Source organism: Carcharhinus amblyrhynchos, chromosome 3 (genome assembly GCF_965287045.1).
Source record: "Carcharhinus amblyrhynchos chromosome 3, sCarAmb.v2.hapA, whole genome shotgun sequence".
Lineage (NCBI taxonomy): Eukaryota > Metazoa > Chordata > Chondrichthyes > Carcharhiniformes > Carcharhinidae > Carcharhinus > Carcharhinus amblyrhynchos.
The window spans coordinates 80529280-81060689 of record NC_137326.1 but is presented as its reverse complement, the minus strand read 5'-3'; the positions used below and the strand labels follow the sequence as shown (position 1 = coordinate 81060689).

Here is a 531410-nt window from a genome sequence, read left to right as displayed (position 1 = left end):
TAGATGAGGCGACCGCGTGTAATAGTATATTCAACTTTGCTGACTATATAAAGCCAGTTGGGACAACAAACTATGAGGACAGCACAAGTTAACTATACAACGGGTTAAGATAGGTAAACTGTGGTCAGAATAAAATGTCCCATGACATTTCACTGAGACATTACAAAATATAATATGACACCAAGCCATGCAGGGGGATTAGGAAAGATGAAGGAGGAACATGAAGTATCGAGGCAAAGAAGTTTAGGGAGGGAATCCCAAGTAGCTGAAGGCATGGCCACCAATGGTGTACTAATTAATATTGCTGATGCTGAAGAGGGCAGATTGAGGGAGCTTGGATATCTCAGTGGCTTATGGAGTCTGGAGGTGTTTCCAGATGTAGGAAGGATTAGTGAACAAGGAGAATTGAATTCAAAATTGAGGCATTGTAAAATTGGGAGCCAGTGAACTTCAGCTAGCAAGGGATGGCTGGTGAACAGGAATTGGTGCAAGTTAGGACATGGCCCACAGAATTGTGGATGATCTCCAGTTTACAGGACAGAATATGGGAGGCTGGCTAGGACTGCGTTAAGATAGTCATGTCTGGAGGTAACAAAGGCAAAAATGAAGGTGTCAGCAATGACAGAGCTGAGGCAGCTTAGGGGTGGAAGTGAGAGTCAGGCAATATTACAGAGGTAGAAATCAGCTGCCATAGCATTGGTGCAGTTACATGGTCAGAAGCTTATTACGGGATCATTTATGACCAGAATGTGGCAAAGAGTCTGCTTCAGTTGCCAGGAAAAGGGACAAAGTCAATGTCAAAGAAGTGAAGTTTGTAGCAGGGATCAATGTCTTGCCAATGTTTAATTGAAGAAAATTTCTGCTTGTCCAGTACTATACATCAGGCGAGCTGTGTGACAATTCAAAGACTTTGGAAGAGACAAGACAGGAGGTGGTGCGGTAAAGCGGATATCACCAGGGAGTATGGGGGCCAGTTAGCACAATCAGCTAGACAGCTAGCACGTGTATCTAATTAATGCCAACAGCACAGCGTTCAATCTACATTCTGGCTGAGGTAGACTTGGGGCTACCACCTCACCTGAACTTTGGTGAAAAAACAGCAGCTCTTTGCTATTGATCAGGCAATAAGTACAAACAGGCTATACAACAGGTTAAGATAGGTTAAGTGCAGTCAAGAATGAGGCAAATGGAATCTTAATGTGAAGAAGCAATCTTTATTAGAGAACTCAAGAAGTATGATTAGGTTAGAATTATAGAATCATTGAATCCCTACAGGTGAAAGCAGGCCATTTGGCCCAACAACTCTTCGATACAGCCTCTTACCCAGGCCCACCCTCCGTCCCATTCCCTTAACCCCATGCATTTACCCCACTAATCCCCATAACCTACACACACCCTGGAACACTAAAGGGCAATTTAGTACAGCCAATCCACCTAACTTGCAAATCTTTGGACTGTGAGAGAAAATCCACACACACGGAGAACATGCAAACTCCATACAAGACTGGAATCAAACCCATGTCCCTGATGCTGTGAAGCAGTAATGCTAACCATTATACCACTGTACCATCCATGTTATATGTGGAAACTGCTGTTGTCTTTGCAGATGATTTAGCAAGGAGCAGCATGCTGCTCAGAAATAGGAAGGGACCAGGGATATGTCCTTGAAAGACTCCAAGGCAACTACAGGACTCAAAAGAGAACCTATTGTTGATAATTCTCACAGTTAGACAGTTAAGAATGGAACCTGGTGAGTTGCAGTCCCACCCAATAACTGGATGAGGGTGGAGAGGCATTGGAGGAAAATGATGTGGTGAGAAATAGTTAGTTTTTTTATAGTCACGTTGGATGTGTGACTTTGATAAGAACTACTTGGCTTTATTAGAAGGATTCAACATGAAGGACTGAATTTTCAATCATGGGTGGGGAACTGGAAATAGGGAATAATTCTGGTTCTTGACCCTGCAACAAACTTTTTAGGGCACACGCACTGCAATTTTGATATACTGGCTTAAAGTCAGGAAGTGAGGTAGCCATCAGTCAGGGACAGTGAGCGGGTTCCTGATGCTGGGGGGGCCGTGGTCTTATGGGCCAATGCAAGTCTCCAGACTCAGTGCTCGACAGCGCAACCAGCCGCACGGGAGCTGCCGAAATGAAAGTGCAGACTGCAAGGGACAAGGACAGCTTTCTTTGCTGTGTAAAAAAAAGACCCAGCACCCAGGCATGATCCTGGAGGGGCAACCCCTTTAGGGAAGAGCAGCTGTAGTGCAGTGGGTTTTATGGAACAGCAATTAAGGCCTCAAATTTGGATCTTGTAAGCCATACCACTGTTTAATAAAATGAGGATTTAAAGGGTTGCACAGCTGTGAATATTCAGTCGGAGCTTCCCAGCAGCCATTGCAACTGTGTAACCCATGACCCCTAAGTCTCCTCTCATGACCCCCAGTTTGGACAGCCCTGGTTCACAACTATTTGAGAGGGTTGACTTCAGTGAAGTCTTAGCTTAGGGTTACCAATTCTGTTTGGATATATTCCTTGAGGGGTTGAATCACACACGATCTACTCTCTGACTACCCAGCCCAGGATAACAGCCTTTCTCCCGTTCCCCCGTACTTTAGTTACTAATAAAATGAAATGTTCAAAGAACTGGAGAATTCATCACTTTTTCAATTGTTTTCCCTGTTTGTTTATAACAGGTTTCAGGAGAATAATCTTCAATTCCTCGACACTGTCGGACAATTGAAGAGCGTACAAACACTGCAGCTCAAAGTGCTGTATTCAGAAAGAATCCACCATGTTGGCTGTTTCCTGTACAACAGTGCCTTATTGCCTTTTGACAAATGATCTGTGGAAATACACAATCTAACAAGACTATCTAAATATACTCGATCTCTGCCAGCACACTGGAATTATATTGGTACTTTAAGTTCCTTCTGCCATTAATGCAATAAGCTTGTTTAATGAGATCTCATGACAGTGAAAAAAAACAGTTACTTTTGTGCTGTTTAAGGCCATTTTAATGTAAGCAGAAGCAATTAATGTTTTTTTCCTCAGTAATCAGCAGAAAGTTGTGAATCACAAGACTGGGAGAAGGATTTTATAAGACTTTTCACCATCCATTATGCACCACATAAAAACTATTCACATTTAGTCAGTGATTTCAGGGATGACATGTAATGAAGCGGTTCAAACGATTTAAACACGAGTGTACAGTGTGAGCAGTTTGCATCCACTGTCTAAATGCCTACCATTAGAGAACAGTCTGAGGACTGGAAATTGGGCTCATTGACACCTGTTTCGTGAGGCTCAAAGGTGGTGTCTGTGGCATATGTACACACATCTGGGTTGAAATAAGCTGGACACCACACTGGTGAGGGCATTAGCGTAGGTAATGATTGTCCGCTGTAAATCTGCAAAGCAAACAGATCATGATGTCAATTAGACTGTCACATTGATTTGGCTGTTGATCTATCTTTTTAGATCTCAAAACTCCAGCTGAGTTTTCAATATCAGGAAGAAGGGCCCTCCAACATAGCCTAAAGCATGTACAGGGTTAGTACTGGTTGATTTTGTCTGGTTGTTGCTATGGTTCTGCTTGTGTTTGGTGCATTCTATCATTATTCCAAGTCGCAGAAGTCTGCAGGAGTGCTGTTGCATATGGTGCCCAAGTTTTACCTGACTTCAATTCTGTACAAGCCTGTTGTCTCTGAACATGGGTTTGGGAAACTCAGATTTAAAGCTGCAACTGGCAATCCTCCTGGAATAAAACATGAATTGTAGAATCAACATAAGTCATGCAGAATAGGTCAAGCTGGTGGAAAAGGGAGCTGGTGAAGATGGCTCTCAAAAGGATGCCATAGTCACCTAGGGTTTTCAAGGAACAAATCTCATACTTGAACCTCAGATGTTGACACTTCTGTGCTTCAGTAAGAATGTCCTCATCGAACTTTGCCACAACTGCAGCCATAGAGAATAATATGGACCATGTTGGCTAGTGGCTGTGTTGATGATTACGACCATCAACTTAATACATCTGGCTCCCTTCAGGCTGAAGTTGGAAATATTTACATTTTGCAATTTGTTGCAACTTTTACACAAGGTCACTGAAGCTCCCAAGGTTTATGCAGAACTTTTACACCCTGCATGCTGTAATCCACAGCCGTAATGCCAGTTGGCAGCGAGCTGACCAACCTGAGATCCTACTACATGGACTGCATGATTGGCTATCAGACGCTGCATCGTGGTTGGGTCTCACCAAGAAAATGCGACTAGTGAACTGAGGGGATGCGCGGCAGGATCAGAGTGTCTGGGATTAATGACCTAACCTATTCTGGAAAAATGAGTGTGCTTGCTGATTCACGTCAATCCTGTGGTTTAAGCCACCTGCCCCTTTCACTCTAATGTGTTCAGCATCTTACCTCACATCATTCTTCTTGTCCACTCTTACCCATTCATCTTTCAGCAGCACCCAGCCTTGTGCACTTCATTACCTCCCCATGTATCCATCCACCATTGGCACTCACTCAATCATTATGAGGAGAGGTCAGAAAAATGCAGTTGATTGCAGCTATTATCTTACTGAGTGGCAGAGCAGACTTGAGGGGCTGAATAACATCCTCCTGCTCCTACTTCTTATACAATGTAATTCAGTTTTCTCATAGTAATCCTTACCGCATCTTTCAGATGCATTTCTGAACTCACTCACCAGTCTCACTTTCATCCATTGTTAAAGCAAGAGCCCATTAACATTGGAGAGGACAATACCAAAGATTGGCCACCACAAATAGTCTGGCTAACTGGTCTGATGGAGGTAAGTGGTATATCTGTGGCCGTCTTAGTCAGAGATGGAGAGACAGAAAGCTTGCAGGTAGCTAGTGACAGAATTATAAACATGCCTGACACACATTTGCTGACTTTATTCCATAGCTCACCAAAGCTCCTGCTGCCATCAGATTTTTGAATTGTCCTATCATATATTAAGCTGATCTTTCTCTACATCCTATCTGTAACTGCAACACTATACTAAGCACCCCATCCTTTTCTTCTCCCCTATGTATTTCATGAATGGTTTTGTCTGTATAGCACACAAGAAATAATACTTTTCACAGCATCCCAAATAATGTGGCAATAATAAATCAAATCAAGTCTTTCGACGGCACCTTCCAATCCTGTGATCTCTATCACATAGAAAGACAAAGGCAGCAGGCACATGGGGTGACCATCATCAGCAAATTTCCCTCTGTGCTCTCAAGTCTCCAAACCCTCCAAGTCACTCACTTTTTGACGTGGAAAAATATTGCCATTCCTTCACTGTTGCTGGGTCGAAATCCTGGAACTCCATGCAATCCAGCACTGTGGATGTATCTACACCAAACGGCTCACCATGATCTTCTCAAGGGCAATTAGGGATGGACAAAAATAAGGGTCTAGCCAACGAAGCCCACATCTCACAAAAGAATAAAAAAAACTGAACTAGGTGAAAATGGTGTATGACCTTGCAAGGACTAAGGCATATCTCATTATTTGGGGTTGCACAGTGGCACAGTGGTTGGCACTGCTGCCTCACAGTGCCAGGGACCCGGGTTCAATTCTGGCCTCAGGTCGCTGTCCGTGTGTGAAGTTTGCACATTCTCCTGAGTCTGTGTGGGCTTCCTCCGGGTGTTCTGGTTTCTTCCCACAGTCCAAAGATGTGCAGGTTAGGTTGATTGGCCACAACTGATTCCACTGTCAGTGGATTAACAGGATAAATATATGGGGTTATGGGGATAAGACCTGGATGTGATAATGATCGGTGCAAACTCAATGGGTTGAATGGCTTCCTTCTGCAGTGCAGTGATTCTACGATTTTATCTTTTAAAGTCTCCTACTGTGCAGTCAGTTTCTATCAGAGTGATTCCTCAGAGGAACTTATTCCTTTTAAGGCTGCTTAGTGGCAGGATTTACAGCCATGGGCCAGGATAGATGCTCGCAATGAGGTGCATAGTTGAGTATTCACCAGGTGACTCAAACACAAGCAGAAACTGGTGGGGGACAACTGTGGAACGTCCACACATCGGGGGTGGTAGGGGGGCAATCCTCCTCAGATTCTGCTCAGCTGGAGACATGTGCTGAACACTGAGGGCTAACATTGAGAAGGAAAATGAATGCTAAATGTGTATCAGCAATTTAGTCAAGTACTGATATTTGTGACAGGTGCACTCTTTGCAATAGTGGAGAGACTGGAGGAGCCAATTCAATTGCTAGTGGATTGATGGCACAGATAGCTATGGAAATGTCTCTCATGGGGAGAGAAAACACCTGCATGCCTTGAGGTGTGCTGATCAAATCTCTCAAGTTTGTCCATGCTGGCAGACTTTGAATGCCAACTTGTCTGCATGCTGTAAATAAGATGACAGTTTTCAATTCTATAGTCTTACAAGTCACTTATCCCCATTAGGCTGGTCTGGAGAGGTCAAGGAAGCTGAACACCTGCCTGTAAGTTCTCAATATGGGTAGTCCCGCCCGCCAGTGGTGGTGGCCTCTCTCCTGTGCACACACTGATCCCACCACAACACATTGTCATTATCATGGACAGTCTTCCTCTTCTGCTGTGTTGCCAAACACATTCAACGCACAATTCATCCTGAACTTTTCATTGTAAGTTCTATCCACACAACTGGCCTTTGCCAAACATTTGCCAGAGGGGTCAAGGGCACCAGTTGCAACAAGTAAGCCTTTGTTCAGTTGAACAACTTAAATGCTCACCTGAACAAATGCTGAACCCTGCTTCCATGGTCACCTAGCTGAGCCACAGGACACATCCTATTCAGAGCAAAATTAATATCAATTTGCAAAAGGTCTCATTAGCATTCCCTAAGAATATTAAATGCACCATAATATCCCCATGAGTGTGCAAGTTTCTCACTGGCATTCAAATACACCTCCATTAAACTTGGAAGTCAGCAAGGAAAATCTCAGCAGGTCTTGCAGCATCTGTAAGGAGAGAAAAGAGCTGACGTTTCGAGTCCAGATGATCCTTTGTTAAAGCTAAAAGGCATAGAAAGCAGGGGATATTTATACTGCAGGGGGAAGGAATGAAAGATGAATCATAGTACAGAAACAGGGGAAAACACTGCGAATAGCTGTCCACAGAGAGAATAAAGAATGTGAATGGCCAAACAATATAAAAGATGTAAGCTGTGACAGATGAAAATGTTGCAGGGTGGAGGGGAAAGATGGGACAGAGATAGAATATAAAGAAGGGGAAGCAGGGAGATGAAAAGGTAAGGGAAGGGGGATGAAGTAGGGGGAAACAGTGGGGAGGGGAAGAAAAATGAAGAAAGACAATAAAGAAGTAAAAGGTAGAGAACAGTAAAAAATTGAATAAATTAGAATGAAAACAAGCAGGGCCGAGGTGAGATAGAGTATACCATCTGAAGTTGTTGAATTCGGTATTGAGACTGGAAGGCTGTAATGTGCCTAGCCAGTAGATGAGACGCTGTTCCTCCAGTTTGCGTTGAGCTTCGCTGGAACATTGCAGCAAGCCAAGGACAGACATGTGAGCAGGATCGTGTGTTAAAATGGCAAGGTCAGGGACCTTTCCGTTGCTTGCCATTTCAGTCTGGCAAGAAGAGTGGCAGGCAGATGAGCATCCCTTCCTGGCTCCATCCTGATTATATCTGGGGCTGAAAGGCTCGTGGTCAGCCTTCCCACCCTAATGCCTGTTAGGACCCTAAAGTGGCCAGTTGATGACTATTTAAGGGTCTCATCCCATTGGCTCTGAGAGCTGTCAGCTCCCCTACACCCCACCCCCCCCCACCCCCAACATTGCAACCCCCACCTATCAAAACCCTTCCAACTATTACTTGGCTACTCGTCCATGTTATTCTTGTAGCAGCCACCACCACGCCAGTGGTGCTGCTGTCAACCCCAGATTGGCCAGCAGCTCTCGGCAGGTGAGAACTGCCTCTCCTGGGACCCTGATCTCAGGGAAAGGCTTGTCACTTATCTGTTGACTCCAAGATTGGCTCATGGTTGGGTAGGCCTTCCACAAAAGAAGTGAGAATAGCCTCCACAAGACACTGTCCGAAGTGTTTATATGAACAGCACTATCCAGTCATGGTGCACTCCATTGCCCCAACTCAATGCAATTAATTGCTTTCTATCCTTCAGCCTATTTACTATCCATCTTAGGGTTAATCCTGAATCTTAGAAGTTTAACTAATAGCCTTGGTAGGTGAAACTTCTGTCAAGTATCTTTTGGAAGTCTAGATGCAGCTAGGACTAGGACTTCCCAGTGTCCATTTCGTTAAAGAATTTAGAGGATTTTGTCACATGCTAAATTTTTCTTCTGCTTGATTTTCACTCAGTAAAATGAACGTGGAGATAAATTTTCATGTTAATTGATTCCATTATTTGTATTTAATAGACTAAACCAGAACAAAGAAATCAAGCTGTTTGTTGCAAAATCATGGTAGATATGTATGAATTATACTCTTAATTGAAATTTACTTTGCAGAACGTATTGCTTGCATTCATGCACAACTGATGATTTGCATTTAATTCAGATTTGCGCAATTAAATTTGTATGAAACTAAGTGATGATGGATGATTGAACCACAGACACAGATATCTGTTGAGTTTTGCATAGATACTTAAGCACAGTCAAAACCCAGATAGGATTTTGATAGTTTGTTTCATGGACTGATGGATTCTATTACTTAATTATTGCCTTTACTTTGCGCAGAGGAAGAGAATAGCTTTGATGATCAAATGCTGTAGAATTGAATACTTTTTCACTGTTGACACTCACTGACACTATTAATTACTCCTGGGTCTGATACAACATTTAGAACAGCAGTCCCTTTTTTTCTAAAACTCACTCAAGGCCATCTTCACTCTTAAGGCCATCATTTATTGCCCATTCTTAATTACCCATGAGAAGGTTGTGGTGAGCTATACCTTCTTGCTTCATGGTGCAGTCCATGTAGTGAAGTTACTCCTACTGTGCTGTTAGGTAAGTTGTCCAACGACATTGAAACAGCAGTGATGGTGGTGTTCAACGTGCCTACTGTCCTTGACCATCTGTGTGAGAGAGCTCACAGGTTTGGCAGGTGCTGTTGAAGGAACCTTGCTGAATTTTTTTATCAGTGTCGCAAGGAGGCTTACATTAACACTGCAATGAAGTTCCTATGAAAATCCTGGATTCGCCGCACTCCAGCACCTGTCTAGGTACACTGAGGGAGAATCAATGCACTAACCAGCACATTTTTCAGACTGTGGGATGAAACCAGAGCACCCAAAGGAAACCCATGCAGCCCCAGAGAGAGCATGCAGACTCCACACAGGAAGTGACTCAAGCCGGGAATCAAACCCAGGTCCCTGGTGCGATGAGGCAGAAATGCTAACTACTATGCACCGTGCCACCCCAAGTAGCTGCAATGCAACAACAACTTGTATGTATATAAGAACAAAGAACAACACAGCACGGGAAACAGGCCCTTCGGCCCAACGAGCCCGCGCCGCCATCCCACTGTCTCAGTGACCTATTCATGATTTTAGTCTACGCCTAATGTGCGAGGAACAGGGAGGTCCAATATAGGGACAATTTGTTACCCAATCAATCAGCCTAAAAGCACATCTTTGGGATGTGGGAGGAAACCGGAGCACCCGGAGGAAACCCACGCAACCATGGGGAGAACGTGCAAACTCCCACAGACACAGGCCCAAATCCATGTGTCCGCACAGCAACAGAGATAGTCTCTGAGCTGTCATGTTGCCCTCGAGATGGTCCAGTTTAAGCACACTAACGACATGAAGCAATAGGCAACTCCCGAAGCAACGTCCAAGAGCAGCCCACTACAACCTGCCGCATGCATGCCCCTTGCTGGACTTAAATGCCTGTGGAGACAAAAAATTCATTATTAAACAGGCAAAGACTGTAACATCCCTGAGGCAAAAACGTAATCCCAAGCCTACAATGTTTAGTAAGGCCTGCTATATCCCCCTATATGTAGCCCGCTCATGTGGCTGTCTAAGTTACTCTTAAACAACCCTAGCGTGCCTGCTTCCACCACCTTACTCGGCAGTGCATTCCACACCCCCACTACCCTTTGCGTGAAAAACTGCCCTCTAATATTTGTCTTATACCTAGCCCCCCTCACCCTAAGCCCGTGACCCCTTGTTCTATCCATTTCTAATAGCGGAAAAAGCTTACCACCATTAACTCTATCTATCCCCTTCATAATCTTATAAACCTCTATTAGATCCCCCCTCAGCCGACGTCTCTCAAGGGAAAACAGCCCAAGTTCGTTCAATCTTTCCTCGTAAGACAGCCCTTCCATACCAGGCAGCATCCTGGTAAATCTCCTCTGCACTCTCTCCAGGATCTCTACATCCTTCCGGTAGTACGGCGACCAGAACTGGACGCAGTACTCCAAGTGAGGCCTAACCAACGTTCTATACAACTGCAACATCAGACTCCTACTCTTATATTCTATACCCCTTCCTATGAAGGCTAACATACCATACGCTTTCCTCATCACATTCTGCACCTGCACCGACACCTTCAGGGACTTGTGCACTTGCACCCCCAGGTCTCTCTGCGTATCTATACTCCGGATAGTTCTACCTTTTATCGTATAACTCCCCTCCACATTATTCCGGCCAAAGTGCATCACCTCGCATTTCTCCGGATTAAATTCCATTTGCCATCTATCTGCCCAATCTACCAGCCTGTCTATGTCCTGTTGCATTGCCAGGCACTGCTCCTCAGTACCCGCCAATCCAACCATCTTAGTGTCATCAGCAAATTTGCTGATCACACCACCTACCCCCTCTTCCAAGTCATTAATATATACCACAAATAGAAGAGGTCCTAGTACCGAGCCCTGCGGCACACCACTGGTGACAGACCTCCAATTGGAAAAGGAGCCTTCCACTACTACCCGCTGTCTCCTCCTCCCAAGCCAGTTCTCCACCCATCTACATACCTGGCCTTGTATCCCATGAGCCTTCACCTTTTCTATCAGCCTACCATGAGGGACCTTGTCAAACGCCTTACTGAAATCCATATAGACGACATCAACGGCTTGTCCTTTGTCAACCGTTTTTGTCACCTCTTCAAAAAATTCCACTAGATTCGTAAGGCACAACCTCCCTGTAACGAAGCCATGCTGCGTATCCCTGATCAGATTGCAGCGCTCCAGATGTTCATACACCCTATCCTTGAGGATCCTCTCCATTAGCTTGCCTATAACTGAAGTCAAGCTCACCGGCCTATAATTCCCTGGGTTATCCCTCTGACCCTTTTTAAACAACGGTACTACATTTGCAATCCGCCAATCCTCTGGGACCTCACCTGTGTCCAAAGAAGAGACAAAGATTTGCGTCAGAGGCCCAGCAATTTCATCCCTCACCTCCCTTAGCAGCCTGGGATAGATGCCATCAGGCCCCGGAGATTTATCCGTCTTTATGCTGTCTAACAGTCCCAACACCTCTTCCCTCGTGATGACTATTTCCCTCAATGGATCCTCAAACTCCTCAAGCACAGCACCAGACATCAGGCCCCTCTCCTGCGTGAATACCGACGCAAAGTATTCATTCAAGATCTCCCCCATTCCCCCAGGCTCCAAGCATAGTTCCCCTCCTCTGTCCCTGAGAGGACCAATCTTCCCTCTAACCATCCTTTTGTTTCTAACATAGGAGTAAAATGCCTTAGGATTTTCCTTAATCCTACCCGCCAAAGCCATTTCGTGGCCCCTTTTTGCCTTTCTGATGCCCCTTTTAAGTTCTCTCCTACATTCTCTGTATTCTTCTAACGCTATCTCTGTCCTCAAATGCCTAGATCTAATGTACGCCTCCCTCTTCCTCCTGACCAGGTCCTCAATATCCCTAGTTACCCACGGCTCTCTAATCCTACCCTTCCCATCCTTCCTCTTGACCGGCACATGTCTTTCCTGCAAAGATTTTAGTTTTCCCTTGAGAGACTCCCACATACCCAGCGTCGACCTGCCATCAAACAGCTTACCCCAGTCCGTATCTTTAAGATCCTGCCTAATCCGGTTGTATCTAGCCCTCCCCCAGTATATAGTGTCTTTGACTGGCTAAGTGCTAGTAGGTGCTTCACTGGAACATAATCCTATAAAATTTGACATTGAGCCAAAGAGAAAGTTATGGCCCAGATTTTGAAGGCAGCAATGGCATTATTTAATAACCACAGAGGAAATAGGAGAAGCACAAAGCTAGTTAGCCCCTCAATCCTGTTCTGTCATTCAATAAGATCATGGCTGTGAACTTAATTCTACTTTCTTGCCTGTTCCCGATAAGTTCACTTAGGCAATCTTTGTGTGATAACTTAGCATTTCTCGATAGTAATTTGAATCTGGCACCAAGTCAAGGGGTTCTTCAGAGGAGCACAAAAGTAATACTAACAGTAAGGTAAGCAACAAATCACATTATAAAATTCTCACAGACAGTAAACCAGGAAATAATTTGCACTAATTATCCTTAATTTTTTAAGTAAGTTTCAGAGTGCAAATTAAAATTGAGATATACACATGGATTACTGTATGGAATTATGATATTATTACAATTACAAAGACATGGTTAAAGCAGCACAGTGATTAGCACTGCTGTCTCACAGAGCCAGTGACCCAGATTCAATTCCTAGCTTGGGCCACTGTCTATGTGGAGTCTGATGTTTTCCCTGTATCTGCGTGGGTTTCCTCCGGGTGCTCAGGTCTCCTCTCACAGTCCGAAAAACGTGCTGGTTAGGTGCATTGGTCATGCCTCAGTGTACACGAACAGGCGCCTGAGTGTGGCCACGAGGGGATTTTCACAGTAACTTCATTGCAGTGTTAATGTAAGCTTACTTGTGACACTAATAAATAAAGTTAAAAACAGGAGGGGGCAGGACTGGCAGCTTAACATTCTGGGATATCATTGTTTTAGATGGGACAGAAGGGGAGACAAAAGGGGTGAGGGAGTTACATTACTGATCAGGGAGCAGATCATAGCTGTGTTGAGAGAAGATGCATTGGAGGGATCTTATAGTGAGGCATTGTGGGTGAAGCTCAGGAATAGGAAGGGTGAAATCAAAATGTTGGGAGTGTACTATGGACCTCGCAACAGCCCACAGGAGACAGAAGTGCAGTTGCATAGTCAGATACTGAAAAGACCTGTAAAAAGCAGGGTATTTGTGGTGGGTGACTTTAACTTCATTCATATTGACTGGGATTCTCTTACAGCCAGGAGCTCAGATGCTGAACAATTTGTTAGATGTGTCCAGATGTATCCTTTAAGAAAGGAAGCAGGAATAATTATAAACCAGGAAATTATAGACCAGTGGTCCTGAAGTCAATGGTGGGAAAGCTTTTGGAGAAGATATTGAGGGACAGGGCACATACACATTTGGAAGAAAATGGACTAGTTAGCGACAGGGAGCATGGTTTTGTAAAGGAAAGATCATGTCTCACCAACTTGATTGAGTTTTTTGCAGAGGTGACAAAGATAATTGATGAGGGAAGGGTTGTGGATGTAGTTTATATGGCATTATATGTAGTTTGGTGAGGCATTTGACAAGGTCTCATATGACAGACTGATACAAAAACTAAAATCACATGGGATTCGGGCTGGGCTAGCTAGATGGATACAGAACTGGCTTGGTTACAGAAGACAGACAGCATCAGTGGAAGGGTATTTTTCAGAATGGATATCTGTAGCCAGTGGTGTTCCGCAAGGATCAGTGCGTGGCCCTCTGTTGCTTGTAATATATATACAAAGAACAAAGAACAACCCAGCACGGGAAACAGGCCCTTCGGCCCAACGAGCCCGCGCCGCCGCATCACCCTACACCTACTCTACCCTGCGTGTCTACGAATGGAACCCCTAACTTAGTCAGATTCAGGGGAGAATAGTGTCAATTTAGTAAACCAATCAGCCTAAGTGCACATCTTTGGGGTGTGGGAGGAAACCGGAGCGCCCGGAGGAAACCCATGCAATCACAGGGAGAATGCACAAACTCCCACAGACACAGGCCCAAATCCATGTATCTGCACAGCTAGCAGTGCTAGTCACTGAGCTGTTGCAGTGCCCGTCTACCGGTCCAGGATCAAGCACACACACCGACACGAAGTACGAGGCCACTCCCGGAACCTCCAAGAGCAGCCCACGCACGACCCACCGTGTACATGCCCCTCGTTTGACAACGAGGTGGACCTCCACCTGCGGAATAAAAAGACAAAAACGTTAATCTTACAAGTCTGCTTTTCCGGTGTCTCCCGAGGTTCTGACCTTATTTAATAGCCCCTACTATAACCCTCCATCCTCGTTTCACTCGTGTCTGTCTAACTGAACCTTAAACGAGTCCAACGTTCCTGCCTCCACCACCCTCCTCGGTAGCGCGTTCCATACCCCCACAACTCTCTGCGTAAAGAACCTTCCTCTCACATCCAAATTATACCTCTCCCCCCTCACCCTTAAATCATGACCTCTTGTATTTGTACCCAGTCTAGGGAGCAGTCTCTCACTATTGACTCTATCTATTCCCTTCAGTATCTTATATACCTCTATCATGTCCCCCCTCAACCTCCGTCTTTCCAAGGAGAAAAGTCCCAGTTTCTCCAACCTTTCCTTGTACCCCAGCCCCTCCATGCCAGGCAACATTTTGGTAAACCTCCTCTGAACCCTCTCCAGAGCCTCCACGTCCTTCCGGTAGTAAGGTGACCAGAACTGGACGCAGTACTCCAAATGCGGTCTAACCAACGTTCTATACAACTGAAGCATTAGACGGCAGCTTTTATACTCTATACCCCTACTTATAAAGGCTAGCATTCCATAAGCCTTCCTAACAACCTTCTCCACTCGTGTCGCAACCTTCATGGATTTGTGAACCTGCACTCCCAGGTCCCTCTGTATGTCTATACTCCTAATTGGTCTACCTTTTATCACATAGCTCCTCTCTGCATTATTCCTTCCAAAATGCATCACCACGCATTTGTCAGGATTAAATTCCATCTGCCACCTATCTGCCCAATGCACCAACCTATCTATATCCTGTTGTATCACCTGACATTCCACTTCAGTACCCGCCAACCCTGCCATCTTGGTGTCATCCGCAAACTTGCTGATCACACCACCTACGCTCTCTTCCAAGTCATTTATGTATACTACAAAGAGGAGAGGTCCCAGTACTGAGCCCTGCGGCACACCACTGGTCACTGGCCTCCAGCCGGAAAAGGTCCCCTCCACAACTACCCTCTGTCTCCTATTACCCAGCCAGTTTTCAATCCACCTAGCTACCTGACCTCGTATCCCATGCGCCTTAACCTTTTCTACCAGCCTACCATGAGGAACTTTGTCAAACGCCTTACTGAAATCCATATAGATGACATCAACGGCTCTCCCATCGTCAACCATTTTTGTCACCTCCTTAAAGAATTCCACCAGATTCGTAAGGCAAGACCTCCCTCTAACAAAGCCATGTTGCGTATCCCTAATCAGATCGCAACGCTCCAAATGCTCATACATCCTACCCTAAGTATTTTTTCCATTAATTTCCCTACCACCGATGTCAAACTCACCGGTCTATAATTTCCAGGGTTATCCCTACTACCCTTTTTAAACAGCGGTACCACATTTGCTACCCTCCAGTCTTCTGGGACCTCATATATAAATGATCTGGACAAAAATGATCTGATTAGTAAGTTTGCGGATGACATGAAGATTAGTGGAGTTGCTGATGGTGCCAGGGATTGCCAGAGGATACAACAGGATATAGATAGATTGGAAAATTGGGCACAGAAATGGCAGGTGGAGTTTAATTCAGACAAATGTGAGGTGATGCATTTTGAAGGATCAAATGTCGATGTGAATATACTGTAAAAGGCAGAACCCTTAGGAACATTGACATATTGAGGAATCTGGGCGTCCACTGTTCCCTAAAAGTGGCAACATAGGTGGCCCAGATGATTAAGAGGACTTATGGGTATGCTTGCCTTCGTCATCCAGGGCATTGAGTACAAAAGTTGGGAAATCATGTTACAGCTATATAAAACCTTGGTTAGGTTGTATTTGGAGTATTGCATGCAGTTCTGGTCACTATACTACCAGAAGGATGTGGAAGCTTTGGAGAGAGTGCAAAGAATTCACCAGGATGTTGCCTGATCTCAAGGGTGTTGATTATGAGGAGAGGTTGAATAAACTAGGATTGTTTTTACTGGAAAGTTGGAGGCTAAGGGGATACCTAGTAGAGGTCTATAAAATTATGAGAAGCCTAGACTGGGTGGATAGTCAGACGCTTTTTCCTAGGGTTGAAGTATCAATTACAAAGAGGGACAGGTTCAAGGTGAGAGGGGAAAAGTTTAAGGGAGCTGTGCGGACAAAGTTTTTCATGCAGAGCGTTGTGGGTGCCTGGAACTTGCGGCCAGAGGAGGTGGTGGAAGCAGACACATTAGCAACATTTAAGAGGCATTTGAATGGGTACATGATTAGGGAGGAAATAGAGGACTGAGAAAGGGCAGATTTTTTTTTAATTTAGTTAGGGCATCATGATCATTACAGGCTTGGAAAGCTGAAGGGCCTGTTCATCTGCTGTACTTTGTTCTTTGTCAGAAGCTGAAATAGTAGCAAACTTTCAAAACACACTTTTTATGCTATTAACAGTACAATGGAATTTTTAACTTATTGAGAAACTTTGACAGGTATAAAATATGTTTTCCAGAGCCAGAAGGGCTGTTCAACAATAGTTGTGTCTTGGCACATCATCAAAATTCCAGTCATACATCATCCGACAAGATGGAACTTTTTTAACTGTGATGCAACAGCATAAAAGGAGATGTTTTCATCAATTGGTGATTTCTAAACATTAGTGACTGCAGGCATGGATTTCTCCAGAGCACCCTGCAGAAGTGCAGAAAATCACGAGAGAAACGTCTGGATTTCCATGTTTGACTGCACATGTACAAATGCCAGAAAGCACTGCCAGAAGTTGTGGTCAACTGTGTTGAGTCCTGCTGGAGAAAACTTGTTGGGACTTTAGTCTAGTGTTGTGAGTCTTCTTACTGTGTTTACCCCAGTCCAATGCCAGCATCTCCACATCAAGTCCTGCTGGCAGGGAAAGAAAGGTGAGGAGAAATGCTTTATCATGATCACAGTCACGTAGAATGCTTATTTACGACTTTAATAAGGACTGTTCCAGTATTGTGGAAAAGTTGATTGGAGAGAACCTTGTAAATGCACATTTTGTACTAATTTTCCAACAATGTACCTTGAATCTCACCTCACAGTGTAACTCCAAAGAAAATACCTATTTCCCACATTAAGTAGTTTACAAGTTGACTGTTTCTGTAAAAGCAAGTGGCTAGTTTACTGCCTTTTGTCCAATTTTTGTCTGATTTTTAGTAACTTTGTTTTGACCTGGCTTTGGAAGGTTACTAAGTGACTAATCAGAACTGGCATGATTGGAACTATTTCAGTGGCTGCAACATCACTAGTGCCTGAAAACTGAAATGGAGCAATGCCCGCAAGGAAAGGAGCTGTCAGTCTGCTGAAAAAAATAGATAACGTTAGCAGAGAGAAAATAATCTAAACAAGTGCTTTTGTGGGGTAACTGGGAATCACATTTTAGCAACGCTGACCACAAATATTAACATACGTACAATTCAAATGATATGAAATAATATGGAGCCAGAGTTGCATTTAAATTGGCTGATTGAAAAAAGAGCTGGCAGACAGGCACAAGCAAGAACATTCTGTAGAAGAGAGATAGCATTGAGGTAAACACATCAACACCTTGTAGTTATCGTGAGGTCGCACAATAGTTCAAATAGTTTGCCTCAATTCAAATTTCAGAAGCCTATTTTTAATCCATTCTCATCTGTGCCTGCATCCAGCCTTCTATCTATGCTTGCACTTGGCAAAAAATTACCAGCCCTAATTTCAGGGCCACCAGTGGCACCATTATCCCCTCTATACACAATATAGCTTCCTTTGTCCATATCATTCCCTTCAGATTCCCAGCTGCTCTTCTTACAATAATAGCGCATAATCGTTTTAATCAATATTTCAATGTAGATTCATGGAAAATTCACTTCTCCATAATGTAATCCAGTTCAAGTGGAAATAATCACCTGCCTCCTAGATACTGACGGTTGCATGGACCCTGGAGAGATCCAGAGACTGTTAAAATTGCCATAGTTAACAGCCCCACAGAGATACAGCTCAACAAATATACAATAGCTCAACAGGTATACAACAGCTACACAGGAACACAACTGTTCTATGAGTACACAACAGCTTCATAGGTGTGCAACATTTCCATGGGCACCCAAAAGCTACACAGTTACATTACAGCTCCATGGGCATGCAACATCTCCACTGGTATACAATAGCTCCACAGGTCCACACCGGCTCTAAGGATACACAACAGCTCCATCAGTGCACAACAGCTCCATGTGTATTTAACAGCTCCATGGATACACAATAGTGCTACAGATATACAACAGATCAACAGGTATACAGCATCTCCATGGATACACAACAGCTCCATAGATACACAACCCATTCCATGGGTACCCAGTTATTCCATAGATACCCAGTAGCTCCATGGATTGCCAGTGGCCCCTGAGCTTTAAATGACATTCACAATTGTGACATCTGCTGTGCACAGAGTGTGGGAGATTCGAGTCTGAACTCCCACTGAAAAAACAATCATGAATTACACCAATTTTCCCATGAATTCAACACTTTGAACTCTTTTGGGAGAATAGCCATCTATGATTCTATGGGCACGACAAGGTGGTAAAGCTAGACATAAAACGCTTAGTGTGAATGGCACTGGTTTTCGCAATGAGCGCCATTTTGTGAGCGCTGGATTTCCAGCGCAATCAGCCTCATGCCAGAAATAGGCTGGAGCAGGTTAATGTATTTAGATTTATTTTAATGTTATTTTACATCTGCTTAGCAAACCCCATGCTCAATTGTCTGGGCTTGGCCCCCCACCTTTATGACCTCGCTGGGAAAGGTTCACACCGGAGAGGAACAGACATGCTTCCCATGAATGGGGAGCAGTCGACTTGGCATCACCAGTGGAACTGGAGGCCATTGAGGCTCCCCTGGGGAGGCTGAGGACAAGGGAGGGTGCCTCTTGGGCAATGCCAGACTGCAGTGCCACCCTGGCATCCGGGCAGTCATTGGGGAAGGTCATTGGGGCAGGGCTAGTGGGGAAGTGCAAATGGGGGAGGAACTAATGAGGGAAGAGGGTCCACTGCTACTTTGCAGGCATTGGTTGGGGGAGGGAAGGAGAGGGTGCCTACTGCCACTCTTCAACGATCGGTGGAGGAGTAAGGTGGGTCCACAATCAGTGGAGGAGGGGTGATCTGCGATTGGTCTGGGTGGTAGACGGGGGTAGAGGGGGTCGGCAGGAGCTGTATCTCGGGCCGCGAGCCCCTGCGTTTGCAGTTGGGGTGTGGGGGGGCGGTGGGGAAGCTTCAGGCAGCTTGCACTATCTCCCTCTGCAGCGTGTCAGGTGCATTAAGCTCCACCCACAGACTTCTGCAGTAAGCAACAGACTTGTTCAAAATTCTGCAGGCAGAGTGCGTATTGGGGTGGGCCTGAAAACACACCCAGAAGACGAGTCTGAAACTCTCCCAGTTTCAAGTCCGCCTGGCACTTAGAAGAAAAAATGGTAAAATCGCCCCCAAAGTGTCAGCATGAGTTGTCAATGTTAAATCCAACAATCGAATCGTAGACTGGGGTGTGTGATAGCAGTGGTTTCTGACACTGTTATCTTTAAGTTAATCTTTCATAAGGCCAAGAACAGTAAAGAGTTTGAGTGTGTTTAAATTATTTGCTAATTGTGTGAGAATTAAATATCACAATGCTTCCTTCATTATTGTGGATAATAACTTCCATGCAGGCCTCTTACATTCTCCCACTCCGACTCTTAGGTGTTTTTTTAAAAAATTAAAGTCTGCTTTCATAATTTATTGTTAGAGGTTCAGAAAAAGAGTGACTACTTTCCACTGAAAAGAAGGAAAATGAAATGCTCTTTCTGTTTTTGTAATGATAACAGTGGGGAAGAACTGTTCCTCTCACTCTGTGAAGCAGCTTAATAAGCGTGTTCTTTTTGAGTGCAATTACAATGTCACTACACACAGCTGCCAAAGCAATTCTTTCTTAACACATCAAGTACAATTTCCTCCACATAATTTCAGCATTTAAAACTGCAGACTTGTCTCACTGAATACAGATGTGGACTACAATATAACAAATACAATTGCTTTTGTTCAAAAACAAGTGATACATTATAGCTTTTGATTTTCTGGTTTTGGAGCCAGTTAGTCACTGAGTAGACCAGGCACATGGCGGACCCCCTCATTTGTGTTGGAACCATTGAGCACCTCTGACTGTCAATAGAATCATAGAATGGAATCATAAGGTCCCTACAATGCAGAAGGAGGCCATTTGGCCCATCGAGCCTGCACTGACAACAATCCCAACCAGGCCCTAACCTCGTAACCCCTATTAGTCCTCACACTAATGGACAATTTTCCATGTTCCCTCTGACATGGGCAATGGCCCCAAACCATCTGCCTGCACTTTACTGACCAGCTCAATCGCTGGCCAGCTCAGACCCAAGTAGTGCTGCCCCTACACCACCATGCACAGCCTGATCATGGCCCCCATGGCCATTCCTGGGCCAGCCCTGACCTGCCCCTCTAATCCCAGAGCACCCCAATCTCCACTCCCCTCCCAGCAGTGATGATCCCCCTAAATCTCCATTACCCCAACAGACCCCCCAACTCCACAGGAGGCAGACACACCCCCCAAGAGGCAGACCCCTCCCCACCCTGGCAGACCCCACCTACCTGTGAAGCAGACCTCCCCTTCTAGCAGACCACCTTCCCCAGCTCACCCCTATTGCTGGCTTCCCTCCAGTCCTGACCGATCCTGGCTGCAGAGTAGCAGCGGGACCCCCTACCCCTACCGATCGACCCCTAGACTCTGCCCCTGGCTGGCCCCACCCTTTAGGCTCCAGCCCCTTGGCCCCACCTCCTTGACATTGCCCAATGGTGGGCAGCACCAAGGTGCCCCCTGGGCATGGGCACTTTGCCCATTGGGCAGCGCTGGGGGCACAAGCTGGCTTTGCCAGGGTGCCCATGCCCACCCCCCACTGCCCAACCACCTAGGGGGCCCTGATTGCCCCCCTTAACTCCAATGGGTTTCCCCACTAGTTCCCTGAAAGTGGGAAGCCACTCTAAACCCCACCAGAGTGAAATACTCCTGTCGAGGTGGAAAATGCTATCAACATTACCAAGAGAACTCAGTCCCGGTCCAATAATTACATTCAAATCACATTAAAAATAGATTAAAATTACTTACCTGATGTTTCCGCCGATCTCCTGCGTGATCCCAACCATGCCAGATATCTGGCGGCGGGAAATGTGCATGCGTTGGGAACGCATGCGTGAATCCCATGAATCGGCACACGCGCAAATCTCCTGGCCCGAGTGCTAAAAAGTTAGTGGATCGGATTGGGAGAATTGCTCCCATAAAAACCTTACAGTATAGAAGAAGGCCATTCAGCCCATTGAGCCCATACTGGCCTTATAAATTTAAAAACTTTGTTTATTAGTCACAAGCAAGGCTTACCTTAACACTGTAATGGAGTTACTGTGCAATTCCCCTAGTCGCCACACTCTGGCACCTGTTCGGGTCAATGCACCTAACCAGCACATCTAATTTAATTTTCTTAGTTCTTTATATGGTCCCCAGAAGGGTAGAGGATTTTAGTTAAGTCGGGCATTATGGTCAGTGCAGGCTTGGGGGATCGAAGTGCCTGTTCCTGTCCTGTAATTTTCTTTGTTCTTTGTCTTTCAAAGGATGAAACCAGAGCACCCGGAGAAAACCCAGGCTGACATGGGAAGCACTCCACACAGACAGTGACCCAAGCCAGGAATCGAACCCGGGTTCCTGGTGCTGTGAGGCAGCAGTGCCACCGTGCCATTCCAGTATACCAGTAAGACAATGAATTACCTTACTAATCCTCCTGACAATAATGGGCAATTTAGCATGGCCAGTCCACCTCACCTCCACATCTTTGGACTCTGGGAGGAAACTGGAGCACCCGGAGGAAACCCGTGCAGACACGGGGAGAGCATACAGAGTCACCAAACGTTGGAATCAAATCTGGTTCCCTGGCACTGTGAGGCAGCTATGCCAACCACCATGCTGCCCTTGCGGTATAATGTGGCTATATGACTTTGTTAATGAGTAAAATTATAGGCAACATTTAATTAAAGTACAATGAATAGACATCTGCATATTGGAAGAGTCATATTATTATGATGTTGTGACACCACAAAGATAGTAAACAAAATGTCAGAAGTTCCTGTTCATGTATAGCCCACACAGCAGTATTAAAATCAAAGCTGTGATTTGTTCACTGTTCTGTATATATATATATATATATAAACATATGGACGGCATGGTGGCGCAGTGGTTAGTACTGCTGCCTCACAGTGCCAAGGACCCAGATTCGATTCCCATCTTAGGTCACTGTCTGTGTGGAGTTTGCACAGTCTTCCCACGTCTGTGTGGGTTTCCTTCAGATGCTCTAGTTTCTTGCCACAGTCTGAAAGACATGCTGGTTAGGTGCATTGACCCAAACAGAAGAATGTGACAACTAGGGGAATTTCACAGTAACTTCATTGCAGTGTTAATTTAAGCCTTGCTTGTGCCTAACAAATAAACTTTAAACGACTTTACTTTCACAGCTTGGTCTGGCTCCTGCTCTGTCCAAGACCACAAGAAACTACGAAAGGTCATGGATGAAGTCCAGTCCATCACACAAACCAGCCTCCCATCCATTGCCTCTATCAACACTTCCTGCTGCCTCAGAAAAACCCCAGGCACCCCGGACATTCTCTCTCCCACCTTCTTCTGTCGACAGCATAACCGAGGACCCCTTGCACCAATAAAGTTTATTTATTAGTCACAAATAGGCTTGCATTAACACTGCAATGAAATTACTGTGAAAATCCCCTAGTCGCCACACTCCAGAGCCTGTACTCTCTTCCATCTTCTTCCAGAAAAAGATACAAAAGTCTGAGGTCATATACCAACCAACTCAAGAACAGCTTCTTGCCTGTTACCATCAGACTTTTGAATGGACCTACCTCTCACTAAGTTGATCTTTCTCTACATCTAGCTGTAACTGTAACACTACATTCTACACTCTCTCCTTTCCTTCTGTATGAATGGTATGCCTTGTCTGTATAGTGCGCAAGAAACAACATTTTTTCAGTGTATGCTAATACATGTGACAATAATAAATCAAATCAAATCAAGTATTTTGTATTTATTTTCCCATGAGAAGGATCTTAAAATAACCACAAAAATCCTAGAGAAAAAGTACTGGGAAAACTACTGGGCTAAATTTTATCAAGACCCTTGGACTTAATGATCTGCATTCCATAGAAGTGCCTGCAGAGATAGTGGATCATAATTTATAATCTTTGAAACTCTGCTAGATTCTGGAAAGAGTCCTGTCGATTAGAAAACAAATGTAACACCAATATTGAGAAAGGAGGAAGATAGAAAGCAGGAAATGACAGGCCAGTTAGTCCAATGTCTATCATAGGGAAAATTCTGGAATCCATTATTAAGGAGATAGGAGGAGGACATTTGGTAAATCATAATACAATTAGGCAGAGTCAACATGGATTGGTGAAATGGAAATTGTGGTTGACAGATATGTTTGAGTTGCTTGAGGATGTAACAAGCAGTAATGAAAAGAATTCCAAAAAGAGATTTGCAAAAGACATTAAATAAATGTCACACAAAAAGTTACTGCACAAGACAAGAGCTCATGGTGTTGGGGTAATACTTAGCATGGATGGAGGATTAGTTAACTAACAGAGAGTTGGGATACATGGAGCATTTTCTGTTTGGCAAACTGCAACTAATTGGGTAATGCAGGGACCATCTCCAGAGCTTTAACTATTTACAATGTATCCAAATAACTTGGGTGAAAGGACCAACTGTATTATAGTCAAATTTGCTGATGATACAATGGTGAATAGGAAAGCAAGCTGCGAGGAGAATATATTCTGCAAATGGATATAAATAAGTTGAGTGGGCAAAAATTGGTAGATGGAGTTTAAAGTGGGAAAATATGAGTTTGCCCACTTTAACAGGAAAAATTGAAAAGCAGAATATTATTTAAATGGGGAGAGATTGCAGAATGATGCAGTGCAGAGGGATCTAGGTGTCCTTTTACATGGGTGCCAAAAGGTTAGCACACAGGTACAATAAGTAATCTGAAAGTGAGGTGTCGGCTATTTTTGCAAGGAGATTGGAGTACAGCTTGATATAACTGGCCAAGGCAATTGACGAGACCACAGCTGGAGTACTTCTTACAATTTTCATCTCCTTACTAAGGTGGGCTGTATTTACATTGAAAAGAGAAGTTCCACTAGGCTGATACATGGGATGAAGTTGTTATCTTACAATGATAGGTTGAGCCCATACTGATCGTGGAGTTTAGAAGAATGAGAGGTGATCTTATTGAAATAAATAAGAATCTGAGGGGGCTTTGACAGGCTAAATGCTGAGAGGATGTCTCCCCTTGTGGGCAATGCAGGACAAGTGGGTGAAGCTTAAAATGGTGTCCCATTTAAGATGGAGTTGAGGAGGAATCTCTTCTCTCAGAGGTTTATCAGTCTTTGGAATTCTTTTCCATTGCTAGCCATGGTGGCTGGGTCATTGAATATATTCAACACTGAGTTAGACTGAATTTTGAAGGAGTCACGTTTTATGGCGCAAGGTGGGGAAGTGGAGCTGAGGCCACAATTAGATCAGCCATGATCTTAATGAATGGCGGAGAAGGCTCGATGGGATGAATGGCCTACTCCTGCTGAACTTATCATCCAGCCATTTACATTGTGAATGGACAAAAGCAAATGTGACCTAACTGATGATTTTCCACACTGATCAGTGCCTATCCTGAGCTAAGTATTACCAAAATATTGATTGTACATTTCTGATCATGATTGAACACTGATGTAGAATAGTTAATTCCTAATTAATAAATACCTACTAAAATATTTACAATGATCAAATTAGCACAATTTCACAAGATAGAAATTCATCATAATTTAGTGCTGGCGATTAATCGAAGGTTTGAAAAATTAATGGAAACTAACAACTTGCTAAAAAGAGCCTTTAACATAGTAAAATCTTACAACCAGCTTGACAGTTTTCAGATGGAACCTGATACTGAACTAAAGAAGGAGACAATGGCCTCAATTTTCACTGCAGAGGCCAGTGTACAGACTTGGGAATTTTCCTGGCTTGCTGCAAGCTGTTGGGAAAAAAAATCCTGAATAATCTTCATTCCGGGGAGGTGAGAGGCACATGCAGGAGTTGAGCCCACTACCTGGAGAAAAGCTTTGGAGGCAGCAACAGGGATTGCCGGGCGATGGGGAAGTTTGGTTAAAACGCCTGCCTCACTGTTTTGGGACTTCTTCCTAGTTGTTTAGTAATATATTTCATGTTTATCTCTCCTCAAGTCTCAGGAATTGAATGGCTAATCAATGTGATGCAAGGCCGCACTTTCATTCAAGTGCACAACATGAATCCCACCCTCAATTATTTCCCATCTTGTTTCTCCATTTTATCAAATCTCATGATGTGGAGATGCCGGCATTGGATTGGAGGGCACCGTGAGAAGTCTCACAACACCAATTTAGAGTCCAACAGGTTTATTTGGAATCACGAGCTTTCGGAGCACTGAAGAAGGAGAAGCACTCCGAATCAATTATTCACATCACTTATTAAAGGGGCTACGTAGTAATTTGATGGATAAAGCTTGAAATAACACCCTTTCCTAAGAAGCCAGCTGATTAATAAAGATGGCCAGAATTTGACATTGCTTGGTCGAGTGTGCACCTGATCTAGAAGCATGGAAAATAGCACAGGATGTCAGGCACAAGTCCCAGCAGCATTGCACAGTCGAACAATATTTTAGTCAGCGGGCATGCGCGAGTGTTGGATGTGTGCTGCCAACAATCAAGCTGGCAATTTAGCCCATTAAGGGACCAATTGAACAAACTTTAAGAGGCATGACTCCCTTTATGGTTGGCAGATGAGCTCCTTTGCCAGGTGGTCTTTAAGTTTTAGCTTCAACCTCGATCCAGGGCTGCAATAAAACTTAAAATGTTGCAGGTCTGCACCTCTGTCAGACAGCTCCACAGTGGCTGTCTCCTGAGGGCGCACTTTAAAAATGCCAGCCCACACCCTCCCTTTTGTCAGTATCCGCCATCTTCTTGTCCCCACTAGCAGTGCGAAGTAAAGATTCTTAAAGTTTATTTATTAATCACAAGTAGGCTTACATTCACACTGCAGTGAAGTTACTGAGAAAATCCCGTAGTCGCCACACACTCCGGGTACACTGAGGGAGAGTTTAGCATGGCCAATTCACCTAACCTGTATGTCTTTCGAACTGTGGGAAGAAACCAGAGCACTTGAAGGAAACCCACGCAGACACAGGGAGAATGTGCAAATTTCACACAGACAGTGACCCAAACTGGAAATTGAACCCAGGGCCCTGGTGCTGTGAGGCAGCAATGCTAACCACTGTGCCACAATGCTGCCCCAGCTTTTCCCAGTGGTCACGCAGCACAAAATTGCATTCTAGGACTGATCACAGTCAAATGCACATTTTGCATTCATTTCTGGGCCTGCCAAGTGCACATGCCTGATGGGTGAAAAATTCAGGCCAATGGCTTGCATACTACCTTTACTGTTCACTTGCTTCTGTGTTTTGGCACCTGCAGTAAGTTCAAATTATGGAGCAAATCTGCGTGTTAAAAGCAGACTGGGTCAATTGGTAGCACTCTTACCTCGGAGTAAGAAAGTCATGGGTTCAAGCCCCACTCCAGGAATGATTGAATCTTAGAATCTCTACATTGCAGAAGAAACCATTCGGTTCAGCAAGTCTGCACTGATTCTCCACAGAGCATCTTCCCCAGGCCCTTTCCCCCACCATATCCCTACAACCCCATGCATTTACCATGGCTAATCCATCTAACTTACACCATCTTTGGCCACTAAGGAGAATTTAGCATGATGAATCCACCTAAACTGCACATCTTTGGACTGTGGGAGGAAACCAGAGCAGCTGGAGGAAATCCATGCAGACATGGGGAGAGCATGCAAACTCTACGCACTCACCCAAGGCTGGAATGGTAGCTGGGTCTCTGGCACTGTGAAGCAGCATGTGTCATCATGCCGCCAAATAAAAACATTATCAGCAGCAGCTTTAATATACCACTATTAGAGCTGGAATTGGGCCTGAAGACAAAAATCAAGATTAACATTTCAGTGCAGTGTTGCATGAGTACCACAGTTCAGGGTGCTCGTTATTGAATGAGATATTAAACCAAGGCCCCAGCTACCCTCTGAGCTGGGCATTAAAGATCCCATGGCACTATTTTAAAAATCATTATGGCAGTTAGCCCCTACATCCTAGCCAATATTTATCCCTCAGGCAACATCAGAATTACAAACCATCTTGCCATCATCAATTGCTCTTCGTTGCAGCTTATTCTGCACAAATTGATTACCACATTTCCGTCCTTGAAACAGTGACTACACTTCAAATGTATTTTATTGACTGTAAAGTTGGGTTGTGATAGGCAGTCTATAAATGCAAGTCTTGTCTTTTGAACAGTTGCATTTTCTTGGCACAACATTCATTTGGCACCTGTGTTCGCTCTTTCACTAAAAGAATTCCCATAATATTTTCACAAACTGAAAATTGATTAGTCTTAATGCTTCTCCTCCAAGACCATCATGTCCATGGGCAAAGTGATCCTGAGCTCTTTCACCACTTACCTTTACAGTGAGTCTACAATACAAAACTAGGACAATTGGCCAAACTAATCCATGTGATAGCAAGTTCCACATTCTAATCACTATAAATAAGTTTCCCTAAAATACCTATGAGATTTATCACTGACTTTCTTATACTTCTAAGCTTTGGACTCCCCACAAGTGAAAATATTTTCTCTACCTCTGTCTTTACATTATTTTCTCACTCTACATGGTACAAGGGGATAATATGTCACGATCCTTTCGTGCAGTTTTCACTAATGCTGAACTAGAACCAGGAAAGGATTGACAAATTAAGATTTGCAAAGCAAAAAAACATTGGCGCTTGAATTCTATCTCCCTGCCCACCGTGGAATTGGAGCAGGCAAAGGGCGGACAGAGGAAATGTCCATTGACTTGAGCAAGGCCATAAAAATCCCACACAGGGAGTTCAAACATCTTTACAGATGTTTGTAAATAAATCATTAACTTTTATTTTTAATCTTATTATGGATTCCACTCCAATGGCCAAAGAAAGTTTTATGTGCGTAATATAATTGCTAATGTTTTATCAAACTTTATAGACCCCAAAATTGTAAGACTTCACTCCCAGCACAGAGTCTCACAATTTCATGGCTTATAAATCAGCAATGAGGTATTTTTATCACTGCACCACACATCTGTAAAGTAATGAAATTGGGAGTTCAGAATCTGTAAACATTTGATTATTTTCTCCATCAATCTACAGCTGAAACTCAAAAGAGGAACACATCAAAAGACACAAAGGAAGAATTTGCATTTATATAGAGCCTTTCACTGCCTCAGATGTCCCAAATATTTTACAGCCAGTGAAGTACTTCTGAAATTCAGTCACTACTGTAAATGTTGGAAAGTGCAGCAGCCAATTTGTACCTAACAAGATGCAAAAAATAACAATGAGTAAATAACTAAATAATTACTTCTAGCAGTGCTGGTTCAAGGATAAATATTAATCAGGAAAATTCCTTTCCTCCTCTTCAAACCATCCCATGAGATCCTTTATCTCATGGCCAGGCATGTGGAGGGAATCTCATTCAAACAGTAGTCCTACAATGCAGCACTTGTCAAATATTACACTGAGCCACTGAGCCATAGCTGACACTTAGGATTGTGTGAGAATTCCGAATGTAAAATGAGCTCAACAATGAAGAATCTTTATTGTAAGTTTCCCCCTTCTGTTCCCATCTGCAATGTGACCTCTTGCTGGAGAACAGTTCCATGTGGGCATTGGCAACAATCTGTTTATCCACAGTGGCATCACAGACAAGCCCAATTCATCCTCCACCGAAAGCCCAACGCATGCATTTCCGACAGATATCATAAGATAGTGATGAGGAGTGGCAACCCACGAGCATCAATGACAATCATCCTCCCTCATAACCACCACAACTGAGTTCAGCTACCTCACAATATCACAGAAATCAAGCCTTAGATGCTCCTAATTTATATATCACATTGACTAGACTGTGTGGGCTAAAGAGAAGAAGGAAGGGTTTGAAATCTGATAAATTTCCTCAATATTTTGGGGTAGAATTTCACAGTGGCCAGGCAAGTGTGCACCTGACCCAGAAGTCTGTAAAATGATGATGTGGGCGTGCATTCTGATATCATCGCATTCTGGTGCGTTATTTCACTAGGCGGGCACTGGCATTGATTGGCAGACAATAAGGGATTAATTAAGGTGATTAAAACCCCAACTGACCTGAATTTGATATTGCCCATGTGATTTCAAGTTCATTGCACAGACAAAACGGCAGTCGAACAAACTGATTTGAATCTTTTTTCATGATACAGGAGGATAAAAGGCCCATGCTACAGAAGTTGACAGAGGAATTAAGCCTTTACAGGGGTGACATGAGTTGGTGTTCGGGAGTGGTGATAGAGGGAGCGATTCTCACAAAAAAATTCTAATTTCGAATTCACGGGAAACTGGGAGTAATTTACATTGGTTTTTGCAGTGGGAGTTCAGACTAGAATCTCCCACACTCTGTGCACTGCAGAGGCCACCAGCATGAATATCATTAAATTTCAGATGGTGGAGCTTATTCATGCTGGAGAGGCTGAAATCAGCAGGCGTCTGCACATGTGTCGTGGCCCCAGAGTGTCAGTCCCGCATTTGCTGGCCATCTCGATCACTGGCCAGCCCAGGACGCTGCAGTGCTGCCCTCCAAACCCCCAAGGCTTGATTGTGGCCTCCCCCGTCCATTCACAGGCCAGCCCTGACCACCCCCCTCCCCCAGCGTCCTGGCCTGCCCTGATCTCCAGCCCTCTCCCAGCAGCGACGATCACCCCCACCCCTCACACCGGCAGACCTCCCCACAGGCAGATCAACCCCTGACAGACCCCACAGATCCTCCTGGCTGACCACCCTCCCACAGGCCTGCCCGGTCGCCAGACTCCCTCCAGCCCCAACCAGATAACAATGCAGAGTGACAACAGGGCCCTCCACCCCAACTGATCACCCACATGCTCTGCCCCCAGCAGACCCTGCTCCTTTAGCACTGCACCATGCCTGGCGGGCAATGCCAAGGTGCCCTCTGTGCCAGCATGCGTAGGGGACACCCACCATTACCCCGACCTCCTGGGGGTTCCTGATTGCCCCCTCTTCACTCCAATGGGGTCGTCCCGCTAGTTCCCCAAAAGTAAACCCTGCTGAAATGAAATACTCTGGTGGGGCGGGAGATGCTAGCAGACCTGGAGAATTCAGTCCTGGGCCCACTAAAAACATTTAAATAGTATGCAAAATACTATTTAAATACTAGCCCCGCCTCCCAGCCGATTTCTGATACCACGCAGATGCCACCGGAAATCCGGACCTGGGAGCTGAAAGCGTGAATGCTCTTGGGAATCCCATGAATCAACTGACACGCAAATTTCCTGGCCTGCTGCAGTAAAAAATTAGCGCAGCGGGATGGGAGAATCATCCCCCGAGTGTTTCTGTATTGGGTACATCAGAATGTGGAGCTCAAACGGCATTTCTGTCCTCTGGTGACGGAGGTCCCTGTCACCTTTTGTACAGGTTCAGCCCCATTATTCGATCTGCTGATAGGGATTGTGAACTCGGCAAGGTGCAGCTCCTCCTCTGAGGAGCCATGATGTGGACATGTAATTGCCCATATTTGGCCCATATCCCTTTATGTCCATCTCACCCAACTGTCTAAATGCTTTTTAAAAGACAAAATTGTACCTGTCTCTATTACTACCTCTGGAAGTTCATTCCAGACATTCATCACCCTCTGTGTGAAAAATTGCTCTTCTTGACCCTTTTGTATCTCTCCCCTCTCACCTTAAACCTATTCTCTCTAGTTTTAGACTCCCCTACCTTTGGGAAATGACATTGACTATCTGCCTTATCTATGCCTCTCATTATTTTGTAGACCTCTATAACATCACCCCTCAGTCTCCTACACTCCAGGGAAATGTGTTTGTGTCCATCAAAGATGACCAGCACAGGGAATGACAGTGACTCTGAACTTGCAAATTGCTAAAAACACATCTCATTATTTTCCTGGTGTTGGCTATTGTTCCAATTAACATGGACAGTTAAGCATAGAAAGAATTATTCTGTCCAACCAGTATAAGCTTCTTCATGTGTGGAGTTTGCACATTCTTCCCATTTCTGTGTGGGTTTCCCACAGGTGCTCCGGTTTCCTCCAAAGATGTGCAGGTTAGGTTGATTGGCCATACTAAACTGCCCCTTAGTGTCAGGGGATTATCAGGATAAATATATAGGGACATGGGAATCGGGCCTGGGTGGGATTGTGGTTGGTGCAAAATCGATGGGCCGTTTGGCCTCCTTCTACACTGTTGGGATTCTATTCTATCCAATTCAAAGCTATTTCCATCTCCTTCATATCTTATAAAGATATAAGCTTCATAGCTTATTGAGTCAACTTAAATGCAGCACTATTATTCGCTTAAACCAAGCCCTGAGGTAGCAATTTCCAAATTCCTCTCTCTGTGAAGAAATTCCTTATAGTTATTGCTCTGGTTTATGTCTATTGTAAAGAGCAGCCTTCTCTGGGAAAGAAAATTTGCACACATTAAAGTGTGACATTCTATAGTTCTCCTGAATTCTACAAATGTATTGAATCTTACCTGAATATATCAAGTTGCAAAAAAAAAGTCACATTTTGTGGAACCAAGGCTCTGACCTTTCTTCAAAATTCAGTTGTTCTTTTTCTTATCTGCAGCAGAATTTATAGAGCTGAAGTTTATTTATTAGTCTGCACTGCGATGAAGTTACTGTGAAATTCCCCTAGCCACCACACTCTGGCATCTGTTCGGGTCACTGCACCTAATCAGCACGTCTTTCAGACTGTGGATGGAAACCGGAGCACCCGGAGGAAACCCATGCAGACATGGGGAGAATGTGCAAACTCCACACAGACAGTGACCCAAGCCAGGAATCGAACCCAGATCCCTGGTACTATGAGACAACAGTGCTAACCAGTCTGCGACCATGCCGCCCATGCAGCCAGCTTCATCCACAGTTATCCTCCTATTCTCCCTTTGTTTCAGCTTCTCCAATGATTTAAAGGGCTAGACCCGAAACAGCAAGTTTCCTTTCAGAAAGTGAGTAGGCCTGATAAACATAAAATAATGGAAATGTTTAAGACCAAGAGAGCATTGATTTGATCCAATTTAAACCTCGATGCTGGAGCAAATTAACCCACTACACCAGGTCTGGTAACTTAGAGTGTAATCAACGATGGCTGTGGCTCATCTTCTTGAAATTGACATTTCTGTTCATAATGTTAGCAGTGAAATGATTTTTGAGAATGACAGTGGGAGAAAGGTTTGCTCACTTAGCACCACTTCAAGCAGTACTTTGCAGCATACATCCTCTGAAAGCAGGGAAAGCTGTGAGTCACAGAACTCCCTGATTTCACTAAGGAAATACATGGTGTTGGGTACCCCTGGGCTACTGAAGTAGTCTGTGTAGGGCTGCTTGAATCAATCTTTCCCCCATTGACTTCTCTTATTCCTTACCACCATGATTTTGTGCCTATCCATCTCAGCCTGAATAACGCTGAGCCATTTGCTGCTAAAGGTTAAGCATTGTGTCTATACAACAGATTTAGTGCTTGCAACATGGGAAAACAACCCAAACACTTCACTGAAGTATTACCAAACAAAATTTGACACCGAGCTAGATAAAGTGATAGTAGGACATGGTGAACAATAGTCAAAGACGTACAATAAAGTACCAATGAGTCGAATCCCAGGGATTTGTGTTAAGCAAAGTTTCATGATAACTAACGTTCCCACATGTAACCTGATAGGCCAACAAACTCAGTCTATATCAGATGCTACAGATTCAAAAGCCAAATGAAAACACAGTAAAGTAATAAATCTGTGAAGAAGTCCTTATTCCATTTGTTCAAACCTTACAGTGACTTGACTTTGCAAAAGCTTGGTGCTTGCCATTGGAAAAGACTGCGAGTAAGCCCTGGAAAGTCGGTAATCCTTTTCTGCTTAGTCTGCTGTTTGCAGACATGCACGATAAGGTGCATCATATTATTAATGCAGTCAAGCATGTTTTTGATGATTTTGTGCTGTGGTGTAAAATCCTAGCAGTTTTGGACCATAGATGGGTATGTTCTTTGCTGGGCAACCTTGAATGACATTGGCAGAGATTCTTCTATGTTGGGTAAGGTAGCTTTATCATCCTCTTCCTTGCTGCAGAAAATGTCTGTCAACTTGTTCCAAGATGTATTTCTTGTGATCCACAGTGGTAGATGAACCCGATGGCAGAATTTCAAGCTTCCTTGTAGTTTTTGCTTTCCGCTTCATATCATGGTTTTCCACTTGCTGCATCAACTTCACATTCTCGACAGTCAATCACACTTTTAACTTTCTTTGAAGTAGAGACATATACATAGGCTGAGAATTCCACCCCCACCCCGCGCGCAGCGTATTATCCGGTGGTGGACATAGCTCGCCATGGCCACCCATGCGATCTTCCTGTCATCCCGATGTCTACGGTATTTTGTGTGGTTTGCCGCTGAGGTACCACTGGGGTACCAATATGGACTGGGAGATCCAGCTGACAGGAAGGGCCAGAAAATAAGAACATAAGAACATAAGAAATAGAAGCAGGAGTAGGCCATCTAGCCCTTCGAGCCTGCCCCACCATTCAATAAGATCATGGCTGATCTGTTGTGGCTCAGTTCCACATTCCCGCCCTCTCCCCATAACCCTTAATCCCCTCGCTTATCAAAAACCCATCAACCCGCGTCTTAAAAATATTTAGCGAGGCAGCCTCCACCACTTCAACGGGCAGAGAATTCCAGAGATTCACCACCCTTTGAGTGAAGAAGTTCCTCCTCAACTCCATTCTAAACCGCCCCCCCTTTATCTTGAGGCTGTGCCCTCTAGTCCTACTGTTCTTTCTGAGCGGGAAGAGTCTCTCCACCTCTATCCTATCCATCCCATTCATCATCTTATACATCAAAATCCACTCCAAATGTTTTGTACATCCTTTCACAGATAGTTCTCAATGTCAAATGATGGCTTGCCCAATGCTTCTTGTTTTCTGTATCTTTGTGCGATCTAACTGTACTCCAATTTGTTACCACAGTCAGCAGAATTTAGGTTTATCATTTTACTTAAAGTTCTATGGGATTTGCTATGCTGCTGGCAAGAATAGTTGACAACTTTGGCATGAATGGAATTTTGTGTCATTTGAATTTGACTCATCACGATTTCACTGTAAGTCTTAAGGAGCATTTTAAAGGAGGATGGAGAAGCAAAGAGTGGAGGGAATTCGAAAGCTTAGGACCTAAGCAACCGAAGGCACATCTACTTATGGAGGAACGATGAAAATCAGGGAGGCACAAGAAGGTAGGAGTGGAGGACCACCAATATGACAGAGGGATGTTGGACTGGATGTTGTCACACAGATAGGGAAGGGAAAGGGAAATTCCTTAATGGAATTTGAAAACAAGGTTAAGAATTTTAAAACTGAAATGATGCCAGAGTAGAAGCCAGTGTGAATCAATGAGCACAGGAGTGATAGTTAAGGGAGACTGGAACAGTCCTGTGCACTGCAATCCAATTTCAGGGAGCCTTGCAAATTATGACATGGAATCCCAACAGGAGATATCATGCTGGAAACTTGCAGAGCTGCCAACATGTAGAACAAACTGCAAACTCTCTTAAGTTGTGAAATTTCTTGAGTTGTTCAGTAACATCTGGCTGTCCAAATTTTTTGACAGTTGCTCTGGGTTTACAGAGCCCATGGGCTCTCTCTGTGACGGATGTTTAATGCATCTGGGTGAATTCCCTTTGCATGAAATTTTATATAAAGTCAATGCATACTTTAGAATAGCCCACAGTGGAATGGCACTGAATAATTTAATTAACTTGTTACAACAGCACTGAACATTCTTTTTATAGGAATGTTAACATGGAAAAATATGTACAAAGAAGTTACAGAGATATAATCATGGAAAAAAGGATGCCTAGCCAAGGAAGGCGTTATCTGGAGAGTGACTAGGCCAGAGAGTTGAATTTTAAACAAAAACTTCAAGAGAAATAAGACAGGCTCGAGAAGAACAATTCAGAGTGAGGAATGTAGGTGTTTGAAGATACATCACCGAGTGTGTTGCAAAGGGAAGGGTGTTGCACAAAAAAGCCAAGATTTTAAGGAACAAAGAGGTGGAAGTTGGTTATAGGTTGGAACAGGTTAGTGTTTTATGATGTGGAATGTGCCTTGCATGCTATTGTCATGTAAAGGTGCCTGACCCAGCAAGGGTTAACATGGGTTGGAGAAGAGTTTCACCCACAGTAAGATATATACAGCCACATGTTATCAGACTAAGAGAACATTCTAGAAAGAACCAGCCGGCATGGAGCAGAACTATGCATAACACCAATAACTGGGATTTGCAACATAATTAAAGATTAACAATAAATGATTCAACTTTATACATAATGTCAAGATCTCATCACTGAGATATCAAATGAACCCATAATGCAACATGGTGCTTAGTGGTGGCACCAAAACTCAACAGTTAATGCTTCAAAAGGCAAATATTTTGTATATTGTAATTTTCCTGCATATGAAATAGGTTGTTATGCATTTTGCTGAGTCATAACCATCTTGCTCAGGCGTAACTGTCTCAAAAATATCTTCCAGTTCTTCATTCTACTTTTTTATATTTCCAGTTTTTTGCTTTTCTGGGAATGCGACTCCACATTTATAAAATTAATTTTTCATGGCCAGAGAGATTGATCAGTTGTAGTTATCATTTACTCTTCTGTCAAACACTCATTCATGCCTGAATGCACCAGCCCTAACCTTTTCAACCACTTTGGTGTGAAATGTTTGGGCAAACGCATCAAGTTCACACCATGACAATCATTTCAATGCTTGGTGAAGACTATGACAGTGTACCCCATGGGTAAGAGGAATATTTCTAATGGCACCTTATGGCTTTCTACATTTAGCTGAGCATTTATGGATGTGGAAAATTGCTGTTAGATTTAACTGAGAGCCAATAGCCTCGCTGTTATTATTACTGTAAGTCTCAAGCGCATATTTCAAGTCAGTGAATTTTCATCAGTTCTAGGAGATATTACAGATATAACAGGTTTTAAGCAAGTTTTGAGGCAGGCAAAAGTTGAGAGGGGAGAGGAAAGAATAAAAGGCAATGTCCATATATGTGTGGAAGACATTAAATGATATAAAGAATGATGGGGTAAAGCAAAACTGAGGTGACAATGAAATGAAGAAACAAATGGTGGGTCAAGTAAATGGCAACAACTGCACCACAGTCCACACCTGTTGTCTGACAAAATGGGAGCAATAGTTATGATTTGAAAATGTGTAATTCAATATTGAGGCCAAAAGGCCACAGAGTACTTTCTCAAAAGATAAGGTGCTGTTTCTCAAGCTTTATTAGGATAGTGGAGAAGGCTGGAGTAAGAGAAGAGTGGAAAATTAAAATGGCAACCAATTGGAACTGAAAATGATCCCCCAGTTCACGTTTGAGCTCTGCAATGTAGACAAGACTGCTATGTGAAAGCATCGGTGGTCTCCTCAGCTGCACATTACTTCCATCCTCAGAGGATTTGGTAGTCCCAAGGTTTGAATATTTAAATAAACCATTTCAAGCACAAAGAACACGGGAACTAATCAAGAAATTAATTTTAATATGATTTTCTAACAAAAACACTTTTTTTTGGAAAAAACTTAGATTTAGTTTTTTTTCTGATTTCAAAACTGAGGTTGACCACACCAATATACAGAAAAGCAAAAATTCAACATTACAGATTTATAAACCATTGAAGATGCTGGAAGTAGCAAGGTAAGTGAATTCAATGATACAAATTCTCTGCTCTGCTTCATCTCCTGCCCTCTCGAGCTATATTAATGTCTTTGGTGGTCACCTAACCAGCCAAAGGACTGACCTGCCAAGAGGGAATGACCAAAATGCGTATTATTGAAATCGCTCCTGAATGGCCAGTTTACTGCAGGGCGATGCAACAAAATCTTACAGGATGAATTCATTCAGTTGGAAACATGAGTAATTAGATTTTGATTCACTACCTTTAAACTAAACAGAAACTGGAGAAATTTATACCCTGTCAATTAAACCACCTCAGAATATTCCTTTCCATGCAGCGTGAGTCCTGCTGGCAAGGCCAGCATTTATTACCAAAGCTTATTGCTCATGAAGGGATGGTGATGAGCTATCTTCTTGAACTGCTGCAGCTCATCTGGTGAGGACACACTCACAGTGCTGTGAGGGAGTTCCAGGTTTTTGACCCAGTGACAGTGAAGCAATGGTGATATAGTTCCAGGTCAGGATGGTGTGTGGCTTGGAGGAGACCTTGCAAGTGATGGTGTTCCCATATATCTGCTGCCTTTATCCTTTCAGATGGTAGAGCTTATGGGTTTGGATGCTGCTGTTGAAGGAGTCTTGGTGAGTTGTTGCAGTGCACCTTGGAGACAGTACGCAAGTCTACCATTGTATACTGACAGTGGAAGATGTGAATGTTTAAGTGATTGATGAGGTACTGATTAAGCAGGCTGCTTTGTCCTGGTGGTGTTGAGCTTCTTGAGCATTTTTGCGGCTCCTTTCATCCAGGCAAGTGGAAAATCTTATGTGTCAATAAAATCACTTCTTATTCTTCTAAACTTCAATGAATACAGGCCCAACCTGCTCAGATTTTTCTGCTAAGACAATCCCAACATTCCAGGAAACAATCTAGTGAACCTTCTCTGAACAGTTTTCAATGCAAATATATCTCTCCTTAAACAAGGAGACAAAAACTGTATGCAGTACTTTAGTTGTGGTCTCACCAACAGTTGTACAAGACTACCCTACATTTATACTCCACCCCGTTGCAATAAAGTTCAACATTCCTTTTATTTTCCAAATCACTTGCTGTAACTGCATGTTAACCTTTTGTTATTTATGTACGAGGTTACTAAAGTTTGCCTGTATTTTAGCATTCTGCCATTTCTTCTCCATTTAAATCATTTTTTACTTTTTTGTTCTTCGTGTCAATACGGACAATCTCACATTTAATCATACTATATTCCAACTGCCAAATATTTGCTTACTTGGTTATCTTTGGACTGCATTTTCAATCTAGTATCAGGAACCCGATGCATGCAACATTTCTGGGTCCTGACCCACAATTTTCAAAAGGAAATGGCCAAATTGGTCCAGTATTGAGTTCAATGCCCAATTAGCGATGCCAAGAATGACCTGAAGGCAGGCCCCAGTAACTGAGGGCTCTTTGAGAAGGCAAATAGCAGTCATTACTGGACTTGCTATTCACTGAAGCAACACAGTCAGGAACTCAGAAGACCAGTGATGACATAAGAACATAAGAACATAAGAAATAGGAGCAGGAGTAGGCCATCTGGCCCTTCGAGCCTGCCCCGCCATTCAATAAGATCATGGCTGATCTGTCGTGGCTCAGTTCCACTTTCCCGCCCTCTCCCCATAACCCTTAATCCCCTCTCTTATCAAAAACCCATCAACCCGCTTCTTAAAAATATTTAGCGAGGCAGCCTCCACCACTTCAACGGGCAGAGAATTCCAGAGATTCACCACCCTTTGAGTGAAGAAGTTCCTCCTCAACTCCGTTCTGAACTGCCCCCCCTTTATCTTGAGGCTGTGCCCCCTAGTCCTACTGTCTTTTTTGAGCGGGAAGAGTCTTTCCACCTCTATCCTATCCATCCCATTCATCATCTTATACGTCTCAATGAGATCTCCCCTCATTCTTCTAAACTCTAACGAGTACATGGACAGGTGTTCCTCAGTGGCACTACGATTCTTGGTTTTCTCCCTTGAGATTTTGACAGTCAGAGGGTCCGATAGAAGAGATGTGCTGTTCCTGACAACCAGCATCTGCCTAGAGACACAAAGGGGGTGGGGGTGGGGGTGGGGTTGCCGGTGTTAATGGAGGTAGCGATAACGGTGATCAGTGGAGTTTGGAGGGAGTACGTCCAGTGCAGAAAATGATTCAATGACCTGATGAGGTCTGGACAGTTTACTGACACCTGGGTGACGGACTTCTAACTCCGTGCACACTTGCATACACACCAGCTGAGCAGAGTGCCCATAGTTGTGCTTACCTCTGTCAAATCTACTGTAAAACTGAATTGTCAATAACATTAGCACAGTGGACACAATGGAACAGGGTGCATTACTGAGAAGCAGAAACGCTCATTGCGATGTCATACGAGAATAGCTAAGGGAGGACAGCCGGCTCATAAATTTTTCCTGCTTCATCCAGGAAAAGAAGAGCATAGTTGACAGTAAACGTTTCAAATGGGTGACACTGTGCTGTAGCGTCACATAATGACTCTAACAGAGGAGACATTGGTGGAACTCACAAGGAGGTCATGAAATTAGACCACAGGCCCACACACTGACCTTAGTGGCAATGGCAGTGGCACTGTTGGAAATTGCAAGAGTGTCATCACATTACGTGTGGATCACTAGTCCTCACACTGACCCTGATGGAGGAGACAGTGGTGTGGATTTTGAAGGTGCCATTACGTTAGACCATGAGCAATGGTGAGACAGGAGATTGTAGAAAGCAGGGTCATTTGTTAACTCTCTCTTCAGGTTTATTTATTTATTAGAGTCACAAACAGGTTTACATTAACACTGTAGTGAAGTTACTGTGAAAATGCTCTAGTCACCACACTCAGGCACCTGTTTGAGTACACTGAGGGAGAATCTAGTATGGCTAATGCACTTAACCAACATTTTTTCAGGCTATGGGAGGAAACTGGAGCACCCAAAGGAAGCCCATGCAGACATGGGAGAATGTGCAAATTCTGCACAGACAGTAACCCAAGCCAGGAATTGAACCCAGGGGTCCCTGGCACTGTGAGGCAGCAGTGCAAACTACTGTGCCATTGTGCCACCCAAAGGGCACAAAAGTCATCCCTGAACAATTTGTGCTGTAGTTATGAAATCCCTATCACCTATGGACTTGTTTGTGCTGTGACACCTGTTATGTAGCCCGAGTTCCCATCACCACCGAAGTGATCTTTACAGCACCAACTGTGGAGGGGGAGCAGAATATATCAGCCCTGTTCTCTTCAGTCTCCGTGGGAACCAGCAGCAGGAAAGGTCAACTCCAAGCAAGTGGGCAAGCCTAGCACAGTTCCCTGCACAGGCTGTTGGTGGGCAGGGTGTTCCCTCCCTAATGCAATCTTTGGACCATTTGGAGGGCCACTCTCCTGGCCCCTGTATTGCCCCCCTCCCCCTCCATAATGGCCACTCTAACTCTGGTAACCTCGATCACCACAAACCCATTCCAAGTCCCAATCAAGTGCAACATGCTCCTCAAGTCCCAAGTGTAGTATTGGCAATGACTACTGCTTCCATTGGCACTGTAGGCTCAGGTGAGCTGCCAGTCTCTGCTTGGCCAGAAACTCAGGATGAGGAGCACAACGCCTTGTAAAATCCAGCCTAAGGAGTGAGACTGTCTGCTATGGACTACTGTGTGTGACTGATGACGCAGAGATGCTTAGAGTGGATGCCCACTGCATCTCAGCCAGTTGCCTCAACCAGCATGCAAGGGCATTATAAAAGATTTGAGGCATTCAAAGATAAGAGGGTCACTCCTTTTCAAGTTGCATGATGAAGTGAGGATTTTTTTACTTGACTCAAAGGTTTGAACTCTCAACAATGTTTCAGTGATTTTCAGTGGCTTGCCAAATTGGCATATATTTTCAATCATTTAAATGGCATCCAGAGAAATCAATGAAAGCTTTTCATATGCAGCACAAAATAGAAGCGATGATGAAGAAAACAGAGACGTGAGCCAAATGACTTGAGCAGTCATATTACGATTTGTTTGTGAATCTGTCAGATTTTTTGGCCACAGCAGAAGTGCAGCTGCCTAACCGCGAAAAATGCGGCATCAGAGCGCAAAGTTTGAAAATACAGTCTCGCGAGTACTTCCCTGTCCCTGACACAAAGTTCAACTGGATAGGAAATCACTTTGCCAGTCTTGATGATGACAGATTCGCAAGCCTGGGCTCGAGAGAGCAAACCAGCCTTGTGGAACTGTCCTGTGACAGCGCTTTCAAGCTGGGTTTTTCTCAGTGCAACCTGACTGAATTTTGGAGTAAAGTTGATGCAGAATACCCAGAACTGGCTGATGCCTTTTCCTGCAGCCTACCTTGGCAAATGTGGATTTTCAGGATTCGTCCCATTGAAGACCAAACATTGGAATAAACTTGATAGTGAACCAGATCTCTGATTGAGACCGTTGTCCCTGGAACATGACATTTAGTGTTTGATGTCTGCGAAACAACATCAGTCTTCTCATTAGGTAAAAAATTATCCGTTTCCCCTCATGGGCCTACTGCAGGTAAATATTCTGTGACGAGTGCAATGTATTTGAGTGCACATCATAAACCATTAGAAATAGCTGTGTTATTAACGCCCATTGATATATAAGTTTTACTCCCATCAGCTACAGGCTATGTAAAAACAAAATTTAAGTGACTTGCATATGTTATGGCCCACATAACCTTTTGATGCGATTGAGTGTCCGCTGCTCTAAAACCTTAGGGATAACAGATAGAAAGTCACCTCTAATCAACCTAACCTGCACATCTTTGGACTGTGGGAGGAAACTGGAATACCCAGAAGAAACCCATGCAGACACAGGGAGAATGTGCAAACTCCACACAGACAGTGACATAAGCGGGGAACTGAACCTGGGTCTCTGGCACTGTGAAGCAGCAGTGCTAACCACTGTGCCGCTGAGATCAATGGTCTCAATCTTAGTGCCAAAGATGTCCATCATCTTTTTGCAATTAGTTATGGACATCAGGATGGAGGAGACAAGAGGGAAGAGGGGAGGGGAGGTGTTGGTTAGGAAAGGCGTTTGCAGTACAGGAAAGAAGCCCGGGTTATCTTTGGAATCCCAGGGTAATCCTGCAATAATGAGCAGTTTTAGCAGACGAGAAGAGGAGCCGCAAGTGCTTTATGTTATCCAGACAAATCAGATGGTGGATAACTAAATAAAATGTCTGTCATATCTTTTCTTGTCTGCAGCCTTTGGAATTAAGAGACTTAAGTCTCTTAGACTTACAGTGTGCATCTTGGCATGTGTATTTGCCCACTCAAATTGAGCGAGTTGGCAAATACATGGCAGATGCAGTATAATGTGGATAAATGTGAAGTTATCCATTTCAAACAGAGAAACAGAATGGCAGAGTATTATTTAAATGGTGATAGATTGGAAAAAGTTGACATACAAAGTGACCTGGGTGCCCTATTACATCAGGCAGTGAAAGCAAGCATGCAGGCACAATGACATGTTGGCACAGTGGTTAGCACTGCTGCCTCAGATTGCCAGGGACTCAGGTTCAATTCCGATCTCAGGTGATTGTGAGGAGTTTGCATATTATCCCTGTGTCTGCGTGGGTTTCCTCCAAATGCTCCAGTTTCTTCCTACTGTCCAAAGATGTGCAGATTAGGTTGATTGGCCATGTTAAATTAATCCTTAGTGACAAGAAGATTTAATACGTGGGGTTGCAGGGATAGGACCCAGGTGGGATTGTTGTTGGTGCAGGCTCGATAGGCCCTGTGAATCGACAGGGGATCTTATTGAAACTTATAAAATTCTGACAGGGTTGGACAGACTGGACGCATGCATGGTGTTTCCTCTGGCTGGGGGTCACCAGTTTCAGGATATGGATAGGTATTAAGGACTCAGATGAGGAGAAACCAGGGTCAAATTTTCTATTAGACCAAGTTATTAAATATATTTCAGGAAATAGATAGATTTCTAAACCCAAAAGGTGTCAAGGGGAATGCAGACAGGGCACAAGTATGCTGTTGACATTGAGGATCAGCCATGATCATATTGAATGATAGAGTAGGCTCAAAGGGCTGAATGGCCCACTCCTGCCACTACTTGCTGTTTCTATGATGTTGGTCACACCACGGGGTATGACCAGAATGAGAGAGTGTAATGATGTTTTTGGGACTAGAATATTAAAGGTGGAGTGAGGGTGGGATTGAACAAATGATGATATCCAACACCATTTTCTGGCCAGAAAATCCCAACCACAGTAATCAAAACACATTGAGCAATTTTACAAAATTACTACCCAGATCAATTTTACAAATTGTTTAGTTTTTGGGGTCGGACAGAGAGAGGACATGTCCCCTTTCTGTCGTGCTTTGCCACTTCTCTTTTGGCTCACTTCTAACCCTTGTTGCTTCTTGTGATGCCTTGCCCTTATATTTTGTCTTGTTATCTTTTTGACTCCATTCTTTTTATATATTTTTACTCCTATTAGTTTTTTCTAGTGCAGGGTAGTGAATGGGGGTTATCCACATTGCGGTGGGTGGGGGGGGAGGCGTTTGTGGGAAAGAGGGAAGCAGGGTGATCATTGAGGTGGTATGTGTTAGAGGGAGAGTGCTGTTAGGTTGGGGATTTATGTGTTTCTGGGGGTGGGGTGAATATCAATTTTGGCTAGAGGAAAAGCTTGTTATGTCCAGGTGTCTTTACAATGCTTCCATATGGTAGTTCAGATGGTTCATTCGCACACGCTGCCTCTGACGGGGATCGAGATAAAATTTTTCAGACAGACGAAAACATCAGAGTATCTTAAAGTTAAAGCTTCATCTTCACATACATACACACACAGAAACATTCATAGAAAATAGAAGCAGAGTTGGGCCTGCTCCTCTATTCATTATGATCATGGTTGATCATCAAATTCAATACCTTGATCCCCCGCTTCCCCCCATATACCTTGATCGCTTTAGACGCAAGAGCTGTATCTAATTCCTCCTGAAATCACACAACGTTTTGGCCTCAACTACATTTGGTGATCGTGAATTCCACACATTCACCACCTCTGGATGCTGAAATTTCTCATTTAGTCCTAAAAAGTTTACCCCTTATTCTAGAGTCCCCACCATCAGGAACATTCTTTCAATATCTACCTTGTTAGAACATTATAAGTTTCTGTGAGATCCCCTCTCACTCTTTTAAACTCCAAATGATGTAATCCTAACTGACTTAGGGGAGAATTTTCCATCTCACCTGCCACGGCAATCATCGTGGATGGGATATGAACGTGCAAAGGTCCGTTGACCTTGGGGCAGGATATTCCAGTCTTGGGACAGAATATCCTTAGTCTCTCCTCATATGACAGTCCTACCAGCCCAAGAATCAGCCTGCACTCACTTTGTAGCAGGCATGTCCTTCCTCAGATAAGGACACCAAAACTGTATAGTACTCCAGGTGTGGCCTCATCAACACTCTATACAACATCTCTATCCCTATACTCAAATCGTCTTGCTACGAAGGCCAACATACCATTTGCCTTCTTTACTGCTTACTGTACCTGCACAAAGACACCAAGGTCATTTTGAGTATCCGCCTCTCTCAATGTACACCCATTCAAATAATAATCTGCTTTACTATTTCTGCTACTGAAGTGGATAACCTCACATGTACCCACATTATACTGCACCTGCCATGCAAGTGCCCACTCACACAGCTTGTCCAAATCACACTGAAGCATTTTTCATTCTCCTCACAGCTCACCCTTCCATCCAGCTTTGTGTCATCTGCAAATTTGGAGATATTACATTTAGTTCCCTCGTCTAAATCGTTTATATTGTCAATAGCTGGGCCCTAGCACAGATCCTTCCGGTACCCCATTAGTCACTGCCTACCAATTAGAAAAAGACCCATTAATTTCAACTCTTTCCTTCCTGTCTGCTAACCAGCTTTCTATTGATCTCAATACACTATCCACAATTCCACGTGCTTTAACCTTACACAGTAATCTGTAATGTGAGACCTTGTCCAAGGACTTCTGAAAATCTAAATAAATCACAAGCACCAGTTCTCCCTGGTCTACTCTACTAGTTACATCATGTTTTTAGGTATCCAGATCACCAAGAACCTGTCCTAGTCCCCTCATGCCCACACTATAGTTAGGAATGCCCACCAACGCCTCTACTTTCTCAGAAGACTAAGGAAATTTGGCATGTCAGCTACGATTCTCACCAGCTTTTACAGATGTACCATTGAAAGCATTCTCTCTGGTTGTATCACAGCCTGGTATGGCTCCTGCTCTGCCCAAGACCACAAGGAACTACAAAAGGTCGTGAATGTCGCCTAATCCATCATACAAACCAGCCTCCCATCCACTGACTCTGTCTATACTTCCTGTTGCCTCGGCAAAGCAGCCAGCATAATCAGGGATCCCATGCATCTCGGATGTTCTCTCCTCCATCTTCTTCCTTCAGGGAAATGGTACAAAAGTCTGAGGTCACATATCAACCAACTCAAGAACAGCTTCTACCCTGCTGCTGTCAGACTTGAATGGACTTACCTTGCATTAAGTTGATCTTTCTCTAGCTAAGATTGTAACCCTATATTTTGCACTCTGTCATTTCCTTCTCTACGATCAGTATGTTTTGTCTATATAGCACGCAAGAAACAATACTTTTCACTATATGTTAATACATGAGACAATAATAAATCAAATCAAATTATACCCTCAAATAATTCCTATAGATTTGTCAAACATGATTTCCCTTTTGTAAATTCATGCTGACTTTGTCTGATTATACCATTGCTTTCCAAATGCTGTGTTATGAAATCCTTGATAATGTAATCCAGCACCAACATTAAGCTCACTGCTCTGTAGTTCCCTGTTTTCTCTCCGCCTCCCTTTTTGAATAGTAGATTTTACATTAGCTATCCTTCAATCTGTAGAAACCATTCCAGAGTCCAAAGAATTTTGGAAAATGACCACCAATGGATTTACTATTTCTATGGCCACTTCTTTAAGTACTCTGGGATGAAGATTATCGGGCCTTGGATATTTATTTGCCTTCAATCACATTAATTTCCCCCAAACTATTTGTTTACTAATACTGATTTCCTTCAGTTCCTCATTAAAGCTTGTGTTTTCCCAGAACTTCTGGTACATTATTCATGTCTTCCTTTGTGAAGGCAGAACCAAAGTATAAATTTAATTCCTCAGCCATTTCTATGTTTCCTGTTACGAATTACCCCATTTCTGACTGGAAGGATCCTACATTTGTTTTTGTCCATCTTTTTCTCTTTACATACCTATAAAAACTTTTATAGTCAGTAGTTCCACATTCGTTTACGTTCATACTCTATTTTCTCCATTTCAAATCCTTAGTCCGTCTTTGTTAAATTTTAAACTGCTTCCAATCCTCAAGCCTATTTTTCTTGCCAATTTATATGCTTCTTCTTTGAATCAAATACTATCTCTAATTTCCCTTGTAAGCTATGGTTTGATCACAGTTCCCTTTCAACCCTTATGCCAAATTGAAATTAACAACTTTTGGAGTTCACTTATTCATTCCTTTAATGCCTGCCATTGCCTGTCCACTGTCCTTCCATTCAGTACAGTTTCCAAAGCCAACTCAAACCTCATACCATCATAGTTACCTTTACTTAGATTAAGACCGTGATCTTAAAATCAACGATCTCTCTTTCCACCTTGATAAAGAATTCTATCATATTATGGTCACTCGCCCCCAAGTGTTCTCTCACAATTAGGTTGCCAACTAATCCTTTTTCATTGCAGAGTACCCAAGTCCAAGATGGCCTGTTCTCTTGTTGGTTCCTCAACGTATTAGTATAGAAAACCATCCCATATACACTCCAGAAATTCCTCCTCTATTGTACTGTGACTAATTTGACTCACCCAGTTTAAGTCACCCATTATCACACACATCTCTAATTTCCTGCTTAATGCTATTCCCAACATTACCACTAGAGTTTGGTGGTCTGCATACCATCCCCACAAATAATTTTTGCCTCTTGGTATTTCTTAACCCATACATATTCCACATCATCTATGCTAATAACTTGCCTCAATATTGTATCAATGTCTTCTTTAATCAACAATGCAAATCCACCACCTTTTCCTTTCTGACTGTTCTTTCTAAACACGAAATAGCCCTCAATGTTTCATTCTTATCCTTGATTCCCTTGGATCCATGTGTCTGTAATCCCAACTATATCATACCTCTCTACATTTACCCATGCAACTAATTCACCCATTTTATTTTGAATGCTTGAAATACATTTCAAGGGTGGTGTCATCATAAAATATTTTTTACTTAGGTGGTGAGGTGAATGTTGGAGCTGCGACTACCAGGAAGGTGGAGAAGAAGGCCTGAGACCAAATGGGAAGATGCAGTGGTGAGAGACTTAAATCTACATAATTGGAAGAGGAATGGGTGACTGACAGGAGATGGAAAAGGGTGATCAACTAGCATTGTGATGACCCCATGTAAAATGATAGAAGGAGAAAAAGGAGAAGAGTAAAAAGAGAAGGTTGAAAATGTAGTAGTAGTAGCAGGAGGATAGGGGAGGAGTTAGACAAAAAAGAAGAACTCTCATTATAAAATATTTACATATAAACGGCCACTTTGATGGAATTAGTGACAAGAAATGTCAAACTGGAAAATGTTAGGAGTGTGAATTATGTTTGATAACAGTGACATAGACAGCAAAGCCATTTAAACATATTCATTTATTTTATCCATTTATTTCTCAGTGACATATATCAAAACATGTTAAAATTTTCACCCGAAACGAAAGCCCGTCACTCCCAATGAGCGGCAGTTGGCAGGTCTGTTGGGAGCACGATTACATAGCTGCATTACCAATTGCATCTGCCACTACAGGTTATTCGTCTTTGATTTAATCTAACGGTAACATATGAAACCTGCAACTGTTCCAGGAACAAAGCCTGCCCGAGGACTTGCTACCAAGTTGACACCTCCCCTTTAAATGTTCGGATTTGGTGCCTGGGGGTGGGGGCAAAATAATTGCACTGAATTGTCACTGGCTCCGTCATTCGCAGTAACCAGAGAGACGTCAGATATGGCTTTGCAGCAGAAACAAACTCGGCTCCCAAAACATTACCGCATTTCTTGGAACCAAGTGCACCCAGGCAAAATAATTAACTTCGAAGGTTGAATAAGCACAACATAAAAACAAATGCTGAGCAGCCCCGAGTACTGTATTCCAGCTCTTGGCTGGATATGGGGGAGGGGTAGGTGGGGGGGAGGTCACTTTTTTTACATCTGTAACAAGAGAGCAAAAGTAAATAGTAAATTATGAATTCAAAAGCAGCAGTATTTATACCCAGATTACACAGATTTTGCATTTATAAGTGTCGACCATTTGACACGATGCCTTCCTCCGAAGTCTCCAGAGAGAAAGTGGTTGTCATTTGTCATCACCGAGTAGCAGCCTACTCAATTATTTCTCTGGTTTTTGAATATAACAAATAACTTATCACCCAAGTTTGGAATATCTTACATCTCTAATCACCGTCATATCTGAAACAAAGGAAGCCATAACAGCTCAGTAGTCACAGCGCAGATGGTGACCACATTTCTATTTAACTCATTTAAATTTTCTCTGAAGAGAGAAAAGGAGTTTGGGTTGTATATTTGAAGTGGGGGGGGGTGCCTATCGTTGTACATGTTGGGGGATGTAGTGGTGTACTACAAATAAGCCCATCTAAATTTGGGTGGACTGCATTGAAATTAGTACTTTGAAATGACCCACGATCATGAGTAATCAAAACGGCGGAAGAAAATATGATCATTTCCTCCTTCTCCAAGGAATAAAATGAGCTATGGCTTTACCGTAATTAAAAATGGTCAAGCTAACAAAGATGAAACCCCTCACAAAAAAACCCCTCAATTTTCTGTAGTCAATCAAATCTGGTGATGGTTCCTGAAGAAAGTACCACACTGCCATACTGAAAGTCAGCTTTTGAGGTACCCAGTTTGAGAATGGTCAACTTAAAATCCTAACTGCGAAAGTGACTTTGATATTCTACTCAGGCCACATTTCCATGATCAAAGTGGCTGGTATGTAATGCTTCTATTAGATTAAGATTATGGAGTAAGATAACCAGCTCTACGGGTCTCTACATTAATCTAAAATTGGCCACTTCTCTCAAAGAAATGTACCATTATGTTGTTGGATGTCTTTCAGGAAAATTGAAATCAAAACTGCTTCTAGATTGGTGCCCGACACAAACAATGTGAAACAGTTGGATACAGAGCGGTATCCAATGTTGCAATGAAGAGATTCAGGACCTATAACAGCCTTTTTGCTCTTCTGATTTCTGGTAGGACTATATGAACTATTATAGAATTGCTGAGAAAGTTATAGAAGCTAAGGTATAATATTCATTTCATTTTAATCTTTTTAATTCAGTACTCTCAAAATGAATAGCAAGGGAGTTCCCAATACCATGTAGAATTGTGATAATTGAAAAAAATACAATAATCTTTTGTTAAATTTCCCTTATGAATTGGCTCAACACACTAAGTATCTGTAACAACAGGCTCAGATCAGATGAGTATGTGCACAACTGCAACATGGCATTAACTAATTAAACACAGAGCATTTGAACATGACCATTGATAATTGAACTAGGCTCAGGGACAAAATCAGCGTCTCTAAGCCATGCAGATCAAGAAGGTCCAAAAGTTCGATCCCTAGTCTGTGCTGAGTTAGCTGATCTCATCTAAGGCAGCAGCAGGAACTCTACAATTGGCCACGACGCTCCAGGTTTAGGAAAGGGGGGAGAAAATGGGCCAGTTTCCCACTCCTGCTTAAAATACGGTGACCTCTGCGTGGGTGTCAGCTGAGGACTGGATCAGGTTTGGCTAAAATGTCCCTTTGTAGTTAGAGAATCGGCCTGAATTCACCTCAAGAATCACCCTTGAGCAACAATCATTCAGAGGACGTACTGGAAGGCAACCGATTTCCGTGGAACCACGTCCTGGTAAAGGGGTCAAGTCCTTCAGGAGAGGAGTAGGAAAGCAAAGGCAAGAGAATAAAAGGATTGGATTGGCCTAGCGTGGGAATGATTGGATTGGACTAGATTGGGAATGCTTATACTCAGTGGTTTACTTGCCTAGTGGCTGTACAAAACTTCAACCCTGAATTTTAAAATATTCAAAACCCATGAAACCATCCAAAATGAACCCAACTGCATTTCGTGTTGAGAATTAAACTGCACCAGTTACTGAACTGACACAAACACATCCAGTTTCTCACTACAGAATGTGTTTCCAGGTGTGATAAATGTAGTTGAACATTTCATTATCCATTGCCAATAGCTCCATAGACACCCTGCGTGCTGGGTCACAAAACAGCGTCTTTACATCACATGGTTGACCAGCTGCAATATCCTGGTTTGATTCTGTTTCCAGATTTCTTGTGCACCTGGGTGGTCTAGAAAGACCCCTGTTCTGAAGCAAACATCTCTGTTTTACAGATTCCTTTTAAAATTACAGACATAAAAATTTTCTTTCAATCTCCAAGATCCATTATGATCTAGAAGACCAAAAGTTCACTCATCATTATTTTAAGAACACGAGATAAACTGTAGTCCACCATGGCTACCATTTTTCAATATGGCTCATGTAATCCTCTGTGGGTACGCGTCCCTGTTCTTCCATTTCCTCTTTGGGCAGTTCCTCGAGGATCTTCAGTTGTTGTTGCTCCTCCTGATTTCGTATCCGCCGCTCCATTCTCTCTAGTTGCCTCTTGTACTGGAACCGCTGTTGGAAAAGGTCTTTTGCATAGTCATACAGTTGCACATCGAGGTCATTGAGCTCCTCAATCCTATGGATCGTTTCGTTATCCGCCTCCACACCCGACGCACGAGTACTGTTGAACTGTATGAAGGGCTTAATGAACTGCAAATGAAAAGTCCGCTCAAATAAGTACTGTGTTTTCCTTTGGAATTCAGTCAAACCAAAGAAAGCCATATCTTTGAGGTTCTTCTTGGCGCTTTCCAAAAGCATTTGAGCCCTCTTCCTTTCGGGAATGAAGGACATGTTATAGCAGCCCACCAGGCTGAGATCTGCCAGCATCCTCACCTGCCGATTATTAGCCAGGTTGAACGGGCAGTCCATGAATTGTTGGAGGGTGCAGCCTGACCAATCGTTCCCCTCATAGCAAGGTGGCAGCTCCTCAGGTGTCGGTGTCCTCCCATCACACATGTGGAGTGAGGTCTTCCACGTGGCTCCTCGTTGGACATGCCTCCACTCACTAAGATAGCGAGAGACTGGATCTCTTAACATTGTGATGTAGTAGAATTTCCTGCAGAGGAAGAAACAAATTCAATTAGTTAGTCTTCTTACTTACTAATATTGCAGACAATATTATCTATCTTATCCTATCCAAGTGTCTGTTGCGGCCCTATCATTGATCTAATACACACTTGAATCGTAATGCTATTTGATCGACATTAGTACTAAATATAAATTCAAATGTTAAGACAGCACCAACTTACTTGATGAATTCAGTTGCTTCATTTGAACATCTGACAATGGGATCACAATGTCAAAAACATTGCTCATAACAGGAGCTTATTACAATTCTAATGACTTCTGTCTTTGTTCAGAAACAAAGGTTAATTTAAACTGTGAGCACTATCGAACTGGCTGTTATATATCTTGTTCAATTCCCTTCCCTTTGTCAATGGTCAGGAAAATTGGGTATGCTCTATAATTGGGTTTTACGTTGACATAAACGTGTGACATGATTATCTCTTGCCCCGTCAATCATGGGGTGCATTTCCCAATGTTCAATGTCCGGAACGTCATTTGTATTCATTATATATAATTAAGAGGCCTCCCCCCTCCCCTCCCCCAAAGGCTGTCAGAAAGTTCATTCACATTGCTGTAATGGCAAACCTGACTTGCCTCCCAAGGCGAGCAGACCTCAGAAGGGTTCTCAAGAGGGGAGGGGGTCATGCCTGGGGCCTGGATACTGCTACCCAGGTCTGTTGGTGCTGAGGGGAGGAAGGTTCCAGGATGAACTCCCTTGCACTGGGGTAGCCTTTAACAATGGCAGTTTGATCTTCATGGGACTAAATTGCTGGCAGGATGAATGAATCAAAGGCCGCTCTGCCAGTGATATGTCATGGGATCCGACCCTTGATGTTTTGTTTTCTGTGCGCTGGACTATATAGTGGAGAAAGCCTCTGACATGCCACTTTTCACAGCCGTTATCAACCTCCGCTGAGTTCCAGGGAAATCTTACCCACAATGTTCCCTTCTTAACAGAATGATGGTACTGTACTTCACTGAACTAATTCACAATACCACAGAGGAAAAACAGATTTCTGAGTCATGTGGTTCTGAGTTCAAGTTACAGTCCTGAGCTAGGGGTTAATGAAGGAGGACTCTCCAGCGCAATACTGAGGAAGTGCTGCATTGTTGTAGTTTCTGTCATTGGGGTGAAATGTTAAACCAGGCCCCATCTGCCTGCTTGGCTAGATATAAAAGTATCCTTGGAATTATTTTGAAGAAATACGTTGGTTCCCAAAAAGGAGTCTTAAATCGATAATGGAACATAACAAAATGGAGTATTTTGGGTCTGTCTTCACTGTAGAAGACTTAGAAAACTTCCCAAAGATAACTGGAAATCAAGAGGTGATTGGGAGGGATTGGGATGAATTTAAAACAATCAGTACCACCGTGGAAAAGTGTTAGGCAAATTATTAAACCGAAAGGCTGACAAGACCCCAAGTTCAGATGGCCTGCACCCTAGGGTCTTAAAAATGGCTGCACAGGTCGTAATTATGTTCATTCTAATTTTCTAAAATCCCTTAGATTCTAGAAGGGTCCCAGTGGGCTGGAGATAGCCAATTTAACACGTTCAGCTAAGGAAGTGGAGAGGCAGGAAACAGACAACCATTGGCCAGTTAGCCAACATCTGTCATAGAGAAACTCCTAGAATCCATTATTAAGGAGATTAAGTGGAAAACCACAATGTGATCAGGGAGAAGCAAGATGTCTTTGAGAAAAGGAAATCATGTTTAACTAATTTGTAGTTGTCCAGCATCTTAATTACTCCACGTTCTGGTACATTGTGTACAGTTTTGGTCTCCCTATTTGAAAAAAAGATGTAATTGCTTTAGAGGCAGTTCAGAGAAGGTTCACTTGACTCATTCTTCTAAATTTAATGGATTGAGGCACAACCTTGAAGGAAGGTTGAAAAGATTGTGCCTCAATCCATTAAATTTAGAAGAATGAGAAATGATCTTATTGAACCGCATAGATCTGAGGTGTCTGAATAGACAGTAATGTGGTGAGGAGGGTGGGGGATGTTTTTACTTATGAGGGAATCTGTAACTCGGGGACATAGTCTAAGAATAAGAGGTTTCCCTTTTAACAGAGATAAGGAGAATCTTTTTTTTCTCCACTTTCTAGAGTGTGGAAGTTAGTGGAGACTGAGTCCTTAAATTTATTAAAGGCCTTAAATTTAAAAGTCCTTATTTATTTATTTATTTAATTTATTAAATTTATTAAAGAGTTAGATAGACTTTTGTTCGACAAGGGAGCTGGGAGTTATGGGAGTGCCAACAAGAAAATGAAGCTGAAACCACAACCAGGTCAATAAGATCTTATTCAATGGCGGAGCAGGTTCAAAGGGCCAAATGGCCTACTCATGGTCTTAACTCTTAATTTCCTATATGCTATGTAAGAGTAGGGGAGTTATTCCTGGTGTCTGGGCGAATATTTATACCTCAATCAACATCACAAAATAAAAGATTAGGTGGTCACTATCACATTGCTGTTTGTGCATGCATATTGGCAGCCTCGTTTCCTACATTACAACAGTGACTACACTTCAAAAAGTACTTCATTGGCTGTAAAGCTCTTTGACACATCTGATAGCTGTGAAAGATGTTATAGAAAGGCGAGTTTTTTTCAGATACATGCTCAAACCTAGTTTAGCTCAGATCTCAGCCTCAGCCAAGAATCACAGAATTCTCCAGTGCAAGAGGCCATTTGGCTCCTTGAGTCCGCACCAACCACAAGCCCACCCAGGCTCTATTCCCACAACCCTGTACATTTACACTAACTAGTCCCCCTGACACTAAGGGACAATTTAGCATGGCCAATCCACTTAATCTGCACATCTGTGGACTGTGGGAGGAAACCGAGGCACCCAGAGGAAATCCACGCAGACACAGGGAGGATGTGCAAACTCCACACAGACAATGACCCAAGCTGTAAATTGAACCCGGATCCCTGACTCTGTGAGACAGCAGGACTAACCACTCTGCCACCCCAAGAAATTGGGATAACGTTGGGTGGTTTCAGACGTATAGCAACATGGCGGCACTGAGAAACCAGTGATGAACATCCCCAGCTTCCAAAGGACTTTCACCGGCTCACAAGTTAAATACTTCTCATAGTTTCATCAAATAATTCAGAAAATGTGCAAATTCCAGGAAATAATTGCTGCCTGTTCCTTTGTGGTGCTTAAGCTAGGCAAACATTTGTGTAATGAGGGCTTGATTTCAGAAGGATTCGCCAGCGATTTAGGCCACTGCTTTTGTTCATGAAAACACACAGGCTGTAAAGTCAAAGCCTACAGGCAGGTTTTTAGAAGAAAAATACAGCTGAAAATTAAGCTGATTGTGGCCTATCCCAGAATAAATTGAAATGAAAGCCAGAGTGATTACATAAATAATGCACGATTCATTATCTGTCAAGAGTACTGCGTGAATGTAGTTTACCTCATTACTGCCTTACAAAGGATCAGTGTGTAGAGCCTGCTAGTGGGACAGATATAATCTCCTCACTTCACAGCACATGAATTAACTAGTCTGAAAATTCAACTTTTTCTTTCGAATGTGCAAAAGTAACTTAATTCCAATGGACACACCGTGGTTCTTTGCTGCCTATAAATTGAAAATTAAGTAAATGTTTATTCAGCACCGTGGCTGTGTGACAACTCATTTTATCAGATAGCAATAATGCAAGAAACTCTGTAGGAGCTGGCCGATGGCACAACAATCATTGTGTGCTTTCTTACAAAGGAGGCCAACGGGAAAGCAAGTGCATCGGAAAGACGGCTTGTGTCCAATGTCGATCATCAACTCCTGTGTGTACCGGGCACCTTATACTGCTGAAGAAGGTCTCTAAAATCCAAAATTCAAAGGTGTGCAGGTTAGGTTGATTGGCCATGTTAAATTAACCCTAGTGTCAGGGGGATTAGCGGGGTAAATATGAGGGGTTACCGCAATAGGGTCTGGGTGGGATTGTGGCTGGTGCAGACTCAATGGACCGAATGGCCTCCTTCTGCACTGTAGGGATTCTATGAATTCTATGAAAATGCCCCTTGAACAAGAACTGCCCTTTTAAAAAAATATTTTTAACTCCATCCTTAAAGTTACAAAGCCAAAGAATGGACCCCATCTTGGTCTTGATTTGATGCCTGATCTTAAGCCAAAAGGCCGTTTTATTTTACCTGGTGCAAATGTGCACAATTAAAATTTGGAGGGGCAATGGATTTTACACATTGGAACATTGGGTTAATACATTTCATTCAGGCTGCCAATGGTTCAGTAAGTTAAGGTAACAGGATCAAAGAGGTGTCACTGGATCGGAGAGTGCAGTTTGTGACTTGCAGTGAAAACAATCTTGGCAGGAGGATACAGGGGAGATGCATGGCTGAAGGAAAAAACTCTTGGGATGGTGAGCAGTGGGGTTGATGCTGCTAACTCTATTAATGCATTATGCAGCAGGAGGGTATCGTGCAATCACTAAACAAAATTACAAGGAGATTCTCAAAGGAATGAAGTGGGAAGGGTGAGGGGTAGCATGTATTTCTAATTGAATAAACAAGGGTCGAAGGTCAGGGAACAGGACCCTTTTAGACGCGGTATCAATCACAGTTAGCTCTGAATACATGTTGCAACCCTATTAATGGTAACGTTACAACAAACTTGGAGCACAGAAACAGATCATTCAGCTCAACTGGTCTATACTGGTGGTTCTGCTCCCTATGAACCTCCCTGCACCGTACCTGATCTCACCCAACCAGCATCCTTTTGTTCAGAGTGGCTTTCTTCACACTTTTGAAGAAAGCTATGGTGCAGATTACTTTTCCCCACAGATTGAGGTGTTAATGTATAGGGATGGCAGTGGAAGGTTGGGAAAGATAATGTGCATCCGTTAAAAAGTCAAAACTGAAATTTGAGGATGAAGTGAGTCAACTATCTGTTCCCAGATTGCAAAGTTAACGGTAAAGGAGATGAATGGTCCTCAATAAAGAGACAAAAAAACTGACTAACTCACAAAGGGGGCAATACAAGCAGTGGGCCCATCTGCTTTTAAACAGATTGATTGATAAGTTATTAAACAGTCTGAAGCCCACTACCTCATTCTCCTAAATGGCAATCTTGCACTAGATGCCAAGCAATCATTAAAAAAAATGCCAGCTGCCAAATTCAGTGTGTTCCTAAGAGTAAATTTCCACAAGCATGGAGCATGATAGAGGAGAGACTAATTGAATTTGTAGCACCAGGCAACCTTCCAATGGTTTCACAATCAAATAACACAAACTGTCAGATCTGCTGTCAGTTTAAAGCCAATTACGATTGACTGTTATAAGCAGTCACAAACATGAGCATGCGCGAGAGAGATGACACAAAGTCTGGCACTGAGAAGTGTTGAATGGACCAAGCTGTGCAAAGCTGCAGGGAAGAAAGATTTTCAACAAATGGCTGAGATGTTGGAATTAGGATTTTCCAAACGCAAGGGAGGTGGTTCTTTGGTTGAGAATGAGAGCTCTCTCCACAGGGACAAGAAATGCCTGGTGAGGCAATATAATTACAGGATTGTAAAAATTGCACAAATTGGCTCTTAAACTGGAGCCATTTCATGGTTTCCCCCTTACCCCTTAACACTTTTCTTTTCCAAATACTTAACCAGTTCTCTGCCTCATCCATATCTGTTTGTAGGAAACCTACATTTAAAACAATTTGCAGTGCCCTTGTCTTTTTCTCACTCACAGCATGGTGAAACATACTTGTTTTCTCTGGTACTGCAAACTCAAAGCTTTACAGCTCTTTATATTACAAAAGTACCTCCAACACCAAACACAGAATTACAAGAACTTCTGTGGATGAAACCAGACAGTGAATGCCCCTCAAAAGGCACAAGATATCACGGCACAAAACCTTTTATTCTCAAGGGAGAGCAGAGCCAGCAAGATAAACATACAGCTGGCGGAGTCAATCTCGGTAGCAGAGGTGAGGAAGACAATGGTGGAGGAGGATTGAGTGATAATGAAGTAGGGAGAGTCAGTGGAGGGGGTGATGGAATATCTGATGTTGCTGGAAGAGGGAATGGTGATAAAAGGGTGAAGGAAATGAAAGCAGGAGAGGGAGATTTAGCGGAGGGACAAGAGCTAGAAGAGGCAGTGGAGGGGGAAGGGAAGGAGGGAATAAAAGGGATGGGGGGAGGAAATAAATCTGACTAGTGTTTTATTCAATCTCAGATAAGCTTAAGATGCCCATCTTACAACGTGTGGCAGGTTAGCACTGCTGCCTCACAGCTCCAGGGACCCGGTTTCGATTCCTGCCTTGGGTCACTGTGGAGCTTGCATGTTCTCCCCCTGTCTGCATGGGTTTCCTCAGGGTCTCCGACTTCCTCCCATAGTCCAAAGATGTGTGGGTTAGGTGCATTGGCCATGCTAAATTGCCCCTTCATGTCCTGGGATACGTAGGTTAGAAGGATTAGCAGGATAAATATTTGGGGTTACAGTGATAAGGCCTGGGTAGGATTGTTGTCAGTGCAGACTCGATGACTGAATGGCCTCCTTCTGCACTGTAGGGTTTCTGTGATTTAAATCACTGTTTTGACAAAACTTCCCAACACAGCCAAGCTTGTGAAATATCTCATACAGCTTCTAAGCAGCTCTCATAGCTATGAATCTCCTCCGCAGTAAAAAGGTGGTGAGTTGAGATTATGAGTAACTTCAACATGGTACAGAAAAACTATCAGAATTGTGACTGGGGTGGTGGTTAGCTGAGTAGACAAGTACTGGGAAAACTCTGGAAGTCTGGCATCATCCGTGGAGAGAGAAACGGAGATTGTATTTTGAGCTAAATATGATTCTTTTTGAAGAAATAATGGTTGTCTGTGGGACCTTCATTAGATGACACTGCAATTCGACTCCTATAAGCAGGCCCTTTACTGGGGAAAAGGATGAATTATTTTTGGATTATTTTTAAAAGAAACAATCTCTTGCTTTCCTGAATGCACTGCTATTCAAGAGTCACATAGACAGGTCCCTCACATGATACTAACAGACAGACATGCACGTGCAGACAACCCATGCCCCCCATTCACTTGTCCAATGCGATGCCAGGTGGCTGTGAGCAGGGGGCTTGGCACAGAGTGAGGACTGAACTCTGTGATCACTGTGGTCTGGATTACTCACTCCGACACTGGCTATTGCTCCTAATGACAAAAATGGCAGTTAACTTAAAAAAAATCCGAGTCTCCTATCCTGAGGTTTTGCACCGCCAAAGAAAATATGGCAAGGTGCTTCAAAAATAAAAATCTGAAATCAATTTCTTTTGCTTTTCATAAAATAAAAACAAACTAAATTTTGGCAAAGCTCACAGTACTGGCAGAATGGATTTGCCATTTCAAAAAGTATAATAATCATGACAGCTTCCACAGATTCAAAATAAATAGAAATAGATAAAAACATTCTCTTGATAAAAGATGCCCCCATTCTTTCATTTAATTGAGTAACTGGGTGCTAGCTAACCATTGGTCTGTTGCCCTGCAGCATCTTGGAGGTTTACCGACTTAGCAAGAAGAGTAAAAGTCTCTCATTCCTCTTCCAACACAAACATCTTGTGACCATTTTGAAGACATGGATTGCCAATACAGTCCAGAGTGAGTGTTTAGCAGCTGATGTACAATCCTGTAAATGTGGGGTTAATTCGAGGTCCTTGCCCGTCCATTCACTGTGGTTGAGCTGTTTTGGGTTTGTATCTCACTCCTGTCATTTTTCACAGCTTGTTTGAGAGTTTGGAAATGTATTCAAAGGGCAAACAACCAAGTAAGCATATTTGCATTCTAACCAAATGTGCCACACCATGGCCACAATTCTCCCATTGCGACTTGCAACTTTACTATCGGGTTGTGGTGAGAGACGCTTGTCTCCGGCCTTGAACAGGGATTTGTGCATGCACTGGGAACACATGCGCATCTCCCAGAGCAGGCGAACAGTCGCCATTCAGACTACGCTGGAAATTGGCGGGAAGGCATGTATTTTAAATATGTTTATTAGTTAACTATTGGGATCTTTCAAGTCTTGATTGAATCTCCCATTCCGCCAGGAGTACTTCATTCCGGAGAGGTTCAGACTAGCTCCCCACGTTCGAGGAACTAGTGGGAGACTTCGCTGGAATGAAGGGGGACAATTGGGGTCCCCCAGGAGGTTGGGTGGTGGGGGGTGGTACCCTCTGGGCATGGACCTGGTACATCAGGGCGTCAGGGTTGGCCCGGAATTGCCGTGGGGGCCTCAATCAGGCCGTGGGGGGGGGGGGGGGGGGGGGGGGGATGGGGGATGGACAGGCAGCACTGCAGGGGTTCTGGGCTGGCCAGCGATCAAGTTGGCCAGCAAACGGGGAGACTGACAGATTGGGACCACTGTGCATGCGCAGAGTTCCAGAACTATCAGACTCACCCAACCCGGGTTTTTAATGAGGTTCACAACTGGGACCTTTTCAATTCTCAGAGTGCGGAGATTCAGGTAAGAAGCTGAACTGTCAGAACAGTCAGGGTTTAGAACAGTTCTCCCACCAATTCAGCACTTTTGGGAGAATCGTGGCTCACATTTCTGAGCTGTTCAGAGAAAGCTGAACAAAGTAAATGGAAAACATGGTGCATCAAATTGTTCTGGAGACCTCCATCCTGGAGGTTCTATTTCCACAATTCCACAAAAAAAAAACACAAGAAAGTACACAAGAGACAAAATAATATTTCAAAGAGCGAGGACATTTTTGATGCCCCAACCATCTCTCCCACAGCCAAAACCACAAAGAAAACTGGTTATTTGTCTCTCAGGTTGTGGGAATTTGCGCAGACAAAATGGCTGTTGTCTTTGCCTACCTGTCAAAGTGAAGTGAACTACAAATCTCTTCTTCTTGATCTTCCCTCCACTGCCTGCTCAGCTATTAAGGAAAGCCTGGGCCTTTGTGCCCTACATTCCAACAATTTCAATCATTTCACTATGCAAGTTTATACTTCTGAATTTCTATTCCTTTTTTCCTTGCTTCACCTTCAGTGCATCTATGTTATTCATCTCAGCCCCTGCTGTGGCAGCGAGCTCCACACTCCAATCACTCATGGTAAAATAAAAGCTTCCTCCTGAATCAATTAGTGATTATTTATGGTTCCTCGTGTTGGCTTCTCTCACAAGTGGAAATTTATGGTGAAAACAAGTGCACAAAGAAACCTCAGAGTAGCTTTGGTGTCATAGAAGTAGAAGGATAGAAAATCAAAGAGTGATCACATACTTGGTAGAAAATTGCTTATATTCAGAAAATCTAAGTACAAGTACATGGTGTGACTGATTTCTTGGTAAGGGATGGCTTAGCTTTACTAAATGTTTACATGGTGATTGGAGGTAGTACAAAATGTTCTAACAGCAACAAAGCATTATATTTAACACAGCACTTTATCACACGGATCATAAGTGGTTAAAAACTGTGTGGAGTTTGCAGTTCTCTCTCCAAATCTGCATGGGTTTCCTTCCACTGGGTGCTCGGTTTCCTCCAACAGTCCATAGGTGTGCAGGTTAGGTGGATTGGCCATTGTAAAATTGCCCCTAGATAGGCACGTTAGACAGATTAGCCATGGTAAATGTGTGGGACTTTCCTTTTTAGTATCTGTCTGCACAGTTTTGAAATCTGCTGTTAAATCTGCTTCCACAATGCTTTCTGACAGTTCATGGTGGATCAGAACAACTCACTGCATTCAAAATATTCTCATCTGCCCTCTGGGTCATCAACCAGTTGCCTGAAATCTGTCACCGGCATCTCCTGCCAGTTATCAATCCTCCTGCAAGTGGAAACAGTTTTTTCTCACTATTGACTCCAGCAAAACTTTTCATGATTTTGAATGCCTCTATCTTTTCTCCCTTAACCTTCTTTTCATGAAAAACCAAACTTCCTAGCCTCTTCAAATAATTGAAGTCCCTCACCTCTGGTATCACACTTGCAAAACTGCTCAGCACTCTGTCCAAGGCCTTCCCATCCTGCCTAAAGTGAGGTGCCTGGAATTGAACACAATCCTCCAATCAAGGCCTCATCAGTGATTTATAAAGAGTGAGCAAAGCTTTCTTGCTGCTGTATTCTCTGCTTCGATGTATAAATCTAAGGATCCCATTTGGTTTCTTAGCACCCTTCTCACCTTCAAAACAAATCCATACATTTAACTGAGGAACTGTGTGGAAGTCTCCCGTCATCAGTTTAATAATTTTGCTTTGAGTGTGGGGTAATCAAATTGCTTGACAGGATTCTACAATGTAGAAAAGGTAGCTCTTCATAAACAAATTTGTTGTGCTAAACCTCTAGAGGAGAACAGGAATAACCGTATTCCCTCAGCACACTGTCCCAATACATTTTCAACAGCCATTCTTTCTTACACGGCAGAGATGTGAGCATATATGTGACATTTCTCTTAACCCAATACTTATATTCCATGTCAATCTTTGACAGTAGGTTTTTCAAGTCACGCAACAAGCCAATGCTCAGGGCAATCTCCACCCAAAGAAAATGAGCTTCAAGGACCACACTTGCATAAAGCACGGCACATTATCGTGTTTTACTCTGAAGAAAGCTGCACTGAGGATCAAACCTCCGACCTAAGCAAGGTCAAAGCAAGGTCATGACTGCCTATGTGGAAGGCAATAAAAGCACCACCTCCAATGTTAAAGATATTTTGCTGCACTGTCAAGGCTGACTGTATAGAAATGCCACTAAGTATATCAGTGAAAAGACATGAATGTCATACACTATTCCGTCAGACGGTTTCAGTGAGCTATCTCAGTGAGACAAGTTCGTAGCTTTAAAGAGACAATATCATCTTCATCCATTCCCGAAGGAGCTGATTATTGCTGGGGTACAGTTTCCAGAAACTGCAACAGCCACCAGCTTGTCCTCCGGGTCAATCTTCACACGGGGACTCAGACGCTGGAGGTGTGATGGAGGGGAGGGGTGGATTTGTGACACTAGTTTGAGCGGGCAAAGGGGTTTCACCCTTTGCAAGAGGCTCGGTTGACTTTAATGGTCAATGGTCATGGACATCTTGCTGGCCAGCTGCTCGCAGGAAAGGCAACCAAAGATGTGGGCGTCGATAACTTTTCGGGAAGTGGGAGAAGTTGCAAGTGGCAGGGTTGGAGAGCCCAGGACAGCAGAGGCCTAGCCTGTAGAGGAGAATCCCCATTCCTCCTTAGAACTGTGGTGGGGGAGGGGGGGCCAACTTCAACAGGCTGGAAGATCCCGCTAGCAGGAAAGGACTGGAGAATTCCATCCATGACTCACAAGTAGTACACCACAGGACCATGGAATCTAAAGGCAATGCCAAATATTTGATCCCACAAATAAAAGTTTAACACTTACCTTATGGGACTTTACCCTCCTGCAGATTAAGGGCAGGATTTTGCATTTTGGGTCAGAACCCAGATGTTTGTAGTCAAGTGTGGGTCCCAAGCATGCACCATGCCAGGAATATTGATTTTGCCTGAATCAGTCAATTAGTAGCCAGAGGATGCACTCTTACTATCCAATTAAGTATGGTAAGCAGACTCAGAAAGCTGGAGCAACAGCAGACCGTTCAGTATGGGAACAAATGTACCAGCCTCCAGACTTGCCAACTGTGATTAAATATATTCCTGGAGGTTTCATCTTGTGATTTGTCTCCACATTTCAGCAATAGTTGGCTAACAGATCTATCCTTGTGACTGGTACAGTTGTCCCCATGCTAGCGGGTCTCCTGATACTCCATCTTTCTGAGCATAGGTTGCACACGACAGTATCCTGGAGGAGATCAATCTGTAATTCCAGAAGGGTCAATCCTGAAGAGTTGGTGAATTTACCTGCCTCCGTCTTGAGTTGCACTCTGAGCAGCATTAACCAATTTGAAATAGATAATGGCCACATGGCAAATTATGGTGGCAGCTGTCACCAGCTAGGTAAAGTAGGGGCTCAAAGGCACACTTGGAGCAATGTAGGTTATGATCTGGATGTTGCTTGAGTACAAATCATCGGCCTCTGAAAATTGGCCTGTAAGTTAGTTGATGCATTGGTGAAATAGTCTCCAGTAAAATGGCTTGGAGCAGGTGGGGGAGGTGGGATGGTCCTGGCAAACTGGCACAACAGCTGGTGCTGCAAAATTATGTTCGTGCCCGTCTCTATTCCCACCCTGTACTGAGGCAACTTGGTGAAAATCCTGCCCTAGGTTTCATTTGAAATGTGGGCAGCCACAGCAGAGCTATCAAGGATCTAAGATTCGAAATATTCAGGCGGGCACCTTGGCAACCTGAAGAATCAGCTTCCTGGCCGAGTGGGAAATGGACCAGTGTTTTATAACCAGTATTCTGCCCATTTTCCGGGGTATTTAAACATCCCCTCCAGCGTCAGCAGCCGATTTGACACTGGGGTGAGTCACACACGAGCCTGGCTCCTTTGATGCCGAGCTCCTGTGAACAGTCTGCAGGAAGAATCACTGGACAGGGATCAAGAGTCTGAAACTGGCTTATCGTCTGGGGGGACTAAGGTGAATCAGCCCAACTGCTGCACAAGCTGCGATTAGCAGGCTCATTGCAGATAGAATCTGGGACATTTTAGCCTCATCATTGGAAAGTGCTTTCATCGATCAGGCCACTGGTGTTATAATAAGAACAATTTCTGTCAATTTTATAAGGTTGCACACATACTGAAGGGAAAGAAGCAATTTCTCACTCAGTAATTTGCAGAATATGAAACTCATGTTCACAAATGAACAAGTGAGCCATTGCTTGCTGTACCACTTGAGGATACCCACTAGAGGATGCTATAGCCACATGTCTGATTACACTTTTCCAAATGGATCACTTCAATACTGAGTGACAACAGCATCATTAGCTCATGGAAATCTACATAGAGCTCCCCTCCGCAGAGATCTGGAAGGTCCCAAATTCAGTCTCGGTAAACTCTCCTCAGGGGCCGGGGATCTGATAGAATTAGTCTCGGTGGCCTGGATTCAGAAGCAGAAAATCAGGCTGCTCATTATCCCGTGACCTTCACTGGGAGGACAGGGTCTCCTTGACCAGAAAGCTACTCCCTCGACATCCCACCCCCCTGCCTGCGATCAACAGCCCGTTGCCACTCACTGTTAAGGAATGGAAGCGAAGAATGGGGAATGCATTTACACCCCGGCAAGAAGCAAACACAACAGCAAAGTATTGTGGATGTTGGAAGTCTGAAATTAAAGCAGGAAATGCTGGAAAAACCTCAGAGGAGGCAAACACATTCAACAGAAACAGCCCGAGGGAAAAAGCTACTAGGAAGAAAATAGTTCACAGAGCATGTTTGTAAATTCTGAGATGTGAATCTGTTTTCAAGAGCATTGTTAAACAACTTTTCTCTTTCAAAGAACAAGGAAACCCATCCTTTCATCAGGGCATCCAACCATCCTTTCAGTATCCCTGATGTTCCTGACTCTACGCCCACGACACTATTCTAAATATTTACTCGTCTGTAAATAAAGGCACACTGCTCAATGTCACTGCTTCAAGTTTTCAATTTATTTCTCACACATTCCTATCTGTATCCTCATGCATAGTGGCACAGTGGTTAGCACTGCTGCCTCACAGCGCCAGGGATCCAGGTTTGATTCCTGACTTGGGTCACTGTCTGTGTGGAGTTTACATCTTCTCCCCTTGTCTGTGTGTGTTTCCTCCGGGTGCTCCAGTTTTCCTGCCACAGTCTGTAATCGTGCTGATTAACCATGTATTTACCCCACTAAGCCCGTCGACACAAAGGATCAACTTATCAAGGCCAATCCATCTAAGCTGCACATCTTTGGGCTGTGGGAGAAAACCAGAGCAACCCCACACAGACCTGGGGAGAAAGTGCAAACTCCACACAGTTAATCACCCAAGGCCGGGACTGAACCTGGGTAACAGGTGCTGTGAGGCAGCAGTGCTAACCACTGTGCCACCATGCCATCCCAATTCATATTACAATGCAATTGTATGGGACTGACTGAATGGACCAGAGGGACTTACCTACCCATCATGGTTTGCACATTGGTATGGCTCCCTGGTTCTGAGCTACCAAGACTAGCTGAAGTTTTATGCATTTCAAGTGATAAATAGACAACATCAGTGCCTCCATCACTCAGTCAGTGGAATTCTCCAGCCACCCGCCCCTCGTTCCCACGCAGCGGAGGCAGTTTGTCATCAGCCACCAGTGTGATCTTCCAGTCCAACCAAAGACAATATCAATTTACATTTCTCGTTGTTGGGGAACCCACGGCGGGGAGGGTCAACTTTGGCAGGACTGGAAGATCCTGCTGGCGGGGATGACTGGAGAATTCTGTCAAGTTACTCGGTAAGAAGTACACCACACAGGGTCGGGGAGTCCGAAAGGCAGTGCCAAATGTTTGATTCTAAAGCTTCCCCCGGAAATCCATTCTCATGATTTTGGATCCCCCACATGCAGAAGCACATCCTGCTCACATCTCTCTCAGGCTTTCAGGAATAAAAATTCCTTTGCAGAAGAAAGAGGATCAGTTTTGTGGAGAGCGCTGGGATTGTTCTCCATTACAGCAGAGAAGGCCACGGGGGGATTTAAAGGTTTGATGGAGTAAATAAGGAGAAACTGTTCCCATCAGCGTGAAGGTTGTAACCACAGGATATGGATTAAAGGGAAGATGAGAAGAATTTTTATTTATGTGGCGAGTCACGATGACTTGGAAATCACTGCCTGAGAGGGTGGTAGAAGTTGATTCAGGGGTAACTTTTGAAACTGAATTGGAGATATAATTGAAATGGAACAATTTGCTAAGTTATGGGAAAAAAGCAGGGCGATAGAACTAATTGGCTTCCAAATGGCTTCCTTCTGTGCTGTAAGTTCTCATAAAATAGGTGAGGAAGGGTTTGCCATGAAATGCCCTTCCCTCTCAATGAGTTCTCTCAACTCTTTTTGAAACCATATTTGATGAGGAAGAGATTAAAAAAAAAATTTAAATTCATTTGTGGGACAAAGGCGTCACTGGCTGGCCAGCATTTATTGCCCATCCCGAGTTCCCTTGAGAAGGCGGTGGTGAGCCACCTTCTTGAATTGCTGCAGTCCACGTGCTGTAGATTGATCCACAATGCATTTAGGGACTGAATTCCAGAGTTTTGACCCAGTGACTGTGAAGGAACGGTGATATATTTCCAAGTCAGGATAGTGAATGGCTTGGAGGGGAACTTGCAGGTGGTGGTGTTCCCACGTAGCTGCTACTTTCTATCCTTCTAGATGGGCGTGGTCATGAGTTTGGACAATACTGTCTAAGGATCTTTGCTGCTGTGCATCTTGTAGATATTGCACACTGGTGCTATTGAGTGTCAGTGATGGAGGGAGTGGATGGTTGTGGACGTGGTGCCAATTAAGCATGCTACTTTGTTCTGGATGGTGTCAAGCTTTTAAGTGTTGGAGCTGCAACTATCCAGGCAAGTAGGGTGTATTCCATCACACTCCTGACTTGTGCCTTGTAGATGGTGGATAGGCATTGGGGAGTCAGGAGGTGAGTTACTTACTACAGTATTCCTAGCCTCTGACCTGCTCTTATTGGCATTGTGGTTATGTGGCAAGTTCAATTGAATTTTTGGTCCGTGGTAACCCCAAGGATGTTGAAAGTGTGGGATTCAGTGATGGTAACACCATTGAATGTTAAGGGGCGCTGATTAGAGTGTCTCTTATTGGTGATGGTGATTGCCTAGCATTTGTGTGACGCGAACGTTATTTGCCACGTGTCAGTCCGAGCCTGGATACTGTCCAGATCTTGTTGTATTTGATGAGGTAGAGCTTGAAAAACAATTTTGCTTGATGGGATTTAGCGAGAGCCAGGGGGATATGAACTAAGAAACAGGAGATAGGCCACACTGGGGCAAATATCAGGAAGCTTTTGACACACAAAGCTCAGTAGAAATTTGGAACTCCCCTGCCATTTCCAACAAACCCACCTCTGCCCACCCCCCACCTCACCTGGCACAAGGAGATTTTGATTGTTGGGACAACTGGTGCTTTGAAGATAGAGATTAAAAAATTAAGTTTGGGTGTGTCAATAAAGATTGGTAAAAAAAGGGTTGAGGTGTAGATCAGTCACGATATTTTGGAATAGCTACTAAAGCATAAATTGGACAGCATCCTTAGCTGCTGTCGTGCAATAAAATGCAGAAACCAGGATGGTGTTTTCTGAGCTGTTCTGCTTCTCTGGAAGTTGTACTATACCAGTGTAGAATCAAGAGACTCACCACTGTGACACACAAATGGTGTGAAGTTGCTGTATTTGACAGACCCAGTAAACATGCCAAAAATGTTAGAGTTTATTCATTACATTTTGAAAGAGCGATACAAGTCTTAATTACTTTCAAATAGCCTCTCTGACACTGAAAATTCTATTCTACAATTGTTGAGTCTCATTTCTGTGGATTTTAATTATTATGGGGAATTTTAAGATGCTTCGCTCAGGTCACTCATTCACTGCAACATCCAGGCATGACCAGCTGTTTACAAGTGCCACCAGCAAAGGTTATAGATAGTACACCAATTGTTCAAGACTATTTTTGTGCTGTGTGTCAGCATCATTCTATGTATCAAACATCTAGGACATTTTCAGAAGAAACAGTTAATGCATTTGCGTGCAGGCCATTGGGTACACACGGATGTTAATGCTGCTAAATCAGCATTTGTGATTATATTATCATAGAATCATGTAGCATAAGGACGGGCTATTCAGCCCACTGTGTCTGTGCCAGCTCTTTGGAAAAGCTAACTGATTAGTCCCAACCACTGACCCAAGCTGATAATGCTGCAAGCGTTTCACTAATTATCCCAGACAACTGAACACATTATAATTCTCAAGATGATAAATTTTTGTTCGGTAACCCTATCAAGAGGTATGCAGCAAACTTGGGCAAGTGGAGTTGAAGTGCAGGTAAACAATTATCCAACTAAATTGCAAAGTGAGAGGCTGAACTGAGTGGCGCAGCAAGAGGCTGCAATGCCTGGACTTGTTTATATACAATTTCTCACTTCCAAGTCAAAAAAAAACACAAATGCAAAAATACCCTGAGCGCTTGGGGTTAATCTCAAAATGCTGCTGCGAACACGACAAAATGGCCTCAGTTTCATTAAGAAGTACAACAGTAGTGACATTTTGCGACATAAAAAAAAGCTAGCAATGCCAAACGAGGCGAGTTAGTGGCATATGGTGCAGAGTTTGATTTACAGTACTGAAAGGTCATCAATGTCAATCCATGTCTACAAGGGTGCTGTTGGCATTAATTGAACCCCCACCCAAATACTTAATAAATGTAAATACAAGGAATTGGCAGATTACTGGTGATGACATTGCTTCTCCTTTCCACCCTGAATGCCACAAGGCAGGTCCACAACCACTAGCAGTCACCCAATATAGCCAAGTAGTCACTTTTCAAACAAGAATACTGGGCAGCTGTTTCACCATTGGGCTGGTGGAGAGGGGGGTGGAGGGTGTTGGGGATGGGGCTATCACAATCAAACTTGATCCTGTTCCCATCCGACCTCCAAGTGTGCACTCTTCCCAGCAAAGGGACATCGGGTAGCCAGCAGAGGCAGCAATACGAAGGCAAAACATTGCAGATGCTATAAAACGGAAAGGGCAACAAATTGCTTGGCTGCAGTCAGCAAGTCAGGCTGTGAATGTGCAGAGAGAGAGAGAGAGACAGAAATAGAGTTCATGTCACTGGCCTTTCATCTGATGGAAGTTCATTGACCTGAAACGTTAAATCTGTTTCCCTTTCCACAGTTGCTCCCTGACCCACTGAGCATTTCCAGCGTTTTCTGTGTTTTATCAGAAACAGGAACTCTGGCTGATTCCCCGTCTCTGCAGACTGTGGAGTGCAATGTGAAATATAGCACCCGGCCATGGTCAGTTAACTCTGGGAAACCCGCAATCCTCTTAAGCTGCTCTTCATTGTGTGTTGAAACATTAACTCCCCAGCCATTAAGCAATGGCAAGTTCAAAGAACATGCATTTGCCAAGGTGGAATGTGCTGATTTTCTTCCAAGCCACCTAATCAGAAAACATTCCTGAAGCACATCTTTAAAAAAATCTTTTATTTCTATGATCGAAGACCTCAGTCAGTGTTATGGGCTCAAAGAATACAGCATTTCCAGTGCAATGCTGTCAACATGGTTGCCCCCGGCCTGAGTCTCATGGCGAAAGACTACCTTTAGTACATGACTGCTTTTCAGTCAGCCCTGCTTTGTAACTGGGTCTGGAAGTACAATGTTGATGACCCTGCGCTGCAGCGCTGTGTGTTTCACTGCGAGTCTGCCGCTGCTCAAGGGGCTTGCCATAACAGAAGTTGAAGTTAGGAGAAACAAGGACAAACAGCAACTTGGCACAATGAAATCCATGATAAGATTTATCAACAATCCTGCCTCCTGCCCAATCATGGCAAGGCTTGACAGCAGAACTTCAGTGGTTAGACCATACGACATAGGAGCAGAATTAGGCCACTCGGCCCATTGAGTCTGCTCTGCCATTCAATTACAGCTGATTTCTTTTCTCATCCCCATTCTCCTGCCTTTTCCCCATAACCCCTGATCCCCTTATTAATCAAGAACCTATCGATCTCTGTCTGAAAGACACTCAATGACCTGGCCTCCATAGCCTTCAGTGGCAAAGCGTTCGACAGATTCACCACTCTGGCTGAAGAAATTCTTCCTCATCTCTGCTTTAAAGGATCGTCCCTTTAGCCTGAGGTTATGCCCTCTGGTTCTAGTTTTTCCTACTAGTGGAAACATCCCCTTCACGTCCACTCTAGGCAGGCCTCGCAATATCCTGTAAGTTTCAGTAAGATCCCCCCTCATCTTTCTAAATTCCGAGTACAGACCCAGAGTTCTCAACTGTTCCTCATATGACAAGCTCTTCATTCTAGGGATCATTCTTGTGAACCTCGTCTAGACCTTTTCTGAGGCCAGCATATCCTTCCTTAGATATGGGGCCCAAAACTGCTCACAATACTCCAAATGGGGTCTGATCAGAGCCTTGTACAGCCTCAGATATACATCCCTGGTCTTGTATTCTAGCTCTCTCGACATGAATGATAACATTGAATTTGCCTTCCTAACTGCCAAATGAACCTGCACATTAACCTTAAGAGAATCTTAATCTTGGTTGACAAACATTTTGGCAAAGTCACCACTCTCACCATTCCTAAAGGATTGTGTTTCAACTGAATATTAAAAAAAAAACAAATAATTTATTTTGTAATTTTATTTTACAACCATAATGGTCTTGGCATGAAAATAGGCTGCTGACCAGCGTCCCAGCTCATAACTTGAAAAGACATCAATCTGTGTGCAGTTTGTCCAGAACCTACGGCTCATTTGCTATGTGGTTGATAATAAGTACGTTCTTACCAGAGCTAGTTATCGTCAGTGGTTTATTCCACTAAAAATTATGCTCAATTGGTCAGTGGAAGGTAGTAAATTAGCACTTCAGCATAAATAATGGTATTTAACATAATTAGTGTGATGTGGAGTCCAAAATATAGCTGGTAGGGCCTATAGATCACGGCACACATGCTGTTCCCCAAGGATAAGGAATATCTCAAAGAAAAATATCTGATTTTAAATCCCTTTGCAGCATTTGTAATGACCATTTTGAAATGTCTGTCATGTTTCCTTGACTGTATTGAAGACCACAAGAGTGCATCATGATGTATGCAGAGAACCTAATACCATTGCACTTTGTGTGACTGCTGTTTTGAAATGTTAGTAATGTTCTTTCAAATATTTTATAAATAAAGTACATTTTTGCAAAAGCAAAACAACATCTGATCTTAGGTGCTTGTCATTCTTGGTCTTTGAGGGACAAGCCAATCAGCTGAGATTTGATTTGTTACATTTATTGGGGCATAGCCCGTTTAAGGGAATGGGTCAAGTGACTGGGGTGTGGGGTGAACTGATGGGATCTGCCCAAAGTGTCCATGTTTGGAGTGTGGAGCGAATAGACCTATAATAAAGAGTCGTATATAAAAGCAAAATATTGCAGATGCTGGAATCTGAAACAAAAACCGAAAATGCTGGAAAATCACAGCAGGTCTGTCAGCATCTTTTTTTCCCCTCACAGATGCTGTCAGGCCTGCTGAGATTTTCCACATTTTCTGTGTGTGCAATCGAGAGTTATGCTCCCTGACATCTGACTGTGGGTAGTTATTGAGGAGAAGTCTCAATCCGACTGGATTTAACAAGATTTGCTTTTATGTTAGAAGCAGCAGTTTGGAGCTCCTTTTGTTCTTGGGGATTGTTCAATCGCAAAGGCTTCAAGTTTGTCACTCCCCACATTGCCTACAATATGTTGGACTAGCTGATCTCAACAAAGGTCATTGCAAAGCTGGGCTCAGAGTCTCAGGGCCACAGAGTAGAAAACAGCTGCTGATGAGTGACCCCAGTGGGAAAATGTGTATGTGCAGGTATGGGTGCACACAAAAGTGTGTTCAGCTGTAATACTCTCCACAGTAATACAGTCCGCTTATTTAGAATCAACATGTAAGCTCAGACCATAACTCTAGCTACTTTTATAAGGTACCAGAGGGAGCTACAAGTCACAAAAGGCAGAAGTTACAATCATAAAGTTCCAACAGTCCCTGTGCATCAGTCAAAGCCAATGGCCTTTTGTGGATGAGTAATCTCGCAAAGCATCAATCAGTATTGAACAATTCGATCTCCCAGCATCACAGATACTCAATTATCTGCCAATATAAATGACAGTTTGCCGCTCATGCAAGGCTATGGAATTGGCAGGCAGCTAAACACCATCAAGCTTACTGCACATACCATGATGACTGGAGCAGTATATGGGATATGCCCACTGCCTTTGCAGGTATGTAACCTCCTGGCAGTTAAACAAAAAACAAAGAAAAAATCTAGCTCCAAAAGAGAAAAAAAATTCCAAAAAATTCCTTTCCAACGTCCTCAGGCTATTCAAATCAGCCCAGAAGATCACATAAATGGCATTATCCATAACAGATGAAATATATATTTCATATGCATCATGTTATGTCGATTCTAAGGGGTTAAGTGAATCATGAGTCAGAGGCGATCATTCTTCTTCGTTATCCCAAATCGCCCTCCCTCGTTTCAATATCATTTGCAGTTAAAGTCTTGTTTTACATTTGCTATGTGCCTCTATACCCACTGTTGATTTGTAAGCAGTGAAATGGTTGAGAGATCTACACATACATACTTTGATGTATATCTTTGCTGACACTTAGGGGTGATTTTTACAGTGGGCCATCAAATTTCCTGCCGTTGCACCCTCCCCGCATCCCCCAAGTCACTTAGCAACTCACTGCTTTTCAGAAGCTGTTCTACAGCAAGGATATGCAGGGGTGACCCTAACAAGGTAATAATGTAACATCTGCTCCTCGAGGATCTGGAATGGTTTTTCAAGGCAAAATGTAGGGGTGTGTGTGTGCATGCATGTGTGTGACATATGTGTGTTAGTTGCATGCGTGTGTTGGGTGTAGGTGCGTGGCATAAAATTCTCACCATAAAGTTGCATGACTCATTCATGATGCACGGCCAGTTGACCAGGGGGTTGCCAGCAGCACTTTACCCCAGAGCACCATGAGGAGCAGCAAGGAAAAGAAAGGAAAAAGCAAAGAATGAGGAAAATTTCCATCCTTCCAATTTCCATTTCTAGGGACTGGAGATAGCTGAAATAATAGAATCCATAGAATCCTACAGTGTAGAAGGAGGCCATTCAGCCCATCGAGTCTCCATTGACCACAATCCCACTCAGGCCCTATCTCCACAACCCCATGCATTTACCCTAGCTAGTCCCCCTACTCCACACATTTTTGGACTATGGGAGGAAACTGGAGCACCCAGAGGAAACCCACGCAGACTTGGGGAGAATGTGCAAACTCCACACAGACAGTGACCCAAGCAGGGAATTGAACCTGGGTCCTTGGCACTAACCACTGTGCTACCGTGCCAGCCTTACAATAAATACAACAGCTTTCATTAAAATAGCAAAAGGAAGAAAATGTAACGCCTAATTTTACTGAAAATAAAGAAACCAAGTATAAAATAAATGCTTAAATTGTATAACATCAATGTGGCATATTTCAACGAATCTCCCTAATGGTCACCTCATTGAACGCATTTCAAAAGGACCTAGTCAACACTTCCATGGTTGATATGTGACTGTACAACTGAAGGAGATGCGAATGCATCATTGCACAGGCACTCTGACTGTGTGTGGCTACATGAAGCACACACCTACCAGCTGGGAGAGAACTGGATTGGAATAAAGTGGAAGAGAAACTCCTTTCATCAGGTGGCAGTCTCGGGTTCTTGAACTTAGTTCACACCCTCGGCCCTTCACAACTCGCTCTGCTCTGACATTCATGGCAGAACTCTCAGCCATCACAACTCAGCACTCTAAATTTCCCTTTCTGAAGTTCTCCACCTGCCACATCTGTTCCCACTTTTAAACTGCTGCGCAGTAGCTGGTATCACTTCGGAAAGTGCCTCAGGGTGTTTTCCTACATTAAAGAAGCTATGAAAGTGGAAGTTATTATTGTGTTTATTACTTCAACATGCTTTACCCATGTTAATCCTCTCACTATTTCATCCACATTCTTACCAACTGAAGATGGTATTTCCTATCAGCCTGCATTCCCTCTATAGGATACTTCGTATATTTACACAATGCCTGAGGCCTAGACTCTTAGCCCTGGAATGGTGAAGGCTAAGGGGTAACCAAGCAGAGGTCTTCAAAATTATGAGTTGATGTGATGAGCAGAAAGAAGATGTTTCCACTTATGGGGGAGTTCAATAAGAATCATCATAGTCATCATAATCATAGAATCTCTACTGTATAGAAGAAGGCTATTCGGCCTATCAAGTCTGCTCCATCATTCAACATGGCTGTTCCTGTCTCTTAACGCCATACTCCAGTGCTTTTGCCATACCGCTTGAAACATTGTAGGTGGGATTTTACAGCCTTGCTCGGGTGAGATTGTAAAATCCTGCCCAAGTACAATGGAGATTTCCATTCTGGGAACCTCACTTGCCCCGATTCCGGGGTGGACGAGGTGCTAGGGTTTCGGCCTTAGAGTCCGACAGATAGAAATTTATCTTTTCCCTTCTTAAATTGGCCTATACAGCTTTCTGAGAACTCCACAGGTTCACCAGCCTCTGAGTGAACAAATTCCACGTCATCTCAGTCCTAAGTAGCCCCTTTCCTGAGAACATGACCTCTTTTACAAGAGCTTCCCGCCAGAGGGAACAACATCTGTCCAGCCCTGTCAGAATTTTATATGTTTCAGTTAGATCCCCTCTCATTCTTCTAAATTCCAGTGAATCAGGCTGCTGTAGTGATGTGTTAGGAGGAAGAGCACTGGGCCATGGTGGCAAAAATAAAAATAAACTAATGTTCCCCTTCTTTAATGCGCAGAAATATTAATTATGAATGAGCGCACGTGTAATACCAAATAGGCCGTGGACGTTTCATATCAAAGCTCACATGAGAAGAAATGTCATTTGGACAAGGGCAATGAGCATCCATGGACCATTACCCAGCAAGGAGTCAAACCCTTTGGGAGAAGAAAAAATTGGCAAGGGGAGGAAGAAAATAAATATTTAAAAACTGACTTCCAGTCTGGGGGAAAGGACAATGTAGTGTAGACAGGGCTTTCAATAGATCCTGCCAGCAGAGTCCATGCTTAAATTTCATGAGAAGGAAATGGGAATTTCTTCTGAGTAGGACTTGAATAAAATAAGCATTTTTGCAATAGAATTCGAACATCATTACCAAAACTCGTCAACTTGTTAGCAAATAGCAATGGGTCAGTACTTTGTGCACTGGTGCATTGAGAAATTTGAGCGCCATTAACATCTGCATAAATAAGCAGCAATCATTGAACTTTTTGCAGTGCATAATTTACATTGGCATTGAGAAGGCCGGGAGAGACCAGTGAAGGAGAGAATACGACTTTGTCATTATCAGCCATGTGATCACACAGTTTCGAGCTCCTTTCTGTTACGCACTGAGTTCCGGGAGCGGCAGCTGTCCTTTGGCATCTGAGTCAAATGACCACCTGATGGGCCAGAATGTGACTGTCGGCACCCAGGCTGCTCAGACAGGGGCAGATATAGCAAGCTCTGCTCCTCACCTGTCACTCACAGGCATCATTTCCAGCAGTTGATGGCTCTCAGGGGAAAGCACCATTAAGTGATTCCCGACCCGACCTCCTCTGGTCCAGGGTTGCTGAGGACAGCTGCGGTGCCTCACACTGTTATCCCGGCTGAGGGCAGTTAATTCAACATAGGCCAATAACTGAAGCTGAGATCGACAGTGCCACGCAGGGTGATGCATTTACCCATTAAGCCACTGGGAAAGAAGCTCTGCATTTCCTTTTTCAACTATAAAACATGTTCACTGGTGTGTGTATAAATCACACAAAATGTATTAAAAAAAAGACGGCAAGTTAGCAATTCCTTGACTGTGTGGAGGGAAACAATGGGACTACAAGAAAATTACAACACTCAATGGGAGATGAAAGGCTTCGTGGTTGGAAACCATCTCCATTCCTCCTCCCCCGCCATCCTGTCAACCTGCAATGTTGAAGTAATGAAAACAAAATAAAGATTAAAATCTTTTGAAGTAATTATTTCCTATTTTATAATGAAACAAAAATAACTGAAGGAAAATGCCAAAACTTAACGATAGTTGTTGCACTTGAATAGCATTTCCTCCTTTATCATTAGCCTTGAATGAAGTTTCCTTTTCATCTCAGGTAATGAATATCCTTTGTGTCCTGTGACATATTTGCCAGAATGACGTTCCCTTCTCCAAGAGAGGCAATTAATCATCAGGATGTGGTAAATATAGTAAAGCTGGATTAGATCTCTCCAGAACAAATGTGCAGTGTAGTGGGCCATTAAGCGGTATAAACCAGTTTCCAGTTTCAAACTCTGACCTGCTAAAATTGAATCTGTTGTCGAGACAGCCAAAACTGACCCCAGTTCCCTTGGCCAAGAGAAAGGGGCAAGTTACAACCAGAGTCCCACCCATCTTTAATTGGTGTTCATGATACTCGCAGAAAGGGCACTTGGATTGGGCTCTATTATGAAATATCCCAAAGATTCTTACTCATTGACACTAACTGCCCAGATTCACCCATGAAGAATTAATGGCCACTTGGCTGAGACAAGAAAGGATCCACAGAGCTACAACCTGGAAAGACTCAGCAACTCTGGGTGAGGGCAAGAGAAAGGAGGGAAAAGTGAAAAGAGGAGGATTTGTTTTTGTTCGGAGTTTTGTGTCTCCAATCGAATGGAATATGGCAGGAAGAGACAAAAAGCAGGAAGGTCATGACTTCCGGCTTTTCTACATTCATAACCTGATAATTGTGGTGGTTAAACTGAGGATGGGAGTGCCTTTGACTGAAGTACAGGATGCATCAATGGCATCTTTCAAGAACAAAATACTTCCTCCAGCAATGCCATTTTTTGAATTGAAATAGCACAGTGCTCCCCAAATCAGCTTCACTCCAAGATAAATATCCTGGTCCTTTGGCCATCAATGGCACCTTTCAGTATGAACAGTGTGACCTCTGGAGGCATGGTAGAACTGGTTATTGTGGCTGCCAGTTGATCGCCAATTAAATGCAAAACCATGGAGCCAGCCACATTCTTTCACTCACATCACTGGGATTCATTTCCAGCTTTAATTTGGAGAAAGAACAGCACGATAAATGTATCGAGGCAAAGGGAATACAGAGGTCATGAGCATGCTGTTCCTTTAGGGTTGTTCTGTATAACAGCACTGCATGTGTTCCTGAGGATGCCTTTTTAACCCCCGGGAGAATATGATTTCCTGGCTGCTATTTTGCTTTCCCTTCCACCTCCTCCTTAGCAGATGTTGAAAACCTGCTTGGTAAAAAGTGTGAGGAGGAAAAGCTAATTGACATATTTGCCCATAATACGCAACTTGCAATGTGACACAAAAAAATGGGTGAAGAGTTAAGAGAATGAAGTGAGCAGTTCTCTCTCACTGGGCCCATCCCCATGATGTCCAGTTTCAGTAAAGGGATACAAATTACTTATTTTCCTTTATAGCTGACGGCAAGAGAAGGGGCGAAAAGGAAGCAAGTCCTGCACTCTGGATTCCACTACCTCGTAGGATGTCTTGCCCCATGGTGCCCAAAGGTGTATGGTCAAGAATCAACCTGTTCACTCACATGATGGCCTACAGCAGAAACCTGCAACCCTTGCATATCCGGACTGACGGACGGCCAATGACGATTCAAGGAGAATGTGATAAGAAAAATGAATCACAGAAAGTGAGTATGCAGGTACAGCAAATGACACGGAAGCAAATGGAAATGTTGCTGTTTATTGCAAGTGGAATGGAATATAAAAATAGGGTTGCTTTGCTACAGTTGTATGGAGTATCGATGAGGCCACATCTTGAGTACTGTATATGGTTCTCATCTCATTGTTTAAGAAAGAATATAATTACATGAGAAGCAATTCGGACAAGGCTGATTTGACTGATACATGGAACGGAGGCCTGGATTATCTCAGGAAAGATTGGGAGCTGATCTGATTGAAACATATCAGATCCTCTGGGGAACTGACAGCGTGGATGCTGAAAGGATGTTTCCTCTTGTGGAAAGGATGTTTCCCCCTGTGGAACAGACCAGAACAGTTTTAAAAAAAAGAGGTCTCCCATTTAAGATGGAGATGAGAAGAATTTTTTTTTCCCAGAATAATCTTTGGAACTTGCTTCCGCAGAGAGTGAAGAAGGCATTGGCAATGATTTTTTTTCAGGCAGAGGTCAATAGATTCTTGACCACCAAGTGAATCAATGGTTATTAGGAGGTCGGTGGAATGTGAGGTCGACTATGATCTCATTGAATGTTCCTAATTCATATGCTGGGTGGACTATAGTAAATGATGGGTATAAAATAAGAGTTGGAGCCTTAACAGATGTGGTTACTGGGCTCTGTGTTGGCCACCATGCTCCAGAGAAACTGGTTCGATTCCCGGCTTGGGTCACTGTCTGTGTGGAGTTTGCATATTCTCTCTGTACCTGCATGGGTTTCCTCCCACAGTCCAAAAAAAAATGTGCAGGTTAGTTGAATTGGCTATGCTAAATTCTTCCTCAGTGTACCGAACAGGTGCCAGAATGTGGCCACTGGGGGATTTTCACAGTAACTTCATTGCAGTGTGAATGTAAGCCTACTTGTGATTAATAAATAAACTTGAACTTTAACTTTAGCCAATGAAGTACTTTTGAAGTGCAGTCACTATTGTAATGTAGGAAACATGGCACCCAATTTGGAAGAAACACAAATAGCGTGCGATGATGACGTGATAATCTGATTTTTGTGATGGTGATTGAGGGATGAATATTGACCAGGACACAGCAGGTAACCCCACAGCACTTCTTTATGTCCATCTGAGGGGGCAGATGGGATCTAAGTTCAATGATCGTCTAAAAATTGGCACTTTTGACAATGCAGCATTCCCCCAGTACTGCACTGGAAAATCAGCTTTGATTTTAGAAGGGACAGCATTGAGATTTACTGTCGGCACCAAACTGTGAAGTATGCCAACTCATTGGCAAGGCACGTCAAAAATTGGACGGTGTTGTAGATCTAACAGGGTGGGAGATGTGTGGCAGATATGGTTCAACATAGAACATTTTGAAGCAGGAACAGGGAGAGGAAATACATTTAAATTCTAAGATTTTAAATGGGGTGGAGGAACAGAGGAAATTTAGGATTTAGAAATGTCACAAGTAGAGAAGGCCATGCAAGTAGCTTGCATCTAGTTGCATAGAATACAGAAGCAAGGAAGGTAACATTGACCTTGTACAAGACCAGACTGCAGTTGGATTGAATGTGAAGTATTGTGTGCAAGACTGTTTCAGGGGAATGACAGAAAAACAATGGTAAAGATACAACTAGATTCAGCAGAATGATTTATCACTATAAAGAGAGATTTGAAAAGCTGCAGCTTTTTGTACTGGAGTTGAGAATGTACCCTGATAGAGGTCTTCAAGATGGTAAGATTTGGCAAAATGACAACTTTCTGATAACCAAGAAAATGTTTAAAGTTTGAAGTGAAAGAGATTGCTGAACGAAACTGTTGTACAGAAAAGTAGTTAGAATTAGACACGCTCAGCCAATAGCTAAGTCTTTGAATTTTTTTTAACAAAGTTGGCTTCTCGCAAAAAAAAACAAATATTGGATATGGGAAGTGCACGTAATAATGGGATTAGGTTCAATGGATTTACAAGAAGGAAAACACACTGATGCAGACTTGATGAACTGACCAGTTCATTTTATTTTATTCATTTACGGGATATGGGCACTGCTGGCTCAGTCAGCTATTATTACTCATACCTAATTGCCCTTGAGAAAGTCGTGGCGAGTTGCCTTCTGGAACTGCTGCGGTCCCTGTGCTGTAACAAGCAATGAATCTTTGAAGAGTTTGGTAAAACAGGTTAATACTCTACGCACTCACCTCTAGTGTCCGAAATGCACATGAATATACAAAAAAGTCGTTTCTGTCTGCTGACTGTAGGGTCCTACATGAAATGAATTTCACAGTTTCAATCGGTTATGACTGGGCACAAGGCCAAAGCACAGAACAACTGCTCTTCAGTGCTAATGGGCTTTAGATTGGCAATCAGGCTCACTTAAGAGAGGCCCCAAGGATGCCAAGTGTTGGAAATGTTGCAGTGATGTTTTACAGGGAGCTCTTCTTAGGCTTGGATTTCAGCCGACTGTTGGGGTAGAGTTGAAGAAACTTCACTCCATCTGGCCTGTGCAGTGCTGGAGCTGGAAGCATTTAATGTTGACACCACAAGAGGAGGAATGCATTCCATTCCCAGGAACTGATAAAAATGGTATTTATGCATCTTCAACACAGAACGTTGAATACAATAATGGCTCTGTACCATATTCCCCAAGGGAACCTTAGAAATAGTTCCAAGTAGGGGCAGATTATAAAGGGCGTGTTGAATTGTTTCCTCATTAGGGAGCCACTAACAGTATGTCTTATGTCAGAAGCCACTGACAGTCTTTTCCAGTATATTACAGAGTGGTGGGGGTGGGGGGTGTTTCGTTGATGTAAATTTTTTAACTATAAGGCAGCAAACAAAAATGAGAGAAAGGCAATATGTTTCTTAAAGAAACAGGATATCGGGAGGGAATATCACAATGTAGAAAAGTAAAATTTGCAAACTGTTGACACGGCATCTGTGGATCATTCAGTAGTTAGCACTGCTGCCTCATAGCTCCAGGGTCCCAGGTTCAGTTCTGGTCTTGGGTGACTGTCTTTTATGGAGTTTGCACATTTTCCCCGTATTTGTGTGGGTTTGCTTTGGGTGCTCCAGTTTCCTCCCACAGTGCAACGATGTGCGGGCTAGGTTAATTGGCCATGCTAAATTGCCCCTCAATGTCCCAAGATGGGTTAGGGGAATTAACGGGATAAATATGTGGGGTTATGGGGATAGGATTGGGGAGGGGGGAGATGGGCCTAGGTAAGATGCTCTGTCAGAAGGTCAGTGCAGACTCAATGGGCCAAATGGCCTCCTTCAGAACTGTGGGGATTCTATGATTCTATTCGTGATCTGACATAAGCGATAGAATGACCTACAATGGCATCTACCTAGTTGTGTGACCAATGACAGCTTAGAAACACAGAAACTCGAAGTAGGCGTAGGCTATTCGGCCCTACGAGCCTGTTCTGCTATTCATTTTGATCATGGCTGATCATCGAATTCAGTATCCTTCCCTCCATATCCCATAGAAACTAGAAGCAGGAGTAGGCAATTTCAGTGGGAAGCACTTGGATGTCTGCCTCACAGTCAGATTAGATCTACTCTGCCCCTGAGGCATTACCATTGGATTCTTTGTCCAAAAACATGTTTATAGTGGGGAGACAATCCTGCTGGATAAAGAAGCTGAACAAATCCAGCTTCAGTAATATCAAAGAAAGCAAGGGATGGCAGCATTTTCTAATGAGAGATACTGCTGCTTTTTCTCCAAATAAATCTTTGTTTAAAACTTAACAGATCTTACAAAGCTTTCATTTTGCTTTGCAATCATTCAGGCTGGAATTTTTTGACCCTTCCCGCTGGCGAGATCATCCTAGTCCTGCCAAAATCAATGGACATTTGAATGGTTTGCCACATTCATTGCAAGGGAATGCGCTACTGTGGGGCTGAAAAAAAAAGCCCTAAATTTCCATTTATTGACCAAATTTATATAAAAAATTAAAATATTTATACAGAAAAGTTACATATTTGCACACTTGTAGATTGGCAATAATGCTGTAACATGTCCACTTGTCTATCATCACCAACTTTCATTGGCCCACCACCAATGGTCAGCACTATTCCCCACTCATCAGATACTGAATTAGCCTGTGTTGCTATATAGCAAGACCTGGACAATGTTCAAGTTTAATAAGTGGCAAGTGACATTTGTGCCACACAAATGCCAGGCAATGACCATCTCCAACTAGAGAAAATCCAACCATCTCCCCATAACATTCAATTGCTGAATCTCTCACTATCAACATCCTGTGGGGTGGGGGTGGGTGGGGGGGTTGGGTGTACCATTGACCAGAACATTAACTGGAATAAGCAAATGCATGATGTGGCTATAACAGCAGGTCAGAACTTAGGAATCCTGCAGTGAGTAGCTCACCTCCAGACTTCCCAATGTAATATCTCTTTCCCCCAAAAAAAACCCAGTGAAACAGAAAAATGAAATTTGCAGTGGGGGAATACAGTTGATGTGCAGATCGTGAGGAAAAGGCTAACTGGGGGAATATTTTCTCTGTGTTATGGGGGTTTTATCTAATTGTGCCTGAACCACTGTTTCAATTGAAACAAACATAAGAAAGTGCTTGAAAATGCAATGCTGAGGGTATGCTGCATTGTTATCTAATAATTGCAAGTCAAGAGCACGATGGAATACTCTCCATTTCCAATAACACTCAAGAAGCTCGAAACCGTCCAGAACAAAACAACTCACATGGCTGGCACGCAATCCACAACCTTCAACATTCACTCTCTCCAAAACCAAAGCAAAGTGGCAGCAGTATGTAAATATGATTCACTGCAACAGCTCACCAAAGTTCCTTCGACAGTATCTGCCACACCTGCCACCTTTGTCACCTAGAAGGGCATGGGAATACCACTGGCTGCAAGTTTGCTTCCAAGCCACATATCATTTGGACTTGGAACTATATAACTATTCATTCATTGTTTCTGGATCAAAATTCTGGAACTTTCTTACTATCAACACTGTGGGTGTACCTACGCCACATGTACTGCAGCGGTTCAAGAAGGTAGCTCACAGCCACCTTCTCAAGGGTGGAGATGGACAACAAATGCTGGTCTAGCCAGCGATGCTCACATCCCATGATGAAGGATTAAAAAAAATGTGTTGACGTCAAAATTCACATCTTCACAACTCCCCCCTGCCTCTCGCCTCCTCAAACTTTACAGCTTCACCCAGTCTAACATCTTTGCTCCACTCTTCCAACTATGCTTTATCCTGGTTGTCCATTTCTTCATCCTACAATTGGTGGTAGACCCTTCCATACATTAGGCCCACCCACTCTCTTCCCAACCTCTCCACCTTGGTTCATCTTTCCTCAACTTCCAGAAATCCGCCTCCACATCAGTGATATTTGCCCTGCTTTTTACTCCTACTGCTGCGTTGGGATTTGACCTCCAATTCCAAAGCTCTTTGCCTCTTTAAAAGCAAGTATAAGGTGGCAAGTAGTTACTGAAGCAGAATTTTCCATTGTATATAAACAAACTTGCATTTATGTAGCACCACATAGTCACTGCCATAAGCGTAAGAAACATAGCAGCCAGTTTTCACAAAAAAGGCCCACAAACAGCCACAAGTTAATGACTGGATAAGTTAGTGACATTGGTTGAAGGATAAATGAGAGCCAGGGCAGAACACCTCTGCTTTTGTTCAAAATAACACAACGGCATCTGTACACACCCCTTAGAGGAAAGGCAGGGTGTCATCCAAAAGGCAGCACTTCTCACAATGAAGCACACCCTCAGCATTGCATTTTCAAGCACTTTGTTACATTTGTTCCAATTGAATTTGTGGTTCAGGCACAATTAACTGCAACCCCCATAACACACAGAAAATGTTCCTCCAGTTAGCCTTTTCCTCACGAGCAGCACACCAACTGTATTCACCCACTGCAAATTTCATTTTTCTGTTTCACTGGGTTTTTTTGGGGAAATTCATATTGCTTTTGTATAAAATACAGATTTTCGTTCAATGCTTTCTGCTTCTGCTGAGATTGAGTTGTGGAGTGAATGATTAAATGGGTCTCGGATGAAAGATTTGCAAAGAAAAAATGTCTGGGTCACTTTATCTGCATTTCGCAGAAAACACGAGCCAAGCATAAAATTCTTCAGTAAACAAGTTACACACTTATCAGAATTCATCTCTGGCAGCAAAGCATTGCCATCTCCCTATCAGCCACTGACTCAGTTAGCACTGACAATGCACCTATTTTAAAAATGAGCACATTTCTAACTTCTGCTTTGACCCAAAAGCTGCACTGGATTTATGCGGCAAGAACAAGAAATGGGGCTGGTATTGGTTACAAATTTGTAAGGCAACCTATAGGCTTCACATTACCTCATAATCCATGGCTAAATTCTTCTGTGGGCATTGGAAATTAAGGGTATACGAAGGTCGCTAGCCCATGCTTAATTGTTGGAATAGTGACCATTGGTGCAGCTTGGTGTGTAGTGGGTTGCTAATTGGCTACTTCTGAATTCACCATCCAGGAAGCTCTAATGGGAGAGTCTGCAGCTGTGACCAACTAGTTTCCCCCCCCCAATCAGGGGAGATGGGGCCACTGAAGGAAGAATGCGAGCATGAAGGTATCTCAAATTGGAAACCTGCCGAGAATCTATGATTAAACAATGTCCATAGTTGTTAGGACCATGAACAGGAATGATTTCGGCAGTGACTGTAGCCTTGTAGTACCAGGAGTTCATTCATGGGATCAGTCAGAGGAGGCACCAATAGTCCTTTGGCCTGTTGCCAGGCGGGTCATTTCCAAGTTGCTGCCCTACTCCAAACTCAGCATGAAAGACAGAGAAGACAGTTTGGTGCCAGGAAAGTGCTTGCGGACTTTAAAAACAACCCCCAATGGGACCCTAATTGGCTACCCACTTCCATGGAGCAGTTTCCCTTAGCAGCCCGGCCCTGGAAAATGTGACCAGAAGTGGGACCTCATTGAGGGGTGATCACAATGCACAGCTAGCTAACTTTCCCTGAGTATCACCTCACCTCTACCACTGTGACAAAATTCAACACGTAAGAATATAGAGTATTTTTGCAGCCTTAACTCCTAAAAAGCTTGTAAATAATTGTATCTTCACTCCCATTCATACAGGAATTTTTTTGCCAATTATCTGAAATCTTTGTTCTCTGGACACTTCTGCCAGTTTTTTCAATGTTGCAATGCTACCAAAACCAGATAATGACCAGAGCTTGGGGCTCAGACAGGCTGAAGGCATGACCATCAATGGAAGGGCATTGTGCACAGACACCAGTTCACTACAGTAAGAACAGAACCAATACCAATATCAAAGACATTCTGCTTGTTAGCTCACACCATGCAACACTGACAACAGTGATATTGCCAATCTCTGAAACATAACAGAATTCAACATATAGCAAGTTTCCTTCTTGTAAAATAGGGTATATTTTTAATCAATCCCTTCTAAGGCCAGAAGGCAAATGAGCAAATGTGAACTGAAACTGCTCTGCCAATCAATGAGATCATGATCATTGATCTGATGTGATAATCCCCAACTTCACCTTCGCACCACATCCCATAACTCTTGATTCCCTTACTGATGAAAAATCTCTCTATCTCAGCTTTGAACATACTTAACAACCCAGCCTCTACATCTCTCTGCGGTAAAGATTTCCACAGATTCATTATGTTCTAAGAGAATAAATTTCTTCTCATCTCTTTTCCATCAACCCTATCTCTGAGATTATGACTACTGTCCTAGACTCTCCCACAAGGGGAAACAACTTTTTAGCATCTACCCTGTCAAGCCCCCTGAGAATCCTATGTTTCAATATGATTACCGCTCATTCTTCTAAACTTCAGTGAATATAGGTCCAAATTACTTAACCTTGCCGCATAAGAAAATCCCTCCACACCCAGGATCAACCTAATGAACTTTCTCTGGACTGCCTCCACTGCCAGTATATCTTTACTTCTATAAGGGAACCTAAACCATTTAGAATATTCCAGGTACGGACCAAGTCGTGCCTTATATAATTTTAACAAGGTTTCCCTATTTTTATACTCCACTTCCTTTGAAATGAAGGCCAACATTCCATTTGCTTTCCCTACTGCCTGTTGAACTTGTATGCTAGATTTTTGCGATTTATGCACGAGGACTCCCAACTCCCTCTGTATTGCAGATTTCTGCAGTCTTTCTCCATTTCAAAAATATTCAGTTCCTTTATTCTTCCTACTAAATGCATAACTTCACATTTTTATTGTGAAGCTAAAGTATAAAAATATTTTATATTTTAATATAAAATATATTAAATATTTTATATTTAATGTGAAAGCAAAAAACTGTGGGATCTGAATCAAAAGCAAAAAATGCTGGAAAATCTCAGCAGGTCTGACAGCATCTGTGGGGAGAGAATAGAGTCAACATTTCGAGTCCAGATGACTCTTTGTCAGAGCTGAGAACAAAGAAAATCAGCAGAGATTAATACTATGAGGGTGGGGGTGGTGTGGAATGGGGTAAATGAGAGTACAGAAAGCTGAGAAGATGCTAGAAGTGTCCATTAAGTAATCAGAATGCGTGAATGACAACAGAGGTGCAGACTGTTAAGGCACAGTCTAAGGGATGTGGCAGTTGCCCCTTTGCCCCTGAAGTGGGGGTGAGGGAGTTGGGGGGGTGCAGAGTAGCGGGGTGGCAAGAAGGAGAGCTGGAAAAATGGGCGTTGGAGAGAAGAATGATAAAAATGGATGAATGAGATGAAATGAAATAAAATAAATGGAAATGGGATGAAGGTGGAGGGAGAGTTCATGCTCTGAAGTTGTTGAACTCAATGATCAGTCCATAAGGTTGTAAAGTGCCCAATCGGAAGATGAGGTGCCAATCCTCCATTCTGCTTTGGGGTTCGTTGGAACACTGAAAAAGGTCCAGGACGGACATGTGGACAGGAACGCAGGGTGGTGTGTTGAACTGGCGAGTGATAGGAAGGTCAAGTTACATCTGTCAAGTTCTTTGCCCACTCATCTAACCTGTCTATATCCCTCTGCAGACTTTTTGTGTCCTCCTCATTACTTGCCTTTCCACCAATTTTTGTGCCATCTGCAAAACTGCAATAGCACATTCACTTCCCTGGTCCAAGTCATTCATATATATTGTGACCCCAGCATTGATCCCTGTGTCAGGTTGCTATCCTGAAAACACCCTTCTTTACCCAACTCTCTGTCTTCTATCAGTTAGTATTAATCCTCTATCCTTGCTAATATACTACCATCAAAGCTGTGGGCTCTTATCTTACAAAGTAGCAATTTGTGAAGTACCTTATCAAATGCGTTTTAGAAATAAAATTATATTATATTTACTGGTTCCCTTTTATCCATCCTGCTCATTGCCACCTCAAAAAATTCAAATAAATTTGTCAGGCATCTTTTCCCCTTCATGAAGCCATGTTAATTATATTATGTATTTATAATGGACTCTTAATGTCTTCATGTCAATTGAGAACATGCAATTTTTTTCTGCTGCAATAGGGCTATTTTAACAAACCATTTAGAAATACAGTCACACAAACTGAATGGTAGAAGTAACATGGTAAAATTGGAAATGGAAAGTCCAATTATGAAGCTAAAAATAGAAAATGTTACTAAGTAATATGAGTTTGCGTAAAAGTTTTATTTAGAAACCCTACAGTGCAGAAAGAGGCCATTCAGCCCATCAAGTCTACACTGACAACAATCCCACTCAAGGCCCAATCCCACACATTTACCCTGCTAATCCACAGATCTTGGGATACAATGGGCAATTTAGCATGGTCAATCAACCTAATCTGCACATTTTTGGATGGTGGGAGGAAACCCACACAGACACAGGGAGAATGTGCAAACTCCACACAGACAGTGACCCAAGCTGGGAATCGAACCCAAGTCCCTGGAGCTGTGAGGCAGCAATGCTAACCACTGTGCCACCATGTCACCCACAGTTGTAAGATACTCAGGATTCAGATAGTCTTATCAAGTAGTTGGCTTGATTTGGGAGGTTATTCCCTGGTTTGGGAGATTATCTAAATCAGGCCGTGTTTGTATCTTCCTAGATCATTGGAATTTGGGGATATCTGTGTATTAGCTAAACAACAGGATATAGCAATATGTTTCACATACACATCATTGTAGGCACTCAGAAGGAGTGACAAGCTTTCTTCACCACCTTAATACTAATCACAGTACTGGGTAGGGCAAGAGGAAATGAATGTTTCCCAATCCTGCCCCTCCTCATCAAGGTTCAGATCCATTTAGATTCAGGTGATCTTTAGTTCAGAGTAGGTAGTACGGGCTCCAGTATTTTGAGTACAGATGCAGCAGCTTTCAAAAAAAAACTGAATTTTGAAAGTTTAGATCCAGATTCTCCGATCGCAGCCATTTACCTTCTCAAGTGCAATTTTGCTGCATTTCATTAGTGACCTTATATAGACTACAAGGTTACTGCCATTTACATTTCAAACAGCCATACATTCACCTTGTCCAGATCAAGATCTCACTGAACCTGAATCAGCAGAGCCCTCTTTCTTACAGCCTTCAATTTCTCCTACTACCAAGGGATAGTCAGCCCAGTTCCTTAATGCAGGAATAGCTACTAGAACATTCCCTGGAATTATCGTGAAGGTTTAATGCCTAGGATGTAGTCAGCTGACAGATCTTGGCTGCGGAAGGGGGTCCTTAAAAATATTCAAGTTGGCTCGCACGTACTTGAGCTTGGCAAGGTCAGGGAAAATTATCCAAAGCTTCCCAATGCAGTTGGGCACTGGAGCAAGTAAGGCAAACTCAGCACTTCCATTACTGACCATTATTAGGTGAATGTAGGAAAATCAACAGGAGTGAACTCAAAGGTGGGGATAATTGAATCAGTCTCTTGGCACTCCCGTCGTTGGCAACTGTGAGGAGGAGGCCAATATGGTGCCAGAGGAAGCAGGAGAGTGGTTCTATCTCTCTATGAATGCACCGATTTTGGGTTGTTTGGCCACATTTCCAATCAATAGGGAAAAACAGAAACATGAAATACAATCCCGCAGGGGAAAAAAAAACATATTGAACATCTGTTTACATCCACTGAAAACAAAGTTATTTATCTGAACTTAATATTAAACCCATTTTATTTTTGAAACTGTCCTTACCTATTTGATCCAGCCAAGAGTTTGAGAAACCGGATAATTGAACATCAAGGAATAGCACGCATCAGAGAGCAGGCAGCATTAAGAGAGAGAAACATTTTCATTAGATTTTGCCATTTTAGTGGAAGAAGAAGAAAATAGATTTGAAAAAAAGGTACGATATGCCCAACTTATTGCCAGGTTTTTAATGAAAAAAATAATAAACTGAAAATCTATCCACCCCATTAGAACGGCCAGCTCAGGAGTAAACAATGCAATCTCTGTACAAACATCAGTTGTTATCAGTACTGAAATTTAATCTCAGTTCCAAATGAGATCTAGTTCCATTCATCACAAGATATGAAAGAACATGGGGAGGGAGAGGCACATGCAGAGCTAAGCTCACCAACGATTTGGTTAGTTGTTACACTGCTATGAAACTGGGACTGCATCAATTCTTCATGGGCATGTCACAATAGTGAGTGTTACATAGAACTGCATAGAATTCACAGCACAAAAGTAAGGCCATTCAGCCCAACTGTTCTATGCCAAAGGCTAGGCTTCACATGAGCTAGTTCCCCCACTGCATTATTTAACTCTTAACAGTGTATCTTTCTATCCCTTTATCCCCCATGTACTTAACTTAGCTCCTAAAAGATTTAGCTCATCATCCGCTGTTATCATTGTTACCATTTGCGACAGTGTGAAATGCAAGTTATGTCAAAAAGAAAGTCTTTTAATGCAGGACGACATCCCAAGGCACTTCAGAGAAACAGTGCTGGACAAATTTGGCACCAAACTGCAAATGGAGATATTCAGACAAATTGGTCAAAGAGGCAGGTTTTAAAGGACAGGGAGAGAGAGGAAAGGTGGTTTGAAGAGGCTACTCCAGAGTCTAAGGCCTAGGCATCTGAAGGCATGGTTGCCAATGGTAGGCCAATAAAAATCAGTAATGCACAAGAGGCCAGACTTGGAGGACAGCAGGTAGCTGACATACCTCACAACACTAACATTCAAGAAGTGTCGACAGGACAAAAGACCGGGCATGCTTTTGTTGGTGGTAATAGTGGTTGACTAACCCATTCGCATTCATTGCATAAAGAGTAGCCATCTTGGAAAAGGCTTTTGGGTTAGCTGCGGAACCATAAATAGCAACACTTCTGGCTGATAATGAACAAACAGTAAGAATTGGGGCATGGCCAGAACAGAGAGAACCGCATGAGCACACTCCTCTGTGAAACTATTCCAGTTCAAGGTTAAATAACCTGAAGTGTGACTGTCACTAAAACCAGGAATTGATCAGAACACAATGGCTATTAGTGCCCCTCGGAAACTGTGGACAAAACACTCTCATAAACTCCATGAAACAAGTCCACATATTGAACTCCGCACTGGGACAGAAAGAAGGCTCAAGAGATGATATCTTTCCATATCACAGAACCATCCATTGCACTTGGTCAGCACACAACACAAATTTTGACCATTCTCATTTTAATAAGAGCTCCACTAATTAATAAAATTATTTTTCTCCAAATATGCTGCTAATTGTCAGGCTTCAAGGTTCTTAAAAATTCAAGTGGTTATAAACAAACTGAGTTCAATTCATAGGAGAGTGGAACAGAGACAGTGGGTGGGATTTTACAGCCTTGCTCATCCCAAAACCGTAAAATCCCACAATAGGTCACCGGACCTTTCTATTGGCTGCCCCTCCACCGCTCCGATTCCCATGGCGGGTGGGACGATAAAATTTTGGTCAGTGTTTCAGGTCGATGACTTTTTGTCAGAATGTGTAACATTCACTTTCCACAAATGTTGCCAGACCTGCTGAATATTTTCAGCACTTTGTTTTTATTTCAGGCCTCCAACATCTGCCCAAGTTTATTTCTTGTTCTCCTTTGGAGAGTCAGACATTGTCAGCTTAGTCAATGACAGGGACAATGATTAAGTGAAGGTGAACAGTAAAACACTTGACAAAATGACAAGGATGTGCTAATGGCTTTATTACCAACCATCAATCACCTCAAAGCAGAGGCCAAAATGGAAATGAATGCCAACAGCAATAACTCTGGTAGCTTCAATCTCTCCAGCTCTTTTTACATGCAGCATTTTTGCTCTCAATGCATGTCATGTTATTTCTATCGCCCTTAAATGCTTTGGGTACAGCACTCATCACACAAAATTAAGGCTATTGCAAAATGCACTCTTTTAGTGAGGGAAGGCAGTCCCATTCACATGTACACTGTGGTCTGAATGATGCCCACATTTTCAAAAAGTGAAACGCATTTCATTTTTTTCTTCTCACTCTGAAACAACTATTTAAGTGATAAAGCCAAAGGGAACCTGTGCTCTCACCCTTTACTTGCTTTGCTGAAGCTCCTGCCTCTAGTCTCCTCGACCCTAAGCTCTGGAATACTTTTGCTCTCCTTATTTAAGATGGCCTTCAAAACCTACTTCCTTGACTATACTTTAGTCTGTTAGTTTAATTTGCTCCTCCTCCCCCATTCTTGTAGTCCTTTGGCCTTCCACACCGTTCTCAAGAAGCCTATTGTAAGCTCAAGGAACAGCATCTAACCTTTCCATTAGGCATTGAATACATATCCAAACTCAACATTTAGTTCATAACCCCTGCTCCCATATTGTTCTTTTTTTTTGATTTTTGTTTTTGGTTGGTAATGTTGGTAATAATTCTGCTTTCCCAGTTAAATCTCCTCTTACACAGCTTTTGTTTCTTGACATGCTCCATTCTTGCCCCTTTTTGCCCTGCATGAAAAACATCCCTTTTGTCATTTAATCCCACCTGTCTCCAACCTGCCACAGAACTATTCTTTGGTTCTTTTCCACCTCTATACATGTTTTTCACTTGTCACATTCTCTTAATTGTTTTCCAATTCCGATTATCTGGATTATTAATCTGAAATGTTAACTCTGTTTCCCTCTCCACAGTTGCTGCCAGATTTTTTCCAGCATCTTCTGCTTTTATTTCAGATTTCCAGCATCCACAGTATTTTGCTTTCCTTTCTGGACCAAGTGCTTGGTTGCCTCAACCAAAGCTTTTCTTTGGTCTGTTGCACACTTTTGTCCCGATTATGCTCCTGTGAAGTACCTTGGGACATCTTAGGTTAAGGATGCTAAATAAATGCAAGTCATTGTTGTTGGACTTGTTTCCATTTCAATTCTCATAACCCTGACAGACAAAACTGATTGCAATGGAGACTCACTGGCATTCCAACCGTGAGTCATCTTTTACAATTCTATCATTCATGAAATTAAATAGTTTTGAATTCCCCAACATTTGGTACTTCAACCCTTCTCCAGAACACCCAACAAATCACAGTCCCTCTTTATTTTAGCCTCCCAAACGATTTATGCCTAATGTACTGATTTCACAGCCATCCGAGTCAAAACTTAATTTTTATTACACACTTTTATTAGTGGCTGGGGGAATCAAATTTCGCTCATTTATAATTATGTCTGCTGGTTTATGGTGATTAAGTGTCAAATTTGATTTTGATGTATGGGAGTCTCAGCAAACAGCTCCCCAAACCATTAATTCTCTCAGACGTCCATCCTCTACACCTCTCAATCTTGAGGCAAGCTTCTCAATCACCCAACAAATCAAGTTGTCTGAATCCCAGTTGTTGGCAATGTTCTAGTCGGTACGTCTACACACCTTGTGTTCATCTGGTGTTCCTTCTGAGAAGCATCAAAGATCTCCATGATTGCTACGCATTTCTTCGGGGTTTTCATTTAATCCAGGTGCACAGTCTCAAAACTGGCAACTCTGGCACTGAGGCTTTGCCGGATTTCAGATTTTGCCTGATCTTGATTTGGGTGGTTTGGGCCATGGGCAATTCAGGTCAAGGTAGTCAGGTGGGTTCAAAGGTAGCTTGCAGCACAGGAATGAGACTGGCACACAACCAGCAAAGGGGATACTAACCAGGTGTCACAACATGCCAATGCAGTGCCTATCCAAATTATCTAGAAAAGTTATTTAAGAACATAAGAAATAGGAGCAGGAGTAGGCCATCTAGCCCTTCGAGCCTGCCCCGCCAATCAAAAAGATCATGGCTGATCTGTCGTGGCTCAGTTCCACATTCCCGCCCTCTCCCCATAACCCTTAATCCCCTCGCTTATCAAAAACCCATCAACCCGCGTCTTAAAAATATTTAGCGAGGCAGCCTCCACCACTTCAACGGGCAGAGAATTCCAGAGATTTACCACCCTTTGAGTGAAGAAGTTCCTCCTCAACTTCATTCTAAACCGCCTCCCCTTTATCTTGAGGCTGTGCCCCCTTGTCCTACTGTCCTTTCTGAGTGGGAAGAGTCTCTCCACCTCTATCCTATCCATTCCATTCGTCATCTTATGTGTCTCAATGAGATCTCCCCTCATTCTTCTAAACTCTAACGAGTACAAGCCTAGTTTATTCAGCCTCTCCTCATAGCTCAACCCCCTCAACTCCGGTATCAGCCTAGTAAACCTCCTCTGCACTCCCTCCAAGGCCAAAATATCCTTGTGTAAGTGCGGCGACCAAGACTGCACACAGTACTCCAGCTGCGGCCTCACCAATGCATCAAGACCTCCCTACTTCTATATTCAATCCCCCTCGCTATGAAGGCCAGCATCCCATTCGCCTTCCTGACCACCTGCTGCACCTGCAAGCTGGGTTTTTGCGACTCATGCACAAGGACCCTGAGGTCCCTCTGCACCATCGCCTGCTGCAGTTTTTCGCCATGTAAGTAATAATCCTTCCTACCATTATTCCTACCAAAGTGGGCCACCTCGCACTTGCCAACATTAAATTCCATTTGCCAGTTCCTGGCCCATTCGCCCAGCCTATCTAGATCCTTCTGCAGACTCTCCACACCCTCCGCGCAATTTGCCGTTTTTTTAATTTAAAATTGAAGCATTGTAAACATGTCCAGTTTCCAGAGAACTCGAGTTTTTGAACAGCTGGATTCGAGACACTGTGCTGTATTTACTTTTGTGAAGATTATGTTTTAACAATCTAGCTGACCAGTTCTGTGATATATGTCTATTGGGAGTTTGGGGTGCGTACTGTCCCTTTACAAGTGTGGGCCATGTGACCCCTGAGATGGGCTAAACTCCTCCCAGCATGGAACCCGGTTAAGCAGTCTAGGATTTGACTGTGGAACAGTGCACACCTATAATAGAGTTCCCCAGTGTTTACGTTATGAGGCCTACTTTGTGGTTCTTGCATCTCGCTTTGATAAGTACATACATAATAAGTACTAAACGCTCCTTCGATACAGCACACAATACTTTCTTTTCCAATGAATTAAAGGGTAAAACCAAAAGCCTATGAAACAGGCATCACACTGTGAATAGTGTTGCTTAAAATGTTCATGTTTCCATCAGCATTCTGGATCCATGGAAAGCACCTCTCGCAACTTGCACCTAACAAAGACAAGTCCATATCTATGTGTGTTAGGTATGGGGTTATTAGCTTAATGAAAATCCAATTACATCTTATATCTAATAGTAATTGGATTTTCTAGCACATATGTCAAGGCCATTCAACCCAGTACAGAGAGTCCCAATGCCTCAATTTATGGATTCACCATGTGACAGGAGGCGAGTCAACCAGCTTAACAAGGTCCTAGGTTTTATCCTTAGTCTGTGCTTTTTTAATTGCTCTCAATCAGGACAGTGATAGAGACGTCAGAGGTGGTTTCAACAATTTGGATTCAGGAGCAAATAAAATCAGCTAGGCTTCACCGCACTGTAGCAATCCTCAAGGGTAAATGCACCTGCAATGTTGTGTGAAAAAAGAAAGACTTGCAATTCTATTATGCTTTTCACAATCTCAGGACAACACAATGTGCCTTTACAGCTAAACAGAATCTTTTGACATGCGGTCCTGATTGTAACTGTGGAAATGCAGCTGGCAATTTGTGCACTGCAAGATCCCAATGATAGCAAAAAGTGATAATGACCAGATCATCTGTTTCAATGTTGTTGGTTAAGGGATAAAATATTTGCCTGGACACTGTGGAGAAAGAATTCCCTTGCTCTTCTCTGAAGTCATACCATGGAATCTTTTATATTCATTTGAGGAGGCAGGAGCTGTTTAACATTTCATCTGAAAGATGTCACCTCCAACAATGTAGCAATCCCTCTGCACTGTGCTAAAGTGTCAGGCTAGATTTTGTGCTCTAATCTCTGGAGTGGGACTTGACCCAACAACTTAAGAAGGAAGTTCACTGCCAACTGAGCCACAGCTGATGTTGTAAGCTGGATCAAACTCAGCTGTGGTGCCCTTAACCGTCAAAGAACTAGTCATAACACGACCATCCTGGCATGTTGGGCAGTATGAAGAATGACTGCCCAATCATGAGGTACCACCTACAGGAGTGAGAGCAAGACAGGGGGAAAAAAATGGCATGTAAAGAAATCGCTTGAAAAAAAATGTAGGCGTGCGCTTCATGGCAGCAGACATTTGTTCAGATCAAGCTGCTGAGCTTTATACAGGATTACCACAGGCAGTTTTATATTTAAAATGGTAATGGGGTAAACAGAACCCAATGAGTTTTGTGCACATAGTGTGAATAAATTGAGATTATCCACAGTACACAGGTCTCACTACCTTATCTGTTGATGCATTTACCAACTGTGAAGAGAATTTCTACATTTTATTTGAGTCAAGTATCTGTCTGTTGATAGCAATATCTATATTAATCCACAATCTAAGCAAAACAAGGTATCTGGTACACATTTTCTGTCCATTGCCCCAAAAGTTGTCACTTTAAAGTAAGCTTAAGTGTTGAACAACTCCTGTCCCCTCAGGTGAATGTAAAAGATTCCATGGTACTACTTCAAAGAGCAGAGGAGTTCTTTCTCCCCAGGGTCCAGGCAAATAATTTATCCTTTAACCAACAACATTGAAACAGATGATCTGATCATTATCACTTTGCTAGTATTGGAATGTTGCAGTGCACAAAAGTAAAATATGAAGCCTGTCATCAAATGAGAATACTTTAGTTGGCAAAAGAGACAAAATGTCTTCAACCTAGAACTGACCTCAGCAATTACACTTTGAAGAAACACAGACAGAGGCTTGCAGCTGGAAGATCAATTAAGTTATAAGCCTCACCCAGTGTTTATTCAACAGCAGCAAGGCTATTTATCGCCTTGAAGGAATACGGCTTCATCTCGGCAGCAGCATAATCCATGGCATATTTGCGCCCCTTAAAAAAAGTATATCCTTTGAGTTGCATGAGTAACAACGTAGGATCTGTCAACACATATAAAAATATCTTATTGCCAGTGCATGACTGTGATACTCAAGATATCAAAAAGTGCTCCAGAGGGACAACAATCAAAAATCGAAAATTGAGTCTTTTATTCTGGATTTAGTGAGTTGCAGTCTGAATCTACATTAAAGTTGTTGATCTTCAATTTAATTAAATTACTCTATGAATAGTTATAATTACCTAGATATGCCCAAGAGGTAGCATTAAATGGACAGGCCAGATGAGTAACTAGCTATCATAAAGTTCCAGACCCCAGGCTGCCCATGAGCAAATTTCACAAACTCAAGTCTACATTGAGAATTATACCCTCTGTTTTACTATCTCCTGTCAACCTACATCAAGTTCTATTGGGGACAGTTTCTTTTCAAACGTGAGTTTGTATTTTGCATTCTGCTATATTAACAACTGTCTACGTGTGGACAACAAGCTTATTTCATAATGGTCAGAAGAGAAATATGATCAAATCTCTTAACCTCCTGCAACAAGAACTGCATTCCTCCAGCTCCAGCCTTTGTAAAATTCCTTCATCAATCTTTGGCAGCTATGCTGTCAACTCTTTAGGCTCCAAGCTCTGGAATCCCCCTCTAAATGATTCTTCCTCCAGTGTGGGGCAGCAGAGTGGTTAGCACTGCTGCCTCACAGCACCAGGGACCCAGGTTCAATTCTAGCCTCGGGTCACTGTCTGTGTGGAGTTTGCACGTTCTCCCCAAGTCTGCGTGGGTTTCCTGTGACAGTCCAAGAAAAGTGTGGGTTAGATTGATTGATGTGGAGATGTCAGCCATCATGACATAAGACAATGCAGAATCGCTGAGCAGAAACTGATAGCCAAGTTCCACACACATAAGGATGACCTCAACCGGGATCTTGGGTTCATGTCACACTATCTGTAACCCCCATGACTTGCCTGGGATTGCAAAATCTCACTAACCGTCCTAGCTGGAGACAATACACATCTCTTTAACCTGTGCTTAACCATCTCTCCACTCACATTGTCTGTACCTTTAAGACTTGATTACCTGTAAAGACTCACATTCCAACCATTATTCTGTAAATTGAGTTTGTGTCTTTATGTGCCCTGTTTGTGAACAGAGCTCCCACTTATGATGAAGGAGCAGCGCTCTGAAAGTTTGTGGCTTGTGCTATCAAATAAACCTGTTGGACTTTAATCTGATGTTGTGAGACTTCTTACTTAGGTTGATTGGCCATGTTAGATTGACCCTAGTACCCGGGAATTAACAGGGTAAATATGTGGGGATACAGGAATGTGGCCTGGGTGGGATTGTGGTCGGTGCAGACTCGGTGGATCGAATGACCTCTTTCTGCAATACAGGGATTCTATCTCACTCTCCTTTTTTTAAAGATGTTCCTTAACATCTACTTCTTTGACCAAGCTCTGGTCACCTGCTCTAATATCTCCTTCTTTGGTTTGATACTAATAGTTGTCGGATTATTCTCGGCAGATGTTTCACTGCGTTAAAGGCAGTATATACATGCAAGTTATTCTTAAATGCAAGTCAGATGTGACATAACAATGCAGTTTTTTTTCCCTTGCAGCTTTAAAAGCAAGACAAGATACAAAACAAACTTGTAGGAATCCCTAAATATGAGGGTCTTTGATCTCATTATGACTAAAGACTGCTCCTTCTATTACAGCATGCAATGCAAGTAGAAATACTGCAGATTTGCTCTCAAATGATACGAGCAAAAATGAAAACCTTTTGGCCCCAGACATCGTGAACTCTTCCAGCTGTATTTCAGTGATACAACACTGTATCGAAGGCATAATACGAACATACATACAAACAATCGTAAGCCATTCAGCCCCTTGAACCTGTTCCACCATCCAATAAGAACATAAGAACATAAGAAATAGGAGCAGGAGTAGGCCATCTAGCCCTTCGAGCCTGCCCTGCCATTCAATAAGATCATGGCTGATCTGTCGTGGCTCAGTTCCACTTTCCCGCCCTCTCCCCATAACCCTTAATCCCCTCTCTTATCAAAAACCCATCAACCCGCATCTTAAAAATATTTAGCGAGGCAGCCTCCACCACTTCAACGGGCAGAGAATTCCAGAGATTCACCACCCTTTGAGTGAAGAAGTTCCTCCTCAACTCCATTCTAAACCGCGCCCCCTTTATCTTGAGGCTGTGCCCCCTAGTCCTACTGTCTTTTTTGAGCGGGAAGAGCCTCTCCACCTCTATCCTATCCATCCCATTCATCATCTTATATGTCTCAATGAGATCTCATTCTTCTAAACTCTAACGAGTACAAGCCTAGTTTATTCAGCCTCTCCTCATAGCTCAACCCCCTCAACTCCGGTATCAGCCTAGTAAACCTCCTCTGCACTCCCTCCAAGGCCAAAATATCTTTGCACAGGTGCGGTGCCCAAAACTGCACACAGTACTCCAGCTGCGGCCTCACCAATGCCCTGTACAGCTGCAGCAAGACCTCCCTACTTTTATATTCAATCCCCCTCGCTATGAAGGCCAGCATCCCATTCGCCTTCCTGACCACCTGCTGCACCTGCAAGCTGGGTTTTTGCGACTCATGCACAAGGAACCCGAGGTCCCTCTGCACCGTCGCCTGCTGCAGTTTTTCGCCACATAAGTAATAATCCTTCCTACCATTATTCCTACCAAAGTGGACCACCTCACACTTGCCAACATTAAATTCCATTTGCCATTTCCTGGCCCATTCGCCCAGCCTATCTAGATCCTTAGCTGATCTAGATCATAGCTGATCTGATTTTGGCCGTAGCTCCACATTCCGCTGACCCCCAATAATGTTTGGCTCCCTAGTTAGCCAAGAATCTCTCTACCCGTGCCTTCAAAATATTTATGAATCCTGTCTCCATTGCTCTCTGGGGAAGATACTGCCAAAGACACTCAAACCTCAGAGAAAAAGTTTCTTTTCATCTTCATCTTAAATGGGAAATCCCTTATTTTTAAATGGTGTGCCTTAGTTCTAGCAGTGTTATCCCACATGCCCACAAAATTAATAAAAAACCCTATTTCACAGTTTCTGGTTATATTCAATCAGCTATGGAATAAACAGGAATCCTTGAACTCAGCCTGTCGTGATTATCCCTTTAAGGGCAACACAGAAGAGTAAGGGTGACCTGGCCTGGGTGACACATCAGGACTCAGATTGGGGAATTGCCCCACAGGGAGGAGTTCTCCTAGGCAGAGGCATTTTAGATCTGGCTGCAAACATGCTGCTGTTCTTGAAGATCACTTAATAAATCCCCTTTTTGTTTGCTATTTAAATCTCTGAAAATGCATCATCAGCGGAATGTGGAGCTGAGGCCAAAAGTGCATCATCACACAGTTATAGTGTCATTATTTCCAAAGTGATCATTTCCCAACTCCAATACTAGCACGACTCCGTGACAACCTCATCATTGAGGTCAGGAACGGCACGCTGTACATTGCATGGACTTCTGATCAATGTGACACTTTCTCTGCAGTCTTCTTTTATTGATCACAGTGGCTTTTTCAAAATGACTTTTGAAGCATTCATCAAACTTCATTTGCTTTGGACACTCTTTTTGATAAACTCCCACAGACAAGAATAGGTATTAATTGTTCAAAGAAGAACAAAATACCACGACCAAACACCACCTTCTGATGGGCCTCTCTACCTTTTATAATACATCCATTCAATTAGTCAGTTATTAAGCTCAGAGACAGATTGCAATCTCTTTTAGAGAACAGTAACTTCACAACAATCATTTTGTTCAACTTTTGGGCTCATTTCTGATCAAAATGCAGATAATACAAATTGAGACTGAAACCTTCAAATCAATAAGGTCATTTTCCTTATTTCTAAGACCAGTTAACCTTCTACATTTCCAATGTTTAGACAGACATCTGACATTCAACACTGTGCGACAGAGGTTCATTCACTTCCATGAGCACAAGTGCACATCTCATTCCAAATAGCACGAGTGAAAGGAGAGGGTAACGGCTCAGTTTCATGTTTAAATTCTGCTCTTTAGGCATCAGGAAAGAGTCTTTTTGCCAGTTCTAATATTTCTTCATCTGCCTACCCCACTGGTTCTAAAGTAAGCCTGTCATTAGCAGTTCAAACTTCCGGGCACCACTAAGCTGGGAGGCAAAGAATTCTTCTGGGATCGGCCGAGACCTCAGCCGAGCTTTCACATTAAAATGAGGCTGAGTTCTTACTGCGATCCAACTAACACAGTCTGAATGAGAACTGCAAGCCCTACATCCCTTCAGTGTCCCATGACATTCTATTGGTGCACAAGGCCCAGTGCTTCTAAGCCATCAGTAGGGGAATTGACATCTGTGATTTAAAGGTTGCTGGAGGGGAGAGTCGGCATTTACAACTGTGCAGCACACATCATGTCAAACGTGCTGTTGTCAGTTCAGTGCTAATTAAAGAGACAGCCAACACAGCATGGGTTGCAGTCAGGGTCAGTAAACTGGTTTCCTGAAACCCACCACCAATTAAATCATGAGGGTAAAACGAATGAGCTTGGAAAATGTCATCATGGGATAACTGGTTACCTTTGCTATTGAGTAAATACGTCCATCTATTTTCACCCAATCTGCATATTCTCCTATTCCGAATGGGTTGTGACATTGATATTTCAATAAACATGATGAGGGAACAAAACTGAAGCCATGAAAAGTTTCTTACTAGTTCGGTTGGGATATGGAGTGAACTGGGGCCCTACAGATCTGGAAGAAATCTCGGCTCTGCCCGAGTTGGCTTTACTTTAGCTGGGTCATGGAGCGGACACTACAATCGCTCACATTGTATTGGAAAAGGAATTGGTGAAAGGGTCAGAGTGAGCGTGCAGATTATCAGTTTACTGTTACTCTTGGACTGCAATCAGAAGCTTGGCCTCCCCTCAACTAAGAGCACACGTAGAAAAGACTTTCATTCACTTAATACTGATGTGAGTAAGGCACTGAACATTATCTCCAACTCAATTCCAGTAGGTTTTTTAGTTTATTTATTAGTGTCACGAGCAGGCTTACATTTACACTGCAATAAAGCTGCTTTGCCATTTGGGTACACTAAGGGAGAATTTAGCACGGCCAGTGCCCTTAACCAGCACTTCTTTTGGACTATGGGAGGAAACAGGAGCAACTGGAGGAAACCCATGTAGACATGGGGAGAACGTGTAGACTTCACACAGACAGTGGTCCAAGGAATCGAACCCAGGTCCCTGGCGCTGTAAGGCAGCAGTGCTAACTACTTTGCCACCATGCTGCCCATAAGTAAGGAGTTGAGGTCTACATTCTAGAAATAAGGATTTACGTGTTCCAATCTTGCATTCAACTGCATACACTGTCACTACTGGAGATCCGAGACTTGATCTTGTTCATGCCCAAGAACAAATTAATTAGAGAGTTTTGGTCATGTGAGGAGTGTATATATTGTGATACGTAAAGGGTGGGATTCTCTGGTGTCATCATGGTGGGACCCATTGCCAGTGAGAAAGGAAAATTTGGCACTCCAGCCAAAACTCCATTCACTCTTAATGACACCGGAAAATCCCAGCCGCGAACAAGGACAAGAAATTTCGGCCAATGTGTAGAACATGATGGATGGAGCAAAAGGGTCTTTTCCAATCCATCATTATCCATATCTCAAATACTTCCAACAACCTCGATAAACAAATTGAGCAGAAATTTAGTAAAACATTAAAAGTAGATCAATATAATAAAGAAGAAGTGACAGAATACAAATTGAAAATGGTGCATGTAATCTCTGGCAAAATCCCACCTTTCTCTTTCCCTTTTCTGCCTCATCAAAATACTTCCGTGTTGCTCTTCACCTCCCCGACCCTCAGCATTGACAGCCTGCAGTAAGAATCATGTTTCCTACAACCTTACAGATTTCTGAAATATCATGTAGAGGGAGATGAGGAGACATTGGAAACAAATGTTAAATCAGCCTAGACAGAGTAAGCCCCATGATTGAGAGTCAAGAGGAGGTTACTTATCTTTCAAAAGACAGCCTTTTCTCTGAAAGGAATAATGAATGCCTGGAGCTAGCTGCCCATTCCGGGTATGCCATTCTTTTCACAGTAACTGCATCTTTAAAGGGAGCTCTAGAATTCTCTGACCTTGGAACGATTCTTAACACTTCAGACATTTTCTAAGAATTAACGCTTAAAGTTAGTAGCCGGGTAGCAGCAGAATTCCCACAGAATAAATTCTGACATTTTACAAAGGGTTTGAGGATAGTTTGGGTGTGCACGTGGGAATGAGGTGCCTCCGCCTGTCTGGGGACCTACGCTAAGTCTCTGTCTTTGCAGCCTGATCAGGGTGCTGGGATTTGATCTAACCCACCTTTGCTAGATTACCCAAACAAACGTATGGGAGTTGCATAGGGCAGGAAAATAACGACTTCCCAGGGGAAGGGAGTGTTACTTCACACTGCTCGACCCAGTTTTATTTCTGTCGTTTTCAAAGAGGCAAACTTTACCACCATTTTGAATACTGCACCAGATACATTTTTTTTAAAGTTTCTCCCCTGCAATTCTGCAGGCCTTGACGCTTGCTTGGCTTCAGTTTGAGGCTGGCCACTCCAGTTGGAGAGATTCTTGGAGGCTGCATGACATGACCTCTAACCATCCCACCCACAGGTTTATGTCATTTGTCATGTGACAAATCCATTCTCACAATGTACTGCCTCCCCATGCCAACTTGGAAAACAAAATACTGTTGATAGAAGGGTGAGGGAGGGGGAATGACACTTCTTAACCCCATTAACCCCAATAAATGCTTGGGTCAGATGGGATATCAACATTTTAAAAATCTCTGGACCCCAATCTGCCAATTTCCTAGTTTAAAAGGAGACGGCACTAGGAGAGGGGGAGAACTAACCTTCTTTCACGGATATTACAGAGTCATTGAATTGAAAATAAAAGCAGGCATGGTGGTACAGTGGTTAGCACTGCTGCCTCACAGCTCCAGGGACCTGGGTTCCAGCCTTGGGTGACTGCACGGAGTTTGCACATTCTGTGTCTGTATGTGGGTTTCCTCCGGGTGCTCCGATTTCCTCCCACACTTCAAAGATTAGGTTAGGTGGATTGTCCATGCTAATTTGACTCTGTAGGTTAGATGGTAAATGTGTGGGGTTACAGAGATAGGGCAGGCGAACGAATCTGAGTAAGGTACTCTGTCAGAAAGTCAGTGCAGATTCGATGGGCCTAATGGCCTCTTCTGCACTGTAGGGCTTCATTAATTGCACATCCTCGTGGTGATCCATGGATGGGACGCGTTCAGAGGCATGATTGCACATTTTTAAAAAGACCTGCATGTATTAATGTGATTCAGTAACCCAGAAGTAAATGTTCATGAATCAGAAAATTGGACCTTTGTTTGGGAGGGTGCAAAGTAGATAAATTACAATTTTGGAAAAAAGAGCTGACTTTTCAGGGCAAATTTGGTAGCACTTCACAAAAATAATATCATGGCACATGTCTTCATCATAGCTCTCTGTTCAAATACTGCACCACACAACCACTACCTTCATAATACTTCTTTCACCCACTTCACTTTACAAAATTCAATGGACTGTTAACAACTGCTCGACCAGTGAGAGAGCGCCAAGTCTGAAGAACCTTTCTAATAAATCCAGCACCTGAAAATGCATTTTTCTTTTAACATATTAGCAAGCACAGAGAAAAACAAAACCCAGGGGTTTTGCAGAGCTTTCATGCAATTGAATAGAAGTGTCATGTAACCAAGTTTGCTCCCACGCAGACGTGTGCAGCTGAAGGTAAACTACTTGGAGCTTTTCGCTTCCAGAATAGGTTTTGAGCTGTTTCATAAAAAGATTTGCTATTGATCATGGGACGGTCTCGCAAATACTATGTACCTTCACCCGACATGCACACCCTTAACCCTTGCAAACAATGATTGTTGGATAACTGTCTGGAATCTTCTTTCTTCTTTCTCTACTGAGACCAGTTTTACCATCTAAACTGACCAAAGTTGGCACTGATGAACTGAGTCAAAAGTGGCAAGAAATGAAACAAAGAAGTTTATTTCCCATCCAGCCTAGTGCTGTACCTCATGGCTCATTTACCTGTTTCAGCTGTCAGGTCACCAGCAGAAGGCCAACTGCTGGCGGCAGCGGAGTTCTGTTCTTCATACATTTTTCGGGTTGCCTGTTTGGTGAACCCTGGCAACTTGACACGCAACTGGCTCCCGTACTTCAGGAAGCAGCAGCAGAAGCGTGCCTACTTTGCAAAGGAAAAGCAGATTGAGATGGGTTCCTGGAGGTGGACTAAAACTGCTTGCCAAGGTCCAATTCAGGTTACATCCCATCCAGATTCCATCACACAGCCTGTATTGATGCAAAGCCAAAGCACTTGGCATTGACACAAACCATGTAATAAAACTGTCTTGAAGGAAAGCAAATTAGACAGATGAGGAGACTAATCATAAAATATATATGGCTTGCAACAGCTTTCTTGAAACCCTGGGAGAATCCTCTATGTACAGATCTCATGCAACATTTTCAATACAATTGGATTTCTTCAAAGCTTTTCAGAGTACCATCCTGGCTTTCAGCAATGACAACAATTTTTAGTACCTCTTTTACTGTTGTTGGGATTAGAAGAATTGAGGCCTAGAGGTTCTGAACAGAAGAACAAGGAATTTAAATGCAGTGTTTAGGGTGAGTCAATCCAAATTAGTGAGCATGAGCGAGTGCAAAGGGCGACAAGTGAACAAAAGTGAACAGTCATTTAGGAGGACAGCACAGTTTGGGAGAACGTTCAAGTTTACGAGGTGTGGAAGGTCAGCCTGGCATGAACAGTTGAATTTTGAGGTAACAAAGCCTACTGGTGAGGTTTTCAGCATCAGATGAGCTGAGCTAAGGGCAGAGATGGATGATATTGAAGAGGTAGGATTGGCACTCTTCAGTGACATGAGAGGACAGAGGATGGAAACTCAGTCCAAGAACAAACTAGCTCAGCCTGAGAAAGGTCTCGGTGAGAGCATTTCCAAAAGAAATCCATCCTTTGCGCACTAAAGGTTGGGAGAATTCAAAAAGCATAACATGAATTTAAACACCTTGCATTAATTTAAGAACTTCTCCACGCAAGGAATGGGTTTTCGTTATCTGCTGCCACTGGGCATCAGAATGTAGGCTGTTATCTATCAACAGCACAAATTACAGGCTATCAACTGAACAAAACCGCTTGGTGAGATCTCTCGAAAGTTTTTCAGTCGGACACCTCACCATCTGCTGAGCACCAGCTGCTGCACTGTGAAAATTACCACCATTCAGCTCTGGAATGAATCTCTCCCCAGGCCTCAGTCAGCCTCAGATTCATTGCCACCTGCAGTCTTTCCAGTCAGTTTTCACCATCCACATCAAAGTAAAAACAGAGGCGCTCCAAGAGTTATAGTAAAGACAATGTTTGCTGCAGTTATGGATACTGCCCCACCATTTACGTGGGTGACCTTAATCAGGTAATGGCATCATTCATGGGTATATTACATTAAAATATCCTTGAGGTCAAGCCTGAAAGCTCAGAATCAATAATCTATCATCACACCCTTCAATTGAATCAGCACTAGCAGAATATAGGACAGCAAGACTTTTCCTGTCTTTGACTGGAAGGTGATTAGGTCTGTGCACATGTGTATATGAATTTCGAGCTACATTAGAGCATAAAGCACCAATAAAGATATTTATAAATAGAGCAGGAGAGTTCTATCCTTAGCAAATGTTTACCTCTCAACCAGCATCATTCAAGTATGGATCACCTTGTCATTACTTTATTGCTATTTCCAGGAGCTTGCTGTGTACAAATTGGCTGCCACTGTTTCCTACGTTTTAATAGTGACAACACTTCAACAAAGTACATCATTGATTCTAAAACACTTTGAGCTTATGAAAGGCATAAGCAAAATAGAGGATCTGTCTGTTTTAACAGAGACTTTGTTTAAAATTGATTGTTTTGAATTTTTCTCCTTTCCGCACAATGTAAGCTTGTGCTGGGATGGGGGGGGACATTGGTGTAGTATTGGTATTGGTCGGAATTCTCCGATCTTGCATGCCCTGCTGCCGCTGCCAGTGAAAATGGAGAATTTGGTGCTCAGCCACATTTCCATTCACTGCAAAGGGACTGGAGAATCCCAGACACAGGTGAGGTCGGAGAGTTCCTGCCATTAGCACTGTTCACTGTCACAGTAATTCAGAGAATCAGGGTCCTGCTCTGGGGACCCCAGCTGGAATTTGAATTCAATAAAAATCTGGAGCGGAATTCTCCCAAAAAAATTTGAAATGTTGAATTTGCAGGAAAATTGGAGTAATTCACACTGTTTTTTTCAGTGGGAGTTCACACTAGTATCTCCCACATTCTGTGCATTGCAGAGGCTACCAACGTGATATCATTAGATTTCAGGGGGCAGAGCCTACTCCCACCTGGGAGGTTGAAACCAGTGCCCCGCGTGCGATTCTCCTGGCCCTGCTGCACTAGAAAATTAGCGCAGTGAGATTGGAGAATCGTCCCCTTGGAATTAAAAGTCTAATGATGAAACCATTGTTGAATGACGTAAAAATGCAGAGCAAGCAAAGATGGCAGATTTCCTTCTCTAAAATATGGCTCACTAATATATTTTAGAGAAGGAAATCTGCCATCTTTGCTTGGTCTGCAGGTGACTCCAGACCCACAGCAATGTGACCCTTCAATGCTCTAACAAGCCACTCAGTTGAAAGACAATAAAAAAGGAATGCAACTGCATTTTACAAGCTGCAGTTCAAGAAGGCAGCTCACCACCATCTTCTCAAGAGCAATTAAGAATGGGCAATGAATTTTTCAAAAATATGCTTTCATAGAAGAGCAGAGAGTGAATGGCAATTTACTGATGGGCAGTTTCACAGCAACTCTGACTCTATTTTCACCAGGTGCCCATGGGTAACATTCAGGACTGGAAGCCTCGTTTGGTCTGTTCCCACCCTGACTGAGGTGAACCAATTCATCTTAAGACTAAGAATCTTCTTAATACGGTTCAGTGCTGTTCCTTTAACCAATTAAACCATCACTGAAACTCAGAACTGAGATTGCAAACACTGATTTGTTAATTATTCAATGTTGCATGGTTTTTTTTATCACCCTTTGGTTAACCCTATACGTTGCTTTGTAACAGAAGTAAAGCCAGATTGCCAGGAGGAACGCCATTGTCTACCGTATGTCTGCCACTGCCAAATTAAGTTTCATATGGACTGAGGAAATGAAAGATTAAAGTATTAAGCAGCGGTCTGAGAAACAAAAAGACTGAAAACTTCCTTCTGTGCATTTACAGATCCATTGCAGGATTTACACGAGGTGTGTAAGAGATGATTTCCACAGCTGTGACAGGAAAGATGCGTGTGAAATCAGGAGGTAGCCAGGGACATTGAATACTCATGGTTCCCACTGCTTTCACAGTCACCATATGTTTATGTGGCAGAAATACAGCCATTCAGACTTTCCCTGGGGTAACCTGAGAGGCAAACATTGGAAATATGAGCACTCTACTGTTTTACAGGAGACATTAGGATATACCCCACCACCACCCACCGCGCACACACACACAAACACACACACACACACAATTTGGACAGGCAACCTGTCAGCTGAAGTCAAGCTAGCATGAACATCTGCCAACACTCTAGGATTTTGAGGTTGCAATTTTTTAAAACTTTGTTTTGTTCACTGCTATTATCATAGATTCATACAATTTTATAATATAGAACATAGACATTCGGCCCATCGGGCATTTGTTGGCTCTTTGAAAGGGCAATCCAATTCGTCTCACTCCCCTCCTCTTTCCCCAAAGTCTGACAATGATTTCCTTTTCAAATATTTATCCAATTCTGTTTTGAAAGTAATGAATGAATCTAATTTCCCTATCCTTTCACACAGAATATTCCAGTTAGTAGCAAACCGTTACATAAAATTCTCATTTCCTGTTGGATCTTTTGCCAATTATCTTAAATCTGTATCCTCTGGTTCCTAGCCCAGTAGTAACATATTCTCTTTGTTTATCTATAGAACCTTGCATAATTTTGATTGCTTTGACTAGTCTTTCCACATAAGCGAAGTTTCTTATCCCTGGTACTATTCTGATGAATCTCTTTCTCATCCTCTCTAAGGTCTTTTCATGCCATGAAGATTAAATATGAGGGAATTACACTTGGTGTCCTCTACCAGTGCAGTAATTGTGTAAAATGGGTTTTAACTGTAATCAGTTACAATGCATATTTTGTACAGAAGACTTACAGATCACATTATAAATTTTCATGGTACAGACCACTTGGCTCCCTGGTGGGGCACCTGTGATGTGAACATCCCTTTCTGTGATAAATAATTTCTCCTCATCTGCTCTGTCAAATCTCCTCATAATTTTGACTGTGTTAAGTATTCATTTAACTTACTCTGCATTAAGACAAAGCACACTAATTTTTTCTATTCCCGCCACACAACTGATGCTATTTTTCCTTCAGGGAGGCTTCTGTTCATGAAAACCTGAAGAAAAGCAAGACACAATGCTTCAAAGTAATATGTACAGTTGGCAATTTTTTAAAGCAGTGATGCTGTCCCTCATTACTCACAGCATTCGACTATGGTCTCTGAATCTGATTTTATTCACCCCCTTGTTCCTCCTGAGTTTACAGTGCGGCACATTCGTAACCAGTGCTTTAACACAAGGGGATTGCTCACCTCTGTCAGCCTTTCCTCCCTCTTAAATCTGCAAACTTGCAGTGCTTAGAGACTTGGCATCACTTCATCACAGCTCATCACCTTGGCTGTGTCCTGCATGATAGGTCTTGCTACGTCACCAAGGTTCACCAATTGAACAAAGTTTTCTTTCACAATAGGCCAAGGCATTTTCACTGCGCGTCCAGAGCAGATCAAAGCCGTGCACTTCTGAAGGTCAAGAGCTGTAGAAATCATGAGTGGAAATGCTGCAGGTCCTATGAAATTCCTTGAAATGCTCAGGCACCATTTTCCTTTGCAACAAGAAGGAATTATATTTCTTTTGCACGATAGAAATAGGGACTTGCACTTATATCGCATTCTTCATGGCCACTGGATGTCTCAGTACTTTACAACCAGGGAAATACGTTTGACATGTTCATTGTTGCCCTGTAGGATGTGCAGCAGCTAATTCACACTCAGCAAATTCTGCAAAAGCAGTAGTGCGAGGATGAGTTGGTACTGGGTGGGATTCTCTGCCCTCGATTTAACCTTGCATGAAAGACAGCCCTCAGACAGTGCAGCACTCACTCCCTCAGGACCGCACTGGAATGTTAGCCTTGACTCTTACGCTCAAGCTAATGAAACAATTGGGTTTAATCACCAGAATAAAAGCTCTCAAGAAGAGCCACACAGACTTGTTAACTTTGTCTCTCTCTCTCCACTGATGCTACCAGACCTGCAGAGTTTTTCTAGCATTTTCTGGTTTTATTTGGGGTATAACCGCTGTTGACTAAATATGCCTCAGGAAATGGACTTTGACCATTGCTAGTGTTCAGGAAATCGCATATTAACTTTACTTCTAAACTCCAGTTTAGAAGGATGAGGGGTGATCTTGTAGAGATGTATAAGATAATGAAGGGGATGGATAGGGTAGAGGTAGAGAGATTCTTCCCGCTTAGAAAGGATAGCAGGACTAGAGGGCACAGCCTCAAGATAAGGGGGGGGGGGGGGGGGGGGTGCAGTTTAGATCAGAGTTGAGGAGAAACTTCTTCACTCAAAGGGTGGTGAATCTCTGGAATTCTCTGCCCGTTGAAGTGGTGGAGGCTACCTCGCTAAATATATTTAAGTCACGGGTAGATAGGTTTTTGATAGACAAGAGAATTAAGGGTTATGGGGAGAGAGCGGGAAAGTGGAACTGAGCCACTTCAGATCAACCATGATCTTATTGAATGGCGGGGCAGGCTCGAAGGGCTAGATGGCCTACTCCTGCTCCTATTTCTTATGTTCTTATGTACTTTCCCTCATTGTCAGCTCCAATTTGAGTATTCTCTTCTCTGAGGTTGTTGGTTCAAGCAGCACTTACAGAAAAAAAAGTGGTTATCTGGTCATTGTCTCATTACGTTTTGTGAGAGCTTGCTCTGGGTAAAGTAGATGCTGGATCTTCTGATGCTGTTCACCATGGTGGGTTATAATCCCGCTGGAGACTGGCGTGAAACCACTATCCCACTGAGGGGACGAGGATGAAGGCCTGACCAGAATCTTGACCAGCTGCCCGATTCTCCACAACACTAGCAGAAAAGTCACACCAGTCTGGAACATGCCTGGACCAACATGGTGTGCAAAAGTCGGGACTTAATTAAAGAAGATCAGGGGCTGTCTCCAGAGTTCAGGATGGAAGCTGCCAGTGACCCTGGAACACCACAGCAGTGGGTATGGAGGGTAAACCATCTATCAGGTGAGTCTTGCAGCATCAGAGTCTCCGAGGAGGTCCACCTCAGAGTGTTCCTGGACATCCATCTTCTTTTTTCAGGAGGTCTTTAGTCAATGGGGGGACAGTGATGTCTGCTGCTTTTCAAATATGGCACTAGGACATGTTGGCAGGACGAAGGTAATCAAGCCTGCCCCACCCTGGGAAACGGCACAAAACCCCCGGATGGATAATTAATTATGCGAGGGACAGAAAATATGGCATGGCTTCCCAAAGGCCTCCATAGGAGGAAAGGCTCCCCATCCTCACCCTCTCTGGGGGATTTAGTCCCAAAGGGGAGAATTCCGCTCTTAGGTTCACGACTGCAAGTTTATTCACAGCACAAATCGCCGGCTAAAGTCAACTGAAGAAACAATAGATTTTCCGTAGCTTTTAAGATTCCTCTTAGAATGGCAAATAGTGCACCAATCCTATCCTAATACAAATAATGGCAAGAAAGACTGCCTTCCACATGAGGCTAAATACTGCAGAACACGTACCTGGCTGGAGTAAGCCTGCTCTAGTCTCCCTGGATATAAGAGTAAATGTGGTCCTAGTCAATCTGAGGTGCATTGGCTACATTCACTGACATAACATGGTTACCTAGGTAAATAATCATGCACTAGCTGTCTGTGCTACAAAAAGAAATCTGCAATAACTGCTGTTTCCCTGTTCACCAGTGCGCGTAACAAAGGAATAATAAATATCTCTTCAATAAGTCTGTGTCTTGAACCCTCTAAAGAACATTTTGGACATGTCAAATCCATTGACAGGCCAATGGAGAAAGGGGGGGGGGGGAGAAATCCTTTCAAAAAAATTAAAATCCAGTTACATCCCCCCCCCCCTCCGATTCTGTCAACTGAAGAATTAGGGCTCCACACACTCAAGGTAAAGATATAGATAATATGATGCAACAACAACTTGCAGTTATGTAGCATCTTTACTGGAGGAAAATGCAGCAAAGGGACTTCACAAGGAGCTTTATCATATACAAACTGTGACAATGAGCCAAGGGAGGAGATGTCAGGACAGGGACTGAAGCTCGGTCAAAGACGTTTTAAGGAGATTTTGAGGAGAATCTTAAATTAGGAAAGAGAGATGGAGAGGAATTCTGTGATGGGGGAAACCAAAGGCATGATGAGGAAAAGAATTGAGGGATGCATCAGAGGCCAGAGTTGAAGGAAGACTGGGTTCTTTGAGTGTTGCCGTGGAGATAAAGAGAAGGACCCAACCATCCTTATCAATAATAATAATGCAGAGGTTCCAAGTTGAATGTAATTGATGTCGCACTATCCATAAAAATAGAAATGTGCCTCACCCTTTTGAAATGTCAGAGCTATATGGCATCCAATGTTACTACGCCAAAATGATCAGGGTTTGAGCACATTTGCTTTCAATTCTGACCATTTAACATTGAAGCAGATTTTACTCTGCGTCTGTTTTCATCAGTCTTGACAATACGCTAAACATAACAAAGTGTACTGATCTGTGTGAGAATCTCAATGCTGCTGTAATCAGAAGCAAAATAACGGTTATTACTCTGTGGCCCTGCTATACCGGTTTGCTTACATGTTCGGTTTTCTTCATTCCCCTGAGACACTACAGAATATTCCTGTTGCGAATTGCAATCAGATGGAAGATAAAACATATACCAACTAATACATCAATCCGCAGATCTGGAAAAGTCATCCCCCAATCACTGCATCATAATCCTTTCTCTGACAAGCTTGGCTGCATTATCTTACTTCCGATAGTAACTGCGTTGGCAACATAAAAACCTAATCCATTTTCCCTTTTAGAGAATTGACTCCTGTGCCCTGAAGCACACTTCATCATTGTTTAATATTCCTTTGTATTTTCATTATGGCAGTTCAGTCTCTTACTGCAGTGCTCTAGACCAACACACAGATAACCATCTGACACAAATGCCAGCAGCTCTGACTTGGAAACAACTGATCCTAAATCAGCATTAGGAGCTGTCCTTGTGGCTAAATGAAGCATTGAGTTTTCATTAGTTTCCCCTGACCCTTTATGAAGTCTTTCAACACTGCTGTTGACAAGTGAAATGCCAGGTATTGTACTCTATTATAGACAGAATAGAAAGACTTGCATTTATACGGTTTCTCACATCTTTCAGAAACATCTCAAAACACCTTTAATTAATTACTTTTGAACTGCAGTTACCGTCATGCAGGCAAACATGGCAGCCATTTTACATGCAGCAGCACCCGACCAATGAGAACCAGGGAAGACTTCTGTCCAGGACAACAGGAGAATACATGTGTTTATCTTTCAACAGTACCATGGGAACTTTAAAATCACCCTGAACAGGGACTTGAACTGTCTCCAATGTTGTCAGCAACAACTGCCCACCCAACGCTGCAATCCTTAAGGTCACAGAGGCAACAGGGCTACCAGCTGAGTCAAGCTCTCAGGTTTTCTTCACAACAAAAGGATAAAACTGACCACAAGCTGATGGAGCTCTTCTGCTAACTCTGAGTAATAACATTGCCCCAAGTTGCTGTTAAATCACTTGATCAGAAAGGTTGCGAGATTTGATTCCTGCTCATATGCTGAGCTGACTAAAATTCATTGCAACAGCACACAGTGAATTGATCCATTGGGCTATCAAAGAGATACATTTTACATCATAAAAATATATTCAGGCATGGGGACATTTTAGCAGCAGTTAATTATCCTCAAAACAGAAGAAGAAATAAGTTATTGGATCTTTGTTTCAGAACATAGATGCCCCATTTTGTTGCAATAAAAAAAATTGCAACACAGCGTCTCTACCCAATTCCTTTCAGATGCTGGCTGCTTCCAAACCTGCCCTGTTTAAATTTTATTTTTACAGCCTTTGAAGCTTTTCTTGTCCATATTTTTGTCGTAGCAAGTTTTAAGATGACAGGATTTGTCACATCATGGACCAGGGTCGCCTTAGTAAGTATCTGCCAAATCTTCTGCGTCGACTTTCCCTCTCCTAAAATGAAGTGAATTTTAACAGTGAAACATTGTCCATTAAGCCATTTTAACCTAGGCTGTTGTTTCCCGATGCTCTTTAAACATGTTTTGGTTGTGCTTGCTGGCATCACTTAAAACCGTGTTTGATGCTGGCAGTGACTCAACTGTAATTTCCTAGCTGGAAGGTCAGGCCATCGATGTAATGGTTGAGATTTTAAAAGCCATAAGCATTTAGAATTCCCTTTCAAGGATTTCAAATATTTTCATTATCAATTAGTACTCACACCATTTGAACACACATAACTGCGAACATTAATTTGATCTGCCACAATTACAGAGAAATAGCCTAATGTTTTTTGTTCAACCAGGAATTTAATATATTAACATCAGATTGCACAAAGACATCTATGTAAACATGTCTGCTGACCTCTTACCCCTAACCCCCCTCTCATTCCAACAGCACTTTTGAAATACAGAAGCTTTTGCAGCAGCTTGATTCAGTTAGCAGTACTCCTGCCTTGGAATTGCAGGGCAACAAGGTCAGGACCCTGCTCTGAGCTCGAGTCCTAATCACAACACACATTTCAGTGCAACGTAGGAGTGTGCCACATTGTTGCTGGTGTCAGAGAGGATGCTAACTGGGGGCCCAGTTATTGTGCTCATATGGACATCAACTCTTTCCACTGCTTGGAGAGTTGGTAATCGGATTCAAGATAATTGGCAAAAAATAGGCAGCAATGCGGCATTGTGCTGCCTCACAGCGCCAGGGACATGGGTTCGATTCTCGGCTTGGGTGACAGTCTGTGTGGAGTCTGCATGTTCTCCCCATGTCTCTGTGATTTTCCTCCGACAGTCCAAAAGACGTACTGGTTAGGCGCATTGGCCATGCTAAAAAATTCTCCCTCGGTGTACCCGAACAGGCGCTGAAGTGTGGTGACTAGGGAATTTTGACACTAACTTCATTGCAGTGTTAATGTAAGCCTACTTGTGACACTAATAAATAAACTTAAACTTTAAAAAAAACAGGGGTGGCCATGAGGAGAAAGTTTTTATCCAGTAAGTTGTCAGCATCTGGAATGCACTAGTTGGAGGGTGGTGAAGCAGATTCAATAGAGACTTACATAAATATACAAACAGAAAATAATTTACAGGGGTATGGGACTGAAAAAGGGAAGTTGGGTTAACTTTGAACATGTCCTGCTGGTGAACATGTTAACCCTATTTATACAAAGAGCTGGCACAGGCACAATGGACCAAATGATCTCTCTCTGTGCAATGTCGTTCCATGATTCTAAAGTAATTCATGGCTACAATTTATGGAGCAGCGAGTTTTCCAATATCCAGGCCAACATTTTCCCTGTTGCTGACACACCATTGCCACAAACTGGTCAGCATCTCATTTGTGATTTGTGTCGCCGTATGGTGAGTCGATTGGCTGCTGTGTCCACTCACACTGTAACAGACAGACCCCACTTAAAAAATAATTTACTCAATAGAAGGTATCTCAGATCTGTGGCTTGATGGCAAAGTAGCACTCCCACCTTTCAGTCAGCAGGCTGTAGCTTCAGCACCCACACCAGAGACCTGATCACATAAACCAGGCTGATTCTTGAGTGCGGGGGATGCTGCACTGTTGGAGGGGCTGTCTTTCAATGAGACATTGAACTGAGGCTTGTATGCCCTCCACATTTGGATGCCAACTACCCAACGTCACTATTGGAGAAGAACAGGCATGTACTTGCAACGGCCCCCCACCTCCTCCTTGACCAATATGTATTCCTTAAACAACATTTGAAACAGATGTGTCATTAAGCTCCATCCTTGCTCGTGGCTGGGATCCTCCGGTGCTCCTGAAAGTGAATGGAGATTTGGCTGGGATGCCAAATTCTCCATTCTTGCTTGAATCATGGATGAGATTGGAGAATCTGTCCCAATTATCTGTCCATTTTGAACTGGGACATTCAGCACATGGATCCTTCTCTTCCCATCAGATTCACTGCTCATTCAGCAGTGAGTCAGGGATAGTGGATATAGCCAGCGGGTGCAAAGCAGGCGCAGGCCGTCTTACAAATTACACAAACTTGAAGAATAAAACTGGGTCAAGCGTACAATGGGGCCCTGATTCGCTATCGCTTGTTTTGCATGCACCATCCAGCTAGACCAATTTCACCCCATTGCGATCCAATACGTGAAATACATGGGATTGCGGGGTTAGGTCTTGGATGGGACTGTTGTCGGTGTAGACTTCTTGGGCCAAATGGCCTCTTTCTACACTGCTCCCTCCCTCCTCCCCCTCCCCCTCCCCCCACCCGCCCCACCAAGGTATAGCCTGGGTTGGTGCAATGCAAAGGATGATTTTATATCATCTGAATGTTCCAACTCTGGAAGCTTGCATTTGGAAGATCAGCTCTACACCGTAAAACTTGCCCTCCAACATCTGACAGGTGACATTAAGCCCGACAAAAAAGTGCCTCAGTCCAGCAATGAGAAGTTTCCATTTCTCAAGACTATCCAAACCTCAGGTCCTGCAGAAGAAGCAACAGAACTCTGCTCCGCTGCACCACTCTGGCCTGCGAGGTGCCAGTTTGAACTTATTCAGGGAATTATTTACTAAGTCCTTTGTGAGAAGCTCACAGCTTACCCTGCATATTTGCACAAAACTTATTCCAGACACCAAACAAAAGAAAGCCCTGTTTGTTATCCATTTTAATTACATTTGTTGAATCTACTTGGTTTGCAATTTGAGGTCACACAAATAGATGTTTGCTAAACTAATTAAGCAGCCAATTAAATTCTGGTTCAACAGACAAGAAGCTTGGGTTAGTGCGACTGAGTTGCAATGTTTAACAAACTAATAACAAAGCTGAGCGGCTGCCTTATTGCTACGTCTGAACTGATCTCGCACTCCAGGCAATCCGTGTGTTTATTCTGCAGTGAGACAGATTTTCTGATTTACTCCATTTGTAAAATACCAACGGATACGTCATCCTCAGAGATTTGTGTTGTCTCAGCAGTAAGAACCTCAGTGTCTCCGAGACAGAAGACAGCTGTTTGCCTACAATCTGTGCGCACTTCTTCCTCGAATACAGCGGCAGGCCTTCCACACAAGTCTGTCGCCAGTAACTGTGACACTGTGTTGTCTCGATACATAGTCAAGCCCGACGTACAACAAACCTCCTCTTACACTCATGATCAATGGAATAATGATCACAGGATGGATACTTCTGCCTCATCTGCTTGCCGAGCTAAGATGGAAGCCAAGAACTGGGCTGATAGTCATAGCTCAGCATTAGCATTCTTGCTGTTGTGAGGAGATTCAAGCCCTTTGCTAAAATATCTGATTACATAATCTTAGCCAACATACTCATGCAGCACAGCTCCACTGTCAGAGATGCTGTCTTTCAAATCAGATACTAAGCTGAGGTACTCACCTCTGATATATAGCACTATTTTCAGGAAGAGCAGTGGAATTCTCCTGGAGAACATTCATCACTCTACCAACACCGAAAACAGATTATGTGGCCATCAATTTCCTAGCAGCTTATGAGGTGCTTGCCACAGTCGTGGTGAGCTAATTGGTGGTGTAAGGATCGCAGAACACATCTATCTTGTGACTCACCTGCTTGCTAAGCTGTCAACAGTGACAATGCTTCATAACTACTTGAATTTCATGCAAAGACGAGTTTTAAAGAAAAGCCCGGCTTGAAGAAATAACACATTGAGGGGAGGGAGAGGTGCGGTAAATAAGCGGAAAGTGGGAGTTTGGCCCCTCAGTAGCAGCAAGCCCCATCCTTTGGAGCTGCTGGCCAATTTGATTCCCAAATCCAGGCAAGTCCGGGAAGGAATCAGGGAGCACAGCGAACAGTTAGAGGGGAAAATCTTGGAGTCCGTGTCGAGAGGAACAAAAGGGGACAAAATTAACATTTTGGGAGTGGGGGGTGTGCTTCCGATGCGTAGATGGTGATGTAGTGGTAATGTTAGTGGACAAGTATTCCAGAGGCTCAGGCTAATGTTCTGGGGACATTGGTTCAAATCCTATCTTTGAATTGAAGTAATAAAATCTGGAATTGGACACTAGTTTCAGTACATGCGACTACGAAACAATCATCAACTGTTGTAAAAACCCATCGGTTAATGTCCTTCAGAGGCGGAAATTCGCCAAACGTATCCAGTCTGGCTTACATGTGATTTCAGATCCACAATGTGACTGATTTTTTAAACTTCCCTCTGAAATGATTGACCAAGCCACTTTGTTCAAGGACAATTACGGATGGGTAACAAATGCTGGCCTTGCAAGCAACATTCACATCACAAGAATAAATTTAAAGATCCCCCCTTTCCCATTTTTCCAACAAAGTTAAAAAACATGACATGCCAACTGTTGCTGCCTACCTTTTTATGAGGATTGAGTTGAGTGTGCAGGAAGGCAGTCTGCTGGCCCCCTGTCATATTTTACAGAGTGCCATCCACCCACCCACTACCTCACCCACGAGCAAAAATCCAGCCCCACTGGTTGTGAAGACCTATGGCGGCCATGGAAGATGTGATATAAGTGCAAGTCTTTCTTTCTGGATGGAAAGGCTTCGATGTGGGACCAGAATAAATCAAAGGACAAATCGATCCACCCATTCACTCTCTTGGCAGCATGGGTGTATTCATGGGTGGCTTGCTGGGTAACTGTAGCACCATCCATATCATTTAGTCCTAGCATCGGAGCCTTTAAGAAGTCAGTAAAACCATGAGGCAAAGTAAAATTAACTCTTGAGATTCACGGAAATTGACTCTTCTTGAAAGAGGTGACACCAACAAAATTCAGGAGAAGCCATGCCCACCCAAACTGATTCCAAAACCAAAAATGAGAAAGGGCTGTAATTAGTAACTTGCAGAGTGACATTGTAACTTCTAGAGACTCCCTATACATGGGATGCTCTGAAAATACTGATTTAACCTTCAAGAAACTCCTAAAAGTAGTAATTTAGTCTTGGGAAGTTATTAACCCTGGGGGCCTTGGTAAATATTGATACACACCAGGTGAGCCTCATCTTTGCTGTAGAAAGACAGAGTCAGCTAGCTACACACTAAGACAATGCAGAACCTTACCTTAAAACATGGTCCAATTTGTAAAACAAAAAGCAGTGTAGAAATGGAGATGACCCTTTCGCCTGTTGGGTTTGCTTTGTCATTCACTTAGAGCAAACCCAGATGGTTTCACTAACGTCCTTCAGGGAAAGAAGTCTGCCACTCTTATCTGGTCTGGTCTACCAGATTCCTAGCAACGTGGTTGGCTTTTAAATGCCCTCTGAAACAGCTTTGCAAACACTTAGTTCAAGTGCGACAGGGATGGGCAATAAATGCCAGCCTTGCCAGCAACGCACAAATCTTATGTATGAATATAAAATAAAACAAGATCTTGACTAATTTTCCTCCTTTGCACCATATCCTTTGATACGTTTACCTCAAACAATCTCAGTTTTGAAATTGTTAACTGACTGTGTCTTTTTTGGAAGGAGAACAATTCGTATTGCCACTAGCCTTTGATGTGCTTCTTAATATTGCCCCTGAACAGTCTAGCTGTAATTGTATAATGTTGTAAGCTTCTTGTTCTGGACATAACCCCCAAACCAGTAGAAATATTTTTTTCCCCTTTATATCCTTTAATCATCTTAAACATCTCAATTAGATCACCACTTAATCTCTCACATTTGAGGGAATACAAACTTGGTCTACACAATCAGGGCTTCACAGAAAAAGGAAAGGATGTGCATGTATGTGACACTTTTCATGAACAACAGACAGCCCAAAACACTTTACAACCAATGCAGTACTCTTTGGAAGCAAGATCACTGCTCTAAGGGAGGAAACTATTTTGCACACAGCTGGGCCCCACAATCAGCAGTGTGATAATGACCAGATAATCAGCTTTATTGATGTTGATCGAGGGATTAAATCTTGGCCAGGACACTGGGTATCACTCCTTTGCACTTCCACGAGTTCAGCAGAACTGCCCTGAAACCTGAACGTCCAGCAATTGTGTCTGCGTGTCGATGTGAGAACATAAAACACCACGAGCTTGAAGGCAGCAAAAGAATGAGAATCCTTCGGGTTAAAAAAAGGAAGCCATTATTTAGTAGTTTTAATGATAACTCGCCATTATGTCCAAGAGCTGGGAGAAAACTAACATCCATTGCAGAACTGAAGCACTCACTATTCCTGTGAACCACAATATGCAAACATTAGCATGTGAAAATCGTGTATCCTTTTGACTTCACATTTCTTGAACTTGGGGTCAGAACAAAAAGGAGGAAGGCTTGAAAGTGTCTTTCTTTTTTCCTCTCCTCAAATCACAGTATATATCATTCCTTTGTCCAGCAGAAGCCAGGCAGATTTTTCTTTGCATGGCTGATACAACAATCGGGTAAAAAGCCTGTGCAGGGTCTAGAGTGAGCCTTTTATAAATCTTTCCCATCATTTTGAGCTTGGTGTGCTGTTGGTAATTTATTGAGACATAAAGCAAACCCATGCATACTTTAACATCAGATTAAGGAGGCTTCGAGTCCATGGTGAATAGAAAGACACCGACAGTAAGAGTGTGGTTTATGACTCATGGTTAATGAACTGCCAGCAACCCTGGATGACCTGAACCAGACAGAGTGAAGCAGCAAAAGTTCATCGCTGGTGCATTGTGGAGGGGATCAAATTAATCTCTTAAATTACATATTCCCATCAGGCTGACGTTCCTCAGGAATCCTGCTGTCCAAGGGCGACCTATGGAACTGCCATGCATCCCCACCAAACACTGTCAGTCCCACTGCTCCTGGTTTCTCAGCCTCGTGGCTCAATGGACGGCACTATCACCTCTGAATGAGTAGTTATGAGTGTAAATTGCCATGCAAGAAACCTGAGCACAAAGCCTAGGCCGTGACACCCGAGTGCAGTCCTGAAGGTCTGTGGCACTGTAGGTGGTGCCACCTTTTGGGTAAGACAAAAACCCATTCTCCCTCCGCCCTCTCAGCTGTAAACGATCCTATAGTAAGGACTATATAGAAGAAAAGCAAAGGAGCTCTCTCCAGCAGCCGGGCTAATGTTTATCCATTGAGATTAGTCTACTGGAATATGAACTCCCTGATTAAGGACTTAATTGATGGGCAGTCAAAGTGTATTTTCCTTGTATTTAATGGGGAATGTCAGTTCCTCTGACACCCCCGAAGGTATACTGCTGACTGATAGAATCTGTGTACTGCTGTTGGAATTATAAATAAAGGGATTCTGGAGAAGGGACTTTTGCCTCCAAAGACTTATTACAGTGACTGTGCAATGTGCAAAATGGCTGCTACATTTTCTATATTACACTAGAGGCTGCACTTCAAAAGTATTTGTTTGGCTGCAAAGTGTTTTGGGACTCACTGAGGACATGTCAGTTCTACGTAACTGGGCGTTTTTTTCTTTGTCCTTTCACGAGGACAGTAAGGTGGGAAGAAATCAAGTATAGGGAGTCCATTCATTGGGAGTTTCTGCCTGGATCCAGATTATGAGTGGTGGGTAAGTTATACGAGGTGACAAAGGGCAGATGTAGGCCCCATCAGTGGGATCCAGTATAGATCCCGGAACAATGCCCTCAAATTTTGCTCATTCTCCCGACACAAGGGGCTTGTGGAAGGCGACACTGGCAGATGCCAGAGCTTCCAGCTGCCACAAGCATACGGCAGAGATGCACCCAAAGTGCTGCTTCGGCTCAATCTGATCTTTGTGGATAAGATTCCCATCCATGAACCCAACACACTTTGGAAGAGTCAGCACTAGAGGGCAGCACATCCCAGTGGAAATATCAGGGTCCTGACCTGTGAATTTAGCACTCTTTTTTTTAGACCTAGTCAACAACGCACGGCGGATAGATTCAACCTACACATCAAGCCATCAAAGTCAGTTCTGGTGGCAGCACAGATGTTAAAACTGGATAAAATATAGCGAAGGAAACAAGAATAAACTGGCAGGATTCATATTCCTTACTGATGTTATCCAGTGACCCTCTGTAAGAAAGTACGTGAGGGTATCAGGTCAGAACAGCACCAAGGAGCTGATGCTCCCAACACAGACATTTACCAGGGATAGACAGAAAATAAGGAGCCTTCATTCAGAGACAAGGGGAAAAAAAAGCCATGGTCCCTCCCAGAATCACTAAATCATCCAGTGAAACCATTTAACTCAGCAAGGACCGTGCAGAATTCAATCGAAAGCTTCCTGTTCATCTGGCACATTGATTAGTGACCCATTGGCTTCAGTTTTGAACTGATTAACAATCAGAAGCAGGCAGCTTCCCCAGTTGCCTGAAGAAGAGGTCAGTTCAGAAGACGTTTTTCCCACAAGTTTGAACTTCGGCCTCAATAAACCATGGGCTGGGGGAGGGGAATGTCAACCTCATTAACCAATCAATGGGTATGGAATGCACAAGACTTCACAGACCTGAATAGCTCCCATCTTACACTGATTGGCCCTGACCTTGCATTCCTAACGTTTCCTTTAACTGCCCTCCTCTCGAGCCTTTCCTATTAGCATACAACTAATGGGATGAAGCTGCTTTGAAAATGTCAGACTTGTTAGCATTGACATTTAACAGTGCTGCAAGGTTCAGATTTTAGCATCTCTGTTAAATTAAATTAGTTAAAAGAACGACTGCGATTTCTCAAAGGGGTAACTATCTGCTTGAAATACCAGCGCAGAAACGGGTCTTGAAGATGAACTTTGGGAGTTAATCTCCCTCCCCCCTCCAATACTCTTAATTTGCGAATTTCCCTTCAGGGGAAGGAGTTGTGGGGGGGCCCCGAGGTCAGGAAAGGGAAGTGAAGGGCCATCAGCAGCCCTCCTGTATCCAATATGCTGTTTCAATTTAGACAGCCAACATCAACCAACTATTCAACTGCAAAGACATCACAGACTAGACTTTTCCTGATCTCATCGGACGATCTACAGAGAATCATAGAGAGATTACAGTGTAGAAAGAAGCCATTCAGTCCATCGTATCATTGCCGGTCAAAAAAAAGAAAAAAAAACTTGCCACTGACTTTAAGCATTTTCTAGCATTGGACTGTAGCCTTGCAGGTTAAGCACTTCAGATGCGGAGATCGGTTGATAGCTGCAGAGAGGAACCCCTTGTTGCTTCTTCTAACTTACTAGCTGCTGGGTACTAAATGTGACGTAGCCCTCAAACACCTGCTCCGGTTGAGATCAGTGGCTGTACTCATGACAACTGCGAGCCCACATGGATTTATTTACAATGCCATTTGAGGGGGTGCTCAAGCAGTTGGAGATTTGAGATTTTCATGTTTCAAGGTCAATGGCCTTCTCTGTGGTGAACCTGCTGCAATCTGATGGGGACATTCAATGATGCTGCTAGGCCAGTGGTCCTGCTGTTGTCCACTGTCTTACTGCTTTTCAACTTGTGTTTGCAGAGCACTTTTAACACAGTAAAACATTGCAAGGCATTTCACAACAAACTAAACTTGACAGCCAAAGAGAGACATTCAGTAACAGTTTGGTCAAAGAGGGGTGGCGGGGGAGGCATAGAAATGGGGGGGGAAAGCACAGAGAGGCAAAGATGTTTCAGGATGGAATTCCAGAGCTTCAGGCCTAGGCAGCTGAAGACATGGCAGCAATGGTGGATTAATGAAAATTGGGAATGAGCAAGAGACCAGAACTGGAAGAATGGCGAGACTGCGGAATGTTGTGGGGTCAGAGGCGGTTACAGAATTGCAATTGACATTTCATCAATCTGAGATATCAACTGAGTTTCTCTCTCCTCAGATGTGATCTGCTCACTATTTCCAGCACTTGCTGTTTTTATTTCAGATTCCCAGCACTTTACTGAGATGAATCCCAAAGGAATACAATGCACAATCGCTGAAGTGCTGAGTGTGATGGCAAACTGGGGTCAGTAAGGGGACTTTAATGAGCACCGAAAATTCCACACAAGGTGACTTACATTTCAATGTGAGACAGAAAAAAAATTATGTTGGTCCCAAGCACTTTTCCAAAGCATATATTTCACATGTTTTGGATCAACTGGGCTACTTTGTGTAGAATAATGCACTATTAGTCATCCACAGAGGAAGCCCTCCCTATCTGCACAACACTGCCATCCAAGGCAAGTCTGTTTTCTCAAGCTTCACATATTGCCATCGAGACAGCATGCAAAGAGAAACACAAGGGCGTTTCTGTTCCCTTCTCCTCTGCAGCATGAATCCAGGGACTTGTGTGCAAGTGCAGCTCCTCCAGGTACCAACAATCTCTAGGACTTCAGCATCAAGACATACATTGTGTATAAGCCCAAACTGAATAATTGCTGGTAAGCTATTCATTCACGTGGGGGCGGGAAAAGGGAGAATTGGAGGCAGAGTAGAATCTGGTTCTGGTTTTCACGGTTATCATACAGGCAAATTACAACAACAATGACTGGATTAAAGTCCGCAAAGGGGGAGTGTACCTTCCCTCCTTTCCAGTGGACAATACTAGTACTCCTGATACAATACAGGAGTATTGTAACAAAAAGCACTGAACTGACCAGGGATTCAAGCTGGAAGCTTCCTGCTGTCACCTTCCCAATCAATGGCAGCAATCTCACTTCCACGAGTGAAGGGTTCAAGATCGACTCCAGGGGGTTCAGCACACAGTCCACGCTGACACTCCAGTGAGGTACTGGGGGACTGGCACAAAGAGAATGTGCCTGTCCTCTCAGGTGGAGACAATGAACCCTGTGGCATTATTTAGGAGTAAAACAGAAGTGTTTCCACTAAACCTCATCTCCAAGTTGTTTGGGAAAATTCTGAATGAATGAGTAGATGCATTTGAGAGCATGTGTAAACCACAATGAGGTGTTCATGCAAGACAGATCATATAACACTGAATTTCTTGCCTGCAATTAAGAAAATAAACAGAGTTGTAAGTTTGCAGATGACACATGAGCACATTAATTTCCCCAATAGGGAAGAATACAGCAGAGGCAAATTCTATTTTCCGCACATTGGCAAACAAGGATGAACTGAGGACTTGGCAAACATGGATGAACTGAGGACTATCTTGTGTCTGCATATACAGTATTACAACAAGACAAGTCAGCCCCAGGGATCTGAGCACAGCATTGTGTGCTCCCCTCAATTCAGTTTTCCCTCCTCACCAACAATATTCTTTGCTTTGTTTCTGACTGCACTGCTTCATCCTGAGGCACAGTTTTCCGGCGCAGGATGGGATCCGACAGTCATTCTATTTTCTCAGCCAACTGATCATTCTTCATGTGAACCTAACTTGGGAGCATCGGAAGGCTATTCAGCAGTGGTGCACGTTACAATAGAGCTCAGCCTTGTCCTCGTCCAACTTTTACACGTCAACACTTGACGCTTTTTCATGAGGCAGCAGACAGGAGTGGGGAGTGGGGCTGGTTTTCAGTGTGAAACAGCTCTGTCATCTAACCAAAACCAAGCTCATCAGCACAACTGAAATTTAAAACATGACTCAGTGTCAGTGTTTTCATTTACAGAGCGTTTAGTACCATCTCTCTCAACTCGTAAGCAAGGAAAAGCAAAAGCGCAAGTCCTAAAGAGTTCTTAAAAAGTGGTGCTTTACTTCATCGAAGGCTTTAACCATTTGGATCCCTGGAATTAACAGATGTTCCTTTCATGCAAACTGAGCAATGGCAGTAAATCTCCAACCAGCACAAGCAACGCTCTTCATCCCTACTTGTCATTTGGAACGATTCCAAAGAATCAATGTTTGAAATTCATGGGATTTAACAGAGCTGCAAATTCTCCCAGAGCAGACTTTAAAAAAGTTATCGAGAGCATTCGCTCAAAGAACTTATTATCACGTTAGCTCCTCTTGGACATGGACCATCTGTCTGATGAAGGGGAAAAAAATGCAGATCCAATCTCAACAAGACAAGAGGTTCACTGTTTTGTATAAAGTTCAGACGTGTTTGTCTTCTTTTTATACAGTAATAGGATTCGTCATCTATGTGCTTACATAGCTTGTTGCTTAAGATAAACATGCCCAAGAAACACCAGCGTCAACATCCTTTGCCTTTATGTTTGTACTTATGGGCTCTAAACAAAATACAGAACCAGAAAAAAGCTCTCACTTGGGCAGCTTGTCTTGTGATTCTGTATCTCACTGGTCATCATGGCCATCGTTCCTTTAAGCTTTTCTATGTAAACACCAAATTTCTAGTCCTGTATGTTTGTCCACCTTTTCTCTCCTCAAACTGACTCTTGATCTGCTTTGTTGCCTCCCTCAAGGATCATATATCTTAAGAGTGGGGGTGATGTCTATCACAAGGTAGACCAGGGGAAGGTGCACAGGGCCTTTTGCTGTCCATCATTTTTTGTACGCTGACAAAAGAAAGATGTCATTTACATAATCTCATTTTTTTTACTACTTAATCCCTGAATGTAGAATGGTGAAATATCAACTGTTTCAGTACTCTGTTCCCCATTAATCTGTAAACACATAGTTTGACACTGCATAATTGCCCCCATTAACCATCTCCAATCAAACCCATGGTAGCTGAGGTCATTTGCAGTGCCCTCTTTTACTTATATGGCTATCTCAGCACCCAGCTGCTTGGCACTTCGCTGTTTTTCTATGGCTACACTGCTCACTGCTTCAGCTCCCAGATGCATTTGAGAAGTGGCTCCCCTTCCTTTTCACACTAGCAGATGCACCACACAATACATCCTTGCTCTTCCTCGACTTATAAGTCAGACATGGAAAATTACTGAGCAAATAATGTTCGGAATCTTGGCCACAGGACAAGAAGATTGGCAGCCTCCCAATGCCACGTGAGGAATTGACTTCTGTCTCCTGCTGGTTGTCAGTCTGGTATTACTGTGACACTACATGTCAGTGTTGGCTGGTAATGGAACACACATGGTTTAATTTAGCCGCATTGACAGATAGCGACCCGGGTCAGGTCAAGAATCCAAAGTCCAGGTGGAAACTGATCTCCTGAAAATAACCCACTGAATTCTTCACCACACAGATGGTGTTAGAAATAGAGCTGTAAATACAGTCTCTGTCATGCACACACTATAGCGTGATTGCCAGGGATCATCTAACACACCAATCGATCATCCTAAGACCTGAAGTTTTATTTCTGGCTCTTCCTGTTGGCAAGATCTTCTGGTCCCACTCAAGCATCCCCTCCCCCCCTCCCCTGCCATGACGGTTTTCCCAGTGGCATGGTTGGCGAGCGACGCAAATGGTCATTGACTTTGGAGGGACCAAAAAATGTTACTGATGCCCAATGACAAGCTACTGCTGCTGGAAACCTCCTCCGGGGGTGGTGGTCAGTGGTGGGGGTGGATTCAGAAAACCTTGTCTTGTATCTATAGATATGGATATTCCTGTGTGGTACCTGTACAACACCAATTTGCTACCACAAGGTGTTTACACATCTTTTCAGAACCAGAAAAATGTCACTTATTCGGTCTCCTATTTTCACAGAGTCCAACCCACTGCCACTCAGTCCCCAAGAGTGAGCTTGATTTATAGCATGCCTTAGGCTGCATAGGCTGGATGGAAGGTTAACACACAGGCACGCAATGGAATGTCAGTTGTAGGTTTGGGAATGGGCTTATCATCTGCCATTAAATGACAGCTTAATTAACAATAGCAAAAACAAAGTAAAAAAAGTTTCTAAATATGTACAGATATTGCATTCAGGTTCTGATAATTCATCTCAGCAAACAATCATTGCACATGAGGACAGATGGCATTGGATAGCCTGTTGATCTGGGGAAAGGGATCAAAACCCATTTCAAATAAGACCATACCCAGGTCCGAATCATACAACAGGGTCACTGGATAGCAATAGCAGTGCTATCTGGCTGGTCTTTTTCAAACCCTAGGTTTGGGACATGGAGGACAATTGTCACACCATCGTAACTAACATGAAAGAATTAATACCAACCAAGGGACTGATGGAACCACAATGAACAGTAAAAGATTAAAAATTCAAACTTAGATGATTAAACTGCACCCTGTGTTATTATTAAACCAAGAGTTGGGGATTGGAAAATGTTCTCAACTCACAGTGTCAGAAGCATGTACATGTGGAGAGGGAGAAAGCAGGTGTTCAAGCCACCTTAGTGAGCAGCACCATACATTCCAAACTGATATATCTGAAGCCTTCAATGCTTAGTTTAGGAATGAGTGACGGTGGGACAGAAATAGAAGCATATATATTTTCCTGCCTCAACACTGGAGTGCTGAAAGATTGACCACTATCTGTTCACATTACTTTAGACAAGCTTTATTAGACTCCAAGTTCTTGCTTAGAGGGCATACAGCCACAGAATGATTAACTGGCAATCCTAGAAGACTAATACTTGGATAATGATAATGGCCTATTGCTCAAACCTCATTGTTGAGGTAGCCCTCAGTTCAAGGTGATGTCTACTCAAGAGTCATGACTTTCTATCTGGGTTCTTACGTGGCTAAGCAGACCAATTTACAAACTGTAGATTTTCAGGTATCCCACATGGCAGTGGGACCCAGAGTGTAAGATTGGGTTCCTTTTCCTTACCTTCTCTGTCATATCTCTGTCTCATTATCAAAGATGAGGGCACAAAAGCGTGAAACAGCTTGGTGGACACCATTCTGAATGATTGGTAGCAAATGCCCCCAAGTCATTAAGATCAATGCTGTCACACTTCAAGGAGAACTTCAGAGTACCTTTGAAACAGTTTCTTGCCCTTCCTGGTACATTGACCATTCACGAGTGGGGAGAACACGATGTGATAGTGGAGAAAGTTTATGGCCATGCAGACACAGTGGTCAATCCTTCAAAGTTGATTTTGCAGGAGATTGCAGGCTTCTGTGCTCCAAAACACTGAAAAATCATCATAATCCTACAATTGCTGAATGATAATGAGTGCTAATTGCTTTGGTGAGAGATCTGAAATAGATGCATTCAAAATCCAGACTGGGGTCAAGTAAGGCTGTGAGATAGTAGATATTTTGGAAGCTATCAGATGGTGACTATTCACCTCAGCAAAGATCAATTGCCCTCTCATGTCAGCTGATGGAAAACATCTGAACACTGGCACCTCAGTGCCAAAACCAAATCAATCTCCATGAATAGAAATGCTCTACAGTTTACAGATGATTGACCACACTGTCATTGGCCATTCTGTTCTAGGTTTCCAATTCACTCTTGACCTCTTCAATACTGCATACAAATGGCCTGAACAATCCTTGAATGTTGCCAAACCAAAACATACTTCAACCCACGTCTGGTCAGCCAAACGTTCCATGTCCCGTAAATGTTGAAGATGAGATTCTGGAATATGCTAAGCATTTCCCATACCTTTGCAGCCAACTCTCTCAAAAGGCTACCATCAATAAGATCCAACACTAGATTAGCTGCACTATTTCATTTGCTACAAACTACAGAACATGTATCTGCAAATTAAGTCAACAAAAATCATTGCATACAGAACAGCTGTAGTCACTACACTCCTGCATTGCAGACCTGGACTGTGTATCGTTGATAGACAAAAGCTTGGAAAAGGTCCAGCAGCAATGCTTCTTCCACATTAATGGGCTGGAATTCAACGTTGGTGAGAACCTCTGGTCCTGCTGACAGTGCACCCCCTCCTGTGTTTCCTAATGGCATAGGGTGTAAGCAAAGGGAAATCCCACTACTGGTGAACGCCACGTTGCTCCCACTGCGACTAACGCACAACAGGAATCCCTCCCAATGGGACGACTGTCAGACAAATTAAATTTGGTGCATATTTAATTCCTTGATTGGATTTCCTGGATTTGAGCCTTCCTCCTTTTCATAAAAAGTCTTTTAAACCTGCCATGACTTCAGAATGTTCCAGGGCATTTTACAGCCAGTGAAATAGTTTTAAAAATACTGTTGTGCAATGTAGCAAACACAACAGCAAATCTGTGCCTATAGCAATGTTTCATAACATTAGTGTTTGAATGACCGGAGAATCTGACTTTCGTAGTAGTGTTTGTGGGATAAATATTAGGTAAGACACTGGGGAAAGCTCCCCTGCTTTTCTTTAGAATAGTATCACAGGATCTTTGACATCTACCAAGTTGAAGGCAGCTCTATTTAATTTTTCACTCAAAAGACGGCACCCTTGACAATGGAGCACTCCCTCTGGATTGCACTGTAACGTCAGTGTCAGTTAAAGTTTTATGCTCCTCACCGGACTTGAACTAATAACCTTCTGATTCAGGTGATCAAGCTACTCTGACACCTTATTATCCACATTTTTATTGTCTCCTGCACTAGCATCTAAAGAGTTATATTGTTGGTTTAGACACATAGACTAGAAAATTAGTGTCACTGCCACTTTGAACAGAGGCTTTAAAAAAAATTCAGTCACAGGATGTGGGTGTTGCTGAGGAGACAGCGTTTGTTGTCCATTGCCAGTTTCCCTCGAGAAAATGATGGTGGGCTGTGTTTTTGAATACAACTGAATGACTTGCTAGGCCTTTTCAGAGGGTAATTAAGAGTCAACCACCATATGTGGAGTCACACATAAAGTAGACTGATGGAAAATTTCCTTCCCTACAGGACATTAGTGAGCCAGAGTTTTTATGACAAACCAGCAGTTTCATGGTCACTAATGTTGATACTAGCTTTTTCAAAAATTCCAGATTTATTTAATTGAATTTAAATTTCTCAGTTGCAGTGGATGGGATTTGAACTCGTATGTCTGGATCATTAGTCCAGGCTCTGAATTACTAGTCTAGTGACACAGCCACTGGGCCCTCCTGGTACCCTGCTTATGTTCCTACAGTTACAATACAGCCAGTGCAATTGGCCTCAGTTCCCCTACGAGAGTGAATCATCCAACATTTGCACTCCCAATTGCTCTACAGTGACTCTTTAGCCCATTTGAAGTATTTTTTTGCACCTTTATGAGAAAGGAACACTATTTTCTCCTCTGTCCCTCAAGGTCTTGGCCAAACCCAGCATCTGATTAAGAGAACAAAAAGCCTGTTTTGGCTATCCTAACTGTGGTCAGTCGCTGGAGACGCAAGAGCATGACCAGGAGCAATGGATCCTCTTGGTCTTCTCACTCATCTCAAAACAGAAACCATTTGTACATTGAGTAAACTGTGGCTATCCAATATTCTTCTTCTCCATGATAGAAAGTATTGGAGGCGCAAATGTTACACCATCAATCCCCATTCCCCACTGTCCAATTTCCATCATATTCAAATATGGGAATGACTAAACAGAATATTTTATGCTCTGTTAGGTATCACTTACATTTCCTGAAGCCGCTCTATGAACAAAATGGGTGGGCAAACTTGCTAATCATGTGACACCTCATTAATCACGTGAAAACTTCGAGCTCTGGGCATTTCAATAGAGAATGTGAGCTAATTGTTAGCCAGCCATTTTGCATTCAAAAATTGCTCCCCTAGGACGAATTTATGGAGGGTTCTTGCAAAGAAAATAGCACTTACAAAACAGAAGAAAAATATCTTACCAAGAATGTGTTTCAGGAGCTTTTATAATAAGCACAAATACAGATAAGACTGAAAGCTGCACTGGATATTATGTCTTCCGAACTGCTAGTTCCATCAGATCAGCACAGTGGTTAATACTGCTGCCTCACAGCACCAGGGATCCGGATTCAACTTCGGTCTAGGGTCACTGTGTGGAGTTTTCACATTGTCCCCGTATCTGCATGGGTTTCCTCCGGGTGCTCTGGTTTCCTCCCACAGTCCAAAGATGAGCATGTTAGGCAGGCTGGTCATGCTAAATTGCCTTTAGTATGTGGGGGATTAGCAGGGTAAATATGTGGTGTAAAAGGGATAGCGCCTGGGTGGGGTGCAGGCTCAATGGGCTGAAAAGCCTCCTTCTGCAATGCGGGGATTCTGTGATAGAATATCATGCCAAAGAAGGCAGCACCAATGATGTTATTCTGTCTCTCTTTTTCTTTGTTTGGGGTGAGGAGAAGAGTGTCTATAGAAGATTTCCTCAAAAGCTAAAATGGGTTGGGTAGAGTGGAGGTCATCAATCTGAAAATATAAAGCCAGCAGCAACAACAAAAGTGACTGTGACGTTACACAATTTTTTATAAGTTCATGGGCTGACTGATGCCCTTGAGGGAAAGAAATCCATCATCCTTGCCTAGTTTGGCCTATACGTGACTCCAGCCCCACATCAACAAGTTGACTCTTCACTCCCCTATGAAGTGATCAGTTAGATAAGGAACAGGACATGAATATCAGTGATACTCATAAACCAACAGTGAATACAAAAACAATGTTAGGATGGCTTCCAATGAAAGAATGAGTCTTGTTTACATCACCCAGCTTCAGATAAGGGTGATGAGACAGCTGTGACTTGTTACAATTTAACAGATTTGGAGCAAATGCCATGCAATACACTATCTGTGAAGGCCAACAGTTTTAACGAGCATCTGAACGGAATGCACATCCAAATGGCATTGATAGTGAATGAGTTATTAATTCAAGTTCGTATTAGTAAATATAAATCATTTCTGGCTGTGATATTTTTTGAAGATTGAAATGTTAATGAACTGCTGATGCTAATCAAACCCCCATTTCCTATGTTTTGCATGCAAATTCAAAACATGGGTTTAAAAAGGGCTATTGCTCTCACAATAAATTCAGAAACATATTCTACCACAGTCGCGTATCAATCCGACATCCTTGCCAGCCATCTCGTGAGCGGAAAAAGTATGCCAATTTAGGGTCTGATTTTGGGCATTAGATTTTGCCATGGGTTTGCTCTTACTTGGAGCTGACTTGAGATGAATCCAATTACCCTCAGGATGCCAGTGTGTTTGAAGTTCCATAGGGTTATAGCTGCTAGATGGCATTGGGGCTTTTGTCTCCTCTGGAACACAGACCATCAATCTGCACCCTGAGATCTCAGGCATCACAAACACACGTCTACCGTCTCATTACAAGTTGGAAACCAGAGCAAGTTATATTGGCTGAAAACTTTGCCAGCAGCACACACTTGAATTCATTGCCATGCATCTACAATCCTGTTCCTCAGGTTTGAAGATGGGGCTCATGCTGGCTAAGTAGAAAGGGCAGTTTGACAATGTATCGTGACATGATGTTGTATGCTATACCACCTGCAGTGGCTATCATGTTTCTTTTGTGCTACTCCTCAATGTGAAGTGAAATTTTGTTATTCCATACTGGGACTGGTAAATTAATTTCATGTTGTCGCCCATATAGGTAAACATGTACATCTTACACTCCCTTAATGCTTTATGATACTCCCTGCGAACATAAAGACCAGTTTCACCACAAGGACATGGGCAGAAATGAACCCTCACAAATGTCCACCCAATTTGTGCCCACAGCTGAGGTTAAGTTTTTCTGCTGATGGCCGATGCCTGAGAAACCAAACACTCGGCTCCCAGCTCATCCACAAACACAACAAAGCTAGTGCCACTCTGGAGGACTACTGTTCCCCGACGGTAGAAAATGTAGCCGACCTTGTTAAGTGCAGCTCTCCTTCCGTTCCCTCAGTCCTCGAGTCATGTATCCAACTCACATGTATTGGATTTGCACCACTGTGAGGATGGTGACAAACCTTTGAAATAAAATGACCTTAAGGGGAGCATAATTGTAATTAAGAACCTTATAGCTGGAGAAAAAAAAAAATCCTGATCCATTATTTCACCTTTTTTTTCATGTGGCAGTTATTGTATTTGTCTGATCAGATGGACATTGTACCCTGTGAGATTGGCTCAGGTTAAGTGCATAATGCTGTTCCCGTTTAGTGGCTTGCAGATCTGCAATGCAGATGAACTTTGATTCACTCCAGAATGTGTCATGAATAGTTGCCAGTCATGTAGTACCTACAAGTAGTTACTGAGGAATGAAAATAACATTGCCACCCACTCAATACAGCATTGAGACAAATGAGCAGAGAGCTGGGTTGTAACCCAATCAGCCAGATCAGGGAGCTTGTCGAAACAGATTGAAGCTCACTCACGAGGGGAATCTGTGACTATGTTACGCACGTAACAACAGGCATATGGGAGTGCAAAGCTGAACCATTTGGAAAGCACCAAATAAAGTTAACAGAGAGAAGACTGAACAGTTCAGAGATAAAGTCTGAGGCTGGGTAAGTTGTTATTATGAGGAGGGTGACCCCACGAGACAATCTTGAGGCTGTTCCCCTTAGATATTTCACAGATCTCTAACATTTGAGCAAACTCCTGGACTGTATTCTCACTCTTGACTCCAAATGGATCCCTTCTGAATTTCGCTCCAAGAAATCAGAACCACTTCACAATCCATACAGCAGAAGGCCATTGCTTCAAATATAACAGAACCCACTGCAACAAATGTAATTTCAGACTATGTAGATGGATCAAAACCTATGCATGTTTAAAGGAATACGCAGACAGTCTCAGTACATGAATGCAGCATTCAGTATAGCATCGAACATTATAGAGCAAGATTTGAATTCTGATCATCCACTTCATCCTAGTGGCAAAGGTGTGGCAGCTGGGGAAAAACCTGCTGCAAAACTGACAACACTGTAGTATAGTGGTTAGCACTACTGCCTCACCTTGCCAAGGACCTGGGTTCAATTCTGACCTCAGGTCAATGGCTGTGTGGAGTTTGCACATTCTCCTCCTGTCTATGTGGGTTTCCTCCTACACTCCAAAGATGTGCAGGTTCAGTGACTTGGCCATGCTAAATTGCCCCTTAGTATCCCAGGCTCTATAGATTAGGGGGATTAGCAAGGTAAATGCGTGGGTTATGGGGATGGGGTCAGGGTTGGGTATGGATAAGAAGCTCTGTCAGAGAGGTGATGCAGATTTGATGGGCTGAACGGCCTTATTCTGCATTGTAGAGATTCTATGAATAGCAAGGAAAATTGGAGGGAATAGATATGAAATCCAATGCTAATAAATGTGAGGGTCTATCTGTCTTTACTTTCAATACTGCCTGGACTCTGCAATATGTTATTTCTTCTGTGAAATGTGGCAATCACACAGGCTATCCTGGGCCAGCCTTTACACACCATATACAAATGTGGCATCGTGAGGCATTGTATCATTTCCATATGAGATTGGATCGCAGCAAAATTTCAATCTGCCTTCCTGCAATGTTGAAAAGCACTTCCAGCAGGAGTTGGTGAATGACAATCAGCAATCCAGGCCTCCCCTCAACACCCCAAAGGCTGGTACAAGTTTGAAACTCTCTACCACAAATGGCAAGCTGAGGTTGATTTTTTTTATTAACCAAAGGGACTTTGGGGAAAAGGATGGGTCTATGGAGTTAGGTACCAGATCAGTCACATGCTCATCAGAACAGGGTGCAGGTACCAATCAGTCAGAACAGGCTCATGGGGCTGAATGAGCCTACACCTGTTCCTATATTCTCCAAGCCAGGGTGCTGAGGCCAATTCTAATGCACTGACAGCAGCTCCAGCTGAAATCAGCAAAATCAGCAGAAAATGGGAATTTCTGTCTGATTAAACTTCCGAGTGCCTTGGGACGTGTTTCTACTTGAAAGGTGCCCTATAAATGCAAGTTGAACTTGTTTTACTTTGTTTTGTAGGATTTATTTTATATGATGCACTCTTCAGTTGTTTATCCAAACACCATTTATCTGAATTAACTAGTTATCTGAATTTCCCCTGTTGCTTCTTCATATAATTATTGGATTCACAGCTGATCTATTTAGATAAACAGAATTCAACAGTGTATAATAGTTACTAACCTACTGCATTCTTTGTAACCTTTTTGTGTAATAGTATAATTTACAATCATTTCCTCTGATATGGTAGCCTTAGGAAGAGTAAAGTACTGCAGTAATGAGTTATATACAAAAGGGAATTAATAAAGGTGCTTGACCTGAAAAACAAAGCCACGCGTATTACAGTTTGATGGTTATGTTTTTCGGAGAGCTGCTATGGTAATAATGAGCACTGCAACTGTATAAGAGTAAGGCGGTCCATTAATGGAGCAAACACAAATCTAAAAATTGCACAGCTTCCCATTAGCTCAGTAGCCAATGTACCAAGCTCTAACTCCACAATCAGTATGGCACTGATACATAACAGCTCAGGAATATCTCAGGCTCAAAAACTGGCTTGTAGCGGGTCAGTTCCTTTAAATCAAAGCAGTTGAGTTGGCATTATTGCCCTCAAGTGTTACGGGGAGGTGGGGGTGGAGTTGGGGCATGGAGGACAGATAGCCAGGCTGCAACCAGGCATCTCCTAATGGCTAACTGCTGACCCCTGAATAAGACAGGAATAGAGAACGGGACTGAATTTGGCTGTGATGCTCCCAAGCTCGAACTGCAAATACACTTGAAGAAGGGGGGAAGTGGAGGTGGAGAAGGACTTCAGAAATGCCTGTCATTACCAACTGGGATACATGATTCAAAGCAGCAATGCAGGGCAGAATTTTACCAGCATGAGGTGTGTACAAACCCACCCGAGGCCAATGGACAATGCCATTCTCTGAGCCTCGACCGCCCACAGAATCAGTGCTTGTAAAATTCTGGCCAAGGTCTCCAAACAATGTGCTTAATAATAATAGTGGGTGTTATAAATTTAAAAAGGATGCAGCAACCTGCATCAGTTGCTTTAAGAGCTGATCACATGATTTGATGATGATGATATTAGAATGTAAGTTCAGGTTTCTGTTTTAATTTCAATCTTGTATTTGGTGCAAAGCAAAGCACAGCTCTTCAATAAAACCTGTTGTGTGTTTGTTTGAATCTACTTGTGCAAACCAAGCCTTTTCTTTTTTTGCTAAAACCTATCATTGTTAGGACATTAGAGTAGGCCTTGCTTCATCTTGTGTTATGTGCAGCCAGGAGAAAGAGGAATGAAAGTCATTGTGTCAGCTAAGTGCTGCTACAGTGTAACTTGAGGTACCATTTAACCATTGTCATTATGTTAGATGTCTGAAGGTCTGCAGTGAGTTCAGTGAATGTAAAATAACACGATGAATTTGGATCCCTTCTCCTGAATTAAGTTACCCCAGTCCTGACATTTTTTTGAAACAAGATATTGCTGGAAACTTCAATTTGCATTTGGATTTTTGAGCAGAATGTAATCACAGACTGAAATCATTGATTTGCTTTCCAATACATGGAAACAATTTTAATTTCAGCTTCGTGCACATACAAGCTGTCTCTGAATAAAGAGCCATGTAATTTTGACTGCCTGCCCTAATTTGAATGTAAGTTGATCCCATCCATTTGTTTAGGGCACTGAGCTTCATTTCAAACATCTCCAAATCAAATTCTACCCAAATGGAAAACTTCCCATCAAAGCAGGTTTGTCACAAAGAGGTCAAAACTCTACCAACAATCCTCGGATTGCAGCAAGTTCTGGGAATTTCTAATAGCAGCACTGTTATCTAAGCAGCAGTCTCTGTGCAGTGAGTATCAGCATGTTTCGTCACCCAAGAGGACCCCCAAGGGCAATCCAGATCCCATCATCACATGATCCTCCTTCATGCGCAACCGCCAAGGTGATAGATGAGGGTATGAAACCCAATCAATTTTTCTTTGCACCACTCATTCTGAGGCCCAATATAGCAACTCCTCCCCGGCCCACCATTTTCTCCAGTTAAAGATAACTAATGAAGCCGGGGGCTTAGGATCTGTATGTCTCGACCAAAATTTATTCCTCCACTAACACCTAAACAATTAGACTGACCTCATCATCTCACTGCTGCTCATGAGTGCTTGCTGTGCAAAACTGGAAGCGGTAATTTTCGACATTACAATAATGACCACATTTGAAAAGTATTTAGTTGACTGTAAAGAATTTTTGGAACACAATGATCGTGAAAGACGCTACAGAAATGCACCTCCTTTCTTTCTTGCAGTTATTAGGTTGGAGGGGGAACAAGACGACTAGACATTTTATTTCTGCAGGATACAAGGGTTTATTAAGAGACATAAAGCACCTACAGTGATGGTGACAGGTATTTTGTGATGGGAACTGGAATTTGGAGTTGTGAAAAATGAATAAAAACCTGTCAGGGAAAGTGTAACATTCAATTATCTGATCAAAATCTGCTCTAGCAGAGTGTGCACAAAGGTACTGAACACATTGATGCGGCACCAAAAAATAAACTTGAAGTGTCTGCATATTTGAGTTTTATTAGCTGGTCAGTGATTGACACACATTACTTATCTACTCAAAATCAACGTATTGACAATGTTTGAGCAAAGTTAGATATTCAAACCAAAGGAAGGGTTATCATTGGCTGGGAAATGATCCACAATAAATTCAGTTTGAGTTCAAGGTCTTGACAGTGGAGTGGAATGGGGAGATGGATGGAGGCAGGGGAGAATGGAAATATGGTGGGGATGAAAGTGTGTGCTGTCCAATCCCCCAAATTCTGTTGGGAAGTTGTTTAGCTTTAATTATTTGCTCAAAGGCTAGTTTGATCGTAAAACCATTTTCAAATGATTTTGCGCAGAAAATTTTATTAAACAGACTCCTCTCACATTACAGGGTCGCACAGTGGAACCAAATGGTCTGTACTATGAATATTTACAAATGATCTGCAAATTTTCTATTAAAGTCTATTTTTTCACCAGTTTTCTTACAGATATAATCACATTGTTATGATAAAAGCTCACCTGGTCAACTGCAAACAACTCAACTGGCCAGCAGCAAACTGACCAGCTGAGAGGTAGTCAGCTAAAATTAGCTCAACTGAGACCGATTTAAATTCCCACTTAAATGTCGACCAGTTACAACTGATTTTCCCATGAAAAAAAGCCACGAAGGCCTTGGAGAGGATATGGAGGAGATTCACCAGAACACTATCAGATTTCAGTTACGTGCAGAGACCAGAGAGGCTGGAATTATTCTCCTTTGAGATAGAACCGTTCAAAATTACGCAAAGCTCTGTTGATTAAATAAGGGGAAATTGTTTCTACTGACTGGTGATCCGGCAACCGGATTATCATAGAATCTCTATAATGTTAAAGAAGGCCATTCAGCCCACTGAGATTGCACTGACTCTCTTAAAGAGCATCTTACCCATACCCACCCCCTGCTCTATCCCATAACCCCACACATCCCACTAATCTCCCTGACCTACACGTCTTTGGACACAAAAGGACAATTTAGCATGGCCAATTAACCTAACCTGCAGATCTTTGGACCGTGGGAGGAGACCGACACAGACGCAGGAAGAACTTGCAAACCACAGTCATCCAAGGTCAGAATTGAACCTGAGTCCCTGGTGCTGTGAGGCAGCAGTATGAACCAATGTGCAGATGATGTGGACTTAAGATGAATGTAGAAACTATACTTATAGAATCACAGAATGCCTACAATGCAGAAGAAGTCATTCAGCCCACTGAGTCTGCACCAACTGTCTAACAGAGAACTGTACCCAAGCCCTCTACCCCTTCCTAGCCCCATGGCCCCATAAATTTCCCATGGCTAATCCATTTAACCGAAACATCTTGGGACATTGAGGGGCAATTTAGCACAGCCAATCTACCTAACCTGCATATCTGTTGATCGAGGGAGGTAATGACCTAATGGTAATATCGGTAGACTATTAATCCAGAAACTCAGCTGATGTTCTGGGAATCTGGGTTCAAATCCCGCCATGCAGACACAGGGAGAACGTGCAAACTCCACACAGTCATCCAAGACTGGAATTGAACCCGGGTCTCATGAGCTGTAAGGCAGCAGTGTTAATCACTGTGCTACCATGTTAATTTTAGATTTAAGATAATTGGCAAAAGAACCAGAGGGAAGATGAGACCGATTTTTAAGCAGCAAGTTGTTATGATTCATTGTTTGAAAGGGCAGTGGATCAAAGCAGATTTAATAGTAACTTTGAAAAAAAGGAATGGGACAATTAAAAGGAATTCAATTAAATGGAAAAAGGAACAATTTAAGGGCTGCACGGAAAGGGTGTGGGGTAATTAGAAACCGCTTTCGAAAGCTGACACAGGCACACTGGGCCAAAAGGCCTCCTCCTTCAGTAAGGCTCCATGATATAGTGCACAGCTTTTTTTTTAATGTGGAATGTCCTTCATGGTTCTGCTGCACCGTGTGTTGACCTAGATGACGAAAGGTGAACCAGATGTTCGTGCTTCTTTCCTCTGGCTGTTTTTAAATTGCTGCAATGCCATTGGCATCAGATACCTGCGGCTCACCCTGTGGATAGTAACCTTCTAAGAGGTCTCACAACACCAGGTCCAACAGGTTTATTTGGTAGCACAAGCCACTAGCTTTAGGAGCCCAGCCCCTTCATCAGGTGAGTTAAGGGGTAGCGCTCTGAAAGCTCGTGGCTTATGCTACCAAATAAACCTGTTGGACTTTAACCTGGTGTTATGAGACTTCTTACCGTGATTACCCTATCCAACGCTGGCGTCTCCACATCATGGATATCAACCTCGCCAGCTTTGTGAAATCTGACCACTGGAAGACTCATTTAAAAACAGACATAAACATTTATACAAGGAGCATTCCAAGTGGCCAGCCCTGGTGACTGTACAAAATTTATTTTGCCATCCCAGCAGTGCAAACTCCATGCAAAAGTGCCAGTGGCCCTGACACAGCAGTGGTAAAAGTAACAAAAGCAGAGGCACACCAAGAATGTCAAAACAAACATCGCTGAGTTCGTGGAAATCTCTTACTCCAAAAGCTTGAATTGATCATTTCAATTAGACAGGTTAGGTAGAACCGGGGCACATGTGTATATGAAAGTAGAAGTAGATTATGCGTCAGGAGGATTATTTTTCCCAGCAGGCCATTGGGCTTTTCAGCAAGTTGTTGACATATTCAGTGAATGTGGGATTCGCTGCAAGCATTCAAATGGAATCTGGTCACATTCTTAACAAGAGCTGGTACCACAGCCTTTCAGATGCCAGTTGGGGTATTGAGCGAAAAAAAACAAAATACTGTGGATGTTGGAACCTGAACAAAAACAGAGGCCACTGGAAAAACTCTGGCAGCATCAATCAGGAGAGAAACACATACTGAGTGATGTGTCTTGCGATCACTGTGGTCTCCTGGAACTGATCCCCCCAACCATTTGGCTTCAATTTATTTCTATATGTGAGGGTGATTATTTTGAGTCTCCCAGGTGATTTGTGGCTCTTGGTGCTTTGGAAAAGAGGGGGAAAACAAGGGGGTTGAGGGGCATGGTGCTTATTTGCATCATAACAGAATGAAACAAGGTCAGTGCAGTGGCTCATCATTCTCTGTCCCTTTTGATCAAATGCCCCTAAGTGGTAACAATTTGCATTTATTTTGTCCCTTTAACACAGCAGAACACCCCTCTTCATAGGAGTGTAATGAAACAGAATTTGGCAGTTAGTCACAAAAGGAGATACTGGAATAGATAACCAAAAGCTTGGTCAATGATTTTCAGCAGCATCCTAAATGAGGAAAGGGAGATGGAGAGGTATAGGACCTCGGCAGCTTAATGGCAGACTGCTTAATCTCAGTACGCAAGTGGCCACAATTTGGAGAAGTGCAGACTTCTTAGAAGTGTCTTAATGCTTTAAGCATTATTGAGATATGCGGGGGGGGGGGGGGGAGCCAGTGTTGTCCAGTAAACAGAGGTGTGACAGGCAAAGGGAACTTTGTGCAAGACAGCAGACTTTGAATGACTTTAAGTTTAAGGTAACAGAGGATGGGAAGAGGGCTAGGAACTGTCAGATCTAGAGGGAACAAAAGGATAGGTATGGGTTACAGCAGCGGATGAGTTGAGGCAGGAGTGAAGCTGGTTGATGTTATGGAGGTGGTCTTAGTGATGACGCAAATATGTGATCGGAAACTCATCTGAGGTTCAAATATGATACCAAAGTTAGAACTAAAGACAAAGGAGCAGATATTAGGACAAATGACCAAATGTTTGGTCGTAAGTTTGTAAACAATGATAGAGAGAGTTGACCAAATGGAGGAGTTTAATTTGATTTATTATTGTCACATGTATTAACATAGTGATAGTACTGTTTCTTGCATGCTATACAGACAAAGCATACTGTTCACAGAGAAAGAAACAAGAGAGTGCAGAATGTAGTGTTACAGTCATAGCTAGGGTGTAGAGAAAGATCAACTTAATACAAGTTAAGTCCATTCAAAAGGCTGACAGCAGCAGGGAAAAAGCTGTTCTTGAGTCGGTTAGTATGTGACCTCAAACTTTTATATCTTTTTCTGAAGGAAGAAAATGGAAGACAGAATGTCTGGTGTGTGTGGGGTCCTTAATTATGCTGGCTGCTTTGCCAAGGCAAGGGAATCAATGGATGGGAGGCTGGTTTGCGTGATGGATTGGGCTACATTCATTACCTTTTGTAGTTCCTTGTGCTCTTGGGCAGAGCAGGAGCCATACCAAGCTGTGATACAACCGGAAAAAATGCTTTCTATGGTGCATCTGTGAAGGTTGGTGAGAGTTGTAGCTGACATGCCAAATTTCTGTGAAAGTAGGGCCGTTGGTGGGCTTTCTTAACTATGGTGTCGGCATGGGGGGACCAGGACAGGTTGTTGGTGATCTGAAGAATTTCAGAGTTTAAGACCTAAACGCTTGAAAGAAGGTGTGCCAATGAAGGGGGGAAGGAAGTAGGGGATACACAAGAGGCCAGAATCTAAGGAACCCAGTGTTTTTGGGGGATTATAAAGATGGAGGAGATTACAGAGATAGGGAGGGGTAATTTGAACACTAAGATTCCAATAGATTGGTTTAGGCTATTTCTCTGTTCCAGAAATGTTAAAGCCTCACAGAAAACAGCTGCTTAATCCTGGGATTCTTTCTTTTTTGTGTAACTTGAGCAACGGACAGCCTATTGTATCTGGAGAGAGAAAGGCCCAGCACAGGGCTGGCAAACTCGGCAGGGAGGCAAGTCCCTCCATTCTTGTGCAAAGAGTAGCATTTAATTTTTTTTCCCAGGCCAATTATCCACCAAACTTTCCAGACCCCGTGCAAGATTCTATTTAAAAAACACACCCAGTGTAACATTTAAAAAGAGGAGATAATGTCCCCGCTGACCACACCCACCAGATCATTTCCATTGTGCTGGCAGAGGACGTCAGAATTCAGCAATCTAGGGCGCACAATGGCTGAAGGGTCTTTTCATCAGCTAACAGATCAAACAAAGCTTAATTGACTTGGCTCATTCTTAGCTGGGTTTATCTTTTGTTTGCTGAATGAAAAAGGAAAGGAACAAAAGAGAAAAAAAAGAGGGATTCCATGGCAATGCCATACACTCCAGTCAGTCCTGCCCTGAAAAGGGAATGCAATGGCTTGCTTCCATATTCATTCGTAAATGTGGCACAGCTCTGGAATATATGCTCAGAGACCGTCTAATCCCCAAAGAATGACAGTAGCAGGTCTCTGTTTGTGCCACTCGGATGTTCTCAAGTTTGGGAGGCGCTTGCAATACTGACTGTAACAAACTCGGTTTCAACTTGTGTGCACTGAAAAGAGCCTGAAGTTTCTAATGGCTTGGTGGGTAAGTACAACTGCCTGGGGCCCAAAGACAAGATCTAGCAACAGCTAACTACAGTAGCAGCAGTTTAATATTAATTGGTTTAATTTGAAATGAATGGCCTTCATTTTATAGTGAATCTGATTTAAGTTCAATTCAATCTCCTGAATCCTTGATAAGGTCAATTTTTATGGACTTTATTAGTTGTAGCTTGGTCTCAAATGAAATTTTAAAAAATCGTTCACAAATCAGGTGGCATAGCTTTATATGTAGATGCTTCCCTTTGAATCATTTGGGAGTGTTCATGACTACTCAGAAGTCTACACAAAGGTAGAAGTTTCAGTTGCTAGCCTTCACAAGGAAGCTGAACTGCATTAGCTACCATCCAGCACACTACTGGAGTGACCTTATTTATTCACAGGCAGGCAAGCTCTACCAACAACAACTTGTCAGGGTTAGTCACGTGGGGACAGGCTCAAGGTGAAGAGCAGGAGATATAGAGGGGGGAATGTGAGGAAAAGCTTTTTTTAGCCAGAGGGTGATGGCAGTCTGAAATGCTCTGCCTGGGAGGGTGGTAGAGGTGTTGCCTCACATCCTTTACAAAGCATCTGGATGAGCACTTGGCACGTCATCACATTCAAGGCTATGGGCCAAGTGCTGGCGAATAAGATTAGATGGGTGTTTCTCGGTGCAGACTCAATGGACCGAAGGGCCTCATCTGCACTCCATGATTCTATGAACCGTGGATGGCTGATAATCATGGCCTTGCCAGCTCATTTGTGTCCTGAAGAGATACTGGCTGCAAGGACTGATGTTCCTCTGGACCTCCCCATCTCAGAAGATGCTGAACTCCAGCTATCGATGCCTGGGCCGAGATTGGGCAGTAATTGCATGGATGGCTCTCAGTGAAACTATGCATCTTAAATTTTGGCGTGGCACAGCATGCCTTGGCTCTAACATGACTAACTATCTGACTGCATGCATGATCTAAAGAATATTCAACACATCTGAGAACAGAAAAATGCTCCAAGATTAGATAGAGATCTATTTATAGAAAGCAGTCCCAAGGCATCATCTGAAACAAATTCTAGCCCCCTGCAACAAATCGTACTGTTGAGAAGTGCCAGGCACTCAAGTGCACTTTTCCACAGATGTCCAACTACTTAAAGATATGGAAATGCATTAATTTTTTAATCAGCAATCTGTGGTGAAGTTGGGAAAAGAACAGAAACATCAGTCATTCAGTAAGCTTGCTCCCCATATGGCTCATATTGCTTCAGTAAGTAGCCAAGCTACAGCAATCAGAGAGTGCCAGTTTTGATCACTGATTTGTGCAGAATCAGCCAAACCCATTCAAGGTTGGTGTTACTATCGACCCAAGTATCAACATATCTTGCTTGTTGCAAGATACTGCAGATGTGGTGAATAGTTACATTACTGAGAGTTCTTTCCATTGCTTTTGATGGCAATGGTCAGAATAGGAGAGAAACTTAGCTAAAGGTCTCTCTCATCATTGTCATTCCAGTGATTAGTAATTGCAGGGAAGCGATAGTGGAGTGGTAATGTCATTGGACTAGTAATGCAGGGGCTCAGGCTCTGGGGATCTGGCTTCAAATCATAGAAACCCAACAACGCAGGAGGCCATTCAGCCCATCCTGGCTGCACCAACAACAATCCCACCCAGGTCTTATCCCTGCAGCCTCACATATTTACCCCACTAACCTCTCTATCCTATGCATTCCATGACACTAAGGGGCAATTTAGCATGGCCAATTTACCTAAACCACACATCTTTGGAGCGTGGGAGGAAACCAGAATGCCCAGAGGAAACCTACGCAGATACGGGGAGAACGTGCAAACTCCTCACAGACAGTGACCTAAGCCGGGAATCGAACCCAGGTCTCTGGTGCTGTGAGGCAGCAGTGCTAACCACTGTGCCACCGTGTACAATCCCTACAGTGCAGAAGGAGGCCATTTAGCCCATCGAGCCTGCACTGACAACAGTCCCACCCAGGTCTTGCCCCCATAACCTATCCCCCACCCCCAACCATGGCAGCTGCTGGAATTTGAATGCAATTAATAAAATATCTAGAATTGAAAATTATCGTGACGACTTTCATCGAATGTCGGGAAAACCCACTGAGAACGAATGGAAAGGAAACCTGCCATCCTTGCCTGGTCGGGCCTTTATGTCACTCCCAATCGACAAAAATAACTGCCCTCTAAAATGGCTAACCAAGCCACTCAGTTCATGTACAATTACGGATGGCCACAAATGCCATTTGGGAAAGTATAAAAATAAAAATTGCCACTCGCGGACTTCTTGAGGATACTGGGTGAAGGCAGGACCACACTAATGCTTCCCTTCTTCACACAGCTTTTTGACATTAACTGTCAAAGGGTGCTGTTTGGTTGAATCATTCATGGAACCTAACAGCTTCAGGAGAGCAGAGGAAGAAACTCTGCCTCCATCCATTTCGGTGGCTCCTGCAGCTACCAGTTAGGTTGTTGTTTTGAATCAGTTAGCATTGCAAATCATGGCTTAATATTTAGGCACATTGGCCTTGAGTTTGTGGAGGGAGTAAGAGTGTGTTTGTCAGCATGGGAGTTGGTGGGAGATAGGGGGTGGGGGGTGGGGGAGGCAGGGGGTAGGTGGCAAGAGGAAGGGGGGGGGGGCAGTGTGAGTGTGAGTGGAAGCAGGTAAACTAAATCTGAAAGCCAATTGGAAAGTCACTTCATTCCTGGATCCAGATCCATTCCCCTTTAGTTGCCAGCTTTAAAATTGAGAATGGAGATTCAATCGGAGGCACACAGGCTTGTGGTAATATTTAAATGACCAACCCACTTCTTGGGAACAGATTGGTCACCACTTCCTCCCACAGCCCATCTTCAGAGTCCCCCCAGTACAGACCATTTGGTCCACTGAGTCTGCACTGATTACAATGCCACCCGTAACCCCATGTATTTACCAAGCTAGTCCCTGTGACACTAAGGGGCAATTTACCATAGCCAATCAACCTAACCTGTATATCTTTCGGCTGTGGGAGCAAACCAGAGTACTTGGAGGAAACCGACACCGACAGTCACCTGAGGCTGGATTTGAACTCAGATCCCTGACGCAGTTAGGCAGCAGTGCCATCCCAATGTTATCCCCACTGAAGCTAGAAGTGGGCCATTTTGAGGCAGGTTGGTTCTGGTTTGAGATTTCTAACATGTTAACACCTCACCCAACCTAATCCACCCGTTTTAGGGGACTGGATTTCCTCTTTGTAGATGTCAGTGAGGATGCTGCATTCTGATTGGCTGGGCAGACACATGGCTGCTTGTCCTGTTCACAAATACCAATGACCTCCTGCAGTGCGTGTCACATTGTACGTGACTCCCGATGGCGAATGTTGCCACGCAAAAGCCAACAATTATTGTTCACAGCAAGTGACTTCCAAAAGCTGCTGACTGCAAAATTCAGGCCATTCAGCCCAAGTGAAGCTGGTTGCACAGAACATCATGTAGACTGTGTCAATGATCCTTAAGGAAAAGAAAGCAGTAAATCGCAGATGCTGATGAATGTTAAGAAACAATATGTTTTGGATGAACTTTCGGCCTATGAGGTAACATTCTTCAAGTACATCCATCTTACAAAGTACAAAACCTGTTGTGCAATCTCTCTCTCCAGTATCTCCATTCTAATTGCAAATGTTCTTTTTCCACCCCCGACTCATTATACCTTCAAATTCCCACTCGTGCTTTCACACTGTCCCGCGTGAGTATGAGCACTTGCAAATTACAAATGACTGCAGTAAGAAGGATATCGTTAACATTTTCTGCTGCGAGGTGACAACCCCCAGCTTTCCGAACTCTGCCTCTGAGGGCCAACCTGTATCACCTCAGAATAAAAATGAGCTTCATTTGATGCAGTGAACAGAGAGCAGTCTGCTGCTCTCCTGGCTTTTTGAAACCACTTGTGTTTGTTCCCTCAGCCCTGTCTGCTGCTGGATGCCCACTTTTATCTGGGTGACATGTTAGTATTGACGTACGACAAAGAAAGAAAATGAAACAAGTGGTGCTGCAGTTGAAATTGGAAAAAGAAATTCAGCCTCAAAGGCCATATGCTACTGTCAAATCTCAGGATTAGTCCCTGACATGGTGTTAAAGCTTTCCCTGTGTTTCAGAAGTGTCCTGGAGAGTTCAAACATGTAAAACGAAAACCACCACACGGCCTCGCCTTCACCAGGCATCTGAACTCACGCACAAATCAAGCACGGGTTGTTTTGCTGTGAGCTGGAGTGGCGACCCTGTCCAAATTTACACACTCCATCACCACCCCGACCATGAGGTCAGTTAACTCAGAACAGACCAGTGGTTGAACCTGCAAAACTCCTGAATGTGTACAGGTCAAGTACGCACTGGATAAGCTTGCTAAGCCATGAAGGAGACCAATCAAGAAGCTTTAATGCTTGACTTAGCAAGTGGATGGGTTTTTTTTGGACAAGGCAGCTGCACAGTCCAGCTAATCTCTCTGACACAGGTGAGGGAAAGGGGAATGGAGAGAGAGAGAGAGAGATTTGAAGGATCTGATGAGAAGGCAAGAATGTGAATTGAATCTCGTTAATAAGACCCAGTTCATTGGACTTAAAGGTCTTTTTGTCGTTCCTAAAAATACTTCTGTTCTAACCGGATCAATGTGGCAGCACTAACAGGCCGCATGACACTATCCATGATAACATTTATCCCTCAATCGCAACACCAGCAAACAGCTTAAGTGGTCAGTTGTTTCATGGTTGTCTGTAGGATTTGCCAGTTGTCACGTTAGCCTAGAGAATAAGTAGCTGCACAGCTGAAGTAATTCATTAGCTGGTAAACGCTCTGGGGCATCCTGAGGATGTGAAAGGATTATATAAAATACAAGTTATTTCTTTTATTAGTGTTGGGAGCTGCCAATAGTTGGGATGTGGTCTCCAATACCCAATTCACAAATATTCTGAGGCAAAGATACCAACTGGCGAGAGCAGCATTCCTCGGCAAGGGAGTGGGGAAACTGGGACAGAGTACTCAAGCTGAGGATGTAACGCCTCCCTTCTGAGTTGTATTAAATTTAGCTGGTTTTCTATTGAGTACAGGGGTGATTGAGTTGTTCAATATGATTACAAGTCTTGATCAGGTAGGTGGGAATGATGCATTGTGATGGGACTGTGCAGAAAACGGGCACAGAACCTAAAATCTAGAGCTGACACAATGTCAGAGAAAGGGTGGAATTTTCTACTTCCCCCCCGCTGATGTGTTTTGAAGGTGGCCTGCATTGGCTGGCGGCAGGATCCGTCGGTCTCCCCGCAGTCACTGGGGTTTCCTGTTGTTCATACTCTCCACTGCCGAGGAACCTGTGGTGGGGAATCGCCGTCAGTGAGACTGGCGGATTCCACCAACAGGAATGGCCGGAAAATCCTGCCCACAGAGTAAAGAAATCAGAAATGTTCCCCAAAAGGTTGTTGAGGCTATAAATCAAATGAAAACTTCAAAAAAGAGACAAGGTAACGGGTACCAAAGGATATGGAGAGCCCAGGTTTTTCCCCTGAATAGAGAAACAGGCACGAGGGAGGAATAGCCGATTCCAGTTCCTAGGGGACTGTCAAGTGGTGAGGATTCAGGAGAAGGTCGCCTTCTCAACATCCAAGGTTGACATAAGAGCAGGACAATTTAGCTAGTTTGAAAACAACTGTTAAGAAAAGACAAACAATTTTTAAAAAAATCTCTAGTTGATGATATGCATTTTTTTCTTCAGCTTTCTGTTAATCAAAAAATAACACACTCTGAGTTTGTGCACTGACTATGTTTAGCAGAATGAAACATAGGAACAGGCGTATGCCATTCACGCCCTCAAGCCAGCATGGTCATTCAATTAGATCATTGCTAATCTGTATCTTAAAGCACAATATTCCTTCATTGTAAGAAACTAGAGTACTCGGATGCTCCTGAATCTGTTGCTGTCCAAAAAGGTCAAAAGTAGTATCCTGGGAATAGCAATAAACTTAATAAAAGGAACACACTACAAATCCTTCAATCTGCAAGAGCTAATGAAGTCATCTTACTTTCATCAACCGGGCGACTTCAAATTGACTTGATATAAAGGATATGCTGTTGAAATTTTCTCCCACTAGCAGTGGCCCCGCAGTACATCTCAAGTCGAGGTGCAAGTTTAACTCAACATCAAATCGAATGTGACAAAGTGTTCCTAGAATCCCAGCAGAGGCCTAGCCCCATTGGCCAGGTCAATCTGGGGAGAAGTCTCTATAGGGGAGGACAGGAAGGCATCATTGCCAAGACAATCACTGGAACAATTCATGCTCCAAACAACACAAACATTGGCAATCCAAAAGGCCAAAAATGTGAACTGGAAGATGAAATATTAACAGTAAAATATTGCATAACATTGAAGGCTGCCTTGCTTCACAGCTAACAGCCATACTATCCAGCTCTATCCTACACTGAGCACCAATGTAATTGGGAATTCTCAGCTCTACCCTCCAGCTGAAGAAACTGAAATGAGTAGGTGTAAGAGGAGGAGGTGATTTAAGCCGGACAATTTAAAATCTCAAGAGGAGTAACCAGTTGAGAATTTAACCATCTGCTCGAATTTGTCCAACTTCAGGGTTTTCTAAGTTTACCGTCATCTTGTTCAATGATATCTTTGTTGAAAGTCAAGAACATCATAAAAAACAGACACCATTTTAAATTCTTCAAATATAGTGGTTCTAAAATATTGTCATGGAAGACAGTGCAATCAATCAACAGCCACCAACAACAACCAATAACATCTGTACTGGCTGCATTGTCACACAGGACTAAAAACACTCAATGCTGTCACTGAGGCCAGTTCTTCTGGAATGGAATGGACAGCATGGGGTTAACTGCTATTTAACTTTTTCACATAATTGTACAAAATAAAGTTAACATTGCTGTTACAGTGCCGTTAACATTGTCATTACAGTCATGTCCTCAAATACCTAACTGCACTCATCCAGCTTGCATTAAACTGGATCATTCTTCCATTTCTATAATAGATGCCAATTGTGTGAGAATTGCAACTACTTGTGGGGGCAGTATGTGTCGTAACCACTGGGTTGAAATCCTTTGCTACCTTCGCTTCAGTTTGTCAAAAGTGCCATCAGTCACCAGGGTAATATTCAGCAGTGGACATTGATCTCACATATCTCCTCCTGAAGTTCCGCAAATCTCAGCTAACAGCTAGGAAGAAATTTGAGGTGGCGCAAATACCAGATCCCAGACGTAGCGCCCAGCACTTCTGCTGCCTCTCGCTCACCAAGCCACCCGGACAGGTCCTGATGTCAATTTCTTTGATTTGACTACATGCTCTGACCTCCATGTTGCAGTTCCTAGCAACTTACCCGAAAGGCCAGTGCAGCACCAATGCCTGTTGTCTTATCCTGCTCCACTGGAAACTAAAGGGAGTTGGTAAAAAAAAAGAATCAAGCATGGAAGAGTGGAGAGAAAAGGAAAAAGAGGCAAGAAAGGAAAATTAAGAGAAGTCAGGGCTCAGATGGAGGTAGAGAGAGGTAGCAAAATGGGGGTGGGGTGGGAGAGGAGTTATAGTGGAAGATTTTAGAGATGAAAGTGAAACAGAACCAGAAATAATTAAGGGAGAGGAAGAGAGATGAACAGAAAAAAAATAAACACGAGATAGGCTGAGGTTAACTAAAAAATATTCCATAGGTTCAAGAATACAAAACAGATTGGATATCGGATGTGTTCAGTCATGATTCTGACAGACTCTAAAGCTTTAGAATTAATTGGAGACCTTGTATACATTCTAGCAGGGGTTAGTACCGAGCGAACAGCAGCAGGAACCCCAGAAGATACTAGTGCTCCTTAATCCAAGGTCACTAAAATCCACGAGGGGATTTTGATGCAGCTAAGGCTGAAGTCAGCAAACATGGTGCAACCCAACACTTGAACCGACAAGGCTTTCTCATTCTGTCTGCATGTTACGTACCCAGTGAAGCACTGAGGCAGGGAGAGGGCAGGGGGTGGCGTGGAACAAAGAGCTTGACCAGCACTTTTAATGCAAGGAGCAACTGTACCATACTGGTAAACGTAGAAACCTCTTTTGTAAACAGAACAAAAAGGATTATGTAGCAGTAAATCCAGTTCCCTTTTAAGGAGATTAATAATCCACATTAACCTTTACAAATGCCAATCACGGACCATGTAAACATATCCATTTAAATCTTTTCAGCCCCCATGATTTGTTCAGTTGTTCAGAACCTTCCTGCAACTACATTGAACTGAAGAGGAAAGAAAGCCTCCCATTGTTTTTATTACTGTACAATAATGTCAGTTTCCCTTTAATGCTCAGCACAGGTCAAGCATTTGGGCGTGATTAGGGTGACAACATGTAGGAATGAAGCCTCTGGCTCTCTTGGGTGACTGGCAGCTCTGGGAGGTAAATCAGTTTTAAAAAGCTCCACACTATTGAAGTGCAGTAATTAAAAGTGGAATGAGATTCGCCCTTGGATTGCAAAGTGCTTTTCCAATTAAATTGAAAAAACTTGGGGAAACATGTCACTTCGATCCCTGTACACAGCAGCAATATCAGAACCTCTCGTTTAAACCAGTCCGATGCCTGCCTTTGTGTTGCTCACTGTGTTACACAACAGTGCTTTTCAGCAATTTTCTCTCCTCTTCCATTTGAGAGGTACTAATTTTTGTTGAGATGTCACGGCAATACTTCACGACTGGACCAAATAACAGCTCTCACCCACCTGACCCGCAACAGTCAATGTTTTGCAGGCTATTGCACCAAGGGGATCACCATAGTTGAGACCAAGTCTGCATGTCATGAGTCATAGAGATTTACAGCATGGAAAATAAGTTTTTCGGCCCATACTGTCCACGTTGCCTAGTTTTTATCACTAAGCTCGTGACAATTGCCTGCAGTTGGCCCATACCCCTCTATATAAATCTTACCCATGTAACTGTCTAAATGCTTTTTAAAAGACAAAATTGACTCAAGTCAATTCTCCTCATGGGTTCCGAGGTTGCATTCAGGGGCACGAACTCTTGCTGCTCACCCCTCCCCCTTCTTTAATCAAGAACACTGCATTATGCTGACCTCCAGTTTGATTGAAAACAGTTAACTCAGCACAGACTTGGAATTAACCCTGGAACCATCCTCTCTGCACAGCTCAATACTATATTAAGAATGCATTTGCTAAACTAGGCCATTGGGGAAATTACAACTGCTGAAAGGCAATTTTAGTGGAGACTAGTCATAGTTAAAAGCTCTCCTCTGGATCAGTTTTAAGGTAACGTTACCTTGAAGTGTTGTCAAGGACAGACGCGCAGTATTCCTGCTGCCGGTACGAGCGTCCCAACTTCCACGGACCAGTTCACATCAAGATTTGACTTCTCATGGCTGCCACTTAAAACTAATCTAGAGAGCAAAACTTCCCCTTTCCCCCATTTTACTCAGAGAATCATGAGCCTCCAGCACCCAACAGATTCCTCATTAATTAGCTACAGCAATGGTGCACTTAGTTCTGTATTGTGTTCACAGGCTCCACTGAGTGAATGCTAAAATAGAACAAATATTCAAAGAGGGTGAAAAGTAGAGGCCTGGTTTGCAAATAGTATGATTCCATGTTCCATTGATAAACTGCAAGAAGACCCTTTTCTATCCAGATTACCATTACTTCAGCCCTGTGAATACAATTCACTGAACAGACGGAGGTTAGAAGAAATATAACGGACAAAACTGACGACTGCGAGTTCTAACCCAAAATTCTCCTCCCAACACATCAGTTATCAAATGATTGTTTGCACTGCAGTACACATTACTTAATTATACAATGCGCCTCAAAGTTGAGCTGCTCCATAAATTGGTGTGATCGACCTACGGGAGAAGTGCAGTAGGGAACCTGGATAATATTCCCTTCCTCAGCTCGGAGCACAGGCCAGGAATTGAAGCTGGGACCCTGAGTGGTTTGGCTTCACACAGAGCGAGCAACACTCGGGTGTGGTATAATCCCAGCTGTCGTCGGCAGGTATAGTCTTCTGCTAGAAGGATCAATGCCCTGAGTCACGTTGGCTACTTCTCACAATCCCAGTGGGCACTGGGCAAATTTCCAAACACCTCTGACAATAATTCAGTGAAATCCTCGTGACAATACTGAGGTATAAATCATTTCTGATCCCTCAGACTGAACAGCGCAGATATATATGTATGTATGTATGTTAAAAAGGAATAATTGAAGATGGCTTTAATTTGCACATCCTTGAAATTAATTTTAACCTTGATATGACTTCTGCTTGCGCAGGAATTTATTCCTGTGATTGTTAGTAATTTTCTCAAGGGAGGGGAATGCTTAGCGAAAAGGCAATGCTGTGCTGCTGCTTTGCAGTTGACTCTCAAATTCATAACAGTGCAGGGTAGATAATGTAATCTTGTGACCTAAGGATGCTATGGGGAGGGTGAGGTGGCGTGGGGCTGATGCAGTTCTTACTTTGCCGTTTTTCAAATCTCGAGTCAGCAAAGGTTAGTCACCATTTGTGGCAGTTCAAAGGCAGACAAAAGGACAGCCTCCTGTCCCTCAGAGAGGATGCTGCCTTTTAAGGGTGGCATGGTGGCACAGTGGTTAGCACTGCTGCCTCACAGCGCCAGGGACCCAGGCTCAATTCCGGCCTCAGGTGACTGTGTGGAGTTTGCACATTCTCCCCGTGTCTGTGTGGGTTTCCTCTGGGTGCTCCGGTTTCCTCCCATAGTCCAAAGATCTGCGGGTTAGGTTGATTGGTCGCGCTAAATTAGTGTGTCAGGGGAATTAGCAGATTAAATACATGGGGTCACGCGAGGGCCTGGGTGGAATTGTTGTTGGTGCAGACTCAGTGTTGAATGGCCTCCTTCTGCACTGTAGGGATTCTATGATTCTTCCCGGTGTTTGTTTACCTTGCACGTTTGTTTCGCTTCTTTGTAAATGACATCCAGGAATGAAACATCAAACCAGATCAGACAGCTGCCGAGTCTGTGGAGCTACTACAGAAGTAACAGATGAGGCTAACCTTCAGGAAGATCAAAATAATCTCATCAAATCAGCCAATAAATGGGAAATGAAATTCACTGTGGGGAAATGTAACATCATGCGAATTAGCAATACTTGACGTCCAACAGGACCCAATCACATAATGCATGATTCCCCGCCCCCTTTAAGTTACTCAAAAATGCCGTTACCTAGGAAACCACATCCGAAATAATTTAAAGTTGAATGTACAGAGTCAACGCACGGGCTCCAAAATGCTTAAAGTCATGAAATGTCTATCATTCAACTACAGTCAAAGAATTTCTATACCAAATATTGGTTCAGCCACATTTCAGAGTCCAGTGTAATCACTTTGGGCTCATATACTCCTAAGAACATTCCCATTCCTGACAATGCCAGGAAGATTGTTTTGTTACAAACAATGACTTGTGAGATTCTTGTGTTTCCCTGTTGGTCATGTTGCTCTAAAACTTCCTAACTCACAGACCACAATCAGTAAGGATCATCCTCAATACAGGTGCCCCACAAGGCTGTGTTCTCAGCCCCCTACCATACTCATTATACACCTGACTACGTAGCCAAATTTCATTCCAATTCGATTTTCAAGTTTGCTGATGACACCACCATAGTGGGTCGGGTCTCAAACAATGACGAGACAGCGTACAGGAATGAGATAGAGAATCTGGTGAACTGGTGCGGCAACAATAATCTCTCCCTTAATGTCAACAAAACGAAGGAGATTGTCTTCGACTTCAGGAAGCGTAAAGGAGGACATGCCCCTGTCTACATCAACGGGGAAGAAGTAGAAAGGGTCAAGAGCTTCAAGCTTTTAGGTGTCCAGATCATCTGTCCTGGTCCGTCCCATGCTGACACTATCGTTAAGAAAGGCCACCAACGCCTCTAATTTCTCAGAAGATGAAGGAAATTTGGCATGACAGCCATGACTCTCGCCAACTTTTACAGATGCACCATAGAAAGCATTCTTTCTGACTGTATCACAGTTTGGTATGGCTCCTGCTCTGCCTAAGACCACAAGGAACTACAAAAGGTTGTGAACATGGCCCAATCCATTACGCAAACCAGCCTGCCATCCACTGATTCTAACTACACTTCCCGCTGCCTTGGCAAAGCAGCCAGCATACTTCAGGAGCCCACACACCCCAGACATGCTTCCTTCCACCTCTTTCCTTAGGGAAAAAGATACAAAAATCTGAGGTAACGTACCAACCGACTCAAGAACAGCTTCTTCCCTGTTGCTGTCAGACTTTTGAATGGACCTACCTTGCATTAAGTTGACCCTTCTCTACACCCTAGCTATGACAGTAACACTACATTCTCACTCTCTCGTTTCCTTCCCTATGAATGGTATGTTTTGTCTGTATAGCGCGCAAGAAACAATACTTTTCACCGTATGTTAATACATGTGACAATAATAAATCAAATCAAAATTAAGTAGAGCCCATAGATTGACATGCCTCTGTAAAAATTTGAATGAACAGTTAAATACTTCTAAGCAATATATTGAGCCCAAAGGTGACCAAGTTTGAAGTGGTCATGACCAACGGTTCCAATTGAATACAGTCTAATGTGCTCCCTTTTCTAACTTCTCACCCCATCCCCTATCTCTGAAAGAACACTGAAGGCCTGGCACAATCTTCCACAAATATTAATCTCTGTGCCCTCTAAGGATTCATTTAAGAAAAATCTGTTGAGCTTCTTAAATTATTGTGACCAGCGACTGCACTGATTGAGCATTAACTGTGGAAATTCTGTGGTGGGAATCAAAGGAGGGAATCTTACCAAATACCAGGATAAGAGAAGAATACATTCTAAAAATCACTCTGTGCACCTCGGGGAATATTTCATCACTATTTCAAATCAAGGTGACCTTCAGTTCAAGGCCATGCTTCCTCAGTTTCCAAAAGTACAATCATTTTGCAATATCAGGTATAAATGGAAGTTATAAGCCATTAATACTGTACAGAGAAGCACACACCATTGCCTTCATATTTTATATGGTGCTTTTCTTCCCTCTTACAGGATCATAGAATCCCTTCTGTGCAGAAGGAGACCATTCAGCCCATCAAGTCTGCACCAACAACAATCCCACCCAGGTCCTATCTCCATAACCCTATGTATTTATCATGATAATCCTTCTGACACCAATGGACAATTTAGCATGGCTAATCAACCTAACCCGCACATCTTTGGACATTTTTGGATAAAAATCGCAAGCCCTAGTGCCTCACAAAAGCTCTGCTGTAAAGACACTATCGTGTTCAAATGTTCTGTGATTGATTGGGAGTGTCTGTTTAATACTGATGTTCACTGTGCTTGATTGGTTAAGCCTGGTGTGGGCTTGTACAGTAAAGGAAACAAACCATTAAAAGAGCTGGAAACTAGAGCTGTAACGTGGAGCAAACATTTTAAAACACCGTAAATAAAATTGCATCAGATGAGTCATGATCTCATTGAATGCCAAGCAGACTCAATGGGCCAAATGGCCTACATTTGCTCCTATGCCTTGTGATCTGTTACACATATAGAAACTAGTGTCATCTCAGCACAGATCCCAGAGATGAAGTATACAACAGATGTGTCACACGGTCACAGCAGCAGAAAGATTTGAGGTTCAATTACTGTCCATCATTAGCCAATCCCTGTTAGAACTAAAGCACTTCTTGCACTGCCACAACCACAGTCTCATGTAACCATGTAGAAAGTGTTGCCACTGAAACCGCATTCATCACTATAGTATATTTAAAGGGCTTAACACTTTGATATACTGCCCTTTCTGCTGGAGAGGTATAAATGAATGTAGGAGGTGGGGAGGCATGGTCCTGTGAGCGTTTTGGGGAGGTTAGTACAATAGTTACTCAGAAGCCAGAAGTGTTTTAATTCTTCTAATTGTTTCTGGGTAACTGTTGCTATAAGACAGTCGGGACCATTTTTGGATGGCTCCCAGTGCAGCACAATTGCCCATCAGAATTTTGAAATTTGCAGGCAATTGCCACGCAATCCTTATCTGGAGTGGGGGGAAGTCATCTTTGGGGCACCCCCAAGATACACTGCCACGAAGCCCAGAAATGAGGGGCCAACATCTCTGATGTCTTGTGGTTGACAGCATAGAGCTAGAACCATAGAATCCCGACAGTTCAGGAAGAGGCCATCTGGCCCATCAAGTCTGCACCGACTCTCTGAAAAAGCATCTGACCCAGGCCCTCCCCTCCACCCTAGCCCCATAAATTTTAACCAAGGCTAATCCACCTAAACTACTTGTCTTGAGATACTAAGGGCTATTTAGCATGGCCAATCCTCCTACCCAGATATCCTTGGACTGTGGGAGGAAACCAGAGCACCTGGAGGGAACCCACGCAGATATGGGGAGAACATGCAAACTCCACACAGTTACCCACGGCTGCAGGGTCCCTGGTGCTGTGAGGCAGCAGGACTAAACCACTGTGCCAGCAGTTTAAAATAAATCACACTATTAGATATGAATGCTGGAGCTGACAAGAAACATAGTTCTCTGAACACACCATGTGAAGGATGCACTGTTGCTTGGTATGCTGACTGTGTGCAGTAGTAGGTGATGTGGCATTCTGGATATATACATTTCCATGCTCATAACAACATAATTCCTAACTTTTTTTGAACAGCATAACAATCAACGATCGGTATGATGGTGTCAGACTTTTATCAATGATGCTCCTGTGAAGCATCTTGGGATGTTTTGCTACGTTTGAAAGCTGTTTATAAATTTACGTTGTTGTTTGCTGTTGCAAAAGTACTGGAGGATCTGCAATTAATGAGCAGCCAGTTGTAACAGGTCCCAGCAGTTTTGTACTTGGGCCTGAGGCCAATTCACACATATCCCACGCTTGCTGGATGCGATGGAACACTCAAGGAGCACCATCACAGACCTTGCACAACCTAACCACATTGTCAGAGTAGTCATTGGACCAATTGTCAGTGCAGTAGGAATGATTGCCAAACATCAATCGGTACCTTCTGAGGTGAGGGTAGTAAAGGTGGTCAGTAGTGAGTGGATTGACTGTTGGAGGTTTTATCACTTGTCCCTTTACCCTTCAGTAACCCTGCCCATTCCTGAAAGCTTCTCCTCCCTCCAACCCAACATGCCCGGTGTGCTTACGTGCTTTTCCTCCGGTATTCTTCACAGTGGGGTCCGTGGGAGATTAGTCATTAGTTCTTGGAAACTCAAAAGTGCTACAGGAAAGGAAAGAGTGCTTTGTTTGTAGGGGAGTGATGTCAAGTCCTGCGCTTTCCCACACGAGTGAGACAGCAGATTAATGCTGAGTGTCAGGCAGCTCCAAGTCTGATGCAGAATGAATGTGTTCAGCGTGACCTTCATATCATTCCACCTTTCCATCCCTCATTTTTAATACACAGGATGTAATGGATTTTAGCGGGTATGATTGGCATGGAGTTTGCAAGATAAATAGAGACCATTCTCAGCTAATCCATCTAGGGAATAAAAACACAAACATATCACTTCCTATCCCATTATGACTATCATACCTACATCGGGGTTCATACATCGTCCTTGTATATTCTGGGAAGGACAATGTGTACATTGTCCGCCTTAACAACGAAGCAGCAGAACAAAGGTTAACTTAACTGCAGCAATTTTCCCTTAAAAGCTCACTGTTGGTGGCTGTTAACAGTGTCTTTGTCCCATCATGGTATTCGTACACAGTAAACAGCTAGATTTTGTGCTGTCCAGCTGGAAACCTTCAGTAAAAAGCTGAAAAGCAATCCAACGACAATAATCCCCCGCATCAACAGTCATCCAGTGATTGCACAATTCCAACTTTGCGTTGCAGACCCTGATAACACACTGGAAATCGCTGCCCATTAATCTTTCTGACAAGAGAAGCCATTCAGAGGGTAGGCAATCTCTCGATTGTGCTCAGCAGAGCCGTTCAGTCTGGCTCCCTGCCTCTCCACAAGTGGGGAGGAGCTATGTAGTCCAAACTGGAAAAGGCAGCACACTCATGCCATGCATACAGTGACAGGAAGCCTGGGAGGTAGGTCTTTGCCATGACTCAGAGAGTGTGCAGCATCATCCAAGATGGTGGCCGTACATGTGGGAAACTTGTGTTTTGAGTGAGGGGAGAGTTGCTCAAGAATTGGCATTTAGTGGTTTGATGATCCTTGAATGAATCGGACGCAGTGGTGTTGCAATGATTTCGGATATTTTTCTGCTTGTTGGAGCGTAGCAACCTTCTTGCACCCCTCACCGGCTCTATCATGGTTTAGGGCATTGCACCAAGCATCCTTACTCTAATTGTAGGTTTATACACTAGTGTCCTGCATGTTGATAATTGCAGCCAACAACCAGTCATATCTCTCTGGCTGCAGCCCCATCAAAAAAAGTTGAATTTTTGACTGTGAGGAGGAGTCACTTGCTTGCTTTGCTTAAAGCCTTTCCACTTCCCCCCCTCTTCGGAAGGTTCTGAGTCATGTCAAAGTTAAGTTCCAGCCAATAACTCTTGACTGGATGGCCTCATGCCAGAAAATACAACAATAACATATCCCGGGCCTCATGACCTTTAACCTTTCTTCGCTTGCACTAACGCTGCGTGCTGGGTGATAAATACAGTCCAGCATCGCAAAACAAACATCCAACGGCAGGAGTTTTCCATCTGACACAAATTGATGAGCTTGCTGAACAAACAGATGGAACACATTCTTAAGTGTGTCTTGTTACATGTCTTGCTGACCAGTGCAACATTTACAACATCCGCCTTCCCACCCACTCCCGCAACCCATCTCAGCTGACCGAAGGAAATCCTCAATTTCAAATTGAATATTTGTTACCAAAGGCACGTACAACGGGTAACAAGACAACCTATTGGTGGAAAGACAGCTGAGCTGTGTCGAAAATAGACTGAAACAACTGTGAAGACAAGAGTTATTGGGTGGCAAATGTAACTGGTCTGTGCTGGTGGTCAGTTAACAGTTAAATTGAGGTTAGTCCCTGTCCCTGGGTCTGCACAGCTTTGACAGAACTCAACAGCCTCCACTTGAGACAGTTCAGGTCTGGCTGCTTGCAGAAAACAAGGGGGTTTGCTGTCTCCAAGCGTGACAGATACTGTCTGAGAAAGGCACTTGAGACGCATTGAAGCCCTTCCTATTAATCACGGTTTCTACTAACATTTGAACTCTTAAGTTTTCTGTTACACATAGAGGTCCTATTTAAACCTGCGCCATTCCATCATTTCAAATCTGCAGTCTCAGCAGATGTGCACTGGTCAATGCCAATTCTTTCCAATTTCATTAGGTTTGAAGCCCGATCCCCAATTATATTTCAAATTCCTGCAGAACAAGTGAGTCTCAGGTCTGCACTGTCAGTGCATCTGAGCCACAGCTACATGGAACTGTGAGGGTTAAGGTGTGCTTAGAAACAGAATACAGAAACATAGGCCAGAGTTCTCCAGTCATTCATGCCTGTGGGATTCTCTGATCCTGGTGCAGTGAACGGCTGGAGAATTCCTGGCACAGAAAATAGAAAAATAAAGTACAGTTTATTCATTAGTCATAAGTAGGCTTACATTAACACTGCAATGAAATTACTGTGAAAATCCCATAGTCACCGCAGTCCGGTGTCTGTTCAGGGACACTGCGAGGGAATTTAGCATGGCCAATCCACCTAAGCTGCACATCTTTGGACTGTGGGAGGAAACCAGAGGACCTGGAGGAAGCCCACATAGACACGGGGAGAACTTGCAGCCTCCACACAGACAGTGATCTTCGTCGGGAATCAAAACCGGGTCCCTGGTGCTGTGAGGCAACAGTGCTAACTACTGTGCCGCCCCTGTAGTGGCCTACCCCTAGAAGAAGGGATAGGCCACTCAGTCCATCAAGCCCACTCCGCCACTGTGAACACTAGGCTTCAGCGGTGGGGGAGAAAATAGGAAAACAAAACACAGTCAAAGTTTCCAAACCCGGATGGCGTATGTTTGTGCGGACAGCAAGTAAGAGCAGAATCAGACTTGACTGTAAACATGTAAAAATGATGTCAGCAGTGGCTCAGTGATGGCACTCAGAGTCAGAAGGTTATACAAGCTCCACTCTGTAACCTGGGGCACATAACTCACTCTGGCAATTCAATGTCATGCTGAAGGAGTGCTGCACTGTTGGAGGTACTATTTTTCAGAAGAGATCCTAAACCAAGATCCTTTCAGCTGGTTTGAAAAAATCACAAACCAAAGACGAGCAGCAAAATTCTCCTCAGTGTCCAGGTCAAAATTGATCTTTCAACCAACATGACTAAAAATACAGACTACCTGGTCATTACCTCTCTGCTGATTTTTAAAAATCTGGCATTTGGAAAATTGTTTCCCAGTGCTACAGCAATAACACCACTTTCAAAGTGCTTCCTTATCAAGCACTTTGAGATCTCCTGAGGTCAGGAAAAGTACTATACTCTTCCCATGAATTTATGCAGTTTATTTAACCTTTCAGCAAAGTGCCACCTTACTGTCTCAGCCTGTGACCCAGCCAAGGCATTGGGTAGGGAAGAAAATGTCACTGGGGTGGGCAAGTTTCAAAAGTGCCCTTGTGGGCTTGCACGTCACAAAAATAAAGTCACAGACTGGGCGATATCATATCTCAACATCCGCTTCACAGATATGAGTTGCCTTAATGGTTTGTGTGGAAACCATTTTTGCACACTGCAATATTTCAAACAAGCAATGAGATGAATGCCCAGTTTTTTTTTGTGCATTTACTGTCCAGCCCTAGTTACCCTAAGGCAGATGCTGTGGCTCTCGAGTCACATGTAAGCCAAACCAAGTAAGGACAGCAGATTTCATTCCCTAAAGGACATTAGTGAACCAGATGGATTTTTCCAACATTTGACAATGGTTTCATGGTCATTGGGAAACTCTTAATTCCAGATTTTTTTATTGAATTCAAATTCCACCAGATGCCATGGCGGGATTCAAACTTGAGTCCCCAGAACATTAGCTGAATTTCTGTATTAATAATATAGCGATAATACCACTAGGTCACAGCCTCCCCTAATTGGATTTTATGGTTATAGATTGAGCAGAAAATGCTGACCCACTCTTCCTCAAATAATATCTTGGCTACTCTTGTGCCACCAGGACCATTTTCAAGAACTACACATTTTATGCTTATTTGGTCTTGATAACACAGCATTGATTGCCAATCTCTCATTGTTCTGAGGTGCTGGTGGTGGGCTTTCTTCTTGAAATGCTGCAGTCACTGAGCTAATGGTGCTTGCAAGACAGTGTCCTCAGTTTAACATTCGCACAGCACCTGCAATGATCATGCGCTTTATCAAAGGCTGCGCCTCAATGTCAACCTATGTTATCCCAGGAGTGGGGGCTTGAACTCATAACCTTCTGACTCGGAGGTCAGCCATGTTGACACACTAAAGATGAACCTACGAAGCCTAGGCTTAGAAATGATATTCCCCAGCTTGTGACAAATCATCCTTACCACTCTGGGAATGATAATAACACAAAGCAAATTTTAACACTAGAGCAGCATTGACCTCATTTACCACAATTACAGTTATTAGGGAGAAGTCACAGCAAGATGTGTAAATAAGTGAAGAGAGATTATATGCAACATAGGAATATATGCAGCACGGAAACAGCAGCTGGTGCTGTTCATGCAAAGTCATCCAAACCAAGGTGAAAAAGGAAATCACATTCAAAAACACATCACCTCCACAACAGCATCCTCAAAAAATCCTCAGTTCCACTTTTTCAAGGTAACCAGAGAAGGATCCTTAACAATTAGTGGTGTTGGGTTTGGTTTGAGGATACATCATTCAGCCTAGGTAACTAATATTAAAGATGTTTCACCAGTTACATTGGAAGGGGAGACTTGCACATGGCAAATGGTTTGTTCCTGAAACAAAGACTTAGATTCTTATCTTGACCCGGTTGGCCCATGCTGCACTAAGTTTCGACCTGAACTTTGAGCAATGCAAATGCTCGCCAAGCAAAACTAACCAGAACTGATACATTGAGCTAGAAAGTTGGACCAAAAGTCTGGTAAGGATCTGTTTGTTTGGGGCTTGGGTGGTGTTTTTTTTAGGCTGACGGCTGCCTGACCACATGGTTTTTTTTCCAATCAATAATGAATGACCCATTGTCAACCCTGGGCTTCAGCGCAAAAGTAATTGGAAAACATTTATCGTGGCTCCTCTGCGGTGTTTGTGAATTGGGTCACATGCACCAAATGCTTACAAGGCAGGACCATTTGCTGACTTACTGCTGCACTGAAGGTGTGCGCAACCTGTAATTGCTGCTGACTAATTGCCTATTACCTAGAACAGATCGAGACACGAGTGCTGCAAAACGGAGACATTTCTTACAGAACGTGAGAGGAGAGGGGAGCTTCATCAGGGAGGCTTTCAAAGCACAGAGCTGCATGAGTCATTCAGCCCATCATGTCTGTGCCAGATCTTTGAAACAGCAATCAAATTAATCCTTTCCCCCTGTCCTTTCCCCTTTCCCCAGCCCTCCCCGAGAGCTTTTCAGGCTTCTGCTTTGCAAGTATATATTCAAGTTCCTGTGGAAAGCTATTATCGAATCTGCTTCCACCGCTCTTCTAGAACCACTGAATCACTCCAGTTCATAAGGAGGCCATTCAGCCCATAAAATCTGCACCGACTCTCCACAACAGCATCTTACTCACACCCAGCCCGTAACAAACTGCTTTGTAAAAAACAATCCTCCTCATTTCAACCGTGGTTACTTTGCCAGCTATTGTAAATCTGTCTTTGAGTTCTGACCCTCATGTGACTGACATTAACATGAAATCAAAATTGAGGGAGGAAATAATTTTTTCAATTCTTTCATACCATGTAGATGTCACTGGCATTTCTTGCCCATCACTAATTCCCCTTGAGCTGAGTGACTTGCTAGGCCATTTCAGAGGACAATTAAGAATCAAACACATTACTGTGGATCTGGAGTCATATGCAATAGTGTGTACTATCTACAAGATGCACAGCAGCAATTCACCAAAGATCCTTAGTAAGCACCTTCCAAACACACGACCCCTTCCATCTAGGAGGACAAAGGCAGCAGATACATGGGAACACCACCACCTGCAAGTTCCTCTCCAAGCCACTCACCATCCTGATTTAGAAAAATATCGTTATTCCTTTGTAGTAGTTGGGTCAAAATCCTGGAATTCCCTCCCTAACAGTGTTGTGGGTCAACTTACAGCACATGGACTGCAGTTACTCATAAAGACAGCTCACCACCACCTTCTCAAGGGCAACTAGAGATGGGCAATAAATGCTGGCCAGCCAGCAACACCCATGTTCCACGAATGAATAAAAAAAAATTTGAGCCACACATGTGCCAGGCAATGACCATCTCCAACAAGAGAGGATCTAACCATCAACCTTGACATTTAATGACATTACCATCATTGAATTCCCCACTATCTACATCCTGGAGTTTACCACTGACCAGAAACTGAACTGGTCTAGCTGTATAAATACTATGGCTGCAAGAATAGGTCAGAAGCTTGAATCATTCACTTCCTGACTCCCCGAAGCCTATCCATCTTCTATAAGACACAAGTTAGGAGTGGGGTGGAATACTTTCCACTTGTCTGGATACGTGCAGCTCCAGTATCACTCATGAAGTTTGACATCGTTCAGGACACAGCAGCCTGTTTGATTGGTACCCAACGCACAAACATTTACTCACTCCACCCCCAAAGAATACTGGCAGTATATATGTCTACAAGATGCACTACAGTCACTCACCAAGCTTCCAAAGCCAGCACCCTCTAAATCCACAATGCTACCATCTCAAAGTTCAAGGGCAGCAAAAGCATGGGAATACCACCATCAGGAAGGTCCACCCCATTCCATTAGCCATCCTGACAGTGGCTCCCGAGTCGCTGGGTCAAAATCCTGGAACTCCTTCCCTAACAGCACGATGTACATACCTGTACCACATGAACTGCAGCAGTTCAAGAAGGCAGCTCGCAGTCACCTACTCTAGGGCAATTAGAGATGACAATAAATACTGGTTTAGCCAGCAATGTTTACATCCTAGGAATGAATAAAAAAAGTGTTCACGCGGCGTAAGGATGGAAATTTTCTTCCTTATAGGGCATAGTGAACAAGACGAGCTTTTACAACAATCGATGATTGTTTCATGGTCATGCTTACTGAGACTAGTTTTATATTTCAGATTTATTAATTAAATTTTAAATTTCACCAACTGCCAAGGTGGGATTTGAATGCATGTCCCCATGTGGAGCATTAGCTTGGGCCTCTGGATTACTAGCCCAATTACATTACCACTGTCATCTCCCCATAACAACTTTGATTCCACAGCAGGAATAAAAGGCAACTAATTTACTTGTAGACTGCTGATAAGGTGCAAGTTGGAATGGAAGTATCATAAATTTAATAAGATTAACAATTTTCTTACTTTGCTTGACTTCAAGTCCAAATTCTGTCCTGTAGTTCTGCTGCCATTATAAGGTGAGTTTTCATTAGTTTATCACTGGGCTGCCCAATGTTAATCTTACAAAGAGGAATACTGGCAGCAACAACCAACACTTCAACCTCCATGAACTGATTAGCAGCCAAGTAGGAAAAGCTGGAAATGAGCCAAGTCATCGTCCCATGAAAAACATTCTTCCAGTACACTCCAGAACCTACACCACCCACCACGATTCATAAAGGCCCTTTCAGAAAATGAAAATCTTTATCGAAGAATTCTAAATTCTTGGTTAGGAGGTCTGAAATCAACTGCAATACAAATAACCCAAGAAACATCATGTAGCTTTGCTCTCCAATGGAAGAGCAATCCAAATAAGGAGGTAGCATCTTGCATGGATCTTAGTTCTGGAAAGATTTTGGCAAGAGTTTTTTGGGATGATGGATAACAGAAGTGTGAGTTACAGAGGCTCCGATGGAATTATCTCACCTTGGTGTCCAAATCTAATCAGTATAGCCCACTCTTTTTACTTAACATGGTAGACTATTCCCAACATTTCTATCTCTCGACTGAGGATACTTGTTCAGCTATTTGTTCCAGGAACATTTTTAATTCACTTCAATTGATGTCCTCATGCCCTACTTTCTTGGTGTATTTTGAAATGATTGTAAGGACTTGGCTCATCAGAGTGAGCAGCCCTAATACATTTTAATACTCATTACAGTGTCTTCAAATGCAGGAAAGCATGTAGGATTGATAGTGTTACAATGCCCATGGAGACTAATAACGTTTAGAAAAATATGTGAATTTCCAGTGACAGATTGGACAGATCACATGACAAGATTTCAGGTTTTAAGATTTTCACTGTAACAACCTAAAAACAATATTGACTGAATACTGTTTTTGTAGGCAATCTAAACACTCAAATGTGGACTGCAAAAAATCCCCATTTAACTTTAAAAAGGACCAAAAATTCCTCCTCAGCCCACGATAGTCAGTCTGTTCCTTAAGTGGACATTTTTCAAGAACGTTCTTCAGAAACCAGTCCAAACTATCATCAACTCCTGGTGGCTTGTTTCTTTTCCCCTTTTCCAGCCTGATTACTTCTGATTTCTGAACTGATTTTCACAGAGATGGTTGCCCAGAGATACCTCTCACTAAGAACATAAGAAATAGGAGCAGGAGCAGGCCGTCTGGCCCTTTGAGCCTGCCCCGCCATTCAATAAGATCATGGCTGATCTGTTGTGGCTCAGTTCCACATTCCCGCCCTCTCCCCATAACCCTTAATCCCCTCTCTTATCAAAAACCCATCAACCCGCGTCTTAAAAATATTTAGCGAGGCAGCCTCCACCACTTCAACGGGCAGAGAATTCCAGAGATTCACCACCCTTTGAGTGAAGAAGTTCCTCCTCAACTCCGTTCTAAACTGTCCCCCCCCCTTATCTTGAGGCTGTGCCCTCTAGTCCTACTGTCCTTTCTGAGCGGGAAGAGCCTCTCTACCTCTATCCTATCCATCCCATTCATCATCTTATATGTCTCAATGAGATCTCCCCTCATTCTTCTAAACTCCAATGAATACAAGCCTAGCTTATTCAGCCTCTCCTCATAGTTCAACCCCCTCAACTCCGGAATCAGCCTAGTAAACCTCCTCTGCACTCCCTCCAAGGCCAAAATATCCTTGCGTAAGTGCGGCGACCAAAACTGCACACAGTACTCCAGCTGCGGCCTCACCAGTGCCCTGTACAGTTGCAACAAGACCTCCCTACTTTTATATTCAATCCCCCTCGTTATGAAGGCCAGCATCCCATTAGCCTTCCTGACCACTTGCTGCACCTGCAGGCTGGGTTTTTGTGACTCACGCACAAGGACCCCGAGGTCCCTCTGCACTGTCGCATGCTGCAGTTTTTCGCCCCGTAAGTAATAGTCCTTCCTACCATTATTCCTACCAAAGTGGACAACTTCACACTTGCCAACATTAAATTCCATTTGCCAGTTCCTGGCCCATTCGCCCAGCCTATCTAGATCAAAGCTAGGCAAATCTTCAAGCTCCATTGGTCTTCTCAGCCTGAGTTTGAGCTCCCACCTGCACTCTGCACGGTGAACAATAAAGAGTGACTGTTTCTATCTCTCTGCTCTCTCTATTTCTCTTTCAGATTCTTGAAAGCTGATTGCGTATGTGAGTTTGAGAGGTCTCTGAAGACAATCTGCATCTCAATCCTATAATTGCTTCCTATGGGCTATATCCTATTAAAACAATGTGGCAATGTGAATCATATGGGCCTTGTATCCAGGTAGAAATTCTTGTCATATATCCTTCAGAATCCCAACTATTTTCCACCCTGATACTAAACAGTTAACTTAAAGAGTAACTGTTTATAAATGTGACATTCCTAAAACCTTCACGAAACTTGGAGATTAAAATTCTATCCAGTATCAGCACATGTGCTCTGATCATTATTTACAGATGTCAATATCTTACACCTCCTTCCCAGTAAGACAACTTGGGCCCCCCTTTAACCTCTAATAACCAAGCCACTTGAACGTACTGTCAATCAGAATTCAGAACAGATTACAGCAGACCTTCATTTCTTCATTTTACTACAATTTAACATGACAATCCTGAAACTTAATCTTATAAACTGTGCATTTGTAACACTACTATCCAACTTCAATCTGATATCATGAAGTTTCATGGGACACAAGAGGTTAATTGTTTCTGCACAGTTTGCTGAATGCTGTTTCTCTGTGTTTATCCTCTTTTCCTTTTTATTTTTCTTCTCTCAGCTATGTTTTCCAGAAATCAGTGACTCATTCTGGAGGAGGCATTGCTCTGCAGATGCTGGTGGCCTGATGGTGCCTCACCTAAGGTGATCATTCTTTACGCGTGAATCTGCACAGCAAGTGCTCAAAATCTATTCAACCATGAGGATATCACAGCCAAGATCGATCATGGCCCTCATATGGTTTGTACACACCCAACAGACACACACTGAGAACTGTTGCCAGTTCTTTGCCCTGGGTTCAGTGAAGCTACGTAAAGTATCACTCAGAACAGCTTTATTTGTGCATGCATTAAAAGGGACAGGGAACAAATAGGAAAATAAACTTAGGATAGTATATCAACTTAAAGCAAAGCAACATAAAGCTTGAAACAATGCACAGACCCACTGATTGCAGAAACTACAATTGACATGTAGTGTGCAAAATGTCATAAATTGCAGCCAACTGCCTGAACTGGTGGCTGCATGGGAATCGTCCCATAAGATCTACTGAGAATCTCAAAATGCCTCCATGGACAAGGAGGATTAATGTATCCTTCAACAGAAGATAAAACCTTCAGTAGCATTAATGCAAAACCATCTGCCCCTATATTGTCTTTGTTAATTTGCTGTTAATTAAAACACGCTTCACTTCTAATTCCTTTGCAACGTATTAAAACACGGCGGCATGCTGATTCATTTCCTCTACTGCAGCACAGGCCCAGGTGTTAGGTTAGCTGGTTCGATCTGTGTTGCTTAGCTGATTCATTTGATTGAAGCCTGTGGGTGGTGTATACTCCCCTGTGAACCGGGCTACAAGAAGGTACTTGTCTGAACTTTCAATAACTGTGCTAACTTTGCCTGCTCCCATGAGGGACCTGTGATATTTCTGTGTTACTGCTCGGCTGACTGAAACAAGTCAACAAAACAGATCTTTGGAAATATTTCTCTCTTCACTGCACCGAAGCAAGGTTGAAAAACTATTGTTGGGCTTGTAGACTGCCACCCACAATAACTTTAGCAATGGGACTATCACCTTCTGTGTGCACTGGAAGATAGATGTGAAATACCTAGTCAAGTGCAAACAGGATAAAATTGGCATCCCATTCACTCAGGCAGCTTTGGTTTTCCCTTGGCAATATTTCTTCCCTTATGCTCTCAAAGTGTCAGACTCCTTGATGGTATAGTTGCCGAGGACACCGGTTGAAGTATGGTTGTCCTTGGAGAATGGTTGTCAAAGATACCAATGCCTTTACTCAAGTGGTCATTAACCAGAATTTGAGCCTTGAAGATGGAGTGTTTGAAGGCATTGGGAAGTGGAAGATGATGCAGTGAAGTTCAATCCAATGCTGATGAAAGGTTATTGACCTGAAACATTAACTGTTTCCTTCTACACAGACACTGCCCAGCATTTTTGTTTTATTTCAATCCTGCCTTTCACATCAGCAATGCACATTCCAGCACTGGACAATGGCTTTGGCTGATTTCTCCCTCCCGAGGTCAAAATGAGTGCCCTGCCTGAGGCCAGTTGCTGTAACACAGTGCAGGGACTGAATGTGGGCCCTCTCCGGTCTTCTATCCGTATAAACCATGATCTTTATTGTTATATTAAAATCATAGAATCTCTACAGTGCAGGAGGAGGCCATTCAGTCCATTGAGCCTGCACTGACCACAATCCCAGCCAGGCCCTATCACTGTAACCCCATTTAGTCATCCTGCTAATCCGTCTAACACCAAAGGGCAATTTTAGCTTGGCCAATGCCAATCAACCTAATCTGCACATCTTTGGACTGTGGGAGGAAACCCAAGCAGACACAGGGAGAATGTGCAAACTCCACACAGACAGTCACCCGAGGCCGGAATTGAACCTGGGTCCCTGGCGCTGTGAGACAGTGGTGCTAACCACTGTGCCACCATGCCGCCCAATTCCCTCACACCACTGGGCTCAATAGATCCTAGATTCAGCTGAAGTGGTCTCATCAGCGCCTGGTGAGATGCTGTATTCTATTAAGTCTAGTTACTTGAAGCTATTTCTTTCTTCCCCACCAATGCAGAGTGGTCTTTAAGCATCATTATACCTCCTATTTTCGAGGCTGAATTCCAGTCACAGAGGGTTGTGTTGCTTGTCAGTACAATATAAAGGCAGTGGGGCTCTCCTTACTTCCCCAGAAGCCCGACTACCTCAATTCAATGTCACATTGGAAGATCCATAGTTATGAATCAATAGGCACCTGGAGCACAGGGTGCTTACATTGCAGAGTGCCTGCCTTAGACATTAGGAGGTTGGCATGCTGTCCATCAAGTCCTCTTCTAGAAATGAAGCTAAAATAACTAAGATGATTGTTCCATCATCTGATCAGTACCTAAGTGCTGGCAGAGAGAAGATCAATTTCTCATTGTGGTTCTACTAGCAAAAATAATGTCATCAGCACCAACCCAGGATTTCTTTGCATTAGCTTGGCGATTTATTTCTCTCAGTGAAATTGCCAACAATAAGAATTTCACCTTGCAGGTGCAGTGATCCTCGAGTCATTGCAATGGGAGTGACAACCTTTACAACTTGGGAAAAAAACATTCAAAAGTTCTCTGCAGAGACACTGTCCTTTTAAAAGCACACAGGCTGACTTGCACAGATCCATCATGCCAACTCAGTATTATTAATACATTCTCCATGTAAACATTAGTTTTGAAAAAGTAATATTTTCTATTTCTATTGTATACGTGTGGGACCTTACTGTGTCTCACATACAATAAGGTTGATTTTACTTTCCTCCTTCTGCACTGTGGATTCTATGATTCTATACTTTATATCTGCAATTCTTTCAACCTCTGCACCAATTGTATAAGTTGACCTATTATACAAGTAGCTGTCCTGATTAGCTAGAATTGTAGAAGAATCATAGAATCCCCACAGTGCAGAAGGAGGCCATTTGGCACATTGAGTCTGTTCTGACCACAATTCCACCCAGACCCTATCTCCATAACTCTACATATTTATCCTGCTAGTCCCTCTGGCACTAAGCAGAAATGTATCATGGCCAATCAACCTAGCCCGGAGGAAACCCATGCAGACACAGGGAGAACGTGCAAACTCCACAGACAGTGACCCGAGTCTGGAACTGAACCCGAGTCCCTGGCGCTGTGAGGCAGCAGTGCTAACCAGTGTACCACCACGCCACCCCCTAAGATGATTCCAGGACTAAGAAGATTCCAGGTCAAATTTCCAGTTTCAGCCACCTGTTTCATTTACTGAGTCAGAGCAAAGGATAGGCAACCAGAACTATTTTAGTTTATATAATCGTGTTAGCTGTTTCCAGTTTGTCCTGGGGGTTGGTAGATATTCTGCCCAAAGCTACGGTGGGGACGTTATACCATTCTCGGCAGCGACATCAAATCACAATGTCACTGAGCCACAGACATGCACTGTCTGAAGTAAACAGCTGGTCAGAGCAGCTGGAGAGATGATCGTGAAGTCAGTTGGTTGGCTACCTATTAAAGGGGTAAGCACGTATCTTAAGTGAAGCATTAGAGGGTATTGCAATGCTTGTAGAACCATGCACTCACAAGCAATCAGTGCTTTCTGGAGACAAAAGACAGTCTGGTGAGAAAAAACCCACAATAAATTGTTCTAATGATCATACTCAAATCTCCTTCCGCAGTTCCAGCATGTCTTCTAGCTTCAGGCATGAAAGAGGCAATTTTTTGATGTGACTTAGTGTACCGGTTCACATTCAGATTGGCTCCTCTGTGCATAATAACTAGACAACACCATACCTCGCAGTAGCGAGCTGTGATCAGACTATAAACTAGCCCTCTTTTTAAATGTTGTGCGTGTAGATTACAAACTCATACCTCCTTCACTTGAAAACCACCAACATTCTAATCCAAATCAAAGCAACCTTCGCAAAAATAGGCTGCAGGAATTCTAGCACTGAGAAAACGAATGCAATTCCAGCATTCCACTGGGGCATGCTCTGCATACATCAGTCCCAGTGCTAATGATCGTTCCTCGCACACACACGCACACATTTCAGGCCTCAATGCACTGGAATTTGCTTGTGTTCTGACATGCTAAGCTTGATGCTCTATGTCCAAGCTGTTTGGTTTAGATCCAGAAATCAGGGAGTGTGTTCCAAATCATAAAGGCGTTTCTGCACAAAAAAAATGGCAGTCTAACGGTGTTGAAGCATTTGAAGTTCAAATGCATTGAACTTCACTCTTAAACTCATTAGATTAATCCTAACTTCTTGTGATAAACTGAACGAGACTTCAGTGTGACAATTGGATTCGGGCTCTTATAAAACTGTCTTTATTTCAGTCCGAAAGTCGATTTTTTGTGGTTAACCATTGGGTGCTGAATCTTTTGAGGCATCTTTGTGTTTTATTATTTAATAATTCAGTGCACCATTTCTCTGGTTTGGAACTCACAGTGACATATTGATGGAATGGAGAGTTATTGAGGTTTACAGCATGGAAATAGGCCATTTGGCCCAACTTGTCCATGCTGGCCCCTTTTTTTAAAACCACTAAGTTAGCCCCCATATCCCTCTGTATCCATCTTACCCATGCGACTGTCTAAACGCTTTTTAAATGACAAAATTGTACCCGCCTATTGCAGCTTGTTCCAGACACTCACCACCCTCTATGTGAAAAAATTGCCTCTCTGGACCCTTCTGTACTTTTCATCTTTCACCTTAAACCTATGCCCTCTAGTTTTAGACTCCCCTAGAGGGCATGGGCTGTGCTTTCTGGCTAGAGAACTGGAACTGCCTCCTGAGGGGAAGCAGTGTAGGCAGGCAGTTTGGCCACTAATAGTATTACAGCTCATTTCAAACATCTAACATCTAACCAGCTCACTTTCCAACAAAGATCAATGGAATGCAGCAGTTTTCTGCCCCTCACAAGCACATAACAATGGGATGAACTACAAAGGTACATACATAGGTATATACATTTGAGGTGCAGAAGTAAGCCATTCAGCTCTTCATGAGTCTGTTCCTCCATTTAATAAGACCATGGTGATGTGATTGTGATCTCACTATCACCATCCTGCCTACCTGTTACACCTTTTGACTCACTTGCTGGTCAAGAATCTATTTACTTTTACCTTAAAAAGTCTACAATGACACTGCCTCTACCCCTGTCTGGGGAAGAAAAATACCACAGTTTCACAAATCTCTAAGAGAAAGAATTTCTCCTCATCTGTGTCTTAAATGGAAGGCCCCTTATTTTTAAACTGTGTCCTCCATTTTTGCTCTCTCTCACAAGGGAAAACATCCTCTCAGCATCCACCCTGTCTGTCCAGGCCCCTCAGGATCTAACATGCTTCAATAAGATTGCCTCTCATTCTTCTAAACTTCATCTGATACAAGACCAACCTGCCCAACCTTTCCTTATAAGATAACCCTCTCATCCCAAGAATCAGTCGAGTGGACGGCCTTCTTTCTTAAATAAGATCAAAACTGTACAATGTACTCTAGTTGTGACAATGCTCTTTGCAGCTGTATCAAAATACCATACCTTGATATTCCACTCCTCTTGAAATGACCAACATTCCTAATCACTTACTGTATCTGTATGCTAATCTCATGTACCAGGAAGTCCAGATTCAGACCCTGCTTGTATTTCAAGAGTTCTACAGCCTCTCTCCATTTAAATAATATGCTTTTCTATTCTTCCTGCCAAGTGAATAAGTTCATGTTTTAACAAATTACACTCCATCTGCCAGATTTTTGCCCATGTCCATGGTCTATCTGTATCCTTTTGCAGACTCTAATGTCCTCCATAACTTACTCTCCTACCCATGTTTGTGTCATCAGTAAATTTAGCAAGTACGCAGTTCGTCCTTTCATTCAAATCATTAATACAGATTATAAATAGTTCAGACTCCAGCACTGATCCTTGTGGCACTCCACTTTTTACATCTTGCCAATCCAAAAATGACCCATTTCTACTTAATCTGAATAGCCTGCTAACTGTGTCATAATTGCTTGAGGTCAGTTAAGTGATGGGCCACTTCTATGTTCAAACTAGATTATAGGAACAAAGACTCCCTACGGTGCAGAAAGACGCAATTCAGCCCATCGAGTCTGAACACTCTCTCCAAGACAGCATCCCACCCAGGCCCTCCCCTCCACCCTATTTAAAAAGATTTCTTCAGCATGTGGGAATCATTTGCTGACTTTATTCTAATTTGCGTCGAGGCTCATAACCAACAAATAGATGGAGAGCCATCAATGACTAATGAAATAACTTATGCTTACACGCATTTTTTAGTGTTTGTCTATCTCAGGTGGTTTACTATTTGATATAAATATAATTGCTCTGCTAGCCAAGAGAAACAGCTTCATTGTCACTGAAGCCTGATAAGATTCAGTCCTATTTGGCATTGAAATGTCTTGGTCTATTTGCGTACAATATTCAAAGAGGAATTGGTTTCAAACACACCATCTCGGGACAAGAATAGCAAGGAGAAACTTGAGCTAGAAACATATGACTGTGCTGGAATAGGTCATGACGGGGATCAATGCAAACCCCAAGTTGAATTTCAATGTAGCAACTTAATTGGGAAATCTAGACCACTTTCCAATGAACACAAAATGATCCCTGAGCTCAGACAGAGAGATACAATCTTTGTAAAGCAATATTTTTATTTATCTCACGTTCTAACCATTCATCGGTAGATTTGGGCAACATGTAGCACTGCTGTAATAAAAACAGAAAACGCTGGAGAAACCTAGCAAGTCTGGTAGCATCTGTGGACAGAGAAAATAAGAGTTAATGTTTCAAATCCATACGACTTCTTCAGAGCACCACCATGCTTCACGCTCCTCAGTCCACTCTGCTGAAGATTTAGGGATAACCTTGACAGCTGAAGTTACCATCAGACTCCTTTCACGCACGCCCAAGTGCATTCCACTGCTCCAATTTGATGACAAACATTAACTGCAGAAGCTCAACAATTTCTTCATTATGGAGACCGTCCGTGTAACTGCCTCATCCTTGTTCTCATCTCCAGATACTCCGGTCTCCAGCCCCAGCAAAGTAGAGCAACATCTTTCTACAGACCTCCCTCCACCTTTCCAAGATCATCATTAAAAACACCCTAGCTCCCTTGATTGTCTATCCCAATCAACCCTTGTTCACGCAACCCTCCTTCCCAGCCCCATTGCTCGATAGTCTCTTCAACGAGCCCCTGCAACACCTTCAAAACTGGCATCATGAACCTGTCCTCAAACAGGGGTTGTGCTGGGATCAGGTGAAAGAGGTGCAGATTAAAGACCACACATAGGAACTTTGCCTGTGCATGATCAAGAATTGTTTTAATGATGCAGTATCCAGTCTGAAATCACACTGACAATAGTGTCTGGCTTCCAAAACCTACAAGTGCACACAGAGCATTGTGTTTACAATTTATGTGGAATGCTGGATTATACAGTTCAGTTTTGAGATAAGACATATAGGCCCTGTTGCAAAGAAACAATGAATCTTGGTGCACAACATTTGATGAAGTGACATAACTTGAGTCAATTTCAATGAAGGGTGAATTAGGATGGAGATTTCCTATTGCTACGTGACTAGCAAGGTAGTCTGCACCCCTGGTGTCCACTGAACTTCCCTCTGACACAATCCTTGGCCACAGTATACTTTACCTCTTTGCCAGATTTTCATGCTTCCCTCTTCATCTGCCATGCCGCTGAACCATTTCCACCTCATTTCAAACCATCTTTTGTTCCTGCATTTGACACAATATCACCTCATTTGCTTGCACCATCATCACTTTTGTTACTTGTTACTTCTGTTCCTGTTTCTGTTAAGAGTTACTCATTTTCAACATCTTTCAGTTTGAATAAAAAAATCATGGACCTGAAACGTTAACAAATTTCTCCCTCTACAGAGACTTACTGAGCCTTTCCAGAAACATGATTGAGACCGTCAGCTGACTGAACTGTTTCACAGGGCTGAATGGCCTCTTCCTGTTCTTATACCTCTCTAACCATTAAAGGCACTAGAATTCAACGACATGCTTTGATTCGTGGTTGCTGTGCAAACCAAAGTTTTAAATGTCATGGACCGGATTTCAAGAAGTCATGCAAAGTCTATGGACATTTAACAATGGGAGATGTGGCCAAGATCTGGATGTCCCATCTCCATTTATGACAGATCCCATTTTCATCTGTAGGGGAAAGGAGGGGGGCAGGGTCTCAAATGGGTTGAAAATCCAAACTGAAAGCGGCCATTTGAACATTGCCCTGAGTTCAAGTAGACCCCATTTTTGTTATCACAAGGCTTTATCCTGGAATGTAGGAGTCATGAATTTATAGAGGAGAGGCAAATGTTTGTGAAGGATGGATAAAGGTATGTAGAATGATTAAGCTGTCGAGTTATTTAAACCCTCAACCTTTTAAAAATTAACAAGAGAAACAACTTGCCTGTGTCAGTGAGAGTTGACAAAAATATGTCCTAGCAGCTACAATCGTTGTTTGTTGACTTTATCCCAAGGGCTATTATATCATTAATAATGGTAGGCTGCTTTCCATAATCTATAATTATCTTAGCGGAGGGGGTTAAGTTCACAGTCTGATTGACAGCTCAAAGTAGTTATTAAATGATTCGCTGTTTTTGATGTAGGGTGATGAATGCAAGTCTGTTTTGATCAGGGATTAACTATTTGTTGGGTGTTTAAAGATTTGACTGGACTTTCATTAGTGGAAGGTTTTTTTTTTACGATACGAAAGCTGTAATAGAAATTTTCCGACTTAAGTGTAAAAACCAGCCCCAGAAATTTCAAAGTCCTGGCTTTATATTTTCATGGGGATAGGAGAATGAATGGAGAAAATAGATATAAAAAAGAATTAATGGAACTGCATCAAAATCACATTGAGAGAGTCAGTTTTTTGTCCACTGATAATATAGACTCTGAGCAGTGAGTCACAAATGTCAAAGGTTAGTAACTTTGGCCCCCAGGAGCAAAGAGAAGCATACATTCTCCTGTTGACTGAACTGCACAGAGAATCCAACTCTTGAGCCAAGAAATGGAAGGACAGAAAGCCATTGCACCATCCAGTCCCCTTGCAACTGACACTCAGTCATTGCTGGAATAAAGTCAAACAGGTTTTCATGAGCTGCCCAGACCTGGGACATTCCAGTATCAAGACCAATGCACTGTACTCAGAGGTAGAACATGTGCTCATGTTCACCTGCGAAAGCCAAGTGGTCTTAGAAATACGTGAAAACATGGACACAACTATCAGTGGTGAGGCCATTCCAAAGGAAGGTATCGCTGCTTTGTCTGTGACTCGGTCAAAAAGAAGCTAGAAGAATGCCTGCACATAGATGAAGGGTGCAGACTGCTATCCAGCCTTGTCTGTTGGAACAGTTTGCTTTCAAAACGAACACACGGTCGTCCAACTGAACTGCACAGAGAATCCAAATAGGAGCTCCTGCATAAATTTGATGGCAACAGGGACAAATAGTTGAGATTTTAATAAAGAGCGCTATTTACAGTGGGAAAATAAAGGAGAAAGCTCCTGATAGCAATGGGGTGAATGCAATCCCCATTGCTCCTGCAGCCTCTGGCTACTGACACAGATGACGGACTGCTCTTAAAGAGACGTCGCTTTGCTGCTGTTTGACAGATGAGAGAACCACAGGCTTTAATCACACAGGTATACACTTACCGAAAGACTTCAAAAAAACTTTCATGTGACGGGCAGGCAGAAGATCATTCTTCTGATGGCCTAAGGTAACAGATTTTCTCCAGAGACAGAGAATGAAGCTAATTTTTTAATTGTGTGCCTTAAAAGTACATGTCATAATGTGGGGCTTTTTTTTAATTATTATTGCCAGAACTAGTTCCTTTGAAGCCCAGAACTCTAGTGTATTGGGATAATTCATGCGGCAAAAGATTTGAAGAAAAAATATCTGCTGCTGTTGTCAGACTCTAAATTTTATTGATGCTGTTAAATATGGATCCCAACATATGTACACACTTAGTGCAAATTTATTATTGGCTTGAAACTTAAAATGAGCAGCCAAGTAGCACAATAAGCCATGGTGCAAACAACCTTAGCTGCAACAAGCACCACCAAAGTCAGCGAACGTCACCAGAACCAGCGTCACTGAGGCACCAAACAGCACAGAACTTTTCCCGATGCAATAGGCACTATCCAAATGCAATTTGCCTGGCTCTCCAAGAGCACTCTTCAGCCATAGGCAGAGGAAAAAGCAGAGCGAACAAGCAAGCTAAATGGCTTCCATCCACTTCGACAGAGGTCAGTGTTGCTAGCTCAAGCTTTCTCCATGTCAGCACTGGTCAAATAGATGGCAAGACAGATTTCTAAGTCATTACATATACACTAGCTTATTCATGTACTGACGGATACATATGCACTAGTTTATTTATGTACTGACAGATACATACACACCACCTTATTTACGTACTGATGGAGCTAAAGCACTGTTGGAAATCATCCTGTAATACCGGGAGCACAAGGAGAACATGCATCCAGCAGATCATGAAGTAAAAGAATGTATGCTTGTAAAAATAAAGACCAAAATTGGTTGACTTGCAAAAATGTAACATTATAAACTTAAAACTCTTTATTTCTGGCCAAAGCAGTTCTACTTAGGCCGTCGACAATATTCACAACTCCCTTTCACACTTGGTGATCAATGTCACTGTGTTGTGAATGGTCACATTATTGTCATTGCTGCAAAATTGAGCTCGATTAGATCTCTTCCTCCCTCCTTGCAATTCATCTGCCATACACATTTGTGACTATTTCTTGTCACAATTTTTGCAATTGAAAATACTCTGTAGTCAGGGCTAAATGGGAAGATTTTCTGTACATTCACACTTCCATATGTCTTAGCATGTGACTCTGGGTTTAGAGTAATACAAAGTCTCTATCAATGAAACAGTGCATGCAGGGAATGTTTGAGAATGATGGTGAAAAGGACAAATCAATAAAAAAAATTTCCTTAAAAATATAACCTGATTTTCAAATTGGACAAACTACTCTTTAATCCCAATCATCATCTTCTGATTGGTTATCAGGTCCAGGATGAAAACTAATTACACAATAGTTTGAGTCCTGCTTGTCAAGGTCTAGTGCTATCCAACTCTGAGCAGCTATGATTCTGGAGTTCTAATTACTTATAATGTTAAAATTCCATATCCTCCTTTTCCCTGCTGCCATCAGGCTTTTGAATGGACCTACCTCGCATTAAGTTGATCTTTCTCTACACTGGGCTGTGACTATAACACTATATTCTGCACCCTCTCCTTTTCTTCTTTATGTGTGGTATGCTTTGTCTGTAAAGCGTGCAAGAAACAATACTTTTCACTCTATACTAATACATGTGACAACAATAAATCAAATCAAATCAGCAAGTGAATAATTTTTCTCCACCTCCCATACCAGCCCTTTACTCTTCCGAATGTTGTATTAGTCTTTCACGACTCCAGTAGGAGGGATAGCCCTCGCACCTGTGCATTCCACACCTCCAAACACGATGCTGGGCATTCCTCAGAGGAACCATGGAAACAAACCAACAAGCAGCTGGTCTGTACAGAACAAGATAAGCGATACGGGATGAATTACAGCCCTGCCTGCTGTCGGATTACAAGCTGCTTTCCGCAGGGAGGGGTTATTCCACAATAATCTTTCTCTTCACTGCATAACATAACCATTGTGGTTCAAACTGCCATTCGCTCTCTCTCCCATCTTTGCTGAATTCACACTAAATAGCCAGAAGGGTGTGTGTGTGCATATATGTATTTATGTGTATACGTGTACGTACATGTGTGTGTGTATATGTGTATACGTACATATGTATGTGTATGTAAGGTGTGTACGTGTACATGAGAGACAAAGTGCGACTAACACCAACAGAAGACTCTGAGGTCAAATTATTCTCAGACCTGCTGATAGCTAACAACATTTGGAATTGCATTTACTCATTACAGCACTTTCAATGTGCTATGTTTGAAATATGCGTTGCAATGACCTGATCACTTTGAGCTCAAACAATATAATCTGAAGGAAGGCAGAAGAAAACTGCTGCACTACAGCCCACACCTGCCTCCTCAAGGGATTTAAAGGGTGGAGTTTGTATAAAGGGACAGAGCAGGATCTTCATAGGTCGAGGTCTTCATTAAAAAGCGATGTTCTTCCTAAAATGGGTGGGGTCTCTCAGTGTGGGCAGCAGGATTTGTATTAACAAGCCTCTCCTTCTTAAATTATTTTTGAAAATCTCTTTTCCTTCTCTTTGGTCAACAGAAAGATTATTCCTGTGAATGGTGGCTTCCTTGGTGTCACAAAGAGCTGATCCAAGCAGGAGCTGAGTTATCTCGAATGGCAAGTTTGTCGCTTGGGCTCTTTTTAAGTCAGTCAATTTCAGCCAGGCCAACTGATGGAACATTAAAAAGTGACCCTGATGTGACAGGGCAAGTCAGGAAGTGGTTAAAAAAGAAAAGACCTTTCCAATTAAATAACTGTATTAAATCCTTTCATTCAACTGTATTGAATACATTTAATTTGTATCACATATATTCTCTGTTCTCCGGATAACAAATATTAAGTAGAATTTAAGGAAAGTTAACTCATCTTTTTAATACTTCGGACTGAAATTTTCCTTCTAAGGCTTTATAACCTGAAGCTCAGCTGATGATTTCACTGCAGTATTTCAATCTGGTTACAGGAGCAGCTGGGCTGGAGTTGCCACCGTCACAGATTTAAAACCATTGGATTTTTTTTTATATGACAAGCAAAGGCATTCAATCTCCAACGATGCTGTGTGGTTTCTAAAGGCTTTGTTCAAACCTGCAGTCTCCCCTCAAATCCCTTCTGTAGGAATTTGAACAGCCCAGTACAGCTGTCAAATTCACTCTTGTTTTCGACGGCGCGCTATTCAGGGGAAGAATAAAAATTTTGGCCGAACCCGAATTTAACTGATCGCGCCATTAATGCCAATCTCACAGCAGGGAGCTGGGTCCAGATAGCACTCCTGCTGGCTGGGAAAAAAAGGCCAGTGGCTTAAAACTGCTTTCACAGCACATTAATACCCTTCTCAGAATAACTGAGTGGGAAAAAAAAATCTCCTGTTGATAGACTCCTAGTGCATGTCTGACTCTAGACGACACAATGACAACTTCTGTGGAAATGTGGGGTGGGGAGCAGACACTGGGGGAAAGCAACTTAAGACTTAGCCTGCAAGCTGCAGCACACAATAGCTTGATACTGGGACATCTATGCTTTCAGGCACTTACTGCTCAAAGAATCAAACCTTCCCACTCAACCAGAATTTGAACCATGAATTCAATTACATTTGCTAAAAGAAATCTCTTTTAAATGGCTTATTGTATGTTATTTTTATATGTTAAAAAAAAATTACCACAGGGCAAAGCTTTTCTCAGCACTGTTGTCAACAGCAGGCTTTGGGCCCATGTTCTGCATTTTGATAGACTGAAATGTTAATGTGAACATCCTTACCGTAAAATTAACTCACATGCTTAGTATTTGATCTGTGTTAAGTCAAACAAACTAGCATTTCCCCTCTTGAATATTTCTCATTTATTTTTCATTTCCATTTTACTCCCTTTTCTGAATCAAAGGGCAAGCAGCAAATCTCGGGTTCCCCATTGATGGTCCGGCTTTCCCTAGCCCTGGAGGTTGCCGGTTTAAGACACCAACTAAGGGGAAAAGGAGCTAAAAGTGGGTTCAGAAATAATTTCAATGTATCGGGGCATTTTTGTCGGACTCAGTGCCTGACGGTCGAGGGCAGCACTATCTAGCTTCCCACCCAACACAAAACAACTCACTTTTATACAAGAGCCTTTATACAGCAACTGAAAGCTGTCAGCCGCCGAAGGAGATGGAAGATGGAGGAGCAGAAGTAGATCGTTCGGCCCATCGTGTCTGCTCCATCATTCAATGAGATCATGACTGATTTGATACGATAATCCTCAACTCCCACCTTATCCCCATCACACTTGATCCCCTTACCAACTGATAGTCTATCTCAGCTTTGATTTAAGGGCAGATGACTAGCAGCTTGGTCACACAGGTTTTAAGGAGCAATGGTGAAGGTGTGGGAGAGTCGGAGTGTTAGGAGAGCTTTATGGAGGAAGTTCCAGAGTTTAGGACCAGGGCAACTGAATGTATGGCTGCCAATGTGGACCGACTCAAACAGGGGATGTGCAAGAAGGCAAAACTGGAGGAACACTAAGGTTTCAAGTGCTTTTGGGCTGGAGGAGGTTAATGGGGAAACTGAGGCCGTGGAGGGTCTAAAAAGTAAATTCAGAAGTGCTGACACATTTTGATCCAAAGTTACCAATGAAACTGGCTTGCGACACAACACCTCATAGGATGGGAGCACTGGTTTCTCACATGATGCCCAGTGATGAAGCGAAGCCAACAGCTTTTGAACAAAGCAGAAATTAAATACACACAGACAGAGAATGAAGCTCTTTGGGGGATGACGGTCTTTGGAATAACTTTAGGGATCAAACGTTTTTCACCAATACCTAATTGTAAGGAAATTTACTTGACTAATGGATCATCGACCATTGGCAATGATACTTGGGCTGCACGCTGGCAATCCATCTCTATCAGTGAGCCAGACACAGAGATGGGCACTGTCGTTGTCAGCACATACAATAGAATATTGTAAATCAAATCTCCATGGGAATGCTGATGGACTCTTCAGATTACCTTTACCTAACGAGTCATCAATGAATAACCTGAGTGGTAATATTTTCTATTTCGAAGAAGTTAAGAACACCCCTGTGACCGCTCTCTACTCCAAGCTTTCTCATGTCAAATAGTTACCAGGAGGGCAGAGAAAACATTTCAGGGATACCCTCAAAGCCTTCCTGATAAAACGCAACATTTCCACCAAGTCTTGCTTGGTTCCGCCCAAACTGGAGAAGAAGCATCCATAAAGGTGCCAACCATTTTGAACCTCTCTGACAGGCCCAGGTGGAGGGCAAGCACAAACATCATAAGGAGTGCACCTAAATCCGAGCATCCCACCGGCCCAATTCATCAAACAATTCACGCCCTACTTGTGGCAGAGCAGTGGACCTTTTAATCACTTCAGGACCCTTAAACCCGGATTGCAAGAAAGTACTCCCCGGTTCCAGGTAAGGGTGGCATGGTAGCACAGCGGTTAGCACTGCTGCCTCACTGTGCCAAGGACCCAGGTTCAATTCCGGCCTCAGGTCGCTGTGTGTGTAGAGTTTGCACATTCTCCTCAAATCTGCGTGGGTTTCTCCTGGGTGGTCCGCTTTCCTTCCACAGTCCAAAGCTGTGCAGGTTAAGTTGATTGGCGTGCTAAATTGACCCTAGTGTCTAGGGAATTCGCAGGGGAAATGTGTGACATTACAGGGCCTGGGTGGGATTGTGATTGGTGTAGACATGATGGGCTGAATGCCTCTTTCTGCACTGTAGGGATTCTATGATTCTGTGAAGATGAAAATGGGCTACTGTCATCAGAGCCGTGCATTTACTGGCTACAGGGTGGCCAGCATTAATTGGAAAAACCTGGTTTTATTAAGAAAAGTGGCTCTCAAAAAACACAATTTCTCTCAATTGCTAAGGCTCTGACACCAAAAGTGGGTGACTCAGAAAGAAAAGATTCACAAATACCATAGACATCACAGGTATTATCTAAACCAGGAAGGAGAATCAGTTAGAACAGGACACACCACTGGAAGGGCATTCACAATTTGAAAGAGATAAATGTCAACATGGAGGAGGAGGAGTCACATTATGTGAAAAGAAAAACATTAAGTGCAGGACATCAAAGAGGGCTCAGGGGAGACTGAATCACTCTGGCTGTAATTAAATCAGGGAAACATAGAGAAACTGCTGATAGGAATTTGCTGCAGAACACCAGACAGCGATTTGTATTCCGTAGGGGGCAAAGGAAGACATTCAGCAGAAGTCATGCTTTAATAAGAGGAGAGGAGGAAGATTTTAGCCACCCGAACATTTAATAGTTTGGGTAGTGCTAGGTGTGAAAAGACTTGGTCATTTCTGGATGCGGTGAAGGACTGCTACTGAATTAACATGTCAGACAGGGGACGAGAAATGAAGTCGCACTTGATTGAACATCAGGCAGGAAAATAGTGCGACGTTATGTGAGAGTACAGCCAGCAAGGCAGATGGTTCAGGACAAGAAAGGGGAAAGAAAGAGAGACTGGAGCAGTAAACCATTGAACTTTGGGAAGGTAAATTTTAGGATGCCTGGCACACTAAGGAGGAGTGGCTGAAAACAGGGAAAGAGTGATAACAAAACTGAATAGGCTGATGGACATAAATGACAGGGAAGGTGATTGACTCCCTTGGGAATAAAGGAAAGGCAGTCACATTCTTAAAACTGGCTGTAACATGTAACAAAGGATTGGAAGAACTGAAAGCAAGGAAAAGCACAGAGGGTAAAAGAATCTTTGAAAGAGCAAAGCAATGATACAGAGTTAGAATTGCTCTGAAAGTAATAATTCACACAAAGAAGAAGTGCAAGGAAAGCCCATCACCCCAAGGGTGGCATCTGCTGGAATTCCCAGAGCTGGGCCAAGGGAGGCCTGCTTGGAGTGAAGACCTTATCCTGAGTATTATCTCAGGCGATGTGGTCTCCAGTAAGGTCCACTGAGGATGTGATGGATAAATCTCCAGGAGGAGCTGAGCAACTCTGCCAGATGTACCTCTTGAACTGAGGGGCAATACTCCCTGATGCTGTGCCCACCCACCTGCCATTTAAAGGGAGAGAGCAAATAATGTGGAACCTTGGCCGTGCAATCGCAAATGTCCCTGGAATTTCGGATAATGCAACATTCCTATGTTGTTCTTGGCTGTGTAGACTTGACATTGCAGAAGTCAACATTTAAACACCATGATGAAAGCAATGGTTATTGTACATATGCAACTCGGTGACTGAATCCAGTGCAATTCCAGGAGGCTATCTAAAATCATATAATCCCTACAGTACAGAAGAGGCCATTTGGCCCATCAAGACTGCACCAACTCTCTGATAGGCCTCTGCCCTGCCCGATCTCACGTAACTGATGTAACCTCACACTTTTACCATGGCTAATCCCCCTAACCTACACATCTTTTGCCACTAAGGGGCAATTTAGCATGGTTAACCCACCTAACATATGGATCTTGGCACACTAAGGAAGGAATTATTATGGCTAATCCTGCACATTTCTAGACTGTGGGAGGAAACTGAAACAACCAGAGGAAACCCATGTAGACACAGGGAGAACGTGCAAACTCTGCACGTCCAGTGACTGAAAACCAGAATTGAACCGGAGTCCCTGGCGCTGTGAAGAAGCAGTGCTAAATACTGTGTGATACAAATCTATGCTTGGGAATTTGAAAATATCTAGTGCAAGATACAATGTGCTTTTAGAACAAGAAAAGTAAAAAATTATGCTACTGACCTTCAAAAACAGATTGGCAGAAATACTATGAAAGGGGAAGGAATTTCAATCTCAAAATTCAATATAACTCGATCCATATAATTAAACACAAGGACCACAGTATAAGCTTCAGACCTTCAGTGTTGCTTGACCTGTGCTTTGCCCTAGATTGTACTTCAACACACTGGTTGAATGTGCTATTGAAATCTTTTCAGAGTTCAGGTATTGAGTCCTGAACATGGGGGCAAATCAAAAATCATCTCACAAGCTTATCTGTTTCGATGATTCACGCAGCTTTATCATTGGGTTTTTCAAAGAAAAAGGTTTGGTGGCCAAACAGCTCCTGTTCATGGTTACTATGACAAAAGAATGACCTTGAAGATGGCACTTAAGCTTTTAGGTGAATGAAAAGTTGCTTCAGTGACACATAGATGCGGAACCTATGTAAACTAAATCCAGTGTTCAGAGGGGACTTGTCTCCAAAGATAAGCAAAGCGACACTTTCTCCACTTAGTTCTTGTCAAGTCAAACCAATTCCAGCTGCGCTCGCCCCCAAACCAGAAAATCCCACCAGAGGTCAACGGCCATTTGCATGGTTCCGCTCCTTCCCAAACAATTTCTGTGGTGGTCGGGATGGAAAAATTCACCCCCCTGGACTTCAACGTCTCTCAGAGGTTGCACACATCTGCTGCAGAAACCTCAGTGATGCATTTGCTACCTTCGGAGTTGCCCATTCTCCACTCCCAATTCCCACCCTGTGTAAACTTGAGTCCATCCAAACATTTGCTGCCCAGGTCCTAACTCGCACCAAAAGGACTAAGGGCAACAGGCCGAAGAAACACCACCCCCTCCAAGCTTCCCTTTAAGTCACTCGCAATCTCCATTTGTAAGCATTATCACTGTTCCTTCCTTGTCGCTGGGTAATGCTCTCTCTAACTGAACTGTGGGTGCACCTACAGCACATGAGACTGTATGTGGATCAAAAAGGGGACTCTCCACCACTTTCTCCAGTAAATATGGGCAACAATTGCAAGCTTTCCTTGCAGTGTTCACAGCCCATGAAGGAATTGAAGGATAAATAAACGTTCTGTTCACCCATCATTCCTGAGGTTGCTGACCTACACTGGCTCCCAGTTAAATTTTAAAATCAAGGTGGTGTTTAAATCCTTATGTTCAAATCCCTCCATGACCTGACCCCTCCTTCATTGTGTAATCTTCGCCAAGTCCATAGCTTTCCCAGAAATCTGGACTCCTCCAATGCTGATCATTGGAGCATTCCCAATTTTAATGGCTCCACCAATGACGACCATGCCTTCAGCTGCCATGATCCTAAACTCTGGAAAGCCCTCCCTAAACCTCACCGCTTCACTTTCTTCCTTTATGACAGGTGCATTGGCCATGCTAAATTCTCCCTCAGTGTACTCGAACAAGTGCCAGAGTGTTGCGGCTAGAAGGTTTTCGCAGTAACTTCATTGCAGTGTTAATGTAAGCCTACTGGTGATATGAATAAATAAACTTTGAACTAAAACCCGCCCAAAGGTTTGGTCAGCTGGCTTAGTATCTATTCAGTCAGTACAGTGTCACATTTTGTTCAGTAGGTCTCCTGTGAAGCACTCTGGACATTTTATTACTTTAAAGGTGCTATATAAATGCAAGTTATTGTTGTAAAACAGCAACACTGGTGTAAAAGGAATACTTGTATTTATATATCACTCTTCATGACCTCACATCCTAATGCTTCACTTAACAACTTATAAAGTGCATGTAAAGTCTTGCCCCAGTTGCTTGTCTTACTCAAATCAGACTGTGAGATCTACTTAGATCTCATTGAGACATGGCATTTCTGACTGTGCAGCACTCCCTGAGCATCACACTGGAGCAATAGGCTGGATTATATTCTCAAATTGCTGGAGTTTGGCTTGAACACTGACATTCTGACTCAGGAGCAGGAGTTCCAGCCGGCAAAGTGGAACTACATAGGGGTGGCACAGTGGTTAGCACAACTGCCTCACAGCGCCAGAGGCCTGGGTTCAATTCCAGCCTTGGGTGACTGTCTGTGTGGAGTTTGCACATTCTCCCCATGTCTACATGGGTTTCCTCCAGGCGCTCCGGTTTCTCCCCACAGTCCAAAGATATGCAGATTAGGTGGATTGGCCAGGCTCAATTGCCCCTTTGTGTTCAAAGATGTGTAGATTAGGGGATTAGCAGTGTAAGTAATTGGGGGGGGGGGGGGGTTATGGGCATAGCTGCGGGGTAAGATGCTCTGTCGGGGAGTCAGTGCAGGCTCAATGGGCTGAATGACCTCCTTCTCTCCTGTAGGAATTCTGTAGTTCTACGTCACAATGACACCTTGAACGTAGCCTACCTTTGCATACCAACTAACTCACTAAACTGATGCCAGCCTATCAAAATACTTACCTCTCACTGTATAATTCAGTTTTAAAACATAACACAATCCATTTGTAATGATAGTTTTGGAGCCTCCTGTTGTTATCTCCTGGATGGCTGTTGTTCCGGCACACTGCTGCACCACAATTGTTCATTTGTCAAGTCGTGAAATGGTTGCAGCAGGGATAAATCAGGGCTTGGGTCATCATCATTCTTGCATCAACACAATCTATGTTATGCCAATTAGTCACTGTATGTAGATTAAATTAAATAAAATTGAATCAAATTAAATTAAATTGCAAAAGGGCTGTTGGTAATGACTACCACCGAGCAGCCTCCACCAGACGTAAATGGCCACAGAGAACTTGACAGCACTACTATTTTGATCATGTCTTTAGCTTCACAAAAGAAAAAGATTACCACTTGGAACTTGTGCACTCTCTCCATATTCTTTTCATTTGTTTTTTTACAAATGATTTTTCCAATTCCAATTTGATTTTGTAATGGAGGCCCCCGCCTGACAATTGAGGCATCTTCAGAGTGACACAAATGGGGTTAACTCAATCCTGCTTCCCTCAGATGTTACCTTGACCTGCTGAGTATTTCCAGCATTTTCTGTTCGCATTGAACACAGATCAGACTTTGTGCCACCTATCTCCTATCGATTTCCAATCTGTCGCACAAAACAAGAAAACTTCGAAAACTAATGGCCACCTAACATATCAAATACACTCTAAATTTTGATACCACAGCACAGGCTGGATATTAAACATGATATTGCGTAAAATAAATTGACCTGGAATATTAATTCTATTTCACTCCTCACTGATGCTGCCTGACCTGCTTGGTATTTCCAGCATTTTCTGTTTCTGTTGTGGAATTTCCCTCATCCGCAATGTGGCACTGGACAGCAGCTTTTCCAATCTCAAAGCAATCTGTACTTCCCCCATATTAGAAACATAAAAATTAGAAGCAGGGGTAGGCCATTTGGTCCTCCGAGCCTGCTCCATCATTCATTTTGATCATGGCTGATCATCGATTTCAATATCCTGTTCCCCCCTTCCCCATATTACCCTTTTAACCCCAAGAACTGTATCTAATTTCTTCTTGAAATCAGACAATGTTTTGGCCTCAACTACATTCTGTGATAGTGAATTCCACACATTCACCAACTCCTGGGTTAAGAAATTTCTCCTCACCTCAGTTCTAAAAGATCCTCAAATTATGACTCTAGTTCTGGACTCCAACACCACTGGGAATATTTTTTCTGAATCTAATCCTATCTAAACCTGTTAGAATTTTCTAAATCTCTATGAGATCCCCTCTCACTCTTCTAAACTCCAATGAATATAATCCGAACCAGCTTATTCTCTCCTCATATGGCAGACCTGCCAACCAAGGAATCAGCCTGCTAAACCTTTGCTGTATTCTCTCTATAGCAAGGACACCCTTTCTCAGATAAGGACATCAAAACTGCACACAATACTGCAGATGCGGCCTCATCTATGCCTGGTACATTTGCAGCAAAACATCCTTATCCCTATACCCAAATTCTCTTGCTATGAAGGCCAACACACCTGTGCGCTTACTTTCAGCGACTGATACATGATGACTCCAAAGTCTCATTTAGTATCCACCTCTCTCAATTTACACCCATTCAAGTAATAATCTGTCTTCCTGTTATTACTACCAAAGGTAATGTTGTTGTGAAAACCAGCCTTCTGCTGTTTGACCAGGATGTCACCTCAAACTTGAAGCTGATATCGCATACCAAGATGTTAAATTTTACAGAAGTTGAGGCAATCATGAGTATTCTTGAAGGCTTTCGAAAGGACCACAGGTAACAGGTACTGTCCCTTTGTGCTATGGTATTAGTGAGTCCAAACACTGGGCTATTCCCACTGCTCATCAAAATGGAGTGTGGATTTATCTTTTCTTTCAGGACATGAATTGGTGTTCTTTCATGTCGTGCGACTTGTCTCTCTTTAATTTTAGGCAGATAATCATTTTCTTTCTAATGTAATGTTACATATATGTCAAAAGACTATATTTTGTGTTTCCCTCTGTTTCCCTCTATTGTCCTTCATCGAAAACAAAACATTCAAATTGCTATCTTGCCCATGAATTTTCTTCAACCACAGAAAACGAAAATGAGGAGGAAAATCCGGTCCTTCACAAACTATCAGCTAATGACTTCCTTTGTACATATGAAGGAAAAAAACAGAAACAGCTTAAGAATTTACAATGAAAACAGGCAATTCTGGGAATACGTCACAGGGATATCTGAATCTGATGACATCTTAAATATTTTAAGATATGGGCCTTTTTGGGAGGACTTGCAAACAGAACTGGAAGCTGGTGAAATATCTAATAAGGAGGAGGACAAAGCTGGATGGATTTTTAATCAAAAGAACAAAGAACAGTACAGCACAGGAACAGGCCCTTTGGCCCTCCAAGCCTGAGCCGCTCATGTGCACAACTAGACCACTCGTTTGTATCCCTCTATTCCCAGTCTGTTCATGTGGCTAAGTCTTAAATGATCCCAGTGTGTCCGCCTCAACCACCTTGCTTGGCAGCACATTCCAGGCCCCCACCACACTCTGTGTAAAATACGTCCCCCTGACATCTGTGTTGAACCTTGCCCCCCTCACCTTGAACTTGTGACCCCTTGCATTCGTCACCTCCGACCTGGGAAAAAGCTTCCCACTGTTCCCCCTATCTACGCCCCTCATAATTTTTTAACTTCTATTAGGTCACCCCTCATCCTCTGTCTTTCCAGGGAGAACAACCCCAGTTTGCCCAATCTCTCTTCATAGCTAAGACCCTCCATACCGGGCAACATCCTGGTAAACCTTTTCTGTACTGTCTCCAAAGCCTCCACGCCCTTCTGGTAGTGTGGTGACCAGAACTGGACGCAGTATTCCAAATGTGGCCTAACCAACATTCTATATAGCTGCAATGTCATATGTCAACTTTTATACTCTATGCCCTGTCCAATAAAGTAAAAAGTCTGACAACACCAGGTTTTAGTCCAACCGATTTATTTGATAATAGACTCACAAGCTTTCGGGGTTAGCCCCTTCGTCAGGTCACCTTATTATCAAATAAATCGGTTGGACTAAAACCTGGTGTTGTCAGACTTTTTACTGTGTTTACGCCAGTCCAACGCCGGCATACCCACATCATGACTACTACTGTCCAATAAAGGCAAGCATGCCATATGCCTTCTTCACCACCCTCTCCACCTGTGCTGCCACCTTTAGGGATCTGTGGACTTGCACCCCCAGGTCCCTCTGTGTGTCTACACTCTTGATGGTTCTGTCATTTATTGTATAGCTGCCCCTTACATTAGATCTACCGAAATGCATCACTTCGCATTTATCTGGATTAAATTCCATCTGCCATTTCTCTGCCCAATTTTCCAGCCTATCTATATCCTGCTGTATTCTCTAACAATGTTCATCACTATCCGCAAGTCCAGCAATCTTTGTGTCATCTGCAAACTTACTGATCACACCAGCTACATCTTCTTCCAAACCATATATATCACAAATAGCAGAGGTCCCAGTACAGAGCATTGCGGAACACCACAAGTCACAGACCTCCAACTGGAAAAAGACCCTCCACTGCTACCCTCTGTCTTCTATGGCCAAGCCAGTTCTCCACCCATCTAGCTAGCTCCCCTTTTATCCAGTGAGATTTAACCTTTTGCACCAGCCTGCCATGAGGGACCTTGTCAAACACTTTACTAAAATCCATACAGACGACATCATCAATCGTTTTTGTCACGTCCTCAAAAAACTCAACCTTCCTGTACGCATTTTATAAATTCCTCCCCATCCAGTCCCCCAGCCCTAAGCGATTTCCAGTCCAAACAAGGGAAATTAAAGTCTCCCACTACAACTACCCTATTTTTTCTGCACCTATCCAAAATCTCCTTACATATCTGTTTCTCAACTTCCCATGGGCTGTTGGGAGGCCTGTAGTATACCCCCAGCATAGTGACTGCACCCTTCCTGTTTCTGAACTCCACCCACAGTGACTCGTTACATGACCCTTCTAAATTGTCCATCCTCTGTACCGCTGTAATATGCTTCCTAACCACTACTGCTACTCCCCCACCTCTTCTAGCCCCTTCTCTGTCGTGCCTAAAATACTTATACCCCGGAATATTCAGCTGCCCGTCCTGTCCTTCTTTTAAACAAGTCTCCGTCACTGCAACCGCATCCAAGTTCTGCGCAAGCATTAAGGCTCTAAGTTCGACTGTCTTGCCCATTACGCTCCTTGCATTGAAGCAGTAAGAGAATCAGGTGTTATGGGGATAAGGTGGGAAAGTGGAGTTGAAGATTATTACATCAGGTCTCATTGAATGGCAGAGCAGACTCAGTGGGCCGAATGGCTGTCTCCTGCTCTTATGGTCTTATTAAGCAACATACAAGCAATTTGATGTCAAAATTGTATTTAATTAAGCCATTTTATTTGGACACAAAAAAACATTTGGAACATCTCATAGTATTTGCGCAGTGCTGGGCTAGAAAATCCCAGTCTACAGGTTTGGTCTGTCCTAAAATTTCCATCGCAATTCACTCAAAGCCAGCGCAACCCAGGCAAAAGTGACAAAGTTTTAAATGCAAATTGCATTCAGCACAAGCTGAATTTCGGCTCACTTTTGCACCAGTTTAAAAAGGTTGAACTAGAAGCTGGCCTAGACACAAAACTGACCACATCAAGATGGACTCCTCACCACTGCACTGTGAAATGGCCCTAAGAATTAAGCCTTTTATTCTGAGGATATGATATACACATTTTATAAGCTGTAAAATATTTTAATTTTTAATGTACGAAGCTAACTACAGTATCTCAATATAACTAGAAAATGGTTCTGTATATCTTGTTAAAATAATACTGCACAATTTAAAATCAGGTTACTCACAGATAACAGATTGACACTACAATTTAAAATGCTTTTTTTTGTAATAAATCCATTTTCATCTGTATTGATCAAACTGCACAAAATTTCCACTCATCAATATATCAAGGTCATTTTTTCTCAAAACAATTAAAAAATAGATTACATTTTAAAATGCTGTCCAATTATGCTGGTTCATGGCAGATTTTGCATTCAGTGATAAATGAATGAGTTTGAATGGAAACGAGGCAAACACACAGTGGTATAAACTAGCACACCATGCCTAAAATGTTAAATGAACACAAAGTTCGCCACATTATCAAAAACACATCGTTGTTAAAGATATCACGTCACGTAAAGAAAGTAGATTTGCGGGCTGGGAATCTCCGATCTTGTACGCCTCACCACTGCTGCCAGCGAGAATGGAGAATTTGGCACTCAGCCAAATCTCCATTCACAGCAGCGGGACTCGAGAATCCCAGCTGCAGGCTAGGTCAGAGAATTCTAGCTGTGAGCACAGACAGGTCAGCCAAGAACTGAACCCCTTCCTTATCTGTTTCTCAGGTGTACAGACACAGGAAATAAACTCCAATTAAATAACCAATTCTGATTTACTAAAATAGAAATTGAATCACAGCAACTAGGGCCAAATTGTTTCAACCTTTAAACCTGTGCGTGCATCCAGCAAAATCAAAACAAATATGTTTCTTTGTTCCTCCCACAGTCTGCAATCAAAATGTACAAGGGCTTCATTAAAGATATGTGCGAATGTAAACTCATGAAAATATAGTAATAATACAGATTAAACAAGACATGCATTCATACATCCAAAAGAATTGAATGCATGTTTCTTAAGGTTGTTTTTCTCAAATTGTATATAGGGGTATTTTTCCAAAATAAAATTAACTGTCTAAACATCTGAAATCCTAGGATCTGGGTTGGGTCCATGCGTCAGAATGGTCCATCAGGGGCAGCAGTTGAAGGCTGCAGGGTGCCTTTTGTTAAGAAAGGACAAGTTAGCCATGTTGCCATTCCTGATCACCAGAGTGACCCTTGCTGGAAAGTGCTAGTGTGGGCATTTAGGACAGTAGTCCTGTGATTATCTTCACATAGAATCTGCCAGCACTCTTAATATTTTCTTTAAATGTATTCATCTTTTAACATTACAAAGCCAATGTGTAGAGTGAATAGGGCGAGTTCTTAATCCATCTCCTTGCCTGCTCCAAAAACCAATTCAAATTGAATCCAATTCACGGTCCCCACAAGAAAGACATACGAAATCGAAGCTGACAAAAAAAGGCTTGGACTGATGAAACTCTTGATCTTAGCCAAAAGGCTGAAAAGCGGTCAGCACTCATCATCATAGCTCACTATGCTTAATGGCTACTTGGATGAGGCACTGGTAGGCAACCATTATCTGAGGAACCATGACACATGGGCAAGTGGCTGAAAGTGTAGGGGAAGGAGGAAAGGCCAACATCAGGATCATCATGCTAGGATATCTTGTGCATCTTGAGAACAATTTTGTTCAGAAAGCAAATTATGTTTCTGGACAACATTTTTGCCTTAAAATAGATTGTTTTCTTCTGCATTTGGAGCTTTGATCTTGAGAAAGGGAGTGGTATTTAAATCAAACTTACCTGAAACCAGAAGGTGAGGGTACATGGAATGTTGAGGAAGATCAGCAATCGGCAACCATCGACAGGGACCGAGAAGAGAAAGAAGAAGATGCAACACATTTAGAAAATATAAGCTGGATACAACTCAATGCATTTCTTTAGAACATGCTATACTAGCCTCTGTATGAATCATGACTACTTCTGTGAGGTATTGAACTGTTACCCAAGAAAGGGCACCTTCAGAAATGGGAAGAAAACAGCAAGGGTGAAGCAGCTACTGAGAAAGTGCGTAATTCTTGGAGCATCACACATTGCCAGCATGGAGGTAGACTTGGTGAAGTGTCTTGTAAGATACTTGACCATGATAACTGGATCGTTTGAAAATTCAGCCTGGATGTTGGCCTGAATGAAAAGCCTACATCATTCACTGTTGTAATTTAAGGACTTGCCATTTAAACACTGCTGACCATTCCATGACTCAGCTCAGACTGGTGTACCTTCGTCCTGCAATTTGGGAGCTGAAGCATTAGCAACTCACTGAGTGAAAGACAGGAAATTGCTCATGTTATATGTTACATGAAAATTTTCCTTGGCTCTGCTCCAGAAAATGTAACACTTAAGTTGTCCAACTGGGATAGCTTTTGTAACATTCAGAATTCAGGTTTAATGTCATGGAATCCCTACAGTGTAGAAGGCCATTCGTCCCATCGAGTCAGCACCGACTCTCCAACAGAACATCCCATCCAAGCTTTAACCCCAGAGCCCCACATATTTACCCAACTAATCCCCTTAACTTACATATCTTTGGACAATTTAGCATGACCAGTCCACCTGACCAATACATCTTTAGATGGTGGGAAGAAACCAGAGCACCCAGAGGAAACCCATGCAGACACAAGGAGAATGTGCAAACTCCATACAGTCACCCAAGGCTGGAATTGAATCCAGGTTCCTGGAACTGTGTGGCAGCAGTGCAAATCACTGTGTTACCATGTTCAAAGCTTTATCCATAGGCAGGACGGTAGACAGAAGTTGGTCCACCACTATGTCCTATGTTGTGTCAACCTGATATGACCTGGATTGCCAGCCAGAAGGCCCCCCAAAAATGTTTCTTGTTAATTTCTAACCAGATTTGCCAGTGACAGAGATTCTTCATGGTATTTTAACACACATTCAGAAGGTAGAGACATAGGTTTTAACTATTCTGCATTCTTTAATGCAGGGAGAACCTCTAAATATCCCAAACCTTAGGCATACTGACACAGTTCAACTGCTTTACTGGTTTCATCAGGGCCTGCAGTCAAGACCTACAGAATTCTGTGACTTTGGGGAAGTTTGTAAATGCTGCTTTTAGTGTCGCACTGAGACACCGGTACAGCATCAAACATCTGTCAGCCATTATCTCGACTTTCCTGAAACTTCACTGAAACAACTGATTAAAGCAACCTTAACTGGCCCACCCTGAAAGCCACCCTCTCAAATCAAACTGAACTAGACCAGGGGGAAGGAACATGAACATGCTCTCTGTTTATCTGATGCTTAATAAAAACAGAATATGTGGTACTGCATTGAATGCACAGCACAGAAACATGTCATGAGGCTCATGCCAGTGATTATATTCTAGACAAGTCTCTTCCCAACCATCTTTAAGCCTGTCAGCATGACCTTCTATTACATTTTCCCGCACTGACTTCACCTCAAATGAATCAATGCACACAGGGAAGTGCAGATTTTCAGTTTGGTGCTCAGTTGCCTTCCTGCATGGGCAATGTTTTTGCTCGTATTTATTGATGGCTCCTTGACATCTTACCCGAATAGCCATTTTTTAAATCCTTTCGTTTGATCCAGACCAGACAGGCTCTACATGCAATATGTTTTTTTATTGATGGAATGTGGGTATCCATCAATGCCCAACTGCTGGGCCATCATTCATTACCCATTGAACTGAGTGGCTTGCTGGGCCTTTTTAAACGCTGGGCATTTAATAGTCAACCACATTGCTGTGGGTCTGGGGGGGGGTCGCATGAAGGTAAGATTGGCAGATTTCCTTCCTGAAAGGACAACAGTAAACCAGACGGTTTTAATTCCACGCTTTTATTGGATTCAAATTTCACCATCACCAGCTGCCATGGCAGGATTCAAAAGCTGGATTACTAGTCTAGTGACAAGTACCATTACACCATTGCCACCCATGTTAGTGAGCAGTGATCAGATGTGAGCATTTTGCGTGGTTTCTTCCCACTCTACAATAACTGGCAAAGGCTCATTTGAATTTCTGCCACCCAGAGACCATTGATTCTGTTCAGAGCAGAGGCCTTGCTGTTGGCCAGTTGTACCTGGATCTGCACCTTAAGTGCTGTAAGCTATAGGCTGGGTGCAGGAAGATGGGATTAGAAAGGGCACTTGGATGACCTTGGGCTGGCATGGACAAGATGGGCTGAATGGCTCCTTCTGTGCTCTAAGTTTTCTATGATTCTATAGAGAAAAAAAAACACAATGCACTGGAACTTCAGTGTAATAACACAGTACGAAGAATTCCTGCATCATTTTAAGTCTCCATCAGTGGTCAGTGATGTGGAGGCTAAAGACAAAGCAGGATTCTCTTTTGAACAGCAGGGTCCTGTTTATAACAGGGCTTTAGAGAAATAAAAAAATAAACTCAGCACTTCTGGAACTAACACCAGCAGAGGACAAATAAATCAGTTACAACATTACTCTAATTAGGTTTGCACACACGTATGTTGATGGCTATTTGTACCAGTTTCCGCAGCAACGCCATTGCCAGCATATGACCCTTCAGCTGAGTTTAGATTTATCAACACTGTTTAAAATGACCTTCACTTAAAAGCACACACATTCGTGAAAAATGGCTTAATAAACGACGACAGCTTGGTAGTGAAGATGTGGGTTTATATTTCATTGCCAAATGCAGTATAAACCTCATGAACTGGTGGTGCATTCCAATTGTGTCCTCATGAGTGAGAAAGGCTGTAATGTGCTACTTACACTTGTGGCATTCAGCAGTGACAGGCACAGAACGCAAGAGAAGGCAATTTCACTCTCTGAATGGAATTTACTACTAGTGCCTTCTTTAAGCTTTACATGCTCCTCAAAATCATTTCCTCATCACATTGCTGATCCTTTGGAATCAGGCATGTTCTGAAGGAATTTTCTTCTGGTTATCTACTACAAGATGGCACGGTGGCACAGTGATTAGCACTGCTGCTTCCCAGCACCAGGGACCCAGGTTCGATTCCCAGCTTGGATCACTGCCTGTGCAGAGTCTGCACGTTCTCCTTTTGTCTGCATGGGTTTGCTCCAGGTGCTCCAGTTTCCTCCCACAGTCCGAAAGACATGCTGGTTAGGCGCATTGGCCATGCTAAGATTCTCCCTCAGTGCACCCGAACAGGCGCCGGAGTGTGGCAACTAGGGGATTTTCACAGTAACTTCATTGCCCTATTAATGAAAGTCGACTCGTGACTAATACATAAACTTTAACTTTAAGGCCCCAACGTCTGATCATCTGATTATGACGGTGAATCTCTCAGCAAACGTAATGCAAAGCTCAAGAGTTTTTCCTGTTGCCTTGTGTTACTTTGAACCATAACGCAGAATCCATTTATCTCTTCAATACAGGAGGTTGCATTTACTTGACGAAGGATTGTGGAAAACAAGTTTTCAGCAGATGATTTGATTTGTGGCCCATCTATCAACACAAATCTGTGCGCGTGTTTGAGGGAACTGGCCAAGAAATGAAAAAGGGCATGAAGTGCAGTGCAGATCTATAACTGCAGCCATCCTGCAGACTCTCTCCTACTCTTCATGTTTACATTTAGTGAGGAAGGCCAAGGCTATTTCTAAAAAGGTTTACCGAGGAGACAGTTGAATACTCACGCAGTAGCCTGTGAATACCTTTAATTAAGGTTCCGATAGAAATCCCATTATAGATTTCCAATTGAATTTTCACCTTCATTATTCTCGCCCCTGAAAGAACTGTTTCATTTGCAGGAAAATAATGCCTTACATCCAATGTTACAAGGCCATTTGTTAAGAGTTTACTGCTTCATTATAGCACATTCTGTGGACAAATTACTGTAACTTTGTTCTCATTGAGTCACTCACCAAGTGTTCCATTCTCGCATAATACAGCACTTTTTTAATGAAGTTTAAAGTTTATTTAAGGTTTATTTATTCGTGTCACAAGTCGGTTTACATTAACACTGCAATGAAGTTACTGTGAAAGTTACTGTGAATAAGCATGATAAAAGGCACCCTGCTTTGGAAATTTATAACCACCCACAATTTTTAAAAATCCAACAATCCCCTTTGCCCCATATTTTGAAAAAACGTAAGTTAGTGTCTGCAGGTTGTGAAGCAACAGAATGCACAGAAATCAGTGGTGTAGACAGTGTATATTCCAAATTCCAGCATGGCCATAGGTTTGAACAGGGCTAGCTATGATTTGAGACAATGGCCACAGCTCTCTGTGTTACACAGGAGTCATGTGGCAATTTATAGCATAATGTGAAAGCAATTTCTGAAGCACTCAATACAATCTGTTCTACTGCTCTAGGGGAATGATGTTTAGATCGTCTGACCAGAGCCACTGCTTTATGAAGACTTCATTATTTGGGACTTGGGGATTTTTGCAGACTCTTGTTTTGAAAAAAAAGTTTATTCCATTTATCCATCTTCCTGTACACACTTCACACCAATTGCATGCCTGGAGCTAGCCTCACCTCCAAGGCATCTAACTTTTAACTTTCTGCTCATTTAGGCCGTTGAGGTTAGCACTAAGGAACGGAATGCGTTATTGTTTCGAGTGTTCAATGGCAGCATCAAGAACTCTCAGGTCAGGAACAGTATATTCAGTTACGACCTTCAGAAACATCACCCGCCAACCCCAACTCTGCTCAATAATGGGCCTCAGCCAAACCTCAGAACAGCATACCCTAATGTATCAGTATGACATTTTCAATTTTCCGCATCAGCCATTCTGTGGCTTCTCAGATTGAAGTAGTCAGTTTGGTGCAAAATGTGTGCTGAATTAAAGGACAGCTTTCTGCTATGGGCATATGCTCACCGGAAGCCGGACTGCGTCTGTCCAAATGCATCGCGTGAACTCTTACAGCCACGTAACATGCAACTTAGAAATCGAGTAAGATATAATGGATAGCTTCAAGAAAAAGCTGCCAATACAAAAAGCATCCTGAATATGGCGGGCCCATGGAGTATTGAAAATGCCGTAAGACTTAGGCTTGTTCTAAATTAAGCTTTGGGTATAGAATCAGAAGGTGTGACAAAAATTACAGGGAATTCCCCTTATGATTTCTGGGGAAACAGTGGACCAGGAGACATGGGTTTTGATACTCACAGCTTCTTATTATTTCAGAGTTTAAACAGTGACACAGTGAAGAACTCCTCACTTTCTCCCTGAGGATCATGGAGCCATGCACTCGCCCACCCTCCAATTTCCCCTCACACCCTTCACCTCCCAACACCTTGCCCTGCATCCTTTATCTCCTCGTCACTTCCTCTAGCATCCTTCACTTCTGAGCCAGTTCTGCCCAGGTCTGGTGAAGAATCGGAGGGAAGCAAAACATTAACTCTTTATTTTCTCTTGCTACAGATGCTGCCCAACCTGCTGAGTTTTTTCTGGCATCCTTGTTCCAGATTCCAGCATCCGCAGTATTTTCCTTATTTCAGTTCTATGTCCGTCCTCATTAACATTCCTGATCCTTTCTGTCTCTTACCCCATCATAATGGCATTCTTCTTCCCCATTTCAGGGCATGCTGGAAATCTACTCCATCATTCCTTAAGAATTCGCTCAGCCACTCCTCCTCCCTAGTTCCTTCAATTCCTTTCTTCGGAGTTTGCATTTCTCAGATTCTCCCTGACCAACGGTTCACACTGGCACCCTATTCTCTCCCACAGTTCACTGAGGCACTCTATTCTCTTTCTCAGTCGTTCAGAGACACTTATTTGGTTGCTCATCTTGCCTCCACTTTGTACTGGTGTTCTTGTCCAGTTCACCTCCCCTTTCCAATGGCTTGATTCTGCAATGCAAGTCAAAGTAAAGAATTTCTGCCCACTGTGTCAATAGGAATTAGGGAGATGTAAAGGGAGGTAGGGAGGTGGGGGGAGCGGAGGTGCCATTGATTTTTATCCAGATGCAGACAATAAATACAAAGCTCAGAAAGCTGGCTGACTGCATGAATTGCCAATGGAACATCAGAACACAGGATTTTGGAGCAGGAATAGGCCATTCAGCCCTGTGATCTGGTTGACTCAATTCCCCTTTGTCATTTTTCCCTGACAACCTTTAACTCCCTTGTCTATCAAAAACCTTGAATAAATTCAATCTCCGCTGCTTTCTGGGAAGTGAATTCCATAAATTAAAATAATTTCCCCTCATCTTCACCTTAAATGGCAGACTCCTTATTTCTTAAGCATTGTTTCCTGGTTCTAGTCTCTCCCACAAGTGGAAACATCCTCCTGGTACCGCACGCTATCAAATCTTCTCAGGATCTTACGCGTTTCTGTAAGATAACTTTTCACTCTTCTAAACCTCAGTTGGTATATCTCCAACCTTTATTCCCAAGATAAGGGCAGCACAGTGGTTAGTATTGCTGCCTCACGGTGCCAGGAACCTGGGGTCGATTCCCGGCTCGGGTCACTGCCTGTGTGGAGTTTGCATGTTCTACCTGTGTCTGTGTGGGCTTTCTCCAAGTGCTCCGGTATCCTCTCAAAGTCCAAGATGTGCAGATTAGGTTGACTGGCCATGCTAAATTGCCCCTTAGTGTCAGTGGACCAGCAGGTTAAATACGTGGGGCTACATAGATAGGGGCTGGGTGGGATTGTGGTCGGTGCAGGTTTGATGGGCCAAATGGCCTCCTTCTGCACTGTAAGGATTCTATGATAAACCCTTCATCCCGGGAATGATTTCAGTGAATTTTGTCTGAACTGCTTCTAATACTGTCACATCTTATATTAAACGAGAAGACCAAAACTGTCTACAGTATTTCAGATATGTTTTCACAAGGTCCTGTACAGCTGCAGTAAAACTTTCCTACTTTTATATTCCATTCCCCTTGCAATGAATGCCAACATTTCATTTACCTTCCTAATCACTGAATGGTTGCCTATTTTGTTTAAAACACCCAAATCCAGTTTAAACATAAAAGAGGTCTTCTTGGTCAAAGACCAACGTCAAATTCACACACCATCTCATCGTCTGTAAGAAATTCTTAGGGTAATGTCCTCTGAAGATAAACTGCCAGAATATTCCCTCGAAAGATTAATTCCAGATTTCCTCTTTCATGTCGTTTAAAAAGTCGCCAGATTGCCACCATATCAATTGCAAGGGGGTTAATCAAATTTATTCCATGGACAGCTACAGGTAAAGTTCAATCAAATTACTTAATAGCCTACTGGCAGGTCACATTTCATCTAACATAAAAACAGAGTCATCACTTATTAGATAGGCAGATTAGGATGTGTGGGAAGTCGTACAGTATGTCAAATCACATCAAAGCCACTCTAATGCAGTGTATGTTTAGAAGCTAGTATAGGGTTTCAGCTTAGAGAAAATGTCAGTATCTACAACACAGCATAGAACAATATTCATTCATATAGTGGTAATAGGATATTACTGACAGACACTTCTGCAATCGGCAATAAAAAACTCTAAGCCATCAATTTGAATGAAACTGGGAAAAAAGAAATGTTAAATAATACAAAAAAACCCCAGTTTAACTAAAAATCCTTTGATCTACATTATCCGCATCTTTGCGATCTATCCACTGCATATCCAGTGGATTTAGACACTACTTATCTCCACCATCTGATCTCATTGAAACCAACCTCCTTTATGAGTCTGTCAAGCAATACCGTGAAGGGCTTTTGTCCACATCTACATTAAAGCTTGCAGTCTTTCACAAACACAAGGCACTATGTGCAGAAAAAAATTGAAAAACCCAGGCTGCAAAGAACAGTGGGCGGTGAAAACAAAAATCAGGCTACTATTTGTCTGCCACAGAAAGTCGGTTTGTGTGGAATTTCAAATTTCTGCTAAGTCTGACATCAAGCTTACAAAGAAATAGGGTGGGATAATTTGAAGGTGGAGGCTTTGGGCTTTGTGTGTGAGGAGGGCTAAGTGTTCAAGTGTGAACACTCAGCTTGCACCATCATGTTGCAAAGGATATTACTGCTATTTTTTATGCATTAGTGCATCTTTTATTCATTCATGGGATGTGGGCGTCACTAGCCAGCATTTATTGCCCATCCCTAATTACCCCTGAGGCATTTAAGAGTCTCCTGTTGATAACACCACAAGGAAAATTATCTGCATCTGCTTCCCTTGTTGATCAGAACGACAGAGTCATTACTCCAACCCACACTGCATCTGTTACTTCTAACTCGATTCAATAATGCCAAGAGACAATCCTTTCAGGAACTCAATGGTCAAAAAAGGTTCTGAAATGTAAAAACAAAATGCTAGAAAGAGGCACCAAATTTGTGGCAGCAAATTAGGGTATTACATGATCCACCACCAACACAGGCATCTCATTCTGTGGTCACATTTCCAGCCTGTAAAATTCTGACCTAAACCTTAGCAAGTTTCTATTGCTTCAAACTTGCTGAATTTCACACTTGCATTCACTGTCAAAAATCAATTCTATCATCTCTTGGAAAAATATTGAATGCCAATTATGCTTGCAGGTCAATGATCTGTCTAAGCGATTCAATGACAGAATAAGCCAGACATGGCTCAAGAGTCGATGTGCCAATTGGTATGTGACTGCAGCCTGAATGCTGCAAGGCTTGATTCTTGGTGCCTTGTTGATTAGGTCTGCTTCAGCTAGCTTCCTAGTGGGAGCAATATCACCAACATACTGAAAGGCCAATGTGCCCGGATGTCCATCTGAGGACATCATCATCCACAATCTTCCACTCCCAAACCCATGACTGAATCGGATGGGATCACTCAGAGCATGCCCATTACTGCAAGGGTCACTGGAGCCCATGGATTTTCTTTAGCAAGTATAACTGAAGGAGAGAGACAGTGAAAAGAAATTGACCAGGAGAAAGTCTAACTGCCATTAACTCTCATGCGAGCTCTCTGGCTTGTGGTTCAGTGGTAGCATTCTCATTTCAAAAACTTGGGCATAGGCACCAGGTTGGTGCTCTCACACAGGCTGGAGGGAATGCTACTGTCAAAGATGTTGTCTTCTGGATGAAACATGAAACCAGGACCCCCATCAGCTCTTGCAAGGAAAGGTCCCATAACATTATTTCAAAGGTAAGGGAATTCTTTCCAGTGTCCCAGCCAACACTTATCCTTCAATTAGTAACATTAGAACAGATCATTCTCACAAATTTGCTGCTGAATTTCCGATGATACACCAATGGCTACACTTCAAAAGCAGTTTTTTGGTTGTAAAGGACTAGGGAGTGTCCTGAGGCTGGGAAAGCTGCCGTGGGTGCCACATAAATGCAAATCTTTCTTCGTGAAGGCAATTTTTTTTTGTAGTGGTGGTGGGGGTGGGAGGTTCTTAGTTTTCAAACAGATGGGAATAAAATGGCATTTATCACAGGGCAAACCTACCAGGCCTTACTACATGGAAGTTGGGTTAAAGCTTCTGAAAGCCAAAATATGTTTGAGCTTGTTTGCCGTCTCACAGCAGATAAAATATTTGCATTTTATCAAGACTGTGTCAACCAGCTTCAATCAATGATGCAAGACAGCAATAGACATATAAACATTTCATAGCTTCACGCCAGGATAGATTCCCCCCACGATCTGATTTATTCCCAGCCATCCATACCATTGGTTGTATTTGTATTTCATGATGCACAGAAAATTAATCTGCACTCTTATGGATTCCAGGCCTGAACTCACGCATGAACCAAGGCACATGACTCAGTGGTTTTTAAGTAGGAAAATGCATCCAACACTTCAGCAAGGAGAAGAACCAGATAAAGTACAGTTGCTGCCTATGATACTGTATATGTGTGACAGAAAAGTAAGTTTTCACATAACTTCCAGTGATGCTGCTGAACAGCCAGAAACAAATTTACACAAAAGTTTTTAAAGTTTAAAGTTTATTTGTGCCACAAGTATGACTAACATGCCTATTTCTTGATCTTCTGAGCCTCTATTTTTTCTCACTATTAAGCTTATGCCATGCTTTATTATCACCTTTCCTTTTGCATTTTGTTGTCTTTTCAAAACGTCAAATATTCTGGAATATTTTGTTCTTAATCTTTGCTGCCATGTAACCAGTCTCTAATGCGATTGAATCAACCTCTCTTCTTTGTGCTATCAGTTTCGTTATGAATGCTTTTTTACCGCTGATCTCTTTTCCCTGATTTGACCCAATTCACTGATGCGCTATTACCAAATATTTCAAATTCTCAAGCATTTGCAATAAAATAAGGTTGCATGTATAGAGACACAAGTCCTGGCCTCTACTGAAATGATTGAATAATTTCCCCAGTCAATCACTCCTGGCGACTGCACAGCTGAGAGAGACTGGGACTGACTTTATGGACTCAATTTGTATTTCCTAACTATCCTCCTCACACTGTATTTTATTAGAGATAATCCTTCTTTCATTGCGAGGCTCTGCTGTAGGTTTGGCATGAGATCTGTTTGCTGTAGCTCAGAAAAATCCTGCTCACTTACATTAACACTGCAATCAAGTTCCTGTGAAAATCCCCTAGTCACCTCACACTGCCGCCTGTTCAGGTACACTGAGGAAGAATTTAGCATGGCCAACGCACCTAACCAGCTCATCTTTCAGACTGTGGGAGGAAACTGGAGCTCTCAGGGAAAACTCACGCAGACATGAGGAGAACACGCAAACTCCACACAAACAGTGACCCAAGCTAGGAATCGAACCTGGGTCCCTGACACTGTGAGGCAGCAGTACTAACCATTGTGTCACCGTAATATCTTTCTGATACAGGTCAGGGCCTTTATAATAATTCCTTCTTCAATTAATTCTTTTAATTCTCTAATGGACCAGTAACAGATCAAATATTTTTGCTCAACTGTCTCTATTCCTTCAATCTATGCTGATGGTTGATCCAGATTTGGTGGGGAGCTCCCTGGATTAATTGTGGAATGAACGGGACAGTAGGATAAATCTGTCACTTGTATTCATAATTAAAGAGAACACTAATGTCTTGTTTGCTGACCACAAAAGTTGTGGCGGTAGCAGCAATCTTTAGGAAAGAAAGAATGAGGTGAGTCGAATCAAGATGAGAGTAAAGGTCCCAGCTGCCGATAAGTTATTGCACAACACTGTTTTTGAACGGGTTCAAGTGGAGAACCTCAAAGAAGACACAACTGTTTCAAACTGAACTGCTGTCAAAGCAGTCAATATTGAAGCAGTGGAGAGTAGAATACCAATGAATATCTGACAACAGGAGCTTCATGTATCTTCTAAGTACAAATCTCTGTGGTGGGAAAGAGCACCATAATGCTAGTCCAGTTAGAGGCAGCTGTTCATTTGGGCAGATCATTCGCAAGTTCTGCACTAAAAACATTCAACTATTAAAACCGAAAGATAGGAGCTCACTCTGCAGAATATAACAAGCCAGTTATTCCTTCTGATTCCCTCATTGTGGTAGCCACTTTTGGACACAGCAGGAAGAGTAGACATGAAGGTTTGCATCTACTTGCAGTCTGACCTCATCTTCTACACAACAGGCAGATACCTACTGGAAAACAGATATTCTCAGGAGGGTGAGCAACACTCTGAATGCTTTGTGATCTGTGCTTGCAGGCATGTCTAATATGCATTGAAATGGCAGTCATAAATGTGGTCACTTGTTTTCGTGTATCCTTCTTCAGAAAACTGACACCCCCCTCCTGATTCGTCTTTTTCAGCTCCATTTCAGACAATCAGCACAAGACAACAAAGGCTTCAAGCACTCCCCACAGAATGCGTTTCAAAGCCAATAACTCTTTGTGGTACTTTTTAAGCTGGAACTAATGGATCTCGCGTGGCATTGCTCATGTCTAGACAGGCTCAACATGTTGTCTTCCTCCCTCTCTGGTTTTTTGTCTTATGTCACAGGGAATTGGGCGTATATATCGGGGTAGTCCTTCCCTTCTGTCCTGTATCCCCGATTCATTCTATGGATTGTGTGTACAGTGCTGCTTCTCTCTCTTCAGCTTTTGTAACATTTTTATCCACCTCAACTCTTCTGTTGTTTCCTCTCTCTCCTTCCTGTCACTCCTCCATTGTCTTTTTTTCTCTCTGCATCTTCAAATGGGAAGATAATGTACCATACAAAGGGGTGGGATTAGAACAAGAGGTGGCCATCTTAGTCGAGGGATGTGACGTAACGAGGATCTCAGATGAACTCTCAATTAATGCAGGGAGAAAAGGGGTGAGATGGATCCAGCCAGGGTCACAGGCCAGCACTGGGGTGTGGGAGGGGGATTTAGTTAGAACCAAGTTCTATAGTCAGATAAGGTGACATTGTGCTATTTGGCTATTGTGCTATTTTCTTGGTAACTTGGGGCATTTTGGCTGTGTATTAAAAGAGTCAAGAACAATAAATTCCACCATTGAGAGAAGACAGAAATATATGGTGTGACGAGATGGCACAGTGGTTAGGACTGTTGCCTCACAGGTTCAATTCTGACCTCGGGTGATTGTGCAAACCCCACACAGACATTCTCACTGTGTGTGCGCAGGATTCCTCTGGATGTTCTGGTTACCTTCCACAGTCCAAAGACGTGTAAGTTACATGGATTGGCCACACTGAATTGCCCCTTATTGTCAGGAGGATTAGTGCGGTAAGTGCATGGAGTTACGGGGCTAGGGTCTGGGTGGAATTGTTGTCGGTGCAGACTCAATGGGCCAAAGGATTTCCTTCTGCACTGCAGGGATTTTATGATTCTATGACAGGAAGTTGCACAATTCCTTGCTAACATAGTTAAATATGCTGGCCCCTAAAAAGTTGAACTTGTGTTCACTTCTAATAGATGGGCCAATTCTTTACTTCAGCAGAGACAGTGAAGCTCCTCTTGTTCAGCCTCTTACTGAACCAGTGGTCTCACATGCAGTTCCAATTTCTCCTCTTCTCTCTCTGTTGCCTGCTCATGGAGGTTAGTTCATATTCTAGGTAATGGACTTTGAGTGACTAATTGGCTTGACAGCATCAAGATTGCCTTGATAGCTGATGACAGACCCTGCAGATACCCGACCCCTCAGATGCTATTTTCAAATAAGCGAGAACCAGGAAATGTGCTGTTCAGAGTCTGGAGTCAAACCAGCAACAAAATCCGCTGTTGGTATGGAGGTAATCAGTGCTAGCACAACCAACACTGTTGACAGAATAATCACTGCCAACTTAAATTCAAAGCTGATCCATCTCAAATAAACCAAAGTGCTAAGGTGAGGTAGGTTAATTATTCAACTGAGTGGAGATTTATCTGGTTGTTGGAGTTGGGAGTCCACAGAGGAAAGAGGTGTAATCTGATCCCAAAGTTTCTTTTCAGCCTGTTCTTTTCTCTTGACTTGAGAGATAAATAGGCATGGTTCATGCTTGACACAAGGGAGCATGCTCACCCATTCCCAAACACACAGCTGCTGAGTTGTGTGTGGTTTGAGTAAAAACAGGTTATACGAGTAGACAGCTCACTGCTGGTACCATTGGTGCTGAACAGCAACAGTGCCAACTTCAGGGCAGCAGCAGGCTATCGCTCTCATCAAACTCACTGCCTTGTCAATCAAGCTGAGTTCAGAAGTCTGCCAATCTGGTAAATGTCAATGCAGAAACGAATCTCTGAATGACTCCTAGTTGTCCTTGCCCACCGACTACTACCTAACGTAGTGGTACATTAAAGCACACAGAGGCCTTTGGTGTTTGATAGAATTTGGATTAGAATTAGATCATAAGATGTAGCAGCAGAATTAGACCATTTGGCCCATTGAGGCTCCTCCACCATTCATTCATGATGATAAGTTCCTCAACCCCATTCTCCCAACTTTTCCCCATAACTTTTGATCCCCTTACCAATCAAGAACTGACTTATCTCTGTCTTAAATACACTTAATGACCTCGCCTCCACAGCTTTCTGCGGCAATGAATTCCATAGATTCATCACCCCCGGCCGAAGAAATTCCTCCTCATCTCGGTTCTAAATGGTCATCCCTTTACTCTGAGGCTGTGTCCTCAGATCCCAGTCTCTCCTACTAATGGAAACATTTTCCCCACGTCCATTCTATCCAGGCCTTTCTCTAAGTTTCAATGACATCCCCCCTCATCCTTGTAAACTCCAACGAACAAAGACGCGAAGTCCTCAAACAAATTGCTGGTTAAATGTGGAATATTTGCAATCAGTTTGGATTCCACCTACTATCAACTGCACTCCCCCAACCCCATCTTGGGTTTCATGGCAAATTTGATCCTTGGCGCAGAGGCATTAAGAGTTTCCAGTGTTGGGAGCGTCACTCTCATGTGGGTGGAATGCTGGAAGCACTAACTTGCAGAAAGGAGACACCAAAGCCCCCTTCAAATGGCACCAAGGGGCCCATTGCTTGGGTGCAAGCCCAAGTTGTGTTGGGGTGGAACGGTCTTAATGCCATATTTACCTTGCAGAATTGCTTCTGCAATGCAAGTGCCTTAAAAATTCAGAAGTCCCATCAAAACAGATGGCCCCAAGTCATTCAGACCAATGGTTCGGTACAATCTGCACTACAGATCAGGTCTTTCAAAAGCAGCTCAGTGTAAATCCAGCTTATTTTACAGGCCCCTCACATTCTATTCCTACAGTCTACAGGAAGAAAGAAAATTAAAACAAAACCCTGGAGCTGCTATGCCTGTGATAATTGTGTCCATGTTGCTGAAAGAACAGCAGTGGAGGAAGGATTGCTATTTGGCTAATTGTTTAGGCAATCTTAATACTCAATTAATTGTTTTATTAATTGGGTTGCAGTACGCTCTCGTTCCACAGTCAACCAGTTGACACTGAGTTACCTTTGGTGACATGTTGGTTTTCTCATCCTGAAACTGGGATATGCTGAATAATTTGATTATAGAAAGCCCGTGCAAGAACTGGTGTGTGACAAATTACAGTTAATCACATTATCGCTCATGGTCTGATAGGACAACTCCTGTCGAGCCTCTGTCCTCCTGCACTGGTTAAATTCACAGCAGGGGGAGCATGTTGGAACAAGGAATCACTGCAAAGTCGATTTCCCCGCAGCTACAAAAACAATATCAAGCCGCATCAAACGCAAAGAACCTCGGCAGAGTAAAGATAGCGCAATGGGAATGAAATACGGCCATGTAACCACATATAAATTAGGCCATTCATTTCAAAATGAGTACAATTTGCAAACCATATTCACGCATTCAGTTAAATTCGATAAAAGGCTACTAAATCAAACTTGCTTTATCTGACGGCACTACCACCTTCCAGTATGCATACTAAGTAGAGTGTTTAAGACGTATGTGGAAATCACTGGTCACACATGCTGAATATGTAATGGCAAAAGCCATTAAGTGGTACAGCCAGAAACTGAGAGCCAAGTTCCGCACACATGAGGACGGCCTCAACCAGGATCTTAGGTTCATGTCGCATTATCTGTAACCCCCGTGACTTGCCTGGGTTTGCAAAACCTCACTTACTGTACTGTCGGGAGACAATACACATTTCTTCAACCTAATGCTCTTTCCACTCACATCGTCTGCATCTTTAAGACTTGAATAGCAGGTTAGTGGTAAAGACTCACATTCTAATCAGTATTCTGTAAACTGTGTGTGCTGTTATATGCCCTGTCTGAGACCAGAACTCTCCACTCATCTCAGGAAGGGGCAAACCCCAAAAGCTTGTGGGTTTACTATCAAATAAACTGGTTGGACTTTAACCTGGTGTTGTGAGACTTCTTACTGTAAAAGCCATTAAACCATACAGCGCAGAATGCCATTCAGTCTATCGCAGATGTGGCAGCTCACTGGGAGCTGTTCAATTAGTTCAACTCAACTGCTCTTACCCCATTGTAACACATTTTATTCTTCTTTTTGTGAGTATTCTCCCTTTTGAGAGTTATGATTAAGTCTGGCTGCACCTCCCTTTCAGGCACTCCATTCCTGAACATAACAACACACTGCACAAAACATGTTCTCCTCATCTGCCCCCTTCTTTTGCCAATGATCTGAAACCTGCTTTTTTTTCCTGGTTATTAACTCTCCTGTCAAGGGAAACAAGTTTTTCTCCAAACGTTCCATCAAAACCCTTCAATCCGAAACACTTCTAATTAAATCTCCATTTTTTTCTTCTCTATTCAAAGAGGAACAGCCCCAGTTTATCCATCCCCTCTGCGGAACTGAAGTCTCTGATACAATGTGGAGAATTCCATCCACTCCCTCTCCATGGCCCTCCTAAAATGTGGAACTCAGGGACAGGTGGGAGCTCAGGAGAGATATGGTAAAGATGTCATGGACACAGATAAAGGGAGTGTTAATGGTAGTGTTAAAGACTAAAGAAGGGTGTTGATAGTGGCATTGAGGTCAGATAGCAGAATGTGTTAATAGCAGAACAAGGGTCAGAGCTGTGAAAGCAAAATTTAACAATAAGTCACAGACGGGCCCTTTGGGGACAGGGAACTGTGTTGGGCTTTTTTAGGGAGCTGGGCAGGAAGCTGCTTCCAGTGCTCTAATACTTCTCCCTCAAACGTCTGAACTTGATTCACTGAGTTTCTTCAAGTGAGAGCTGGATTTGTTTGTGGTTGTTTCCTGGGCTCATTTCAATCTTCTAAGGAATTTTCCAGATTTTATGCCCCCAAATGTTCCTGGATCTTTTTCCTCATTTCTTGCCAGCCCCCAGGAGGCAAACAGATGAGATGGAGAGTGTAAATATTGTGATGTGTATCTCAATTGTCTTGGACAGGCTGGATGGACAAGCACACTTTTTCTCCCGCCTCTCATTTTTCTTGAATTTTGATGCAATGTTGCAGAAACCACTTAATTTGGTTACTGTTTTTGGGACTTGCTGAGTACAAAATCAGTCAAATTTTTCAACATTACAACAGTGACTACACTTCAATAAAATAATCTGGTTCTGAAGCATTCTCGGACATCCCGAGGATGCGAAAGTGCAATATTATTCTAAGTGCCTTCTTTTATTAATTGCCATGTGTAACCATGATATAAACCCCCTTGGGTGCGAAAGGTCACTGGCATGATATTCCAATAAAATCAAAAATATTTCTTCTCAAGGCAACTCATGCAGGCACGGTGGCACAGTGGTTAGCACTGCTGCCTTACTGCATCAGAGACCTGGGTTCAATTCATGGCTTGGGACATTGTGTGGAGTTTGTACGTTCTCCCCGTGTCTGTGTGAGTTTCCTCCGGGCGCTCCGGTTTCTTCCCACAGTCCAGAGATATGCAGGTCAGGCTTATTGGCCACGCTAAATTGACCCCAGTTTCAGGGTGATTAACAGAGTAAATACGTGGGGTTACAGGGATAGGGCGGGATTGTTGTCAGTACAGGCTCAATGGGCCAAATGGCCTCCTTCTGTACTATCAGGTACAGCAGCTGAACAATGGGCTTTTACTGACATTTATCAAAGTTATCTGGCATTTATCCCTCGACATCAGAGTGGCCCAATCCAAACCAGCCTGGCTGACATCTCTCCATCACTCGGTGAGTTAGACCTTTGAAAACACTCAAAATTGATGTACTTCCTTCCCAAAAACTAACCACTGACTTGAAATTCAACTGGAGGAACTGGGTTCTTGAAAGAAATAAGATCACAAATCAGCCACACACAAGCAATTAGTCAATTCTACTCAGAGAAAACTGCGCGCAGGCCACCAAATGTCAGGTGCATGAATGAGGACAAACATAGAGCTGTGAGCAGTGGAGCAGAAGCTAAATCTCATCTCCCAGCTGCTGGATTGCTTTGTTTGTGAGGCAGCGAAGGTGCTTTCAAATTACCGTAGTGCAGCCAATGACAAACACACTGCTCCCCTGCTGTCAGCTGAACTCCGAAATGTAAATGACCCAATGTGCAGTGAAACAATGGCATTGCAGATCCACCTAACAGGTGGTCTATGAGCCTATTGTCTCACTCAATTGTTGACGCACAAGCTAAACGTGGGGGCAGCTGGCTCCCTGTCGCTGCACGCCTCTGCACCTGGGTCTAAGCTGGTTCAGTGGCAATCAAAGATTCTGGGCTCAAACTCACTCCAGAGGCTTGAGGAACAGTAATCCAGGCCAGCGACTGAATAGTGAGGGAATACCGCATTTTCAGAGATGACATTAAACTGAGGCCCAGCATGCACTCTCAGGTGGATGCCAAGGCATTAAAGGAAAAGAAAATTGACTGAGGTCAATAAAGGGAAGATGCCAGGTTTTATCCAAGTGCTGAAAGTGAAAATGACCTCAATAACAGAAATAAAATTAAATCACAACTACCATATTCTAGTCAGTGAAATAATCCCTCAGAGGCCAGTATGCCTTCACCAGATTTCCTTTACGTACAAACTCTAGTCCACTCCTAGAGTGCTTCTGGTACACAGTCAGAATCCGGACTGCCAGAAACTCTGGCGCTCCCAGTTTTGTATGCAGGTGAGGCTCCCTGATTAGGCAGGCAGTGACGACCTCTATCAGGGACTCATTTTTGTGTCCAACCAAATAAACAAAATCAAATTAACTTAGGGAACCTCAATCAGGGAGCTCATACTCCAACAGGCCAACCTCATGGGTCTCATTCAAGTCATTACTGGTCGCCTTGGCCTGCAGTCAGGTGTGGAGGTGGGTGACTAAAGTAATGTAATATTCTCTGGAACCTCACCAAAACATGAAGATACAGGTACAGAGCGGGCAGGACTCATGTATTGGGGCAGCGCCCTGGAAATGGGGGAAGTACAAGGTGCAAAACAATAGGCTCATTCTTTACCATCATTCCCAGCTCCTCCACTGCTGCTGCTCTTCTCTCCCTTGTCCTTCACATCATTTCCTGTCCAACGCTGGCTGCTGGGAGCTGTAATTTCCCAGGATTAGTTAACAGCTTCTGCATGTGTTCTGGGAGTTAGAAGGCCACCCCAGTTTAGTAAGGCAATGTTTTGAAAGTTTGTCCAGGTTGGGTACAGTGACAATGCCACACAAATCCTGTCAGATCACTCTCTGCTTAGATTGTTAACTATTTCTCTCTGCTGTCTACCTATCATGTGTCCTCCAGTCCAAATTCTGAGAAGCCCTTTGTGTCAAACCTGCAGGATATCCTGAGCTGAAGAAATTTCTCACGTAAAGATTGATCCGAGATCTATCATCAGTAAACATTTCAAACCATACCACATCCTTCATATCTTTAAAAAAAATGGTTCTTTTTCCCAGATAGGTGAATGGAGAAGACAGTGAACAAGGAAGGGAGAGGTTAGTAGAGGTGGTTGGTCAAAGAAATGGGTTTTGAAAAGGTTGTTTAAGGGGAGACAGAGATAAAGTGGAATTTGGAAATAATAAGTGGAGAGGTTGCATATGATATCACTGACCAGTGGTGAGCACACATGGCCAGAGAAATGTTAATTCATGCAAGCCTCATTAGGATGCAAAACTGCATTGATGTTTTTGTGTTCTGATTAACATATTAGAGTCTTTGTTGTTATGGAAAGAGAGGCAATGATATGACTATGTTAATGAATTAGCCTTTGCCAATTTGTGAAGAGGGCCCTATATCATAACTAGGACTTGAGGCCACAACAGACTTCCTAATGCTTTAGAATAGAAACTTCCTCTCTGAGCTTTAACTGTACTAACAAAATGAGGATTTAATTGGTGAAGGACATGTCTCCACCCCTGTCAATCAGAGGAGGACATCTGAGGCCTTCCACTATCTGGTACAGAAGGGATAATCATTAGTCTCAGCATGATGATTTAGTGATTATTTATGCACTTTAGCTGTATCAGTCATAGATATTTGTTATTTATTATGCTTGTGGTGGCTAGGGGAACTTGCTTTTCTATTTTTCCTTCGTGACATCACCCTTCCAGGTTAACGCATAAAGGTCTATAATGACTACTTGTGAATTTTATGTCTTGTGAATGGGAACACTGCAAGAAATAATTAGTTTTTTTCATTCAGGAAGGGTTACAAGAGTCAGCCGGTCCAAGGGTGACATTTTCCCACAATGCAGTCTTGGCTCATGATTTTGGACTCGAGGTATCGCAAGTTAACAAACCAACATGAAACCCTTTCTCAGCAGCTTTTCATTTCAGTTAGGAAGACAATGGTACTTCAGTACGACAAGCAATGTCAAAGCACTAAAGAGAAAACATTTCAGTTTATGTGCTTAGAACTGAATCTAAAACAAAAACAAATCTCTGAAGGAAAACCCTGACTGTAGGTTCAGGTAATGTGGAGTTGAATGTTGGGGGAGTTTGGGGGTGGGTGGGGGTACAAAGGCCAGAAGTCTCTGTCAGAACTACTTTGTTGCAGGATAAGAAAGATTCCCCTTTGCCATGCTCACCTGCGACCAAAATACACAGTATATTGCCCAACAGCGACTCAAAGCTTTCAACCAGAACAGAAAAATCAATCAATCATTATTGGCAAGTGCTACACAGAAAGCCTTACATTCAGACTATGTGGATGGCAGCCAAACCAACACTGCTCTTGGTAAATACAGTACACAGTAACAGGCAACAAGGGGATATGATGGGATTACTTATAAAGTGTAACAAGTAGTAAGTAAGGACTACAAGATCTCAAGCTAATCGGTTCACTATGTTAACCTTCTCAGAGAGAAAAAAAGGAACAAATCTCACCCGAATCATACAAAAGTGTGGAAAAGTTATTTATGTGAAGCAGAACAGGCTATTGAAATAGAGATCACAGGTGGCAGTGTCTGAACTTATTGTTTTCATTTTTGCACTTAACAGAGCTCCTGATCCTGGTTCTACTGCCATGGCAGGGCATTGAGCAGGATAGAAGAGAAACGGGAGTTTTTCTGCACAATACTGACTTTCTGACACCTCAGTGTAAACTATGTACCACCATCACAGAGGGCAACAAGGTAATAGGGTGGATAAAAATAGCCAATAAAGCAAAAGCGAGAGGAGGAGGGTACAGCCCACATTTTCAACTTGTTCTCAAAGCCACATCCCACTTGTTAGAAAGATTAGGTTTTGCAACATGGCCGTCTTTTAAAACATCTCCCTTAAGCTAAGGTGAAACAGAATGAGCAGGATCTTTAGCCCACACACTCTGTGCACGGGAATGCCAGCGGGGGCTCAAGATCCCCCTGCATTGCGTGTGAGCCTGATTTCAATGCATTTTAATAAATTTAAATGTAAGTAAACATTTAATCTCACCGGGTTTTCATACCTCACCGACCAGGAGAGGGGGAATGGCCAAGCAATGCCCTGACAATACCCCCAAGGCACAGGTTGGCCAGAGCCCACAGGTACCTTGATGGTAGGGGTGGAGGGAGATTAGTAATTATGTTTGTGGTTGGACATCCTTTAGAAATAGCATCCTGATCTCAGTGGAAGCGGTACCTGGTTCTAAGAGTCCCTGCCTCACCACAGTGATGGAGCAAAACACACCCACTTTATTTCTGCAGTTATGGAGACAAAATCTGGAGAGAATACAGGCTAGTGGAGCTGGAAAATTCCACATCAGTTTTCTCACTGGAACTGACATTTTTCCAAATTCTCATAAGATTCTACCCAATGTTCTTGGGAATGGTAGGCATAATAAACTTTTGCCTTGGCAGAGACCCATGTGATCTCGGGGGACAGAAATCCAAACCAATTCCAATTGAAAATTAAGAGACTGTTTTCACATCTTGATACAGGAAAGAGGACTGCTATTTTTGGAGGCAAGACACAGAGATATGTGGGCAGCACCGTGGCACAGTGGTTAGTACTGCTGCCGCACAGCGCCAGTGACCTGGGTTCGATTCCTGGCTTGGGTCACTGTCTATGCGGAGTCTGCGTATTCTCCCCGTATATGTGTGTTTTTCCTCTGGGTGCTGCGGTTTCCTCCCACAGTCCGAAGGACATGCTGGTTAGGTGCATTGACCATGCTAAATTTTCCCTCAGTGCATTCGAACAGGCAACCAATAGTAATTTCACAGTAATTTCATTGCAGTCTTAATGTAAGCCTACTTGTGACACTAATGAATAAACTTTAAGATATGAAAAGAGAGGAGAATAAAGCAGCAACTGCTGTGAAGAGCAGCAGGGTGAACTATTTTTGTGTCAACAACTATGCAGAATGTTTATGAAAGTTGGGATTCTGAGCGAAACAAAGAGGAAACGGCTGATGGGTCTTTTGGAGATTTAAGTCGCCAAGCTGTGCCTTGAGGTTACAAATTGGTTCTGGGATGTTCAGACTGAGTGGAACGATTTTCAAAGGACATTAGAAAATTTGAGCTGGCCAAATTCTCTGTCCTCACTTGCAACAGCGGAGGGTGTGAATGGCCGGGTAATCCCAGCCATTGTTTCACGTCTAAACTACCCTTATACAGATCAGTTCTGGAGGAGGGTCAGTTAGATCCAAAATGCTCCTCTCTCCATAGGAGCTGCCAAACCTGCTGAGTTTATCCAGCATTTTCTGTTTTTATGTAAGATCACATTACACTGCTCTGGGACAGCGTCCCAGAGATACAGGCCAGAATTCTCTGGTCTCGTACGGCCTGTCTTGCTGCCGGCGGGAATGGAGAATTTAGCACTCAGCCAAATCTCTATTCACTGCAGCGGGACCGGAGAATATCAGATGACGATCAGTGAGTTTTGAACATCAGGTCTCTGATCTGTGCTGTGTTGTTTGTTCTCAGCCAGCTGGGTCTCTATTTCTCGCCTTCATCTTCTTGGCCTGAACAATAACTAACCACATTTTCTGTTCACAAAGAGCTATCCACTAATCCATGCTTTTTTAAAAAATTTGTTCATGGGATGTAGGTATCACTGGCTCGGCCGGCATTTATTGTCCATCCCTGAAGGCATTTAAGAGTCAACCACATTGCTGTGGGTCTGGAGTCACACGTAGGCCAGACCAGGTAAGGACGGCAGATTTCCTTCCCTAAAGGACATTAGTGAATGAGGTATGTTTTTACAATAATTGACAATGGTTTCGTGGTCATCGGTAGACTTTTAATTCCAGATTTTTCTTGAATTCAAATTTCATTACCTGCCATGGTGGGATTTGAACCCGGGTCACCGGGGCTTTACCCTGGGTCTCTGTACTACAAGTCCAGTGATTATTCCACTGCGTCACTGCCTCCCCGTCATCCGAGCAACAATTTTAATGGAAAAAAAAATGCTTACAAATCAAGAACTTGTGAAACAGTTGCAATGATGACGTAAGTCAAAAACTAAGTTGCTGATGTGACTGTTTCTTAGCTCCATTCTGATCCTAACTAAAGTCTTCTTCTTGTAGACATTGTGCCTCTTTAAAAATTAATATAGGTCACTTGGAGTGTCCATTACAGTCAGTGATAGTTGTTTAACCACATTTCAATAAAGCAATAATCAAGGTAAATACAACCTTGAGGCAGTTCTTGAACAAGCCAGGAGTACCATTCACTAACAACCTGGCAAAAATAAAACACCAATTTATTGAAAAAGGCAAGAGCATACCAATAGATGATAGTGTTATAATACACATGTATTCATCTTGAGCAAACAAAAAGTGATTATAGAGTTTCTCTTGACTCCCTGGAACTCTGTTTTCATTATGACAGAAGATTAAGGGATGATTTGATAAAAGAGTTGAAAATTATGATGAGATAGAACAGATAGAAACAGGCAGTTTTCAGTCATTAAAGGATCGAAAACAAGAGGATGGAGGTGAGATTAAATCTGAGATTTTGAACAAGGGTGGGAGAGGCCGATTAGTGGTTGTGAGGCTGTGGAATGCAGTGATTGAAATAGGTATCGCGGCAATGCTTAAGAACAGGTTAGCTAGCATGCTAAGGGGGGAAATGAAGGAGTAGGAATATTTGGGAAAAAGGCAAGTTATAGGATTCTCAGTGAGCTTGACAGGGTCAGCCGCTCAGAGGTTGTTTTCCCTTGTGGGAGAATCTAGGATCAGAGGACATAATCTTAGGATAAAAGGACACCGTTTAAGACAGAGGTGAGGAGGAATTTCTTCTCTCAGAGAGCAAGAATCTTTGGAATTCTTGACCATAGGGCACTGTGGAGACTGGTTTGTTAAGTATATTCATGACTGAGATAGGCAGACTTTTAATCAGTAAAGGAATCAAGAACTATTGCAATAAGGCAGGAAAGTGGAGTTGAAAGTTTTCAGATCAGTCACGATACCATTGAACAGTGAAGCAGACTCGATGGGCCGAATGGCCTAACATCTTATCCTACAACGTATGGTGTACTGACATAAAGGATAAACCCAACAGGAATAAATTGGGACACATTGCAGGTTTAGAATTCTATAGATGCTGATTGGTTTATGCTAACTAGGGGATCATGGTCACATGACCAACAATGGACCAATGCTGCTGCTCCAACACCATGTCCCAATTACCTTTAGTTCTTTAACTTCTTTCACAGCTTAAACGAATGACTTCACCTCTATCTCCCTTTCCTAAACAGCAGGACCATGGCACTCAATCTGATATCTTGCCAATTGTCAGCATGGGGTAACACGGTGGCCGTGGTTAGCACTGCTGCTTCACAGCACCAGGAACCCAGGTTCAATTCTGGCCTTGGGTGATAGTCTGTGTGGAGTTAGCATATTCTCCCCATGTCTGCGTGGGTTTCCTCCAGGTGCTCTGGTTTCTTCCCACAATCCAAAGATGCGTGCATTAGGTGGATCGAACATGCTAAATTGCCCAGTTACGGTCCCAAGAACCATATGTTAGATGGGTTAGAGTAGGGCAGTGGGTCTGGATAAGATACTCTGTCAGAAGCCGTGCAGACTCGATGGGCCGAATGGTCTCCTTCTGCACCACAGGGATTCCATGATTTCCACTCCTCCGGCTGACTTCTCATCCAGGCCTCGGCCATGATGCTTGCCTTCCCCATCTCCCAATTCTGGCTGCCCAGTTAGGAGCTACGAGAGGCTTGGGGTTAGAAAAAGTTGAGACTGAACAGTGGGCTTGGGCCTTGACGAGAAACACCCAACTGAATACTTTCTTCCCACTGGTAAGAAAACTAATCTTACAGTACATTGAAAAACATCTCATTGTGATAGGATGATTATTCTCCTTTAAAAACAAAATACCCTACTAAATGACACTGAAACAAAAAAACAATTATTTAAGAATGCAACCTCCCAGTCATATATTTATTCTTTATGTCAAAGCATCAGGCAAGCTACCTTAAAAACGGAGCCAGAGCATCACTTAGCAGAGACTGACATAGCCACAATACCTCAGCTTTGAACATAATCAATTGGAGAGTACAATGGCAAGGGTAAAAGCAAGTGAGGAACATAAGCAGCAAAGGCAGATGACAAAACGAATGAGACGGAGGAGGAGGAAGATGGGAGGAGTTAAAATAGAGAATTCAGTTCTCAATTCCTCTGTAAAAAACATTCCCACAGCTAACTGAAGCAGAATCTGATTGCCCTGCAGATGACTCCAGTTGTAATTTTCCCAATTCCTCACTGCAATACGACTGTTAATTCACACCAGCCAATAGTTATGAATTTTTAAAGATAAAACCACTCAATGCTTCATGTTACCAGCACCTGGTCCATCATGGGTGAGAAATAACATAGCTGAAGGCCACCGTGCTATATTTAAGACGCTGAGCCAAGAAACCCAAGCTCTCTCTCTCATTCTATAGCACTGCATTCTGTCTGTTTAAAGAGACATAAACCTCCACTCCAACATGAATGAAAATCAATTCTATTCAATCCCAAATAGACTTCAATGCATTTTAAGCATTTTTTTTCTCTTCCTGTGCTAAAGGTCTTGGTTCCCTTGGTGGGACAAGGCTCCATGGACTCCGACCCCCACCAGTCCCCATGTCGCCTGAATGGTCATTATTCAGAAGCGAACCTCACTATCCTGTTCTTATGTACGATTTGATCACAGGAACATCACAACTGACCCATCCTCCTATCTTTGCCCTGCATCTGCGAACTGGTGCCTGGATCTAATCAGGAGGTGCAAACTGGGCCAATCTCCGTTGTTACCCTGGCTCAGATCACCGAAAGGGACTTTCTCACCATTGGCTAAGATCCACTCTGCTACATTCCCAACAGCACCCCCCTACCCACTGGCAACAGAGGGAAATGTGGCCAAAGCCTAGTCATCACACTTGGCCGCTACATCAATTTGCCAGAAAAACAATGGCGGGTTCATGGAAAATGCCACTATTTAGTGAGCCAAAACCCCAGCAATTTATGACAAAGGGAGGCTGCTATGAGAGTTGTGAATCACCATAAATTGCCAGGCAATTTGCATCCTCTGCTGTTGCCCTTGCAAAGACAGTAGCTCACCCTTAACTACTTGAGTTTTAAGAAGTTGTAGAACATGTGCCCAATAAAAATTAAACCTGCTGCAGAAAGTTAGGTTCGGTACTTATGCCAAATTCTCTTGCATTTTGTTTTACTCCTTTAATCCACTCTCTCCGTTTTTATTTCTCTTTCTATGATTATTTATATTCAAGCTCACCTTCTTTCACTCTGCTTTCTCTCTCCTTGAATTCAGTTGGTTAAAGGAGACGCTCCTGTTGTTCACCGATTTACACTTAGAGCAATTTGTAATGCAAAACAGCTGAAGGACAGGGTGGGGGGGAACCATCCAATTCACGGGGCATTGCCAAGTGATGGTTCACTCCAGTAAATCCCGGGCCTTTACATTATCTGTGAAATACACTGTTGCAGGGAAAATGCAGCCGCCATCCTACAGTTTTATAAACCCAGCTAGGTTATATTGATCTGACTGCCAGGAGACTCACACTAAGTAGGCTAGAAACCAAAGTGACAATATGAAAGGGTCCCAAACTGGCTACGATATCCAATCCATGTATCCTTCAAGGCATGCTCGCGTGCAAGGGCTGAAAGACTGCCATCACAAAAGTCCACATCAGGCTAAACCATCCAAGGTCTTGTTCTGACACCCAGCTGTTGCGGAAAGGGTCCAGCTCTCCAGCTTTGTTTCCAATTTGTTGCAACCAAGTGTGAGTATTTGATTCTTAATGTGAAACCTGTGCCTCCACTGACAGCATTGCCCCATTCACACAGAATTAAAAATTCATTCAATTCAATTTTTTATAAATAAATGTTCAGAAGAATAAAAAATTAAATACCATCTATCATAAATGCTGTAAAAAGAACATTCCAGTCAGTTTTTTTTAAGCTTTACTTTGCTTGAAAAATTGAATTCTCAAATATACATTACGAACTGAGACATTCTATCATGGCTACTATGGATTAAAGACATTATACATAATAATTTCCAGATACCAGCTTGTTGTGAAATTCTGGGAAAGCCTAATTAAATACGAAAAAGACAAAAGCCATATTCCACTGACATGAAATCAGAGTAAAATATGGATGCACGTTTTCAGCACAGTACCTTCCACATTTCACAGCAACAATCTGTCTGTAAGGTTGCACCGGAAACAGTTGACTATAAGAATTGAGTGGGGGCCATCTCCTATCCACTGGGAAAGCATCCAGTCAAACAGGGTGGAGGCAAACCATTAGAAATAATCACTTGGCTGAGAGAGGAATTCCCAGCCATGATCTAATCAAAGCAACTGGAATGCAGCAATCATGATCATATTTGGATCATGAGGCAATTGGGGAGAAAAAGTCATGTGACAATATCACCCTGTGTGTGTTTTAAACACCTGCTTTCTCGACAAAACAGTGCAAGCAACTGGGATCCTGGCGGAACAAGACCATGAGTGGAGTCTTTCCCTCTCTCACTCTCTCCAACTAACCTGCAAGTTTAGAACCCTGCCTGCTGATTTTGGCTATTCAGTGTTACAGGCAGAGCTGGATAAACGAGGCTTGTACTCGTTAGAGTTTAGAAGAATGAGGGGAGATCTCATTGAGACGTATAAGATGATGAATGGGATGGATAGGATAGAGGTGGAGAGACTCTTCCCGCTCAGAAAGGACAGTAGGACTAGGGGGCACAGCCTCAAGATAAAGGGGGGGCAGTTTAGAACGGAGTTGAGGAGGAACTTCTTCACTCAAAGGGTGGTGAATCTCTGGAATTCTCTGCCCATTGAGGTGGTGGAGGTTGCCTCGCTAAATATTTTTAAGACGCGGGTTGATGGGTTTTTGATAAGCGAGGGGATTAAGGGTTATGGGGAGAGGGCGGGAATGTGGAACTGAGCTACGACAGATCAGCCATGATCTTACTGAATGGCGGGGCAGACTCGAAGGGCTAGATGGCCTACTCCTGCTCCTATTTCTTATGCTCTTATGACTTAAGAAACTCAAACCAATGCTGTTGTCTTCAGAAGAGCAGATAAATTGTCAGTGTACATCTTTAAACCACCTTGATGTTTAAAACAGCAGAACCACTGAATTTAGCCTGAACCCAGCTGAATCACCAACCTTCAAGAACCATACACTCCTTTAATTTTACTGGACTAAGTTACTTAATCAATCCTCCCCACTCTGTAATATATGTACGTGTGTGTGTGTAAACTTTGAGAGTGTGCACCTAAAAGTTGAAGAGGCTTTTTTTATTATTTTGCCGGGTTAAGTACAAAACAAATTTAAAAAAAACCAAGAAAACCTGTCTGATCGTGAGCTTTATGGTCTCAGCACATAAACAGTTAAACGTTCACTGAATTGGTAATTATATCAGTTCTAAAATAAACAAGGAAAGGAAAAGTGGGAAGTCATTTTGCCACTTCTCACCCGACCATAACTCCAATTGTTAACCATGTGGTTCAGTAATATACCAGCTAGTGTGGAAACAAGCCAAAGAGACCAGGATGGACCCAGATTGAATCCCCTGCTGGGACTGAACTTGTTGCACAGAGTTAGGGAACAATATATTTGGAAATACTTCGCCAACTGTTCAGTGTTGCTGGGTCAAAATCCTGGAACCCCCTCCCTAAAAGCACTATTGGTCTACTTACGCCACATGGACTACAATGGTTCAAAGAGGTAACCACCTTCTCAAGGACAACTAAGGAAGGACAATAAATACTAGCCTTAGCCAGCAATGCACACATTCTCCAATACAAATAAAAAACAGGAGGCTGCAATTGTCAGCAATAACCTATAATGAAAGCCAAGCCTCCTGAGGCATTCAGGGCGTGTCTAGAGAACTGATACTCCAGCCTGTAGATCCTGTGTTGGAGGTTCTCATTTCACTTGAGCTGATCTCCATCACCTCTACCTTGTGGAGGGGATTATGGTTCAGAAAAAGGTTCAGCTTCCGCTGGGGCTGCTTCTAGAACCATAGAATCCTGACTGTGCAGAAGGAGGCTATTTGGCCCATCGAATTTGCACCGGCTCTCCAAAAGAGCATCCCCCTACATTATCCCCGTAATCCCATGCATTTACCATAGCTAATCCACTTAACCTAGACAATCTTGGACTTTAAGATTGCCAATCCACCTAACTTGCATATCTTTGGACTGTGGGATGAAACTGGAGCACCCAGAGGAAAGCCATACAGACATGGGGAGAATGTGCAAATTCCACACAGTCACCCAAGGCCAGAATCCAATCAAGATCCCTGGCGCTGTGAGGCAACTGTGTTCGCCACTGCGCCGATTCAAACCCCTCCCCCCTTAGTATTTAAAATCCTGCTCAGATTCGACAGCAAGGGGATGGATTATTGTGATGAAGTTATCCAACTCAAAGCCCAGAATCACTGACGTGCTTTTCCAGCGGCGATGATTCTTATATTTGAGAGGTCTGACAATCAGCTTTAGCCAGTGTACAGCTAGAATTTCCCTAGGCTCACAGTGAGTGGACTTGCTTAAGCAGCACTGAGACACTGGGTTAAAAAAGAAATTGATCAGACGAATTCATGACACTGTGATTATCCACCAATTGCACAGATGTAGCACATCTCTTTTTCAGTCTCTTGCCTCAGCTGAAGTCGCAATGGAACGTGAATCGAATGCTGGTCCACTTTTCAGTGACAATAGTTGCCATTGAGTCCAATTTTCTGACACGACCAGTTCACCGCCACACATTAGCAGGCAGCACAGTAAGTTCACTAAACCCCAGGGGGCAATGACTGTAATCCGCTTTGGAGATACACTGGCTGCTGGTCGACAATTTGTAATTGGAAGGTTGTGTTTGAAGTCGCTTTCCATTCTCCCTCGTCTCCTGTGCTGTACAAATTAGGCGCTAGTGGAATCACATGAATTACTGCCAAAAGCGTTGATGTGGAGAAGCCTGGGAGTACGGTAGCTGACTTTGGTTTCTCCACACATCTCCAGCTTGATGTTTAAACACATCTATGGCCTCATTAAAAAGCTTTCAGCTGCACCACCAGTTCTATTATGCAGCTTGGGGACCTCAGTTCCTTATATTTCAGTTTCCCCTACCTGCCAGGATAAAACATACTCTCTGTAGCTAATACTCAGAATGCACGCGATCACGAACTGCCAGAGGCCACATTATGATCACAAGATAATTATAGGTGAGGAAAGCCCGCCTCAGTGCACCTATTCAGAGCATTCCTAATACTCCCCTTCCCTCATATTACAACCTCCAATTGTTTCTTCACAGACTAAAGAGTTTTTGCACCCAGTACTCTGTCTGGAAGTTTTTCTACACAGTGACGGCTCTTTAATGATAAAAAAATTTGCTTGACAGCAGCCCCAAAGTCAGCGACACTTGTTTAAACTCATATTCCCCTCGTTTTAATTCCTTGTTTTATTTAACAATATTCTGAGGCATGTTTCAGTGAGGTGGGCTATAAGTGGGCTACTTCAAAAAACATTTTCCCAATTCGTTTCACCGTCTTTTCTTCTTCTCTTGATACATGTTTTTAAAAATTTATTCATGGAATGAGGGCACCATTGGCCACGCCAGCATTCCTTGCCCGTCCTAACTGTGCTTAATCTGACTGGCTTGCTAGGCCATTTCAGAGAGCAGTTAAGGGTCAACCACACTGCTATGAGGCTACAGTCATATGTAGGCCAGACCAGGTAAGGACAACAGATTTCCTTCCCTAAAGGACATTAGTGAATCAGATGAGCTTTCATGGCAATCAACAGTTGTTCGATTTTCAATTCTAGATTTTTTGTTGAATTCAAGTTTCACCATCTGCCATGATGGGATTTGAATCCGGATCCCCAATATCACTGCACTCCAGACTCCAAAACCTACATTCTGGTGTGGTTATTGGGATGTGACAACTCTCCTGCACCCTCTGTTAGTGCCCAATTCCCATCTGGAAACCTGGGCAACAAGGATCTATGCCCATAATGGTGATGTGTATTAGAGGATGGGCATCTTTGTTTGTATGACATGCATAACTGGTGACATCTTAAAGCTCTTAGGTATCTAAAAAAATCTCAAGAACTTCTTGAAAAATCATCACGGCTCTACTTTTCCTCTCCCCAAGCTTTATCCCATCCTCTCTTGAGATGCTGACTCTTGTTCACAAATGGTCTTATTTCCATGAGCTTCTCTCCCTTATCTTCCCTTTGAATGGCCATTTTTCATATTATGAACCTTAGCAGTAAACAGGGGTTGGCCATTTGCCTGCAGAAGGTATCACAGCTGAACTCTATTATCTTCTTACCCCAATACACAGGCACTTTCTAGAGTTACTGGATTATGGGCAGCAGTGGTGTTGGTGAATGTTGTTTCTGTTAGACCATGTGTACTGACTGCCAACTGTTGATTATACCACCCCACCCATCCACCCACACACACAAATAAAAAACTTTGCAGTGATTCACGATGAGTTCAGCAATGACTCATTGTCATTAGGTCAAATGTCATTCCGTCAATTCACCTTTCCCTCCTCCTGATGGTCTTAATTCAATAAAGGTCACAGGTTGAAGTTGGATCCTACTGGTTTCTGTATTTTGCCAGTTCAGTCTATCAGGATGTAATTTTCTATAAACAAATGAACACATCAAGACTTCCACTCCAAATCCTAATCAGCTGAACATCCCCATCCTATCCTGCCCAGTGATAACAGCGGATTCGACCACAGGATGGTAGAGTAATGATGCACAGTCTCTCGTATGCAGCCAGAATCAAAATAGCAACGCTGGAGGAGAGGGTGAGAAATGTGACACTTTACCTGTGCCTGAGGGGAAAAGGAAGATTGTCACTCCATTGCAGGGGAAAGTACACACTCTGACATAGCTGCTGATAATGGCATCTACAATGACTCAACAGCCAAGGTTCCTCTCTCCTCTGGAAAGAAGCTCACAGTTGTGAAACTTAGTGCCATCAAGGGAGGAATTAAAGGGATTAAGAGACAGATTAATTTGCAAACATTTTTATCTTATTGCATGGATACATAATCACAGTGTTTCAACAGGGTGTGCTGACATCTTTTTCTTCGGTCTTATTTATTAGTGAAAAAAATCAAATGCTCAGTCAGCTATCAAAAAAGTCACAAAGGAAGGGCCTAAACTCTCAGATGCACTGATTTAAATGGAATGTACTGCTCCTCTGCAATAACTAATTTTCTCTCAGACAGTTAACAGCTGTTTCCCAGTTCCAGCATTTAATCCGCTGAGACTGGGCTCCATCAGCTCTCTAGTTAGATGGAAACTCTCAGGTGCACTTATGTCTGTGTTTAAAAATGAACACTGTGCGCACCATCTTTCCAGTCTACACCTACACAGCCATTTGAAACTCTTCAGAAGCATACACTTAACAAACGCACCGGAGAGACACAGAGGGCGATGCAGAGTGCCAGCTTCAGGGATTGTCAAACCACAAATTGCTTTCCTGAACCCGAGTCCTTTCCTTCTATAAGCTCGTTTTTTTCAAGATGTGGAGATGTTGGCGTTGGACTGGGGTGGGCACAGTAAGGAGTTTCACAACACCAGATTAAAGTCCAACAGGTTTGTTTGGTATCACGAACTTCAGAGCACTGCTCCTTCATCACTCACCTGATTGGTTCCCCCAAATGTGTACTCCCTAAATGTGTACTCCCAAACAATGCTACAACTCTTTCCATCTGTGCTGCTGTCTGGATCTTAGATGATTGTGAAGCAGTTAGTGCTCTTAGACTAAATAGTTCTTTCTGATTTTCAACTTATTTGCATCACTTCAAGCATCCCGTGCTCGTCTGACATCTCAAAGTGCCAAGTCCCTTTGGCAAACAGAAACCATCTTTACTGCTGAGATTTCAGCCATTCTTGAGTCCAAAACAACTCCTAGATGAGCAAAAATCAATTAGCTGACATCCAATCTATTCCCTGAATTTTCTAGGGCAGTGTCTAACAGATTCCACAGCACTCACATTCCTCTATGGATTAACACGACTTAGATAAAATCAACAGTGCTGCCAATGAGAAAAACAACCCAGAATATATGCTTGAGAGAATTTCAGAGGCCATTCCCCAGAGTCACCAGTTACACAGTAAACAAAAGCAGTTCTTGAGTGTTACGGGAGAATTGAGGTGTTCCAATTTTGTCACCACAATGTTTTGTGCAAGTGATGTATGTCTCGATAAGAATTACCTCAGTGTACTGTTCAACAACAATCCTGGTGGGTTTTGCCAAACGGCCTTTTTTGAACAGATGATGCCCCTTAAAAAATGCTTCAAGCTACTCACGAATGCAAAGATATATCAGCAAGCAAACAGATCTTTCACACCTGCTTCAGTTCAAAAAGCCGCAAAATTTAGGTAAACACATCAGCCTTGGCTCAGGTGTTTGCATGTTTGTTTGTGAGTCTGCAGGTTATGGTGTCTTGTCCTTCTCAAGAAACCTGAGTACAAAATCCATGCTGACACTCCCCTCGCAATGCTAAGGGAGTGTTGCGTCCTTGGAAATGCTGTCTTTCTGATGAGATGCAAAACCAGGGCCTATCTATCTTTGCAGGAGAACGAAGGATTCTGCAGCCTCATTCAAAGAGTAATAAGGGAGTCCTCGCAATGTCCTTGGCTTACGGTTGGGATTTTCTGGCCATTCCCACCTGCAGGTTTGGACAGCCCAGTCAAACGTAAAAAATAGCCCTCCAGCTCTCACCCCTCACATATTATCTCCCCACCTCATACACCAACCCTGCCCCGCCCATGCTAATCCATGCCATCTCATGGCACTCCACCTAACCCCATGACTCCCTATAGCCCTTATGTCAATGCATGCCCTTCTCACACACACTCTGGTCCTTTATAGCCCTTTTGCTAACTTAATGCCAATGCAATCCCCCAGCCACAATCCATGCACACATGCCAACTCACTACTCATCTAGAATCCATTATGGGCAGACCTCAGAATCCATCCTGAAATCAAATAAAGTTCCAAGTGTCGACTGTGGAATTTTTTAAAATAAAAAATACACTCTCATTCAAAAAAAGTCCATTCCCTACATTCCTTCAACGGCTTAATTACTTATAAAAAGCAAACATTTGACCCAATATCAAAGAATTTATAGTCACTTGGAAGTGTCAATCAAACTGAATTGACAGCCACGGCACTATGAAAATGATAGATTGTGAAGTCAGTCATGCAGCACAAATCCTATAATGATAGACTTACATCAGCAGAGTGAAATAGCAAGCACTGATTATCTAATGGGTTTTTTAACATTTAAAGACCTGCAGATTTAAATGGTTTGAAAACTACAGTTCCAATGAGTTTATCCACTTTTAATTGACATTCATGTCTACTTTTAACAATCCCAAAGAGTACGTGACATCTTCCAAGGGTATCCCAGAACCTCTTTAAAAGGGTACTCTAACTTTCTCAAGAATCCTGGCACCTTTGACCTTCTCCTGAAAGGTCTAAAGTCCACCAGTAGTGTTTTGGACAGCCCACTTATGAAAATTGGATCTGGTTTAAGGCAGTGCACTTTTCAATTTCTAATTGCTCTGGTGAACCATACATGGGCAAACTGCAACCTTCTCTCCACACCGCCGCACCCCCCCCCCACCCCCCATTTTCCCTCCCACTCCTCCTCACCCGTGGTGAAAATGGCGGTCGCTAGGTTTTCAGGAGCGGGACTTCTGCAATTGAAGTTTTGGCTAATCTTGAGACCATTAACAAAAATTCAGGCCTTGGATTCAAAAACAAAATAATGTGGATGCTGGAAATCGGAAGCAAAAGAAACAGAACATGCTGGAAGCTCTCAGCATTTCAGGCAGCAACTGCGCCAAGAGAAACTGTGGCAACGTTTCAGTGACTTTTCGTCAGAACTGTAAGATTTGAAGTGATAAATTCCCTTTAAGAAAGCAGGGAAAAGAAAAGAGAAAGAGAAGGGAGAGGACTGTGAGCAGATCTGGTAAAGAGATCACATCTGCTACATTCCAGTCTGTGTGGAGCAACTGGAGAATGGCAGCTGAATTCAGTTGGAGATTTGATTCACGGCTATACTGCAAATTTCTACACGTGAACCTATTTGTTCGCCCTGTCCATGCTTTGCATATTGTGAACAGCTACAAAATGCAAGTGCTTTCTTGATGCGACATTGTCAGCAGAATTAGCAAAGAAGAGCCACTTGCCTGGCTTCACATGAAGCTTTCAAAGCTTGCTTCTCAACGAGTGGAAAACCTGGCAAATTGCTGCTCTCAGAATTAATGCCTCTCTCCTGCATGAATAAATCTTCCATGGCTAATGCACCCATCTGACTGATTAACAACGCTTTTAACACAGAATATACACCACATGCAGACAAGGGCAACATTATGCTGTTTCCCAAATTGGGCCAAGAACAGATGAAGATGTAATAGGTCGTTTACCCATCAGGCTGAATTGACAGCAAACTAAGCTAGTCCTATTTGGTGGGCCAATATAATATCACACAGGTTTGAGTGCACTTGGTTACCTTGGTAAGGGATGTGAAAAATATAATGATTAGCAGTGTCGTTTTAAACCATATGTAACTGGTAATTAATTTAGTTAACCCATTCGTTGCTGATAGTGACAAATCTTTTCTTGCTTGTTTATAAGCACGTCATAGGGTGGCTTAATCCACATGGAAACTCACTGTGATTTCCGTTTCACATGGAATAATACAGTACCTCGGTTGCCAACACAGGCTGGACATATTCCTGGAGATGTCAGTGGAAGCAACCTCACGGAAAGTGTGGTGCCACCCATTTGGTTACTCCATTAACCAACCCTGCAATCAGTAAGGACAGGCAACAACACCTCCTCTGCGATCATTCTCAACACCGGTGTCCCATAAGGCTGTGTTCTCGGTCCCTTATTATATTTCTTATACAGCTATGACTGTGTGGCCAAATTCCCTTCCAACCCGATTTTCAAGTTTGCCGATGGCACAACCATACTGGGTCAGATCTCAAAACAATGAGAAGACAGAGAACAGGGAAGAGATCGAAAATCTGGTGAACTGGTGCAACAACAGTCATCTCTCCCTTAATGTCAACAAAATGAAGAAGATTGTCATCGACTTCAGAAAGCATAGTGGAGGATATACCCCTGCCTATATCAATGGAGACGAAGTAGAAAGGGTTGAGAGCTTCAGGTTTTTAGGTGCCCAAATCACCAAAAACCTGTCCTGGCCCCTCCCTGCTGACACTTTAGTTAAAAAAGCCCACTAACACCTCTACTTTCTCAGAAGACTAAGGAAAATTGGCATGTTCGCTACGACTCTCAAGAACTTTCACAGATGCACCATAGAAAGCATTCTTTCTGGTTGTATAACAGCTTGCTACGGCTCCTGCTCTGTCCAAAACTGCAAGAAACTACAAAGCCCAATCCATCATGAAAACCAGCCTACCACCCACTGACTCTGTCTATACTTCCCACTGCCTCAGAAAAGCAGTCAACATAATTAAGGGCCCCACGCACCCCAGACATCCTAGGCGGGATCCTCCAGCCACACTCGCCTTAAACCTGGAGAATCCTGCCCGAGATCAATGGACCCTTACGTGGTCCACAATCCGCCCGTTACAACTTCCATGGCAGACAGGACGGCAGAATTCCAGCTATCCTCTTCCACCTCCTTCCATCGGGGAAAAGATACAAAAGTCTGAGGACACATATCAACCAACTCAAGAACAGCTTCTTCCCAGCTTTTGAATGGAAAAAAAAATCAGACTTCTGAATGGGCCTACTTTGCATTAAGTTGACCTTTCTTTACCCTAAGTATGACTGTAACACTACATTCTCCATCCTCTCCTTTCCTTCTCTATGTACAGTATGCTTTGTATAGCATGCAAGAAGCAATACTTTTGACTGTATACTAATGTATGTGACAACAATAAATCAAATCAAATTCACACAGTTACTGTAAATTCTGCCTAATGTTCATTGCACTGAAACCAACCAACGGCAGTGAATTACGTGTGAGCAATGTTACAACTACTTTTCATCTGACTGCGTTCTTTCTGGAACTGGAGGCATGCTGTGTGTGCAGATTCCTGGCGCTGGCTGTGGTGGAACTGTTTGTGGCTGCTCTGGATGGAGACACTGAAGATTGTTACTGGGATTTCAGTTATTTTTGAGACCACACTTTTTGGTTGGCTCAGAGCCGAAGACTGAGGTCTTGTGTGGAATGCCACCAAAACCAGGAAGTTCATCCTCTTGTAGCCAGCCCAGAGTTTGAATGTAGGAGGTGGCTGTGACGGTTGACATTGCAAGCTCTAAGGGCACACACATGCATCTGCATCTGCAATGGTGCAAACCAAACAAACGGGGAAACAGGAGAAAACCTCTGCCTTGACAAAATCCAATCTGTGTGCCTGCTCCATTTGTCACTAATGTTGCAGTTTACAAATCCTCAGAATGCTTTCTTTGGCCACTGGGAGATTAATACTATTTGGGAGGATTGACAATCCTGTAAAGTGCTGAAGAAGTAGACCACGCAGCATATTTGTTGGGAAAAAATCCCCAAATTAGTTCAAAACCCTTGCGCTTCCACAATGCCCTGTAAATGTTTCCTTTTCAAGTTTACATCCAATTCTCTTTTGAAAAGTTATTATCGAATCTGTTTCCACTACTTTTTCTGGCAGTGCATAATTCATTGTATAATCGGAATTCTCATCTCACCTCTGGTTTTATGAACCCATTGACACCCGACACTACAGAATAAGGCCATTTGGCCCAACGAGTCTGCACCAACAACAATTTCACCGAGGCCTTATCCCTGTAACTCCATATATTTACCCCAATAAACCCTTTAACCTACACATACTGGGACACTAAGGAGCAATTTAGCATGGCTGATACACCTAACCCACACATCTTTGATCTGTGGGAGGAAACCAGAGCACCCTGAGGAAATCCATACAGACATTTGGAGAACGTGCAAACTCCACAGACAGTCGTCCCAAGCTGGGAATCGAACGTAGGTCCCTGGAGCTATGAGGCAGCAGTGCTAACCACTGTGCCATCCTCAAAACTCAAGAAGACTCCCAGTTAGTCAATAATCGAAGCGTGTACCAACTTCCAAGACTCCCAAGGTAAACAACTGAACTGCATCAAATCAACGCACAGAACTGGAACCTCGCAAATCAAAAGGATGGGTCGTGTGCCCATCTTTAATTGACATACAGGGCATAATCAGACTGAAGAGCACTCAGAGCTATACAGTAGGTGGTGTGATAAGGAATCAGATGCAATGCAGCAAAAACCCAAACCATCCAAAAAGAAACACTTTTCTGAAGCTTATTTAGTGCAGAAGATGATATGTTTGTCTGTACTGTCTACCTTTTGTGGTGAACATGTCAAAAAGAAACTTATTAAAGGTACCCTGAATTGATTATTTAGTGACATATCTTCCTTTCCTCACCATTTTATTTACTTGAAACTAGAGCTAGCCTAGGCTTAGGCTATTGTAATCTAAGTTTGTATGCAGTATCCAAAAACTGAAATGATCTGGAATGAAAACACAATCGGCCCTGAGGTCTTTGGATAAAGGATAGTAGATCCATACCAATAATTCAGGTTTTAGGGATTTGAGCTTTTCCACTCCTCTCCTCAGCTTTTGCATTTTTTGGGGATCACAGTGTTACAGTGCAAGGTAGGAATTCTGGTTTTAAGCCTGAGAAGCTTAAATTGAACCTATTTTTATATTGAGTTACATGCTGTGATAATGTTGCTGACTCGTGGCCCCAAAGATCTTGGGCAGCAAAGAGCACCAAGTCAACTTACCGCCACTTACTGCAAATCCAGAAAGTTTGTTTTGGTGTCGTGATCAACTGTGCATATCCCACTCAACAGGAGCGTGAGTCTTTTGTGATATAAAAACAGACCATGGCTATGTACAGGGACCTGTTCAAACTTTAACTATTCAGGGTCTACAAATGGGAAACATTCGCTTTCAGCATCAAGCTAACTCACACAGGATGTATAATCATGATTGCTTGTAACATAAGTGCTTCCTAATTTAGCTTGAAGTGGTAATTTAAGTGGGATGCTGCAGGCACTTTGCTTCTTTTAACCACAGTTTACTAAGACTCAAGACCTGGTTTGAAACATGCTACTGTACAGTATCAGTGACAGCCTAGCTTTAATGAAAGAGATGGAGATAAAGAGGTCGAATTTGCGTCTTTATTGCCTTGGCCTTAAGCATGGAGCTTAAAAGCATCAGGACAATTTCAAGTCAGTAACAGAACCTGTCTGATTTTCCCTCTGACAATAAATTCAGAAAAACTCAAACAGGCACGTGATCCTTTCTGGTCTCTACCCATCCTAGGGGATGCTTAATATCCAGGGTAAATAGATGCAAATCTATTCCACTGAAAGTGCAAGCAAGCCAGAGAAGCTGAAACAGCGATACAGAGAGGAAAACAAAAGGCAATATTTAGACAAACTGAATTTTGATTCTGAACATCTCTGGAGAAGTTGAACTGGGGGCAAAAAATATCAGATGGTCATTAGTACATTGAAAAGGGAATTCAAAAGAGACTTTCTAACGCAGAGAGCGGTTGGAATTTGGAATTCTTTTTATCATAATAGGTAGTTGAGGCAAATGATCATCACTTCTCAACCTTTTGGTTTAGATCAAGTGTAGTTCTGCTGTCCTGCATTTGGTTGAATTCATGAGGTTACACTAAGGCTTCATTTGAAGCAATTTTTAAAAGCGGCATCTCGGCCTTTTGACTAAGATGCAAATGAGATCAAGCCTTGGAGGAGGTGCAATGCCTGCTCTAACCAGCCTGGATCACGTATATCAAGCTCAAGGCAGGGAGTGATGAGCCTGTCTTGTCAGCTTGGATCAGAAATGTCTTACTTGTTGAGACTTTAAATTGGACTTTGTTTGGATTGAATTGGATACAAACAAAAAAAAGCAAGCATCACATCACATCTCGGCCTTTTGGCTAAGACGTAAATGAGATCAAGTACTGGAGGGGGTGCTATGCCTGCTCCTATCGACTTGGATCATGTAGAGCAAGCCCAAGATAGAAAGAGGGCAGCCTGTCATCAGCTTGGATCTGTAACGTCCCTCTGGTTGTGACCTTAAATTGGACTTTGATTGGATTTGATTGGATGTAACTAAAACTTTTTAAAAAATGATCCAAGCATCAGATCAAGCCCAGGATGGGGTACAATGTCTTATCTTATCAGCTTGGATCTAGTTTGTCTCCATTTTGGGGACCATGAATGGGATTCAATTGGAATTTGGTTTTTGGAGCAAACATGGAACGGATTTGGGATTGCCTGGACCACTCTGAGCATTGGCTTTGTAATTTCAAGAATGTTTTTTTTTTAATAACTTGGGTGCATTAAAAAGGAAGCTAAATAAGCATATGAGGAAGAGAGGAACAGGAAAATATACTGACAGGTTCAGATGAAGAAGGCTAAGAAAATGTTCATGCAGAGCATAAAGATAAGGATGAGGTTGAATGGCTTGTTTCTGTGCTGTAAAAACTTTGGAACCATGGTGGCCTCAATACCGTGGACAGATTACTAATTCCGACTGAGCAAACCTGAACAGGAACGGCACTGAGCAGAAAGCTGAGTTGCAATAACACATCCCAGAATTTTACCCCTATAGTCTTCAATTCTGCATATGCAAAATTCGGCCTGTCCTTAAAGGTTGCCAAAACAGAACTCTCATCAACCCACACCCGGTCAGCCAAAAACCTCCCAAACAGACTGAAGGAGAGACTCAGGGATTTGTTGAATATTCCCATACTATGGCAGCCACCTCTTTCAAAAGGTCACCATTGATAAAAAGATCTGACACTTGATCAGCTACACCAGGTCATCTCCTACAACCTCTGGAGCAAGTGTTTGACAATAAAGATCTCCCCAAGTCAACAAAAGTCCTTCTGTGCAGAGCAATTGTTGTCACCGCACTCCTATACTGCAATGAGACATGGACTGTCCATCAGCGACACAGAAAAACTGTAGAGAAATTCCATCTGCAATGTCTTCACTAAACAGCCTGGATTTAACGGGAGGATCACTGAATAAACATGAGTGTCCTACTTGAAGACCACAACCATTCAAGCAAATTCCTGAAAGGTCAACTTTGATGGACTGGATACTGTGTCCTGACAGCCAAAAAGCACCTCCCCGACAGATCCTGCGTTCTCAACTCTTATAAGGCCAATGTTCCAGAATAGGACAAAGAAAACACTTCAAAGACACACTGAAGTTCTCCCTAAAGTGCGGCAGCAGTGACATTAATGACTGGAAGGAACTTGCTACTAATCGTTCAAAATGATAACAACTTCTCCATCTACCTGCATCATGCTTTGAATCACAATGTCTTAACATTGAAGTACAGTGACGACAGAAAAGGAAACAAATCCTGCACTCCAGATCCCACCACCTTGAGGGATGTCCTGCTTCAGGCATCCAAAGATCGGTGAGTCAAGAATTATCCTGTTCAGTCTCGAGGCCCATGTCAAAAACTCACAACCATGTGTAGACATTATCCTCAAATCGAGGGATAGCAGCCAATGACAGAGAGGTTCTTAATCCTAAGCCTCAAGTGCAAGAGATGAGACTTTTACCAACTGAGCCATGCTGTCATAGAAGAATAAAAGACTAATTCCGAAGTTATTCTGGAAGCATCTTCAAGAATGCCACTGTCTCATGTCTTCACAGACACTAATGAGGCAAAAAAAGTAACTGCATTCAACTTCAGGGCAAATGACTGTTTCTGTGGCTCTCTTCAGGTGAATTTTATCCCCATCATTCAATGATCGTAACCTGCTTGATGGTAGCCACAACAGTATTTGACCTAGATGTGCTACTTCAAGGGGATTGAAATTTATAGCTGTTTCAAGCACTTGAAAGTCTTCAAGAACAATAAGGTAGCCGGCAAATGCAAGTACATACCAGGAGAGAAACGTAATTCCCAGAGGTACCGATAACTCAAAAACTTACAAAACTCAATTTGTCATCACTTCTGTTCTTACTTGAACTCTGCAGGGCACAGGCCCTGTCCGAGAGGTACAGACAGCTGGTGTGTGTTTGTTCTGTTAGAATCACATCCTTAGAGCATCAGTTTAATACTTCTTCAAGCAGCAGCCAAATGAACAGCCAAGCAGAGGAAGAAAAGCAAAGGGAAAAATTGATGAATGATGAAAACATTTTGGGAAAAAAAGGACTTCTGATATTGAATTCAATCCAAGAGATCCCAAAACAAAACTTTCAGAAGTGGACTTCAAAAGCCATGACTTCAATAAATTTGGCCACTGTTAAATAAGAACCAATTCAGTCAACTTCCATAATTACCAAGAAACATAGTTCCGCAAGATAGAATCACAGAATGGTTACAGCACTGAAGGAGGCCATTCAGCCCATTATGTCCATTGTGCGAGAGCAACTCAGTTAAGTCTGCACTCCTTTCCCCATAAGCCTTGCAAATGTTTTCTCTTTAAGTGCTTTTCCAATTCTACGTTGAAAGCCACAAATGCTGCAAAAGAAAACTCATTTGCAAGCTCCACTATTGGACTGTCAAAAGAATTTTAACTTTCAAAGTGGTTAAATATTAGCATTTCTATCAGGATAAAGAGAAACCAACTTCCTCCAGAGAAAAAGATGAAAGAAACCACATTCTGAAGTGGGCGACTGAACTGCTTGGCTACAGGGCCCAGATTTCAAATTTCAGCTCTTTCCTCTTGACAAGCCTAGATACCAAACCACCCTCTTCAATCAAATCAGATCATACACACCACCACGTAAACATGACTCAAGATACATTAAAAACTGCTTACTGCAGGCAGCAAGCTCCAATAATATGACAAAGTCCCCGAGACAGTTAAGCTTTATTCTTTTCGTCAACATAGTCAAAAGTGATGATGTGTTGTCTCTAAATTGTCAAGTGTCAGTTAATTCTTAAAGACATGCTTCTGGGAACCCAATGTGTTAGAGCTATATTTACCCAGGTGTCCCAATGTTCTGAGAAAACAGGGGATTTTCCAATGTGCAATTCCACATATGCATTGTGGCTACAATTTCAAACATCAACAAGTTGCCAGAGGCATATCTGTAATTCATCACATCTTTAGCACTGCTCCAGGCCTCAATCCAAATCCACACCACAACCACTTTACCCTTCTCTAAAATAACAGCAGCTTTTGTGCAGTCCAAACTCAAAACCAGCAGCACCACGCAGGCTAAGTTTGCTAATTTAGCACCTATCAGACATTCAACAGACAAGCAATGCTAGCAGATTTGTTTCGATCCAGGATATGTGGGCCGATTGTTGTGTATCCTTCAGTTTCCAACATGCACTCACATTGCAGGAAGCTCATAGAACATAACATCAAGAACATTAGAACCAGGAGCAGGAGCCGGCAATTCAGCCCCTTGAGCCTGCTCCACTATTCAATATGATCTCATCTTGCCCTCGTCTCCACCTTCCTGTCCTCTCCCCAAGAGCCTTCATCCCTCTCCCAATTAAAAACGTATCACCTCCTTAAATTTATTCAGTGTTCTGGCATTCACTGCACTCTGAGGTAGAGAATTCCACAGATGTGTGACCCTTTGAGATGGAATTCATCCTCATTTTGGTTTTGAATCTGTATTACTGTAAAGCTATGGCCCCTCGTTCTTGAATGTCCAACCAGGGGAAACATCCACTCAACGTCTAACCCTAACCCGAACCCTGTCAATCTCCTTTAGCATTTCATATATGTCAGTTAGATCTCCTCTCATTCCTCTAAACTCCAGCAAGTGTAGGCCTAAATTATTCAGTCTCACTTCATATGACAAGTCCTTCATCCCTGGAATCAATTTAGTGAACCTTCTCTCAACTACCTCTAATGCATTTATGTCCTTCCTCAAATAAGGGGACCAAAATTGTTCAAGTTCTTAATGCCTATGCAGTTGCAAAGGCCCTGGCCTATTTTTATACTTTATTCCATTAACAACAAATGCCAAATTTCCATGTGCTTAATCATAAAATTAAACACAAAATCTTTATCCCAGAAAAGTCATTGCCTTTGTAATTAAAATCTGCAGTGAAATGCTTATAATATATACTTAGGTTAGCTAAACATCATGTTCAATTGTAGGTACCTTCAGGGCAAAATGAGTGTGGGTGGCTGGAGGTGTGCAGTTATAGACACACAGGTACAGGAGAATGTCATTCATCCCTTCTTCAGCCACTATATTAGATTATGGTAGATTGGTACCTCAATCCCTACTGACTTATATCCCTTGATATTTTTACCTAACAAGAATAACATTGCTTGCAAATGGTGTTTTCAAAGGGCCTCTCTTGGGGCATGGGGAAGACCCACTCAAGATGGCAATGGGAAAACCACAACTAATACTGTCGCCATTGAAAACTTGCAAGTATAACACTAAAAGCCAAAATGTGCTTCAATCCCCCTATCACTGAGATTGAGGCAGCGATGGTTAGTTACTGAAGAAAAAGTTAGGTCTTAAAGCATCAGTATTTACTCCTCATATTCCTGACATCATCACAACTTCACCGTGACCCCATAATTGGCAGCCTCAAAAGACAGGCTGCCTGAGCTTGAGGTCGAAAGGTTTGGGATAAAGTACCTTGTTTGGCCACCTTGTTTGTGAATCAGAACCTGCCATTGTGTGTCTCAGGAATGCCTGTGGTGCTCAAGAGTTACCATCCCTTGTGATTGGTTCTGCTCGAGTTAAGGAAGGTCGCTCTTTACTTTCTAACCTATATACCTGGTCAGAGACAATTAACAACCTGTCGCAGCGTTTCCATTCGTTCACAGCAGAAATCAGCACCAAAATTCTTCAGACATCTGTGCGAGGGAGTGGATTGACAGAATATAAAGAATTAATGCTGCATTCAACAGAAATTTTCAGATCATACGTTTTGGGTCAATCACCTTGCTTTGAACAAATTCTTGAGTCTTTTTGGCAACTGCCATTGGATTTTGCTTTTGGAAATAGGCATGGATTGCAAACAACAAAGCAATAACCATTTTGTTCAAAGTAATCTTTTCCTCAACAATAGAAACTTTAATACATATCGGGGGATATGAAGAATAGATCTGAAGAAAGCAAACGCGAATCATCAATTGATTCATTGTTTTCCCTTGACTACTCCTCACATAGATTTTTAAGTTCAACCTAATGGTGAATTACCCACTGACAGTGCCCTTCACATTTCACAGCAGACTGGCAACTGAAATGAGGCGTTTTGCTGGAACCAGCAATGTAAATAAAAGTAGGCTTTTGACCGGAATGCTTGAGCACTCCAAAAGAACATTGTGAAAACCGGAGAAACAAACATGGATGGAATTCTCTGGCCATTCATGCCCTGCTGCTGCTGCCAGAGGGGATGGGGAATTTAGTGTCCAGCCAAATCTCCATTCACTGCAGCAGGACCAGAGAATCTCACCCACATGAACAGCCAGATAATCCCACCAATGGATTTTTAAAATTCATTCCTGGGATATGGCATCGCTGGCTGGTCAGCATTTAATGTCTAATGATCACTAGTTGCCCTTGGAGGGCAGCTGAGAGTTAACCACACTGCTGTGGCTCTGGAGTCACATATAGGCTAGACCAGGTATTGACAGATTTCCTTCCTTAAAGGATATTAGTGAACCAGATGGTTTTTTTTCCTGACAATCTACAATGGTTTCATGGTTAGCAATAGATTCTTTAGTCCATTTTTTTTTATTGAATACAAATTCCACCATCATCCACGGCAGGATTCAAAGCTGGGTCCCCAGAACATTAGCTGAGTTTCTGGATTAATAATCTAGTGACAGTACCACGAGTCATCACCTCCTTCTCCACAAAACACTGCCACCCACCTGCACCTACCCTAACCCCAGCAAAAAAAATCAGGACAGTTCCAGAGTCACTGTTTGACTATATTTTCATTGGAAGAAAACAAAAATTGTTTATTGCCAAGTCGACTGCTGTAGGAACTGCTAAATGGGTGGCTGCAGTAGGTCTGGCAATTGGGCAGCTATGAACTGCAGTTCCCTAATAATCACATGTTTATACAATCTATCTGCCCAGCATGCATGACACGACACAAAATTACATCGCAGCGTCAGTCCTCTTTTCCACAAAGGATCTCCAACAGGCTTGCAGAGAAAGTGAGGCCTGCAGGTTTAAAAGAGAGTGTGAGGCTTAAAGGGGAGCAAAGCCTTCAGAGGTAGCAGTCTCACAGAGAAACCAATCGTTATATACAGCAGTGATCAGAGGTCCTCACCAGGAATCCAATCCTCAATGTAAATGGGTCTCCGTGTTGTGGGCAGTAGCACAGTAAAATGTACCAACTGCCTAGCCATCCCTGTTTCAAATCATCTACAGCAACAATTTCACTGAAACAGATGATCAGTTTCCTTAAGAAGCCCTGCGACAGAGACAGCAACATCTTGATCAGGGAAAGCACTGCAGGGAAGAGAGAAGGAAAATAAACTACTTATCCCTCAATAAGTGTTTCCTGCTAAACCAAAGTCCGATTCTTGTTTGTGATGTAGATTGACTGTGAAAGAGGCATGAATATGGAATTTTTCCCATGGAAATCTCAAGGAGCTTCTCCATAGATTAAGTATATTACTCGTGATAATGTGATCCCTCAATTTGTGAATGAAAGGCAATCCCAAGGATGTCCACATCAGAGCAGTTTAAAGAATCAGTGGGTCTGATGGACAGCTGTGCCACAAATGTAACCTTGAAAAGACACCCCCTTCGTGAGGTGATTAATGACAGAAGGGCACACAAACCAGCTGAGGTCACAAGCAGCTCCTGAACTTGGGCTGTTCTCAAACAAATTCATTATTCAACAAGCTGTTTGAATGAAACCTCGGTCTCGACATCATCTTCAGTCTCTGCTCTTTGTCTCGCGGGGTCCCTCTGGTCCTGTGCCAATTTCAACTGCCAGTTTGAAGCAGTCTCCTACCGTCTGATGTGCAAACACTGCAGCGTTGCATCCTATTTAATGGGGCTGGGTCAAAATGTGAAAGTTAGGCTAACTGTTTGGTTATTTCAAAGATGGTTTAGTCTCACTCTACCCTTTGGCTTCAAACGCAGGTACCCATAGCATTGGGTTAATAGCACCAAGTGCCTCGAGGAATGTTACTACATTAAAGGTGCTATTTAAGTGCAATACATTGTTGTTGTTGGTTTCCCTGTACTAAAGACCACATTATTACATAGAATGGAACAGATTAATTTAATTTCCCAAAGCCAGTTCCTTCAATTTGAACAGCTGTGGTCAGGCAATTCCATGACTCTATGACAACACCTATTTCCAGAGTGCAGGGAGTGAAGGATTAACAGAATGAGTGCAGGCAATCGTAGGAGGCCCATACATCAAAAGTCAGTTTCAGTTCATGAATCATCGAACCCCAGCAGTGTAGAAGGAGGCTACCTGGCCCAACTAGTCTGCAACAACCACAGTCCCAAACAGGCCCCACCCACTCTTGCTACCTCACACATCTACCCTGCTAATCCCCCAACTCTAGGGTCAATTTAGCATGGCCAATCCACCTAACCCGCACATCTTTGGCCTGTGAGAAGAAAGCGGAGCACCTGGAGGAAACTCATGCAGACACATGGAATATGTGCAAATTCCACACAGATAATGACCCGAGGCCAGAATTGAACTGGGCCCCTGGCGCAGTGAGGCAGCAGTGCTGACAGATAAATATATCTTAGATCTTAGAAAATAAAGTGAAACCCACTTTTTACATTGTTATGACCAGCCCAAAAGATGTTGATCTGGGCGATTCCCTCAATTTGTCTCTGTCTGACTGAAACCGTCCCCCACCCCTGCAAATCATTGCAAACCCTGGTGTCGAGGGATGACTGGCTCCTTGTCTTTCATCAACCCACCCTCTGCTGGTAGTGACAAGGTTTAATCTGGACACCTTTTCCCAATACAAATTGTGTGTTAGGATAAAGTTTACCAACTACTAAAAAGGGAAAGAGAAATGTAAAACACATGCACCTACATTGAGTCTAATAGTAAGTAAATATAAATAAAAGGCTACAGGGAACCATCCTTGATCTGTAAGGAGTAGCTGACAAAGCATTGTGACCATTACAAATTAAGTCCAGTCTAGCTGACTTCTGCAGATGAATAGCTGATTCTTCAATTCAGGTGTTTTATGGTTAGGCAGAAAGATTTCAGTTCATTTTTCCAACTGCCATCCTTTTGCTAGCTGATTGACTTCCACGGTCAGAGATAGAGACTCAAGATGTATCTGCAAAAGATGGCTATTTCCTTTCTGCTGGAACACTGTTTCTGTTACTACATTACACCTTCAGCGTGGAAAATGTGTAGCTGCTTATCCTCACAAACAGACCAACACACAGGCGCACGCAGGCAGACAGCTCTCTCAGCTAGCTTTTAACCCCCTCTGTGTATTCCAAGAAGGAACTGGAATACACTAACTCATTTAGGCAATTATACCTTGGATCTTTGAGATGAGGTGGCCGTTATGTTCCTTTGTCTTTACCAAGATGGCAATCAGAGTTTGCATTCTGTTAGAAATGCCTTGTTTGGAAACATGGGGAAGGATTCCATTGACCCTTTCAGAGAAAACCCTGCCTAGCTGTACATTCTCAGCCATCTTTGGGGTTTCTGTCCATTTTAAAATATGAGACTCTGGTTGTTTTAAATGGGTGGAGGACGGCGGAGTGTGCAAAGGGATATTAGGATTCAGGTCTGCATTAATCCACAAGTCGCCAGAGTTTCAACATATGGTGCTTCCTGGAAATGGAACTTCAACTTAGCTGGGGAACATCATCCTCACAAATCCCCAAAGCAGAGTAGCATAAATGCTCCCACACATTGTTTGGAGTAAAACATAAGGGGCAATACTTACACAATCATAGTTGGTGGCAAATACTGCAGCACACTGTGCAGAGCTCACTCACAGAGATGCCTGTGTTGTCCTGACCTAGTTTTGCTCCCCACTTGTTCCAGTCTGCCAGCCTCCCGCTTTCTATTTGCATGTAGTAAGAAGTCTCACAACACCAGGTTAAAGTCCAACAGGTTTATTTGGTAGCAAAATCCACTAGCTTTCGGAACACTGCTCCTTTGTCAGGTAAGTGGGAGTTCTGTTCACAAACAGGGCATATAAAGACACAAACTCAATTTACAACATAATGCTTGGAATGCAAATCTTTATGGGTAATCAAGTCTTGAAGGTACAGACAACGTGAGTGGTCAGCGTTAAGCACAGATTAAAGGATCTCCATCAAGGACGGTCACCTCAGCACTTCACTGCACCGCGAGTCCATGGATAACCTCACGATGGTCCACTTCTCCAACTTCCACAATAAACACGTTAAAGAAGCCATCCCCAATGGACAAGCCCTCTGTATACACAGGATCTGCTCAGAGGAGGAGAATCACAAGACACCTCCAGACGCTGAAAGATGCCCTCATAAGAACAGGATATGAAGCTCGGCTCATTGATCAGCAGTTCTGACACGGCATAGCGAAAAACTGCACCGACCTCCTTAGAAGACAAATATGGGATACAGCGGACAGTTCCCTTCGCCGTCCAGTACTTCCCCGGAGCGGAGAAGCTACAACATCTTCTCCAGAGCCTTCAACATGTCATCGATGAAGACAAACTTCTTGCCAAGGCCATCCCCACAACCCCACATCTTGCCTTCAAACAACCACACAACCTCAAACAGACCATTGTCTGCAACAAACTATCCAGCCTTCAGGATCACAGTGACCATACAACCCTGCCACAGCTACCTCTGCAAGACATTCTGGGTCATCAACACAGATGCCATCACCTCACATGAGAACACCATCCCACCAGATACACAGTACATACTTTTGCAAATATTGTCTACCTGATACGCCGCAGGAAAGGATGTCCCGAGGCATGGTACATTGGGGAGAGCATGCAGACGCTACGACAACGGATGAACGAACACCACTCAGCCATCACCACACAAGAGTGTTCTCTCCCTTTGGGGAACACTTCAGCGGTCAAGGGCAATCGGCCTCTGATCTTCAGGTAAGCGTCCTCCAAGGCGGCCTTCATGGCACACGACAACGCAGAGTTGCTGAGCAGAGGCTGATAGCCAAGTTCCGCACACATGAGAACGGCTCAACCGAGATCTTGGGCTCATGTCACATTATCTGTAACCTCCACGACTTGGCTGGGTTTGTAAAATCTCACTAACTATCCTGTCTGGAGGTAACACACATCTCTTTAACCTGTGCTTAACGCTCTCTCCACTCACATTGTCTGCACCTTCAAGACTTGATTACCTATAAAGATTCGCATTCCAACCATTATTTTGTAAATTGAGTTTGTGTCTTTATATGCTCTGTTTGTGAACAGAACTCCCACTTACCTGACAAAGGAGCAGCGCTCCAAAAGCTAGTGGATTTTGCTACCGAATAAACCTGTTGGACATTTACCCCAGTCCAATGGCAACATCTCCACATCATATTTGCATGTCAACAGGGGAGAAGTCAGCCTGCATTGACATCCTGACATCCCACTCCCCGGCTGTCGATCATAGATCTTTCCCACCACAACCCCACCCCAGACCTTTGGCCAGAAAGTAAGGTGCCAATCTTACAGAAATGGCGGAGGTTATAGTGGATGCCTTGGTGGTTATTTTCCAGACGTCGCTGGATTCCGGGGAAGTGCCGGAAGATTGGAAAACGGCTAATGTTACGCCGTTGTTTAAGAAGGGTGCCAGGCAAAAGGCGGGGAATTATAGGCCGGTTAGTTTAACGTCTGTGGTAGGTAAAATGTTAGAATCCGTCATTAAGGAGGAAATTGCGAGGCATCTTGAAGGGAATTGCTTGATAGAGCAGACGCAGCACGGTTTCATTAAAGGGAAGTCGTGTCTGACAAATTTACTGGAGTTCTATGAGGATGTGTCTAGGGCAGCGGATAGAGGAGAGCCGGTGGATGTGGTCTTTCTGGATTTTCAGAAGGCGTTTGACAAGGTACCTCACAAGAGGTTATTGCAGAAGGTCAGGGGACATGGAGTTGGGGGTAGGGTGTTAGCGTGGATAGAGGATTGGTTGTCAAATAGGAGGCAGAGAGTGGGGGTCAATGGGTGCTATTCGGATTGGCGGTTGGTGACTAGTGGGGTGCCCCAGGGGTCGGTGCTGGGGCCTCAGCTATTTACCATTTATATAGATGATCTGGAGGAGGGAACCGAGTGTTTGGTGTCGAAATTTGCTGATGACACCAAGATTGGGGGAAAGGCAAATTGTGCGGAGGGTGTGGAGAGTCTGCAGAAGGATCTAGATAGGCTGGGCGAATGGGCCAGGAAATGGCAAATGGAATTTAATGTTGGCAAGTGTGAGGTGGTCCACAGCAGGCAACGGTGCAGAGGGACCTCGGGGTCCTTGTGCATGAGTCGCAAAAACCCAGCTTGCAGGTGCAGCAGGTGGTCAGGAAGGCGAATGGGATGCTGGCCTTCATAGCGAGGGGGATTGAATATAAAAGTAGGGAGGTCTTGCTGCAGCTGTATAGGGCATTGGTGAGGCCGCAGCTGGAGTACTGTGTGCAGTTTTGGGCGCCGCACCTGCGCAAGGATATTTTGGCCCTGGAGGGAGTGCAGAGGAGGTTTACTAGGCTGATACCGGAGTTGAGGGGATTGAGCTATGAGGAGAGGCTGAATAAACTAGGCTTGTACTCGTTAGAGTTTAGAAGAATGAGGGGAGATCTCATTGAGACGTATAAGATGATGAATGGGATGGATAGGATAGAGGTGGAGAGACTCTTCCCACTCAAAAAAGACAGTAGGACTAGGGGGCACAGCCTCAAGATAAGGGGGAGGCAGTTTAGAACGGAGTTGAGGAGGAACTTCTTCACTCAAAGGGTGGTGAATCTCTGGAATTCTCTGCCGGTTGAAGTGGTGGAGGCTGCCTCGCTAAATATTTTTAAGAAGCGGGTTGATGGGTTCTTGATAAGAGAGGGGATTAAGGGTTATGGGGAGAGGGCGGGAAAGTGGAACTGAGCCACGACAGATCAGCCATGATCTTATTGAATGGCGGGGCAGGCTCGAAGGGCTAGATGGCCTACTCCTGCTCCTATTTCTTATGTTCTTATGTACATGGCTGCAAACTAATTTACTACTTATGGTGTAATTAAAATCTGAAATTTTATATCGCTCAGTAATTTTAAACTAATTTCATTGCGCACAGTAAGTGTTCAACATCATATTCATTGTACTGCTGTGAATTCTCCATGTCAGCATGTTTCCAACTCAAGATGTGGTTTCTTCCGGAAATTTTGTTTCTTTACAAAGTGAGATTTTCCCTGATACGTGTTTCTTTCTTTCAATGCATCTTATTTCTTTGAATTTCTGTCAGTAATTTGATCCTCTCCTCAATATCTGCAGAATCCACTACACTGTCACTTTTCATATCTTCCCGATGTTTGTCACTCTGTCCTTGATTGCTTCATGTTGGCCTCCTATGCACTGTCCTCCTACTCTGTTCATATACCTTCTGCAGCCTAGTTAAGGGCACCCTGACCTTTCTGTCAATCTGTTTATCTTTCACCATAATCTATTTGCCTTTCTCACAAGATTATTTTGTTTTCTCTGTGCCACAGTCTCAATTTTGGATACTTGCCCCTCTCTTTCTGACCACCCACCCCCGCACCTCCCAAAGGTTTTCTCTCCATTCCCTGACAGTTCTTGTTCTGCCCAGCAATGTATCTTTGCCCCTTTCATAATTTATGCATTCTTCCAACAAATCTGTTCTTCAAATCTCTGAAAATCTCAGTATGCTTTCAATCTCTCCTAACTTATCCAAATCTTTCTCTGTCCGCAATTTAGCTCTTGCATTTTTCTTGGTTTCTCTTTTTTTCCCTGATCATCTTTCACTTTTATTTCATAGGTTGTGGGCATCATTAACAAAGCCCAGTGCCACTAGTTGTTAACCCAAATAGCTCTCTGAGAGGCTTGCTAGGCCATTTCAGAGAGCAGTTAAGAGTCAACCACATTATTGTGCATCTTGGCTCACATGGAGGCCAGACCGGTTAAGGATGGTAGATGTCCTCTCCAAAAGGACATTAGCACTTCACCCCTCCCCAATCTCAGTCTCTGACTTATAATGCATTTTTTAAAAAAGTTGTCACCTTCTCTCTCTCTCTCTCCCTACCTCTCACTCTCTCCCCATCTCTCATTCACTGACACATAAATCTTCAACTTTCCCCTCGATACCTCTCCCCCTTACCTAATTTTATAGGCAACATTAATGTGGACCATTGATGTCTGCTGTGCATGTTCAGTCAATGTCAAAGAACATTTAAAATTCATTAAATAGCATCTTAGAAGAATTTAACTAGACTGATTATTTTGTACAGAATGCACACAAACAAAAGTACCAAAATGCAGTTTAGTAATTATACCATCTTCAATTAACACAGGTATGACAGAAAGAATCAGCTCACACTTATATTGCATTTCCTTACAGCCTTGGCACATCCACAAAGTACTTTACTACATAACAACCGTGATTATACTTCTAAAAACCCCCAAAAAGTCATTGTCTGGAATGCAATTTGGTTTACCGAAGTCATGAACAATGCTATATAAATACAAGTCTCTCTTCTTTTTTTAAATTCATTTGTGGGACATGGGTATTGCTGGTTGGCCAGCATTTATTGCTCATCCCTAGTTACCCTTGAACTGAGTGGCTTGCTAGGCCATTTCAGAGGACAGTTGAGAGTCAACCGCATTGTTGTGGCCCTGGAGTCCGCACTCAGAAAAGATGGCAGATTTCCTTCCCTAAAGGACATTAGTGAACTAGATGGGTTTTTCCATCAATCAACAATGGTTTCATGGTCAACAGTAGATTCTTATTATTGAATTCAAATTCACCCATCTGCCATGCCAGGATTTGAACCTGGGTCCCCAGAGTATGAGCTGAGTTTCTGGATTAATAGTCCAGTGATAATACCACCAGGCCATCACCTCCCCAGTAATACCATAAGGCCATCACCTCCATCACAGATAACTTCTAGTACACTCTTTGTCCCTGACAGTCTTAATTTTAATTTCTTCCATCATTCCACTTGTCCACTTCTAAATCTTCCCACAGTCATCTGCCACATTCTTCAGGCTGTTATTTCACACTGTACACCTCTGATCTGCCATTTATACATTCTGATCTATTAATGTGTGCTATTAGTACCATTCTTAGCATGTATACCACCACTTACAACCCCTTTGTCCTTTTGTCTACGACACCTTGGCCAATTGCACAACCACCTCCCCACCTTCCCCACCCACTCCCCCCTCCCCACCTTACAGTATAAATCTTGTTCTATTTTCTTTGCCTTTAACTCTGACATAGGGTCATCCAAACTCAAACATTAGCTCTATTCTCTCTTCACAAATGCTGTCAGATCTGCTGAGATTTTCCAACATTTTCTGTTTTGTTTCAGATTCCAGCATTGTTATTTTAATTTACTTCTAAAACCTTGTTACTTAGGCAATCATAGCATCTGATTTGCGCACACTAAGATCTTACAAAAGAAAAACTAACACATTACTTTGGCAGTGCTGAGTGAAGAAGTAATGTCAGTCAGGTCACTTAAAGAACTCTCCTGGCCTTTGGGATTTTTATAATTTCAACCAGAGCAGGCAAGCAGGGTCTTAAGTTTAAACACCTCATCCAAAAGGCGGTATTTCTGATAATGTTCTCATTATGTACTCAAGTGACAAGTCAGATTATATGCTCCAGACAGAAAAAGGATCTATTTCCTACCTTTTTATCACTGAGTTTGAGTTAATGCAGTGTTGTTGTGTTCAAAATACAAAGCCACTTCCGACAGATCTGCTTCTTGTACTTTCCTGACTGAAACAGCTTAGCTATCCTGACAGCAGGATTGCAGGACTTTGTTTTAATGATGCGTACCAATGGCTCCTGGAGCTTGCAATTGTTTACATGTGGAATGCAGCTGACAAAGAGGGAAATCCAAGCATCTGTCATCATTACAGTCCAATAGTGTAATAACGCTTATAGTCTGAGGTGATCATTGAGATGTAAGTGGATCAATATTCCTAAGACTTCCAGTTGCTTGAGTTTGTCTGGATTGGAGCATTACCCTAGAAATAATAAATAAATACCCCTACCACTCCTGCTCATCTGAAAGGAAACTGGTACCCCTTAAAACACCGTGTTGACCCTGACCAACCTGCAGCCCCCAAACCAGAACTTAGGGGAAAACCAGCTGTTAAGGAATCCTAGTTGGACAGAATATTCTATTATTCTCAGCCCATTCCAGTAGCGTATCAATGCTATCACAATCATAAAGCTGGTTAAGAACTTATATTCTTGCCCTCACCCTTTACTATTCAAATCTCTGAAGTAAGTTAAAAATTACTACAAAGGACATGGTACAAATTGCCTTGCTTATAAATCCTTATTTCATACGGGCCTATCTTACCTGAAGATGAGATGCTTGACTGTCCAATCTGTACTTACCCAATTCATTATCTGTAATTCATGTTTGATATTTCAGAACACAAACTCCTCACTAACCACCAGATATGCACTGACCAGAACATTAATATCCAAATTACCTCAATCACATCAATAGCTCACTTATTGGCATCCCACTGTTCGTATAATCAATATCGCTACATTGCTAACCCATTGGTTCTGTATTTTATCCAGCATCAGGGAAATCACATTTAGCTCAATATCCCACATATCTTTGATGAATAACTGCATAGGTGACTACTGGAATGAAATTAGATAATGAGGCCCGAGGACAATATCAAACTGGATTAGTAGGGTGGCAGTAGAATTTGAACAGGGTTTTGTCACAGTGCAATTTTTTTAATTCATAAGGTATCGTTGGCAAGGCCAACATTAATTGCCCATCCATAATTTTCATTTAATGTGCCAGACCATTTTGGAAACTAGTTAAGAGTCAACCACATTGCTGTGGGTCTGGAGTCACAAGCAGGCCTGACAGAGTAAGGATGGTAAATTTAATCTCCTGAAGAACATTAGTGAATCAGATAGTTTTTTTTAAACAACAATCTGGTCATTTTTATGATTATTTGACATCAGATTTAATCAACTGCATTTAATCAGCTGCTGTGGGATTTGAACCAGAGCATTTGTTTGGGCTTCTGTTTTCCTAGACCTGTAATATTAGCACTATGTCACTGTCCACATAACCCTCTTGTCATCATTTTCATTTATTATGGAAATGGAAGACATTATGGTGCCACTTGTAAATATGCCAAAGAAATTTTGGGGCTATTAATTCAGGACAAATAAACAGGTTGCAGGCTGCCTGAGACAATTTAGGGAACAATGTCCCAGTGTGGCAGGATTATTTACAATATGGGCAAATGCACTTGGGTTTGGAAAATTCAAGAATAGGTATCTGTGAAACATCAAAAGATGTAGGATAAATCATCTGTCAAGAAAAGGTGCACAAACAGTTCAAAGAGGTTATAAAGAAACAAAGGAATTGGGTTGCACTGGGTGAATGATGAAATACAAAATGCACCACACTAAGGTTATATACAACTGACGTGTCCATATACTGGGCCCAATTTCTAGTTTTGATCCATGCTGAATGATACTGAAAGTCTGCAGAAAGCACTGTAGGGGGCGAATCTGCATGATATCCAGTCTCAGCTCTCATTCATGAAGATAAACTGTAAAATTTAGGCTTATGCATACTTTGAAGAGATGCAAACTGAGGGAATATAATGAGATTTTTAAAATTTGAAAAAGATTGGATTAATTCCAGTTGGGTTTGTTATTTGAGATGGATAGGAATAGCAGGACTGGAGCATGCGCATGATGTTCGTAGAAAAGGAATCAGGTTAGAAAGCAAGCGATATTTCCTTTTGGTGAGGATCATCGTCCTCTAAAAGAGACAAGTTAAACTTGTTGGAAATCTTATCAACAAACAAAACTGACAGACATGAAAAGACCTGCCGACCCCTCAAGTTTGTCCCAATCTTTTGAGAGTATAATTGGCAATCTCCTGAGAAGAGACATCACCTATTAAAAGGGTAACTTGCAACTTAGCAGTGATTAAGAGGCATAATGACCTGCCACATGATCTTCCAGCCTTGCTTAATAAACATAAGCTGAATTTTCAAGAACTATTCCTGAGTTAGTTACAAGTTTTTTTTGCCTTTGCAGGAGGTCACATGGTTAAGGAGTGAGCTGATAGTGTATACAGTTGCAGCATTGTTCGGATATGTTGCATACCCAAGGTATGGATATGTATTGGATATATGCAGATTCAAATGAGTTTTGTCCCCATTCATCCAATGTTTCAGTCTAAAGGATCAAGTATAAAACATAACCCAATACCTGACTGGATAAGCAAGCCACCCAATAAGATACTCAATATTCTGGGCAATGTGGATTACCAATCTGATTGCAGGGCTGGGCTGGTCCAGCTGATCCATTCACAATAGTAGTTGCACTGTTACTACTGGTCACAGCTTGAAAGAACAATAAATAGATTAGTATAGGCCTCCACACTTCATTACTCTCTGTGTCCATGACACCATTGGTGTCCTAGCCAATAATTATCCCTCAAGAAACACCGCTTGAAACAGATCATCTAATCAATACCACATTGGCATTTGTGGGATCTTGCTGTGCACAAATTACCTACTGCCTTTCCTACAGTATAATAGTGGCTACACTTCAAAATTAATTCACAGGCCACGAAGTGCTTTAGGGCCTCCTGCAGTGCTATGTAAGTTCAAGATTTTCATTTCCCCATCTCAAGTAAAGTACCTGAACGCGGATAGCAGACAGACAGTTTGTCTCAGAACGCCATTTGTTGGAACGCTGTAAACCAGCTTTACACAAAAAGAATTTGCTTCAGGGAGGTGTGGCAGTGAGGGTAGCATGGTGGCACAGTGGTTAGCACTATTGCCTCACAGCGACAGAGACTCGGGTTCGATTCCAGCCTTGGATGGCTGTCTGTGTGGAATTTGCATTTTCCCTCCGTAAATGCGTGGGTTTCGTCCGGGTGCTCTGGATCCCCCCACACTCCAAAAGTGTGCAGGTTAGATGGATTGGCCGCGCTAAATTGCCCCGTCGCATCCAAAGATGTGTTGATCAAATGGATTCGCAATGCTAAGTTTGAGGGGTTATGGAGATAGGGGGTGTGAACCTGGGTAAGATGCTCTTTCAGAGAGTCAGTGCAGACTTGATGGGCCAAATGGCCTTCTTGTGCACTGTAGGAATTATATGGTTTCATGGCAACGGTTCCCTCTATCAAGCTGTATGCTGATACTCAGGATCAGGTACGACAGGTGCACTTTTGACCAAGATACTGGAAAGCCATCAAGACCTTTTGAGCCTATAGCCATCAAAATAACAGGGAGAAAATAGGATGTGGGAAAAAATACCCAAGATGAGAAGAAGAAAAAGAAAATGGCATTCAATCAGAGGCAATTCCAAAAATATCATCAGTTATAATCTGCTTCCAGACATAAAATGCAACCAAGTGGTGTTGGACCAACATTGCAGACCTTCCACAGATGTGGACTTAGTCGCTCCTTTCATCAGTAAAACGAAGTAAAAATTGGGTTCCTCATCCTCCTGCCCATTCTACTCCCTTTGAAAAGAATCATTTAACACTTAATTTATGAGTAACTCCAAACACCAATTTATCTTCATGTTCAAGTAATGTGCCTTTAACTGAGTCACAGGAACTCATCATGCTGGTACCCCTACTACAAATACAACCTTTGTATTTTATCACACTACTGGAACCTCCTCAAACATCAGCTGACCTGCTGTGAGTGCGTACACACAGCACTGCAGGACATCACACAGTGCCAGACTTCAAGCAGGACAATGTTTATTTTTGCAAACTTCTGCGATGTTATGCTCACATTGAGACACACAGATTCCAATCAGACTATTAAGGTCATTTGACAATTGTAATTCTTAAGGCAGCACGTTGACAAGACTCAAAATGCCCAAGCAATTGTCTTTTCCTCAAAATCTGTCAATGCTTAAACGTGAAACATGGTTTGAAGGGATGGAAGAGAGACCAAGCGATTAATCTAATATGCTACCAAAAGCATGCGAGCACACGAACCTGCTTCAGAAGCCCAAATGTCCAGTTTAAATAAGACGTTTGTTCCATTTAGAAATGGAGAACATTTCAATTTTCAGTCATAACCCAACCGACCAATGACAGGTGTCATCTGTCAAAGCATGGTTTCTAAACTAGACACACTAAGGCCTCAAAGTCCATTTGCTGATATTTTGCACTGAGCACCAAAGAATTTCCTTGAACACAACAGGCTGAGCTGTCACTTTCAAACAAGGCTGAGATCAGATGCCAACGCAACAGCTTCAGGTCCGCCCAAGTGGCACCATTGGCTGCACTCCCAATGACAATGTAGACCACAGACAGTCCAGAAAGGAGGCGAGCAGTTGTATTTCGTATTGATCCGAATGAGTGGTGTCACACCAGTTCAGCTTCTTAAGAGAAAGGTGCAGTTCGGATGGTTGAGTAGAAGTTGAGGCACTGAAGTGGGCATGCAGGCAATTGCTCCTTTGGATGGGATGCTAAAACTTAGCTTTTGATTGCTCATTCCAACGTGGGGTTAGTAAAGATCCCAGCCTGAATTCTCCCGTCCCGCCTGCCACGGGGGGCGGACCATGCCTCCTATTAATTGACTCGAGCGGGATTCTCCAGTTTTGAGGTGAGCGTGGCTGGACAATCGCACCCCCACGTTCAAAGAAAAACAGGGAGTTCTTCTCGTATTCCTGCCAACCTTATTCTTCTAAGCACCAGATACAGACGAAGTGGCCAGTTGCCCACCTGCTCTTACTACACACAAGATCTGCTACAATTGGCAGCATACCCAGCGTTGCTGAACTTGAAGGATTTCAGTCTCTGCAATGTTTATGAGCATTATGGTACCATATTTCTTCATCTTTTCACCAAGCTTCATCTATTTCTTCTCATTTCCTACACTGCAACTACAGAGGTGCAAATGTAATCAAATCCCAGACACTTAGTTTTATCATTTAAAAAGAAATATTGCATCTCCCAAATGGTAGAGAATTTTTTTCAGAAGCTCATTTACTTAATGAATGTGCCCGAGAGAAATATTGGATAATAGCTATCTGGCACTGAGGTTCAAGGCAGAAATTCAATCGAGCAGTTCTAATGATGTCAAACCACAAGAGTGAAGCTTGAGTGGTTTATTAACGTCAGCAGAACCCCAGAGACTGAATTACCGCCTTTAACTTGCTGCCAGCTAGTTATTATTTATTGTACGCAAGGATCTTTGTTTGCAGCTTGTTCTAATTTTCACTCCTTAGCTCTTAGTTTCTTAACATTATTCCTTCCCATTCCCCGACAGTGAGCACCTCGAAAGAACTGACTGTTAACTCGTGGAGCTGCCGGAGACCGAGTATTTTATTGGCTAACTTGCATTTGTTTTGAAATGAGGCAGTGCCCTCTGTGAATTGTGTCTTCTCTCGTCTCCCTTCTCCCCATATCAAATCTCCATAGGACCATCAAATGAAAAATAATATCACCCAAAGCTCGATTTTTCTCCCCTAACCACAGACTGGCCTCAAGAGAGGGGTGGATAATCTGCTGCCATTTAAGCTCCGACCAAAGTTTTAAGTTAGTCCATCTCTCCCTTGCAGTTTTCTCCTTCCGTGGGTAAGCCTTCTTGTCCATAGTGGACATAGTGAAGACTGAGACCTCAGCCAGTGAAAATCCCCATGATACCAACCATGGACAGTGGACTGTCCAACATGCCATACGATCTTGGTGCAGAACATTTTTTTAATTCATTTGTGGGACGTGGGCGGCGGTGGCTGGCCAGCATTTGTTGCCCACCTCACTTGCCTTTGTTCAGACGGCAGTTGAGAATCAACCACATTGTTGTGGATCTGGAGTCACATCAGGCCAGTGAAGGACGACTGATTTCCTTCCCTAAAAGGCATGAGTGAACCAGATGGGTTTTTCCAACAATCGACAATGGTTTCATGGTCATCAGTAGATTCTTTTTACAGAATCCAAATTCCACCATCTGCCATGGTGGGATTCGAATGCAGGTCCCCAGAACATTAGCTGAGTTTCTGGATTAATACTCTACAGGTAATACCACTAGGCCATCATGTCCCCCCTGGTGCTCCTTGGTAAATTGTGGATTCCAAACAACTCACCAATAAAAGAAAACAATGCTATTAATACAACTTTAATCTAAATGGCAAGCCCAAATTGCCAAGTGAAAGAATTATTGAAACTATTTCAGCCATTGTAGGATGTCACATTGCAAACACATTCTTAGACACAAATGAGTGACTTACTTATGTGCCGATAGTTTAAACAATATTTGCGTATAAAAATGTTAACTTCTTGATCATTAACCTAAAAAACTCAGCCTTTACTGTGTTTGGAGAATAATAATTTTGCTAATTTGGACACTGTGCTTATTTCACAAAATTATGGGTGGCATAAATTGCAAATTAGTCTAATTAGAAAAGTTTTGCGTCATTGGGAAATGTGTATTACTTTTCGAAAACTTGCAGGGAATAATGGAAGGCCATGAATAAATGAAGAAAATTCACATCTATTTGCATATGTAGATTATGTTAATTAGAGCACACAAATTATACTAGAACCTTTCTGAGTTGAAGTGGGTAACAGGAATCAAATTGACGTGGCTGATTTCTGTCCTTGCACCACAACAACTTCCACAGAACAGGGGTGGGACAAGCAAACCAACTGTGCTGAGTGATGCAATGCGATTGTATGAACTAAATCAATGACAGGACAATTAATAGGCGAACAGCACTGAAATCATCAGAAGCTTGAAGGCTAATTTTAAGTAGTGCATCTTCCATGGCATTGTCAGAGATTGCAAAGAATAATTGAGCACATAAATATAATCTGTGCCCCTCAGCTCTCCTACTCATGCAAATAAATGAATTCTATGCTCCCTGCCCACTTCACTTATATAAACAAACTTGTGCCAACCACATACATCAATTTCTATTTGCATCACTCATCCACCTCTGATTCAGCTCTTGTATTCCAGTTAACTATCTCCTTAAATCTCTGTCCCCTGACCTCTCCCGTCACCTCAGACAGGGGTGATATTTCATGGATTTTTTGGTCACTAGTATCAAGGTTATCTGAACAGCTCCTCTGTCCTCTGACTGCATTTCCCCATTCATTCTACTCTCAGCCCTCAGTGCCTGGGTAGTGTCTCCCCCAACTTCCTCTGCCCTCTTCAAGCTATCTTAAGTATGAGACTGGTCTCCCATTCCTTTATTCTCTATCCATATAATTCCTCTTTTTGCCCCCACCACCAAAGCAAGCTGACACTGTCAATTGGTTCTCTTTGCTCAGATATCTTTCCACTTTTCATTCCCACTAACTAATGCACAATGGTTAGCACTGCTGACTCTCAGTGCCAGGGACCCAGGTTTGATTTCCAGCTTGTTTCCACACTGTGTGGAGTTTGCACATTCGCCCCATATTTGCGTGGGTTTCCTCCAAGTGCTCCCAGTTTCCTTCTGCAATCCAAAAGACATGCTGATTAAGTACATTATAGAGTCAGAGTCATGGAGGTTTATGGTATGGAAACAGGCCCTTCGGCCCAACTTGTCAATGCCGCCCCTAAATTCATGCTAAATTCTCCCTCGGTGCACCCAAACAGGGGATTTTCACAGTGACTCCATTGCAGTGTTAATGTAAGCCTATGTGTGACATTATTAAAAATAAACATTAATGTCTCATATTAAATCTCCCTTTCCTCTTGGACTTAGGATCCAATGTGAATCTATCCCTAGCCCCTTCCTCTCCCTCATCTATGTGCTATTCTTTTGCAGCATAACATATATGCCAAGGCTGGCCACCATTCATGATTCCTCAACTTCCTTTGATGTCAACCAACACCAATACTAACATGGGTAGTACAATGGTTAGCACTGCTGCCTCAGAGTACAGGGGCCCGGGTTCAATTCTGGCCTCGGCTAACTGTCTGTATGGAGTTTGCACATTCCCTCCGTGTCTGTATGGGTTTCCTCTGGGTGCATTGGTTTCCTCCCACAGTCCAAAGATGTGCAGGTTAGGTGGATTGACCATGCAAAATTGCTCTTTATTGTCCAAAAATGTGTAGGTTAGATGGATTACAGGCACTACAGGCTGGCGTAATGGGTAAATTGATAGAAGGTATTTTAAGAGACAGGATCTACAGACATTGAGAAAGGCAAGGACTGATTAGGGACAGTAAGTGTGGTTTTGTGAGTAGAAAATCTCATCTCCCAGATTTGTTTGAGATCTTTGAAGGGGTAACCAAGAAGGTAGATGAGGGCAGTGCAATTGATGTTGGCTATGTGGACTTTAGCAAGGCCTTTGACAAGGTACCACATGGTAGGTTGATACACAAGTTTAAATCTCACCAGATCCAGAGTGAGGTAGCTAATTGGATACAAAATTAGCTTAGCGTTCGCTGGAGCATAGGAGGCTTATTTTATAGGAGTCTATAAAATAATAAAGGGGCATAGATAACATAGTCAACATCTTTTTCCAAAGGTAGGGAGTCTAAAACTAGAGGGCAGAGATTTAAAATGAGAGAGGAGAGATGCAAAAGGATCCAGAGGGGCACTTTTTCACACAGAGGGTGCTGAGTATCTGGAACGAGGTGCCAGAGGTAGTAAAAGAGGTGGGTACAATTTTATCTTTTAAAAAGCATTTAGATAGTTACATGAGTAAGATAGGTATAAAAGGATAGGGGCCAATCGTGAGCAATCGGGACTAGCTTAACGGTAAAAACTGGGCGGCATTGTCAAGTTGGCCGAAGGGCCTGTTTCCATGCTGTAAACCTATATGACTCTATTAGCCATGTGGTTATGGGGATAGTGCGGGGGGAGGACCTAGGTAAGATATTCTGTTGGAGAACTGGTGCAGACATGAGGGCCAAATGGCCTCCTTTTGCACTATAGGGATTCTATGATAATAGGGCAACTGGACTTCATGGGATCTATCTCCATTCAACAGTGCATTCTACTCTCTAAAGCAATCCTCCCAATCTGAGTAAGGAATGATCTTACAGTTGAATCTTGGAGAATTATATATTGCAGCATTGTGACTGAACAGAAGATTTTTTGGTGCTGTGTGAATTTTAAAAAATAATAAATTACGAAATGAGCAGATGGACTAAGCATCTGGACAAGCACTTAACTGGTCAAGGCAATGATCCAAGTACTGGTATATAGGAATAGTATTCGATGGCTGGCACAGAAATGGTGGGCCGAAGGGCCATTTCAGCGCTGGATGACTCTATGTAGGTGAGTAAAAGGTGCAACTAATGAGAAGAAAACTGACAAGAAGACTGAACAGCATGACTAAATATAAACTATTTGTATCAAATTCTTCATAGGTATTCAGTGGTCTGCAAATAGAATCTACAAAGGATAAAAGCAGCTTGACTTATGCATTTTATTGTCTAAGAGTTATTTAAATGCAATGAAAAAGGTTTTACAAATATTCACAATTTTATCTCATTCTGTTCTGAACATGTGGGTCAGTGCATCACGAGCTCTCCTACCTCACCCAAGTTCACCAAAGCCTGGGCAAGCTCCAGGGAACTAAATGATGAGAAATTGCAACAAACTTGATGACCTCATTCAGAGAAGCCCCAGGATGACTTTTTCTGGGAGATAGGAAACTGTTACAAGAGGATGCACTTGCACCATTGGAACTCTGCCATTTTGTCAAAGGGAGATGAAAGAAAGCTTTAAGGATATTTTTTTCCTTCAGAGCTTCATTTGTATGTGAAATTCTCTTCCTGAGAAAATATTGAAGGCTAAGTCATTGAACTTATTCAAGGCAGATTTTTGATGAACAAAGGAGGTCAAGAGTTATTGAGGGAATGCGAGGTCAGGGGGAGGGGGGCAACAGATGACAAAGTGGAATTGAGATCACAACTAGACCAGCCATGTCCTTACTGAACAGCAGAGCATGCTCGAAGGGCTGAATGGCCTAGTCCGGCTTTTTGGCTCCATGTTCCTGTGTTCCAATGGATCTAACTTTGAACACTTGATGCTGAACTCAAATGCCCAAAATTGAAAGTGTTCCTCAGCATCAACACCATTCACTGATGTTGATCAGCTGGAAGATAGACAGCACAGGAGGTAAGAAGTAAGCAGGAGCACTCTGACAGAGCTTAGATACAAACCAGATGGGGGAGCGTGCAAATTGTCAGAACTTGATTCCCCTGGATTCTTGGCTGTCTTAACCTTGTAACAGTTTTATGCTAGGAGTGGCAATGCCTAGGGTGAGAAACCCATCCTTGTCCCAAATAAGACCCTTAACTGGCCTATTAATGACCACTTAAGGGCATTAGAAAGTTTTAGATTGGCTAGGAGGGAGTTGAAGAGGGAGTTAAGAAGGGCAAAAAGAGGACATGAGATGACTTTGGCTGATAGGATTAAGGAGAACCCTAAGGCGTTTTACAGGTATGTCAAGAACAGAAGGTTGGTTAGGGCAAGATTAGGGCCAGTTACAGACAGTAGAGGGAAGTTGTGTGTGGAACCGGAGGAGATTGGAGAGGCGTTGAACCAATATTTCTCTTCGGTGTTCACGCAAGGGGACATGAATGTAGCTGAGGAGGACACTGGGGTGCAGGGGTGTAAAATAGATAGTATTGCAGTTGATACGGGGGATGTGCTGGATATTCTAGAGGGTTTGAAAATAGATAAGTCCCCTGGTCCGGATGGGATTTACCCTAGGATTCTCTGGGAGGCAAGAGAGGTGATTGCGGAGCCTCTGGCTCTGATCTTCAGGTCGTCGTTGGTCTCTGGTATAGTACCGGAAGATTGGAGGACAGCAAATGTTGTCCCATTGTTTAAGAAGGGGAGCAGAGACTTCCCTGGGAATTATAGACCGGTGAGTCTTACTTCTGTGGTGGGTAAGGTTTTGGAAAGGATTATTAGAGACAGGATTTATAGTTATTTGGAGAGTAATGAATTGATTGGAGACAGTCAGCATGGTTTTGTAGCGGGTAGGTCGTGCCTTACTAATCTTATCGAGTTCTTTGAGAAAGTGACCAAAGAGGTGGATAGGGGTAAGGCAGTTGACGTGGTGTATATGGATTTTAGTAAGGCGTTTGATAAGGTTCACCATGGTAGGCTTCTGCAGAAAATGCAGATGTATGGGATTGGGGGTGTTCTAGGTAATTGGATCAGGAATTGGCTAGCAGATAGGAGACAGAGGGTGGTGGTTGATGGTAAATATTCGTCATGGAGTTCGGTTACGAGTGGTGTGCCTCAGGGATCTGTTTTGGGGCCACTGCTGTTTGTAATTTTTATTAATGATCTGGATGAGGGTATAGTTGGGTGGATTAGTAAGTTTGCTGATGACACCAAAGTCGGAGGTGTGGTAGATTGTGAGGAAGGGTGTCATAGTTTGCAGGGTGACTTAGAAAGGTTGCAGAGTTGGGCCGCGAGGTGGCGGATGGAGTTTAATGTGGAGAAGTGTGAGGTAATTCATTTCGGTAGGAATAACAGATGTGTTGAGTATAGGGCTAACGGGAGGACTTTGAATAGTGTGGAGGAGCAGAGGGATCTAGGTGTATGTGTACATAGATCCCTGAAAGTTGGGAATCAAGTAGATAAGGTTGTTAAGAAGGCATACGGTGTCTTGGCGTTTATTGGTAGGGGGATTGAATTTAGGAGTCGCAGCGTCATGATGCAACTGTACACAACTCTGGTGCGGCCGCACTTGGAGTATTGTGTGCAGTTCTGGTCCCCACATTACAGGAAGGATGTAGAGGCTTTGGAGAGGGTGCAGAGGAGGTTTACCAGGATGGTGCCTGGTATGGAGGGGAGATCCTATGAGGAGAGACTGAGAGATTTGGGGTTGTTTTCGCTGGAAAGAAGGCGGCTAAGAGGGGACCTTATTGAAACATATAAGATGATTAGAGGTTTAGACAGGGTGGATAGTGATAGCCTTTTTCCTAGGATGGAGAAAGCTAGCACGAGGGGGCACGGCTTTAAATTAAGGGGGGGTAGTTATAGGACTGATGTCAGGGGTAGGTTCTTTACCCAGAGGGTGGTGAGGGATTGGAATGCCCTGCCAGCTGCAGTTGTAAATGCACCTAGTTTGGGGGCATTTAAGAGATCTGTGGATAGGTTCATGGACGAAATGGGATTGGTTTAGATTAGTGGGTTAGTGTTGTTTTTTTTTAAAAGCTGGTCGGCGCAACATCGTGGGCCGAAGGGCCTGTTCTGCGCTGTAATGTTCTATGTTCTATGTTTTCCCACCCAGCTTCAATTTTTAGGCCGATGGATGGATTGAAGCTCTATGGTGGGAAGCTGAAAGTATTGAAAGTTAGATATCAGGCAGGAAGGGTGGACAGTGGGAGAACCTCCATCACAAACTCTCTTCTGACTGGGATCCCTTAAGGCCAGGTGGCCACCTGTCCTCTCTTCCTGTCCCAGCCTATCTGTGAGACCCTCATCATTGCTCTTGTGACACCTCAGGCCTTCACTACCCTTCCCATTCTGGGACCCCTTATATTTACTTGTGTCTCCAGTTACTGGGAGCTAGTATCAGGCAGTCCTTCTTCCAGCCACTGCAGCAATATTGCTGCAGGGTCTGAAGAGTTGCTGGCTAAACAGATTGGCCAGAAGCTCTCCAATGTAGGACGTCCTGATTGAGGGGCAGAAGTCCTGCTAAACCCAGTCAACTTTCATTGGAGCATAAAATGTCAACAAGGGAACTGGAAGTGACCCCGTCATTCTAACAATTCAGGCCAGAGTCAGCCCTGATTCAGTGCTCGTGTCCTGGTTGTATCTGACCCATCAGTGGACACTCGATCTACCCTTCCCTTAATCATCTTTTTCCAGGTTGGTCTCAATTTCTCACATGACAGTTTATGCTCTTTTAATGTCCCATTTATGGGACAAGTGATCGAGAAACAAAACTTTCTCGTTTAAATATCCAAACTGGTTGTAATCTCAAATGCAGTTTGAAATTACGTTCGGATGTATTCCTGACAGATTCATCACATGACCTCCCACCTCCAACCATCCTGTTTGGTCATACAACTCCTACTGCAATCTCCAATAGCTTTATAACATAAGAACATAAGAAATAGGAGCAGGAATAGGCCATCTAGCCCTTCGAGCCTGCCCCGCCATTCAATAAGATCATGGCTGATCTGTCGTGGCTCAGTTCCACATTTCCGCCCTCTCCCCATAACCCTTAATCCCCTCTCTTATCAAAAACCCATCAACAGAATGAAAAGTAAAGTACTAAGGGTAGGGTGTTCCAGCCCCCCTTGCTGTCAGGATAGTCTGATCCGGTTGTACATCAATGGATTTTTGGCTGGACTTATTGAATCGTCCATGGCAAGTCCCTTTATGACAGGGCCAGAAAATCCCAGCCTATGATATTTCTCTTTGGTTAATCCAGATAAAAACCATTAATTCCTGGAGGTGAGGGTCGGCAGCCTTTCCTTCAATAGGTAATTTCGAGCTATACTCAAAGGGTGAAAGGTTACAGAGTGAGGGAGGGAACAAGAGGCACAGAGGTCTTTCACTCAAACCGCATCCTTGCCATATCAGCCATGATCGTACTCAGTGGTGGATAGGCTCCAGGGGCTGCATGGGCACGGTGGTGCAGTTGTTAGCATTGCTGTCTCACAGTGCCAGGGATCCAGGTTCAATTTCAGCCTTGGGTTACTGTCTGTGTGGAGTCTGTACATTCTCCCTGTGTCTACATGGGTTTCCTTTGAATGCTCCAGTTTCCTCCCAAACTCCAAAGATGTGCAGGTTAGGTGGATTGGCCATGCCAAATTACCCCTTAGTGAACAAGATGTGCAGATTAGCCATGGATTAGCCATGGTAAATGCATTGGCAAATGCACAGGGATATAGGATTAGGCAGGAGGGGGCTGGGTAAGATGCTCTGTTGACCAGTTGGCGCAGACTCGACGGGCTGAATGGCCTCCTTCTGCGATGTGGGAATCATTGTGGAACAGTGGCTACACCGGTGTTCCACAATGCTCTGAATCCAGTTTCCCTGAAGCTGAGGCAATGGGGTTACAGATTCAGCAAGGCAGGTGTCTGAACGGAACCAAGCTTCCTGACTGGCCTTGGCACACAGCAGAGCTGACAACTTTGCTATCCAGCAGGAGAAGTCTCTGGAGGTTGGGGAAAGAGCCTCGATTTACTTCCCAGTGACAAAAGAAAAGAAGATAATTAATTGTAACCGACAGTTGAGCACTCCTTCCAATAAGTCAATCGGCAGGGATTGATTGTTTGAAGCATACTGATGGTTGGCCTCGGTTGGCTCATAGCCATTTGCAGCAAGCCCAGAGGAGTCTGTCTCACCAAAAAGCACAGAAGCAGCAGGATGTAGAGGAGCAACAACATACCCTGACGTGGTTGGCTGAGGATGTGCAATTAATTGCAGGGCATGAGTTTTTTCTGCACTGTGCACTCGTAATTCACACAGCGCAGAGAGAAAAATGTATCATCTCAACAATAAACAACTGGTCTTTTGCCCTGTTCAAGTTACATCACTCCACCATTGTCAGCTGTGCATTCAGGTGCCTGGGCCCTAGTCTCTGGGAGTGCCTCTGTACCGTACAATTCTTTTGGTTTCTCTTTGTTGGAAGTTGCACTGAAACATCTTTAGTGAACTAATCGGACTTCCTTGGCAGTATTCCTTCTCATTTTTGCTTGGAGCGCGCAGGTGCTTATTTAAGTGTGCGGCCCCCTTTATTTTTGGTGCTTGGCTGCACACGTGTGGTCGCTTAATGGGGCTGACTTGTGTGAAACAAGATTTTGCGATACAGTTTCCAGGGATCCTGGATGGTCCCAGACCATCATGTAGCCCTCAACCAACACTGAAAACAAATTACCTGACTGTTATTTCACTGATGTTTGAGAGATTTTGCTGTAAATGAGTAGCTAATATCACAATAGTGATTATTCTTAAAAAGTGCAAGTAAGTACTTTGGGATGTTCTGTGGTTGTGAGAGGGGCCATATGAATGCATGTTCTTTCTTTATTTGGGTATGAGCATTGAGAAATTCCCTTCTCCCACATAAAGGCTGATTGGCACAGGGGTATAGTCATGTGGGCACTCATGGCCTGCCAGTCCTTCACCAGAGTGTCAACAACACCCAGGAAAGGAAGGTTGTAACCAAAACCTCCACTTTGGATGTGTGAATAACGTGGGAGAGGGACTCTTAGACATTCTAAAATCTTCTTGCAGTCACACCTCAGTTATCTACCTTGTTATCATCCACCATCCTGATCACAGGCCAGAATTTGGAATGGTGGCACAAAGGTTAGCACTGCTGCCTCAGTAACCCAGGTTCGATTCCCGGTTTGGATCACTGTCTGTGCGGAGTCTGCACATTCTCCCCAGGTCTGTGTGGATTTTCTCCGGGTGCTCTGGTTTCTTCCCACAGCCTGAAATTCATACTGGTTAGATGCAGTGGACATGCTACATTCTCCCTCAGTGTACCCGAATAGGAGCCTGAGTGTGGCGACTAGGGGATTTCCACAATAATTTTATTGTAGTGTTAACATAAAACTAATGTGACAGTAATAAATAAATTTTTTAATAATTACGCAGAACAAAGCACTGTGTGGTAATGCCTAGCTTCATTTGACACTTGCGTTGTTGGTGATTAAAAGTTACATCATGTTTCATTTGCTGTGTTGTATTCGTCTTCACTCCCACGCCTTGGCTATTCTTCCTCTGCATGTCAATTCCTAAAATTTGGGAACTCGCGATTGGCCTGTCAGTTAGTCTGTGAGAGTGGGATTCACTGGGCGGCACAGTGGTTAGCACTACTGCTTCACAGCACCAGGGACCTGGGTTTAATTCCCAGCTTGGGTCACTGTGCGGAGTCTGCATCTTCTCCCCGTGGGTTTTGTCCACATGCTCTGGTTTCCTTCTACAGTCTAAAAGATGTGCTGGTTAGGTGCAGTGGCCATGTTAAATTCTCCCTCAGTATACCCAAACAGGTGCCGGAGTGTGGCGACTAGGGGATTTTCACAGTAACTTCATTGCAGTGTTAATGTAAGCCTACTTGTGACAGTAATAAATAAACTTTAAACAGTAAATAATCTACTTTATAGTGAGCAGAATTTCTCTGAGCCACAGCAAATAGATCTCATGCCAAACCAACAGCAGAATCTCGAAAATACAGTGAGAGGAGGACAGGTAGAAAATACAAATCAAGTCCATAAAGTCAGTCTCAGTCTCTCTCATCTGTGCAGTTGCCAGGAGTGATGGACTGGGCAAATTATTCAATCACTTTGGTTAAGGCCAGGACTTGTGTCACTATTCATGCAACCTTATTTTATTCCAAACTGCTCGCAAATTTGGAATATTTGGTAATAGTGCATCAGTAAATCAGGTCAAATCAAGGAAAAGAGATCAACAGTTGTAAAAAAAATGAACCTGCTTCATTTGAATGCACAAAGCATTCATAACAAGTCTGATAGCACACAGAGAGGTAAAAGGGGTCGATCCGATTGCTATTGGAGACCTGGCTACATGACAGCAAAGGTTAGGAACAAAATATTACAGAATATTTGACATTTTAAAAAGACAACAAAATACAAAAGGAAAGGTAGTAACACTGATAATAAAACATGGCATAAGCTTAATAATGAGAAAAGATCAAGGCTCAGAAGAAATAGACATGTATATAGATGAAGATTACAAGAGCCTAAAAAGTTTAAAGTTTATTTATTAGTGTGACAAGTAGGCTTACATTAATACTGCAATGAAGTTACTGTGAAAACCCTAATCACCACACTCCAGCAGCTGTTCGCATACACTGAGGGAGAATTTAGCATGTCTTTTGGAGTGTGGGAGGAAACCGGAGCACCTGGACGAAGCCCATGCAGACACGGAGAGAATGTGCAAACGCAGCAAAGACAATGACCCAAGCCGGGAATCGAACCGAGGTCCCTGGTGCTGTGAGACAGCAGTACTAACCACTGTGAAAAATTGATAGGAATAATTTATAGGCCCCAGAATAGTAACCATACAGCTGGATTAATTGAGTATTAATTAAGAACTAACAGGTGCTTCTAACAAAGTGAATGCAAAAATCATGAAAGGCTTTATTCTTCACATAGCCTGGACAAATCAAACTCATAAAAGTAGTTTAGAGGACAAGTTTACAGAATGCATTCAAGATGGTTTGGAACCAATCGAGGAGAAGATTATTTTAGATCTTCTATTATGCAATGAAACAGGGTTAATTTTTAATCTCACAGTAAGGGATCATTTGGGGAAGAGTGAGCATAATAGGATGGAATATTACATTTAAAGCTGAGAGTGACATATTGAAGACTGGCACAAGAGATTAGATTTAAAAGAAGCACGTTACATTGGTTTGAGGGCTGAGTTGGCTAAGATAGGGTATGCCGGCTGCTAAAATAAGGCGAACATTTAGAAATATTTCATAATTCTCAGCTAATGTACATTCCGCCGAGATATAAAAATACCAGGAAATATGATTCCTCTTTGGCCATCTATCAAACTTATAGGTAGTATTAGATTACCAAAAGAAGCTAATAATGTTACGCAGAGAAATAAGCCTGAGGATTTTGTTTAATCATGCTCCCTGGTGCTGCTTTATAAGTGCTATATAAATGCAAGTTGGCATTTTTTTAAAAAATGAGTTGCATTAATATAGTGCTTTCTGCAGACATTGCCGGATGTCCCTTAGTGCTTTAAGCCATATATGAAATCGTTTTGAAGCGCAGTCACTGTTGTAACATAGGAAATGTGGCAGCCAAAATGCACACAGCAAATTGCCACAAACAGCAATGTGATAATGACCACATAATCTGTTCGTGCGATGTTGATTGAGGGATAAATATTGGCCAAGATGTTTGGGACAACTGCCATGCTTTTGGCCAGCTTTGACAGATTGATATTCCCGGCATCCCTGTCACACAAACTATCGGCAAACAGCATTTCTATAAATTCACAATTGTGAAATCATTAGCCAGTAGCAATCACTCACAGAAGTCCATCCTGCTGGTTTCTATTGAAATCAATGGCAATTACCAGAGAATGTCAGGAAAGACTTTATTGGCCTCCTGAACAGCTGCCTTTTGTACCATCAGTGTTACCCAGACAGCAGAAGTATTTATATTTGCAGAGACCTTCACAGCGATTAATCCAAAAATCAACATGGAATCCAGATTAGGCGCAACCATCACCCCACCCCTCCCCCTCTCCCCCCCATACCCAACCCAACCCTGATCTCCCTACCCTCATGCCTTCAGAAACAAATTTGCAAAAAAAATGAATTCTTTTAAAAAATTACAGCCGTTGTTTAGCCACTGAGAAAGCCAACAGCAAGAACATGGCTTCCTGTAGGGCCGATATGAATAAAACAAACGAAGGGCAGGCAGAGGTCAACTAAATTCCTCCTGAAATCCAGTAGAAAAAGCAAATGGACAGGCCCTATGGTTTCTGACTTTTACAACATTTTCTTAAAAAATTGAAATGACTCTGGGGCAGTATCACTTTAATGAGCTCACTGGTTCATTATGTTTTGTCAGCTCTACTCCACATTGTAAATTGTTTCTACACCAGGCTTGGAAACTCTGGCAATCCAGCAAATGAAAGGCAAAATAGCAGGGACACCTATCTGTGGAAATGGAACCCATGCCAGTTTCCATTGCTCCTTGATAGCAATGTGGTCTTCTGGCTGGGACTTGTGTTACTATATATACAGCCTTAGTCTATTCCAAATACTTGAGAACTCGGAGCATTTGAAGGTAATAGTGCATCAGTGATTCAGGTAAAATCAAGGTTCTCTCAAGATCTCTGTCGGGATCATTATAGAGACCAGTGTCCTGTATGTATGCGTACTGGGGGGATGGTGTTATGGGATTTGGTTGGGCAGGTGGGGCTGTAGCAAGATAGGATTATATGATTCATGCTGTTACTTGTTTGCAATGGTAGAGAAAAACTGACTCAACCCTCCAATTTATCCCCAGAAGCGATGCATCATCATTATGACGACACTCATTTTATCAAATATAGCTCATGCTATGTTGAGAAAATGTATAACTGAGGCAATGCATGCATTAATATGCACTTTAATCCCTTTAAGAAATATGTTCCATGATGTAGTATCTTCCACAACCTCTGGATGTCCCAAAGTGCTTCACACCAATTAAGTACTTTAAGTGTCATCAATGTTGGAATGTAGGTAAATATAGCAACCAATCTGGGGACTGCAACGTGATAATGGCAAGGTAACTTTTCTTTGTAAGTAACATTGACTAGATCGTTAAAATTTCCAAGTCTTTCCTTAAATAATGTTTTGGGATTTTTTATGTCTGGCCAGTTTGTGTTTAACAGTTTGGCATCTCTGAGAGTGCAGCAACCCACCCTTTCCCTTCAGAACTGCACTCAAATAGCACTTACCTAGATTATGCACTTGGGTATCTGCAGAGGGGCTTGAACCCACAGACATCTGACTCAAAAGTGTGTGCTGTTATCAGTGAATCACGGTCGACACCTTAAAGTACAAAAGGCGCCCAGCCATCCTAACCTGAATATAAAGCACCTCTGATATGCCGAGTTAAGCAGAGGTTAAGATCCTTCAAAATTCTGATTAAGCACCTTGCCTCATTCCCAAACAAATTGCTATCCTATTATTGTTCATTTGGCTTACCAATCAAGCAGTAATTGTGGAACAATGGAATCTGCACAAACCAGTCCACCCCCCCGGTATTCAACACAATCAATATGACTGGCCACAAGATATTCCCAGCACTGCAGTCGGGAGCCTGAACATGAGGCATCTGATTTCCCAGGGCATGCTCTTGAAGTCTTAAGTCAATACTGTCTCTGCTAAAGGGTCACTGGATCACTCGGGGGCTATCGATCCCCTTGCAATCTTCAATCAGTCAGCGTCCTATCCAGTCACAGCAGACTCCATCAAAGAAAATTTATGGGCTTGGCGACTTTAAATCTCCAAAGATGACAAAATGCGCAGATAAAACATAATTAAATGTACAATAGGAAGAAAGCTCACAATTGATCCAAGCCAGCGCTTGGTAATTGCACGTCTCATAAAAGCTGGACTGAGCCTAGGTTGGGCACAGAACAAAAATTACAAGACAACGGGATCTGCACAAAGTGCACACTACTTGATTTTATTTATTAAACCAATTAAAGATGCTGCAAGCTTCTCATTCTGCCCAGCTTTCATCTTTCAGGCCACATTCTCTTGAAGCTTTGGGGGTGAGCAATCATAGGAAGCAATAAAAATGCCCCTGCTCTCCATCCTGTGGTGTACCTGGGCTCAATGAATAGAAAAGATAAACTGACATCGACAATGTGCTGCCGTCCAAAAGCGGGCGAGAGGTCTCTTCGGAATGTCACAATTACTTGTGGTTAAAGGAAACCATCCTCCAGACTAGTCTGGACTCTAACCTTTCAATACAATAAAAAATCCTGTCAATCACATTAAATTGTTTTGGCTTACTCCAAGAGTGGATAAATGCTCTGTGCATTTCTCCCATTCTGCTTTAGTCTTTTCAAGGTGTCAACATATGGGTCACATGGTTTCAAGGGTCACATGAGCCTCCATGTATCCATGTGAGCAATTGTGCTTAATTTCCACGTCTCGTCAGCAGATGCGGATCATGGTGTGCAGGCTTTCCAAAAGACGGCCCACCGAGCCTCTGTATCGGCCCTGCCAACTCACTGCTCAAACTACGGGTAGGTTCAGTGAAAGATTCAGTAAGGAACTCCTTTGATCACAGGCCATTTCTCTGCTGCTGAGCCTATCAGCAGCAAATGCAGGACAGCAACAGTGATTGGAGAAGTATTGAGAGTGCGAAGGTGAGTGGCTTCTCTTTTGTTTCCACCTTTGAACACAGCCTCTCTCTCTCTTGCCATCCCATGCATCCACCAGTCCCTTAAAGATGCAGAGTTGAAGATGGCTGAGGAGCCAGGGAGGCCACGAGCAAGAACAGGTTCACAGCAACAGTACCCAACCACCTGGGGCAGACAGGGAGAAGTGAGGAAGCTTATCTCATCACAGTGTTCCAAATACCTCCTGTTATTTGGAACTGTTCCTCCTGTTTTATGAACAGGAGGTATTTAGAATGAAAGGTTCAAGTTCAAGGTCCTAGACACAGACTGCCTATGTTGCACATTCATGTGTGCGTACGTGTACTCTTGAATGTGTGAGAGAGTGGGAACCTGAGACTCGGAGTGAGCCAGACACACACCTTCCCTTCTCTTTCTCCCTATCCAAAATCCAGTTCAAATTGCCCCTTAGTGTACTGGGATGTGTAGATCAATGGGATTAGAGGGGTAAATATGTGGGGTTACAGGGATAAGGCCTGAGTGGGATTGTTGTTGGTGCAGACTCGATGGGCTGAATGGCCTTCTTCTGCACTGTATGGTTTCTATGACTTTAAGTAGGCCAGCAGAAGAAAACCCAGGCTGGAAAGTAATCTGCTTGCAAGCCCCACCCCACTCCACTTTCACCTGTTCATATGAATTCTGCTGATGCCAACATGGAGTGGGTGCCACCAGAGACCAATATAAGGAGTTAAATCCAACTCCTTAGCCTGGCCCCAATTTCTAGCCCATTCCTGATGAACAGGACTTGGGACCTAGCCTGTCTCTCCTTCACTCTGCTCCTTAAGCAAAAAGGCAGAAAAAAGGTTTTACTGGTTAACGCCGCTGCTTAGCACTTGCTAACGATCATTTTCATTAATTTTTTTTAAATTATCAATTTATTGTTTTGATATTGATTAATTTTAATATTAATTTTTGAAATTCCCCTTTTATGTTGTGCCAAACCAAATCTTGATGGAGATTGTTCAGTGGCCCCTTGAATGACAAGAAATAAAAATGCCCCCCTTCACCACCACATGAAAAGATTGGACAAGATGTAGAGTATCATAGTAAAGTCCAACAGTGCACTTGTGCAATATTCATAACATTCTTAAGGAATATTGACCAAACTGTTTTTTCCCTCTCCCCAGTTCCTCTGAGTCGCACTGCATTTGCTACCACATGCAAAACCACCATTCATCACAACCCACAGCATAAACATATCAGGACAGAGAATTTGTCTACTTTGTACATCCTTCAAGGAAGTTTGAAAGCTATTGCACACAGCCCATCCAGCTACTCTCCTCAAACTGCGTCTTTAAGGGCACAGTGCTGGCACTAAACCAAGTGAGGAAGAAGAATTCAAATATGAACAAATCTGAGGGCAAAATGGAAAGCTTTCAGAATCGTGTCCTATTCTGGTCTATCTCCTGGGATAGGGAATTATGTGGTTACTCGGTGCAGGAACTAATGTAATTCCAAAAATAGAAAGGCAGTGAGCCAAGAAACTGGAAAAGTACATGTCCTAGTGGGCAGAGTGTGGAATGTGTGGAATCTCCACTGGGGGATTGGAGAGTGGGGGGGTTGGAGCCAGTCAGTGATTGCTTTGAATCGCAGGTGGGCAAGTGATCAAGTTATCAGTTCACTAAATGACAAATTATCCAATCGATCCTGAAGGCTAGCTGTGACATCTGAGAGGGTAAACAAAAACACTGGAAGGTCATCACTGAGGTTACAGTGCATGGGTACTCTTCAAATATGTCAGCCTCAACTTGTGGTTGCATTCCTGTGACTTTAGCAGATTATTTCGGCTGACAAATCAGTGTAGGAGGGAGGGGAGGGGAGAATCTTTAAGGTAAGATTTTAGACCAAGGCCCTTTCTGTTGTCTTGAGTTGGCATACAAGATTCTTTAGTACTTTTGAAAGAACAGGGGAATCGATATGACCAATGACTAACTCTCAACCAACACTGCCAAGTTAATTGGTAATTTACTGCTCCATTGTCTGTGGGAGCTATTCTGCCACATTGCCTCACACCACAACCACTTAGGGACACCTTAAGGACATCAGAGGCATTAAATAAATATCCCATTTCTTTCTTTCTTATCAAAAACCCAACTTCCATCTCATTTGCACAAGTTTTTTCAGCTGAATTCTAAAATACTAGCTATCCCATGAAGAATACGACTGTTGGTTAATGAAATGATTTTGATGGCGTAACAGAGTCTTATTACTTTGATATGCTCTTTAAAACTCATTGATTTATGCTCTGAATTTCAAGCAATTTCCTTGAAATATAGCCTCAGGAGATGTCAGATCTTCCTTTGTTCAGTTTCTATTTTTAACCCCTTGGCTAAACTAGTTATCTGGGCTTCTGCTGCTTCATCACACAGTTTGAAGTGGAATCACGGATCAACTACTGCCTTCACCTTCATTGCGTGTCGCACTGCAGCATGGCCAATTGATGAGAGGTTCCAGAGTGTGACTGGGAGACAATAATCTCAGTGAATTCAAACTCTATCGCACAGGATGACAGATGGCCTCTAGTTGTTCGGAACTGTCAGCTGACCTGAGTGGTCTAACATTCTGGCATATGTTTTCTGCATAGCCGCATTAACAGAATGATTCGAGATGGATTTTGGGGCAAAAAAGTCTTAATTAGATGGCCTATGGTGTCTGAGGTGGCAGAACAGAAACATCACTTCTATTTTTCTCCTCAGTCCTCTTCTGAAAGTGCAACATTTGCTGGAATCCTGTGGGCACAGGATTCTAGTAACTCACTCAAGGAGAGACCATTCTCTTTAAAATAGCTCAGAAAGCAAGCCTTTGGTGGATAATCAAATAGGTGAGGGGAGACAGAGGGCAAAAAGCACAGGCCAGCCCCACGCCAATGTGTCATCACCCGAAATAAATCTCCACTTTCTAGTCACTGCATTGGGAGATTTGCTTCCCTAGACTAGGGGCGTCGGGGTCAATTGTACCAATCCAACTGCATGTTGTCTCCTTGCCAAGTCTCAACAAGCCCTGTTTCCGATTAAAACTAATCCGCAGTGGGAAGGTTACCAGGAACTGAAGATCAGCAACAGAACGTCAATCGAGGGCCCCAGGCTCAGAAGTAGTGAAAAAAGGCCCAAGTGGTTTGGGAGATACCTCACAGGAAGTAAAATATTTCAAATGAAAAAAATTGCAATATATCTCCCCCTACCCCAATGGATTTAGGCCTCAAAACCATGACAGAGCTTCTGGAGGGTTTTTTCCAGGCATTCCAATTCCAAAGTGACTGGTGAAACAGAAGATAATCTGCAGGCAATTACTGGAAATTTCCACAACTATTCTCTTCATAAATGACAAAGATACGTGGAAGAATACCATGTTACAAGCTGGGCTTGTGGTTGACGTAAGTACAGAGGAACCTCTAAGCAAAGTAGGAACAAGTCATTCCATACAGATTAAGTATCAGGTTATTACAGCAGGACCTGGAAACATGCCAAGTATCACTTGACACAACGTTTTAAAAAAAATGTTTCTTCAAAATGAAGGGTTTATTTTTACTCTGTTTCTGACACAGCTGGGACAAACACAGAGGTTGAAATTTTCTGTCCTCTTCCGCAGCTAGGATTTTCCAGCGCCTTGAAGGGTTGAATGGAGTTTTGTCTGGAACTCTAGATTTTCTGTTCTCACTGGCAATGGGTCCCGCCACAGAGCAGACCGGAGAATCCCGCCCTGAGAGTGAACTATCAAAATCAGGATTGTAGCAATTAGAGTTAGTGTAGTATCTTGAGTGATTGGCGACCACCAACAAACTTATTATAGTAACATTAACTGTATATGAAGTGCTGGTAAGCGCCCCCATCTTCTTGAGCTTCTGGATCTGTTCTGCCCCGGAAAGCCTGCACTCATTCCAGGGATTCCCACGCTCCAGCCGATTGGGTCATATGACCCCCCCCGAGACCTCACTCTTTTAAAGGGATCCGCTATACGGTTGGTGATGTCAGTGGAATCAAAAAGGTATCCTTGTTGTCCAAGTCAACATTTATCCCTTAATTATAAATCAGATGAGTTGGTCACTATTACAGTCATGATTTTACAGTCATGATTTTACAGTCATGATTTTACAGTCATGATTTTACAGTCATGATTTTACAGTCATGATTTTACAGTCATGATTTTACAGTGCCAGAGGTTGGTTTAGCTCAGTCAGCTGGGCACCTGGTTAGTGACACAGAGTGACACCTACAGCGCAGGTTCAATTCCTGTACCAGCTGAGATTATTCATTCTCAACCTTGCCCCTTGCCTGAGGCGTGGTGATCCTCAGGCTAAATCAATACCAGTCAGCTCTGCTCCTCAAAGGAGAGCACAACCTATGGTCACCTGGGATTATGATGACTTTATCTTTATTCCAGTACTGTGCGTCAGACATTGCTGCATGCAAACTGGATGTCTTATTTTCTTCATCCTGACTGGATTTACATTTCAGAACAACTCGGTTGGCTGAAAGGCGCTTTGGAACATAGTGAGGTTGTAAAAGGGGCTATATAAAAGCAAGTCTTTCCTTCTACTCTTGTTTCTTTACTGTGACAATATAGGTCAGAACCTTTGATGTTCTCCATTACATTGAAATTTTTAGGTTCTAGACAATAAATGAACTGTCAACCACAGCACCACTGCCAAGAACTGGCTACTCTGAAGTGGCATCAACTGATGGCAGTCCAAGTACCTCATGTTTTAAAATTTCAGGAACACAACAGCTTGCATTTAGAAGGGCAGGCCACATCGTGTCACCCTGCAGAGCCTGTAACGTTACTTTAATTAAAAAATAAGGAAAGAAATCACACAAACTGCTGCACTTAATACCTTTAGAGCTCTACTAACACTGAAAACTGTTCCAGGTCAGTAAATAAGAAGTTGATTAATCTCACAATTTTCCCTGGAAAAGCCACTAACTGCACAAGATCATCCTTGGATCAATATACACTTTATTTTGGCTTTCAGCTGGTGTGCGTGTTTTATTCCCAAATCTCACTACTGCAAGCACGAGTGCCACCCCCAGACCGCCGCACGCCGCCCCCCCATCCCCCCCCCCCCCCCCCCCCACCCCCTGCTGAGGTGCTGGGTCACGCTGATGGTCAAATTCTACAACGCATTCACAATCAGGTAGCTTGGTTAAGTACCCATTCCACATGTGGAGACACAGTTGGTCAGTCAAAACTGAACCTGCTCTTGTCTTCAGCCAATGACATGCAAGGTCGATGGATCGGTATCAATTACGGGTTCCTGGTTAATTTTGCACTCAGTGAAACCCCAATCACTGTGTATCATATTCACTCCAACAGAAGTTGGTTCCTTCTGTAGACAACAATGATCAAATCTTGTACCTTTCCATTCCACAGGATTTATTACTACAGAATATGGCATACTTCCAAGTAGGTGAAGCCCCATATATCTGTAATCTTGGAAACAGATGGCAGGCAGAGTTCTGATTGTGCTTTGGCAATGGGAGACTCCATTCAAATAGGATTAAAACTCTACACCAGCAAGAGTCCTTCAGTGGAGAAAGGAGGTTACTTACTGTAGAATAAATGGGGCTGACCACTTATTTTTACACCAACTAACATCATGAAGTCCACTTAATTGTTAATAGAATCATAGAACTCCTACAGTACAGAAGGAGGTCATTCGGCCCATCAAGCCTGTACTGTCCACAATCTCACACATGCCCTATTCCCGTAGCCCTCATTTACCCTGCTAATCCCCCTGACACGAGGGTCAATTTAGAGTGGCCAATCAATCTAACCCGCACATCTTTGGACTGTGGGAGGAAACTGGAGCACCCGAAGGAAATACACGCTGACATGGGGAGAACGTGCAAACTCCACACAGACAGTGACCCAAGCTGGGAACTGAACCCAGGTCTCTAGCACTGTGAAGTAGCAGTGCTAACCAATGTGCCACCGTACTTTAACTTTACTAATATTGATTGGAATTGCTATAGCTCTAGCTCGTTAGAGGGGTCAGTTTTTGTACAAAGCGTGCAGGAAGGTTTTTTGACTCAGTATGTAGATAGGCCAACTAGAGGTGAGGCTATATTGGATTTGGTGCTGGGAAATGAGCCAGACCAGGTGCTAGACTTGGAAGTTGGTGTGCATTTTGGTGACAGTGACCACAATTCGGTTACGTTCACCTTAGTGATGGAAAGGGATAGGCATGAACCTCGGGTCAGTAGTTTTAGCTGGGGGAAGGGTAATTATGAGGCTATTAGGAGAGAATTAGGAAGCATAGGTTGGACTAGGAGATTACAGGGACTGGGAACGTCCGAAATGTGGAGTTTTTTCAAGGAGCAGCTACTGCGAGTCCGTGATAGGTATGTCCCTGTCAGGCATGGAGGAATTGGTAGGGCCAGGGAACCGTGGTGCACTAAAAAAGTTGATTCGTTGGTTAAAAAGAAAAAGGAGGCTTATGTTCGGATGAGACTTGAGGGCTCAGGTAGTGCACTAGAAAGCTTTAGATTGGCTAGGAGGGAGTTGAAGAGTGAGTTAAGAAGGGCTAAAAGAGGACATGAGAAGACTTTGGCTGATAGGATTAAGGAGAATCCTAAGGCGTTCTATAGGTATGTCAAGAACAGAAGGTTGGTTAGGGCAAGTTAGGGCCGGTTACAGACAGTAGAGGGAAGTTGTGTGTGGAACCGGAGGAGATTGGAGAGGCATTGAACCAATATTGCTCTTCGGTGTTCACGCAGGGGGACATGAATATAGCTGAGGAGGACACTGGGTTGCAGGGGTGTAAAATAGACAGTATTGCAGTTGATAAGGGGGATGTGCTGGATATTCTTGAGGGTTTGAAAATAGATAAGTCCCCTGGTCCGGATGGGATTTACCCTAGGATTCTCTGGGAGGCAAGAGAGGTGATTGCAGAGCCTCTGGCTCTGATCTTCAGGTCGTCGTTGGTCTCTGGTATAGTACCGGAAGATTGGAGGATAGCGAATGTTGTCCCATTGTTTAAGAAGGGGAACAGAGACTTCCCCGGGAATTATAGACCGGTGAGTCTTACTTCTGTTGTGGGCAAGGTCTTAGAAAAAATTATTAGGGATAGGATTTATAGTTATTTGGAGAGTAATGAATTGATTGGAGATAGTCAGCATGGTTTTGTAGCGGGTAGGTCGTGCCTTACTAACTTTATTGAGTTTTTTGAGAAAGTGACCAAAGAGGTGGATGGGGGTAAGGCAGTTGACGTGGTATATATGGATTTTAGTAAGGCGTTTGATAAGGTTCACCATGGTAGGCTTCTGCAGAAAATGCAGATGTATGGGATTGAGGGTAATCTAGGAAATTGGATCAGGAATTGGCTAGCAGATAGGAGACAGAGGGTGGTGGTTGATGGTAAATATTCGTCATGGAGTTCGGTTACAAGTGGGGTGCCTCAGGGATCTGTTTTGGGGCCACTGCTGTTTGTAATTTTTATTAATGATCTGGATGAGGGTATAGTTGGGTGGATTGGTAAATTTGCTGATGACACCAAAGTCGGAGGTGTGGTAGATTGTGAGGAAGGGTGTCATAGTTTGCAGGGAGACTTAGACAGGTTGCAGAGCTGGGCCGAGAGGTGGCGGATGGAGTTTAATGCGGAGAAGTGTGAGGTAATTCACTTTGGTAGGAATAACAGATGTGTCGAGTATAGGGCTAACGGGAGGACTTTGAATAGTGTGGATGAACAGAGGGATCTAGGTGTATGTGTACATAGATCCCTGAAAGTTGGGAATCAAGTAGATAAGGTTGTTAAGAAGGCATACGGTGTCTTGGCGTTTATTGGTAGGGGGATTGAATTTAGGAGTCGCAGCGTCATGTTGCAACTGTACACAACTCTGGTGCGGCCGCACTTGGGAGTACTGTGTGCAGTTCTGGTCCCCACATTACAGGAAGGATGTGGAGGCTTTGGAGAGGGTGCAGAGGAGGTTTACCAGGATGTTGCCTGGTATGGAGGGGAGGTCCTATGAGGACAGACTGAGGGATTTGGGGTTGTTTTCGCTAGAAAGAAGGCGGCTAAGAGGGGATCTTATTGAAACATATAAGATGATTAGAGGTTCAGATAGGGTGGATAGTGATAGCCTTTTTCCTCGGATGGAGAAAGCTAGCACGAGGGGGCATGGCTTTAAATTAAGGGGGGGTAGTTATAGGACGGATGTCAGGGGTAGGTTCTTTACCCAGAGGGTGGTGAGGGATTGGAATGCCCTGCCTGCTGCGGTTGTAAATGCGCCTAGTTTGGGGGCGTTTAAGAGATCCGTGGATAGGTTTATGGACGAAAAGGGATTGGTTTAGGTTAGTGGGTCATTGTTTTTTTAACTGGTCGGCGCAACATCGTGGGCCGAAGGGCCTGTTCTGCGCTGTAGTGTTCTATGTTCTATGTACCACCCCAATGATAGATAAGTGGATGATTGATTAGGTGAATCAGGAACCAAACAGACAGTAACCTAAAGCCGGAATTGAATCTGGGTCCCCGGCGCTGTGAATCCAAATTACTGATATTTGGTCAATGGACGACAAAGCATTGTCACCAGTTTGCTTACTATTGTACTGATAGAAAGAGCTGATACTGATAGAAAGATACTGATAGAAAGTTACTATTCCAATGGAATATCAACATGTCCAATACAAGAGGTGTACCTCTTTAAACTGTACGGTATCCAAGTGGTTCCTAGCTGATGCTCATCATTCCCACTCATTTGGAATGTGGTACCTAAACGTTCACTCAAATCCAGTGGAAACTATTATGCTAAATCAGTTTTCCTTTCCGGCTAATATCAAACCAACTAAACCTTTCTCTCATGCTATTCCAAGTCCAGCAACTGACGTAACTGGCCAAATTGCAGTCACTGAGATGGGGCAGGCAGATGTTCTGCACTGACTGGGAAAAGAGGGGAGGACACAGGAGTGATGTGGAAAATTTATCACAACTGTTGGGTCTTGCATCTGTCACAGCTGCATGCTTAATTCCAACTTAACCAACACCCACCCTCAACATCATCGCTTCAATTCCATCTACCTAGAGATTTATTCAGCTGAGGACTGAAGTCAAAAAGGGCATTACTGCCAGGAAATTCTCATCAGAGTTAGTTTCAGCTGGGGATCTTGAAATGCACCCAGTACTGCAACCATGGAGTTATTTAACTGGCAAAAGAATTTCTATCCGTGACAGATTTTCTTAATTTTGTTGGTATAATTAGCTCCAGCACATCTTACTTTCATCCATTTTGTTGCCAGAAAACTATGAATCTTCCCCAGACTCATTGAAAAATTGCCCACACTCCATTTCAAACTTGCAATCAGAGAAATATGCAATGTGCATAACTGTGTACAAATTTATTTCAACAATCTTCGAAGTGTAGTATGAAGTCTCAGGTTAAAGTCCAACAGGGTTTATTTGGTATCACGAGCTTTCAAACCGCTGCTCCTTCATCAGGTGAGTTAACCTGGTGTTGTGAGACTTCTTACTGTGCTCACCCCAGTCCAGTGCCGGCATCTCCACACCATGGCTACTATCTTCAAAGTATGGAGAGGAAATCTGTCATCTTTACCTGGTGTGGCCTACATATGATGCCAGATCCACAGCAATGTCTCCCAAGATGGGCAATAAATGCTGGCCCAGCCAGTGATGCCCACATCCCATGAACGAATCAAAAAAAACAATGCATTATATTATGCATCACCTGAAAACTGTTCAAACAATGCTCCTCTTCCTACAGATGTTATACAAATTCTCTGGTGAACAATGCAGCTCATACACAAGGGCTTCTTCGAATCAGCTCTTTTTAATGGCACAGGATGTCAGATGAGTGACTGGTTAATGGTTAAACAGAAAATGAAATGATAGTTTCCAAATGTGAGTCATCATGCTTGACTTTTAGGAGTGGAAACCATCTCCTCATTAAGCAATAAAATACGAAAATGCAAATAAAAGCACTTTAGTGTTTTTTTTAATTCTTTGCCCGCAGCATCAGTGATCGGGGTGAGGAAATTTGCATCCTGCTGGAGCAAGTATTATGTTTTTTATGTCCACAGCTAGCTCGCATTAGTTCCATGACAGTCATTTAACTAACAATGGACAATGGAGAACCAGTTGGTTTGATCCTTTGGTCACTCTCTCAGTTCCGTGCAACTGATTTCTTATATCAGCCAACTGGGTAAAGTCAGTACCAGTAACCAAACACCAAGCCTTCAATCTCAAAGGTCATTCAAAGCGTTCATTCAGGAAAATAATCTATCATCCATAAAATCCACAGTATAGAGAGGCTATCCGGCCCATCAAGTCTACACCGACGTTCTGAAACAGCATCCAATCCAGGCCCACCACGCCTCCACCCCACCTCCCCCCACCCCCCCCCCCACCCCAAGAAACACACCACCCCCCCCCCCGCCCTACATCCCCGTAATCCTGCACATTTACTATGGCTAACCCACCTAACTTACATATCTTTGAACAAGAAGGGGCAATTTAGAGCAGCCAATCCATATAACCTACACGTTTTGGATTGTGGGAGGAAACTGGAGCCCTCGGAAGAAACCCGTGCAGACCTAGGGAGAATGTTCAAACTCCACATAAGGCCGGAATTGAATCTGGTTCCACATAAGGCCGGAATTGAATCTGGGTCCCTGGCACTGTGAGGCAGCAATGCTTAACCGCTGTGCTACCACGCCGCCCAGTAGTCAGGAGGCGGAGCTTTCAGTTCCAAACAGATGAAGGCTGATCTAAAATGCACCAAGTACTGTGGCACAAATAAGTTTGGTGAAAGAGCTTTCATCTCATTCATTTGAGAGCAACTTAGTGGTAAGTTTAACCATGTAGATTTGCTTCAAAATAACGAGGTGTTTTACTATCATTTAGTTGATTAACTGGTGTTGCATACACACAGACACACACAGATACACACACAAGCACACACACATGTGCACACATGACAGGATTTATCCTTCTCCCTTGGTGGTGAAGAAAACTGAAAAAAAAAAGAAAAAGCAAGAGGACACAATTTGTACCAAAAATAACAATGCTGTTGACTAAATAAAGCTGCCATTTGCTCGGAGAATCTCAAGCCCATGATCTTTATGCAGTTTCTAGTCCCAAAGAACGTGCAATGCCACCGATGAAGAATCTTTCTGTAGCTAACACTTCAGACATTTGCTCCCAGGTGATTTTACTCTGTGAAAGGCCACCATTGCAATGCACTGTCTGACCTCTGTCTCTTCATTACTTCTTATGGTTCTTAATGCAAATTCTAACCTAAGGGGAACTACAAAACCAAGTTGGACTCGGGAGACATAAAAATGGGACATTTGGATATCAAGTGACGAAGTACAGAAACTCTATAAATCATTGTTCAGGTTCATAAGACACAGCAAGAGCCAATTAACCACAAAAGTTTCCCTTACCATTTGCTCAATGTCAGAAGGAAATACTGACAATGCTACTGGCACATTTGTGTAAGAGAACACAGGGACTAATGTCAAAAATAAGATCTGTTGAGGCATACATTAGCAGCACCCAAAATAGACAAGGTTGAACTTGTTCTGATTTTACTTAGTGTTCTTGATTTAGATAATCATTAGGTTATTGACCGACACAAATGTCTCTGTGAACAGAATTCAATGTGTTTATTCAGTCTGTACAGAAACAATGACTGTCTGCCCCATTCTATCTTTCTGTTAAGCTGTGCATTGAACTAATTCAACAGATACCACTTGTTGTGGGTTCTCCTGCAACAGACACTGGGAGGGCTTGGCAGGTAGATTAACTTGTTACTTGTGTATTTCCAATTCTCTCAGGAGTGGCAGGGAGTTAGTGGAATCTGTAGCTCTGCTTGTCTGAAAGACCAATGGCTGTAGTACCACTGAAATATTATTCACACCTAGAGTTCAGAGATCATAGAACCATAGAATCCCTACAGTGCAGAAGGAAGCCATTCGGCCCATCAAGTCTGTGCTGATCACAATCCCACCCAGGCCCTACTCCTGTAACCTCTCATATTTACCCTGTTAATCCACTTGTCACTAGGGTTAATTTAGCATGGCTGATCAACCCAACCTGCACATCTTTGGACTTGGGAGGAAACCAGAGCACCCGGTGGAAACCCACCGGTGGCAGCGTGTGAGTTCTCATAGGACTGGGGATACTGACAATGCCCACAAACAGTCCGTGCCCGCAGGCAGCGAAAGCTGTCACATTCAGGCTTAGGCTAATAAGTGGGAAGTAATATCTGCATCATAAAAGTGCCAGGTAATGACCATTCGACAAGGTTGCCACCACTGAATCACCCACCATGAACATCCTTCAGGGGTGGGGGGTTACCATTAGCAACATAACTGGGCCAGCCACATAAATACTCTGGCTACGACAGCAAATCAGAGACCAGGAAATCTGTGGTGAGAAATGCCACGCTTCCCAAAAATCAGTCAAACACATGTAAAACAGGAGTGTGATGTAATATCCTCCACTTCCCTGAGTGAGTGCAGCTGCAGCTCAAGAAGCTTGACACCAACTGGGACAAAGCATCCTGCTTGATCAGTAACATTCCCATCTTCTATAACCAGCAGCATTGTTTATCTGATAAAATGTGCTTCCCAAACTCTTTCCTGAGACTCCATGTGACTCAGCGGAGACAGGGTGAGCATAGTTTCTGCTGCTGTGAGGAGGAGGGGGTTGGGGCTTTGCTCTGGAGTGCTGAGGGTGGGGGATTTGGTTCCTGATCACAGAAGATTGGGTTTAACTCCAGAATGGGGATGGGGGTTGAATTTGGAAAACTCACAAATTTAAAGGGGGCCTTGTAACTGTTAGCCTGAGCTCTATCACAGTTGTTTCTTCGGAGCCTGTGACCCCAAAAACTCATCATGCAACCATCAGCTTAGGATGTCCTGACCTACAAAATGCACTGAGGCAATGCGCCTAGGCATATTCAACATCATCTTCCAAGTCTGCAACCATCAGGAAGGAAAGAGCAGCAGACACCCAGGAAGACATCAGCTGCAATTTTCCCTTCAAGTCACCCAGTTTCTAACTTTCAGCTAGCTATATAACTTTCAGCTAGCTATATAGCTGTTCCTTCAGTGTCACTGAGTCAAAACCTCAGAACATTATCCTCACACTGTCAGTGTGCCTGCACCACATCAACAGCAGCAGTTCAAGAAGGCAGTTCATCACCTTCTCAACAGTAATTAGAGAAAGGCAATAAATCATGCTCTTGCCAGTGTCACTCACATCTCATCAATAAATCAAGAAATAGAATCTTTGTACTCACGGTTTTGTAATTCTTTTCCAAAAACTTAATGTAGGTTTAGGTTCAACATCCATAAGTGGGGTGGGGAATGGAGCAATCCAGAGAGCGCCAGAGGAATGACCGAGAGCGCGCCCCGGGCCGGCGGCCGAGAGCGTGCTAGGACAGCGACCGAGAATGTATCATGGAAGCAACTGAGAGCGCACAGGGAGACAATTGAGTGTGTGTGGGGAGGTGAATGACCGCACACGGAGAGGCAATTGAGAGGACTGGGGGAGCAATTGGGAGAGTGTGGGGGAACAAGCAAGTTGCTGCTTGTGTTTTGTGGGGTGTTTGCACACTTCTGTGTGTATGTTTAATTCCACGCATCCATGTATCTATCGCAGGCAAATTCTTGACCTTCCCCCACCCAACTCTACATGTGTTTCCAACCTAGATTGAATAGGTAAGATACAGGAATCCTTCCCATCCTGCACATCACTGCCACCCCACCAAACTCAATTACATAACTCCCACTGCTCTGACGAAGGGTCATCCAGACTTGGAACATTGGCTCTCTATTCTCTCTCCACAGATACTGTTAGACCTCCTGAGATTTTCCAGCATTTGCTGTTTTTGTTACATATCTCCCACTGTTGCTCATGCAGAGATTGGCTGGTTTTGCAAAAACCAGGAATGAAACTGGAACCATCCTTCTCTGCCAGAATCAGTCCTCCACCAGCCAGCATATTTCCCCACTACATCAATTTAAGGGTTTCCTCCTATGTTACTGTTGTGGTAGCTGGAATTAACAATTGGATTCAAAGGCTGATAATGGACAGTGCTTTGTAGATGACACAATTTGATGACTGGAATTTATTTCATTCTATACTATAATAAACAATAAAAAAAAGTTAAGAGCTTTTGGTCGGTCATAAGAGCAGGTTATTGAAATGGAGGATTTCTTGACCTTGATTGTGCTGAGACAAGCCCGATATAATCGCTCACTTTATTCTGAGCAATCAGAATTCAGATGCTTACAGCTTGAGTGCTGCAGATAAATTGTTGCACCATGCTGCCTATAATCAGGACACACAATGTGAATAACTCCCAGATCATGTTTGCAAATGTTGGAATATACTAATATCATTGAAAGAGCAATGTGATTGCAGGCTATTCCAAGTGTTTATTACAACATCGGACCAATTTCCCACGTTCCCTGCCTCCAACTCCCCATCCATCAGAACATCATCTCGACCCATCCACCTCCCCCTCACACAAACACCCCTATGTGCCTGTCGCGACAGCAACAAACACACCTCTCCTGCAGTCCTGCAGCAATACATCTGCCCAACACTCCTCCCAACACCCACACCCATCTACAGTAACACACACACCTCCCCCACAACAACAGACACACATTTCCCCCACAAAACCTCACCCATATCTCACACGCTAGCCCCCCCCACAGCAAAACAGACACACATACACTTTCCCCACAACACCTCACCCATAGCAACACACACACACATTCCCCCACAACACTGCACACCAGTCCACCTCTCCCCACAACAACAGGCACACCTCGCCCCACAACACCCCACACAGCACCACACAGACACACCACCCACAGCAACACATGCACACACCTCCCCACAAAACCTGACACACCCACACCTGCCCCAACACATACACACCTCTCCCCACAACACGCCACACACACCTACACCTGCCTGTAGCAACACACACACACACACACACACACACACACACACACACACAAGAAAGGAACATAGTTGATTATAGAATGAAAATTAAAACCATTACCATGGTGCATAGCATGGTGCCGAAGAATACAGTTCAACAGATTGAGATAATGAGTTCCAGCTAGACAGACTACTGCCTGTTACCAGAGGAACTCATAGTCAATGAGCCCCACAGGAAGATCAACAGTGATTCCCCATGGACCTCTTGGGAATTATCACACCCCTTCCTCCACCAATCCAAGGTTCCCACCCCCCCCGCCGCTCCCATATGATGGGACCTTTTCCATCTCTTTCCCCATGGCCTTATTTCCATCACTTATAGAGTCCGTCAGGTGATGTGCATTAGATAGGTGAATGAATGTTCTGCGAAACATATTGAAGAGTCACTAAAGGGAGCTCATCCTCTGTCTTTTTTAGTTCATTTATTCATGTCACAAGTAGGCTTACATTAACACTGCAATGAAGTTACTGTGAAAATCCCCTACTCACCATACTCCTGGTGCCTGTTCAGGTACACAGGGAGAATTTAGCATGGCCAGTGCACCTAATCTGCTTTACTGGAAGACTCTGATAAATTACAGGAAAACGTAAGAGCAAGTTGGAAAATGGGATTAGAATATTTAGTGGATTTTTTGATCGGTACAGATGTGATGGGCCAAAAGGCCTTTTCTATGCTGTAGACCTCCATGAGTCTATGTAGCCTAGCCTCTTTACTCCATATTTGTTACTATCCTGTTTAAATTGTGTCTTCATTTTGTGATGTGAACTGTCCCAAACCCTTTCAGAAATCGTGAATCCCATTTTTTTCTGATACCATATATTTTAAGAAAAAATATTTGTTAAAGATTAACACTGGCGAGCTGTGGGCTGTCAGGAGTTGAAGTCTTTCCTAGGTCTCATAAATTACTGTGGAAAATTCATACCAAACTTGGTGATCCTGCTGGCACCCCTCCATGTACTGTTAAAAAAAAAATCAGAAATGGTCGTGGCAAATGCTACAAGAGAAAGTGGTGCAAAATTTGCCAGGCCCCACCAGCAGCCTCTGTGCACAATTGGGAATGTTGGGGCGACCTGTGAGTATATGCAGTCTTCATCAGGACCATTTATGGGCTCATATTTTTAATTCTCATCGACACCCACTCAAAATGGATCAATGTGCACAGGATGGCCTCTACTACTCTCTCAATACGATAGGGAAATTCTGTAAATCTTTTCGTAAGCATGGCATAACCGAGGTTCTTGTGACAGACAACGGGACCCTATTTACCAGCAGGGAGTTTCTGACCTTCACGAACGGAGTAAGGCACATCTGCATGGCACCCTCCCGGCTGTTCTCAAATGGCCCGGCTGAGCTAGGGGTCCTGACATTCGAAAGTGGCATGAAGAAACAAACCAAAAGTTCCCTAGAAACAAAGCTCGCATGTTTCCTTTTTTAACTATCAGATTGTGTTGCACATGACGATGGGAGTAGCTCCGGCAGAGCTATTGATCAGCTAATGCCTTCATACTAGACTGAGCTTGACATTCCCAAATTTGGTCAGAACTATCGAGTTAAAATAAGGCATCTAGAAAAGGGGCCATGATGGCCAGAGACCAAATCGAGATTTTGAAGCAGGAGATACAGTCCATGTGAGGAACTTTGGTGATGGCTCTCCGTGGATTCCAATGGATATTCTTGAGAAAATAGGATTGGTGTTTATCAGGAAGAAACCAGGGAGAAGAAGCTCACAGATCACCTCCCTCACAGGGAGCCCTCCTCAAAGGCAACTGTTCCTATGGACGTACTGCTGTCAATGTCCATCACATTGGCCTTATGGACAGGAAATCCCGCCCTCAGAAAACCCAAGAGCTAGTCATCTGGACGATGAAAATTTTGCCTTGAACATGACGACAGAGGCAGTAGACACTCTGTCACAGATCGCCACAGTGGTTAGCATTGCTGCCTCAGCGCCAGGGACCCAGATTCGATTACCGCCTTAGGTTAATGTCTGTGCAGAGTTTGCACATTTTCCTGCGCCTGCGTGGGTTTCCTCTGATTCCCTCTCTCAGCCCAAAAGACGTGCTAGTTAGGTGCATTGGCCATGCTAAATTCTCTCGCAGTGCACCCAAAGAGTGCCGGAGTGTGGCGATTAGAGAATTTTCACAGTAACTTTGTTGCAGTGTTAACGTAAGTCTACTTGTGACACTAATAAATAAACTTTAAAAAAACTTTAAGTTTTTTTTGCAATCTTGTGTGTTTTTGGTCACCTGCCTTTGTGATGTTTTTTCACTCTGCATCACTCGGGGGTCTTGAAATAGACATCCACTCACTCTAGTGGATTTCACAACGTCCAGATCTGCAGCAAAATGTCTTCAACATTATTTTTAATTTTTTCCCTCAGCTGCATGTCTCTAATCTGATCTCAGCTCTTTAAGGTTTTCATACCTTGGGATACTGCTCTCGGTTCATCATTTATAATGCCACCTTTCTTATCACTACTGATCTGATATCTTCTAGAAGATCACACCACTGCCAAACATGTTGTAACATGGGTTCCTTAAATGTCTCAATTCTGCAATCTTGAGACTTATACATTTAAATATGAGCTGTTTATAGTTAATCTGTAACTATTTATAAATTCCAAGTTACTTTAACGCTTGGAGCTGCTTCAGCATGCAGGCCAGCTTTACTGAGTCTATTACCATGCGACTCTCTACATCATACTGTGGGTAGTGCTATTCTCCAGTCCCACATTAGCCCTTGCCCTGCCGAGCAATTTTACCTTACAATGGTATGCATACAATACACATACCAACTCAAGGATTATAATACACGATTAGTTGACAGATATTTCTACATACCATGAATTCTACACAGCTGAGGCTTCTCATCTGGCAAACGGATTAAAGACATCGCCAGACATCAACAGAGATTTGTTTACATTAGATTGATAGGAGGGTGTTGATTCCTACAGGAGTTACAAAATCATCAACTGAAGCTATATTACTTCATCATCCAAAACTTAAAGAGCCTTTTACTGGAAACTACAAACTACGTCAAGTGTTTTACTGTAATTTCAGGAGAATAGTCCAGTCTGTGTACACAATGGTCTATTGTGAATCTTGGAATTACTCACCAAGATCAGCAAGTTACAGTCAACCTCATTACTTCTCATATGCCAGTACCCAATTCACCTCCAAGATGCTTGGATTGCAGCCAGATTCCAAATGTTTGGAGTATAATAATCATCTTTTGAAAGATGAAATTGTAAAACAACATAACCTTCTGGCACAGTGTTTGGCTGGGTAGAATGAAGAACAATTTCTATATAGACACGCATAAAACCAGAGGTTTATGTTCCTATTTGAGACTAAAAGCTAGTGGGAGCCTGGTCATCCTATACATAGATCCTCTTACTGGGAGAACAATTCCCAAACACATAAATGTGCATTCTGGACTTCAGTTCACGTCCAAATTAGAGTTTTCAAATCAACATCCTAACTGGTCCTGAAATGAAGACTAAACAAAGAACTGAACTTGAAGTGATGGCACATTCATTTCTGATTCAGGAAGTTGTGTGCTCAACTCTCTGTGTGAAGACTTAAGTCCATCATCCAAAGTGACACTTCAATGCAGTACTGAGGGACAGAGGAGGCACCATCATTCAGTTAAGACCTTAAGCCGCCAATCAGATGGATGTTCTTTCCTTGCTAGTCAGTTCTGCAGTCAGACCTAGTGAAAATGCATCAGTTGAACTTGTGCTTTTCAACACCACTGGGATGTTATGACAATTAGCTGCTGGATTATGGATAGACCAGTGGCACATAACCAGAGCTTGAACTCTGTTCTTGTCCAACGAGCCTTTCCTTTCCATTTCATTTGTTTTATTTGGATTGGTTGATGGATGGAAGTAATAACGTCTGTATTTGAGCCACAATTTGAAATCCCTACTTGAAAAACAATCCTTTTGAAGTGGTTTCCTTTCGACCAACAGGCTCATATCCAAACAAGACAGAAAAAAAAACTTGCCTACCCGACTTATGAATGGGTTATCCTTCAACAGATCAGGGGAGAAAATTAAACCAAGCTATACAAGGGTGGTGAATGCAGCCTGGTGGCCAATTTTCTAGCCACGTTGGCAAACATCTGCTGCGTCAAGCAGTGGCAAGACAACGTACATTAAATTAAAAGACATATCAAATAGTTGCAATGCATATTGTTCATATGCGGGACTAATAATTCAGTTATTAACTGAAACATAACGGCGAGATTTTTAAAATCATAAAAGATAGTGTGGAGCCAGAATTACCGTTCAGATTTTAAATTCCCATTTCAACTGTCTGTACCGCAATTGCAAAACGTTCAACAGCAACGCTTGTTGGTGGATCACCTATGCGGGGCTGGAAAGTCTGTCTGTCATGTATCACTGATGAGGGAGTTTATCAGTAGAGAACCATGGTCAAATTTGAGCACAATATGACAGCCAGATTTTCAAAAAGTTCTACCTCCTCTATTTTTCAACAGGAACCATTTACACTTCCTTCCCGGGTCCACCTTTTGTTTCTTTATACGTCCTATTACCATCTTTTTTAGTCTCTTTGTCACATAATTCACTCCGGTCCTTCACCCTATCACAGTCCTTGTCTTTTCCCCCCTCTCTCTGCTCCACTTTTTCCTGGTTCTGTACTTACATAAAAAGCATCCCTTCCTGTTCTGCAGTTCTGACAAAATGTCCTTGATCTGAAATGCAACCTCAGCCTCATGCTTATGCCCCTGACCTGCAGCGTATTTCTGGCATTTTCTGTTTAGATTTCAGATTTGCAGCATCTGCAGTAGTTTGCTCTCAAGGATTTGACCGCCACCAGATTTTCCACTCCCTCCTCAACTATAGTCAAAGCAATTTGTGGAGCACTTAAGAGTGAGAATAAAAGGGAGCCGAGTTAATGGCCTGATTTTTTTGGAAAAAATAATGCCGTATAAACAACAGATGTGATTATTTACCTGCAAATCAGCTAGCAACTTGTGATGAGGAAGAGACACATGGTGTATTAGCACAGGTTGCTGGACGCTTTGCACCTCTGTCTTTAGCATTGTGGAAATGACATCGCAGATCACCTGTAACCTCCCTTTCAGATGGTGCCGGAGGGTGGCAACTTCTTGCAAAATGTGCCCAGTATATCCTCTCATTCTATCTTTTACTCTTGTTCTGTGCTTTTCCAACTATTCTAACTCTTTTTATATTATGTTGTTCTTTCTCTATCCCCTATCTAAGATGTTAACACTCAATTCTGCACCCTCTCCTTTCCCTCGCTATGTACGATAGGCTTTCTTTGTATAGCATGCAAGAAACAATGCTTTTCACTGTATACTAATATATGTGACAATAATAAATCAAGTCGAAAGTTAAGAGTCAGGCCTATTCTACTTGTCACTGGAAATGTAGTAATTAAAGCATAAGTGCCACTTTAACAACCTGATAATTGTTAATAATTGCCAATCAATCTTTAAAGTGAAACAATAAATTTTTTAAGAAAATGTTTAATAAACTAATGTTTTAAAATTAATAAATTCTTTCATTTAGAAACTGAAACTTTTCATTGCTTTGGTTCATTTCTATTTATCTCCCTCTTCATGCCATCATTCTTTCCCTCTCTCTTGTTGCAGGTCTTGACATCTAATTCACTCTTCTTTTCAATCTCCTTCTTCTTTTATTTCTCTATCCTTTAAATTCATTGGTCAAGGAAATAACCATTTGGTTCTGATGTATGCCAAGATTGCTGATACCCTGTTCTCCTGTTATCTGCTCATGCCTCCAGCAGCTTTACGGGCAAAATCTTTCAGACCCAAAGCTGCACAAGTAAGTCTTACTAACAGAGTCTGTTGATTCTCTATCGTCAGCAAGCCACATAAACTGGTCTAACTGCAGAAAACAACAAACTCAAATGATCAGGAAAAAATGAAAACCCTGTGTCGGCCATGAGAAGTAACCTATTTAAACAGTTGAGGAAGAGTTAAAGAAAGCAAGCTTGTACAAGCATATGGATTAGGAACAGGAATAGGTCACCCAGCCCCTTGAACCTGCTGCTCGATTCAATAAGACCATGGCTGATCTGGCTGTAACCTCAATCTCACATTCCTGCTTACCCTTGATAACCATTCACCCCCTTGTTTGATCAATCTATCCAGCTCTGCCTTAAAAATATTCTAAGGCTATGATTCCACTGCCTTTTGAGGAAGAGAATTCCAGAAACACATGCCCCTCAGGGAAAAAATCTTCTCATCTGTCTTAACTGAGCCACCTCTTATTTTAAACAGTGATCCCCTAGTTCAAGAATCTCCCTCAAAATGAAACATTCTCTCCACATCCAACTATCACTACCCATCAGGATCTTAAAGGTTTTGATCAAGTCACCTTTCACTGTTTTGAACTCTAGTGGATACAAACCTAACCTCACAAGACAATCCACCCATTCCTGAAATTAGTCTAGTAAACCTTCTCTGAACTGTTTCTAGCATATTTACATCTTTCCTAAACAAGGTGACCAATACCGTATACAATACTCCCAATGTGGTATTACCAACGCCCTTTATCACTGATGCATAACCTCCATACTTTTGTAATCAATTTCTCTCACAATAAATGATAACATTCTATTTGCTTTCCTGATTATTTGCTGATTCGTGTACTGGGACACCCAGATGACTCTGCAGCTCAGAGTTCTGCAATCTCTCACTATTTAGATAATAAGTTACTCTTTTTATTCTTCCTGCCACACGTTTGCCCACATTTTACCCCATTTGCCAAATCTTTGCCCACTCATTTAACCCTTTGCAGCCTCCTTATGCCCTCCTCACAATTTACTTTCCTCTCTCTTTTTCTGGTGTTAGCAAATTTAGCAACCATACCTTCAGTCCCTTCATCCAAGTCATTTATATGAATTGTAAAAAATTGAGGCCCTCATACTGATTCCTCTAGCACACCACTCGTTACAACTGCCAACTAGAGAAAGACCCATTTATGCCCACTTTCTGTTTCCTGTTGGCTAGCCAATCTTCAATCTGTGACAATATGTTACCCACTGCACCATGAAGTTTTCATTTTCTGCAATAATCTTTGATGCGGTATCTTACCAGTTGTAGTTATGTAGCACCTTTTATGGCTTCAGGACATTGTTAAAATATTTTTTCACAAGATGTGGGCATCGCTGGCTAGGCCAGCATTTATTGCCCATCCCTAAATGCCCTTGAGAAGGTAATGGTGAGACACCTTCTAACAGCACAAAACTCTTTTACAATGTGGGCACTGTTGTCATGTAGAAATACACCAATCAATTTACTTGCAACAATGAAGTGTTGGCTGAGAGAGAAATGTTGACCAAGACACTGAGAACATCTCTGCAAAAAGTGTTGCAGGATCTTTCACACCCACACAAGAGGACAGACACTGTAGTCACTGTGGTAATGTAGTTAACAGATTTGGCTTATGTATGCTTTGCAGTCAGGCTTCAGTTGTGATAGTTAGGGGAATAATCACTGCCAAAACTTGCAAACAGCCTAATTAAGGAGTAAAGAGGCCGCTCAACATTGAAAAAATACTCAACTCAGCAGCATTTATAATGTAACACCACGGCCATACTAAGGTAATAACAACACTTGTAACATTTTCAATACAGCAAAAACACTTTCCAAGGCACTTCACAAAGGAGGGGTTGGCAAACAAAGCAGGGTTAATGATGATAAATTCAGCAAGATCAACGCAGATGAGATATAAAAGGGACAACTTTTAAGGCAGTTACTGAAGGTCAGAAGACAGATGCTTCTGACTGGGGTGGGTGAGCTGTTGAATGCAGTGCTCTATCCATTGTGCCCAAGTGGGCAGAGGAACGGGATCCTAAATGGATCATGTGTTTGTATGGCAGGAAGTACAATGAGGCCGTGATGCCAAATGAATGCACCTGGAAAACAGGCTAGCGGTTATCCACTTCAAGCAAGTAAATATGCTATTAAACACGAGGGCAGTGATTCACATTCAGGGACATAAACATGCTTTGTAAAGCATCTCATCACTTTTTAGGGAGACTTTCGAACTGACAAGTGCAATAAGCTCTTTGCACCACAGTCTCTGGATTATTTTTGCATCAGAGCCCAGTTCATGAACTTGTCGAATCAATCTTCACATCTATTCCCCAAGCAGGAGAAAGCTTCCAAAGGTCTAACCCTCACCCCGCCATGTAAATCACTCCTACTCATTATTAACAAACAAGAAACAGCTTAAGCCCTTCAAGTCGAAACCCCACAAAGAATCCAACTCATCAGCAAAGCCGTGTTAGCAGCCCAGATTTAACCTCTGCTGATGCGTGTGGCCTACCATCTGGTACATGTGGAAATGAGCAATCTGGACCCAGGTAGAGCAGCATCTTTTAAGTCAACAAGGATGCTCAGGGATGAATATAAAGCTCATGAGTCACTGAGCGTGTAAATGCTGGTGAATTTATCAGTTTTGTCTTAGATAGTGCCTCCTGTGATGTCAATAATGTCATTCAATTCCTGACCAGGGAACAACCATGTGATTGTCATGACAAGGGGATTGGAGGGACTGCCAAACTTGGAAAGGACAACGCCAACAAACTCCAGAAAGGCAACAGATATAAAGGGACAGAAATCAGCTTTCAGATTCCGAGGAGCATCCAAACTATATACCAGGTTTGTGAGGGTCAACTGATCAGAGCTGTGGTGACAGTAAAATTGATAGGCAGTTTCTACTGGAAAGTTGCTGGATTGCTCTTGGATTGTTGGGCCCCAGAGGTTCCTGTGGCCTTATTTATGGATGGGTGATGAAGAGTAACTATCCAAATCTCTAAAAAAGGTCATTTACATGGATGGCACAGTCCCAGAAACTAGGTAATTTTTTGGAAAATGGTACCCTGAGAAGGGAGAGGTGTACTAACTACATGACAGGCCTCAAGAATACATACATATTTTAAATTATTAGTAGGGTTATTATAGAACCCCTTGACAAAGAGGCTGTAAGGACAAATCACAGAATGGTTACAAGGCTGAATGGCTTCATTCTGCACATTATGTCTGCATCGACTCTCTGAATGAGCAATTTCCTTACTGCCATTCTCCACCTTCTCCCAACAATCCTGCACGTTCTTCCCTTCCAGATAGCAATCAAATTCTCCTTTGAATGGTTCAAGTGAGCCTGCCTCCTCCACACTCTCAGGCAGTGCATTCCAAACCTTTGCCACTTGCTGCATGAAAAAGTGTTTTCCCATATCACATTTGTTTCTTTGGCCAACTAGTTTAAATTTGTGCCCTCTCATTCTTAATCCTTTCAGGAGTGGGAACAGTTCCTCTCCATCTACTCTGGCCCTCATGATTTTGAATATCCAACAAATCTCCTCTCAGCCCTCTTTCCTCCAAGGAAAACAATCTCAACTTCTCCACACTATCTTCATAACTGAAGTTCCTCATCCCTGGAACCATTTTCATGAACATTTCCCATATTCTCTCCAATGCCTTCACATCTATCTCAAAATGCAGAGTACAGATTTTTACAAGTTCAAAATAATCTCATTCCTCTTGCATTCTACTTCCCTATTAGTAAAACCAAGGATACTGCATGCTTTAACCACTCTCACATCCATGTCCTGCCATCTTCAATGACTTTGTATATATACACCGAGATCCCTTTGTTCCTGTATCCCCTTTTAGAATTGTGCTTTTCATGTTACAATATCTCTCCATGTTCTTCCAATCAAAATCAGTCATGTCACATTTCTCTGCACTGAATGTCATCAGCACTTGTGCACCCTTCCACCACCTTATCTATGTCCTTTTGAAGTTCTATGCTCCTCACGGTTCACAATGCTTCCAAGTTTCGTATCTTCCTCAAATTTTGGAATTGTGCCTTCTACACACCAAAGTCTAGGTCATTGACATATCAAACCAAACATATCAGGAGAAACAAGCGCTGCAACAGTGTCTTCTGGGGAATTCCACACAAACTTTCCCCACACCGGAAAACATCAATTAACCCCAACTCTCCATTTCCTCTCACTCAGCCAATTTCATATCCCTGTTGCTGGTGTTCCTTTTATTTCATGAGTTGTTAAGTTTGCTCACAAGTTTGTTGTGTAGCACTGTATCAAACGCCATTTTTGAAGTCGATGTACACCAGCATGGCCCTCATCAATCCTCTATTACAAAGAGAGCTAAACACTTTTCCTTACAATACCCATGCTGGCTTTCCTTAAAGAACCCACGTTGTCCATGCAACCATTAATTTTGTCCCAGTTTATTGCGTCCAGAAAATATTTCCCACTATTGACATTAAACTGACTATAGTACTTGCTGGTTTCATCTTTAACCCTTATTTGAACAAGGATGTAACATCCGCAATTCTCCAGTCCTCTGGCACTACCACTGTGTCTAAGGAAAACTGGAAAATTATAGCCAGTGCCTCTACAATCCCCACTTTCACTTCAGTATCCTTGGATGTATCTCATTGATCCTGGTGCCTTATCAACTTGCAGTACAGACAATCTATCCAATGCCTCCTCATCATCAATGTTAAACCCTCCTAGTGTCTAAACAACGTACATTTTCACCATGGCCTGGGGAACATATTTTTCCTTGGTGAAGACAAGTGTTAATTTAGTACCTCAACTATGCCCTCTGCCTCCAAGGAAAAATCTCCTTTTCGATCCCTTCTCAATCCTTTTACCACCCTTTGACTATTTGCAAGCCTAGAAAAGACTTCTGTGTTAACTACCAGTACCTTTTCATATTCCCACTTTGCTTCTCTGATTTGTTTTTTCATCTCCCCTCTGTAGCTTCTGTGTTCAGTGTGTTATTAGAGGACTGGGGGCAAGACGGAAGCAGGAGCAAGGATCTGACACCATCACGCACCCAACCCCCAACCCATACCCAAACCCCCCACCCCCAACCCCACTCACCAAGCCTCACCTGATGCCAGAATTATTGGGTTGTGCAGGGGTGCTGAGTGCTTACTATGCATGTAAAGTAGCTTGGGTGCTCTTCATGGGAACTCAATTTACAAGATCTCACAATGACCCTACAGATTCCAGCAAGGTCAGAACTATTGGTCCCAATGGGTGAAATCACAGCCTAAATGCAATGATCATGACCAGAGCAATTCTGAGCCCTCCAACATGTCCCTTGAGGCTCCCACAGAAAGGTATCTTGGACAATGTACCAGAAAATACTGGCGAAAATCGGCACCTTCAGGCAAGGAAAGAAAAATCACAAATTGAGCAAAGCTGGCATTGAACTTATCAGGATTCAAACAGTTACATCTATTAGTATAATAAATTAGTTGTCCTGCTGGGAAGAAAATTCTCTTTGAAATACTCGGTTAACAAATGACTAAAAGTGAACAAATTTAACTCCACTAAAAACTGAAATAAGCTCTGAAACATTCAAAGTATAGAATTCCCATTTGCACTCCTGCATCTCCTCGACATTTTAACTCTCAGGGTCCTGTGTTGGTACTGCACCAAATCCAAAAATCCTAGGAATGTGTGGCATGACATGTGGGGTATTTCATTCACTCAGTCTGCGTAATGAGCAATACTAAACCAGAAATCCAACACAAACTTCCAGTAACAGCTAGCCCTACCTCTCAAGAAATGTAACAATCGTTTACATCGCATTAGCCCAAATCTTCAACCTGCGGCTTGGGTCAGTTGTACGTTCGAGGGACATGGTGGAAGATTCCATTCTCAGTGGCAGTCGCAGTAAATTATATTTATTTATATATAAATGATTGCCATATATAGAAAGGACAGTGTGTCAGCCAGAGACTCTTATTAACACTCAATCAGAAATCACTCAATGCACAATAGTGTATAGGAACTGTCCATAATATGTAGAAAATAAATGTTGAATCTTTGACACTCGTTTAACATTGGAGTTGAAAATTTACCTGTACAGTAAAAACTACCAAAATTTGCACCAATTGAGTGCGTTGGTCACTTCGTAACAAGTCCAATCCTGGAGCTGTAGGTAGCTAACAAAAGACTTGTATTATATTGGTTGATTTTGTCTGCCCTCCAGATCCTTATTCAATCTGTTTAAAACTGTAACATTCAATGTGAATGTGGTCCAGATAAAAAGAATGATAAAAAGTTTGTTTTGTTATTTTTTTACTCATGAAAATCCCCGTATGAATATATCTCTTTATTCCCAATTTTATTCCTACCATCCTAATGGTAATGACTAGTGCTATTATTTCATTTGTCAGCTGTTCCCAGCACCTTGTCAAAGAATCACTGATCATCTGCATACCTGTACTTGGGTTGATTGGGTAACTATTCACCAAAGGTGGCATCACATCCAATCCTTGAACATGCATGGCATCAAGGTGGGTTTCCCAAACTGCAACTGGTGTTTTCAACAGAGGGAAAGTGAGACATGACTAAAGTTTATGTTTTAGCTAGTTCATCCTAGGATGCTAATCCTTCAATATTTAAAAATAAACTGTTCCCTAATCTTAAATGTTAATTGTTTTTTTTTGTTTCTAACCTGGTGCCAGTGAGGCTAACAGCAGTGACCTTACCAGAGTCCTCAAGTGAGACTCAGCCGCTTCAAAGCTAAACCAAGCTGGAATTTTGCAGTTTTTTCCAGCCTCATTTAATCTGCAGTGTTATCAGGGTGCCCCGAAAGGGTCTGGGTCTTCTGTTTAACCAGGATAAAGACTGACATGAAGGTGGAACTTAGGCTTTCCCTATGTACAGTTGCCGAATCACATTATCTTGTTATTTACAACTTTGGCCTCGTTCAGCCCCAACAGTGGAAGGTCAGGAAGATCACCTTGTATGTCTACAGTGACCCAGGATTAATGACTTTATTGATGTTAATTCAGTACCTCTCGTACTGTAAAATAGGCTTGAAAAACATTAGAAGCAGCCACAAATCTTGAGCGTGGAGATCAGAAAAATATTTGTTTTGCACAAATCAAAGAAAACCATCTTGCAATTTGTCCAATTTGCTGAGATTGGCTTACCAGGGAGCAGGCAATGCAAAAACATAAATTGTCTATCCTCTCATGTGCCCCTCCTAAACCAGCAGCTTCTTTGGCCATCGGAGGATAGGAATCACACTAGATAACAAGGCTGCACAGTCATCTATTTTACTGTCTCTCCGTTCATACAAGGGAAGTCTCCCCTGAACATACGTTTCCTGCAGTGCTACTGTCAGCCCGCAGAATGCTCACCATTGTAGTTCCATAAATCTGCAACAACAAAGTAAAATTGCCTCTGCTGCGGCATTCGCCTCTGAACAGTGGAAGCCGTTCAGACTGGCAGCAAATCTTTAAACAAAAACCTTTGTGGACTGGAACAGTTCACCCATCTTAACAATCTACTAGGCCTTGCAGGAATCAGATGTGAATGGGTTGGGGGAGAAGAGGCCTGGGTGGAGGAATTTCTCTGCGTGCACCATGACTGTGCCCGGTCACAGAAAAAGAGTTTTTTGTTTCTGGCTGTCTGTTACCATCAAGTTACTTCTAAAAAAAAGTGCCAGGATGCATCTGTGCTGTCTTACTCGGAAAGATCAATAAGTGGTTTAATCTCAGCACAGGAAATTGGTCTATAAAACAACTGTAGAAACAGTGGCAAGAAGCTTCGATTGGAAGGGATGAAATTGCAGCCTTGTCATCGCCGGTGAAGCGGGTTCACCAAAGTGTCACCTTCGAGGTAAACCAGAAATATAATAAAGACAACAATTCTACAAGATGAAAGGGGCAAAGGGCTTTCTTGTTACAGTGGTGTGACTGTAATCAATCAATTAAAAAAAATGCACTGGAGCGCATATTGGAGGGGAATAGCAGTTTTAATGAAGGGCCTATATCTAAAATTGTTAGTGGTTTTCTATCATTTCTAATGCTGTCACAGTGCAGATGTGTATTTTCATCCTTCACATTTGCAGTCCATTCTTTTGGCACTCAGCGCTGGTATGAAGCACCCTCGTAGGATGGGGAAAGGACACAGTGATCCTTCTTCAACTCTAACGCAGCACAGTCTTTTACCTCAATTTCAAGTATACCACTCATTGTGTAAATGTGCCATCTCCACCTCTTACACCACTAGTTATCAATTCAATGCTAATTTGGCTCTAATTACAAGCCGTAATGTGGCTTCGGTTGGTGCCCACAGATCTTAGACAAATTGGTTTTAATTAATGGAATGTGGACAATGTTGACAATGCCAGTATTTAATACCCATCCCTAATTGCTCTTGAACAAGCAGTGGTGAGCTGCCTTTTGGAACCACTGGAATTTATGTTGTGAAGGTACTACCCTCGGCATGTTCAAAGGTTTTGATCCAGAGACAGTGATATATTTTCAAGTTAGGATGGTGTATGACTTGGAGGGTTCTTGCAGCTGCTAATTCTCCCATGCTTTTGCGACCTTTTTCAAAGAACAAAGAAAATTACAGTACAGGAAGAGACCCTTCGGCCCACCAAGCCTGCACCGACCATGCTGCCCAACTTAACTAAAATCCTCTACTCTTCCGGGGACCATATCCCTCTATTCCCATCCTATTTATGTACTTGTCAAGATGCCCCCTAAAAGTCACTACTGTATCAGCTCCACTACCTCCCCTGGCAACGAGTTCCAGGCACCCATCACCCTCTGTGTAAAAAATCTGCCTCGTACATCTCCTTTAAACTTTGCCCCTCACACCTTAAACCTATGCCCCCTAGTAATTGACTCTTCCACCCTGGGAAAAAGCTTCTGACTATCCACCCTATCCATGCATCTCATAATCTTCTTGACTTCTATCAGGTCTTCCCTCAACCTCCGTCACTCCAGTGAGAACAAACCAAATTTCTCCAACCTCTCCTCATAGCTAATGCCCTCCATGCCAGGCAACATCCTGGTAAATCTTTTCTGTACTCTCTCCAAAGCCTCACATCCTTCTGATAGTGTGGCAACCAGGATTGAACACTATATTCTAAGTGCGGCCCAACTAAGATTCTATAAAGCTGCAACATGACTTACCAATTTTTAAACTCAAACCCCCGGCCAATGAAGGCAAGTATGCCATATGCTTTCTTGACTATCTTCTCCACCTGCATTGCCACTTTCAGTGACCTGTGTACCTGTACACCCAGATCCTTTTATCTATCAATACTCTTAGGGGTTCTGCCATTGATTGTATATTTCCTCTCTGTATTAGACCTTCCAAAATGCATTACCTCACATTTGTTCGGATTAAACTCCATCTGTCATCTCTCTGCTCAAGTCTCCAACTCATCTATATCCTGCTGTATTCTCTGATGGTCTTCATCGCTGTCTGCAAATCCACCAACTTTTGTGTCACCTGCAAACTAACTAATCAATCCAGTTACATTTTCCTCCAAATCATTTATATATGCTACAAACAGCAAAGGTCCCAGCACTGATCCTTGAGGAACACCACTTGTCACAGCCCTCCATTCAGAAATACACCCTTCCACTGCTACCCCAAAATCTTTTTTCTTTCTAAATGGCAATGGTTAAAGTGTTTACAGGGTGCTGTAAATGACAACTCAGCACCTTGCAGTGTGCACTGTCCACAAGATGCACTGCAGCTACAGTGCACTGATGATGAGGGTGTGGATGTTTAAAGCGATGGATTCTTTTTTATTCATTTGTGGGATGTGAGCATCCCTATCAAGACCAGCACTTGCGCTCAACCTGAATTGCCCTCGAGAAAGGACATAGTGCTAATCAAGGAGGTACTTTGTCCTAGATGACATTGAGCTTCTCGAGTGTTTTTGAAACTGCCTTCATTCAGACATTTCATTACATTCCTGATTCTGGCTTAAAGAAGGTGCAAAGTCCTTGGAGAGTCAAGAGGTGAGTTACTTGCTATAGGATCCCAGCTTCAGGCCTGTCCCTGTGACAGTCAAATTAATGTGGCTGGTCCAGTTAAAGTTTCTGATCAATGCTGAAACTTCATGAGGTTCAATAGCATTACCATCACCAAACTCCTGGTTTCATATTGAAGCTGGGATTCTCTAGCAAGTAACTCACCTCTTGACTTGAAGGTTAGCTTCTCCCTTTGTGGGGATGCTCATTTCCTGGAACCTGTGTGCTATGAATGCTTCTTGCCTCTTGTCAGCCCAGGTTTTCTGAATGTAGGCACGGACAGTTTCACTATCTGAGGAGCTGAACTGAATACTGTGAAATATCAATGAAAGTTCCCACTTCTGACTTCATTAAGCAGCTGGAGATGGTTGGATCTGAGACTCTGAGGAAGTCCTGCAACAACGCACTGGGGCTGACTTAACTGCTTTGAACAACCATCTTATTTCATACTAAGTATGAGTCTAGACAGATCAGTTTTCTCTCAGATTCCCACTGATTTCAATTTTATTAGCACTCCTTGATGCCACACTCGGTCAAATGTAACTTTGACATTACCTCATGTCTAGAAATCAGGTTGCAATAAGGTCTGGAGCCGGGTGGTCTTTGTAGGACCCAACCTGAGCATTTGTAAGCAAGAGGTGAGAACAGAAAGAGGAGGCGCAGCTTGTATGTTCTCTCAAACCTGTGCTGCCATTCCACATGATCACGGCTCATTTGCTGCCTAAACTTCACTCTTTCTTGCTCTCTCCCTCCATATTCTTTGCTTCCTGAGAACTGAAGAAATCATAATGGACTCAACATCAACTCTGTTTCCCTCTCCTCAGATGCCTCTCCGCAGACCGGTTGAGATTTTTCCACACTTTTATTTCACGGTTTTGCATCTAGCTACATCTAGCCATGAATTAAACTACTAACAGCAGAAGGCAATCCCCAGTGACTGGTGTCAGGCTAAAGGATCTGTCAATGGAGTCACAGTGCTTTACAGCACAAAAAGAGGCCCTTAGGCCCATCCTGTCTGCGCCAGCTATCAAGCACTTGTCTATTGTAACCCCATTTTCAAGCACTTGGTCTGTAGTCTTGTATGCTGTGGAGTTTCAAGTGCTGATCTAAATGCTTCTTAAACATTGTGACGGCTTCTGCCTCTACGACCCTTTCAGGCAGTGAGTTTCAGATTCCCACCTCCTCTGGGCGATAAAGCTTTTCCTCAAATCCCCCCCTAAATCTCCTTCCATTATCTTTGATCTATGCTCCCTCCTACTGAGGGAAAAAGTAATTCCTATCTACTCATCTATGTCCCTCATAATTTTATACACCTCAATCAGACCTCCCCTCTGCCTTCTCTGGTCTAAGAAAACAACTCCAGCCTAAGCAGTCTCTCTTCATAGCTGAAATGCTCCAGCCCAGGCAACATCCTGGTGAATCTCATCTGCGTCTTTTCTAGTGCAATCATATCCTTCCTTCGGTATGGCAACCAGAACGGCACACAATTCTCTAGCTGTGGCCTAAGGAGCATTTTATACAGCTCCATCATAATGCACGTAGACATGGGTGCACACACACGCACAAGTGCACACACAGCACAGTGGTTACTGGTTAGCACTGCTGCCTCACAGCGTCAGGAACCCAGGTTCAATTTCTGACTTAGGTCACTGCCTGTGCAGAGTCTGCATGTTCTCCCCGTATCTACATGGGTTTCTGCTGGGTGCTCCAGTTTCCTCCCACAGTCTGAAAGACGTGCTGATTAGGTAAATTGGCCTTGCTAAATTCTCTCTCAGTGTACCCAAACATGCACCAGAGTGTGGCGACTAAGCGATTTTAGGCAGCCGACTTGTACAATAATAAATACACACACCCAAACCCTGTGAAAGGTCACCGTAACTTCAGCCATTGATTCCATCTGACCCTATTAACCAGTATTCTGAGGTTGAACCAAACAGTTCCTTCAAGAACGCAACCTCCTATTCAAACCTCATTATTTCTCTGGAGGCAACTATAGCTCACCTCCCTCAGTAATCCCATCTTCCTATCAACATTGCTTCTGAAAGCAAAGATTGACACCACCTAATCATTATTTTGTTTTGCCTTTGTTTTTTTTTCAGCTGAGGTTACATCCTGCAAAGCCTTGACCTTGGTTTCTCAATCCGAAATAAAACTCGTGTTTGCAAGTTAAGTGACCTTGCTGCCTTGCTCATGTAACACTTCACAGGCAAAGAAGAACTTGTTGAAGTTACCCATTCGTCAGTTTCACATTAAAACGTCCCCCTTGCCCCCAGTCTTTCAGGTACACTAAACTGACAGTATGAAGAAACTTTCAAAAAAAAATTCATTGTTGAGATTTTCCAGATACATCAGCACCGTTCGGAAAACCAGGAGGTTCAAGGACCAAACTGAATTACTGCATTTCTGATTTTCATCACGATCTCTCCACACAATCAAATCACTTCCTTCACAACCTGTACACTTTTTTTTTGTTGTGTCGCCAGGCAACAAGGGCAGCTGCAGCTCAAGTCGGCAGGGGACTATATTTTTATTAGGTTAAGACAGATTCCGCAGAGCTGCTCAACTTCAGCTCCCTTCTGTCAGCATTGTACAATGATCATTTTTACCTCCAGCTCCGAGTTGTGGCAATCTCAGCTCATCAGTCTTCACAGCATCGCAAAGGCAAACTCTCCCTCTGCACACCTACTCTCTGACCTTTCCCGGACCCTGTCGCCCCCCCACTCTCACCCCTCACCAACCCTCAGCCTATTTGCACGCAGTAACTATAGAGTAAATCACATCAATTACACACGAGAAGGGGGTATTGATGCCTTGGGCAAAACAATTGTTGAAGTGAGAAAGCACACAAGTATTTCAATTGACTAATTTTAGTTTCCATGGGAGATCAAATCTGCAAAATGAAGGATTTGCATTTATATAGCGCCTTTTAAGACCTCAAGACGTTTTAACAGCTTTTGAAATCTACTCACTGTTGTAAAGTATGAATGATAATGTTGATTTTGTGCACAACAAAATCCCACAAACAGCAACACAATTATCATCAGGTAACAGGTTTTTGTGATGCTGATTGAGGAATACATATCAGGCAGGACACCAGGGATCACTCCTCTGCTTTTTCTTCACAATAGTGCCATGAACTCTTTATTTCCACATGCGAGAGAAGACAGAGCCGTAGTTTAACACCTCATCTGAAAGATGCCACCCCTGACAGTGTAGCATTCTCTCCATACTGCAGCACACTGTCAGCTTTGATTTTTGTGCTCTCTAGTGCTGGAATGGGACTTGAACCTGTAACCATCGGGTGCAGAGGCAAGATGCTACCTAATGAGCCCTGCTTGATACATACTCTCAAGTGGCCGAGAGCAGTAGTGAGGTTGGGTGATCTATCTCTGTACAAAAGTCGTAAAAGCAACCAATGCTTTCAAAAGACACCATCTTCCCAGGAAGTGCGAGGGTGAGAGAGAAAAGCCAGAAGTCGATCTGCAACATTTTCCATCCAATTAAGGGCACCACATGGGAATGTGGTTTGTGTCACTTCTTCGCATGTTTACCACCAAATGCAAAGAATCTTTACCAAATACTTTTTGACAAAGACACTGCTACAGATCTCAGTACCCAGCTCAGGATATATCAAGCTGCTGTCAGAAGGATTTCAAAAGCCAATACTGATCTCCCTTCAAAGGAGAGTTTAATCGTGGAGTGGTGGATATGCTGAAGTATTTCTCTTTACAGCAAATGCAGAAATGAGTTCAAGGAAACATTGTGCATTCAGGCAGCCCCTTTCATAACCTTAGGCTGTCCCAAAGCGCTTTGCAAGATAATGAAGTACATGTGCAGTGTTGTCACTGTTGCAACATAGAGAATTGTTTTATGGAGTCTGGCCAGTATAAATGATACAGCTCAAAGTTCATTAGAACATACACATGTTCCCCAGGCCCTTCTTTTGTTAAAAAAAGTTATGCCCTGTTGCTCCAGGCCTCTGTGCTACCCAGAACAGTAAACACTGGGTGATTATCACAGCAAATATATCCACATTTAAACAACCTTTCTTCAGGCAGATTGCAACATGGCGACAGTGAAGTGGTCCTCAGCCCTGGGGAGCAGAATGAGGTAATGGCCAACTCGCTGCAAAAGGCAGCCTAACTTGTTGTTGTTGACACAAAGCACCATTTATTCCCAAGCTGCTTCAGGTATTACAGAATACACTACATCACCTCATCAAGTGGCTACTTGTGAGAAGTGTCCACAAAATGTGGATAGACAGCCATACATTTTAACAGGAGTACACTGTACAATCCCCATAAAAATAGGTCAGTCAGTCCTGAAGTGACTGCCACTGCTGTTCAGCACATGCTTTGGCCCCACTCAGCAGAGCACACATTATACCACAGAAATACATGGACAAATAAATTGTATTTATTTATATAATAAAAGACAAATGTGCTGAACGTCTTGGTAAACATAACGATGGAAGCTTTTAGAAAATAAATATTTGAAAAGTTGAATGAGCAGGAAAATATATAGAACAAGCCAAGCAGAATGTGGAATTTTATAAAGGCCCAGTCAGTAGAATCCACTCTGCTGGGTCCAAGTTTTGTGAGGTGAAGACAGGGATGCAGGGCACATATATATGTCCAAGAGACAAAGGAAGTACACGGGGAAAAAAAAGTCTGGCCACAGCCAATAAACCATGGATTTCAACCCTTGCTGAGAACAGCCACAATTCATTCAGCTTGGAAGGTGCTTGTAAATTATTATAGCTCTTCCCCGGCCCTGGAAGCATACATGTCGACAGCCTCAGCAGCAAGTAATCTGTCACCAAAGCAAACAGCAAAGCACCCCGCAACTTTCAGTCACACCGCCAGGTCCTGTACCCAGATGGGGGGCCCAACAGGAATCTGACCTTCAGATGCAAACTCAGTGAAGTTTTTCTCAATCTTCGTTTTTTGGCTGTCTTGTTCTAATGAGGGTGTCTAAACCACAGCTCATGAGTCATAAGTAATTTGCGAGTGGTGGCAACCCTGTGGCAGAGGCCCAGGCAATTCTGTTCAACTTGCACTTAAACTTCTCATTGCTGAATTGGTCCTGCCTGACTGCCTAAAGAGGGCTGCTCTTACCGCTATTAGTTAATTGATAGCTAAAAGTTTCACTTTAAATCTTTGGTACTCCTAGTCAAAAGGTTGAGAGTTCAAGCCACACTCTAAGACATGACATAACCTGGGCCAACACTTAGGTACAGTACGAAAGAAATATACTGCATTACTACTGATATTCAACTGGCTACCTGTCTAGGCGGATGTTAAAAATTCTTTGCCATTCTGGGTAGAACGCAGAGGGAACTCTCTTGGTGTCCTAGGTTTCACTGGATTAACTCGATCATTTTCTCCTTCTAGTTTGTGGGAATCTTGCTGTGTGCCACATATGTGGTCAACAAGGCCTATCTGTATACATGAAAGTGGCCCATGAGTCTGGATGGTCCTGTGCTGGCCTGATCTCAGCAGTAGTAGAGACATCACTGATTTCCTTAATTATGAATGGCAGTGGTTCAAATTTAAATGCTCACCTGCTTTCAGTTTAACATTCTGCCAGATTACCCCTTCCCCTTTAAATCCTTTGCCAGCTGCAGAATTGTCAGTAGATGCTAGTGTGATGCCAAGCCAGAACCAACCTGCTCTGGAGAGTATCTTATCCAGTATGGCAGTTGTGTTCTGAAACTTACTGATCCCACTGTATTATGGAAAAAACAAATGCACCTGTCCCAAGACATTTATTGCTTACATAACAACACTGCTCTCCATTAAAATGAGTAATTTATTAGTGAAGTGATTTGAGATGTCTTGGCACAGTGAGGCACTGTATAAGATGCCAGTATTGCTCTTAATGTGCAATACTCAGAAGTTGTACTTACATTTCTGTGAGCTCCAGTCGTGCTCTTGTGGTTCCCAAAAGCAGAAGTTGCATGAGCCAAATGTAAAACATCATGGACTGGCATACTGAGAGATCCAGTAAATACAGTTCTCCCCAGCAGTCCCTCTTGGTGAGTTCTGCATTTGACGAGCAGCCAGCAATCAAGACACAGAAACTGATATAATAAAAAATACCTACGGTCTATCTATTTTGCTTGCTATCACTCTAGAGGTCACGTAATGCGACGATAATGGAGTGCACAGCAAATCAATCTCTAGCAATTAATCTAGAACGGATTCAGACATGAGACGAGGAGAAACCCCAGTGACGGAGAGCTTTGGGAACCAGAAGTCCAACGTTCTTCCCAAGCACATGGTACTTAGCACATGTCATGTCTCAAGATCCGCACTTCTGGGAGTGAGTGGCATTAGCATGGGCCTCACAGGATGTAAAAGCAGCTTTAATTCATCACCTCAAATTGCTCTCTTCTCTACCTCCATCAGTGACAGACCCGCACCCACAACTGTTTCGACAGCTCAAATTGCTCTCTGCGGACACAGCCGGTGATTAAAGCTGCAGAATCTATCATCCTGGAGAGCTTTTTACCCTCAAAGCTCAAGCCAACATACCAAAGAAAGAAATCAACAATATTGCACTCCTCTGAAAGGTTGCTCACAGCCATGAAATGGTATTGGAATAAAAATAGGAAATGTGCAAATCATAGCAAATGGTTTACTGGGAAAGAAGAACTGGAAAGGAGTTCAAAAACAGTTCCTCTGGTGGGCCTCCGTCTACTTGTCAATTCTGCTTGGAAGGTTTGGGTAGCTGATGAACAGCACGTCACAATTGAATCCAGCTAACACAACAGATTTTTAATTAACAGGTTGAAATGCCAGGACCTGCTGATCTTAACTGCTCAGTGCAGCTAGGAAGCAATGCAGTTTATGGTCTGTGTCACAAAAACATATTCTAATGCTGCAACTTGCTGTAAATATCACACGATTAAGAAAGAGCACAATTAATTCATTATTCCATCTGAATGGAAACTACATTTATACAACTTCGGGAAATCGATTATAAATCTCAGCATCACTCTCCCAGTTTTATGACGTCACCAAAATACAGATACTCCAACTCCAATCCCCAAGGCAAAGTACCACCTTTGCAACAAGATGTACATGCAATGGCTCCAGGAGTCAATGAAAGAGACTAACTCGGTACAAAAAGTTAGTTCCTTAATCCTAATTCTTACTTGGTTCAAGATTTTTAATGTGGCATCAGACAACTCACTGGACTACAGCAAGATTGCAATCAACATTCTGGTGAGCAGCACGTTATTCTTAAAATCCTATTGGAGGATCATTTCATTGCTTCACTGGGTTAATCATCACTATCAAAGGTGATGCTTTTCTGTTGAGACGTTAAACCGATACTGCAGTTACCCTCACAGGCGGATATAAAAATAATCTCGTAACATTACTGAAAGATGACCGGTGGAGTTTTCTGCAGGGCCCTGGCCTATGTTTGTTCTTCAGCTAAAATCACAAACAAAATATATTATTAGAGTACTATTTGGTGGAGTTACTGTGCTCGAATTGGCTGCTGTATTTCCTACACGAGAACAACGGCTATTTTTCAGAAATGTCTCACAAGCTGTGAAACACTTTGGGAGGTTCAACAGTCATGAAAGGCACTGGACAAATACAAGGCTTTTGAAATCATCTTCTGGTGTGTGAAATTTCAATTACATTGGTCCACCAAAAAAGTTGGAGGCAATGACAGTTTTAAGCCCCATTGAAATTGTGCAGGGTCTCAGAGGAGGAAGACAAGTGACCAAGGACAATGTTTGAATCCACTATCCATAAGGTGAAAACAAGTATTACAATGACTACCAATGATACAATAAACACTTGCCTCAAGTTTATTACCACAAAGCAATGCACAACGTAAAAGAATTTCTTCTGGCAACCCAAGAGGTGTCACACGAGAATGCATTATGTTATTTATGGGACAATGCTTATTAAACTGGGTCTTGTTAACAAAGCCCTGAACTGCTATTTCAGGTCATTGCACAAATGAATCGAAATGAACTGGGGAAACGTTAAAGGTCCAGTGGCCTTTAGGCCCAGCCACTTGGCTCACAGTGTTGCGTTAAGATGTCATTTGATCATTGGGTAACACGAAATTGTAATCAGGGCATTGACTTACTGTGACTGAATCTGTCAGCCTCCATGGTGTTCTGTATTCTACCGATACACTTCACGGATATTAACCAACGTTCTGAGATCACACAGTCTAATCTTAGTATTTTCATTAAAAATTGAAAATTAGTGGTCTCACTCATGATGTATAAAGTGGCTATTATTCATTTAGGGGCACCAGGCTAGGAGGCTAACAATCCCAAATTCAATTCCATGAGTTTCTGGATTTTCTTTTTTCTGAATCAATTCTTTGGGAATGATATTCCAAAATTCTACTCATTTTTTAAACACGTAAACCAAAATCAGTGGTTTTAGAATCACTGAATCCCTACAGTTCAGACGAGGCCATTTGGCCCATCAAGTCTGAACCAACTTTTGCTCATGGGTCTTACCACATACTAGTTTCATAATTGTTCCTCAGACAAATTATGAAAATAAAACATTACCATCAATAAAAATCATCTTAAACACTCCAACTGAGCGGAGGAAGAACAAATTTTTATTGATATTACACCTTTTGTGGCCTCAGAGATATCCCAAAGTTTTTTTATCAATACAGTCAATGAAATACATCTTTTTTGTAGCCATTGTTGCAAGGTTTGAAATGCAGCAGCTTACTTGAGCAAGGCAAGATCGTATAAATAACAAAATATAGTGACCTGAATTTAAGTGGACGGGGGAAAATATTCACCAAGATACTGGTGAGAACTCCACTTTCCTGAGAACACTAAGGGATTGAGGCGGGGTGAGGGTCATTTCATTGAAAATTTAAATTGGAACTGAATACCCCGAAATGCAGAAGTAAAAGCTCAACCTTTATTCTAAATATTGTGCGCTGATTCACCCCTTCCAAACGTGACTATTCTGCAATCCACATCTTGTTCAAACCTTGCTGATGATCCCATTCAAAGGATCATGATTATACTTATTTTATCAGTTACACTGTCTGTCTTTCTGTCATCCCAAGGATTCCCAGGCAAGGACTGCAATTTAACCAATTCATTGTGAAGGGGACAGAGTTTGGTGGTGGTGGTGGTGGGGAGGTGGGTGCGGGGATGGAGTGTGAAGGGGAGAGGTGGTGTTGGGTGGGTGGAGAGGGTGGTGTTGGAAGGAGGTGACTGTAGAAAATTGGTTTCAGAGTTATTTCCTTCCAATAATCTCTGGCCAATTGCAAGCAGATCTTTTTTCTCAATGCAAAAAACCTTGATGCAGTTGGTCAGATTTCTGAGCAGGTCTGCCCATAAACTGATTAGTGGACTGCATTTAAATTATGTTATCACAAACTTACTGCATGTAATCTATTTTCCAACTGGCAATCTCAAAAGATAAATCTAGTTACTTGGGGACTCTGTTGCTTTTAAATAAAACATCCATTTAACCAGCTAAATCCTGAAGGTAATGGACCAATATTTGCCAGCCATTAGCAAACTTGCAGTCGTGGGTCTGTGCGCCATTCAAGGTTACTGGCTTTTAGTCTTTAAATTGATATTCCCCAGTCAACAGTCAACTGCCACATTATAAAAGGCACTCCTAATAGTTTTCCTTAACATATCAATACTCATTCCAAAGCCATGGATATTCCAGTCATTGTAGTCCAAAGGAACTCAATGTGAGAGGATCTCAAGCTATGAGACAGGGGAGGGGACAGTGAGTTGTACAATTTTAACCCAACACATCCATGGGCAAGATAATGAGACTTGGTACAATAATGGATTTGCACTTTATTTATGCTGGATTATACACTCCACTGAAGTGGATGGAAGGCAAATTGAGCAGCGCGTAACACTTTTAAGTTTATTTATTCATGTTACAAGTAGGCTTACATTAACACCGCAATGAAGTTACTGTGAAAATCCCCTAGTCACCACACTCTGGCGCATGCTCGGGTACATAGGGGTAGAATTTAGCATGGCCAATGGACCTGACTAGAATGTTTTTCAGACTGTGGGAGGAAACTGGAGCACCCGGAGGAAACTCACTGATGTTCCACATGATCACATGAGTTCCTTGCTTGGTGAGTTAGGTTAAAATTTCTGTTTTGATGCCAGAAAAAGCGTTATAAATATCATTTAGAACTCTAGAAACCATCAGACTTTGCAGGCCTCACAAGATTTATTTCTATTTATAACTCTCCTCACTGCATTTGGAAATACCATTTGCTCTGCTCTGTAGTCCTCCCTCTGTTCTCTCCAGAGCAACATGACACAAGCAACCATTCTATTTTTGCTTGATCCCTGTTGCTTTGGATAAAGGCCAGCTGCCAGGTTCCCCCCTCCTTAGGCCAGGTCCTACGCTCAATCCACCATCTGTAATCTTGTTTCCATCTGTTGCAGGCCTTCAAACCTCTCAGCTGCACTCCCATTGTTGCCATCTCCATGTGACCTCTTGCCCTGGCTTGACTTCAGCCAAAGCTGGACCCCACTCTCACTGAAGCTGCATTCACTGATAGTTGTATCAGTGGAAGGCAAGTACATACAGGGTGGAGGGCAATATTGGATGGTTACCTGAGAATATATAAGACACTTGTTGACGCAGAAATAGAGTGGAATCAGCAGCTATATAACTGAAAAGTTGCACTCTGTGATTAAATCTATTCTAAGTAAAGACTAGCTCTTCTTTCTTCAACAGCCGGCTATTGGAAATATTACAATCCTTGTGGGCTTCTTTTCAAATAAAATGGTTTGGCACATCCAGTTCACTTTAACAAAGACAACTTGCATTATGCTGTGCTTTTAACCTAGGAAATTGCCCCGACCTGCTCTGCAGGGTGACGTCAGGAAAAACTGACAGCAAACCACTTAAGACATTTGGGTGAGTGATCAAAAGCTTAGTCAAAAAGCCCATTTGAAAGTATATCTTCAAGGAGGAGGGAGAGAGAGGTGGAGAGATGTTTGGAGGCAATTCCAGTGTCTACGGCCTAGGCCTGAACAGAGTAGTGATGAAAACTTGGGATGTTCAAGCCAAAATTAGACGAGCAAAGGGATCTTGGGGTGTCATTGCATTGGAGAAGGTTAACAAGGTTGGGAGGGAGATAACATCTGAAAATCAGCATGAGGATTTTCAAACGGAGGTCTTGCCACGTAAACGTGTAACGTCATTTCCACTTGCCTCTACTCCACGAGCCCCATGTCTCCCTTTTACATTAAGAAAGAGTCACAACAATAAAACATGACTCTAATACATTTGACAAATGACTTTGTCTAAAAAAGTGAGCTCCTGTAAACTTTTGCTAGTGAGCATGTTGTCCTTTGAATGGAATAAATCCAGGAGAGATTAGAAAAGTCCCTGGTTCTGTCTTGTCTCTGTCTGAGATTGGCTAATCTCAACTGAGGTGGCAGTAAGGAGAAGACAGCGTCTTTAGCTGTAAAAGATGTGAGACTGGTAGGTTTGCAGCTGGCTGGGGAAAGGAGGAGGAGGAGGGCCAGAGCTTCTTCCGTCTGGGAAGAAGCTGTTTATAACTCTTCCTATGGCGGAGAATGTCACAGTTCGTTTTTGAATAACAGGAAATACACAAACTGCAACAAAAATTATCACTGATTTCTAATGAGGCAGAGAGAATGAAACACATAGCCACTGGCGGAACTTGAAAACAAATCTAAAGCACTACAGAAAATGCAACGTGAGGACCATGCTTTCATGAAATACACTGAGAAATTCTGATATAGAAATTGGCTGAATTACAGGAATATGTAAAGCCCATTGTCACAACCTGGTGGTACATAGACACATGTGAATTAAGGACATCAGCATATGATTTGTCTTTCTTCTGCTTGGGAGTATCTTAAACCATGACAAAAGGAGGAATGGGTTGAGGATAAGTGGAACGAACAGATAATTCAGACACAGACAAGTGGGGTTTATTATTACTGCTCGACATTGTAGAAGCAAAGCTTTTGATTGCCCTGGGGGCTCTCGGTGAGTTGGAACCCACCCGTCCACACTGCATAATGTATTCCTAGGCGCACTTGAGTGTTAAAGCAGACTTGCTGGCAACTGACCTTCCTCAATACCTTGGAATTCTCTTTAACAGGTCGGCCATGCCTGTACAGGAGGTTAGTGGAGCTTTTGGGGGACGCAGGAAGGCCAAGTTGTGTAGTGGTGGTTAAAGGACTGAACATTTATAAGTCAATAACCTAAATATGCTTTGTGTTACAGATGGCAGCGGTTAATGCTTCCAGTTAATGTGCTGCATTTCTATGCAACCAGGGTGGGGTGCGGTGGGGTGGGGTGAGGGCGTGGGTAAATCATCCTCTTGAGATAGGTCTCTGGAACGACAAAGGCAGTGGCTCTGCCTTAACCACTGTTATCAGCATCGCTGCTGATGTGGTGACAGGCACAGGCAGCTCACTAACAGGACAAGAAAGATACATTAAGGAGACATTGTTTCCCCCAATGTAACGTCTTCGACGTACTTGTCCCTTTGGTAAGATGCATCACTGGCACGTCCAAGACAGAGAATCAGCAAAACGGCAGCAACGCCTTCCTCAGTGGGGCATCTGTGTTATTGCTATGGGCGCAAATTTTGCACACAAACGACCTGGCAACACAAGCATTGATGCGGCAGCATTCACCCTCAGTCATTAAACTGTTAAAACTGGTTCGCGAGACAGCCAACAAGGAGACAATGCCACACTCCCATTACATTTCCATATTAAATAGACACCTAGTGAAGAAATTATCCAATCATATTGTCTTGTAAAGATACTTTTTAAAATAAAACTGTTAGTGCCAGCAGAATAGGGAGACACTTTTACAAATCCTTTCAGCGAAGGGCAGGGATCTCTGGTTTTAGATCTGGGAATTGTGATCAACAACTAGCACATTTTCCGAGCTGAACTAGAGATCTGACATGTGCCAGCAACAGCTGGAGCACTAGCTGGGGACAAATGTCATATCATTTCCTCCCAAATTCAACTGGCCCTGAACCTTGAGGGTCGCTTCAATTCTGCACAAATGTATTTAGAGCAAGGGGGAAATGTTTGGCTTTAATGTGGAGGCCTGTGTCTCCCTTACACCCCAAGACTGGAGTGGAATCAAACTTAAATCTACACATGCACACAATAGGGGGAGAGTCAGACGGTGAATGGACCTCCTCAAAAGTTTGAAGGGAAGCGTTCTGGAGTAAGAAAGGAACTGGAGAGAGAATTCATTCATAGATAAATGTAAAAATCTCAATGCACTTTAAACAAGTACACTTTGTGTGTGTAAATATATGTGTGTATAGATATGTGTACTCATGTGTTGTGTATACTTTTCACTGTATACTAATCCATGCGATAATAATAAATCAAATTATATATATGTGTCCTGTTGTGTTTGTGGACCCCTCCCCACCCCGTGTGTGTTCCTGGCTCACCTGGAAGTTCTGCTCTTGTTCTCCCTCTTGTTGAGCACTCCGGGCACGCAGTTGGTGAGCTCGGTCCAGTCGGCGTGTAAGCCGCAGCTCCAGCCGGTGGAGAAGCGGGAGAAGAGCCAGGTCTCCCGGCGGTTGGGCCGGTAGCAAGTGCACTTCTTCTGGCCGGGCTTGCAGTCGCAGGGCAGCTCCAGCTTGACGTTCTGCACCAGGTGGCGGCCGAAGGTGGTGCCCCCGGTCTTCTGGATGTGCAGGAAGACGATCACGTCTTCGCCCTTGATGTCAAAATCCACCGTCCTCTCCAGGTCCAGCACCGGGAAGTAGTATTTCTTCACGTAGTGGGGGTCGGGGGTAGGGAAGATGTCCACCGCCTCCTCCTGTTGGAAACCTCGGGGTCCCGCGATCCTGCAGTTGGTCCCTGGACAGACGTACTGGAAAATGATGATCATGAAAATTGCGGAGCCAGCAATAATCAGGATGAATTTGTTGGTCCTTTCAACCATGTTCCTTCCCGTGAGTTTCATGGGTTACCATCTCACTCAGGAGATGCACAGAGGGCTTTGGAACAAATGCTGCTTCTTCTTTTCTTCCCCCCCCCCGCCCCCCCTCCCGAGCAGATGTGCTTTGCCCCCCCCTCTCCTCTCCTCTCCTCTCCACCCCCCACCTCCTCCCGTTTATTTTTTCCTCTTTCTCTTAGGCGGAGGGGAGTACAGGAGAAAGAGAATTAAGCAGCCCTCCGCCGGCGTGGCCAGGGCTGTGATGCGTTGGTTACAACGTAGCTGAAAGTAACCAGAGTGAAACTGATCTGAAATGGAAAGGGAGGGAGGGAGGGGGGGGGTGGGAGAAGGAGAAAGGAGGAGGAGGAGGGGGGAGGAGGAGGTTTCGCCTGCGCTGGAGCTGCGGGCGAGCCGGCTCAGTGACAGCACGCACACACTGTGGCCAGACAGGCAGCATCCATCCTCACCCCCCTCAACACACACATACACACACAGGGAGAGAGAGAGAGGGAGGCTGAAAGCCCACTATACCAGCACCATCACCATCCTCTCTGTGTCTGCAATCTGAGCCCAGCATGCACAGCGATCACACACACACATTCACATATACAGCTCCAACCTGATAGGGAAAGAGGAACAAGAGAGCTGGGGGGGTGGAAGCGATAGGCAGGGACCAAACACTTAGGTTGCCGGGCTCGACCGCACACTAGCTCTCCCAGCAGCAGCCCCAGTCGCTGGTCGTCTTTCAGATCTGTCTCCAAACCCCTCTCCGCCAGAGGCTGCTGAGGTTTTATTTTCTCTCTCATGTTGCAAACCCTTTGTATTGCCTGTTATTTCCAGCACACACCCTGCGGTATATTTTTTTTTCCCCCCAGTGTTTTTCATTTACTGCCAGTTTTAAAGTTTATTTCTTAGTGTCACCGGTAGGCTTCCAATGAAGTAAGTTACTGTGCAAATCACCAGACGCCTGTTCGGCTACGCCCAGGGGGGATTTTTAGCACTGCAAATGCACCTTATCAGCATGTCTTTCGGACTTGTAGGAGGAAACCGGAGCACCCGGAAGAAACCCACGCCGCAGAAATGGGGTGAACGTGCAGATTCGCAGTCACCCAGGCTGGGGATCAAACCCGAATCCCTGCTGTTGTGAGACAGTAGTACTTAACCACTGCGCAGTACCAGTTCCCTTCCAGAGATTTCTGCACACCTATATGGAGCTCTCCTCTCCCTTCCCGAGGGATTTCAGTTTTTCCCTTTCACCTGAGCTCCAAAAGAGGAATCACCTAGAGTTATAGAGTCATGGATGCTTATAGCATGGAAACAGGTCCTTTGGCCCAATTTGTCCATGCTGCCCCTTTTTTAACTCCTAAGCTAGTCCCAATTGCCCGCGTTTGGTCCATATCCCTCTATACCCATCTTACCCATGTAACTGCCTAAACACTTTCTAAAAGACAAAATTGTACCTGCCGCTACGACAAATTCTGGCAGCTTGTTCCAGGTACTCACCACCCTCTGTGTGAAAATATTGACCCTCTGAACCCTTTTATATCTCTCCCCTCTCACTTTAAGCCCTAGTTTTAGACTCCCCTACCTTTGGGAAAAGATATTGACTATATAGCTGATCTATGTCCCTAATTTTTTTACTTTGGGTGGAATTTTACATAAAAATGCAGTGAGGTGTTGAAAATTCCATTGACTCCAGTGGAATTGGAAAATCCTGGCAGCAATGGCGGCTGTACAATTCCACCTGCCAACTCCACTTCTCTCTCCACAGACACTGCCAGACCTGCTGAGTATTTTGAGCATTTTCTGTTTTTATTCCCTTTTAATTTAACTCAGTTCATCAAATTGCACTCCCCCTCTCTCTCTCACACACACACATCATTTGAATTTGTAGATTGATGATAGCATGCTACTGTCTGCTTTTGGAAAAAATAGAATTTTTAAAAATTACAACAAGTTCAGGATAGAAATCACTCCCAAACAAAGCCTGTAACAGAACAGAAAATGCTCAGCAGCAAGTCAGGCAGCATCTGTGAAGAGAAACCAAGTTCACGACTGTAATTCGTGGCTGGGATTCTGAGTTAACATTTCAGGTTGAGATGACTTTTCATCCAGAATGAGCCTGTTTAACATCAAACATGTTCCAATGCTGTTAAAACAAGCCCAATAGAAATACTGTAAATTTGAAATAAAAAACAAAATAGAAAGTATTTTGTATGTATAGAAACATAGAAAAACTACAGCACAAACAGGCCCTTCGGCCCACAAGTTGCGCTGAGCATATCCCTATCTACTAGGCTTATCTATAACCCTCTATCTTACTAAGTTCCATGTACTTATCCAAAAGTCTCTTAAAAGACCCTATCGAATCCACCTCCACCACCAATGCCGGGAGCCGATTCCACACATCCACCACCCTCTGAGTGAAAAACTTACTCCTGACATCTCCTCTGTACCTTCTCCCCAGCACCCTAAACCTGTACAGCAGGCTACTCAGCATCTTTTTTTTAAGATGTATAAAAAGGCACTTCAAGTGGAAATTTTCCAGCCCACCCTGCCACTGAGATCTTCCAGTCCCATGGAAGGTGACCCCCACCCCGCAGCATGTTTCCAGGTGGTGGGACAGGCAAGGGACACAAAACGGCATAGACATCAGCGGGACTGGAAAATCGCACTGGCAGCCAATGACAAACCACCTTCACCATTGCAATGCACTCCCTAGGGTTCCAGAAAATCCTGCCCTTTTGTCCTTCAGGGTTAGCAAACAAAATGTGTCACCAAGCCACATAATGTGGGATTCAGACATAGGTCAGTTTTAAAAAGTTCCCTAAAGGAGCAGATAGAAAGGTGGGGCAGGTTCACGATAGGCATTCGATTACGTGAGGCTCAGCAGCTCAAGGCATAGGGTAGCAATGTGGCTAGAACTTGGAATGCACAGCAGGCCCATGTTGGAAGAGCACAAATATAGATGATGTTATAATACAGGGATTTCCAACAGTGTATGGATGAAAGTCTCAGAGGATGAATTTGCAAATTACTTTCTACGAGTTGCCCTGCAGTTTTAACCTGGTTTTACATTTCGCTTAGGAATAAAATAAAATACTGCACTGTCTGCAAAACACCTTAGGAATGTCTTCAGTATGTGAATGATGTTGTGTAAATGCAAGCCTGTCTTTTAGATGAAAAATGATGTACAAGAGAATTTCAACTGGTCCTTGCAGCCCGCCCATAGAATACATATAATTCCCAATGCAAGTGAAAGCCACATAGTCTCACTGGAAACTCTGCAACATAACCATGGGATTCATGCAAGTTCATAACTTTTGAAAGTGAAAACATCTTTATGTCTTGTGTCTGTTATAGTAATAGACTCCATACAGAATTTTTCCATTTAAGTCCATAGCAATTGTGTTATTGCCACTCTCAAGAACATGCAAGAGATATATCTTAGCAAATGAAGAAAGCAGAACTACAAAGCATTTCTGATGTAACCATTATTTATTTTTACTAGGATTGGCCCAGTAACATTTTGAAATGGATTTCCTGACCATCCTCTTCAGTCACCACTGTACTTGGCATGGTGTGAAAACTTATTGCTTGCCATCTATCCATCTCACCCTCCAGTCAACTGCTGGGAGTTGTATGCTGACACTTCTCTCTCTTTTCAACTCACTGCAACACAGCATCTTCAAATGCTTGTTTGGTCCAACATCCCATTGGCATTGATTTCATGTGCAGAGAACGAGAGGCCTGACTTACTACACCGGCACAGGAGGTTTAACAGAATCCTCCTTTTATGTTACATTTTGCAGTGGTATTCAGGAATATCCAGATATTTGCAGCATGGTCCTTGTTTGTGTCTTTTTTATCATGTTTAATAGTTTGCTTCCATTTACGCTATTTCCAAGAACACCAAGCAAGGGTATCCTGTGGAAGGATATTTTCAGGAACTATTATTTGACTTGTAGGCAAATGTTGCTTTTATGCGTCAGCATTATAGAGCTGGTGCATGTATCCATTCAAAAATTATTCGTCCCTCATTTTTTCATCTGATCCTGAATACATTGGATCCTTGCCAAGGTCCAGCTCTGTCAGTACCAGTAGAGTTCCAGCACTTTGTACAAGTGAACACTCTTTAAGTGTAGATTGAGACAGTATCATCTGTTCTATCACAGACAACATTGTAATGTTTGTCACTCATGATCAGAAGCAGAGAACTGTCTGAATCAGACAAGTATAAATGAGGGATCAAATCTAGGGCCTCCCTGGCTATGCCCAGCTATGTCCTGAATTACAACAGTGACTTATAATTCAACAAGCACTTAATTGGCCCTAAAGTGCTTTGGAACATCCTGAGGTCATGAAAGGCATTGAATAAATGTAAGCCTTTCCTTTTAAAATCAGCAGAGCTCTTCAGGGAGTTGCTTTATTTCTTATTGTCTGTGCATGTGGCATATGGTGCCAGAATGATTTTAAATTCCACTGCGTTATTGGATACTCAGTCATTACATCAGTGGCACTACATCAGTACTATTCTTTCACTCATAGCAGTGATGTTCATGAATCAAAAAAGGAAGGTGTTAACACATAGTCACCACTGAAACAACTTGGATGCTCAGAATATCCACTCTGGGGGCTGAGAGAACAGTCCCATTTTGTGACATCAACATCACTCCTCAAGTGAGTGAAGGCAATGAAACTCACTGCCAGCCATTTAATCACCCTATATTTATCTTTGTCCTGTTCTTCCTTCCTATTGGGTGTCACAGACACACGTCTTGAAGCAAATTGGGACATTTCACCTTCTCCAAGGCCGTTGCTACAACTACCCACTAGGGGGTGCATTAGAACAATGTGTATTGATTTAGCTTCTGTTTCTCGTTCCCAGGGACACACACCACAAGGAACATCAATTGCGGCCAGGAGACCTTTAAATCAGTGAAAGACGCTCTTTGGTCTGCCTGAAACCTTCTGGTTTTCTGATGCAAAGAGTTGTCCATGACTGCTGCAGACTGGCACTTCCCAAGGTTCAGGGTTACATGCTGAAGGAATGCAGCAAAGCTTGGGTTAATTGCTGCAGAGGCGCAATGGGGAAGGTCTTTCAGTCATTTGGTGCAATGAAGGGTTGGAAACGAACAGAGTCCTGAGCTATATATTTCAATGTAATGAATACTGGAAATATGGATTGCTAATTCTAAATGTCACGAGGAACATACAGCATTGGAAAAAAAACTGATTTGGTTTGTGATGTCAACTTTGAATGGTTATATATGTTTTATAAATAAAGTATATTTTTGGAGAAAACAAGAACCTTCTGAGTCATCACTAGCTCTCTCACCTCAAAAATATTAACGAGCTTCATTTAGGAGCTCACCTTGCAGGCAACATGGGCAGAGAGAAATTTAGGTCTCAGTCCCTCATGTGTACCACCGCACCATATGACCACAATAGACCATATTAGTGGTTTACTTGGGCTTTATGTCAGAAGTGGCTGTATTCACACAAGTTTCACGTCCAACCTCAGAATATATTTAAATGCCAAAAAGCTTTCTTTAAGAGGCAGAGTGGAGTACTTGTGACTCCGCTGCATTTTGCAGACAATGTGAAAGATCTGAAGTTTTGTTTGATCAGCAAGGTTAGGATTTACAACCTCTCCATGTTTGTATTATTATTAGGTTGCTGCAATGCTGTTAATATGTAGCAAAGCTCTTAAATGGGTAACCGAATCCCTGATTTCTGCAGATTTGAGTTGATAATCAGGAAGGGAGGGTACAGAGTTCAAAACATCAAATTTCCCATGGGCCAGCAATCACTCACCCACTTCTGGTTCAGTGGTGAATAAGTGGATGTAAGATTGCAGGTACGACAATCCACTCGGCCGTCAGTATTTGCTGTTCACTCATAAAAGAAAATGGAGCCTTGGGCAGATGGGAAAAGACACTTCCCATCTGATTCCCACTCTTGAGTGACCTAACATAATTTTAAGACTGTGTCCCTCCCACCTCACCACCCACTATTCTCAATTTCCCATCAGAGGAAATGATTTCTCCAAGTTTACACTGTCGGATGTTTTTAACAGGGTGACTCCTTGATCCTTTCTACTCGAGGGTACACAAGCCAATATTGTGCGTATTCCAATCTGAATGAACCCAAAGGTGACTCAAAGGTCATTGCCTAAATCTCCAGCAGAAAAATCACATCAGCCACTGCAGCAAGAAGACTGTAACACTGATGCCTGAAGGTGTACGTGTTCAACAATAATTTTGGTGCAGGTTGGAAGTAGTTTTTTCTGCGGCTGGTTCCCCATGCAAAGACCTCGGTGTAAGGATATTTTGCCAGTTTATCTTGTGTTCATTCCTGGAGCCACTGGCAGACCACACTTCTACCGCACATCCCTAGTCATCCTAAGAAGGTGAGCGACTTTCTTGTGAAACCCAGGCATTCTGTGTGAATGAAGTGCTATGATGGTGTTGTGAGGTAGAGTGTTCCAGGATTTTGACCCAGAGATTGGTTAATTGTTACACAGCCGCCTGTGTGTTACACCCCTTCAGAGCCACATTACTAAACCAGGCTGGACCTTGACAGCAATTTGAGCAGAATTGTCAACGAGTGTCAGGGTCTGACTGAAAACTGGCTTGAACCTCTCCAGATGCACTGCTGAGTTTTCAGGCCCGAGTTTCTGGCATTCTGGCAGAGAGAACCGGAGGGTCTGATTTATACCATCAGTCTGACAGGGCCCGATACAAAGATCGGGAGCCATCTTTAAAGGGCATCCCGAATAGAACTGACCTGAAACCCCAACCACACACACAAACACACACACCCCACCACAAATGTATTGAAGGCTCTTCCCATGATCACACAATCGTAGGAGGCTCTCCCCACTCCCACAACTATCGTGGCAGTATTGCTAGCACTACCTTCAATGCTCACTCTCCCCATGTGACTGCAAGCTCCCCCCACCAATGCTCGATCCCCAACAATGCACAATTCCCACCCCTTCCCCTGTCACTGCAAGTTCCCCCTTACTTTTACTGCTCCCCTGGTCGCTGCCAAGTGTTCCCTTCAAAGGCCTTGGTGCTCTTCCCTCCCACCACACATAATGGGAACCCACCCACATCCAACCCATTGGGCTCCCCAGAGGGCCTGGCACCATCCTCTGGCACAGGTTGGCACTGCTAGCAGCTATGCCAGGGCCAGCACCCAGGCATGCCCCTTTCCTACCCAGGGGCTATAGTGATCTTGGCAACCCTGGTAGGAACGCCTTGACAGCTTGCATCTTCCTAAAGCTGTTGTGAGCCTTGTTGATGTCGACAAGGTTTGAATATTCAGGAAGGGACATGTAGGCCCTTTAAGAATATGTAAATCCATTAAACTGTTATAATTTAACCTAAATTTTTAATTAATTCCCCTTTGCTGCATTACTGGTGAGCGGCAGGAAAAATCGGGAAATGAGATCTTGCTGGCGAAAATCTCATTTTCTGACTCTCGCAGGATTTGTGGCTGTGTGGCTGTTCTCAGTAACACCAAACATGGATGCAAGTTTGCCCCCTGTGCCTGTACAAAGGGCTGATATGTTAGGCTTAGGGCAGACGTATTTTTCCATAGCAGCTGTGGGTGTAGTGATTCTTCTGACATCAACAGTTTTGTACTGTGTTTAAAAAAACACTAACATTCACTGCAAATTTCTCTGGTTTGCAGGCAATAAATGCAGTGCCATGATGATGTACGTAAAAAACCAACAGTCTTTCTGTTCTTCAGTTGATGACTCAGTCCATGAACATCATCTGAGTTCACGGTGACCCAAACAACGACTTTTGTGAGTGCTTCTCATTCAGTGAACGCTGCCATTGACTTAATGGGCCGAATGGCCTGTGGCATAATGATTTATAATTCTCTAATTCACTTGGGAGAGTCAGACTGCCCCAAAGCTGGGAAAAGTGGAAATCATTGGGATTCCCAGAGGTACAGGGAGGCCTCTGATCATACAATGCGATGGAACAATGCACGTGGGAAATGTCAGCAGTACATTCGGAGAGAAGGAAAGAGTATCCACAGAGGCTTACTATCTCCCGAGAGTGTCAGACTGCAAGTCACCTTAATCAGCCTCATTTCTCAATCAGCAGTATCAAAGTTAGAGGACTGGGAGGAGTTGCCTCCTTTGGTAAGCACCACATAACTGAGGAAGACCTGCAAAGAAATAGAATAAAATAAAAGAAATTAAGAAGCTGCACTGCAAAAGTCAGTGGAAGTGTTGGTTATTTCTTTTACACTGAAGCTGCACAGCTAATAAGTGAGAGAAGTAATATATCACTTTCAGGATTAGTGTGTAATCCTTTCAGGCCTCCAGTAGAAGTTTCTTAATTTAATATGTAACAAGGTTAATATGTTTTCTTTTCCCCCTGATTCTGTACATTCTTTCAATCCCGCTTTGCAATTCTTTAGTGAGGATTACAGGAAATCAGTTGGCAGAACGGATGGGATGGAAAACAAACATTTCTGGCCAAGTGCAAAGAGTCGTCTGTTATTGACAGCTCAAGTACTTCAGTATTCATCCTCACCCAAGGTAAAAAAAATTGCAATGTTACGATGTGCTAGGTTTATCTTGTAAGCTTGATTCAATGAAGACATGTAGTGATGGCTTCATTGGACACTACCAGGCATGAAAACTGTTGTATTAACTGTGCATGTTCCAGGTCTGGGGTTTCCAACAACTGCTCCCCCTCCCCCCTCAACCCCAGAAGGTCCAGGAGTCTCCGTGAATTGAAGTATAATCTCCTCCTGAATATTGTTGTGAGCAACCCAGGAGAAATATCATTCAGTGATTAAAACATAAGAACATAAGAAATAGGAGCAGGAGTAGGCCATCTGGCCCTTCGAGCCTGCCCCGCCATTCAATAAGATCATGGCTGATCTGTCGTGGCTCAGTTCCACTTTCCGGCCCTCTCCCCATAACCCTTAATCCCCTCTCTTATCAAAAACCCATCAACCCGCTTCTTGAAAATATTTAGCGAGGCAGCCTCCACCACTTCAACGGGTAGAGAATTCCAGAGATTCACCACCCTTTGAGTGAAGAAGTTCCTCCTCAACTCCGTTCTAAAACGCCCCCCCCTTTATCTTGAGGCTGTGCCCCCTAGTCCTACTGTCCCCTTTGAGCGGGAGGAGTCTCTCCACCTCCATCCTATCCATCCCATTCATCATCTTATACGTCTCAATGAGATCTCCCCTCATTCTTCTAAACTCCAACGAGTACAAGCCTAGTTTATTCAGCCTCTCCTCATAGCTCAACCCCCTCAACTCCGGTATCAGCCTAGTAAACCTCCTCTGCACTCCCTCCAAGGCCAAAATATCTTTGCGCAGGTGCGGCGCCCAAAACTGCACACAGTACTCCAGCTGCGGCCTCACCAATGCCCTATACAGCTGCAGCAAGACCTCCCTACTTTTATATTCAATTCCCTTCGCTATGAAGGCCAGCATCCCATTCGCCTTCCTGACCACCTGCTGCACCTGCAAGCTGGGTTTTTGCGACTCATGCACAAGGACCCTGAGGTCCCTCTGCACCGTCGCCTGCTGCAGTTTTTCGCCCCGTAAGTAATAGTCCTTCCTACCATTCTTCCTACCAAAGTGGACCACCTCATACTTGCCAACATTAAATTCCATTTGCCATTTCCTGGCCCATTCGCCCAGCCTATCTAGATCCTTTTGCAGACTCTCCACACCCTCCGCACAATTTGCCGTTCCCCCAATCTTGGTGTCATCCGCAAATTTCGACACCCTACACTCGGTTCCCTCCTCCAGATCATCTATATAAATCGTAAAATGCTGAGGCCCCAGCACCGATCCCTGGGGCACTCCACTAGTCACCATCCGCCAATCCGAATAGCACCCGTTGACCCCCACTCTCTGCCTCCTATTTGACAACCAATCCTCTATCCACGCTAACACCCTACCCCCAACTCCAAGTCCCCTGACCTTCTGCAATAACCTCTTATGAGGTACTTTGTCAAACGCCTTCTGAAAATCCAGAAAGACCACATCCACCGGCTCTCCTCTATCGACCGCCCTAGACACATCCTCATAGAACTCCAGTAAATTTGTCAGACACGACTTCCCTTTAATGAAACCGTGCTGCGTCTGCTCTATCAAGCAATTCCCTTCAAGATGCCTCGCAATTTCCTCCTTAATGACGGATTCTAACATTTTACCTACCACAGACGTTAAACTAACCGGCCTATAATTCCCTGCCTTTTGCCTGGCACCCTTCTTAAACAACGGCGTAACATTAGCCGTTTTCCAATCTTCCGGCACTTCCCCGGAATCCAGCGACGTCTGGAAAATAACCACCAATGCATCCACTATAACCTCCGCCATTTCTTTCAGAACCCTCGGATGCATTCCATCCGGTCCTGGGGACTTGTCCACAATCAGCCCCTCCAGTCTGTCGAGCACCGCCTCTCTAGTAACAGTAATGTCATTAAGACCCTCTAGTCCTACCACCTTTCCATCGCTAACACCCGGCAAATTATTCACGTCCTCCTCCGTGAAGACAGAAACAAAAAAGTTATTCAATACCTTAGCCATATCCCCATCCCCTACCACTAGGTCCCCTTTCTCATCCTCTAAAGGACCAACGTTCACCCTAGCCAGCCTCTTCCTTTTTATATATTTATAAAAACTCTTGCTATCCAAAACAAAAGGTTGTACGCTGTTTCAAAGCCTTATATTAAAAAAAAATTGGTGATGGGAAGAAAAAGGCTGACTGAGAGGGTGAGATGATTGAAGACTTTGTGATGAAACTTTCAAAATATTTCCAGCCCTTTTCCAAATCTAATGTCTAGAATGTTCTTAATTTGTATGGATCTGACAATGGTGGTGTGTGTATGTAAGTATGCATATATGTACACATATATATGTATGCACATGCTTGTGCATGTGTGCCTGCATGTGTATTAATGCATGTCTGTGTGTGTGCATGTGTATGCATGCATGTGTTTATGTGCATGCGTGTTTTGTGTGCATATGTACATGTGTGTTTGTGTGAGTATGCGCATCTGTGTGTATGCATGTGCATGTGTTTGTGTGTGCATTCATGCACATGTATGTGCATGTGTATGCATGTAAGCACATAGATGAGTATGTCTGAGTGTGTACATATGCAAGTGTGTGTGCATTCCTATACATGGGTGTCTGTGTGAACAGATGTATGTACATGTGTGTGCATGTGCATCCATACGCGCCAATGTGTGTGTGTAGATATTGGATGAGAACAATTAACATAGCCCTTAACTATGATGTCACTGTGATCGAATAGCCTGCCAATGTTCTCTGTCCAAAGGAAAAAGAAAGAACATTTAAATCACACCTTTCATGACTTGAGGGCTTCCCAACATACTTACCTGTCAATGAAGTATTTTGTGGTAGTGTTTGTAATCCATGCCAGCCAATTTGTGCGCTGCAAGCTCCCACAAACAGCAATGTGATAAATTAAAAGGAAATCTGTTTCACTGATTGAAGGGAAAATATTGGCCAGTACACTAGGGAGAATACCCCTGCCCTTCCTCAAAATAGAGGCATGGGATCACTTACACCCACCTGAGAGGGAAGAATCCGTCTTGATTTACCACTTTTCCATCAAGCAGTAACCCCTCAGTATTGTATTAGATTGCTAGCTAAGTCCCTGGAATGGAAAATTGAACCAGTAATCTTCTGATTCAGAGATGATGCTGCTATCACTGAGTCACCAGCAAAAAGTCTTAGAACTTGAACATCTCACCCACCCCACAGGGATGAATAAAAAACTGGTTGCGGGGTTGCGGGGCGGTGAGTGGTGATGGAGCCGGAATACAAATTTAAACGTGCATTAAAAAATTGATGACAAAGTTAAAGTTCACAGATCAACGGTTGTGAAAACCTGAAGGAGAAGCAACATTCACCACTTCTGTTTTAACTACCACATCACTGTCCTTAGCTGTGGGGAAGATTGCCTCCCTCACTTTGTGTGATGGCATCCTAAATAAAGACAAGGTTTTCTCAAGTTGACTTTTCTAGCAAAATTATAAGCATATTCCATTTGAATGCATTTATGATTTCAGTACCAATACTGCCCTCAGGAAATCTCATTCTATTTATTTAAAATATTGCCAAAAAGAATCATTGCTACTGAAATTCACTGGTATCTCTATCCAGCAAAGATTACTGCAGAAGTGGGGAACCTGGCTAATTGACCCCCTCCATTGCCAAAGGGGATTGAAACTACATGTGGTATCCCAATGGGTTTCAGTACAATTTACTCTGGAAAAGGTCCTATAATCCAAGCTGGGCTCTGAAATTTATTTTAAGAAAGTGGTCGATAGCATTTACATTTTAGACATTCCAGCTGAGTGGAATCATTCCCAATATGTCCACATGTTAATAAATACTGGCTGTCATAGAGAAAGAAATGCCACATGGTCAAAGTCGTAGCCAAGAGTAAGACTGCGTGTGTGTTTGTAAGCGTGTGAGGCATTGGTTGTCTCTCTCCAGTTTGTCATTTCTTCGAAAATAGCAGCCTGCATATCAGTTTTCACAGCAGAGGAAAAAAAAAGTGATACAAGGGAACCCAAGATAAATTAAGAGATGGAACTTAGTGGATTGAATATAACTAATGGTGTGGTGATGAAAATGATATGATGTGGATATGCTGGCGTTGGACTGGGTGAACACAGTAAAAAGTCTGACAACACCAGGTTGAAGTCCAACCGATTTATTTGATAGTAAACTCACTAGCTTTCAGGTTTGTCCCTTCGTCAGGTGAATGGAGAGTTCTGGCCTCAGACAGAGCATATAAAGCACAGACAGTTTACAGATTACTGATTAGAATGCGAATCTTTACACCTAACCTTTACACCTAACTTGAACTTTACACCTAACTTGAACAGCAGGTTAGGTGTAAAGATTCGCATTCTAATCAGTAATCTGTAAACTGTCTGTGCTTTATATGCTCTGTCTGAGGCCAGAACTCTCCATCCACCTGACAAAGGGACAAACCCGAAAGCTAGTGAGTTAACTATCAAATAAATCAGTTGGACTTAAACCTGGTGTTGTCAGACTTTTTACGATGAAAATGATAGACAGATCTCTGATGGCTCCCCAGAAAGAAAAATAGGTGTATTATATATACATATGCATTTGTCATAATTTTCCAAAGATCTCTAGATTCAAGAATTTCATCTTTCATTTAGAAGACCGAAGTGTCACTTCATTTTTGAAAAAGGAAACACGGGGAAATGAGGGGACTAACTGGTTAACAACAAGCTATGCAGCTTAACATCAAAGCGCAGTAGAAATTTGGAACTCTCTGAAAGACTATGGAATATGCATTGATTTACATTTTCAAGATTGAGATCAATAGATTCTTTATTAGTTTAGGTTATCGAGGGATATGAAGCAAAGGTGGATAAATGGAGGTGAGGTAGAGATCAGCTGTGATCTAACAGATGGTGATACAAGCTTATGCTACTGAATGGTCTACTCTTGTTCCTAGCTTCCATTTCTTCTGATTCGGCCAAATTTCCCACAAGTCAACAAAAGAAGCACCTCACTATCTCTCCCAATTTCTCTCCCAAACTTCCACTGCATCCTCTGATCCAGCACGAACAATGTTTGCATTTCACACATGGATAACTCCTGTCTATATTATAAGCGCTAGCAAGTCACAGCAGATTAACCTACATGGAACCAAAACATAGTTTTTTTGTTTTATTTATCACCCACTCACAGTGTTTCAGTCAATAAATGTCAGTGACACAAATGATTTATGCTAAGGAATTGGGGAAGTTGATTGGCTGTCCAGTGTTGATGCTGTAGTACCCAGCAGTCCCTGTGAGGGCAGCACTTATACCAATGGATTCAGCCTCAGGACAAGAAGCACTGCATTCAACTGAAAGTGCTTGTCCCATTTAGCACTGATCACTTAAGAAGCAAACCTCTTTCATTCAGTCCTACGTTTCCTTCCACTTCCCAAATACAGGAACTCCAATCATTGCTTTCTATCATCAGCCAAGCCGTTTCACTGACAGATAATGAATGTTTAATGTGTTCAGTGGTCATGTAAAGAATTTTGATTCCTAATGTCCAGTTTAAATTTACTTTTCAATAATTTGAATGTGTCCTCTGCTTCGACTTTCTTTGGGTTAATATTCAACATTAATTTTAGCTGTATAATTTAGCTTGCTGAGGTCACCCCTTCACCATCATCTTTCAAGATCATGCAGTCAATGCTCATAGCTCCATTTAACATTGAAGATCAATCTTCTTGCTCAATCCTACATACTCTCTGGTACATGTCTAGGCGCTTTAAACGTATTGAGAATTATTTTGTAAATTGACAGAGTTTTGCCCGCTAGGAAAATTATAAGATCCCAGCTTTTTAAAGAAGAGCAGGGGAATTCTCTCAGTGTTGTGTTAATAGTTATCCTCCAGCCAACAGCATTAAGAGATAGATGAACTAGTCAAAATTGCAGTGCTCTTTGTCAGAGCCTGCTGTGCTCAAATTGGCCAGAACATTTCCTCCATTACAACAATCCTTAACTCATCCAAAAAGACTTGATTGGTTATGTAGTAGCGTGGTTCCTTTAAGGAGAGGTTGATCATCAGTCACATGACTCTCCTGGGGCCTATCAGAAAAAAGCGTGCTAATCATTGCCTATTGGATGTTAGAACATGTGTCCTATTTGGAGGAAACCTTCAGTGAGAGCTCAGAAATCATTGGGACTAGATCTGTACCTGTCCTGAGCTTGTTTGAAGATAGTTTTAACTTTCCTTCAATAAATCACTGTTGTGATTCAAGGCTTGTGATACCTTGCATTGCTAAATTGGCAATGAGAATAAGTCCACCAATGGTTGCTAAGATGTCAATACCTGAAAGGGGAATGGTGAGGGTAAAAAAACCTGCAAGGAAGGTCAGAAGTTCTTAAGACAACCACAGTTGAGTAGCTTTGCCATTGTTTGATTGGAGGTTGAAAATTCGGGCCAGTACATTGCAAGTCTTTGATATGTTTTCGCAGCCAATGAAATAACTTCCAAAGAAAACCAGCAAGTCATTTTACTCACAGTTTGTGGCCCTCAAATATGCAACCTCGTAACAAGTCTTAGAAAATGCTTTGATCAGCTAGTCGCACTACAATCCCTGACCCTCCATTATTATGCAGCGGTATAAATTCCACTCAGCCTTGGGGACAGAGGGGAGACAGTTTCTGCTTTTGTCACCTGACTTCACCAAATGGCCGAACACTGTGAGTTTGGCTCATCTTTAAGTGATATGTAATCATCTTGTATGTGGTATCAATAGTTTGAACATTCAAAAGCTGCTGCTGCTGGCAGAAAATAATATAGCCCTCAACAAAGTGGTTGAATTGGCTCAAGTGACTGAAAGCACTGAACAGAGAGCTGTTGCTGTGCAGGTGCGGTGGACAAAATTTAATGGGAAACAGTGGCCAGATGCAGAGACAGATGATGGCACCTAGTTTCCATGAAAAAAACAATGACTCCAGTGAACAAGATGGAGGAAAATTTGAAAGGGAAGTCCACAATTTATAATCTTAACATTGTCAAGTTAAATAAAACACCTCCCAATTGAAATTGTCCTGATGATTAATGGGCATCCATTGACTATGAAAGTCAATATAGGCACTTTTACCAGGGGAGTTGGTGAACAAACCTATAAGTATTTACAGGGAGGTCTGAAATCCATGAGGCTCAACAATACCACAACAAAGTTGGATGGACACAATGTCAACACCAGTGTCTTACCAACACCAGTCTGCTCTGCTCTTATGGGAGGAGACTGTTTGAAGCAAATAAAGTTGAATTGATGGGAAATTGGCATTTTCCACAGCCTCTTGTGTACATATAAAGAGGTCCTTCAGAGAGACAGTTAAGGTGCACACAAGGAGTTTAGCTCAAAATTTCTGTGAACTCTGGGTCAACGTCAATATTTTTTACAACCTGGTCTGTCCCATATGCCCTACTTCAAAACGTTGAGCTGGAGTTGAAGCAATTGGAAGACCTAAGGATAATCAAACCAGTACAATTCTCCATGAAGGCTGCTCCAATAGTCTCAGTGCTAAAACCAGACGACACCACAAGGATTTACAGCAGTTACACTCTGACCATGAACAGAGCTGCCCAAATAACGGGCGGTCATCTGTTGAGTAAAGGGCTGATTTGGAGGAAGTTCTCAAAAGGTTCAAAGAAGCTGGTGTCCACTTGAAAAGAGATAAATGTACTTTTCAGGCCAATGAGGTCACATTGTTAGGACTCAGAGTGGATGCAAAAGTGATAGGCTGCTCCGTGCCATTTACTATCTTTTGGGAAAATATGGTCCCATGCCATAAGGTGATGTATCATATGTCACGACTACCTCCTTTCCAATAAAAGGGGTGCGTGCACTGAAGAATGTAACAGGAGTTGAAGTCCTTCTTCGGGACGGTCAACTATTATCGCCATTTTGTATCCAACCTGTCGGCCACTTTGGCACTCTCACACAGACATCTAAAACACATCAATGTTTGCAATGGGAAGTTTCTCAGAGGAAAATCTTTGACCAAGTAAAACAGGCCCTACAATCATCTAGCTTACTTACCTATTTTGACCCAGGAAAAGAGATAGTAGTGTTGTGTGATCCACTACCTTTTGGCAATAGGAGCCATATTTTGCCATAAGATTGTAGATGGCATGGAGCAGCCTGTCACTTTTGCTTCCGGGACCTTGTCTGATGCCGAAAGAAAGTATTTAAAGATTAATAGAGAAACTGGCAGTTATATTTGCTGCCATGAAATTCCACCAAAATGTTTATAGCTGCCATTTCACCATTATTTTGGACAAGTCATTACTAGGGCTATTCCCAAAGATAAACCGACCCTGCCAGTCTCCACCACTGAGTACAAAGATGGACCTTACTTTTGGCTGCTTACAGCTGCACTTTCCAACACAGGCCAGGGACACGCTTTCTAATGCTGATGATCTAAGTCAGCTCCCACTTCCACAAACGGTATCATTAACTTCTGTTTCACAGGAGATCATTCATCCTTTGAATTTTATGGTCATTTTGTTCATTTCATCGGATGAATCCAGTCCTTTCGAAAGTGAAAAAATTGGCTTTGACCACTTGGCATTTTGACAAATCTAAGTAAGCTCTACTGGCAGCGTAGGGATGAAATCAGCTGCAAAGTAAGGTCCATCTTTGTACTCAGCAGTGGAGGTTGGCAGGATTGGTTTATCTTTGCGGAATAGCCCTAGTAATGGCTTGTTGTCCAAAATAATGGTGAAATGGTGGCTATAAACATATTGGTGGAATTTCTTGACAGCAAATATAACTGCCAGTTTCTCTATCAATCTGTGAATACTTCCTTTCAGCATCAGCTGCGAAGGTGCTTTTGTGGGGGAGCCAAGTAACAGTACCACTGCTGGGGTGATAGCCACTCCTTCAGGAGCTGCGCAGCACACATCCTGGGCAAACCATGATGAAGATGTTGACCAGGAGCTACAGTTGGTGGCCAGGAATTGACAAGGAGATAGAAGATGTGGTCAACTCTTGTCAATATAGTCAAATACTACAGACCCTTCTGCCCGCAGCAAACTGACAGCCCTGGGAGTGGTTTGACTGCTCTTGGACAATGCTCACATTGATTTTGCTGGCCTTCTCACGTAGATGACATTTTTTGTTGGATGCCCACTCAAAGCGGCTCAATGTGTAAATCATGCATTCCACAACATGGTCAGCCACTGTAGACAAACTGTGACAATTTTCCGCAATACATGGCAAACTAACCATTTCTGACAATAGCATCACTTTCACAGCCAAAGACTTCCAGCACTTTGTCAAAATGATTGGCATCCAACACATACGCATGGCCCCATACTACCCCACCTCCAATAGTTCGGCAGAAAGGGCAGTGCCAACATTTAAGGCATCAACGTGGAAACAATCCAACAGATCACTGCCACTCTAGTTAGCCTATTTTCTGCTCTCATGTAACACAATTTCCCTTACACCCATCACTTCAATGCTACCACAGGATTACACCGGTCAAACTGTTGATGGATTGACTCCTAAGAACCTGCCTTGACCTTGCTCTCCTCAAGTTGACGGGGCATGTTGAGGTTAAGCAAACCTCACAGAAGAAGTATCATGATTCAGCTAGGGGAGACAAGTCATTTGACTTGAATGATTTGGCCTCTGGAATTTTCAAGGGGAACGGCGTGCAGCTCGGTTATCTGGGAAGACAAGTATGCAAGTCCACTCCAGTATCTTATAGCATCGACCTGCAGGGCCACAAAGTGCTGAAGCATATCAATCACATCAGAAGGCGGGGACCTGCAGCTTCCAGCACCAGTTGCCAAGACTCTGTAATAGAGTCCAGTCTCTGTGGCTAAGCTGGTGCTAGCAGAATCTAGTGTCCCTCAAGGAGAATCCCGACTATCAGTCAGAGCAGAGGAAGATGGCACCGGCCCTAATCCAACATCAGAATCTGTTACCTCATCTATCACTATTGCGGACTCTGATACCTCCAGCTTGCAGAAACTGGTTGTGGAGTTGCGATGCTCCACAAGAGTCCAGAAGTCCCCAGAACTATTGACTTTGTGAACTTGGCCGAATGGCTCCCTTCCTGAAGATTCTGTTTTGACTGTATATGTCTGTTTACAAGAGTTTTTGTTTGTATGATTGTGATGGAACTTAGGAGGGAGAAACGTGGTAGCATGGCCCCTTTCAGAGGAAGTTGGTCGTGCGTCACATGATGCTTCTGTGGCCTATCAGAAAGGAGCATGCGGACCATCTCCTATCAGGGAGTGGAGGCTGGTAGGATGGAACCTTCTGTGTGAGCCTGGGAGTCAGTGAGACTAAATCTGTATCTGTACTAAGCTTGTTTGTGTAGAATTTAAACTTTCCTTCAATAAATCACCATTGTGATTCAAGGCTTCCTTGTTGTGATACCTTGCACTACAATAGGTTGTAAAGAGCTTCATGTCATCTTGAAATCATGAAAGGCACAATATTAATGCAAAGGCTTTCACGACCAGTAAATGCTGAAAATAGACAAATCGGTCAACATGATAAAAGCTTACCATTTGAGATAAAGACCTTTCTGCAAAAGACATCCTTGTCTCTTTTTTTTCAGGTGCCAAGAAAGCTGCTACACATTTGCAGTGTTTTGCTATGATAGAAGCAGTAATACTTTCTCGGCTAACTCAAAGATTAAATTACACTGCATTCATTCACTGGTGGTGGAGAGGAAACTATTATAGATTCAGAATATGTTCATGCACACATTCAACACAGCCTGCAGTGAGCCACAGGGATTTAAAAATTAATGCAATACAGAGAAGTAAGATTAACTATTACATAAACTTTTGTTTGATTTTGTAATACTTAATTGGGTATGGATCATATTTGGGACAGCATAAGAATAGAGGTGGACAGTTGGGCATTGGACGGGAGTTATACCCAAGCCACTCTCAACATATCTCCTCTTAGTTAATGACAGGGGCTCTTGACAGAGAGGGAGAGCATGAATCTGCCAACTTGGATGCAGAGGGTTTCAGGGTGGGTAAAGAAGTGAAAAAGCAGGGAATAAAATCAAATATACAACTGAATGATGAGAGAAGTTTCAACAGCTTACCTTTGAGGCAAAAGCTGTCTGCTTATCCTGAGGCAGTCAGACGATGTGAGGAGGAGTCAGAAGAAAATTCAGGTTTAAAATCTGCTTCTCCTCAGATTTGGTTGCCAAAAGCATCAAACAGTACAGGAACAACTGCTGATGCCGTTTACAATAGCATCTATTTACTTGGTGGAAATTTGTAATTAAGATTAACTTAAGCTCCCCCTGAGGGCTCAGAGAGCTTTGTCAGTTGGCAGACTCCAGCAGATAAGGTTTGTCCTCCAAGTTGTGGTGAGTCAGTTGATCTCAGCAGGAGTGCCCAGTTGGGACACAACAATTGATCTTCAGCACCTTGGTTAAAGAAGGGAAACTTGGACAGAGATCCTGCCCCCAATCTCAAACAATCGATAACCCACCAACATGGCTGCCCTAATCCTGCCCTCAATTTTGGGAAATGTTTTTTGTTTAAGTGTCAAATAAGGGATGGATTCTTGGTTACGATGCATTCCATGCTGAAAGACCTGCTACCTTAACAGTAATAACACCCATGAATATCGGTCATTTGAGTGAGGCACCAGAACTAGTGCCCTTTGATTCAAACCTTAAGGAAGGGGCAAATTCCACAGCAGGGTGGGGACAAAAGCAAGAAAAGAGAAAGAGAATAAGTCACAGATATTCGTCCTATATTTCTTCAAAACACTATTCAGTACATGAAGTTTACAGAAAAGCATTTCTGTTAGAATGTTTTGAAAGACACAAAAATATAATTAATTATTCAAAGGCTGATTAAAAAATATGAAACAAAAAGTCCTGGAGCCTGAAACACTTTCTGTCTGTCAGCACCAACGAACAAACAACAGGCATGTACCCAATATGGAATTCTGGGCAGCTTATTTATGCAGATAATGGGACTATAATGTCTCAATAGAACGAGCAAGAAATATCCATTGAGAGTTATTAACACAAAATGAAGAGACAGTCAAGGACAAGAAAAGGTCACTTGACTCATTGTCCTGACTCTTTAACCATCTAACTCACTCAGTCTCATGCTCAATGTCCATTGCGAACTTTGGAATATGAAGAAGTGTCATTACTTACCCATATTTGGGAGAAGAATGGAAAGTAACGTCTAGAGTCCACACTGGCATAGTACCCCACTAAGAAATTTGTCATGAAAATTCATGAACGGTGTGAAGTTGTGGTAACTTTCCACTAAGTACCCACTAAACACACCAGAAAAAAATAGGGCAGATGTATTCAGACGGAAGTAAATTTTTAACTCTGAGAAGAGCCACAATTACTACCAAACAACGTCTCTGACATTTTACAAATGTGCAGTCTCATATTCAACCCAGGAAAGTTGGTGGAAGGCCAGAATGTGTCGAGGAGCGAGTCTCCATACATTGTACAAGCACCTCTACCACCGACCTGTCCCCAACTCTTCTCCAAACCCCATCTGCACAGAGCTGGGAAAATTCATTCTTGTATGTCTCAACGAGGATTCTTCAATCTGAATGTTTGAATAGCCATACTGGGGTATATCCAGTTCACCCACACACACCTCAGTTGATGTAGATGGCATCTGTTGAGGGCAGCACACTGAAAAGTATTTCTAATTGCCATAAGTTGCCACTCAAAAGCCTATGAACAGTGTTTTGGTAAGTGTGATGAATGGCAGGTGCCATTCCTACATTGTTGACTCAAATATCCAGGCCAATGTCTTTAACTTTACTACCTGGCCTGCTAGATCATTCAAAATGATTGAGGGGCATTTTTTTTTCCCTACAAGTGCACATCTTTTTTATCATGTATTATCATTTTTGAAATTTATTATACAAGTCTTCTGGCCCACTATAATTTACCTTGAAGTTACTTTATAGTTTTAGTCTATCTGAGCCATTTAATACTTTAATTCCCCAGTAAGGTTCTCTCTTTAATTTTTTCCTCTACTTCTTAAAGTCTGATAAAAAAAAGTTTCCTCGGGATAGTATTGCTGCTGATAACTTCCTGCCCCGCTTATTTCCTTCTGCAATCATTCACTGCCTTAAAGATACTGCCCTCTATACATGACTTTTGTGGTAGTTATTAGTATAGAGAGATTCTTCCCCTTAGAAAGGATAGCAGAACTAGAGGGCACAGCCTCAAGATAAGGGGGGGGGGGGGCAGATTAATTCGGAGTTGAGGAGGAACTTCTTCACTCAAAGGGTGATGAATCTCTGGAATTCTCTGCCCGTTGAAGTGTTGGAGGCTACCTTGCTAAATATATTTAAGTCACGGGTAGATAGGTTTTTGATAGACAAGGGAATTAAGGGTTATGGGGAGAGAGCGGGAAAGTGGAACTGATCCACTGCAGATCAGCCATGATCTTATTGAATGGCAGGGCAGGCTCGAAGGGCTAGATGGCCTACTCCTGCTCCTATTTCTTATGTTCTTATGTTCTTATTGTCTGTGTAGACTCAGTGGGCTGAAGGGCCTTTTCTGCTTTCTGTTTGATTACATGAATCTTGACAGTAAATGTCAGCAAGCTATTTGACTGCATCCAGCAAAGATCCATCGCTTAACATGTTCCAACAGGAATCATTGGATAATAACCCATGAATGGAAATTCTGATTAATTCTTTGCCCCCTTCCTTAGTCCTGCAGTGCTGAAGCAAACTGCACTATCTCTGCTACTTCCATACTTGAGTTCAGCCTGGAGCAGCATGTAGCCTTGAATCCACTGAGCCTCTATGGATCATTAAAGCATGAAAAGACTTAACATAAAGCCATTAGAAGAGTTACATATTTTAGAATTGAACTTATTGATGAATAGAGAAGTTGGTGGTGGCTGCACTTGTCACACATTTAGACTGCACACAGCCCCAAATGCTGAGCACCCCAAGTTCACATATTTTAAATACAGTGGGATTAATTTCAAACCAATATGTGGGCACACTTTGAGTCAGTTTGAAAGATAGATGAAATAAAGGCTCACTTTTATGTCATGCCTTTCATAACCAGAGGACATTGCTTTACTGCCATTGATGTACATTTTGCATTCTGAATCCTTAGATGTGTTGCATGTGTTCCCATGTAATTTGAGTCTTTATAAATGAAGGATTTCAGCACACTTCAGATTCTAGTCCCAAAAAAGAAAGTGATTTTACTGTCTCTAATTTCCTCACTGCTTTTAGTTACACTCTGCCTGAGAGGAGTTAGATACACAGGATAAAATAGTTGCCAATTTCAAAATGGCTGATAATTTTGATGTATCCAAAGTCAAGAAACTGTTCTGTTGATTTTATGAGATGGTCTGAAATCTTTTGCTTTGCGAGATTAATGATGTTCAGTTTTTTTTTGCAGTCCAGTTTTTTGGCTTTATTTTACAGGGTGATCTCAACTTCAGCCATTTCAGCTTCAAAGCATATTTGAAAGGTACCATTTAACTGAGGGATGTATGATCTTTAATAGGTGGGAAGTTCTACACAGGCCACTGATTAGAAAACCACGTCACTGCCTGGGATGAGGCAAGCAGAGGCAGTTCAGTTGCTCTGCTTCACCTAACAGATGGCAGTCTCTGTTCCTATGTCAGCCCTCTCTACATTTACAACAACATGTTTTTATCTAATGCCTTTAGTGTAGAAGACATCCCAATGCACTTCACGGAAATACAAGCAGTCAAAAATTGACACTGAGCCAAAGAAGATGTAAGTCTTCTTACAGAGGTCAGTTTTAAGGAGCATCTTTGAGTAGGAGAGAGATGTGCAGAGGCAGAAAGGTTGAGGGAGGGAATTCCATAGTTTAGGGCCTCAATGGCTGAAGGCGAGGCCAGCAGACGTGGGGTGAAGGAATTGAAACATGCTCAAGCTGCCAGTATTGAAAGAGGCTGAGTTCCTGGAGGATTGGGGGGGGGGGGGGCAGGGGGAAGGGGTAGAGATGGAGGCTCAAGGCCTTGGAGATATTTTAACATAAAGTTGTGAATCTTAAGGTCAAGCACTGATAAATTGGTCACGAGGGGCCAGTGATGTTCAGTGCCCCCGGCTGGAATATCACATGCCCCGTCTGCATCACCACCTTCTAAATACAGCAGTGGATTTAACAACTTAGTAATGTAAGAAAAAATAGTCGGAGTACAATTCTATGGCCCCAATATCAGCGAACATCGCTCACCTTTAAATCGCCACTAGAACAACAGTGGACCTCTGTTCGTCTGCAACATTGAAAGGCATCTTTTCAGAAATAGCTTGTAAAGGACATCTCAGTAAACCTACATCCCCTAACCTCAAAAGGGAGCCAAATAAACATCTTAAAAATGGCTGATTTATATCAATGTCTTGGGTTCCATAGCTGTTCTCACCCCTTGTGTCTGGCAAGAATGTTCACATCAGCTTCAACAAGAAAGCCTTGAATACAAGAAAGTATTGAAGTGCAGGTGGTACACAGTGTACAACAATATCATTGTGGATGTCCATTGTTTTGGCAAGTTCCACAACTCTGATCTTTATCAATTCTGGACTGGATGACGGGCTCAGAAAGAGAGGATTGACAAGTGGATGAAAGCCAGGTGAAACATTCATCCACACCTTTCAATATCCCTGCTCTTTTTAATTAACACCAGTCTCTTTTCGCCAAGTGGCAATGACCTGAAGCCTTGGCTGATGGTCTGATGCAAAATCTGCACAAGAAAGTATCAAGAGAGGCACAATACCATGCAAATTATCCCAAGGATTGTCACAGAAATCAGTGTTGGTATTTCTGAAGTTGAAAACTACTATTTTGCTTCACAGATAGGCAGTTTAAAATATTGTCATTCTGGTCTGGATAAAAGTTGTTGCCTGTTTAATTTTATAGAATAAAGAAATGCAATCCCTTTGAGTCTGAGCAGGCTATTTAATTGCAGAAGGCCTGAAAGCAACTCCTGCATCTGTCTTCATCAGGCAATCATATACAGTTGTTTGATGGTAGAGGGCAATAATTAGCTGAAAGTACATTCCAGAGATCAAAAGTCTCCACACAGACTCACATGAAACACTTAACTGTCAGGAATTTTTGAGAATTATTGTTGATGTAATACCTCCCACACTCCAAAGATATATAGGTTAGATTGATTGGCCGTTCTAAATTCGCCCTTAGTGCCATGGGGATCAGCAGAGTAAATATGCGCAGTTACAGGGATAGGGCCTGGGTGGGAATTTTTGTTGGTGCAAGCTTGAGGGACCCGAATGGCCATCTTCTACTCTTTAGGGATTCTCTGATAAGTAACGTCAGCCCCCATTACCTTTAATTACTTTGCTACAAAGGTCAGTAGGCACAAATATTACTTTAACTATGATGAGTATGAAATGTACATGATCTAATTTTTCTGTAGCTGTTGTGGGGATAGGTGATATTGTTAGAGATGTCACCTGCGCATCGAAATTAGTGTTTGAGGAGGCGATGGCAGAGAAGTAGCACCATGTAAAGAAAATGGAAGTATAGAACTGGAAATGCCAAGGCACAAGCAAACAAAAATGCAATCTTTTACTCCACAGAATTGCACCAATCTTTCACATAATAAATGCCGCTTAACACATCAGTCATTACTTAAAGAAAATGCACTCGAATTACTCAGGGAAAACTGCTAGTGTTAATATACAGAGAATTGCTTCCTACATAAATAAATACAAATGTGCTGTTCAGACCCACTGTGGCTGATTCCTCCTGCACTTAGCCCTGCACAGCTGGGAGGAAGTGAGTTGCACTCCCTCCCCATCCCCATCAACTATTCCCAGTAATGTCAGGCCGGCTTCTGGGAACATCTTTCTGGCGCTCAGGCTACACAAATCATGATGCGCCAGGAACACTGGAGCCAAGAATTTCTGGCATCAACCCATGGTTGCACATGTGAACCATGCCACAGTAGTTAGCAATGCTGCCTCACAGCACTAGGGACCTGGGTTCAATTCTGGCCTTGGGTGACTGTGCGGAGTTTACACATTCTCCCCATGTCTGTCTGGCTTTCCTCTGGGTGCTCCAGTTTCACCCCACTGTCTAAAGATACGGGGTGGAATTCTCTGAAAAAAATTCCAATTGCAGTATTTACGTAAAAACTGGAGTAAATCCCACTGGTTTTTGCAGCAGGATTTTCAAAATGAATCTCCCACACTCTGTGCATCACAGAGAGCCCAAGTGTGAATCTCGATTAAAAATCAGTGGGTATCAGCCTATTCCCACTGGCGAGGCTGGCAGCATGGTGCTGAGTGGGCCACTGTGCACGCACTTATCTATCACCTTCCATGGCCCCCGCTTCTCTCTGGTGCGGTTGGGCCACCAGTTGGGAAGAGGCTAGCAGACCCAAAGACTTCAAGTCCCGGGCCGGCTATTGAGATTGAAATGTCATTTTAAATATTTAAGACAGATCTGCACTGATTTCTGGCGCCGAGCTGACAATGCTGGAAATCCAGTGGGCAGATGTGTGAAAACCGTACCACCTAACAGGAAGCCTGCTATATGGCTTCCTCTTATGCCTCCCACCTGCTGCACTGCTATAGCAGCCTGACGGGCTGGGAGAATTGCCACCTTGCCGTTTAGGTGGATTGGCCAAGCTAAATTGCCCTTAGTCCTAAGATGTCCTAAGATGTGTAAGTTAGGTGGATTAGCAGGGTGAATATGTGGGGTTACTGGGTTAGGGTAGACCCGGTTAAGATGCTCTATTTGAAGGTTGGTGTAGACTCGATTGGCTGAATGGTATCCATCGACACAGTCAGGATTCAATGTCCATGATTTGATGGGAAGAGAGACCCACAGATTTACTGTCAGTGAAATTATTTAATTATTCTGTGTCCACTGCACCTTAACTGATCGCTGAAAGGAATTTAGCAATAAGGATGGGAATCTCTGGATGAGTATCCCTGACAGATAGCTGCCCAATGAAATTTAGTGTGGAGTAATACAAGGTGATGTATTTTGGAAGGAGCAATATTGGGAGGACATGCACACTAAAGAGTGAAATCTTAAAAGGAAGAGAGGAGTAAAAGTTTAAAAGATACACATTTATTTATAAGTGAGAGGGCAGACCAATAAGAACTGCCAGAGTCTGTCACAAACTTAGCACATTCCAACATTTTACCAACTTTTGAAGAATAGTCACTGTTGCAGTATAGCAAACTCAGCTAATGTTTTGTACACAGCTTGTTCCCACAAATGGTAATAAGCTATCAACCAGGTAATCTATTTAATTGTGATGAAGGTTGAGGCATAAAAGTTGGCCAGGACACCAGGGACAATACCCCTGCACTTCTTCAGAGAGTGCCGTGGCATCTTTTCATTCAAATGAGAGAGCTGATCGGGCCTCCGTTCAATGGCTCATCTGAAAGGTAGCACTTATAAATTATCAGCCTAGATTTAAGACTCCAAAGTGGTACTAGAACCAACAACATTCTGAATCAGAGATGGGAGTGTGGCCAACTGAGTTAGAATTGACGTGTAAATGATTTTTTTCAAAATCGGGAGGGAGGGTACAAACATAAACCCTATATAAATCACTGGTTAGACGACAGTACGAATATTATGAAAGTAAAATCTAATGGGTTCCTTTATGGGTATGGGCTGTGGCTCATGCATGTCTCCAATATTTCCTACACCTGGGTAATCCACTGTGTGCAGTTTTTGGCATTTTATCCTTGGAAGGACACATAAGTTATAGAGATGGAGCAGAACAGATCCATTGAGATGATACCAGGGTGAAAGGCATCTCTCCTGAGGAGAGACTAGAGCAGAGAAGGTTGAGCAGAGAGTTAATAGTATTGATCAAATTTGTGAAGTATTTTTGTACAGCTGATGGGAAAGAGTTCTCAGGCTGTAACCAGAAAAAACCAGATTGACTATAATAGATAAACGTATCAGGAGGAGATGAGATTTTTAAAAAATCTGAAATGTGCTGATAGCGAGGCTGGTGGAAACAGCTTCAATGGTAATTTTCAAAAGGGACCTGGATAAATACATGAAATAGTCAGGGCTATAGAGAAGGAGCAGGAGAGTTGGACTATTGAAGAATAAAAGGCTGATACAAGCATGATGGGTCAAAAGGCCTCCTTTTGTGCTTTGTCATAGAAGAGTAACTGGAGATCTTTCCATTTGCACTAGAAAGATCAACTGGAGATCTTGCCATTAGGACAAGAACAGTCAACTGGAGATTTCTCCATTAGGACAAGAAAGATCAACTGGAGATCTGACAGAGATGTTCAAGAGGTTTGATGAGATAAATTGGAATGAAAAAATTATTTCTACTGGTTGGTAAGTCAGTAAATAAAGGATGTAACTACAAGATGGTCACCAAAAGGATAAAGGGAGGTATAGTAAAAAATATAACACAAGGAGGAATATTAAATTATGGAGATTTTTAACAACAGAAGAAACAGAGTCCATTCAGAACTTTTAAAAAGGAAGCAGATAAATGTTTTAAAAAAGAAAAACAAAACTAAAGAGTGTGGGATAAGGGCAAAAAGAACAGGTCAAAGCAGAAGCCAACACAGACTCAATGGGCCAAATTGTTTCTTTCTCTGCTATTATTACTGAGTTTTCCGGTGAAACCTTAAAGAAAGTTATAAACAAGATATTCCCATGCAAAAAAGATCCAGGGAGAAAGGATTTGGTCCCACACTCCCAATATAAAAGGAGTACTCTGGCTCTGTTGCTATGATATTTCCTCTATCCACATAGATTGTCATAGTAACGGACCCAACTTCTCCACCCCTTCAAACATACCACAGGGCTGTAAGAAGTGCCTTCTTGCTCTTCTCTCTATATCTCTCCCTATCTGTCTGTAACAGCAGTCAGTAGTTGTGAATGAATTTAGTGGAGACAAGGGAACATAAAACCAAGAAAGAAAGAATTGCATTTGTGCAACCCCTGAGGACATCGCAAAGTACTTTACAGCCAATGAAGTAGTTGTTGCGTGCAGTCACTGTTGTAAGATAGACAACATAATAGTCAATTTGCACATAGCAAGTGCTTACAAACAACAATGATAATGTTTTTAGCTAATGATTTGTTAAATGTTGGTTAAATACTGGCCAGGACACTGGGGTAAATGCTTTTCTTCATAATAGTGCTGAGAAATTTTTGACATTCATCCAAAAGGACATTGTTTTAATGTTTAATCTAAATCTGGGGCAGCTCCAACAGTGTGCAGCACTGCTCCAGTACTGCATTGAAGTGGCAGCCTCAATTTTGTGCTGAAGTGTCTCACTCTCAAACTGACGGTGAGAGACTTGAGTACAAAATTGAGACTGCCACTTCAATTTGAGGGTGAGAAACGACGGTCAGTTTGAGAGTGAGAAACGAGGGTCAGAAACAACTGTGCTAAACTTAAATAAAGATAATTACAAAGGAATGATGTTAACCATGGTTAACCAAGAAAATTAAGGATAGTATTAAATTGAAAGAAAAACATGATTGTGGCAAAGATTCATGGTAAACCAGAGGATTAGAAAAGTTTTAAGAACCAATAAAGGATAACCAAAAAATAATAAAGAGGGAGAAGATAAAGTACAAGGGCAAACTAGAAAGTAGCATAAAAATACTTCTTTAAATATATAAAAAGGAATAGAAAGGCTAAAGTGAACACAGGCTGTTTAGAGAATGAGACTAAGGGAAAAAGTATGGGGAAACCAGGAAATGGCAGAGGAGCTAAATAAATATTTTCCATCAGTCTTCTATCTGTCATTCATGATATTCAAAAATTGGCAAATAATCAAGGGACAAAATGGGGGTGGGAGGTTGAGGTGGTGGAGAGGAAATAATAGAAAAACTATCGCAAGAGAAAAAGAACTAGGGGAACAAATGAGCTAAAGTCTTAAAATCCTCTCTTGGATGCATCCTAGGATATTATAGGTACTAGTTACAAATATAGTGGATGCACTGGTAGCAATTTTCCAAGAATTCTTAAATTCTGGAGAAATCTCAGAGGGCTGGAAAACTGCCAATGTAACACCCTTACTCAAAAGGCAGATGTCAAAAAGCAGATAACCACTGGCCAGTTGGCTTGACATCTGTCACTGGGAAAATGTTAGAGTCCATTATGAAGGATGTAAGAAATACATAATATTATCAAGCAGCATCAGCATGGCTTTCATAAAGGGGAAATCATGCCTGACAAATTTATTAGTGGTCTTTGAGGTGGTAATGAGCAGGATAGACAAAGGGAACCAACAGATGTAATATACATGGATTTCCAAACAAATATTTGATAAGATACTGCACATAGGACTACTTAACAAGATAAGAGCCCATGGTGTTGGGAGTAATATATTTAGCATGGATAGAAGATTAGCTAACTAATAGAAGACAGAAATTTGGGGTAAAAGTGGCATTTTCAGGATGACAACTAGTAACTCGTGGGGCGCCACAGGGATCAGGGCTGGGGCCACGAATATTTACAATATATATTAATAACTTGGATGAGACAAATGAAGGTACTATTGCTAAATTTGCAGATGATACAAAAATTTGTGGGAAAGCAAGTGGTGAGGATGGCACAAAGTCTACAGAGGCATCTAGATAGGTTAGATGAGTGGGCAAAAACTTGGCAGCAAGAAGACAAAAGGAATGTTGGTCTTTAAGGAAATCGAGTATACAAATAGGGAAATCTAGCTAAAACTATATCAAGAACTATTATAGTTAGTCCACACCTGGAATACCATGAACACTTTGGTATGCTTATCTCAGGAAAGATATAGTGGCATTGGAAACAGCTCAGAGAAGATTCACATGGTTGATTCTGGATATAGAATGATTTTCTTTTGAAGAAAGGTTGAGTATGTTGGGCCTTTACTCATTGGAGTTTAAAAGAATGAAAGCTGACCTTATTCAGACATGTAGAATTCTCAGGGCACTTGACAGATTAGATGCTAAGAGATTGTTTCCCCTTGTGGGTGAGTCTAGAATCAGAAGAATAATTTCAGGGTAAGGAGTTGCCCAATTAAGATAGAGATCAGAAGGAATTTTTTCTCTTAGAGAGGAGTAGATCTGTGGAATCCTTTACCACAGAGGGCTGTAGAAGCTGGGTCATTAACTATGTTCAAGGCTGAGATAGACAGATTGTGAATCAGTTAGGGAATCAAGGTTATGGGAACATGGTAAGAAGGTGGACTTGAGGATTATCACAATAGATTCGTCATAATCTTATTGAGTGGTGGAGCAGACTGGATGGGCCAACTTCTGCTCCTATGTCTTATGGTCTTGATTAGAGTTTGTGACTCAGAGGGAAGTATATTACCCATTCAACCACAGTTGACACAACCACGCCAACAACAACATGAATCCCAAAAAATGGAGCTATATTTTGCAGTGCATTTGAAAAACACATAATACCGCTCACATTATGTACAACTGTTTCTTTGACAATGATCGACTTTCCCACCTGGATGTACCAAAGGAAGAAAATCAAATTTTCTGCAGAATGGACAAGTTGGGCCGAAGGGCCTGTTTCCATGCTGTAAACCTCTATGTCTATGTCTAAATTCACACCTAGTAGGATGGGATTAGTGCAGGGCTGGACAGCACAGATTCTGTGTTTGGAAATATATGAGAAGTTTTAGAGAGGGACCGATTGAATGAACTGTGAACATTTGTTTCTTCTGACTCAAGAAATGAGGTGAGGAAAAATTTCTTCACCCAAAGGGTGGTGAATATGTGGAATTCACTACCACAGAAAGTAGTTGAGGCCAAAACATTGTCTGATTTCAAGAAGAAATTAGATATACACTTGGGGCTAAAGAGATTAAGGAATATTGGGGAGGGAAAGGGGATCAGGATATTGAGTTTGATGATTTGCCATGATCATAATGAATGATGGAACAGGCTCAAAGGGACGAATGGCTTACTCCTGCTTCTAGTTTCTATGTTTCTAAGGTATTATTTGAACCTAATACATCCTGAGCCCACCTATGTCCTTTGCTTACTGAAATACAGATACTTAGCTTCAGAAAGTTGGCTACTTCCTGTATTGCAGTACAGTACAATGATCCATTATTTCCTTAAAATGTAGAACACCTATTCCTAGGAGATGAAGAATGTGTCTGGAAACTGAAATGGATGTTCGCATAGTATCATTGATATTCTTCATCTGCTCTTGTGTGTCTCCACTGAACTCCTCCATCTCTTCAATCATCTCCTTTATTTGTTGCACTAACTGATCCACACCATAATCTAATGTCTGGAACATAGATTTTGTCCCAAGGTGGTCAACATGGTGAATGAGGGAAGCAATACAGTTAAGAGAAATAAAGTAGCAGGTGCCAAGACACATTGGGAGAGTTTGGAGAGGTGACCAGTTCAAATGATTGGTTTAGAGGAAATTTTCATCTGGAGACAGAGAGGAGAGGGAGAAAATGAAATTTCTGGGAGTGGGCAGAGTGAATTCATAGACCACCAATGACAGACTGATGGGAAGATGGGATGCACGATGGGCTAGAATTGGAAGTGCTGAGGGAAGGGGAGGCTGTATAATATTGAAGAAGGTTGCAGAGAGAGGAAGCAGTGAGGCTTTGCAAAGAAATTAAGGATCTTAGGTTAAATATGTGGGTGGACAGGAAGCTGTTGCAAATCAGAGAGGATGGGATGGAAGAGCTGAAGGCAGGACTTGAGAACTTAAATCCTGTTAGCCTATAATGGGGCTTTTCCCAACAACGTGTGTTTATTTGCCGTTTAGTTATTTACGTTTTCAAGTGTCCAAATAATCACACTTTCTTCCCTGGCATGTCAGCAATAATGGATTGAACAGAAAATGAGGCTTCAGCAGAAGATAAGCGATCTGTGATACAGTGTCCTTGGGGCAGCAGCATTTTCTAAAGCATCATCTGTGGAAATATGAAGAGTGTTAAATTGCGGTGATGCACAAAATGAAACAGTCGAGTTATGTGGCTCTGGAAAATTAACATGGGCACTCAGCATGTATTATAATTTTAACTCTAACCGTATGCATTCTCTGAAGTATGCAGCTATTATGTTTCTTATCTATACGAATGTGTAAATGTACAAAATATTTGCTTACTGTGCACATCTTCTTGTTTATTATTGCCAATTACAGAACCCGAGTAAAAGGCTCATAATGTTAATGAAGCAGGTATTTGACACAAAAATCCACAGAAAGCATCACTTCAGCCACTATCCTATGATTCTCCAAACTCCAATACAAATGTTTCTGAGTGAAAATGGCTCAGAATACCAATCTTTTGATTTGTGAGAGATCTACAATTACAGTATTGCAATTTAAAAATTATGTCCGAAATTCAGAAAAATCATTCATTAAAAAATATTCTCCATCGGCCAGCACCAATCCACCTCCCCCTATCTCAGCAAGTCTCTTCCTGAAAAGTAAGCATCAGAAATTACATTATGTCTGGCATTTCTACCATCTTTTGTTCTAATGTGCCCTTAAATGTTACGTGACTTCTTATGTGTCAGTGGATCTGTTGTCTGGTGTGTTACTGAGCCATGTAGGCCAAAGAGATCCTGAATTCATTTCCAAGTCTGTGAAAACTTTGTTGGTGTCGATCGAATTGAATAGGAGGAATGCTGAAATTCTCCTCAATGTTCCTGGGTTCATGAGGGGACAACGTTCAATCCTGATGCCATCTGGAGACCCCTTTTAGAAAATGTACTCATGAATATTAATTGAGAACAGGTTTGGACTTCATTGCACCCACGGTCTAATATCCTACTGACACTCACCATCTGGGTTCACATACACAGTTGGCTAATTAGGTTATGCGTTGGAAGCCAGAGGAGTTGTATCTGGGCCTGGGGGAGAGGAAGAAAGAAAATAATTGGGAAAGCAAGAGAGAAGAGCCTACTTAGACAAGATACGTGAGTGCTGTTGTCACCTGTAGACATATACCCGGGCATGCACCACCATCTTCAGAAGAGCTGGTGGAAGTGAAAGAACTCTGTATAAATAACTTGAGGGTGATACTGCTCTCCAATAGCCACACAATACAGGCTTGTAACAAAATCACAATCTGTTATACACAATGCCAGTTTATATTTTCCATATACTTAGAAAATAATGCCAAGATTTTAAATTTCAAACCAAGTAAATGATACAGTGATACATTTTGTTTCTTCCACTTGCTCATACTTGGTCAATAAAAGCTCATCCACATCTACCAATTTCCCATTGACAATCAATTCCTAAATCCTTCCAATATAACCATGACAAATGCTAAAAGTGGGATAGTCTCTTGGTCAGCCGTGCTTGATGTGGAATTGCCCCTCTCAAGCTATAATCCCTGGTGATGTTCTGATGACCAGTCCTAGGAAAATAACATTAGAAGCATTTGTGTTTTGTCTGCCCCATGTGTCACAGAACAGCCTCTAAGACCACTTCTAGGTCTATCATGTAACCAGCTGAATTGGTTGAGATTATTGGATGTCTGATCAGCAGAGGAACATTTGTCCTCCCGGTTTTCTCCAACACACGGAGAAAAGTACAAGGTATGACTGTTTAAATGTATTTAATAAACATAGAGGAATTCTGCACACATGGTAGCTCCAAAACTCCTGGGTGGCTTGTTCTGCTGGTGCGGATGTGCAGAACCCCTACCCTTCCATGGAACTAGCCACTGAGATGGGGTAACTGGCATGATAGCTGCATCTTGTCCAGAAGACCACTTCACCATAGCCTGAGTCAACCACCAGCTGGAATTTCAAACCAGTATCATACAATGCCAAAACCTGACTTGGCAAAGCTGAAAAGGAAATCCTTTCAGGTATACCTTCTGTTCTTAATGGAATGAGCAGGCCTCCTGAGGAACGCGGTCAATTCCATAGGGATCAATTATCACCAAAGACTTGGGGCCTATGGTCCCTCAATTCATGCCAACTCTCCATTGATGAGAGTACCACTGAGGCATTCAAAGGCATAAAATATGAAACTTCTGCGACAACCCAGAATTCCAACAGGCAAGACCCTTGATGTGGTGGGGTTTAGGGGAGACAGTGGGGTTAGTGAAAAATTAGTTCTTGCTCCCACCTCCTACCTCCATTGCAAACAATACGGAAATCTGACACAACTAATTTCAGCCTCAGATTCTTTCCCCAGCCTCTGGAGAAATTAGCCACTCTTCAGCTCAAATAATTGAGGGCCTCTGACTAATGTAGTCCAGTCCTTGTACAAAACCAACTTCATCAACAGTTAGATCTTGAACTTTGCTTCTCACTATCAATTAAGTACTTTTTGGAGTGCATTTCATCTTGCAATGTGGGAAACATGGTAACCACCACACACACAAACTCCTACAACTGTAACATATGGCAGCTGGGGAACACCAATGTGATCCATGGCAACCACATCTACAGTAAATGTCCACAACTTGAGCAACTTTGGGTCTGAATGGATGAATTGGAGTCCAAATTCCAGACACTGTGATGTGACAGAGGCGAAAGTTATCTTGACAATTTGTTCTAGGAGGTAGTCTTCTCAGGCTAAGCACTTCTAATCTGCTTCTTGATCAGAGACAGGAGTATGTGGCTGAGTGAGGCAGGTATAGGGACTGGAAAGGAAACAGTAGGGGATCCTAAGCCCCTACACTTGTCCAATAAGTTTGAGGCTCTTGCAGCTTGAATAGGTAAGTGTTAGAACTGCAGGCTGCATTAGCAAACTGACCATGGTACTATAGTGCAGGAAGGAACTCAAGTGGTTAAGGAGGAATGTAATTGAGGTAAGTGACAGTAGTGTTAGGGAACAGATATTGTTCTCTGCAGCTGAGGGCATGAACATTGAGTTGCCTGCCTGATGCCAGAGTCAAGGACATTTCCTCTGATGCTGGAGAGAGAAGGGAAAAATCCAGATATGATGGCACATGTGGGAACCAATGACACTGGTAGGACTAAGATAGAAGGTTTGCTGAAAGAGTATGAGCAGCTAGGGACTAAAGCAAAAAGTAGAACCACAAAGGTAATAACCTCTGGATTATTACCTTAGCCATGAGCAAATTGCCACAGGGTAAATAAGATCAGAGAACAGAATGCATGACTCAAGGATTGTTGTGGGAGAAATAATTCACGGGGCTCTGGTGACAGTTCTAGGGAAAGAGGGAATTGAACAATGATGGGACTAGCATCTGAGTGAATAATAAACACCAGAGGCAAGTTCACCCTATGTACATAGGCTGTTCTGAGAGCTACAAACTATGTCCAGTCTCAATAAGCTGCGCTTGGAGAAAGTCTGTTGGAGAAACCAATTATCTTTATCCTAGATCAGAAGCAACCCAAAAGTTATAGGTGCCTGGTTTGGTAACAATTGCTGGATTTTGCTTATGGCTTTAAATCTATGGGGTGCAGTTTGGGAAGATTTGGCTCAGAAGTTGAGAAAATAGAGCGATTTAAAACCAAATAAATTTAAAGATACTGTGTATAGCCATTAATGAGTTAAGTGTAATTTTAGTTGACTTTCTTGGTGTGTATTTTACCATTGAACAAAAATTTATTTTGTTTAAAACCATCAAAAAATGTGTGATATCGTTCACTGGTCTTCACATAATTTCTCACATTATATCAAACTGCAAAATACAGTAGCACTTCAAGATTCCTTTCTGAGATTTAGAATACCCCTGTGTTTATCGCCAGTTATGCTTTTAACAGCACTATTATGATAATGATCTCAGAATGGTGTCTCCAATAATGTAAGTTAGTGGAAAACATTTTCAAAAGTTGTGTTGAAATTTGAAACGAAGTTAACAAACTGCTTGGTTTTTCATTCACAACTTATAATGTCTCAGTCGTTCATTAGCCTGGAATGTAGTCCAGCTTTGTGCGTATCACATAGTTTTAATCAGTGTGCATAGTCTCTGACAATAAATGGGTGAGCAGGGACCAAGAAATCAGGAGCATTGGCTATTGATTGCACAGAATGTGTAAGAACTTGTTAAATGCCTGATATTGAAATTAGTGAATAATTGCTGCACAGTGTAAATCCATGAGGTATGCAACACACCAACATGGTTCTCAGGTGGCCCATTTATAATTGGCATTAAAGGCCAGTCACATTTTGCCCTTTCCCTAATTGTTTTTTTTAACAGCTGGGCTGTTCCATTAATAGCTATTGTAATTGAATTGAAAGTTATGGTGATTGCACTCAGTGCTTCCCTCTCCTTGAGTTTCATGATGGGCCCGTTAACCAAGCAACTGTGACTTAAGCCCACTAATAGCTACCTAGCAATGCCAGAGAGCACGTTAGGTTCATCAGGGACACAGTTATAGAGATAAGCTATCACCTGCAACTAGACTTACAGTCAGGGTGGTATGCCAGCAACCCCCAACTACATCCGAACTCTCGCAGGGAGCATTTGCAATATGAGTCAATACACACTATCCAAATGGTGACTGATGTGTTCTAGCAGTGTGATAAACTTGTTTCTCCCGTTGAACAGCGACAGCAGTAATAACTGTACTTCTTCCATTAATGGATCTAAAAGTCCAAAAAGACAACTGATGATTTCTGTGCAGCCATACTGCAATGACCTGGTCAAATTGAGAAGGTTTCTATTTCATTGTTACAAAGTTGGCTGGTGATCAGGAACTCAAGATCATTCAGGTGAGTGTCTATTTACTAGGAAGCAGACATTCAAAAGCAATCATCTAGCCACCTTATTTGATGCCAAGGGCAACGTACTCCTTAAATACCACAGTTACCATTTTCAGAATGTCTTTGCGAGTTAACCCCTTGAGTTCGCCATGGACATAAGCAACACTTAGCTGCTTGAGCTCACTAAATCTAGCAGGCTAATTAGAAATACTAACATTGACATCTTGGGTTGGATTTTACAGGGGTTATACCTCTGGTTTAGCATTTTTATTAATCCTGTAATACACATCAAATGGTGCAGGACATCATTAGCAACATATCCTCTCTGCACTACTTTAACTATACTATTTGATACACTTCTGAAACATACCTTTCTGTGCACCATTCCTTCCCATGAGCACCCATGAATTCCCCTGAGGCAAAGTAATACTATTTTCAATTGCAGAATAACTCCATTCATAATCAGGTCAGTATCTTGCCAACTCTGCAACTCAGGGAAGGACTCATAATGAAACACACAGCATTGCAGCACGGAACCCTGGCCTGGGGGGTGGGAGGGGGGTTGGTGCAGGGTGGAAGGTGGGCAACAAACTAAGTAATGCTGTAGAGCCTGGTAGCACTGAATTTGCTGCTAGGTTCATTTCAGCAACCAATGGAGAACAACCTTGGGATCAGATTAATGGAGTTCATTCAGAGTGAGACAACACTGCCTGCCCCAGTTGAGAGGCGGTGGTGACTTAAGAGCAGTTTTGATAGATCTCTCAATTCTCTGATCTGAAGTTTGTGTTAGTAAAGCCTTCCAACATTCAGGCAGGCAGCTTGAGGCAACAGTGAGGTCACTGACATTGGACTGCAGACTTGTGGGACCTTCGGAGAGGACCGAGGAGAAGGCACTGGCCAAAAGCTATTGAGGGGAGAGGCGGGATGACTCTCGACCTCCAGGCCAGTGCTGAGAAGGCAACCAACCAAAGACAGAGCAGTGCCAGGCAAGACAGCCGGTGCAGAAGCAGCCAGAGCAGGCCAGATGAAGCCACAGCAAGCCAGCCAGAAGTACACACGGTCAGTGAGGCTCAAAGCCAGCTGCCTGAACAAGGGGTGAACAGACAGGTTGCAAAGTGAAAAGGCTGAGCAGTAACCAGACCGGTGTGAGGAATAGCCAGAGGCCAGGTTGGATAACCAGCAGTAGCAGCCAGTGAGCCACCAGCACACCTGTGAGCTTAGGTTGTCAAGGGAGCAGCTGAACCAGGGCTGTCACGACCCACCAGGCCACAGCTGAAGAGGGCAAAGAAGCCATGTCACCAGGGGACGGGACAGGCAGGCTCGAAGGGCTAGATGGCCTACTCCTGCTCCTATTTCTTATGTTCTTATGATAGCATCTGGAGTTCTGACACTGAGGTAGAGCGTGGGCCCCCAAAAGTGTAAGTCCATCTCTGTTGAAACTGCAGTTGTATGTTCACTATTACACTGCAGTGCATTGACTAACAGTGTAACTGTTCATTAATAACTTCAGTTGCCTAGGGATTCATGTGAAGTCAGTCCCACCTTTTGGAATATTGAACGACTTGGCATTTATGTGCTTCATTGCATTTGTGGCAGCAAGAACTCTTAGTTTGAACATGCATTTAAAATGACAGAAACCTCTTTACTTAATATTGCCAAAACTAAGATTTCGAACACGACCAAATAAACAGAGTCCTGTCATTTTTTAAAAATAACATTTTCAGATCAACACTGAGAAAGCATGAATAATAGTTGATACCTGGCATTCATATTATTGAGATGTACAAATACTTGGTGTGCACAGCAATGAATAGCTGGGGCTGATTACAAATCACCAATTTAATCAAGGGGTTGAGATTGGTTAGACATAGAATAATAAATAATTAGCAGAAATTAGCAGGTTATAAATTAGTTGAGGAATTCTAGCAATCTACGTGGAGGATAATATAAATTCAGGAGGGAATAGAAGATTGTAAATCCAACAAGGACATCCAATTGTTTCACGTTCCATGAAGGTGAATCTCAAAGTGATTTATATTTATTTTCCAAATATCAAGATGAAACCACTGCGAGTGAATATGGTCACGACTATTTTTTTGCCTTTACCCTGGGGAAAGAGGGTGATTGCGAGGGAAATTACTCAAAGTCGCTGTCTTGACAGTCATCAGTGGCCAGAATAGTTTGTGCAGACAATGTGTTCAATGAAATTTTCAGGTAATTATCTGCAATTGATTTGTGGATGCAGTAACCTGCAATGTTGAACAGTTCCATGGAGTAGGCATTTGGCTTCAGTAGCATCCCTGGCAACAGGATTTAATTACCATTTTATCATATTCAAATCTTCTCATTATGATAAATGTTATCATTCTCATCCTTGTGTTCAAATCCTTTCTACAAAGTCCTACAACCCACTGAGAACTCTTGTGTTTCTTTTTATCTTGCACTCCCTGTCATTCTCTCCCAAGCCCCATCATTTTCTCACAATCTCCCATCCTTTACGATACAGAGTAAAACCTACTTGTTTGATTAAGCTTTCAGCCACTTGGCTTAATGTCACCTTGCTCTGGCTCACTGCCAATTCTTCACATTTTGTAGCATCAGCTGAGATCAGTGATTTTCCTCAGGTAATGTCCCTGAACCCATCAAATCTCTCATCATCACCCCATTTTCAAAAAGTCCAGCCTTGACCATTTGTCCCTGTACATCTCTTTGTCAATAGTCCTTTCTTTTGCTAAGTCCTTGGCCGCAATCTAGCAGCTGTGCTAACTGTGGGTACAAATCTCGTAAAAATTTGTTAAATCTTGCGCAAGGCCCAAAACCATATTTGCGCAGCTGAGATTTTAGTTTGGTATCTATTCCCCTTTCCCTCCCACCACTGATGACACAATCAGGTTCATGCACGGGAAGATTGCAAGCCTAATGAACATTTTTAAAATAAAGTTGCATCTAATTATGGAGCTTAAAGCCACTACTTCCTCCCTCCCCAACATATCTTCTCACACAACTGACGTGATGTTGTGCCAGTGTGAATCAGTATAGGTTTTCAACTGGCGGTTGCGGATTCCCCTGATGCTTGCTTGAATGGGGGAGAGGGGGTATGCCACATTAGTGGTGGTAATGTCGTGCCCAATGTTTGTGTGTGGTTCTCTGTCCATGGGAGAATGGGGATGGGAGCTTATTTTCAGCAGGGCTCTCTTTAAAAATGGTGGCCTGATATTTGTGAAGCCAACCTTGGCAGCTCTATCTAGCCCTGTCCCACCACAGTGACGGCGTAAACTGAGCGCTGGAAAATCGTACCGTAATCCTTCTAAACCCGTGCCCCCATTGTCCAGCTTGGGGTGGGGGCAGTGTGGGGGTTCTGTTTCCATTCGTATTGATACAGCCTTAGCTTGAGAATCACTGGCAATGTCTTCCCTTTCTGCTCCACTCAATTGCCATTGGAATTCCTCAAGGATATATCCTTGGTTTTTCCTATTTTTCAAGTACATGCATTTGGAGACACCATCTGAAAACATGACAACATATTCCTCATGTATGCTAATGCCATCCAACTGTATCTCCCCTCCATCTCCCTCTACATTTGCACTGTCTACGTTTAGTCAGACTGCTATTACACTGAAGTCCAGTCATTTTCCCAAGTTAGATTCTGGAGGACTGAAGCCATCGACTTTGGTTCCCATCACAAACGTCACTTTTTAGTCCCTGACTGCATTGCTCTTGCTGATAAGGTTGAGCCAGATTGTTATCGACACAGGTGTTGTACTTGACTGTCAGCTAAACTTTGGTCCTCATTCCCTCTCTATCACAAAGATTGCATATTTATAATACACGGTACTGCCATTCTCTACCTTGGCTGCAGCTCACCGACTGCTGAAACCCTCCCCCATGGCTTTGTTATCTCTAGATTTGACTGTTGCGGTGGGCTTCAGGCTGACCCATCATCTACTTTACATCATTTATGAATCTCTTCTCACTCAAAAACCTTCATGTTCATGTCCTAAGTCCTTGTAATGACTCCAATCAGACATTGAGGTTGGCCTATTGGAATATGAGCTCTCTGATTAACGAGCGGATGGTGACTAGTGGAGTGCCCCAGGGGTCGGTGCTGGGGCCTCAGCTTTTTACCATTTATATAGATGATCTGGAGGAGGGAACCAAGTGTAGGGTGTCGAAATTTGCTGATGACACCAAGATTGGTGGAACGGCAAATTGTGCAGAGGGTGTGGAGAGTCTGCAGAAGGATCTAGATAGGCTGGGCGAATGGGCCAGGAAATGGCAAATGGAATTTAATGTTGGCAAGTGTGAGGTGGTCCACTTTGGTAGGAAGAATGGTAGGGAGGACTATTACTTACGTGGCGAAAAACTGCAGCAGGCGACGGTGCAGAGGGACCTCGGGGTCCTTGTGCATGAGTCGCAAAAACCCAGCTTGCAGGTGCAGCATGTGGTCAGGAAGGCGAATGGGATGCTGGCCTTCATAGCGAGGGGGATTGAATATAAAAGTAGGGAGGTCTTGCTGCAGCTGTATAGGGCATTGGTGAGGCCGCAGCTGGAGTACTGTGTGCAGTTTTGGGCGCCGCACCTGCGCAAAGATATTTTGGCCTTGGAGGGAGTGCAGAGGAGGTTTACTAGGCTGATACCGGAGTTGAGGGGGTTGAGCTATGAGGAGAGGCTGAATAAACTAGGCTTGTACTCGTTAGAGTTTAGAAGAATGAGGGGAGATCTCATTGAGACGTATAAGATGATGAATGGGATGGATAGGATAGAGGTGGAGAGACTCTCCCCACTCAAAAAAGACAGTAGGACTAGGGGGCACAGCCTCAAGATAAAGGGGGGGCGGTTTAGAACGGAGTTGAGGAGGAACTTCACTCAAAGGGTGGTGAATCTCTGGAATTCTCTGCCCGTTGAAGTGGTGGAGGCTGCCTCGCTAAATATTTTTAAGACGCGGGTTGATGGGTTTTTGATAAGAGAGGGGATTAAGGGTTATGGGGAGAGGGCGGGAAAGTGGAACTGAGCCACGACAGATCAGCCATGATCTTATTGAATGGCGGGGCAGGCTCGAAGGGCTAGATGGCCGACTCCTGCTCCTATTTCTTATGTTCTTATGAGCCAATTGATGAGCCAATAAAGGAGTCTCTTCCTTGTGTTTAACCAGGAGTGTCAGTTCCTCTGGCACTCCCGAAGATAGATTCCTGACTGATGGCACTCTGTGTATTGCTGTTAGAATTATAAATAAAGGGATTTTGGTGAAGGGACATCTGCCTCCAAAGACTTATTACAGCCCTGCTCACCCATCACCTCTGACCTACAATATTTTCTGACCCTTAAGCTGCTTCTGAAAACCTATGTCTTTAAGCAAATTTTTGATGATCTGTCCTAACATCTTGTCACGTGGCTTGATGTCAAATTTTGCACTATAATTCAATAAGGCTCCTGCAATGAGCCTTTGGTTGCTTTACTGAGTCAAAGGTGCTACATAAATGCAGGTTGTTGCTGGAGCATTGTCTGATCACTGTTGCAATAACACTGGCAAGCAATATACAAGATGATTCATGGGAATGAAGTTAAGGTGGAATGAAAGGCAGTGAGACATAGGTAAATGAGAAAAAGTAATTTAACTTATTCATAAAAGAAAGCATAACTCATCTTCCTTTCCCTTGGAGAATGGTTACCATTTTGATTCCATCTTTGGCAGTGTTTACCTTACTATCCAGCCATGGGCAGACATCTTGCAGCACAGGCTGCTCTTGCCATTCATTCTGGTCTATGCTTAGCCTTGTGCCCTGACAGACCCAGTGGAAAGATATTTCCGTGCTGGCTTACACACATACCCCTACAGGTATCACCACTTTCTTTTGATGGTAAATAATAACAACAAATTCAATTAACCTCTTGGGTGGGGTGTGGGGGGGGGGAGCATTGCTTTGAAGAGCCATTGTTGCTTAGCAAATATCTGGAACACCCAGAGCTCAGAAATAAATGTTCTAAATCAACATCTTGCAAAAAAAACTTCACAGAGAGTAAAAAAAATTGAAGGAACTTCAAAGAGTGGATGTTTAAAATTATTCCAGGAATCGCTGGAAATAAATACATTGAGCTAGATTTAAAAGGGAAGATGGAACATCAGAGCAGGCATGGTCTATTTAACCACTGGAGCCTGTTCCAACATTGAATTAGATCATGCCTAATCTGTATCTTAACTGCATTAACCTTCTTAGTTCCATAACCATTAATCCTTGGCTGGCTAAAATCTATCATTGTTTTGATCCTTTTAGTTGACCCCTAGACTCAACATCGAGAGAGAGTTGCTGATTCCCACTGTATTTTTGCGAAGAATGCTTCCCGACATCATCCCCTGAATGACCTGCCTCTGATTTTAGGACTGTGTTTTCTTATTCTTAATTCTCCTACCCTTCAGAGGAAACAGTTTCTCTCCATCTACCCTTTCAAACACGTCATTCAAATCACCCCTCAGTCTTCTTTATTCGAAGAAACACAAGCCAAGTGTATGGAATCAATCCTCGTAATATAACCCCTTTAAATCTAGTATTGTCCGCGTGATCATGAGCAGCACTCTCTGCTAGGTGAATGTACCCTGCCTCAGGTGGATTGACAGCTTAAGTGCAGACCAGTGCTTCAGTTCAGATGCAGGGTTTATCCCTGATTTATTTCAGCACTGACTGACCTGGTGTGCTCATATCTAACTGTAGTACTTGCAGGATTGATGCTAGGAGGCACAAACTAAAGGAACTTTATTAACTAGGTGTGTTCAGTACAGGCTGCTTTTTAACTCTGCATTGTCACCCATGCTAGCAATCGGCGATGCCACTTCCAGTGATATCATGCACATATTATACAGCGCAGCTTCTCCGAAATCAACATCAATACATTATATTTTTTCCTCCACCTTTAAATCAAATATCCCCAATAAATTTAAACAAATGAACAGGAATCAAACAATACTAATCACTAAGTCAGATGGTTTGAAGGATGTTGTTCTCTGAATTGTTGTCAATGATCCTCAAGAGACATCTGCATCCTGGCATTAGTCGCAACCTCTGGATTTTTAGATTTTGTATGGATGTTGTCAGTAGTTATTTTGACCAGTGTCGATGTTATAACTGGAGGTTGATTCTGTGTTTGATTTGAAATTGATATGTTGTTTCCCTCAACTATTTCTGCCTGTGTCAAGGTTTCAGGAAGGTTCAGGTCAGAACGTGGCACAGCTGAATTCGGATTCACTGCTGATTCCATTTCCGACGGATTGATTCTCCCCACGTGCCTCCTCCAGATGACATCATAGCATCATAGAGTTACAGAGGTTTACAACATGGAAACAGGCTTTTCGACCCAACTTGTCCACGTTGCCTCTTTTTTTAAACCCATAAGCTAGTCCCAATTGCCCGTGTATGTAACTGTCTAAATGTTTTTTAAAAGACAAAATTGTACCAGCCTCTATTACTATATCTGGCAGATATATTGCAATATATTACTATATTGTTGCAGACACTCACCACCCTCTGTGTGAAAAAACTGCTCCTCTGGACCCTTTTGTATCTCTCCCCTTAAATCTATGCCCTCTAGTTTAAACTCCCTATCTTTGGGAAAAGATATTGACTATCTCACTGATCTATGCCCCTCATTATTTAAAGCCCTCTATAAGATCACCCCTAAGCCTCCTACGTTCCAGAGAAAAAAGTCCCAGTCTATCCAGCTTCTCCTTATAACTCAAATCATCAAGTCCCTGTAGCATCCTAGTAAATCTTTTCTGCACTCTTTCTAGTTTAATAATATCCTGCCTATAATAGGGTGACCAGAACTGTACACAGTATTCCCAGGTCATCAGCCCAGGACTGGAGGGGTATACAAAACCGGTTCAGTCTGTGTGATCATTGTGGCAGGAACCCATTTCTCTCCTGTAGATTAGTTCCTAGCGAGCATCTGTTATCCTTGCCAAAGACATGCTGCTTCGTCTTGTTTTCCCACCATTCGATCCGACCTTGTTATTTCTTCTGGCTTTGTAAATTTCAATAAGTCAAATGCCGAATGTAACTTCAGCATCAGTAAAGCTGAGGAGGTTCTTGTCATTGAATGAGCAGTATTCCTATGGGCAAGAATTGATTTAGACATTTGGTCAATGAACTTTGTTTTCTGGTTGCCTTTAATGCGTGCTTCATTATTGGCATGAAACATTCTGCTAGTCTATTTGGAGCAGGATGGTACAGTACTGACCTAATACCTTGTATATTGTTCTCTCTCAGGAAACTTCCAAATTTTTGAGAGATGAACTGCGGCCAGTTATCATTCACTAATTTCTCAGGAAACCCAAATCTACTAAAGATTTCTTCTAACCTCCCAATTGACTTTTCGGATGAAGTTTTACTTCTTTTTGGTGACTTCTGGCTCCTTTGAATGAGCCTCGATTAAGAACATATGTCCTTCAAAAGATCCTGTCTGGTTGACATGTACCCATTGCCAAGCCTCTTCTGGCCATTCCCAAAGATTTAATGGTGATAACAGTGACATGATTTGCACCTTCAGGCATGAATGAAATGTCCCAGCCTTTTTATCTATTTCTGCTTCTAATCCAGACCACCAGAAATAGCTTCGCTATCTCTTTCATTCTTACAATTCGACAATTGGCCCTCTTGTAATTTGTTCAACACTCGTCTTCTCAATGGTGATGGAATGATTATTCTGAGCCCTCCAAAAAAGACATCCTGCCCGTACAGTCAATCCAATCTTCGACAGGAGTATGGTTTCAAGTTAGGTTTAGTTTTGAGGTCTTGCTTCTTAGCACCATACCCATTATTTGTCCTGAAGTGACAGGTGTATTGTCTACCTGATCAAAGTAGAAGATGCTACTATGTTGATCAGAATTTGAGAATAAAGAACAGAAATTATACCACACATAGTAATAGAAGGCACTAAAAAGATGTCAATGGAGGCAAGAGGTGGGAGCGTCAGAAATTGGGAGTCGGCCTTACACACAAAGTCTTGAATTTATAAATATCTGAAAGTGCGTTGTAGGTATAGCAAACTTATCCACCACCTGCTGGAATGACTCAAACACACCATCCACGTACAAGTCCGGGAATGTCCTGACCCCGTTGCTTGACCCACATGTTGAAGGTACCATCCAAAACAGAGGAAAAAAAAATGGTTAGCTGATACTGGGGAGGCCACTGACCAGGCTGAAACCCAAAGTGGCATCTAAACTGTGTCCAAATTCCAAGAGTTGATTTGACAAGTGCACTCCTAGTACAGTGGGAAGAGGGAAAATTTATCAGGGAACATATTAAAGCAGCCAGGGAAGATGGAGCACAAGAGGTGGTTTCCAACTGCAGCCAACAAGGAATTGCCTTTTGCCTCTCTCTCTGCACCACACACTATCACTCTCATATTGGCTGCCCAATAATAAAGCAGAAAATTGGGCAATCCCATGCCCCCCCTCCCATTTAGGGTTTTGTAAAACTGTCCTCTGCATTCTTGGGTTTTTCCTATTCCGGACAAAGCTTGAAATGAGCCAGTCAAGTCTGTGAAGAAAAGGATTTGGGGATGAACACTGGGATGCACTGGAAGAGATACAAAAACTTAGATAGTATGTTCATCTTCACCGCATTGATACAGCCCGCTAACAATAACGGGAGGATGGACCAACGTTTGAGGGCCTGTTCTGTCCGCCCATGAATGGAGTAAAGTTAGCTCCAAAGAGCCCATTAAATTTGCCAGTCACTTGCACCCCCAAGTAAGTAAACTGCCTAGTGACGATCTTGAAAGGCAGGGTGTGGAGCGGGAGGCTACGAGCGCTGCATTCAGAGGAAGGCGCTCACTCTTATTCAAGTTAAGCTTGTACTCAAAAACATGACCAAACTTCTTATATAGATAAGACTTCAGAAATTGAGTTGGATGGGCTGCTGTCGTACAAAAGAAGGTCGTCCATATATCGCAATACTCTCTGCTCGATTCCCGCCTGACCAATCTCCACCACTCATTTGCTGCTGTAAAAATCCACAGCCAGAGGTTCAAAGAGCAATGGCAAATAACAAGGGAAAGGGGGGTATCCCTGCCTCGTGCCCCAGGACAAAGGGGAAAAAACTGAATGCACATTGTTTGTCTGGGCCGAGGCTAGAGGGATAGAGTACAGTATTTTGATCAAGTTTTGGATGGAACCCGAATCTCCTGAGAGCATAAAATAAATAATCCCATTCCACCCGATCAAATATTTTTTCAGCGTCCGACAAGATTAACATCTCTGGTTGCTTGGAGGTGGCAGACACATACATAATGTTAAACAGCTGCCAAATATTCAAATATATATATCTATTTTTAATGAACACAGTCTGGTCAGGCGAGATGATAGATGGCAGAATGTCCTCCAAGCGAATGGCCAGAACCTTAGTGATCAGTTTGACATCCCCATTCAGCAATGAGATTGGTGTTTAAGAGCTGCAGGTTCTTATTCTTTTTGAGGATAAACGAAATTGTCACTTGCCTCATAGTCTGCGGGAGAATGCAGTTCTCATTTAAATCATCAATCATGCGCAGTAACAGGGGAGCCAATCTATCCATAAATGTTTTGTAGAATTTGATGGGGTATCCATCTGGTCCCAGACATTTCCCACTCGGCATAGTTCTGGCCGTCCAAACAATTTTTTCACCATCGATTGGTTTCTCCAGTGCCGCAGCCTCTCGTCCATCATGGGGAGATTCAGTGCCCCAAAGAACTCCTGAAAGTCTGCCTCATTGGCGGTACTCTCTGAACTATAGAGGGTTGAGTAAAAGTCCCTAAACGGGGATCTGTGGAGACCCCATTCGGAGTCTGCGTTTGTAGTATTAGACTTTTAGTGGAGAATTGGCACAGCTGATGAGCCAGTAGCTTGCTTGCCTTGTCCCCATGCTCATAGTACGCATACTTAGATTTAGGCTGAGAGACTTTGCTGTTGCATCTCTCTCACACTCCTCATACACCAGCTCTTAAAGCAAACGCCACAAACTGGAAACCAAGATAGAGTCCATATTTTCAACTTGTGCTCAAGATGCAGACCAGCTGCAAAATATTGCCAAGCAGATGAGACAAAGGAACTACACCATCTACATGCACACCAAGAGCAGGAAACTTGAGAAACTCAGCGTCACCACCAGCAGCAACCAAGCCTCCCCCGGTACCACAGTAGAAAACAGTACCACAGCAGGGAAATCCATTGTCAACTTGTCGGACTACGCACTCCAACCAGATGAAATCAAAGTTCTCAGCCGAGGGCTCAATTTCTGCATCACCACTAAAATGGACCCCATCGGTCTCATAGCGGACACAGAGGAATTCATCAGATGAGTGAGGCTGCGGGAATTCTTCCACAAACCTCAAGAGGCCAACAGCAAACACAATGATATAGCCAATGAACCGGAACAGCCGACAGAGAGATCTGCGGTGCAGCAAATGAAGAGGAAAGAGTCGAATTGGACTCCTCTGGAAGGCTGCTGCCCTCAACTTGACATGTATGCTCAAGCCATCAGGGAGGTGCGTCAACGCCAGATTCATTAGCCGCACTTACAAGACAGCCCCAAATGTCACCCAAGCACAATGCAATGCCATTCGCGCTCTCAAGACCAACGGCAACATTGTCATCAAACCAGCAAAGGAGGGGCCATTGTCATACCGAACAGAATGGATTACTACAAAGAAGTGTACCGACAACTCAACAACCAGTAACACTACAGACTGTTACCCGCAGACCCGACCAAAGAACACAACCGTCAACTCAACATGCTGATCAAGTCCTTTGCTCCAGACCTTCAGAGCACTCTCCGTGCTCTCATCTTACGTATTCCCCTTGTTGGCGATCTCTACTGCCTTCTAAAGATACACAAGGCCAACACACCGGCTGTCCCATCGTATCAGGCAATGGGACCCTGCGTGAGAACCTCTCCGGCTACATCGAGGGAATCCTGAAACCCATTGTACAAAGAATCCCCAGCTTCAGTCGTGCCACTATGGACTTCCTACAGAAACTCAGCACATATGGAGCAGTTGAACCAGGAGCACTCCACGTCACAATGGATGTCTCGGCACGCTACACCAGCATCCCCACGACGACGGCATTGCTGCAACTGCCTCAGTACTCAAAGCCAACAACTGACCATCTCCAGATGCAATTCTACAACCCCTCCCTTTCATCCTGGCCCACAACGTCTTCACCTTCAACATCCAGTTCTTCATCCAGAACACGGAACAACCATGGGGACCAAATTCACACCTCAATTTGCCAAGATTCTTATGCACAGGTTCGAACAAAACCTCTTCACTGCACAGGACCTTCAACAGATGTTATACACTAGATACGTCAATGACATTTTTTCTTTAGGACTCATGGCAAACAGTCATTGAAATAACTGTGTGATGACATCAACGAGTTCATCCCACCATCAGACACACCATGGACTACTCTCTAGAATTGGTTACATTCTTGAATACACGCATCTCCATCAAGGGCAGTCACCTTGGCACTTCACTTTACCGCAAACCCACGGATAACCTCATGATGCTCCACTTCTCCAGCTTCCACCCTAAACATGTTAAAGAAGCCATCCCCTACAGACAAGCCCTCCATATACACAGGATCTGCTCCAATGAGGAGAATCACAACAGACACCTACAGACACTCAAAGATGCCCTCGTAAGAACAGGATATGGCGTTGAACTCATTGATCAACAGTTCCAAAGTGCCACACGAAAAACCGCAATGACCTCCTCAGAAGATAAACACGGGACACGGCGGATACAGTACCCTTCTTCATCCAGTACTTTCCTGGAGCGGAGAAGCTGCGACATCTTCTCCGGAGCCGTCAACAAATCATCGATGAAAATCAACATCTCGCCAAGACCATCCCCACACCCCACTTCTTGCCTTCAAACAACCGCACAACCTCAAACAGACCATTGTCCGCAGCAAACTACCCAGCCTTCAGGAGACCAGTGATCACGACACCACACAACCCTGCCACAGCAACCTCTGCAAGGCATGCCGGAAAATCGACATGGATGCCATCATCTTGCATGAGAACACCATCCACCAGTTACACAGTACATACTCTTGTGACTCAGCCAACGTTGTCTACCTGATACGCTGCAGGAAAGGATGTCCCGAGGCATAGTACATTGGGGAGACCAGGCATACGCTATGACAATGAATGGACACTGGTCAATAATCACCAAGCAGGAGTGTTCCCTCCCAGACAGGGATGGGCACTCAGCCTCTGATCTTTGGGTAAGCGTTCTCCAAGGTGGCCTTCACAACACACGACAATGCAGAATTGCTGAGCAGAAACTGAGCCAAGTTCCGCACACAAGGACAGTCTTAGAAGAACATAGAACATTACAGCACAGTACAGGCCCTTCGGCCCTCGATGTTGCGCTGACCAGTGGAACCAATCTAATGACTCTCTAACCTAAATTATTCCAATGTTATCCATATGCCTATCCACTGACCATTTGAACGCCCTTAAAGTTGGCGAGTCCACAACTGCTGCAGGCAGGTCATTCCACGTCCTTACTACTCTCTGAGTAAAGAACCTACCTCTGACATCCGTCCTATAACTACCACCCCTTAATTTAAAGCTATGTCCCCTCGTGTTAGCCATCACCATCTGAGGAAAAAGGCTCTCACTGTCCACCCTATCCAATCCTTTGATCATCTTGTATGCCTCAATTAGGTCACCTCGCAACCTTCTTCTCTCTAATGAAAATAACCTCAAGTCCCTCAGCCTTTCCTCATAAGACCTTCCCACCATACCAGGCAACATCCTGGTAAACCTCCTCTGCACCCTTTCCAATGCCTCCACATCCTTCTTATAATGCGGCGACCAGAACTGTACGCAATACTCCAAGTGCGGCTGCACCAGAGTTTTGTACAGTTGTAACATGACCTCACAGCTCCGAAATTCAATCCCTCTACCAATAAAAGCTAACACACCGTACGCCTTCTTAACAACCATGAACCTTGGGTTCATGTTACACTATCTGTAACCCCCACAACTTGCCTGGGCTTGCAAAATCTCCTGTCTGGAGACAAAACTGTCCTGTCTGGAGACAATACACATCTCTTTAACCTGTGCTTAACCCTCTCTCCACCCACATTGTCTGTATCTTTTAATACTTGATTACCTGTAAAGACTTGCATTCCAACCATTATCTTGTAAATTGAGTTTGTGTCTTTATATGCCCTGTTTGTGAACATAAGTCCTCACTCACCTGAAGAAGGAGCTTGAGGCTCCAAAAGCTAGTGCTGCCAAATAAACCTGTTGAAATTTAACATGGTATTGTGAGACTTCGTACCGTACTTAGATTTGAACAGCATCTCTTCTGCTTGACGTGAGGACAAGGTCTCAATCTCTGCTAGTAGGAGTAAAATTTCCTTATATACCTCTGGGGATGGGTCCACAGCGTATGTGGCATCGAGTTGGGCGATATACCCCAGCAAACCCCATAACCTCCTATCCCTCTGCTTCACCTTGTGCGCTGAATAAGGTATGATCTGGCCCTTAAATAAGCCTTCAATGTCTTCCATAACGTAGCTGCTGAGACTCCCAGAGCATCATTAAACTCTAAAAAATCATCGATCTGAGTTAACAGAAACCTAACAAATTCATCATCAGAGAGCAGACAAGTATTAAAAGGTGTTTGGGGACCTACCCTCCTCCCCACTACCAAGTGCATTATCTAGGGAGCATGGTCCAGGGTTACAATGGTTTCGTAGGAGCATGAGGGCACAGCTGGGAGCAACTTATCATCGACCAAAAAGTAATCTATATATGAATACATTCAGTGGACAAGTGAAAAAAAAATCTCTATTAGTAGGGTTAAGAAACCTCCATGAGTCTAGCACCACGTACTCCGTGAGAAATTATTTAATAATTTCCGCCGACTTGGAAGATACAGGGGTCCTGGGGGAGGAGCAGTCCAGGATTCAACCAATAGTTCAAATTTCTGCTCAGTATCAACCGATGTGAATTCAAATCTGGAAGTAGCATGAAAAATGACCGGAAAAAGTTTATCACTGTCCCAGTTTGGAGATCGCACATTGGGGCTAACACCAGGGGTGTCTCATATTACTTACCTGTGACAATGATGTATCAGCCATTTGAGTCAGAAATGACATTGGCTATACCAAGGATAAGGGCTCGTGGATGAGGATTGGAGCCTTCCGCACCTTGCTGTGACAAGTTGAGTAAAAGAATTGACCCCACCCACTGCCCTTCCCCCCCTCCTACCCCCCCCAAATCTTTTATGGAGCCTAAACTATTCCACTGGCCTGAAGTGGGTCCCTTGGAGGAATACGAGTTGTCGAAGATACTGAAATATCTTACCGCGCTTAACCGGATGATTTATCCCCTGACATTCCAGCTTGTGAACTTGATCGCTCCAGGGTTGGAGCGTAAGGGCCTCTGAGCCAGCATCCCACATTCCTAACAGATGCCTGGTATCCTTCCTCACTGGGGAGTCTCCCCACAATCGTTGACATCAGCAATCACCAAACCGCAGGCCGACTGAGCTGAAATTCACAGCCCCTCCTCTGCTGAGCACACACAGTAAATTCCAACCGGCTGGAAGGAGGCTAAAAATAATCCTTTCCATCTAGATTTCCGAAGTTCTCTCTTTGCAACTGCACTCCAGTTATGTCCAAAGATTACTTGATGCACATTAACCTCTCTCCAGACCTCAGATTTCAAGAAGGATCTTGCCACCTTTGGATCATGCTTCCTCTCACACCAGCACCATCTTTGAATCCCCCCCCGCCATCCACTAACACTGACAAGTTCCAAGACGCCTGTCTTCAGCAGTTGTTTCAAATCAGCCTCTATTTTGGGCCTGTAGCATAGGGTACCGACGTTGCCTTCAAGCATTTCGCTTGGCTCCCTTCTTTAATCTTCATTTTAACTGTGATGTCTTTCATACTTCCCAGTTCCCCATCAAACACAATGTTGTGTTTCTTTTTTGTAAGGCCTGATTCTGCATTTGTCATCAGGTTGACTTTGGCCCAATCTTTTCTAACAATGCTCAACCCATCAATGCCAGATAATTGCCCTTTACTACACGTAAAGACAAACCTGTCACCTGTCTATTCAATTGTACAGCCACGTCAATGTAGCCATTCAATGGAGCCGCTTCATCAGTGTGTGTCTTCAGCACTAGTTTTGAAGTTTTTTTTTAAGTGGAGCTAGCGGCATTGGACGGTAGGCACGGTAAGTAGTCTCACAACACCAGGTTAAAGTTCAACAGGTATATTTGGTAGCACAAGCTTTCAGAGCGCTGCTCCTTCATTAGGTGAAGGAATGTGTTTGAGTTTTTCTTTGTAGACAGTCTCTGACAGCAGTGAGACTGCTGCCCCAGTGTCAACGTCCATCCAGTAGTGACCCAGCATCAATATGTCGCACTAGCATATTCATTGCCACTTTGTTTCTCTCAACCATCATGCACTGTATGAATATTTTTGGGTTGTTCTGTTCACATGCTGCTTTGATTTATTCTTGTTTCTTATTATTTTTGCTCATAGTTTGTTTTTCCTTCCAGCATGCACACTCGACATGACCTCTTTTTCCACACCACAGTATTCTGCCAGTCTTTTTAATATAACCATGAATTGTGAAATTGATTCCCCCTCTTGATTACGTATGTGAAATCTGAAGCGCTCTGCAATCACTAAAGGCTTTGATGAATACTGTGCTTGCAGAATCTCTGTGATTTCTTCATATGTCTCAGTGCCTGGTTTATCTGGCTGCACTAAACTACCAAGAGGATTAAGGCTAGGATTCTCCCAAAAAAATTCTAAGTGTTGAATTCACTCGAAAACTGGGATAAATCACGCTGTCTTTCTTCAGTGGGAATTCAGAGAAGCATCTCCCACACTCTGTGCACTACACTGTGTCTCAGCGTGAATCACACTGAAAAATCAGTGATTGGGGCCTATTTCCATGGAAGAGGTCAGCAGCATAGCGCTGAGAGGCCACTGCACATGTGTTGATCTGTCAGCACCAAGATCGGCGCATACGCGGTGGCCCTTATATGCCGGCCTCCCGATTGCTTGCCAGCCCCGTGACCCCGTACCACTGTCCCTCCACCCCCGCATGGCCCAACTGCAGGCTCCTCCTCCCAATACATGCCCAGGACCAGCCTACACCACATCCTGCAGCCCCGATCTCCTGACACCCTCCCACCCCACCGCCAGTGCAGAACCTTCCTCCCACAGTACGGATCTTCTCCCCTGCAATCCTGACCTCTCCCTGCAATGTCAACCGCACCCCCTTTCAGCCTTGACCACCCCCCTTGCCCCAGTGGTCACCCTCAATTGCTGACCTCCCTCTCTCTGTCATTCAGTCCACGTGCAGAGTTGCACTGAGACCCCGACCCCTATAGATCGCCTGTGGAGGCCGCAACCCCATCAGGCTCTACCCCTGTTAAGCCCCTCCATCTTGGTACTGCCTCTTGCCCAATGGGCAGTGCCAACTCACCCCTTGGCAGTGCCACTTTGCCCCTTGGCAGTGCCAGGCATCCTAGCTGGCACTGCCAAGGTGTTAATGCCCAGAGGGCCCCACCTCCGCTGGCACACAATCCTCCATGGGGTCCCAATTGCCCCCCCTACCCCGCTTCACTTCAGCTAGTTCAGGCTGCCAGCTCTCCGAAAGTGGAGAGCTACAGTAAACCCTGCTAAAATAAGAAACTCCTGGTGGGGAGGAAGGGAGAGCGGGGGTGGGGGCAGAATGCTAGCAGGCTCAGAGACTTCAGTCCTGAGCCCACTATTCATATTTAAATAACATTTAAATTAACACTGAAACAATTTATGCAGCTCCCCGCCAATTACCAACGTGGATGTGATACCGTCAAAAATAAGAGACACTATCGGGGTGAGACACCCAGCGTGGATCCCACGCATCAGCTGCTGCTTGAATCTCCTAGCCCACTGCCCTAAAAGAATTAGTGCAGCAGGATGGGAGAATCATCCCCCAAATGTTTTCTCCCCCATGTGGGAACCCTAGTATTTTGTGCTATTTTGTTTGCTTGCACAAAATACTTAAACCGCTCAGCACAGGAGCCCCAATACTCCTGTTTGTCGAAAGATCCCATGGTGCCAAAAGATCCCGCCACTTTCTCTCCACTGGAAGGACATCTGTCTGCACATTGTGCAATATGTTTTCAGCAGCTACCTTGCTCTTCTGTTTTAAAACAAGGAACAACCCGAACTTCAGCCTGTTAAGTAAAACCAGCAGTGCCTCAAAGCCCATCCAGTAATGCTAATAGAGAATGGTTTTGAGGCACTAGCAGTCAAGTCACCTACCTGAAGCAATTTTGTAACTTCAAAGCTGTTTTACGGTTTGAACACACTTCTTTCTGATATCCGCTCAAGTCAAATTCAACCGGGCAGCCACAGACAAAAGAAAAATGAACAGAATTACAATTACACGATCTTCAAGTGTAATAAGATCATCAAGTGGGTGATGATGTGCTCCAAGAGTTTGTGCATCTTGCTGTTTGTGTTCCATGTTGAATGGGAGGGAAGGGAAAAGGCATTGGATGGAAATGAGAAGCAATTAGAAAGAAGTTGGTAATTGGTGGGTGTAGGAAATCCGCTATAAGCTTCAGCTATCAGTGTGGCTGCCCCCCAACAGTACTGGAGCAAACAGTAATTAGACAAAAAAAATTTCATAATGTAAATCAACATTAGGCCTTTGGTGACACTTTTTGGTGATAGATTAGGTATAGGTGATACTTCCATGGACCCTGTAATTATTACAAAAAACAGAAAGGGACAGAATGAGTTTACAAAGATATTTGGGTCTGTAAGCCTTCTGGACTTTGCTTAAGCAGCCAGAAGACAGGTCCCTGTGTCAGACAGGAAAGCTGCTCCCCAAGTATACTTTTATTGAGAATATGTTCGGTCATGTGCTCTTTAGACTGGGTGTCCTATGGAAGAATGCACTATCTTAAACAGCATAAACAAGGTACAACTGGAGCATTATCTCATGATGTTAGAAAAAGGGAATGGATTAAAAAAAAAGACAAAGGAATCATTTGGGATGGAAATCAGTCAGAAGGTTATCATGTAAAGTATGATCAGCATTTGGCGGGGTCTTTAGGAATAGCAAGAGCCTTGGATTCAATCAGGAGATGATTAGATGATATGATGCTGGTGGAGGTGGGTGGGAATTTTTATAATTTTAATTGTGGATGGAATAAGTGTCCTGCTTTTTCTACACTTATTTTGTGATCTCAAGGCCTGCAGAGTCATAGGTGCTAGTTGTGCATTGTCAGCTATCTGCTGGATGTCCTGTTTGTATGAGAATAAACTGCTCTGGCTGCCTTGACTGTGCCCGGCCGTGCACTAAGCCCTGGAAAAGGATTATGGTGAAGAGGGGATATTACAGTTATAATGTATTCTGCTGCAGACTTCAATTACAAACTAACAAATACCCCTAGAACCATATGTGATATTGAATATTAAGCTCTGCCCTGAAAGGACCTGACTGCTTTGAACTGAGCATACATTAACTAACTAACATTGTAAGAATACAAAACAAGAGTCTGTGCTTTGTTAATGAAAGACTATTTAAATTCTATGCAGAATGTCAAGATTGTGTTATGGCCACTGTGACGAATTTACTGAAGCCCCAAGTGGGAAAATAATGGGTGGTGGGGGTTAGGGTGAGGGTGAGGGTAGGGGTGGGGGCCATGAAAGCTTAGGGAGCAAATCAGAAACCCCAAGGTATACATGAAGTTCGCTCAGACCCTCACCTTGCTTTTTGAATTTGACATTAGGGTGAACATAAGGTGTTTCACTTCACGTATGATTCAATTAATCCACGAGGAAGCTTTTCTCAAAACAAACTTTATTTAAGAACGCAGTTAGAATATAACGAAAAGATTCAGCATAGCTTTTACCCATTAAAATATTTAAACAAACCAAGGTATAATTCTTAACAGCTAGCTATCTCTATACTTCCAATTTAGCGTTATCCCTTATAGACAGAAATCCCTTCTTCAGCACCAAAAACTAATATGCTCACTTGAATGCTTGATTTGCAGCATTTTAACATCTCTGGACAGAAATCCAGACAGCCTTCTGACCCTTATATAGCAGAATCTCAGAGAAAGATATATCCTTGAACAGCAGAACTTCAGAAAAATAAACCTATTCTCCGGCAGATCTCAGTCTCCAAACTTCAGGGACTCAGAGCAACTTCCTCTTTCCATAGCTTCCCAAAAAAAACACTGAGTTTTGATACTCTGTGTAAGCCTAGCTCCACCCAGTAACATCATTTGTTCCCTGTCAATATCCTAATCAAGCCCTAATCTGCAAAACCCTAGAGGAACACTAAGAACGATAGAATAGCATTAGCTCTGATTAAAACAAAACATTCTAGCAATTAGGAACAATTATGTGCTCCAGTAACAATACAAGGCTGCTGGATATAAACAAAATGGCACTGAAAATGTAAAAAAAACTGGTATAACAGATCTTGTACAAGAAACATGACTAGAAAACATTTCTTAAAGGCACAGTATTGTCACAGGAAGACATAAAAAGTCTGTAACAATATAAGGTTACAAGGTTAGGTGAATGGGAAAATCACAACAGATAGAGTACAGTGCTATCAAATGCAAAGTTGCCCAGTTTGGTAGGGAAAATAAAAGGGAACAGTGGTGGAATTTTCTGTGCACCCCAGCAGTGTGTTTCATGATGGCAGACGTAGTCTGCCACGAGCCACTGGTGGGATCGTCTGTCGATGAATTTTCCGGTTCTATGCACTGCCGCCTCCACCACCTGCAATGAGACTATCCATCGGCAGGACCGGAAGATCCTGCTGGCGAGAACAGCTGGAAAATTCCAGCTAGCTTATTTTTTCAAGGTTGAGAGCATAGAATTTTAAAAAATTCTTTCACAGAATGCCTGGTGCCTACCTCTAATTGCTAATGAGAAGGTGATGGTACAGACATAGAATCATAGAAACCCTACAGTGCAGAAAGAGGCCTTCTGGCCCATCGAATCTGCACCAACCACAATCCCACCCAGGCCCTATCCCCACATATTTTACCCACTAATCTCTCTAACCTATGCATCTCAGGACACTAAGGGGCAATTTTAGCATGGCCAATCAATCTAACCCACACATCTTTGGACTGTGGGAGGAAACCGGAGCGTCCGGAGGAAACACACGCAGACACGAGAAGAATATGCAAACTCCACACAGACAGTGACCCAAGCCGGGAATTGAACCCAGGTCCCTGGAGCTGTGAAGCAGCAGTGCTAACCACTGTGCTATCACGCTGCCAGTGTGGTCTAGGTACACTCAGCGCTGTGTTTGCATTCAGGGTCACTTGTGTATCTTTGAACATGAAGCTCAATAAAACACTGAAAACAACAAGGGAGACAAATGTTAACTTTTGTTACAATGGGATTGGAAGATAAGAGTAGAAGTCTGACTACAATTATTTAGACTACTGTTGAGGCCTCACCTGAAATACTGTGTAGAATTTTGGTCTTCTTATCCAAGGAACGAATATTTGCTTGAGGGAGTGCAACAAGTATTCACCAGACAGGTTTGCAACAAGTGGGATTCAGACCTATATTTCCAGGTAGGATTGGGAAAGCAAAACCTCCAGAGGTTGCACCGAGTATATCACTGAAGGCTACGAAAGGATGTATTGGAAAAGTTGGGACTATGTCTGTAGGGAGATTAAATAGAGGTGTTTATAATTATGAAAGGGAAAGGACAAAGATGATAAAGATGGTTCCTCATGATTGATTGAAGGGATGTGGATAACAGATTAAATGTGACAGAGTGAGGGCAAACCATCGGATACATTTTCCCACATGAGACAGCAGAATCCTTTACTTGGCTTGGTGTTTGAAGTAGGGATCACTTTAACATGTACAAATTTAGATAGGCTGTTGAAGGAAAGGGAGATGAAAAGAACTTGGGAATACAACTCCAAATTCAAAGGAGCTATGAGGTTTAAGAGAATAGAATGGTGCAGATTTTTATTACAACTTTCTTGTGGAACGCAGACCAAATCCTGATTTGATCAAGTCAATGAATCACTACATCTGAATGGGCTTTGTGAGTCAGACAGCAAATAGGCAACATTACTATTTTGACTCCAAGTAAATAGATCCCTGGACATTATAATAAAATAGTAAGAAGTCTCACAACACCAGGTTAAAGTTCAACAGGTTTATTTGGTAGTAAACACCACTAGCTTTCAGAGTGCTGCTCCTTCATCAGGTGAGTGGGGAGTTCTGATCACAAACAGGACATATAAAGGCACACACTCAGTTTACAGAATACTGATTAGAATGTGAGTCTTTACAACTGATCTGCTATTCAAGTCTTAAAGGTGCAGACAATGTGAGTGGAGATAGCATTCAGCATAGGTTAAAGAGATGTGTATTGTCTCCAGACAGGACAGTAAGTGAGATGTTGCAAGTTCAGGCAAGTCATGGGGGTTACAAATCATGTGACATGAACCCAAGATCCCGGTTGAGGCTGTCCTCATGTGTGTGGAACTCGGCTATCAGTTTCTGCTCAGTGACTCTGCGTTTTTGTATGTCGTGAAGGCTGCCTTGGAGAATGTTTACCTGAAGATCAGAGGCCGAATGCCTGTGACCGTTGGCTGAAGTGTTCGCCAACAGGAACAATCTCGCCTAGTGATTGTCGAGTGGTGTTCATTCATCTGTTGTCATAGCATCTGCATGGTCTCATGTGGGACCTTCCATCCACCAGGTACACGGTACATACTCTTGCAATTCAGCCAACGTTGTCTGCCTGATACACTGCAGGAAAGGATGTCCCGAGGCATGGTACATTGGGGAGACCATGCAGACGCTGAGCAGAGACTGCTAGCCAAGTTCCGTACACATGAGGACGGTCTCACCGGGATCTTGGGTTCATGTCACACTATTTGTAACCCCCATGACTTGCCTGGGCTTGCAACATCTCACTTACTGTCCTGTCTGGAGACAATACACATCTCCTTAACCTGTGCTTAATGCTATCTCCACTCACATTGTCTGCACCTTTAAGACTTGATTAGGTTTAAAGATTTGCATTCTAATGAGTATTCTGTAAACTGAGTGTGTGCCTTTATATGCCCTGTTTGTGATCAGAACTCCCCACTCACCTGATGAAGGAGCAGTGCTCCGAAAGCTAGTGGCATTTACTACCAAATAAACCTTTTGGACTTTAACCTGGTGTTGTGAGACTTCTTACTGTGTTTACCCAGTCCAATGCCAGCATCTCCACATCATCATTACAATAAAACTCAGAGGAAGCACTATCTAGAAGATGATTGAACTCCATGAACTGCATTTTCCCCAGGGAGGCAAGAAACAAAAATCAGGAATATTTTTGAGTCCTGAAACCATCATGGTGGGAAAGTGATTAAAATCAGGATTTTCACATGCTTGTGTCCTTAATTGGCATAGAGACTAGTTCCCTGTCCAATTAAGAATGCCCAGCAGGCTCTGGAAGCTGGAGGGTCAATCAAAGCCCTTTCAGTTTCAGAGGAATACATGGCAGCAGCACAACTTCAATAAGAAGGTATTTTCTTAGCCACTTTTTAAAAACAGCCATGACTCCCCTGCCCCCTTTTGTTTTCTGTTCCTCTGACTTGTCCCAATACAACTCCATCATTCCCGCACATGACCACTGTCCCTTGTTCAGTTTTGCTCCCACTGCCTGCTGTTTACCTATTAACTCATTCTGCTATCCTACCTTTGCCACTATTAACATTCTTTAGTCACTTATGGCACCATTAACAACCCCTTTGTTTCAAGTCCATGACATCTTTGTCAATCTCTCTTTTGCTCAAATCTATCACTAATTTTCCATTCTGCCCCACTCCCCTCTCCTGGTGTATAAATCGTGACATTTCTATCCCTCTTCTAGTTCTGTAGAAATGTCTTATGGATTCAAAATGTAACTGTGTTTCTCTCTCTACAGATACTGCCTGACCTGCTGAGTTTATCCAGCATTTTCCAGCAAATTTCCAGCAACTACAGTATTTTGCCTTTATTTGAGCCTCCATTGGTTGTCTGATTGCCTTCAGTGGTAGGAAAACAATTCACTGGAGTTGTTCCCCCCTCTGAAGTGTTGGGATGATAGAGGGAGTGGCAGAGATAGGTGGCACAGGTATAAACAGTTATCAACTGTACGACGTTCTAGTTATGTTTAACAACATGTAAAAGTTGATACCCTGTTTTGAATTTATAACATTAATTTCAACTTCACTTTGTATTTTAATAAAGCTGATTTATAAATTTGATCTGTTCCTAATGTGCCTGGGGAAAGTGTGAAACCTCCCACCAAAGCATATGGCATCCCTGCACCTCCACTCACTGGCGTCTAACTTTGGGCTGGAAGGTTGCTATGGAGAATGGTCTCTTCAGCCACGGTAGAAGGTGTAACACCTACCCCTTCATCTCCTCCCTGCTCACCATCCCAGGGCCCAAACAGTCTTTTCAGGGGAAGCAGTGTTTCATGTGCACCTCCTTCAATCTGGTCTATTACATTCACTGCTCCCAAAGTGGTTTACTCTATACCTGAGAGACCAAACGTAGGCTGGGTGACCAGTTTGCAGAACATCTGTTTGCAAGCAAGACACAGACCTTCATGTTCTTGCCATTTCAATGCACCACCCTTCTCTCCTGTCCACATTTCTGTCCTTAGCCTTTTGTGGTGTTCTCGTGAAGCCCAACGCAAACTGGAGGAACAGCACCTCATCTTCCGTTTGGGCACTTTACAGCCTTCTGGACTGAACACTGAGTTCAACAGCTCTCTCTTCTACCTTCACCCCATTTCCATTTATTTTGTTTAATTTCTTCTTTTAATCTTATTCATCCATTTTATTACATTATATTCCTATTTTTAGTTCTCCATTTCTAAAACCTTGCTTTCCATATTTTTCCCAACACCCCCCCCCCCCCCCCCCCACCTCTTGGGACATCTGCTGAATTCCTCAGGTTGTTCTTTGACACTCTGCACCTTTATTCTGCCATTCACACATTTCGATCTCTTAATGCAGATTTCAGAACCATTCTCAGCCTTCATCATCACCATTTACATTCCCTTTTTTTGTCAATGCTATTCCTGTCAATTACATTTCCCCAACACCACCTTCCCCACCGTCATAGTATAAATCTTGTCTGATTTTCCTTGTTTTCAGTTCTGATGAAGGTCCATCCTGACTTGAAACATTGGCTCTATTCTGTCTCCTCTGATGCTGTCAGACCTGCTGAGATTTTCCAGCATTTTCTGTTTTTGTTTCACTTTATCTGAGCCTAAGCTTATACGTCAGTTTCCCACAGCAAATAAAGACGAAAAGAGAGATAGCAGTTGTATTAAAAACCAAGAAATGCGCTTATTCTTTCCATCAGTTTCCTTTGATGTCTGCACCTTGGCATTGGCAAAAAAACCACTTTAAACAGACCTGTCACCCATATCTTCACAGTGATTTAATTATCTCTGCTGTTACTTCATAAAAGAACAATGACTATAAAGACATTCATGTACTGTAAATGAAATCAGGAAATTGAAAGCTTTTCCAAAAGCATTCAGAGTGAATTTACAGTGTAAGATATGTTGCTGATAGACATGGGTTCCGCACTCCAAGTGTAGTTCATGACAACCTGTATAACCGCTGAGAGATCCAACAGGACAGCATATTACTTGTTAAAACAATTCTGCGATATTTTGATTGCTATGTTGGTGTCTTGCAATTCAATGTGGAATGAGTTGGCACATTAAATGGATGTTGTGTGCTGTGCAATACGCTGTTGAGAGAAATATATACATACTAATCAAAGAGAAGCTACAATACGCCAGGATGACAATGAGGTGGTCTATGAATACCTGCAGTAAAAAAGAAAATCTTGCATTCATATAACACTATTTCACATTCAATCAGAATGTCACAAATGTTTTACAGCTAATAATGTTTTATATTTGAAGTGCTATTGTTGTTGTAATGCAAGAAACATGGCAGTCAATTTGCACACAGCAAGAACCCATAAGCAACAAGTCCTCCAGGTGCTCCGGTTTCCTCCCACGGTCCAAAGGCATGCACCTTCGGCAGATTGGCGATGCTAAATTGCCCGTTAGCGTCCAAAGATGCATAGATGAGGTGGATTAGCCATGGTAAATGCACGGGGTTACAGGGATAGGGTGAGAGATGGGCCTGAGTAAGATGCTTTCAGACGGTCAGTGCAGACTCAATGGGCCTAATGGCCTTCTTCTGCACTGTAGGGATTCTATGGTTCTAACAATTAAACAATTTTATCTTTTTTAGGGATGTTGATTGAGGGATAAATATTGGCCAGAACAATGGGGAGAATGCCCTTGCTCTTTGAAATAGTGCTATGGAATCCTATCAGCCCATCTGAGAGGAGAGCTGGAACTTGCTTTAATATTTTCTTCTGAAAGACTGCACCTCTGACAGGAGAGCACTCCCTTTGTGATGCATTGGAATGTCAGCCTATGTGTTCAACTCTTCGGAGTGGGACTTGAATTCACAATCTTTTGACTCAGAGATGAGACTGCTATCAACTGATCCAAGGCAGTGGTTCAAGTGAAAAGAAATGTGACACTCACAACACATTTATATTCTCCAGGACTGCACATGATGCTTTCTACAAGCAAAAATCAGAATGTTGTAAATACATTTTCCTGGCCGTTTTCAGTGATTTCACAAGAATTTTCTTATTGAGTTGTTAAGGAAGGGAGCAATACTTTTTCAAATAAAAGAAACATTTATTATGGCACTGACTAATGCAGTGGGATATGTGCAGGGTATTTTTCATATGAGATGTTGCCATGCTATTTATCAGTTTGCTATTTGTACTAATTGTCCATATCTTTCCTGTTTTACTGCTTTTAAGTAAGCTAGTAGGAATAGGTGTGAAGGATTCATCTCAGGATCTGTTTGCATTTATGCTCTTTCCCATTCTGTGTTACAGATTGAAATAATCACGACGCTAAGCTGTGAAAGGATTGCCCTTTTCTGTTCCTTGCTTCTTTCTTTATTTACTCAAATGCTGGTGCTAGAAATTAAACGATAGTACCGACCTGTTCTGTGTCTTTGCATGTGTGACAATGCTGTGGAACATTGTAACAGGTCCTCATGGCAATGAAGTATGCAGATTGCCATTGCACAATTGCTACCCTTATGATCTTTCCTGTTGCTTTCCCAAGCATGTCAAATCCTCTGTTTTCAAACCTTGGGCTGCAAATTAAATAGAATTGTGTCAAATACACAACACTGAAACATGTATCTTAGCCCAACCTGTCAATATAGTGTTTACGCTCCACGTGAGCCTCCTCTCACCATCCGTCATCTACCAACACATCCTTTTGGACCTTTCCCTCACGTGTATATCCAACTTCCCCTTAAATACACCTCTGCTCTTGGGGAGGCGGTAGCATGGTGGTATTGTCACTGGACTAGTCACGCAGAGACTCAGAACAATACTCTGACCCAGATTCAAATCCCGCCATTGCAGATCTGGGATTAAAAATCTGGGATTAAAAGTCTAAACATGACCATGAAACCATTGTTGATTGTTGTAAAAACCCATCTGGTTCACTAATGCCTTTTGGGGAAGGAAACCCGCCATCCTTACCTGGTCTGGCTTATATGTGACTCTAGATCAACAGCAGTGTGGCTAACTCTCTTAACTGCCCCCTCATGGGCAATCAGGATGGACATCACCCGTGAACAAATGAAACAAAACTTCAACAGCACCTTGTGAAGCAAGTTACATGTTCTGACCATTCGCCGGGTTAAGAAGATTCTCCTGATTTACTGGATTTATTACTGACAATTTTATTTTGATGGGCTCTTAAGTTTTAGTCTTCCCCATTAGTTTTCCCTACAGCCAGTCTACCAAGCCTTTTAAAGACCTCCATCAATTCACCACTCAGCTTTTCTTTTCTGGAGGAAATAGGAACAGTCCTTCCAAATCTTTTTTGCAACTTCTCTACTACCCCAGTTGATTTTTTAACTGGATGGGAAGATCCCAGAATGAAACCCTGCTTCAAAAGATTGTAACTTTTACCTTCATTTCGAAAACATGTAGAGACAGTGTCTTAGGGCCCTAATTAGTTTCATAAACAAAGAAAAAGCAATTATTAAACATGACAAGGTTAATTATGATACAATACTTTTTTATTCTCTCTTAACTTCACAAATATATACACGGATTTTAAGGTTAACTTAGATTGCAAAGGATATCGTAAGCTACAGTGGTCTCAGTTACACAAACTCCCTTTAAACCCACAGATCAGTTGTGGCAAAACACATACTCCAACCTGAACCCAAGTGAGTGTCTGTGGATTTCTCTTCCGAACCCCCCTAGATAATTCTTATACTGTGAGCCAACTTATCTGACTGAGTTCCGGCTTCTACCTGAGTGATTTCAAATTTCACTTTCAAAAAGACACACTTTCAAATATTCATCTAAGTTTTGTCCATTAAGGATTCACGTATAGGGTTTTCACCACCCCCTTCAGGATTTCTTTGTTTTCAAAGTTGCTTTAACTATCATGTCCCAGGCTGTATTAAAATGACTTCAAACTTTTGATTTACCTCTGAAGTTTGTCATTAGTGGAGAGCTGTTGTAAATCCCACTGGAGTGAAACAGCGTTGCACTCCTGGCAGAGAGGAGGGGAGGTTAACAGCCCCGGAGACTTCAGTCCCAGGCCCGCTAATGGTATTAACTACTTACCAACACAAATACAAATTCTGTAAGACTACCTTTGTTTTCCTAACAGCCTGAATGTCCTTTTTACAAGATGGGCACCAGGAATATGCAAAGTGTTCCAAATGTGGTCTAACAAAAGTTCTACACACATATAATGTTTCTTCATTGCTTTTCAATCAAATCAGGCAGTGATGCAAGTGATCTGTTTCTCAATATACGCTTGTGAAACATCTTCTATTTTATTTGTGGCTGTTTGAGGTTACACTCAGCAGTCTATGTCTAGCACAGACATCTGTGCTACTTTCTGACCTGGGAACAGTGGCTTATCCTGTTGTTCCCTTCTTGAACTCACCAATAACCTTCAAAATGTTTGTGAACATGACGTGGGTAGAAGCAGTATGCCAAGCTGATCATTAATAAACTTCCTCCCTGTTTTGTGGCCTTTCTGAGAAAGGTGATGCTGAATGAGCTGATGAGCATTCTGGCGATGACAGGACAGGTTAGAGTTCGCAGCAGAAGCCAGACAATGCTGTGAACCTCATGAAAGTGAAATTCCTTCCCACAGTGAACGGGCAGAATAATCACTGTACAAGTTAAAAGTGTGGCCATCTTCACAGACATCATTGTTCCCTGGCCACATGAAGCTCACAGACTATTATTTCCATGGTGGCACTTCAAAGGAGGGGAGGCCTTTTTTAAAAATTTTCTCAGAGTGAGCAGCACTCCTTTGCAACGCAGAAAACAGCTATCAACAGCTGACAGTGCAGATATTGAAAGCTGTCATCTCCATAGAAAACAACCTGTGCTGATTGAGGTGTAATTTTTCAGTTCTACAACTCCAAGGCTTGGTGGCAAATGATCTTCAGGAACCCTTTGTGATCATGTCGGCCTTGCTTAACCTGTTGTAATCCTTTTAAATACCTCATTACTTCTTGTCATGCTTGCAGAAAGTTTAGCAATCTACTGGTATGAAGCTATACTGCAAGCACCTTGACTAGCATTCCTCGCAAAGCAAGACAGTGGGCACAGTGGTAATGTAAAATAATTGGAAATCAGAGCCACACATCACAGTACTGAAATAATTGGCTGTCACTTTGTCAGTTTGCCTCTGGCGCAGCATTCTCGCTGCTGAGTCAAAAGGTCATCAGTTCAAATTTCAATGCAAGACATCGGGATAGAATCTTGGCAGACACTTAGCTGCTGTAGTATGGAAGTGCTGCATCACTGCAGGTGCAGCAGTCAGCCATCCAACCCCTCAAACCTTTTCCAACATTTCACATTAGATCACAGCTGAGCTGTACCTCAACTTCATCTGCCCAATTTTACTTTCTAACCTGGAACATCCTGGTGTCATGATGATGACACAACAGTGGCAGAGTGGTGAACACCGCTGCCTCACAGCGCCAGGGATCTGGGTTCGATTCTGGCCTCAGGTGACTGTGTGGAGTTTGCACATTTTCCCCATGTCTGCATGGGTTTCCTGTAGGTGCTCCAGTTTCCTCCCACAGTCCAAATGTGTGCAAGTTAGGTAGATTGGCCATGGTAACTTGCCCCTTCATGTCAGGGGGATTATCCGGGTAAATACATGGGTTATGAAGATAGGTACAGTAAGAAGTCTCACAACACCAGGTTAAAGTCCAACAGTTTGTTTGGTAGCACAAGCCACTAACTTTCAGAGCGCTGCTCCTTCATCAGGTGAAGGAGTGACTCACCTGATGAAGGGGCAGTGCTCCGAAAGCTAGTGGCTTGTGCCACCAAATAAACCTGTTGGACTTTAACCTGATGTTGTGAGACTTCTTACTGTGTTTATGCCGGTCCAACGCCGGCGTCTCCACATCATGGTTACGGGGATAGGCCACTGGTGGAATTCTTGTCGGTGTAGGCTCATTGGGCCAGATGGTCTCCTTGTGCACTGTAGGATACTATGATGGAGATAAAGGAACATGGAATTATACACAGAACTATTGGGGTTTAGGAAGACTTGAGTTATATATTTAAAAACGGACACAAATCCATAGGTTGGTTGTGAATGTGGCATTAGCCACTGACAGAAATGGTTACGGGGTATTTCACTAAGTGACAATTGAATCCTTCCCTGTGTCTCCAGGCAAAGTACTTCTGAAAGCATCCACAGGAAAATCTCACTGCTCCTCCAATGCTGCCATGGGATCTTTCACATTTATATGAACAAGAAGGCCACCATTTAACATAAGAACATAAGAAATAGGAGCAGGAGTAGGCCATCTAGCCCTTCAAGCCTGCCCCGCCATTCAATAAGATCATGGCTGATCTGTCATGGCTCAGTTCCACTTTCCCACCCTCTCCCCATAACACTTAATCCCCTTGCCTATCAAAAACCTATCAACCCGCGTCTTAAATATATTTAGCGAGGCAGCCTCCACCACCTCAACGGGCAGAGAATTCCAGAGATTCCATTCGCCTTCTTGATCACCTTATGCACCTGCAGACTGGGTCTTTGTGATTCGTGCACAATGACCCCCAGGTCCCTCTGCACCGCAACATTTCATCTGAAAGATTGCCATCTTTGTTAAAGATAAAGGTACATAATTACCATCCTATCTCGAAGACACTGGGTATAATTGCCTAAATGAGACTAGTGTGTTCTGGTCATTTTGAAATATACATAGAAGAGGTTTAAAAGTGTGATTGCTACCAGCCTGCTGGAGCCTGTCCATCAGTCTGTGTATGTGCTGTGGGAGAAAGCAGTCAAACACTTCCCACACTAAAGGTTGCAATACAGTAACTGAAGCAGGGCCCTGCAAAGGAAATCATATTTTGCAGGAATATCTCAAAACTCTCTCTTTCTCTCTCTGACTGTGGAAGACAGGCAATGAACAAAAGGATCACAGTTGGGGAAAGAACAGAAAACTCTCTACCAAACCACAGAATCAAAAACTCAACTGCAGAAGCCAACTATACTGAATCAATCTGTAATGACCACAATGCTCATTATCTACTCTGTTCAACAAAATTTATATTTACTTACAATTGGACTCGATTCTTACTTCTAATCTGTATGAATGTAGATGCATGTGTTTTACCATCCTCCTTATCTTTTTAGAAGCTAACAAACTTACTCTACCTTAACTCAAGAAAGCCTAGTTAAATTGGTCCTTTTTTAAAAATGTAACTATTAATCCTTGTCGAAACCAATGTTCTGCTGAGAGCATTTGAGGCATTAGGGTCCAACTTAGAATGCAAAACCTTAAAAATAATCATCTCTGCATTATTTCCTGAGCTACATTCCAATTTGCAGACCGCCAAGCAGATGAGATAATTAAATACGTGGCTTAGAGAATGGTCTCTGAGGAAGGAGTTTTGATTTATGGGGCATTGACACTAGTACTGAGAAAAGACTGAGCTGCTCTTTGGATGGATTCCATTTAAACCAGGCTGGAATTGTTGCAATGGCAGATTGTATAACTAGGGCTGTGGATGGAACCTCGGGTAAATTTTCTGGTCCATCCTCCACGGAATCATAGCAGGCAAAATTTGATGGACTATTTAAAGCTCCATTGACCTTAGATGGGAACTTCCAGTCTCAGGGTGAGCAACCAGAAAATCCTGCCCAATAGCCTTAAAGGGGGTAGCATCAGATAGAGAGAGATTTAGAAATTGAAAGAAAAAAAGTCAAAGAATTAAAGCTGTGTAGTGATTTGGGTAAAGACAAACAGAGTAAACATAGGGAGACACAGAAAAAAATAGGGAGTTTCATTCTGATAGTCTCCAGTGAATAAGATCCATGAAAAGAATAGTAATAAAGAAAAACTGAACTTGCTTTATCAGAAGTATAAGTAAAAAGATAAATGAATGAGTAGCTGAAAAAATAGAAAAGAGGGATAAACTATGTAGATCTAATCACCATTACAGGGACAAGTTGATCAAGGCTGGGGAATAAATGTTCCAGGGTACACAACATTTCAAAAGACAGAATGGAAAAGAAGTAAGAGTAGTTGTGATAGTAAAGGACCTCAGAAGTGTAACGGTAAGAAAAGACCTTGTCTCAAAAGGTCAGAAGCAGAATTAGTATGGGTGGAGATTAAGAGCAATGATAGGGAGATGAGTTTGTAGAATGCTTTAGTGAGTTTCCCAGAATAATATGTTCTGGAATCAATTCAGAATAGAGCTAATTTCAACATCATATTGAACAATGAGACAAGTTTAATTAGGATTCTCATAGCAAAAGATCCCCCGGGGGGGGAAAAACAATCATAATACAAATGAATTTCATATTAAGCTTGGTAGTAACATTCTCCCGTCTCAAACGATAATTTTAAACTTAAAACCAATTACTTCAGCATGAGGGAAGGGCTGGCTAATGTTGAATGGATAAATACATTAAAAATGCAGTAAATAAATGATGAGAAACATTGAAAGGAAGTTTTTAAAATGTTCAACAAAAATGCAAATCATGAGAAAACTAGTTCCAGCGAAGATCCACCTTTGGCTTAATAGAGAAGTTAAGGAAAGCATTAGATTAACAGAAATGGCTTATAATGTCGCAAAGGTCAGTAAGTGAGGATGGGCAGTGCATTAGAAACTAGCAAAGGTTAAAAAGGCAAAAAATAGAACATGAAAGTTGCCAGTTAACCTCATATCAGTCAATGGGAAATACTAGAATCTATTATTATGGGAGTCTTGACAATGCATTCAGAAAATTACACTATGATCAGATAAAGCCAACATATTTTTAAGGAAGAAAAATAGTGGTTGACAAATTAGCAAGTTGGGTAGAAAATGTGGGACTAGTAGGTGTAGCGTACTTGGATTTCCAAAAGGCAATCAATAAAGTGCCATGCTAAAGGTTAGTACATGAAATAAAGCTGATGGATTTGATGGTAATACATTAGCATGGACTAGAATAGATTAACAGATAGGAAGCAGAGAGTAGGGAAAATAGGACATTTTCAAGTTGGCAGGCTGTAACTAGTGTGGAGTGTCACAAGGACCTTTACCAAGGCCTCAACTATTTACAATCTACATCAATATTTTTAAAGTTTATTTATTTTAAAGTTTATTTATTAGTGTCACAAGTAGACTTGCATTAACACTGCATGAAGTTACCGTGAAAATCCTATCGCCACACTCTGGTGCCTGCTCAGGTACACTGAGGGTGAATTTAGCATGGCCAATGCACATAACCCGCATGTCTTTTGGACTGCGGGAGGGAACCAGAACACCCAGAGAAAACCCATGCAGACATGGGAAGGATGTGCAGACTCTGCACGGACAGTGACCCAAACTGGGAATCGAACCTGGGTCCTTGACGTTGAGGCATCAGTGCTAATCACTGTGTTATGTTTGTTGAATATATTAGACAAAGAGATCAAGAGTAATGTTTTTAGGTTTGCTGGTAATGCAAAGTTAGGTGGGAATGTATGTTGTGGGGAGAATACAAAGCGACATAAACAAGTGAACGCGAAAGAATATGGCAAATAGAGTAGAATGTGGGGAAGTGTGAGGCTATTTGCTTTGATAGTATGTATAGAAAAGAAAAATACTTTTTAAATGGTGTGGAACTTCAAAATGTTGATGCTCAGAGAGACTTGGATGTACTCGTAAGGAACAAAGAAAGTTAGCATGCAGGTGGTGCAAACAATTAGGAAAGCAAATGGCATGTTGGTCTTCACCATCAACAGTGGAGTACAAGAAGAAATAAATCTTGCTACAATGCCTTGGTGAACCATACTGCGGTGCAAAGTTTAATTTTCAGATTTAAGGAAGGATATACGCGCATTCAAAGGTTCACTAGATTGATCCCCATATGAGAAAGTTGTTCTGTGATGAGAGGTTGAGTAAACTGGGTCTATACTATTTAGAATTTTGAAGAATGAGAGATGATCTTATTGAAATGTATGACACTCTGAAGGCACCCGAGAGGGTAAGCAGTGAGAGGTTTCCTCCAGCTGGGAAATCCCGGACACAAGGATATCATCTCAGGATGGGAGGTTGATCATTTCGGGATAGGAAGAGGTAAAATTTCTTCATTGAGAGTTACTGGAATTGCCTTCCCCAGAGGGCAGCGGATACACTTTTGTTGGATATACTTAATTCTGAGGTTGATTGAATTTTGGAGGATCAAGAGATGTGGGGAGTGGGTGGAAAAGTAGAGTTGAGATGGAAGATCAGTTGTGATGATATTGAATGGTGAACTAGACTCCAGTGACAAAGGTCTATTTCTACTGTTTCTTTTTTGTTATGCTGTTAATAGACTAGCAAATATTAGTGTGTGGCAATTATTAAGTTTCCTGAAATGTTTAGTTAAAAACAACAGGCATTTTACACAATCTTAAAGCTGTTGTGACATTGAAAGACAATTTTCTTACTGAGTAAAGTGCAATTCAATGATGCCAGCACAGTTCTCTCCACAGACACCCATATTCTGGCGTTGTGAACATCGTGCATTCTCTTCATCCACAGCCAGGACATGGAATTATTCTGGAGGAGACTTAGCTGGATTCTGCTCTCTATGACCCAGTCGTACAAAGAAATATTCTTACACACTTTGACTAATGCACATGAAAGGTTCACCTTCAGAGCAGTCCTGACAGTGAAAACATCCCTTCTGCATGTTGAAAATTTATTATTTGAAAATGGATTGTGCGCCCTTCTGTGCTGCTCACGTCAATATTAACATGAAAAGGATTGTGACTGCAGCTTTTAGCCCATTCCTATGCTGATCCAAGCATTAACCTTATGACATGCCTGTTTAAATTGATGGGGGCATAGTTTAGACTAAATAGGATATAGTTGTGTGCAAACATTGAAACTTAGTGCTTTTCAAGAACTCCTGCTTTGGCTAACAGTTGGCAATGGAAGTTGACTTGCGACTTTGAATTAAAGGAAGCTTTCACATTGCGACACAGGGATGGATCACCCCATTCACCACATGTCCAAACCCAGCAATACAGGCCCTGTTTGCTTTGAGGTAACTGAAACTTTGCAATTCAGAGAAAATAGCTACATTTTACAAATCTTCGTCATCAGTGCATCAATCATCTCAGATATTCAGGTGGACATAGCTGATGGGACAATGCCACTATAATTGCTCTAAGGTGCCTGGCAATGGATTGCACCTGTCACTTTTAGAGCCACAGATGGAGCAGTGGTTGTCACAGAAATTAATTTGAAACCTCGCATCAGTATTTGACAGTTTTCTGCAATTGTGGGTCTCGTCAGTCTGAAACTCCTTATTTGCTATTCCCTCGAGACTCTCAGCTTTCATCATCGAGCTTAGGTCACATTCCCAGCATTCTTACAGTTGCAATAAAGCCAAATCTAATATACACCGATCACATACATTATACATATGGGATATATGGTTCAAAGGGAACTAAGATGCTGGAATATTAACACTAAAAGCCCCTTAAGTACCAAGATTGCCCTTCTTTATTGAGCAAAATGAACTTTATCATCAATCTAAATGTCATCCATTGTAACAATTTAAAAGGCTTACCTTGCAGCACTGCTTCCATGGATGCCTGAGAAGGCATTTCACTCTTTCTAATCTATTAGTTAAATTGGTGCTTGGTGGCTGATGCAGGCGTGATGGGCCAAAAGGCCTCTTTCTATGCTGTAAAACTCTATGACTCTATGTTGTAATCTTCTATGGACCATTACTCACTTCCTAGGGTGGCACGGTAGCACAGTGGTTAGCACTGCTGCTTCATAGCCCCAGGGTCCTGGGTTCGATTCGCGGCTCGGGTCACTGTCTGTGTGGAGTTTGCACATTCTCCTCGTGTCTGCGTGGGTTTCCTCCGGGTGCTCCGGTTTCCTCCCACAGTCCAAAGATGTGCGGGTTAGGTTGATTGGCCATGTTAAAATTGCCCCTTCGTGTCCTGGGATGTGTAGATTAGAGGGATTAGCAGGTAAATGTGCAGGGATAGGGCCTGGGTGGGATTGTGGTCAGTGCGGACTCGATGGGCCTGTTTCTGCACTGTAGGGTTCTGTGTAGATAAAGATCAACTTAAAATAGATGGTTGCAATCATTGAGATCTCAAGGCACAATTTTGCAGTGGACCATTACTTTGTTGGCCTATTTTTACACTATCCCCACTTTGGACTTCTGCCTGGCAATTACACATGAAGAGGGCATTAGGTAGAACACATGTCGCCGACACTCTGTGCTAATTCAATGTTACAATAATTATACAGTCTTCCTTGAGGGTTTTTTCCTGCCAAGTTAATGCTCTGTAATTACAAATCTGAAAAAAAAACCTTTTCATTCAGGGCTTACATCTCATCCAACAACCTGCTGTGATAACTCTGCTCACATTTTGATAGCTGTGACAAATTCCACCACTGTAACTGAGACAATCAAAAACATCTAAAATGATCGACAAATAAAAGTTGATTTTCCCTAATTCCCAACATTAATGGATTTATAAAAATATTCTGGATCTGGATTTGGTCCCCATCTGTGCCAAAAATGAATCCATTCTCCCTTGGGTCTTACCCTATCTGTGCACCAAGTTTTGTGAAATCCATCCATTAGTTTTTGAGACATAATTGATTATATATATGGAGAACAATCAAGGTGAGAACATTAATTCTGCCCATTTTCAGCAATGCAGTCAACTCATATGTCTGTGATGGTGACAACTAGCATTAACATTTATCACTTTTGTGTTGCAATCAGTTCTGTGAAATGGCATGTCAATGGAGATACAGTGGCAGAACATACTGAAACCAAAACAATAACAATGCTTTACTATTTAACTGCCAGTTGAATCAGAACTTGGGCTGCCATTTCCATCTTTGCTTGTGCCAGAGAGCAAGTTTCTCAAGTCTCTTAAAATACATAATTGATGGAAGGTTAAATAAGGTTGTTGACAGCTCTATCCCCATATGGATTCAGGGCTGAGGCCATTCACAGTGCTAAAGAACACAAATTCAAAAGACAAGAGACGAGAGTCAACTCTGCCTCTTGTTATCAGTCAATATGCCCCCCTGCAGCTTTAACTGGAATCTGGTGTGTGCCGAGAGACAATTTAATGTCGTTCTCCCAATGTAATGTATTTATTATCAGATAGACCTCAAGTTATATTATTGAATGGGGAGAAACTTAAAAGTTTTTTCGGTTTCAGATATCCATAATTAAGGGATGACTGAAGGCCAATAGCTTGAGATTGAGCCTTTGGGATGTATGGATTATTGATCATCTAAACAAAAACACTAAACCAGAATTTTTAATACAAGTACAAATAGGAACTAAAAACAAAAAAAATTGTATTGTTTAGCTGAGGAAAACAAATGATAAATAAGAATTAATTTTCCTAGTTGAAACAGGAGTAGCTTTTCTGACTGCATATCTGGTTGCAGTATGACTCAGGTCAATATTCTTGATGTGTTGGGAACATGAGTTTAGTTAAATTTCCTTTCAGGGATTTATTTAAACTCTCATTTAAATATTTATGAATACATTGGTTATAAATATTAATCCCAGAAATTCCAAAATCTAATCAGCCTTTCATGCCACCTTATTTTGTAAACTGCACCCCGTTCAAACCACATTGAATCCAGCTGCAGAGGAGCCCTGATGCCTGCAAGATTCAATCCCACCTGCATGCTTCGAAATAGAGTTACTTAACAACACAACAAAACATCACAAGTTGTTTCATAATCAGATAAAAATAGTTGACACCAAACTAAAGGATGACACATTTTGTCAAAAAGGTTGGTTTTTAAGGAGAGTCATTAAGGAGGGAGGTGAAAAGTTGTAAGACAAAGAGATGGATGGAGGGAATTCCAGAACTTAGAACCCAGACAGCAGAAAACAAAATGGCACTTGTGGAACAAAGGAAGTTAGAGGTCTGCATGGGGCCATAATTGGAGGAATGCAGAGTTTTGGAAGGGCTGTAAAGATAGAGGAGGTTGCAGAAAGTTGTGTGGTGGCTTGGGGGGTGGGAGGGGTGAGGGATAGGGATCTGTACACAAGGCTAAGAATTTTAAAATTGAGGGATTGTTGAACTAGGAACCAATGTAGAACACAGTGGTGAACAGTGATTGCAACTTGGTGCGAGTTAGGATAAGAAGAGCAAAATTTTGGATGAGTGGCAGATGGGAGGCCAGCAAGATAAGTATTGGAAGAGTCAAATTTGGAGGCAACAATAGAATGGATGAGGGTTTTTACATCGTCATTCTTTCCTAATTAAGCACAATGCATGTGAGATTATGATTAGCTTACTTATATCCTCCTTCAGAACAATGTGTCTTTCTGCAGAGTGCAATCCCATCAATCTTCCCCATTTTCTACATGAGCCACCCTATGGCCTAGTGATTACACATTGTCAACAACGGAAACATCCAATAAAGTAGCCAAGGTTATCAGCAATGAGGCGGCGAGGATGGTTTTTGCCGGATGCCAGAGGCTTTCCCAGTGCTGATGTGGGCTGGAGCCAAAGCCTTATACCCATGTTCTAGTTGTATTTCAGTTCTCTCAGAGTCAGAAGCAACCAGCTTTCCCTTGCAACCAAAAAAGCTCAACAGTTTGGAAACCTTGTCACGTAGCAGCAAGAAATACATTTTCTGCTTTCTATAAGCTGCTGTGAGACAGCGACAAAACTGATGCAATGATCCACTTCATTTTCAAAACACTGTTGTGCTTGGAACAAAAAGAGAATAAAAACAGGTCCATGGATCTTAGAGATGTCAGATCAGAGAGAACAATTAACACTTAATACTCTGACATCAGATTCCTTTGAAAACTGGAGCCAAGGCAAACAAAGATGTAACATAATAAAATGTGAAAATACTGGATAAATAATCAGTGCCAAAACATTGGAAGGTGATAATACAAAATGAAAATTTTGAAGAATCAAAGACATTACATTAGGTATATTGCAATCAGGCACACTAAAGGATGTAGGGAAAGCTCTCTCATTGAAGAATCTAACCTTCACAAGAGACAGAACATGCATTTCAATAAGCTGCTCAGCCATAAATTGGAAATCAATAACAAGCTATCAAATCAACTGCAGGTCAACCACAAAATACTTTTTCAGGAAGCAGACATCACCAAGGATGCTGCTATGGCCATTAAATGGTGGCCATAATGGCCACTCAAGAATCTGCAAGAGTCAAATTGCCCAACACCAAAAGCATTTCAAAAACGGAATCTGTCTTAATTTGCACAACTGCAATGAACCAATTTCATGCTCCTGAGCTATGAAATAAACATATAGAAAATACAACTCCAGGGACTTGGTTTGGGATATTTACGGGGGGCGGGGGGGGGAGGCGCGGTGGCGGGGGGGAACAGGATTTAAAGTCATCATGGATGATAACAGAAAATGGCTAACAACCAACCGACAGTGTGTTTCACACTTCACCTGAGAATATTTTCCATTGATTTTAGTGGCAAATAAATGTGGCGGGGGAATAAATGGGCTATCAATTGGTTATTGTCTACCTGACCATACTGCCCAAAACAAATTTTACTCTTGTGATGTCCAAATGAAATGGACAAAATTGATTGTGTGACCTAATCAGGACTTGTGGTTTCACTTTGTGACTGGCTATGCTACCAATCTAATTAGGCTTATTTGCAAAGCAGTTTTAGAAATTCTCAATATTACTAGCAAGCAATTGAAACTACGGTTTATTAATAGTCTGAAATCTGATTGCCTGCAGGATTTGCCTGTCTGAATTTGTGAACCCAACTTTAAAGCAAATACATTGGTATGGATTTTGGGCATCTGCAGATATTTTAGCACAAAAGACCAGTAGCGTGGGCCAGGGCTTTCCTGATCCTTGCAGGAAAGGCCAATTGAAGTATCAATCTCCAACAAACACACACATTTGAGAAGCATTCTTCTGCTTGTTATTTTAACACAAGTGCTTGCTCATTTATTCTGAGCCCATTAACACTGTCATTGAAATAGAGAAGAAAGATGTTTTCATAAAACATTGTTAATGCACTTATATATTGCAAATTAACTTCAACTCTTTCATAAATAGTATGTCATAGCAATGAGTTATAATATCATTTAAGTAGTTAAGCCTCTACTACCTTAGAAATATAGCCTCAGGATCCAGCCCTTCTGTGACCCAACACAATTCTACAGCAACAACAGGAAGGACAAACAAATCACATGGATTGCACCTCCAGAAGTGCTTTATATATGAAATGAAATCCTCTTATTTTAATTATTATGCTTGTTTCTTTGGAAAGGCAGATTTGGGTGATATCTTAACATTATTTACAAGAAATGAACCACCAACGACTGTGCAATTCTGCAACAGATGACAAGGAAGGTAAGGAAAAATCATCATAGCTGTCCGATCATGAGGAGCGAGGAGTTATTTGACATGGAATATGAATAAGTAAAACTTCCCACTGAGATTGTCGATTTGAAAAATTGCCTGGCATAACCTATATTCTGAAGGGGTGGATAAATAATTTTTTCTAAAACTTCCTTCAGTTCATCTGGAAAGCAGAGCAACATTGAAATCCTCTTGAGGAATACATTTATTGTTTTATTAGCATTTAGTTTTATTACCATGAATATACAGAATAATGTGTGGGAAGAATGAACTGATCGACCAAGCCTGTTCCATGCAGTCTTGTTCCAATTAAGGTTTATGTTCCCTGTGCTCCTATCCATCAGCTTTCAGGTAATCTCCTGAGGGACAAAAGAAACAGAAATTGGGGAAAATAAAGAATTCAGAATAATTCCTCTCCAATTGTCCACAGGCGAAGAAACTGAGTTCCCAGTGACCAGACTGACAATGAGTCACTTCACCTAATTTGCCTTTTGGATTTGGGCATAGCCAAAACCTCATCTAGCTCCCTTTTGAATGCTTGCAGTGAATCCAGTTATTGAACATGACAGCAAATTGTCCCAGAGCTCAATGACTGTGAAGAGAAGAGCCTCCAAGTGTCTAACCTGGTTAGTTGTATGTTGATGGAACTTAACTGTGTATTCTCTGCTTCTCACTAATTCAAATGAGTCTAGCCACATGGATACAGTGGAACTCCCTTCATTGTTTTAAAGGCCTCACATATTCCTGAAACCTATTTTTTTTCTGGAGTAAGACGGTTATCAGGATTACTAAGAGTTTTTAAATTAGATGTCATCCAAAGGAGCTCCCTTAAACCTATTTAAGGCCATCTGAATATGCACTATGTCAGAGGAGGAAAACCAAACCTGGTATCCAAGATTCGATAAACTAAGGTATTGTCCTAGTATTTGTGGTTTAGATGGATTAGCCATGGGGAAAATATGGGTTATGGGGATAGAGTGGAGGAAAAGAGGGGGCTTGGCTAAGTTACTCTGTCAGACAGTTAGGACAGACTCAATGGGGTGAATGGCCTCTTCTGCACTGTAGAGATTCTATGAAATCCAGAGACTATGAAAAGTAACTTTTAAAATAGCTGTCTTCAATGGGAGGAATTCTCTCAAGCACCCACTAGCACATTCAATGGCAGGTAGGAAGAACTAAGTGGGAGACCCAAAAATTGGTTTTACCCCCAATGTGTATTTACAGCAGGATCTTCCACTGGTGCTTGCCATGGTGGTTCAGAAAAGCCATTGGAGACCCACGTGAACCGTATTTGTATCCCGCAAATAGGATGCAGACGAAAGCTTGATTTCCCACCGATTCCAGGTTCTCTATGATGCCAGTGGGAAACGCACCGGCGCAAAACACGTTTAGAATAACATAGCGTACAGATGTCAGGACTTAGGATCTGCCTCTGGATTTCAGAATGGAAGTCGCCAGTGGTCTTTGACCCTGGAACACCACAGCGGTGGGTGGAGGGAGCATCTACAGGTGGCCCTTCCAGGTTTGGTCTCTTGGAGGGAACCCATTTCCCAGCCTCAGAATATTCCATGAGATCCATCCTCTTTTTCAGGAGCTCAATCTTTCATTTTCAGAGTGCTCCTGAAGATCCATCTTCATCTTCAGATGGTGCATCTTCTTTCTTCAATAGTGGGTTAGTGACATTGGAAGTCTTTTCAATATGGCACCCAGATAGGATGGCGGACTATGTAACATCAGGCATGTCCTAACACGGAATATATACAAAACACCTAGGTGCACGATTAATGTGGTTGGGGCCAGATGATTTGGGCGCTATTTCCCTTTAGCCTCCAGAATGAGACACACTCTATGTTTCCACCCCTGCCATAGGAAGTTTCCTGTCAATGTATCTCTTGATGCTTCTATCCCTGCAAAAGAGGTGTGAGGATAAATTTAGCAATACTGGCTGGTTAATTTTACAGCTCTGGTGTTTTTAACTTTTAGAAATAATAAGCTGGGACAAAATTAACAGTCAGTCAGACAAGTGTAAATTAATTAAAGAAAATCAGCATGAGTTTGTTAAAGGCAAATTGTGTTAACTAACTTCACGAGTTTATTGATGAGGTATCAGACAGTGTTGATGAGAATAACGTAGTTAATTTAGAAACATAGAAAATAGAAGCAGGGGTAGGCTATTTGGTTCTTCGAGCCTGCTGTGCCATTCATTTTGATCATGACTGATCATCAAATTCAATATCCTGATCCTGCCTGTCCCCCATATTCCGTGATCCCTTTAGCCACTATTTTTTGCTTGAAATCGCACAACATTTTGGCCTCAACTACATTCTGTGGTAGTATATTCCACATATTCACCATCCTCTGGGTTAAGAAATTTCTCTTCACCTCAGTTCGAAATGGTTTACCCCTTTTCCTCAAACTATGACCCTGAGTTCTAGACTCCTCCACCATGGGAAACATTCTTTCTGAGTCTACCCTGTCTAATCCTGTTAGAATGTTATATAATTCCACGAGGTCCTCTCTCACTCTTTTAAACTTGAATGAGTATAATCCTCACCGATTTGGTCTCTCCTCATTTGACAAACATGCCATTCCAGGAATCAGCCTGGTACACCTTTGCTGCACTCCCTCTATAGCAAGGGCATCCTTCCTCAGATAAGGATACCAAAACTGCATGCAATACTTCAGGTTGTGGCCTCACCAATGCCCTGCATAATTGCAGTAAAACATCCCTATTCCTGTACTCAAATCCTCTCATTATGAAGGCCAACATACCATTTGCCTTCTTTACTGCCTGCTGTACCTGCACTCTTCCTTTCACCTACTGATGCATGAGGAGACCAAGGTCTCACTGAGTATCCACCTCTCTCAATTTACACGCATTCAAATAATAACCTATCTTCCTATTATTGCAACTTAAGTGGATAACCTCACATTTATCCAACTATAATGCATTTGCCATGCATATACCCACTCATTCAGCCTGTCTAAATCAGCTGAATTATCTCTGTAACCTCCTCACCGCTCACTTTCCCATCCAGCTTTGTATCATCTCCAAATTTGGAGATAATACATTTAGTTCCCTCTTCCAAGTTATTAATATATAATGTGAATAATTGGGGTCCTAGCACAGATCCCTGAGGTACTCCACTAGTTACTGCCTGCTAGTCGGCAAAAGAAATTTGTGCCAACTCTTTGCTTCCTATCTGCTAAGTGGCTTTCTATCCATTTCCAGACAATACCTGTAATCCCATGCGCTTTGACTTAAATGGTTGTCTGCTATGTGAGACCTTGTTGAAAGCTTTCTGAAAGTCTAAATGAACCACATTCACCAGTTCTCCTTGGTCAACTCTACGAGTTACAATCTCAAAGAATTCCAGTAAATTTGTCACGTGTGATTTTCCTTTTGTAGATTCATGCTGACGACTGCTGTCCAAATGCTGAACCACAAAATCATTGATAATGGACTCTAGCAATTTTCCGAGTATGGATGTTAGATTCACTAGTCTATAGTTTCCTGTTTTCTCTCTACCTCCTTTTTTGAATAGAGAATATGATGTACATGGGCTCCCAAAAGGTATCTGTGCCATACAAATAGGCATGGCAGCAAAGCTAAGGTCCATGAAGCAAAATGGATAGTGGCAGCATGGGTACAAAATGGGGTGAATGATAGCGAATAGCAAATATTGGTGGATGAATGTTAGTTGTTGGATTGCAGGAAGGTGTACAGTGTTTTCCTCAAGGAGCAAGTGTTAGAACCATTGCTTTTCTTGATATATGACTTGCACAAGGCACAATATCAACATTTGCAGATGGCACACAACTTGGTAGTATCATGAACTGTGAGGAACATACTGACAGACTTCAAGAAAATATAGGTGGCTTGGTAGAATGGGCAGACATATGGCAGATTAAATTTAATGCAGCAAAGCGTGAAATGATATATTTTGATGGGAAGATTGAGGATAAGGAATACAAACTGAGACATACAATTCTAAAGGAAGTGCAGGAAGAGAATGACATGGAGGTACAAATGCACAAATTGTTGATGATGGCAGGACATGATGAGAAAATGGCTAAAAAAACAAATAGAAGCAAAGAATGGAATTTTACTGGTTCTGTCATTGATGTCAGTGCTGGGAGGAAGGTAGGATGACAGGATAGTGGCCAGACAAGTTCCCGCCTCTGGCCAATGTTGCCAGACTCAGGGTGGAAGTGATAAGAGTTATACACCTGGCAGCAGCAAGCTGGCAGTTTGCATTTGTAAATGACCTCCACAGGAAGAGCCCATTAGCTCTGGTCACAGTTTATTTGAACAAAGTTTCGACATCTTCAGAGGGCTAATTAAGATGCAAGGTCAGATGGCCCCTCCCCTAGCAGCAGTGCCTACCACTGCTGATGGGCCTTTAATCCTTCCAGGATTCCAGGCCCTCCAATTAGGAGGCCATCTTCTTAACGGTTATGAAGTGGTTGCGCTGCTGGCAAGTGTGGTGTAGGATCCAGGAATGGTTCCAACCCATGATCATGCCTTAGATTGTTTGGATGCTGCCCATAGAGTTATTCCCAAGAAGGATTCGAAAATACTGGTTCAGTTGTAATCATATGTCAAATTCTGGGCATCGCAATTTAGGAAGGATCGAAAGCAATAGAGAAGGTGCAGAAAAGATTGATGAGCATCATTCCATGGATGTGGGACTTCAGTTTTGTGGATAGATTGGAGAATCTGGGGTTGATCTCCATAGAGAAAGGAAGGGAGAAGGGATTTGATAGAGGTGTTCAAAATAATGGGGGTATTCAATAATCTTGGTGGAAGAAACATTGCAGAAAGGTCAAGTACAAGGGGACACCAATTTAAGGTGATTGGCAAAAGAACAAAACAAGACAATGTAAAGGTTTTAAATGCAGTTGGTAGTTAGGATCTGGAATGCACAGTCTGAGAATATGGTGAAGGCAGATTTTTAAAACTGCATTCTCTTATGGGATGTGAGCATTGGTGGTAAGGCCAGCATTTGCTGCTCATCTCTAATTGCCCTTGAACTGAATGGCTTGCCACATCATTCCAGAAACCTGTAAAGAGTCAAGCATATCGGTATGGGTCTGCAGTCACATGTTGGCAAAAATCATAGATCAAGAAACACCACTCGACAATTACCACACAAGAGTGTTCGCTTCCTGTTGGGGAACACTTCAGTGGTCACGGGCATTCAGCCTCTGATCTTTGGGTAAGCGTTCTCCAAGGCAGCCTTCACGACACATGACAATGCAGAGTTGCTGAGCAGAGACTGATAGCTAAGTTTGCACACGAGGACAGCCTCAACCAAGATCTTGGATTCATGTCATACTACCTGTAACCCCCACGACTTGCCTGGGCTTGCAAAATCTCACTAACTGTCCTGGCTGTGGACAATACACATCTCTTTAATCTGTGCTTAACCCTCTCTCCACTCACATTGCTTGTACCTTTAAGACTTGATTATCTGTAAAGACTCGCATTCCAACCATTATTTTGTAAATTGAGTTTATGTCTTTATATGCTCTGTTTGTGAACTGAAATCCCGTTCACCTGACGAAAACTAGTGGCTTGTGCTACCAAATAAACCTGTTGCACTTTAACCTGGTGTTGTGAGACTTCTTACCAAGAATCATAGAACCATAGAACCCCTACAATGCAGAAAGAATGAGTTTGCACTGACTCTCTGAAAGACCATCCCGCCTAGGCCCTCCCCTCCGTTCTAAACCTGTATGCCAAGCTTTGAAGACTGAAGATTTCCTTTCCTAAACTGCATTAGTGAACCAAATGGTTTTTATGACAATCGACAATTGTTTCACTGTACACCAGTACTGAAATTTTCAATTCTGAATTATTTCTTGAATTTAAATTTCACTAACTACCATCCTGGGATTTGAACCCTTGTCTCCAGAACATTAGCCTGTGCCTCCATATATTAGTCCAGTGATATTACCATAGACATTATCAGTTACAAGGTGTCAATGAGGTTTTCAAAATTGGAGAATCATCTGGAGAGAAAAGATGTTTAGGGCTATGGGAAGAGTGGGAGAGTGGAATTAACTCGATCACCGAGAGTTGACAGAAAATGGTGCTTTTTCATACTGAAAAATCAGGTGCAAAACTCATGATGCTATTGTGTTCAAAATCTCCAAGTTCTTGCTTTAAAATTATAATAGCGGCCACTTTCAAACATTTTCAGTGGAACACTTGTATATATTCACATCCCAAATATGATACCAGTTGAAGGTTTTCATCCATCCTTCATGTCTCATTCCATTAATAGGCCCAATATGAGTATATCAGGCCTTCGAATTAGTGCCATTCATCGACCTCATGTAGCTACGTGTCATTTTCTAAAGTGATAAAGGACAGCTGAGTGAAAATAAATCAGCAATTGGACATCCTCATTATCCATTTGGGGACAATTAGGCAGAGACTGAGAACATTTCCTCATTAGCTAAGTGACCTTCTGTTTCTTAGATGGTCACTAGGGACTAACTTGCCTTTTGACCTTTGACAAAATGAAAGACTGATGTAATGTTGAGGTGATTCAATTCTCAACAGGGGGATGGGGGTGTAAAGAAGTGAAAAATGAAAGATAAATGATGCATTTTGTTTCTCTAGATTTCTCTCAAATTTCCTTTCGTTGTCTAATAGCAAAAACACACATTCCTCCAGGGTTACAGTTCTACAGGTTCTGCTAGCCTTCTCATAGCTTGCCCCAATGTGTATCCCTATAATTTGAGTCTAACCCAACAGTGTTCACAGGTCATTCGACTGTGGAAAGTGCCAGAGGGCTTGATCTTGTTTTAAGTGCCTCGATGCACGTTACAGCAGTATTAATAATCAACAATCAAAATTGGGGACTTTGATCTGTTTCTCCTCTTTCTGAGGACAACTGTGACAGCTCGACCAGTGGCCTTCCCATGATAATAAACTGAGCACAGTAATCTGGTTGATGTAGTTCAGTGGTTCAGAAAGCGGTAAGTCATCCACTTAGTCACTGGCTGTGCAGTCACATATACTTTAGTGGGGGAGTTTGGTATTCATTCCAGCACCATTCAAAGCAACCCAGTAAATGCAGTGTTCCCATGCTCCTTATTGAGCACTGTGTCCAAAATGAGCCACAGCCCGTGTTAGCAGCATACAGCCTCTAGCTCCTGACAACACCCCACCTCCAACCCTCCTAACACCACACCCCAGCCAAGAGGCAGCGTTCCCACACAGGGTGGGACCATTCCGCCACCAACAAAATGGCAGAAAGGCTGCAAAATCTTCTCTAATCCAGGCCTTAACAATGCAAATTGATAGCCAATCTTTGTGGAGCGGACAGCCAATTCACTTCGCATGCCAACTCTGGGGACAGCACTCTTGTGACAGGAATGTCAGGGAACCACGTAACGAAGTCGCCCACTATTTTCCAGCCCCAGTCTCCACCACTCATCTTCAAGTCTGTCACCAATGGATTAGAGAGATTGCATCGAACATCCCAACGCTTGTAGCTGCACAGAGTTTTGCTGATTCTCATTTTGCAGTGATAATCAGCCAAGTTTATTGAACAAATTATAGTGATGGAACTGCTGAATGGGAGAAAAAGATGATTTTAGATGAAATTATGTCTTGTATGCTTGACCATAAACCACCAACATGTGAAATCACACCATGCTCATCCTTTGCTATTTCAACACTCATTTCCTCCCATTCCCCCTGTCCCTGCAATATTATGCAAGGTACAACTTACTTAGGAAAGTGCTTCTGCGCTTAAAGAGAGCAAATGGTTATATATAACTTGAGGATCACCACTCCGCAAGTGTGGAACAAGGCAAGGAGGCATGGCATGTGTCTATGAACAATCACAGTAAGAACAGGAACTAAACCCTCCACTTCTGATATCATTCTGCATCACATTAGCCATCTAGTCAATTGAGGTAACTCCCTTCGTCAGAGCTAGTGACTAAATTATGACAAAGGGTCATCCAGACTTGAAACGTTGGCTCAATTCTCTCTCCTCCAATGCTGTCAGGCCTGCTGAGATTTTCCAGCATCCACGGTATTTTGCTTTTATCTCACTGAGATAACTCCCCATGTCTGCTTGGGTTTCCTCCCGGTTCTCCAGTTATTCCCACAGTCCAAAGATATGCAAATTAGGTGAATTGGTCATGCTAAATTGCCCCTTCATTTCTAAAGATTTTGTAGGTTAGGTGGACTAGCCATGGTAAATGTATGAGGTTACGGGGATAGGGATGGGGCGGAGGGAGGAATGCTCTTGCAGAGAGTTGGAGGAGACTCAACAGGCTGAATGGATTCCTTCTATACTTGCAGGATTCTATTGTTCGATTTCTCTGTGCACACATTGTATTCAGGTCCAAGGAAGTCAGCATGGTATGCAATTGAAAAGTGGCACAAAGGCTTATTTCTTTACCATGATGGGGCCAGATGCTTTTGAGATGGTGCCGAACCAATTTTGCCTTCTAGACCCCAATTATTCTGAAAGTAAAGAGATTCCAGATTCATATCATGGAATGACAAAGAATGAGTTTGCACCGGCATTCCATGAATAGGGAACAGTTGTCAAGTGAGACTATCGCAGATTACATTCTCAAGTTCAAGTAACTCTCACCAAATTAGCGACACATTCATAGGAGGCCTAAAGAATTAAAAAATACAGATCGAGTTTTTGAGCAAAGGCAATAACGGGGCCTGCAACAAGACCATATCCATGGTAATGCAGAAACAGATAACTACAAATTACAAAGATTTTTCCCTCGCCAACATCAGGGATATATTAGATTTCAATGAGATCCATGTCATGGCAGCCAAATTCATCATCTCTTCATCTACCAATGCCATGGTACTACCAACCATTTAAATGTCCCCATTTCCAGTTAAAGTGGGAAAGTCAGCCAAATCCAGATGGGATGCAGGAATAGAGTAAAAAATAATGCTCCAGGTCATGGTAAGGCTTCAGGTCTCAGCCACACACATGATTCTGGTAGATCTAAAGCTAGTTCAGTCATCTGGAAATCTGCCAGTAACAGAAGTGGATGTTATGGAACACGAAGATCACGATGCCTGTGCTTGCCAGAGAAAACAGTGAAAAAAACTTGCAAGGAGATGATGCTCAGTAAAGTGCTCAATTATGTCATGAATGATCAGCCTAAATGGTGTGGTGGTGAGCAGCTGCAGAAGCAAGAAAAACAGCACACCAAAGATAAGATGGCTGAAGATACAATGCCAATTCCCATTGTATAAATGAAAGTCAAAGATGCATGACTTACTTTCCTTGTTGATACAGCTGTTGCAGCATCTATTATCTCAGAAGGAGAGTGCCAGAAATGTCTTAGTCACATTCCCTTACACAAAACCGGCACGAAGCTGACTCGTGATTCCAATAATAGTGTTAGGTCAATTTAGTGTGAGGGTGGAAGATGATGAGACATCCTATTGCTTCCCACTAGTGGTAGTAGGAAGGACCAGAATCTTCCTGATGGGAACAAATTGGTTGAAGAAAATATGTTTAAATGGAACCAAGTTATTGACAGTAGGGATTATCTAAGAATACATCTGCCAGGAAGGAAGTGTGATGAAAGCACAAAGTGGCCTTTGAGCAAGGAGCAACAAATGATAAAATTAGCTGTGAGTATGAAATTAAATAATATAAATTCATTTGCGATGTCCATAAAAATGAATCAATTTTTAGCTAGATTTACCTGTGCATTACTTTACACGTGCAATTGACATGCCAGTGTCTGCCAGAGAAAGCAGTGAAGAAATTTGCATGGTGGCAGTCAGTAAAATGCTCTGAGCAATGGTGAGGATATATTTTACAATTAGAAATGATCTGAGTGTAGATTAAGGCTGTCTCCTATTTGGTTTGAGTCACTGTTCCCCCCTCAAGTTTTGAGAGATTGTTAGAGGAACTTGATCAAGATCACGCTGGGATAGTCCACATGGAAGCAGCAGCAAGTAGCTATCTTTGTTTCCAAAGATTGATAGAGATGTTAAAAGTTTGGTGAAAATTTGTGAAGTGTGACTCAGAATGAGAAATGAGAAATGATCCAACTTAGGTTCTTTTCATTCTATGATCAAATACAAGAAAATTATGGGAATGAGTACATGTTGGTTTCTTTGAAGTGAAGGGAGAGAGTACCATGTTTTTCTTAATAGCTATAGAAGTGGATGAGTGTTGACTCAATGCCCAATTCCCCAAGTGCCAAGCTATTGAGGCTTTGAGAGGTTGGTTTGCAATTTATGGGTTGCCATAGGTGTTGGTTTCAGATAATAGTCCACGGTTTACATAAGAAGAGATTGAAATATTTCTGAAGAATGGAATCGAGTACACTCTAGTACAAACACATCATCCAGCATTAAATGGCACTGCAGAAAGAAGTGTACAGAGGCCTTCACAGAAGTATTTACTCGATGACAAGCTAAGCAATGCTCAATGACTATTATGGTGCCGTTTCATGCTTTTGTCCAGACCTTGAAAAATTCATCAACTATGCTTCCAGTTTCCATCCCTTTGTGGCTTCACCCGGTCCATCTCAGACACTTCCCTTCCCTTCCTTGAGCGAGTGGGCTGTTAACGCGCGAATAAGTGCAGTGTGCAGGAATGGGACGGCTGTAATTATGGGGGATTTCAATCTGCATATTGATTGGTCGACCCATGTTGGACACGGTGGGCTCGAGGAGGAGTTCTTGGAATGCTGCCGGGATAGTTTCCTTGAACAGTGTGTGCTGGAGCCGACGAGTGAGCGAGCTATCTTGGATCTGGTGTTATGTAATGAGGCGGGTAGAATCAGGGACCTTGCGGTGAAGGATCCTCTTGGGGAGAGTGATCATTGTATGGTGGAGTTTCTGGTGCAGATGGAGGAGGAGAAAGTGGGTTCCTGGACACGCGTCCTTTGTTTGAACAGAGGGGAGTACGGTAGGATGAGAGAGGAATTGGCGAATGTGGACTGGGGGAGCACGTTGGAAGGTAGGTCTGCTGAGAAGCAGTGGAGGATTTTTAAGGAGATCTTTCTTGGTGCTCAGCAGAAATTTATTCCAATGGTCAAAAAGGACAGTAGGAGGAGAAATAATAAGCCGTGGATAACGAAGGAGGTGAAGGAAAGTGTTAAATTAAAAGCGGAGGCGTTTAGAGTAGCTAAGGGTAGTGGGCGAGAAGAGGATTGGGAGAGGTTTAAATGTCAACAAAGATTGACAAAGAAATTGATAAAGAAGGGCAGGAGAAACTATGAAGCTGGGCTAGCGCTTAATATAAAAAAGGATAGCAAGAGTTTTTATAAGTATATAAAAAGGAAGAGGCTGGCTAGGGTGAACGTTGGACCCTTAGAGGATGAGAAAGGGGACTTAGTGGTAGGGGATGGGGAAATGGCTGAGGTCTTGAATAACTTTTTTGTTTCGGTCTTCATGGAGGAGGACGTGAATAATTTGCTGGATGTTAGAGATGGAAAGGTGGTAGGACTGGAGGGCCTCAATGACATTACTGTTACTAGAGAGGCGGTGCTCGACAGACTGGAGGGGCTGATTGTGGACAAGTCCCCAGGACCGGATGGAATGCATCCGAGGGTTCTGAAAGAAATGGCGGAGGTGATAGTGGATGCATTGGTGGTTATTTTCCAGACGTCGCTAGATTCCGGGGAAGTGCCAGAAGATTGGAAAACGGCTAATGTTACGCCGTTGTTTAAGAAGGGTGCCAGGCAAAAGGCGGGGAATTATAGGCCAGTTAGTTTAACGTCTGTTGTAGGTAAAATGTTAGAATCCGTCATCAAGGAGGAAATAACGAGGCATCTTGAGGGGAATTGCTTGATAGAGCAGACGCAGCACGGTTTCGTTAAGGGGAAGTCGTGTCTGACAAATTTACTGGAGTTCTATGAGGATGTGTCTAGGGCGGTGGATAGAGGAGAGCCGGTGGATGTGGTTTTTCTTGATTTTCAGAAGGCGTTTGACAAGGTACCTCACAAGAGGTTATTGCAGAAGGTCAGGGGACATGGAGTTGGGAGTAGGGTGTTAGCGTGGATAGAGGACTGGTTGTCAAATAGGAGTCAGAGAGTGGGGGTCAATGGGTACTATTTGGATTGGCGGTTGGTGACTAGTGGAGTGCCCCAGGGGTCGGTGCTGGGGCCTCAGATATTTACCATTTATATAGATGATCTGGAGGAGGGAACAGAGTGTATGGTGTCGAAATTTGCTGATGACACCAAGATTGGTGGAATGGCAAATTGCGCGGAGGGTGTGGAGAGTCTGCAGAAGGATCTAGATAGGCTGGGCGAATGGGCCAGGAACAGGCAAATGGAATTTAATGTTGGCAAGTGCGAGGTGGTCCACTTTGGTAGGAATAATGGGAAGAAGGATTATTACTTACGTGGAGAAAAACTGCAGCAGGCGACAGTGCAGGGGGACCTCGGGGTCCTTGTGCATGAGTCGCAAAAACCCAGCTTGCAGGTACAGCAGGTGGTCAGGAAGGCAAATGGGATGCTGGCCTTCATAGCAAGGGGGATTGAATATAAAAGTAGGGAGGTCTTGCTGTGGCTGTATAGGGCATTGGTGAGGCCGCAGCTGGAGTACTGTGTGCAGTTTTGGGCACCATACTTACGCAAGGATATTTTGGCCTTGGAGGGAGTGCAGAGGAGGTTTACTAGGCTGATGCCGGAGTTGAGGGGGTTGAGCTATGAGGAGAGGCTGAATAAACTAGACTTGTACTCGTTAGAGTTTAGAAGAATGAGGGGAGATCTCACTGAGACGTATAAGATGATGAATGGGATGGATGGGATAGAGGTGGAGAGGCTCTTTCCGCTCAGAAAGGACAGTAGGGCTCGGGGGCACAGCCTCAAGATAAAGGGGGGGCGGTTTAGAACGGAGTTGAGGAGGAACTTCTTCACTCAAAGGGTGGTGAATCTCTGGAATTCTCTGCCCGTTGAGATGGTGGAGGCTGCCTCGCTAAATATTTTTAAGACACGGGTTGATGGGTTTTTGATAAGAGAGGGGATTAAGGGTTATGGGGAGAGGGCGGGAATGTGGAACTGAGCCACGACAGATCAGCCATGATCTTATTGAATGGCGGGGCAGGCTCGAAGGGCCAGATGGCCTACTCCTGCTCCTATTTCTTATGTTCTTATGTTCTTATTCTGTTTCCATTTCCAGCAATAGACTATCTACCAATATCTATCACAAGCCCACTGACTCCGACAGCTATCTGGACTACAGCTCTTCACGCCCCACATCCTTTAAGAGCTCCATCCCTTTCTCTCAGCTCCTTCGCCTCCATCGCATTTGTTCCGATGATACCGCTTTCCAAACTGCTGCTTCTAATATGTGCTCCTTTTTCCTCAGCCGTGGATTCCCGCCTACAGTTGTCGACAAGACCCTCAACAGCGTGCAGTCCATCTCCCGCGCCATGACCCTCACCCCCCTCCCTTCCCTCCCAGAACAAGGATAGAGTCCCCATTATTCTTACGTTTCACCCTGCCAGCCTCCACATGGAAAGCATAATCCTTCACCATTTTCATCAACTCCAGCATGATGCCACCACTAAACACATCTTCCCTTCATTCCCTCTGTCAGCATTCTGCAGAGACCGTTCCCTCTGGGATAATCTAGTCCACTCCTCCACGATACCCAACACCTGTCTCGTCACTCATGGCACCTTCCCATGCAGCTGCAGAAGGACTAACACCTGTCCATTTACCTTTGCTATGTTCACCGTCCAAGGTCCAAAATATTCATTCCAGGTTAAGCAGCGTTTCATTTGCAGCCTTTTCAATTTGGTGTATTGCATTCGCTGCTCCCAATGTGTTCTTCTTTATACCAGAGAAACCAAGCGTAGCTTGGGTGATCACTTTGCTGAGCAATTTCGGTCTGTGTGCAATTAGGACCCTGACCTTCTGGCGGCTTGCCATTTTAACACATGATCCTGCTCCCGTGTCCACATGTCTGTCCTTGGCTTGCTGCAACGTTCCAATGAAGCTCAATGCAAACTGGAGGAACAGCATCTCATATTCCAGCCAGGCACATTACAGCCTTCTGGTCTCAATACCGAATTGAACAACTTCAGATGACTTGCGCTACCCACTTCTGCCTCCTCTGTTTTCATTCTATTTTATTTAATTTTTTTACTGTTCTCGACCTTTTATTTCTTTATTGTCTTTCTTCATTCTTCTCCCCCCACTCTTTCTCCCTACTTCATCCCCCTTCCCTTACCTTTCTTCCCCCCGCTTCACCTTTTTTACATTCTACTTCTGTCCCAACCACCACCCCCCCACCCCCCCAACCACCACCACCACCCCAACATCTTCATTTGCCACAGCTTACAGCTTCTCTACCATTTGGCCATTCACACCCTTTATTCTCTATGGATAGCCATCAGCACTCTTTTTCCCTGGTTTCTATGGCTACGTCTCATCTTTCATTCCCTCCCCCTGCAGTATAAATATCTCCCACTTTCCATGCCTTTTAGCTTTGACAAAGGGTCATCTGCACTTGAAACAGTAGCTCTTTTCACTCCTTACAGATGCTGCAGACCTGCTGAGATTTTCTAGCGTTTTCTCTTTTGGTTTCACACTGGCACTAATTTGCTTTTATTTCAGTAATAATTTCCACGTTTCTCTTCAATACACACTAGAAAATTTCTGTTTTCTTGCAGAATAAACCTACAGTCTACAATAGGTTGCTCACCTTATGAGTTAGTGTTTAAACATGCTCCTGGAACAAGGTTTTGTCTGCTTAAGCCTGATGTCAAAGTAATAGAAAAGCAAGACAAAGTAAAGATGAGTCATGATATACCTACCATGAAACATAGACAGTTCTGTACTGGTCAGAATGTCATGGTGAAAAACTATCAAAGTGACAAAGAGAACTACGTGATGAAAGTTGTTATTAACAGTCTAGGTGAATTCACATATCTCGTGAAGACTGGAGAGGGAGAAAGATCTCATCAGTGTCATGTCAATAGTTTGTGAAAAGATGGAATCTGACAAAGGGAAAGCATGACAAACCTCCTAGTCCAAATTCCTTCTACGGCACAAAGTGGAAGTTAGAAAGAAAGTGAAAGTCCACAAAAAAACTGAAAATTTGAGGAAATTGCAAAATCCATCGTCGTAGTCAGGGGGTAGGATTCTCCAGCCACGCTTGCCCCAAAATCGGAGAATCCCGCTCGAGGTCAATGGATCTTTGAGTGGTCTGCCCCCTGCCTGCCATGATTCTGTAACAGGCAGAATAGGAGAAATCCCCCAGGGTCTTCAATTAAGACAAAATCAATCAATATCACACTCCTAACGATTAAGTGGAGTTGAGAGTAAAAGGCAAAGTTCAGATTTGACGTAGTCAAGGGATGTTGAGAGAGCGGAGTCAAATGAATGGAAATGGAAGGAGACACCCTGACAGAAAGAGAAAGAAACCAAAAACAGAAAATGCTGGAAAATCTCAGAGGTCCGACAGCATCTGTGGTGAGAGAATAGAGCCAACATTTCGAGTCTGAATAACCCTTTGTCAGATCCAGAAAGAAGCCAAATAGGTTAATTGAACATATGGAGGAAGGAAGAAGAAATGAACATGAGTACTTGTCAAATTATGACATTTTTATTAAACATATACTGATGTTAAGGAAAAACATTTTTTAAGATATAAATTATTCTGGGGTATCAGTTACATATGTTTGAGTTTTGATAACAGTAGAAACATATTTGCAACACAACCTGTTAAATGTTAGGCATAGTTCATGTTGGTTTAGTCCTGTTGTGTTCTGTAAACTTATGTATGTGCACCATTTTAACGCACAAGTTGGAGAAAGGGAGTATCACAAAATCTGAGCATTTTGTTTTATTGCTCTCTCTGCTGCGGAGGTGTAAATAAGTTTAATTCAATAACAACTGCTGCCAACTGAGCCTGCATTAGTCTTACTCTGTGCAATACACAATAATCTTGATTGTGTTGCGAACAACGGAGTACTGATGGACATAACAACACACGCACACACACAAAGATATTGGTCTCCAAGATATTTTTCCTTCACTGTCAAGGAACATGAAAGATCCTGGCTCTAAATTGGCAGAGAACATGGGGCATAGCTTTCCCCTCTCCATTGCCTCTGTATGTCTTACCTGATGTGCTGTGTAGACCCAGAATCATTGCCATTACTGCCTCACATCTGTTGTAGTCTTTTGATGGACTGTCATCACACCTACTATTCTCTCCTTGTTGGCATGCAGCAAAACTCACTGGTAAATCACAAATTCACCTCAACAAAAGCAGCCCAGTGTACTTCCAGACACTGGAAATATCAGGAATTCTTAAATTTTAGTTACCTCGTGGCCATTAAGCACCATGAGTGCACACCCCCTCTTGCATCATGGCGCTTGTTTGCTGAATGATGTACGAGTATGTTACCCAGACATGTGTAGTCCAAATTTGTGATCATGGTATCACATCGACTGGTTGGATTGTGTGACAGCAGAGTTGATTCACAATTTTATGGCCCAGATAGTGGATATCCTAATGTGAGCCCTTTTAAGGATGGAACTTCATGTGGATGATATTGGAAGCAGCCAGTGGTACATCACAACCCAACAAAGTTTGCTAAGCGTCAACCAAGGCAACGAAGTTCACTCTGTTGGAGTTCAGAATGCAGAATGACTTTTGTTGCAGTTCCTGTTTATAGGTACAATACACATAAAAGTACTCACCCAACTGTGAGCTACATTGGAACTTGCATTAAAGAAGTATACAAAGCAGGAATAATTCAAGGAGTGAACAGCAAAGGGCATTATTTACTGTAGGATATAAAACGTTGTTCATACAATACATAGCATATTGTAGTAAATCCTGGAGTTTCAAAGAATATTGTTCCTGAGCTGCAGATCCCTTAAGTATTGAAAATTGGTATTAAAATGAGGGATGATGATGCCCTTACAAAGCAGCAGCCCATAATGCTGGTAGCTTTGCCAGGACTGTGCCCTGCAAGATCCACTCAGATAGGAATTTGCAGCTCGCTAGGAGGGCACTTAATTTACAAGAGATTAACACTATGGGCCATTCTTTGACATCCAACAGCCAGAAAATCATTGGGTCCTGGAGTCCAGTGAGGATGGGGGGATGGGTTGGTGTAGGGAAACAGGGGGGGAAATGTTGTAAAACCCTCTCCTCATGTTGACCATATTGCCCTTTTGGTCCCAGTATAAACATTAGTATTTTTGGCTGATTGAAGAATAATTAGCACTAAGGGTCTGTCAGTTCGGGGAGGCAATGACTGAGTGATATTATCACTCGACTATTAATCCAGAAACCTAGATAACGTTCTGGGGACCCAGATTCAAATCCTGCCATGGCAGATGTGGAACTTGAATTCAATAAAATATACCTGAAATTAAGAGACTACTGACGACCATGAAACTATTGTCGATTGTCAGAAATCTGTCTTGCTTACCTGGTCTGGCCTACATGTGACTCCCGAGCCAAAGCAATGTGGTTGACTCTTAACTGCCCTCTGGAATGGCCTAAGCAAGCCACTCAGTTGCAACAATCACTACAAAGTCGCAACAAAGAAACAAAAGCAGATGGACCACCTAGCATCATCTTAGGCACATGAAAAGACAACGGCAAAACAAACAGCCCTGTCAACACTGTAAAATCCTCCTTCCAACAGCTGGGGGCTAGTGCCAAAATTGGAGTCTCACGGACTAATCAAGTAACAGCCTGACATAGTCATTCTCACAGAATCACACCTTACAGATAACACCCCAGACACCACCATTACCACCCTTAGATATGTGTTGTCCCACTGACAGGACAGACCCAGCAGAGGTGGCAGCACAGTGGTATACAGTCGGAAGGGAGTTGTCCTGGGAATACTTAACATTGATTCTGGACCTCATGAAGTCTCATGGCTTCAGTTTAAACATGGGCAAGGAAAACCTCTTATTGGTTACCATGCATTGTCCTCCTTCTGCTGATGAATCATGTTGAATAACACTTGGAGGAAGCACTGAGGGTGGTAAAGGCACAAAATGTACTCTGGATGGGGGATTTCAACGTTCACCACCAAGAATCGCTCATCAGCAGCATTACTCATTGAGCTGGTCGGGTCTTAATGGATATAACTGCTACACTGGGTCTGTAGCAGGTGGTGAAGGAACCAACAAGAAAAAATAACATTCTTGACCTCATCCTTACCAATCTGCCAGCTGCAGATGCATCTGTCCGTGACAGTAGTGGTAAGAGTGACCACCATACAGTCCTTGTGGAGACAAAGTTCTGCCTTCATATTGAAAATAACCTCCATCATGTTGTGTGGCACTATCACCGCGCTAAACGGGACAGACCTTGAACTGATCTAGCAACTCAAGACTGGGCATTCACGAGGCGCTATGGGCCATCAACAGCAGCGGAATTCTGCAACTTCATAGACCAGCATGTCCTGCACTCAACCATTACCATCAAGCCAGGGGATTAACCCTGGTTCAACGGAGAGTGCAGGAGGACATGCCAGGAACAGCACCAGGCATATCTAAAAATGAGGTATCAACGTGGTGAAGCTACCAAATAGGACTACTTGCATGCCAAGTGGCAAAAACAGCAGGTGATAGACAGAGCTAAGCGATCCCACAACCAACGGATCAGATTTAAGCTCCTTCCACATCCAGTTGAGAATGGTGGTGGACAATTAAACAACTCACTGGAGGAGGAGGTGCTGCAAATATCTCCATCCTCAATGATGGAGGAGGCCAGCACATCAGTGCAAAAGATAAGGCTGAAACATTTGCAGCAATCTTCAGCCAGAAGTGCTGAGTGGATGATCCATCTTGGCCTCCTCCAGTGGTCCCCAGCATCTCAGATGTCAGTCTCCAGCCAACTTGATTCACTCCACATGATATCAAGAAACAGTTGGAGGAACTGGACACTGCAAAGGCAATGGGCCCTGATAACATTCTGGCAATCATACTGAAGATTTGTGCTCCAGAACTTGCTGCTCCCTAGCCAAGCTCTTCCACTGCAGTTACAACATTGACAACTATGCAAAATGTGGAGAATTGCTCAGGTATGTCCTGTACACAAAAAGCAGGACAAATCCAACCCGACCAATTACCGCCCAGTCTATTCTCAATCATCAGTAAAGTGATGGAAGGGGTTATCAACAGTGCTATCAAGCAGCACCTGCTCAGCAGTAATCTGCTCAGTGACACCCAGTTTGGGTTTCGCCAGGGTCACTCAGTTCCTGACCTCATTACAGCCTTGATTCAAACATGGACAAAAGTGCTGAATTCCAGAGGTGAGGTGAGAATGACAGCCCTTGACATCAAGACTGCATTTGACCAAGTGTGGCATCAAGGAGCCTTAGTGAAACTGGAGTCAATGAGTATCGGGGGCAAACTCTCCACTGGTTGCAGTCATACCTGCACATAGAAAGATGGTTGTGGTTGTGGAGAATCAGTCATCGCAGCTCCACATTTCTGCAGGATCCCTCAGGATAATGTTCTAGGCCCAACAATCTTCAGCTGCTTCATCAAAGACCTCTCTTCCATCATTAGGTCAGAAGTGCAGATGTTTGCCAATGATTGCACAATATTCAGCACCATCTGCGATTCCTCAGATACTGAAGCAGTCCAAGTTGAAATGCAACAAGATCAGGACAATATCCAGGCTTGGGCTGACAAGTGGCAAATAACATTCATGCCACACAAATGCCAGGCAATGACCATCACCAATCATAAGAACATAAGAAATAGGAGCAGGAGTAGGCCATCCAGCCCTTCGAGCCTGCCCCGCCATTCAATAAGATCATGGCTGATCTGTCGCTGCTCAGTTCCACCTTCCCGTCCTCTCCCCATAACCCTTAATCCCCTCTCTTATCAAAAACCCATCAACCCGCGTCTTAAAAATATTTAGCGAGGCAGCCTCCACCACTTCAACGGGCAGAGAATTCCAGAGATTCACCACCCTTTGAGTGAAGAAGTTCCTCCTCAACTCCGTTCTAAACCGCCCCCCTTTTATCTTGAGGCTGTGCCCCCTAGTCCTATTGTCTTTTTTGAGCGGGAAGAGTCTTTCCACCTCTATCCTATCCATCCCATTCATCATCTTATACGTCTCAATGAGATCTCCTCTCATTCTTCTAAACTCTAACGAGTACAAGCCCAGTTTATTCAGCCTCTCCTCATAGCTCAACCCCCTCAACTCCGGTATCAGCCTAGTAAACCTCCTCTGCACTCCCTCCAAGGCCAAAATATCTTTGCGCAGGTGCGGCGCCCAAAAATGCACACAGTACTCCAGTTGCGGCCTCACCAATGCCCTATACAGCCACAGCAAGACCTCCCTACTTTTATATTCAATCCCCTTCGCTATGAAGGCCAGCATCCCATTCGCCTTCCTGACCACCTGCTGCACTTGCAAGCTGGGTTTTTGCGACTCATGCACAAGGACCCCGAGGTCCCTCTGCACCGTCGCCTGCTGCAGTTTTTCGCCCCGTAAGTAATAGTCCTTCCTACCATTCTTCCTACCAAAGTGGACCACCTCACACTTGCCAACATTAAATTCCATTTGCCATTTCCTGGCCCATTCGCCCAGCCTATCTAGATCCTTCTGCAGACTCTCCACACCCTCCGCACAATTTGCCGTTCCCCCAATCTTGGTGTCATCAGCAAATTTCGACACTCTACACTCGGTTCCCTCCTCCAGATCATCTATATAAATGGTAAAAAGCTGAGGCCCCAGCACCGACCCCTGGGGCACTCCACTAGTCACCATCCGCCAATCCGAATAGCACCCGTTGACCCCCACTCTCTGCCTCCTATTTGACAACCAATCCTCTATCCACACTAACACCCTACCCCCAACTCCATGTCCCTCGACCTTCTGCAATAACCTCTTGTGAGGCACTTTGTCAAACGCCTTCTGAAAATCTAGAAAGACCACATCCACCGGCTCTCCTCTATCCACCGCCCTAGACACATCCTCATAGAACTCCAGTAAATTTGTCAGACACGACTTCCCCTTAATGAAACCGTGCTGCGTCTGCTCTATCAAGCAATTCCCTTCAAGATGCCTCGCAATTTCCTCCTTAGTGACAGATTCTAACATTTTACCTACCACAGACGTTAAACTAACCGGCCTATAATTCCCCACCTTTTGCCTGGCACCTTTCTTAAACAACGGCGTAACATTAGCCGTTTTCCAATCATCCGGCACTTCCCCGGAATCCAGCGACGTTTGGAAAATAACCACCAAGGCATCCACTATCACCTCCGCCATTTCTTTCAGAACCCTCGGATGCATTCCATCCGGTCCTGGGGACTTGTCCACAATCAGCCCCTCCAGTCTGTCGAGCACCGCCTTTCTAGTAACAGTAATGTCATTAAGACCCTCGAGTCCTACCACCTTTCCATCGCTAACACCCGGCAAATTATTCACGTCCTCCTCCGTGAAGACAGAAACAAAAAAGTTATTCAATACCTCAGCCATATCCCCATCCCCTACCACTAGCTCCCCTTTCTCATCCTCTAAAGGACCAACATTCACCCTAGCCAGCCTCTTCCTTTTTATATATTTATAAAAACTCTTGCTATCCTTTTTTATATTAAGCGCTAGCCCAGCTTCATAGTTTCTCCTACCCTTCTTTATCAACTTCTTTGTCAATCTTTGTTGACATTTAAACCTCTCCCAATCCTCTTCTCGCCCACTACTCTTAGCTACTCTAAATTCCTCCGCTTTTAGTTTAACACTTTCCTTCACCTCCTTCGTTATCCACGGCTTATTACCTCTCCTCTTACTATCCTTTTTGACCATCGGAATAAATTTCCGTTGAGCACCAAGAAAGATCTCCTTAAAGATCCTCCACTGCTCCTCAACAGACCCTCCCTCCAACGCGCTCTCCCAGTCCATATTCGCCAATTCTTCTCTCATCCTACCGTATTCCCCTCTATTCAAACAAAGGACGCGTGTCCGGGAACCCACTTTCTCCTCCTCCATCTGCACCAGAAACTCCACCATACAATGATCACTCTCCCCAAGAGGATCCTTCACCACAAGCTCCCTAATTCTACCCGCTTCATTACATAGCACCAGATCCAAGATAGCTCGCTCCCTCGTCGGCTCCAACACACACTGTTCGAGGAAACTATCCCGGCAGCATTCCAAGAACTCTTCCTCGAGCCCCCCACGTCCAACATGGGTCGACTAATCAATATGCAGATTGAAATCCCCCATAACTACGGCCGTCCCATTCCTGCACACCGCACTTATTTGCGCATTAACAGCCCGCCCCATCTCCAGATCATTATTCGGGGGCCTATAGACAACACCCACCAGCGTCTTCCTCCCTTTGCTGTTCCTAATCTCCACCCACAACGATTCCACCCTCTCCTCCTTTGCTCCAATATCATCCCTTGCTACCACCGTGATGCTATCCTTAATCAGCAGAGCTACGCGCCCCCCTTTTACCTCCTGCCTATCCTTCCTAAACACTTGATAGCCCTGTACATTCAGCTCCCAGTCCCTGTCACCCTGCAGCCATGTCTCTGTAATGGCCACCAGATCGTATCCATTTGTGTCGATCTGCGCCATCAGCTCATCCACTTTATTCCGAATGCTTCGTGCATTCAGATAAAGTGCTTTCATCCCAGCCTTCACCTGGACCCTATTTGCCACAACGCCACCAACTATACTCACGCCCCCTACTCCCTCTATTATTGGGACATCCTCGGCCTCTTCCCTTACATGTACACTCTCCTTAACTTTAGACCTCGTAAGGTCACCTACCCTCGCACCCTCCCCCCCGCTAATTAGTTTAAAAGCCCTGTCTACAGTCCTCTTTACTCGATTCGCCAGCACTCTGGTCCCAGCACGGTTCAGACCAACCCCATCCCACCCGAACAGGTCCCACCTACCCCAATACTGGTGCCAATGCCCCATAAATTCAAACCCATTCCTCCCACACCAATCCCTGAGCCACCCATTCACTTCCTTAATCCTGTCAACCCTACGCCCGTCTGCACTCGGTTCAGGCAGTAGCCCAGAGATAACCACCTTGTCGGTTCTACATTTTAATTCCATTCCCAGCTTTTCATACTCCCTCCCCAGATCCTCAGTTCGCATTTTGCCTACGTCGTTGGCACCCACATGTACCACAACGACCGGATTCTCACCCTCCCACTCCAGGTTCCTCTGCAGCCCAGATGCGACATCCCGGACCCGAGCACCAGGCAGACAACACACCCTTCTGTGCACTTTGTCATTGTGACAAAGGACAGTGTCAATACCCTTCACCCCACTATCCCCAATCACTGCTACATTCCTTTTCCCTTTCTCTTTGCCTATGTCCTGCTGCAGCACTGTACCGTGTGCAGCTTGCTCACCAACCTCACCTGCCTCGTTCTCGTCCAGCCTGGAAGCAAGAACCTCAAACCTGTTATGCAGATTAAGAGGCTGAGGCCTCCGCTCCTCAGCAGCCCCCTCTTGTCCCTGACCCTTAGAGTTAGCCAGTCTAGGGGGGGTGGATGTCACTTGCACCCCATTGACAATGGCACCCTCTCTCCCCCTGATGAGCCTCAGTGTCTGTAGCTCAGAGGCCAGCTCATTTACCCTGAGCTGGAGCTCCTCTAGCAACCTGCACTTACTGCAGACATGGTCACTGGGATGAACCCTAGGGTCCACCAGTTCCCACATCATACAGAAACCACACATCACATGCCCCTCCATTATTCACTGTAGTAGTTTTGAAAAAATTTTTTTTTTTTGTTTTTCAAACGAACTCACCTGGCCTTTTTTCCTTCCAGCCCTTTCTGATATTAAGCCCTAGTAGCTCACTCTGCATCCCACTCACTCCGCTGCCTGCTCAGACGCTGCCCGCTGTCTACACCAGGCCTCCTTTTCAACCTGGCGCTGATTTAAAGCTGATGGCCCACAACTGCCTGCTAACCACTCCCTCAGAATTCTTAAAGCAGTAAATACATAAATAAATGCTTTAAACAGTTCTACAAAGAACAAAGTGCTTTAAACTTATTTTAAACAGGTTTTTAACAGGTAAAATCTTAGCTCTCTCTCTGCTCCTTCACTCGTCTGCTCCAGCAAACAATGGAAGGCTTCACCAATCAGAGACACGCTAACCATCACCCCTTAATATTCAATGGTGTAACTATCACTGAATGCCCCACTGTCAACATCCTTGAGGTTACCATTGACCAGACAGTCAACTGGACTCACCACACAATCACGGTGGCTACAAGAACAGGTCAGAAGCTAAGAATACTGCGGCGAATAGCTCACCTCCTAACTCCCCAGAGCTTATCCACCATCTATAAAGGACAAGTCAGGAGTGTGATGGAATACTGTCCATTTGCTTGGATGGGTGCAGCTCCAACAACACTCAAGAAGCTTGACACCATGCAGGACAAAGCAACCTGCTTGATTATCGCCACATCCACAACATTCAATCCCTCCACCACTGACACTCAGTAGCACGAGATGCACTGCAGCAATTCACCAAAGATCCACTGCCACTTCCATCTAGAAGGATAAAGGCAGCAGATAAATGGGAACACTGCCATCTGCAAGTTCCCTTCCAAGCCACTCACTATCCTGCCTTGGAAATATATTGCTGTTCCTTCTCAGTCGCTGGGTCAAAATCCTGGAATTCTCTCCCTAAATGCATTGTGAGTCAACCCACAGAACATGGACTGCAGCAATTCAAGAAGGTAGCTCGCCACCACCTTCTCAAGGGCAACTAGGGATGGGTAATAAATGCAGGCCAGCCAGTGACGCCCATGTCCCACGAATGAACACTTAAAAAAAAGTTTCAGGGAGATGCTGGGGGACAGTTTACCCCTTTTGTGCCAAAGCTGACCAGATTAGTAACACATGTCTGAGAGAAAACAAAAATCTCCAGCAATAAGAGTTGGGCTTTCTTTTAAATGACTTGAAATCAAACACAATTGAATCCACATGCTCTAGCTATGGGAATCCATGACTGAAGATGACATAAACGGGTTGAGCGAAATCACCAAGAACCAATATGTAAACATTGTGGTCATGTTGGGTTAAATAAAGAGTGTTTTATTGAATTAGGAATCTTTGATGAACAGCAGCAAGAATTAATGGATGAGGAGTACAAACATTTACACCAGTTTTTGGAGCTACTAGTGGCTGTGCAGCTGAAAATGGCATCTGCAGTGCACCTGGATAACTAACTCAGCCTTGTATAAATTGAATGAACCAGCCTCCAACTGCTTTCTAGGACATGTTAATCACCTTCTGAGAAAAACATATTCTCCTCATCTCTGTTTTAAATGGGAAAGCTGTCATTTTTTAACTGTGTTCCCAAGTTCTAGCCTCCCCCACAGGTGGAAACACCTTCTTGGTATCCACCTTATCCAGTCCCCTTAGGATTTCATATGTTTCAATAAGATCAGTTCTCATTCTTCTAAACTCCAATGGGTATAAGCTCAACCTTTTCAATCTTTCTTCAGAAGATAAGCCTTTCATCACAGGAATGAGCTGAGTGAATCTTCCCTGAACTATTTCTCATGTAATTATTTCCTTTTTTTTTCAAATAAGGAGAGCAAAACTGCACACAGTATTCCAGATGTCCTACCACCATGTCCTGCAAAGCTGCAGTAAATCATTCCTACTTTTATATTCTATCCCCTTTGCAATAAATGCCAATACTCCATTTGCCTTCCTGCTCATTTCCAGAAGGTATCTGCACACTAACCTTTTGTGATTCACATACCAGGACACCCAAATGTTTCTGTCCAACCAAGTTCTGCAATATCTCTCCATTTAAGCAGTATAATGCCCTTCAAGTCTACCTGCCAACATGGACAAGTTCACATTTTCACACGCTATTTGTCATCTGCCGAAGCTTTGCCCACTCACTTAACCTATCTATATCCCTTTTCAGACTCTCTATCTCTTCCTTCTAGTTACCTTGGTGTGATCGGCAAATTTAGCTACCAGACATAAGATCCCTTCATCCAAGACATTGCTATAGATTGTACACAGTAGAAGTCCCAACACTGATTCTGTATAGTAACCTTTGATATGGCACATTATCTAGAGTCTTTGGAAATTAATGTACATTACATCTACATGTTCACTTTTATCTACATTTCTTATTACTTGAAAAATGACACCCTACGTCTCCGCTATTTCTTATTTTGTTTTCCTGAGCAGCCTGGGATACGTTGCTTCTGGGCCTAGTGATTTATCCATTTTCAAAGATGCTAAACAATTTGATATTGTGTCTTTCACTGTTACTGTCATCAAATGCTTCACATTACTCTTCCTTAACTTTGATTCCCTCTCTTATGAAGATAGATAAAAAACATTCATTAAGAGCAATGCCCATGTCTTATGCTTCCAGAAATTACCTTCCTTTGTGTCTAATGAGCCCTACTCTTTTCTTTGTTATGATCTTTCCCTTTATGTATTATGAAACATCTTTGGGTCCTCTTTGATTTTACTCGTTCATCTTTTCATGCCCTCTTTGTTTCTTAATGTCTCCCCTTCATTTTCTACACGCCCCTTGGCATTCTGCAATATTGCACTCTCTCCTTGATAGAAGCTTCTCTTCCTTTTTATCTTGTACTGAACTCTGTTTTCTGCACAGCCAGAAAGTTTTAGATGTGGGAGCTCTAAACTTTTTCTGCACCTCCCTGGACCACTCTGGAGGAGCCTCGCAATACTCAACTGAACAGGTATCAGGATCCAAGATAATGCTAGATGCTGAACCTTGCCATTATGAGCACTTGACTCCAGTCAAGGAGCAGGAGGTGAAGGAGGAGGAACTAGAAGAGAATGGGCAACCTGGACACCCTTTTTTGGCCAGGGATGTCCATCTGGAGAGTGAAATTCTGGTGAGCACAACCCCAATGCCCCATTCATCTGCATTCATATACCAGACATTCTGGGGGTGATTCTCCTGAAAAAGTTCGAAGTGCAGAGTTCACAGGAAAACTAGTGTAAATCATAATTGTCTTTTCAGTCCAATTTCGGACAAGAATCTCCCCAATCTGTGCAATGCAGAGGTCACAATCAGGAATATCATTAAAAGCTTGGGGGGAGGGGGGCATATTCACACCGGAGGCTGACAGCTCCAGTACTCTGCGCATGCAGAGTGGCTCCAAACTGTCAGCCTGCACTTTGCTGGCCAGCTCGATCGCTGGTCAACCAGAGATCCTCGCAGTGCTGTCCCTGAACCCTGCCCCCTATGGCCTGATCACGGCCCTCATGAGCATTCTCAGGCCAGCCCTGAAGCCCCCCATCCTGGAGAGCCCCAATCTCCAGCCCCTCCCCCTGCCCAGTGATGATCGCCCCCGGCAGATTCCCCCTTCCCTCATGGCAGGCAGAACCACCCCAGCAAATGAACACCCCAGAGACACCCCTCCCAGCAGACATTCCCTCCCCGCAACAGGCACTCCCCAGGGGGCAGGCCTCCTGCCTAGCTGAGCACCCCTCCCCCCAGATCGCTGGACTGCCTCCAGTCCAATCGATCCCAATGTAGAGTGGCAGTGGGACGCCCCACCCTCACCTACCACCTCTAAGCCCTACCCCTTGGCATTGCCCCATGCCTGTTGGGCTTGGCACTTTGCTCCTTGGGAAGTGCCAAGAGGCACAGCCAGGGTGCCCATGCCCAGGAGACACCATCCCCTGCTGCCCGACCCCTGGGGGGGGCCCTGATTGCCCTCTTCACTCCGGTGGGATCTCCTGCTAGTTCCCCGAAAGTGGAAAGCTAGTCTGAACCTCATTGAGTGAAATTGCACTGACAGGGTGGGAGATGATAGTGGGCCCGGAGACTTCAGGCCCTGGCCCAATAATGACATTTAAATCGGATTGAAAGTAGATTAAAAATACAACCAGCTGATGCTGTCGGTTTGCAGCATGGTCCTGACCGCACCTGATATCCAGCGCTCGGAGATGCACACGTTTCAGGAACACATGCGCAAATCCCGCGAATCAGTGTGCAAGCGATTCTGTCAGCCTGACACACTAAAAAATTAGCACGTCAGAACGGGAGAATTGCCCCCTCTGTCTGTAATTGATCATCACAGATGACCACTCAGTAAAAATGCAACAAAAAAGCCAGCACAAAATAAACATTTCAAACCAAATTTTTAAGTGAAAAAATTCTATGTTGCATCCAAAAGTCAATAATCACCCTCGTGCAGTCCCTTTCTATCTGCCATGTTCCATTTTTAAAATTCACTTTGTGGGATGTGGCTAGACCAGTATTTATTGCCCATCTCAAATTGTCCTTGAGAAGTTGGTGGTGAGCTGCCTTCTTGAACTTTTGTAGTCCCTGAAGTGTAAGTAAGCCCACAGTGCTGATAGGAAGGGAGTTCCAGGATTTTGACCCAGTAACAATGAAGGAATTGCGATATCTTTCTAAGTCAGGATGGTGAGTAACTTGGAGGGAAACTCCCGGGTAGTGGTTATCCCAGGTATTTGTTGCTTTTGTCCTTCTAGATGGTAGTGGTGTGAGTTTGGCAGGTACTGTCTAAGGAACCTTGCTGAGTTCTTGTAGTGCATCTTGTAGATGGCACACGGCTAACTATGTTCGTCGGTGATGGAGGGAGTGAATGTTTGTGGAAGGGGTAGCTGAGTGTTATTGGAGCTGCACTTAGCAGGCAAGTGGAGAATATTCCATTACACTCTTGACTTGTGTCTTGTGATGGCGGACAGGATTTGGGGAATCAGGAGATGAGTTACTTGCCACAGGATTCTGAAGCTTTGATTTGTTCTGGCAGCTACAGTGTTTATATAGTTAGTCCAATTCAGTTCCTGGTCAATGGTAACCCCCAGGATGTTGATAGTTGGGTATTAGCAATGGTAATGCCTTTGAATGTCAAGAGACGATGGTTAGCTCCTCTCTTGTTAGAGATGGTCATTGCCTGACGCTTGTGTGGCATGAATGTTGCTTGCCACTTGACAATATTCAGCCCAAGCCTGGATATTGTTAGGTCTTGCTGCATTTGGACATTAGCTGCTCTAGTATCTAATGAAGAATCATGAATGGTGCTGAACATCCCCACTTTCTGACTCGATGATGCCTGTCCTAATGATTCTAGATAGGCTTACCTCACTCTGGTGTATGGCTAATAGAGGGCTACTGACTTTAAATGACTGAGATTAAAGATGATCTTGAAGCAATTTGCTGTTATCAACTTTCCTGCCTCCCAGCCCATCTTCAGAAGACTGGTAAAATTCAGCCAAAATTTCTGAATTTACTGTTGGCGTCTTTGTCAGCATCTTTCAAAAGTCAACATGGAAGTTTCAAGAACCATCTGAAAAGATAATGTTTTAGCAGCATCTTGAGTATTTTATCTGTAGCTAACAGTCCAATGCTGTTTACTTTAACTTTATCTTTAACTTTACACATTTATTCAATTTTGAGAGTTTTAAAACTCCAAACCCTCTGGGGCTTTCCTAAAACTTAGAAAGTTTTACGCTTGAAGGGTTTATAGGAAGAAAACTGCATAAACACAATGTATCCACCATTGTTGTACTATTTTAGGAGTGCCTCATCCTATCTTCGGAACATCGCAAAGTGTTTGACATCAGACGAATTACTAGTGAAACACAGACCTTTATATTCCATGGGCAACCATGTCATATAATTATTCACACCAAGATACCATATGTATAAAGTTATTTATGTGGCATGAATAACAAACAGCAGCTTGAATTTACATAAAGTCTTTAAAGTATTAAATATCTCAAGCTGTTTTCCAGAGAAGAAAGGATGGAGGGCTGTACTAGCAGAGTTAAAATGCAATCATGATGAAAGCTTTTGAGGTTATTTTTAAAAAGAGGAGAAATAACAAGTTGACGCCATCTCCTCAGAATAAGAGACAGATACAACACAGGAGATCGTCATTTGATCCATCATACCAGGCTATTGAAAGGGCTATCCATTTAAACCTACTTTCTTTGCCTATCGCTCCCCAGATAATTCTGTTGCAAGAATATTTCCATTTCCCTTTGGAAAAATACTACTGAATATGCTTCCACCAACATCTCAGACAGTCTATTCCAGATCTGAACAACCCACTGTGTAAAACAAATTCTCCTCATTCCCTCTAGGCCAACCACCATCCGCTATCCCTGCTCTTTGTTTGCTAGCTGAACCAGCATTTATTGCCCATCCCAAATTGCCCTTAAACTGAGTGGCTTGTTCAGCCATTTCAGAGGGCAGTTAAGAGTCAAACACATTGCTGTGGATCTGGGGTCACATGTAAGCCAGACCAGGTAAGGATAGCAGATTTCACTCCCTGAAGAACATTATGAGCCACAATGGTTTGATGGTTATCATTAGAATCATAGAAACCCTATAGTGCAGAAACAGGCCATTCAGCCCATTGAGTCTGCATCGACTCTCCAAAAGAGCATCTTACCCAGGTTCTATCCCTGTAGTCCCATTTAATTCCAGACTTTTAACATTAAATTCAAATTTCACCATCTGCCATGGTAGGATTCAACCTGGGTCCCAAAAGCGTTACTCTGAGTCACTAGTCCAAAGAAAATACCAGTCCATAATCATTTTGGGAAATACATTTCTGAGAAGTCGTGAGTCTTTTTTATGTGAGTAGGTGCGTGTAGGAGTAGTATGGCAATTTGTAACATTCCGCTTCAATATATCTCATGAATAGTAAGCTTACATTTGTCCTCTAGCCCTTACATCTATGATCAGTTCCATATAGATGATGCTGTAGAATAAAGGGTTAACATGAGAAGCATACATGATGCTGAAGTAATAATGTCAGATCATATGATTGAATAGTAAATAAGATCTGGAAGAAAACAGAAGCTCTTACCTCGAATAGAGGTCCAAATATGTACATGCTCACTAAATAAATAGTTCTGGATAAAATGATTATGGACTTGATCAACACACACTTGGGAGCTTAGACAATCTCTGCCACACAACAAAACATGGTGGCAGTGAGTGAAAGACCCAGTGAAATAAACTTCATGGCTGGCATAGGAGTCCTTCAAAGGAAGGACAAACAAAAAACTCTCAAGTCTTACCAGGACGTTGGAAAATTATGGCAGCAGCATAGGCAGGCTGTGACACTGACCTGGAGACCAGACAGCAGTGCGCACAGACCAAAAATAGCAAGCAGCAAAGAAACAGGATCAAATGCAGGAACGATTCGAGGGTTCAACAGAAGCATGGGATCCACCCTACCACTCCTGGGACCATTTCAAGTGCAGAAGACCCAAAGAGGCTCAGAAGTGGGACAACTGGGGGAAAAGGTTTGCAAGGTGCAGCACTGCTTCAGGATTATATGAAGAAAGACTTTGTCGGTACCTACTTTATGCCATAGGAACTATTGCTGATGACGCGATAACAATACAGTAGGTGGACAAGACTTTATATGAAGAAATCATGACAATTTTTGACTCTTACTTCAGTTCTGTCAGAATTCTGTAATTGAGGAAGTTAAATTTAATAGAAGAAAACAAAGACTGGATTAAAGCATGGATTCATTTTTGAGCGATCTCTGTAGGCTGGCAAGAAGCTGCACTTGTGGAATTTTAAAGGTGAGTTGATTCACGAAAGGGTTGTTGTAGGGGTGGTAGATGAAGCGTAATCAGATTTCTTACAAGGGAGGATTTAGTCCTGATGAAGATGAACAGATCTTAGAAACCAGAATCGGATGTTTATTCACAAGGAAGTGTGTCTGTGTGGGTTTCTTCCAGGTGCTCCAGTTCCCTCCCACAATCCAAAGATGAGCAGGTTAGGTGGATTGGCCATGCTAAATTGTCCCTTAGTGCCAGGGAGACAAGCATGGTTTATGGGGATAGAGCGTGGGTGGAATTATGGTTGGTACAAACTTCATGGAGTTCAAATGGTCTCCTCCTGCACTGTAGGGTTTTATGATTCTATGAAGGAGAGGTCCTGTGGAAAAGATAGAGCGAGACAATTCAATTCATAGGCATCAAATGGAAAACATGGTGAAGCCTGCCATAATGGGCAAAGACATGCCAACCGTCATTTTAAAATGCCTCTGGTGCATCACGAACAAGCCACACAAATAAGAAGAAAGCCTAGCTTGGGGGAATTGGGGAGCAGAGTGCTGCAGCTGTGGAAATATATATCACTTTAAAACCATTGGTTGCTCAAAAATGCTGACAAGCTGTAAAAAGGAGAAAGTTTTATAGCAGATATATGTACGAGAATTAGAAGAGACACAAGAACAGAGATTAACCTTTCAAGGGCAGTTAAGTATTGGAGTGTTAAACCTGATGTGGATGCACTGCCCATGGAGTTGAAATTAGACACAGAAGCAGCAGTTTCTATTTTACCAGGTGAAGTCAAATAGATCAAACAGATTACACTGCAACATTAAATCACAAGATCTTGAGGGGACTATACTAAAAGTGGCCAGCTTCTGGTGAAGCTGAAATACAAAGAATTAGAAATCATTCAGAATCAAGAATGCTCTCCGCTAAATTGAAAGGCATGCCTAAAACTAAAGTCAATCTGTGTGCTGATGAGAATTATAGTGTTATATTCCATAATGAGCTGCCAAAATTGTTTGCAGGCTTGGAAAAATTAATTAAACTAAAGACCAAGGCAATCTGCACACTGCTAGGTTCCCACAAATAACAAGGTGATAATGACCAGATAATCTGATGTTGTGATGCTCATCGATAAATTTTGGTAGAACACTGGGGATAAATCATTTACTGTACTTCAAAATATAAAATACAGAAAGAGGGAAGGTGGAGCTTTGGTTTCACACCTCTATTTTCAGTACAGCATAGGAGGGACAACATTGATTTTTGTGTTCAAAGCCTGGAGTAGGATTTGAACCCACAACCCGGTGATTCAGAGGCAGGACAACTTCCACGGAGTGAAGTGGCATTTATATCTTCATGTGTCACCACAGTTCTATCTTTTTGGGACACTGTTACAATTAATTGGCACACAGCTGAGCCTCACAAACTGCAATAAAACAAATGACAAAGTCATCCGTTATGATGAGTCAGATTATGAGAGTGAAATATGAATGATTATCAGCAGCTGTGCCTCCACGAATGCCTATTTTCCTGGTCATAAACATTAGGGAGGAGAGACTGAAAAATAGTTTGCAGTAAATGCAGAGTTGATAGAGCTATGCTAATGAGACAGAAGGAGCTGTTCCCTGGTCCGTTACCTCACTTTCCTGGTCAGGTGTTTGCTTGGAGCACCCTGCACCCAAACCCCCCTTTCTTTGTCCCTTCCTCCCCACTAATCCAATGAGTGTGAGTGTTCCCCAGCTTGTAGCCCAGTGCCTGAAGATCTGTGGAGCTCCCAAGCACCAGTTGTAGAATCATAGAAACCCTATAATGCAGAAGAAGGCCATTCGACCCATCAGGTCTGCACTGACAACAATCCCACCCCAAGCCCTATCCCCACAACCCCACACATTTACCCCACTAATCCCTCTAACCTACACAACCCGGGACACTAAGGGACAATTCAGTTGGCCAATCAACCTAACACACACAACTTTGGACTGTCAAAGACTTAAAGGGCAGCAAAATTATAAAAATTCTTACTGCATCCTCTCAACAGCTGAGATGGGATGGTAGTGGTGGTGAAGTGGTCTGTGTGTGGAGAAGGATTGGGAAGTTGTCCATAGGTGAAAAGAGTATTATGATGGAGACAATATAACCTTAAGGAAGTTCCGTTCAAACAGAACGTCAAAGTCGTGAACACTCTGATTCAAGACAGCCAATGTCAGGGATGGGGCTGCAATTGATGGCAAGGACACAGAAGCTTTGGAGGATACCAAAGACAATCAATAATTGGAAATAAGTTTCTTGGCTCATCCAGCATTGGATGTGCACAAGCAGTCGGACAACTTCAAGGGATGGTGGAGGGGTTCAGAGACTTGCGCTAAGGCAAAGTTGGGAGTTATCAACTTATTTATTCACATTCACCCTGTTTGTTTGGATGTTGTCGGCATGAGGCAGCTTGTAGATGAGGAAGGGATAGGGATTGACAACAATTCACTGGGTCTTTGAGAGGTAATAACTCATGGATGAGAAGGGATGCGATTGTTGAAGTGCACTAGCTACAATTGGATAGTTGAACAAGGGGAGGCTGATTCCATTAAGTTAGATAAGATTGGAGGAGAAAGCAATGGCTGGCTGTGTTCAAGGTTGTGAGAGATTAAAGAGGAGCAGCGAGATCATGCTTTTAAAACCGGATTCAAAAATACCACTGCAAGAAGTTAGTTATTGAGGCAACTAAAATGACTAACTTCTGCAGGGTAATACAATTTTTTTTATATCAAATTCGGGCCTTTGTGACTGCTGAAAATAAAATGTGCCCTCCCTCCTCTCTTCCCCCTAAATAGAAAAATGAAACAAAGAAATTCAAGATCTCTTGAGCGCAAATTACATCAAGGAGGAAATACTTGGTAATATGATCTTATTTATTGTACAGTGAACAATTCAATAAATTGACTCAAAGGGTAACCTTATTCGATCAAAAATAACCAAATACCCAGGAGCAAGTTAAAGCCTGTAACATCATGTTAAGGTTTGTATCACACTTAGAATCCACTCAAGCTTTACTTTAGGATTGTGAGGTTTTTTTAACCCCTCAATTGGAGTATAGCTTTTATTTTTAAATTCATTCCCAGCTACCTATTATTCTGCATGAATGCACACTGCTGAGCTGTATCAGGGGGCCTACAATCTCAGAGCGACTGTTTGGCCAATAATTCCATAATCTGTAAACTCATTGCCTGCTTTTTTCACTGAACACATTCCATACTTGACTGCGGACAGCTGCCTCTGCAAACTGACGTCTTTGCAGTTCCTGCTTCACAGAACACCACTGGTAATGGTGATCATTCTCCAAGCTGAGGAAAAAGCCATGGAAGCAAGATATCTCCGATTAGTGGGAACGCACAATGACAGTGTAAACAAGCTGCATGGAATGAGTTTGGTCTTCCGTTGGGGTAGGGGGGAGGGTGGGGGGGGGGGAGGCGGGGGAGCGGGTGGAGGGGGAGAAGGGGCGATCCAGAGATGCATAGTTTGCGACTCCAACCTTTGCCTTTCTATAAACTCAGAACAATACATCAATCAGCCAATAAACGGCTGCTGCCCATGTTCATGCCGAAATGGGTTTTCTCGCTGTTGGTAACGGAGGGTGGGGCGATCGGGCACTATCCTGATAGGTGTGACCTACAAGGAGGTCTATTTCAAATGTTGTATTTGAACTGAACTCCCTTAAGGTTATATTACTCTTAATAAGGTTATATTTATTACTCTATTACATCATAATACTCTTTTCACCTCAGGACAACTTCCCAATCCCTCTCCACACACAGACCACTTCAACACCACCACCATACATTTAAAAATGCTCCTTATGTGGGGCTGTGTCAGGTGCCCCAGGGTTGATAGCAAAGAAGAATTTATTGCTGCTGATAGAGATTTTGATTCATTCACAGAGGTGAGCAGCGATTTTCATAGGTTTGAATGTTTAATTATCAGTGGGTGGATTAATGGAACTCTGGCAGACTGGAGAAAACTGAATGCATTTCATTTACAACCCTGATTGTTGTAGGATATCTTGAGAGTCAGGCTTCAACCTCTGTTCCTTCACAGATGGTGAGGGAAGGTGTATGGAGGGGTGTTTTTGGGGGCGAGTGTGACAGGAGGGGAGGGGAGGAAGAGATGTCAAAGGTGCATTGTCCATTTGGCACTGCAGATTCCTCAGTCTGCAGAGTTCTCAGAGGTCAGAAGAGTGAAAGAATGATTGTGCAGTTTCCACCAAATCATTGCCATGTTGCACTTTGTTAACAGAAGAGCAGACATCATGTGAAAGCTGCAGTGGGCCAAATTTGGCAATCCTCACGCCAATGGAGGAGGAAGATTTACACGCAACAAGTCAAGTTGGATCACTGAGGGAGGTGACATAGGAGGACGACATGGGGTGGTGAGATTGCAAGGGACATTATGTGCAAAGGTCTACAGGGCTAAGGGGAGATGCACGTCCTATATGTTATCCTGAAATGAGTATTGTGCATGTACAGTGACGGAATGCATGCTGGGAGCTATGAAATAGGAACATGCAGTACCGTCTTACAACACCTGAGGCGTTGCCAATGCCAATGTGTCTACGTATACACAACACAAAGATGGAAGAGTGCGGCAACCTTCCCTGTTTTTGTCTCCTGCGGTGAACCATTAAATGTTGGCTCCACAGGGATCCCACTAATCTCCAAGAAGGGAGAAGCGGCCTCACAAGGTGCAGTGCTGCATCCTTGCTCTATAGCCAACTCCAGTGCAGATACTAGCACTCTGGAAGGGAATCACATCTTGGAACAAGGCAAAGCAAATGTTGTGAGGAAACATTACAGTTGCATGTGTGGCTGCTGGAGACTAGGATCGAGCAGCCTTCTAGCAGTCAGAGGATATTTCAGATGCTGAGTCCCAGTTAAATGATGAGCCTCTGGAATCATCCATAAACTGATCATCTAGTGCAAAATGCACTGAGATGTGGCAGAGATGTTGGATGCTTTGGAAGTGTCCATTCAGGCCATCACCCTCTGTACATTGTGTGTGCCTTTCTCCAGGATCAGACTGGTGATGGCCTTGGATGGGCAAATCTAGTAAATTACAGAAACAATGGTGGAGATGCACTCTGACGTGCACTCCATTGTCCTCTGTCTATATTCAGGGGCCAAGGCATTAGGAGGACTTGAAGCCCGGAGTAAATCCAGCTCTTTTCCCTCTCAGTAAAGCAGGGAGGACCAATCGAACTTCAACTACTACATTTTGTCATGGTAACAGAAGGGCCTCCTGACTCCATGCAGGAGACTCCACCATTGTGGGACCATCATGGCTTTGGCTGACCAGAGGATGACTGGCAAAGTCTTTCAAGGCAAGAGGACATGAGTCAACAAGCTGTCTCCACTACAGCTGAAAGTGAGGGAGGAACACCACAGCACAGCGCCTGAAAGAGAATCAAAATGGCGGCAGCACAGTGGTTAGCACTGTGGCCTCACAGCGCCAGAAACCTAGTTTGATTCCTGGCTTGGGTCACTGTCTGTGCGGAGTCTGCACGTTCTCCCGTATCTGCGTTGGTTTTCTCCAGTTGCTCTGGCTTCCTCCCAGAGTTTGAAAGATATGCTGGTTAGTTGCTAAATTCTAAATTTAATTTCATGCTAAATTCTTCCTCAGTGAACCCAAACAGATGCCGGACTAGGGGATTTTCACAGTAACTTCACTTCTGTGTTAATGTCAGCCGACTTGTGACACTAATAAATAAGCTTAAACATTTATTAGTCACATTTTGGGATACGTGGGTAAATTTGTGATTTGAATCACATGTAAGGGCCAATAAGGTCATGGATAAATAAATGATGCCTGAACATTTTGGAGCAGGACACTGGGTTTTTCCTAACATGAAAAGCTGGATGTAGATCAATTCCATGGGTGGTCTCATGTTCATGTACCCACATTCCCCACTTTGATTTTTGGGCAGCACGGTAGCACAGTGGTTAGCACTGCTGCCTCACATTGCCAGGGACTGGGGTTCGATTCCCAGCTTGGGTCACTGTCTGTGTGGAGTTTGCACATTCTTCCCATGTCTGCATGGGTTTCCTCTGGGTGCTTTGGTTTCCTCCCACAGTCCAAAGATGTGCGAGTTAGGTGGATTGGCCATGCTAAATTGCCCCTTAGTAACCTGGAATGCACAAGTTAGAAGGATTAGCGGGTTAAATAAGTGAGGTTATGGGGTTAGGGCCTAAGTGGGATTGTTGTCGGTGCAGACTCAATGGGCCAATTAGTCACCTCCTGCACTGTAGGGTTTTTATAATCAAGTTGCAACCGGGGAAAAAGGATAATTGTGCTTACATAACTGGAGTTTCCTGGGGAGACACGAGGGCAAAAATACCCTAAGCTTTGAGTTGAGTACACATGGACATACTGGCATTGACAACACCTCGAATATTGTAAGATGTGAAAAACCTTTGATTGCTGGAGCTGCTGGAATTTCTGGAGGATTCAGACCTCTGTTGTCTCTCAATCTCCAGTCACTCGTTGACCATGCTAATTCCCATCCTCCTCTTTCTGTATCCCTCATCAGAAGAAAGTGTGTTCTTTTCTGGTTCTTCATTGACTGGACATCCCCTGTTTGGAACATAATCCACATAATAGACATTCTGGATGGGGGGCTCCACCTGATCTTTCTGGGCAGTGAGGCCTGACCCTCAGGAGACCAATTATTTACTTGACAATGACCTTGGTTGTGCCATGGCTCTCGTTATACTGGCACTGGCACCATCCTCGGACCTCTGCTGGTGTCAGAAGTGTAACCTCACTGAGATCCCTACACACAGCCTGAGTTGAGCCAGAGGCACAAAATGCTAAGAGCTATGGTGACTTTCATGGAAACTGGCATTGGATATTTCCCACACAATTAGATGCTTTTTCCTTGGCCAGCATCTTACAGAGAGGTCACAGTAAAAGCAGGAGTCCCCCAGGCACTGTGTCTCTGTGATCTGCAAATAGATCATCCTTATTCTGAAAACATACATGGATGGGTTAAGACTTCCCGTGCCCCTGTGGCTGCTGCAGTCCCTTGCTCCTCTGTGGGTGGTGCTCCCTCAGGCAATTCCTGTACTTCCTACTCTTGACCATTTGGCTCCCTCTGTCCCTCTCCTCCTCCTCTTTTCCTTAGTGGAGGATGTATCGCTCCCTTGAGGAGTCCTACCCTCATATTCCTCAGAGTGAAAATGCTGCAGACAAGATAAAGGAAAGGTATGCAGGCACTGTTAGGCACCTTGATAATGGCCAGGGATTCTGCACCTTCCTTCCAAGAATTACGAGTCACAAACCTATTCACAGTCTTTTGTGAAAGTCACATTGACCTAACTGCAGCCTTTAAATCCACCCTGACAAACAATCATGAAAGGAAACAGGTTTCCCAACTGCTATTTTTCCCATGCTAAGAATGAATTATTGGAGCCAGAATATATATTTGCAGTCGATGTGGTTACCTACCCCTTAATAATTTGTTTCAAAATGGTGAGCATGCTCCTGATTTCAAGGCTTGCCTGCCTGATATTTTATTGCTCGTTAAAGTGATGACATCAGAAACCCAATCCGATTTGGGTGGTACAGTGGCACACAGTGTTTAGCACCGCTGTCTCACAGTGCCAGGGACCTGCGTTCGATTCCTGGCTTGTGTCACTGTCTGTATGGAGTTTGCACATCCTCCTTTTGTCTTCGTGGGTTTCCTCCAGGTGCTCCAGCTTCCCGCAAATGTCTAAAAATGTACAGGTTGGGTTCAGTGGCTATGCTAAATTGACCCTAATTTTGGGGGGATAAGCAGATTCATTACGTGGTGTTACGGGGATGGGGTGGGATTGTTGTTGGTGCAGGTTTGATGGGCTGAATGGCCTTTTTTGTACTGTAGGAATTCTATGATTCTCACCAGATATTACACTGCTATGGGACAGAAATAGCCCCCTTAATAGAAGGTAAAATTCGACTTCAGATGACAAACGCAAAAGTATACAAACGCACGTACAAACAAATGCACATGCATATACCCACACACATAGACACAAACACGTAGGTGTACAAACAAATGCACAGATGGACAAACATGTGAAAACACACACATGCACATATACACACACAAACACATGCAGTGACATGCACAGCTACACCAGCAACACTGAGCTGTGGATGAGCGGCAACATAAACTGATTGGCAGCAGGATTTCTTTTGCAACGACAAGGGTTTAATTTATTTCCTTGACAATGACAATCAGTTTATTTTGCATCTGAAAAGAACTTGTGCACATAATACTGTGCACAAACCGGGCACTGGCGTGAAAAGGGGAAAACCGTCCCTCAAACGAGATAAATAATTGATGTTAGATATGAGATACTGAACATGATGCAGTGTTGCTAAATGTTCATGGATCAATTTAGGCACTTTTGCCACTGTGCCAACATCACCTCTGCAATACCCTGTAATTATTTCCAACTGCACAATTCTCCTTTTGGCATCTGCCTTTTTAAGTGGTTTTCTTTCCTCATCTCTTGAAGATCCTACTTTTTCTGAGGGGACCAGTTCAGTGGATGGTTCAATCAAGCACTGGATGTTGCTTGGCCTCAAGTGTGTTGGCTATGAGGACAGGTTGAATAAACTAGGGTTGTTTTCACTGGAAAGGTGAAGGTTGAAGGGAGACCCTATAAAAGGCTAGAAAATTGAGAGGCATAGACAGGGTGGATAGTCGACAAGCTTTTTCCCAGGAAGTGTCAATTACAAGGGGGCACGGTTTCAAGGTAAGAGGGGGAAAGCTCTTCATGCAGAAAGTGGTGGGTACTTCGAACGCGCTGTCAGAGGATGTGGTGGAAGCCGGCACATTAGCTACAATTAAGAGGCATTTGGATGGATGCATGAATAGAGGGGGAATGGAGGGATATGATCTGAGTAAGGGCAGAGGGGCTTTTTTTTAACTTTAGTTCAGGCATCATTATTGCCAGAGGCGTGGAGGGCCAAAGGGCCTGTTCTTGAGCTGTACTTTTCTTTGTTCTCTGTGCACTTTGTTCATGTCTGCTTAATAGAAGGAGCCACAAAGGTGCTTTTTTTAACAAAGCGTGTAGCAAGTGTCTATAATTTGCTGTCCCAGTATCTGGATCAGTACCTTCTGTAAGCTATAGGGCTATGGGCCAAGTGCAGGAAGATGCGATTAGAAAGGGCATTTGGGTGTCCTTGGGCTGGCATGGACAAGATGGGCCGAATAACCTTCCTCTGTGCTGTAATTTTTCAATGATTCTAATGGAGATTCTAAGCAGATTGGGTGTTAAATTCAATATTAAAAATAATTGCTGAGGGGCCTATAAGTTTGTGGCATATCAATTCTTCATTCTAACGTGTGGCTTTGAGTGACTCTGACACAGCCCCAGGTTTCAGTTTAGCACAGGCATTCTTGAAACACAGAAGTCGCATTGTTTAGAAATCATGTGCTCCAGGCAGCTTGCTCTTTTTAAAAAGTCCGGTTCCCATAGAAGGAAGGTTGCAGTTCTGGCTGCTGGGATAATCATTTTGGTTTTTCACGAAGTAAAAAAGCACACCAAGGGAAGGGGAGGTCTCCCAGCTTGTGTGATGTTACCCTGGATTCATTGTGTGCAGGGGTCCTGTCCAGGAAGGAGGCCTTGTTTCCACTGAGGGTATTGGGAGCCCTCAAGCTAATCCTGCAAAAGGAGTGAGAGTAGGCGGCAAGTTGTGAATGCTCAGCATGTGGTTCCCGAAACCTGGCAGCAACTTTGTATCAAGTTTAATGACCTAACTTAGGCGGTCAACGTGAGTGAAAACATTGGCACCATCACATCTTTCACTCACTGTAGCAACCCCCACACAATGCTCAATGTGCCATCATTCAAACAGCAGCAGCCCCCGACATGCAAAACTCACAGCTAACACCCAGATATTCCACACACCCTCACATTCTCCTTACCTTCACATACCCACCAATGTAGCTGGCCTCACACCCATCTCTCACTGCCTCCATATACCTCCAGCTCTTCAGCTAAGGCATGCACATCAGTGAAACAAACTGTTACCCAGCTACTGATTCCCTTGGCCTCTGTTGCTGAAGGACACCTGCAAGTGGCAGGAAAAGCAGATAGAATTCATCCCCTCTGTCCCCTCAAACAGGTGGTTTTAACATCGCAGGTAGCAGTGCCATGGAATGAGGGAGACACAGATGGGTGGAATTGTAAGCAGTGTGGATGAAAGCAAAACATTCCAAAGAGATATTAAAAGTTAAGTTTATCAAGTTTATTACAATGCAAGTAGGCTTACATTAACACTGCAACGAAGTTACTGTGAAAATCCCTGAGTCGCCACACACCAGCACCTGCTCGGGTACACTGAAGGAAAATTTAGCATGGGCAATGCATCTAACCAGCACATTTTTGGACTGTGGGAGGAAACTGGAGCACCTGGAGGAAACCCGCACAGACTTGGGGAGAATGTGCAAACTCCACGCAGACAGTGACCCAAGCTGGGAATCGAACCCAGGTTCCTGGCACTGTGAGGCAGCAGTTCTAACCACTGTGCCAATGGGCCACCCCAATGATAGATAAGTGGATGATAATTAGATTAGGCAAATCAGGAGCCAGACAGTTGGATTTTGATGTGGGCAATTGTTCCTTGGTTGAGGTCTGGAAAGGAACGGAGAGAGAGAAATCTACCAAATAGTCCGGAAAAGGCCCTGGTCAGAAATGGCAAATATAATTCAATGTTGATAAATATCAATTTTTACATCCTGACCATACGTCAACAACAAGTGAATCAAATCAGCAGAGGAAACTTGCTCATTATTTTAAATGCTTGAATAACATGATGGAGCATTTGACAACAGCCCACTGCAATTATATACCCAGAACAGGACAAAGCTTGTCTTCAGAAGCCACAGTAATAGTTTCTATTGCACAAGTCAGTAGACATGTTCAGTGCAGTACACAGCACCCATTTTAAACATATCACACACAGGAAAGCTTGAAGAAAAGAAAGCTGGAAGACTAATTGAGAAGGAAATGAACAATAAGCAAAGAATCGCAAAATGCAGCTTTAGTAGTTTTGAAGGAAGGCAGTTGACAGGGGACTATCTAGTTACCAATGTGTACAAAGGGGAATAATCTAGATTATTACTTCAAAGTAAATCAGGAAATTAAGACCAGAGGACATGAAACTAAATTAGTGCAAAATAAACTAAGATGACATGTTAGAAAATGCTTCTTTACTCAATGGGAGGAAAACACATGGAGCAATTTGTCAGGCACATTTATAAAGACAAAATGATATTGGTTTGGATCCTAGGAAGAGGATCTGGAAGGAACTTTGATGCACTGAACAACCTTGTGTTATAATTTCTGTAGCAACTTAAAAGAGAAATTCCCCATGATGCCAATAGAAAGAAAACCACTGGACACAATTTCACTTTCTTAAACTTTCGTTGTAACAAAGCAACTAAAATCAGCATAATCCAAACATTAATCAACAGGTGAAGGAGGTTTCAACTAAAGAAGGGAAATTTAGTTTTAAGTAGTTGATACAAAGATATGCCACACAAAGTTACTAGCACTCATATTACTTGTCACACAAATACAACAGCATGTGTCATTTCGTTGTCTTTCCAGCATGGCCTTCATTTTGTAGGGTTTCTCATTTCCCACTGTATCATTTTGGCCCTGTATCATATTCACCAGAAGCCATCTTAAATCCAAAGTGCCTGGACATGGTTACCACCAGTAAAATGCACATTGATGCAACCTCTCACTCAGGTCATGACTGTTCTAACAACACTGAATCAGCAGAAATTCTCAGCTCTGAACCCTTGAACCAGTCTGGTTGGCCCTTGCGTTACTAAATGAGCAGCAATGGATATTTTTCAATCCACAATTGCTCACTCTGTCTTCGGTGTTCTATCTTTTCCAATTGCATAATACACACAATAGTAAAGTCTCTGCTCTAGCCACTGAGACCTGCTTCAACACCAGGGTGTATTCAAAGACTGTCAAACAGAAAATAGTTCTATTCGGAGGCAGCTTTACTTTATTTTCTTTTGCAAAAATTCTCACTGCACTGAACTGCCAAACAGAAAAACATGCTGACCCTACCTCACAACAATTGGCTTTCTACTTATCCATTGGCTGGAATCTTACCATCCTGCTTGCAATGAAAGGTCTGTTGGCCTCGGAGAGGATTTTACAGTTTCAGGATGAGTGAGGCCATAAAATCCCCTCCATTGCTTCTTAGCTGTTCCTCCCCACGGCAATATAAGTTACACAGGCATTTCTTGGAACCTAATTATGTCATGATCAGGAGATGAAATAACCTTTTGAAATATTCCTGCAGCCTACTTTGTTCTTTAAAGAACTTGCGCAACATCATACACAGGCTTTTCCCAGCACATGAGTCATCACACAAAGCTCACTATGTACTTTGTTAGGTATTGGCGCTGGGTCAGTCTCGCTCTAGAACCTCACAGTTATGGGTTCAAGTCACATTAAGTGACCTAAACCCAAACTTTAGGCAATCACTTCAATTATAGGGAGTGCAATGTCATCAAGAAGTACTACCTGCCCTCTCAAGAAAGTGTAAAGCATTCCCCATATCTATTTGAAGAGAACGAGTAAGCCCTTCTCGGCAATAATTAACCTTCATCACCAAAAATCTAATACTTTGGCCATTGTCACAATGCTGTTTACGGGAGCTTGCTGTGCACAAATTGGCTCTCGAGTTTCCTGCTTCATGGGCTGTGGAGTCCTTTGGAACATCCTATGGCTACAAAATGTGCTGTATAGTAAATCTTTCAAAATAGAAAATGCTGGATAAACTCAGCAACTTTTGCAGCATTCACAGTATTTTGTCTTTTCTCTTTGTTGGGCTCCTTCAACACACCTGCAGGGGCTGAAATCAGCCTTATGCTGCCAACACAGTAAAATGGGCTTGTCAGTGAATTGACTGGGTGCAGCACCTTCAAACTCTTTTTGGGCATTCATTTTCCACTCTCACCTTTCCTTGGTTTGAAATTAAATGTTTTGGCAGCATTTTCCGAGTGAATGGAAAATTAAAAATTGGCACGTTGTGTAACAGGCTGCTGATCCACTGCAAGCCGGTTTTAATTGCTGACAAGCAAAAACAGATGATTTGGTCATTGTCACATTGCTGTTTGTGAAGGCTTAGTATCGGCAAATTGACTGCCAAGTTTCCTAGGTTATAACAGCGACTATACTTCATTAGCTATAAAGTACATTGAGATTTCTGCTGGTTGACAATGGTGCTATATAAATGCAAGCCTGCCTTTCTTATGCCAAGTGTGCTCTCACATGACCTGCTGCTACTCTAGCAATGACAAAAAGGATTTCCCCAAATCTGAATCCATAAAAGAACTGTCAAATACTTATGTTGCAATGCCAGGCCATAATAGAAAGACACCAGGTTTAATCATTAGTCTGCACATTGAGTTGGTGACTCTCAATCAAAGCAGCAGTGGGAAGATTAAGGGAGTGAGGTGACAGGATCAAACAAACCCAAAGTTCCCACTCCTGATTTACACATTTGCAGAATTGCAGAACAGAAGGAGGCCATTCCACCTTTGTGCCAATGCTGGCCTCTTGAAAGAACTATCCAATTAGTCCCACTTTCCTGTTCTAGCTCCATTGCCCTGCAAGTCATTTCTTTTTCAATTATATATATTCTTTTGAAAGCCACTATTGAATCTGCTTCCATTACCTTTTCTGGCAATGCATTCCAGATCAGAAGAACACATTGCATAAAAAAGTGTCCATTAAAATCCTCTGAAAAGAGCTTAAACCATATTGATATTTCGAAGAAAAGAAAAATACATGTTGGATTGTTATCTCAGCACCCAAATCTTGATACCACTGGCACTGAGCATCGCTTTCCTGACTAATTGGGACAATACAGTGGCACACTGGTTAACACTGCTGCCTCACTGCGCCTGGGTCCCAGGTTTGATTGCGGCCTTGGGTGACTGTCCGTGTGGAGTTTGCACATTCTCCCCATGTTTGCGTGAGTTTCCTCCAGATGCTCCGGTTTCCTCCCACAGCCCAAAGATGTGCAGGCTAAGTGGATTGGTCATGCTACATAGACCATTAGTGGCCCAAGATGTGTAAATTAGGGGGATTAGTAGGGTAAATGCTTTGAGTTACAGGGGTAGGGCCTGAGTAAGATTAAAAAAAAGGGTTGGTGATGACCTGATGGGCTGAATGGCCTCCTTCTGCACTGTAGGGATTCTATGTTTAATTGTAGACTACGTTGTCATTCAAACTTGCATTTCTAATTTTCTTCATCATTAGGGAGGTAGCTCTGTCTAGATTTCTCCTGGATCTTCCTCTCCATATTGGACGCTTGAGCTGCAGGTCTCCCACATTGCAATCTTTTTGCTTCTGTTCCAAAACTCCAATGGGTTCACTGCATAACATAGCAATCCTGATTTTAACACTGCCTTTGCAATGGAAACAGCACTTGTTGGGATGGAGATGGGATTAAGCCTTGCTCGTGAACTTGATGCACTATTCTCAAACCATTTACACTGGTCACTATTTTATCAAGAGATTTCTCATTTTGCTTCGGCAAAAGTTCCCTAATTTCAATGATGAAGTCACACGATGATGATGTCATTTGGTCGGCCGCACATTTTAGAGTTTTTTATTTAGAGGTAGGCCAGGAGGAGCAGGATTTTTCTTCTGAGGACAAACCTTGGTTATTCCTCTGCCCTTTGCTTTCCTCTATCACCCCTGATGATAGCCTCAAGACCCCTCCTCCCTCCCTGATCAAAGTCTCCAACAGCCGGGGGCCCGGCCTTGGGATTGCAGCAGTATCCCTGCAACTCCATCCCCATCTCATGTGTTCAACGGCCTCAGCGTCCTTTCCGCTGGGCTCAGCGGGAGTCCCTTTGAAAAACAATGCCTAGGAGTAAAATATCCCAAGCCTCACTCATTGGTGTTTGTAAGCTGCTGTATTGACCTGGGTTAACAGCAGAGCCATTCAGCGTGACTGCAGGCAGAGATAAATATGAAAATAATGAGTGGAGTGGGACATCCTGGTCAATTAAATTTTGAACCGTCTCCTGTCGAAATTTCTAGAATACAGGAGCAAGAGACAATGAACATTAGTAAAGGGTCAGAAGCTGTCAATAATCTTGTAAATATAACATAAATCTATATTGCTCATACTTGGATTTTAATATTTAGTGATTATCTTATTTATTGTATTGAACTTACAATAATATTGGACTCGGCTGATTAGATGTTCTTCTTTGACTTTCAAAAGATTGCTTTCTTCTTTCTGATACTAACAGAATTGATGTTCTGAGGGGAAATCTCCACCTTCATTTGTTTCCTTCATCCTTTCAAAGTTTTATAGGTTCCTCAAATTTCAGCCATTTTTTTCACCAGACTGACAGTAGCAGGCAAAAAAACCAGGAGAGGCATGAGGAAAACAATTCTTCATATCAGGTGTTGAGATCTGAAATTTGTGATTCTTCTCCTTAGAGCAAAGAAAGTGAAGAGGTGATTTGATAGTGGTGTTAAAATCTTGATAGATGTTGAAAAAGTAAATACAAAGAAACAGTTTCCAGTTTGTGGCAGAGGGATTGGTAACCAGGGGTTAGAGATTTAAATGACAAAAGATCCAGAGGCGACATGAAGAGATGTGTTTTACACAGCAAATTGTTTCGATCTGGAATACATTACCTGTAAGGATGGTGGGAGCAGATTCAATAAGGGAATTAGATCAATACTTGAATACTCTGGATGCTCTATTACAAAATACAATTAGTTAGACTCCCATCTTTGCTCCATAAATGTAAGCTTATCTAAAACTCTGCCAATTCTAACTCACACCAAATCTTGCACACTTAACACGCCAATGTTTGCTGACCGACATTTTGTCCTGATCAAGCAACACCTTGATTTCAAAATGAAGATCCTTGTTTCCAAATCCCTAGCTCTGTATTTTCTCCTGCAACTCTGCAGCTCTTTTGGGGTATCTGTACTGCTTCAATCCCGCTTTCGTATGCATCCCCAACTTTAATCGTTCCTCCATTGGCAGATGCGTCAGCAACTGCAGATGATTGACACGCTTGGATTCCTTTGCTAAACTTCTCTGTCTCTCGACCTCAGTTTCCTCCCTTCAGATGTTTCTCAAAACTGATATCTTTTACCAAGAGTTAGTTGCCATGCTAACAACACCTTTTGAAGCAGTGTTACATTTTGTTTCACAATGTTTCTGTGATACACCTTGGAATGGCTCACTACGTTAAAGGTGGTACATACATGCAAACTGCTGTGGAAGAGTACATGGGCAGCACAGCGGTTAGCACTGCTGCCTCACAGCACCAGGGACCTGGGTGCGATTTGCAACTTGGGTCACTGTCTGTGCAGAGTTTGCTCATTCTCCCTATGTCTGTGTGGGTTTCCTCCCACAGCCCAGTGATCTGCAGATTAAGTTGATTGGCCATGCTAAATTTCCCCTCAGTATCGAGGGTAGTTAGCTAGGTAAATGTATGGGATTATGGGGATAGGGCCTGGGTGGGATTGTGGTTGGTGCAGACTCGATGGGCTGAATGGGCTCCTTCTATGATTTTCAAGGGCAATGGAATAAAAAGGTGAATGAAATGAATTCTGTAGCTCTTTTAAAGGTAGTCTTGGACATGATGGTTGTCCTGCATCTTTCAATTATTCCACAATGCTGAACTTTATCACTCTTGACATAAAATGTTGCGTTCACATTTTGAGTCAACATTATTTAGGCACCATGACAAGGTGGTGATTCAAGAGTTTTGTCTTGACCTTAAGAAGCTTTTCTTGTGTGCAGCATCAAATGTTGTTCCTGAAACATAGCTTTCCCATGAGGTTTACAAAGAGGTGACTGAATCTACAACCAAGACAGTAGCACGTGTTTATAATATTCAGGATTTGACTCCTTTTTAAAACATAAATCATCTCTGTAATCTTCTGTCAGAAGAAAATTACCCATTTGTTCATTCAGTGACCTAGGTGGGAAGGCAACATGTAAAAAAGCCAAACCAGGGTACTGTCCATCAGGGTAGAGGCAGCAGGAAAAATCAACAATTTCAGAAGAAAACTGGATGGGCATTTGAAGGAAATAAATTCACCGTGGAAAGCTGGCATGCATTTGATGGACTAACTGGCCTCCTTATGTGTCATAAATGACCCTATGACATTCAAGATGGATGGATTAGATCCCCTCTGCTAAGCTGGTATTTCCTGCATCATATTTGGCCTTGACTATCGGAGAGGAAAACCAATCAGAATACACAATCCTGATTGCTGTCCTGTAATCTCCCTCACACATGAGTGGAGATTTTTTGAGCAAATGATCTGATCAGCTCTCCTGTGGTTCCTTGCACTGCTGAGGAGCTCACTGACATGGACTGGGGTGCGGGGGGGGCTCACATGTGAAGATTGGCTTCTTGGGCCAAGTCATAGAGGCCTGTCAGTACCAGGGAGACAATATCATAGTGGGAATCTGCCTTCAGGAGAGGAAGTGAGAAACAAGGAGCTCACATCAATTAAGCAACAAATCACCAATATGCCTGGGTGAACCAGTTGAGAGAAGCCTCTGTTAAGTCACACGTGAATGCCATAGCCAACTTTTCACCAGAGAGCCGCACAGTTATCATAACAAAAACAGAAAATGCGAGAAAAACTCAGCAGGACTGACAGCATCAGTGGATAGAGAAGACAGCCAACGTATCAAGTCAGGATGATTCTTCATTAGAACTAAAGGGTTATCCTGGCTTGAAACATTGGCTCTCTTTTCTCTCCATGGATGCTGTCAGGCCTACTGCGTTTTCCCAGTCTTTTCTGTTCTTGTTTCAGATCCCAGCATCTGCAGTATTTTACCTTTAGCATAGTTACCATAGTTGGACATAACAGCAGATTAGAAACCAAACAGAGTGTTCTACATGCTTACTGAATGGAATTACCAATGAGAGGATATTATGGGGATAATACCAGTCGCACAAATGGAATATTCTCAGGCATGCTGAATGCAATTCCCCATCCATTAATTTCAGTGGCTGAAAAATCACAGGTAGCTTGGTGGTGGAGGTTAATCATCTCAACCTCCAGTACATATTCATTAAATTGCAACATATTCGAAATTCAGGCCTATTGCATTATTAAAGTTACATTCGATTGTGCAGACCTTTTTCTAATTGACCCATGACTGGCATCCAAATCGATTGAATTAATAAGATGGATCTTTATTATGGAATATTTTATTACCTAGTCTTCCTCCGTCAGCACTTGGCCTAAGTTCATCACCATTTCCCTGGATTTTTAGGGGATGTAGCTCCATAATTGGTCAAACAGTGGCACACAATTGTGGCTGTCTGGGCAAGGGGCAGTTTCCCTGATCATAGGGACTACAAAATGAAAACATGAACCTGTTTGTCATGAAAGGAAATGAGTCACAAGGACAAAACCTCAGACAACAAATCGCGTCAGTACAATATCTCGAGAATAAGGTACAATGGAGGAGAAACAAATGGAATGAATGGTACACCACAGTGGGAGAGATTTGGACTAAATGTGTTCAACTACCTGTCTGTAATTATGAAATATCACCAGAAAGTAATCAAAATTTACTGTATTCCATTTTATAGTTTGTAGGTGCAATGTTTTGTGCACACTATTATTATTGCACAATAAGACAAATTGCTTTATTAGACAGATCACTACAATAGATTCATGTGCTTTATGGCTCAGAATAGGAAAATGTGTTGTTGATGCACAGACTGCAATTCACTGAACTGTGCTATAGGAACCTATCATTATAGTACAATGATCATCATGTCAGAGAGTGGAGTCCAATGTGAAGAAAAGTCCTGGTGAAACCTATTCCACCCCACTTTTGCTTACATGCCATCATGCTGAAATATGCATTCACCACTGCCTCTTTTAATAAGCTGCACAAACTTTCCTCCTGCTGATTCCCTATTGGCCTCAACCCACCAGCTCAGTGACTTCCCTCCATGAGCTGCAGTCTGCTCCCTGCCAGTATCACTCTCAATAGGCAGCAACAGATGGAGATGAGACTTATCCGGGCAATCACATTCAAAGACACTGCAAATGCCAAGGCAGACCCACTGTCATGACATTGTGATTCAATGCCAGATTATAAGTTTGAGCAATATTGTGAGCAAGAAAGATTGAGAGTGTAATGAAGAGAAATAAAGAGTAAAAAGACTCACTGAATCATACAGTCGTGGAATGGTTACAGTACAGAAAGAGGCCCAGTCTCCACAGAGCCACAGAATCTTCACACAACCTCCTTCTCCATGCAGATCTTTCTCTTCAACTAATTGCCTTTCAAATACCATGATTGAATCTGCCTCCACTACATTCTTAAGCAGTGCCTTCCAGATCCAATCAACTTCTCATATGTTGCTTTTGTTTCTTTTGCCAGTCACCCTACAGCGTGGTGTCCTCCAGTTACTAATCATTCTGCCAAGAGGAGTCGGTTCTCCCCATCGACTCTGTCCACATCTCATTTTTGAATACTTTTATCAAATTTCCTCTTATTCTTCTCCAAAGAGGACAGAATTAGCTTCTGCAATCCGAACATATAACTGAAGTTTCCAATCTTTGGAAAAATTCTCATAAACCATTTCTGCACCTTTTCTGATGTTTTTGCATCCCTCCTAAGGTGTGGTGCTAACAGTAAACAACATACTCCAGTTGAGGTCAAACCAGTGCTTTATACAGGTTTATAAGAACATAAGAACATAAGAACATAAGAAATAGGAGCAGGAGTAGGCCATCTAGCCCTTCGAGCCTGCCCCGCCATTCAATAAGATCATGGCTGATCTGTTGTGGCTCAGTTCCACATTCCCGCCCTCTCCCCATAACCCTTAATCCCCTCTCTTATCAAAAACCCATCAACCCGCGTCTTAAAAATATTTAGCGAGGCAGCCTCCATCACTTCAACGGGCAGAGAATTCCAGAGATTCACCACCCTTTGAGTGAAGAAGTTCCTCCTCAACTCCGTTCTAAACCGCCCCCCCTTTATCTTGAGGCTGTGCCCCCTAGTCCTACTGTCCTTTCTGAGCGGGAAGAGTCTCTCCACCTCTATCCTATCCATCCCATTCATCATCTTATACGTCTCAATGAGATCTCCCCTCATTCTTCTAAACTCTAACGAGTACAAGCTTAGTTTATTCAGCCTCTCCTCATAGCTCAACCCCCTCAACTCCGGTATCAGCCTAGTAAACCTCCTCTGCACTCCCTCCAAGGCCAAAATATCTTTGCGCAGGTGCGGCGCCCAAAACTGCACACAGTACTCCAGCTGCGGCCTCACCAATGCCCTATACAGCTGCAGCAAGACCTCCCTACTTTTATATTCAATCCCCCTCGCTATGAAGGCCAGCATCCCATTCGCCTTCCTGACCACCTGCTGCACCTGCAAGTGGGTCTTTGTGACTCATGCACAAGGACCCCGAGGTCCCTCTGCACCGTCGCCTGCTGCAGTTTTTCGCCACGTAAGTAATAGTCCTTTCTACCATTCTTCCTACCAAAGTGGACCACCTCACACTTGCCAACATTAAATTCCATTTGCCATTTCCTGGCCCATTCGCCCAGCCTATCTAGATCCTTCTGCAGACTCTCCACACCCTCCACACAATTTGCCGTTCCCCCAATCTTGGTGTCATCAGCAAATTTCGACACCACACACTCAGTTCCCTCCTCCAGATCATCTATATAAATGGTAAAAAGCTGAGGCTCCAGCACCGACCCCTGGGGCACTCCACTAGTCACCATCCGCCAATCCGAATAGCACCCGTTGACCCCCACTCTCTGCCTCCTATTTGACAACCAATCCTCTATCCACGCTAACACCCTACCCCCAACTCCATGTCCCCTGACCTTCTGCAATAACCTCTTGTGAGGTACTTTGTCAAACGCCTTCTGAAAATCCAGAAAGACCACATCCACCGGCTCTCCTCTATCCACTGCCCAAGACACATCCTCATAGAACTCCAGTAAATTTGTCAGACACGACTTCCCTTTAATGAAACCGTGCTGCGTCTGCTCTATCAAGCAATTCCCTTCAAGATGCCTCGCAATTTCCTCCTTAATGACGGATTCTAACATTTTACCTACCACAGACGTTAAACTAACCGGCCTATAATTCCCCGCCTTTTGCCTGGCACCCTTCTTAAACAACGGCGTAACATTAGCCGTTTTCCAATCTTCCGGCACTTCCCCGGAATCCAGCGACGTCTGGAAAATAACCACCAAGGCATCCACTATAACCTCCGCCATTTCTTTCAGAACCCTCGGATGCATTCCATCCGGTCCTGGGGACTTGTCCACAATCAGCCCCTCCAGTCTGTCAAGCACTGCCTCTCTAGTAACAGTAATGTCATTAAGACCCTCCAGTCCTACCACCTTTCCATCGCTAACACCCGGCAAATTATTCACGTCCTCCTCCGTGAAGACAGAAACAAAAAAGTTATTCAATACCTTAGCCATATCCCCATCCCCTACCACTAGGTCCCCTTTCTCATCCTCTAAAGGACCAACGTTCACCCTAGCCAGCCTCTTCCTTTTAATATATTTATAAAAACTCTTGCTATCCTTTTTTATATTAAGCGCTAGCCCAGCTTCATAGTTTCTCCTACCCTCCTTTATCAACTTCCTTGTCAATCTTTGTTGACATTTAAACCTCTCCCAATCCTCTTCTCGCCCACTACTCTTAGCTACTCTAAATTCCTCCGCTTTTAATTTAACATTATCATAACTTCCTTATTGTTGCACTCTGTGCCTCTACTTATAAAGCCCAGGATCCCGTATGCATTATTAATCTTTCTCAGCATTATGTTTACGTATCCACTTAAGAATTGTATACTTTATTTTACATTGGCATTCCTTACTTGACACTTGAAGGAAAAACTAGAGACTTGAAAAGAGTGAAAGACACAGAAAGACTTGGAGAGGACAGAAAAGGAAACTAATTTGAACTTTCCAAACCTTTTCATAGGATGTGTGTGTTGCTGACTAGGCCAACATTTATTGCCCAACCTAATTTCCCTTTAGAAGGTGGTGGTGAGCCATGGCAATATTGTTCCAAGTCAGGATGTTGTGTGGCTTGGAGAGGAATCTGCAGGTTATGGTGTTCCTAAGTACCTGCTTCACTTGTCCACTTGTCCTTCTAGAATGTAGAAATCATACATTTGGAAGATGCTGTCAAAGATGCCTTGATGAGTTAATGCAGTGCGTTTGTAGTTCTGCACATTGTTGGGATCCTGGACCAGATTACATCAGGAAGCCAGACTGGACCACAACAATTTTGCTATTTTGGCAAAATGTGAGGAAAGGATACTTCTTTCCAGGAATGATCCCATTGACAAAGTAGGGATCTTTAAATAAATCAAATTTTAATAGCACAGTTTAAATATAACTCTAAAAATGCAGTAACTTAACTACTAACAGTTGAACAATATTTAAAAAGGAAAAACCAACTTTAATTTCTAACTTATCACTGATGCAGTTCCAAATAAGCAACATTGCTCTTACAGGCATAAATGCCACTTTAAGTACAGTTAGCAACCATACATATACTTGTTACGATATGTATGGACAGTCTTGAAGCTTTGAGAGAGAGAAAACTGCAAAATCCTTCTCATTTCAACCAGGCTTCAGCTGCAAAAAAAAACCTGCTTTCCTCAAAAGCCTTTCCTCACTGCTATAGACCCAGCACTGCATGTAAAGCACATCATCACATGACCTTGTCAATCACTCTAATCAGAAATCCCTTCAGAACTTAAGTAAACAAAAGCCCATTAACTTAGCATAACCACTTGCAAGGCTAAAATGAGTAACGATCCTGTCTCCCAGGGTCTGGTTTGCATTCCCTCTAGACATACTAATTACCTGTAGAGCAACACTGAAACATAAAAAAGTTTATATTTATGTATATATCACACACACACATACATATATATATATATATATGTATATATAAATTGGAGTACTATCATCACATACTCCTACAACTATGCATCAGTGGCGGAAGTAGTGAATATTGGAGGCGGTTGTTGGGTTCTAATCAAGCAGGCTGCTTTGCCTGGATGGTATCGAGTTTCTTGAGTGTTGTTGGAGATGCACTTCTCCAGGCCAGTGGAGAGTATTCCATCACATTTCTGACCTGTGCCTTGTAGATGATGGAATGGTTTTGGGAAGTCAGGAGGTGAGTTACGCACTGCAAGATCCCTAAACTCTGACTCACAATATTTACATGGCTCGTCTAGTTCAATTTTTGGTCAATGGTAACCCCAGAATGTTGTTGGTGGGGAATTCAGTGATAGTAGCGAATTCAGTGATGATAGTGCCATTGATTGTCAAGGAGCGATGGTTAGCTTTTCTCCTGTGGGATACAGTCATTGCCTGGCACTTTTGTGCTGCGAATGTTACTTGCTACTTACCAGCCCAAGTTTGATCAGGGTCAGCTTCAGTATCTGAGGGGTCACCAATGGTGCTCAATGTAATAACATAGCCCCTTTAAGAGGGATTTCCCTGAGGGTCACTTGTTTGGACTGAACCCACAGAGCATTGAGACACAAAGCTGAGCCAATCGGGTGTAAGGATGCGTATCCCAGGTCAGGGAGCATTCTCAGTTGCAGCCAGGGAGGAATGTTGTAAGTCACAATTTATTCTGTCGCACCCATCCTTGTAAATATTTATTTATCGTTGGCAATAAATCCTTCGTTACTTTGAGTCACATTGACATTATGATAGAAGGGAGGTCATTGATGAAGCAACTTGGGCCTAATAAACGCCTATAGAAATGTCCTCGGACTGATATGATTGACCTCCGACAACCATAACCATTTCCTTTATGCTAAATATTACTCCAGCTAGTTGAGATTTCCCCCCTATCCCCAATGACCCTAGTTTTGCTTGGACTCCTTGGTGCTCCACTCAGTCAAATACAGCTCTGATATCAAGGGTAGTCACTCTCATCTCACCTCACATTCAGCTCTTTGTCCATGTTTGGACCGAGGCTGTAATGAGGTCAAGAACTCAGTGGTCCTGGCAGAACTCCAACTGAGCATCAGTGAGCTGGTCATCGTTAAGTGCACTTGATAGCCCTTCCACCACTTTGATAATAGACTGATTGGTAGTAAATGGCTTGTTTGGATTTGTCTTGTTTTTTTGTGGATAGAATATACCTGGGCAATTTTCCACATCGCGGATAGATTGCCAATGTTGTAACTATACTGGAGCATCTTGACTAGGGATATGGCTTGATCAGAAACATAAGACTTCAGTACTATTGCCAAAATATTGTCAGTGCCCATATCTTTTGCAGTATCTGGTGCTTTCAGCCCTTTGTTGCTGTCACGTGGAGTGAATCGAATTGGCTAAGGAATGACATTTGTGATGCTGGGAATTTCAGGAGGAGGCTGATGTGGATTATTGACTCAGTACTTCTGGCTGAAGATGTAAATGAGATAGCAGCACGAATAGCATTAGAAAACTTTATGAGGATGATACCAGAATCAAGAAGCTATCACTATCAGGAAAGACTGCAAAGACCAAAGTTTTCCTCCAGAGAGGTGACCTGATAGAGTTCTTTAACATTGATAGGGCAACCGTGAAGGAAATGTTTCAATCTGTGGGGGAAGTCTAAAGCTAGCAGCAATAAATATGTAGATGGCCATGAATAAATCCAATAAGGAGTTCAGGAGAAAGCCTTTCACTCAGAATGGTGACAACGTGGAACGCACTACCGCATTCAAACATAGCCTGTACATTGAATGGGAATCTAGTAAAGTACAGATTTTGTTCCTTAATGATGTCGCTGGCAAGGCCAGAACTTGTTGCCCATACCTAGTCGCTCTTGAACTGAGGGGCTGGTGAGGTCATTTCAGAGGACAATTGAGTCAACCCCATTGCAATGTGTTTGGAGTCACACGGAGACCAGACCAGGTAATGAATGTGGATTTCCTTCCCTAAAAGACATTAGTGAACCAGATGAAACCAAAAGAGAAAATGTTGGAAAATCTCAGCAGATCTGGCAGCATCTGTAAGGAGAAAGAAGAACTGACGTTTTGAGTCCAGATGACCCATTGTCAGCTTTTTTCAGTTCTTTTCTCCCCTTACAGATGCTGCCAGACCTGCTGAGATTTTCCAGCATTTTCTCTTTTGGTTCCAGATTCCAGCAGTAATTTGCTTTTATCCTGTGAACCAAATGATAAGGTCATTATTACTGGAGTCCAATTCGAGGTTTATTAGAATTGTGACTCCCTAGGAAGGATGCTGTGTTCTGGGATCACTTTCAATTCTAGATTTATTAATTGAATTTAAATTCCATCAGCTGCCCCAGAACAAAATCATTTTGTTACAAAGGCACCATGATCCACAATATTATGAAGGGAAGTTTGCAGTGTTATTGCCATCTATCTTAACTGTTGTATTGTGGATTGATTTTACTGAAGAGAGTTCTCAATAGTGAAGTGATTGCAATGAGAGCTTGCAGAAATATATAGGTTTCGAGATTACTAGTCCAGTGATATTACCACTGTTGGTCCCCCCTGCCCTCCCCCCGCCCCCTGAGTGAGAAAGAAAGGAATTGAAGATTGTGTTGATAAGATGAGCTGAAGTAAATAGAGTGACAAGAGGTTTGTGTGGAGCATAAAGTCTGATTAAATAGTTTGTTCCTGTGCTCCAATTTCTATTGGATATTTATTTTGGGGTCTCAGCTTTAAAAGAAAACAAAGATTTTTTTTTAAACACCTGGGTTGGACCTTTGCCTAAACATTTGCTTACCTTCTGGGAGGTCAAGATTCAGCACTGGCCACATGCTTGATATTTGATGATTCAAACATCTCTCCTAATTCAGCTCAAGTGTTGATATCTTTTCCATTTGAAACTTCTACTTTCTGTCCATTTTGCCCATCTGTTTAGTATTTGTCAGCCACCAACACACTGTCCCTTTGAAGGTGTCTCTGTATTAAGTCTTGCTCAGCATCACCAGCACCAAATAGGAATGGAAGACAGTTTGGGCTCAAGGTGATCGCGTTCTGAGGGCAATGTTTGAGGGTGGTCTTGTGTTGTGGCAAAAGCATGTGCGTGATCCGCGCCAAGTGTTAAAAGACTGATTTGAGGAGACAAACCCCTTAATTTGAAAAAAAAAATCTGCATTACCTGAACAGTTTTATCTCAATTCACAAGTCCATTTCAGAGTAATGGCCTCCACAATTCCAACCCACCTGCGTGAACGTGTAGGGGAAAGCACTTAAATGTAATACTTGAGGTGCAACTGTATTTGTTATAAAGGCACCATGATTCACAATATTATGAAGGGAAGTTTGCAGTGTTATTGCCATCTATCCTAACTGTTGTATTGTGTATTGATTTCACTGAAAAGAGTTCTCAATAGTGAAGTGATTGCAATGAGAGCTTGCAGAAATATACAGGTTGCAGGATGGCACAGAAAAGCTAAATCTGGAGCCATAGCTCAATGGAAGCAACAAAACTAGGTCAAGGAGGCACAAGTAAGTGAAAGGTAAATTTAGGACTGATGTCAGGAAGTTGTTTCACACACAAGAGGCTGGATCAGTCAAGATCTAATTGAAAGGTGGATCAGGCTCAAGGGGCTGAATGACATACTCCTGTTCCTACATTCCTATTTTGACTTTCTAGGATAGTATAATAAAAATTCAAAGAGATAGAAAATGGTTTGCCAATTTGATATCACTCCTTTTGTACTGTTGCTTTAAGGCCAAATCTACCCAAGGAGCGATAACTGTTGAAGCTTTTCAAAGGTAGCGAGATATTTCTGAAGATGTAATGTTATGAACGAGACTAACAAACCAGTTTTCTCCATTCCAGATCAGGTCCAGGAAAGTGCTGTGTCATTAGACACCTTTATGCTCTTGTTTGGGTACTGTTATTCAGTGGCTGGGTATCTCTATTTTTACAACTACACCTAGTTCTTTAATCCAGCAACAGAATGATGGAACCATGCTTTTGTGATAAAAGAATCAGTTTTAGTTGGACAGTTGACTCATAAATACTAGTTTTCTATAATGTGAATTAATAAAATACGAGCTGTCTATGAGCAGATGAGACACAGTTAAAGACTTAGGCTTGGATCTTTGTCTGTGCCTTGGGTGTGCAGAGTCAGGACAACTTCCTGTTGCATGAACCCAACTTTTAAAAATGTCTGATTGAACATCAGATTTTCAGGTAGGGGACAAGGAGGTTCATTAGGAATTGGGGTAAGTGACCCTGGAAATAGTGAAGGATCAGAGGCAGGCCTGGAGAGCGTGGAATGACTCAGGCGTAGGTAAAAGGTGGGACCTTCAGAAAGGCTCATTTGGGAAGTTGGTTATGCATCCATGGTTAATTGTTCTGTGTCTCGAAGAAGACATCATTGACTTCTCAGCTGAGTGGAAACTCTTTGAATATTGTCCAACTGTGGAAAGAAAAGATCACTGTTGCTTCTTGCTCACCGTACATTACTGAATCATGTCCATGGAGTGGATGCACCAGACACGCTATGGAGATGGCATGATTTTGCCACCATTACATTTTTCAGCCATGTAGTTAATGACCAAATGCATGAATGAATTGCCACCTATTAATCAGGTTGCAGCCACAAGCAACCTTGATCAGGTCCCTCACATCTGCACACTATCTTGGCATAACAGTGTGGCCAAGAGGGAGTAAACCAGTTGGGTTGGCAGTGATCCTGGAGCACAGCATCCTTCCTGGGGAGTCACAGCACAACATACATTATACCAAGCCATTTTCATCATCAGGCCTTGGACTCAGCTTGCAGTGTCTTTGCTTAGAAATCAAGTAGAAGAAAGGTAGAATCATAGAATCTTGACAGTACAGAAGGAGGCCACTCAGCCCATCAAGCCTGCATTGACAACAATCCCATCCAGGTCCTCTTTCATACCCCATCTATTTACCCTGACACTAGAGGTCAATTTAACATGGCCAATCCACCTAACTTGCACATCTTTGGACTGTGAGAGGAAACCAGAGCACCCGGAAGAAACCCATGCAGACACGTGGAGAATGTGCAAACCCCACACAGACAAGGGGAGAATGTGCAAACCCAACACAGACAGTCACCAGAGGCTGGAATTGAACCAAGATCCCTGGTGCTGTGAGGCAACAGTGCTAATAACTGTGCCTCCCCAAAAAACCAAATGCTAAACATCTCTCAGGAAGACATTCCCTTTTAAATCAGAAGGGGTGTTCCATTCAAGAAAATCTCATTGAAGAGGAGAGGGGGAATTCATGGGAAAATGGAGTGTACTTGAGCCTTTGCATGAAGCATGCTGGTTAAACTGGTGAACGTTTACAATGTTAGAAACGAAAGCACTTCCATTTTTGAGCCAGCCGGTTGTGGGTTAAAGTCCCATTCCAGATGTTGCAGTGCAAGATCTAGGCTGACACATCAGTGCAAGAGCAAGGATGCCAGATAACATATTAAGCCAAGTCCCCATCGACTCTCTCAGGTAAACATAAAATATCCCATGGCACTATTCTGAATAAATGTAAGGAAATTCTTCCCAGTGTCCTAGTCAATGTCTTTCAACCAATAAGACTGAAACAGCGTATTCTTCACTGCTTCTGCAACCTTGCAGTGTACAAATTGGCTGCTGTTGGACAATGGAGGCTACGCTACAAAAGTAATTAATTGATTGTGAAGTGTTCAGAATTCATGGAAGGCACTGTATAAATGCAGTATTCTTGACCCACCTATTTACATCGCAAAGATCGCAACAACCACACCAGTTACGAGCAGGATCAGAATAACGCCACAATCCCTTTGACTGCAATTCCAGCAATAGTGTATCATTCAGTCCAGTCAAGTCTTGGCAAACTCAACCATCCAACAAAGGAAAAGCATACATTAGCACTTAAGACAGGGCAGTCTCCCAGAATTAGACTTGCTTGTCCAAGTGGCTCATCTATCCAAAAATCACATTTTGATTTAATGGAGTCAGAAGTATTTGATTATATCTTGAAAAGACAAGTCATACATTTTTTAAAAATGTTAAGACCCATGAATGATTAATTGAAGTAATTTGGTGAAAATGGGCAATTCATCTTGTACCTGCTGCAGACATACAGTTCAACTGCAATAAGATGGTTTAACTGTTTGAAGTTGGAACACCAATCAATAAGTCAATACCAAACATATTATTTATCTCAATAAACAGATAAAAAGTCAAAAATAAGATTTCTGTCATCTACTTTGACCTGGTCAGCACAACAAGAAGTGGAAACAGTTTGTTTCCTTGATGATGGCATCTCTCATCAGATCCATTCATATGTTAATCTGTCACTGATGTGGTAATCATGGGGTTAATTGAACACTCCACGTACTGCTCCTGCATTGTCAGCTGCCGAGAATGTTATTTTTGAAATGTTGAATGTGTTTGATCACTATCTATTTCACATTAATAGGGAGAGAGAACTGGAAGGAGGGAGAAGTCTAAAAACCCACTTATCGCCTTTTCCTATTTTCTATCTTATTTCCATTGATGGGGACTCATGTCAAAACAACCGATTAATTATTTTTAAATTGCCAAGTTATTCTTTTTGCAATTATATAGAATTCTGACTTGCGTTAAGAGGGAATGCAGCAAAAAAAAAGCACTTGACTGATTCCTGGGATGACAGGATTCTCCTGTGAGAAGATATTGAATTGAACTAGACCCATATTCAAAGAGACAATATCTTCAAAGCATATAAAAAAAACTACAGGATCTGATGGAATAGATGCTGGGAGAATGTTTTCCTTGTATTGAGTGTGTGGAACCAGGGGTCACAGTCTCAGCACAAAGGGTCAGCTATTTAGGACTGAGATAAATGAAAATTTCATTCAATAGTTGTGATTCTTTGGAATTCTCTACCCTAGAGGGCTCTAGATGCTCAGTCTCTGAGTACATTCAAGACAGGGATTGATAGGTATTTGGTTACCAAGGGAATGAAGAGATATGAGAATAGTGTGGGAAGGTGGAGTTGCTGATCAGCACTGATTATATTGAATGGTGAAACAGGTTCAAAGAGCAGAACAGCTGAGTCCTGCTCTTATATCCTTATGCTGTTATATAAATCCAGGGGCTGACAGAAGGTAGAGAACTGGTCCTCAAACATTGACTATTTGAATATTGTGGATTGCAGTAATCTAATGTTATTCTGATGGATACGCTTTCTGGGTTCCCTCTTTTTGGTAATATCTTCAAAGGATTGAGAGCAGTATACCTAGGACTGATTTTACATACTCAGAAGTCAGTACAGATACTATGCCACCTTTGTAGTAGGCTGGTATTCTCAGATCTTGTTTGCCCTGCCACCCAAAACTCAGCCAAAACTCCACTCACTGCAGAGGGACTGGAGAATCCCAGTTGCAGGCGAGGTTGCAGAATTCTGACAATGGTGCTTTGACACACTTATTGTACAGCAGACGAGTCCTTACTTTGATGTTTTGAAAAGGGTAGCAAAAGTTGTAACTGTGTTTTAATGGAATACTTGTTCATTTATCTGTTTAATGTTCAATAAATTTGTCCACGGGTTTATAGTTTGAGTTTCAGTCTGTTGAATATTCAATTCAGACATCTATCCATTTTTTGCATGATAAATTTTAATCCAACAATGGGAGAAATAGCAAAGAAGAAGCAAGTTGTACTTGAAGATACTCCCCAGGGGAGGAGTATAGCACGGAAGCACAAATAAATTCTAAACATGCATTCATCCAAAGGCAACGTTGGAGAAAATTCCTTTGTATTGTGTCGTTTGTACCCCAAGACATCACAAAATATTCAACTGTTAACGAAGCGTTTTTGTATAAAACACATCTGCTTGTACAGAGTTAAAATTGGGCCCACAATCCATGTTGTGACATAGGAGTACACAATAGCAAACACAACAAGATCGCACAATTTGATTACAAGCAAATAATCAGCTTTCTTGATGTTAGCGGAGGAAAAGATATGGCCAGGACTGGTTGAAAAATGTCCATGCATTTTTTTGCATCCAGTGTTAAAGGATTTTCTACATTTGGCTGAAATGATAAACCTGGTTGTTTTTTAATGTATTATCTGAAAATTTGCACGCCTGACAGTGCCAGCCTGGATTGTATGTTTAAATTTCTGAGGTCTCAGAGGTAAGAAATGATACAACTGAGCCAAGGGGGCAGAGATGGTTGTGGCAATCTTTCCTCTGAGAAAGAGAGATCATAATGACCTAGTTTGCAATATTATTGTATTTATTTGGACTGAGTGGTCACTGAGGTGTTATAGACAGGAGGGTGGAATTAATTTAAGCAGCACTGATTTCTCCTCTCATCCACCTCCCCATCTATAAACAGAAAGGTGTTGCTTTTTAATTTTTGATTTTCTCCTTTATCAGTGGTGGTGCCTTTTCCTCCAGCCCTTCAGTTTTGGAGTGAGCCAATACTCTATTAATAACCCCACTGTAAACTTGAGATTGGGTGAAAAAAGAGGATTTATTTATTTTAAACACACTAAAAACCCAGGAAGGGGATTTGCATTCATATGAGAAAAAAAGAGATAAGGGCAAGTAAGGGGTTCAGGACAAAGACCACTGACAAAATAAGGATTACTGTTTTACAAGAGTCCAAAAGCCAGTATGTTAATATCCAATGAAAGTTCTTTCAGGTGACTTTGTCTTGCAAAATTCCTGGTCTTGGTCCTAGGAACACGGCAGCACGCTGAAGATGCAGCAAAGTATTATGTTGTTCCACAGATTAGTTCACGCTGTAGGTAAAATACAGGATTCTTAGCAGAGAACTGATTTTTGAAAGAGAGGGAAGTCAAAGGCAGGCTGCTAACTTGGAGTCTGCTTTTCTCTCTACAGGTCAAACTGCAGTTGAAGATAGAATCACAATGCTGTTATAATTAAGTGGTTTGATATCATTTATTATTGTCACATGTATTAGCATGCAGTGAAAAGTATTGTTTCTTGCACGCTACACAAAGCATACCGTTCATAGAGAAGAAAACAAAAGAGTGCTGAATGTAGTGCTACAGTCATATTAGGGTGTAGCGAAAAATCAATTTAATGCAAGGTAGGCCTGTTCAAAGGTCTGGCGTTAGCAGGGAAGAAGCTATTCTTGAGTCGGTTGTTACACAACCTCAGACTTTTGCATCTTTTTCCCGATGGGAGGTGGAAGAGACAATGTCCAGGGTGCGTGGAGGTCCTTAATTATGCTGGCTGCTTTGCCAAGGCAGCAGGAAGTGAAGACAGAGGCAACGGATGGGAGCTGGTTCGTGTGATGGATTGCACCACATTCGCAACCTTTTGTAGTTCCTTGCAATCTTGGGCACAGCAGGAATCATATCAAGCTGTGATACAACCAGAAAGAATGCTTTCTATGGTGCTTCTGTAAAAGCTGGTGAGAGTCGTAGCTGACATGCCAAATTTCCTTCTGAGAAAGTAGAGGCATCGGTGGCCTTTCTTAACTACAGTGTCAGTGTGGGGGGTGGGGGGGGGAGAACCAGGACAAGTTGTTGGTGATCCGGACACATAAAAACTTGAAGTTTGTGAACCCTTCTACTTCATCCACATTGATGTAGACAGGGGCATGTTCTTCTCTACACTTCTTGAAGTTGATGACGATCTCCTTCATTTTGTTGACATTGAGGGAAAGATTAATGTTGCTGCACCAGTTCACCAGATTCTCTATCTCATTCCTGTACTCTGTCTCATCATTGTTTGAGATCTGACCCATTACTGTGATGTCATCAGCAAACTTGAAAATTGAATTGGAGGGGAATTTAGCCACACAGTCATAGGTGTATAAAGGAGTATAGTAGGGGGCTGAGAACACAGCCTTGTGGGGCACCGGTATTGAGGATGATCATGGGGGAAGTGTTGTTGCCTAACTTACTGATTGTAGTCTGTGATTTAGGAACTTCAAGATCCACTCGCAGAGGGAGGAGCCAAGGCCTAGGCCATGGAACTTGCAGATGAGTTTTATAGGAATAACATTGTTGAAGGGTCAGCTGTAGTCAATAAATAGGAGTTTAACATAGGTGTCTTTGTTATCTAAGTGTTCCAGCGTTGAGGGCAGGGCCAGGGAAATGCTGTGGACCTGTTGCAGTGATAGGCAAACAAAAGGCAGCGACAGGTAGTGGATCCAGGCCGTCCGGGAGACTGGAATTGATTCGTGCCGTGACTGCCTTTCGAAGCACTTCATAATGATGGATGTCAGAACTACCAGCTGATAGTCAGTAAGGCACGCTGCTTAGTTTTTCTTAGATACTGGGATGATGGTCGTTGTCTTAAAGCAGATAGGGATCTTAGATTGTTGTAAAGAGAGGTTGAAGATGTCTGTGACTACCTCCACCAGCTGATCCGCACAGGATCTGAGTGTACGTCCGGTATCATCCGGGCCAGTTGCTTTCATGGGTTGACCTTCAAGAAAGCTGCTCTGACATCTGCAATGGTGACCCCAAGTATAGGTTCATCCAGGGCTTCCAGGGTGGAGGGCATGCTCTTGCTGACTTCTTGCTCAAAACAGGCAGAGAATGCATTGAGCTTATCAGAGAAGGGTGCATTGGAGCTGGCGATTTTACAAGCCTTCATCTTGTAGCCTATAATGTCTTGCTGACCTCGCCATAGTCGGCGGGTGTTGGTGTGGCTAGCCTGGGACTCTAGCTTGGTCCGGTACTGTCTTTTGGCATCTTCGATGAATCTCTTTACATTGTATCTGGCTTTCTTGATTAGGTCAAATTGCCTCAGATCTGAACTTCAGCAAGCAGTGAACATCCCTGTTCATCCACGGTTTCTGGTTGGGGAACACATGGATTTTCTTCTTTTGCACGCATTCTTCGACGTGCTTACGAACGAAATCAATTACTGTGTTACTCATTCAGGCTCGTCACAGAGTTTTTAAATACTGACCAGTCCACTGACTCCAAGCAGTCCCAGAGATCATCATCCAATTCCTCAAACCACCATTGAATGACATTCTTTGATGGATTCTGCCGTTTCAGTTTTTGCTTGTAAACCGGGAGCAGGACCGCAGCCTTGAGGTCTGATTTGCCAAAGTGTGGGCAGGCGATAGAGCGGTAGGCATGTTTGATATATGTGTCGCAGTGGTCCAGGCTGTTTGGGCCCCTGGTGGAACAGGACTCAAAAAGCAGAAGTTTTGGTCATGTGACACGTGGTTTTCAGTCAAACTATTCAGCTAATGAGGTTTCTGGTTAAAACCCATGATGTTTTGAGTGGGTAATTGTGGAATCATTTGTCCAATGCTTGAGATAAGGGGTTCCAATAGCCTTTGTCCACTGCAAGCTGGCGCAGATGTCTCATCCATTAATCCTTTGTGTTGGTTTGGCTGGAATGTTTATACAATGGAAGGAGTGTCACATTCCAGGAGTTTGATGAGTTAGCCTTTGCCCATTTTTAAACTGCTCAGAAACTTCTAGGATTGCCATCATCTGGTTAGCTGTACTGTGATCATTTTATCAGTTTGTCCTTCTTAAAAAAAGGACAGAATTTAAACCATGGTAATGGAAGAGAAACAAATGTTGAAGTATTTTTTCCTTAATGCCTTGTGGGCATAATATTAGATACACTTAGAAGTGTTCTTCAGGGAATTACATAGTCAACATTAGCCATATTTTTGTTACAGTTATTATTCCTCCAACCTTTTTCTGACAGGTTTGGTACAGCATCACGATTACCATCTGGGTGTCACTCTTTAATGCATTGTTGCCACCTTAATTCTAGTCATGAGAATGTATCAACGCTCCCTAATCTATCGCATCAGATTTAACTGTCCAACCTACAACATTAACTCAAATAGTGGTCTGTTTATCAAATTTTTCTTAACTTATGGAAGTACCATGGTAGAATGCATACAAAATATAACTGTAGCACTGCAACAATAGATAGCAAAATAGGACAGATGTCCAGTACCTCTCACGCATTGGAAAATTGATGGCTCACTCCCAACATTTCTCTGATGTTCATTTGCAAGGTGGATGCAAGATACGTTATCACGTAGGAGGTTGTGGGAAATCTATCCTCCGAGTCTTGCTCCAAAGATTGAAAATGTCAAAAGGATAAATCACAGTGTGCAACATTGTGGAAGAGTCACAGCGACAGATAAATAATCCAATGCTAATGGTGGAAGAAGTTAATCCAGTTTGTTATGTGGGGATAGCTTGTTAGCAAAATATGCTCACTCGTGAGGACTTATGAGTTAGAGTCTAACTGGCGGCCACCCACACATGATAGTTATCAAGAAATCCAACAAGGCATTCAGAAAATATTTATTTGCTTCACAATGGTGAGAATACAGAAGCCGCTACCTCTGCAATTGGTTGAAGCAAATAATATCAATGCACTTAAGGCAGTGGTGAGCAACCTGTAGCATGCGGTGGAGGGGGCATGGTCAATCTGGGGTTCTGAGTATGGCCCACGAGGCATTTTGTCGACTGTTGTCCAGCTTGGCACAGCAGCGATTTCCGTGCCTGCACACTGGCTGCCAGCTAAATTTGCAAGATGTCTTCTCCTCATTTTTTCCCGGTCAATGCAGTTTGATTTTAAACAACTCAGCACTTGATTTTAGCTTCACACAAAGACTGAAACTGCCTCCTGTCTCCCATTCCACTGATAGCCATCCACGTAGTTTTTTTCCCAATTGATAAGACTGAGTGATATGCACATAAAGCAAGGGCAAGTAAATGAGATGCACACAACATTGAATGTGAAAGACGTTTGCTCTCTCTGCATCCAGAGTGTAAATATTTCTTTTGGTTTTACATTTGAAGTTGACGATAGTTCTATAGGTATATAAATGATTAAGCATTTCCATAACTCATTATGAAATTTTTGGTATTTATTAAATGTTTCTAATCTTATTCATAGGGTCATGGTTAGTGAACAAGCCGGATTTCAATCTTGCAGCCCATTGAGATGAAGGAGGGCCACTCAGAGGCCAATTCACTAGCCTAGGTTGTCTCTCATTAATTTACGGGGAACGGGGCAAACATATGAAGGAGGAGGAGGGATTTGAGAGTAGGTTTAGATGAAGAAAGATGGGAGGAGGCTTGAGTGGAGCAGAAATGTTGGCATATCAATTTACAAACTCAATTTACAAAATAATGGTTGGAATGCGAGTCTTTACAGATAATCAAGTCTTAAAGGTACAGACAATGTTACTGGAGAAAGCATTAAGCACAGGTTAAAGAGATGTGTATTGTCTGCAGCCAGGACAGTTAGTGAGATTTTGGAAGCCCAGGCAAGACATGGGGGCTACAGATAGTGTGACATGAACCCAAGATCCTGGTTGAAGCCATCCTTATGTGTTTGGAACTTGGCTATCAGTCTCTGCTCAGCGACTCTGCATTGTCGTGTGTCGGGAAGGCTGCCTTGGAGAACGCTTACCCGAAGATCAGAGGCCGAATGCCCGTGACTGCTGAAGTGTTCCCCAACAGGAAGAAACAGTCTTGACTGATGATTGTCGAGCGGTGTTCATTCATCCATTGTTGTAGAGAAGAGGGAGGAGACACTCCTGTCTGTGTTAACGGGAGTGAAATGGAAATAGTCCAGAGCTTCAAGTTTCTCAGTGTCCAGGTCATCAACAACCTATGCTCTTGTCTCCACACTGATGCTACATTCATTGGTCCATCGCACAAACCAGCCTCCCATTCATTGACTCTGTCTACACCTCCCACTGCCTCACACTCATACTCTCTTCCACTTTCTTTCATCAGGAAAGTGATACAAAAGGCTGAGATCATGTGCCAACCAACTCAAGAAGTTTCATCCCAGTTGACATTCGACTTTTGAATGGATTTACCATATATTAAGCTGTTATTTCGCTACACCGTAGCTATGACTGTAACACTATATCTTGCATCCTCACTTTTTGCCTGTGGCAGCATAGTAGCACAGTGGTTAACACTACTGCCTCACAAGCTAGGGACCTGGGTTCAATTCCTGGTTTGAGTCACTGAGCACCAGTGGGAAACGCACGCAGACATGGGGAGAATGTGCAGACGAATGTGTGGCGCCTGCACATTTCTCCTTGTGGATTTCCTCCAGATGCTCTACTTTCCTCCCACAGTTTGAAAGATATGGTTAGATGCATTGTCTGTGCTAATTTCTCCCTCAGTGTACTCATATAGGCACTGGGGTTTGGCGACTAGGGCACTTTCATAATAACTTCATTGCAGTGTTAATGTAAGTCTTTTTGTGACACTAATAAACAAACTTCAAACTTTCCTTTTCCCTGTGTACTCTTTGGATGGTATGTTTTTTCTGTACAGTGTGCAAGAAACAATACTTTTCACCATATCCCAATTCATGTGACAATAATAAATCAAGTCAAATATAGAGAATTGAGATGTATACAAATCTATATAAAAAAAAGAGTGTTTTAAAAAAGAAAATGACAGACTTTAGCAGAATTCCTAAGGTAACAGAGAAATTCCGTCTAGACCCCAGATCCAAGATAAGAGATCTTGGCAGCTGGTGGTTTCTGTTGACTATCTATATGCACCATCCAAAACACACTAGTCATCATGGTGGCAGTAGACAGAGTGTAAAGGTACAGAAAAGCTCCAAGAGAGGACTGCAGACCTGAAAGAAGCATAAATCCTTGGAAAAATGACAGGAAGAAAGAAACTTAATGACTCACCAGGAAAGGAGCATCATGGGTACTGCAGATGCAAACAGATGCAGAGTGGAATTTTCTGGCACTCTCGCCCCAAAAATGGAAAATATTACTTAAGGTCAATGGACCTCTGCATGGTCCACTCCCCTGCCTGCTACAATTCCCATAGTGGGCTGGATGGGAAAATTCCCCTCAAAGGTCCAGAGTCCAGACAGCAGTGAGTGTAGATCACAGTCAAACAGGCAAGCTACTCAAGCAACAATGGTTCAGGATAAGCATGAAGTCCACATAGCCATACTCCCAGAACAATTCCAAAGTGTTGGAGCCTTGCTACAGGGTCAATACCAGAACAATTGGAGAAAGAACTTCTCCAGATATAGTACAGCTTCAGGTTTACATAAGAAGGGTTAGAAGGACCAGGTGAATACTTGACTCTGTACAGTAGGGGCTATAGCAGATGATGTTATTGTAAAACTTTAAGCTCATATTAGGAAATCCTCAAGACATTCAATTCACAGTTCAGTTTTTGAAATAATTTGATAATTGAGCCAACAAAATTTAATCAGAGTTGGCAAAAACCCAGCAAATCCATGGATGAATTTCTAAATGACCTGTACAGACTTGCAGAGAATGTGACAATGGGATCCTGAGATGAAGTCATATGTAATTGCATAGTGATTGGGGTTTTGAAGGAAACTTTATCCGATCTGTTTGCACAAAGGCAGCACAAATAACATAAGACTGAGCTTAGGAAGCAAAATAAAGTGGTTGGTTTGTCATGGGGAAAAAGAATTGAAACCATTCAATATGTCAGACAAAAAAGGACAGAGAGAGAGTGTTGTGAACCGAAAGCTTGTGAAACCTGGAAAAAGCGCATCCGTTGCTATCTTGCAATAGTTTCGGTGTGGCGGGAAAATGCTGCACAGCCAGGAAGAATGCCCAGTAAGGGGGGCTGAGTGCCACAGCTCTGGAAAGCTCAGACATTTTAAAATAGTTTGCAGATCCAAATCCCTAGAGCTCAAAGGAGAAAAGAGAAATCAATGAACCCTAGTAAAATCCAAGTGCAAGAGCCACAGAGAAGCAAAATAATCTTCTGAGGAGAAGTTAATGAAACAGAAAGTAGTTACTGGAGTACTAAATTCGAAGATAATGGTCACCCCACAGAATTCAAGCTGTTTCATATTATCTAATGAAGTGAAATGGCTTAAAAGTATCACATTACAGCCATTCACCATCCAGTTGCAATGTCCATGAGGGACAACACTAAAAAAAAGTCAACATCTGGTAATATTAAGATACCAAAGTAAAGACATTGCTGAACCCCTCTAAGTGAATAAGAACTAGTATTCATCATTACAGAGCAGAAAAGCTTGTTTGCAACTAAGGCTGGTTTACAAGGTTGATGAAATTGCTGATGGGCAGTGCAGTGAGGTGTTCAGAAATCAATTTTTATTCCTCTTTTCAGGACTATGAAAGCTGAAAATAGAACCTCATGTTATGCTGAAGGCAGATGCTTAGCCGACATGTCTGTTCACAGAGAGGAAGGTCTCTCACTCACATTTAAAGTCAAAAGCAAGGCTAAACACATGTTATACCAAGGGGTCATCTCTTCAGTAATCATAACTGTAAAGAGATATTGTGGAATGATCACTGCACCAAAGTCTAATGGTTCAATTAGAATGTGTGTGGACTTGACTAAATTAAACAAGTCAATAAAACGTGAGGTCTACCGACTACATCAATGCATAAAACTCTTGCCAAATTAGCAAAGGTCCCCTCTTCACAAAATGGGATGCTAAAGGTGGCTTTTAGCAGTTACCCCTGGCCAAAGAATCCAGATTGCTAAGAATTTTTATCACCCCATTTGTTCAGTATTTTCTTAACAGCTTTCCATTTGGAATTGCTCCTGCAAATTTTTCAAAAAATGATGCATCTGAATCCGGAATGCGTGGAAACAGTAATATGTCACTTGGACAACATCCTCCCACACAGTTTATCAAAGTAAGAACATGACTCTTGTGTAAAAGCAGTCCTCAATCATGCAAGAAAATGTTTATGATTAAATTCTTCGGGCCCATTGTCCAGGCTTCAGGATTGGCAACTGACCTACAAAAATCGAGGTGATTCGAGACTTCCCACTGCCTAAGAGAAATGACAGAATTGTAAATATTTCTTGGAATGATCAACCAAGAAGGCAACTTCATACCAAACTTGGCAAAGATCAATGAGCCATTAAGACAGCTGCTGAGACAAAGTCAAATTTGGTGCTGAAATGTGGGCCAGCATAATGTTTTTCACAAGGTCAAAAATCTCCTAACTTCCCAGAAATTCCAGTGCACTATGATACAGAATTGTTAGCAATTGCAGCAGTGGACACACCATTCATAGGCTTTGGCAGAGTGTTGTTTCAAATTCAAAAAGATGAACAAGGAAGACCAGTTTATTTCACATCAAGATCTATTGCAGTCACAGAAAAGAAGTATACAACTAAAAGTTGAATGAAGGAAGCAAAAGCAGCCACATGGGCCTGTGAGAAGTCCTTGGATTATGTCACGGGATTAAGCTTTAAAATTGAAACCAACCACAAACTCTTGGTTACTTTTCTAAGCTTGATGGGAGTTGCAACAATACTGCCAAGAATTCAACCTTTTAGAGACACGATTCAACTGCTGAGTACATTGGAGGGAAATACCAAACAACAGCATCTGCACAATCAAAACCAGTATAAGCAGTCAAGCTAGAAAGCTTAAATTTTATTGAGGAAGTGAAGCAAAATCTTCACTCATTACCAAATACTTAGCAGCCACCAATCAGAGATTACAATAAATTAAGGAAGGACATCAGCAGGATGGCAAGTGTATCAAAATAAGAGTTTTGCCAGAAGAATGGCTAGAGTACACTCATAACAACCAATATGTCAAAGAGAGAAAACATCTCACAGTCATGGATGATTTCTTAGTTTTTAGCCACAAGCTAGTTATCCCTAAAACACTTCAACTTGACATTCTTCAGCAAATCATCAATGCCACTTGGGAATAGTGAAACACAGTACATGAGCACAATAATCAGTTTGGTAGCCAGGCATCATTCACTCCATTGACAATGATGACAAATTGCCTTGTGTGTGAAGTGCATAGCCAGCAGCAGATCAAACTGCTTGCACCATCTACCCTTCCTATGAGGCCATGGTAGTGCCCAGGAATGGATTTATTTGGGTTCAAAGGCAAAATTTTCATCGTCATTGATTACTACTTCAGATGGTTTGAAATGAGTACACCACAAAACACCATGGTGGAGGCAGTCATTACATCACCAAGAAGAGTCCTTGTGACACTTGAAATCCCAGACCTTGTGATGCTAGACAACAGTCTTCAGTTTGTAAACCAACTTGTCCGTAACTTTGTGCAAGAAAATGGTTTCATGCATGTGACTAGTTTGCCTGGATATCCTCAGTTCAATAGAGTAGCAGAAAGAGGTGTTCAAACAATCAAGGAATCAATGAAAAAGAATTAAGATATTAACTTAGATCTTCTTAAATACAGGACGTTGGCTTAAAAAAACTGATTCTTGTCATCAGAACTATTGCTGGGAAGACAGCTGTGAACACATCTTCCAGCTCTACAGCAAACACTACAACCTAACATTGCCTCAGATGATCATGGGAGAGTTCTGAAGCGTAAGGAGCAACAAAGAGACAGTCAAGCTGGTAATTTCAACTTCAGGCACACAGCACAAGACTTGAAAGTGCTACTGCCTGGGGAACAGAAAGGAAGCATTGTAATAGAATCAGTTCCACTGTGGGATCTTGTAGAATTGAGACAGACCATGGAAATATCAGAACGAATCAAATAGCCTTGGAATGAAGCCAATGGAATCTTGACAGACTGTTCAGATCCAAATTGAGACAAGAAACCAGACACAAGTCAAAACTACAACCACCCAGGTGGAAGATGTTCCTATTGAATGACGAGAATGCAATTTCTCCTCAATCTCAAAGTTAAATCATGGCCAGATCATGGAGATTGGTCACCATACCACAGAGACTAACCCTGTGAAGTCTGAGATTTTGTAGGGAGAGGTAGGAGGATGTAAAGGATTAGAGTGAGATGTAGAGTAAAGAGCACGTGATCCTCACACGCTTATGATGCAAGGTCATATGACCAATGCACAGACATGGTGGGAAGCAGAAGTGCACAGTACTAAGATGTATACAGATATGTAATTAAAAAATGTGAATAACAGTCTATTTTCAGGGTAACAGGCAAATCCTAAAGAAGTCTCACCTAGACTCTGAACCCAAGATGAAATGGGGGGAGGGGTGGCACCAAAGGCAGGGGAATGTCTCTACATTGACACCCCTTCCCCCCTCCTTTGCCCACCTCCCTACTTTTGGGTCTCTCAACTAGGCACTGAGTGAGTTTGTTTGAGTGCAAGGCTCCCAATCCCTGTTCTCAGAGAGGTCACAAATAGCCCCACACATCTGCTCATCATGTTCCACCCTCGCCACCAATTTTACCACAGGGAAAGGCTTTACATGGTTTATATTGATAGGGTTCCTTCTTTGGACATATACACGTTACATCTTGTCCTTGAATTCCCTGCCCAAAGGTTGACTTTGGTAGTTATCCCCAAAGCACAGCAACACTCTGATATTTCATGATGGGTAGGCTGAGGAGCAGGCCCAGAGTCTATCTCAGCCAGAATGGACATTGAACCACATGCTGGTCATCTCACCAGTTAATTTGCTGGTCCCCAATGCCATACTGTCAAAAATAGACACTTTGAAAGCCTTACTATTTCTTTGACGCTGACTTGAAAGTGTATACAAAAACAGGACTCGATGTGTCTTCTGCGGAGGAAGGTAGCAATGAGAATTGCAAAGCTGAAAGACAGAGAGAGAGAGGTCATAATGACATGGTCCAGGGAGACTATTGCCTTCATTTGCACAGAAGCACTTACTTCTAAGGGCACAGTGCCATGTGTTTCTGGGCATTACAATTATTGGCTGTATCAAAATATTTTTATTACTATTATTATCTCTCTGTTCTTTGACAATTTCTGATCCAAAAGCTTTAACCATTAGGTTGTCAATTCTCCTCAATTCTTCCTTAAAACAAAGCCCATTGCCTTGTTCTAAGAGACTTTACCTCTAGTTACAAGAAGACATCATTTTCTTTTTTCTGACATTTGGCCTGAGTGTGGATTTTGGGATTTCACGGAATTATTCCAGTTATAGAATTCAAAGAGAACAATGTTAATACAGAGTACCCACAAACCAGAGCAGAAACCTTTCGTGGTAAAAGCTGAAATGTAAGTTCAGAAGTAACACAGAAAAAAAGCTATGCTTCAAAAATATGTTTCAACATGGCCCAGCAGTTCTGTAAAGAAAGATTGCTTTTATTGAGTGTCATCATGTCTTCAGGACGTCTTGAAGTGCTTCAAAGCCAAAATAGTACCTTTGAAGTGTAGTCATGGTTGTTTTGTGTCAGTGAGTTTTCACATTGCAAAGGTCGATGTGCAACAAACAAGATAGATGAGTACAGAATTTACTTTCTAGTGTTGATTGATGGGTGATTGTTGAGTGAGAACTCCTGGATGTTGGTCGTCTTTGACAATTTCTGAAGGGACTCACCACTTCTCACCCGATACCCACATGCATGCAGGTCATTGGTATCAGGAAACTTAGAACAAATCATAGATTGAATCTGGAACTTCCTTGTGCCACATGATGTTGCAATGAAACACATGGTACATTTACACCTAGAGAATTGTGTGGTACCTTTTTAAGGGCACACTCCCTGAGAGCCATATGAGCAGGTCAGACTCTCTAGGGTGTTGAGATAGAAAGCTGAGTCAGAGAGTGCAAAGGCGCATATCTCAGGTCAGAGAGGGTCAACAGTGAGAGGCAGGGAGGAGTATTGCATAGTTGCATTAATTCCCTCTGACTCTTTATTGTAAATACCAATTTATTATTTGCAATATGTCTTCTGTTAATTTGAGACATGTTGAATCGTCCTTGATTTATTACACTGGCGATGAGGAAAATGTTTTGAAGTTGTTGTGGATTGCACTGTGCAGGTAAAGGGACAAGAGACTTGATAATTGAAAATCCAGAGAAGAAAGGTATGTAAACACATTAAAATACCTTAGATTGGAAAGACTGAACCACTTGACCCTGAAGTAAAAAACTGGGCACAGTAGATTGAAAGGCTGCATAATTTCATTAAGCAAATGAAATAACAGGTAAAGAAGAGCGATGGTTATTCTGCTCACAGCCCGTAGTTCGTTGACTTAGAGCTTATTAAGATGTATAACATTGCCTGACGCTCCAGATGTAAAGTCTTTTGACCAGATAGCTTAATTGGTAAAAAAAAATCATTTGAACCCCCAACCCTCAATCATTAGATTAAGATAAAATTTAATTCAGCAATCTGGGAGTCAGGGAAAATGGCCTCAGGTTTTGTGGCCAGATTGAAGGTATTAGCAGAATACTGTGAATTCAGCTCAGCTTTTGAAGAAGCGTTAAGAGACCGTTTGGTCTGTGGTATGAACACCCTCATCATTTAAAGTTTATTTATTAGTCACAAGTAGGCTTACATTAACATTGCAATAAAGTTACTGTGAAAATCCCCTAGTTGCCATATTCTGGCACCTGTTCGGGTACACTGAAGGGGAATTTGGCATGATGAATGCACCTAACCAATATGTCTTTTGGATTGTGGGAGGAAACTGGAGACCCAGAGGAAACCATGAAGACACGGGGGGAACGTGCAAACTCCAGACAGATAGTGACCCAAACCAGGAATCAAACCCAGGTCCCTGATGCTGTGAGGCAGCAGTGCTAACCATTGTGCCACTGTGCTGTCCCCATACAAAGGAAGTTACTGGGTGAGACAAAAATCTCTTTAGAAAAAGCCATAGCATTGCCCCAGGTGACTGAATGTGCTGAACAGGGTGTCAACGAGTTGGAGGACATGTCAAGCGAGGTAAATCTTCAGTGGTAGATTATAGCTGTTGTGAAGAACAGTCTGAGTGTGGGTGCAGCAGAGCCCAAAAAAGGGAATATAACAAGGGCAGAAGTTTCTTTTCTATGTGGGGGAGAATGCCTTCAAGAAGCTTGCTGATGCAGAAATTATAAGTTTCAGGTACAACAGAAAGGGTAATTTAAAAGTGTGGTGTAGAGTGAAGCAATCAGGACACACGCAAACAGAAACCAGAAGAGTTAAGGTAACTCATTTAAAATTCTGGATGAGGAACCCAACAAGGACTCGAGTCATTTACCCTAAACCAGGTCCAATTAAATAAAGTGCCCCCTATTGAGATTGCCCTGATAGTAAATGGCAGATCTCTTTATATGGAAGTTGACATAAGGGCTGTAGTATATAGGCATTTTCTTACCTTCAATAAGGATTCCAGACATTGAGATTAAATGCGTCAGGAATATATTGTCTACATATACAGGAGAGACATTGCAAACCTTAAGGAGAGCTACAGCCACAATGTCCTTCAAGAATCAAATGGCACAGCTACTTGTCTTAGGAAACAAAGGTCATAGATCTTGCTTAGTGAACTATGATTGGCTCAAACAGGTAAAATTTAATTGGTTGGAAATATTAAATCTATAGGATGGAGTTTTTCCTGTAATTAGAATGTCATTGAGACAAGCCAGAATATTAGGGATGCCCTATAATAGAACTCCCATCGTACCTTGGAAAATTCCACAGGCTGATGAGGTTCCAAAAGCTAAATGTATATGTTAGTATAAACCCTTGTGGGTGTTGGTAGAAACAATCCTCTGTGAATCTTCATCCAACTCCAGCTGATTAAGTATGACTGAGGTCTAACTTGGCCTTATTTGAAGAGCATTGATCAATTTGGAGAAAATTTTGAGAAGATTTAAAGTAAGTGGATGTCCATTTGAAACTTGAAAAATGTACTTTCTGGGTGGGTGAAGTTACATATTTGGGCTTTAGGGCAGATGCAAAATGTTTACATCCTTTGAAAGATAAAATTAAAGCCATTCAAGAGGTTCCACAGCACATCAGATTTAAAGTGATTCCTTAGAAAAATTAAAGATTACTGTAGATTTTTACAAAATGCTTCTGTCATCTTATCCCCACTCCACCAGCAGTTAAAGAAATATCACTGTTGGAGGTGGGGAAAAGAACAGAAAGATGCGGCCGTGAAAATTAAACAGGCTGTGCAGTCGGCATCCTTGCTGATGCACTTCAATCTAACCAAATCTTTGGTATTAATGTGATACATCACCATTTGGAGTGGGAGAAGTTTTGTTCCACATGATGCCTGATGGAGCAGAAAGGCCAATTGTCTTTGCTCCTAGACATTGTCAGATGTGAAAAATAAGTATTTCCAAATAGGTGGTCATATATGCCGTCAAGAAGTTTAATAAGTACATTTATGGACAGCATTTTCATAATAGTTTCAGATCACAAGCCACTGTTCAGTTTATTCACAGAAGGTATGCCACCAATTGCCTCTGCAAGGGAATAGAGATGGGATCTATTGTTAGCAGCATACAGTTACATGTTTCAGCATTGCCCAGAGACGCAAATATCAAATGCGAACGTACTCAACCAGTTGCCCTTGTCACAGAGAGTAATATCACCACTGGTCCCACATGAGATAGAGCTGGCACTTCACCTGATAGAGACTTTGCCAGCCTCTGCCAAACACAAAGATGTGGACAGAAAGTGATCCAGTGCAATCAAAAGTTAATAAAATAGAGATGGAAGGGTGATGATTTGATAAGTCAGAACAGCTTAAAACATATCAATGCAGAAGGATGGTGATAATCTGTGAAGACGGGATCTTGTTGTGGGAGCTAGAATTATAGTCTCACCCCAGGGGAGATGACTTTTATTACAGGAATTACATGACTCCTATCTGGCACAAAGCAGAATGAAAGCATTAACCAGACATTAGGCCGGTGGCTAAACACTGATAAGGAAATAGAAAGGATGGTTAGTTAACACCATGCTAAATGTTACCACGGGAGTTACAGCAGCAGAGGTAGGACACTGCTTACAGACACAGTTGGACATGATATTCACAGCTGTGGTGGGGAGTGTGAAGGCTAGGAAAGCGTCCTTGAAAGAAAATCATGACTCAAGGTACAATGAGAGAGTTTGACGAAGTTAATGATATAGTCATGGTCAAAAGTTTTGCAGCAGGACCGACATGGGTGATTGGTAAGGTTGCAAGGTTGTCATGTCAAAGAGCATGTAGACCTTCTGAGGAGCAGAGAAGTTCCAGATATAAGGATCAACAGGCAACTCTTGCAATGGAGATGAATATATGTTTTTTTAGGTCGAGGAACATTTAAAGGTTCAGCTTTGTTCTGCGAGCGGTTGGTGTGTTTGGAAAACATTTAGCTCAGATGCTGGGAGAGCAGAATAATTGCTCAATAGTATTTACTTAGGATGGAGCTAATGGATATTTTTTCATAGATGGACATTTCTCCAGGAGTTTTTGATTAGATTGATTGACAGGGTCATGTTACAATGTGGTTAATGGGAAGAGCTGGGTCAGTAGGAGGAAAAATAACTTTTCAGTTCTGGGTGGGGTTTGTTTGAAGACAGTTCTACAAGCTGCTCTGAAACTCACATTTTCTCTCTCTGAAAGCTTCAATATTGTCTGCACTCATTATAGCAAGTATATTTATGGGTGTTAACTGTATTTAAAGTAGCATTGTAAATTTGCACGAGGCATGTTCTTTATTTGGAACAGAAACAGTGTTAAGTTAGAAATTAAAGTTGCTTCCTTTTATTTTTAAATATTATTCAATTGCCCATAGTTATGTTGCTTCATTTGTTAGAGTTACATTTAAATTGTGTTATTAAATAAAGTTTGTTTTATTCTTAAAGATCCCTAATTTGCCAATGGAATTTCTGGAGTAAAGCATCCTATCCTCACATATATGCCAAGGATAGAAAAATTGTTTGGATCTAGACTGGCTTCCTAATGCAACTTGGGATTCTGGACCAATGCCCTAACAACCAGGGTTGGTTACAGGGATCCAAGTTGTTAATGTGGAACTGGAGAAACCAGTGGTTTTTGTAACTGAGGAAGCAGGAGTTAGAGAGGAGGATCTCAATCCTCAAATGATGAGTTTGCCTTTCGCATCATTCTGGTTTAATCCTTCATTTCTGGAAGAAGCTTTCACGGAATTGAAGCATTTTACTATGATCTGGAAGTCCCCGAATCAATGTTCTTTTGTTTTATCCAGAGGTGAATCCAACAATTGGAAGGGAAGGGGTGTGACAGCATGGCCCATTTCAGAGGGCGTTTCCTGAGGACCACATGAGCAGATAGGACCCCATACATGTCTAGCTAGGAAGCCAAATCAATTGGGTGCAAGGGCGAGTATCTTAGGTTCAGGGAGGATCCTCATTTGAAGCCAGGGAAGAGTATTGTGCAGTTGTACTGTTACTTCTGTCTGACCCTTCTCGTAAATACCCATTTATCATCAGCAATAAATCCTTTGTTACTTTAAACCAAATTGAGTTGCCCTCAATTTATTACACACAGAACACCCCAAAATAAAACTGCATAAAATTCCTGGTGTGCTTCAGCAGATAAGCATCCTTTGATCTTATTAGCACAAAATGAAAACAAGCATCTTGATTAAAATCAGCTAAAACTAATGTGTGCAAGCTTGTTAAACACATGACTAGTTTGTAAACAAGATCTATTTTTAATGGCTCAATTGGCAGAAATAAGGATTTGTCAAATCCATGGACTCCCTCATTTATTTATTGAAGAACAACAGAAAGCAAAATTACCAAAAAATTAGTCTCTCAAAGACCATAAAGACTAAAAATGATAGCTAATATATGAGACTTAGAAATTTAATCATTAAATATCGGAGTGAGTTTGGAAAGGGAAATCATTTTATTTGAGTTCCGTATTTCAATGACATAGGCTTTGGAAGAAAATGACCTCATTTTGGACAGATAAGACAATACAACAGGGACTGTGGGTAGAAAGAAGAGGTAATGTGTCAGGGTTCCTGCTTTTCATTGTTAGACAAGCCATTAGCGTGGTGAAAATCGATCTAAAAACATAAATATGACAGACTAGAAGTTAACGCAATGTTTTGTTCTATGTTTTGCTCAGTTATTACTTGAATATGGTATTCCATTTTCCAAAACTGGTTTTCTGATGGCAATGCACAGAAACTGTCAATTATACAGAATGGTCAGTCCTTAAGTATTTGAAAGCTTGATATTAAATAGCACCTGCTACTCAAAGGGCTGAAATGCTTTTTTTTGTTCCCAGGCGAGATGAATGGAAGATTTTCAGATAACTGCTGTACAGAACAGCACAAGTGTTTAACAGTAGCCCTTTAATGCACTTTAAACATGCAACAACAAGGTAGTTAAGTTTATCCAGCTTGTCCTCAGTTTTGCCACACGTAATGCATATTGCAGCAATATTTTTGAGCTGTCTCTGACAATCTTTTGGCTGCCTTCAAGCATGTTACAATCAATGTAGCTCACTAACTGAAACTATCGTGAGCATTTAAAATTTTTCAAAGTGTTTATGATCTATGCACAGATAGCACAAGGAAATAGTATGCGAGGTATGTACTCTCGGTAAAGGAATAGCCATTTCATAAAGATTCGAGTTGCCAGCCTACAGTTAACAATTCCCTTCAGATTTAGATCAATGGATTTCTCATATAACCTTTCCTTTAATGTCTTCCCATTACAACAATGCTGAACTCTTTCAGCGGGCAACCCTCATATTTCCTAAAGATCAATTGATGGGGACTGCATCACCATCCACTCCAGCAGCAGTCACTGTAAAATTATCCTGCAGAATTCTTAATCTTTGTTTACACACACACACACACACACAGAGACAATGAGTTACATAAATCATGTCAAGATTGGCTACAGTATCATAGGTGTGTTACTATAGGTGCCAACATACAAATCTCAAACATTGTTAAACAGAAACTGAATCTGTTATGATCCTTGGACAGACCCCCAAGTAGGTGAGATTTTGTTAAGGACTAATAACATTTAATTTAAAGTCAATAAAATTTGAAATTCAAGACAGATATTAAGTGAATAAAGCTTGAAGGTTTTACATGCTCAGAACAGACAAAAATGTACAGTCAGAAAGATAAACAATTTACATTATCCATCTTAAACTAACGTTCAGGGTGAGAATGAGAAACATGAGAATTAACAGTCCAAGTCTAGTTGGATCAACCACACTACACAATAAATGCCAAATGCGACCAAAGCAGATTCCATGGCCTTTTCAAGAACCCACCTAGATGTTAGTCAGACTGAGTCAACCAATCTCACTGAAACTCCATCTTTCTCACGAAGGTTTCCTGTCTTCACCTTTGAAGATCTCGTCTTGAATTTCTTTCCTACGGTCGCTTCAAGATGAATAGCTCACCTTGCAGGCTTTCATTCTCATCTTTCTTTTTCCTGTATTCCCTAATGCACACAAGCATCAGCTTATAAGTACAACTTCAGATCATTAGCTGCACTGAGCAGAAGGCTACTTCTCTAAAGGGGTTCCAATAACCCAATTGCCTATAGCATAGAGTCACCAACCTTAGGCTGCATTCTTGGACCTTTGGGACTTTCCTTGAGCCCTATTCAATTATCAGACTTGAATAGGGTAAACAATGACCCACCTCGCAATTTTTTAATCTTGCCTTCCAAGATTCCATTTTCCAGTTTTACGAGTATGTTGCCAGGAATGGAAAATGTTTTTCATGAGGAAAACTGGGACAGATTGGCCTTGTTTTCTTTACTTTGAATCCAATGAATCAGGTTTCTTCCTCTGCTGTAGTACTGATACAACTCTTATCAAATTCACAAATGACATCCTGTGGGACTGTGACAAACAGGCAAACATTGCTGCCCTGCCTGCAGCCTCTGATATGCTTTGCCACACCATCCTCCTTCAAACAGCCGTCTACTGTTGTTCATCTCTGTGGAACTGTTTTTTTGATGTGGATATGCCGGCATTGGACTGGGGTAAACACAGTAAAAGTCTGACTCACTAGTGTACTATCAAATAAATCGGTTGGACTTAAACCTGGTGTTGTCAGACTTTGAACTGTTTTTTTACCTGGTTCTACTCTTATTGATCTGATTGTCACCAGAAAATCACCTATAATGGTATATTTTCTGTCAGAGAATGTAAATGTAATAGGGATAAAGACTGAGGAGGAGACGGAGTGCAAAAAGTTCTCAGAAGCATATATAATGCTGATGAAATAATGATTACTTGATTGAGAAGTAAGAGGGGTCTAGAAGGAAAAGTTTCAACCTCATGTCGATGTCCAAATGTGCAAATTCTTGCTGTAAATAAAAAAAAGTTTTGAAAATGTACAGATTTGAGCAACATACTTTGGGAGAATAGATAATCCCCCAAACTTCTGTCCAGATCCCAAATATCTTCCTGTTCTTGCACTCCTACTTCTGGTGCCCCCAAGGATCTATCTTTGGGTCCCTCAGCAACATCATCCAAAAGCCCAGTATCAGTTGTCATATGACAACCATCTCAACCTCACCATCACCTCTCTCAACTTCTCCACTGTTGCTAACTTATCAAAATATTTATCCAACATCCAGTGAGTAATAGAAAAACAAAAATTTCCTCCAATTAAATATTGAGAAGACTAAAGTCCATGGGGGGATTTTCCATCCTCTCCCCACACCTGCGGCGTGTTATGGGGTGGCTGAGGCAGTCCGTTGCCATTGGCCAGCGTCCGGATCTCCTAATTCTGCCACTGCCAATGTGATCTTCTGTCACTCACGTCCTTCGCCACAGGGGAATCCACAGCGGTGGGGGCGGGTTCACTGTCATCAAGTCCGGAAGATCTCCTCTGGCAGGAATGCTGGTAAGGTGCTCTTTCTGAGAGCCAGTGCAGACTCAATGAGCAGAATTGCCCTCTTCTGTACTGTAGGGATTCTATGATTACCTCTAGACTCAACGATCCCAATGTGCTCCTGGCAGGTCTCCCACATTCAACCCTTTGTAAACCCAAGGTCATCCAGAACTCTGCTGCCCGTGTCTTAACTAGCAACAGTACTGATCCACGATCACTTCACATCTCTCTGATGTACACTGGTTCTCAGTCAAACAACATCTTGATGTTAAAATTCACATTCCAATTTCAAGTTTCTCCATGACCTTGTCCCTCTCTATCTATGCAATCCCCTCTGTGCTCTTCATAGCCCCAACTTCAAATGCTCCACCACTGACCTTCAGTTGCCCAGGACCCAAGCTCTGGAATAACTTCTCTGCCCCTCTCTATCTCTTTGCATCACTTTACCACTTTAAGGCACTTGTTAAATCCTGCCTCTTTCAGTAAGCTTTTGGTCATCTTACCTAATATTTCCTTATGTGGCTTATTATCATACTTTATTACTATGAATTGCCTTGGATAGTTTTATTAGCTTACAAACACTATAGAAATATAAATAGTTCTTGTTGGAATACTGGAAGCAGAGTAGAGATTTAATTGAGTTGTACGAAATAATGAAGGATATAAAAGACTTATTTTACTTCACAAGAAGGTCAATAGCCTGTGGCCTTTTTTTCCCAGCTAGTGCAGACAGGATGGGCTGAATGGCCTCCCTCCATGCCAGAAATTTCTACGAATCTTGATTTTATTGCATCAATGCTTAGGTAGTAACGTCTATAACACATCATCTTCTGTGTATTCTGGTGTCAAACCAAAATGAGAAGAAAATATGTACAAAAGTGATTTCAAGGGTCTTATGCCATTACAAAGTTGATGGAAATAATTGAAAAGCATACTGAGGTAACATAGGAATTTGTAGCAGAGGTAGGCAAATTCATCCCTTCGAACCTGCAGTTCATGCTCTCTTTCCCTTGGCAGTCTTTATTTGCTGGCTCTTGTAAGTTAAGTTCAATGATACAGCTTGGGACTGGAAGCATTTTCATTTGCTCTTGCTGGCTTGGTTTGCTTTTGAGCCATGAGCTTTGATTCCTGTTTGCTGTATCAACTGACTCAGAAAGAACATAGAACATAGAAAAACTACAGCACAAACAGGCCCTTCGGCCCACAAGTTGCACCGATGATATCAATACCTACTAGGCTTACCTATAACCCTCAATTTATTAAGTCCCATGTACTCATCCAGAAATCTCTTGAAAGACCCTATTGAATTTGCCTCTACCACCACTGATGGCAGCTGATTCCACTCACCCACCACCCTCCGAGTGAAAAACTTACCCCTGATATCTCTTCTGTACCTACTCCCCAGCACCTTAAACCTGTGTCCTCTCGTAGCAACCATTCCAGCCCTTGGAAAAAGCCTCTGAGAATCCACTCGATCCATACCTCTCAACATCTTATACACTTCTATCAGATCACCTCTCATCCTTCATCTCTCTAAGGAGAAAAGACTGAGCTCCCTCAACCTTTCCTCATAAGGCATGCTATCCAATCCAGGCAACATCCTTGTAAATCTCCTCTGCACCCTTTCAATAGCTTCCACATCCTTCCTGTAATGAGGCGATCAGAACTGAGCACAGTATTCCAAGAGAGGCCTGACTAGCATCTTATAAAGCTGCAACATTATCTCCCGACTCCTAAACTCAATCCCTTGATTGATGAAGGCCAGTACACCATATGCCTTCTTAACCACATCCTCTACCTGCGAGGCTGATTTAAGTGTCATATGGACCTGGACCCCAAGGTCTTTCTAATCCTCTACACTGCTCAGAGTCTTACCCTTGATATTATACTCCTTCATCTGCCATGTGAAGAGGGGTGCTACAATTGGTACCCATGCCATTAAAGACAAGCAACTCCTGTTGTTATTCATTGATTATACCCTTGTGTGAGGATTATTGTTAATCACTGTCAAAGTTCAGGCATGAATGTTAACCACTTGGATGAGTGCCCATGGGACCAAACTTCCAGATGACGTGCAAGTTAGGTGGAATGGCCATGGCAAAATTGCTCCTTAGTGTCCCATGATGTGTAGGCTAGGTGGTTTAACCATGGTAAATGTGTAGGGTTGCAGGGATAAGGTGGGGGAGAGGGCCCGGATAAGAAATCTGTCAGAGAGTTGGTGCAGGTTTGATGGGCTGAATAACCTCCTTCTGCACTGTAGGGATTCTACGATGTTAATGCTTTTTATGAGGGAACTTGGAAAGACAAAAATTGGCAAGACATGAAAAATAAAAAAAACGCACAAAGCAGCATGTGTTCCATTTAATGGGAGATACTGTGGATTATCAGTTGGCATGTCAAGGTCTCAGTCCAAAGCTCCTTCACCAAGGCTGTGATGTCTTCAAAATAGCAAATTAATGATATGTATGCTGCCAGTAATTTGCTAGTATAGGATAATTCTCTGAGAAAAATCCATAACAATGTATTGCAGATACACTCTAGCTAGTTTTCAGATAACTGTTAGAGTGAAATAGTACAGAAACACAATGAATGTAGGTTTGCATTATTAAAATATGTATTTCAAATCACCTTGTCAGTTATTTTTCCAAAGATTTAAACAGACTCATGTCCTATTGAGTAGTCATATATTTTAATTACAAGGCTGTTATGGGAGATTATGATAGTTCATCATCATATTGGCACAAGTCTGCATATGGTGTGAACAGTGCACATTTAAGGGTCGAGTTTTGGACTTGCACAATGTTCAGCACCGTTCACAATTCACCAGATATAAATCAGTCCATGTCCAAAGGCAGCCAGATCTGGACAATATCCAGGCTTGAGCTAACAAGTGACAAGTAACATTCATACCACACAAATGCCAGGCAACAACAATCACCAATAAAAGACACTCTGACCACTGCCCCTTGACATACAATGGTGTTACCATCACTGAATTGCCCACTGTCAACATCCTTGGGGTTACCATTGACCAAAAACTCAACTGGACTTGCTGCATAAATACAATGGCTATAAAAGCAGGCCAGAGGCTAGGAATACAGTGACTCACTTCCTGACTCCCCAAAGCCTGTCCAGCATCTACGAGGCACAAGTTAGGAGTGTAATGGAATACTTCCCACTTGCCTGGGTGGGTGCAGCTCCAACAATGCTTAAAAAGCTTGACACCATCCAGGACAAAACAGTCTGCTTGATTTGCATCACATCCACAAACATCTACTCCATCCACCACTGACACTCAGTAGCAGCAGTGTATACTATCTACAAGATGCACTGCAGCAATTAACTAAAGATCTTCAGACAGCACCTTCCAAATCCATAACCACTTCCATCTAGAAGGACAAGGGCAGCAGATACAAAGGAACACTACCATTTGCAAGTTCCCCTCCAAGCCACTCACCATCCTAACTTGGAAATATATTGTCTAGGTCAAAATTCTGGATTTCCCTCCCTAGCAGCATTGTTAGTCAACCCATGGCACATAGACTGCAGCAAATCAAAAAAAGCAGCTTAGCACCAACTTCTCAAGGCCAACTAGGGATGGGCAATAAATGCTGGCCAGCCAGTAATGCCCATGCCCCACAAATGAATAAAAAAGTCATGATCTTAATGAATAGCAGAGCAGGCTTGAGAGACCAATTCCTTTTCCTAATCTGTATATTCCAATCACTTTTCTCAGGCACACAGCAAAAAAAAACAATTAAAGAGACCAATGTAGGAGAGACCAATGTAGGATGCCATGAGAAAGGTAAGTTCATTTTCTCCTAACTTACCTGGATGTTAAACTAGAAGGAATAGGATTTTACTACATGGCTTAATGGCAAATAGTTGTTTTTAAATAATTAAGAAACCAAAGCAATGTAACATAATACTAAATATCAAACTTTAGACAAAAAAGGTGGGGCTGGGAGGCAGGGGCCGTAGGAATAACATATTCATCACAAGTGAACGCACACATACACACAAACAAGAGATTGAGATGTCACGACAGGGGGTTGGAAACTGGATTGCGTCCCACACAAACAGCATCCCTATCAGTTAGATCAGGCAAAAGGTCCTCCTACTGCCTTCAGTAGAGAAAAGACATTTCCACCATTTCCACAAGGGCTGATGGAGAATCTGTAGCATCGTTGGACAATAAGACCACTTGCTGTCTATTCTGACGTCACTCCAGCAGCAGTTGCAGTAATTTGGCAGGTGACGGAGGGAGGTGTCATAAGTCTTCAGAGGTAGAAGTTGCTTCACCAAAATCCCATTGTTTACAAGTCTGACAACAGCATACAGAGAACTTTCGGTTAGCAGTCTACGCCAGGAGTGCCAGAGGAACTGATACTCCTGGTTAAGTACAAAGCAAGAGGCTCCCTGATTGGACCATCAATTTAGCCCTTAATCAGGGACTTCATATTCTAAAAGGCCAACCAATTGCCTGATTAAAGTTGTTACAGAGAGGAAGGAGGGACTGAGGAAAGTGCAAATAATAGCTGAAGTTGAGGTTGTCTGAGGAGGAATTAGCAGATGACAGCAGAGGCTGTAGTCACAAAGTACCCACTCACACAGCTGGACTGATGCTGCTGAATGGCAGGGCATGATAATCAATGTTGGTACCCTTTAAATATGGCACATGAACCTTCGTCTCCATGAGGTAATGGCAAGACCGCTATCTTTCTGCCTACCCTTGCTGCATGATTGGCCAGGCGTTTTGCCCATGACTATCGACTTGATTGTCCACCGTGTGATTACCAGCTAACACAGACTGCACATTCCTGGTCCAGTCACCAGGGTACTCAATGCTACAAGACTGTTGACAATTTCTGTAAGAACTGCTCTATCAGGAACACTACTTGGCATTTACCCCCCCCCCTAGTCTCACATCAACACGCTTCAGCCAACTGTAGTGCCCTGACTGTGCACAGCTAGTTCAGCCTAAGACCACAACTCAAAATTTTCCCATCTGTATAGCTGAGCTCTGAACTGGATTAGCTCATTGAGCCTTGAACAGCAGCTTGAAAATTCTTTTTAAAATCATGTTTCCCAGTACAGTTGAACTCACACAAATCACATCTTATCAGATAATCTCAATAATTTATCACTAGAGATTTCCTTTTTGTTTAATTTAAATTTTCATCCAATTTAGACTTGAATTAAATGCCTTTTGTGGAACTTCTGCTGGTATTTCTCCCAGTGAACCAATGGTGGACAAGGAGAGAACCCAAATAGAAATTCATCATTTTTGACACTGTTAAAAATATCACAGTGGTAAAAATCATGAAAACATGGATAAAAAAACTTCAGTTCACTGGTGGCATTCTTATATTCATCTATAGTATGGCAGTCTGGAAAATAATTTATAGTGGGGAAAAATTACATGAAAAACAGCATGAAGATCATAGCTGGATATCATCTGAAGATGCCACTGAATGCGGCAGGAACCAATGGGATCATCATCAATTTGGTCAGGCTGGAAATGCAAGCTCTCCAGTCTGATCAATCTTATTTCCTGCAATTTGTCAGTCCGACAAGTGCACAATTTGTAAAACCCTAAGGAGATGAGTTATGCTGTCACTTGCACATATTAGGTACAATTCTATAATTTCACTGACTCAGATCTAACTTTACATTCAACGGCTTGGGGTTCATATGGGTTGAACTGAGCTCATGACAAGTATTTGAAGAGGGCAATTGAGAAGAGACAACAAATGATAAGTGACCAACATTCACATTTCATTTTGACTATGTCAGAGCTTTAAGGTATAATGTAGGGAGCATTGATTACATGCTGCATTCATAACTAATAGATCCCAGAGGAATAGGAGCACTATTGGTTATTCTAAATACAATTAAGAGCTTTTGGTTAACTGAGACTCTTGACCAGATATCCATTAGGGAATTAGCCATTGAGCTTTGTCCTTTTGATGTGAATTTGGGAGGCGAAGCAATGCTTGTGGATGTGATTTGAGAATGGTTTTTAACCAAAGTATTCTTGAATTTTAAAAGGAAATGAAACAATGCAGCTCAGTAAGTGACAATTTTTTGATTCTATAGAGATGTTTGGCCTGAAAATCCCCTAACATTCTGAAATAGTGGAGTTGGCAGTGTTGGCTTTTTTGGGTGGGCTATAATGTAAACCAGACACTGAATCATAACTTCTGAATGTATATATAAAAATAGATTACTTTTGTACTTTGATAAATATTGAAGAATTTAATCAAAGGATGATTCAATGTTTAACATATAAAAGGAACCTTTTTATCTCCTTTTAATTTGTGGTGCAAGTAACCCCTGTCCTTGATCTGAATTCACAGACGAGGAGTTAAATTCTGCTCACATTCCCTCTCAGGTTTCGTTCTCAACGCATTTGCCTGTGTGACTGTGACGAATGTCAGGGCTATTATTGGGGTGGCTTCTTGCAGGTTATCTTTTTATGTTTTCAACCAGTGAAGAGCACTATTTCTATCTTTCCACATTGTAAGCAAGCACCTCCTCAGGCAAATTATTTACTCAGTAGTCATTAGAATTGGCTGCACTCATCAATTTGACATTACATGCTAATCCACCCTCTTCTCCTATTTAAACCAGCATGTGTCACTTTCTTCAGTTCTCCTTACTGTCTGTGACACGAGGCTGGCAAATAAATTGATAATGAACTCATCACCATAGCACTGAGGAGGAATGAGGAGAGATGTACTTCCCACATTGGTAGGACTGAAATTGTCTCTCTTCAGCATATTTCAAAAGATGTGAAAAACTACTTGACTATTTATTTCCAATAAAGAAAACCATGTTGCTTACTTCCACAAGAACACATCTATAGTCAAAATTATTAAAAAGTGTTATTGCTTTGTTCGGAGATCATATAAACTCAAATGGAAGTTAGTACATCTTACAATTGGTCCAGCAGTTTTGTCCAAAGAAAGCGAAAATAAAATGCATATCTGTCCAATAGTGATTAGATTTTAACATATGCTGTTTGTGCGTGGCATTTAGCAATGGGCACTTAAAGTGGGAAATTACTGTTCCATACACTATCAATGCATGAGAAATAATTTAGTGCTTTGGAATATGATGCATGGAATAGCCCTGTCTGAATCTGTTATAACATATGACGATGAAATATTATTGTACGTAATATAATGTAACAAAATGAGTTGGTGAAGGAATAGGGTTGGTATAGTTAAGAGATTATTGTTCAGTTAAGGCTGCAGAATGGATTGAATCAACATTTTAGAAGGGTGAATATAATGCGTCAAGGGCAAGACAAAGATTGTAGAGACTAATATAGACTAAACTTCAAATTTGCATGATTGATTCAAAAATCAAGTCATTTTTCATTTACCTTTTTAAGTATTAAAAAATGCATGTTTAAAATTTTTTTGTGAGCTCACTATTCCTCATCAAATGTTTTCACCTTCTTGTCTCTCACAGGCCAATGGTCCCCCGCTGTCAGAAGGGTGGGTTAAGCAATCTGCTCCCATGCCATTGCCAATGCTTCTCTTGGCTGCCTGTGACGAGATATGTAAGTGCTATGGAAATGTCTACCTTGCTGTTTTTTTGCCTTCTTTCCTCTGAAGACATGTCACTGGCACTTTTCAAAGTTAAATTTAATTTGCCATTGTTTTGTCTACCTGACCAGCCTGTCTATATTCTACTGTAATCTAAGGCTTCCCTCTTTATTATTTACCATACTACCAGTTTTCATGTCATCTGCAAACTTATTGGTCATACCTGCTCACATTCACATCCATTTATATTAATATATAGCACAAACAGTGAAGGACTCAGCACCGATTCCTGCGACATACCACTGGACACAGTCTTCCAGTCATAAAAACAACCTTCGACTATCACCCTCAGCCTCCTGCCACGAAACTAGCTCTGGATCCAATTTGCTAAATTTTCCTGGACCCCATAGGCTCTAAGTTTTTTGAACAGCCTCCCATGTGGGACTTTGTCAAAAGCCTTACTGAAGTCCGTGGGCACTGCGGTTACAATTCTCCCAGATGAAATGTTGCCGCCAGCAGGAAAATCGATGGGTTTCCCACTGGCACTGGCAACACTATTGAGATTCAACCACTTTCAAACTGAAAAATTATGCTCCCACGTGAATTATGCCAGGCCAAACGTGCCAGGTGTGAGGCCCCTGAGTCGGTGATCAGCTGCTTTTCCTTCTCTCAGAACAAGTGAAGGAAGAATAACCCAGTCTCACATTAACACAGGAAACGTTTCACGTTAGATTTTTTATGAGATCGTGTTTTTTGATTTATCATCTCTACTGCAGCAAGAACACAGAAATAAAATTTAACTGCTCCCCAAAAATGTAGTTCATCACAAGACTAGTTAGACATTCCACACAAGGTCCATGCCAAATATTGATATAACTTAATTAAACCTGTAGTTTTCCCCATTACAATTGCAACTGGGGCTTTGGAGAGAAAGCAAGTGAATCTCCCTTGTGAAACTGACAGTTCAGACAGGTCTGGTAGCACCTGAGGCTTCTGAAATCAGCCAAGGGCAATGTCTGCTGTAGGATAGAGTGCTGCAGTGATTTTGAAATTTTCAGGTGTTTAGGGGTATGAGACTTTAATAAGACCAGGCCACTTCAAACATTTTATAGGACAGAGACAATGGTAAGGTGCTTTATCCAGAAGGTACCTGCCATCACCCTCCTAAGAGTGATTTCAATGCTCCTTACTCCACTTTGGAATCCACAGTGCTTGGTCTCCAATTGTCAGGACCAAGACTAATTGGCACCTGCGGGACTTTCTGATTGAGCGGGGGAAGGTTGCAGGGAAGTATCCCAGGAAGCTGCCAGACCATTAATTGCATTAAGCCATATTTAAATCAAATTTAAATACCGTAAAGCAGCACAATGGCTAGCACTGATGACTCACAGCGCCAGGGACCCACGTTTCATTCCCCCTTGGATCGTTGTCTGTGCAGAGTTTGCACATTGTCCCTGTGTCTGTGTGGGTTTCCTCAGGGTGCTCCAGTTTTCTCCCACAGTCTGAAAAACGTGCTGGTTAGGTGCATTCGTCATGCTAAATTCTCCCTCAGTGGTGTACCTGAACAGGTGCTGGAATGTGGTGACTAGGGGATTTTCACATTAACTTCTTTGCAATGTTAGTGTAAGCCTACTTGTGGCTCGAACAAATAAACTAATAAAATAAACTTTAAACTTTAAAACTGTTGTAATCAAGTTCTCACCCACTCTGGACAAGGTGATAGGTGTCGGGATTTGGAAGGTTATGTAGATAGAACCTTGGTTAGTTGCTGCGATGCATCTTTTAGATGCACTGCTACAACTGTGTATCAGTGGTAGAGGGACTGAATGGAAGTTGATGGATAGAGTGCCAATTAAGCGGGCTGCTTTGTCCTGTAGAGAATCAAGCTTCGGGCAAGTATTGTTCAGGCTGCACTCCTACAGGGAAGTAGAGAGAATATTCTATCCCACTTCTGACTTGTGCCACATATGGACACGGATTGCTTCAGTATCCGAGGAATCACAAATTTCCTCTGTGTCAGGTATGACTCACAGCTGTGAGTGTCCCCCCTCCGCCCCCGATTCCCTTTGACTCCAGTTTTGTTGGGACTCCTTGGTGCTATATTCAGTCAAATGCAACTTTGTGTTCAGCTCCTCCATCCATGTAAGGACTAAAGCTGTAATGAGATCAGGAACGGAGTGATCCTGGTGGAATCCAAACTGAACATCAGTGAGCAGGTTATTGTCATGTAATTGCTGCTTGATAACACTGGCAATGACACCTTCCATCACTTCACTGATGATTGAGAGTGCACTGATGGGGCAACAATTGGCCTGAGTTCGATTTATCCTGATTTTTGGGCATACCTGAACAATTTTCCACGTTGCTGGGTAGATGCCATTATTGTAGCTGTACTGGAAGAGTTTGCCTAGCAGTGTGAATAGTACAGGAGCACAAGTCTTCAGTCCTATTGTCAGAAAGTTGTCAGGGTTCATAGCCTTTGCTATTTCTTAATATCACGTGGAGTGAATCCATTTGGCTGAAGATTGGCATCGCTAGGGATCTCAGGAGGAAGCCAAGATAAATTATCTTCTTGATACTCTGGCTAAAGATTGTTGCGAATGCTTCAGCCTTATCTTTTTCACTGATGTGCGGGGCTGCTCAATCATTGAGGATGATGGTAATTGTGGAGCCTCCTCCTCCACTTGTCATTGAACCAGGGTTGATGCCCTGGCTTGATGTTAGTGGTAGAGTGGTGGATATTCTGGGCCATAAGGATGCAGATTACGATTGAGTAAAGCCCTGTTTCTGCTAGTGACTCACAGTGCCTCGTGGACGTCCAGTTTTAAGCTGCTAGATCTGTTCAAAATCTATTCCATCTAACATGGTTGAAATGCCACAGCACATGAGGAAGAGTGTCCTCAATGAGAAAATGGAACTTCATCTCCACCAGATCTCATGGTCATTCCTACTGATGAGGTCAAATAGGTTTTTTCCTCTTGTTCGTTCCCTTATCACCTGCCACAGAACCAGTTAAGCAGCTGTGTCCTTTACGGCATACTCAGTGGTGGTGTTACCGACTGAAGTTGTCCATCCAGAGTACATTGAGTCCCTTGAACCTCTGCGCTTCCTCTAATTGGTGTCCCACATAGAGGAGAACTATGCATCAACTGAGAGGGGAGGTAGATGGTACGTTTAACTCGGTATAATGAGACTTCCTGGGGTCCGGAGCTAATGTTAGGGACTCCCAGGGCAACTCCTTCCCAACTGTATAACGTCAAGCTGCCACCTTTGGTGAGTCAGGAAATACCTAAGGATGGTGATTGTGGTGTCTGGCACATTGTGACAGCTGTGATTTGGTGAGTGTGTGATGTCTATGTCAGGCTATAGTTTAGCTAATCTGTGGGATAGCTCTCCCAGTTTTGGCCCCAGAAATAGTAAGGACTTTACAGGGTTGGGTTCCTCTTTTTGGTGCCTAGGCCAATGCAAGTGGTCCACCTGGTTTTATTCCTTTTAGACTTTGAAACAACTCAGTGGTTCGCTAGGCCAGTGCAATGGCAGTTAAGAGTCAACCACATTTCTATGGATCAGACAGGTAGATCGGACCAGGTGAGGACAGCAGATTTCTTCCCTAAGAGATGGGTTTTACGACAATGGACAATGGTGTTGTGGCCACCATTTCTGAGAAAAGCTTTTAATTCCAGATTTATTGATAGGTTCAAATCTCAACACGGAATTTAAATTCTGTGTTCCCAGAGTATTAGCTTGGGCCTCTAAATTCCTAGTCCAGTGACATGATCACTATGCCACCCCTCTTACTAAATTAACTGAATTCAACATCCTGTTTCTCCCTTCACAGGCACAGTCAGAGTATTTCCAACATTTTCTATTTGTATTTCAAATCACCAACTGCCTGAGTAGGATTTGAACTTATGGCTCAAAATCTATAGTTCCAGCCTTTATATTACAAGCCCTGTAATATCACCATTACGCCACCTTACCAATATGAACCATGGTTAATATTTCCCTCTTACTTTGACCAACTACAACAATTAACCTGGCTAAGACAAACTAGCTCAGCATCAAAAGGAATCACATTGGGATTTTCCTGACTGATATGGTTCAGCTCAATTCAGCGAACCCCACCCATAAACATAAATTTAAAATAATTACCCTTAGCTGCTTTGACTAATATGCTAATGACTACCATTTTTTTTTTCAAAAGAACGAAATTCATTTATATAGAACAAAAACAGAAAATGCTGGAGAAACTCAGCAGGTCTGACAGTACCAGTGGAGAGACAATAGAGCCAAGGTTGGAGACAGGATGACGCTTTGTCAGAGCTCAGATTCCAGCATCCACAGTATTTTGCCTTCATCTTCATTTATATAGAGCTTATTAGAACCTTTGGGATCCTGAAATAATTTAATAATGCTAATTAAGCATTTTTGAAGTCACTGCTATAATACAGGGAAATAAAGCAGCCAATTTGCATCCAGCCCTGTCCCACAAAAGGTAAGTGTGAGAACTGACCAAATATTCAATTTATTCATGCTGTTGGTTGAGGAATTAATATTGAACAGCACTCCAGAGAAAATTGCTCTTCTTTGAACATTGCCACTGGCCTCTGAGAGACAGAAACATCCAACATGAAATATTCCTCATCAGTGCAGCATTCAGCACGGCACTGGGATGCCAGCCCAGATAATGTGCTCAAGTCTCAAGAGTAGGTTTTGAACACTGAGGCGCCAGTGCAATTACTGAGCCACAGCTGACACTTAGTTACTATTCTGATGCTTTACAGACACAGAGTATACCAAAAAAAAATACACATGTGAGTTAGCCCATGGACATACCAGTGGGAAGATACATTTGGAAAATATCTGACAAGGCTATCATTATTTCAGCACTTATTCAAAGTGCACACACCCTGTTGATATTTCATTTTGAATTGCCGAGGTCGGAAAGTAGTAAAATAGGAGAGATTTTGCTTTTAAACCGCAAAAAATTTTGGGGACAATTTAGCGACCTGCACGAGGCAGGAACAAGATGGAGTGGGGGAGGGGCCGGTCAAATCACAGGGAGCCATGGTGGATCAACTTCCAAAACATGGCCTACTGTCAGGAAATTTTACTGAAGGTGGGAATGGGATTAGATACGTCTCCTGTCTGCCACAGGGGGCTTGGAAGTCCATTTAAATATGCAAAAGCCTTATTAAGGGCCATTTTACCAAGCCATTCCGCATTTTGCTGAGGTTAGATTGATGCATTCCTGATTCATGAACATGACTACAAGAACAACTGGCATTTGGATTGGAGCTTTCATGTTGCAATATATCCCAAGGTGTCTCACCAGGGAGTGTTGGATAACTTCAAAATTGAGTCATGTAAGGTGATATTGGCACAGATGCGAAAAGCCTGGTTAAAGAGGTCGGTTTTAAAAAAAGAACAGTACAGCACAGGAACAGGCCTTTCAATCTACCTTTTACTTAAAGCTTACGTCCGCTCGTAATTGACATTTCTACTCTGTGGAAATGACTCCGAGTATCCATTCTATTCATTTCCCTTTTGTAAACTTCCATCAGGTTGCTCCTTAGCCTCCAAGGTTCAAATGAAAACGAACCAAGTTTGTCCAATCTCTCCTCATAGCCAATACACCCCAAAGCAGGCAATATTCTGTATCCTTTCCAAAGCCTGCACATCCTCTGGTAGTGTGGCTATCAGAACTGCACACAATATTCCAAATATGGCCTAACTAAAGTTCTATAGAACTGCAACATTGCCAGTTTTTATACTTTATGCCCTGTCTAATGAAGGCAAGCATGCCACAGGTCTTCCTGACCACCTTATCCACTTGTGTTGTCCTTTCAGGGAACGGTGGACCTGTACCCTAGATCCTGAAAGCATTAACATATAGAGGGTTAGATCCCTTGATATGTTAATGCTTCTAAGGGTTCTGCCATTTACTGTATATTTCCCTCCTGCATTAGATCTTCCAAAATGCATAATCTCACATAGGTCCAGATTAAACTCCACCCAAGTCTCCAGCCGATCTATATCCTGACATTTCCTCTAGCAATCCTCCTCATGATCTGCAGCTCCCCTAATCTTTGTATGAACCACAAGCTTATTAATCAGACCACCTACATTCTTAATCAAACCATTTTGACATGAGATAGAGAATCTAGTGAACTGGTGCAGTAACAATAATCTCTCCCTCAATGTCAACAAAACAAAGGATAGTTTCCTTGAACAGTGTGTGTTGGAGCCGACGAGGGAGCGAGCTATCTTGGATCTGGTATTATGTAATGAGGCGGGTAGAATTAGGGACCTTGTGGTGAAGGATCCTCTTGGGAAGAGTGATCATTGTGTGGTGGAGTTTCTGATGCAGATGGAGGAGGAGGAAGTGGGTTCCCGGACATGTGTCCTTTGTTTGAACAAAGGGGAATATGGTAGGATGAGAGAGGAATTGGCGAATGTTGATTGGGGGAGTGTGTTGGAAGGTAGGTCTGCTGAGGAACAGTGGAGGATCTTTAAGGAGATCTTTCTTGGTGCTCAGCAGAAATTTATTCCGATGGTTAAAAAGGATCGTAGGAGGAGAGATAATCAGCCGTGGATAACGAAGGAGGTGAAGGAAAGTGTTAAATTAAAAGCGGATGCGTTTAGAGTAGCTAAGAGTAGTGGGTGAGAAGAGGATTGGGAGAGGTTTAAATGTCAACAAAGATTGACAAAGAAGTTGATAAAGAAGGGTAGGAGAAACTATGAAGCTGGGCTAGCGCTTAATATAAAAAAGGATAGCAAGAGTTTTTATAAATACATAAAAAGGAAGAGGCTGGCTAGGGTGAACATTGGACCCTTAGAGGATGAGAGGGGGGACCTAGTGGTAGGGGATGGGGAAATGGCTGAGGCCCTGAATAACTTTTTTGTTTCGGTCTTCACGGAGGAGGATGTGAATAATTTGCCGGGTGTTAGCGATGGAAAGATGTAGGAGTGGAGGGCCTGAATGACATTACTGTTACTAGAGAGGTGGTGCTTGACAGACTGGAGGGGCCGATTGTGGACAAGTCCCCAGGACCGGATGGAATGCGTCCAAGGGTTCTGAAGGAAATGGCGGAGGTGATAGTGGATGCCTTGGTGATTATTTTCCAAACGTCGCTGGATTCCGGGGAAGTGCCGGAAGATTGGAAAATGGCTAATGTTACGCCGTTGTTTAAGAAGGGTGGCAGGCAAAAGGCGGGGAATTATAGGCCGGTTAGTTTAACGTCTGTTGTAGGAAAAATGTTAGAATCCGTGATCAAGGAGAAAATAGCGAGGCATCTTGAGGGGAATTGCTTGGTAGTGCAGATGCAGCACGGTTTCGTTAAGGGGAAGTCGTGTCTGACGAATTTATTGGAATTCTATGAGGATATGTCGAGGGCGGTGGATAGAGAAGAGCCGGTGGATGTGGTCTTTCTTGACTTTCAGAAGGCGTTTGACAAGGTGCCTCACAAGAGGTTATTGTAGAAGGTCAGGGGGCATGGAGTTGGGGATAGGGTGTTAACGTGGATAGAGGATTGGCTGTCAAATAGGAGGCAGAGAGTGGGGGTCAATGGGTGCTATTCGGATTGGCGGTTGGTGACTAGTGGAGTGCCCCAGGGGTCGGTGCTGAGGCCTCAGCTATTCACCATTTATATAGATGATCTGGAGGAGGGAACTGAGTGTATGGTGTCGAAATTTGCTGATTGGTGGAACGGCAAATTGTGCGGAGGGTGTGGAGAGTCTGCAGAAGGATCTAGATAGGCTGGGCGAATGGGCCAGGAACTGGCAAATGGAATTTAATGTTGGCAAGTGCGAGGTGGTCCACTTTGGTAGGAAGAATGGTAGGAAGGATTATTACTTACGTGGCGAAAAACTGCAGCATGCGACAGTGCAGAGGGACCTCGGGGTCCTTGTGCATGAATCGCAAAAACCCAGCCTGCAGGTGCAGCAGGTGGTCAGGAAGGCGAATGGGATGCTGGCCTTCATAGCAAGGGGGATTGAATATAAAAGTAGGGAGGTCTTGCTACAGCTGTATAGGGCACTGGTGAGGCTGCAGCTGAGTACTGTGTGCAGTTTTGGTCACCGCACTTACGCAAGGATATTTTGGCCTTGGAGGGACTGCAGAGGAGGTTTACTAGGCTGATGCTGGAGTTGAGGGGGTCGAACAATGAGGAGAGGCTGAATGAACTAGGCTTGTACTCGTTAGAGTTTAGAAGAATGAGGGGAGATCTCATTGAGACTTATAAGATGTTGAATGGGATGGATAGGGTAGAGGTGGAGAGTCTCTTCCCGCTCAGTAGGACTAGAGGGCACAGCCTCAGGATAAAGGGGGGGCGGTTTAGAACGGAGTTGAGGAGGAACTTCTTCACTCAAAGGGTGGTGAATCTCTGGAATTCTCTGCCCGTTGAAGTGGTGGAGGCTGCCTCGCTCAATATTTTTAAGACGCGGGTTGATGGGTTTTTGATAGGCAAGGGGATTAAGGGTTATGGGGAGAGGGCAGGAATGTGGAACTGAGCCACGACAGATCAGCCATGATCTTATTGAATGGCGGGGCAGGCTCGAAGGGCTAGATGGCCTACTCCTGCTCCTATTTCTTATGTTCTTACGTTCTTAAAGGAGATTGTCATCGACTTCAGGAAGCATAAAAGAGAACATGCCCTACCTACATCAACAGGGAAGAAGTAGAAAGGGTCGAGAGCTTCAAGTTTTTAGGTGTCCAGATCACCAACAACTTGTCCTGGTCTTCCCCGTGACAACACTACAGTTAGAAAGCCCACCAATGCCTCTACTTTCTCAGAAGACTAAAGAAATTTGGCATGTCAGTTATGGCTCTCACCAATGTTTACAGATGCATCATAGAAAGCATTCTTTCTGGCTGTATCACAGTTTTGTATGGCTCCTGCTCTGCCAAAGAAACTACAAAACGTAGTCCAATCCGTCACACAAACTAGAATCCCATCCATTGATTCTGTCTACACTTCCCGCTGCCTTGGCAAAACAGCTAGCATAATTAAGGATTCCCACGCACCCTGGACATTCTCTCTTCCACCTTCTTCCTTTGGCAAAAAGATACAAAAGTCTGAGGTCACGTTTTGAATGGACATACCTTGCATTAATTTGATCTTTCTCTACACTCCAGCTATGACCGTAATGCTACATTCTGCACTCTCCACTCTTTTCTTTCCTTCTCTATGAACAGTACGCTTTGTCTGTGTAGTGCGGAAGAAAAAATTACTTTTCACTCTATGTTCATACCTGACAATAATAAATAAAATCAAAAATCATTTATATGCATTGCAAAGAACAAGGGTCCCAGCACTGATTCCTGTAAAACACCACTGGTCACAGATCTCCAGTCAGAAAAACACCCTTCCAATGCTACTTTCTTCTGTGATCAAGCCTCCGCTTTAACAGCTCGTCATGGATCCTATGTGACTTCACCTTCTGTATCCAAGAACCCTGCCCACCCTTAACCACACTGTGGGTTCTCCTACAACATTTGGACTGCCGTGGTTCAAAGAAGAGCCCTACATCCACCTTCTCACATTAGGAATGGGTTAACAGTCACCTTCCACTTAAGTTCTAAATTGGATGTTAATCATTTACTCGAAGTCACTGGGTTATATAAAAAAGGTTACAGGTGGCATTCGGTCTTGGGGAAGAATTGTATGTGGAGTTGAATCAAAGAAATAAAGGTAGTTTATGAAGAAGCAGAACTTGTGTCTCCTTTGCTAAACAGCAACCTAGAGGCTCAAACATCTCAAGGGCAATTAGAGATGGGCAATAACTGCTGCTTCAGCCAGTGATGCCCACATACTATGAATCAACAAATAAGTGCAATATGCGCAGGATTAATGGTTCTAAAATATATTGAAAATGTATGTTTTCTAATGTGGTTCAAGTGTTTGAATACTTTATCATGTCCCAAAAGATCACCATACAATCCCAGTACTAAACACTTATGCATATTTGCTTTTCCCAGGTACTATTAAAGTTCCTCGGAAAGGAAAACTGCTCAGAAAGACAGTAAGCAGGCACTCTAAACTCAACCTTTATCTTTATTCCCTAGTGTAAAGATGCTCGTTTACCCGTTTAGGGAAAATATAACTTACTTATTTATCAGTTAAAATTATACAGAGGCTCGCGACCTCATGGCTGCAATCAAATCTCAAAATGGCTCGCAGTACAGAAGCCCATACTACCAGGGTGATCCCTTACCCTAATCTCCACTTGGTTCCTTGGGTAATTTTCCCCTTATTCTGCAGATTGATCTTTAAAGAGACAATCACCACCCCTAGTGTAGTCATATAAAATGTTGCACCATGAAAGAAACAAGCGGTTTGTCTTTCAATCAGGCATAGGGGCCTAAAATGCTAGCCTTGACAGTGAAAATCCAGCCCTTAGAATCCAAGTTCAGGCATTGCACAAGACCAGTTGAAGCACTTACTCTACAATTAACGCAGAATGGACAACATTTGTGTGGCCCATGTGGGTGACAAGAAGGGATTTTTAAAAACACATTTGCTAGAATCATTCTGAAGCAGATGATTCAACAAGCTAATGTTGTTCCTATTCAGTGTAGACATGGAGCTTCCAGTAAGAATTCCAGATGTTTCTGAGCTACTAGTTGGCTTTGAGAGTCACTGCTACAGTCACTGCATTGAGGAACTTGCAAAGAAATTGAATTGTGAGCTCTTTCGCAAGAATGAAACAAGCAGAACTTCCACGGACCACTCACCTCCTGTAGTTGGCAGGTCTTAATTTGGTAGCTATGATACTCACTGATACAAATAACAACAGTTCCTGGAAATTCTTGTCTCATTGCCAGTGGTGCATCGGCTCCCATTAAAACATACGATTCATAAATAGTTTGGTTCCTAAACGTTTTGCTGAACTCCCAGAAGAATTGCACAGAGGGAAGAATAATCTATTGAATGATGATGATTGTGGTTTTGGTGCCTACAGGATGAAGTCACAGAGATTTACAGCATGGAAACAGGCCCTCCAGTCCACACTGCCCAGTTTTTACCATTAAGCTAGTCCCAATTGGATGGATTCTTTACAGTTGTAGAAAGTAAAAGGGATTATTTGTATGTCTCAAGTAAGAGTAAGAGGCAGTATCTGCAATCGGTGTGGAAGAATACATTCAAGCACTCGTTTAAATCCCTCTTCACAGCATCATGCCCATAATAGAAGCAATAAGATCTGAATGCTGTTGCACTTGTGGGAGAGACCTTTGTTAACTTAGCTGATGTCTGCACCACTCCTGGGTTGTATTTCCTCTTGCATTCATAAGACTGCCATAACTCTCTATCACCAGTCAACACTGCCGCATTTATTCTACCTCAGAGACTTGTGCCACTGTTTGCAAATTAAGAAGAGAAAATGGCTACAAGAGTCAGAAGTCTTGCCTGAATCTGTATTTAGGTCAATGATGCCTCTGAACATAACGTGATGTGAATTGCAGCATTACCTCATCAGGTCAGTATGGTAATAACTGTCGATTCAGATTGAGATATGGTTAGATTGCAAACACAGTTTGCACATAGTCAAACATCCCTACTTCATATGGGAATATCGTTGTTAGCTTCCTTCTGGTAAATAGTAAGTGTATTGTGGAGTTCACATTAGTCTGCAGCCTGAAAAACAAAAAAAAATCTTCACTTTGGGGAAATCTGCAGTGTATTTTTTCAAAACCCCATTCAAGATTCGACAAATTCCCCAATGGAACCCTTGACATTTCATTCTGATCTTTTAATCATACCACAGGACTCAGTGGAAAATAGCAATGACTTCATGTGGAAAATGAAGCCCGCTGTTCAGGGACCAGACAGAGGGAAAAGAAGAGTGCAGGCTAGAAATGGAAAGACATGATTGGGTCTTGCCTGTACAAGCTGGCATTTCTGGCATGGATTCTTGCATTTCGGGACCCAGTCACGTTCGACTCTATAGACTGCAAAGGTATGTGAGCTTTGAGAGCAGAAACTGGGTTGGGAAATGGTTGTCATGACAATCAATGTTAATGATAGAATGCAACTGAATTCCCTCCGCCAGAATCTAAGTTAACTTTGTTACACTTTCAGCATGTCCTTGTTCAATGTGACCATGAGATGAGGAAATGTTTAATCTCTGAGCTCTAAGGAGATGTCATGGATTTTTTCATTTGAGGGAAGAATCAACATTGAGAAAAAACTAATGGGGAACTAGTCTTCATTCTGACACTCCATAATTTCCTGCTTTTGGAATTGCAAGTTGATTGTTCATACAAGGGTCACTTTGTATGTTTTATTTTTAACTATTTCTTTCCACAATCATCTATTTTTTAAATTTCTCAGTTGGAGGGATGATAGGCTAAGAACTTTCCACAACTTCCAATCCAATGGATGAGTCTGAATATGTCAACAAGATGCCGTGTTTGTAAGATCTTCCTTGAAGTATCAGGTAGCAAACTGATGAAACAATTATGCATCAGTGTATAATCACACGCTCATGTTTAACCTACTCATCAGGAGGTGGTCAAATTGCAGTTTATTGCCAGATTCTAGTAGCATGCACCATCATTGCATTACCTGGTCAGCTCTAAGACAGCAACTATAACCAGTCCTTCAAAATGAGCTGACATTAAAGGGTCAAGCAGTTGTATTTGCAAAGGAAGTTTGTAAATTGACAATTGTCAGAAAAGGGTAAAGTTTTGTGTCTCAAGTCAAAGGGACTTTAACTTGCCTTTTAAAATAAGCTGGGAGCTGAACTTAAATTATTCACACAGAGACGCAGATTCAATGGTTTGACTTCATGACTATGACTGTTCTGACAACTGAACTAACTACATGGTGACCATAATTACCCTTCTTTAGCTGTCCATAGGGATTAGGAATGACTTGCTTCAACTCTGGTTCGATAGGTTCGGAGATGGCTGATGAATCCAATGTGCAATCAACAGACTCTGCCACAAGTAGGGTGGGTTTTGCTTGGGAAGGTTGGTTAGATGGGTCCTTCAAAAGTTTAAGCATGCCTCGACATCGTCTCTGCATATTCCCGACCAAGCTTCTTGATGTGTTTGGCACCTTCCCTCCTGAGCACCCTCCATTTTAGTGAACCTCAGGATGTACAGGAACGTGTAATACTGAACCTCTGCACATACAAGAGTGCATGATACTGAACCTCTGCACATATAGGAATGTACAGGACTGAACCTCAGCACATATTGGAGTGTGTGATAGTGTACCTCTGCATATATAAGCAGTTGTTTAGATTGTGGCTATCTGCTCCTGTCTAGAAAAACAATTCTTATTCCCCTGACCTGTCATTCTGCTGCAGGGTGATAATCTCACCATTGCCTCAATGAAGTGTTTGTTGGGTGGTCACCTCCCTGTAGCAGAAGTTATGTACAAGAATGCTCTGCCCTGGGTAATTAAAGTGTCCACCCTGGCTCAAAACAGTGAACAGCTGACTATCCTTCAACACCTCTCACTGCTGCTGGCAATGGTCAGGCTTCTCATTCTGGGCAGTGACTTCACCTGCATCATTGATCCATCTGGACAATCTTACAGGACTTATAGAAAGACACCAGCCTTCACTCTAGCATTCCACAATTCCTCATGGTTGAAATCAAACATTGATTTTTCATGAGCAATTTTTTTAAAACATCCCTTTTCCTAATAATCTATTTTTTTTTAAGTTCTCAGTTGGGAGGATGAGAAGATAGATCAGGAATTCTCCATAACTTCTAATCTCATGAATGTCTCTGAACAAATCATCAAGTTGCATTTCCAATTTGTACATAAATTCTTCATAATAAAAGAAGAACATAAGAAATAAGAGCAGGAGTAGGCAATCTAGCCACTTGAGCCTGCCCCGCCATTCAATAAGATCATGGCTGATCTGATAGTGGTTTAGTTCCACTTACCCGCCTGCTCCCCATAACCCTTAATTCCCTTATTGGTCAAAAATCTATCTATCTGTGACTTAAACACATTTAACAAGGTCACCTCCACTGCTTCAATGGGCAGAGAATTCCAAAGACTCACCACCCTCTGGGAGAAGAGGTTCCTCCTCAACTCTGTTCTAAATTGACTCCCCTGTATTTTGAGGCTGTGCCCGCGAGTTCTTGTTTCCATCCAAGTGGAAATAGTCTCGCTGCTTCTATCCTATCTAGCCCCTTCATTATCTTATGTGTGTCTATAAGATCTCCCCTCAGCCTTCGAAACTCCAATGAGTACAGGCTCAGTCTACTCAATCTCTCCTCATAAGCTAACCCCATCATTTCCAGAATCAACCTGGTGAACCTTCTCTCTACTCCCTCCAAAGCTAATACATCCTTTCTTAAATAAGGGACCAAAAGTGTCCACAGCCTCAACAGTGCCTTGTACAATTGCAGCAAGACCTCCCTGCTTTTATACTCCATCCCTCTCGCAATAAAGGCCAACATTCCATTTGCCTTCTTGATCACCTGCTGCATCAACAAACTAAGTTTTTGTGATTCATGCACAAGGACCCCCAGGTCTCTCTGCACAGTAGCATGTTGTAATTTTTCATCAAAGTTTCATCTCAGTGTCTGGACTCCTGATGGAAATGGGAGAAGTTGCTGCTGAGCTGCATGATGTCCTCAGTGACAGAGCGGCATGCAGACACAGCTGCTACAGGCCACTACAGTCTGTCTGTTCCACTACTGCTTCCTTGTTTGTGTCCTGAGATTTCACAGTCAGATTCACTAAAGTCAAGATGCCATTCTTCATTGACTACTTCCTCCTACTAGCTGACTGTGAGCAACAGGAAGACCAAGAGTGTTGGCAGGGGGACATGGAAGCTGAGTGTGAAATTGTTGTCCTCAGAAAATAGATTACAGAAGTTAGATAACTATGAAATCCATTTTGGATTCCCAGATGCACTGGTGGGAAGCAATGAAGCTGAACATGAAGAGGTTCTTTATTCTCAAAGATGAAAGAGAGGCAGAGGGGAACGTCTTGTTCCAGAAAAGAAAGCCAAATCTGATCTTGCTGCAGTTGGAGGGGTTAGAGGTCAAGTAGTTGAAGAACCAGCAGGCCTAACTCTTTCCCTCAGGGGCCTCCAAGAACACCTTCCAGTTCAGAGTCTTTTCCATGCAGCAAACTTCTTGTTCTAGAAGATACATAGAGAGAACTGTGATCGACAGCCTGAATGAAGATGATGGCTTGGCATTGTCATCACAGTCTGACAAGCTAAGGATCAGCAAATCCTTTTTGCTGTTCTCTATGATGGAAAACCGACAGAAAGCATGTGTTCCCATCCTTTGTGTCCTCTAGCTGGAGACAGTATGCAGGAGAGTCTGGCAAACTGCTAACCCTGGATGAGCCGCCAAGTTCTTTGAGATCACCGAACCTCTTGAAAGCAAGGTTTATTGGCCAAACTGTATTCATCTCTGTGGGACTGGATTGCCCCAGGCCTGCTGGAAGTCTAAAGTCTTCTGGCTGGCGGCATGTCACAATCCACGAGGAAAGGCATCATCACCCTTCTCTGCAAGCAGGGAGGAGGAGAGGGAGGAAACTAGAAAGTGACCCGCTTCACTTCTTAACGTGGACTGGAAAATTCTGTCCAGGGTCCTCGCTGATCTAGTCAAGTCTGCTCTGGAGTTAGTGATCCAGACTAGTGCATGAAGATCTCTGGTAGACTCATGTCACTTATGGACACAATCATCTATATGCAGGACAGAAGGGTGCCTATCTACCTTATCAGCTCAGACCAGGGAACGACCTTTGACAGAATATCATATGTCTATATGATAGACTTTAGTGGCCTGTAGCAGCTGTATTTGCATTCCACTCTGTCTGCAGACTCACTGAGGACAGAATGGGGTTTGGGGAGATAATCCACAATTGGATCTAGCTGCTTGACACAAATTTAGTAGCCTAGTTTCAGTCAACGGGTGGGATTCAGAATGCTTTCTGATTAAAGCTGGAGTCAGCCAGGGCTATCCTCTTTCTTGTTTTGCTTGCGTGCTGAAGGTGCTTGGGATAAGGTTTGGGCAGGTCAGAGCATGAGCAAAATACTGGAAGAAGCCCAGAGTGACGGCAAAAGAAAAATTGGCATGTGCTAATGATGTTCCCTCTCCATTTCAGCTAAATTATTGAGTGTAAAGCATTCTGGTTATTGCTGTACATGGCACAGGTCTGACCCAACTTCTTAGACATGCAGGGTAGAATAGGTGTAGGGCGATGCGGCGGCGCGGGCTCGTTGGGCCGAAGGGCCTGTTTCCCGTGCTGGGTTGTTCTTTGTTCTTTGTTCTTTGCACTGTGGCAGTCACGAGTCATCCTCCACTTTGTCTGGAGATCGAAACTGGACCGTATTCACAGAGATGCAACCTACAAATGTCTACGCAAAGGGGAAAAAGAACTGATCAGATGCAGCCATCATCTTGATGGCCATCTTTGTGTGTGGCTGCACCGGGCTGTGTGTAGACCATTCGCCAAGTGTCTGTATGCGCTAAGCTTCTATCTGTCACTGGTTTTGTGTAAGATAAGTCTGGCAGGATGAGGCCCCTAAGTGGTCATTAGGCCATCTAAGGTGGCTGGGTGGGAAGGTTTCAAGGGCCTTCCTGCCCATATCTTAATTCTAACGGAAGCGGGAAGGCTGGAAGTTTTGGAACAACACCACTCTGCCTAATTAAATAGCTTTCCAGTCTCCAAACTCACTATCAGTGAAATCAAGGTCAGTCGAAATCAGCTCCATTTTTGTCAGACACTGCTTTAAGCTGCAGTGCTCTGGTTCAAACACTGGCCATGGCAGCAGCCTGCATACTGACTTCTCTTTTCAAAAAGATATGGTTCTTTTCTGATTGCTGGATTTGCCTCTTTTGGTAGGTTAAGGTGGCATTTAGACTCAAAAGGAAATTGAGAGAAACGATGGTGCATGCTGCTGACAGCAGCATTTGTAATTGCCAACAATAGATAGATAGCTTTGGATGTTTACATCAGCAGCCAAGTAACCTTGAAAACACAAACTTTTCAATGGTACTGCTGAGGTCCATTGATTGCGTCTGGGTCACATAAAGGGGCCATCAATCACCGCTAAGGTCCTTTAAACAAAATTCAGTAAAATAATTTCCACAAAGAACTTTTAACCAACTGCCAGTTCCTCATTGAGCCAGATCTACCGATGCCATTACATGGGACAGCTGAATGTAGGCCATTTCCTTGGAAACATCTCATTCATCTTGGAATCTGCCTTCATGGGCATCGAATGTAATGTTTGCCAAGGCGATCAGCTATCAGTACACCTTAACCATTAAGTTCCACATCTGCAGGCACCAAAACACCTACCTGGGCAACAACCATGGGGATAACTGCTTTCACGGTGTCTGGCTCAGTAGTCACCCAGATGCAGACACATGTTAGCTGCCGTAAGGACACCTCCGATTGCCATAGGGCAGGTATATCCAATGCTGGTAACAGTCAGTCATCGGCCAAAGGTTTTGCTGCACCTCTTTGCTGCAAGGCTACCCAATAGAGATGGAGAAAATTCTCTACTGCCTCAACCCTAGGAGCTATCAAATTGAGGCTGGGGTGCTAGGCTGCTCCATTAGGGCTTGCGAATTCATGCTTGCATATTTGATCTCCCTTCCCTTCATCTTATTTGGCATTTCCAAGTCCCCTGCTAGTTTGTAAAAACTGTTAATGTGTTGAAAATCCAGAGGCTTATTCAGAATATAGGTCCCCTAAATGCACATTTTACAAGAGACAGAGCTTTATGGCAGAGGCCACATGATTATGGCAAGCCAGATGGGGTGGACATGTTGTAATACTGTCGCAGTTCAAAATACGAACAAAGTAACTCGGTGAGAAAACAGAAATTTAGGCCTGTGAATTGGCAAGCTTTTTATCCATCGCAGACAAGCCTGTTGTGTCCTCAGCATACTTTCCAGCAAGGTCTGATCTGAAGTAAGAACTGTGGCTAATTTTCTCTTTAACCCAAGCAATACTTATAGCTATGTCCTTGCAATCCATTCTTTCTGCAGGAAAACATTTTGTGGAACTTTTTTCCATTTGTAGACAGAAGTAAAAATATCTTGCTGCAATTGTTTAGCGCCTTGGTGAGACTTCATGTGGAGTACTGCGTATAATTTTGCTACCCTTACCTAAGGAAGGATATACATGCTACAAATGTCCACCACCAGACTGATACCTGGGATGGGATGTTTATCATATGATGAGAGATTGAGGAGACATGTACTCTGTAGAGCAGGGATGCGTTTGACTGACTCAAGATCCTAACAAGGTCTAACAGCATGGTCTTTGCACCCTTCCCCCCAGGGACATTCAAATACGTTGCACAATATAGGTCTTATACATCTTGTCTGTGGATAAAAAGATGAAAAATGAACCAAGAACATTCTTGCATACTATTATGCAAAGATTTCCTCCCCAAAAAGAACAATAATAAAGCAGGTCGGTTTTTACAACAATCTGGTACTTTTGTGGTCAATGATTCCAGAATTTTAATCTAGTTTAATTCGCTGGATTTAAATTCTTCAACTGCATAATGGAATTTAAACTCTTGTTATCCAGATCATTAATCCCAGCCTCTATATTACAAATCCTGTGACATAACATAGGATTCTGTACCCTACGGAGCAAAGGTTTAAGGTTGTGTAATATTCAGTTGGCACTTATTCTCCAGATCCAGGACTTTTTTTTTTAAATAGCGTTTTTATCGAGAATTTTCAACTTTATGTTCAGTACAATATGCAACGGATTCCCAGAATTCAGCACGGCACAGAATAATCATCATTTCACTTATGTATACATGGAGAAGACCAGCAAAGACTAATACAAATAATTCAAAGAATCAGACATCATAATCCCCACTGTTACAGTATACAATATCAATGGATATTGAAAGAACAACAGAAAAATTGTGTGGGAAATCAAGACAACAGGATAAGGCCACAAACACATGTCACTTTGGTGCACACATTTTCACAGAGCAACAACTTGAAAGGAAGTTTCTCAGGACACGATGTACTAGAAGGTACCATAGAGACGAGGATACCCCTAAATGCAGCTCTCTCTCTACTCAAAGGGGATCCCTATACGAAGGAGACATCCTTCTCAAAGAAGTAACCAGGCAGCTCTCAACTCTGCCTACCCAGTCAAATAATCTCAGAAAACTAGTCCAAAGATATTCAAAATTCACAAAACCTACCAACCTTGCACCACTACACACCTCCCCCACATTCCCACCAACAACGAACAGCAAGGAAAAGAAGTCTAGTCCATTCTAGGATATTTAGTCTGTCTGAATCACCATAAGATAGCACAGGATTTAGAATAAATAACAAAAAAACAAAGAACACAATACCAATAGTTCTGGTGGGTGGCTTTCCTCACCTAAAATGAGGACTTAAGGCCATACAACCACCTCTAGCCATCCACCCACTACCCTGTTGTGGTGCTATTCATCTTTTCCATAATTAAAGTGAAGGTCATTGCAAAATAATGTACTCTATCAATGCAAGTGCAAAGATTATAGCACATAAAGAAATTGAGTATGTGTTGCACTAAGTTTAAGATGTACAACCCATGTGGAGTGCTCCCTGACAAGAAAAATGAAGGCAGCCCCCAGCCAGAGAAAGTGCACCTGCCCCACCCCTCCTCACCACATCGCCCCCTGGCCTGCTGTTTCCATCACTGGAGCACACCAGTGAAAGAGCCATCAGTAAGGATGGAAAAATCTAAAAGATAGCGAGCTCGACATTATGGGCTAACAGGCAAGGAAAAAAAAATCCCAAGTGCCTGTGCTCAACGTGTGCCCTTATCAGGATAAAAGACATCATCATATAATCAGGAGTAAAATCACAAGGAAACAAAGCCTAGGATTACTGATGAACTGTAGGATTACAAGCCATCCATGGAGTTAGAAAAGGCTGAAGCCATGATCGGATCATCAAGGAACACTTGGGAATCATCCAAATTTCACCTAAGTCTCCACACCTCCATCATGCTGTCATCCCAGAGCCCAAAGGAGCAGGAGCTTAGCCCTCAGCAGACAGGAAACATCCGCCATGATCGCCTGCCTCCAACCCTTTTCAATGAGCATTGAGGTCAAGACAATGCAAGACCAGTGGTTGAGGTCTCCATCCAACCCCAGGCCTCAAAAACTAGGTGAAATGTGTCTCAAAAATCTCAATTTGAAGGCTGGGCACCTTGCGATTGCAAAAATGTGGCACCCAGTTCTCAAGCAGGAGTCTCACAGCAGGAGCCTCTTTCCAGGGGTGAAGTGGGGGAACTAAATCATGGATAATCCTTGTATGAACGTGTGCCATCAAATTAAACAGAACGTTTGACACAGTATGAGCAGGATTTCCAAGGATTGAAGGTGAGCCTTCATCAAGGAAAGCTCCATCTTGACTGAAAGGATTATCATATCAGTATCATTCATTCCCCATGGGATACATCACAGTTTGTAGGGGTGAACATTAATGTACATAGATGATTTGGAGGAGGGGACTGAGTGTAGGGTAACAAAGTTTGCAGATGACACAAAGATGAGTGGGAATGCAAATTGTGTGGAGGACGCAGAAACTCTGCAGAGAGATTTGGAAAGGCTGAGTAAGTGGGCGAGGATCTGGCAGATGGAGTATAACGTTGGCAAGTGTCAGGTTATCCACTTTGGAAGGAATAATTGTAAAATGGACTATTATTTAAATGGTGAAAAATTACAACATGCTACTGTGCAGAGGGACCTGGGGGACCTTCTGCGTGAATCACAAAAACTCAGTTTGCAGGTGCAGCAGGTGATCAAGAAGGCAAATGGAATGTTGGCCTTTATCGCGAGGGGGATAGAATATAACAGCAGGGAGGTCTTGCTGCAACTGTACAAGGTACTGGTGAGGCCGCACCTAGAGTACTTTGTACAATTTTGGTCCCCTTATTTGTGAAAGGATATATTGGCCTTGGAGGGAGTACAGAGAAGGTTCACCAGGTTGATTCCAGAGATGAGGGGGTTAGCTTATGAGGAAAGATTGAGTAGATTGGGCCTGTACTCGTTGGAGTTTAGAAGGCTGAGGGGAGATCTTATAGAGATATATAAGATAATGAAGGGGCTAGATAGGGTAGAAGCAGAGAAATTATTTCCACTTCGAAAGGAAACGAGAACTAGAGGGCACAGCCTCAAAATAAGGGGGAGTCAATTTGGAACAGAGTTGAGGAGAAACTTCTTCTCCCAGAGGGTAGTGAATCTTTGGAATTCTCTGCCCATTGAAGCAGTGGAGGCTGCCTCGTTAAATGTGTTTAAGTCACAGATAGATAGATTTTTAACCAATAAGGGAATTAAGGGTTATGGGGAGCAGGCGGGTAAGTGGAACTGAACCACTATCAGATCAGCCATGATCTTATTGAATGGTGGGGCAGGCTTGAGGGGCTAGATGGCCTACTCCTGCTCCTATTTCTTATGTTCTTATATGCCGGGGAGCAGAATATATCTTCCACATTTGCGCTGATAGAACTGTCTTCATATTGGTGCCAACTGCACCTGCTGAGCATGGACCTGCTCACCAACAATATCACTACTGTGAACTGGGTCCCACTTCAAGCCAGCTCCAACTGTATCACATAAACAAGGATTCCTTTGACTTGATTCAACTTCCTACAGTCAAAACAGTTAACCAAGATCTTCCGCAAACATTGCACAGATTGTATATGTTGGAAACAATTAATTACAGGTTGTGCATTTGGATAAAAGAAAGGATGAAAAAATGAGTAGCGCCAGAACCCGTGAAAACACAACCGCTCCCGCAGTCACATCACATGACCCTGTCTTTTATTTTTAACATGAATGCAGATAAATGAGGACAGCTTTGTGCTGTAGATCCTTACCCACTAAGAATTGGCTTGAGACTGCAGGATAAAATCTTACAGTAATGCTGTAAAGGCTACTTGTCCTGCACAAGGCTTTTGCAGTCATCGGGGACAGATGAGAGTTGTGAGTTCAAAACTGCAAGGTTACGGTCTAACCCGTTGCCAACGCAATTAACAGGTGAAAATATTCTAAATATGTGCTAACTGCATTTTGCTTTCAACACACAGGAAGCATCTTGTGCTGGATTTTTGAAGCTGCCTTCACCAAAACACACACAACAGTAAGTATATAATTTAGTTTCTATTTATCATCAGGTACAGTTTACTCTTACCCTTTCCATGCAGAAAGCATATACTGCACATGCACCGACTCAACACATGTACAGTATGGAGAAGGCGCACACCGAGCATGCGGTAAGTGCACAGTAGACTGGAAACCAGTTCCCAACTGACCAGTTGACTGTGATCAATGTTTTGATGTGGAGATGCCACTGGGTTGGACTGGGTTAAACACGGTAGGAAGTCTCACAACACCAGGTTAAAGTCCAACAGGTTCATTTGATAGGAAACGCCACAAGCTTTCGGAGCGCTGTTCCTTCGTCAGGAAAGTTCCACTCACCTGACAAAGGAACAGCGCTCCGAAAGCTTGTGGCGTTTACTATCAAATAAACGTGTTGGACTTTAACCTGGTGTTGTGAGACGTCAATGTTTTGGGCAGCTCTGCCCTTGAGTTTGGGAGACTGAGAGGCGATCTTATTGAACCATACAAAAATTCTTACAAGGCTCCACGGAAGGGTAGATGCTGGAAGGATGATTTCCTTGACAGGTAGAGTCTAGAACCAAGGCACAAATGAGTAGGATTAAGATAAGGAGAAATGTCTTTACTCAGAAGGTGGTCAGTCTTTGGAATTCTCTTCCTGGAGGGCAATGGTGGCTCAGTCCTTTACTATGTTCAAGGCAGAGATCAATAGATTCTAAATATTAAAGAGATATGGGGATAGTGAGGGAAATGGCATTGTAATAATCAGTCATAATCTGGTTGAATGGTTGAGCAGGCTCCAGGGGCTGAATGGCCCACTCCTGTTCATATTTGTCATGTGCCAGTGTTCCATTTATCTCTCTCCCCAAGTGACCTATTCTGAAAGTTTGATGCACTCCAAGACTTAAAGAAGAGTGAAATGGCCATGCTGAAATAAAGCAAAAGAAAAACTCTCCAAGTGTAAAAAACAGAAGGCTTTGCTATTTTCCTGCCAATTTGCTGAAAATTTTCCTTTAATTACAATTCCTGTGTAGAAAAAGAGAAGTGTGAAAATAAGCAAAATAAGTTATTTGCATGAAAGTCACTAATAGTGGGTTTAGACTTAACACCTAAGCTAAAAGGATTGCACTTTTAACCAAGGAAAAAATATCATCATCTGGTTAGTTTTGTCAGTTCGGATTTCAGTATGCAGGAGCAACAAAATTAATGCTTCCTCCATGTGATTCACAGTGGAGTAATTGATGACTATAACTCGGTATTCAATGTACATACAGTCACTTGCCTATCTGTGGATGTAGGCACTGTCACCCAGAGATCAGATCAAACCACAACATAATGCATAATGTGGTAGCAAGGTACACGACAGGAAACAACCGCATCAAAATATTTTAGCTTCAAAATTAGTATTCTGTGAAAAGTCACTCCGCACAACGTGCAAGTTCAGCAGATGGTTTGAAGAGGGTCGTTACTTCCTGAGCTCCTATCTTACTGTGACTGATTTCCTTGTTTCTGATCAACATTTTTTTAATCCTGGCACATTTGAAGCAGAATAGAAATCACATTTCTAATTGAAATCACATTTCCTTTTCCTTATTTTTCTTCCTTTTCCTCTCCCGAAAGGTGATGACGTCCCTATGGTTTCATTGGCATTTTCAGACACCTCACACAAGTGACCAACCTGACCCTCTGCCATGTGGTTGCCCACATAGTGAAGGTAGCATTTTCCTATATTATACAAACCCAATGGGATGATGAGTGCAGTAAATAGTGAGAAGATTGGATGTGAGGCCTACCTCTCCTCACCTCCACCAAGTGTGATTTTGCTCCCTCTTCAGGGGAGGCTGCTATCCTCATTGCTTCACCAGAAGTAAATGCTGACAGCTGGTGGGGATCTATAAACCATCCATTTTGGTGCCTTCTCCTCTAGTCTGCTAATTCCAGGACAAGTCTGGAGGGGGTTGCAGAAGGTCTTGAAGTATTGACACAATTCCAGTTGATGCCCTGCCCTTTTGGAAGGTAAATCAGCGAGTCTCTCTCCCTCTCCTTTGTCTTAATATTTATACTGCTCCCTCATTTTCAAGGCTGCCCTGGTCCTTAAACATTTTCTATCCCTACTTTCTCCTTCAAGCATCCTTGAACTCCCTCGGAGATTCTGTCAAGTAAATGAGGCCCAAGGGAATAAGTATGCCAGAATCATAGTGGGATTAGGACAATAAGAACTCCCTCCCTGAACTACCTGAGAAGGATTCAGTAATATCCATTCTAGTTGTGCACAAGCTATTTCACAAGGAAGGGTGGGTAGACTATCACAGCTAGAGCTGATTCCACCTGCAACAGAGGTTCCTGCATACACACAGAATGATAATGAAGAGTGCAAACCGTGAACTAACTGCCTTTCGCCTGTGCACATCTCATTTTGGTGAGGCAGTGGGATACACACAACTGTCTTTAACACCCCAGAATTACAATGAGGAGAAAGCCTGGACAGTCAGGATAGCACAAATCAGGCAAGTCGACCTGGACAGGGATAGAAGCTGGGACATTCCTACTCTCCGTGGCCAAGTGCTGTCTTAACCAAACGAACAAGACAGCACCTCAATATATCTTAATGCTTTCAGTCAAAGCCATCACCACAAAATACTCCAATCATGGAGGACAAGTTCCATCCATGCAAAAGAACCCACAAATGACAGAGCAACGGAAACTAGACCTGACTATACTGGAAACAGATTTGCCACAAGTAGCCACCACAAGAAGACTATACTAAGAGGCATAATCTGTCAGAAGTTATTAATGGTGGCAACCACTTTGACAGTAGTTTCTATAACTTCCTTATGTGCTGGTGGAAAAGTGCGTTCAAGCCAGGGAACAGGATGCTACTCTTATGGTTGCAGATGGTTCAGACGTCCAATTCAATCAGGAGAAGAGATAAAAAGAATATCTAAAAAGAGAGTGTCAACTTTCTCAGAAAGGAAACAGGAGATTTTCTGATGCAGGATTGGTATATGCAATAACCTAGTTTTCCCTTTTTACTTGTTTTGGAATGTTATCAGAGGCAATTTTTCTAGTTCCTCCCCCTTGCCTGGATAAGGACACTGGGTTAGAGTTTATGGACAATCACAGATGGCTGCCTCAAGCCTGCATTTTTTTTTGAGTGCTATTAAGAAGTTGATGGTGATGCAAAGAAGCAATGCAGAAGGAGGCTATTTGGTTGTCGAGTCTGCACCGACTCTCAAACAGAGAATCCCACCCAGGTCCTATCCACATATTTACCCCACTAATCCCCCCAACCTACACACCTTTAGACACTAATGGACAATTTAGCATAGCCAACCAACCTAACCTGCACATCTTTGGGTTGTGGGAGGAAACTGGAGCAGCCAGAAGAAACCCATGCAGACACAGGGAGAACGAGGAAACGCCACACAGTCACCCAAGGCTGGAATTGAACCTGGGTCTCTGGCCCTTTGAGACAGCAGTGTTAACTACTGTGCCACCATGCCATCCTTTCTTTTAATATTCATACAGCTGCATCATCTCTTGGACCACTTGTGTATTTTGTATGCAACAACGAATGAAGGATTTGTGACAACTCAAAGCTTCTGCGGTGGGCCTGAAGCAACTCTGAATCCCTGGTTACAATTAAACGACACCTCGTGTTTTCTCTTGATTGTTGTGCCTTCACCTTCATGCAACTTGACAGTTCTGAAGCAGTGAGTCAAAACATAAGGGCAAAACAGATTTGTATCAAGCATAAATGGAAATAGAGTTGATGTTACACAATGCTTCGTGTACAAAATAAAATTTCTCTAACTCACAAGGTTCGAGAAACAGAACGATGCCATGCTACATCAGGTTAACCGTGACCTTTGAAGTGGTGAAATTGTGCCAATTTCTCATTTCCTTGTAGCTACCTGGTCGGAACACACCAGACTCTTTTGTTGCTTTTGTCAACTCATCTTCTCCAAGAAACTCTAGAACATCACACACAGATTGGAAATGTGTTATCCTAACACCTAGACTTAACAAAAATAAGACGGATTGAAAAGCCGCATGTGAAACAAGTTACATCCGTTGCTCAAAGTATTTTGCACACTATACTTTGCTTTTAAGAAGGTCCATTGGATGAAATAGCTGATGTTGTACCAAGTCAAACTAGTCAGGGAAATTCCAGGTGGTTGATTCCTCAATTGATATTGAAAGAATGGGTTGTCAGGCAGGCAAAAAGGTATGGGTCTGGGTATGCACAAAGATTGAAATCCCCAAAAAGTGGCGCTGGGATGGGATCCTGACATAGTGGGTTTGAAGGGCATAGAGAACCCTTGTGCGAATGTTGGGAAAATGTTTAGATATTAAGATAAGCAATTAGTTGCTGTTTTAAATAAGGGTTCAGAATTTACCAAGCAGTGGGTCGATTTCCCTAGCAGTGTGGAACTTGCCAATATCAGCAAGGATAATGAACATTGGGATCCTCCCTAACAGTACTGTGGGTGTACCTACACCACATGGACTACATCAGTTCAAAAGCCAGCTCACCAGTACTTCTCAAAGTCAGTTAGGCATGGGCAAACGTGGGACTGGACACCTGAAATTGTTCTGTCCTCCTCTTTCTTGCTCTCCTGAGGTCCTGAATACTAGCAGTGCATAGTCTTCAGCTTGGAGGGAGAATTTATCTGCTGCTGACTTCATAGAATCATAGAACCCCTACAGTGCAGGAGGAGGCCATTCAGGCCATTAAGTCTGCACCGACCACCATCCCACTCAGGCTCTATTCCTGTAACCCCACATATTTACCCTGCTAATCCCTTGGCACTAGAACCAATTTAACATGGCCAGTCAATGTAACCCGCACATTTCTGGACTGTGGGAGGAAACTGGAGCACCTGGAGGAAACCCATGTAGGTATGGAAAGAATGTGCAAACTCTGCAGAGGCAGTGACCCAAGGCCGGAATTGAACCCGGGTCCTGACACTGTGAGGCAGCAGTGCTAACAACTGTGTCACTATGCCACCACTTGCTTGGCTGATTCCATGCATGCCTGCTTGGTTGGTTTCTAGCTTTGAAAAGATCACCTCACCGTAATACCTCAGACTCAACAGCAGGACTTCCAAAAAAAGAGACACCCAGGAGCAGCCTTCACGGGTCTCCTCTTCATTCTTGTGATTGCTGCAGCCTCATGCATCCTGTCCCGGTGAGCTATCACAAACCATGCTGGCGTCCCTTAAGTTGGAAATCTTTTCTTTGACAAGAATGATGTCAGCCCACCTGCTTTCCTCAAATGGCCAGGGAACTGGGAGGCAGGATGCTAATGTTGTGTCTGTGTTGGAGTTCAGACCATTTTCCAACCTGCTAATGGTTCCACCATTCCAGCAGGAACAAGGTTGAGGAAATGTAGCTCTGATCTCTGCTGAGGCAGGAATCAGGTTACAACAGTGCATGCCAAAGAGAAGCAACAAGATTAACTGGGTTCTGCATGCCTGAGCACTACCCACTGACCCTGTTTGAAATCCAGTAACTGCTTGGACATCAGCAGAGAGTTTGATGATGCCAGTCATCTCCCCCAATGATTAAATTACTCTCCAATAATGATCTTCCAAAGATCTCAAGTAGTAATTTAAATGAGTGTCTGGGGGTTTGGGGGCGGGAAGGTTTGTGTGTGGTTGTTGTTGGTACATGCGGAATTATTGAGGCCAAGACACTTCAAGCAGAAAGTAGATACAGCTCCTGGGGCTAAGATGATCAAAGGATGAGGGAAGGCAGGATCCACAATGAATTGCAGAGCAGGCTGAAAGGCCCTACGTCTGCTTCTATTTTCTGTGTTTCTATGTCAAGTGTCAGTCATTCCATTTAGATTTGGAAAAAGGAGAAAAAGAAACAGGATAAATGAATCTGTTGGCCATTTCCAACAATGTCTGTTTTGATTTTAACCCATTGTACTAATTGAAGTATAACTTTGGAAAATTCTTGTTCATTTTGATTTTCATTTTCCACGCACGGTTAAAAGTATGAGAAGTATTTTGCTAATATTAATTCAGAAGTAAATGAGATTTGTTTTTTATATATATATAAATATACATAGCCAGGTGCATTTTAAATGGCCATGGTAAAATGTCACATCATCAAAGATATATTTGGCTTCGGACGTGATTTTGGCATTGAAATAAGCTTAAGACCATAGAATTAAATGTGAACATTAAACGTTGGTAAATTAGCACAGGCAGTGCTCTTTTATTAAAGTGCAATTTTCCCTGCTGATCTGCCAGTAATCCACATAATTAAAGTTTTCACGCTCTGATCAAAATGAAGCTGCAATTAAGCATCTTGATGGTTCGAACAACATTCTAATGAAGAAACTGACCTTAATGGAACAATCAGGGGAAGGTAACTTGCAGTTAAGAAGCAAGGATAAACAAAGGCTGCAGGCAATGCAAACTGTATCTCAGGGATTCTGAGGTGGTAATTTCAACAGCTCAAGTGTTCTTTGGTATCAGATACCACGTCACAAACACTCACTGCATGAAAATACCTGGGTAGATGTTGCAGTAAAATAGGTCAGAATTTTCACTTCAATGTTTGGGTGTAGAAAGTTGAAAGGAGGGATCATCCCATATAGCATTCCAAGCTATGGAATCCTGACATCTGGGCCAAACCAGGGGTTCTGAACTACACTTGCCAGAAGGACGCCACATCATTTTCCCCAGAGGCAGCTTTCCATTTGGCTACCTCTGGGTTTTGTCTGTGCTATTAGAGGGGGCAGGCGGGCTCGCAATAACACTTGCCCAACCAAAGTCTTGGCAGTTTTGGCTTCTCCACAACTCCACCAGGAGAGACGGGCAATGCTGAGGAAGACTGGGGACTGTGAAGCAGCCTCAACATAGAATTCATAAAACCACAGAACTGTGGAAGGAGGCGTTCAGCCCATGGAGTCTGAACTAATTCTTTCGAGCATCTTACCCAGGTCCACCCCCCATCCTATCCCCATAACCTCACTTATTTACCATGTCTAATCCACTTAACCTACACATCTTTGACACTCAGAGGCAATTTAGCATGGATAATCCATCTAACCTGCATCTTTGGACTGTGGGAAGAATATGGAGCACCTCAAAGAAACCCATACAGACATGGGGAGCATATGCAAACTCCAAACAGTCACCCAAGGTCAGAATTGAACCCGAGTCTCTGGCACTGTAAGACAGCAGTACTAGCCACTGTACCACCGTGCCAACTTATGAAGTACCCTCAGAGGATCTGAGGAAATTAAAAGCCGAGGAGGATCAAAGCTGGAAAAGACCAGAGTGGAGGGAAAAACCCTCCTAGAGAATTAGTTTGGGCTGTCGATCCTTGTGGCCCATCATTACAGCAGGCAGAAAGCTCCAAGCATGCTTCAGGGGGACCCACCCTCATTAAGACAGTGGCCTTTGCCATGGAGCAGGGGGTCAGTCTATCCATGGCAAAATGCCAGTGAGGTTACAAAATTGCCCTGAACTGAGGAATTAATCATCTGAATTGGTTCCCTCTGCCTATCCCGGAAAAACTTTCCCTGATGTTGGGAATGAGTTGGGGAGCTATCCTATTTTCCTGGTTCCTTTTCCCTAATCCATCTTCAGGGGAGCAGGGAAAATCCAGCCTGCTGTCTGTATCTTTCTGTCCATTACAATCATATGCTTGTGCTCAAATATTTGATAAGCAACTCATACTAAGGGAGCTGAAAATGGCCTGAAACATCAATTAACGAGAGATGTTGCCTGACCTACACAGAGTATTTCCAGCATTTTCTGTTTCTACATCACTACTCTATACTTTGTGCACCTTTCTATAAATTGCCCTCAAATTTGTTCCCGAATCTCCTTCCAAACATTTGCTGGTGAGCCATGACCATTGGTCAAAAAGTATGTCAGTGAAAATAAAAAGCAATCTCATTGAATATGCAAAGAGTGACCTCCAGCACATCCTTAAATCTCATACATATTTTACAAAATGCTTAGTGCACAATAGCTAGCGAATAAAATGGAGATATTCTCAGCGTCATATCTCTCTCTCTCTCTCTCAACAAAGTAGATAATGCTTCAATGCTTATTGATAAGACAAGCATTGTTCACAGACAGAAAAATATGGGTACTGGTCAGGCAGCAAATCTAGGGCAAAATCCACTTCTGAAACTGAGGAATAAGGGAGAATAAGCTCTCTGTAACAAGCACCCAGAGTGAGCATCATACATTAATAAACAGGTCAAAGTAGTATAAGCTCAGAGGATGTTCTGTAATTTCCCTTAGGTTTATTGATAGAATCAGAATGCTTTACTGTTTCACAGCAAGTTAAAACATTGTTTCTTCCTTATAATGACTATATGTCACGCTATGAGCCTGCACCTTCGATAGCCTTGCACTTGGTGCTTTTAACTTGCTGCAGCCAGTGTCTGAAATGGGTCAATACTTAAATGCAGCAAAAGTGTACAGAAGGGAAGATGCCATTCACTTAGAATGAGGAATAGTTTTCAAAATGCACTGCATTCCCCCTCTGTGCACCAATTTTACAGTGCGGAGCAATAAAATGCTTTGTGAGTCACTGATTAAGATGTAGCCACATGCACGCAGACTTTGTTGGGCTCGTAAAATTTATTCTTCACAAAGACGCCAATCACCCCGAGTGTCACCGGATGGAGCACGTGGAGGCCAAACATAAACAGTGAAAAAGAGAGCACAGAATCCAGGAGGTCCCACTCACCTGATCAAACACCACCTGCCAAACCTGCGGTAGAGTCTGCAACTCCAGGATTGGACGATTCAGCCACTGAAGAACCCACCTCTCCGGAATGGAAGCAAGTCAACTTCGACCCTAAGGGACTGCCAAAGAAGAATGCTTTTTATGCCTGATCCTTATTGTACACATTCTGTCTCCTTGATTCACATGCTCCTCATCGCTCAATAACTTTCACATTTAAATAGCAATCACACCTTCATTGCAATATCAACAGTGATAGGAACGATCTGACCACTGACCATTTGGAGTACTGAATGGTCAGTGCAGAGTACTTCTTTGGAATTGAGATCTTGCTTTGCCCTATGACTGCTTCCAGTATGCCACCAAAATATTTCAAATATTCAACCTTGAACTAATGGGTATTGTCAGTCTGTTGCACCTGGTGCATGTGTAGTAGCCAACATAAAGCCCTCCTGGCACCACTGCATCGGCACCAAATTGTCAGTCACCATTTATTTTGGATTTCTCTTTTAAAAGGAAGAATTGCATTTGTATTTTGCATCTTCCACAAATTCAGGATATTCCAAACCTCTATCATCTCTACAATACAGAAGGAGGCCATTTGGCCCATCGAGTCTGTACCAACCACAATCCCACCCAGGCACTAGTCCCGTAACCTCGCACATTTACCCTGCTATTCCCCCGACACTAAGGGTCAACTTAGAATGGCCAATCAGTCTAACCTGTACATCTTTGAATTGTGGGAAGATAAGCAGAGCACCCAGAGGAAACCCACGCAGACACAGGCAGAAACTGCAAACTCCAGACAGTGACCTGAGGCCGGAATTCAACTTTGGTCCATGGCGCTGTGAGGTAGCAGCACTAATCACTGTACCACCCCAACAGTCAATGAAATACTTCTAGATTGTAGCCAATGTGGTAATGTAGGAATGCAGCATCCAATTTACACAAAACAACAGCAATGTGACAATTTGTTTCAGTGGGGCTGGCTGAGGAATAGATATTGGGCAAGACACTGCTGCTAAGTGCCCTGTCCCTTTGAAGTGGTGTTGCAGTGCCTTCTACATCCATCTGATAGAAAAAAATCCATTTCTCATCTCAGCGAAAGAATGGCACCTCCAATACTGCAGCACTCAAAAAGCAGTTAGCATTTCACCCTAGAGAGATTTGAACCCACATCCTTCTAACTTATAAGAATGCTACCACTGAGCCATATCTGACTCCCTGGCACAGGTTCAGAACCTGCTTCAACTTTCCCAGATAACTTCACTATAAACTGAAGCATATACCTAGCTTCGCTGTACAACCATGCCTTTGTCCATACCTACTCCCGCCACCCTCCTCATGATGAGATTCTCGCTCAACTGAGTGAGTGGATGATTCATTCTCTTTTTCCAATGTTTATGACCTTGAAAAGTCCAGATATTGAGCCCATTTTCTCCCCTCACTGAGGTGAACCACTTGAGCTGATTTGGAAGCAATGAATGGGATTCAATGCAAGTAGAATAAATAAGAACATAAGAACATAAAAAATAGGAGCAGGAGTAGGCCATCTAGCCCTTCGAGCCTGCTCCGCCATTCAATAAGATCATGGCTGATCTGAAGTGGATCAGTTCCACTTTCCCGCTCTCTCCCCATAACCCTTGATTCCCTTGTCGATCAAAAACCTATCTACCCATGACTTAAATATATTTAGCGAGGTAGCCTCCACCACTTCAACAGGCAGAGAATTCCAGAGATTCACCACCCTTTGAGTGAAGAAGTTCCTCCTCAACTCTGATCTAAACTGCGCCCCCCCCCCCCCCCCCAATCTTAAGGCTGTGCCCTCTAGTCCTGCTATCCTTTCTAAGCGGGAAGAATCTCTCTAACTCTACCCTATCCATCCCCTTCATTATCTTATACGTCTCTGTAAGATCCCCCCTCATCCTTCTAAACTCCAACGAGTACAGACCTAGTCTACTTAGTCTCTCTTCATAGTCCAGCCCCCTCATCTCTGGTATCAGCCTAGTGAACCTCCTCTGCACTCCCTCCAAGGCCAATATATCCTTCTGCAAGTGCGGTGACCAAAACTGCACACAGTACTCTAGCTGCAAGCAACCACAACACTTGTGATTGAGACAGGGTGAAATTGTGGCCAAGAATTGTTTCCATTCCAGAATGGAAAATTTGGCATTCCAGTTAAAATTCCATTTACTGTTAGCAGCATCGGAAAATCCCAGCAGGCAGACAAAGACTGAAGATTTTGGCCAATATATCGAAGTCATCTTGAAACTGTGGCACAGGAGGAAACACTTCCAGTTTCTAAAGACACATGGTAAGCAGCATCATGATACATCCAACAAAACAGAAACTTTGAGTCTAGCTTCAGGTCAAAGTGGGAATAAAAACAAAAATAACCCCAGTTGTCAGAATGATTGAAGCTACTTGTCTGATAAATCTATAAAACGGTAAACAAATGCTCTCTGGAGTCCATCAGCCCACATCATTTGTACAACGGTGTTTGTAACAAACAAAACATGCACATCCACACTCCTCCCTTGGGCGATGAAGAAGTTAATACAATCAAAGCACACAATCCAGCCAGCCAGGTTTGACAATCTTGGGTTCCTCAACAAGATTTACAGCCTACTAAGTTACAGTGAATGAGAAGATGCATCAGGCCACATCTGACTGCTGACGTCGTGAGTTTGATGACAACTTGACAGACAACTGATTGGTGATTGAGTTAACTGGCCCATTTATCATATGTGCAGGAAGTCTCTATGCCACTACCATACACAGGTTCCAGCAATTCCTTTCCTTTCTTGTCACAATGTTATATCACTGTGACTGCTTTCCTCACAAAGCGTGTTAACCCATGTAATCATCATTCTTGTCAAATGACATAAACATCACAATGGAGAAGAGGAAACAGCAGCAGGTTGACAATCCCGTAAGAAACAAATTGTATATATTTTGTGAGCAGATGGCAGCAATTGTGTTAGAAGTGGCAACATATTTTTGTGATTTAGATATGTTGTTAACAAAGTGACTCAAGAATTTCTCCTGGAGGTTTATGTCACATGTATCCTTTGACTGGGCCAGAGTTGCACCTCTGTGACACACAAGGAAATTTTAGTCCTTCTTGGCCACAATTTCACCTTGTCTCAATCACAAGTGTTATGGTTGCTTGCAGTCTGCGGCCACACTATATGTTGAGGGTCTCAAAGGATCTAACTCTATGCTATCTCTGCTAAACAAAATATAGAGGATGGTGAGGGTTCTGGTTAAGCACAATTACATGAAGTTTATTACTAGCAACAACTCTGAATAGGCTTGGATCAAGCCTAACAGTTGCAAGGTTGGTTACTTGGCTGTATGCCTGACTCATAAGGTATACATGTAGTCTTACTGATGCAGTCACACACAGTACTGAATGTCTTCAGTAGCGATCACAGCCATCTGACATGGAGGCTGCATCTTTTATCCTCCAGCCTTACATTGAGTTATCATGATATTACGATGCAGTTTCTTAAAAGTATATGTCATTTTCTGTATTGGCATGCATACAAAATTACAACATCCTCTTTTCTCTGTTGACAAAAGAAAAACTTTGAGAGAACAGAAATAACAGTGACTAGCAAGCATAACAAGATTGAAATCAGAGAATCACAGAATCCCTACAGTGCAGGAGGCCACCATTTGGCCCATTTCCACCCAGGTGCTATAGCTGTAACTAGAAGTATTTTACCCACTAATCCCCCAACATTAAGGGGCAATTTATCATGGCCAAGCCACCTAATCCACATATCTTTCGAGTGTGTGAGGAAACTGGAGCACCTGGAGGAAACCCACATGGGGAAAATGTGCAAATTCCGCACAGACAGTGACCCAAGCCAAGAATTGAACCTGGGTCCTTGGCGCTGTGAGGCAGCAGTACTAACCACTGTGCCACCCTCATTGAATCATGGTATATACATTATGAAGATAATGTTTTAGTGAGTATATGACGTAAATTGTATTTTGTCCTTGTGTAGTTCTCTGTGTTGTGAGATGTTCTGTGGTCATACATTTTCAGCTGATTTTTCTTGTTCATTCACTGTGGGATCATCCTGTCTCACAGTGTTGGTACACGTGTGGTCCTCTGTGACTGAACTATCATTGTGTCTGAGTCATCGTCAATCTGATCTGTCTGTAGTTCAGTACATATGATGCAAATGGAGAGTCATAGAGTAATAGGACATTTCAGCGCAGTACAGGCCCTTCGGCCCTGGATGTTGCGCCAACCAGTGGAACCAATCTAATAACCCTCTAACCTAAACTATTCCAACATTATCCATATGCCTATTCAATGACCATTTGAATGCCCTTAAAGTTGGTGAGTCCAATAACAGCTGCAGGCAGGACATTCCACGCCCTTACTACCCTCTAAGTAAATGTACTGATGGTTCCTTCTGAGGATCTGTCCATTTGGCATCTCAAACCCATAAGATTGTGACTCTGTATATTTTTGCAGTACTTTGTCTTCTTGTGGTGATTCGGTATGTGTGTTCTTTGACCTCCATTTAACTGTACTAACGGTTTCACTCTCTGTTCATGCTGCTGGGTCATTGCCTCTCTCCATACTAATAGAATATCAGAAACTTCTGTCTGTAATGGGAGTAGATGGGATGGGAGAGTGGCACTTACTTACCTCCGAGACATCAAATTGGCTGTTGAGGGCAGACCATCTCTCTGGGGTAGGGCATGAAGATTGAACATGGCAATTCTGAAATCTTGCTTGGTTGATTTATATTTTAGAAGTGCTGCTTTGACTACCTTGATGGTCCATTCTGCAAACCCATTGGATTGAGGTAATGCAGGGACGATGTGATGTGTTTTACAAACAATTATCTGCACATTGGCCCAAAAGAGTTGTCCTGTACATTGGGGACTGTTGTGCGAGACTGAACATGCTGAAAATTGCAGTGAGTGTATCAACAACCATAAAGCTGGTTGTGTCCTTGATCTGGTGAATGAAAGCGAATTTGTTATCATAGCCAGTTACCAATAAGTAATCTTTACCATCTAGTTGCAATAAATCAATGGAAATCCATGATCATGTTACAGAGGGGGTTTCATGGGACAACAAAGGTTCTCTACCCTGCTGTGGTTGGTGCATTTGGCAGGTATGGCGTGTTCGTATCAGGCTATCAATGTCCTTGTTAATACCTGGTTAATAAACCCATTCTCTGGCAAGACATTTCATTCATTTACACCCATGTGTCTGAAATGTTGATGACATAGCATGGTTTGGCACATTGCCTGAGGAATGAGGACTTGCTTGCCTTATATATAATGCTTCTGGAAATGCCCAATTCGTCTCTGTATTGGCAAAATGATTGGATAATTTTGTGGACATCCTTGATTTGATTGAGTTAACCAGCCCAAATAACTTGCAGCCACTGTAGCTATGTGCCTCCATGGGCAGCTGTTGTAATACTTTGGCTTGATCTTGCCCCCAAACAGACAAAGCCAATATGGAGATTGTCTTCCGCCTCATGTTTGATCTTGTCCAAGTGGAGGTCTCGAGATACATCTATGATCTTGGCTGAATTGGGTAAGAGACTCAGGATGTCAGAGGTTACCATTTTAGCGCCAGGTTTATATTGGGCGTCAAAGTCATAGCCCCGAATCTTCACGAGTAAACACTGGAGCCAAGGTGGCGCACTGGTGAGGGATGTTCAGCAGTGTGTGGTCCATTGGACTGTAAAATACAAACAGGTGTGGAAACTTTGGATGCCAAATACTAATGTAAGGAATTCACATTCAATGTCAAAATAATTGGCTTGAGCTGAGGTGAGTGCCTTTCAAGCAGAAGCTACAGACTTCTTATTCTGTAGTTGTCACACACCAAGATCCTTCTGTGATGCATCCACCTCAGCTTCAGTTCTGCAGAAGGGTCAACAGACTCGAAATGTTAACTGTGTTTCCCTCGTAACTGATGCTGCCAGACCTGCTGAGTTTTCCCAGCATTTTCTGCTTTTATATCACTTTGCTATAGTGTATTGGAAAGGATTGTCGTACTGCAGGACACATGCTCAAAGATAGGGCATCCTTTATACTCTAGAAATTGCACTGTGATCTTTTTGGCATATGCCTGTGTCCTTCTTGAGGAGGTTTCTGAGTGGGGAATTGTTGGCTGCAAAGCCTGCAATGCGCACAGATAGAAAGCTAATAATTCGAGCCACCTTTGCAGGTCATCTTTATATTCTGGGGTGGCCACCTTATGTACATCTATATTAACTGGATGCCTTGAGAGGAGTCGATAATGCCAAAAAAGTTGGTCTGGCTCACACTGATTTGATGTTTGAAGTGATGACAAGCTCCAACACTAGCTCTGCAGCTTCATCAGCCTTGAAGTCACATTCAGCTTCTTTGCATCGGTACCTTTATAAATTGATTGATATTTCACTCTGTTGCTGTCAGTACAAAAAGAACTCTTACCTGTGAATTTTAAAGTTGACTCTAACCTTTAGTTGAACTTTGAGCTTGGAGAGTTTATCAGGTCCTTCAGTCTTCATCAGACAAACCAGCTGAGCTTATGCACGTTAGCCCATTATTGCCAAGAGCAATTAATGATTTAGTAGGCTTTTTTCTCTCTTGGTCCTGCAGCCACTGCTCTGCAGAATGTAAATACATCTTCTGTCCAAAGGATTGAAATTCTGCGCGAGGTTCTCCGGTTTGCCAGTTCATGGTCAAATCTCTATTTGCCATTGAGATGATCTTGGTTTTTGGCTGCACCTGGCACTACACAAAAGGAGCTGCTGAGCACTGTGACTCTTTGGATGAGAACTTGTTCTTGCTGCCTTTGCTTTTGCGAAACAAATGCTGCAGCAGTGTACTGCTGAGGGAAAGCAACTTTCCTTTTGCTGTAAATTCTAAAAACAACACTCAGGATGTTTGGCTTTTATTGGCTTGAATTAAGGGAAAAGGATTTTATGTTGCAGATCTTTAGATCACAGAGATATTGCTTTGCTGATTGTTCTTGCTGCAGTGTTTAACTGTGCCAGTTTTTTTGCCAGGTGGCTGTCATACCTCGATTGTCACAGCAGGAAAACTGGTTTTGGTGCCGAAACTGGAAAAACAAAATGGCGGAACCTATCGACAGTCATGCTGAGCTCTACCAAGACCTATTGGAACTTGCCTCTCCTGACTCTCTCAGCCTGGGAGACACTTTTTTTTTGAAACAGACTCGAAACCCTGGCCTTCACTGTTAGGATGAGAAGGTTATAAATAGCTGGCCTTGATGCTCGGATAAAGCAAAGCTTTCTTCTCAGATCACTGAGCTAGGAATGAGGTCTTCCCTCACTGCTGAGGTCAGAGTTCTTTTGGAATGAGTCGCTGTGCCAAATTACAGGTTCTAACCAAGTTCTTTGGTTGAAGAACAGGGCTCTCTTTTTTGTTTTAAACCAAACCAATCAGACTGAGGTTCCCCCGAGTGACTTCCCTCAAAGTGCTGTACCGACAGACTGGCCTTCCCCCAGGGAGTCTGGATTGGAGATGGGCAAGTGGAATCACTACAGTTGATGTTGCTACTAAAGTAGATTTTTGCCTTGTGCTCTGATACCTTCAAGAATTATCTCCACTGCTGCAAGGTTTTTAGAAGTGACTGCAGCTGTCAAACATGTTGTGGTCACGTGTGGTCTGCTGCTGACATTTATGCTTTGGATCTCATTTATGCTTTGTAGATCCTGCGGGATCCATCTCTGCACTATCTGAGCAAGACATTGAGAGATCTGGTTGAACGCAATTACATTAAGTTATTGTCGGCAAAAACTATGCATGCAGCTCTGCACAGGCCTTGATCTATTGTGAGTCCTGACAGTTACATAGACTGATCACTTGACAATATTCCTGACTTACAAGATAGACTCACTTACTGCTACAGAAACACAACCACAGTGAACATCAGCAGTAGGGGGAGGGGTGGCGGGGGGAGGGGGGGAAGGGGGGGGAGGTCACAGGTGTGGTGATTGTCCCATTAAGGATCAATCTGCTGAGTAAGGGTCAGGGAACCAATTGGGAAGCAAGGTGTGGGATCACCCTGGTAAACATGGCCTTCTGTAGTCAGAGTCATCTTGGGAGCTAATTGGAGCCACGAGGTTGCAAGCCTCTGTATAGTTTTGCCCTGTATTTTCTCTAACTGGTGAACAAACATCAGTTCAGAGCCAGTGTTTAGGCCCTGAGCTGATGAGCAGGGAGGGAGTAAAGGGGCAGGTGTTCTACCTTTTAAAATTGCATGGAAAGGTGCCGTGGGCAGAGGGTGCCATGGGCAGGGGGTTAAGTGTTGGATGTGATGGAAGAGTGGACCAGCACCACTACTCAACACATCTCCCCCTCACTTCCCTGTCAGCATTCTGCAGGGACCATTTTCTTTGGGACACACCAGTCCACTCCTCTGTTACACCTAACAGCTCACCCCTGCCCAAGGCACCTTCCCATGCAATCGTAGAAAGTGCAACACCTACCCCTTTACCTCCTCCCTGTTCACCATCCCAGGGTCTAAACACTCCTTTCAGGTGAAGCAGTGCTTCATATGCACCTCCTTCAAACTGGTCTATTGCACTTGCTAGTCCCGATGCAGTCTACCCTACATTGGAGAGGCCAAACAGAAACTGGGTGATTTCTTTGCTGAACATCTTTGGTCTCTCTGCAAGCAGGACCCAGACCTTTCTGTTGCTTGCCACTTCAACACACCACCCTGCTCTCCTGTCCATGTCTGCCCTTGGCCTTTTGCAAAGCTCTAGTGACCCCCAACACAAATGGAGAAACAGCACCTCATCTTCCGATTGGGCACTTTACAGCCTTCTGGACTGAAAATCGAGTTCAACAACTTCAGAGCATAAACTCTCCCCTCCACCTTTGTCCCATTTCCATTTATTATATTTTATTTTATTTCTTCTTTTCGTCTCATTTATCCATTAAAATCACTCTTCTTTTCTCACTGCCATTTTTCCATTTCCCCATTCTTGTTCTCCATTTTACCACCTCTCCTGCTACTCTTCAGGACAACTGCCACATTCCTCAGGCAGTCCCTTAACAGTCTGTACCTCTGTTTTGCCATTCACACATTCTGATCAATTAATGGACACTTTTAGCACCTTCTCAGCCTTCTTCATCATCATTTATATTTCATTTGTCCAAGTACAGTATAAATCCCTACTGATTTTCTTTACTCTTATCTCTGACGAATGGTCACCCAGACTCAAAACTTTGGCTCTGTTCTGTCTCTACAGATGCAGTCAGACTTGCTGAGATTCTCCAGCATTTTCTAGTCTACCTTGAAGTTGATGAAGTTGAAGTACTTACCAGCATACCCATCTTTGGATGGATAGATCCATTTGACTCCTCCACAGACGACTGGACACAACATATAGGGCACCTTGGATATTACTTCCAAGTGAATGAAATAGGAGAGGGGCGGGGGGGGGAACGAAACACAAGACAATTCTCCTGATTCATAATCTCATAGCCCCAAGCTCGTCCAACTCCCAATCATTTAGTGAGCTGGTGGACTTGGTAGAGTCACATTTGCAGCCTAAACCAGTTATATTCCAGAGATTCAAGTTTAATTCAAGGGGAGAATCTCAGGCAAAACGATTGTGACTTGTATCACTAAACTGATACAACAGATATTGGAATATTGTGATTTTCGAGCCACCTTGGAAGATATGTTACAGGATAGATTGGTCTGTGGGGTGAATAATAAGGATGATTCAATGGAGGTTACTTGCAGAGCTCAATATAAATTTTAAATGAGCAACAAAGATAACACAGTCAATGGAAAGCACTGAAAAATGTGCATAATAGTAACAGAACACGCAAAATGGTGCCATTCACCAGTTATGATAGGAACCTTCCATCATTCCTGGTGTCAAAGCTGAAGAAGTAGACATAAAATGGGAAACAAGTTCAGCCACAAATAAGACAAGAAGATTTAGAAAAGACAATCAATCAGCAAAGTTTGAAGTAGAATGTTACCAATGTGGAGGTAACAACTCCCCTGAATTCTGCAGGTATGAGGAGACTGATTGTTTTTGTCATCGGAGAGGCCACTTAAGGCATAGGTGCAGAGCCAAATCAAGTTTACTGAATAGCCGATTAAATAATGTGTCACCGGCATATAACAAATGTGTAGGAGTCTATCACCAACAATTTAAATATTCACTCATTGTTTAATATAATAGAAGCCATGATATGCCCTATTGCTGTAATGCTCCTGGTAAAAGGAAAACCTCTTAAGATGGAAGTTGATACAGGGGCATTAGCTCCTGTGATAAGTGAGCATACATACTGGTACTTGAGAGAGGAGTTCAGCAATTGAATTTCAAGACTACTGTGGCCAAGAGTACTGGAGAAGCAATAACAATATTGGGCACTGCAATGGTACTGTAAGCCATGGACAACAGTCTGCCCAACTCCCAGTGATCTTAGTGAGAGGTGAAGGACCAATCATTCTCGGCTGTGATTGGCTAAAAGAACTCAAGTTAAATTGGACCAAGATTTTCCACGTGTGGAAAGGAGGACTGCTCGAATTGATGAAGAAACACGACAACATCTTCAAGGATGAATTCAGCAAAATAAAAAGCCTGCAAGCGAAAATCTATGTGAACTCACAGGTGACTCCTCGATTCGTTCGAGCGTGACCAGTACCATATGCTTTATGGGAGAAAGTAGGTACTGAATTAAAGTGACTGGATGAACTGGCCATTATCCAACCAGTTCTTTTCTTGGAATAGGAAGCACCCATTGTTCGTGTTCAAACTGGACAAGACTGTCCATATTTGTTATGATTATAAGTTAATAATTAATCAGGCTGCCAGGTTGGATAAATATTCAATCCTGAAGATTGAAGACCTATATGCAATGGCAAGAATTCAATGTTGAGAGTAAAAAAATACATTCAAGCATAACCTAGAACACACATAATGAATGCAGATGCACTTCGCTGCGTATCTTTAGAGGAAAGTCTTACATCTGCTCCAGTACCGCAGGAAATTGTCATGGCATTAAATTTTATAGGCATGTTGCTCGTCTTCTCAAAGCAACTCAAGTACTGGACCACACAGAATCCATTTCTTTCTAAAGTGAGACACAAGATACTTATAGGTTGAGCCAATTAACTAGTTTCTGAGGAAATGAAACAATTTGTTACCTGCAAAGATGAACTGAATTACCAGCTGGCATCATACTCAGGGGAACAAGATTAGCCATACCTGTACTCGGCAAGGAGCCACTGCTAATGGAATTGCATAGCTCTCAAAAAGGGCATCTCAAAGAAGAAAATACTGACCAGAAGTCGTGTGTAGTGGCCTGGCATTGTTGCCAATATTGAGAGCCTAGTCAAACACTGAACAGTGCTATTTGCAACAAAGGTTGCCTGTTGCAGTTCCACTGCATCCTTGGGAACGGCCTGACTGTCCATGGGTACAAGTCCATATTGATTATGTTGGACCATTTATGGACACAATGTTTCTGCTCATTGTTGATGCACACTCCAAGTGAATGGACTTTTTTGAGATGAAGTCTCCTACTTTGCACACTCCCATTGAAAGATGATGCTAACGTTTTTTCCATCCACAGAATACCTGAAAGCATAGTGTTTGACAATGGAAAAGTATACACAAGTGCTGAGTTCCAAAACTTCACCACACCCAAGGTATAAAGCACATTAGAACTATACTGTACCATCCAGCATCCAAGGGACTCTGAGTGAGCTGGCCAAACATTTAAGTCTGGCTTAAAGAACCAGTAAGAGGAACACTGGAAAACCAGAAGTTCAAGCTTCCTCCTTGGCTACTGGACCACTCACGGGAAACCTGCCAGCAGGGTTGTTAATGAACCATCGTCTCAGAATGAGACTGAGCCTCGTGTTTCCAAATTTGCCAGGGAGGGTAGAGACCAGCCAAAGTAGTCAGAAGGCAAGTCATGATTCATGTCAGTCATCATTGTCATTTATAATGGAGGACACAGCGTACGTGAGGAATTTTGGGAGTGGGCTGAATTGGATTCTTGAAATCACTTTCTAAAACTGAACTTTTATCAAGTGGACGTAGAGGGAAGGATGCATCACATAGACCACTTGAGAAAGAAGCAGAGGTCCCAGCAGCCAATTTTTCCATCAGGAATATATTGCCATCAGGAAATGTTGCCAACTGTTTTAGCACTGAAGTACATAGTTTTCCTGTGGCACGCACAACTGAAATCTCCATGGGAACAGATAGAATTGAACTGCCTATGCCCGAAGAGACACCTGTCATTGTAATCCTGGGGAAACACCCCAGACAGAGGAGTTACGCCATTCTGTAAAAATTCAGAAACCCCTTGAAAGACTTTATAATAGACTAAATTCATGTACTAAATATTTAATTATCCGGGGCTGTGAAACTTGAGTATTGACATTTCTCTCAAGGGTCTTAGACGGCGAGGGATGTGGTGATTATTCCTTTAAAGGATCAAGCTGTAGAGTAAGGGTCACATGACCCAGGGGAATCAATCAAGGAGCAGGGTGGGGGATCACCCTGATGAATGTGGCCTTCAGAATCATTTCAAGAGTTGATTGCAGCCACAAGGCTGCAAGCCTCTGTATAGTTTTAACCTATAAGTAAACCAGTTGTGTTTTCGTTAAACTGGTGTACAAGCAACTTTACAACAGGCAATCATGAACATCTAGTGTGAAGGTTGTTCACATTTAGCGTGAACATTGTTCTCACTGTGCAGCTTCTTAAAGGTATTATCATTATCTGCATTGGTATGGATACAATAACACAGCAGCAATGGTCTCCCCTCTGGGTGTGCTGGCAGCTGGATCCACACAATCACCTATTCAGCAGGTGACTGCTGAAGACTACATAAATTTCTGCTGTCATCCAATATTTTTCTGCCTGGAATGGATAGGAAATGCCAGGGGTTAAAATAGACTGGACCTCTTTTTTCTTGTTTTGATCCACCAAGGAAGTTTTAAACTGACACCAAAACTGGAAACTCATGGTCCCCTGGGTTCACCTTAGTGGTCTAGAAATTGTTTGCAAAGTGATGCGGAACCTCTGATTGTGTTACAATCCTGTAGTACTCTCCACATTGCCTAGTATTTCAGCTACTTATGGCTGAAATAACATGCTTTATTTTGATCATTTTTAAAAGATTGCCTTCTTCAACAATCTACAATGCTTCAGCTGAAATCTGTAATCTATTAGATTCTGATTCCTTTCTAATGGTATCTTGAAAAATGCATTCTTAGAAACGTAAATATTCAATACTTTTCACAGAAGTCACGAGCTAAGCATTCCCCTCAATTATTCAACCAGCTAAAGCAAATTGCAATAAAACAAAATTACTGATAATCCCTTTTAGCACCATTAATTAATCAAATTGTTTTTGCATCAAGCCAATAGGTAGATAAAAATTATCTGCCGCAGTTTTTAATCTTTTTCTTCGAAGAAGTGGTATTAAAATTGATTTACATCTACTTTTGTCAATATTCTTGATTAGCCTAAGCATAGTTCAATGTCAGAAACATAAAGTAAACAAAGAAATGCATGTGCAAAGCAATCATTTTTATCTGCAAATTATATAATAGGTTTTTCCATTTTTATTTTTTTGTTTCATAGCTTTTAATTTTGTGAACTGACTTTTCTTTATGTCTGGCACAGAGTTTCTGAAACAAGGTTGAGAAATTAAAATACAAATTATTTCAGAGAATCAGGAAGCATGTTTGTAGGTAAGAAACTAAATCTTGGAATGCGGTAGAAATTTTCAAAGTTTTATAGTTTATTTATTAGTGTCACAAGTAGGCTTACATTAACACTGCAATGAAGTTATGTGAAAATCCCCTAGTCGCCACATTCCGACGCCTGTTTGGGTACACTGAGGGAGAACTTAGCATGGCAAATGCACCTAACTAGTACGTCTTTCGAATTGTGGGAGGAAACTGGAGCACCTGAAGGAAACCCATGCAAACACAGGGAGAATGTGCAGACTGCACAGAGTGATCCAAGCTGAGAATTGAACCCAGGTCCCTGACAGTGTGTAACCACTGTGCCACCCTCAGAAAGGAAATCAAATTTTCTCCTGAGTGTGACAGAGTTTTGAAATGGCCTCTGCAAACAAGTAGGTCTGTTTCCATCTGACTTTGCAGCTACCCTTGTAATTAGCAGAGATTTTTTAAACTTTTCACACAAGCTTGACCTTTGCTGCACAAAAGCTGCAAAATACATCAACACTGTTATTTGTTACAATCATACGAACATGGCTGATCTATATCTCAACTCCATTTATCCACCTTAATTCCCATGCTTAACAAAAATCTATCAATCCCAGTTTTAAAATTTTCAGTTGAGTTAGCCTCAATAACCTTCGGGAGAGAATGTGGAAATTTTTACTATTCTTTTCTGTTCTCACGTATTGAAAAAAAATTGGAAATAATTGGCTCCATAGTGCCTACATTTTTGCCTGTGACATGGCTACACATTTTTGGAGCTAGCCACACCAGATGCCACTTTGGTGAAGGCTTCAGAATGTGTCCAGGAGAATGTGTGTCTATTGATGTTTGCAGAATAGTCAGACAGTGACATCAATCAGTGTGATGCCAGTGCTGCCACTTTGGGTTCCACACTCCACCTAATGCCCTCTCTTAACTTGGTACAATTGAACGTATGTTTAGCAATAGTGAGGACCCCACACCTACACGACTTCAAGGGATCAACTACCTTGATGTTGTTTTCTGATTCATTTCTACCAGCCTCTTGCTGCAATTATAGTTAGTGTTTGCAGATCTCAGATTTGTTTAGTTGCCAAAGTTTACAGGGAATGCTGCAATACAGGCTGCAAGACATGGTTCCAAGTTCAAACAATCTATACAAAACGTTCATTGTCAGATAAGGTACAGTCATGTGCATTCCTTGACCTATAGCATGACAGAGAGAAAGAGCAAGAGGTGACATAGAGTAGGACAAGCTGGTGGAAGAGAGAGGGTGGGTGGGGAGTGGAACTGGTGGACATGTCGGTCCAGGGTGTTCAGGAAATAACTCTCCAAACTGAACCTATGACATCTGTGCTTCACCAAGGACATCCTCCAGTCAAATCCACCATTGCTGCAGTCACAATGATAAACTCAAAGCAGGGTGAGGATGGCATTGCCCATGGTTGTGAAGGTGATCGTTGGCAACATCCAATGTCTGCCTCCTTCCAAGCTGGAGAAGTGATATTTGCATCATCTTCCGTTGTCATAGAATCCCTATAGTGCAGAAGGCGGGCATTCAGCCTATCAAACCTACACTGAACACAATCCCACCCAGGCCCTATTCCCATAACCCCACATATTTACCCTGCTAATCTCTTGACACTAGAGTCAATTTAGCATGGCCAGTCAACCTAACCCGCACTTTGAATCTTTGAACTCATCTTCTGGTATTCTGCTCTGTTTGGAGTACCTAGACAAAGGAAAATGCCTTGATTAAGTACTCTGAACAGAGCAGAATACCTTTTATTCTGACTTGCCAAGGAGCAACAAATGGAGCTAACTCATAGCTGTGTCAGGATTGCAGCTTTCCCATATTACAGGCTTTCAGTTACTGCACGAATGTTGCTTTGCGGGTGCTACATGAACCGCAACCGACATATCAACCTAATGTACATCCAAACACAACAGGGGTGATTCTGCCGCTCCGACCCACTAATTTTCTGGTGGATCAGGTCAGGAGATGTGTGCGTGTGCCGATTCACACGTGTTCCCAACGCATGCATGTCTCCCACACTGGAAATCCAGCGCAGTTGGGATCACACAAGAAATCAACGGGAAGACTTGGTAAGTAAGTTTGATCTATTTTTGATGTTATTTGAATGTTATTATCAGACCTGGGACTGAATTCTGC

At 42.8% G+C, this 531410-nt stretch overlaps 1 protein-coding gene and 1 long non-coding RNA gene across 2 annotated transcripts; one reads left to right on the top strand and one right to left on the bottom strand.

Annotated features, from left to right (window-relative positions):
- Positions 1–47916: 47916 nt before the first annotated feature.
- On the bottom strand, positions 47917–315949 carry LOC145340892 (heparan-sulfate 6-O-sulfotransferase 1-like). The gene is made up of 2 exons (XM_080185438.1): positions 315362–315949; positions 47917–51540 (listed from the first exon to the last, which is right to left on the bottom strand). Exons 1-2 carry the CDS (start codon positions 315880–315882, stop codon positions 50835–50837), a joined length of 1227 nt encoding a protein of 408 aa, XP_080041564.1. The 5' UTR covers positions 315883–315949; the 3' UTR covers positions 47917–50834.
- A 6191-nt stretch (positions 315950–322140) lies between these two features.
- LOC145340891 (uncharacterized) lies at positions 322141–379812 on the top strand. The gene is made up of 4 exons (XR_013886317.1): positions 322141–322267; positions 323557–323674; positions 324301–324421; positions 379373–379812. It is a non-coding gene; the product is annotated as an uncharacterized LOC145340891 (long non-coding RNA).
- The last annotated feature ends 151598 nt before the right edge of the window (positions 379813–531410 follow it).

Excerpts from the sequence above, each read along its gene's own strand:
- LOC145340892 (XM_080185438.1), bottom strand. The coding sequence starts at position 315,882 with ATGAAACTCACGGGAAGGAACATGGTTGAAAGGACCAACAAATTCATC. Across the intron at positions 51,541-315,361 it reads AACAAGAGCAGAACTTCCAG|GAAATTCTACTACATCACAA; the intron begins GTGAGCCAGGAA and ends CTTCCTCTGCAG.